Source organism: Hesperophylax consimilis, chromosome 29 (assembly GCF_061612785.1).
Source record: "Hesperophylax consimilis isolate HC1 chromosome 29, BYU_Hcon_1.0, whole genome shotgun sequence".
NCBI classification, from domain to species: Eukaryota; Metazoa; Arthropoda; class Insecta; order Trichoptera; family Limnephilidae; genus Hesperophylax; species Hesperophylax consimilis.
Window position 1 is genome coordinate 10,463,149 of NC_142864.1, and position 576,716 is coordinate 11,039,864.

Below are 576,716 nucleotides of genomic sequence, written 5' to 3' on the forward strand. Positions count from 1 at the left end.
TACTTTATTTTATAAAGGTACCTACCTACTGTGCTACTATAATGTCTTTCAGAATGACTTTTTAATGATTTTTTATACGATTATCATAGGGTTGTAAATACGATAATGACCTTATATAAAACTATGTATGTGTGGTTTATAAATATAGCTAAGATTTTATTTACGATTTTATTTATTAATGTGAAAAAGAGTGAAACAAATTAGGTACATTTCAAAAAACTTACAATTAATAAAATTACGTTTATTATTACATCAGTTGTATTTTGGATGGTTTGTGTACTATAATTATCATATTTGTGCTTTTAAGATGGTTTTATTTAATACAGGGTTTTCCAATAAGAGATATTATTTTGAATAGCCCGCTATTTCGGTAGATGTTACTTTTGAACCTGTCATTTTTTGACATTTGACAAGTAGAAACTACGCCATTAATAAAAATGGAACGATACACGCTTCAACAACGCATTGAAATTATTAAAATTCACTTGAGTGAATCAAATGCAAATCATCTTGAGTGATGAGGCCCATTTCCACCTCGGTGGCTTCGTCAACAAGCAAAATTGTCGCATCTGAGGCTCGGAAAACCCAAGATTTACTGTTGAAAAGCCTCTCTATCCTCAACGTGTGACTGTTTGGTGCGGTTTATGGTCCGGCGGAGTCATTGGACCTTACTTTTTCGAAAATGAGGCTGGAGCAACAGTTACGGTGGATGGATTGCGCCATCGAGAGATAATTAATAATTTTTTATAGCCGAAATTGGATGGTATTGATCTGGACAACGTTTATTTTCAACAAGACGGCGCTACGTGCCACACAAGCAACGAAACCATTGATCTTTTTACGATTGAATATCAAAATAACACCTCTTATTGGAAAACCCTGTATAATGACCTTATTTGTGATTTTTAGATGGTCTTATATACTTTCAAATAAAATAACTTTTTTTGAACTCCATTTTATTGAGTATGTACATAACTATGTAAACCAACCTTAACCTTCTTCAGGGATTCATATAAACATGGAAAAATACGAAATCTTTAGGAAGGATCAGGCTCAACCGAAACCGGTTGGTTTACATAATTATATTCTATAAAGTAGAGTCCAAAGATTTTTTTTTCAAATTATAATTTATCGTATATTTTCATAAAGTGAACTTGTGAAAGATTCTTTATACTATAATGACTGTGTTTATAATTTCTCCATACTTTACAGGGTGCAACGGCACCAACCTGAAGGTTTTCAACCATTTTATATTAATACTTTAATGACCCCATTTATGAATTTTAATGGTTTAGTATCAATAATGACCTTCTACCTGATTTCTAGTGTGTTTTATATTAATACTTTAATGACATTGTATGGTCTTTGTATCAATAACAACCTTATACCTAATTTCTATTGTGTTTTGTATGTTTGCTATGATGATGCTATTTATAACTTTTCAGTGGTTTTACACGAATAACCAACTTCTACTTGATATCTCGTGTGTTTTAAATTTATATTTTAATGACCCCATTTATGAATTTTAATGGTTTTGTATTAATAATGACCTTCTATCTGATTTCTAGTATATTTTTATTCATACCCTATTTATGACTTTTAATAGGTTTTATAATATATAGAAATATTACGATTTTTATTGGGTTGTATTTTTAAAATGACTTTCTACTTGATTTCTGGTGTATTTAATATTTATACTATAATGACCCTATTTATAGCTTTAATGGGTTTTATATTAAGAAATGACCTTCTATATTACGATTTTTAATGTTTTTTATATCAATAATTCCTCACACATGATTTGGTTGTGTGTTTTATAATTATACTATAATGAGCCTATTTATGACTTTCCACAAGTAATGATTTTAGTCGGTTATATATCAATAATGATCTCCTGCCTGATTTCTAGTGTGTTTTAATTTGTACTAGAATTACCCTATTTATAACTTGAGGGGGATTTGATTATTGTTCTTAGTAGGTTTTCATAGATTTTGGTAGATCTGTTTATATTATTAGAAATCAGTAGATTCACATAGAAATTTACAACATATTATTATAAAACCATTGTCATAAATACTAATTTAACTAATTTAATGAAAGTTTATGAAGTGTTTCAGATATTTTGACATTGCTAGCGGAGGCAGAATCTTATAGGGTAAGTTTGAAAATAGTAATTAAAAAATCAACCCATCTAGTCTTGAGCCAGTGTGACTATAGCATCTTCATCTTATCTCGCTTCATCTTCTCCCCCTTGTTGTATTCTACATAGCCTCGACATTCTACTACCATTTTTAATTTTCAATACCCAGATAATTAAATAATTGCATTCAAAAACTTTGTTTTTTACGATGGCTCGTTTACGATGACAGTGCATTTTGGTGTTTTCGCATACACATGCGGACATAAACGCGTTTCTCTGAAATTGGACATAACAGCAGTCCCCGGGAGAGAGATTCAATACTCAGTCAAACCAAAACAAAAAATATAAGCATATATTTTTTAATATATTTATCAATAAAAATAGATGTATTACAGAAAAAAAAACTGTTTTTTCTTACGGGTTGATTTATTATCCTATATATACATAAATATATATATATATATATATATATATATATATAAATGTACTTTTGTTCAAAATCTTAAATCTCTGAAAGTTCTTCAACGATTGCTTTAAAATTTGGACACAACTTTGCATTCGAATACTCGTGTGTTTTGATATACCTATATTATATAGATGTCCCCTGTGACAGGAAAAAACATACTTTTTTATGAAATACAGCGCAATCTGTTGGACGTAAAAGCAACACGCGCTATTGTTTATCTATCTGCATAGACAGACTGAGCCACATCAATGGGTTGCGGGGTACAGCTAGCTAATAATAATTAATTATAGTTTATTCTATAGTTCAATCTAAAAATATCATCGTCTGCTAACATTTCATCCCCTATCAGTTGCCTTATTATAAAGGCTGTATTCCATAATAAGGGGAGGTGGGAAGGGTGGAAGGAAGGTAAAGGGTGAGGAGTGGGGGGTTCAGTGACGCACTGCACACCCCTTCCCTGAATTGCTGGGCCCGGTTCCAAACGGGTGTTTTTTTCGGTTTAGAAGTTTCCGATTTCTCGTCAGCCGATAATAGGGGTAGGTAAACGATGTGCATTTGCGGAAAGACTTTAAGATTAATATTTTATTTTTATTTTTAAAGTTTTTTCCCGCTAAACTACAACCAAGCAGTTTGTTAACAGGATGTACATGTTCAATTACAATGTTAATATATATACATAACATTATTACTAATTATAAATACACATAATATTGTTACTATATTCAGATTATTATTATTGTCACACATAGTCTAAAATAACACAAAATCTACATGATAATAAATAACAACTATTGATTGATGGTGATGATTAGTATAACGTCATTTTAATATTTAAATCATCGGCTCCATTCACATAAAGCCCGCACAACGCTCTGAGCCGTTCCCAACCGGCAAAAGAAGTGTATATAAAATTCAATTTTTATTGAAATTAACTTTTATCCGACACACTATCTAGGTTACAAACAAATTTTTAGAACTTCATTCAATCATTCAAAAGATAGCAGCCACAAATATGGGAAATATTAGTCGAGGACAATATTGTTAATTCTGAATTTGAAATCGACTAAAATTTTGTAAAAAAATTAGGACTCAATGGCTGAGTAGTTAGAAGCGTTGTCCCGGTAAGACAGAGATTCTGGGTTTGATTCCCAGTTAAGACTGTAACCTTTTTTTCTGTTCTTGTTCTGTTTCATTTTTCGTTATGTCTTTCTTAGATGATATTTTACAGTGATGAATATACTTAAAAAGATATTTCAATATGAAAAACCTTATATTCTTCTTGTTCTTAGTCAAGTCGAATATAATTCATCTATCTGGTCCCCTCACTATAAAATCCACTCCGATTCCAATGAAAAACTATCTAAGATATATTAACTTTAAACTAAATTTACCTATGAATCTTCCTTTATAGTCCAGTCAGTGGGGAGTTTTACCTTGCAAAAGGTTAGGTAGTAGCGATTTTGATATATGTTGTTAAGATTGGGACTCTAAGGAAAAAAAAAAGTTTTCGACCTTGGGAGGGTCGAGCTCGACCCGCCATCTTGGATTGAAGGTGCCAAAATTTGTTTTTTTCAAAATAATTGTGAAGTGGTCGTTTTTACAACCAAATTGTTGAAGGCAAACTTAAAGACAACTAAATTACCTACATTTTTTGTAGAAAGTTTTTTTTTGTAAGTCTAATAGATAACGAGTTACAGTGGCGGAAATGTGAATATTTTTCTAAAAAATGATGAAATTCCCAACATTGTAAATTTTTCGGGTTATTCATTACATAATTATAATAATTTTGCTAACTCATTTCCACACCACCATGAGGTAGAGAACATGTCCAATTTTTTTTATTGTGGTATCCCCAGTAGGTCTACTTCACAGATTATTATTACTATAAATTATGTTACTATAAATTATGTTACTTAATAACAGTCTTCGTCATCAATGTCATCATCTAACTCATTGCCTGTGATACTGAGATTCTGGGCTTCCATTGACAAAATCTCTTCTTCTTCGTCCTCGACATCGATGTGAACCTCTGGCGAATTTCGGCATGTTCGACCATTACAGCACCCACATACAATAGAACACTTCAATCCAGCTTTCCTGCAGCTACATGCAACGCCGAATCCTTTTTTACAATTGCATGAAATAAATTTTAATAAAGTCTCGGGTGCTGGTTTCTTTGTCATTCTTACTGGAACAAGCCCGTTGGTGTCACGTTTCCAGCCCCAGTTTTCTGGATTTTTTTGGATTCCATACCATTTTTGGACTTGATGGTACGTTCTAAATGCATGGTACCGTGCAGCGTCGTTCGTTGGTGGTAAAGAGGCAAGATTGAATTTGCTTTTTGTTGTCGACTTTGCTAAACGTTTGTAGCGGACTTCTTCCAAGGTTTCCTTATCCATGTCACCCCCGTACAAAGCAACAAGAAAGCGTGTTCCTGCAACTGCTATGTCTTCTGGTGTTGCATCATGTTGTTTGAAGATTCCTATCATGGCATTGAGTCTTGTGTCGTTTTGCACAAGCGAACAAAATTTTGTTTTTCCTTGGTTGAAGAAGGACGATGTTGTATCGCAGCCGCTAAAGGCATGAAGAAACAGAATATTCTCAGCCGCCTCTTTGTATTTCACACTATTCGCGGAATACAGTCTTTCAAAAGTTTTGCCTCTCCCAGGTTTGCGAAGATATATACTAATTTTGGGTGGTACATATGCTGTCAGCAGAACTAGGAGATCAACGTCTTCGCCAATAATGAAAACAGCGTCATATGATGAACACAAGGAAATCGCAGTACTGACAATCAACTCATCATCATCTTCTTCAGCCTGCTTAACTGTAAAATCATCCTGTATAATATTGCTTTTTAAGCATCGAAATCAGACGGACTTTGTTATTTTCATTGGCTAAAAATCGTTCTTGTGAAACTTGAACTGGCATTGTTTCATCGAAAAGAACATCTGCAGACATGAGCATCCAGGCAACGTCCTGTAACCAGGACTCAATCAGTGTTGCCAAGTCAGCTGTAGACTAGGATCCCACTATAACAAATCAATGTCATCGAGCAACACGGATGATGCTATATAAGTATATTGTAACGTAGAAATACGTTAAAATGATATTATGTAATATGTTAGTACAAAATTTATCAAGAAAACTGGAGTTTTACAATTTTTTGTCAAAATTTTCTTCTTTCAACCGCTGTAACTCGTTACCTATTAGACTTACAAAAAAAAACTTTCTACAAAAAATGTAGGTAATTTAGTTGTTTTTAAGTTTGTCTTCAGCAATTTGTTTGTTAAATCAACCACTTCATAATTATTTTGAAAAAACCAAATTTTGGCACCTTCAATCCAAGATGGCGGATCGAGCTCGACCTCCCCAAGGTCGAAAACTTTTTTTTTTCTTTAGAGTCCCAATCTTAACAACATATGTGAAAATCGCTACTACCTAACCTTTTGCAAGGTGGAGCCCTTTTTTATCCCCCACTGACTGGACTATTAACAATGTCCTCGCATTTTTCTATCCCATTTTTACCTACAAGTACCTATCATTATCTAACTTTACCCACGTGTTTGTGTGACATTTTACAGCAGTAAAAGTGACTATCAAAGCAGTTTATTGATGAAGCCTGTTTGATGAACATCTATTTGTGATCAGTGCTGTTATTAATATCAACTCAGGGTAGAAGGCCTGTGCAGTGAACATATTCGGTTCCCTCAGTGTGTTTCGTATCCAACCTGGATGTTATGAAAACTTGTGCGTGAAATAAATCATATCTCCTGTGAGTGAAACCAACCATCATCATCTTTGAAGAACATCAAAGAGGTAAGTCGGATTCTTTGCTTACTCCATGTTCACCATCCCCAACCATAGTTGTGTCAACTTCCATTTTCACAATTAATATTTTACAGTCCACTCACTCTTGATTCGCCTGTTGCGATCACAGATTCTATAAATCCCATAGACTAAATTAGACTAGACACGGCATATTGATTTAAAAATAACCCCAACACAATTTTGGTTTGGTTCACGTGCACATTTATGAAAAGGCCCACGCATTGTGTCGCAATGCGAAATGGGCACTGTGCATTGCGTTTTACCTTTTGTTGGTCAAGAGTAAACTATTTTGCTTCTCAGCTATACTAGGCAAGTTCATTTTTTTAATCACAAAAATAACCCAGTTCCAAATATTTAAATTTGAATTATGTCCATATTACAACACCTCTGACAACAAATTCTCCGTGGTTTCGCTTACGAGTTTGAACGCTTGTACAAGGAGTTTAAACAGAGTTGGGTTGTTAAGTTCATCACCATATTTGTGACGTACGCTACGTGGCGTTATTTTTAAAATGAATTTAACTAGACAGGGCTAATCTAGTATAATACATCAATGATAAATCCACTTGATGAAATAATTAAAATTACAAAAACTCGCAGATAGAAGACTCGTTTATTATTTATTAATTTAAAAAAAAATAATGGTATTATAGACAGGCCTGTTTTACTAAGCCTTATCACCTTCAATATACGAACTAGAAATACTCGATCAAAATTTATTTTTAATTACAACAACTATATCGGGACTGAGTCGTTAAGATGCTCACTTCTAATTAGATTACATACAGTTAGTAATAATTTCGCAGAAATTTGTAAATGTGTTCAACTTCACGGAATATAGTTACGAGAAGGCAAAATAGCAAAAGGAAGGTAACATTCTTTCGGTTATCAATTTTTAAATTAATATTTCCATCGAATTTATAAGTTATAATAATTTACGTACCGAAACTAGACTTCTCAAACTATCAGATAGAAGAATTTTAACTGATATATTTATTCAAAATTATCAAATCTCTCATTGACAGCCATAAATTATTGGAATTCATTTATATAAATGTACCTGTCAGACTCGAGAACTCGAACTCGAAGCAGACACTTTTAAATGTAACAATAACCTCAATAGTAACTACTCTATTTATTCACAATTCCAAGAATTAACAAATACTCTGAACTTATTGATATGTTTGGTGTTAATAGTTTTTTGGTATAAAAAGGCAACTAATTTCAGAGCTATTTGCTCCTTATTAACTTTTATCATTTCTTGTCTTTTTTAAATCTTGTCTCTATACCTTCCTGCGAGTAGATCGCGTGCTTCTTTTTAGTTGTATTTTGTTTTTAACACACATATTATCGACTGTATACGTGTACGAACATACTTGATCAATACATTGTTATTTTTGTTGTTGTTAAAAAATAGTATATTAAAGTATAAATGGATAAACAGGTCTTTAAAACACGCGCGATTTTTCGAGCACGACGGCGTAGTCGAGTGCTCGAAATAAAGCAAGTGTTTTAAAGACCAGTTATCCACGAATACTTTACGCTATTTTTTTTTATTGGTACACTTTGAAAACATAATAATTGATATTATTATTAAAAATTTGGAAATAAGAACTATTAATGAATTCGTGATGTGACATCACAATATCTTGTTGTCATGGAAATGAAAAACACAAACATTAATTTGCAATCTGTCAAATAAGATTAATAGTTGACATCACAGTTTGTACTAGTTATTGTGTGTTGTAAAATGAGTTCTAACATTCATAATTTAAATACCAAAGCAGAATCGCGGTTAATACCTGAAAAATCCAAAGACGTTTATAAAAAGGAATACGAAAGGTTCATAACATGGATGGAGGAGCAAAACGTAGTAGATGTAGATGAACGAGTTGTGCTTCACCTTCAGAAAATATCGGAACAGTACAAAGCATCGACTAAGTTAAAAGTTGACATTTAGACTTCACATTTTGTTGATTTGTTGATGTTGCCATGGTAACTTTAAAAAACGCGCGTTCCATAAAGTGCGATTTAAACACGCTAAAGCGTACTTTAAATAAGTAAAAAAGGGCACCAAAAAAAAAACCTTCTTTTGACACAGAATTATGCAGTAAAATAAGTACCGTGTAGAAGACGTTTAAATAAATAAATAAATAAAATTATACATTCCTAAAAAAAAATAATATAACGTGTTTTTAGTAGAACTTTGCTGGAAAATTGTATACGATATATTATAGACAATTTTGGATAAAATTTAAGATAGAACCTTGTTATCCCAAGGACAGAATAACAAGATGAGTAAAAGAGTGCTTTGTATTGTAAATCCAACATAATAATCCTGATATAAATGATTGAGTGTTGAATGGGTTGCGAAGTGGGGGTGGGGTGGACAGAGGGTGGATTGATGCTAAGTTGGGGGGCGGAATGAATAATGGTTTAGTGTAATTATTAGCTAGAGGAAGAAAGAAGAAACTCATTAAATATACAAGAGGAAAATTTAACCCACGCATTCTCCGCACAGCTGTTTTCTTGGGGGTGGTTTTTCTTAAGAAAGTGTAATGATTTCATTATTTACTGGAAAGAATTTGTTGAACTATGTTAAAAATACATTAAAATGGGTTCAACAAAAAAATGTGATTTTACTGTTTGAGACAAAATTATTCGAATTAATACAGAGTGTCCAAAAAGGGTAGCGGGTATTTGGTAGTTGGATAAAACAAAAAATATTAATTTTATAAATTCGTTGTTTATTCTTGATTTATAGACAAAATACTAGAAAAAATATTTAGCAAAAATTATTTTGTCCAGATGCTGCCCTTTGCACTGCTCTAATCTTGAACGAAGATTGGCAACAACGCGTCGACACATCGCTCTTGAGAAGGTGTCATTTCTGATCTGATGTTTTATTTATTTATTAACGGACATCGTCCAAATTACAAAAAAATAACACGAATACAGTAAAATGAAAAATACAGGAGTAGACAAAGGTACATGAAAGCAAAGACATAAGGCAGATATAATATAAGAAAATAAAGTGACAAGTCGAATCAAGTCAAGACTACGCCGTGGGTCAGGACCACAGGACACTTATAATATTCCGTCACTTGTTTAGCGACCGGTAAAAATCATTCAGACTTATCCCAAAAAAGTTAAGGTTTTGACTTGAGTTGACCAGTCTACACATTCTGGACAATGGTGAATAATATCCATAATTTGTCGAATGATGGTTGAGGAAGAGCAGTTCATTATTTCTGAGTCTGTGCGAGGGGATATTGTAGGGAATGAGTTGCAGTAGAGAAGGTGAATCAATAATACCATTTATAATTTTGAAGAAGCAAATGAGGTCAATTCTTTCCCGACGGACTTCCAAAGGAGAGAGGTTTAGAGTTTAATTTTGCTTCAATAGTGTCTAATTTGTCGGTTTTTTCTCTATAATATGCATGTATTATATATATAAACCTTCCGGAAGAAATTTTCAAAATGATGGTGAAATCTCTATCAAATTCGCAAAAAAAGAAACGCGAAGAGAGACTTTATTTCATACTATTTTATACGCTATCCGCGACTTTGTGTTTGTGCGCATAGTTCTTTTAAACTAAGCAACGGATTTTGATAGGATTTTTTCATTGTCATTTTGATATATTCTTCCGAAAGGTTTGTATATATAATCTAAGAACTTTGTATTTATAGAAAGTAAAGAAAATTGAAGTTTTGTAATAAAGTAGTAATTTTTTTTTCGTGTGCCTACCTTGCTATCGCTGGCTAAACCTTACGAAATACAGCAACATAATGTAACACAGAATTGTATATCTTAAAAGGCCTACAGAGAAATCAAGATAGCATACGTCTATATCCTAAGGATAACTCCCATTAACGCCGGGTACATGCCAGATAACGTGGTAACGCATTGGACTGCCATTCCGAAGGTCGCGGGTTCGAACCCGGCGTGCGCAAATAAATTTTATTTGATTAATTTGTTTTATTTCACAATTAATTAATTAAAATAATATATAGTATATTTGCGGCACGTTCCAGAGTGGAAGATACTACCAGTATCGCCCTGGTGTAAGACCACCATTCAGAATTGAAACGTTGCTCCAAATGGCTTTAGCCGTGTTTAGTGACTAGATCTGAATAGCCAGGTACTTCCCCACCTTCCTCTTTCCTCACTTACCTTCAGCCTCACAACATCCCCCAATTGGGGATGCCATAGTCTCACTGGCTCCAGACGGGAGCAGTTGGGACTCTTGTGAGGTATTCACTATAAAAAAAAATATATATAGTACTAAAATAAAGTAGCTATCTGCGTCTGTCTGTTGGTGCGCTTAGTTCTTAATAGAACTTAATAATTTTAGACGATCTAAAATTATTTCTTCTAATAAGAAATATTGAGGACTGCCTGCACCTTCAAGCTGATGTTGATAACATTTCAGAATGGAGTCAACGAAACAAGCTTCATTTCAATGTCATGAAATGCGTAGTTCTGACTTTCACCAGAGCATTTAGTCTCACATACCACAGGTACACTATGCTCGGTCATAATCTCAAACGAGTTTCAAACATAAAGGATCTTGGGATTATGTATGAGAATAAGTTGACATTTCGTCCTCATATCGAAGGGGTGTGCCAGTCGGCCTTAAAAATGTTAGGGTTTGTTCTCCGAACCGTCAGAGTTTTTCGAGATACCCGTGCTCTGAAGATTTTATACTTCTCCCTGGTCCGCAGTAGGCTGGAGAGTGGTTCGCTTATCTGGAATCCTCATGAGGTGAGGTGCTCTCTCATGTTGGAGAGGGTTCAAAAAAAGTTTCTAAGATTTCTCTACATGAGGGAGTACGGCGACTATCCATGGCTCTACCCGACGAACTTTCTTCTGGGCATGCTGGGACTTCACTCCCTGCAGCTCAGAAGGGAGGGGTATGCCGCTACCCACTTATTCAGACTGCTGCGAGGCTATATTGAGAACTCCGCCATTTGGAGCGCGTGAGTCTCTATGTTCCAGATGACTATCTTAGACAACGTCATCATAGATTATTCTATCTTCCTGCCTGCAGAACTAACCTGCCAATGGTTCTCCCGGTAGGGAGGAGTATATTGCTCCAGAACTAAATATCCTCCGAGATTGATATATTTGGCGTCAGTGAGGAGAGATTCAGAAGAGAAATTCTTCTGATTCTTGAAAGAGTCTCTCCACATTGACGAGATCTTTCACCACTGCCTGAATTTTTTTTGGAAATTCTACATTTCTTAAAATTCCTTTTTTTATGTATAAATACTTGAAAACAATCTTTTGTAAAAAATTTATATAACCTGATTTTTTATTTGCATTAAACCCTAATTTGTAATTGTGTAAGAAATTAATAAATAACTATTATTATTATTAAATTATTATTAAACTACACAACCGATTTTGATAGGGTTTTCCCTATTATTTAGAGAATTTCTCCCGGAAGGTTTATATATATTACATGCATATTATATTTATAGAAAGTAGAGAATAGTCGAGAAACTCCGGTTACAAGTTTTAATAAATTACTAAAACTTTAATAATTTTAACATAGAATTTGTATAAATAACATTTCAATATTAAAAGTAAATCGCTTATGTAACTAGAAATTAGCATTTAGAACGTTGACAAAAAACAATTTTATATAAAGGCAAATAAAATTGAATTATTTGATAACTGCTAACCAAAAACTGAGCCTGAAAATACCACGTTAGCAACAAACACTAGATAAGCAGATGTTTTTCAAGAAAATAAATATTTCCCAGCTGATTCCGTGATATTATTCTGTACGTGGGCATTTTCCAGTCTAGTTATTATATTTTACTTCAATATTTTGCCGCGGGCCACGTAATTCTATATTTTTGCTTCACGAACTCAAAGACTACGTAGAAAAATGAATGCTCAGTGTATATTTTAGATACATACATTGGATAAAGATCACAAGAAATACGATGTGGGCGTGTTGAAATCTGATAAATTGGGAATTAAATTTCATTCTGTATTTCAACATCACCACTTAATTCAGATGGGATGATAAAATATTTTATTCAAATTTTTTATTTTATTTTTTAAGAACAGTTTACTTAGTGAGCTATTGAAAATTATGCTTAAAAATCTATCATGATATAACAGTAAATTGATAAACTGAATATGAAAGAATATTAGTAAAACATTTTTTTTATTAATAATTTTTCTGGTACATACATTGGTACAATTTTACAATAAAGGAAACACTTTTTTTTATATAAACAGTTAAAAAGTAAGGAATAATACATTTAGCAGATTGACCAAAAAAATCCCACATAGGCATCGCCAGTTCGTGGGTATACTTGCGTTTATTAACAGTTAAAATTTTACTCACATACATACATTATCTTTGTAGAAGATTATAAAAATAAAATTGAAAAGATAAAAAATCAATGTTTGCTGAATTACAATTCAAGACATGATTGAAAAATATAAAAAAAAATTAAACAAAATTTAACATGTAACAAAACATAAAATAATATAGAAAATATAACAGTAGTACCGTAGGGTACCAACTGCTATCAACTGTCTAGAGCAAGTTGGACTACGGCATCCCTAATTGGGGTATGTTATCAGGCTGAAGGCGTTGGGGAGGGGAAGGAGATAGGCAAGAGGAAGGTGGAAGTACCTGACTATTCAGATCTGATCACCATAAAGCCATTTCAAGCAACGTTTCAATTCTAACGGCCGTTGTTCCCAACATTTCGAACGATCAATCTCAGGGTCCGATCAGCCAAGTGATTTATTCAGTAACGTTCGATTCGCCTGTTTCCAAACATCTTTACTGTTGATTATCATAAGTGTCCATGCCCACTTTTATAGACAATAATATGACATCAAAGTTAAAACTTTCAACTCTAAATTAACATTGACGAATTAATTATTGTATTTATTATTAATGCATATTTTTTTAAGTACTGTAATACGTAAAAAGATATTTTATATTTAAGCGTATGAAATATGTTAAAAATAAAGTATTAGCTTGACTTTAATGCCACCGTGCCTTGGGCTCGCAAATATGTTTCACTCTGTTGACACTTTTTATAAGTAGTCATTTACTGAGGCAAGCTTAATCCAGTAGTTTGGCTTCCTTAAATTGGTTGATCACTCAGTTGTCACTCTTCCGTTGGAAAGAGCATAGTTGTGCGTTTAAGCAGTGTTGAGCCAAAATTTCGGCTCAGCAGTTGATCAGTAGGATTGGGAAGAACGGCCGTGAGAGTATCTTCCACTCTGAAACGTGCCTCAAAATTCTGTATATTATTTTATATGAGTGAATTGTGAAAATCACACAAATTAATCAAATTATTTTGATTGACTTGCGCACGCAAGGCTTTGGCTTTGGCTTGCAAATCGGGAGCCTTACCCTCGACCATGAAAGCCGTCAGGTGACACAAAACTCTAATTACGGGGTGTGTTCGAGGCTAAGGATTAAGTTAATTATATTTAAGATTAATAAACAGAATACTTTACCATTAAAATATTTTGTGAAAAACAATAGCGGTAAGCACCAGATTTTATTTTTCTGACAGTGAATTAGTAACTTCCCGAGAGATCTCTCTAGAAACATTTGAGATTTTAGTAATAAGAAATAATAAAAATAAACCTCACGGAAAGATACATTTTCTATGCCTGCTAGGGCACTTATTTCGTTACGATGCCCACTTTATTTTAGAGATTTGCTAGGGCAAATTCAAACTTAGGTCTGTCGAATATACTAGGTCCGCACGTCGCATATTTTTGTGCGCGGCTTCTTCACTTACGTCGTTAAGATTCCGACTTTAATTTAGGGTATTATCTTGTCGTAAGGTATTAGGGCGACATAAGACTCTAATAACGGGGGTTTGCTCGACGCTCGCATTTCAATCATTTCTGATGAACGTATTACTAAAATCCAAAATATTTCTAAAGGGATCCACACGGAAGTAAGATATTGATATTTAATATTAAAAAAACCGGACCTTACCATTAAAATATTTTATGAAAAATGGTTTGAAAATTTTATAAAACGTTTTCAACTAAAAAGTTAGCGGCAAGCACTAGACTTAATTTTTCTAGACGATGAATTAGTAACTTAGCGAGGGATCTATCTAGAAATATTTTAGTAAAATATTCTTCAAAATAATTAAAATAAACCCGACGGAAAGATCGGCCTGCCAGGGCAAATTCGACCGTAGGTCCGCCCATTACGCCTGGCAGCGCGACGAATATTTTTTTACACAACTGCATCACTTATTTCGTTAAGATTCCCACTTTATTTTAGATATTTGATAGGGCAAATTCAACCGCAGATCTGTCCAATACACCAGGGCCGCGCGTCGCATATTTTTGTGCACGGCTTTTTCACTTACGACGTTAAGATTCTGGCTTTAATTTAGGGTATTGTCTCGTCTTAATTGTAAAACTTTTTAGCCTTTTTCAAACACAATCAACTTTTGGATATGAGGCTAAAATACCTAACCAAACAGAATGTACATATTTTTAAAAATCAAAATGTACAGCATATTCCTAGAACGGGTGCGAGTTATTTTATGTATTTGTGTTTTAAATCATAAAATATAGGATTGAATTCGATTTTTTTTAAATTTAGAGGCAACTTTGGCAACTATTTGAGTGTTAAGGGTAATGATTTGAAAGAAATAATGTTGACCTACTAAGTAAATATGGTAAAATATAAAATATGATGGAAACATAGTATAAAATATGATGAAATGTAATATAAAATATGATGAAATTTAATATAAATTTGATGAAATATAATAAAAATATGATGAAATATAATATAAAATATGATGAAATGTAATATAAATTTGATGAAATATAATAAAAATATGATGAAATATAATATAAAATATGATGAAATGTAATATAAATTTGATGAAATATAATAAAAAATATGATGAAATATAATATAAAATACAGAAGTTGCATATTACTGTTTTTGAAGAATCTATTTGAATTTTTTTTTTTTTTTCGATTTTTTAATGACAATCTTGGAAGTGAAAATTAACCCACTTCCCGATATCCGATCGACCTGAAACTTGGCAAATGGACTCCTTGTCGATGACAATGCATTGTATTAATCATTTGGTGTCAATCACATACACATTGCACACGGAAATTTACGCGTTTCTCAAAATTTTATGAAATTACAGCAGCTCTGTAAGTTACAAACTACCTATTTTACATTATGTTTTAGTTTTAATGTTCTTATTTTGTCATGTCCTGCTGTCATTTTTATTTTGAGTTTGTCATCGCTTTGTATAAACTTTATACCTCAACACCGGCTTATCTTAGTGAGGTTAAAAATTATAACGTAAAAAAAGTTACAATGTAAAGAAACACTAAATAATAAATAAAGTGTTATATTATAAGATCTGTATTGGGTAAGGCACAGTGTAGGAATAATTAAGAACAAGACCACTAATACTAAATTACCATTTATAAATTTGTTATAGTAAAGCGCACTTGAAATAAAATGACACTAAACTGCGCTATATAAATGCTATGTTATTATTATTATATTTTCTAAGAAATATATTACCCGATCCGCATTTGGCGAAGTTGTTAGTGCGGTTAACGGAACGAAGGTATGATCCTCAGTCAAAGCATACAAAAAGAATCGATGTTTTAAGACATTTTGAAATAGACGTATTATAGTACAAACCAGTGGCGAAATTATAGGGTGGCAGTGCTGGCAAAATGCCACGGGCCCCGCGGGGCCGCGAGCTCAGAAGTCAGAAGTAACCTAACATTTTTAACAAAATTTAGTTAAAATAATTTAATTATTAAAAAAAGTACATAAAATCAACTAAAGTTAGACACAACTAAAGGCCATAAAGAACATATTTTATCAAGTATTGGACATCATTATTACTCAACTGAAATCGCGTTTCCTGCCAATGAATGAAATTGTTTCCAATGTCAGTGTTTTGCAACCTGCCATTCGCAAAATTTAAATGACACTGATCTCTTAAAAAAAGCTCTAGATTTTGTTGATATGTATAAAAAAGACATTGCCAGGGAAATTCTCAGTTTTCGGTCTACCTTCAGAGACGAAATAAAAAAAGGCTTTGTGTATTAGAGAACTTGCTGATTTATTAATAATAAAGAATCATTTTATGTACTGCATTAATGTTATTTGTTACAATTTCTGTGAATAAAGTGCCGAAAGGTCATATTTGAAACTAAAATTAATAAAAACATATTTAAGCAGGTCAATGAGACAAGACAGGCTACGTAATTTGGCTATTCTGTTTATTGAAAATTCAATGGCCCGATCTTTAAACTTTGATGACGTTATTGATACTTGATGAACAGAAAGCTCGGAGAAAGGAGTTTTATTCATAAATATCTTGTAATGACTAAATTGTTTTTCATTACACTTACATCTGTAATACCTATGCTTTTGAAAATAAAAATGCACACAACATCAGTAATAAAGTTATACACAAGAAATCAATTACAACGCGACTGTGATTTTCAATGGGGGGGCCCAATCCAATGAATTTGCCACGGGCCCCCGATGGTATAGTTTCGCCACTGGTACAAACCCAGTTTTTTACGTGTTGTTTTTTTTCTACTTTACTAGTGACCATTAAAATATCTTTGGCAAGAGAAAATATGTTAGTTTCATTCGCTGTTGTATCGTTTTTTATTCGTTCCTCAAAGATAGATCTTGCAATGTTTGCACAGAGTATTGACTTATTGCTACTTAATACAAGGGACAATACAAAAAACTATCAAAACCGTGGTTACAACAACAACAAAAAATACTTAATACTTAAAAAAATACTCCAACGGGACGCCAACGGTCATGTATCTTTTATCAGGAGATTTTTCAATGTGGATGAGTGTTTCAGGCTAATAATTATTGCTTATAAAATAATTGTTACCCTTTGTGCTATGCATAAAAAATCTTGTCTTAAACATTAGTTTACCAAAAAATAATAAGTAATATTTGACAAGTTCTAGTATTTTCATCAAAAAATGTAGACAATTTGTCTCGACGCCATCTAGTGAGAGAGTTAGCACTTACAATGCCTTTCTCATATAAAATTAAGTTGGTTGTTTCAGGTGAAAAAATGTAACAAGCAGTAATTGTTGAATGAAACACTAGTATATATTGAATTATTTCTCGGATAAGAGTCCCGTTGGCGTCATGTATCTTTTATCAGGAGATTTTTCAATGTGTTTCAGGCTAATAATTATTGCTTATAAAATAAAAATAAATACTTATTCGAATGATAATTACTGGACAATTCTCCGTTCCATCTGACATTTGTAAAATTCACGTGCTTGACTCCCCAGATTGTACATTCAGTAGTCTAGAAGTGCGAAGATTAGATGGCATATTTTTTGGTTGTCCTTCTCTAAACAAATATCCTCTCTTCTATCAAGCCTTATCTAAAACTGCCCCTCCCCCCAACAATTATCATACAATCTCTTCTAAGTTCGAACTCGACTCCAATCTTTCACATAATTATGAAATTATTTAAATAAAATTAATATATATATAAATTAACTGTCCCTCTCTTCGTTATTTGAAATGATGGACTACATGGAAAAAAATTAGCATTGCTGATTTATTAAAACCCTGTTATAAAGGCGACAACAGGCCATTTTCTAATAAACTATCAGTGCTTTCTTTATATATCGGAACACTTGTTAATTTATTTTGTATTACTGATAGTTTATTAGGAAATCTTTTAATTCGTTCGTTAAAATAAAATTAACAATATCTGTGTTTTTTCTCGAAAACTGTGAACTGTGAAAAAAACTTCAATAATTTCACCTTTTTTTAACCAAGTTAGGTATATATTTTTTAAGACCTGATTGTCTTTTGAAAATTCCAGCCAAATAAAAGGAGTAGACGTTGTTCTCAGATTTATCTGTAAAGTCGGACTATCGCTTGTTTTTGACAAAGAATAAATCAACTAACAGATGAAATCAATATGAAACATGGCCTTTTGCAATCCAGCGACATTCATGCGAGGGGTCAAAACAGGTCCGTATTTAGTCATAGGAAACCCGGGCAGCTGCCTTGGACTGCAAATTCTAGGGGCGCCATTTCGTCAAAGTTTCCTGCAAATAAAAATGTTCACAAATCAACACAAAGCTGTTTCTGCAAGCAGTCACCTCTGGTCTGAATCCCCAAGATCCGTGAATTAACGTGTTTTTATAGTGCAATAACTTCTTCTTCTTTCATATATAAGGGGGGTCAGAGAGAGACAACTAGAACAATGAGGCAGTTCAGGGCCTCAGACAGATTATATGTTAAAGTGTTAGTATTAATAGTACAGTCCATGGCTATCCTACAAGAAGCTGCAACGAATTTAGGCTTCCTAAGACAAATTACAAAACAACACAAAACAATATTTATTATAAAGATATCCAAATGTTCAATGGACTCCCTTTAAATGTTAAGGAAGCCAAAAGTCATGCAGTTTTTCGTGGGTTATGTCTTAATGTTGCGAAGTCCAAATATTATTACGTAGGTAATGGAATATTTTTATAGTAGTTTTAGAATAGATGTAGATTAGATATAAAATGTAAAAAAATTTAACAAAATAAAAATAAAAAGTCATCGCCCAGTGGACGTCATCAATCCCGCCGGGGAATGAATGTAGCGGGCATTCGTGGACCAAATATTTATTTATTTACGGTTAAAGTAGCTTTAAATACACAATAAAACATTTTTTTGTAATAATAGGATTATATACAATTATGTAGTGTGAATGAATTTTACAACTAAAATTTACAACTATAGGAAACAAAATTTTAACTAATAACAGGTTTAAAAAAAATGTCAAGTTCTTTCGGTGCTAAAATATTTGCTTTGTGAATACTTCTGAATATCGGTTACCTAAGCTGTGTATGCACGGTATAAGGAATTTTAAAAACTAATTAGAAACGTTAATTAGAATTAAAAACGCAAGATAGTTTTAGTTAGTATTATTATTGCTTTTGTTATTATTATTATATCGTAAAACCTTACAATCATATAAAGTTAGCAGCCAAAAATATGCACTAACAATATGAAAATAATGTTAGTAGTTCTCAGTAGAAGTTGATATGGTCGAATTAGCTCTGTGGTCAGAGCACTTCCCTGGCAAGGAAGAGGTTCTGTGTTCAATTCCTAGACGCGACTGAATCTTATTCTGTCTTTCGTGTTCCACGTCTTTTGTTTGAGAGTCGTTAATACTGTCCTATATAATTGTTTGGTATAACACTTTATATTCCTACTGTTTTTGGGTAATTGAGACTCTTGTGCGCTATTCACACTAAAAAATAATCAAGGCATGCGGGAACATCTTGGAACACTGTATATTATGAAAATAAATTTAGAGCAAAATTTAAATAGGCGCCTATTTTAAACCTAAGCCCGGCCCTGGAAATAGCAAAACCTCATCCTGTTATGAAAAAATACATATCGGCTTTATCTCACACAGAGATCACCGCCCAAATCTATGGCCACTTTTAGAGTCTGGAGTCATTTGCTTTTCTAGAGGTCACTTTTTCAGAGGTCTTTACGAGGGACATTTGATTCCTTCTGTATGTCTTTACGTTTTCACATGCACTACTAATGAGAGAGAATCTAAAAATTTCGTCTTATTTTTCCAAGATTTTGCTAAAAATTGTTCAGCAAGGGTATTTTGCAACAGTTTCGGCTTGAAGTTAAGAGAAAGCTACAAACCGAAAATATGTTCATATTCTTGGTATACCTTATATTGTAGGTAATAGGCATTAAAATCGCTTGAAAAACGGAGTCTAGAAATGTTCGATTTCAAGCACAAAACAGGTTTTTATTTATTTTGTAAATAATTTTATAAGAAATCAAAAAAGTTAATCAAGTGAAACTGTCACAGATAATCTTAGCTATAATATTGTATTTTTTTAAAGTTGTTTCCTTTACGCGTTCATACATTTCAATTGAAAAAATATTTTTTTTATTAGTTTACATTTATATTTTTTATTGAGTAATTTATTTGTATTCTAGTCAAACGAAACGATAGGAAACCCTTCAATTTATCTAGAACTTATTTTTATGGTATTCACAATGTAAACCAATTCGTTATAAAGATTAATCAAAATAGTGATTTAGCATTGACCTTCGCCTTAACTGCGATCCATTTTATGACTAATGAAGCTTGACAAAACCATAGATACAGGGTTTTCCAATAAGAGGTGTTATTTTGAATAGCCCGCTATTTCGGTATATGTTACTTTTGAAGCTGTTATTTTTTAACATTTGACAAGTAAAAACTACGCCATTGATAAAAATGGAACGATACACGCTTCAACAACGCATTGAAATTATTAAAATTCACTTGAGTGAATCAAATGCAAATCATCTTGAGTGATGAGGCCCATTTCCACCTCGGTGGCTTCGTCAACAAGTAAAATTGTCGCATCTGGGGCTCGGAAAACCCAAGAGTTATTGTTGAAAAGCCTCTCTATCCTCAACGTGTGACTGTTTGGTGCGGTTGAGTCGGAGCAACAGTTACGGTGAATGGATTGCGCTATCGAGAGATGATTAATGATTTTTTATGGCCGGAATTGGATGGTATTGATCTGGACAACGTTTACTTTCAACAAGACGGCGCTACATGCTACACAAGCAACGAAACCATTGATCTTTTACGATTGAATATCAAAACAACACCTCTTATTGGAAAACCCTGTATTATCAATTTTTAGAAATAGTAATATTATGTTCTTACTTTTAAACACCAGAAAATCGCGTAAGACATACGAAAATAGCGAATTCGATGTGTTTAAAAATACTTTTTTTTTTGTTTGACTGAGGTTTGAACCTTTCTCTCCAGTGACTGAATAAAATGATTATATATTTCGTGGATCAACTGCTGTGAATTTTTATAATGTCATTCAATTTCAGAAAAATGAGTGTGTGCGTGTGTGTATGCGTGTGTGCGTGAGTGCCACCAAAATTTATAGAATGCATTGTCATCGACAACGAGTCTATCTGACAAGTTTCAGCACGATCAGATGTCGCGAAGTGGGTTAATTTCCCTTCCAAGATTTTATTTCAACATTCAAATTATTAAAAAAAACTAATTTTGCATAAGAATGTCAATGTCTTATTTGTTGGCTTTATTAAAATCTGCTCTTCTCCATTTCCTAAAATCCTTTCCCCGCGCAGCATCCCCAAAGATGACATAGGCCCTGAGTGAAATTATTTATCTCAAAACCTTTTATGTAGAGCTAATGTAAAAAAGAAACATCATTTTACCCTTTCTAATTGACACTAAGATAATGATTAGTATCTACTTGATTATTTAACCAAACATCTCCCATTAGAACTGACATATAACTTGTGATATATAGAAGTTATTTAATATTTATTTTATTTATTTATTTATTTATACGCCCATTGGGCTTTAACATACATATTTCATAAAAAAATAATATTTTCAAGATTGCAAGTTCATAAAAGTAATAGTAAAAATACATATAACCATATCCATTTGACATATTATAACAGCAAGTAAATAGTACAAAAATAAGAATATTCCTACTCCTAAGTTATACAGACTTAAATTAGTTAATAAGAAATGTAAAGTTTATATGTAAATGCTAGGTAGTGGCAGCAGTAACATGATACAACACGACACATAGTGTATGAGGCCTTTGAGTTAGAAAGCTAACGAAATAATTATTGGTAGTAATGTTAACAAATATACTGCGTTTGACTGGTTGTAGAGGCCTGCTAAATCGAGGGCGATCGGTCAGCCATTTTACATAGTTTATATAAAAAAATATTGTGAAAATTATAAATATAGAATAGTAAAGCAATAATATAACATTCACCTTTAGACATATAAAACCAAGCAAAAAGCATATCTTAAAAATTACTAAAGGAATAGTATATTTTTTAATGCAGATCGATTACATAAAAAAATATCAATGAAGAAGAAGATAAAACTAATGAATATAAACGAAACAAAATAAAAATATAACTGTCACAATTAGGAATCGAATCCAGGATCTCTTGTATTACCAGAACAGCGTCTTAATCACTCGACCATTGAGGCCTGGTTATTAAACGACATATTTGGAGATGTCATATTTCAAATTAAAAATTAACAATATTATACTAAACTAATATTTCACATATCTTTGGCAACTACCTTTTCAAATTATCACAAAGTTTTAGTTAACTGGTTTGTAACCTAGATAGCGTGTCAGATAAACACATCCGATTTTTATTTATATGGGATATCGAGTGACTTTTTCTAAAAGTCTAAATGAATATTCAGGAAAAAATGTTTCTTTAATTTTTTTAAGCGCACCTTTCTGACTGCCAGTCAGGTGCACTAAGCCACTGTGCTACGTTGGCTTAGAAACATGAAACACAATAAGACACAGAAAATAGAAAGATTACGGTCACAACTAGGAATCGAACACAGGATCTTTTGTTTTAACTGGACAACGTCATAACCACTCGTCATATTTTTAGATCTCATATTTCAAATTCAGAATTAACAATATCATCTTGCAACTAATTTTTCCCATATTTCGACAAAAGATCTTGGGTTCAATTTCTAGTTGTGATCCTTACCATTTTATTTTCTGTGTCTTGTTCTCTTTTATATTTCATTTAGTTTTATTGGTTTTATCTTTTTCTTCGGCGATATGTTACATTGATGGGTATAACCTTAAAAAAATAAAGGGAAATAGTTGTTCCAAATTATGGAGTATTTAATGTAAAGAAACACAACTTTGTTATCGCTAACTCGTTGGGCAGTGTGTATATACATAAAATCTTAATGCCTTCATTTATTTAGCGACGCCTGCTTTTTAATCTCAATAAAGTTTGAGTCCGGATTCAACGAGCTTTCTGCTCTGCCACAAAGGTCATCATATGATGAAATATGTTGATTTTAACGTGGTTTTTCTTTTCTACGCAAATGATATTGCAACGTAGTTCCCTTACGCCCCCCCACCCTTTCCAATTTTCTAGCAACCTCTCCCCTTTACCACCCGCATAGCAACACCACTCCCCCGACCTTCAATAATACATCAAACATCCCTTGTTCAGATAACAAGGGTGGAAATATAGCCTTTTTTTTTCTCCCTCGGCTCTGTGTCCCAGAAATAAAATATTATACAGTGGAAATCGCATAAGACGAAAAGGTTTAACGCGAAAAAATCGGTTAACACGAAACATAATTTTAGTACCTATATAATAATCACGTGTCGCTTTGTTGGTACACAGCGACACTTTATCAGGTCACCAAACACGGCTAAAGCCATTTCAAGCAACGTTTCGGTTCTGAATGGTGAGCTTTGTTGGGGGCAGAGGTTTCTAAAAGATTAAATTTTTTAAGTAAGTACTTAATTTTTTTTTCTGAAGATAAATAACAAGTTCTAAACATGCTGTATGCAAGCAAGGCATCCGTTAGGTTAGTATTTTTTGTGAAATGTAACTATTAGTTCTATGAAAAATTAGTAGATTTTTTTTTTTTATAGTGAATACCTCACAAGAGTCCCAACTGCTCCCGTCTGGAGACAGTGAGACTATGGCATCCCCAATTGGGGGATGTTGTGAGGCTGAAGGTAAGTGGGGAAGGGAAAGAGGAAGGTGGGGAAGTACCTGGCTATTCAGATCTAGTCACTAAGCACGGCTAAAGCCATTTGGAGCAACGTTTCAATTCTGAATGGTGGTCTTACACCAGGGCGATACTGGTAGTATCTTCCACTCTGGAACGTGCCGCAAATATACTATATATTATTTTAATTAATTAATTGTGAAATAACACAAATTAATCAAATAAAATTTATTTGCGCACGCCGGGTTCGAACCCGCGACCTTCGGAATGGCAGTCCAATGCGTTACCACTGGACTATGCCGCGTGTATGTAGATGTCGCGTCCAAAAAATAATGTTTCTAATTTTCTCTTACTTAATAAATCAAAACCACAATTTATAAAAATGTTAAATTTGTAAGTAAGTATATTAAATACAAACCAATTGATATTAAACATTATATTTAATGTTAAATTATTTAAAAAAAAACGGAATTATACAATGTGGCCAAAGAAACGTCACCATCTCAATTACAATTCTTTTTTTTTACTTTTGCAAGTAGGTAGGTACCACAATATTGATTGAAAAATGTAATTAAGAAAATCCAAATAAAAAAGAAAACGATTTCAGATTTGAAAAAATAATCTTTACTGAAAAATCAAAACTGCCACCATCTTGAAACGGAAACGGAACGTACAAAAAAAATTACCCGAAATGCAAACGGTTCGAGTTAAAACAGAAATTCGATACGTTCAGTTATATATTTATAGGTTACGAATCATTTAACAATATTTGAATATCTTCCAACTACCATTATTGTTACTAGAATGATGCTTGTGCAATGATGGCGGACTAAGCTTACATGGGAATTGAACCGACCACGTTACAACGTTACCCACTACCTGACGTGTATGTCAACTTAGTTAATAACCGGTTGTCATTGTCTTCTACTGCAGCAATTGGTGTGAAATACAAAATACATTTATGATATTTAATTAATATAACATTCCTCAAAATATTAATATGAAAACTTATGAAACTGATTACTTCAGTTTAAAGCTAATGAATCCACCTAAATTTCACTGTTTATCTCAAATTTTTAGGTTTTAAAAATTAGGCAAATTACGGCAAGCTATCACTCAAAACGTTTTGCCAACTTGGCCTAATATGCCAAAAATCGCTCGAGTTAATATGAATGGTAAATGGTCACAGTTATCACTTGCGTTCTCTGGGCATCGATTTGATCTCAGTGTTGTTCTTATATTTCGTCCTTCCGATGGAAATGGCCAGACATTGTTTGGTCCATTTTTCTTTATTAACTCCGATACAATTATGATAAACGGCGGTGGAACGAAGCCTTCTACAATTACTCTGTTGGGAAAACGAAAACAGCAACATTATCCGAACAACTGCCTCCGCGAGGGTACACAGAATACAAACAGGACACATATTTTGTTATACATATTAGAAAACTACCAACCATAATATATTATCAGATCATAATAAAATAAAATTTCTTAAGATTAAATAATACAACATTCGAAATGAGCTAAATAGTGTTAACCATAGAATAAAGAAGAAAACTAGAAACGTCTTCCTCAAAAATTTGTTTGTTTAATTTTTTTATTGAAAAATTGTATATTATAACAAAATCATATAATGTATAATTAAAGTACAGTAGATGACGTGTACCCGGTGTTCCTCGCCTTTTCTCTACGTTCTGTTAATATAATATACATGTATTATATTATATTAGTATTATATTACATCGAAAACTGTGTAAAAAGAATTAGAAAACTTACTTACATTTTTATACAATTAAGAAATATCCTAAATCTTTCAAATATTAAAATGGTTTACTTTGCTCTTGTACAGTCAGTGTTGCAGTACGGAATAATCGCATGGGGAGGTATCTATAAGAATAATCTGTATTCGATAGTAACTACACAAAAAATGATAATCAAAGTTATCATTAAAAAACCAAGAATTTTTCCAACCAACGAACTTTTTGAAAAATTTAAGGTCCTACCGATTTCAAAACTATTTCAAAGAAATGCTATTTTAAAAGTTTTTAAAGATTCTAAAAGATGCTCAACGCGAAGTATAAGACCTAGAACATCTGGGAACATGTATGTACCTAGATGCAACACGACGGCTGCACAACACCATCATGTATATATAGGCCCAAAGTTATTTAACGATTTACAGGATACAATAAAAAGTGAGAAAAATTATTTTTAATATAAAAAAAAAATTTCGTTGTATTTTTACAGAGATGATTGACTTACTTTTATCGATGATTTTCAGATATATTCTCTTGCTTATTTCTGTTGCTTATATTGTTGCTTATATTTTTGTTGATTTTTCGTTGATTTTTGTTGATATTCTGTTTCTATAATTGTGAATATTTACTTTTTTTCTAAAAAAAAATATATACTTATATATGTATATATAAACCTTCAGCAAGAAATTTTCTAAACGATAGTAAATACTCAATCAAAATCTGTTGCGTAGTTTAGAAGGCCTTTAGGCCTTTTCAAGATATACAATTTTGATGTATCTCATAAGATATGGCAAGCGTTAGTAATGTAAGCGCCCGAAAATATATTTTTTACGACTTGATTACAAAGCATCGACTTCTCTCTACTTTCTATAAATAAAATATACATGTATTATATATATAAACCTTCCGGGAGAAATTTCCTAAATGATAGTGAAAAACTTATCAAAATCCGTTGCGTAGTTTAGAAGAACTAAGCGCACAAACAGAACGGACAGCGACTTTATTTTATACTATTTAGAGATAACAGAACAACAACAAAAATATATGTGAACTCATTTATTGAGAACACAAACCTACGAAATTATTACAAAAAAACTTAAATTACAGCTGGGCATTGCGTAGGCAACAATAACATTATACTGGCTAAATGAGTGTATTTTATTGAAGATAAACTTACGTTAAGGTTACGGCAAGGTTTTTGTGTAAAGCAAAGAATAACAAATTATTATAAGCACTAATTATTTGCCTGAATCACAAATATATAACCTCCAAGAAAAAATAAATGCCGCTGATGTGAATTGAACCGGCACCCTTCTGATTGCCAGTCAGGTGCACTAAGCCACTGTGCTACGTCTGCTTATTTTAATACATCATTGATAAATAAAAATGGGTCCCAATGGTCAATTAGTTTGAGACGCCTGTCCCGGTAAAACATGAGATCTGGGTTCGTTTCCTAGTTGTGACCGTTATCTTTTTATTTTTTCTGTGTCTTGTTCTGTGTCATATTTCGTTTAGATTAATTAGTATTATTTTCATCATATTGCATTGATGAGAATAAACCAACCCTCAAAATAAGTTTAAAGCAAAGAAGTTCTTAATTTTTTTTTTTTGTAAACATTCGCTTTTTCTAGATGAAATAAGTAATGTAAATTTGCCACGAAACATTTATTTACAAAGTAAAACGTATATTTTTTTTACTTAAAACTGCATGTAACACATTTGTGCGCCAGGCCATCGCTTTTATTCTATCATCCCTCATTTTAACCGTCATTCCCTTAGTTTTTAAATAAATTTGACCATCAATATTTTGTATTTATCTCAAAACTGTGCTAAAATTTTTTAAGTAAAATTCAAGTTTTATTTTACTGTATTATTCACTTTATCTTGTTATATGCACTTGTGTATTATGTATTAAGTTATCTGCAATTTAAAAACTGATTGCTATTTTTTCTTTCTCTTTACTTGTACACCGAGTCCGGAAATTCGTAGTATAAGCGGGAAACTGGTGAATCAACATCAAATAAAAAAACCCAGAAATAAAACATTTTTTTGATCTGATATTTCGATTTTTTTTAAACTTTTTTTCGAGAGCTAAAAATAGGCATTTTAAAAGACATTAAACAGCTTATGTTAACCCCCCAGTTACCTACTTTTAAAAAAATTTACCAAAAACTTAAAAAAAACCAACATCCTTTATTAGATTTACCTTTTCGCTTGTATTACAAGTTTCCGGACACCGTGTAATTATATACACATATCGTTTTTTTCAAATTTCGCATTGTCAAACCGAATACTCGATACCGTTATATCGGATATGTCATTTTTCCTGAAGATAAAAGGAAATATAATTAATTTAAATGAAACAATTTCTCCCGTTCCGAAAAAAAAAATTAAAATTTATTTTTCGGAATAACTTTATTGAGTAAAACCTCAAATTGTAATATTTAAATATTGAAGACAATATTAGGACGGGTTGTTTCGAATAATTTGAACAATTCATCAAATTTCAACGTTCATTTTCAAGTTCTGTGAAAGATTTTTTCATGTTCTGTTTTTATTCCAGTTTTGTCAAGCAACTAGCCTACAATGATGTAATAACAGAACTTGAATAAGTCTTTCACAGAACCCAAAAATGAACGTTGAAATTTGATGAATTGTTCAAATTCTCCGAAACAACCCGTCCTTAGTGATTTCTAAACGAAAATCTGAAACATTGATTGCATTTAGTTCGGGTTGAATCTTGCGATCATACATAAAGATAGTTGCCAATAAAAATGTGCGGTGAAAAAATGAAGACAATGTTAGTAGTTCTTATCCGAAGTATGATACAGTTAAAAGTGACCGAGGGGAATAGGGTCCCATTAGCTCAGTTGGTAGAGCACTGTCCCGGAAAGATAAGGGTCCTGGGTTCGAGTCCCAGATGTGACCGTTTCCTTTTTTGATTTTTCTGTTTCAGATTTTCGTTTGGAAATCACTAATATTGTCTTCAATATTTAAAAAAAAATAAAAATTCATAAACTTTCATTTTTATTGCGAATAACACACTGTAATCTTACAGTAACGTAAGCAAATTTTTGGTAATATCTTTGGAATACAAATCGTGCATAAACGACGTAAAAGACTCTTAGCAAAGTCAGGGTCATTTGAGAGCAAAAAAAGTCAAATGAAAATTGTTTTTTCCCACTCTTTTTTGAGAGCCATTTATCGTTTAAAGCCGCCCTCTGTCTGAGGGGATTATATGTTACACGCGCGCCTTTTTGCTACGTTTTCTTGTACTCGCTTTTAATTTTCTATTATTAAAAAATCCGGCCAACATTCTCCGTTTTTTGCTGGATGGGGTGAACTTGATTGTTACTTTGAAGGGTGCTTATCAGATTTTAGATCAGTTTATTCAGAAAAATGAAGAAATATGAAATGTTAAAATTAACTACTTTTAGACAGATTTTTTTTTGATTCATTTAATTTGGGTTTAACTAAATTGGGTTAATAGCCTGGTGATTATTTCTACTGGGTTTGAAAGGATTTCAACGTGTTTGCATAATTTTTGCATATATATAATTTGGGAAGGAATGGAGTATAATGGAAGGATTGAGAAGGAATGGCATATAATGGGAAGGCTTGGAAAGGAATGGAAAGAAATGGGAAGGAATGGAAAGGATTGAAAAGTAATGGGAAGGAAAGGGAAAGTATGGAAAGGAATGGGAAGGAATGGAAAGGATTGAGAAGTAATATAAAGGAAAGGGAAAGTATGGAAAGGAATGGGAGTGAATGGGAAGGAATGGAAAGGGTTGAGAAATAATGGGAAGAAAGGTGAAATAATGGGAAGGAATGGGAAATAATCGGAAGGAATTGGGAGGATTGGCAAGGACCGGGAAGAAAAAGGAAAGAATGGGAAGGAATGTGAAGATTACTTCACATTCCTTCCTATTCCCATTTCATTCATTCCATTATGAATGAATGGGAAATAATGCAAAGGAATGGAAAGGATTGGGAAGGAATAGAAAAAATGCGAAAAAATGGCAAGGAATGAATTGGAATTGACAGTTGAGGCTGGGTAATATGTTTTTCAAAATAATATCTAATAATTTAATTTCAGAATGACCCCATAATCAGGTGACCATCAGAAGTGACATACAGAGAAAGGCAGAATATGGAGAATCGGAAAGAAAACACGATCATCTAATTAGCGAGATGTATGACTGACTATTCAATCATCAATCATTTCGCCTTGTGAGATTTATACTGATGGTAAGTGCTTATCAAAATCTTATCTATTTATTTTTTATAAAATATGACACTTTTTTTACTGATTTTCAAACCTTTTTTATTTACAGTTTTTTTCCACGGTATAATTGAGGTCCTCAAACCCTAAATACAGTTTTTTCCACTTTATAATTGAGGCTCACAAAACCTGAATACAGTTTTTCCACCTTTTTTCCACGGTATAATTGAGGTGCTCAAACCCTAAATAAGTTTTTTCACGTTATAATTGATGCGCTCAAACCCTAATTACAGTTTTTTCTCCATATAATTGAGGCGCTCAGTACATAAGTGGCGTAACTCTACAAAAATATATAGAGCTGAGATAATTTATTGCATTTAATTTTTAAAATACGGAGGTGGTTCTAGGTTCTTAGTGTGTTCTATTCCTCGGCGGGCTAAGTCCTCCATCACAACACAAGCAACATTTTCCACTTAATGTGGTGGTAGTAGGAGATTTTTAAATATGGCCAGATTATTCGTAACCCGAGAATGTTTGTCTTTATTTAAAAATAAAAACAAATTTTGCTGAGTTTGGTGGTCAGGTATGCATAGTCAAGGTATTATCCCAACCGCCCTCTTTCCCGTCTCCTTCCATTCTCACTGGCTCCGCACAATTTATTTATGTACAGGGTTTTCCAATAAGAGATGTTATTTTGAATAGCCCGCTATTTCGGTAGATGTTACTTTTGAAGCTGTCATTTTTTGACATTTGACAAGTAGAAACTACGTCATTAATAAAAATGGAACGATACACGCTTCAACAACGCATTGAAATTATTAAAATTCACTATAGTGAATTTTTTTTTCACCCTTTTTATAAAAGGGTGAAAAATTGGCAGAGACGGTTCGCAAAACTCGAACATTTTTGGGTAGTCGGTTGGGTGGAAAAATTCGAGCTGTTGGGACAACTTAGTGATGTGAAGAATAAAACCCGTGCACGTCGCTCAAGAACAGTCGAGAATATTGGTGCTGTAGCCGAAAGTGTTGAAGAAAACCCAGGTTTATCCATTCCTCGTCGTTCTTTGGAATTAGGCATTCCACAAACGTCATAACACCGTATTTTGCATGAAGATTTGTGTCTTAAGGCTTATAAAGTTCAGTTAACACAAGAACTCAAGGAATATAATAAAACCCCTTATTGGAAAACCCTGTATTTTAGGAAAAGTTGACAGCAAATTTGTAATTATACCACAATACAATAATAATATAATTAATAATGCCAATTATGAACTTTCCACTGATGAATAGTTAATGGTAAGGTTTAAAATGTCATAGAGGTGTATTGTTAAATTAATTTCTTGTTTAGTTACAAACTATGAAAATAAAGCGGGGAGGGAGAAGGAGGAAACATAGTATTAGGATTAAGAGGTAAAAGACGGGAATATATAGGGATTGAACTTCTAGTTTGAGTTATGTTGATTAGTGAGTTTTTGTTTTATGTCGCGTAAAGTCGAGCTAAAAAGTCAATATGGTAATAATTTAAGTTAAATGACTGTGTGGATCTGTAGATAAATGAGTTTTGTTTGGAATTGGTCTTACAATGAGGGATATTAAAAGTAAGCGACTGTCTGCTGTTGCGATTAGGAACATGGAATAATGGCGTTGAAGAAGATCAGGACTATCGATTAAGTTATGTGTAATTTTAAATAACATTACCGAATCTGCTATATTTCTTCGGCAAGTTAACGTCTGTATATTGAAGAACTTTGCAGAGTCTTCATTATTAATATGAGATCGGAAAGAGCGGAAGTTAAGGTACCTTAAAAATGTATTTTGAATACTTTCAATTCTATTTTTATGTAAATAGTTATAGTTTTATGTAACAATCGGGAGCGGCTCGTATGCGTGTAAAAAATAAGTACATCATAATTAACCTGTAATCTCTATAATAAAGATTTTATCAAAGCGATTGCCCGTCTCTGCACAGAGTCAAGAGCTATTTCTTGGTACCCATGGAATCTAGACCAGAGGTGACCATCAAAACCAGGTAACCAGATATAATAGAACGTGATAAAAGAAAATGTTCGGTCAGGTTAGACTTTTACCAGGTCATGCCAGTTAGGTTAGGTTAGGTAAGATGTTCTATTTTGTTATGAAACCTCAAAAAAAGTCATTCGATTGAAACTGGTGCCCCCCTAGGCATCTCAACGGCCCCGGCGCACAGTGCCACATTTTGAAAATCTAGCGGAACTTTTTTATTGCCTCAAAAGTACACCACTTTTATTTGATTTATTTGGGTTAGGTTAAGTTAACAAATAATTTTATATAATTAAAAATTAGAGTGTGTATTTCCATATATTTGACCATACATTACACAATACAACAGCGGTTAAAACAAAAAATTATTTTTTTATGATAAATTAATGTTTTTAAGACAAGGTTTTATGCATAGCATGAAGGATAACAAATAATTATAAGCAACAATTAGTATACCGTTTGCGGCATTTATTTTTACTCGGGAGATATTTTCAATTTGTATAGATATTTCAGGCGACTAAACATTAGTTTATCATTAAAAAAAAATAATATTTGAGAAGTAAAAAAATTTCACCAACAAATGTAGATATAAAATGTCTCGACGCCATCTAGTGGGAAATTTAGCACTGACAAGGCCTTTTCTACAAAAATAAAGTTGGTTATTTACAGGTGAAAAAAAAAATATAATAAGCAGTAATAAACCAAATAATTTGAATTGGGTGTTCAAAAGATCTAATGCATTTTACAAACCATACTGCACACAAATTCTAACAAAATTACAAAATTTTACAATGAATTATAATACGAAATACTCATTTCATATTTTTATACATAATTTTTCAACACATATAGTACTACACTTATTTTTCTATTTTTATATTACTCATTTTTTTACTACTATTTTTCTTATTATTTTTATTTTACTATTTTTTACTAAACATTTGGTTTATATATAAATTGTTCATTACCAGCCTCAGAACAGACTTTGTCTAGTGAGGAGGGTAATGAAAAAAAATATCTGTACAGAACCAACCTTAAATAAACGCCCGGGTTGCCGGTACTGAAACTTAACTGAACTGAAACTGAATTGTTGATTGAGGTACTAGTACATATCGAATTTTATTTGGCGGGTTGGAAATAAGCCAACATAGCTCAGTGGTTCAGAGCACCTGACCGGACATCAGAAGGTACGCGTTCATTTCCCGTTGGCGGCATTTATTTTTACTCGGGAGATATTTTCAATTTTTATTGATATTTTAGGCGACTAATTGTTGCTTTTAATTATTTGTTATTTTTATTTAATTTCATGTTGGATGGTAATAAAAATAGCCGTGTACATGTTTATATGTTATTCGTGGTGTACGTGGTATAAGCTGTTTTTAATTAAAGTTCCTGTAGATTACAAATATTTCACTGTGCGGTGGGCGAGGGCGGTTCCATTTCAAGAGTTACCATCGCAATCCTAAGCTATTGCGTCTGGCCTAAGCCGTTTGAAAACACTAATAAATTACTGGGGTAATTTTTATTTCGACCCGAGCGGATCCGAAAAACATTAGATTGTGCCGTTAGTGGAAATTCGAACATCGGGATGTGAAATAAAATAATAATGGCTCGTTTTTGTAATGGTTACTCTATATTCTCACCCTGTATATCAGTGATGTACAACCCAACTAAATAAACTAACTAACCATTATCACGCCGTTTCCTCGCAGGGGTAGACATGAACCCCGTCCTTGGCACACACATTCCTTCAGTATTCGCATTTGTATGGTCACATACAAGCGTGTTCTATCTTCATCTTAGATTAAGAAAACACTCATTAAGTTTAAGAAAAGCAAATGTAAATCACCAAAACAAAATAATTAGTTAAGTGTATTTTTGCTTTACTTTTGTGAGATGTAACGCACGTCTTAAAATAACAAAATGGCCACCCTCACATTCCAAATAGTACAAGAAAATAGCTGACTGAGCGCTGATAAATAATAATAATAAATGTAAACTAAATGAACAAACATACTTTGTGTAATGCAACACTTTCATTAAATTCTTAATTGACAGCCAACCCGGTTTCGCACATCTCAAGCTCGTAAGGACTTTCATATTAAATTATTATTTTTAAAATAATAATGATAATTATAAAGATTTGTTTTTATGAACGCTTTATAAATTACACAAAAATAAATTATATATATATTTTTTTATTTGAGCACAATGAAAAAAAAAAGATTCTTAAGGCCCCGTAGTAGGCGTTCAGAGATGGTTTGAAACGAAGATGTGTAAATATGAATATTAGAGGGAGCGCGCTTATATTAAAAAAATGATTATAAGTATAGCAAAAATCTGTTGACAAATGTTTTAGTTGAATTTAAAGATACACTGAGATTTTTTTCATGCCGATAACATACTTATTGAGCTTACTTCGCGATTTTTTTCTATCGAGGGTATTTCATATTATTAACGCTTCTGCATAACAAATGTATAAATATTTTCTTAAAAAATAACGTCTATATTTTTTGGAACCAAAAAACTTTAAGAGTTAAAGAGAAATTTGTTATAAATCGATAGAAATTGGGTATGCGGGGAGCTTAAGGGGTTCCTATTTGATTCGCTTCATCGTGTCATGTCTTTCTCAGGCGTGCCAGCCTTCTTCAACCATCTCTTTAGCATATTCACCTTATACTAAATACTACGCTCATTGGCTCTGCATGTCCAAACCTTCTCAGAATACTTTTCTTATTCTTATTCAATACGCTTGCATCAGCCTTGCATTTGTTCCGGATATCCACATACGTTCATACATTGTTTTGCCCCACAGTGCCTAAGGGTTATCATTCTACAGCGTTCAGTCTACTTTCATTCTTTCTCTGCCAGCTCAGTGTTGAATCAGCATATTGAAATTACAATCTTTAACCAGTCTTCAATATTTTGAATCAGCCGCCCAAAATTACAAACACTAGCCCGTATTCAATTTTTTGAAACATCTGCTCAACATTATAAACTTTAGTCACGGCTGTTATTCCCAATCCTACTGATCAAGTGTTGAGCCGAAATTTTGGCTCAACAATGCTCAAATGCACAACTACGCTCTTTCTAACGGAAAAATGGCGACTCAGCGATCCACCAATTTTAGGAAGCTAAACTACTGGATTAAGCTTGCCTCAGTAAATGACTACTTATAAAAATTGTCGACACAGTGAAAAATATTCGACACGGTGTCATTAAAGTCAAGCTAGCACTTTATTTTTAACATATTACGCATGTTTGTTTAAAAACACATAAAAATATCGGTTTATGTATTAGAGTATTTAAAAAAATATATTTATCATTAATAATAAATGCAATAATTAATTCGTCAATATTAATTTAACATTGAAAGTTTTTACTTTGATGTCATTTTATTGACAATGAAAGTGGGCGGGGCCACTAAAGATAATCAACGGTAAAGATGTTTGGAAACATGGGAATCGAACGTCACTGAACAAATCACTTGGCTGATCGGAGCCATAGATTGATCGTTCAAAAAGTTGGGAACAACGGCCGTCAGTCTTCAATATTTTTAATCAGTCGCCCAAAATTACAAACTTTAGCCTCTCTTCAATATTTTGAATCAACTGACCAAAATTATAAATTTTAGTCAGTCTTCAATATTTTGAATGAGCCACCTAGAATTTTAATTGTTAATATTTTAGAATTATATAAACGATAGAATTTTGTGGTTTGTTTTTAAGTGCAGATATTTTTTTCTCCGGCTGCCCTTTCTGGTTATTTCTTCAAAATATGAAATGATTTTGCCGAGTTTGGGTTAGGTTAGGTTAGTTCGAATAAATAAGTACTATAATCTCTCTCCGCAAGACTTGTAAGTTAACTAATTTGAAATGTATAGGAAACTAGTTCTTTGGCTTAAAAGGTTGTTCATCCCTGCCCCAAATAACTGTCGAATAAATCTTATTTGTGATTTGGCGGTGCGGACTAAAACTTGTATGTAAATGGTCGCGGTTAGACTTGCCGCGGCGATTCATCCTCCAAGAATTGCCTCAACTCTGTGTTTTACGCTCAACTTAAAACAAAATGTGTTTTTTCTTCTGCCTGGCAACAAATATTTATAAGGAAATGCTTGTGGTTGCTACCCGAAATCCCCCGAGATCTCAATTCTATCAAGCAACAATTGATTTGTGAATATGTAACGGATCCATAGCTCATGATTGATCTCACGTTGCTATATGAAAGTTCAGACAAAAAACTGCAAATTCCAGTCTTTAATTTATCGAAGACTTTATTTTTTTAATATTTTTTTATATTATAGAAACAAACATTACATGATTTACAGAGATGAAAAAATATACAGGAATAAGATACTTCATGTTGGGTACCAATGATATGTTTCCTTGTAATATCTGCTAAGTGGTATGTTTATTCCTTAACTACCAGGTGACGTGTGTAGTTTATAGGTGTGTGTGTGACTTGTGTAATGTATGTGTGAGTGTTTGTTTGTGTGTGTCTGTATGTATGCGCATTGAGTAGTTTAAATTATTGACATGATGCCACGTTTGAATTTGAGCAGTGAATCCGAAAAAATACAAATATTATTTAGAGTATGATATATAATAATATTATTTATAGTTATGCTAGAACTACTGGGTACTTTGTACTATACAGTGAAAAGAAATCTTCTTCTTTCGTATGGTGGGGGGTCAGAGAGGAACATCTAGGTCAGTGATCAACGTGGCCCTGTGGACATCATCGATCCCGCCGGGGAATGAATGTAGCGGGCAATCTTTGACCTTTGGTTATATTTGCAAGTTTGGGGAGTAAGGCAAAATCCCGCTGATGGTTCGCATTGTGGCATTAACTTGAACATCGACCGTGGAAGTGTGGGCGCTGCTAGCCCTTGCTAGAGCACAGTATTAAGGTGTTGAGAAAACGAGGGCAATGGATACCGTTCTTAGGGTGTTAGCATCGCAACCCCAGATAGTTCCAGCTAGCTTACTGACTAAGTTGAACCTTGTCCTGGTAATTTTCCCACTGTTTGTCTGTTTTGCCGGTAGTTCAGGCTCCTATCCAAACTAACTCCCAGATAGCGGGGGTGGGTAAATATATTTTCAGAGTTTGATTTTTGACTTTGAATCACTAAGATGAAAAGCTGTCGCAACTGTTTTTGATCCATTTGGCTTTAGTCGCCAATTAAAGGAATACACTTCCATAGCATTTAGGCCAAAATTAGGGGTCTCTTCTGCTATTATAACGGTTTTAGCTTTAAGTGCTTTTTAAGGGCAAAGAATTATGATCTTATCAGTACGATTGGGATAACTTTCTAACGCATCGGCCGTTTTTTGCATAGAGTAGCGGTTATTGAAGTGAAACTTCTTTACGCGCGTCATGCAATTTCGAGGACCGGAGTAAAACCGACTCATGACCGTCACGAAAAACCGTGATCATTTCGCTATAGGAGCCTAGCTAATATTATATACCTAGTTTAGGTCACTCTCCAAACTCAGCTTCGCGGTCTAGAGGCAGAGCGCCCGAGTGTCGTCGTGAAGAACCGAGGTTCGATCCCCGCTTTAACTATTTTTTTTTCTTTTTCTGATTTTTTTAATACGAGGAAAAGTGATAAAATGCTCTCGTGCTGCGACTTTTAGATATTTTGACTATATGATATTTTGGTCGAAATATAGCTTACAAATCGAGCCGGTAGAGTCGCTCGGTATTTTGATTAATTATTTTTATTTTGAATCATTAAAATTACTAATCAAGGCCGATAACGCGACTAATTACCCTCGCAGACGTGCGTGACAAGTTTTTTTAGTAAAAAACACAGCCTTAAGTGAGTTTTTCAAAATTTAGAAATGTTTTTCAAATTCAGACTCCATACAGGTATGAAACTATTAAAACACGATAGATCTTTTCCAAAACGGACAAATATACGGAAATATTTTAAAAAACGAGAGATATGACTTCACACTTCCGATATATCTTCGATTCGACCCTATATAAAGCTTTAACGAGACGTTATGTGATATTATTCATTTGCCGTGTTTGAAAACAAAAATATGCGCTCGACAAGTCAATTGAGGAGTACACGTTGTATACGCGGTTCTCGTCGTGCGAGATACCTCTCCTCGCGGTCTAGAGGCAGAGCGTTCGACACTCGTTATGCAGGACCCGGGTTCGAATCCCATATTTTTTTAATTTTTTTTTTTTTTTTCACATGCTATTTATAAATATGTCAATAGACAGAAAAAAAGAGAGAATCAAATGAAAAGAGAGAGAGAAGAATACTAAAAGTTTCACTTCCGTCGTGCGTAGGCTTGCCACACACTGTTTTTTTTTTCTAGTATTTTGGGGCTCCAGGCCAGAGATGGCCGCGAAATTCGATTGTTACAGGTTTAGAAGCTACGGTTGTAACCCAGATCTTAATAGCCTGGCATTTTCCATCTTTGCTCTTTCGCATCTCACTCCCAAAACCCCAATTGTGGATAAAATAATCCTATGCAGTTGGGTCTCTCGTGCGATGATAACTTTTTATTTGGTAATTATTTGGTAACAAGGAATTTATTAACGTCGAACACTGTGCATTGTTATTTAATGAATAATAGGTTTTCGCTGATGCTTGGTATAAAAATCCTTGGTCAGTTTCACCAGAAGTGAGTAAAAAATTACCTTAATTATGGCAGACTGACGTCGGACACCCCCACGCCACATTTCTGGGAATATCTCATCAGTTGCTAGCATAGATAATAAAAACAAAGGAAGATACATGCAACTTTTGCAGAGCCATGACCAAATTGCACGGACTCTCGAAGCGCAATGACAGTATATTAAATGTGTGTGTAGCCATAAACAAAGGTGAGATTAGATGCGAGCAGATCGACATGGGTAACGATCTCATACAAGATGGTTTATGGCCTATCTCACTTGATATTTGTGGTTGCTAGCAGCTACACGCCTTTGGGCGTCAGTGTGTGCGGTTTAAAGATTTTAGCGCGGAGAGTATTAGAGGTAATGCACGCCGATCGGAGTGCCAAGAAGTCGCTGGACACCACCGCCCCCCACCGCCGCATACGGCCCCCTGAGGTCATTGCTGCGGGATACAATTTTATCAGTGGATGAACCAATAAGAGGAGCACACCACTCGGAAAGCACTTGGTTGACCGATGTATAAAATAACAGTAAAATAGAGCTAAACAATTCACTAGTCGTGGTTCGCTACGTTTGGTCACTTAGCAGGAGTGCCCGGATTCATGGGGTGAGGTTTGTCTAGGTCTAGAACTCTTTCGACCCATCACTCGCTTTGCACCGCAATGATAAGAATGGATTCTTACTTCCCATCCTCACACAATTTCCTTAAGAGATCTTATCACACAGCTTCCTCAAAAATGACATTGGCCGTAGGAAAATTATTTTCCTTATTAAGTCTTTCTGTTTGAAGCAAATGTAAAAAAATTATAATTATAATAATTCTTTAATAAGAACTTAATCGATGATCTGAAGGGCCATCAATGGTATGTACAATTTTTTTTATGTGAATACCGCACAAGAGTCCCAACTGCTCACCACCGTCCGTAGCCAGTAGAACTATCGCATCCCTTGTTGGGATATGTTGTGAGGGTGAAGGAAGTGGGGATGAGGAGATGGGGAGAGTAAGGTTGAAAAATAACTGGCAATTCAGGTCTAGTCACCAACCACAGTTAGAACCATTTCAAGTAACGTTTCGATTCCAGAATGCTGGTCTTTCAACAGGGCTATACTGAGAATACCTACCACAATGAAACATAGTGATTATGTATTATTTTATAATTTTACGTGTTAGTGACTGAAATGACAAATGCGTCTGGTTCTCAGCGAATTGTCATGGATTAAATTTTCTTGCCTATGTATTATTTTACCTATTGTCATTCGACTCCGTGTCTCATTCCAGTGCAAAGATAATGCGTTATAATCAAAGTTATTTTTTTTCAGTTCAGTGCCCATAAATATTATTGTTAAATGATAAACTCATGTTTATAAGACCAATTTGTGTTGTTATTTCAGACGAGTAATTATCGCTTATTATAATTAGTCTTATAAACATTAGTTCATCTTTAAAAAAAAATAATATTCGACAAGTTAAAATATTTTACCAACAAATGTAGATATAATATGTCTCGACGCCATCTAGTGGGAAATTTAGCACTAACAAAAACTTTCCTACAAAAAATAAAGTTGGTTGTTTACAGGTGAAAAAAATATAATAAGCTGTAATTGTTGATTGAAGTACTAGTAGGTACGTATTGAATTATTTGGCGTGTTTGGAATAAGCCGACGTAGTTTAGTGGTTCAGAGCACCTGACCGGCAATCAGAAAGTGCTGGTTCAATTCCCGTCGGCGGCATTTATTTTTACTCTGAGATATTTTCAATTTGTATGGATATTTCAGGCGAGTAATTATTGCCTATAATAATTTGTTAGATTTATAATAACCTGTTTTGAGGTAAGCAAAAATATTTTATTGCAATGTTATTGAGAGATTTTAAATGTAAACTTTAGATAAATATGAAATCGAAGAAGAATTACTAAATTTTTTTTTTTTTTTTTATAGTGAATACCTCACAAGAGTCCCAACTGCTCCCGTCTAGAGCCAGTGAGACTATGGCATCCCCAATTGGGGGATGTTGTGAGGCTGAAGGTAAGTGGGGAAGGGAAAGAGGAAGGTGGGGAAGTACCTGGCTATTCAGATCTAGTCACTAAACACGGCTAAAGCCATTTGGAGCAACGTTTCAATTCTGAATGGTGGTCTTACACCAGGGCGATACTGGTAGTATCTTCCACTCTGTAGTAGTAGTGTGTAAAAGAAAAAGAACATGGTACATCAGATATATCAGTTAAAAAAACGACGAACAATTAATATAATAATAAATAATATTTACCTAAAGTGAAATTGACAGTACTATAAACAAAGTATAAAGAATAACAAATTATATTTCATAAGGTCTTCAATTTCCTTGTGGTCTTTTCTCATTAGTCATTCAGTGTTTTTATTGAAGGAATACATATTAATTATTGCTATGGTCTTTAGAGGCAGTCTGTTGTATGTTGAGCTGGGTCAATCGATCGTTTTAATCGACCCGGGTCGCTCAGGACTAGGGTTGCCAGATGGTATCCAAAAGGAGGACATGTCCTCCTTTTACATGTTTTGTCCTCCCTTACCTACTTTAAGTCCTCCTTTTTGCTAAACATCGGGCGGGACCGGGGGGGGATTTTTTAAGTGTTTACAAGGCTTGTGAAGATTACTTGATGGAATGGGTAAAACCTTTGGAAGATTTCAAATGTTTTGAGTGGATAACAACAATACGAATATACACATTACTAACGTGTTTGAATCAGCTCCTGCTAAAATATTAAAAAAATAACGAATTTAAATAGATCCTGATCATAAGTAATACGTTACTCTAGTGCTAATTTAGTAACAGTGCAGTGAAAGTAGTGCATCACTCCACATACGTGTTGTGTCAACTCAAAACCTAAGTTTATTAAAAATAATCCGCCATTACCGCTATTAGGTACCTAATTCCACCGAGCGCGACTTACTACTCTAGTGTGACTGTGTGCGTGTCCGTACTAGCCGCTCAGCGCAAGTACTCACTCCTTCCCGCCGATACAAGTCAGGGCAGCTAAACCTATCTCGCCAGCTACTTTATCATGGACTCCTGCGATACATATGCATTCATCACATTAGCAAACAATATTATACGTGATTTAAATACGACCATCATGGATCCCACTAATAAATTTACTAAAGAACAAATGGGTAAATTAACGCCTCAACTCTCAGTGCTACTAGGCAATATTAGTTTGGTTTCCACAAAAGTTGGTTTTCTTGAAGGTGAATTGAATGCCTACAGGAACATTTCACCTAATCATTCCAAAAATTTATCAACTACCAACATCGAAACGGAACAACTAACAGGAATTTGCGAAACTTTGAATGAAATGGACGAGAGAAAATCGCGATCTAAAAATGTAATAATGTTCAATGTTCCTGAAAGCTCGGGTAATTCTCAAACAGCAACAATGAGTGAAGATCTGAATAATGTCAAGAATATTCTTAACAATGTTGATAATGTAGATACCTCGCTAATTAAAGTGTATCGATTGGGTAAGAAGGACACTAATAAAACACGCCCCATCAAGGTCGAACTGTCCGATAAATATCAAGCCAGAACTGTTCTACAGAAAAAAGGAATACCGTATGGAAATGTAATTATCAAGACCAAGAACGACTTAACAATGCTTCAACGGCAAGAAGTACAAAACTTGTGGAAGGAGCTGGAAGATCGAAAAAGCAAGGGAGAAAATAATTTAATTATCAAATATATCAACAATAGACCCAAAATTATAATAAATATACCAAAAAACTTATAACCGCGCCACGTTACATCTTCTACCAGAACGTCAGGGGACTTCGGACTAAACTCAGTGACTTTAGAACTAATGCACCCACCATCACACAGGACATCATCATACTCTCTGAGACCTGGCTGGAACCATCGATATACTCAGCGGAGCTCGGTCTACCTAACCACAGTATCTACCGAGTTGACCGAAATCGGAACACCAGCTCCAAATCAAGAGGAGGAGGCGTCCTGATAGCAGTAAATAAAAAAATTTCATCGAAATTATTAAAAAACAAAAACAATGATGTTGAGCAAATTTTTGTCATGTTAAACGATAAATCCAAAAAAACTATCATCGGATGTGTATATATTCCACCAAATTCTAATATAATAATGTATAAAAATCACTGTGAAGATGTCGAGCTATTCAAATCTAACCACCCTAATCACAATATTATAATTTGCGGTGATTATAATCTACCTAATTGTAAATTTAATGATTTGGATTACTTACCATTAACGGCGTGCGAGAGAGAAATCTTAGACATGTCGAACTATTTAGGTCTATTTCAATGTAACAATGTGCTGAATTGTAGTAATCGGACACTTGATTTAATTTTTTCTACTGATGAGGGTATAAAAGTCTATGAGTCAGCCGAATCCTTTGACCCAATTGATAGTCACCACCCTCCACTTACAATACTAGTACCTATTACAATAGAGTGTGACCCTCTAATTAAAAATTGTAGTCGTAATTTCATTAATGCTAATTACCAGGACATTAATCATGCACTTAACAAAGTAAATTGGTCTGTTCTCAAGGAAGGTGATCTCAACTATAGCGTAGAACTATTTTACTCTCAACTGAATAGTATCATTTCCGACACAATTCCTCTAATTCATCATAAAGTACGAAAGTATCCGATATGGTTCAGCAAAGAATTAATTCAGTTAATTGTTATTAAAAAAGAAACACATAAAAAATATAAAGAACACAGAACAATTCCCAACTATACGGCATTCAACAATATTAGAAGAGATTGCAAAAAAATGACAAAAAGATGTTATAAAAATTACATTAATTCGGTTGAGAACACGATACTTCATGATGTAAAATACTTTTGGAAATACACAAAATCAATGAAAAACAATGATGCTGGTATTTCTGGTAATATACGTTACAGACAAAATAGCTCCAGTAAAATTTATGAAATTGTTAACATGTTTGCTGATTACTTTAAGGACGTGTATGAACCTGATATTCCAGATGACTTAATTCCTTACTTCAATTCGGATATAAATTTACACTTATCGCAAATACACATTGATATTGAAGACATTATAGTCTGTATTAAATCACTTGAACCCAAAACGAGCTCGGGACCTGATAAGATTCCTTCCATCTTACTTAAGAATTGTGTCCAAAGTTTATCTGTTCCGCTTAATATACTGTTCAACAAGTCACTCTCCACAGGACACTTTCCACAAATATGGAAACTTAGCTACCTAACTCCTGTATTTAAAAGTGGTGATAAATCCTTTGTTGAAAATTATCGGCCTATCTGTATTCAATCGTCTATACCTAAACTTTTTGAGAAATTGATTCTTAAGAAAATCAGCTTCTTTGTAAACTCTTGTATCGCAACTTGTCAACACGGCTTTATCTCCGGCAGATCAACTTTGACTAACCTAACATTATATGAAAATTTTATTTCCAATGCACTTGCCAACAAACGACAAGTTGATTCTATATATACCGACTTCAGTAAGGCGTTTGATAAGGTCTGTCATAAAATCCTCATTAATAAACTTTTGAAACTCGGCATTAATGGAAACCTTTTATCTTGGTTTAAGAGTTACCTACTTAGGCGTCAGTTAACTGTCTGTATTAATGATCACTTATCCTACATGTTCGAAGCTACCAGTGGCGTACCCCAGGGTTCGCATCTTGGTCCTTTACTTTTTAATTTATTCATTAACGACGTAACAAACATATTCACCCGTGTTCTCATTCTAATGTTCGCTGATGATATGAAGATATATAGAATTATTGACAATATCGAGGACTGTCTAACACTTCAATCTAATATTAATAGCTTTTACGATTGGTGTCTTAAAAACAAATTAACTCTTAATGTAAAAAAATGTCAACTTATGAGATTCCACAGAAAAAAAAACCCATTTTTGTTCACCTACTTTCTCAATAATCACACCTTATTATCTGTGGATGAAATAAGAGACCTTGGTATAACATTTGACACTAAATTAACATTCATTAAACACATTAATAATATAACCAGTAAAGCAATGCAAATGTTAGGATTTGTCTTACGGATTTCAAAGGATTTTAAAAATTTAAAAACTGTCAAATTACTTTACACTTCACTTGTTAGAAGCCAACTAGAATTTAACACCACCATTTGGAGTCCTTACTACAGTGTACATGAGAATTCCCTTGAGCGAGTCCAACATAAATTTTTACGTTATATTAATTTTAAATTGGGAATATTCGTCGAAAACATTAATTACCCCTCTCTGTTACAATTATTGGGACTCGATACATTAAAAGAAAGAAGAATTTGTTTTGACCTATTTTATTTATTTAAAATCGTTACCAACCTGTTGAACTCCCCTGAACTTCTTTCGTTAATATGTTTCCATGTACCTAGTCGATCAGTTCGTTTCAAATTACCCTATCATTGCAACAATACAGGATCTAACGCTGAACTCAATTCCATAATAAATCGCCTACATGTACTTGGTAATAAATATGTTTTGGATGAATCTATAAACATTACTAGCTTAACCTCATACAAACACTATTTAATTAAAACTGTATGTCAGCGCTTCTCAGATTGATTATAATCAAATATAGTTTTAAAGTATTAATTTATCCGGGATTTATTGTATATGAATTGTTTATATATTTATATATATATATAAATATATAAACAATTGTTGTATTGTATTTATAATAACTATTTCTATTGTTCTCTTTTATGTATTTTATATTTATATTTTTTTTTATCTATGTATATTCTGTATTAATATGTATAACAAATGTTATTTTTTTGTAAAAGCCGCTATAATCGGCGTTAATAAATAATAAATAAATAAATAAATAAATAAATTGCTGAAAGAGAACGAAAACCTAGAATATGATGATTTAGTTTCATGCATTAAGTTCTTGAACATTAGAGGTGTAGAGATTGACGGTGTTAAGCTACATGATCAATTTTGTAACTTGATTTCATTTCTTAAATCAAAATCAGATGAAGATGAAGCATATTATGATTTGAAGTTGCACGAGCAGTGGACAATCTAATTCAAAAGTGTTTAAAACATTGAATGTTTCTCACAACTGCTCAAGATCTGCGAGTTTTATTTTTGTATAAGCGCACATAACGCATAACTCAGTGGAGCAAAGAGAGGAATATACTTAGTATGCAGTCAGTTAAATCTTTAATTCTTACTCAATACAACTTCAAAAACATGACATGTGAAGATTTTTATAATTATTTGTTAAAAAACCAAGAACTTCTTTCCAAAATCGGCAGCTCAGCTAAATATGATTAAAATAAAGTAAAATAATATTAAAAATTCGTTTAATTTCTGAATGTCCTCCTTTTTTACAAATCGGCAGCTCAGCTAAATATGATTAAAATAAAGTAAAATAGTATTAAAAATTCGTTTAATTTCTGAATGTCCTCCTTTTTTACAAAGACATTGTTAATGCTAAATCTCCTACTAGACGGCGTTGAGACTTTTGGTACAGAAATATACGATAAAATTTGCTCAAAGAAATCACTTGTATAGTCCTGGTTCAAAAAAAAAAGTGGGTGTGTCAAGCCTACGCAAGACAGAAGTGAAACTTCTTTTGTTAAACCGTATGAACCACAATCAATTACGTATTTCACTCGTATTACACTCACGACGCAGTATACTAACCAAGCAGCTGATGCTTGGCGTGGCGCAGTTCGCTGGTGTCTGAGAGAGAGGAAAGAAGAGAAGAGAGAGAACGTTCGTGAGCGGCTCCCCCACCTCAACAAGCGCATATGGTGAGAGAGGGACAGTGAACGGTGAGCGGTGGTGGGGGTACCCGCATTTTCGTGTCGATCCTGACTCGGTTTTACTCCGTCCATCGAAAATCCATTACGCGCCTAAAGAAGTTTCACTTCAAAAATAATACTATTAATATATTACTTACCTACGTTGAACGAAAGTAATAGTAGTCGGGTGACGGGTAATCGGGTATTGGTTTTTGTTTCAGGTTTCCGCACAAAGAGCGGGTTTTCGAGACCCGCTCACGAGTAGGGTCCACAGTGGGTCCTGAGTAGGGTTGCCAGATGATAATTTGATAAAGGAGGGCAGATGTGTCTAAAGAGGAGGATTTGAACTTTGAGGATTTAAAAAAAAATCGCACGTTGCGCCACTATACGAAGTATGTCAAAAAATTACAAAAAAAATAGAAATATATCTGTGTGTAAGGATAGAATGGCCAACCTTATGATTCCAGAGATAGCCTCATTTTTAATGTCAGTGCCATACATTTTTTTCTTAAAAAAATGATAACTCCTTCATTTGTACACGCAATTGCTTCATATGAAATTTTATAGCATAGTAATGATCAGCAGAATCCATTTCTAGCCAAAAACAATGCCCTTGAAAATTCAAGTCTCTATGTCTATGAAAGGCGATTTTCAGCCCACTGTGCGGCGGCGTGTATTTTTTCTCTGAAGATTTTTTCAATTTATATAATTATATTTATTTTTCGGAATAACTTTATTGAGTAAAACCTCAAATTGTAATATTTAAATATTGAAGACAATATTAGTGATTTCTAAACGAAAATCTGAAACAGAAAAATCAGAAAAGGAAACGGTCACATCTGGGACTCGAACCCAGGACCCTTGTCTTTCCGTGACAGTGCTACTGAGCTAATGGTACCCTATTCTTATTTATATAATTATTATTGCTTTAAAAAATATACGAGGAATCTACTCAAATTGAATAAAAATGGGATTGCAGGCCTTGAAGAATGAATTAACCAGAGTTCCTGATAAACTTTTAGTAAGTTACGAAAATTTTATCTCGTCATAATATATTATTAAGGCAATATTAGGTGCTTCATAAAAATATTAATTCTCAAAAACGTTTTCAACGTTGTACGATAAATTATTCGTAGCAAAGTTCTTACATACAAGCCCACAATTGGGCACGATATTAGCTTGGCCTCTTTGGCAAGGTCGCTGTTAACCCGCTGTTAAGGGCGATAATGTGAAATATTTTTTTCTGAATTTATTTTATTTATAATAAGCTAAAGTCAGTCTTGCATTGCCTTGGTTTTACACAGATTATTTCTAAATCATAACAATTCCCATATAAGGGGTGTAATAGCCCCACTGGCTCCGAGCAGCTGAGACTTTGGTGAGGTAATAATTAGTAATTTACACAAAATTATCTATCTGTATTTATAAAAATATTTGTTTGCTAGTTTGTCCAGCACGCGTTCGTATACCGTTCATCCGAATTCTCTGAAAATTGAAAATTCTATTCTTATTAGTACCAGCAGTGTTTGCATGTTGGAAAATAAAAGAAAAGATTTAACGCATTATCTGTGCACTGGAATAAGATAGGGAGTCGAATTAGTCGAATGTAGTTTTTTAACGGTAACATTGTAGATTTCATGGTATTAAGTGAATAATAGAAAAAGTCGAAGATGCCTGGGAAAGATATCTAATAATTATTTGTGGAAAAATGAGTCGTAAATGATAAGCGAAGAAAGAGGCGTTAAGGCGAATGTATGACTTGGAAGAGAATGATTGAAGATGACGACCGAGACATGGCATGATCAAGTGAAACAAATTAATACTTATTCCAAAACAATAAGATTTTTTCCAACTCATTGCACAAAGTTATATTTCAAAGGTTCTGTGAGAGTCCTATTCAAGTTCTGTTATTATATCATTATAGGCTAGTTGCTTGACAGAACTGAAATAATAACAGAACTTGAAAAAATCTTTCACAGAACTGGAAAATTAACTTTAAAATTTGAAGAATTGTTCAAATTCTCCGAAACAACGAAATATAAGTATTGAATCATCAGCCAAGAAGAACAATCATCAACGATTTTATTAAAACCTGTTTATAAGTATGTATTATCAATGGTACTATGTTGATTTTTTTTAATTTTGAATGCAATATTATGTTATATACCGCAGGGGGATTCACATATCATACATAATACTCTTTTATTATTCTGACTCTTGACGTGGCCCGATTCAAGCATTTGATTCACTTGATCGTGCCATGTCTTCCTCGGGCGTCTCCGACTTATTCTACCATTCACATTTGCTTAATATATTCGCTTTACACTCCCTTATTCTTCACTGGGCATCAAATACTGTCATGCCTCGTACGTATAATCGAAAAAAGTAAACATAGAATTTTTTTTTCTTCTCTTCATTCTAGTAGTGGGTTCTCTATCATGAAAAGACCATAATAAATGTATGTACATTACTCGTCTCGTCATAGCGTCCCCCTGGATCCCCCCGTCGCCTCCCACAATCCCCCTCATTCCCCATGGCTATCCCCCACACCCCCCTTCCACCCAGCAGTCCCCCCAGCGACATATAAAATGATAATAATATATCCAGCCCGCCTCAAACCACAGCCTTTTAAAATATATTTCGGTTGCCAACTGATTTTAAGCTCGGCGCGATGTTAGCAAGGATTTTATATTATTATTTTTCCTAGTGTCGCTGGTAGGAAGGCGGATAGGATGTTTTACGCGTAATACACGCGACCCACAATACATACACCACACAAGAGTCCTGCTAACCGTGATCGGTGCTTCTAATTCACCCCATTTTCATAATATGAATACTGCAAAAGAGCTGTTATTATTTTCAGCCGAAAAAATTAACTTTCTACGGATCATTAACAAACGATTAACTTCATTTTTTTCGATATTTGGGGGATGGTGGTGAGAAGGGGGGATATTGGGGAGGTGTAGGGAAGAGGGTGGGAATGTCTGAAAGGAACTGTAGGGGGTGATTAAATGATGGAGTGAAAGTTATAATAATTTGTTGAAAAATTTTGGCAGAGTTTTTTTTTATCGCGCGTCTGGGATTTTTTATATTTAACCTCTAACCTTATCTGTTATTAACCTATTTTGTGTGAACCTCGAGGCGATATATTAATTAGACAGTTAAGAAGCGTACAGTCCTTAAGATTGAAAATTTATGCCAACCTTGAGGTAATTGAGCGTAGAAAAATTCAATGTTATAATTATTAAAAACTTAGTTCTTGGAAAAAAATACTTACTCTCCCGTTTTAGTGAAAATGTGAAAAACTAAACAAATCACAAAAAATACAGATGCAATAAAAAAAAATAATGTAGTATTAAATTTATATCTCTCTTTCTATTGTATTATTATAAAAGTGTCAAGCAGCGTGACTTAGTTTTTTACACAAATCTACGGTTTTATTTAGAAATTGATGAAATTTTGAAAAATTGATTGTCAGAACAGTAGGAAGGTGGCTGTTTATTGGGATTTCTAAAAATCTATCCCCACCCTTTTTTCCATCCATTAACGCAGAATTTTGATACTTCTTGATGAAATTTTTCACATTTTGAAAAACTAATAACTTATACTTTTGAACAATAATTTAAAATAAATCAAAACCGCAGAATACTTTCTCGCTAAAGTATTTAGTAGACATTAGCAAGACAAAGGCTGATTCTCAGAGACGTTTCGCAAGGACATCTCTTGTGAATACATAATATTTTTTTATCAATACACATTTTTTTTAAATGTGTGTTATTTGGGTCAAATCTAACTGCTCCGATATTGTTTTTTTAAATTGTTTATTTTGAAATAAAGTCTCAGATAATTGACAGTGATCGAGTGAGGATGGTTATCTCAGTGGGTGGGTTTCATTAAAAAGTTAGCGAAAACCCCCCGGCTTAAAACAATAAATAGTATTACTTAAATACATAATAATTTACTACATCAGTTGTCAAATAGACTTTATTTTATGACTATTTGCGCTATGACTGTATATTATAAAACACTAGCTGAAGTCCCCGGCGCGGCGTTGCCCTAGTTCTATGCAATGTTTTTTGAAATTAGATAATTAAAATTTCATCAAGAATTATTAAAATTCTGCTTTAAGGGGTGGAAAGAGGGTGGGTGGTTTTCATAGTATCTAATGTAGACTGTGACCTTCCTTTTCATCAATCTCTTTGTTGAAAAAAACAAAACACACACAGAAACACTATTAAAGATACACGCGGTGTTCGGTAACACGTAGTACAAGCGGGAAACTGATGAATCGGCATCATATAGAATGACCAGACTTGTCTACTCAATTCCGGACCTTAAATTTTTGTCCGTGACTCTTAAGGTTAAACGCAACGCTCGTTGTATTCTACGTGTTCACAGATGGCGTTAATTAATTAATTTTGTTTAAATACGCTTTTGCAAGGTATTGCTTTACATTATTGAGACAAATTATTTTTTTGCGCCCTCATATACGCAATATGAATATGAATCAATAGTTTTGTTCGTTTAAAGACTTAATTCTTTCGAGAAAGGCACACAAATACAATATTTTACCGATGATTCAATCCAATATTGTATTTGTATGCCTTTCTCGATAGAATTGAGTTTTTATATGGACAAAACTATTTTTCATATTCATATTGCGTATATGAGGGCGCAAACAAATAATTTGTCTTAATACTGTAAAGCAATACCTTGCAAAAGCGTATTTAAACAAAATTAATTAATTAACGCCATCTGTGAACACGTAGAATACAACGAGCGTTGCGTTTAACCTTAAGGCGATGCACTACGTCGTGTAATACTTTAAATTGAGCCGCTATCAATAACAACCCTTACGTAGATGGCGATAAGGTTTAAATTCTCGCTTAACACCATCCGCCTGTTTTGATTTCTGCAAGAAAAAAATATGGCCAAAAAGTGCCTTTTATTTTATTTTGAGGATGTCCAGGCATAAATATTTTTTTTTTCGATAATTTTATAAATAACTTAATTTTCCACATTATACAATAAAATCATAACCGAAAATAGGTTCGTAAGTAGGAGATTTTAAACTTTAAAGCAGTTTTCATAGGCCTTTACATTATTTTTTTCTGGGCTTATGAAAAGACTTCTAAAAAATACTCGATTATTTCAAAGGCCAAGATGTATTCTACTCGCAGTATTTAATTAAAGCATCTGAAATATTTCTAGGCTACCAAATTTTCAAACCAAAAACACATGATATTGCATTACTACGTATGGCATCGCCTTAACGATTTTTGTCAGTCATTACGCAAGTAATGTTTTGTCTCGACTTTTCTCGACTTTTCTCGACTTGTCTCGACCTGTCTCGACCTGTGTCGACTCGTCTCGACTCGTCTCGACTCGTCTTTATCCGTCTTTACTTGTCTTGTCTTGATTTGAAAATAATACTCGATTTACGAGTACTCGAAAACGAAAGCTCAAATCTAAAAATTATACTAACTACAAAATCGACTCAAATTTGACTGGATTCACCAGTTCCCTTTGTACTACGATTTTCAGGACACTGTGTATACAGGTGTCCAGGGATAAAGTGCACCAACTTCGGGAGGTGATTCTATATGATGGTAGAGGTAAAGAAGATTAGTAACTTTTTTCGAAATTACAACGTTTTGGTAGTTCTTAGGTGAAAAGGTTTAATTATTTGTATGGAAATAATTTTAGTATAGGAAAAATCACTTCCGAAGTTAGTGCACTTTACCCCCGGACATCATATAAAGATAGATAGATTTGCGGTAAATAAAGGGTCATGTTAAAAACAATACAGGGTGTATCAGCACGTACCCGACAAACTTTAACCAGCTATTCCTTAGCACATTTGGAGTAAAAAATGTTATGGGCACTTTGCTGTCAGGTAGCATTTTTTTTCAATTAAAAACAAAAAAAAAAAAAAATTTCCACACTACATCACTGTCATTGGCATTGCTTTTCGTGTTCAACAGCTGTTATAAGCAAGTATGTCGAAAAGCGTCTTCGCTCTTTCGCACACACTAAATAATAATAGTTATCAATGAGACGAATGGTGCCGTGCCATTTCGTTGTGATTGTAAAAGCGCCACAATATAGGTACACACGTACATTATTCAACGGAATTCGAATAAAATATTGCCAGATGGGTTTTCAAACTTTGACAAAGGATAAAACAGTGGTGACATGTGGTGAAAATATGAATAATAATTTTTATTTTAAAAACGTTACCGGACAGTGCACATAAGATGTTCTACTCCAAATATGCTAAGGAATAGCTGGTTAAAGTTTGTCGGGTACGTGCCGATACACCCTGTATATGCCAGACTGTTACTGACGATGACTGCGGAATCTGTTAGACTGACCGTAATCTAATGTAACGAATGATTGTCTGTGTTCATACTTACCCAGTACCATGAACCTAAAAAGCCCTGGACAAAGCATTAGTGCGATTTTGTCTTGGTTTAAGGCAATTTTAGAATATCCTGATAAGCGTTAGAGTTAATTGTTTCTTAAATTTTGGGTTTTATTCTTCCCTCGTTAAAAGTTCTTCCATGTTTTCCAACAGCGACGAATACTTTAAAAGATTCTCTAATATTCAGCTTTTGGATATCTCAATTTTATAGGGGGACGCCACAGAATATTATAATCTCTGATCTATATCGATTTGAAAGAAAACTGATGTCGCCTTAAGAACTTTCCACTTCTGCATATCAGACAGGCCAGTGACATTGATGAAATACACAGAGAAAAAATACCAATATTCAATATTGCTAATTTATTAAGAATTAAATTATTTCTTAATCCGGTTAAACACGGGATTGCAGGCCCTTAACGACGTAAGGCTCTCAACTAGCAATCTGAAGGTAGCGGGTTCAAATCACAATTTCAAATTCAAATTTGCATTATTTCACAAATCATTAATTTAAAATAATATATAGTATAGATACTTGCGGCACGTTCTTGAGGGGACGATACTCCCAGTATCGCCCATTCTGAATTGAAACGTTGCTTTAAATGGCTTTAGCCGTGTTTGGTGACAAGATCTGAATCCTCTTCCTTATCTCCTCCCCCTCCGCACTTCCTGCAGCATCAAAATATACCTTAATTGGGGATGCCATAGTCTCACCACCTCCAGATGGTTGGAAGCAGTAATGGTTGGTAAAATCTTGTATTATCACGATGTCGGAACACGTGTTCATTAAAATCTTGATATATCAGAATTTTGTCATTGTATATTATCAAGGTAAACTAAAAGTTTATCAGGAAATGGTCTGCGATCCCGTTTTTAACGGGATTACCAATAATTTGAAGAAATTTTTCATAAATTAGCAATACTCATATTTCTCCGTGTAGGTACGTGCAAACTTGTTCTAGAAAATCTTTGTGATTAATTTAACAGAAGTAAGAAAAAAATAATCTTACTCTGGGTACACGAACGCGCACATAATACGGTTAGTAAGTCTTCAGTGGGAAACTCAAAAATATGAATAATAATAAGAAAAAAAAAAATTTACATTGTTTTCGGAAAAAGAAATTCTTTTTTTTCGAAAAAGAAAAGCACAAAACTGTTTTTTATTTATTTTTGTAAATAATTTTATAAGAAAGCAAAACAGTTAATCAAATGAAACTGTCACAGATAATCTTAGCTATAATACTGTATTTTTTTAAGTTGTTTCCTTTACGCGTTCATACATTTCTATTGAAAAAAAAAATTTAGTAGTTTACATTTATATTTTTATTGAGTAATTTAATATTTTATTTGTATTCTACTCAAGCGAAACGATAGGAAAACCTTCAATTTATATAAAGCATATTTTTGGTATTCATTATGTACACCCATTCGTCATAAAGATTAATCAAAATTGCGATTTAGCATTAAGCTTCACCTTAAGTAGGGTCATATCAAGTGACATAACAACAGACGAGTATGTATGAACGTGAATGAAGCAAGGAATGTGTGCCGAGACAGAAATGTGTGGCGGTCGCTCCACTCTGCCCACCCCTTACGGAAATAACCTGATGGTTAGTTACTTAGGTATCTAAGACTTTCTAAACTCTGTACCTTTTATTGGGACCTATTTTTAAGGACATGCAATGCGAAATCATGTGTTTTTGGTGTGAAAATTTGATTCTTTAAAAATATTGCAAGTAGAATGTATCTTGGCCTTTGCTATAATCGAGCCTCGAAAAATTAAATTTTCAGGCCTATAAGAAATGCTTATAAGTACAAAATCGTCTTCTTACAAACCCCTTTTCGGATATGGTATGATGTGGCAAATAAAGCTCTTAAGATTTGCTCCTGAACTTCACAAATAGTTCAACTCAACGAATATTTTTCAATATTACGTTTAATTATTACAAGTTGTTGCGCTGGCTGCACGCTGACCAAAGTTTGCTCGCCAGAAAAATCTTTTTTTTATAGCGAGCGCGCAAACCTTTTAGCCGTGTATATAAAAAGCTTCCAACAAAACTACACAGAGAGCGTTAGTGGTTTTAATGGAGGGAAAAGGAAAATTGCAAAAGCCTTTTGTAGCAGAAATCTCCCTAATCCAATGGCAGCGGGTTCGACTCCCGGCGAGTCCAAATAAAGTGTATTAATTAATATTAATTTATTATTCCTCATTAAATAAATTTGTCAAGTACCATTAGGTACATATAGGTATAAACGTAGTACCTAATATATTTTGCTGAACGCTCCAGAGTGATAGATTCTCTATACATTATGAATCGTAGCGTAACGTTGATTTAAATGGCACTAGCCATATTGGTGACAAGATCTGAATAGTCGGGTACTTCCCAACCTTTCTCTTCTTCTGCGTCTCCCAATACCCCAGTTGGGTATGTTGTGATGCTGGATTCCATAGTCTCACTGGCTCTCGTAGTCTGACAATCGGTAGCAGTTGGGACAAATCCTGGGTCTCGCGCCAAAACGAAAAACGAAAGAAAGCCTGCTCGAATTCGGAATTTTCCGGAGACTGCCGAAGTCTGACGAACTTCTTGCGAATAGCGGTCCGAGACGGGTCTAAAGAGATCAATAGATAGAGATGGCGGGGTGCCAAGTCGAGGAGTGCGAGTATTGCGAAATACGATGCTTGCGGCGCGTCCGTCAGCCGACCAATGCAGCGTGGTACCTACCGCACTACTTACGTATATTTATATTATAAATAGCTTTATACACTGAACAAATAATCCCCAGAAGTGTGACTTTATAAAAAGGTGTCCGGGGTTAAAAGTGCAGTAACTTCGGGGAGGTGATTCTACAGACATGATAGTTAATAGTACAATAAATCAAGAAACTCTTAAAATGTAGTCAAAATAAATAAATAAAAATTGTTAAAGGGTAACACGGATTTTAATTGTTATACAAAAATATTGGAGATTCAAAAGCGAGGTTATTTTGTACTTCCAAATCTGACAGATTGAAAAGGACAGGAAAAATAACACAAAACAATATTTTTCTCAGCTTTTTAATTATGATTCTTCCGCGTGGTGTTTTTTTAAATTATAATTTTGATTTAACATCTCCGATAAATTCAAGTTTAAAAGATAACGAAATAGCTATGCGTAGAGTGAATTTGGCTGAATTAATTAATGTAGCATATGGTTTTCATTGTTATTTACAGATCGCTTGATTTCTAAGGCCTTAAATTTTCTGATCATTTTCCTTTGATGTTAATATGAAGAATATTGATCCCATTGTATATCAACACTATGGTTCTTTGACATTATGTTTAGCGAATTCAGGAAACTCATTATTGTTTTTTAGACATCTCACGTGTTCTTTTCTACGTCGCCCTAGTTCCAAAATGTCCAAACGACCGATCAGTAAATTGTTAAATCTCCATTTTTAAACGATAAATGATGTACAAAAAATATAATTTGTCATATTATTATTAATAAGAATTACTTAAACTAATGTGATCTTTTAGTGATAACATGTGATCCCTTACGAAAATAGCTCAATCTTAAATACTTATTATTACGTTTCAATAAAATAACGAAAGAAAACTTGCTACTGAAAAATATTTGCTAATTGGTTGTTTGGACAAATAAGCACTAGAGCGATGAAATATGAAATTTGCGGGATGTTTTCCGAAGAACTCCTTTCTGTCCTCCGACAGGACAGAAATTTCATAAAATTGACATAAATCTAATTTTCAAAAATTAAGGTTCCCCATCGATTTTAATGTCACCTTCATTATTTTATTAATGCCGCAGTCTTTGGCGGAATAATAACACATTTTTTGTCAGTGATATTATATTTTTTCTGATTTCTAAAGATTCTTCTTGAATCGATTATTCATATAAAAAAATATCTGAATTTACCAATGGCGGCTATAGTAATTATGTACAGCGTTTAAACAATCAACTTTACACGGCTTTTCTTTTACTATGCAACTCTATGGCGTACTTACTTATTCGATGATTAGTTTTTAATTTTTTTATTATTCCGAAGAAAATTACTTGAAGGGGTGTAAAAAATAGCTGTTTAATAAACTTATTTAATAATCATTTTAAAGGGCATACAATATTATTACCGTCACCGTTCAAATACCTGCTCTATTCAATTTCGAGCGATTAATACGATAATATGTCGATTATGTTATTTACATCACTAGCTACGACGTACGAGCAGATGAAAACATTGTTGCCAGCACTTCAAAAGGTTTAACTTCTTTGATATTTTCGCTTTTTTTACACAGAACTAAAAACCACGTAAAAATTATAAAACCGTCGATATTATTTGGCTGAGGAACCGGAAATTTTTGTGTTAAAATCATTGTTTTTTTCTCAGAATTCTTTAGCCACCGCCCCCTCGTGGTTTTTTTTCTTCTTTTTAGTTCTTTTTCTAGTGACGTGAGCTTGATTAAAAATGTACTCGGCAACACTATGGCAACACTTTCCTTCAACCTTCAATATTTTAACATGTCAAAAATGTTATCCAAAACATTGAGTATTGTATTTCAGTTTGTTTATTTGTGAGAATGATGTACATAAAATTCTACATTTATTTCTACTGAAGATATCCCACAAACGATATCACCATGACCGAAGAAAGTTTGTGAGTATAAAATTAAATTACTTGAATAATGCTAAATCAGAAAACATTTTCGTATCGTTTATGATAAACTTGAAGAATTCCGCTGCACGTTTAGTACACAAAAAAATAGCTCTTAGCACGTGGTTTCAACTTAATTACTACAATAAATAACTATTTATGTGGTGGGAGATGGTAAAATATGCATTAAAGTTCCATTTTTTCTCAATTTAAATTAAGTTTGAAGGTTAGGAAATACGCATTAATTATTAAAATAACCCAAACTAAACCATACAAACCTATTTTATGAATGTTTACTTAAACCCCCGACTTAAATAATTGTCTCTATTAAATATTTACGTGTTGTTTTTTAAAGTGCCTTTGCATGCAGCGGAATTCGACAGGTTTACCAATTGCTTATACAATATCATAACTTTTATTATTCCTGGGGATTAGTGCTTTTCTAACAGTATGGAAGATCTACAGTCTCTCGTGTCAGTGGGTCATGTCAGGATAATCAATGGTCATAGGCAAAATGAGTCCAAAGTCATGGTGTTTAAAAAAGAGAGAGAGAGAGTACGAAAACACTAGTATAGTTGTGAATGATGAATGCTTCGAGCAAATTTTTAATGACACGGACGAAGGGTGAATACAGGGAACTTTTAACAAAGGACTGAACGAGTAGCGGCCAATCAATAAGTGCTCCCGACTGCCGAGCAACCTATAAAATTCCCGACATGGCTCATCACAATACGAAACTCGGTTCGGTTATAACATCTCATAGATTTCATACAATAGGTCCCTTCAAAACTTGCGTAACTTGCAGAGCGACTGTACCTATGTTTGTAGCAGTTTGTTTTAAATCGTGATCCAGAATCTGACTACTTTCTTTTCAAATTCTGCGTGAATAGTTGAAACCGTGGGTAGGTACATTGCCTTGCAAATATTATCTTTTCACGAACGGCGTTCCGACTTTTAAAACCACGTAAAAAAAACTGTTTTTTCAGTTGCATGTTAAACGGGACCGCGTTTGTATGATATTGTTGTCGATTTTGTATCTTCAATTTATCATCTACTCTGTTTCAACCAATGTTTCGCTTACAGCTTTCTTTGATGCAATATACAACATGTCAATACGAGATGAGTGATTTGTAGTTGTCAAGCATTGTCTCAGGAGAAATTCCCAGATCTGGGGGTTTTGAATTTTATAGGAATAAAGGGATTATTTTTTGCAAAAAGGGAATTTTCAGCAATGTTATAATTATACATTTTGTTTAGAGATTATATTTAAACAAGAGTGTCGTGGAGGTTTTCACGAAACAAGGAGAGCTGAGAAGAGAGTTATGCACCTAATATTAAATTTATTGTCAGGCTTAATATTGTACTCTATTGAAACCCCAACATATTTTGACTACCGGCTGCCACTGGACTGAACGCAGTAGTTGTTAATAAAAAGTTGTCCAAAGAAGCAACATTAGCAGTCCACAATAGAGTGCTATTACCAACCCTGATGTATGGCAGTGAGGCAAGGGAACTGGCAGAAGCAAGATGAAAGTGGACTGAATGCTGTAGAATCTTAATATATAAAAATTCAGACTGCGTATGTTGGTGCTTGCAAAACTCGAAAAGCAGTCGACCGATGTCGCTGAAAATTTCAAAGTTGGTTCTTAATATTGCCAGGAGAATGTTCCTCAGTACTCAGTACAAGTATTTGGTTCATTCTATCATGTCATGTCTTCTTAAGGCATTCCCGACTTCTGCCATTCACTTTTACGTCAAATATTCTGCTGCCAGTTCCATACATCATCAGGGTTTGTATCACCACTCAATTGTGGACTGTTTCAATAGAAGGAAGACTATTATGTTTATGAATATGCCTAATGTACGTTTTCTCAGATATAATTTGACGATGAACACGCGTCGCGCTTCTCGCGCGCAGTTTGAGGCGATGCTCCGCTACATCGAAGAGCGGCCGCACATGGTCAGCAAGCCGTGCTCGCGCAGCAAGTGCGTCGAAGAGTGGGAGCGCATGGCGGACCAGCTCAATGGGATGCTGTCCGGAGTCACCAAGACCGCCTTCAAGTGGAGTCGGGTAACAGATATACATTTTTACTGTATTCATATTTGTTATTATAATTCCAATTTTGAAAGAGAATGATATTTTAAATAATTTTTATTGTTTAATTATTGAAGACAATATTAGCGATTCCTAAACGAAAATTTTAAACAGAAAAAATCAGAAAAAGATACGGTCACATCTAGGACTCGAACCCAGGACGCTTGCCTTGCCGGGGCACCCCGGCGAGTGCTCCGGCAAGGCAAGGGTCTAAAGTTACAGGCGCAAAACCAAAATTAGTAGAGTTTATACGAAAATGAACAACTTTATATTCACCACTTAATCTACATGTTTCAAAGCCAAAGGCTTCTTCATCAGGATAATGAAAAATAACAAATTTTATTTTTAATTTAGTTATTATTTAGTATAGTTTATTATCATTATATTAAAATATCGGTGCTGATTTTCTTTTCTTACATTGATGTCTTTTATCCAAAGTTCCTGTTTTTTTTTTTGTTACACACGTTACAAGAACTCCCCTGTCTGCACAGTGTAGACAGGAGAACTTATCGCCACCCGGTTGGGCAGTATTGTGAGGCGGGTTAAGATAGAAGTATAGGAAGGGATTATATGGAGATGTAAAAACAGATGTCGGTAGCGGTAATCAAATAAAATTTACTTGCGTGTGCTGGGATTTGAACCCGCGGCCTGTGGCTTGCTAGTCGAAAGCCTTACCCCTCGCCTTACTTGTCAGAGGCTTTGTAGCCACATAGAATGGAAGAAGAATACATTTCTATGAAAATGCTATGCAGCATCTATTACCAAGTGCAGGCAACATTCCCCAATTCCTCGTATATGTGCACCCTCCACACAGCATCCCCAAAGATGACATAGGCTCTGAGGGAAATTATTTTCTTCAGGGCCTCCTGTGTGGAGTTAATATATATAAAAAAAACAATATAATACAAAATTTTACAGCATTTCATTTTTGGTAATAACCTAAAGAAATATCGATATGAAGTAATGCGTACGATCGATTATTATTAATATGAGAGTATGGAATGTATCGGGAGCATCTCCTATCCTCTTCCTATTTTCCTCTTCCTCTCCCCTTCCTTTAACACCAAATTAATTTTAAGATATTAAAACTTCATTTCCAATGAACTTTAGCATAAGAAACTTCTGTGGCTTGACTTCAGTTCACTTGTATATTTATATCCATCATTGTATATTATGTAAAAGCTGTTTGTTTCTTACAAATAAATAAATAAATAAACATCAAAATTTTAGTTAAATTTATTGTTCCAGTGCTGGATTGATTGGAAGTGTTCAACTCGAAAGAAATATGCCAGCATTCTGCAGAACAAGGGAGATGACCTGGACGTCCCCAGTGCCTCCCTCAACGAGCTGGAGATACGGCTCCTGCCCTTCATAGCCGACAGCGTCATGGCTGGAGACAGTCCGCTGCCGGACATGGACGGCACCAGCACCAGCACCTTCCTCATAAAGGTATGTCATCAGCCAGCACTATACAATCATTAAGACGACCTCGGTGACTTCCACGAGTTCCATTAGGATATTTTCGCTATATTTTTTATTCACAAAACAAAATTATGATGACAGTTTTTTTAATTTTATTTTTTCACATAATACCCCATTGAGCGGGCATTAAGTGTCTTATTTCTAATTATCCACTTAAACGATAGCTACCCAAATTTGGGTAGCACCGCTAGAGCCCTTCAGCAAAACCTACCTAAATTTAGGTAGCACAGCCAAACACCCTTGAGCGAAACCTAACCAAATTTGGTTAGCACAGCCAAACACCCTTGAGCGAAACCTACCCAAATTTGGGTAGCACAGCCAAACACCCTTGAGCGAAACCTACCCAAATTTGGTTAGCACAGCCAAACACCCTTGAGCGAAACCTACCCAAATTTGGGTAGCACAGCCAAACACCCTTGAGCGAAACCTACCCAAATTTGGGTAGCACAGCCAAACACCCTTGAGCGAAACCTACCCAAATTTGGTTAGCACAGCCAAACACCCTTGAGCGAAACCTACCCAAATTTGGGTAGCACAGCCAAACACCCTTGAGCGAAACCTACCCAAATTTGGGTAGCACAGCCAAACACCCTTGAGCGAAACCTACCCAAATTTGGGTAGCACAGCCAAACACCCTTGAGCGAAACCTACCCAAATTTGGGTAGCACAGCCAAACACCCTTGAGCGAAACCTACCCAAATTTGGGTAGCACTGTTAAAGCCCTTGACCAATAACTACCCAAATTTAGGTAGAACTGTTAATTCCCTTGAGCGATAACTACCCAAATTTGGGTAGCTACATGTAGGTGATTTTTGGAATGAGTGCGGATGAATCTAATACTGGAAATCTCTATCGCTCGAATGACTATATACGTTTTTGTTTGAAGACAGCTTTTGTTAACATTAAGAACAATGGAACATTATATTTACATAATAATATATTTTTCGTTTCCTTTTGTCAATAGACTCCATCCAAATCCACCTCCAACTTTAAATGCGTCAACTTATCAGAGGATGAATCAATTCAAGGTATGAATCAATTTAAGAAATACAAACATTCCTGGTTTACGAGTAACCTGACAATATTTGAAACTTTGTTCATTATAAGTGAAAAATATTGCTTTTGTGCAATGACGGAAGATTTAGCTAGCGGAAGAGTCGCACCCGAGATGTCTGGATGAGAACCTGATGCATTTGTCAGCTCAGCTACTAATCAGTCTAACATTCATCTAGTTATGTATCATGGTTGTAAAGCCACTGTTTTAAAACAACTATTTGGTGCTTAGGAATATGTCCATTCTGTATCCCGCAGCGAGTACTGACTTATTGTCCTTTTACCAACCCTTTATACTGTCCGAAGCCGGTGAGACTATGGCATCTCTACTTATTGGAGTATGTTGTGGGGCTGAAAACAGTGGAAAGGGAAGGAGATGCAAAATTGAAGGTTAGAAAGTACCCTGCTATTCATATCTAGTCACTAGACATGACTAAAGCCATTTTAGACAATTATTTTATAAGCAATAATTATTAGCCCGAAACACTCATCCACATTGAAAAATCTCCTGATAAAAGATACATGACGCCAACGGGACTTTAGATTTCCGGTCGACAGCTCTGACCACTGAGCTATGGCGGCTTATCTCTTATCCGCAAAATAATTCAATATATACTAGTGTTTCATTCAACAATTACTGCTTGTTACATTTTTTCACCTGAAACAACCAACTTTATTTTATAAAAAATGAAGTCTCGTTGGCGTCATGTATCTTTTATCAGGAGATTTTTCAATGTGGATGAGTGTTTCAGGCTAATAATAGGGAATTCTCTTCACACCAAAAAATCACTTATTATTAATTATTCACATGTAGAAACACTTCAGACACAAGAATACATAGTTTTTATAATTTTAAAAAATCATTTATTAAAGTTAAAATGACTTTAAAAACAGGCGCGAACGAAATATTTCAATGCAGCTAAAAACGCCCGGTGATTGATCAAGCGTTCAAGGGCGAACGATGACGTCACTGTTGACCGGCCCGAGTAGATCCTGCAAACCGATGGCGGCGGCGGCGGCGGCAAAGGTGTGACGTAGCACTTGTGACGTAGCGGTCAAAATGGCGCATGACCGTTTTCAGAGCCGAAATAGCACGCAATTTTTAAAACAACTACAAAAAATTGAAAATGCATTTTAAAAAAAAGAAGAAAAAAAAAGGCACATAATAAAATAATTATCTTTATTGAAATAAATTATTTACAAAATGCACGAGAATTCCCTATTATTGCTTAGAAAAATAATTGTTACCCTTTGTGCTATGCATAAAAAATCTTGTCTTAAACATTAGTTTACCAAAAAAAAATAATAATTTTAGACAATGTTTCGATTTTGAACGGTGGACTTTCACTAGGGAAATACTGAAAGTATTTACCAGTCTGAAGCGTATTGCAAATGCATGTATAAGATTATTTAAAGAATAAAATGTGTGGTATTTGAGGATCTTAACCAATCGACCACGGAGGTCCGCTTGCTCAGTTTCTACTATTTAAATCTTATTTTTTATGCACTGAAGAAATAAACTGATAGAATATGATAGTGTGCCAGTAGTAAGGTCATTTAAATAGACAAGGTTGACATCGACATTCTTCTAAATAAGCTAGTTTCATTTGGTTTTTCCAAAAGACTACTCTGTTTTTTTGCTTCATATTTTCGAAATCGTAGACAGTTTGTTTATTATAAGGGTTCCAGTTCTTTGGAATTCACAGTTTTTTCTGGAGTTCCTCAGGGGTCTATCCTTGGACCACTTCTGTTTCTGATTTTTATCAACGATATTGGTTCAGTCATCACACATTCGCTGTATTTACTATTTGCAGATGACTTGAAACTATATCGTTCAATAAAAAACCATCTTGACTGTATTCTCCTTCAACGTGATATCGACTGCGTCTCAAACTGGGCCAAAATAAATGGCTTAAACTTCAGTACACCCAAGTGCAATATCGTCTCGTATACAAGATCAAAGAAACCGCATGTATTTGAATATACAATCAATGAAATTATTCTCCAACACCTAAATCAAATCAAAGATCTAGAAGTTATTTACGACAGCAAACTAACCTTTCACCAACACATCGATGATTTAATAAGCAGAGGATACAGGCTTCTCGGCTTCGTAATTAGAAACTCATATCCGTTTCGTAACACAAAAACACTGACGTTATAATATAACACACTAGTCTTAAGTGTACTTGAATCAAACTCGATCATCTGGGCTCCACATGATTTAACATACACTTTACGCATTGAAAGAGTCCATAAAAAAATTTTAAGGTTTTTATTCTCGCGGCTCTATGGACGTTACCCTTGGCTTTACCCATCGATTTATATATTAGGCATGACCAATTACCACTCCCTAGAGACACGTAGAGGTATTGCTTTGCTTAAATATTTTTTCCAACTAATAAACGGTCACTTATCTAATAATGAGATACTGGCCCAATTAAATTTTTTTGTACCAGAGTCTCACTCTCGAGGACGTCATCACAATCTTCTATATAGTAGAGCAAGCCGCACTAATTTATTAATGAACTCACCTGTGGGGAGAGCTACGTGCTTTTTGAATGCGGTAGATAAGAAATTAGATTTATTTTTTGTGTCCTATAGCGCATTTGCGAGATTTTTGGTATTGCATATACACTGCATAAATGGTACAATTATAACGTCTTAGGCTTTATTACCTGTAATTGTTATAAATAAATGTACAAATTATATATAAATAAATAAAAAAATAAAAAAATTTTCCCTTACTGCGGACGAAAATTGATCAAACTTCAAATCAATTTGATTGGCCTGTCTGGGGCCGAGGAATAGAAAGGTCTTCCTCAAGACATCAAATTTCTTTAAAATCGTTAGAGCACACTTCTATTTATTAACTGTTCAGTGGGTTTATGCATTAAGAGAAACGGTTGCGCTGCCTTTTTCATACAAAACTTAAATTTGGATTTGAAGCCAAAATAACTAACCAAACTGAATAATTCTATTTTTTATCAAAAGGTCTAACAAATTTCTAGTACTGATCTGCTATTGTTTATGTGTGTTTTAAATTATAATTTAAATGAGATTAAAGAATTCAAATTTGCTTTATTTTAGAGACAATCTTTTTTTTTTTTTTTGGGTTGTTTTAATTTAAAAAAAAAATAAAACATCAAATATGCGTTTCTTAGTGGTAGAAATTTTAATTTACGTAAAAAAGATTTGCTTGCGTTGATAAGCTTTCGGATTCCAATACGTAATACTAGAAGTCGGTATTTATTGCAGTGTAAAAATTCCAGGACTAACTACCATATGTAATCCTCATTCCTCAGAATACTTATGGAGGGAAGTAATTACCCCTAGTCAGTGGACATTTTCAATTAATAGTAGTGTGGCGTCGAGAGAATAATCCATACTGTCTCATTAATAGTAAACAGCTCGACCTACCTAAGTACTTGCAAGTTACTACCGAGAACTAATCGTAAACAACGCGACCTACCTACGACAATACGTTGCGAGTCGGTCTGGCACATTACGCCAACTCGCTAGAAGGTTCTAGCCTATCGCCTATGCGTAGTAGTAGCACCGCCGAAAGTTCCAGTAGGACCCAGTCTGAGCGAGTGTCTCCGTTTTATTTGCGATTCCGCCTACCTACTGTCGCCATCGCCTGGGCTGTATAAATAAGCCCGACGCAGCGAGCAGTCAGTATTCAGTCTTCAGACCGTCAGCCAACTACTACCGCACTAGGAACTTTGACCTAGATATCGCCCGCATTCCATAGTATTTCGCATAGTAAACGCGTAGATATTGTGATTGTAAAAACGATTTTAATTCAACAATAAACGCTGTATCTGAGTTGTTTCTGCTATCGTGGTACGAGAACACGCCGTCAGATGGAATGCAGGAAAACACTTCTTCTTCTTGACATATAAATTTATTAATTCACAATATAATTGCAGAGGATCTTATTTTCCTCTGCTAAAACTTAAACTGAAAGAAATAAAGGTCTAGTTTCCTCTATTCTTCAGTTTTCCCTAGGTTTACATAAACCTAGTAATTATCTCACGACTGACTGCCTAGGTACGCATGTACCTACCAGTTATAGCAACACTGCAATACTGTCTCCTCCGTAGGTACGTCTGTACCTACCAGTTATATGAATACTGCCCTTTTTCTGGGAGGTATCTGTATTTAAACTAAATTCTGAAGGACATTTTACCAAAATAAAGATGTTCCACCCGCTCGTTGGCAAACAACATTCTTAACATAAAATGAAATGCAATCAACTATTTTTAATGATACAGACGTGATTTAAACAATAGAAATATTTTAAAGGAATTATTTTGAGGGAGATGAAACTTTATTTGGGGTTTTTATTACTATGGGACAGGGGTGGGAAAGGTATTGGCAAATATTTTTAGGCATAATGGTTTAACTAGGGTCATCATAAAATAGATAGCGCACAGCTCTATTTGAAAACTGCCGCCGCTTGCAGTAAAATGTCACCAATTCTTAAATCATAAATGATACAAACAAGGCAATATGTTTATAAAAATACCAGGCCAATGAATTGTTTTATTGTAGGGTCGAATCTGCAAATGTGGGAAACTACACTAAACTTGAAAATACGAACTGTGGGAACTGGCTTGAAGGTTAAACTTTACTGAGCAATATGTAATAGTCGCATTCTGGAAGATACATACCTCCTCCCGTGAAGGTACTTCACAAAATAGGCTAAGAATGCGACTGTTATCTTTATTAGGTACCTACTGCATGTCTACGAAAATTACCAGTTAAATTTATTAAAATGTCTAAAATACAAATATTTATGCTGCTTTTAAAACTAGAAATTCCGTGGAATATGTAAATCTTATGACTAAAAATTGTGTAGTAGGTAATGTCTTTAAACAAGAAATTCCGTAAAAAATGTAACTCTTATGACTAAAAATTGTGTAGTAGTTAATGTCTTAAAACTAGAAATTCCGTAAAAAATGTATATCTTACTGACTGACTAAATGGTTGTAGTAGGTAATTTCGCATTCACCTCCACCCTTAAACCCGCCTTGAGCATGTATGTATGTAATATCTAGTATTAATTTCTTCGCACTTTCTACTGAATTTACACTATCTAAATAGTCGTTCATGTAATGTTTTGTTTTTATTGCTTTGACGGCCTGGGGATACTGAGATAAAAATTGATCCGCGTTTTTATTTTTTACGAATTGCGCCGAACAAGGTGATGATTTTGCGCCAAAAATTATAAGAAGGGAAGAAACCGCGTCACGCGCCTCTCCTTTTAACGCTTTTTGTAATGTATATAAATTTTTGCTGTCAGATACTTTTAAGAAGTCTGTGGTATGATGGAATATTAATTTGAACGCAATCCATTCAATTGGATTGCCGTTAAATGTGGGAAGATCATTGACTTTGGGCCTGGTATTATATAAAGACATTGCCTTACCAATTGATTCCGCGAGACGGTCTTCAGTTATAGCAGGTGTTGGTCCCTGGAATCGGCCCTGCGACTCTGGCCACTGTTGCCCGTCGCGTTGCTCTGCTAAGTTGAATGGCTGCTCTGATGTAGGCAGCTCCCAGTAGCTACTGCTTGGCTGCTGAGGCTGCGTCGACTGCAGCTGAAGAGATTGCCCTACCGAGGGCTGCTGATCCGATGTTCTTCTGGGTGGGAGTAGCTCGTACCGCCCGCCCTGCTGCTGCTGCTCCAACCGCTGTCCCAAGTGCAGCGGAAGAGTCTGCTCTGCCCGAGGCTCCAATTGCGATGGGAGAGTCTGCCCTGCCAAGGGCTGCTGCTCTGAGGATCCTTTTGGTGGGAGTAATGCGTACCGCCCACCCTTGTGCTGCTCCAACCGCTGTTCCAATTGCAGCGGATGAGCCTGCTCTACCCGAGGTTCCATTTGCGACGGGAGAATCTGCCCTGCCAAGGGCTGTTGCTGTGCAGTTCTTGTGGGCGGTTGTAGTGATAACCGCCCATCATTGAGCAGTTCCTGTTGCTGCTCCATTTGAACTCGAAGAGGCTGTTCATCGTGATCTTCAAGTTCTGATGATGAACTGTGATGTGACTGGTCCACCCAGTCATTGACTCTATCCTCGAGAGTCCGTTGCGAAGTCCTTGATGCAGCTTCTAAAACGAGCGCCGCATGTTGCTCCTCTGCTTCCAATATTGACATTGCTGCAGCCATCTTTGCTTCGGAAGCAGCCATCTTTGCTTCGGCCATCTCCGTAAGTAGGCGGGCTTTTTGTCTCGTGATGTGCACCTTGGTTGCTGAAGCTTTTATTTGAGCCTCCCTCCAGCTCCTGCTGGTTCCCGCCTTGCTGCCGCAGACAGATGACGTCTTTGTGTGTTTTCCCGCTTCCATGATGCTGCTGTTCCCGATGCGGCTCGAAGGACCATATGTTTCTGCTATCGTGGTACGAGAACACGCCGTCAGATGGAATGCAGGAAAACACTTCTTCTTCTTGACATATAAATTTATTAATTCACAATATAATTGCAGAGGATCTTATTTTCCTCTGCTAAAACTTAAACTGAAAGAAATAAAGGTCTAGTTTCCTCTATTCTTCAGTTTTCCCTAGGTTTACATAAACCTAGTAATTATCTCACGACTGACTGCCTAGGTACGCATGTACCTACCAGTTATAGCAACACTGCAATACTGTCTCCTCCGTAGGTACGTCTGTACCTACCAGTTATATGAATACTGCCCTTTTTCTGGGAGGTATCTGTATTTAAACTAAATTCTGAAGGACATTTTACCAAAATAAAGATGTTCCACCCGCTCGTTGGCAAACAACATTCTTAACATAAAATGAAATGCAATCAACTATTTTTAATGATACAGACGTGATTTAAACAATAGAAATATTTTAAAGGAATTATTTTGAGGGAGATGAAACTTTATTTGGGGTTTTTATTACTATGGGACAGGGGTGGGAAAGGTATTGGCAAATATTTTTAGGCATAATGGTTTAACTAGGGTCATCATAAAATAGATAGCGCACAGCTCTATTTGAAAACTGCCGCCGCTTGCAGTAAAATGTCACCAATTCTTAAATCATAAATGATACAAACAAGGCAATATGTTTATAAAAATACCAGGCCAATGAATTGTTTTATTGTAGGGTCGAATCTGCAAATGTGGGAAACTACACTAAACTTGAAAATACGAACTGTGGGAACTGGCTTGAAGGTTAAACTTTACTGAGCAATATGTAATAGTCGCATTCTGGAAGATACAGAGTTAAACGAGACTTTTATTTGTACACTAAGATAACTACAGTATAAAACAAAGTCACTATCCGCGTCTGTCTGTTTGTGCGCTTAGTTCTTCTAAACTATACAACAGGTTTTGTTTACTTTTATAATAGCGGAATCAGACGTTTCAATTTTAGTTGATCAAATCGACACCTTTTTTAGTTAGAAATCTTGTCTTTCAATAAATGTTGATCAACTAATATTGAAAAGTCTGAACCCGCTATATCAGAGAATCAGATCAATAAGTATAATACCTAGTGTGGTCTATATAACAAAAATAAATAACTTGGGACTCTAAATAAATTTTTTAAATTAAAAAAAATACTGTAGAAATACGAAAATCTTAGGTTTTACTTATGAATCTCTAAATAGTATAAAATAAAGTCGCTATCCGCGTCTGTCTGTTTGTGCGCTTAGTTCTTCTAATTCCCATTCTAATTCTAATTCTAAGCCAATTCCCCTATTTCTCGCATCCTTCAAACATTCAACTCAATTCAAACAAGCACAAATACCGATATATTTTTTGATTCTCTCCCTCTATTTAAGAAAAACTTTTTTAGCACACTGAATTCGCCCACATAACACACACAACCACACACAGACACACATGCACACGTACACACACACACAAACACTCACACACACATCTCTCCTTCCCCAGCACACTAATTTAACTTAACTTAAAATGTAACTTAACCGTAAAATGTATAATATACCTCATATGCAAATATGTCAGCGACATGTCATTGGTACCAATTATTGTACTAACTTTTATAATTTTGTAACTATTGTCATCTATGTAATTATGTACTGTTTGTTTCTGCAATAAACAAAAATAAATAAAATAAATAAATAAACTAAGCAACAGATTTTGATAGGATTTTCACTAGCATTTAGAGAATTTCTTCCGGAAGGTTAATATATATATGTAAAATGTGCATATTATATTTAAAGAAAGTAGAGAAAAGTCGATGTTTTGTAATCAAGTAGAAAAAAGATAATTTTCGGGCGCTTCCATTGCTAACGCTGGCTAAACCTTATGAGATACATCAAACATACATTACGGAAATGTATATCTTCAAAAGGCCTACAAAAAAGTCGACCATGATATATGCCTATATCCTAAGGATAACTCCCAGCAACGCCGGGTATACGCCAGCTAGTCTTACGGCTGTTGTTCCCAATCCTACTGATCAAGTGTTGAGCCGAAACTTTGGCTCAACAATGCTCAAATGCACAACTTCGCTCTTTCTAACGGAAAAATGGCGATTGAGCGATCTACCAATTTTAGGAAGCCAAACTACTGGATTAAGCTTGCCTCAGTAAATGACTAGTTATAAAAAGTGTCGACAGAGTGAAAAATATTCGACACGGTGGCATTAAAGTCAAGCTAGCACTTTATTTTTAACATATTACGCACATTTGTTTAAAAACACATAAAAATATCGGTTTATGTATTAGAGTATTTAAAAAATATATATTTATCATTAATAATAAATACAATATTAATTTAACATTGAAAGTTTTTAATTTGATGTCATTTTATTGAAAATGAAAGTGGGCGGGGCCACTAAAGATAATCAACGGTAAAGATGTTTGGAAACATGGGAATCGAACGATACTGAACAAATCACTTGGTTGATCGGAGCCTGAGATTGATCGTTCAAAAAGTTGGGAACAACGGCCGTTAATATAATCCCCAGATATTTTGACCACTGGACTGAATGCAGTAGTTGCTAATAAAAATTTGTCAAAAGAATTGCGATTAGCAGTCCACGATGGAGTGCTGTTACCAACCCTGATGTATGGCAGTGAGGCATGGTAATTGGCAGAAGCAAGATAAAAGTAGACTGAATGATGTAGAATATATAAAAATTCAGCCGAAAAATAGTCGACCGATATTGCTGAAAAATTATATATTAATTGCCGGCAACCCGGGCGTTTATTGCAATAACAGATCAATATAACAAATATGAAAGTAACCCGCCTCACTAGAAGATTTCTGTTCTGAGGCGGTTACATATATTTGCTTACACATACACATACATTTATACAAATATATATATATATATCAATATACACATGGAGCATTCCATATATAGTTACATACATGTATAGTTACATAAAAACGGGAATTTCGTAGGAACTTTAAATGTACAAAATGGTAGCGTTTAAATCTCATAATAATAACATATAAATAAATAGTTTAAAAAACAGTATTAGGTATTGATGAACTAGGCATGCGTAAAACATAAGCAGTTTTAATAAGAAAGAGTAAATCACTATAAATGTAAATAACACATGTTTGTAAATAAGGAATGAGAATTAGACTAAGAAGGGATTGCTAGAAATTTGCTGATGCATGCCCTTTTTTTATGTAGTAACCATGTGTTCAAATGTTTAAGTAAACTGTTTGGGTGTTTATGAGTGTTGCAGTAAGTGGTTTCTTTTAGGAAGGTATTGAAGATGAAAGGTGCTAGGAAGGATTCGTGCTTTTTGGCAAAGGTTGAATTAATTTTTGGCACTTGAAGTTGATTCTGTGATTTTGCCCCTGTGTTATGTGGGTGAGTTACGTGGCATGGTGAGGATTTTATGCAGTTTATTTGAATGATCTTTTTAATGAATAGTTTCCTAATATCTAGTATATTATTTGTAATTAGGAGATTTTCCGTTGGATGCATGTATTGTTTTTTGAACATAAATTGTCGACCGATATTGCTGAAAATTTCAATGTTTGTTCTTATTAGTGCAAAGAGTCTTTAGAGAGTTGTTTGATTGGGAGAAGAAGTCGGCACCGTATTGAGATAAGGAGTGGAATTAAAGTCTATGTAATGTAGTTTTTTAACAGTAACATTGTGGTATACAGTAGTGAATGTTGGAAGAAGTCGGAGACGCCCGAGAAAGACATTAGCAATATTTAGTCCGCTAGTATTTAATAGTTAAAAACGTAAATAAATAAAGTTGCACATATCCTCACTGGACCTTTGCTATAGCTTTTGATCAAATAAATCATTTTACACTTTGTTTTGGCCTTTAATCGAAATTTATGTTAAAGATAAAAATAATAAAATTCTATTTTTTTTTTTCAGATCACACCTATGTTTCAATAATCAAACAAGAAAACTCAAGAGAAACTCTCATTCAGCAGAAAGGTAATTAATTATTTCTTTTTATTATTAACCCTTCGGATATTTTTGTGCCTCTCAGTTCACAACACATCGATACCAGTGGAGTATTCTTGTGTCCTTTATGGCACGAACTGATACTACAATGAATTCCCTCATAGCTTCCTGTCTAGAGTTAATATTATAAAAGTGTTTACCATTAGGCTTTTCCACAAAATACCCCACAGCCCTTGGATGCGTTTCAGCCTGGGTTCTGTCATTTGGATAAAATGAATGTTGTTTTAATTTTGTCTTCTTTGTTTGATTACAGATAGATCCGGTAGTCCTACAATAGTCAAAATTTCCAGACCTAAGAGCTCATCACAAGAAAAATGTATGTTGGTGTTTTTATGATTTTTGACGACCTTTGTTTCACCCATAAACATTCAAATTAATAGATGAGCCAATCAGGGAAAGGGAACAAAACAACTTGTGACTCTCCCCCTTTCCGTGGTTTATCAATAAATAAATCAGGACAGTGTACAGGCAACTCACATTGTAATATCACCATTAGGTCATCGAAATAAAATCTGCTTACGAATTACTAGTTCTTATTACAGTGGTGCACAAATTTCTGGCTGCGTAAAAAAAATTAACTACAAATCTCAAAACAGATATTTTGTTTCACTATTTAGCTAGACACTAAATAAAAGCATGTTATAATTTACCCACCTCATTCATTTTTAGCGTCGCTATGCTAGGCGGTTCGGTTAAAAATGAACATTCATTCCTGCGCAGAAAAGTCCCACAATGGACAGCGCTGAAAACCTTTGCCTTACTTTAGTGAATTTTACTTTACTGCGCATGGTCTAGCTATTTCAATGTGTGCTCTACGATGGTCAATGTACGACTGATATCATAGTTTATTCAAAGCATTCTCGAACCCTCCTGATGCCAAAAATATTGTGACTTGGTTTACAAAATGATACCCAGATTTGGTGTGAGGCCAAATCTATTAAATTGGATGTCTATGGTTTCACCTCTTTTTGACAATCGAATAAGTTTCTCAACTAGGAATCCAGAGTTTGCAGGTAAAAACCCCAGCAAGCAAAATATTTTTTCTTAAATTGTTTTTTCATGTGACACATCACAAAAACGCCCCTGTCTGTACTAGGGGAACTATGTCACCACCTAGTTGGACAGTGTTGCGAGGCGGTTAAAGATAGGGCCTGTAGAAATAGATTTATTAATGCAGGTCTTGAAGAATAAATACGACCGACTTACACAAAACAAGTTGAAGAAACGACCCATTCTCATGATGCCAACATCAACTGCGAACAGGTGTTCCTCTAGTGTTCATCGAGTTTTGCATTTGTGCACCTTTGTACAGGGGATCAATGCTGCTAGCTCCTTACAGTAGGTTCCATTGAAATACATGTAGAATAGATTCATCATGCCCACATTGCCTCTGTGCATTAGATATGGCAATCGGCCTGTTTTCAATTATTTAGCAGGTTTAGAATAAGTCGACGTAGCGTAATGGTAGAGCAGCTGACCGGCAATCAGAAGGCTGCGGGTTAAATTCTCGTCGGCGGCATGTATTTTTTCTCGGAAGATTTTTTCAATTTGTATGGGTGTTTCAGGCTAATAATTATTGCTTATAATAATGTGTTATCCTTTGTGCTAAAAATCTTGTATTGGAAACATTAGTATATCATTCAAAATAATAATTACATATTCATTTCCTTTTTTGTTGCAGTCGTTGTATGCACCAGCTTAGATGAGTACTGTTCTGCTGAATCCAATCATGAAGTTTCTGGTAAATATTATTCATTTAATGAGATCGACACTCGAGCCATAACTGCCCAAATTCGGGTAGTTGATTTTTATAAAATGTTTTTGTAATTTTTTATAAAACCTAAAAATAAGGAATAAACAGTGAAATGTATGTAATTCATTGGCTTTAAACTGCAGTAAGCAGTTCATAATGTTTCCGTTTTAATATTTGGAGGTATGATATTAAGCCCCACATTCCCAATAATGTTTCTGTTTTAATATTTGGAGGTATGATATTAAGCCCCGCATTCCCAATTTTTATGACATATTTCTATTACATATAACACTTGTAAGTTTTTAAGTTGCTAAAAAAATATATGTTATTTTTAAGATAATAAATATCTGTACGAAAAAAGCCGAAACGGTAATTATATGAAATTTCTTCGATAGAAAAAAAATTGCTAAGTAAGCTCTGAAAACTATTAAAAACACGTTTAGTTCTATTATTTAATATGTTATAGTTATGAAAAAAATCACAGTGTATCTTTAAATGCAACTTAAGCATTTGTCAAGAGATTTTTGCTCTATTTCAAACGAGTCGTGTTTTATTAAATATTTTCACCATTTTTAACTCCCTCTAAAATTCGTATTTACATATCTCCCTTTCTAACCATCTTTTAACGCTTACTATGGAGCCTTAACCCTTAGAAGACGGGTAATATTTTGTAAATATCTCTAAAGCCAAATATAATATTGATAATTATATTTGAAATAATTGACGACCAAGTGAATTATTTTGCACTGGTATTATCCCCTATAACTGAAAAGTTATCATAATCAAGCTGTACTTTTTACTTCATTTTTTTATTAATCTATGCTTATTAATTTGTACATTTTTTCCATAGGAGAAGATTACATACCCAAGGAAAAAAGAAAAAGGCGTTTGAAAATAAAAGACAAACATGTTAATAGAGGTACTTACCTACGTATTATTATATTTTGAATTAATTTAATTACTAGCGTAGAACTAGAATTGTAAGATTTGTGAAACTTAAACTATTTATAAAATAATTTTTGCCTCAGAATTCATGCCCGTTGATCAACAATTTAAAAAATATATATCCCCAAAGAAGGCGCGTTGTCTTGGTGAAACAGGATTTTCTTTTTCTGCAAATGTGGCCGTTTTTCCGCAATTTCTGCCTTCAGCTTGTCAAGTAATGATGCGTAGTATGCTCCTGTAATAGTTTTTCCTTTTTGAAGATAATCAATTAAGATAACTCCATGACTATCCCAAAAAAACAGTTGCCATCACTTTCCCAGCCGAGAAACCAGTTTTTGCTATTTTTGGAGCCGGTTCCCCCTTTGCAGTCCACTGTTTTGACTGTATTTTTATTTCGGGCGTATAATGGTGTGTCCAAGATTCATCTACAGTAAGCAATCGGCGCCAAAACTCGGATTTATTGCGCCTAAACTGCGCCAACAGAGCGTTGGAAATGTTCATTCCAACACGTTTTTGGTCTAACAACCAACGCGCGTACAGCTTTCTCATGTGTAAATCTTGATTTAATATGTGACAGACACGTTCTTTGAACATTTTCATATACTCTGCTATCTATCTCACTTTAATTCGGCGGTTGTCTAACACTATTTGGTGAAGTTTAGTAATGTTATCGTCAGTAGTTGCAGTTTTTGGACGTCCCGAATGTTGATCATCTCCCAAGCTCTTACGGCCACGTTTAAATTCAGCTGCCCAAAATTTCACTGTGGTGAAATTTTGGGCAGCTGAATGAAAAAATGATGGTGCAGAGTCCCCATACACGGAGTCCAACTCATCTTTGTTTTGCGTAGGCGTATTGCCTTTGAAATACAAAAATTTAATAACAGCTCGATACTCAATTTTTTCTATTTTCGAAAAATCACACACATCGACTCACTCAAACGACTGTCTACTAAAAACTGGGCATCCTAATGGCCGAAACTTTGGTGAGTAACTGTCAAAAGATGCATAGCTACATTCACAAACTTTTATTGACGAGTACCGCCATCTTTGTGTTGAGTTCGGAAACTTTTCAAACCGCCCTCGTACTGTTGTATAATATAGTCTTTAGTCCTTACCAGCCTGCTCCAATCTCCATCAAAGCAGTCAGCTCCCCTTCCTCAGACTGCTTCTAGATGGTTTCAGAGATTGATAATAAAATGTACTTAATGTGTTGCAGAATCCAGAGATGGTCTCAAAGACGAATATCAGGAATTATTGAGGATGAAGACCGATAACGAGAGGAACAGGTTGCAGTGTGAGCTGGAGAGATTGAAACTGATGCAGAAGGAGATAAAGCTGAGGGAGTGCTCCCTGCGGCTGAAGCGAGGGAATAGATTTAGGTGTTCCAACGTCACCTACCCTTTGCTGAAGTTTTAGTGCCATTATATAAATATGTGTACTATGATAATACTAATAAATCAAACAGAACAAAACACAGAAAAATAAAAAGGTGACAGTCTCAACTGGGAATTGAACCCATGATCTCGGTCTTACGGGGACAACCTACGTGGACAACCTACCTTACGCCTATATATATATATATATATATATATATATATATATATATATATATATATATATATATATATATAGTAAGTCCAATGGCTGAGTTGGTTGAGACGTTGTCCCAGTAAGACAGAACCTGGGTTCGATTCCTAGTTGACTCCGTTACCTTTTTTATTTGCTGTGTCTCGTTTTGTATCATGTTTTTTTTAGATTTATTAGTATTATCTTCTTCTTCAATGATATATTACATTGGGTAACCGGATAAATCATCACAATGATAATTCATCACATCTTTAAAAAGTTATATAAAGTCATGGAAAGTGATGAAACAAAAACTTTATTAACTGGGTTATGTAGGTTAGGTTAGGTAAAAAAAAAAAAAAAATTTCATTGTTTCTAATGACTTTATATCACTTTTTAAAAGTGTGTTGAATTATCATGGAACCATTATATTGATGCGTATAACCTTCTAAAGTTATTCCAATAAAATTAAATATACTATGGTCCAGTTGTTTCGCAGAAATTCATGTGACAAAGTCATCAGTCCATTTTGTTTTTTGACAGTTGAAAGGTTCCCGTTAAATTCCAATTATCAGTCGGTTTCAGCTTTTGAACAAATTATGATCAGCAGAAGAGGACAACTATCATGTTGTTAAGCTTGTCGGCTTATTACACTTCGATATAATGCTGAAATGCACCTAGAATAGACTTTTTAAATGTCAGAAAACAAAATGGCCATTTGATGACGATAGGTCCACCCACTCGTACACTTCAGAGCGACGGTACTACGCCAAAAGTCTCACAATAAACAGTATTGTAAACCGTTACCCAACTTTCTGACTTTACTTTTCTGCGCGGCGGCCTGGAGTGGTGCGAGTTCCGTCGCTCCGAAGTGGACGTGTAATAGCCGCTAATGTTATCCGGGCCTGTGTGTTTCGAAATTGATGTTTTGTTAAGTTCTTTCCTGATTAAATATTGCTGATAAAGACCACAAATTGTTGTAATGACTGTTCATCATTTTATATTGGGAAAACAACTCGTAAATTTGATATTACGACCAAAGATCATTATTTAGTCATCATTTTCCCGCCATTTTATAATTTAAGATTATCATGAAACAACATTTTTTCGCACTTGTACAAGTAGGATCCTGATTCTGTTAGAATTAAGTATTGTTTTGACCTGGTATTCTATGAAAATAATTCAATATTGTTATTTTGTTACGTTTGTCTTATAATAAGTGTGATATCTGTACCTATTGAATCACCCTTTTGCTCCATAAATATATCTACCTACTCCTCGTATACCTTATCTATTGTTTATCTCAAGTTCTGAAGACAATACATCTCCCAAAATTTATTGCAGCTTTAGAATAAGAATTGTGTTGTCTGCTCGTTTATAAGTCGGTACCCAACCGGGCAAAAGTACGAGTACAATAAAAATAATAACTATGTTATTAATTTACAATAATTATAATTTTATTATTGTACTCATAAAGAAGCTTTCTTCAATAAGAGCTATGCAACGCTAACAATGACCTTAATAAAGAATTCCAAATCTACAAAGCAGTTCCATTATCCAAATATAGATAAATAAAAATGAAAATGTTTGTTTGTTCAAAAACTTAAATCTCAGAAAGTTCTTCTCTAATTGCTTTGAAATTTTAACACAATGTTTGCATTCGAATATGTGTGCATTTTTATACACCTTTATTATATAGATGTCACCTGTGACATAAACATACTTTTTGAAAAGCAGCGCCTTCTGATGGACAAACGTTTTTTTTTTTTTTTTTAAACAGCGCCATCTGTTGGATGTAAAAGCAACAAGCGCTATTGTTTCTTTATCTGCCCAGACAGACCGAGCCACAGTATCGCATGGTGGGGTACAGCTTGTTGTAAATATATTTCCATTGTTTATGTCATTTCCTTTACTGTAAGATTATTGTTAGATATTTCACAATAATAATACTTGGATGATTTGTACAGCGCCGTTTTTGTCCAAAATCACCTCAAGGGAGCTGTACAAATAAATGATACATTTCTACAATGATCTATCTTATCACTAACTATAGACTAGTGAAACTATTATCAATTTATCAACAGATTGCATCCACCGGTTCGTCGATCAACAATACAAAGCTATATGTACAATGCATTTGATTGATGAATGTGATGCTAGATTGTGCATATGTTATTATTCTTATTTATTTACATTTTATACAGGCAGATAATATACCTACACTACTTTACTTACCTGGTAGGTGACTTGAGATTAACACTGTTTATTAGAGAAATTTAGATACGGCTCGAACGCACATGACGAAATTAAACTTTCAGGTATTTAGAGTAGAAACAATGTGAGATTTCTACATTTTTCTCAAATTGAAAATCATGTAATTTCAATTAACCACGTTGATAATAAAGTTTGACAGTAATGACAACTTTAAGGCGATGCACTACGTAGTAATTTAAAATCATGTGTTTTTGGCTTGAAAATTTGGTCGCCTAGAAATGTTTCAGATGCTTTAATTAAATACTGCGAGTAGAATACATCTTGGCCTTTGAAATAATCGAGTATTTTTTAGATAAGTCTTTTCATAAGCCCAGAAAAAAATAATGTATAGGCCTATGAAAACTGCTTTAAAGTTCAAAATCTTCTACTTACAAACCCATTTTCGGTTATGGTTTTATTGTATAATGTGGCAAATTAAGTTATTCATAAAATGATCAAAAACATTTAAATATTTGTGCCTGAACATTCACAAAATAAAATAAAAGGCACTTTTTGGCCATGTTTTTTTCTTGCATAAATCAAAACAGGCGGATGGTGTGAAGTGGGAATTTAAGCCTTATCGCCATCTACGTAAGGTGTGTTATTGATAGCGGCTCGATTCGAAATATTACACGATGTAGTGCATCGCCTTAATATAATTCATATTATGTACATCCTATTTTGAATATGTTCTGCTGTCTATTTGTAATAATTGTATTTGCCTTTCATTGTTGTAATATTTATTTAAAGTTAGTATTTATTTATTTAGGAAGTAATGGTGGTTCCTAAAAATAAAGTGGTTCTAAAACAAATAAATTTGTTTTATTTGTTATGACAATACCAGTGGCGCACTCTGTATTTTGTTTCAGGGGGCCCTAGTTAGAAGAATGAAAATATCTTATGGATAATAATTACTTTAAATTCAATAAAAATCATGAACACAAAACTTGCATTTTACAGATATTCTTACGTACATTTCAACAAGACAATTTAAAAAGTTGGAAAGCACAATTAGGGATCGATAATTTTCAATCATTTTTTTTACTGTAGGTGTCCCAGCTGATTAAGGTTAAACGCAACATACATTATAATCTACGCGTTCATAGATGGCGTTAATTTAATTATTTTATTAAAATACGCTTTTTGCAAGTTATGCTTTACAATATTAACTCATTGTAGTCGGGCGCTTCAAACAATAGACTCTAGTCTATAGCGGGTGTTTTTCGCGATTAGCGCAAAAATATATCGCTTTCTTAAAATTGACATAATTTTTAAACCAAATAATATTTTCGATTGAAATTTTCAAAGAAATCATATATGACATTTGATCATCAAAAATAAATTATAATTGCTTTGATTACATCATAATTTCACCACATTTCAAAGCTGAATATAAAAACCTGATATTAATTCAGTAAATAGCATTCAATATTTGAAAATTCCATGTAAAAGATATTATGTACTGCCGTTCCTCATCCAGAACATATATATTATGTGAGAGACGACATGTCGATTCTTGTCATAGTGGTCTGATCCTACTTCCTTTTTCCTGTTTTGGTAATCCTGGGATGACATCATCTACTCGCTCTGTGATTGGTTGTTTGTTTTGTCACCGGCAGTTGGCGTCTCGCGTCGTTTCATTTGTCAATTGACATCGAAATTCTTTCGAATGTGGTCGAATTATCTCGCGCTAAGTTTTTTCTAATACATAAGTGCTGAGATAACTCAAAAACGAGTGAAATAACTTCCTTGAGAGTGTTTCCTTTTCGTGAAAAGAAAAAAAAAATAGTGCTTTGTGTAGATTACGCGTTGTGCATTTGGCGGGAAGAACGCAGTATAACGGTCAGATTTGTTGCGTCATAATGTCTACCGTAGTTCCGACGAAATCTACGCACAAACGCCGTAGCGAGGATATCGATTCCTCCTCTACACACAGACGTCGCAGCGAGAATTCGGATTCGTCTTCGAGTTCGAGTTGTTCGCGGCCTAAAAACAAAAGGCGCAAAAAGAGATCGCAAAAGAAGATGCTCAAGAAATTGACGCGCCAGTTAAGCGATCTGCAGCGTTTCGTGTTCAGGCGAGATGCCGCGGCCGCCGGCAATTCTGACGCGAGTGAGTTTGAGGGTTCCGAAATTGACGGCGAGTCTTTGTCAAACCCTATAGACGCGCCAGGCACCAGTGCTTGTGGTACATCCGCTGCTCCGATTTTTCGTGTGCCGGATCCCACAGTTGCATTAAAGGAACCGTTAATGGGAGCACCGACAGATGCTATGTTAAAGATGGTGGAGCGCCTGCAAAATTTTGATACTCCCGGTTGGTGTAACGTACGCTACGCAAAGGCATTAAAAGAATATGCAGCAGACCCGGGATTCAAAGAGTTGGAAGTAAATTGCGAGCTCAATTCCCTCACGCCGGCATGTGCTCAACTCACAGGAATGGAAAGGGCCTTTGCAGCAATCACTCACGTGGCGCTCCAACAAAGGCAGGTCATCCAGGACTCTATACAGAGCGTCCTAACCTGGAGCTGTCAGCCTGACACCAAACTTTCGCCGAAGACCCTAGCGGAGAAATTTCAGGATGTCCTTGGGGGAAGTATTGCAAAAAACGATGCAATCCTTCAGATAGCTTGTGGGAAGCGGGCGGAAATCGTTGAGCGGCGACGCCATCGTATCCTGGAGTTGTGCAAAACTCCATCGGAGAAATCAGCCCTGGATAAAATTCCTCCAACGGTATCGCACCTTTTTAATGAAGACAAGCTTGTCTCCCAGTTGCAGAGACTTGGTGGGGCAAGCAAAGTCTTCAGGGCTCAGATCTCGCAGACCCCAAGGGTTGCGAGGCAACCCTTGGGGTCTGCGAGATCTGACTTGGAATCTGTGTCAAGGCCAAATAACAGAACACAGACTCAATGTGCTTCTGCAGGAAATCTGGGTTTCACCCAATTTCCATATCAGTACCGGCGGGCAGACCCCGGTCACCACTCTGGCCCTTCCTCCTCTTCCAGCAGAGGACGGAAATTTCGGAGGCCGACGGGGCGTGGGCAGACCTCGCACCGTCGTCCCCGAAACAATTGACAATCAGCCCAGGCGATTTCAGGGAGGGCAATTGCGAAGTTCTTTAGAACAATGGCGTATCGCAAATGCCCCCGACTTCGCCCTAAAAATCCTCAATGGCTATCGGATCCCATTTTGGTTGAGACCTCCATTGTCCAGACCCACTCAGGTGAGGTTGCACAATTTCACCACAAGACACACACCCGAAATGGACATACAAATAAAGGAGTTGCTGAAGATGGGAGTGCTGGAACCAGCACCCATGAATCGGGGTTTTCTCTCCCAGATGTTTCTGGTGCAGAAGAGCGACGGGACCAATCGTCCCATCATCAATCTGAAAGTGTTGAACGATTTTGTGCGAGGGAAAAAGTTTTCCCTGATCTCCCACTTCAAAGTACCCGACTTTTTGCAACCCGGAGACTATATGACAAAAGTAGATCTGGCGCATGCGTACTTTCATATACCAGTGGCAAAGACCCATCGACGTTTTCTGCGTGTCGTGTACAGAGGTCAATGTCTGCAGATGACATGTTTGCCCCAGGGCTTGAGCAGTTCCCCTCAAATTTTCGCAGCAATAACCAATTGGATCGCAGAGATCCTTCGAAAAAAGGGCATTCGAGTTATTGTGTACTTGGACGATTTTCTCCTGGCTCATCAGAGTCAAGAAACTCTCCGACTGCAGACACTAGTAGCGTTGGATTTCTTACAGTCGCTCGGCTGGACCATCAACATAAAGAAATGTGTTCACCTACCGACACAGGCGATAGAATATCTGGGAGTGTTATGGAACACTGGCCTCAATCAGAAGATGCTAACCAGGAACAAGTGCCGGGCAATATGGAAGTCGTTGCAAAAGGTTACGACAAGGAAGGAATGGTCCCTGAGGGAGGCGCAGAGCATCCTAGGACAGCTGAACTTTGCAGCGTTTGTGGTTCCCAGGGGTCGCTTGCACTGCAGGCAGATGCAGCTCCAGTCACTTGCCATGACAAAGCTCCCACTCCGGAAGAAGGTACCTGTAAACCTTGCAGTACTGGAGGATCTAGATTGGTGGAGGCACAACGTGAGTACGCATTCCCTTATCCATTTCCCCAAAGCATGCCACTTCATTGCGACAGACGCAGCAGACAGCGGGTGGGGGGCGCAGGTAGACGACATCCCACTCTCAGGCTGTTGGACACAACAACAAACCAAATGGCACAGCAACCTAAAATAAATGTTTGCTATTCTCCATGCATTGAAGTACCAGAGAGCCAGTTTGAGCAATTCTACTTGTCTCATTCAATCGGACAACAGAACGGTACTAGCATATCTACGCAACGAAGGAGGTACGAAATCAGTGAACCTCCTTCAGTTAACGTATCAGATTCTGGAATTAGCGGACGCGCACAACATAAGGATGGAAGTGTATTACCTCCCGGGACGATACAATGGACTCGCCGATCATCTTTCCCGAGGGACCTTGTTACCAGAATGGCACCTTCTACCTACAGCGACCGACCAGATATTCTGCCTTTGGGGCAGACCCATGGTGGACCTATTTGCATCCAAGAGAGCTCATGTTGTAAACAGTTATGTATGCATAGACCCCACCGACACAGCAGCCCTATATCACAATGCTTTCAGCAGGATTTGGTGCTTCCCACTGGCATGGGTATTTCCACCGCCTTGCTTGATACCGAGAGTCCTGGAACATCTAAACAAGTGTGTCGGTATTTACCTATTGGTAGTACCGAGGTGGCCCAAGGTGTTCTGGCTGCCAGATCTCCAGTCGAGAGCACTAGCTCCACCTTTACAAATAACCAACCTACTCGACAACCTGGTGGATATCTCGACAGGTCTTCATCCTCCTCAGATTCAAAAACTGGAGATGGAAGTATGGAAAATTGGGGCTGGAGAGGAGCGCTCAATGAATGGTCAGAACACGAGAGAGGCCTCCTCAATGCTGGATGGCGATCTTCAACGGTCACCGCATATAAATTAGCATGGAAGAGGTGGGGCCAATGGTGTGTCAAGAATAAGGTGGATATAGCTGATCCTTCAGGTTCCCAGTTGGCAAGATTTTTAGCCAATTTAAAACTTAAAGAAGGCTTGGCTCCTAGTACCATTGCTCTTCATAAGTCAGCCATTTCAACATTAACCAACCCAGAGTGTGAATCGCTAAGCAGCCATACCTTAGTTAAACAAGTGATGAAAGGTATAGTTAATACTTCCAGAAAGAAGAAAGCATTGCCTATCTGGGACCCTAGACAAGTTACTGTATGGTTGAAAGAAAACCTTACAGAAACAGTTACTCTGTTTGAGGCTTCTCGAAGATGCGCTGTCATTCTTTTACTCGCATCTGGACGAAGAGTGCACGATCTTACTCTGTTAAGATACACACCAGACAGTTTCGTGGACAATGGGGACCATATTATACTTTGGCCAGCTTTTGGATCTAAAACAGATTCTACTACTCGTCAGCAGTCGGGATGGAAGCTTAAAGCTTCCTCAGACCGAGCTACAGATCCAGTATATTGGCTCCGTAAAGTATGCACCTTATCTAGAGTAAGAAGACAAGAATCAAATTCCATACCAAATTTATTTATTTCAACAACGGGCCCGCCAAAACCTGCCTCAGGAACAATAATTGGAGGATGGGTGAAAACAGTACTAAAAAGTGCTGGCATTGATAAATCAGCAGGGAGTACAAGGTCTGCTGTAGCATCACTGAGCTGGTTAGAAAATTGCCCCATTGAAAAGATCCTGGAAAGAGGAAATTGGAAGAGCGAGAACACTTTTGCAAAACATTACAGAAGGGAGGTAATGGAAGGAGGTAACTCTTTGACATTGCCATCTCTCACAAATCTGTTTGAACCTATAACCTCTCACAATTGACATCAGTTCTGTCACCAAGGCGATAACAAACACTTCTCACATAATATATATGTTCTGGATGAGGAACGGCAGTACATAATGATGGAGTTTTACCTACCATTAAAACTCTTATTATGTTGCCTTCCTCATCCAGAACATATATTTAATCACTGCTTGGTGAGATTATAATTGACAAATGAAACGACGCGAGACGCCAACTGCCGGTGACAAAACAAACAACCAATCACAGAGCGAGTAGATGATGTCATCCCAGGATTACCAAAACAGGAAAAAGGAAGTAGGATCAGACCACTATGACAAGAATCGACATGTCGTCTCTCACATAATATATATGTTCTGGATGAGGAAGGCAACATAATAAGAGTTTTAATGGTAGGTAAAACTCCATCATTATGTTTATTCATATCATATGCCATGCCCGCAATTTTGGATGTGTGAAATCTGATCGCGTAAATATTGAACAGTGTCGCCTAAGGCCGAAGGCGAACACTCAATAACTCATAAGTTTAATTGCTTCTTGTCAAAAAAGAGACTTTTGCAGTAGCCTCGCCTAATTGAAGAGCCCATTCCACTTATAAATCATAGTATTTATTCTTTCAAGGAATCAGTACACTTCATATGTTGATAATCCATCACACACTATAAGTACACTTCATCGTCACTATCATTGGCTTGTAAAGACATTTTTGTAGGGATAAAGTCCTATACAATGCTAACATATTCAAATAATAAAATACCAAACCGTTAACAAAACAGTGCGAGCGGTATGAAAAATAGTCCAATACGTGAAATGACTACTAAACTGGAGATTGAGATCGCATAAAAGCTCTAGATTTCTGGCGACGCCTTTACAAGCGGCACACTAGCCAATCCGGACAAGCCATCTCAAATAGCAAAAAAGGTAGCAAATTACCCTTCAAGGCGTTTTATTTCACGCTGATAACAAACCCGTATAATGCCGTTTACCGCCAAACACCGACAGTCGACAAAAACGGCATTTGCCGTGTCCCGCAGTTGACCGACAGTCCGCGAAAAACAGCAAATGCCGTGTCCCGACGACAATGTGTTAAGACAAATTTTTTGTTTACGCCCGTACATATACAGGCTGGGGCAAAAGTAATCACCCTATTGGGAAACGCTAAAACTTTTGCAAATGGCGCCAAATGTCAATTCGGTTTTGACATTTGTGAAGTAAATAAATGCAGAATACAAATCGACAAGACGTGAATCGGTTTACTGGAAAAAAAACAAATTTCACAACCAGTACCAAAGTTTACCATAAAAAAAAACCACAGGAAAAGAACATTGGGTGATTACTTTTGCCCCACCCTGTACAATATAAATAAATAGTTTAGTCTGTAAAAAAAAAAAAATCAATTCCTTCTAGAAAGGCATACAAATACAATATTGTATCAGCGATTTAATCCAATACTGTATTTATATGCCTCTCTTGAAAGAATTGTGTTTATACGCAGAAAAACTAATTATTTATATTGTGTTTCTAAAGGATGACTCGTAAGAAGTGTATTATAATAAAATAATTAAATTATCGCCATCTATGAACGCGTAGATTATAATGTATGTTGCGTTTAATCAATAATGATAATAATATCTTTTTTTTTTTTTTTCCATTATTTCTGGCTTTCACCCTTCAAGGGTGTTCTTGGCCATCATTTAAAATTATTGAGAAATGAAAGGTGAATTTAAATATTAATTTTATTTAAATGGGCAAATTTCATAATTATAATGAAAATTGGAGTCGAGTTCAGACTTAGAAGAGATGAGATGTTGAATGGAGGGGAGGCAATTTTAGATAAGGCTTGATAGAAGAGAGGATATTTGTTTAGAGAGGGACAACCAAAAAATAGGTGATCTAAAGTTCCCACTTCTAGACCACAGAATGTACAATCTGGGGAGTCAACAACGTGAATTTTAAAAAGATGGGAAGGAACGGAACAATGACCGATCCTCATTCGAATGAGTGAAGAAATTTCTTTTTTGGAAAAATGAGGAAATTGCTGAAACCACGGTTTTGATGGAATAGTCTTTTGTATTGAGGCATAGCAGGCTCCCTTGGATTGACTAGCAATGTGCCAATACTCCGACCAAACATTGCGGGATCTATCTTTGATGATGGAAAAAATGTCAGAAGAGGGAATTTGGTTTACGAGGGTAACAACAGGGTTGGACGCTCCTTGTTTTGCCAAGGCATCCGCAATATCATTACCCATGACACCAACATGTCCAGGAATCCAAATCAGAGTTACAGTTTTACCAGAGCTTTGAATGGAGGCTATCATCTCTCGAATAAGGCATACAAAGTGATCATCAGGATGAAGAAGAGGACTGGATTTAAGTTTTTGGAGGGAACTGAGAGAGTCAGAGAGAACGAGGGAATGTTCAAAATTATTTTTGATTATATATTTGAGAGATTCTATTATTGCAATACACTCGGCTGAAAATATTGAAAATTGATTTGAAATTGAATGAAATATTCTGTCATTAGAATTATTGTGGTAAACGTTAATACCTATACCACAGTTAGGAGAGTCGGGAGATTTGGATCCATCAGTAAATAAAAGAGAAAAGTTGGGCCATTTAGATGAAATAATGTCATTGAACATATTATTGACAGTTCGGGCCGGGAGATCGGAATGACTTTTAAGGATTCCGATCCCTTCTATTATTGTTGGGGATAGGGTGACGTGACTATATTTTAATTTGTATAAGGGAAGTAGATCATTTTGGATGATGTGAAGCTCTGAGAGAGACTTAAAATTTTTACAGATGTCAGGAAGAGGTTTAGTTGAAGCTCTGATTGTAGATGAATGGTTTGAGTCAATGAACAACGAGACGCTGGGGATAACCTGATGACATTGAGAAATTAAACATTTAAGAGCAAATTTGTCAGCAAATAGTTGACGCCTTAAATAAAGAGGAGGATCAGAACATTCTACTTGAAGGGAATTGATGGGTGATGATTGCATCGCTCCAGTTATAATTCGCAAAGATTTAGATTGAATTTTGTCTAATTTATCAAGTACATTTTTTGAGGCAGTACTAAAAAGTGGGCAGGCATAGTCAAGATGGCTTCGAATAAGTGCGTTGTAAAGCAACTTAATGCAAGTAGGGTGAGCACCCCACCAAACGCCAGATAATGATCTGATGATATTTATATTTTTTTCGCATTTAGTAACTAAATTATTAATATGGGAAGACCATTTAAGTTTCCTATCAAATGTTACTCCCAAAAATTTTACTTCAGAAGCGTTGGGGATGGGAGAATTTTTAAATAAAATTTGAACGGGGGGGTTTTTATGGCGGTTTGAGAAGGTGACACACTGAGTCTTTTGGATTGAAAGTTCAAGACCATTTAACGTGAGCCATGTGCAAAGGGCATTCATGGCTTCGTTAAGATATTTGACGGCGAGAGGAATGATTTTGGATGATAAGAAGAAAGCTATGTCATCTGCGAACTCAATAACTTTTACTTGTGGGGGAATAGCGACATGCATATCATATGTGTATATATTATACAGTAAGGGGGACAATACATCGCCTTGTGGTAAACCCTTCCAAATAGACCTACTTTGAGGAGAAATATCTGGAAGTTCAATGAAATTTTTTCTATCTAGAAATAGATTAATAATAGATTGGACAAACATGGGGGGGAGGCCAAGGCCTAGAAGTTTTTTTTTCAAGATTGGGATGGAAACATTGTCAAAGGCGCCTTCTATATCTATAAAGACGGCAAGACAAACTTCCTGTTTAGAAATTGATAAATTAATATCAGTACTGATGATGGCAAGGTTATCTTGAGTGGATTTTTTTTTCCTAAATCCAAATTGAGATGGAGAGAGAAGCTGTTTACTCTCGACGAAAAATTCTAATCGGTTTTTAATTAATTTTTCATAAAGTTTACTGAGGGTGGATGAAAGAGCGATTGGCCTGTAGTTGGATCCAGAATTTGGTGATTTGTTTGTTTTTAAAATAGGGATGATTATTTGACAACTCCAGTCATCAGGCAATATACCAGTCTGGAAGATTTTATTTAAGATGCTTAAGAAGTGGTTTAGAACATTATCATTACTATTTTTGATTATGCTGTAAGGTATACCATCTCTGCCTGGAGATGAGTCCATGACTGTTGATAAACAATTTTTTAGCTCAATTAAGGTGAACGGAGAGTCTAGCCAATGATTAGACATAGGAGTATTATAGATGGGCGTTATTTCATCTAAGTTAGGTACAGAAGGGGGGGCAATTTTGTCCAAGAATTCATCGATCCATTTAGAATGAGACGCTCGAGGAGATGGTGAACTGAAGGAGGATCGAAATCTTCGGATCATAGACCAAACTTCCGAAATTGGAGTGTTCGGAGATACTGAACTGCAGAAGTTGTACCATCCGGATCTTTTTTTTGACCTCAATACCCTTTTGGCATTGGATTCAGCGTTTTTGTATATAAGATAGTTCTCCATAGTCATATTGTAACGATAGGAAAGAGATTTAGCTTTCCGAATTCTTACTACTTTGGAGCATTCCTCATCCCACCAGGGAGTTGGAGGGAGTTTTTTGAGAGATTTAGTTTTAGGGGGAGGATTTGATTTATTTATTGCAGTTATGAGCATTGATTTGAAGTTATTATAATCATCTTTGACGGAAAATATATCGGTGGCGGGTAAATTGAGTAGGAACTTGTCCATATGAGAGTTAAATTCATCCCATTTGGTGTGTTTTGTTTTAACCTTTGTCGAAATATGAGACTTGTCTGATTGGAAAGAAGTTTGATAAGTGATGGTGATCGGGAAATGATCACTGGAGCAAGGGTCGGGGGACACCACCCACGAGGTGAGAGAAGCCAGACTAGTAGAACATATCGAGAGATCCACTGCACTGGGGTTTGTGCTGGGGCGTGAGATCCTAGTAGGAGATCCGTCATTCAAAAGGAAAAGGTTGGATTGATCTAAGAAATCCATCACACTTCGACCATCTCGGTCGGAGAAAGCAGAACCCTAGACGGGGGAATGGGCATTAAAATCGCCTAATATAAAGAAAGGAGGGCTTAGTTGACTTACAATTTGCAACCAAATTTGTTTATTGAAGTGGGCTGTTGGGGGAAGATAGACTGAAATAAAGTATGTATCCTTTATTTTAGCTGCAACCATTTGGAAGTCAGCATTGGGGGGTTTGATATTATTTATTGGGGAAAATGATATTGATTTTTTAATAAAAAGGGCAGCACCGCCGCCCGTACCTCCTGGGCGGTCGTCGCGGAGACAGGAATACCCTCCCACATTAAAGTGGGTGGATGGAGTAAACCAAGTCTCCGAGATAGCAGCCAAAGAAATAAAGTTGGAATTTAATAGGTTAAGGAGATCAGATTTGTTAGAAATAGCACTTCGGCTATTCCACTGAAGTATTCTGACATCCTGAAGAGTCATTTTGAATAAATGATTTCAATGTGGAAATAATAGTAGCAGCGTTGGACGGTAGATTAGTTTGAGAAGAAATGAGGTCAATTAGAAGCATAATAAGAGTTTGGATAAATGAAGAATTGTCTTGGGAGAGTTTTTCAGAAAGTTTATGAGAGTTCATTGAGGAGGGATTATAATTATTTGCACACCCATTTGTGGCATTTGAAAGAGATGAACCATTGGGATTGAAGAGCAGTGAGTTGTGTTGTTGCTGATCGTATCCAGGAGCCGGTTTAGAGATAGCATTTTTGTATGTGAATTTAGTTGAACGAGAAGAAGTTGTTGTAGAGGAGGGAAGAGGGTTGGATGAGGAGTTGCTGGATAAAGCCTCAGCAAATGATTTTTTGACAGGCGGGAATAGTTTAGAAGCCTGCAGAAAAGACAAGTTCTGAGAGGCCATAGAAATTTTGATATTTTTTTGGCGAGATTGTTCTGGGCAAGAAGTGTTGATGGCTGTATGTGAGCCTGAGCAGTTAAAACATTTAGGTGAGGAGGAAGAAGGACATTGGTCAGCTGCATGGTTTTCTCCACATTTAAAACATCTGGGTTGAGATCTGCATGCAGCTTTGGTATGACCAAAACGGCAGCAATTGAAGCATTGAGTGGTGGGATAAGTATATATTTCAACTGGTAATGAGTTGAAGAATAAATATATATGGGAGGGAAGAGATTGACCTTCAAATGTGATAACGACAGATTGGGAGGGCTTCCAAGAAATTATACCCTCAGAGGAGTCCTTGTAATTTAGCCTCCTGACTTTTATGGGATTGCCAATGTGTTGGGGGGTTGAAAGTGAAGACAGAATTTCTGCGATGGACAGATCGGTCGAGATACCTCTGACCAGGCCCATGCGAGTGACATTGAAAGTAGGGATATATGCCTTGAACTTTGAATTAGATGAAATGAAGATATTTTTGATGAAACTGTTGGCAGCTGACCCTGAGAGGAATTCGACGGAGATTCGGAAGCGACCCTCGGCTTTTACACCTCCAGGCTTGATTGAAAGATTCTTGCTATTTGATAGGAATTTGCCAAATTCAAGAGGGTGGATGGTTTTTCCTTGCTCAGTTTTTTGGGCGTATACTATGAATGGGCCACGGGAATGAGGAGAATAAAAGTTTGTTGGAGGAAGTTGAGAAAGTGCTGGTGGGGACTGTGAAGTCGAAGGCGAGTCAAGTTTTATTGGGGAAGAAGGAGTAAATTTCCTTTTTTTGGTAGAAGTCAAAATGACAGAATCACTGTCAGAAATTTCTACATTTTCCCCGTCTGGGGGGTCCGGAGAGGGATCTGGGGGCTTTGTAGGGGGTCCAGGAGGGAAATCTTCCTCCATTATTCACAACAGTAAACAACTACAACAATAGTATGGAAAATGACAGAAGTAAAAAAGTTTATAAATATCTGGAAATCAGCAGCGAAAAGTGACTCCTGGAAGATCAGGAGGGAGAAGAAACCTCAAGGCACAACACACTACACTTTTTTTTTTTGCCAGAAAGCAAAAAAGAATGGTATAAAATTATTTTTAGATAGAGCAAAACAAAACAACTGATGACAGCCAAATGTTATTGTTGCAATCAGCATAATAATATCTTAATTTAAGAAATTTGCAACTATAACTAAGAATACATGTGAAGTGTCCATAGTTTATGATTGACAAGAGAAAAAAATAATATAAAAACAATAGGTAGTATGTAACAAACAGAAAAAGTTGAGGTTTCTCATAACCTGCCTCACCAGGCTAGCAGGTAGCCTGTGTTGAGGCACTCATAACCTGCTTCACTAGGCTAGCCTATGTTGAGGCCATAAATGAACCTACACCTAGATCGTCATCTTCGTGCTTTTAGTACTGAACATATTTCGTCCGACGGATTTTTTTGGAACTAAGAGAAAAAGAAAGAGAAGGGTGGAGAAGGGCATGAGAAGGGAATAGTTGTCACGACGTCACAAACCATCGACCAAAGATAGAGGAAAGTAAAAAAAAAAAAACGGTACTACCATAGACAATATAAATACGGTCCCAATTTATTAGCCTAAAATATTATTTAAAAATGAAAAACTCGTAATTGCATGAATTATTTTATTATTCAAACACAGATAACACAAAAAAGGGACATACAAGCTTGTGTAAACACAAAACACATTTTAAATGACAATAAAATGTTAACACACCAAAACAGAATATTAGAATATTATTTCCTTTAGAGAAAAATAAAACAGTTGTATATAGAAGCGTATGAAGGTATACGCTTCTACGTCCATTTTGGCAGCAATGGGCCCGCTGCTGGGTCCAGGGAAGACATTAGCATCTGAAATAAATAAACATCACATCATCACATTACTCAAACAAAACATAGAATATTATATCTGTAATTCAGTTGCTGGGTTTGAAGAAATAATAATTCTATTGAATGAATATCTTTATCATAATAACGACTCAAATCAACGTCTATTCTTTAATTCTATCTCTCTACCAACACTCACAATCATATGAATAATATTAAGGTCGATAGAGATTTATACCTTTAAAACTGTAATTGTGATCTTGGAGGGCACCACAATTTGTGCAGTAGTACACTGGGGGTACACGTGGAACACGAATACAGTCTAAAAAAGAAAATAGATTCAATTCTGAGGTGATTCAAGTTAATGATAAGTTACATTAGAAACATTGAACAAACAGAGGGAGATTCGCACCTGCATCTTGGTTAACATCTTGGGTCCCTTGTGTACCAGGTAAATCCCGATATATTCCGATATCTGGAAGATTAAGGGTCGGCAAAGCATCTTTTTTCAACGAGCCACAAGTCGTTTTTAATTTTTTTGCAAAATGCGAACTTTGCAAAAAAACTACTTTCACTTTTCACAAATATTTACGTCGGCGAAGAACCATAAACATGTGGTGTTTTGACTTTTGTTACCACAGATATCCTATTTTATACAACTCAGTTCTTCTATGGCGTTCAAAGTGTTCCTATTGGATATTGGCATTTTAAATATTGTTATGACGTCACCAAAGCGCCACCATTCTAGGACCAAAATTTAGGTCGGAGTCGACCCCCCCTGGTTGAGGCACTCATAACCTGCCCCACTAGGCTAGCGGCTAGCCTGTGTTGAGGCAGTAATTTTAAATACTTATGAGTATACCTACACTTATACAGGGTTTTCCAATAAGAGGTGTTATTTTGATATTCAATCGTAAAAGATCAATGGTTTTGTTGCTTGTGTGGGACGTAGCGCCGTCTTGTTGGAAGTAAACGTTGTCCAGATCAATACCATCCAATTCCGGCCATGAAAAATCATTAATCATCTCTCGATAGCGCAATCCATTCACCGTAACTGTTGCTCCAGCCTCATTTTCGAAAAAGTAAGGTCCAATGACTCCGCCGGACCATAAACCGCACCAAACAGTCACAAGTTGAGAATAGAGAGGCTTTTCAACAATAACTCTAGGGTTTTCCGAGCCTCAGATGCGACAATTTTGTTTGTTGACGAAGCCACCGATGTGGAAATGGGCCTCATCACTCAAGATGATTTGCATTTGATTCACTCAAGTGAATTTTAATAATTTCAAAGCGTTGTTGAAGCGTGTATCGTTCCATTTTTATTAATGGCGTAGTTTCTACTTGTCAAATGTAAAAAAATGACAGCTTCAAAAGTAACATCTACCGAAATAGCGGGCTATTCAAAATAACACCTCTTATTGGAAAACCCTGTATTATAATATAAACACTCAATATTTTTGTTGGATCAATAGTTTCGAATTTGGGTGAGGGCACTGGTAAAGGCCCTATTACTTTTTGTCCAAATATAATGTTCTTTTTGAAATTTGTTTGAGTATCACATTTTTTTATGTTCTCTCGAAGATATGAGTTTGGGAAGAGGAAATAAGGAAGATCCCTGGCTATTTAGATCTGGTCAATAAATAATAGGTGAGGTGCAGTTCAATGACTGGTCAAACACATAAGCATAGACTAAAGTCTTTGAACCTCGCAAGGCGCAGTCCATTTCTCTATAATTTTCCTGCTGCAAGGTGTGTTTCTTTTGTTGTGCGAGGCAGATTGCTCAGGAATGACACAACACACAGTGCTTGAGCCTGTGTATTATGCGAGCTGTAGTAATTAAAAACGGCTGCAAGCATTAAGCGCAATATCCACCGGGAACGAAGCTAAGCTAGTACAAACTTAGTTTAGCTTAGCTCGCATCGTAACGAGTCTTTTCCACACTTTCATAAACCCCTCATAGTGGAAACGAAAGTATGAAAAAGACTCAACTAAGTTATTACTAGCTTAGCTGTATGTGGTGTGTTGGAAAAAATTCTATGCAGGTGTCCTGTGCATTGACTTTGGGAGGTAATTCTACATGATGGTAGAAGTAAAAAAGAAAAATAACTTTTTAGAAACTCCATTTTTTTTTCCATAAAACAATATTTTTCCATAGACTCCAATTTTCATAATAATTTTGAAATTTGCCTATTTAACTCTATGCACGCGGCCGTATCAACTGTTGTTACGGCAAAAAGTCTATTATAGTATACTCACACGCGACTGTATCAACAGTTGATACGGAAACTTTGACGGCCGATATTCCAGCGCTCTTTCGTCATAAATGTATTTCTTGCTCACTTGGACATTCGTATAACTATCACGATGCTGACATCTACAAAAATTTCTGAAAAATAAAATTGTATTTCATAAAAAAAGATCGATAATCAAGTGCGCCTCTTCGCGCCGTTTAGTCCTTTAGTTCAAATTTTTGTCAACGGATGGCGTTAGTACTAGTATATCATTCACAACTTTTCATAACTAAAAATGATAAGTGATCATGGTGTCTCACTTGTGTCTATCACCTAAGTACACACACGCTGAGTGAATGGCGGGACCACATTCAAAAGATACGGTACGTCTTTGTATGAAATTTTATGTTTTTGTTTTATAAACATCTAAGAGTGTTGACACACGAGGATTTGTTTTCATACTGTGGAGAATAATCTGTTCTGTCTATATAGTCCAATAAATCATGCCAGAATGCTATAATTTGACATTTAATTGCGTGCATAGGTATTTGAAAATATGTACCGCGTACGGATATAGATAAAACGGAGCAAATTAACGCATTCAAAAGGTTAAATAAAATTAATATCTAAATTCACCTTTCATTTCTCCATAATTTTAAATGATGGCCAAGAACACCCTTGAAGGGTGAAAGCCAGAAATAATGGAAAAAAAAAAAAAAAAAAAATTCCGTATTGTTTAATTGTATTGTAATGTTTTCCGTACAAACAATTCTACCTTTTTACTTCCAAAAAAATTATTAACCTTTTTTACTCGTACTATATGATGTAGAATCGCCTCCCAAAGTTAGGTTAGTTTAGGTCGAGTTCCATTTATTATAGAACACAAAAATACAAGTATAATAATTATGCAGGGAAAAAGAAACCCCCCGAGTCATCCAAATTATTAATTTAGAAATACTTTACTTTAACGACCTTTAGTCTAATTTAAACAATACAATAAGTGGGGAACCATTAATAATTAATAATTTCCTTAATAGAATAGTACCTTGTATAGAAATATAATATAAATATACGGTCTATATGTGGCCTAACCACAGTTTGATAAAATGTTACCGGACAGCGAAGTGCCAATAACATTTTTTACTCCAAATGTGCTAAGGAATAGCTGGTTAAAGTTTGTCAGGTACGTGCCGATACACTGTAAAGCATTTTTCCCAAATCTAAACACTGTATGTGCAGGATATACAGTGTTTTGATTTAGAACATGTGTTTTACAGTGATTACAGCGGGCGTTTTTAAAATTCCTGCGGCAACGGCACAAAAAAAACTTACATTCTTTATTACAATAATTCTGCAGCTGTTTCTTACACACTAAATAATAGTGAGAAAAAAAAATGTATGTATGTCTGCTTCCCTCAAAAAAGCCGTGGGTAACGGTAGATAGAGACAAATGAAAGATTTAGTCATATCAGTGTCTTTATTTTTGGTAGACAGTAAAGTTGGGTCGGTGTGCATCGCAACGGGATACATGTAGGTCACATCACGGCGCGATGTCAATCTGTGCTCGATGCGCGACAAATGGCATCTGATGGTGGTGTTGGTCAGCTGGTGGGGAAGATCATAGATCTTCCTATTCCTCCAGTGAGATTCTCGACACCGTGGTTGGTGGAAATCGAGAATCAAATTCAAAAGGATGTATTTAAAAATGAGGTTCTTATTCTTCTTCTAATAATTTTATTTCTAATCGTAATTTTTTTATCTCTAATAGCTTTTTCGTTGCATTTAATCGCTCATTTTTTATTGCGAGCGCGTGCAGTTCTATTTGTTGTTTAATTCTTATGTCTATTTCATCCCTCTGTTTCATTAGAATTTCAGTTTGAAGGGAATCTTGCTTTTCTTTTTCGTCGATTGAGTTGTCCTTTTGTTCATCGTTGAATTCTATAGATATTTCTTCTGTACCCCCGTCATCAAATTGGTTTGTCGGGGCCATTGGTGAAACTGTAGTGTTCATTTTTGATGACCCTAGAGAAAAGATAAATATACTTATTATTGTCACATATAATTATACAGTTGGAGGTAAAAACATAAGCTGTTTGGGCCCCACACCAGCAAAAATTCGTAGAATTACTGGAAAAAATTCAAGGTATCTTTAAATAATTATAAGCAATAATTAGTTGCCTGAAATATCAATACAAATTGAAAATATCTCCCAATTGCCGCCAACGGGAATTGAACCCGTACCTTCTGATGTCCGGTCAGGTGCTCTGTATCCACTGAGCTATGTCAGCTTATTTCCAACCTGCCAAATAATTCAATATGTATTACTACCTTAATCAACAAATACTGCTTATTATATATTTTTTCGTATTATAATTTGTATGGATATTTCAGGCGAGTAATTAATGCTCATAATAATTTGTTATCCTTTGTGCTATGCATAAAAACCTTGTCTTATAAACATTAGTTTATTATAAAAAAAAATAATAATAAAAATACTTCTCAATATAATTAAGTATGAGTTTTAATTGTTCTCATTGAAACATTCTTCTTTAAACTCAGAAAGAGGATAGGAGATATATCCTATCTTACAACTATATACTTTACAGTGTAATTACACGTTTAAATATAATCGTGGCAATAGCTGTTTCAGATTCGCGACAGATGGTAAGTAAAAAAAATTGGGGGGTGCTTTAAAAAAATATATTCTTAAAGTGGGCGGTGGGTAAAATAAGGTTGAGAGCCTATGGTTTAGATCATATGACAGGAACAAAGGAGACGCAACGATTTCTATTAGAACACATGAGCTGTTCCCAAAAGCGACCAAATTGTTTATTGTTTATTGTTTATTGTGGTATTTTAAGTAGGTACATAGTTATCTATGTCCTAATACAATCCTTATATACATATAATTATGGTAACACATTTAAAATGAATCAATCACATATTTTCTTAATTTAATTTTAAATGTTTTCTTCTGATTTTATTTCTTCTGGTAGCTCTCCAAATATCTTCAACGCTACGTACATCAATGACTTTTGACTCTGTGTTTTTTTCCTGAAGGGGAGTCTCAATTCATTTCTTTTCCTTGTCTCATGTTAATTTGTTCATTTCAATTCATTTCTTTAAATTAGCACGAAGGGTTAAAAAAGGACCGGTGTAAAAGGTATCCTTCCCTCGTTAAGTACAGGGTGCGGCAGAGAGGACGGACGGTTTTAAAAAAAATCTTAAAATAGTTAATTTTTACTCAAAAACAAATTTATTGATGGAATCAGATTCGCAAGGAAATAGCATTTGAGACAGTCTAGTGTGGAAAATCACATCAGGCATGTGGTGGCCGAAATCGTTGATGCAGTGCTGGAGGCGTTCTTGGAAGTTCGCGTAGACTCTCTCCAACATCGCTCTATATCATAGGAGTGAAAGCGGAGATCCATATGCAAAATTCGTCTTACCGAACAATCACTGAGGCGAAGTGCAGCAGCATTTTTTGGGGCAGATCGAGTCGGACTGCGAAGAAAGGCTTGTCGAACGCGTTCAACATTTTCAGGAGTTCGAACTGTTAGCGGAGCTCCTCTTGGTCTTCTGTTGATCAGTTCACCACGCCTGCGAAGTGATTCAACCCAACGAAGGATGGTGTTTCGAGAGGGTACAGCTCTATTCCGATGAATGTTGAAGTGGCGACGAAACTCACGCTGTACGACGGTGACTGACTCATTATTTAAGACAGGCGAAAACGCGGTGCTCCACCGTCCACGGCTCTATGACGACAACTGGTAAAACAATGCTAGGAACTAACGAGTCAAGCGGCACCCCCCCCACCTCTCTCGTAGACGGAGGGGGAGAGTACTACCCATCTCAAAACCGTCCGTCCTCTCCGCCGCACCCTGTATAAAGGCATTAAATAAAAATCACTTACATTCTAAAGGACTGGAGAGTAGCTGTCTAGGCCTGGACCTGCGCTTCATGTTTTCAAAGCGAGCCCGAAGCTGTTTGTGAGTGCGGTGATGAAACCCTTGACTATTGAACTCATCGGTGATGATCTCCCACGTTGCCTCGCGCTGCCTGAAGCTGGGAGCATCAGTGCTTTTATTGTTTATGATATGGCCATATTTCTTTAGCAACAAATCTAATCGAATGCACTCTGCTGCAGTAAAATTGGATCGCTTCCTAAAAACACATTAAATATGACATTAACCCTTACCGTGTTAAGATAATGGACTATGACCGTGGACTTCCTAATTGCATTTGCCTCGATTTTATGGTATTTTGAACCCAAACAAAATATCTTACCATACAATTTTTTTTTGTTATTCGCTTGGCAAGGATGTATCGTATGTATATATCAGGGTGTATCGGCAAGTAACCGACAAACTTTAACCAGCTATTCCTCAGCACATTTGGAGTAAAAAATGTTATGGGCGCTTTGCTGTGCGGTAACATTTTTTTCCATTAAAAACAAAAAATAAATAAAAAAATCCACACTCCGTCACTGTCATTTGCATTGAATCTCATGTTTAACAGCTGTTATTAGCAAGTGTGTCAAAAAGTGTCCTTGCTCTTTCGTACACACTAAATAATAATAGTTAAAAATGAGACGAATGGTGCCGTGCCATTTCGTTGTGATTGTAAAAGCGCGCCAACGTAGGTACGTACGTACATTATTCAACGAAACTCGAACAAAATATTGCCAGACGGGTTTTCAAACTTTGACAAAGGATAAAACATTGGTGACATGTGGTGAAAATATGAATAATAAATTTTTTATTAAAAAAAAAATGTTACCGGACAGCAAAGTGCCCATAACATTTTTTACTCCAAATGTGCTAAGGAATAGCTGGTTAAATTTTGTCGGGTACGTGCCGATACACCCTGTATGTTAATATTATTCTAGCTTGTCAAATCGTCACTTGCAAACATGTTTATTTTATCTGTGAAATAGCGCGTCGCAAAATTACATGTAAAATATCATTATCAAAGTCATAGTACTGACTTATTTTTATTATGAAGAAGGGTTACGAAAATAGTAATACGGCGTGTACTGCGTTCGGCGGGCGATTTCTATTTAACCCCCCTCATTTTTAAGGCCCCCTAGTAAGAATTCAAAGATAGTTTGAAAGGAATATATGTAAATACGAATGTTAGAGGGAGCGTACTAATATTAAAAAATGATAATAATGAAGTGAAAATGGTGAAAATATTTAATAAAACACAACTCATTTGAAATAGAGCAAAAATCTCTCTACAAATGCTTTAGTTGCATTTAAAGATACACTGTAAATTTTTTCATACCTAAAACATATTAAATAACAGAACAAAATGTGTATTTAATAATTTTCAGAGCTTACTTTGCAATTTTTTTCTACCGAGGGAATATCATATAATTAATGTTTCGGCATAACAAATGAATAGATATTATCTTCAAAAGTAACACATATTTTTTTGGAACTTGAAAACTTAAATAGTTAACGAGAAACTTGGTAGATGTTGGGTATATGGAAAACATCACTAAATGGCCCCAACACTAGCGAGTCTACTATAGAGTCTACATTCCTTGCAAAATCAATGTAAAGTAGGAAGGGGGGTGTGGCGGTTGTCGATGTCGCCCAAATCCTTCCGATCGCGAACAAACTCAACAAACAGAGTCGCCGGTGACCGCCCGGAGCACTTGGTTATCGGCGCGCCAACTTCAAGTGCTCCTTGAGTTTTTTTAACATGAAAAAAATTAATTCACATGACTACTGATTATTTACCAATAAAAAGGTTATATCATCGCTTTTTCTATCTTTTCCAGAATGATTTGTGCAGTATCTTAGCATACATGTGTAGGTAATACGCAGTAATCGTTGGAGACCCATCCCCGGTGAGCGCTTTTAACCTACTGAAGCCCGTGTTAGCTAGATGATGCCAACTGGCCCAAATTTGTTACCTATATTTCGAACGCTAATGATTACTCAATATATAATACCTAAATGATTAGGTCAAAGTAGGCTTTAATTTAAAATAATACTTTTATGGCCAGGGTGTGGTGGGTACTACGTAAAAGATTTCATTCAAAAGGGGGTGTGGCGGTAGTCAATGTCGCCCAAATCCTTCCCGATCGGGGCCATGTTTTCGCCGCATAAAGTGTTTTAATAAATATTACTAATATAATTTATAAAATCTTCTAGGAATCTAGATATGAACTTGTGAAGTGTCGTTAACCCTTTAACCCCTTACCCTTATAAATAGACATTGTAATTATGTGAGCGAGCTGTCTATTCTCCTACATGATCTCAGATCTCTGTGAGAATGTAGGAAGCTGTGCAGGCGCAATTGGAGCAATCTACTCCGGGCGCCAACTTGTCTAGGGGCCTAAGAGAGTCAACAAGTCTTGGCTTACATAATTTGAGTGATCCTGATTAAAATTTTGGGAAAATATACAGAAAATAGGGACACATTTCGGGAGCTTAGGATCACAGAAGCCTAACAACAAAATCTGGTGTTTCGAGATAAGCTTGGTTTCGGTAACGCCATAATCATATTTATTAGTGACACGAAGCTCTATCTCGTACATACAGTCGTTTAAGAGATACAGAGAATTGTGCATATGAGCATTCCAATCTTTATTGGCGTTTATCTCAAAACTATGTTTTATAGATAGGTCCCTATGATTCTAAGCCAACGACTAAATACGCGCATCTCATTTAAAAAACATTTGGAATACTAAATACCAGCTACTATAATGCATTATTTTCCAATTCGGGAAACTGAAATACTTACTTCTCATTATTTTTTTTTTTTATGCTTCCGATTTTGTTGTCCGGGTTAAATCTTCCCCATAGGAAAAACTAAACCCTTCCACTCACTTTTCCACAAATGATCAGCTAGTCAATCAACACTATGCAAGTGCATTATATAAGTAAAATAAATACAAAACAATACAAGAACAACAACACGTCAAATCACCAGATATCAAATGGGAAAAAAATTCACCGTCTCCAGATATTTTCATATCAGAGGGTTCGGCTCGGTAGAACTTCTAACAGGGCCTATAAATCCTACTGATCCCTCAACATAAATATTTAAAAAATCTTTTGTTATCCTACATGTATTCAAAATGACCGACTTTTGCATCTTTATATATAAATTTTTTGATAGATCTAATACGCCTAAATTTTTAATTAGAGAGCTAGGTATAATGCCAGTAGCCGAAATAACGAATGGTAATATTTTTATAGTCTGAGAATGCCAAATTATTTTTATTTCATTTCCTAAATCTGTGTATTTTCTTATTTTTTTGCTAACAGATTTTTGAATATTACAGGAATTTGGTATAGCGACATCAATGATATAAGTTATTTTTTTAATTTTGTCATGTGAAACTATATCGGGTCTATTATGACTAATCGCTCGCTCGGTCTGTTAGTATAGTTTTATCATAATATATTTTATAAAATTCGTTTTCTAAAAATGAATTTGGTTCGTATTCATAATATGGTACTATATTACGGCAGTCAATCAAGTTATGTTTAATTACCAAATTTTGGTGAATTATTTTTAAAACTTGATTGTGCCTAAATGTATACTCGGACGGTGCTAATATAGAACATCCCGATATAATATGTTCTATAGTTTCCGGAAAAGCCAAACATTTTCTACACAAATCATCAATTTGATTTGTACCTTTGATTATATGCTTTCTATAATTTTTAGTATTAATGACTGTATCCTGAATGGCAAGCATAAATCCTTCTATTTCTGCGCTCAACTCTCCAATACTCAACCATTTGTTTGACGAAATTTTGTCAACATAATTAATGTATGATTATAATAATAATTATTATTATATTATGTAATGAGCAGGCAGCATTCTGCTGATGAGCTCATATCTGATTTCACAACAAGTTTGACAGTAATTTCTAAGTGTTTGACAGTAATTTCTAGGTGTTTTTTTAAAGTGTGTATTAAACATATTTTTATTTTCTGTATATTTACCGAGGTTTGTTTGCTAATTTTACAGTCCATAATTATTAATTATTTTTAGATTTTCATACCCAATAGGTTTTTGAATATTTAAATAATTCATGCCCATTTGATAACTTTCAAACTTAACTTAGATAAAAAAATGTAACTTTGCCCGTCGTCGCACGGGTAGGTAAGCATTCGATATAAATCAAATGCTGCAGAACGGTCGAATTTGGCGATTGGTTATCGATCCGTGGGACGACGGGCTTTAATGCATCTTTTACAGTCTCCTCATAAACATCAAAATTAAATGATATAAATAGTTGTTTTTGTTGTAATTAAGTTGAAACCAGGTGTTATTTATAATGCGTTTAAAGCATGAAACGGAAATTTTATCATACGTAAATTTGAGTTATTTACAATACTTACATTGTACATAATGGATCCATTTATAGAGTGGAGAAGAACACTGTCAATAAATGAAATAAGATTATGAATAATAATAATGTAATTATTATGTCCGAAGTGTAATGTTGTTCGTAGGTTCGTTCAAGTTCGCGAAATACGTGAAATACTGAAATTTAAGTGAATGTGTGACAGTTGACAGTATAAATAAACCCCACTCACGAAACAACAAACAACAATTGGGCAGCGTTGCCAGCTCAAAAAATAGAATACCCGGCAGTCAAAAAATGCAAAAACTTCCTAGATTATTACGAAAAAATGTTAGTTTTTTAAAAATTACAGTCCATTCTTTGACAGTAAAAAGTTATGCGATCGTGAGGTGATTTTTCAAAGAAACAGCACTATATAAATCAACCTAATTATTATTATACTAACAAAATTATTGTTATCCAAAAACCCAAATAAAAAGTCAAAATTAAATCATCTCCCCTATCTGTCAAATTTTATAACCACAAATGAAAAAAAAAAATCAGTGTGTGGCAAGCCTACGCACGACGGAAGTGAAACTTTTAGTATTCTTCTCTCTCTCTTTTCATTTCATTCTCTCTTTTTTTTCTGTCTATTGACATATTTATAAGTAGCAGGTGATAAAAAAAAATAAAAGTTATAAAAATATGGGATTCGAACCCGGGTCCTGCATAACGAGTGTCGAACGCTCTGCCTCTAGACCGCGGTTATTACGTATTCGACCAAAATATCATATAGTCAAAATATCTAAAAGTCTTTTATCACTTTTAAAAAAAGCATTTTATCACTTTAAAAAAAATTATTATTTAAAAAATCACAAAAAGAAAAAAAAAATAGTTTAAGCGGGGATCGAACCTCGGTTCTTCACGACGAGAGTCGCGCGCTCTGCCTCTAGACCGCGAAGCTGAGTTTATATACCTTTTTTAGGTCACTGTCTAAACTCAGCTTCGCGGTCTAGAGGCAAAGCGTGCGACTCTCGTCGTGAAGAACCGAGGTTCGATCCCCGCTTAAACTATTTTTTATTGGCTAGGCTCCTATAGCGAAATGATCACGGTTTTTCATGACGGTCTAGAGTTGGTTTTACTCCTGTCCTCGAAATTGCATAACGCGCGTAAAGAAGTTTCACTTCAAAAAGAAATTTAAAATTTGACACGCAACTCATCGGGTATATAATGACCGGACTTCAGTCCAAAATTAAGTTAAATTACCCCACTAACTGTAGCCATGTACCTTTGCAAATAAATTTTCACAAAAAACTAATTCTAATTTCCAACAACCATAATTTAAACTCTTGATGAAAGAGAAAGGGGCCTTTTTTGCCCGGAGCTCTGCATGCCACTATATCAAAAAGTAAAAAAAGTTTGAATAGGGCAGTCGCCGGGAGAACGATTTTCCAAATATTGCCGTGTCGTGTTTTTCTGTGTTTGAAATAATATTTTTACTGATTGTTTGATGTTTAAATCAGTGCGCAATTGAATATGAAAATAATATTTCGTATGATAAATTGAAGTTGTAGTGTCATAGTCGTATAAGATTCTTACACTTCAGTTTAAGAGGAAGCTACAAGCCAAAAATGTGTATATTCTTGGTATACCTTATATCGTAGGTAATAGGCATTGAAATCGCTTGACAAACGGAGTCTAGAAACATAGATTTCAAGCAAAAAACTGGTTTTTATTTATTTTGTAAATAATTTTATAAGAAAGAAAATAAGTTAATCAAGTGAAACTGACGCAAATAATCTTGGTTATAATACTGTATTTTTTTAAGTTGTTTCCTTTATGCGTTCATACATTTCTATTGAAAAAATATTTTTTTTAGTAGTTTGCATTTATATTTTTTATTGAGTAATTTATTTTTTTATTTGTATTCTACTCAAGCGAAGCGATAGGAAAACTTTCAATTTATCTAAAGCATATTTTTTGGTATTCATAATGTACACCAATTCGTTATAAAGATTAATCAAACTAGTGATTTTGCAATTAAGCTTCGCCTTAACGTTGGTGTGGTAAAGCCGGGCTTGAGCCTGGTATCGTTGTAATCAAACGAACACTCTGGTAATAAGTGAAGTTATCAAATTTGGCGGAATTCGACAAGATTAATGATTTTTGTATTAATCCTGTGACAGACCACGCAATAAGCGAGCTGAATTATCATGGCTTACATTTCCATTGGGATTGTATGGCGAGCAATATGCTGAAATAGGCCAAGCCATGATGCGTATAGTCACTGTAGTGGTGTATCTGTCGGCCACATTTATTGTCAGGTTGGCATTTTCAGAATAATTATTATCGCTCAAAAACCTTACCTATTTTTTAACTCTAGTATTAAAATCTTTCTTGCAATAGAAATAAAGTTATGATTTATTTATCGGTACATATATAATTTCTTATTTCTAAATTTCACCACTAACCTATAACCTAAGCTAAGCCAACCTGACCGGTAAAGTTGTCAATTTCCGCCTCACGCAATTAAAGCAACACTTGATTTCAACTAAATTACTAAAGTATTTAAGTCAGGGGAGATGTAATAAACATGTGAAAAATAGGTTTTAAGGTTGTTAGTTTGGGTTATTTGATTTTTTTTGCTTATTTCCTCCCCTTGCCTTCAACAAAGATCAACCGTCGATCAGTCAAAACATGTTAAATTTTAAACTTTGATTGAGAAAAAATAGTGGTTTTTTAATTGGTTTAGATACTGATATATAACCGAAAATAATGGTCTAATAGTATCACACATAAAACGCAAATACATAGTTCATAATGGTCGAATTTCAATACTTAACTATATGTTTAAAAACTTTGAAAATTAAATTTAAAATAAACAAGGTATAAAGTTTTTAAAAATATTATTAGTGGATGACCATAGACATATGAATATTAGTAGACCTGCCCTAAGTGATTAAAAGCGTATTATCCCCACTCCCCATACCGGTTCCATTGGAGCCGGCTGGGCTCGCGTATGGCTTCCCGTGAATCTTGAGAATGTGACGTCATCATTCTTGTTCGAACTAGCGTCGAGCTATGGTCGAGGCATTTTACGAAATAACACGGCAAAATGGTTGCTTGTGATATGAAAACTTGTAAAAATAGATGTGAAAAAGAGAATAAACCCAATTGTCGTATTACATTCCATAAGTAAGCATTATTTTACTTTATTTTAAGCTTATTCACACCGTATTATATGGATCAGTTTTAGAAACATATACTATCACATCACAATGTAGCGATTCTCAAGTGTGCTCGTCGTTGTTTATTGGGGTAAGTAAATTATGAAACATTTGTAAAAGTGTCTTAACTAAATACTCTGAAACTAACTACGACTCTGAAAATAGAAGAACTTTACTTTGCCGAATTTGGACTTCGCAAATTTGTTCATAACGTGGCGAGTAATTTGCGCTCCCATGTAAAAATGTCTATTCATTCAAAAGCAGATTTTACTTTTAAGAACTAAATGGTGATATTATAATGCGAGATGCCTATTTACTGTCAGATTGATTTATTGACGAATCACAGTCAGCTTTACCCCCTTCGTTCTTCAACAGTTGATTTTACCCCTCACCTTTAATTTCTAGTCTATATATTCTTATGTCTGTGTGGATGACAAATTTTTAAACCGCCCGATCCCCAGGTATAGGGACGTATTACCATCCTAATAAGACGGGATATGGAAGACTTTGATAACAATCTCGACATTTTGGAGGGAGGTTTTGCAAATCTTGTTCAGTTTCACGCCCTCGCGCACGGAAAACATATAAAAGCGGTATGACCCATTTGCAGCACTATAGGAGGATTTCAGATCTAAATATAGATTTATGAAAGAAAACATGAGACGCGCAATTGATTTGGTACGGCCGGATTTGAATGTCAACAATGGCAGACGGGGTGGGAAAATATCTACGGATCTCCAAGTTCTTTGTGCCATATGATATACCGCACCGTCAACATGCCACGGCCGGTCAGACCATTTCACGAATTTGTCTATGGAATTCTCTCACACAATTGTGAAAATTAGTAATTTTAGCGGTGGTAAAATAAACACCATTTGGGATACACTACCAATGGGGAGGTATTAAATTGTCTTTATTGATAAAAATTCATGGTATAAAATTTACATATTTGTGTATACAAAAATCCAGGAACCTCGTAGGGTAGTGAAACACACTTATTTCGGAGGGCTACCCTACAGGGGACCTCGGAAAAATCTTAACTTTACATTCTTTACAAATTTGATCGACTGAGGATAAAATTTATTTTCAACTTTTACAAGCATTTATTTTTTCTTGTATCCTGAAAAACTAAAAATCTAGTTATCAAGAAACACCTTTTACCATATGTCATAATATTAAACACTGTATATGTTATACAGGTGAGCCTGTATATGTAGTACCATAGTAGCCTTCAGCAAGTAATCTGACAAAATGAATATGCAACATTTTCTATCCTTTTTCAAGGGTGAAAAATGTCGGCCGAATAAGATATAAGCAGCGAATTATTAAGAAATAAATCAGTTCAACTTTACCACTCAACAAGTCTTTTTACTTACCTCAAGAAGTTACTTCTGACCACCAGCTGCCTCACCTCGCCTATTCTCTGCTCCAAATCTTCCGGTGCTTACCTCATCAAGAACAGACGGCCCTGTTAGGCGACCGCAGAGTGCCAGAAGCGAGCAGGGGCGAAGCAATATCCAGTGCTCACCATCTACCGAGTGCTGGGTACGGGAGGCAGAATTTTACCCGCTACTATCATCATCATCATCGTAAAGGAGCATTCTCGTCGGTTGAAGACGCGGTTTGGGACCGGTACCTAAATCTACAGTTTTGTGCGGACATACGTCTAGTACAATGTCTATAAGTTTGTAATGTCATTGGGTCTGCGGACTGTAATGAGGACATTTGCTCTTTTACAGAAAAAAGAGTTTGTTTGTCGCGAACAGAGTTAAGTACCACAGAATAAAAGTTTTTGCCAAAGAAATGTTGAAGACACGGTTTGGGAGCGGTACGTAAATCTACAGTCTTGTGTAGACATACGTCTAGTACAATGTCTATAAGTTTGTAATGTCATTGGGTCTGCGGACTGTAATGAGGACATTTGCTCTTTTACAGAGAAAAGAGTTTGTTTGTCGCGAACAGAGTTAAGTACCACAGAATAAGAAGCTTGTGCCCAAGAAATGTTGCAATATATACATAACAACGGGAAAGGTGAGTAATAATGAAAGTGCATTTGAAATAATTTATTTGAATACATTCAGTGAGCATTGTATTTGTTACAATTACATATATAAATTAAAAAATCCTCCTTGCTGCCATGATTCACTGAACTCGACAATACGCACGGAACGGCCCTAAATTAGGCAGCATTATTAATTCATAGACACCATTTTTTCCTAATTATATATTACTATGTCATCACCATTGTTAAAAAACAAATGGTTTGTCATTTTTTTTGTTCTTTTTCGTTTGTCATTATTTTTTATTCAACCATGCAGTACAAAAAATTGCATAACATCAAAATTCAATAATCTGAAATTCTAATTCATATTCAATGCTTACTTTTTAATATATTTAGCTGCAAATTATTGTTTGTATTTAACAAAACCAAGAGAAGAATTAATGGAAAAATGGAGACCGAAATACTTTTTAAATAGTATCAAAAATTTTAAAGAGCCAATATCAGAATTAACAAGTTTGTGCGAAAATGCGCAATTTTGAAAAATTACTCACCCCAAATTTCACAGCAGTTAAAAATTATGAAGTTATTTTTCTTTGTAGAAAATAATTTACAGAGCCAAACTGTTCAAAATAATGCTGCATTTTGTCCTTTTGTTATTTAAGGTTAAATTAACACAAAAGTGATATTCTTTTTAAATTTGAGAAAATAAATAAAAAAATGTCTCTCTTAAAAAAGAAATAAATATTTGAAACAAAATAAAAACATATCACTTTTATTAAATAAAAATAATAATTAACAGTATGACTAAATATTCTTAAATCTAGACATTTTCCGTATTACTACTATACATACTGAAAGCATTGACTCTACTTATTGATAATTTTAATCAATTTTCACGAGAAAGCATTACCAATACTAAATTAAATGTTTCTGAGACATTTATAACAAATTGGAAAGATTTCATTTCAAAACAATTTATAGTACACAAATATAAATACTCAAGCTTGTTCGAGATCAAAGAGCTTACATATTGATTCTTAACGAAAAACTAAATGATTCGGAAAATATGCCATATTTCACTGTGGTTATAAATACGAAAATATAGGAAAAGGTGATGGATCTAAAAATGAGCAGATAATTTGAGATTTCTAAGAACACTAACCGCCTTACTCGTAATAGATAATAAGGAGGGATAAGAATAGGTTTTTTTTTTTTTTTTTTTTTTTACAGTATTACCGCACAAGAGTCCCAACTGCTCCCGTCTGGAGCCAGTGAGACTATGGCATCCCCAATTGGGGTATGTTGTGAGGCTGAGGGTATTGGGGAGGGGAGGGGAGGGAGATGGGGAAGAGGAAGGTGGGGAAGTACCTGGCTATTCAGATCTGGTCACCAAACACGGCTAAAGCCATTTCAAGCAACGTTTCAATTCTGAATGGTGGTCTTACACCAGGGCGATACTGAGAGTATCTTCCACTCTGGAACGTGCCGCAAATATACTATATATTATTTTTTAATTAATTAATTGTGAAATAACACAAATTAATCAAATAAAATTTATTTGCGCACGCCGGGTTCGAACCCGCGACCTTCGGATCTGTAGTCAAAAGCGTATACCACTAGACCACGCCGGCCGTCAGGTTAATGGAAAACGTGACTCATAATCATGCGTACTGCGTATACCGGCCGTAACACCGCAGTATTTTTAAACCGCCCGACCCCCAGGATTAGGGGCGTATATTATATTTAAGATGGAGATCGCGGACTTTGTTACCAATCGGGTTGATTTGACGAATATTGTTCGGTCGCGCAATGATAATGTAAAAAGCAGTAATACCCATTTGCAGCACATATTTTGAATCGATTTACCAAAGCAAATACGAAACACATAAATCAAATTGGCCAAATTTTGAAGCAATAAAGGAGACCGGGTCAATGACATCGCAAATGTCATCTGAAGAAATGTGAAGTTAGCAACTAAATGCAAAATGACCTCGTTTTTGAGGATTGAAACAAAGTAGTTCCAGTTTAAAAAAATCTTGCATGAATATTATTATGAGGAAATATTTTAACCGAAGCAGTATACGGCCCTCTTCACCATATAGCTATACCAGCACTCCAGTGGCGTATTAGGGAATCTTTGAAGAATAAAACTACTTGTATAAAAGTACCTTCATAGTTCTTTTGTGATGAACACTTTAATGAAAATGCAAAAATTAAAAAAAATAATCTCAATTTAATAATATTATGCAACGTAATTCTTGCTCTAGGGTCTATTACTCGGAACACCTCACATTTTTTTCATTTTCATAGAAAATGTCATAGAAAATTCTCAAAGCAGAAGTGAGAAAAATGAAAAAAAAACTTTTTTCAATGAAAACATAATAACAATAAGATATTTCATGAAATGGGCAAAATTCCCAATAATTGCAGGTACAATAAAAATCCAAATAAATAAATATCAAAAAAGAAAACATTTCACTAAAATTAGAATAACCACTCGTTAAATTATTATGCTTACTCATCTAAATGCAAAATAAATATACAAGCTTACATAACGAGAAATTGACATTAATTCCAATACAAAAAGCGCATGAATTATAATAATAATATATATATTTTATTTGTTTCAATGTATAGTATATTGAACATGGCCACCTTACAAACTAGGCATAACATACATTCATGGCAACACTCTTTAATAGATGTAGGATTTTGGGAATTCCACATAATACTCTACGTCGCTCAATGCTGGCAAACTTTTGAAAGGAAAGGATGTATCGCATTTCTCCTCCGTTCTCTCAGCAAGATACTATACATACTTTCACACTTTCCCAGAAAAATGATATGATACAGATTTTATTGAAGTTTGCCAGAAATAGAAAATAAGATACATTACACTTACATCTGACTTACCACGATATAACACTTTAATGCTCAAAGTATCCTTGAAATTACTCGGAAGGGTTCGTAATATCCAAATTACTCGGCAAGTATTTGTAAAATTCATGAAATTACGCTATGGTATTCTTCAAAATATCCACGAAATTAAAGTAGTATTCAAAATATCCATGAAATTACATAAAGATTCTCGCAAATTTCCACGATATTAAAGTAGCATTTAAAGTATCCATGGTAATACGTATTCATAATATCTATGAAATAGGATGGAGTATTAAAAAAAATCATGAAATTAGACAGTAGAAATCAAAATATCCATGAAATTACATGGAAGCATTGAAAATATCCATGGAATCACACAAAACTATTGAAAATATCCATTAAATCACACGGAAGTATTGAAAATTCCATAGAATATTGACAATATTCAAGAAATATTAAAAACATTCATGAAATCACGCGGAAGTATTGAAAATTCCATAGAATATTATAATATTAAAAATATCCATGAAATTACATATATGGAAGTTAATGAAATAATCTGAAGACCAACAAGCAGTCAAAACAAAATATTATGTGGATATCCGTTCAAATTCTCCTGGCAAATATTCCGTCTAATTAATCAGTCTAACGATCCCTAGCACGAGCTAACCTAACCTAACTAAACCAAGTCTAGATGTGCTTTATACAACATGTAGAGAGACGGACTATAAAGAATCCCAAAAGAAAGTAAGAAAGAAACAAACAAACATTTAATTATTATGTATCTCACCTTTGCACAATCAATTATCGTCTTAGAATTAGTATTATTATGTTTTGTAAAATGCCAATAGTGTAAACGTTCATATAATGTCAAAAGTTCACCGCTCTTGCCTAGGTCTAATTATACAAATAGTTTTATCGCACATTTTGTACGCCTATTATTAACAGATCCAATTATTATTCTGTGAAAGACAATAATAACAATAATTATTATTGATTTTTCATTGTGAGATTATGATTTGTATTGTTAAACTGGTAGAAAGGAATATTACATATGGCACTGTATTACAGAATGAATTTTATTATGACACTAAATATTTTAGTGTCAATAAATAGTGCATCTAGCAAGAAAAATATTTTACAAAATTTTAGAGGACTTATTTCTATGGCGTAACAGTTTTTCTCCATAAAAGAAAAAACGTATTTATTTATTAGTGTGGTTTTAAAAATGATGTTCGCATGTAAGGTATGAATAATTGATTATTTCTAGTGTAGTTACTATTATATATAAATCTAACCTTTGCGGGGTTTGATAACTATTTATGGCAAACTGTCTTATGTTAGCAGCGCAGCAGAGTCAAGGAAGTGGAGGACTTATTGACTTGTACTGTAAAATCCTTGTATAATCACATCAATTTTATCAAAAAATACCTAATAACATAGACAAGAATAACACATACTGTTTCTACACAGTTTTAGCCAAACATTATAAACATACCATTCTTTTTTAAATAATTTAAACCTTTTGTTCAACGAAATCGGTGATTTTGCATAGATCATTTTGTAATTTTTAAAAATATGTGAAAAAAAATAATTGCAATGTAACTTTACGTTAATAATTCTATTGCGTTTATTTCATATTAACTTTTGTCAAACTTGCTTTTTCAGTGTTAATTAATGATGACAAATTAAACACAATAAATAATATTGCACTTCAATGTGACGATCTTTAATGATTAGTTTAATTTGCCAGCCAATTAAAAAGTAAATAATAATGATATTTAGTTTTTTAATTTCATTACAACAATTATTACAAAGACGGGAAGAATGATTCATTTTGCATTTCAAAAGTTACGATTATCGGCGGTAATTGCAAAATTCACAAAGCTTTTACACCAGATATAGATAAAGTTATCACGCACATCAATTACTATCGAAAAATCTACAAAGATCGGTGATTTGACCACAAAACTTAGACTAAGTATAGGACGATTCATCCAGGAGTCCATTTTAAACCCAAAAACGTCATTATTATTACCGTTTGTACGAGAGATAATATTTTGCCAGAATTCAGAAAGATTTAACATTTGGAATACACATATTTCCTTTAGAGGCAAGCACACATACTGATATTTTCGTTGTAAAGTTACCGAGACGAGAGAAACTCGATTAGCATTGTCAATGTGTTAGTTATTTGTGTAAATGTGGGTAATAACATTCAATTTTGTGTTATACATATTTAAGTTGTTGTCTATTTCCGACATATTTGTTCAAAAATGGCCGTCATTAGTTGTCAATACAAGGGATTGTTGTAAGTGCTTATTTTGAATGGAAAATAGCACCATCTGTAAGCAAAAACGTTTTTCACAATTCAAAGAACCTATAAATCACTTTGCAGACATGCAATTAAGATGGTTTCATGTTTTCAGATTCCTCCATACATCAAAATGTGCAATCGAGATTCTTAATTCAGATACTTCATATACTAAGGCAGGGAATTCGCAGACCGCTTCAATCAGTGGCTGCATAGTTTTAAACAAGATGGCGTATTGCCAGTCTTATATTTCAAAACACAAAATTAAACTTTTAAGGGCATTCACATGTTTTGGTATGACGACGCAAGAGCGCAGATAAATTACCAACAGTAAAAATAGCTCTTTAAGTAAACAAAAATATATCGCGGCACATTCATTAGATATTTAGACTATCTCTTAAAATTATTTTGGGCATCAAACACAAATAAAATAATTTGATAAATATTACAATAATAAACATGCATCATCAACCACGGTAAACATAAAACTCAATCAACGCATTATCCCGTGATTCAACTGGAATTTGAAAGTAGCGCCATCTTGCGAAAGACGAAAGAATTGTGTCGCAAAGATACTCGGGAACAAAATTTGAAAATACAATGATAAAGAAAAATAATAACATACCACTTTGTGTTTTAAGATGCATATAATAAAGATGTCTTGATTTTTCAATAAACACAAATTGACAATTTGAAATTTCAACACATACAATTAGATGCCACTAATGGACAGTCGAGATAATGTACCTTTTGTTAATTTCAAAGTCCGTTATCCCAGTTTAGCAGATTCTGACTTACATAGTGCAATATTAGATGCCGTGATGGATTTAGATAAGTTTACGCTTGCTACAACGAATGGACAAGCCTAATTCTTATGCGATATAGTTTGAAAAAGCCCCCATTGCGTTGATGCCATGATGTTGAACTCGTTTTGACGTAAACTATATTACAAAAGATGAGATTTAGGTATTGAGTTCAACGTATTGACAGGCCCAACACATATGCCGTGTTTCAAAAGGACCAATCAACTCACACAGTTAAGACAATGACACAAGTCACGCTAGGCGAAATGCTCCAACAAGCTTAATCCTTGTGCCATGTTATTTCAAAAGGGCAAGATTAGATGCTCCCAGTATAGGTGATGATGCTATACTGGGAGCAGATGCTGATGGAGCAGATCTCCCAGATGCTCCCACATAGACACAACTCAATTTAATGATGAAATTCACTTTTTTGGATGATTTCATTCACTCGTTTTGATGACTTGATGGTGAAATTCACTTGTTTTGATAGTGAAGTTCACGTGTTTTGATGATCTAATAGTGAATTTTACTCATTTGATGGTGAAATCCGTCCACTTCAGTAGTAATCGCCGAACAGGACGAGCGTCCAGCGATCTCAGACCATGACGGCCGCCTCCTGTCCGCAGAAAAGGAAGGGGAACTGGTCGATCATGGTCTGCAGGATGTCCTCGAGATACGGCCGGGTGGCCTCGAACCTCGCCATGTCGGTGAACTGCACCGGCAACAGGGTCGGCCACCAGCAGATGGCCAGGTTCTTCGAGTCCATCGAGTTGAGCTTCGAGTTGTCCGCTATCCTGCAAATTATAAAAAAACATTCAACCGATTGGTATAAATCTACTAAATAATTACTATGCCTCTTGTATAGTGGCCTTTTAATGTGATAATATGAAGACAGAATAAAGCCTGAGACACATTAGGCTATACGCATCAGCACTTATTTGAGTTTGACCTATACAGATTATTTGTTGAGGTATCACACTATGCTATAATCTTCCTCAGGAGAGGGGGTCAGATTAATTGGAGAGCTGCTGAATAATATATATATACAAGGTTTTCCAATAAGAGGTGTTATTTTGAATAGCCCGCTATTTCAGTAGATGTTACTATTTTGACACTTGACAAGTAGAAACTATGCCATTAATAAAAATGGAACGATACACGCTTCGACAACACATTGAAATTATTAAAATTCACTTGAGTGAATCAAATGCAAATCATCTTGAGTGATGAGGCCCATTTCCACCTCGGTGGCTCGGAAAACCCAAGAGTTATTGTTGAAAAGCCTCTCTATCCTCAACGTGTGACTGTTTGGTGCAGTTTATGGTCCGGCAGAGTCATTGGACCTTACTTTTTCTAAAATGAGGCTGGAGCAACAGTTACGGTGAATGGATTGCGCTATCGAGAGATGATTAATGATTTTTTATGGCCGGAATTGGATGGTATTGATCTGGAAGTTTACTTTCAACAAGACGGCGCTACATGCCACACAAGCAACGAAACCATTGATCTTTTACAATTGAATATCAAAATAACACCTCTTATTGGAAAACCATGTAGTTGCACTGGAATCCAACAAATCTTCTCCAACAACAACTATAAATCACCGTGAACACTAAAAAAAATGCAATCACACTTCCTTGCAAATAGAATAGTGGATGCATGGAACAAACTTCCACAACATCCCATCGATTCTACTAATATAAACCAATATAAAGCTCGATTGGTTTCTTATTTGGAGAGAAGAAAGGATTAACTTATTTTGAATTTAAAACAGCTCAATTACTGTAACGTATTATGAAATCAGATAAGAGCGCATCAGCAGAACCCTGCCTGCTCATTCAGTAAGAGTTATTTCTGATACAGTTTACTTAACACGCGTATGTGTTGCATATTTCGGGCAAATACTTAAAGAATGATACTTGGGTGGTAAACGAGGTAAGGTTAGATTACCTGGTGAAATGGTGGAAGATGTACTTAAGCACGGCGCGCTGGTGTTGTGGCAATCGCTCCGCTATCAGCGCCCTCAGAGCCAGTAGGCGACCGCTGCGGTCTGTGTTGCCCAAAGAACCTACAAAAAATACAAACAACACATTCAAACAATTACAGGCACATTCGACGGATACTATGACAGGAAACCATTTTCTAAATACTTTCACAGTGAATCAATCCAATTTGATCAACAAGAATATGTTTGTAGTTAACCTCTAGCTCTAGCTTGCCTATCAGGTCGGAAGATTTAGCAATATTTCACATATATACTATAACGCAAAGCGTGCCGATTGTGTTCCGAAGACCGTTATAATAGCACCCACGCTGGAATGTTTTGCGATGTGACTTTAACCTTTATGCTTTGAAAACTGTATAGAGGACAAAATCAGAATCGCTTGCGCTAATAACACTGTTTATCAGTGGCGGCTCGTCTACGGAGGTCTTTTGGTAAATGCTGCAATTGTAATAATATTAAAAAAAAAAAATTGACAAATTACCTGATTATTAACCTCTCAGAACATTAGAACGTCAAAAGACGTAAATATGATAATAGCGGTCAAGATATTAGAACATCTTTTCACGTAAACGCGCGAGAGTTTACAAAAATCGATTTATTTCCATCACTAGTATACGGATTGCCATGATTTAAAAAACAGAGTATCGATAATGAATAACGCTACGCGTCTGTATTTAGGAATATCTATGGAACTTAGAGGTGCATTATCTAAGCCGATTGAATCTGTCATCTTGTTCGTTCATAATTTATTGCGTTTCTAAATAATTTATTAAAAATATTTTAGTTTGGACGGTTAATATTTTGAGGTGACTAATAGTTTTTAATACATAATCTCGGAGTATACAGACCTTACCCCAGCATTCGGGGCTCTGCTGGGGTGGACCTTTTATTTCCCTAGATACTCGTGGGACCAAATATGGACTGTAAAAACAAAAACCAAAACAACACTGACGAGGGACCTTTAAGGAACCTAGGGGGAGTGGAAGGAGGAGTTGAGGCCGCCTCGGTGGACTCATCCCTCTTGGGGCCTTTGAGGAACCAAGAGGAAGTGGAGAGGAGAGATGGGACCACCCTGGTGGACTCTTCCCTTGAGGGGCCCTCTGGGAACCATAAAGAAGGACCTCCGACGGACGCAACACGGCGGGATCCCCCAGGGGATCCAGACGTGGAAATGCAGGGACCATCAGGGGACCTGGAAAATAACTTCTTTAAGAACCCCCGACTCCAACTGGGGCCCTCGGGGAACCAGCGGAGAGGGGGGGACTTAAAGAAGAGACTCACTCCAACAACCACCGCTGAGGAAGACAAGGTAAAGTCCCTGTCAGACGATGTGAAAAAAATTCACATCAGTAAGAAACTCAGTGGGGCTGCGAGGAGAAAACTCAAAAGAGAGAAGCAGGGGCGGCAGGAAGGAAACCGGGAACAACCAGGGACTGTAAAAGTCCGCTGGGGACAACCAGGGACCTCGAAGGCCGGAACCAGGCAAGGCAAACCAGGGACAGACCGGAAGCTAACGGGGACCGCAGAAGGTAACCGGGAGCAACCTGGAACGCCCGGGGAAAAGAAGGCTGGGAAGAGGAGAAGAACCTCACCAGAACCTAAACCCTTGGGGCTTTCACCGGGAAATTCCAGGAAAAAGCCCCGAGGAATTCTCACCTCTGCTACCTATGCGGAAGCCGCTGGAAATAAAATTCGAGTGGCTGTTGTACATAGGAACAGAGAGGAAGAATTTACAAAAGAGCAGGAGGCCCTCGTGAGTGAGGCGGCCGCGGATCTGATTTTGAGCATCCCAAAGGGGCAGTTCAAACCCAGATTCGACGAATGCTTCACTCAGAGGGGCGTCCTGAAAATGACCTGCTCCGACAAGGAGTCAGAGACATGGCTGAGGGAGATGGTGCCGACCATACGGAAATGGCAGGGCTGCGACCTGGAGGTGGTGGGGTTGCAGGAACTGCCAAAGTACGTAAAGGTTATGGCAGTAATCCCCGAAAATGGAGCAGTAAGCACCGAGAGGTTGCTACAACTGCTGGAGAACCAGACTCCCCGGCTACACACAAAAAAATGGATCGTCCACGACTCGATCAGGGATAAGAACATGTATCGCCTGATCATGAGTGTGGACGAGGAAAGTGTGAAGGTGCTGAGGGAGATGGGGATGACGGCGCATGTCGGGATAAGGAAGGCCACTTTCACGGTGCGCTCTCCTAACACCGAGGAGCGTAAATAGGAGGAATGACTTAAGGATTAGGCAGTAATGGCTAAAAACTTACAGTTCATTCAAATAAACTTGCACCGCAGTCCGGCAGCGACTGCAGTGCTTAGCAGTAGAGTCACTCGGGACAGTGTGGACGTCGCGCTGATCCAAGAACCCTGGACTTATAGGGGGAAGGTCAGAGGACTAAACATGAACCAAGGTCTAATCTATTATAACGAGTCGGGGGACAGACCCAGGGCCTGTATTCTCATCAGAGGGATACCTGGCACACTGCTACCCGAACACTGCAGTAGGGACTTAGTGGCTGTGAAGCTACAGGTCACGCTGGACCAAAGAAGCAGGGAAGTAGTTGTGGCATCAGCATACATGCCCTATGACTCTGTGGAACCACCACCCTCAAGGGAAATAACGAGACTCGTCCAAGACTGCAGGGAGAAGGGTAGGGAACTGATACTCGGAGCAGATGCTAACTCGCACCACACTGTGTGGGGGAGTACGGACATCAACAAACGAGGACAGGACCTCCTGGAATACCTGATGACAGTGAACCTTGAGATTCTTAATAGAGGTAGGGAACCCACCTTCGTTATAAGTAACAGACAGGAGGTGATAGACCTGACCCTAGGAACATTAAGAGTCTCAGGATGGAGAGTATCGGACGAACCATCCCTGTCGGACCACCGACACATAGAATTTAAACTAGAGGGAGAAACAAGCAAAACGGGGACCGATACATATAGGAACCCAAAAGCAACTGACTGGACTAGATACTCGGAGGAACTAAATATAGGAATGACAAGATTCCCAGCTAAATACGGCTGCCCCGAAGAAATTGAGGACGCAGTAGAAGTACTGAGGGACTCAATGATAAGGGCATACGAAAATAGCTGCCCTCTGAAGACAAGTACCAGGGACAAAACACCGTGGTGGAGCAGAAGACTGCAGGAGCTACGGAAAATAGTAAGGCAAGCTTTCAACAAGGCCAAAAAGTCAGGAAACTGGGATGCCCACAAGCAATACCAGAAAGAGTACAAGGTGGCAATCCAGAAAGCCAAAACATGCTCCTGGGAGAAATACTGTGGGGAGGTGGAAACCATCCCACAGACTGCAAGAATCCAAAAAATTCTTGCAAAAGACCCAGGGGCAGCAAAAGGCCCATTCAAAAAAGCTGATGGAGGATATACCAACAGTTGGGAGGAGGAGTTGGAGGTACTGCTGGGGAAACATTTTCCCGGCTACAAAAAGTTAGAAGCAGATGATACCGGTCCACCACCAGCCCGAGTTACACGGGAAGGTAAGGACTGGGACACTGCGGCTAAAATAGTTACTCCCTCCAGAGTTAAATGGGCAATCAGAGGGTTTGACCCTTTTAAAAGCGCAGGAGAGGATGGAATCTTTCCGGCACTTCTACAGAGGGGCCTAGATACAATCCTACTTCCGGTGACGAAGATCCTGAGGGCATGCTGTGCCCTCGGATACATCCCCATACCATGGCGGAAGACAAGGGTAGTGTTCATACCCAAACCGGGGAGAGCTGACTACGACCAACCAGGTGCATTCCGCCCAATTAGCCTCACCTCATTTCTTCTGAAGACAATGGAGAGGCTAATGGACAGGCACATAAGGGACGGGGCACTGAAAGAGAAGCCCCTCCACGAGTTACAGTTTGCTTACCAAGCAGGTAAGTCAGTCGACGCGGCACTGCACAGGTTGGTGTACAAACTGGAGCAGGCACAAGCGACTGGGGAACTGGCGGTAGGGCTATTCCTGGATATAGAGGGAGCATTTAACTGCACCACTATTAAATCCATTGATGAAGCGGCAGAAAGACATGGACTCGACAAAACCACCAGAAGGTGGCTGAGGAACATGCTCTCAGGCCGGATACTTACGGTGACAAGGGGTGAGGTAAGCATCAAAGTGCTGGTGACACGAGGGTGTCCACAGGGAGGGGTCTTATCACCCTTGCTGTGGAGCCTGGTGGTGGACAACCTCATCCGGAAACTCAACAACAGGGGCCTATATACGCAAGGGTATGCGGATGACATTGCAACCATAATAAGGTGTTGGGATGCAGACACAACCCGAGGCCTTATACAGTCAACACTGGCAACAGTGGAAGAATGGTGTGAAGAAACAGGACTGTCAGTCAACCCAGACAAGACAGAACTAGTAATCTTTACGCGTAAAAGGAAACTAGAAGGATGGAGCAATCCAACCTTCTATGGAAAGGAATTAGAACCCTCTGACACGGTTAAGTACCTCGGAGTCATCATAGATGCCAAACTGAGCTGGAAAAACCAGGTGGAAACTGTAGGCAGAAAGGCCTGTGCTCTGATGTGGGCAACTAGGCGAATCTGCGGCAGAACGTGGGGTCTCAAACCTAAAATGATGCAATGGCTTTACACAGCCGTTGTAAAACCAAGGATCATGCACGCAGCCCTGGTCTGGTGGAGGAGAACAACACTGAAAACAGTGATGGTCACACTCAATCACATACAGGGACTTGCATGCAGAAGCATCACAGGAGCCATGAGAACCACTCCAATACTAGCCATGGGAGTGCTGCTGAACCTACCCCCACTAAACATAGAAATAGAGGGGGCGGCGATGGCGGCAGCCTACAGGTTACATTGCAATGGCCAATGGAGAGGAGAGTTGCCCAGAAACAGTCACACGGAGATAGGAATAAGACTGAGGGCAATTAGTCCGACGGCTGGGATGAAGCAGGACGGCAAACAAGCCGAATACTTCTTCGGACAGCTGTTTAAAGTGACGTACCCCACAAGGGAGGAATGGGACACGGTCCCAGGTCCAAACTCCAAACAGGAACTAATCTGGTTCACAGACGGGTCCAAGATGGAGGAAGGAACAGGGGCCGGGGTCTGTCTACAGGGATCTAAGAGGGAACTCAGTATACCTCTAGGAATGCACTGCACTGTGTTTCAAGCTGAGATGAAAGCCATCTTAGTCTGCGCACAGGAGAATATGAGTATCGGGTACAGAAATAAGAACATAAACATATGTTCTGATAGCCAGGCGGCCTTAATGGCACTGGAAAGTAACCGATGCGACTCCAGACTGGTGATGGAATGCAGGACTATCCTAATAGAACTGGCGACCATCAATAAAGTAACCCTGCTCTGGGTACCAGGACATAAAGGTATTGAGGGCAACGAGCGGGCTGATGAACTAGCAAGGAAAGGGGCGAAAGCACCACTTGTGGGATCTGAGCCGGCCGTAGGAGTAGCAGCTTGCCACACCAAACTACATATCAAGAGGTGGGTCAAATCCCAACACTGGAAGGAATGGAAGAAGGCACCCGGAATGAGGCAATCTAAAGTACTCATAAACGGACCGGACCCTAACCGAACCAGGCAACTACTCGATATGGACAGAAACTCACTGAGGGAACTGGTAGGACTATTAACGGGACACTGCCATCTCAGGAGACACATGCAACTGTTGGGAGTGGAAAACACCAACATCTGTAGGAAATGTGAAGAGGAGGAAGAGACTCCAATTCACCTATGGTGCCAATGCCCCGCTCTGCTGGGAATAAGGCTCAGATACCTGGGAAGACACAGTGTGGAACCAGAAGACATCGCCACATATCCAATGACAGCCCTGGTGAACTTCATAAAAGGGACCGGGTTACTGGCAAGGGAATGAGGTAAAATGGGAGATAGTACAATGGGCCTATGGCCTAAGTGCTCGCGGGGACCGTAAGTAAACCGCCTCCGACTATAAAAAAAAAAAAAAAAAGTTTTTAATTATATTTCTTCAATATATAAAGTGTTATTTCTTTATGATACTCAGAAAAAAGTACATTTTTCACAGCTTTGAAATAATGGTAAGCGATTTTTACATATTTTTGACGTTTTCATAAAATGTATATTTAGAAATGCAAATATTTACGTATAACAACACAATGCGATAGTGGATTTCATAATCTTTCCAAAACATTTTTTAGAATGAGGCTACGTTTCCCAAAACGTGAGTTATGAAGCTTTTAGCAAAACTCGTAAATAACACAAAAATTATCACATTTTGACAGTTCTCAAAGGAACACAATAAAAAAAAAAGTAAATAAAAGTCTTTGTCTGAGAGGTTAAATTATTATTAATATTTGTGCATATTCGTACGGTAATATCAAGTTCCAGTGCCATCTAGCGTCCAAATGAGAAGCTACTGTATGTACCTAGCGTGGGTCACTTCAAGTTTTGTCCCCAAGCTATCTCCTTTCTTTCTCTTTGCTATACAGGACAATGGAGGTAAACACTATCATGTCTGACGTATGCTTAGTATCATGCAAAATTTATTTTATAGGGATTTTCGGACATGACCGCGGTGCGATAGAGATATCTACGACCTAAGATTATTAAGGTATTAGAGGGTTTAAATTAAACAATACTGTACTACCGGCTTCAGAATAGGGTGGGTACTGGCAAATTAATTACATACATTGGCGTTTTTATAATATTCATTACGCATTAGCAATATGTATTTACATTTCATATTCATTTTTTTATCAATTGACCTTCAACTGCTGGACTCCTGGAATAATTGGCTGCTATCTTTATAAAATCAATTGGATTCAGAATTAATATATACAGATTATGTTGGTAGTTCTTAATCCCAGTATGATACAGTTAAATATGACCCAAGGAAATAGGGTTGTATTAACTCGATGGAGGAGCTGATGGAGATGGAGGCAAGGCTATGGTCCAGAGTCGCTAATATTCTATTTAACGATTAAATATTACAATTTGAGGTTTTTACTCACTGCTCTTACAAATGACGTTATTTACTGTGCTGTCATACATTTTTACTATTACTATTCTTATATATTTATGAATGTGTGGCAGTGCATTACACAAATCTACGAAGGCAGGGACCGCCTCTGGTATGTACATAATTACAAGAAAACCTCATGATTTTATTTTTACTTAGAAAAACACTTACAGCCTTACGAAAACACAATAAAAATATCTTTCACATTTGTTCACCAAGTGTGATTCCTTAGCAAAACTTGTTATGTAGGAAACCTTATGAATAAGTAGGTTAACCAGTAGCAGCGGGCAAGAATATTCAATAAATAAAAATACGTTTTTGTTAAGGCCAAAAGAGAGACAATACCACACTTGATAAAGTGACATTTTAATTTTTGTGTTTAACAAATCCAGTAGAAGTAATATCCAAAGGCAAAATGAATGTATAAAGTTGAAATTGCAATTGCTGGGGTCCGGCTCCTAAGGGTTAAACCAAAGAAAAAGTAATATCCAAAGGCAAAATGAATGTATAAGGTTGACACTGCAATTGCTGGGGTCCGGCTCCTAAGGGTTAAACCAAAGAAAAAGTAATATCCAAAGGCAAAATGAATGTATAAGGTTGACACTGCAATTGATGGGGTCCGGCTCCTAAGGGTTAAACCAAAGAAAAAGTAATATCCAAAGGCAAAAAGAATGTATAAGGTTGACACTGCAATTGCTGGGGTCCGGCTCCTAAGGGTTAAACCAAAGAAAAAGTAATATCCAAAGGCAAAATGAATGTATAAGGTTGACACTGCAATTGATGGGGTCCGGCTCCTAAGGGTTAAACCAAAGAAAAAGTAATATCCAAAGGCAAAAAGAATGTATAAGGTTGACACTGCAATTGCTGGGGTCCGGCTCCTAAGGGTTAAACCAAAGAAAAAGTAATATCCAAAGGCAAAATGAATGTATAAGGTTGACACTGCAATTGCTGGGGTCCGGCTCCTAAGGGTTAAACCAAAGAAAAAGTAATATCCAAAGGCAAAATGAATGTATAAGGTTGACACTGCAATTGCTGGGGTCCGGCTCCTAAGGGTTAAACCAAAGAAAAAGTAATATCCAAAGGCAAAATGAATGTATAAGGTTGACACTGCAATTGATGGGGTCCGGCTCCTAAGGGTTAAACCAAAGAAAAAGTAATATCCAAAGGCAAAATGAATGTATAAGGTTGACACTGCAATTGATGGGGTCCGGCTCCTAAGGGTTAAACCAAAGAAAAAGTAATATCCAAAGGCAAAATGAATGTACAAGGTTGACACTGCAATTGATGGGGTCCGGCTCTTAAGGGTTAAACCAAAGAAAAAGTAATATCCAAAGGCAAAAAGAATGTATAAGGTTGACACTGCAATTGCTGGGGTCCGGCTCCTAAGGGTTAAACCAAAGAAAAAGTAATATCCAAAGGCAAAATGAATGTATAAGGTTGACACTGCAATTGCTGGGGTCCGGCTCCTAAGGGTTAAACCAAAGAAAAAGTAATATCCAAAGGCAAAATGAATGTATAAGGTTGACACTGCAATTGCTGGGGTCCGGCTCCTAAGGGTTAAACCAAAGAAAAAGTAATATCCAAAGGCAAAATGAATGTATAAGGTTGACACTGCAATTGCTGGGGTCCGGCTCCTAAGGTTTAAACCAAAGAAAAAGTAATATCCAAAGGCAAAATGAATGTATAAGGTTGACACTGCAATTGATGGGGTCCGGCTCCTAAGGGTTAAACCAAAGAAAAAGTAATATCCAAAGGCAAAATGAATGTATAAGGTTGACACTGCAATTGCTGGGGTCCGGCTCCTAAGGGTTAAACCAAAGAAAAAGTAATATCCAAAGGCAAAATGAATGTATAAGGTTGACACTGCAATTGCTGGGGTCCGGCTCCTAAGGGTTAAACCAAAGAAAAAGTAATATCCAAAGGCAAAATGAATGTATAAGGTTGACACTGCAATTGCTGGGGTCCGGCTCCTAAGGGTTAAACCAAAGAAAAAGTAATATCCAAAGGCAAAATGAATGTATAAGGTTGACACTGCAATTGCTGGGGTCCGGCTCCTAAGGGTTAAACCAAAGAAAAAGTAATATCCAAAGGCAAAATGAATGTATAAGGTTGACACTGCAATTGATGGGGTCCGGCTCCTAAGGGTTAAACCAAAGAAAAAGTAATATCCAAAGGCAAAATGAATGTATAAGGTTGACACTGCAATTGATGGGGTCCGGCTCCTAAGGGTTAAACCAAAGAAAAAGTAATATCCAAAGGCAAAAAGAATGTATAAGGTTGACACTGCAATTGCTGGGGTTCGGCTCCTAAGGGTTAAACCATAGACGATGTTAGTCAATTTACCCGCAATATCCTCGAGTTCCGACATGGTGGGCTCGTCGAAGAGCGGAGGCAATCTCTTGGAGAAGAAGTCCTTCAGAGCCGTGGCCACAGCGTTCACCGGGATGTCCAGCTGCGTGATAGATATGTTGGGATCTGAAACAGACATTATTTTGCTTACATACACAGGTTTTGTGGATTGCGTGTGAAAATTTCACCAAAATAATAACATCCATCCACGTACATTATATGTTTATATGGCGAAATACGCTTTCAAATTTTATTACTGGAAATAAACATATATTTTTTTAAATATTAAAATTTAACATAAAAAGTTTAGAAAATGACACTTAACTAAAATGACTTATAACGACAACAGTGTATCACAAACATTACGGTCACCTTACATTTTATCTTTTAATAAAAATAATGAATAAAAAATTCACAAACTTTCATAAATTTTTCTCGAATTGCGGTCGGAAACTTTGGTTCGATAGAGGTGTACATTTAAATTATTTTGTGGTTAACTTCTAGATATCAATACAAAGCATGGTGTTTTCTCTTTCTAACACCATCTAAATCATATTCCTTACCATAACAGTGAGGGAGACACAACAATTTCTATTCAACCATATGAACCCAAAAGCGAAAATTTTGAAACTTAGTGAATTTTTTCTTACATAATTATTTTTATAAAACAAAAAAGTTGACATTAATATACATTTGTCTAATAAAATGTGTGTTTTTTTCGTTATGAGTAATTTTAGTTACAAATAAAATAAGGTGAGCCATTTATAAATTTTTTTATGTTTGCAGTAAAAATTTGAAATTATTTAAAAAATTACATGTTTATTTCTAATAATAAAATTTCGAATTTACGAATTCCCATGTAATTAAAAAAATTTGTGGAAATTGTTTTCAACATATTCCAGTGCAAATCTAAATTTCGGGGCCGATTTAATAAATAATAATACAAATTCAAATATTACGAATAACCGTGTAAATCAAAATTTTATTTAGTTATTTTAAGGAACATAAAGTCTTAATATTAATTTAATATACAAACGAGGATGGAAAAGAAGCAGATCAATTATAAATGTTCACAGATGGTTGAATTGGTAATATACAACTAAGGACCGGTTGTTTCGGAGAATTTGAACAATTCATCAAATTTCAACGTTAATTGGCGAGTTCTGTGAAAGTCCTATTCAAGTTCTGATATTATATCATTATAGGCTAGTTGCTTGACAGAACTGAAATAATAACAGAACTAGAAAATATCTTTCACAGAACTCGTCAATTAACGTTGAAATTTGAAGAATTGTTCAAATTCTCCGAAACAACCCGTCCTAAGTATCTAGTGAATGTTGACTAAAATATAAAAAACAGGACTAAGTAACAAATTTAAAAGCCGAATTAAGTAACAAGTATAAAAATGAAAGTAGAACAAATGTACTAAAACTTTATTTTGCATTATACAAGAACATATGTTAGGTTTATAGCGCATAACCGCAACGGCCTGATTCGGTCAATTTATGAAATTAAATTTTTAAAACATTTTTTTTTATATTACGGACAAGTGTTTGTGGGTAGGCATTTTTTTTTCTAGGTAGACAGATACTTTTACTAGAAAAAATTTTAGGTTTGAATTAACGGGGTTCTTCTGTAGTGGGTGTGCAGAATATGTTTGTTTTACCTTCGTCAAAGTTCTTGAAGAGCAGATCCACGTGCGCCCTGTTGCCCGGTACCCTGTAGATGCCCTCAGCCCCCAGGCCCTCAGCCTCTATGAAGTTCACACACTTCTCCAAGAATAGGGGCACCCCGTTATTTCCCTGGAACACATCAAAAGAGTATTGGCTTAGGCCCGTTGTTATGTTAGTCAAATTAAATATTTGCATATACAAGTCCAAATGATGGTTGAATTTCTCTTGGAATTTCGAGATATTTCAAATGTGCTGTATATTTGTTATTGTTGAAGTCGTCGTAAAAAAAATAACATGTTAGAAACTAAATAAAATTATCTTTCAGATATTTGTATTTGAAATAATTGTCGATAGTTCTAAATAATAACATTTTAATATCAAACATAAAAATGTGACATGACGCCTGGGGTGAGATCTGACCCTAAGCGGCCATGCATGTTCTTCCGAGGCTTTAAGGGTAACAAGCCGATTGCAGACTCATGAACACAGACGTCAGGTTATGTGACATGACGCCCGGGGTCAGATCTGTCCTTAAGCGGCTCTAATGAAATATGTTTGCGGCTAGTCAAGTCCTTCCGAGTCTTTAAGGGTAACAAGCCGATTGCAGACTTAGGAACACAGATGTCAGGTTATGTGCATGACGCCCGGGGTCAGTTCTGTCCCTAAGTGGCTCTAATGGAATATGTTTGTGGCTAGTAATGTCCTTCCGAGGCTTGAAGGGTTAACAAGCCGATTGCCGACTTATGAACACAGACGTAAGGTTATTTCAATGGAAGATGCTCCAAAGAACTAGCATCATTGATCCCTTTAGCACTGGTGTACAGTCAGGAAACACACCAAACGCGGGCCCAACGTTTGTTAGATGAGAACGGGTCACTTCTACGACTCATTCTTGTGCAATGTAAATACAGTGTAATAGTAAAAAGAGAAGTATCAGATGTTTACCTGTGGGCCCCATCCCTGATTGTTGACAACGGCATTTTGACTGGCATTCTTCTTTGACTCTTTAGACTTGCCTCCCCAATCCTTGAAAAAAATTATTTCAGGTAAGTATAAATATATAGATACAAATATATTAATACACACATGTTCTAGCAGTTCTGTAAACAGAAGTGCTTCCAGAAAGTGTGTTTTTAATTTTGTCTTATTTAATTTCCTCTGAAATCATAAGATTTGTAAATAAGTCCTTAAATACCTACCAACTTAATTATAAATCATAAACATTTTTATTATTTTAAGTAAGGAATTGTAAGATTTGTCTAGAGAACTGTCACCATCTCAATGACAATTCTTTTTTCAAACTTTGTAAATTGTAAAGTGTCCTTAATGTAATAGAAATAAGTTATTAAAAGGTTTATACTAGATATAAAAATGTTATTTTTTATAACAAAATAAAAACATACATAATTTTTTTTTAAATGTCGAATTAAAACTAGTACGCTCAGTACGGCAGTATACACTCAGTCAATTATAATATATATTAATTTATCAACAAATGTATTTTTTGTTTAGCCATTTAAAAAAATATATAAATCCAGTCTATTGTAAGATTCACAAAAGTGCCAGGGAACATTTCTCCACCTTCCTGTGTCAACTGTGGATATATATTTTCTTGCCGGTAAGGTTCGGACAGTTCAGACATTGGGCAGATTACCAGTTTAGCGGCTTTAGAGAAGTTGAGTTGGGAAGTACCTTGGGATGTGTGGGATTCAATCTGCCCCAGCCTGATCTCCTGGCTCGCCCCGTCTCATTCTCCTGCGCTGAGGACTCCTTGCACGATGACAACTGGAAACAAATCATCATGATGAATCAATAAAACTTCACAATCAGTCAATTCAATCTTGTCAGTCGCCAAGTCGAGTATACTATGTATGTAGTACGTAAAGTACAGTGATGGTATGCCAAAAAATTATCATTTTTTGGTTTGACTCAGGATTGTACCGTTCTCTCCAGGTACTGGAGTCAACCACGCTAACAACTTCTGATTGGGTAGGACCGACATTAATTTTGTATATTAACTGCTGTAATGTCATCTATATTGCCACCGAAAGTTGATAGAATGCATTGTCATCGATAACGAGTCCATCTGCAGAGTTTCAGCTTGATCGGACGTCGGGAAGTGGGTTAATTTCCACTTTCAAGATTAGCATTCATTCATTACTGAAAACAAAAGTGAAATTTAAATACATGTAAATCAACGCGAAGTATAAGACCTAGAACATCTGGGAACATGTATGTACCTAGATGCAATACGACAGCTGCACAACACCATCATGAATATATAGGCCCAAAGTTATTTAACGATTTACCGGATACAATAAAAAGTGAGAAAAATTATTTTAAATTTAAAAAAAAACTTTCGTTGTATTTTTACAGAGAATATTGACTTACTTTTATCGATGATTTTCAGATAAATTCTGTTGCTTATATTTTTGTTGATTTTTGTTGATATTCTGTTTCTATATTTATATGTAATTTTCTTATTGTACAATATTTTGTAGTATTTTACAGTATTTTTGAAAATATTATTTTTCCATTTTTGTAACTATTGTTACGTAATACAGTCTCCCTATAAATTAAAAGGATGGTTACCCTACAATTAAAAGGGCTTTGGTTACCCTACCCCACGCTACTCACGCAGTTGGCCGTGGCGTACGTGACAGACCCCCCACGCAGCAACCGCGGGTAGCCCACACTCTCCGGCCGCGCTCGCGAGTTCCCGACCTTCGCTTGCCTCGGTCGGCCGCCAGTCCAACTTTGACCCCGGTGGCGATAACAGTGTCCCTAGCGAGCAAACTGCTATGCTCGCGGAAATGGCGCGCAATTACGCGATATTAGAAACGGTCTCCTTTCTTGGATATAACTAAATGTTTCGCAAAGCCAATTCACCAAACATGTTTCAACACGGCAACTCAAACCTTACTCAATGGAGTCTCGCTTCCGGTAAATTCCTCGTGCGTGACGACACCAAAACTGCCGTTGCTTCTCCGGAAGCGCGGGCTTCTCAGCTCAACACGTCAGGCCAACCCCTCATCAGAACCCTGGATACTCGTAAGCTTTCTCGGCATACCCTTCCTTGTGTTAAATTCTTTTAACTTCATGTAAAAAATCCACGCTTCATCCGGTCGTCACATAGAGAGAAGAGAGTAGAGATCCAATTCAACCCTGTGTTTTCTTAGAAGATGATTAATATACCTTGTGCCTTTTACTCTTGTGTTATTATTGTGATGACCTTTTCCAAACTCCTGACCGATGGACGAAATAATGAATAAAGGAGCTGCCTACCCCTGATCGTACACGAGTTTCATCTGCTTACCCTTTCACTGAGCTAGCCAATTCATAACCTGGTTCGATTCCAGTTGGTTTTAACCATAAATATAGCACTGGCGCAAACGTGGGTTTTCTTTAGTTATTAAACGTCCATCAATAGGTCAGATTGGAAATAACTTTGCACTCTTTCACTGTGTTTTCATGTCTTGTTTTGTAATAACCATTGAATAACTATGTTTTCTTCCAATAAATCATAGCTGTTCTACAAACCATCGCGTCAAATCTAAAACAACCGTGTCACATTAAAACTGTTCTGTGTTAAATTACAACTTTTACGAATCGTCACTCGACAAAATTCAAGTACCGGTATTCTATCACAAAGTGCGCAATCAACGTTTACTTCTTTTCGGACATCTCAAACATCACATATTGATCCAAAACCATGAAGGTTTACTTTCCAAGTACAACTATTAGAGAGAACGAGCTACAATAAACTACAATTCAACAATTTCAAATCTTGTACATGATACAAAATAAATTTCTTGTTTGTGGAATTTATTAGTCAGTTCGTCTGCACATCAACACAACCAAGGAAATTAAAGCCCTTCTGCCATTTGACAATTCCGTTTTATATGTAATGAAGGTGGGTAGTGTATCCTTTTTAAAAAAAAAGTAGAAAGCCGACCCACTCTTTACTTATAATTGAGATTCGCGATTGACGTAAATCCCCGACTCTCGGCACTTCTCCGCCTAAAAAACCTGTCGTCGTCCAGGGAAAGGGAAACTTACGAGTAAATAACCAAACACTGGTTCTGCCTAAACTCAGACAATTTGTCACGAATCACAACAACCCTCCAATAATTGTTGAAGAACAAACAATACTCCCTCGAAATCTGTAATTTGAAATTTTTTTTTCTTTTCGAAAATTTTCTTCACAAATCAGGAACTTTGAATCTTTTTTAGAAATTTTTTTCAAAAACGCACATCTCAGGGACTTTTCCATTAAAAACACAAGGAAACCGCTGGCCATTTTTTTTCCATATTGGGACTTTGAAGAATTTCACAAAATTCTTCATCCACCATCACAAGCAAATCCCTGGTGTTTTTAAAAAAAAAAAAAGAAAACCAGCCACACACTCTGACAATTCTTTTCTTCTCACAAAGTCTAAATCAACTTCCACAAAATGAATCCTCAAAACAACACCTTAGGCATAATAGCCAACATCTGCTCTCAAAGTACGCAAAGCTTAGAAAAGGAATTAAAAGACAGGAATATTTCTCCCTTCAACAAGACCAAAAACGTCCTTTTTTTTTTTTTTTTTTTTTTATAGTGAATACCTCACAAGAGTCCCAACTGCTCCCGTCTGGAGCCAGTGAGACTATGGCATCCCCAATTGGGGGATGTTGTGAGGCTGAAGGTAAGTGGGGAAGGGAAAGAGGAAGGTGGGGAAGTACCTGGCTATTCAGATCTAGTCACTAAACACGGCTAAAGCCATTTGGAGCAACGTTTCAATTCTGAATGGTGGTCTTACACCAGGGCGATACTGGTAGTATCTTCCACTCTGGAACGTGCCGCAAATATACTATATATTATTTTAATTAATTTTAATTAATTAATTGTGAAATAACACAAATTAATCAAATAAAATTTATTTGCGCACGCCGGGTTCGAACCCGCGACCTTCGGAATGGCAGTCCAATGCGTTACCACTGGACTATGCCGGCCGTCAAAGTAATGATTAAGTACGCAACATTTTTCAACAGGAAATACATAAAAGGGCTATTTCAACCCGGCAGTATAATTGCTGACACAAACAAATACAATTTACGCAGGAAACATGTTACCTTTAAGGAAAACGACACAGTTTGGAGACGCAACAACACACTCTCACAAGGTGCTTTGTACTTCTCTGCAAAACTAGCTCCTCGCTTTGTTAAAGCAAAAGTGCTGAGAAAAATCTCAGATGTAGTATATACCCTATCGGACGCCTCTGGTAAACACATCGGTAACTACCACGTGAAAGATATTATCAAACTAGGAAGTGTGGACACAATGGACACCACCTTCACTAGGTCACTACACTCATAACTAACAAACTTCTGGCTCTACCTTTGTCCCACGAGATTTGGCCCTCGTGCAGACAAACAGCACGTTTTAATGCGTAAGTTTCATATAAAAACTCGCATTTCGACCTCTGCAAGGTAACCTTCTCATTTTTTCTAAAAACACAGAAGTGTCAACTGTGTTTTTTTAAATCATTTCTCACCCATACATGTACAACTATGCTCTTTTGTATAAACCCTTTTGTTATTTTTTGTTTTTTTGTCACACCTCACCGTGTAATGTTTATAATTGTACTCATATTTTGTACGTATCTTCTCTGGAACTGATCATTCCAGTCAAGAGACTTTTTACGCCTCCCAAACAGTTTATGCTCCCGGAGTCATGACCCTGGACATCAATTGTTAGTCGTCACCATTCTGACACTTACGACACTAAATACAACTATTTTTTGTCATAACTACCACAAAAAGTCACGTACAACATTGTATGTAAATGTTTTTTTAATTCTCTCATGTTCTTTGTTCTTCACATTGTTTTTCACATTGTTCTTTCACATTTGTTCGTCACATTTGTTCCAATGGGTTCCATCGTACATAAAACAATGGCCCTTTTGCAACATACACCCAATTGAGGTGAATATTCTACCCCTGTAATTTGTAATCATAATGCGTGTGTAAATTCCAGCTCGGTATCGTCATTTGATTCAAATTACACAGGTGTAACAAATAAAAGTTACAATTACCTTGGTTTAAAGTTTTTTTCAGTTTTTTCTAAAAAATTGAATGGCGCTCAACATTCCCATTTGCTCTAATTTGCTGTTTTTCAGAATTTGATATTGACACGTCAATTCTGAAAAAGGTTGTTGTAAAGGAGAACAAACACCGATTTGTCCTCCTCATCAATAACAATGTATCATACATAACACCTTTCGGTCATATTGAGTATGTAAAATCTTAAGATCTCAACTTCCTGACCCCAATTTGTTATATTATGTACTATATTTTGACTTAAATAGCATTAATTTGCCTTGTCAAATAAACCGAGCCAGGTCACTCATATTAAGTCATCCTGTGTCTCTAGGTGCCTTTTGTATTAAATTTGTATCATAAAGTTCACAACATTCGTGTTCGTGGCAAATGTGGCAACACCAAGTGTGTTTCCCGTTTTTGTTTGGTCATTTTAAGTAAGTAAAACCCTAAAAGGACTTAAATAAACCACTACAATCCTTTTTGTAAGCAAAGAGTTAGTAAAACCAATAGGTCTCTTCTGCTATACTGTGTGTCTTGTAAGACATCCTTAGGCATATGTCTTGTATTATTGCCAACTTAACGCATAAACCCAACCAAAGGTTATGCCATCGTCATTTTTTGATAATATCAATAGCCACTACTTGATTGTTTTTGACATTGTGTATGTATCTTTTTTCCGGTATTGAAATGGTACTTTTTTTATTATTGAACGTTGATATGTTATTTTCATGATACATGAGAATGTTACAATATCCACCATGAGACGAGGGATCGTTATAAAATCTAACACTATACATGAGAATGTTATAATATCTACCATGATACGAGAAGTTCGTTATAATTACTTTTTTTACTGGCTAACATACACTGTGGCCAAAGAGATAATTTGTTCCATAAATGGTTATAAATATCTAATGTTGTACCGGCCTTTCAATACTGGGGTTCTTTCGTAATTCGTTCAATTTCTACATGAGACGTGAAGACGTTATAATACTTACCATGATTCGTGCGAACGATACAATATCTTGTTGTTGTTTTCTTTAAATAAGTTGACACTATGTACTTGTTCTACCGGACGTAGATCATTTTACCCTGACTTGTCTCCCTTAGTTGGGATCCTTTTGTATAACTCATGACACTGAGGGAAATGTCCTTCACTGTAGTGAGAATTTTTTTGTTCTCTTCAAACAAACATGAAGCTGTGCATTCAGCAATTTTTTTTCGCTAACTGATACCTGTGGACTTCTTGTCAGCGGACCCAAGAACCATCCACTATCCATTGACCATGGACTAGCCATCAGCTTCACTTTTGGTTATGAGGTATCGTGTCGTGGGAGTTAATCGAGACAGTGACACAAAACCACCTAAATCGTTGTCTGGGAGACGAATAAGAAAAACTCCCAGGTTTGTGAAGCTTGAGCAAGGGTCTGTCATGTTCTCACAAACTGTAGAAGATTAAAAACGACCCCTAATCTTTCACCAAATACACGTGAAAGATTAGATTGTTATTACTGTGTATTCTCCTTCACCTTTTCATCAAATTCATGTATATTTGTAAAGAGTTAGGAAATTTGCTGGTTGATATATTTCGTCCTCACATAGAGATCGAATTGAGAATTAGCTCAGCCACTATCAATTTTCGCTACTCAACTCTCCATCCTTCACCCTTCCATCAAACTCATGTACATTTGTAAGAAGCTAGGAAATCTGCTGGTTGACCACATTTCGTTCTCTGAAAGAGATCGAACGGAGAATCAGCTCCATCACCAACAGACCTTCTCGCTCAACGCTATTTTTTTCATCCCTCATTATCCTTGAGGTTAATTTCATGAATCTGGAAGGTGTACCCTACGCACATAGCGTATCGTCTGTCTATAAGGCAATCTTTATCCATGAAATTTGCTTCAAAATAATCTCTCCTTTTCACCCCATTCCTAGGTAATCAACACATTTTTTGTAATTTTGAAAGTCGTAAGTTGTTATCGCTCAAGCGCTAACACCGGCCATGGAAGGCCAACTTCTTTCAGAAACTTGGTGTTACTACGGTACAACCACCTACCTATACCTTGTATATCAAATAGGTAACCTCACGCCAGTCGTGATATTTTTTTGTCTTCCCAATCTCGGGATACTCATGGTATAGTCAGCATATTGGATCTCTCTCTACTCTCTCCTCTCTAACCAACAACGTTTTTTTTTGTCTTTTTGTCTTTTCTCTTGAACACAATTTGTTTCTCTCCAAACGTTTTTTCATCATTGGTCTACCAGGCAGGTAAACTTCAAGAATTTTGGCTCTAATAATAACCTGTCCCTGGATTAAAAAGAAGACCAGCAGCCCCCCTCATCACCTGCAAGCTGAGCTTCACTCCATTGCCACCTTCACTTCCATCACTCACTTCTCTCCAATCTCTGCGTACCAAAAACACCCGACCGCACCCAAATTAGGTGTGAGTCGTGCGTGCAGTAGCAAATCAAGTTGTCTCATCATTCAAACCACATTCAAAAGAACCAACCTCAGAGCATGCCAGCTCAAGGTTAGTTATTGTTCCTGCAAATCAACCACTTGCCGTTGTGCAATCAACCACTCGCCGTTTGTACAAATCAACTACTTGCCGTTGTGCAATCAACCACTCGCCGTTTGTACAAATCAACTACTTTCCGTTTGTACAAATCAACTACTTGCCATTGTGCAATCAACCACTTGCCATTGTGCAATCAACTACTTGCCGTTGTGCAATCAACTACTTGCCATTGTGCAATCAACTACTTGCCGTTTGTACAAATCAACTACCTGCCGTTTGTACAAATCAACCACTTGCCATTGTGCAATCAACCACTTGCCGTTGGGCAAATCAACTACTTGCCGATGCGCAAACTCAACATAATAGCCATTACACGCATCAACCATCAATCAATTTACTGGTATTACTCCATGTTATTACCAACTTCATTTCACCTTGACAACCACTGCTCCACCACATCAGCACAATGGAATTCACGCTGGTACAACAACAGAACCCGGATACTTCTGGCCCTCCGCATCACCATCTCTCAACCACAACCAAGAAGCACAGTTCAATTTCTATGGCCCTAGTGATACTTGAGTGCAATCTCAAATGGGTCAAGTTACAGTGAAAATGTAACTTTAATAACTTCAGTGAAATTACGTCTACTTGGTACTCTACGAAAACACTACGCTCTTCAAACTTAGCTTACAGACCAATGAAATGTTAGAGTCCTTTTTGTTCTTTTCATCACTGCATAACCTTGTATGTTGTTCTTGTCATCATTGCATAACCTTGTATGTTTGTCTTTTCATCACTGCATAACCTTGTATGTTGTTCTTGTCATCATTGCATAACCTTGTATGTTTGTCTTTTCATCATTGCATAACCTTGTATGTTTGTCTTTTCATCACTGCATAACCTTGTATGTTTGTCTTTTCATCATTGCATAACCTTGTATGTTTGTCTTTTCATCACTGCATAACCTTGTATGTTGTCTTTTCATCATTGCATAACCATGTATTTTATTTTTTTCTTTGTTTGTGTAAATCAACACTGCTTTTCTCTCTCTCTACTTCCCCCACGACAAGGTGAAGAGGATTTTTTGCGCCTAAAGCTTCATTACCACGTCGCCTTTTACTGGCGGAGGGGGAATGTGTTACGTAATACAGTCTCCCTATAAATTAAAAGGATGGTTACCCTACAATTAAAAGGGCTTTGGTTACCCTACCCCACGCTACTCACGCAGTTGGCCGTGGCGTACGTGACAGACCCCCCACGCAGCAACCGCGGGTAGCCCACACTCTCCGGCCGCGCTCGCGAGTCCCCGGCCTTCGCTTGCCTCGGTCGGCCGCCAGTCCAACTTTCACTCCGGTGGCGATAACAGTGTCCCTAGCGAGCAAACTGCTACGCTCGCGGACATGGCGCGCAATTACGCGATATTAGAAACGGTCTCCTTTCTTGGATATAACTAAATGTTTCGCAAAGCCAATTCACCAAACATGTTTCAACACGGCAACTCAAACCTTACTCAATGGAGTCTCGCTTCCGGTAAATTCCTCGTGCGTGACGACACCAAAACTGCCGTTGCTTCTCCGGAAGCGCGGGCTTCTCAGCTCAACACGTCAGGTCAACCCCTCATCAAAACCCTGGATACTCGTAAGCTTTCTCGGCATACCCTTCCTTGTGTTCAATTCTTTTAACTTCATGTAAAAAATCCACGCTTCATCCGGTCGTCACATAGAGAGAAGAAAGTAGAGATCCAATTCAACCCTGTGTTTTCTTAGAAGATGATTAATATACCTTGTGCCTTTTACTCTTGTGTTATTATTGTGATGACCTTTTCCAAACTCCTGACCGATGGACAAAATAATGAATAAAGGAGCTGCCTACCCCTGATCGTACACGAGTTTCATCTGCTTACCCTTTCACTGAGCTAGCCAATTCATAACCTGGTTCGATTCCAGTTGGTTTTAACCATAAATATAGCACTATACATATTATTATCTATATATATAAGCACATAGACTAGCTCCCCAGTTTGACCCGAGAATATTTCTCTACAAATTGGGTAAACAAAAAAAAGTGATGTCTGATATGAAATGTAATATATTTTTATCTCTTGTGAATATTTACTTTTTTTCTAAATAAATAAAAAATAAAAAATAAATGTATGTATTTAAATGCTTGATCGGACATCGGCAAGTGGATTAATTTCCACTTTCAAGATTTGCATTCATTCATTACCGAAAACAAAAGTGAAATTTAAATACATGTATGTATTTAAATGCTTGATCGGACGTCGGCAAGTGGATTAATTTCCACATTCAAGATTTGCATTCATATATTACTGAAAAAAAAAGTGAAATTCAAATACAAGGATGTATTTAAAACGGCGGTACTGAAGAGTTGGAGCAGTCAATACCAAAGGTTAATAACGTTGCGGATAATAAATAGAATTAAAGTGTGCGTGCTCTGCGTGATGTGTTAAATTAGTTAGTATACCTGATCATCCATCTCGCAGGAGGTGTACGGCAGGGAGGGGGGTGTGGTGTTGTGCAGCAGGTTGTAGCCCACCCGAGTGGGGGGAGGACCCCCTCCCCCCTCACCTCCGCTGCCCTCGCTCGACTCTTCCTTGCCTGCAACGAGATAAAAAGATCTTAATAAACCGTCTGTACCTCAAAGTTCTGAGGCCTTCTTTGTGTGTCGTCATTTTTAACGACTGACGCACATGTGACCAATTTTAGATTTGGCCGCACTCATTACCTCCAATTATGAACGCGATGCACCATGTCGAGAAACATTCGGAATAGGGCCGCTAACAATAACACTCCTTATGTAAATGGCGATAAGGTTTAAATTCCCGCTTAGCCGCCTGTTTTGATTTATCAAGAAAAAAAACATTGTCAAAAAGTGTTTTATTTTATTTTGCAAAATTCAGGCACAAATATTTAGATGTGTTACGATCGGTAACCGGATAAATCATCACAATTCACATGAAACAAAAACTTAATTAACTGGGTTATGTAGGTTAGGTTAAAAAAAAAATTTTTTTCATCCTTTCTAATGACTTTATATCACTTTTTAAAAGTGTGTTGAATTGTCACTGTGTTGAGTTATCATGGAACCGTTACGATCATTTTATGAAGAACTTAATTTGCAACATTGTGCAATAAATCCATAACCGAAAATGAGTTTGTAAGTTGGAGATTTTGAAATTTAAAGCAGTTTTTTAAGGCATGATACTTTATTTTTTTCTAGGCTTATAAAAAGACTTATCAAAAAAATGCTCAGTTGTTTCAAAGGCCAAGATGTGTTACACTTGCAGTATTTAATTAAAGCATGTAATATATTTCTAAACATCACATTTTGAAAGGAAAAAAAATACAAGATTTCGCATTATGTACTACATAGCAGGCTCGGTCCGTCCATACATGCTGTGAATGCTCCGCATCCCTTGCATTTTAGAGTAAAAAGATTTGGACTTCTTGGCGTAAACAGCAATTTAAATATTTTAATATTTCTACAGCGACCTTAATGTGATTTTTTTACAAAAACGGTGCTGTAAAAAATCATACAAATATTTTCATATTATCGTCCCGTTTCTGTGAACACACAACGAACGACACAATACAAATAGTGCGGGCGAGTCTAAATACTGTGAAATGCGTAAAACACACTGTGGTGTGGAAGCGATCTATAAACCGTATCCAAGAATGCTAGAACGTACGTTATTTCCGCGCATGAACACTGAGACCCGCAAGCCAATATATTTGTCAACTTTATACAATATTAATGACAGCATCCAACGAACAAAAACCGTCTTTAATGCTCGTATGTATAATGCACAGAATCGTATACTCTATTACTAATCCATTGGATTGTATGCGCGCGCTGCTTTGACAGTTTTCTTTGAGCTTGGATACTTCGATAACGTGTTCAAAATGATAATAGTGAATTGTGTGGTTGAATTATTAATGCGAAAAAGTTTTGTGTCTCGGCCATTTGCGAAAAAAAAAACTTATTCTGGATACTGGAAATATTGAGTTATGGAGCTTAATGGATTTATGGAGATAATTTTAGACGGTACCTAATTGTATCTTGTTCGTGGGCTAGCATCTAGACGTGCATATTAAGTACGTAGTAAGTACGAGTATAAACATTTGATGTCCAGCATCCCTTCTACAAAAAGTCACCGACCGCCACTGCTACATAGTGCTTCGTCTTAACACTGTAGCGGTAGGAACTGTCCGCTTACTTAGCAAGACTTCTAGACACGCGTTGGCATTGAATTACAGCTGCCACTCGGTGGATTCAAAGAAGCTGCGCATTGAATTCCAGAGAAGCCGGGAGTTGGTTTTCGAGGCGAGTGGGGATCACACCTGAGAGCGGGCTGCTTGATCGTCGGGAGATTAATACACGCACGTGAGACATTTTATTAATCCTCATGAAAATAGACACATAATCTTTTAGATATCACCATGTTTATAAATTCGTTTAGACTAGTTTCTAGACTGGCGCTCAGTGGTGATGTTTTATTTTAAGATGTTTAGTTAATATAATTTTACGAGTAAATGTCGTGGCCAAGTTCAAATTACGTTGCGCTTTCAAATAGCCAACCACCCCTGGTTTTCTAAATTTAAGTCTTTGCTCTTGTATTTAAAGTTTAAATTAAATATACTATCATATTATTATATCTCAATTGATATTCTGAGTGTTCATTTCAATTCCCCTTATTGCTGCAAGCTATGGTGGAGCATATTACCAGAATACGGTAAGTTTTAATACATGTGGTGACAATCTACGTTACAACACGGAAACAAATAAACTACTTACTGTGGTTTAAAGTCAATGAATCGAGCTTACTTCAACATTTTTCCCATATTTTTTGGTGTTATAAAAAAGAATAAATTCCCTACTCTAATTTGGGTAGCTGTAGCTTGAGTAGTTAGGTTAGTCACTTGAGTGGTTACCAAAAAGAAGAAGATATAATAATATTATCATGATTTTTACCTGTTTCTCTGGCCCTGTAGCCACTGGGCAGTTCGGGGGGCCCCACAAATACCCCCAGTCGGGGGGCCCTGGGTGCAGGTACTGCTACCAACCTACGCAAAATAAACTCTCATTAGTATCAAACATCGGTAAAATTAACAGAAATCAGTCTTCAAACAAAAACGTGAAAGGTTTAACCTGTGGAAAATCGTTTGTGGACCAGTGACAAGAATTTTTTTTCCGCCGTTCATGCGCTGCTGGCATTGGAATTTCACCCTAGCTGGAATTTTTTGGTATGCGATTTAAACCTGTATGTCATGAGAAAGTGCATAATTTTTTTGAACCGAATTGCTGGCACTTCTTAAGGGTCTGGTGTTCCAAAGGTTAATGACACTATTTATCAGTTGTCCTCCAAATCTCCGGGTGGACCGTTAAAGTATTATAACGTTTCTAGAGATGTCCACAGTTAAGGAACCCAACTAGTGTAGTTCCAACTGCTCCCAATAGGGTCAATCCGCACCAAATCATCCAGGCCATGTCACCCACCATCTCAGATTTTGATGAAACTTTAAATTTTTAATCCTTCCATATAGATAAGAAAATATACCAAATTTTACCTTCCTACCTCAACTCGTTTTTTTTTTATGGGCAGTTGAAGTTTGGGCAAAATAAGCGTTTTTACATATTCCGAGCACTCCGGAAGAGCTTGTACCTTCAATGAAAAAAAATTGTATCTTTGTCATTTATAGTGCAAATGCAATGAAAATTTTCAATATTATCAAGAAAACTATGCTGATGGCAGAAAAAAATAAATAAACCCTTTACATTTATCTACTTGACTTTAAAAAATTACCAAAAGTAATTTTTTAAGTAATTTTTGGGACGGAAAAGGTACTTTACAAAAAAGCAATATCTCGGGAAGGTACAGTGTTAATGAAGTAATTTTTTTTTTTATTCATATCTACAAATAGCATAGAATAAAAGAATAGAATAAAATTCATGGCATTTTACTTGCTTCAATAAATAAAATCCATTTTAAACTTTTTTCAAACTTTTTGTAATTTTTTTTTATTCTTATCTACAATAAACATAGTACAACCTAAAAAAATAAAACTCCTGGTATTTTGTGTGCTTCACAGTGTAGAAACGTTTTTAAAATAAGAAATCTTTATCATACAGAATTGTTCTAGGTTTTTTAAAATCTAGATACAAAAATAAATAAAATCCATTTTAAACTTTTTTCAAACTTTTTGTGATTTTTTTTATATCTATTTTTAGTTTGTAATTGGGCAAGTTATAGTTTAGGTATATAGCTAGTAATATAGGTTGAATGAATGGACTAATATCAAAGAAACAGTCCTAGAGACAAGTCACTACATGGAAATGATGTATCTGCAACAAGAACAAGACAGAACATGAAAATTACTATCTGCCTCATCACTAAGTTTGCAGGATACTACATGCTTTGTTTCCTCTGACATGCTTAGTTCTGAGTCAGCTTCAAAGCAGTGATCATCTATATAAATACAGTAGTTGTTTCATGTTATGGTGTACGTTGTTAAAATGTCTCTAATCGAAACAAGTTTAGTTAAATGTAGTGTGGGACAACATAATGGTACTGAATGTCACAAAAAAAGTTATACTAAGTCAGAGAAATTAACGAGTGTGGATTTGTTAAGTGAATTTGAAAAAAAGCTTATTCAACAAAGAAGTTTTGTATCTACAGACTTGGTTTTCAACATTTGTGAGCACCACAGAATATTTAACTTAAATAAATATGAAACATTTCAAAAAGCTTGTTTTGACCCGTTCCAAAGCCACAAAAGGAAAATTACAAAAACTTTAAGAACAGTATCCTTGGAATTTTCAGAGAACATTAATACCATTCTAAAAGTAACTAATAAAGCAATCCCTGGACAAAAAATTTGTAATGCATGCAGAGCAAAAATTAGTAAGAGCCAAAACCTTAACAATGAAATTGAAGAGCTTAACACTTTTCAAGAAGACATAAGTGAAGTTGAAAATGTTTTAAACAAAGAAATTTTTTTACAAGAAATCAACACTTCTTTAACTGACATTGGAGAATCTCCATTTAAACTACATGCAATACCATCCCACAGTAAGTCTAGTTACGCTAAACGGAAGTTAGATTCTGCTTGTTCAACCATAAAGAAAAAAGTAAGTAAAGTTTTAGAAAAAGAATTTTCCCCAGTAAAATGTGATGCAAAAATACCAAGATGTATTCAAGAAAAAGCTAATGACATGGACAGGCTTGTTGAGTTGGTTAAAAAAAAATTGGAAACACAAGTTACACGCCGTGAGAGAATTCAGCTTCTAACTCTCGCTCCAACTTCGTGGAGTAGAAAAAAGGTTGCTGAAGAATTCAGTGTTGGTGAATACTCAGTTCGTAAAGCACGAGAGCTACTAAATGAAAATGGTATCATTGCTTTACCTGATCCAAAAAAGGAAAACCATTAGACCAAGGAACAGTTACTTTGGTTAAAAATTTCTACCAAAACGATGAATTTTCTCGTGTTATGCCAGGGAAAAAAGATAAAGTTAGCATAACCAAAAATGTTTATGAACAAAAAAGACTATTGCTTTGTAACCTGAATGAACTTTATGCTACCTTCAAGTTTGAATACCCTGCTTCAAAAATTGGGATTTCGAAATTTTGTTGGTTGCGTCCCAAATGGTGTGTGCCAGTAGGTTCTCCAGGCTCTCATTCTGTCTGCGTTTGTGCAATTCATCAAAATGTAGTGTTGCTTCTTAATGCTTGTGACAGTGAAGAAACGTACAATGATTTAATGGACTACTTAGTGTGCTCAAAGAACAATAGAGACTGTATGCTTCGACATTGCGATAAGTGTTCAACATCTAGTGAAAATCTTAAGAAACATTTGTTAGAAAAATTTGAAGAATGGGACCAAGAAGATGAAATTACATACAGTGCATGGGTAACTACTGATAGAACACAGCAGGTTTCAGTTACAGTTCCCTTTCATGAATATGTAGAACATCTTGTGAAGAGTCTTGTAAAACTTCTTCCTCATTCTTTTATAACAAAGTCTCAATCAAAATATCTCAAAGAGTCCCTAAAAGCACAGCTTCAGATAAATGAAGCTGTTGTGTTATTAGACTTCAGTGAAAACTTCTCCTATGTTATCCAGAATGAAGTCCAGGGTTACCACTGGACGCAAGACAGTTGTTCACTCCACCCAGTGGTAATTTACACTTGTGAAGAGCCTGGCAAAGATCTCACAGTGTCAAGCTTGTGTGTAATTTCAGATGACTTGGAACATGATGTAAGTTTCGTTTACGAAACTAAAAAAATTGTTGCTCAATTTTTAAATCAAAAATTTCCCCAAATTCAAAGTGTTCATTATTTTACTGATGGTTGCGCAGCGCAATATAAAAACTGCAAAAACTTTTTAAATCTGTGTCACCATCAAAAAAACTTCAACTTGAAAGCATGTTGGTCGTTTTTTGCTACGAGTCATGGGAAATCTCCCTGTGATGGAATAGGTGGAACAGTAAAACGTCTTCTAACTAGAGAAAGTTTGCAACTTGGCCCTGGAAACACTATCACAACTGTAGACAAAACTTTTAAGTTTTGTCAGTCGAGAGTAGAAAATATATATTTTTACTTGCTGAGAAAAGAAAGCTTATTCACTTGCAGGCAACAATTACAGCAGCGTTTTTCACAAGCTAAAACAATACCAGGCACTCGAGGTTTCCACTGCTTTGTTCCTCTGTCTGAAAATGAAGTTGGCACAAAAAGGATAAGTTCAGATTCAGATTATGCTTTGATTTTTAACTTCAGTGGGGAACGAAATCGCTCTGAGCAACTAAGTATGGTACAAATTTGTACAAACTCTTATGTAGCTTGCGTATATGACAACCATTGGTTTTTTGGACTTGTGGTTTCCAAAGATGAAGACGAGTGTGATGTATCAATCAAGTTTATGCATCCTTTTGGCCCAGCTCCATCCTTTTACTGGCCACATCAAAAAGAAGATATTTGTTTTGTTCCACTACAAAATATTTTTAATATCGTTGACCCTCCCACAACAAAAGGTTCAGGAAGAGCTTACTACTTTCTTGAAAAAGACGTTCATCATGCTGATCAAAAGTTCAACCATCTTATGGGTCAGATCAAGAATAAAAGTAAAAAATGAACTTGAACATTTATTTGTAAACAATATTATTGTAATGTACTTTCATTTAACCTAATCCTACATTGCCTGTTTTATTTTTATTGTATTTGTTTTTTAAAGAGTTAACTTTGTATTGAAAAGAGTTAAAAAGTTGATCTTGTTATAAAATATTGCTATGGTGTATGCATTCAGGGTAAGGAACAAGGTACATTATTTTGTTGGTGCCTTAAGCTTACATTGCAAGCTTACCAGCATGTTGTAAAGGACCGAATAAGTTTGACTTTTTTTATTTGCAAATACAGTATCTAGATTTTAAAAAACTTGGAACAATTCTGTATGATTAAGATTTCTCATTTTAAAAACGTTTCTACACTGTGAAGCACACAAAATACCAGGAGTTTTATTTTTTTAGGTTGTACTATGTTTATTGTAGATAAGAATAAAAAAAAAATTACAAAAAGTTTGAAAAAAGTTTAAAATGGATTTTATTTATTGAAGCAAGTAAAATGCCATGAATTTTATTTTTGTATGTGATTCTATGCTATTTGTAGATATGAATAAAAAAAAATTACTTCATTAACACTGTACCTTCCCAAGATATTGCTTTTTTGTAAAGTACCTTTTCCGTCCCAAAAATTACTTAAAAAATTACTTTTGGTAATTTTTTAAAGTCAAGTAGATAAATGTAAAGGGTTTATGTATTTTTTTCTGCAATCAGCATAGTTTTCTTGATAATATTGAAAATTTTCATTGCATTTGCACTATAAATGACAAAGATACAATTTTTTTTCATTGAAGGTACAAGCTCTTCCGGAGTGCTCGGAATATGTAAAAACGCTTATTTTGCCCAAACTTCAACTGCCCATAAAAAAAAAACGAGTTGAGGTAGGAAGGTAAAATTTGGTATATTTTCTTATCTATATGGAAGGATTAAAAATTTAAAGTTTCATCAAAATCTGAGATGGTGGGTGACAAATCCAAAATTTTCTGGATGATTTGGTGCGGATTGACCCAATAGCCTAGAGCCAGTGAGACTATTACGTCCTCAGTTGGAGGTGAAGGAAATGATTAAGAGGAAGGTGAAGTGAAGTACCTGGCTATTCAGATCTGCGACTCTTCAGACCAAACACCGCTAATGCCATTTCAAGCAACATTCTAATTCTGAATGATGGTATTCATTAGGCTGATACTGAGAGCATCTTCCACTCTTGAACGTGCCACAAATATACTATGTATATAATCACTTGAGCGATGGGTTGTATATATACATTTGCCATATTATTTAATTAATAATATTCCTCAATATATTAATATGTAAACATATGAACTGCTTACTGCGGTTTAAAGCCAATGAATCCACCTAGACTTCGCTGATTATCACATATTTTTAGGTTCCATACAGTATAACAAACGTTTCGCAAACTTGCCACTTGAAAAGACGCAGAGATTTTAGGCTTCCCAAAACTAAACTTTCATGCACACAAAACAGTGCGTTTTATAAAGGGCAAAAACTTTATAATAACCAGAGATGTGCAAAATGGGTACCCAAAACCATTTGAAATGCAAAATGGAAATGGGTCAAAACTTTTCCATTTGAAAATGCAAAATGGTTTTTAGAAAAGCATTTCAAATGCAAAATGCAAAATACCTATTTTCAAAATGCATTGAACATGCAAAATGGTTTCTCAGGTGAAACAATTAAAATAATTATAGAATTTTTAAACAATTTTGTCATTTAATAATGGACATCAATGTAGAACAAACATATTACATGATGGTAAATCCAAAAACACCACGACTACAGATTATGAAACCACAAAAAATTTGCGCGGGACTAATGTTGCCAACGTAAAAACATAGAAACTGCTATCTAACATTTAATATTACAGCGTCATGGCCATGTTCAGTATTTGAATCAGTATTTATTGTAATAGTATCACTCAATTGCCAGGGCTCCTACCAGGGAGCAACTTGACAAATGTAAATTATCTCTCATAGCGAGGTTGAGGACCGACTGATATTTGGGGCTTATGAAAAAAAGATGAGTGGAGAAAGTAGGAAGAATGTTGCAAAAAAGCATTTAGAATGGAAAATGCATTGAGAAAAGCATTTAAAATGCAAAATGGTTTTTAGAAAAGCATTTAAAATGCAAAATGGAAAATACCCATTTTGCATTTTGCATTTCCATTTGAAATGGATTTATTTGAAATAAAGCACATCTCTGATAATAACCTACCAAATGTCATAAAGGAAGCCCCAAGCCTTAGCACTTTTCCTAGGACATGCGCTTTATATGTAAAAAATAATTTTTGATTGTTGAACATACTCGCCAATATTATTTTAGTCACCTAGATATCTTATATAATGTAATTTTGTGTATTTATCTTTTTCTCTTAAAATGTAATTGTTATTTTTTGTATTTTTTTATATTTTTCTACTAAATGTATGAAAAAATTTGCGTACATCTAAATAAAGATTTAAAAACAAACAAAATAATATGCAAAAAATCGCTTGAGTGGATATTATTTTAAATTAATAGGGAATTCTCTTCTCACCAAAAAACACTTATTATTAATTATTCACATGTAGAAACACTTCAGACACAAGAATACATAGTTTTTATAATTTTCAAAAATCATTTATTAAAGTTATAATGACTTTAAAAACAGGCGCGAACGAAATATTTCAATGCAGCTAAAAACGCCCGGTGATTGATCAAGCGTTCAAGGGCGAACGATGACGTCACTGTTGACCGGCCCGAGTAGATCCTGCAAACCGATGGCGGCGGCAGCGGCAAAGGTGTGACGTAGCGGTTAAAATGGCGCATGACCGTTTTCAGAGCCGAAATAGCACGCAATTTTTAAAACAACTACAAAAAATTGAAAATGCATTTTAAAAAAAAGAAAAAAAAGAGGCACATAATAAAATAATTATCTTTATTGAAATAAATTATTTACAAAATGCACGAGAATTCCCTATTGATTGTGAAGCAACACAATAAAATTTAATTGCACACACTGGGATTTGAACCAGCGACCTCCCGATTCATAATGGTATATTTTAACTTTATCGTTCAGTGATGTCTGCGCGCGCCTATGGGATCTATGCAGACCATCCCTTTATCAATAATAGTAATAATAATTGCTAATAAATGAATACCCTCACCTCTAAGTAAATTTTAGGCCAGACATGCAAGTATGAATTTTGTCACGCAACAGTTTCTTCACTGTTTAAAAATCCATTGCAGTAACTAAAAAACCAACCCCAATACATTGCTACATGCGTGAAGCTGTGGATTTTGAAACTGTTGCATTGACAGAAGTCAACCATGTCCGCCTGGCCTTATTCTACGGAATAAATTATACACATTACAAAAAAAAATCTTCAAACTCACTCTTCCGTCTTCTGGTTAGACACTAGAGTGCGAAAGATGGCTAGCCGATCCCGTATATAGGTACGGCAGTGCATATTGAAATACGTGTACCTCTTCCTATAGGGCTTGTGGTGGTGTTGTTTGGTCGTTCCAACGGTGCGGCGGCCGCCTGCCCCCGCGCGTCCCACCTCCTCCTCTACGCTCGAGCATTCACTGTCCGTCTCGGAGAAGGCTAGAAATGATGATGATGACGGGGATATTATAAAACACCTTTCGTAAATAGCTGTCAAGAATTCCAGACTTATTGTGTCAAGACTGGAAGTGTTGACGGTAGAAAAAGAAATTTTAAATAAACAGAGAAAAGCTGGATATAATAAAGATAATGGGGATATTATAAGATGCCTTTGGAAATAGCTGTCAAGAATTTCAGACTCGTATTATATCATGACTGCAAGAGTTGACAGAAATAAAAAATGTTAATTACAAAGTAAAAGTAATAGAAAAGATTGGAAGTAATGATGAGAGGAATATATTTTTCTATTGGAAATATCTATCAAGAATTCTAGCCTTATTATGTCAAGACTGGAAGTGTTGACGGTAGAAAAAAAAAGTTTAGTAGAATTAACAAAGAAAGCTGGATTTAATGAAGATGACGGGGATATTATAAGATGCCTTTAGAAACAGCTGTCAAGAATTCCAGCCTTATTGTGTCAAGACTGGAAGTGTTGACGGTAAAAAAAAGTGTAGGAAAAAGCTGGATATAATAATTATAAGATGCCATCAGAAATAGTTGTTAATATAATGCAGTTTGTATTATATTAAGGCTGCAAGAGTTGACGTTAGAAATAAAAAGGTGTACATTATTTAAGTTAAATTAATAGAAAAGACCGGTAATAATGATGACAGCAGGAATATGATATTTTTGTATTGGAAATATTTGTTTTGAATTCCACTCTTGTATTATAAGCGGGCTGGAAATATTAAGTGGAAATAAGAAGTGTAAATTATTTTTAAAAATATTTTAAATAACAGTGATAGAGAAGATGATGATGGTGGTGATTGATGTTATGTAACTGGCAACACTTTCAGACTTTTAGAATACATAACTGGAAGTGTTAACAGTAATTCCAGACTTGATATGCTCGTAGTTTAGTTCAAACTAAGAGATTTGAAATATTACGAAAGTTTATTAGTAAAATTGAAACATTGTCAAAAAATGGCAAATCAGCACCATTTTGCCTTTTCTAACATTTGATAGGTCCCCAATCAAATCCCGACTCTAGGTCCGTTCAGGCATTCTATCAAATAGTGATCAGCTGAAAGGCATAACAGGTGTGCTTTACCTGTGATCACAATTTGATCAAAACCAGAAATCGACCTAGAATCGGCGCTTGATGGGGACCTATTGAAATATTTTTAAAAAAAATGGACCTTCCTTGCCATTTCAATTTCCGTGAAACGCCCTAATGTAACTGATTAGTTTTATTAGTAAATAATAAAATATAAGACATTTAAACTTTTCATTTCAACAACTATTTCTATTTCCTTTTTTATTTAACTTAGCTTGTGCGGGAATAGGATTGAGTTGTGGCTGTTGATGTACATTATGACCGTGACTGTAATCAGAGTGCAAAAGGGGGGGCCCATCCGATCCAGCCACAGACCCAGTCCCAATAATATAATAAGTGTCATCATAATCATAATGTTCTTACAGCTAGTGCAAATAGAGTCAAATGGATTATTGGCCATGGGATAAAGTATACACAATCACAATAATATAAACAAATTTTAATTTTAAAGTTCCCACATCCAATATTTTTGAAGTCATTCTAGTTCTAAATACTCGGCCTGTTTGTTCAAAGTGTATAAAACCACCATTTAAAACTGTTTTGGGATGTTTCAACCTCTATCACATTTGATTAATTCTCAGTCCATAGCAGCATGACCGTTATGTTTGACAATGGGTCTACATCATCTTTGGGGTCTTTTTGAAGTAAAGGAGAAAACACAGAGGCTAGCAAGTAATTCCACAGCCCAGCTGTTGAACGAAGCAGAAGCAACTCGTTCTCATGTTGAATGTTAACCGAGTACAAATGTTGGGCGTGTGTTTCCCGACTGTGCACCGGTGCCAGAAGGAACAATGACGCTAGTTCCCCGGAGCATCTTCCAATACTGGTAGAACAAGGTCAACATTCTCACCTAGCGTCTGTGCTTCAAGGACTGGCATCTTTAAGTTGGTTAACCTTTCCCTCACTGTGCTAAAAAAATCGCGTTCCGGTGCTGTGTAGTCAATACACATCTCAAAATAAGCGATTTAATATCGGAAAAATATGAATATTCATAGCTAATCGCTTATGTTTATTATATTTTATGTCAAAAGTGATAATAATTGTAATTTAATTGCTGAAAACATGAAAAAACCATCAGCAGATGCTAAAAAAACGTGCGAGGAGTCCACATCTAACGACGGTCCGCGACCAACTGGCTTGCGGCTAGCATGATGATGATAGCATGAACATATCGATGATCTAAATAAAAATACAACTGAGGACGTGTGGATTTCTCATGTTCCCGCGTAGTGAACTAAAGCGGGACATCAATAGCGTGTCATTTCCTCGCACACTCTTCGCGTAGCATTGTCACACGGTTGATTGTATTGGTGTATTTGTTTCCGATTTTTAACAAAAATCTCTGATTTTTAATTGAATTTGATAACTATGTAAAATTTTATTTTTTAATTCAGTGCATAAATGTATAACGGAGGAATACCTAAAATCTGAACCCAGAATTTATTATATTTATAGAGTTATTAAAGTTATTAGAAGCAATGTGTAGTAAATACACACAACAGATAAGGAAAGGTTAAGATAGAGGAATCTATCAAACAATTGTCAATCAAATAAATAATGTGACAGAGATTTACACAACCCAACCTTAACAGTTGTTAATCTCACTTTGAGCAATTTGGCCTTATGCAGTGAAAACCCAATTCTCTGTGCAGCTAGATTCAATTTAATCCATAAATCTTTTCAAAGCGATGACTGTTAAAATTAAGTTTCCACTGCAAAAAATAATATCGCGCTGTCACAGAATCTCAGGAAATTGGACATTTCAAAACATGCATAGAGAAAATAGAGAGTAGTCAACCTATTTACATGAACTCTCGTGTTCGACAGTCCAAAGATACTCACAAACAGTGCGCAACATCTAGTAACTCTAATAATGTGTTAGCTTGTATTGGTGAATACAATATTGCATGCCGTTCTTGAGAGAATTGAATTTTTATACTGACGAACTATTCATATTGCGTATGTACGGGCGCAAACAAATAATTCGTCTTAGTATTTTACGCCATCCATAGGATTATATTGTACATTACGTTTACCCCTAAGAGCTTTTACCACATAATACATGTTTGTCCAGATTAAAAAATTTCCCCTTTTATCAGTCTTGCCTTTCATAACGAAAATAAAACTCTCTCTAAGATATGGGTCTAAAATCAATAATTTCTTGACAACACGACCAATTTCCTTTGGTATGTGACAGCGCGAACATAACACACACACACACGTTAGAACCAGAATGACCGCACGGCCGCGTGTGCTACGCGTGGCGCCCATTTAACTCACGCGTGTGCCCCGTCTTGGCGGGCAACTCACAGGGCTGGCCCTTCTCGCGGCGGTGGCGCATCTTGGCCCTGGCGTGTTGGGCGTCCAGCGCCAATCCTAGCATGCGCTCGCCGCCCGTGCCCCCGCCACCACCTCCTGACTCTTTGATCTGGAAAAAATATAATTACATTTATACATGTCAATCTCATCGAAATAACCAGCAGAAAATACACCTAAATCAAACAAATGGTTTCAGTCTGGATGAAAACAAAAATTACACTATTTTTACAGAACTTTACAACAACAATGTACAAATATAATGCAAGGCCATTACATTATAATTTTTTGTACTATTTGATTATTTAGGCTTACACCAAAAAATTCAAGGTCCTGACTTGAGTTGACGAGTCTTGCCATTCTGGACATTGGTGAATGGTATCCATAATTTGTTATTGATGAAAAGCAAATCATTATTTCTGAGTCTACGGGAAGGGATATTGAAAGGGACAAGTTGAAACAAAATAGGTGAATCAATCATACTGTTAATAATTTTGAAAATGCAGTTGAGATCAAAATCCTTCCTATATAAGTTAACCTCTTTCAACAGTGGAGAAGCATGGTTCCAGAAATTAACTTGAAAATTGTTTACCTAAAAATATTTTTCGGCATGCTTTTAAGGTATTGAAATCCAGCATTCCTGTTAAGAACACGGATGGACACAGGAATGGATAGTATGTATTTTCTATCAAATAGAGATAATGCATAAACCTCTTTTGTACTTTTTCTATTTCTATGTTCAGAAGGGGTTCAAATAATAATGCTATATTCCAGGATACTGCGAACAAGGTGTTCATATGTTCTCCGTATCGCGATTCCTTAAAGTAAATGATCTCACATTAAGAAGAACAAATCCAAGAATTTTGTTGGCGCAGGAGACAATTTCAAATATGTGGAATTCGATTGCTTCGAAAATCAGGCAAAGGTCTGGAATCTCATTTTTGCGTGTTAATATATTTTTATTATGATTAGGGCCTCGATTGTCGATGAAGTCATTCCACTCGAACAAGGAGTGGTTCGACCCACTTGTTACTCGTGGGCTATGTAATTATGTAGCTTCGACGAGATTCAAGAATAAGAATTTTGACCAATGTATGTACTTTCTACGGACGAGCGGCCTTGATTGGAGAATCGATACCCTGTAATGTATCTTTGGATCTTGTAAATGTGACGACAACGCATTTCTGGATGTTGAAAGGTAAGTTGTTCACTTCCGACCATTTGACAAGTAAATCAATGTCATTTTGAAGAAGAAAATCGATGTGACTTTTAACAGCTTCGAAAAGTTTTATATCATCAGCGAAAAGGAGATATTTTGAGTGGTAAATGGTCTTGCTAATGTCCTTAATGAATAGAAAAAAGAGGAGGGGTCCTAGGTCAGATCCCTGGGGAATACCGGAGTTGGTTTTGTATTCCGTAGAAAGACAGAGTCCGTAACTGACAACGATTGTATGTCCAATGTTACTTAATTTTTTTAATAAAATGTGATGGTCGACTTTGTCATTATGTAGCATATAAGTTACAAACTAAGTATGTTGGTATCGATATTATCTTTAAAAACGAATTAAAATTTTAATTTAGTAATGTTCTTAAAAATAATAAATTAATAGAATCGAGTCTTTCCGAAGATATTTACCTGAGCGTACTGGGCATCCAATTCTGTTTCGGAGCTAACTCCTGAAGGATGATGGTGGCCAAAGGTAGACTTGCCATGGTGACCCTGTGTGGAACCATGGTGGGCCTGAAAACACAAATAATTAATTAATTAATGGCGAATCCCTTTGCAACCGGCAAACGATTTCCACACTGTAATAGGCTACTCTAGTGAAGCTCTTGGTTTTGATCCCATAGGGCTGGGCAACTTACTGGTTGATACACATGCATGTGAAGATACCCTACATAAGAAACTCCCGCTTATTCTCAAAACGGTTACCTCTCCGATGCTCCGAAGAACTAGCATAGCTCAATTTTTTTTTTTCCTACGCTGCTCATCTCACATGGGAATTCCTGTGACGAGATGAGTAGCTTTACAATATATTCAATCAAATAAGTAAATCACATAACACATACACAGATGATTCATACAGAAGCCACGACATGGGCAATCCAACAAACATCACCACTCTCAGCCAGTATGGAATTTTTTACCATTTTCTTGAATAGTTTCAACGAACCTATAGTTTTATATTTTCACTGAGCATATTATTAAGTAACGTAGCTCTATAAGAAAAACTCCTTTGTCCAAAGGATGTTCATTAGTAGATATTAGTGTGACATTAGTAGAGATAGTTTTAAATCGACTTCCTTTGCAATTTCAATGTCTAATTCCGATACAGTGTAATACATCTTTTCTTCGACTGATTTCAACATGTCAGCAACCATTGAGATTATTGTAGTTTCGTTCAAACGCCCAGACACGCAAGACATACTGAATGTTATTCAGGCTTCGAAAATTTTTTCTTACTTCTAACAGACAGCGCAATAAATATAGCCAATCCCAAAATCTTTATGACCTGGAGGGCAGAATATTGTGCAATAAACAACATGCTGTCAATAAAAAAGATATTTCCACAGTTGAAACTAGGTTGTGAAACCAACAAAAATCCCGCAAACCCAGGATTACATCAAGCACAGCACTGAGATTACGGTGCCGACAAAGGTCTGGAATTTCCAGGATTCCTGGGATCCCGGTTCTTGAGATTCCAGGATTAAAAGCTATACTGTGTATTGAATGTACAGCTAAAGAAATAACAAATGCAAAGGGGTCTACGTCACCTTTCTGGTAGTGGGCGGGCGAGGTCTCAGGGACATCTGCTGCAGGGCTCCTGAGACCATGGCATAGCTGCTCAACTCCAGCTTTCCCGGTTGCTGGAAAACACACCATTACAATTAGATAACTCTCTCTCTCTCTGGTTTCAATCCTGGGATTGGTTTGCAGCAATTTCATCTAATCTCCTCTTCCATTCTTCCCTGTCTTGTGCGGCTCTTTTGACTTCTGCATATGATGAGCAGCGCACGTCCACCAGCAGGTCCTCCAGGTACTCTCGGCGTGGCCTTCTTGTCGTATAACATGGCCGATCCATCTTGCACGCCTTTCGGACAAGGTCCTGAGCAGGTGCCTTCCTCCTTCGATTCTTTGGAGGACCTCCTCATTTGTAATATGGTCTCTCCAGGAAATTCCTAACAGTCTTCTATAGGACCACATCTCAAAAGCCTCTAGTCTAGATAACTATCAACATTATATACAATAACGATTCTATTTGGTGCTGATGAATCAATGCCAATGAATTGAAAAGATCTTCAATGGTAATTCCATAATCCATAGCACGGTTTTTTTTTAAAATCACAACAAAGAAATAAGTTCTGTCTTCCACAGGGATAGGCAAGTATCCGATAATCATCTTGAGTACTCACGTCGCCGTCAATCATTGGTGTATTCTCAAAAAGTCAAAACGAGAATGCTTTCATAACCAAACAGCTGGTGTGGCTGTAATTTTTATATCCTGTGATTCTTGTGTTCTTCTGTGTTCTTGTCTTGTTGTCTTTGTTCCTAGTATTGATCTAAAGCAGAGGTTCCCAAAGTGGTCTATATAGACCCCCAGGGGTCGATATCGGATTGCTGGGGGTCTATGTCAGCGAGAAAAAAATTTGGGGGTCCATGAGATTCAAATGGGGGTACATACGAGCGGACCCCCATTTACCTTAAGTCAACATTTAGGAGTTCCGTAAATGACACAATACACCTAACACAAATAACACAGATAGCGTAAAACTAATAATAGACTGAGAAATTACTTATTTGATATTTGTATTTTTATATTTCGTAAAGTTGTTTATTGAGGTATATAAATAAAATTATACGTTCCTTTTCTTGTCGGTATTAATATATTCAAGCAAAACATTGCATATCGGAAGCCGCGAATTTACCTAGATTCCCAACTTGTTTTTGAAAAACGTCCAGGGTAATAATGACGTTCAACATTTAAATATACTTCACACAGACTTCAAAACTAAGTTTAAGGACATTTTAACTGTGGAAGTGGAATGTTGAAGAATCGGATATCATATGACAAGAAGAACTGACCGGAATAAGCGCTAACAAAGAACTTAAGGCGCAGTTCTGTAGGGCCAGCTACAGAAAGAAATTCCCGTTGCTTATCCCGCTAATACCTCACAAGGGCGCCCCTGTCTCCACAACGTAAAGACAGAGGAACTATACCCGCCACCCGGTTGTTGGACAGGCAAGGGAAGGGAATCTTCTTACAAAAAAGAGAAATGATTATCACATGGGACTTTAATAGTTTTAGGAAAATTCAATATTCGGCAGGCAGGGGGTCTACGGAAAAAAATATATTTGGCAAGCGGTCTACGGGGGAAAAAAGTTTGGGAACCTCTGATCTAAAGCATACAGATTGTTACAAAATGTCCAACTATTTAAAGTCTCCATGACGCATGTGGAAACAACCTCGCCCTGCTCGTCGCAGGAGACTAGCGTCGCTGACGAATGTCACAGCGTACAAAGTATAGGCAACGTGTGTGCCTGTGTAAAAAACTTCTGCTCAGTTGTACGGCGGTAGTTGAGAAATTACTTGAATCATTGAGTATCTTTTTTTTTTTTTGGTTTTAGGCATTTCACCCTGAAAAGAGTGCTTTGTGGTTGAGTATCTTGTTGAGTGAAGTTGCTTAACTAATAATATAATGGTTCTGACGAAGGAAGCATTTGAATGTTAAAGAAATGAGATCCCTGAGTAAATTAAAACCATGTACGATCGTGTTAAAAATGTAGAGATCTGGAGAGAATGCAAGGATGATATAATCGTAATGGATAACAATAAGAAAGGGATTTATTTTTATTTTTATAGTGAATACCTCATAAGAGTCCCAACTGCTCCCGTCTGGAGCCAGTGAGACTATGGCATCCCCAATTGGGGGATGTTGTGAGGCTGAAGGTAAGTGGGGAAGGGAAAGAAGAAGGTGGGGAAGTACCTGGCTATTCAGATCTAGTCACTAAACACGGCTAAAGCCATTTGGAGCAACGTTTCAATTTTTTTTTTTAATCGGATGAACTTCTCGTATGCCGGGCCCGCATATGTGAGTGCCATACATTATTTTCGAACTTTAAAAAACAAAAACAAAAAAAAAAAATTATGTGCGATTTTAACCCTTATGTACAAAGAATTTGTATGTAGAACAAGGTCTTAATCGCTTGCGCTATTCTCGTTCTTTATCCAGCAAATACCGGAAAGACTTCAAACTTCTTAGGTTAAATTTAATAAATTTTTCTGTGGAATGTCAAAACATCAATTTTGACGAGATTTTAACGGTCGTAGTTTCACAGCGCGGTACCATTTTAAAGTGCCAAAACGAAGTAATTCATCAATAAAACGTAAGTAATGTTTTTTTTATACATAGTTGATTGTTCACGGCATATGTTTCGGTAAATTTAAAATGCGATAACTCAATATAACTGACAAAATATTACGTCAAATGTATACGCGATGTTTTGTATTGAAAAATGTCGTTTTATTTCTAGCTATGTTGCATCATATATTGTGTTATTTGATTTGTTTTGTATCTCATTTTGCAGATAAATCAATTGAGAACATATATCACAGCCTTCGATTTGTCCATATTTAGTTAATATTTTACAAGAAATAATATTCCAATGTTCCCCGCGCTAAAAAACTGTCCGAGAAATATTTTGACGTTTCTTCATCGATATTCACGTAAATATTGCCTAATCTTATAAGCATTGTACATCATTATGTAAAGAAAACTATTGAGATTGTGTATAAAAGCCCTAGTTTCGTCAATATTTAGTTAATATTTTTTAATTAAATAAATGCAACACATCAGAAACCTGCACAAATACATGTGTACTGTTTATATGTATGTGTGAGAGGCCATCTTGAAATCATATCCGCGCCTGCGCGTGCCTGCGCGCGCAGATATCAACGTTTTTTACAAATTCAAATTTTGTATGGGACGTACAGGGTTCTTAGAAAATACATTATTTATTAGAAATATTTATTTCTAATAATTTTTACTAGAAATATTATTTTTTATTTATAAAAATAGTGATAAATATCACAAAATTAGATCAGTTATATAGGGTGTGCAAAAAAGTACTAACAAACTTTTTTTTGTTTAGGTATAAAATATTTATACGCGTATTGATGATTATATTATATAATGATATACATGATTGTTTCTATTGTTATAGAATGGAGATTCCAAGCGTGTCAACGGAGGAAGACACCACAGAAGAAAGATTTGCAGTAATTGCGACGGTATGTTGTGTATTAGTAGTAGTTCTATAGTGGTTGTACGCTTCATCCTTTCCAAAATTGAAAGACATTCGTGTAACAATTAATGTTTACAGTTTCAGATTCCGGGATGGCAGGCTGACCCAAGACCATCAACATCCTCCACGCATCGGGCTCCAAATACTCAGGTAATTATAATAACACTTGGCTAACTTTTACAGCGCCATTTTTGTCTTGTATTACCTCAAGGACGCTTTACATAGCTGTATATATATTTTTTTCTTTTCTTTCTGTCTATAGGAAACCGACCACGTGGTTGCGGAGTTGTACGGATTCACTGATAGCGAGGATGAATCCCTCGCCGGTGATGTAGAACTTCCGTCAATGGTGGAAATGGATGTTCCTGAGGATGAGTTGGAGCCTTTGGAGGAGGGGGAGGAGGAGAATCCAGAGGAGCAGACCTTCACCTGGTCCGAGGATTTCTCCACCTTCACGGGTCCTTCAGCCTGGCCCATCACCCGACGTGTTCCCTGGTTTTGGTTATTTGTTGAATGTGTGTTATCATTTGTTACTTGGATTTTGTTATCTGTGATTGTAATTTGGTACTGGTTGTTGTTATTTATGGTTTTAATTATTTATTGAATGGGTGTATTTGTGCATTATTTGAATAAAAATGTTTACTGAAACAAGTGCATTGTGCATCTTTGCATTGTTTGAATTTTCGTTTCCATTCATTGTATCTTCCACTTTTGAGGAGGACAGAAACAGTGTCTAAAAATTTGAATATTATAATAATAAATTTATGTATGTGAAAAATGATTTTTTTCGCAGTCTCTCGACCAAAGATTAAAAAAACGTGTTTCATGTACCTGTTCTAAAACTGAAATAAATATGATGATTTTTTTTTCTTATTTATTTTGAACCACACAGTATCTGAATTTAAAAAAACGTATTTAAATAAATATTAATAAAAAAATATTAGCAAATTTTATTTTTATTCCTCGAGTCATGATTTTTCTGTCACCCTGTTCTTTAAAAACACATCTGTACACGGATGCCGGCGGCCATTTATAGCGGGCGAATTGACAACAATGCAGAAACGTCGCGAATTTTTATAAGGTAACCTCTTACTTCTTTCATTATTTTTGATATAAATTGATTGTGGAAATAATAGATTTGAGGTATCATCAGAAAGATAGTTTTATCTACATTATTTTAATGTAATTTTTATAATATTTCACCCAAGAAAAGTGATGATAATTAGCTTTGTAAGTTTATCGTAGAAATGTCAAAATTTTTACGTCCCAATGAATATTTTTATTTTTAGCATTATTTATTTACAGGTTTCTTGTACAAAATAATATTATTAGTAACAACAGTTGTATAAACTGCCGAAATCTGGAAGAATTGTTATCATATACTTATAAAATACGACACAAAAAAAATTTAAGTGGACACTTGACGTTTGATTTTTTTTTTGAATAAATGAAAATATTTTACATTTTCAAAGAAGTGTCAATGGCATTACTTCTTCGAAAAACCTTTGGATTATTTTTTTTCACGAGGGGTGTCTATTCAGGTTTGTGTAAAAATAAAAAAATCAGTTAATTTTCGTATGAATATATTTTTTTACATTTGTTTGCCGAATGGGAAAATTTTTACACATTTTTTTTGTTAAAGTTAGCTATTCTGGGAAAACTTGTAACAATATTATCATGTAATATATATGAATAATAAGATACATTATCTGATAAACAGAAAACAATCGCAAAATAAACAATTTCTTTGTTTTTAAACGGATGTTTGACCAAAAGGCAGGAGAGTAATTTGCGCGCGGTTTTTTTCAAAAAAGCTTGGAATTTCCTGGCATACAACAGGTGAAATGGTTTGTGTGTGCTAACACAAGTAAATTTCATTTGATTGATTTGTGTCATTTCACAATTTCAATTTATCATTTAAAATAATATATAGTACATTTGCGGCACGTTTTAGAATGGAAGTTACTCTCAGTATCGCCTTGGTGTGAGAACATCATTCAGAATTGAAACATTGCTTAAAATGGCTTTAGTCGCGTTTGGTGATCAGATCTGAATGGCGAGGTAATTCCCCACCTTCCTTTCCCTTCCCTGCTATCTTCAGCCTAACATACCCCAATCGACAAGACGGTTGGAAGCAATTGGGACTCTTGTGCGGTATTCATGTAAAAAAAGAGCAGATGAACAAATACAACAATAAAAGGAGAATATATGACACAATTTTCAATGGTGGAAGAAGTCGGGGATGTTCAAAGAAGACATGACATGATCGAGTGAATCAAATGACCTACAGTATAACCTCGTTTTTACGTGCCCGGAATTCACGTTTTCCCGGCAATTGCGTGTAATTTTTTCAGTCCCGATGTATTTCAGTACATTTAATACCCGCATTTACGTTTTTTTTCCCGCGATTTACGTCGGAAATATTCAAAATATGCGAGTTACGCGCGCTTGACAATGATTGGGTCGTGACATTCGAACAGCGTAAGGTGATTGGAGGGAATACTCCGTGGTTTTAAAAGGCGTACGGTGATTGGTCGTAGAGCGACGCTGTGATTGGCCCGAGTTTGGCCCAAAACAAGGTGATTGGAGGGAAAACTCCGTGTTTTTAAAAGGCGTACGGTGATTGGTTAACAAGCGACGTTGTGATTGGCCCGAGTTTGGCGCACAATAAGGTGATTGGTCCATTGGTTGCCATCTTTTCTTTTGGTATTGTGTAATGTGTTTGTGTTTTGAATTATTCTGTCATCAGTCTTACAAGCTACTAGTTCGCGGTTTATTATTTAATATTGCTTTCGGTTCGATATTATTCATTTTTACATACCCAGTACCCAAGAAAATGTCCAGTGTGGTGTTATAGAAGGCTGGGAAAGAATTTCAGACCAACCCCTGGAGGATTATGTAAACATTGACTCCAATATTATGACATCAGACTTGGTGGAAGTTGATGACATTGTTGACAGTCATTTAACACCAGCAGACTTGTCTGATGAAGAAGAGGGTGATATTCCAACAAAAGAAGAAGCAATGAGGTTCATCGAGGGTTTAAAAACCTACTTTACAAGCTGTGCTGATATTCAAGATGACATTTTGAAATCTTTATATAGTCTTGAAAGAGAATTACATAACAAAAAACCCAAAATGCAACAAACTAATATACAAGTTTATTTAATAAAAAATAAATAAAATTGAATGTTGTTTTTAATAAAACGTTATTTTTTTAGAAAAAAAACTTTAAATGTTCTTTTTTTTCAAACCCCCCTTTTACATTTTCCCTCCAATTAGGTTTTTTTTTTCAGTCCCTTAAAAAACGTAAAATAGGGGTTATACTGTACTTTAGTTAGAGACCGAGTTGTTTGGAAGTCCATAAGTTAGTTCCTGTATTTCGTTATTTTATAATATGTATTTTTCATTGATTATGTATATGTATTTGAGTTTATGGTTTTCGTGGACACATTGAAAAGCTGTAATAGAGTAGAAGGAGCGAGGAGTAAGGAGCACTTACAGCGGACTGCACCTTGAGCGTGTGGGCGTGGCGATGGCGTGGAGGGGGCGGCGCGCGCGTCCTTCCCGTGGTGGCGGAGCGTGCATTCACCATGCCCCACCCGCCGCCCGTATCTGCAATTACATACACACAACATGGCAGTTTATTTATTTTGAAATCTTTTACAGAAAGGCAAACATCATCAGGTTACAAGCAATTAATAGTATTGTTTATTGTTTCTTTACATTGTATCTTTTTTACGTTAGAATTTTTAACCTCACTAGGACAAGCCTGTGTTGAGGTAATTATGTTAGTATTTTTTTCATCATATTATGCCAAGTTTGCAAAACGTCTTGAGTGATCGCAACTCCATAATATGCCATTTTTGAATGGCAGAATTTGTGCATTTACGATTTTAATAATTCTAAAAATATAAGATAAACGGTAAAATATAGGTAAATTCATTGGCTATATAGCAATATCATCAGTTTATATGTCTCCGTATTAAAATTTAGAGGTATGATTTAATTTGATTAAATGAGGGCGAGAAATTTCCCATTCGAACGCTAATCACTCAACGCAGACGATTAACGAGTGGATAAAACAGACAATTTGTGGTCCCACTAAATAACGGTGAGCCCTGACATCATGAAATTTGAACACTTTTGAACATATGCTACAACATTTCAAAATATACCAACTGATTTATTTATTTTATGATAAAATTATTATCATATATGATTTAAGATTTTCACGGCCAAAAGTATTTTTGTTATTTGTTTTTTGGGGTGTTATGCCGTGTTGAGCTAACTCATTCTTTAGCCAACGTTTCGGACAACGTTACAGTGTCCGAAACGTTGGCTATAGAAGGAGTTAGCGCAACACGGCATAACACCCCAAAAACAAATAACAAAAATTATTAGCATGTTTAGTTCCTAACATATGCATATTGCAATTGTCAAATAAAAAACTGTTAGTGGAAAAATCTTAAATTTTAAAATTGTGTATGTTTTCCTTTGTTAATATTTTGGATCCTTTTTAAATACATCTATGCAAATATTGCAAGTGGAAATTAACCCACTTCCTAACATCCAATCGAGCTGTAACTCTGCAGATAGACTCATCGTCGATGACAATGCATTCTATCAACTTTTGGTGTCAATCATGTACACACGCACATACATGCATTTCTCTCGAATGGGACGATATTACGGCAGTTAATATACAAAATAAATGTCAGTCCTACACAATCGGCACCTGGCAAGGTCGGTAACGCGGCTAAATCCGGTCCCTGGGAAGGAAGATTCAATCCTCAGCCAAACCAAATTTTTTTATAACAAGACATTACTTCATTAATTAATTATTATATTTTAAGCGAAGAGCGTTTTTACCTTTCTACGCTCACTACTATAATATGAGATGTTAATAATTGTTTAGTGAAATATTAACATGGTTCACTGTTTTGCCCTGGTACAGTTTATTGCAAATGAGTATGGCAAAGCATGTTGATTAAAATACAAATAATAACAATAATAAATGAAGTGTTATTGCTTCTTGTTAGCTTCACATCTACTATTGTAGATCCAATAATATATATAAAAATATAAATATTAGTTTGTTCAAAATCTTCAATCTTTGAAAGTACTTCACCGATTGCTTTCAAATTTTGTGTTTTTATATACCTATATTATACAGGGTGTATCGGCACGTAGCCGACAAACTTTAACCAGCTATTCCTTAGCACATTTGGAGTAAAAAATGTTATGGGCACTTTGCTGTCCGGTAACATTTTTTTAAATAAAAAATTTATCACATATTTTCACCACATGTCACCACTGTTTTATCCTTTGTCACAGTTTGGAAACCCATCTGGCAATATTTTATTCGAGTTTCGTTCAATAATATACGTACGTACCTACGTTGGCGCGCTTTTACAATCACAACGAAATGGCACGGCACCATTCGTCTTAATTTTAACTATTATTATTTAGTGTGTATGAAAGAGCGAAGACGCTTTTTGACACACTTGCTAATAACAGCTGTTGAACACGAGAAACAATGCCAATGACAGTGACGGAGTGCGGATTTTTTATAATTTTTTGTTTTTAATTGAAAATAATGTTAACGGACTGCAAAGTTCCCATAACATTTTTTACTCCAAATGTGCTAAGGAATAAGTGGTTAAAGTTTGTCGGGTACGTGCCGATACACCCTGTATACATTATTTACCTGTGACAAGTAAAAAACAGCGCAATCTGTTGGACAAACATCGCCAAAAGCAATTGTTTCTCTATCTGCGCAGAAAGACTGAGACACAGAAACGCGTGGCGGGGTACAGCTGATTATATAAAAATAAGGGCATAGGGCACACACCTTTCATTGGTAACTGTTGGCAAGAGTTGCAACTGCTTTAAATCGTCTGGAGCAAGTGGGACTATGTCATCCCCCATTGGGGTATGATGGGAGGCTGAAGACAGTGGTATCAGTATCTGGCTTTTCAGATTTGGTCACCAAATACGGCTAAAGGCATTTGAATAAAACATTTTAATTCTGAATGCTGATTTATAGCCAGGGCGATACCGATAGTGTCTTCCACAACCCCAAAAACCAGGCAAGTGTCTGATTATAGAAGTGAAAGCGGTAGATATAATCTATGCATACAAAACATGTAAAAATTGAAAAATTAGAACAGATTCAAAAAAAGTTTTTGAGATGCATGTATTTGAGAATGCACGGAGAGTACCCGCTATTCATGCATCACGAAGATTTGCTTGCCGAAACGCGCTACTTGCGTCTCCACTCGAGGAGGAGTGGGGCCCTTGCAGTAACGGCGTACAAAATTCTTGATAATTTAATAGATAGCCCATACCTTCTGGAATGCTATAAGTTGTTCGTACCGAACAACTACAGCCAAGGACGGCACCATGATCTGCTATGTATCCCACGTGGCAGAACGGACGTACTGGCTCGGCATAGCATGACACGAGGTATGGCGCTGTTAAACAACGCCTCCAAGACTATCGATATTTTTAATAGTAGCCTTGAAGAATTCAAGAGGCATGTCAATGCCAAAAATCACTATTTATAACTTGTGATTTCTATTCTTTTTTTCTTTCAAAAAAAAAAAAAAAAATGTATTTCTTAAAAACAAACACGGCTATCGATCTTTCGTAAGATTTCCATTTTATGGTTTAAAGGGTGTCATGTTTACGCTTGCGAGAAGGCTCCGTTTTGTAAACTTATTAAAAAAAAAAGCGTGGCAGAACAAAACAAACAGAAACACATACAGATGTCCTAAAAAAACAATAATTAACCTGGTAAAAGAGTCAACGCTAGCGAGCCAGATGGCCGTATGGTTACGGAGTGTGTAAGACTAAGATAACCCAACCCGTCGACGTACAAAGCTTAGCGCTCGAGTCGTGGCACTAGACACTAGGGTACTGAATTTGTCATACGAATACTGTCGAGGTTGATTTTGTGCTTTCAACTAGTAAAAATAGTGGCAGATTAAAGCAGCTGTGGGATAAACGAGTGGCGCTTTACCGAGAAAGTAATGTACATATATAGTTAGGTTAGGATAGTTTCAGTTATCATTAGAAAATTACGTTTTTGGTAGATGTGAAACTAACAAGTATACGGTGAGTTGTGAAACTTAAAATACTAAATAGATGGGAAATCACCTGATTCGTGTGTGCTCAAAGAATCCTCTGAACAATTCAAATCCGCTGCATGAGATAACATTGAAATATGATGAAAACATAGTTACTACATACCAATTATTATCAAAACTACAGAAAATATTAAATACATTTTGCAAGAATTTTTAATTTTAAATAAAATACAGTAATCCCTCGATAGAACAAGCTTGAAACATCAGTAATTCATAACAGATTGAACACAAAAATCACACTTCAAAATATAAAAATGGCTCCCGCCTAAACTAGTAGCTAAAATACAATACGAAAGCTAGTTATAACAGTGAAAAATGAAAAATTTTATTCGCTTCATGGAGGAAAAATATCTTAAAATCTAGGTAGATTATCAAATATAAATGCGGTCCGCAGTTTGTTACCACTTGAGGGATTACTGTAGTTTTCAAAATGGAAAAGCATGATCATTTTGTTAATGGTTTGGTTCCAGAAGAACCCAAGACGTGGAGACGGAGAGAGAAGATAGTGAGAATGAACAAGGAAGAAGTCGTGTTTGGAGTAACGTACGTGATAAGTCGGCGGGGGGTAGTCTGTGGTCTGGGGGGGCAGGTTCAGGGGGTGTGGAGGGCGGAGGGTACACGTTGAAACCTAGACATAAAAATTACAATGTTAAACTGCAAATACAACATTTATAGGAATTAACGACAGCAATATCAACATGCAAATATCATTGGTCCATTTTTTTTTTATTTAAAAAAAAAAATTATTGGTCCAGTTCATTAGCCAGACAAATCCAAAACATGAACTTTGAGTCAACCCCTCAGACTAAATTGTTGATTATATATAAAAAGTGTTTAATTTATATATATAATCAATATATAATATGATCTCCCTCACTTCACGCTCCTCACGCTTCATTTTCAAATCTAGAAGTTAACCACAGAAGAATTAACAGGTACACCTCCATGAAACCAAAGCTTCCGACCGCAATTTGTGACTGTAACTTTGCAATACATTCGTATAAAGTTAAGTAAATTTTTTTTTTTTTTTTTTCGTAATTAATTATTATAATTACAAAAATTGTAAAGCGAGCAACTTCAAAAAATATGGTTGCATTCAAAATTTTGATATTTCAAAAATTATATATTTATTTCTGATAATAAAATTCGAAAGCATATTTCATCGCTTTTCAAAAACAGTTATTAGTTTTCGGATACATTCAGAAACATTCCATTTACTTGGATTTTATTGCAAAGCGGAAATACTCAGACTTTCTGACAGAATATGCCAGAGGCCTGAGGGGTTAAATATGCCGTTGTATTTGTACTGTACTCAAGTCAGCAGAGATACAAGCAAAATCTGAATAGCATTTCGACTAGCTGGAGGCAAACTACGTAACAATCTTTCTGGCACCAGAAGGGTTCGAACATGTCTTAAATAAACTACGACATTATTCGTACACTGACCGCTGGCAAACACACATCAAAATAACCAGACCCTGCGCAGAAAGGCAAAATTTGCTAAAGTAAGGTAACGGTTTGCAGCGCAGTCCACTGTGGGACTTTTCTGCTGAAGGTATGAATGTTTGTTTCTAATCGGACCGTCGGACGTTCACTCATCCTTCACAAGCTCGTTTACTGCGGTGGGTACATTATAAAACATTTGTAAAAATGTCAAACTGTAACAAAATGTTCGATTTTAAGCAACAAGCACTACAATGCGAGTTGCCTGCAGACTGTCAGATTCTTTCTTTGACAAATCAATGGAAGGCCACTTTCCCGCTCTGCGCAGCTTGGTTTATTCCCCTCACCTCTATAGGGCAGGTCTATCTCTTATTAGCTCTATGAGTTGTGTGTAAAAGTGTACGCTCTATCTGGTACAGTACTCAATTCAATGCTGACATTGGCAAAGAAATGTACCCGAGGTTTGCTTGACTTTTCTCCACTTTCTATAAATATAATATGCATGTTTTATATATATAAACCTTCCGGAAGAAATTATTTAAATGAATGTGAAAACCCTATCAAAATCCGCTGCACAGTTTAGAAGAACTAAGCACACAAACAGACAGACGCGGAGAGCGACTTTATAATGGAGATAACTCAAAACTTAGTATTTGGAAATGTCTAATGAACTGGAAGATCCATCAATACAATATACAGTAGAAACCCGTTAATTCGAACCCTGATAATTCGAAAAAAACGCATTATTCAAAAAAATTTTTAATACAAAATGGTTTGTTAATTCGAAATTCGTTAATTCGTAATTCGAAATTAATTTTTGTTCGCGCACGAAAATTCGTTGGTATAATTTGAAAAAATCAATTTTTGCAAAAATAAATCATAAAATTTCATATATAAGGACAGCCGTGGCAGTAAATCATTGAAAAATGTATTTTTACGTGGTTATACATCGTCCTAATTAGTATTATTATTTTGTAAATCTGAATCGATCGACACTGAAATGTCATATTTTTTCGAATTTATAAATATCCGAGTTTGAAGAGCCGAGAAAATTCGTTTTAGGTAAAAATATGTCATATTTTTACAAATTCACACCAAATATCTGAATTTAAAGGGTCGACCGTGAAATTTCAATTCACGAGGAAATACATCGTATTTTTACGAATTCACTTCTAATATGAGTTTAAAAGACGGGCTGCGATGGAAATCGACAGCGAAATCTTGATATATGAGAAAGTATTTCGTATTTTAACAAATTTACGTTGAATATCCGAATTTAAAGGGCTGGCCGCGACGGTAATCGGCGCGAAAATTTGGTTTACACAGAAATATGTGGTATTTTTACGAATTTACTTTGAATAACTGAACTTGAATGGCCGACAGCGGCGGTAATCGGATACGAAAATTCGATTTACACGGGAATAATTTGTATTGTTACGAATTTACTGCAAAGATACTAGGAACTTTCTTTTTTTTTTTCATAAAACTTCAAATTATGTGGGAATATTAATTCTAAATTTTATTGTTGATGTCCCGTGGATTTGAAATTAACGAGATTCTACTGTATTACGGTGACGAAGCATGCATCTCTAAAGCAAACTCCCGATCGAGCAATATCTCCAAAACCAAAAGGATTTAGTGGGGGTAGCAAACATTCCAAGTAGAAACACTGTAGTTGTTCTATGCTCTATACACCAAAAATAAATCATTTTCAAAATAAGTACATTTGTAATTGTTGTACCTAGTCATTCAAGGTGACTGACTAGGTACGAATGGAGCTTCCTCACCAGTTCCTCAACTCTGAAACGAGGTGCGAATTTACTTAAAATAATTCAGATTCAAAATTTATTATGATCTGTGTGATTTTATTTTTTTGCATACCTGATATGAAATAATTTTAATTGGGCGAAAACATGTAAATAGGCCAGGCTTAGCGGCAAAAAGCTATAAAATTGCGATTTTATATTACGATTTTACTTAGAATATCTGAATTTCATGAAGCCGGCAGAACATCGTTACTTTTCAGAAATTTAATTCTTAAAATTTTGAATAAAGTTGCAGGGAATTGAATCAATTTGAAATTCGGCTTTTGTGTGCTTCGGTCCTGTGGATATCGAATTAACGGGGTTCTACTGTAATTTGAATAAATTTCAACTTGTACAAGTAGAGTTTTGAAGCTGCAATCTCTATATCCAGAACTTACTGCATTACATTAAATTTAACCAATCTCACCGAGAACTTTTTTGTTCTTAACAAAAGTCGTTAACACTCTGATAACACAAATAAAAAAGGGTTAATGTTAAATGTAACGATCACAATACAAAAGATATGTACCTCGCATGTACCCACCCCTGTGATTAGTATTGTTACTGTCTTGTTGAGATCCCAAAAGCAAGTCCAGCGAGCTCGGGAGTTGATAGCCGTCATTCCTGAAAAACACAACAAATTATTCAAAATGAGTTAATAAAGTGCCTAAATACAAGTAAAATTACAAGAAGGATTTGTATAGTGAAATAAACCACGAGCAAAAGATACGGAGCGACAGAGGCATAACGAATACCCCCATACATCCATTCATTATATACATATACATATATTATCTTAGGTCCTTCTTCCACAGCGATACACAAGTATCCGATACTGATTGAGTATTAATGTTGAAAAAGACTTGTCCATACACGTCGCTAATGAATCACGAGACCCGTGTCGCTACCACTCATTTCGAAACGTCAAAACTACCTTTCATAATCTCACTCACAACCGCTATGGATATCATTTTTCCTAGCAACGATCTAAAGCATACGCATTGTTACAAAATGTCTGACACAAGTGACGATGAGAATTGGTCACCGAAATACTTGAATCATCGGATATTTATGTATCCCTGTGAAAGAAGGGCCTTACAGCGGATTGCACGGACAACCGGACGCACTAATAAATCTATTCTGGAAGAGCTAGCCATCCACAATAGGCTATCAACTGTTTACCTACAAGCTATCCTAAGATACTTTGCTCGCCAAGAGAACGACAACCTGGAGAAACTCATGGTCACTGGAAAAGTGTTTGGTGGGAAGTTCACTGATGCGTTGCAGTTATCAAATATCACCTATGTCCAACACAGAAGCAAGAGGATTGGAGGGACTTGGTTCACCAAGGAAATTGGATCCTCGGCAATGAGGAAACGACGAAAGAACAAAGTGTTTAACCTGTGGTTGAGATGGTAGCTATCCGCCCGAGGTGGGGGCCGTGGACGGGGTTCCGCCACATCGGGCAGGGCCCCCTGCAGCCCCGGATGGGGGGCCTCCTCCAGGTGGAAGGCCTGCTCAATCTCACCTTTCTTCTCCCACACCTCCTTGAAGAATGGCGTGTAGAAGGCGGCTGGAATCAGAAAGAATTCATATCAGATGAGATCAAATGCTGAACTTTATAAAGAAAAAAGTGTGTTTAGTGAACTGTATATTACAGTAGAACCCCGTTAATTCGAACCCCGATAATTCGAAAAAACGCGTAATTCGAAATTTTCGCCAAAAAAATTTCCGCAGAAAAATTTTTTCATACAAAAATTTTTTTAATTCGAAATTCGTTAATTCGTAATTCGAAATTTATTTTTGTCCGCGCACGAAAATTTGTTCGTGTAATTCGAAAAAATTTGATTTTTGCGAAAATAAATCATAATATTTCGTAAATCTGAATCTAAAAGTCAGACGTGGCGGTAAAACGCCGAAAAATGTATTTTTACGTGGTTATACATCGTCCTAATTAGTATTATTATCTTGTAAATCTGAATCGATTTACACTGGAATGTCATACTTTTTCAAATTTATTTCGAATATCCGAGTTTGAAGGGCCGAGAAAATACGTTTTACGCGGAAACATGTCGTAGTTTTACGAGTGTACACCAAATATCTGAATTTAAAGGGTCGGCTGCGACGAAACTCGGCCGCGAAATTTCGATTTACGCGTAAATGTATCGTATATTTACGAATTTATTTCGAATATTTGAATTTAAATAGCCCGCTGCGATGGAAATCGGCCGCGAAATCTCGATTTACGCGTAAATATATCGTATTTTTACGAATTTATTTCGAATATCTGAATTTTAAAGGACCCGCCGCGACGGAAATCGGACGCGAAATTTCAATTTACGCGGAAATATATCGTATTTTTACTAACTTTACTTCGAATATCCGAGTTAAAAAATACGGCGCGACGGAAATCGGCCGAAAAAATTCGATTCACGCCGAAATATGACATATTTTTACGAATTTACTTCAAATATCTGAACTTGAAAGGCCGGCCGCGACGAAAAACTGCCAATAAAATTGGATTTACGCGGAAATATATCATATTTTTACGAATTGTCATCAAATATCTGAATTTAAAGGGTTGGCCGCGACAGAAATCGGCCGCGCATTTTCGATTTACACGGAAATATATCGTATTATTGCGAATTTATTTCGAATATCTGAATTTACAGAGCCGGCCGCGACGGAATATGGCCGCGAATTCTCGTTTTACGCGGAAATATGTCGTATTTTTACCAATTTAAATGCGGATATTTGAAATAAAGGGCCGGCCGCGACGGAAAATTACCGCGAAATCTAGATTTACGCGGAAATATATCGTATTTTTACGAATATCTCAATTTAAAGGGTAGGCCGCGACCGAAATCGGCAGCGAAATCTCGATTTTCGCGTAAATATATAGCATTTCTACGAATTTATTGCGAATATCTGAATTTAAAGGGCCCGCCGCTACGGTAATCGGCCGCGAAAATAAAGAAATAATTGGTATTAATACGAATTTACAACTAAAATTCCACCTGCATTTGAAGAGGCGGCCGAGAAAATCGATTTTCGGCGTTTTTTTTTTTTTTTTTTCTTCATAAAATTTCGAATTACGTGGGAATTCGTTAATTCGAAATTTGATTTTTGATGTCCGGTGGATTTCGAATTAACGAGGTTCTACTGTATATATTTATGTTGTGTATTTGTAATTCTTTGGTAAATAAATATTAACCTACACATACATAAATACAAATACTCAGCACACTCTCTACTTGACAATGGCCAGAACACTCCACTGGGGTGAAAAGCCATTTAAAAAAAAAAAAAAATAATAATAATAATAATTATTATTATCAGCTCGATTTTGCCATTATTTATTTATTAATAGCTGTACTCCGCCACACATTGCTGTGGCTCAGTCTATCTGTGCATATAGAGAAATAATAGCGTGTCTTTCTTTTACATCAGATGGTGCTGTTTTTAAAAAAAATCATATTTTTACCTGTTGTGTCTGTCGCGTGTGTTTTTATATAATATAGGATATAAAAACACACGCGTATTTGAATGCAACGTTGTGCCAAAATTTCAAAGCTATCGGTGAAGACAATTTGGAGATTTATGACTTTGAACAAAAGAATATTTACATTTTTATATATATATTTAAAACACTCTTATCTAATTCTGAAATCAATTTTTTTATTACAATAACACAAGTAAGCTATGGAACCATCCAATACTAAAATGATGATACAGATAAAATATAAAATTAAATGAACAAAAGCAAAGTGAGAGAGATATCAACTCGAGCGATAGCTAAGCAAATGTAGGTAGGTGATTTTTATGAATTGCAAATTAAATATGGGATAAACGGAATCACCGAGGATTCATACGCTTTAACTGCAGTAAGCAGTTCATATTATGTTACAGTATTAATACTAATTAAATCAAATGGCCGAATCGAAAACTGAACATCCTGATATCGTCATCGCTCGAATGGATATATTTATCGTCTAAATGGCAGAGATCTCCTACCGGCAGCCGAGAATTGGGGACTTTGTTTTTGCATGTGTCTGGTATTTCTTCTTGAATATTTCTGAACAATAATGCACATTTTAAACCCAGGTTGAGTACCATCTGACATATGAGTCGTGTAATTTCTATACCCGCTATATCAACTTTCATTGATTTGGAGAAAACCGCAAAAAACTGTCACATCTCTAGCGTACATAAATAAATGCATTACAATTTTTTATATAATGAATTGGAGTAATAAAATTTCGAAAAGCATTTATTTTTCTATATATGTCTAGCAATAATTAAGTAATTTCGATAAATAAAATGGATATAGCGGATTTTGATACTCACTTTGTGATTTTGAAAGTCAACTGAGCCGACATGGCGGGTTTAGAAACTCACGCGTAGATCATTTTGACACACGAGCGTGGCGTCAGAGCGGCGGCCATATTGTATTTTGGCAAAATAACTGCTTGTGATTCGTTGAATCCGATATAGCGGGTTTTGATAGTAACTTTCTGTATGATATAGCGGATTTGGTTTCTCACTCGCAGTTTTAACATGGTTTTTGGTCGCGATAAGGAGGGTTTTGAAACTCAATTTTAGGCTCCTCTTGTTGCTCGCAAAAATGTGAACAAGATGTCATACTCAGATCATTTTGTCAAAAAATCGGATATAGCGGGTATAGAAATTATAGGATTCATATACATCCTGCAAAACTTTTATTTGAATCTTGGGTGACGCTCGATCACACACGTGTATCAATCGCGCCGTGGGTCCAACTTTCCAAACCACATACATGTGCGTCAGGCGCAGGGAAAAAGTTAAAGACAAACTAACACGACTTTTTGACGTGTGTACTCACAGTTGCTGTGACAGGAGGGTGTGTAGGTGCAGAAGTGCGCCCCCAGCCGGTCGGCCGCCGCGTTGCCCTCAGTGAGCAGCATCTGCGACAGCTCCGAGCCGAAGAACGCCCCCGCTCCTTCCGCCACGGCCACCACCTGGATAGGCAAGTTGGGGATGTTCATCGAGAAGGCGCTGAAATGCAAACCACACAATTGATGATCCTGAATGTTTCATACGATGCTTCAGTACTAAAATGAAGTAGTCATTAAAGATTGATACATACTTGAGGTTGGCAAGACTGGCCTTCCGTTTGGCCGAGTAGACGAGCACAAAGCCGTGGATCAACTCCTCCCTGAACTGGTTGGCTCCGTGATAACTCGAAACAATGATCTGAAAAACAACCGTGACATAATTAGGAATGTAACTATACAGATACAAGTTCATTTTGTATAACACCAGCTGAAGTCCCCGGCGTTGCCCGGGCTTTATGCCAAAATCAAATTTAGACAGGAATTCCCTATTACTTTTAGTACTCAATGTGATTTTTTCAACTTTGTGATTTTTTTTACCGTAACGGTAGTGTTAAGAAAAGCCATGTTTTTGTTTTCTTATAGCTCGTAGTCTTTTCTGTGGCGTCTATTTTTTCCGCCTGGTTGAAATCCTTATTACCGCCACAAAAATGATAAATATTTTGACATCTGCTGATTGTGAGTTTCATCGAATTTCTGCCATCATTTATTACTTAAGCGCTTGTTATATGCCAGCGGATTTTCTCAAACTGTCAAAATCTCTTCATTTTTTTGTCGCTAGAGGGCGGTAGTTGTACATTAATGAACTTGTCAAAATACAACGTCAAATGTGCGTCATGATCATGTCCCGCATCATCACGTACGCAATTGGAAATATTAAGTAAAACAAACAGTTTAGTAAAAAGGTATGACTTATTTGCAGAACATACTATTTTGGTAAAGCATTTACTTTGACATTTTTTATAAATGTTTATCATTCACTTGCTGTTGTTAAATCTAATTAGATTTGAACGGCTTTTGGCTTTACGAATCGCATTTCAGAAACATTTCCTATACAAAGAAAGGTTGTTTTGCACGGTATTCGGAAACTCGTGGTATAAACGGTATAACTTGTGAATGAATCTACCTTTCATTTAAAGTCAATTTTGGGTTATGATATTTTTTATTTGAGCTTTCGTTTTCGAGAAAATCGAAGGCGGATTTATTTGGTAGATTTGTAAATTTTATATTTGATAGAATATCTATACATATTAATAATATTGACCTCGAAAAATAAAAGAAAGTTTTTTTTAAATTTATATATTTGTTAAATTATTCAGTGTTAACTAAACAATAATCTATTTTAACCATGGCAGTATCGTGCAAGGCATACTAGTACTGTATCAAAATATAACTAGCCGTTGGAAATAATAGTTATATTCATTTAACGAACAACGCTATTGAAAAAAATTACGTCAATGGGTTGAAATATAATACCTAAATACAAATATTATTCAACGAATCCACGATTCGACCTATTGTTTAAGATGTATTGACGCGTAATAAATATATGAAATGGTGAATCATTTAAATTTACTGAATTTAAAGTTACTGTTCTTGATACAAATAGAACGGCGACATATGCGCCTCACAATTTTTGCCGCATTTGGGTGTTTAAAATGTTACCTGGCTATTATAGACTTAGAGGCCTTGTGTTTTCTCGGTAGGGAAAATTTTTTTTCCTAAAAAACCCTTATTATTTGGAACTTTACAACACAATACGTAGATAGAATATCTTTGATTTGACAAATTGTGAATGGTTACGTGTGTATACGCAGAAAGGTGATATAATCGTAAATTTACTTATAAAGTTTTTTTTGTCTGTTTAATCTAAAGATAAAAAAACGGTAATAAACTTGTTTACTCCTTATGTGAATACGCCTTACCATGTAAGGTCGGAATAGTGAAAAACTTGACATGTTATCACTTAAAATTGCCGATTTTAACAAACTAAAAATGATTTGGCGTGAGATGGTAATTTTTGGTTTGATTACCAAACGCGCTCACAACTGAGTCAGAGCGACAATGAATTCTCACACACACTTGCATAAAGGGCACGCAAATCAACATCGTGACGTTCGTGCTAACCGTTAGGAAAAGGTACGCACAACGCACATTGAATATTGCATTTTATTCGTTTCAAAGAATATGACAGTTCAAAAAATACAATGCGACAAATTTACGTGAAAAAAGAGTATTTGTGAGTACTTAGCGTTTTTGTAGCTTCCTAAAATTATTGCAATGCTTCAAGTGAGTCGGTATTCTACTTTTAGACCCAGAAATGAAACATTTTGATGGCATTTTAGAAATATATACGCCGTAAAACAAGGAGCGTATAGTCCCACTACCGCTCTCGGGGGCTTCTCACCCGTAATAAGTAAAACAGTGTAAATGTGTTGAAAATTTGGTGCAAGATGAAGTATTTATTTAATTGTTAATATCCACAGATATCATAACGATAATAAGAGGCCGTACTTCTACAGATGTGTGTATTATATACATATTTTAAATTAAAAATATAGTGTAAAGCCGTTATTAACGCGATAATCATACATCCAAGTTTTAAAAGTGGGTTGTATGGTGTATCAATGTTTTTATTTTTTATAGTCGAATGCCTACAACAACTACAAAAAAAAATAGGCAGACTGAAAAATAATAGTCCATTAAGAGTGGGTTATAGGGCATAATGGTGATTTGCTGGAAAACAGCTCCCTAAAACGGCTTAATACTACCTTTCGTATGTCATTCTCAGACTTCATATTTTTTTATACCAATTAATGGACTATTATTTTTCAGTCTGCCTATTTTTTTTTTGTAGTTGTTGTAGGCATTCGACTATAAAAAATAAAAACATTGATACACCATACAACCCACTTTTAAAACTTCGATCCATGATTATCGCATTAAAAACGCTTTTACACAATATTTTTAATTTAAAATATGTATATAATACACACATCTGTAGAAGTACGGCCTCTTATTATCGTTATGATATCTGTGGATATTAACAATTAAATAAATACTTCATCTTGCACCAAATTTTCAAGACATTTCACAGTATTTTACTTATTACGGGTGAGAAGCCCCCGTGAACGGTACTGAAGCTATCGCTCCCTGTTTCACGGCGTATATATTTCGAAAATGCCATCAAAATGTTTCATTAATGGGTCTAAAAGTAGAATACCGACTCACTTGAAGCATTGCAATAATCTAATGAAGCTACAAAAACAGTAATTACTCACAAATTCTCTTTTTTCATGTAAATTTGACGTATTGTATTTTTTCAAGTGTCATATTTTAAAACTCAACATTTAATATGCGTTCCTTTTCCTAACGGTTAGCACTAACGTCATGTTGTTTACTGGCGGCATCTTTATGCAAGTGTGTGTGAGAGAATTCATTGTCTTTACGCGCTCTGACCAAGTGGGAGAGTGAACGTTTTATCATAGGGCACGTTTGGTAATTGAACCAAAAATTACCAATATTATTTTTCTCTTTGTAGATCAATATTATGATTTATCCATGGCAGCCGGAAAAAATACTCCAAACAAGGTATGCTTCAAGTAACGAATAAATGAAAAAAGATTATTGTTTAGTTGTACTAAATAACACAGAATAATTTAACAAATATATAAATAAAAAAATAAAATTTCTTTAATTTCTCGAGGTCAATTTATTAATGATGGTATTAATATGTATAGATATTCTATCAAATATAAAATTAAGAAATTTACCAAATAAATCCACCTTCGATTTTCTCGAAAACGAAAGCTCAAATAAAAAAAGTCATAACCCAAAATTGACAATAAATGAATAACTGCTTTGATAATTTTATAGAGAAACTGACCAGGACGCGATTTTCGTAAATTTACTCAACATGTGAGAACTTTGGGCGGTTGGTTCGATTCAAGACCTCTGTGCGTTACCTCAGAATGATTACAACCCAAGGGCTTATAACTTGTAAACATAAAGAAATATAAACCTTAATGTTGCAGGTTTCAAAACTATCCGTTTTTAGCTTATGACCTATAAAGGGTTTTACCGTTTATACCACGAGTTTCCGAACACCGTGTAAAACAAACTATATGTATCGGAAATGTTCCTCAACATTAATGACAACAGCAAGTGAATGATGAAACATTTATAAAAAATGTCAAATTAAATGCTTTACCAAAATAGTAGGTTCTGCAAATAAGTCATACTTTTTTACTAAGTTGTTTGTTTTACTTAATATTTCACATTCATATTATACGTTCATTGCTTTGCGACAAACGCACGTGTGACGTTATATTTTAACAAGTTCATTAATGTACAACTACCGCCCTCTAGTGACATAAAAATGAAGACATTTTGACAGTTTGCGAAATTTCGCTATCATATAACAAGCGCTTAATTGGTATTAAAAAATATGAAGTCTGAGAATGACATACGAAAGGTAGTATTAAGCCGTTTTAGGGAGCCGTTTTCCAGCAAATCACCACTATGCCCTATAACCCACTCTTAATTTAAGGTGAGATATCAATATTTTCTACTCAAATTAAAAATATTTTAACGCATAAAGATGTGTTCTATAATAATAACATCAGTAGAATTCAGAGTTCACAGTCATTTGCCAGAATATCGTAAATGAATTTCAATGTTCATTCAAATTAACACTGGTAGGGATGAACATATTTTTGACTAGTATGGCGAATTTTTAAAGATCCTAGATTATTTATTTATTAATGAATTTTAGTTAAAATGTTATTTGTTTCAAAACCTTAGAGATTATCACTACCTTGTAAACGTGCATTTTTGACATAATTTATTTGTATTATTTTTGTGTTATGTTTATTTTACCTTACTATTTAAAAAATACCCTCTGACGTCCAATGTTAAGCCAAATTAACGTAGAATAACTTCTAAAAAAAAAAATTGAATACCTAAAAAGCATACTTTATATATGTGGAAACAATAATGTGGGTATGAAAGGGTTAATTGAGTGGAAAAAGAGGATGGTGGTGGTTATTTTAAATGTCATGCAGGCAGTGGACCTTCCTATCGATTTGAAAGTCAAGTGCAAAAATTATAATTTATTCATGGTGCTCTAGAAACCCACCTCGACATTGCGTTTGGAGTCCCCCAGGAAAGTGTCGATGAGCACGGAGCTAACCCCGGTGAGGCAGCAAGTGGGGTGCAGCAGAAGTGGGGCCAGCACATTCTCCACGGGGAATGGGTCCCCGCAGAATAGGCACATTATTATCCTGAAACAGCACAGTAGGAAAAAGTCAAATCAAAATCATGGGACATGAAAAAACGCAATGTACAAACTTTGGCCAAAAATGTCCAATCTCTTTTTCAGATAGAAAAAGACATTCATGTGCATTTTAAATAATAATGCAAGATGTAGGTTAAAGTAGGAAATGAAGCGATAAATACCTTATGTCTGCATGGAAGCAGTCGGCGAGTGCCAGGGTCCTGGGAACAGCGGGGCGGGCCCGCGGCAGGCGGCGAAGGGCCGTGGTCACACCGCCACTGTTGCCCAGCTCCTCCACGCGGCACTCGTAGTACGCCCAGTGGACACTGGAACATTCAACAGATGGGATTTTGGTATATGAGACTGTGGAACAGGAGATCTGTGGAGGCTGTGTATAGGGTATTTTTAAGGATAGAAAAGACAAGTAGTTCTAAGAAGGAAAAAAGGTGAGGGATGGGTATGAATCTGATGGTCAGTGTATCCCAGAGTGACAGGCTTATGAATCCATCCCCCCCTCTGTGATATAAAGCGATATGTTGAGAGAGTTTGACTGGAGAGGTCAGAGGGTATCCCTCAACTGGCCTCTCCTGATCTGACCCGCCATGCAGCTCGTGGGCAGATGCATAAGTCGCAAAGACCTGGAAAAACCTCACCATATGAATCCAGGCACCCCTGCTAAGTTACCAGATGTATCGGTAGGGTTGATCTATGCCACCATGGTGTTGGATACTCAAATACTTGTTCCCAGGGTAGCGGTACCCAAAACGTTCTACTGTCGAATCGTTGAACAAAAGAATTAGCAATAGCAGAGACCCGTTCAAATGTCAACCTATACAAATTATCCAATTATTATTTATCGGAGCTAAAGGGCAATAATGCTAGTTCCTCGGGGCATCTTCGATTGAAATACCGGTAGAACAAGGACAGCATTCCCACCTGACGTCTGTGCGCCAAAGACTGCAAACTGTTTTTTATGATAAGGCGCACTTGCGATTTGTGCAGGGTCAGCAGTTGTGCACTATATGAAGTATCTGCGGACCCTGTACAGTTTTTAATTTGGTTATTAAAGATTGACAAACTAACTTTTCACTGAGGCTCTGTCCATCGTCCTGCAGTTGTCTCAGTTCCTGCTCACCTACCGTGGGCTGGAGCAGCAGTAGGATCACCATCGGTAGACTCTGAAACAAATGCAACCAGATCTCATTAGCCACATTAACTAACTTCTTCAAGGCGAGAAACTAGCGAGGAAAGAAAGGGACAAACCTGTCCACAGTTAAAGACATGAACAGTTGAAGGTGGTTGAAAATTGGTATCGGCGATGCATATCAAAACCTCTTTTTGTATTGAAATCTTGATCTACCAGAATATATCTTTATATTTTCTTATAAAGCAGATGGTTTACGGATATCTCCTAAACACTCAGGCCATGGGCCCATCGTGAAATCTCTCACGTTAACTCATTCCCTTTACAGTAACCCGGTCCCTTTGATAAATTTCACCAGGGTTTCAATGTGTCTTCCCAGCTGAGCCTTGTTCTCATCAGGGCGAGACAGTGGCACCATAGATTAACGTAAGATTGACAAACCTGATTGCTCTGTGAATGGTCATCCTGTTCCAAATTAGACAGAAGACTTCGTTCCACGGCGTCTCTGACATTTTCAAAGGATTCCTGGTCCCAATACACCCAGAAACAACCTGGAAAAAAAGCATTCACTGAAAAAATTTGATGTGAAAAACAATGATCTTGTCGTGGACTATTATTAACCAGTCAAACGGTTTTCGCTCAAATGTGAATTACATTTTTTACAAGCATGCTCGACGCTCGCTCTTATGAGAGTGCTCCAATAAACCCATGCTAAAATTTATTGTGATGCCATTTTAACCTTCATGCTTTGAAAACTGTATAGAGGACAAAATCACAATCACTAGCGCTAATAACACTGTAGATTCTACTTTTTATGTCATGAATAGCATAATTTTACTGTGCATGTCAAATTTTTTTTTAGTTGGACGGTGTCCTAACAGGTGTGAACAGAAAACAATTGGAAAAAAAATCATAGTTTTTATCCACGATATTTGAACAAAACTCATCAAGGTAATTTTCACCCAACTCTGCAAAATTTTGCCTGACAGTTGAGGGTGTTTTGATGATTATCCTAATCCGACGTCAATTGAAAAACAGATAATTAGTTTTTTTTGTTGTTGTTTGTTTTTGGGGTGTTATGCCGTGTTGCGCTAACTCCTTCTTTAGCTGACGTTTCGGACAGCGTTGCAGTGTCCATCATCAGGGCAGATCCGGTAGATCCGAAGATGTGTAAATTTTGGTTGCTTTTTGATTGGCTTTATTAAGCCTAAAATTCTAGACGTCTTTGTATATCAAATTAGTGAAAGAATCGAGCCTTTGGTTGAACACTCTTGTTGGTATCAGAGAAGCTGCTTTAGATTGTTCTACATTATGTATTGCAGCCAACATGATTTGGAACCTTAAAACATGATGTCAAAATATATGATGCTTGTCTTTCCAAGAGCACACGGAAAATGATAGATCTTGGATACAATAGACGGGATTTTGACAGCCGTCGAAGACAAGTTTATGTCGATTGATTCGACCCACTCGCTCTTTGAGTGGAATGACGTTTGACGTTTGGCGTCTAAGTGTGTACCTTCGACCAGTTCCATCACTTTATTTTGTGCGGACTCTGCAGATCTTCATTTCTACTGCCAAAATGAATGTATGTAAATATGAGCAAAAAAAAATATATAGCTTCGTTTAGTAAAAACATTAAGAGTCTTGACTTGTGCGGTGAAGGAAGAAAGCATATGTTTCTCTATAAAGCCGTTGGGAAAGTGGTGGGATTCCTTCCAATGGTGTTTCACCAGGGTGATACTGACAGTATCTACCACAGGTTTGAAAGCTCCCAAATGATGAAACTTACCATTAGGTTTAAAGTTGGGAATGTGATGGTCTAGGGTGGTAGAAGACCTGCAGGCCACCCTACCGGACGTGGCGGACTCTATTCTCCTTAGGACTTCATCGGTTACAACGGGTGACTGAAATCAATACATAATCATCCAATGAGACACAATCATAAAATGTACAACAGATTTCCACCAAAAATTATTGTAATCAAATATATAAGGGCGAGCTTTAAAAAAAAAACACCATTTTACGAAATTATCAATTACTTGTTTTTTTCTTTAATTTTCAGGATTCGATTTATCGAGGTTCGAATTATCAAAGTTTCAATTATCTGGGTTTGAATTATCGGAGTTGAATTAGCGGGGTTCGAATCGAAATGCTTTGAATTTAACAGGATTCGAATTATCAGGTTTCGAATTATCGGAATTTGAATTATCGGAATTTGAATTATCGGGATTTAAATTATCAGGGTTAAAATAATCAGGGTTTGAATTATCTAGGTTCGGGATTAATTATCAGGGTTTGAATTATCGGAGTTGAATTAGCGGGGTTCGAATCGAAATGCTTTGAATTTAACAGGATTCGAATTATCAGGTTTCGAATTATCTGAATTTGAATTATCGGGATTTAAATTATCAGGGTTAAAATAATCAGGGTTTGAATTATCTAGGTTCGTGATTAATTATCAGGGTTTGAATTATAGGGGATTTAATTTTTGGCGTTCGAATTAACGAAGTTTACGATTTTGAATAATCGGGTTTTGAATTATTCAGGTTTGAATTATCTGGGTCCAAATTAACAGGATTGGTATTTTAATTTTTTTAATTATCGGGATTCGAATTAACAGGCTTTGAATTATTGGGGATCGAATTTTTAGGGTTCGAATTATCGGGATTCGAATTAACAGGCTTTGAATTATAGGGGATCGAATTTTTAGGGTTCGAATTAACGAAGTTCTAGTGCCCTAATGACTAAAATGCGTAGGAATTATAATACAAAATACTTTAGTAATATTTACCCCTAAAATTAGAAGATTGAGATTGTCCGATTCCGGATCAAAATCCCACTCCGATCCTTCTTGATTATCACCAGTCACAGATCTGAAAAATCAATTATATTAATATACAACCAAAAAATATACTACAGTCCAAAGATAATAGAAATTAGGGAGGTGGCGAGACCATTATTACCGCAAATCACTTCTACATACATCCCTTTTGTTTCTACCTATACACCAAGTGCATAACTTTCATTGCATAGCCGCTTTGATAATCTACGCAGTTAGGTCGTAAGTTCAGCGACAGTATGCACGCTTCCATGATAAAGATTATAATATTTACTACATTCATTGAAATTGTTGAAATTAACTGAAAATTTGCCTCACCCCTCGACCAGATCTGAATAGCCAGGTACTTCCCAACCTTCTTCTTCTCAATTAGCTCTCTTAACCTCACATAAAACCCCAATTGGGGATGCCATAGATCCACTGGCTGCAGACTCAGTTGGGACTCTGGCGTGAAAAAAAAGAAGAGGGAAAGGGATCTAACTCACCCCAGCTGCTGGGCCAAAGCGGTGATGGCCATCTGATCGGCGCAGTTGGGCAGGGCTGGACAATGCTCGGGCAGCGGACAATGGATGAAGCCGAGGTGCTGGAACAGTACCAGCTTCCTGTCCTGCTCCGCCTTGTCCAGTATCTTGAACCTGCGAGAGGACAGAACACCAAATTAATATCAGTTTGTGTCATCATTTCCACTAATTCTGGGTGATCATCATTCACAAACATATTGCACATTTTGTCTTTTAAACAACATGACATTTTATCAATATATCAAATATTCCCGGTTGAAATTCAATTTCAAATAGATTCGCTGTTTTTTTAACGTATTTCAAAATAAAATACTGATTTTGAAAGCAGATGAAATACTCTCTGATTTTAAAATTACAAATCGACATATGCAATTAACCTTTTAACCGCGTTAATTTGCTCCGTTTTATCTATACCGGTACGCGGTACATATTTTCAAATACCTATGCACGCAATTAAATGTCAAATTAAAGCATTCTGGCATGATTTATTGGACTATATAGACAGAACAGATTATTCTCCACAATATGATAACAAATCCTCGTGTGTCAACACTCTTAGATGTTTATAAAAACAAAAACATAAAATTTCATACAAAGACGTACCGTATCTTTTGAATGTGGTCCCACCATTCCTCGGTGTGTGTGTGTACTTAGGCCACTGCGTTGATAGACACAAGTGGGACACCATGAGCTATTATCATTTTTAGTTTTGAAAACTTTTTCTAAAACTGAACACTTAAATTTTATGTCACATAATATAATAACAAAATTGGACTAACGCCATCCGTTGACAAAATTGTAAACTATAATAGCAAACTAATAATAGTAACTAATAGCACTCGAAGGCGCAAAGAGGCTCACTTGATTATCAATATTTTTTAATGAAATACAATTTTATTTTCGAGAAATTCTTGTAGATGTCAACATCGTGATAGTTCTACGAATGTTCAAGCGAGCGGGAAATAAATTTATGTCGAAAGACCGCTGGAATATCGGCATTCAAAGTTTCCGTATCAACTGTTGATACAGCCGCGTATGAGAATGGACTTTTTGCCGTAACAACAGTTGATACGGCCGCGTGCAAAGAGTTAAAAAATACTAAAATTACAAACGTAGATAAAGTTTTAAAAGTCGCCCACCCATGGCTTTATTGTGTAAACTGTAATAACCAATTTACACGAAACTAAAAAACATATTTAATTAGACAAAAGTATTATGAAAGTTATTGTCGCTTCCCTTCTTTTTTCTTCATTTTATACAAAAACTAGCAGATGTACCCGGCGTTGCTGGGAGTTATCCTTAGGAGATAGACGTATACCGTCGTGGACTTTTCTGTAGGCCTTTTTAAGATATTCAATTCGGTACTAAATTATTTTCATGTATCTCATAAGGTTTAGGCAGCGTTGGTAATGTCAGCGCCTGAAAATATTTTTTTTCGACTTGATTTTGAAAACATAGACTTTTCTCTACTTTTTATAAATGTAATATGCGTGTATTATATATAGGGTGTATCGGCACTAACCCGACAAACTTTAACCAGCTATTCCTTAGCACATTTGGAGTAAAAAATGTTATGGGCACTTTGCTGTCCGGTAGCATTTTTTTTTTCAATTAAAAACAAAAAAATTAAAAATTTCCACACTACATCACTGTCATTGGCATTGCTTTTCGTGTCCAACAGCTGTTATAAGCAATTATGTCGAAAAGCGTCTTCGCTCTTTCGCACACACTAAATAATAATAGTTAAAAATGAGACGAATGGTGCCGTGCCATTTCGTTGTGATTGTAAAAGTGTGCCAATATAGGTACACACGTGCATTATTCAACGGAATTCGAATAAAATATTGCTAGACGGGTTTTCAAACTTTGACAAAGGATAAAACAGTGGTGACATGTGGTGAAAATATGAATAATAAATTTTTTATTAAAAAAAAACGTTACCGGACAGCAAAGTGCACATAACATTTTTTACTCCAAATATGCTAAGGAATAGCTGGTTAAAGTTTGTCGGGTACGTGCCGATACACCCTGTATATATAAACCTTCAGAAAGAAATTCTCTAAATGACAGTGAAAACCATATCAAAATCCGTTGCGTAGTTTAGAAGAACTAAGCGCACAAACAGACAGACGCGAAAAGTGACTTTATTTTATACTATTTAGCGATATTGTGTGGTGTTCTCTCTATCTAACATATGAGCCTGTGACAGGCTGGGAGAAATATCTCCTAAAAAGATGGATAGAAGAGGGATTAAGTTAATCTATCGAAAATTCAGACAAACCTAAAATCGTCCTGTATGACCTCGTTGATCTCTTTAATGTCGTCCTGTGTGATGGTGCCTGATGGAGACAGACTCTTCAGGTGATAAAATAGGTCTGCATGCTCCAACAGAAGTTCCTGAAAATACAAATAAAACTATTACAAAACGACAGTTGACGCAGCTACATATATGCAAATCCCTGCATTCTCCACTCAATTACTTATTATTATTACTTATTAGTCTATTACGGAAGCTTGTGCAGTGATAACCAGCAGTGTCCGTCAAGACCATAAAATCGATCCCAATTCTAACTACCCCAATATTTGCGTCAAACATTTTATTGTGGACTGTAATCAGTCCACAATAAAACCACAAACTGATTCGCGTACAGTATTTGCGACTCCAGACTCCAACATTAAAAAAACAACAAAAACTTCGACAAAACATACAGTGTGTGTGATGATCAGAAGCGACGACAAAAACCAGCCAAAGAAGTTCACCACTAGATGCAAATTCGCTAATGATGATGTTATGAAAATAACATAGAATTATGACAGTAAGTAAGAACCTGTCAAATCTGTGATTTGTCTTGTCTATTGTTTATGCTCTGGCAACAAGGAAATCTAACAGGAAGTGACAAAAAATTCAAGATGGCATCACTTCCCGGCCGGACAGAGAGGAGCCAGGGTGTCCGGTCGGAGGTCAATTATTATTTCTGGGGGTCTGAGGATCTGTTCGAAAGATATTTCATGGATTTGTGATTAATACCGAAATTTTCAGTTTGTGCTTCAAGATTAGAAGTCTAATAATATTTCCCGCGAGTGGAATTCGCCCCGGGTGGCGTGGATAATGAAAACGTATCTCGCCATGTGTGGCCACAGAGGTAATCAGAGTTTATCCAAGTGATCGGTGGTTATTTCTGCCGATAGACTGTTTTCGCCGTGTGCATTTTGATTTGGAGCATTATTAAGTTCCACCTCGCCTCGTGGAAGGGCAACTTACGGATTAACCGTGAAACCGGCACATGGCTGGACCACACTGGGCCGTTGGCCAGCCACATCCTGATGCCGTCTACTCCTCTTGGCTGGACCTCACTGGGCCGTTGGCCAGTCACATCTGAAGCCGTCGTCCTCTAGCTACTTGGCTGATTCATCTACTCCGCCATTCGCGGCACTCAGTGTTCGTTCCTCATAACTAAATACGTTCATATTATTTTAGACAGGGTAGATAGATTCTACGTTCTGGTCGATGGGGGTAAGTTTTCACCTTTTTGTATTTCTCTGTGAAATTTATCAAAATATAACTTGTTACGGCCAGTCCAAAGTTTAACCAGATTACTTTCATTCTATAACCTTGCAACTTCCTTTCAAACATCATGTAGATGGGATATATTTTCCCCGCCCTGAATGGAGAATTATGTTCTAGCGGCGGTTGGTCGGTTTGGCGAGTTCTTTTCCAGTTCAACCACTGGAAGGGACTCTGGCGCGTTGGCTTTCAAAGACCAACAAAGTCAAACTTGGCCACCCACTATTCAATCATCATAACAGTCAATAATGTACTTAAAAAAACCTATCTTAACCCAGCCTATTCACACAACATTGGGCTAAGTAAGTATCATAACATTGTGGTAAATAATATACAATCATAACAATGATGATGATGAAAGACTTACACGCTTAACTTTGTAGTTGGTGGAATCGCCGCAGTAGATATTTTCAATACAACAAAAGATCCTCTTTTTGCAGGCTTTTCTGCTTGCATGTATGTATGTATGCCAAACTGTATAAGATCACAGAGAACAACCATGGACAGAGTTAGTCAAAAGAGGATCAAATTCGGGTATTCCACAGGGCATCATTCTGAGACCAATGTTAATGTCTTTGCATGTAAATGACCAACTACATGGTCAAATTATCTCATATATGCTGACGGTGGTCCTTATAGTTAAAATAAAAACGATTGTCTCATTTAGGAAACTGCCAGAATGATCTAGAACCCACCATAGAGGTATTATAAAGTAGAGCAGTCAACCAATACATACGGATACTTGAAAATGTGTTCCATTTGATTCAGAGGGGTGCAGAGAGGGACAATCACATCTGACAGTCAAATGAATTCAGCGCCAAACCATGTCAAAATTAGTCAAACGTCTATTAGTGGCAATGCAATGTGACAGTTGTGTTTTGCAAAGTTAACATTGACGGATACTTGCCGGAAACAGGGGTTTGTGATATTAAATCAATTAAGTATTAAAAAAAATATTGATTTTGGTGTGACACTATCAAGTGTTAGCCTTGTGACACAAATAGACAGGCTGCACACTATTTATACTACGACGTTGCGTCCGTGAATGTGTTAATGGCATAAAAACACTCTCCTCAGAAAAGTTACTCTGTCGGCTTTGCCAAACTTTATAGGAATGTTTTGGGAACCCACCTGGAAGTTGAGTTTGGCCGCGTGGTGCAGGTCCTTCTGATGCTGGTGGTAAATGGCATTCTGCTCGCGCTCGCTCAGCGCCTCAAAACACTCGCGCCCCAGGAAGAACACGCGCACTTCCGACAGTCTCTTGCCCGGAGTGACGTAGCGTGTTTCCTCCAAGAGCTTCTTGAACTGCCGACCCCATCTGTTGGTTAAAACCACAACTTAGCAGAGAAAGAGAATACTATTGTAACGAATGTGAGACCGACATCTTGTGATTGTCAAAAATACTAATTTTAATTGTGTGTCTGTGATTATTCTCTGGTTTTCATTTTCAAAATTGGAACTGATTGTTTGAAGAATTCAGGTAAGTGATAAAATACTTACCAATAATATATTTAGCAGGAAATGATTTTAATAGCTATTTTCAAAATTGGATTTGTTTTATTGAGAATTCAGATTATATGTGATTTTTCACCGATCTGCGCCAGTTATTAAAAATAAATTTGAAACCTTTAGGCTATTATCGTGCTACATTCAGTTGAAATATTGATTATGCATGTTCACTGAGCAAAAAATCAGAAACTTTTCTATTTATTTATTTATTAATTTTATTTTAGTAATTTGTACATTTAAGTTTACAAATGACTAATTAATTTGTTACATATAAATATTCTATATTTTTTCTTGCTTGATGTGGCTCCTACACAACATCTTGAATTTTTCAATTGGGGCAGACTTTAGGTTTTCCGGCAGCGCATTATAGTATTTCATCCCTTTATATAGTATTCTGAGTATTTGCCTTGTCCTTTTTTGGTAGCCTGATTTCATTGCACGTCATTGTTTTATGTTTGTGTATGTCCTTGTTGTATACAATTATTTGAAAAATATTTGGGTAGCAGGTTGTTTACTATTTTGTGTACAAATATCATAGTGTTCAAGGTCAACATCTGATTCACCGTAAGCCAATTTAGTTCCTTTAACATTTTATTTACTTTTGAATATCTATTTCGTCTGAGTATTGTTCTCATTGCCCTATTTTGGAGAATTTGAAATTTATTTTGCTCTCGGTCGTTACACAGGAAAAGGATAGTTGAGCAGTAGTTAAAATGTGGAACAATAATGGCGTTATAAATGGTGATTGCAGTTTTTTCGGACAGTTTTTGGCGAATTCTTCCCAAAAAAGATATATTTTTTCCAATTTTCATTTGGGTATATTCAGCATGTTTGTTAAAGTTGAATTTGGAATCTATTAATAACTCCTAAGTATTTTATATCGGTAACATTTTCAATAATTTCACCATCAATTTTGATTTTGCTTTCTCTGTGCTCTTGTCGATTTATATATATGACCGAGTTGAAAAAACTATGAAAGGTGTTATCTATGTATGGAGTGAACACAAATCTTATACAGGTTTACACTGTGATTTTAAGGGTGATTTTAAGGGTGATTTTACAAAGTGTTTACTGGAAAATTGGAAGGTATGAGAAACAGAGGAAGTTCACCCATGTGTTGGAGCAAATACCTATTAAAATGTATGAACGTAAACAAAGCCTCACAACTCGTGCCGCTAGTGTAGGATACTGCCATCAGAGTATATGAGAAATGTCAGAAGTTGGAGGTATTACAACTATTCTACAATATTCGGTTGGAGTGATCAAATATCACAGGCATCCGTAATGTCGGTGTTTCCGACTCCCCAAGCAGTGCAGGACCGGGAGGAACGGAGGATCACCAGGGCAATTGGAGTGGGGGTCACAATCCTCAGCAGTGAGGAAACGACTACAGAAGTACATACACTTGGCTAGTAATTTAAACGTATTGCCATGGACGTAAAAGTGAAACGTAAAACTTACTCTATAGTTCTCTGTTCTTGTTGTGAGTCCTGCAGATAAGTGCGGAAAATGGCTGCGGCTTCAGGGGTGTCCAAGACATCCATCGGAATCAGTGGCTGAATGAGAAAAATAGACGAGTAAATAATGAGAAAAATGAATAAGTCATCAAATATAAGGTTGGATTAGTTTCAAGCTCGGTTAGGGGATGTGAACTCGTCTTACATTAAATTTAGGTCCAGAGCAACCAATCGACTGATGAGTATCGAACTCTGTTAATTCAAACCCCATTAATTTGAACAACGATAATTACAAAACACAACATTTTGATTTACGTGGAAATTTGATTTTGAAGTTCTGTGGTTCTTGGATTTTGAATTAACAGGTTTCTATTGTATTTGTTTACTTTTGGGAGGATTCAAAGATACTAAGCAAAAGTCTCAACTGCTCCCAGCTGTTTAGAGCCAGTAGGATAATGGCACCCCCAACTCATCCCTAATGCGGAAAAACAGCATTATCGAAATAATAATCCATTCAAATTATGCGCCATATATTCAACTAAATTCACAGAGAAAATCGTTTTAAAATCTCAACCACAGATGACAGTACAAGGCCTATGGTGACGGCCGGTAGCACGCTCTCAATACAAGTCGGACATTACTTAAATGAAACTGACTGTTTATGCTATCAGTGTTTGGCATATTTGTCATTATTATGATGATTTTCAATGTTCCTATGGTCACTGCATTCACTAGTTCATATATAGCGGTTACGTTACCGCTCCTAGGGTCATCATATCATAACCAGACTGCACGAGTTAAACAGCTGAGACAGCAATCAATCTTACGAAACTTCAATAAAAATATCGGTACCGCAACGTAAACTGCTGATTTGCATACAGGGTGATGCAAATGCTCATACAATGAACCTAGTCAGCGATCCTGCGGGTTCGAAGTCCAGACGCTACTCCAACCTGTGGCAGACAAGAACAAAGGAATCAGCAGCTATATAAGCGGTGGAGGACCGAAGTACATAATCATTCCACATCACTCCAGTCAACAAGTTCGACGCAACATCATCCTACTCGAGATCTCCGACTCGGCGTAATGGAGGAATCGGCCATCATGGCCGGTTCCCCCCGCGTCACGCTTCGATCCTTCTTCACGTCAACGCCCTGGCCCTGGCTATCATTCCTGGCCAGCGCTAACCTCACGCGCCTAGACCCTGCGACCAGCTCATCGCCGTCTGCGCCTCGGCTCCGCGACCATCGTAGCTAGCCTGTACCACCGCTCATCGCACCTTCGGCTACCTCGTTCACGCTGAAGTACCCAGAAGACTCCTCGCCTTCATCAGTGCTGAACAAGTCTACGAGTCCGATCTCCATCAACGCGGTGTCGACCCACTGACCCTCATCTCAACCATTCTACCGCAGCCATCGCCGTCTACGCCTGGTGTCATCATTATCATCGATCCAGAGCCATCTCCCAACTGCGCAACTCAACTGATATGTTATTCTGACTCACAATAAACGCTGTGATAACGACAACATCATATTTTATTGTCTCACTACCAATTCCCATACATATACTGTTTTTCCATATCAGGGCTTAATTGGGTATGCTGTGAGGCTGAATAGAGTGGGAAAGGTAAGGATATGGGAAAGTGGAAGGTTCAGAGGCAAGTACCAGTGCAGTTTTATTAGATGAACAAGGCCTAATTTTCTTGCAGTTGTTTTTTCGCAGTTCTTTTGCTGGTTCTTGTCGTTGCACATAAATATAAACGCAGGCCGACGGTTAAATACACAAATAAAAAATATGGGCCTGACCTTGTCTCCGTCCTCCCCGTCTTCTTGCGTGTCATCCTCGTCGTCTTCCGACCCTCCCGACAGCGCGTCTTCCGTCCAGGGCGCGTCCGACTCAAGGAAAAACCGTCCCGCCTCAGGGTGGGAGCGGATCTGCCGCACGATACGGGACCACTCGTTGCTGAAAGCACAAAATATTATATGTACTTATTTGTCTACACTTATCTATTTTAAATTCATTCATTTTAATTATCCTGATGAAGAAGCCATTGGCTTTGAAACATGTAGATTATTATTATAACACGAACTTTGTGATTTTTACAAAACCTTCAGGTCTGAAAGGTATCAAGAGTCATTGGTTTCTTTAATTTGGTGTTTCTTTAATATGTGAGTTAGTGAGTGCGTACCTGTCGTGTGTGTCCAGGCGCAGCTGTCTGAGGACCGAGGGCAGGCGCGCCAGGTGGCGTCGCAGGCGCTCCTGCAGGCGGCAGTCTCTGAGGGCGCGCGCGTGGCGTCCCAGCAGCCGGCGCAGGGCGTCGTCTCCCAGCGCGCCAGACAGCGCTGCCCACTCGGGGCGACCTCCTAGACGCCGCGAGGCCATGGCCCAGGTCTCTCTGGAAACGACACAACAAAACAAATAAGCGCCATTTATTACATTTCAACATCCCTTCCAATAGACTCTCCGTGCATGTAATTAAAAATACTAATTTCGGTTGTTGGTGCACGTGTAAGTAAGTAATGTAAAATATTCCTATATAATACGTAAAATTATTCAATAGACAAGTTCAATGAACGATTTACATTGTGTAAGAGATGCAGTAATTAATAATTCTTTATTCAAAATGCGTATTCCTTTGTTCAAATGCTTGCTCACAGATGCTTAGAATTAAGAGGGAGAAGATACATTATTGAGACAAGGCGAACGGTTTCACTGAACTAGGTCCAGTGGACATACTTTAGCATCCCGTTCATATACATATTCTTAGAATGACTATCCTTTTCATAAGCTCTGCTACATTTTTTGTTCAATTATTATGAATATAACATGTTTTGTTTTTTTTAATAACGTCATTGAATAAATGTTATAATTTTACTAAATATATATAAATAAAAATTTAAATGTTCGTTTGTTCAGAATCTTAAATCTCCAAAAGTTATTCACTGATTGGTTTGAAATTTTGACACATAATTGTATTCGAATACATGTGTGTTTTTATTTAATAGTATTATATAGATGTCACCTGCGACAAGTAACAAGTCAGAAAAATGAATATTCCAAATGTTTGGTTATTACCTGTGATCCGTGACATGAGTTCTGATGAGTTGTTGGAACGCTTCCGTTACTCCGTCCAGCTGATCTTTTCTTCGGCCCAAAGCTTCTTGATAGCTGCACACCTAAATGGCCAAACATAAATACAACGATTACAATTCAATTCTCAATTTGGAAGGCCGTCCCGGGAATCAAATATTGGATTACCAACAGCCCTGCCATATTTTTGTTATTTGTTTTTGGGGTGTTATGCCGTGTTGCGCTAACTCTTTCTTTAACGAAAGTTTCGGACAGCATTGCAGTGTCCATCATCAGGGCAGATGTGTTGTCTGATGATGGACACTGCAATGCTGTCCGAAACGTTGGCTAATGAAGGAGTTAGCGCAACACGGCATAACACCCCAAAAACAAATAACAAAAATACTTTTTCTTCTTCATATGAAGCGGTTACTTTGTGATGTGACATTGTAATTTAAAATTAAACAATAACTTTGTAAACATCACTTATAGGTAAATACTTAATGCCGACCGGGTTTCGCTACAACCGTAGCTTCATCAGGGCAGCATAATACTAAACATCTTAAATATAAATTAACATGTGTTGATATCACGGTAAGTGGACAGTCTGAGCTACAGTGGAAGAGGTAGGGATAGGTGGGAGATTGATAGGCGAGTGCTCTTTGTCAATAGGGAACAATCTGAGTATAGGGCTTTTATTTAGGTTTATTTGGTTGTTGATGACTTTGCTATTGACGTTTTTGGCTTTCCTTAACTCTAGCGCCTCTAAGTTATCCAACCTAAGACCTACTCCGTTTTTATGTAATAGACTGACGCCAGTATAAATAAAAGCCCTATACTCAGATTGTTCCCTATTGACAAAGAGCACTCGCCTCTCAATCTCCCACCTATCCCTACCTCTTCCACTGTAGCTCAGACTGTCCACTTACCGTGATATCAACACATGTTAATTTATATTTTAGATGTTTAGTACTATACTGCCCTGATGAAGCTACGGTTGTAGCGAAACCCGGTCGGCATTAAGTATTTACCTATAAGTGATGTTTACAAAGTTATTGTTTAATTTTTAAAAAATACTTTTGGCCGTGAAAATCTTAAATCATATTAGCCCTGCCATGGGTCACGCCGAGTGGTTCGCTACGTTTGGTGACATAGCAGGGGTACCCACGTTCATGGGGTGAGATTGGTTTAGGTCTTGGCGGTTCAGGAGAGACTTTTTGACCTCTCCAACCGGACTCTCTCTCGACCCATCTCCTTGCACCACAGTGAGAGGGATGGATTTACACATCCGTCACTCCTGGACACATTGACCCTACATTCCTACCCGACACTCATACCCTTTTCCTTCCAGAAAAACATCTTCCACACAGCATCCCAAAGATGACATAGGCCCTGACAGAGGGAATTAGGAGCTAATGTAAACAAAATTCTGCCGATTTGGGTTACTTCTTATGAATATGTTTTCAAGATAGCTTCAGGAACATAAAATATGTCTAGAGATAGAATAAAAACATTCCTCAAAAAGATCCCCCCTACAGCATTCCCAAAGATAAGGCAGATAATTATTTCTCCCAGGGCTTCCTGTATGGATATTTAAAAAAATAAAAAATACAGTGTGTGGCAAGCCTACGCACGACGGAAGTGAAACTTTTAGCATTCTTCTCTCTCTCTTTTCATTTCATTATTCTTGTGCCACTAATGTTTTTCTCACTTCTATCTCGTCACTACTCATTTTTGACACTAAAACTCTGTTCCAAATCGAATAAGCCACAATCAATTACGTATTTCGCTCGTATTACACTCACCGCGCAGTACCCGAAGCAAGCAGCTGATGCCTGGCGTGGCGTCGTTGGCTAGAGAGAGAGGAAAAGAGAGAAGAGAGAGAGAGAACGTTCGTCAGTGGCTCCCTCACCTCAGTAAGCGACTACGGTGAGAGAGCGACAGTGAACGGTGAGCGGTGGTGGGGGTCCCGTACCCCCACCACCAAATGATCACTGTTTTTCGTGACGGTCATGAGTCGGTTTTACTCCGGTCCTCGAAAATGCATGACGCGCGTAAAGAAGTTTCACTTCAATAATGAAAATATAAATAGGTTTGGTTGTACCTTCAGCCTTGTCTTGGCCCTCTCCACCATCTGGGCCAGCAGCATGAAGGCGTGGTCCACGTTGACCCCGAGATGGCTAGAGGTCTCCACAAGCGGCACGGCAGCGCGCCACTCGCGCCGCGAGCCCAGCAAGCGCTCCGCCTCGCGCACGCCCCGCTCCGCCGCCTCGTCGTTCTTCGTGGTCACCAGAACCACCGGCTTTTTGGTCTTTAGCACGTTGGTCAGGATGCCCGCCACCAGCTCTGACTGGAATGGTGCAAACAGGTTAGAAACACTATGGATTGCTGGACAATTTTTAAAAAAAAATAAATATTTTAGTTTATTGACAGACAGGGGAAAACAAAAAAAAATACAAGGAATAAATACCAACCGTCCAATAATGGCGTACAAATACAATAACACCTTACTTATAAACGCGGTGTAAATATTATGCGGCAAGTAAGTTTAGTACAGTGAGTTACCATGGTGTTTGTTTGGCTAAAACGGTCTTAAACCAGGCTCAAGGCCGGCTTTACCAGACTAACGAGAATCTAATTTGAAAGACGGTAAGTGTGTAAAAAAATTAAGTTTGAGGTCAAGTTAAAACAAGAAATTTTGTAAGTTCTGGAGGCTATCGCTAATCTTGCCACTACAGTGGGTGTCATATAGTCAACGAATTCACACAAGAGGTTGGGAGAAGGTTAGTTGGTAATTTGAAAAGGAATATGGAAAGTTTCGAGTTTATAGAGTTTCTTAGTAGACGATGGTGATTGGTATTGATTTTGATTGTGGTCAAAGGGGAAGATCTTTATCACAATGTTCACTTAACTCTTTGCACTCGGCCGTATCAACTGTTGTTACGGCAAAAATCTATACTCACACGCGGCTGTATCAACAGTTGATACGGAAACTTTGACCGCCGATATTCCAGCACTCTTTCGTCATAAATGTATTTCTTGCTCACTTGGACATTCGTAGAACTATCACGATGCTGACATCTACAAGAATTTCTCAAAAATAAAATTGTATTTCATAAAAAAATATCGATAATCAAGTGCGCCTCTTCGCGCCTTTTAGTCCTTTAGTTTACATTTTTGTCAACGGATGGCGTTAGTACTAGTATGTCATTCACAACTTTTCATAACTAAAAATGATAAGTGATCATGGTGTCCCACTTGTGTCTATCAACGCAGTGGCCTAAGTACACACACGCCGAGTGAATGGCGGGACCACATTCAAAAGATACGGTACGTCTTTGTATGAAATTTTATGTTTTTGTTTTTATAAACATCTAAGAGTGTTGACACACGAGGATTTGTTTTCATATTGTGGAGAATAATCTGTTCTGTCTGTATAGTCCAATAAATCATGCCCGAATGCTATAATTTGACATTTAATTGCGTGCATAGGTATTTGAAAATATGTACCGCATATGGGTATAGATAAAACGGAGCAAATTAACGCGTTCAAAAGGTTAATGTTTCTAACTAACTAACTAATCATCACGCCGTTTCCCGGACATTTTCAAGATGAGGCAGAGAGGATGGACCGCCAAACAACTCAGTCTTGGCAAGCACTTCTTGCATCATTCAAATTCATACATACTCTTCTGTTATACCGACTCTTGACATGGCCCGACTCAAGTATCTGGTTCACGTGATCGTACCATGTCTTCGTCGGGCGACCCACACTTCTTCTACCATTCACATTCGCGATTTAGCGTGGACAATCTGTTTCAATGGGATAATGGCCGAGTTAGCCTCTTTTGAACTGATTCGATCCTTATTTTGTGAACATCATATATTGGACTCCAAACTACAGAACTGTTGTATTGATCAATGCTTTCTCTATGCCCAGCTGCACACGTACATTGACTTGTTTGCTAAGCACAATTACCTGCTTATCCCAGGAGCGGCCAGGTACATGGCTGACGTCATAGACGCACAGGAAACCGTCTATGGCCAGCCGGCCATCGGGCAGCAGCCTCTGTTCGTACTCCTTCTCGATGCCCAGCTGGTTCTTGCACACGTACATGAGCTTCTCGGCCGACTGCAGACGAAGGGCGGCGCATCGCTTGGAGTAGGGCTCTGTTTTACCGCCAGCTGGAAAGATAAATAAAAATACAGACATTGTTGCCCAAATTTTAATTTTAAACCTTTGGGTTTTTTGTACCTTAACACAGTACATCGATAGCAATAGAGTATTCTCGTGTACTTTACGCCACAAGCTGATACGGACTCATAAAAGACGTTCAAGCTTCTTTTGTATTACTGTGAGATATATGACTTAAACATTCTTCCACACGAAGAAGATAATAAAATGGAAGACTTGTATCACATTGTTTACACATGTATATATTTATAGTTGGGACCCTTACATCTACAGGTAGATGACACACGTCAAGGCCTTTTCCATCAAGGGGGCACACAAATAAGGCATTTGCGCGAACGACTCAGTTTCTGGACGCCTTCGCGTGATTATTAAATAAGTACTCCAGCGGCAGATAGCTTTCGATTAGCAAGGAAAACCAAAACTCCCAGTGTCACTCAGCATACTTTAAATTAAAAACCGAAAAGAGAGTACTCATTTTTAAAACTCAAATTATCACGATGGCACGCGGCACAATCATCCTTAACAACAAGACAAGCCCGAAAATTAAAAAGTAAGTCAATAACTTCGATTATGTGACATAATCGAATCGTCGTCGCTCCCCAAATGGCGAGAATTCAAGCACTGCTCTCACTGTAGGAAACGGTACCAAAATTCCCCAAAAAATGTTGCCAGTCAAATTCAAGCTTGTGAATTTATTATTTTCGACAATAGGAATTATTTTCGTGACAATTGTTATACAATATTCGTATAGAATTATCGGACAGCAATGCTTTTCCGGCAATTTAAGTAGGACCGGCGTAAAAGATAGAACTACCCTTCCCACCGGAAGTGTATTAGAAGTGAACCTAACTGCTCCCGCGATGTATCGGAGTATAATGGTATATTTACCCTTGAAGGGCTGGAAGCAGGCATCGTCCACAAACTCGGTTTGCTCCACCACATTGAAGCCCACCTCCTGGTCGTCCAGCTCCTTGCTAACGCTGCCCCAGTACAGGAAGTGGTCATTATTCACCACACGCCCACTGAAGTCAGTCTGGAAACGGGCAAATACAAATACGTAAGGAAAAAAAATAATGATTAAGAACCTAACTTGTCCGGAGTGAAGCGAATGCTGGCAAAATCCCAATAAATCACGCCCTTTCCGCGCACGGCAAGAGACGTGCGTCTGTACACCATCATTGTGGGAAAATTATGCTTGTGCATTGACGACTTAGCTAGTAGAGCAATTGAACCCACAATCTCTAGAAACATCACATTAGTAGTCGATTTTGTAGTAAGCATAACTCTTTTGATTTGAGCTTTCGTTTTCGAGTAAATCAAATCTAAAGTAAAAAAAATAGATCGCTAGGGAGTTTTTTAAACTGTTAAAAGGGTGGAAATTTTTTAATTATAATTTTATTTTTTAAATTCTCTTAAAAAAAAGTTTTTTGGGATCTCTATGTAATGCAGATTCACCTGTTTTTGGTTTGTACTACTTATACAGGATGGGGCAAAAGTAATCACCCTATTGGGAAACGCTATAACTTTTGCAAATGGCACCAAATGTCAATTCGGTTTAGACATTTGTGAACTAAACAAACGCAGAATACAAATCGACAAGACATGAATCGGTTTACTGGAAAAAAAACAAATTTCACAAGCAGTACCAAAGTTTATCATAAAAACAAAAAATTACAGCAAAAGAACATCGGGTGATTATTTTTGCCCCGCCCTGTATGAGTAGTGACTTTTGGGTGTGATAGAGTGCTAAGTTTGAAAAATTCGACACTACTGATGTCGTTTAATCGAAAACGATTTTTTATTTTTTTCGAAAATTCGGTTAGTTCAGTAAGAAGATTATCAGGAAATTTCCGTTTGGCAGAGCAATGCATCGATTTCTTGAAAATATTTTTTGGCTACTTTTGACTACAAAAACATCAATAATGTCATTTTTTTAAATATTAGCACTTCAGCACAGCCAAAAGTCATGAGCAGCCACTTACTACGAGTTTCCAGACACCATGTACATACTTATAAAGATTTAATTTACATTATATAATGTGGAAATCATTTACCACAAAAATCAGTTGGTCAGTATTCAAATAATATGTTTTATACATATTTATGACGTCTCATTATGACCAGGCGTTAAAGAAATTAACATACAAATGTAAAAATAACATCACATGATCTTTTCAAGTATTTTACAAGTCGGTGATAATTTCAACGCTCTATGAGTTATTAAGAAGTATGCGTCAGAAAATCTTGAAGGATAAATATTAAAAAAATAAAAGTTTAAAATCAATTGAAATAAGGATCAACAAAACGTGGCTTTTTTATATTAACTCCAACTAGGAGACCGTGAGTCGTTGCTCGGTGCCTATGTTATCTTACTGAAGAAAGGAAGTAGTTAACCTGGATCTTGAACATGTTATAAGAGGGGAGAAACACAGAGGCCTGCAAATCATTCTGTTGAACACAAGAATGAGTCATACCCGTTCTCATGTGCACAGAGGTTGGGTATGCATTTGATGCGTTTCCCGACTGTGCACCGGTGCCGAAGGCATCAATGAAATACCAGTAGAACAGGGACAACTTTCCACCTGACGTATGTGCTTCAAAGATTGTAATCTATGAAATGAATCAGAGTGGAGGGCATCTATCAGACATGTTAGTGCTTCAGACTAGTGTAGTAGTGAGGGGCACTTGCGATTTGTACAGTGTCAGCAGCCATGTACTATAAATGTATTGTACGCCCTGCTTCTAAGAAGCTAACTTATGATACGAGATTTCTTATGAGAATGTAGCCTTACTGGGTACCCCGTACTAAGGTCACATTGTATATGGTTATTTGTGTGAATTGTAAATTTGGTCAAGTTTTTAAAGAATGTAGCCTTGTACCCCTTTCTAAGGTCACATTGTATATGGTTATTTGTGTGAATTGTAAATTTGGTCAAGTTTTAACCTTTCCGGGAGTATGGACGTTAATGAACGACGGTACACACTTTCGCCAAAGGAGTATGGACGGCTATGGACAACAGGCGTCGCATATTCATATTCGATGCATATTCAAATATGCATCGTATTGCCATCTGTAACTTTACACCAATTTTAAACATTTTACATCATTATCGGCAGAGATATCGGCTGTTATTTATTTTGCATATTATCAAAAAATTTAATCAACAAATATATTTTATTATTTATGTAAAAAAACACACTCCCCAGAGCATGGCCAGCATTACCTAACTTACTCCCGGAAAGGTTAAAGAATGTAGCCTTACTGGAGTACCCCGTTCTAAGGTCACATTGTATATGGTTATTTGTGTGAATAGGCCACTTGCAAGGATTTTCTAATGACTTGGAAAAAAATGAGTGGATAGATTTCTCTACTAAGATTACGAAAATGTTACTCAAAAAATTTTGAAATGTATAGTTTTTTTTAAATAAAATAAATAAATCTGTTATTTTTGGCTTGTGACGTCACCACTTGAAAATGTTCCGTCTCCAATATTATTGAATTAATTTTTGTAAAATTCCACACTGATTATTTTTTTTATATGGCAACACCTTGATTTCCGGCGACTTGTGAATTTGAATATTGACACTTGTTTGGGGTTTGGCTGTTTGTATTGTAGTCCGCTAACTTTGTTGAGAAATTAAGCATATATTATTTGGAAATGATTGAAGTAGGTTTTGTTCAGGGTCAGTCTGACAATTTGCCGAACATAGATTCATTTATGATGGCTACTTTTCTAAGTAATAATATGAATTTCATTGGAAGCGAAATTAGAAATGTCAAAACAAAAAGGTTAGTATTTTTTCTGTATCTTCTAATATACGAATATTATGTTATATATTTTGACAACATTTAATATGTACTTATATATTATGTTTCCATCAATTATTATTATTAAGACAATTGTTAACATTCAGTTATATGCAACTGTCTTTTGTTTTCAACGTGTTATTATTATATATTTTAAAGGTCTGCACGTGAAAGTTATGGTGATAATGCTATCGGGTATGTGCAGGTAAAAAGAGAAGGTCCTATCTGCACAGTGAAAGCAAAAATAACCCCCGAGCACCGTGTCCGCCAAAAAGCATACTCTGTTGTACTTTTGTGTGATGAGATGGAAGATGAAATACAAGTCTTAGAATGTCAAGACTGTGCAGCTTCTAGAGGTTAGTTGAACTGTATGTCGCTATATTGTAAAATATGTTTCTCTCCTCTAACCTCTACACTCTTCTACCCTATGGAGATGTGGGGAAGAGCAAACTCTTGTGTGATGTAACAAACACAGAATCATTGCGAGGGTCTCTGCCAGCTACCTGTTAACAAATAATTTATATTTGGAACATTTTGCTTTCAGGTGGCTGTAAACATGCACTGGCATTTCTAACATGGCTCCATAGGAGAAGTGAAGAACCAGCGTCGACATCTGTCGACTGTTATTGGAGAAAATCAAAGTTATCGTGTGTCGGAACCTCCCAAAAGTTCATTCTGGCATCCCAAGTTGGCAAGAACGCAGTAAAAAGCGTGGAAAAAGGTAATGGAGATTTCCTGGCAGCAGTACTCCAAAGGAGTCTTAAGGAGGGGCTTCGATGCCAACTGACTCAACTTTACATGGATCCGAAGCCCACTGACTGTTTGTCCATGCACAGGATGATTTCTGCTTTTAAGAAAACACGAAACCTGCACAATACAAATGCTACAGATTTCATCAATTTTATTACATGTGATCTAAATATTCCTCCAAATATCTTCGAGGAAGTTTTTTCATTAACAAGAAAGCAGGCTAACTGCCCGTTATGGTACGAAATGCGATATGGCAGAATTACTGCATCCAAACTATACGAGGCAGCTAACTGCAAAACATTGGATGGAACATTGACTGAAGTCATCTTAGGGGCAGCCAAGATTCCAGACACAAAGGCTATGCAACGAGGTCGGCTTTTAGAACCTTTGGTGTTAAAGGTACTAGCAAACCAACTGGGACACAAATATAAAGAATGTGGTTTCAAAATCAGTTGCAAATTACCAATTATCGGTGGCTCCCCGGATGCAGTCACTGATGATTATATTGTTGAGGTCAAGTGTCCAGTCAAACATAGTACAATGAAAAATTACTTTTTTGAGGGTGTTGTTGCCAGAAAGTATTATGCACAAATGCAAATACAAATGTTTGTACTGAACAAATTCAAGGGAGTGTTTTGTGTTGCTGAACCCAACTTTGAATCATCTGGCAAAATAAATGTTTTCCACATCGATTACGATGAAGAATTCTGTGTCGAAGCTATTAATAAAGCCATGCTGTTTTGGTCCAGAGCTATATTTCCTGTACTTAAAAAAAATGTATAGGTATACATTATTTGAAATAAATCACGTATTTACTGCACTACACTCGCTTCTTTATTCATAATAATACATGATTATATTGATTATGTACAATAGCATCATATTATTTTCATCCCATCCACCATAGTATAATATGTATTTGTATAAAGTGACAGAAAAACAAAAACAAAAAGTTTACATAAGACATATTTTTACATTTATACCTAGTATTTATTTGATAATACGTACACATGTTATTGTATTATCGCATAGATTTTTTTTGTATTTATTATTGGAAGTAAGAAAATGATTACAAAGTGGAAATTCTAACACAAATAGAAATGTATTAAAAAGTGGAACATGATCACTTTGCTACAACACAACTGTATTTATATAAACTTGATGTAAAAGTAAGGCGTAATGAATGAATAGCAATCAATCCACTCTCAGTAAAATATTGGAAGCATTATTATAGTCAGTACTTGCACTGACTGGTAACGCTGGCCGCTAGATGGCGCTAGTGTAGCATGTTGCATTTCTTCGGGACAATACAAACCTAATGGCGGGCTTTAATATTCTTTTTACGTGTGAGCATAAGAACAGTAAGGTCGTATGTAGGTTACTAAATATTTTATTTTCGACTTATATAATTTATTAACGTAAAATAAAGAAAACATTTCAAATAACATGCATTAAAAAAAACCAACCCACAGAAGTCACGGGGCTAGGAGGCGCTAGTATAGCATAATCAGAATGTATGGTAAATGTAAGAAGTTGAAGGTGTTATACATAAATTATTCTACAGTATTTGATATTATCCCTTTTGGTGGCTTCATTGCCTATAAACTCTAAGTAAAAGCTCCAACATATGTTTTTATAAAAAACACATACTGGCGCTATAATTACATAATATTATACACTTTAGACTTATTCTATATACATTACATGAAGGATAAACAAAATTACACTGGTACATATTATGAATATTTATATTCAAGTTAAAGTTTATATGATAATGAAGCGCACATAACATTTTAAACTAAACATTAGCGTAGAGCACAAAACACTAAAAGACTAATAATATTAATAAGACTAATATGATCAAATTATTGGTTTTTGTAGATTTATGAGTCCACATGCAATCATAACAATATGGTCAACTTGTTGAGTCAAATGGAAGTCTATACAAGAATGTGGCTTTAGAATATTATACTCTCTGAGCCGGCTTATTACACGTTCAACGTGTATACGCAGGGCTGCTATTTGCTTGGATAACTTCACCTCTCTTTTAGTGCTATTTACACCTGTAACAACACTTGGTGGACGCACAAGTTGACAATGTTTGCCTTCTAAAATAGTAGCTAGTTGCTTAAAACCTCTATCTGCCATTACCGACATGCCTTCAGACAAGTTGTCCAAGAAGCCGCACTTTTCCACAATCATCATATCTGTAGTACGTCCACCAAAGCCCTTTGAAATGAAGTTAATAAAGCCATCAGGAGTGATTGATATTAGGTACTTGAGTGTATTGCATTTTTTTATATTCTGACCAAGTTAGTGCCTGCTGCAGTGGATTTGATGGCTTCTCTATCTGAATTTCAAAACAGTCTATGATTGATACGACATGTTTGTATCTTGCTCTGAATGGAATTGGTAGTAAGGCTTCTATTGCTTCTGACTTAGGCCAAAATACCAGTTCTGCAAGATGACGAGATAACTTCGGTAAACTTTGCTTAAAGATTCTTGAAGCTTGAGCCTCAGAAAGGCCAAATTCATCACCTAAAATGCTGAAACTAGAGTTTAATTTAATTTTTTTTAAAACGATTAAAACATTTAAAATGTTTATATTTTCAAGGAGTGCTAGGGTTTTAACAATCCAATAAAAATCTTTAAGGATTCCTAAATACAGCTTTGGTTTGTTTTCAATATGCTGCAGAGTTAATTTCAATGACAGACTTTTGAAATCACTATTTGAACTACTATCAACGTACGAATCTGACGTAGCTTGTTGGGAGTATTCTGAACCAGATGCCGATTCCGAGGCAGAACTGTCTGGCTGAAGAGTGACATGCTTTAGTTGTACATTCTTGGTATTTTTATTATGCTTCACAGGAGAAGTACTTACGTCACGAGTAGTTAAACACTCGATTGGACCCCTACTGTGTTCTTTTCCTGTATTTGTCAATTTACTTTTGAATTTCTTTTTCAAATTGCATTGAATGGCTTTCGAATCAGTTGCGTTCTCAACTATCAACATGTGAAAGTTTTCTTCGGAGCTTGATGTATCTTGTGGTCCATCCACATGTTGTTGAAGTATTTGGAGTCCAGAGCATTGAGGCTTCTCGAGAGGAAACGACACTTCCAGTTCAACGTAGTCTTGAGGTTGATTGATGATCTGTTGTGGCACAGACTCATCCACATCAGACAGGCAAGGAGACATTGGCTCGAGACTTGCAACAAACACTTCACCGCCTTTAGATGAGCTTGGATGCTGATCCACCACATTGAGTAGATCTCGCCCATCAGCTCCAATTTGACATTCAAATTTATGAGGAATGGTTCCTTTTTTTAAAAGCACCCTTTTACTTAGATGTTGGGGCCATTTCCGAGCATCCACGCTTAACTGAAAATAAAAATACAACTTATCAAGAGACATTGTATTTATTCAATACAAACTTAACAATGCAAATATAATAAGTATCTTCATTTGAGAATAGCCTGCAAAAGTGTAACAATATTGTAATGTGTGTAGGCTTGTTGTCACTAGGTAATAGACCCACCTACTCAACCTACTGTACTGTACAGCAAACTATTCGTGAAGCATGCAACAAAGAAAAATATGTATTTTTTAAATATTGTGTTCAAACAATAATATTGTAAAAAATATACTTACATTAAAATGATCTTCACAGACATATCGTACGGTTTTATTTGACAGTTCACCCAATTGACTGGACCTATGAATTGCAATACACCATTGTTTTCTAATTGCTGAAATTCGCGGTACAACGAAAAATCTTTTTTCCTTAGTAGTCGCCGAAGTATTTGGGCACAAAGGAACCATACAATATTTATAATTATTTTTACGATCTCGGATCCTACGGTTACTACACGAATCCATGTTTAATTAAATAACAAAACAGTAACAAAACGCAGCGTTAGAATTGGAAGTACTTCGTTTTGACATGACAGATATTATTCAGAAGTGACAGATGTTATGATGTGAAAATCGCACAGATTATCCTTCCGTGGCGGCTGTCTTAGAAGTATAATGGTGATGGTCCTGATTTTAACAAAATCAAATTTAATAATATATTATTATGAGTTTATGAGTACAAGAATAATTTAAATCGCAACATTTGGATAGTATCAAACAAGAGGTACAATATCAAGTTATATGTTATATAACTAGAATGTGCAGCTGTTAAAAATAGTCTCATTGCAAAAACAAAAACCAACCTTGGTACATATAGAATATATAGGTACTTCGACCAACTAAATATATTTTATGAGAACCTTCTTTATACTTGTTTATATATTTCATATTGTTGATAAACCTTCCCCTTTAATTCATTTAATTTTATGTACATTAGGTTTTATTGTAAAATATTTGGATTAAGTGACTGAACATTATAATCGTATATATTCATCAATCCTATAATATTGTGTATAAGTATATTTATATTATATGTCATCTCATTTAATATGGCAGACTGAGATTGCAATATCCTCCCAGTACTGCTGGAATAAAACTTTAAATAAATTAATAAGGATTAATGATCAATAAGAAGGTTCAAGGAAAAAAATATTTATGAGATGTAATATTTTTGGTATGCCTCGTTATTCTCCTCTGCCATTCGTGTGAAATGCGTCGTTTTTTTTTTAAATGTTTTTGGGCTATGTAATTATTTTGTTTTCGCACCCATAAATTATGTTCCGTCTTTCCGGTTTATGAAAAAATGGTCCGATTTTTCGGATTAAAATTTTCAAAAAATCGCCATGGTTTCAAAAATACGATTAAAAAAAAAAAAAAAATACAGAATGTCTTAGAATATTTGCCTAAACCGGAAAATAAAATAAAAAAATGGGATGCAAGAGGCCTATTGTAAATTTGGTCAAGTTTTTAAAGAATGTGGCCTTACTGGGGTACCCCGTTCTAAGGTCACATTGTACATGGTTATTTGTGTGAATTGTAAATTTGGTCAAGTTTTTTTGTAAGTTTGTTCTTTTTTTTAAGTTTTGTTTTGTAAACGTGCCAAAATATAACAAGAAGAAAATTTTAAAACAAAATAATAGAAGAAAAACATAACATTACAGAAGAAAAATATATAGTAGAAAAAAATACAGAAGAAAAACGTAACATAATGGTAATCTCTGTTAGTTTGCAACATTCTATCTATATTCTTCCTTCCCATGTCCATAATCCATATCTTAATATGTAATTCTTTTGAGGTTTGTTATTTTTACAATGGCTTTTATTGCAAGAGGGAGGATATTATTAGTGATCTGTCTTTTTATTACTACTATCTGGCTGTTATTTACTTTACCGGTTTTGTTTTATATTAAGTGCTAAATTATAATATGAACTAAACTTGTCAATTTGACTGGCCTAAAACAGGATCCATTCCTAGTTGGCTAGTCAAAGTTTCCGCATGTTTTATTGAATGATTTTTATGTGAAATAATTTTTTTTTTTTTTTTTAACTTCCGATTTAGTTGTCCGGGTTAAATCTTCCCCAAAGGAAAAACTTAACCCTTCCACTCACTTTTCCACAAATGATCATCTAGTCAATCAACATTATGTAAGTGCATTATATAAGCAAAATAAATACAAAACAATACAAGAACAACACGTCAACTCACCAGAGATCAAATGGGAAAATAATTCACCGACTCCAGATATTTTCATATCAGAGGGTTCGGCTCGGTAGAACTTCTAACAGGGCCTATAAATCCTACTGATCCCTCAACATAAATATTTAAAAAAATCTTTTGTTATCCTACATGTATTCAAAATGACCGACTTTTGCATCTTTATATATAATTTTTTGATAGATCTAATACGCCTAAATTTTTAATTAGAGAGCTAGGTATAATGCCAGTAGCCGAAATAACGAATGATAATATTTTTATAGTCTGAGAATGCCAAATTCTTTTTATTTCATTTCCTAAATCTGTGTATTTTCTTATTTTTTCACTAACAGATTTTTGAATATTATTATTATTATTATTTCAGCGTAGGGAGTGTGGCGAACCCATCGCTCAGGGAGTGGAAACACGACCTGCAATAGCCATCCCAAGCTAAGGTGTGAGATACCGTGCTCAGGGCTGAATGACACTGGGGAACAGTGTCACGAACGGTTCCTCCGAGACACAAGGTCGCATCTCGGAGTATACAGACCTTACCCCAGCATTCGGGGCTCTGCTGGGGTGGACCTTTTATTTCCCTAGATACTCGTGGGACCAAATATGGACTGTAAAAACAAAAACCAAAACAACACTGACGAGGGACCTTTAAGGAACCTAGGGGGAGTGGAAGGAGGAGTTGAGGCCGCCTCGGTGGACTCATCCCTCTTGGGGCCTTTGAGGAACCAAGAGGAAGTGGAGAGGAGAGATGGGACCACCCTAGTGGACTCTTCCCTTGAGGGGCCCTCTGGGAACCATAAAGAAGGACCTCCGACGGACGCAACACGGCGGGATCCCCCAGGAGATCCAGACGTGGAAATGCAGGGACCATCAGGGGACCTGGAAAATAACTTCTTTAAGAACCCCCGACTCCAACTGGGGCCCTCGGGGAACCAGCGGAGAGGGGGGGACTTAAAGAAGAGACTCACTCCAACAACCACCGCTGAGGAAGACAAGGTAAAGTCCCTGTCAGACGATGTGAAGAAAATTCACATCAGTGGGAAGAAACTCAGTGGGGCTGCGAGGAGAAAACTCAAAAGAGAGAAGCAGGGGCGGCAGGAAGGAAACCGGGAACAACCAGGGATTGTAAAAGTCCGCTGGGGACAACCAGGGACCTCGAAGGCCGGAACCAGGCAAGGCAAACCAGGGACAGACCGGAAGCTAACGGGGACCGCAGAAGGTAACCGGGAGCAACCTGGAACGCCCGGGGAAAAGAAGGCTGGGAAGAGGAGAAGAACCTCACCAGAACCTAAACCCTTGGGGCTTTCACCGGGAAATTCCAGGAAAAAGCCCCGAGGAATTCTCACCTCTGCTACCTATGCGGAAGCCGCTGGAAATAAAATTCGAGTGGCTGTAGTACATAGGAACAGAGAGGAAGAATTTACAAAAGAGCAGGAGGCCCTCGTGAGTGAGGCGGCCGCGGATCTGATTTTGAGCATCCCAAAGGGGCAGTTCAAACCCAGATTCGACGAATGCTTCACTCAGAGGGGCGTCCTGAAAATGACCTGCTCCGACAAGGAGTCAGAGACATGGCTGAGGGAGATGGTGCCGACCATACGGAAATGGCAGGGCTGCGACCTGGAGGTGGTGGGGTTGCAGGAACTGCCAAAGTACGTAAAGGTTATGGCAGTAATCCCCGAAAATGGAGCAGTAAGCACCGATAGGTTGCTACAACTGCTGGAGAACCAGACTCCCCGGCTACACACAAAAAAATGGATCGTCCACGACTCGATCAGGGATAAGAACATGTATCGCCTGATCATGAGTGTGGACGAGGAAAGTGTGAAGGTGCTGAGGGAGATGGGGATGACGGCGCATGTCGGGATAAGGAAGGCCACTTTCACGGTGCGCTCTCCTAACACCGAGGAGCGTAAATAGGAGGAATGACTTAAGGATTAGGCAGTAATGGCTAAAAACTTACAGTTCATTCAAATAAACTTGCACCGCAGTCCGGCAGCGACTGCAGTGCTTAGCAGTAGAGTCACTCGGGACAGTGTGGACGTCGCGCTGATCCAAGAACCCTGGACTTATAGGGGGAAGGTCAGAGGACTAAACATGAACCAAGGTCTAATCTATTATAACGAGTCGGGGGACAGACCCAGGGCCTGTATTCTCATCAGAGGGATACCTGGCACACTGCTACCCGAACACTGCAGTAGGGACTTAGTGGCTGTGAAGCTACAGGTCACGCTGGACCAAAGAAGCAGGGAAGTAGTTGTGGCATCAGCATACATGCCCTATGACTCTGTGGAACCACCACCCTCAAGGGAAATAACGAGACTCGTCCAAGACTGCAGGGAGAAGGGTAGGGAACTGATACTCGGAGCAGATGCTAACTCGCACCACACTGTGTGGGGGAGTACGGACATCAACAAACGAGGACAGGACCTCCTGGAATACCTGATGACAGTGAACCTTGAGATTCTTAATAGAGGTAGGGAACCCACCTTCGTTATAAGTAACAGACAGGAGGTGATAGACCTCACCCTAGGAACATTAAGAGTCTCAGGATGGAGAGTATCGGACGAACCATCCCTGTCGGACCACCGACACATACAATTTAAACTAGAGGGAGAAACAAGCAAAACGGGGACCGATACATATAGGAACCCAAAAGCAACTGACTGGACTAGATACTCGGAGGAACTAAATATAGGAATGACAAGATTCCCAGCTAAATACGGCTGCCCCGAAGAAATTGAGGACGCAGTAGAAGTACTGAGGGACTCAATGATAAGGGCATACGAAAATAGCTGCCCTCTGAAGACAAGTACCAGGGACAAAACACCGTGGTGGAGCAGAAGACTGCAGGAGCTACGGAAAATAGTAAGGCAAGCTTTCAACAAGGCCAAAAAGTCAGGAAACTGGGATGCCCACAAGCAATACCAGAAAGAGTACAAGGTGGCAATCCAGAAAGCCAAAACATGCTCCTGGGAGAAATACTGTGGGGAGGTGGAAACCATCCCACAGACTGCAAGAATCCAAAAAATTCTTGCAAAAGACCCAGGGGCAGCAAAAGGCCCATTCAAAAAAGCTGATGGAGGATATACCAACAGTTGGGAGGAGGAGTTGGAGGTACTGCTGGGGAAACATTTTCCCGGCTACAAAAAGTTAGAAGCAGATGATACCGGTCCACCACCAGCCCGAGTTACACGGGAAGGTAAGGACTGGGACACTGCGGCTAAAATAGTTACTCCCTCCAGAGTTAAATGGGCAATCAGAGGGTTTGACCCTTTTAAAAGCGCAGGAGAGGATGGAATCTTTCCGGCACTTCTACAGAGGGGCCTAGATACAATCCTACTTCCGGTGACGAAGATCCTGAGGGCATGCTGTGCCCTCGGATACATCCCCATACCATGGCGGAAGACAAGGGTAGTGTTCATACCCAAACCGGGGAGAGCTGACTACGACCAACCAGGTGCATTCCGCCCAATTAGCCTCACCTCATTTCTTCTGAAGACAATGGAGAGGCTAATGGACAGGCACATAAGGGACGGGGCACTGAAAGAGAAGCCCCTCCACGAGTTACAGTTTGCTTACCAAGCAGGTAAGTCAGTCGACGCGGCACTGCACAGGTTGGTGTACAAACTGGAGCAGGCACAAGCGACTGGGGAACTGGCGGTAGGGCTATTCCTGGATATAGAGGGAGCATTTAACTGCACCACTATTAAATCCATTGATGAAGCGGCAGAAAGACATGGACTCGACAAAACCACCAGAAGGTGGCTGAGGAACATGCTCTCAGGCCGGATACTTACGGTGACAAGGGGTGAGGTAAGCATCAAAGTGCTGGTGACACGAGGGTGTCCACAGGGAGGGGTCTTATCACCCTTGCTGTGGAGCCTGGTGGTGGACAACCTCATCCGGAAACTCAACAACAGGGGCCTATATACGCAAGGGTATGCGGATGACATTGCAACCATAATAAGGTGTTGGGATGCAGACACAACCCGAGGCCTTATACAGTCAACACTGGCAACAGTGGAAGAATGGTGTGAAGAAACAGGACTGTCAGTCAACCCAGACAAGACAGAACTAGTAATCTTTACGCGTAAAAGGAAACTAGAAGGATGGAGCAATCCAACCTTCTATGGAAAGGAATTAGAACCCTCTGACACGGTTAAGTACCTCGGAGTCATCATAGATGCCAAACTGAGCTGGAAAAACCAGGTGGAAACTGTAGGCAGAAAGGCCTGTGCTCTGATGTGGGCAACTAGGCGAATCTGCGGCAGAACGTGGGGTCTCAAACCTAAAATGATGCAATGGCTTTACACAGCCGTTGTAAAACCAAGGATCATGCACGCAGCCCTGGTCTGGTGGAGGAGAACAACACTGAAAACAGTGATGGTCACACTCAATCACATACAGGGACTTGCATGCAGAAGCATCACAGGAGCCATGAGAACCACTCCAATACTAGCCATGGGAGTGCTGCTGAACCTACCCCCACTAAACATAGAAATAGAGGGGGCGGCGATGGCGGCAGCCTACAGGTTACATTGCAATGGCCAATGGAGAGGAGAGTTGCCCAGAAACAGTCACACGGAGATAGGAATAAGACTGAGGGCAATTAGTCCGACGGCTGGGATGAAGCAGGACGGCAAACAAGCCGAATACTTCTTCGGACAGCTGTTTAAAGTGACGTACCCCACAAGGGAGGAATGGGACACGGTCCCAGGTCCAAACTCCAAACAGGAACTAATCTGGTTCACAGACGGGTCCAAGATGGAGGAAGGAACAGGGGCCGGGGTCTGTCTACAGGGATCTAAGAGGGAACTCAGTATACCTCTAGGAATGCACTGCACTGTGTTTCAAGCTGAGATGAAAGCCATCTTAGTCTGCGCACAGGAGAATATGAGTATCGGGTACAGAAATAAGAACATAAACATATGTTCTGATAGCCAGGCGGCCTTAATGGCACTGGAAAGTAACCGATGCGACTCCAGACTGGTGATGGAATGCAGGACTATCCTAATAGAACTGGCGACCATCAATAAAGTAACCCTGCTCTGGGTACCGGGACATAAAGGTATTGAGGGCAACGAGCGGGCTGACGAACTAGCAAGGAAAGGGGCGAAAGCACCACTTGTGGGATCTGAGCCGGCCGTAGGAGTAGCAGCTTGCCACACCAAACTACATATCAAGAGGTGGATCAAATCCCAACACTGGAAGGAATGGAAGAAGGCACCCGGAATGAGGCAATCTAAAGTACTCATAAACGGACCGGACCCTAACCGAACCAGGCAACTACTCGATATGGACAGAAACTCACTGAGGGAACTGGTAGGACTATTAACGGGACACTGCCATCTCAGGAGACACATGCAACTGTTGGGAGTGGAAAACACCAACATCTGTAGGAAATGTGAAGAGGAGGAAGAGACTCCAATTCACCTATGGTGCCAATGCCCCGCTCTGCTGGGAATAAGGCTCAGATACCTGGGAAGACACAGTGTGGAACCAGAAGACATCGCCACATATCCAATGACAGCCCTGGTGAACTTCATAAAAGGGACCGGGTTACTGGCAAGGGAATGAGGTAAAATGGGAGATAGTACAATGGGCCTATGGCCTAAGTGCTCGCGGGGAACGTAAGTAAACCGCCTCCGACTATAAAAAAAAAAAAAAAAAAAATTATTATTATTAAATAGTTTTATAGATGTTTTTTATATGTGAAAAATAAGTTCTCATGAGGATCTTGTGAATCGACTCGAGTTTGTATGTGCAAAGTTATCCTGGTTTTAGAATGCATAAATTAAAATATCTTTTGAATATAATTGTTTCAGAGACATTAAATTCAGAAAATTAAAAACGTTCTCTGTAGGGGTTCAGATGCAATGCAAAAAAATGTTGCAATACAAACTGTTAAAATACAATTACAAAAAATATTGCAATACAAACTGTTAAAATACAATTACAAAAAATATTGCAATAAACTGTTAAAATACAATTACAAAAAATATTGCAATACAAACTGTTGAAATACAATTACAAAAAATATTGCAATACAAACTGTTGAAATACAATTACAAAAAATATTGCAATACAAACTGTTGAAATACAATTACAAAAAATGTTGCAATACAAACTGTTAAAATACAATAGGGAATTCTCGTGCATTTTGTAAATAATTTATTTCAATAAAGATAATTATTTTATTACGTGCCTCTTTTTTTTCTTTTTTTTTTAAATGCATTTTCAATTTTTTGTAGTTGTTTTAAAAATTGCGTGCTATTTCGGCTCTGAAAACGGTCATGCGCCATCTTGACCGCTACGTCACAAGTGCTACGTCACACCTTTGCCGCCGCTGCCGCCATCGGTTTGCAGGATCTACTCGGGCCGGTCAACAGTGACGTCATCGTTCGCCCTTGAACGCTTGATCAATCACCGGGCGTTTTTAGCTGCATTGAAATATTTCATTCGCGCCTGTTTTTAAAGTCATTATAACTTTAATAAATGATTTTTGAAAATTATAAAAACCATGTATTCTTGTGTCTGAAGTGTTTCTACATGTGAATAATTAATAATAAGTGATTTTTTGGTGTGAAGAGAATTCCCTATTACAAAAAATTTTGCAATACAAACTGTTGAAATACAATTACAAAAAATATTGCAATACAAACTGTTGAAATGCCACAAAGATCTATTGTACTACTCAAGACGAATGCATATATATAACAGATTATTCATTTTCACACCCAAGCCCACACCTTTCACAATTAGTTTTCTTTATGGTTTACCTGACTCAGGACGGATATGTGTTCCGTGGTGTAGTCATCCGCCTTGGAACGTACGAACCGGTTGCATAGGCAGGACTTGCCCACTCCCAGCTGACCCTTCTCTTTCTCGGTCCCTGAAAAAACACAGTTAATCCAACATTAACAAAACTGTCCGACAAAAGAATGGTATCTCTGTTGTAATTTTTCTTCTTAAAATAATTAATTCCCTTACTGGCAGCTCTGCATAATTCAATGTTATTTCTAATATGGTCACAAAAATATCACTGCGAAAATAAAGTCAATACCAATTCTTTAATAAACTCCCCCAATACCAAACACAACTTAGGTAACCAATATGCAGAAGTAAAGCCGGGAATACACATGCCTGTAGCTGGCACACTTGCATGCAAGCTCCTTGCACATGCCAGCTACTATCATGTGTATACGCTAACTTGCATGCCTGTACCTGCCTTGCAATTAGATTGCACAACATTTGATTTACTGGCATGCAAGTTGAGGGAGGGGACGAGGGGGGCTATGAAACCGGCATGTGTGAACGTCGCGACAGGTACGGGCATGCCAGTAGCTCAGTCTCTCATTAAATTAGCCACACATTGTACTGCCAATTGCAATACGATGATATTTAATTCACTTCGAATGTTTTCCATTGCCAAAAAGCTTGAGACTACTCAGTCTCAGAGTGATTTGAGACACGTACTGTCTAGTGACTGGCATGTGTATACGTCTTGCAAATACAGGCATGCAAGGACGCAACTTGCATGCAAGTTTAACTTGCATGTGTATTCTCATTGCGCCAGTAACTTGTACATGCCATTAACATGCATGCAAGCTACTGTTCCATTTTACAGGCATGTGTATCGCCGCCTTAACAGATATTTTTAAGCACCGTAAGAACTTACACAAAGCATTTCACAATTTTTTTTAAAACAACAGTTTGCATTTTAATCATGTCATTTGTAGTCATAATTGTATGTATACATTATAATTATTATATAATAAGTTTTATAGTAAAAACGATTTATTCTGTGTATTCACAGGTGAATAAATTACTACATGAATACGGGCAAATAATCCGGCAACAAAATAATTTATTAATCCTGACCTAATTTATTAACTTTTTTACGTGATTTTTTTTTGCAACATTAACTCCACACAGGAGACCCTGAAGATAATAATTTCCTATATGGCCTATGTCATCTTTGTAGGGTTTTTTGAGGACAGGAAGGAGTGAATGAATGAAGTGTTGTAGGAGGGAGGAAACACAGAGGCCGGCAAATCGTTCTACAGCCGAGCTGTTGAACTCAAGAATGAGTCGTAGAAGCGACCCATTCTCATGTGACAAATGTTGGGCGCGTGTTTCCCAATTATGCACCGGTGCCGAAGGGATCAATGACGCTAGTTTCTCAGAGCATCTTCCATTGTAATACCGGTGAGTATTCCACAAGAGTTTCAGGAACTGCTGCTTCTCTAATCGGGTTATTTGTGAGCATAGTTTATATAAACCAAGGGAGATATGGCATGGAAGCAAGTCGATTGTCGTTGAGCTTCAACCAAACATAACAAAGAGTGGACTATCAATAGGTGTAGAAACAAAGGTTGTGTACCGCTGTGCGTGGACGCAAATTTGCAGTAGTATGGGTGAACAATACAGGCTACAAGCATAGTGCATGAAGTTTCAAACTAATAATATTTCATGACACATCTCCCTTGTTTCTATTATCTATGGTTGTGGGGAAGGGGAAGGTTGGAAAGTACCTATTTAAATCTGATCGCCAAACACGACTAAAGCCATTTCTGAATTTAGAATTTCTGTTTAGATTCTGAAAAGGGAATGGGGTGGTTTTTGTTTAAATCTCGTGTAGATAGTAACCCTCCTCTTGTTTTGAAGTGTGCAAAATTGTACCAATCTCGGAATAAATATGTCGATGCCACAGATACTCTACTTTATATAAATAGGTAAGTGTGAAATAACACAAATTAATTAAATACAATTTATTAGCGCAGGCCGCGATTTGAACCGGAGAACTCTGGATTCATAGTCAAGAATCTTAAACGCTCAACCAAAGTTTTTGCCGTTACACCACAGGGGTCATTTGCATTGACTAGAGCACAAATAATACTCTGGAATTATTTCTCATAAGTATTAAATGGTTGGACTTGAAATGAAATAATTACACCAATTTACGTACATCCAAGCAATTTGAAACATCAAAATAATTAGTTAATTGATTCATTTCATCCGCACCCTCTACCTCTCCCCACCTTAACTTTCCTGATATCATAATTCTAAGTACATAAATATAACCTATGGGCGATTTGAGATGGATGCGGGAATATTACAAATAAATTGTAAAACTCTTTTTTGCAGAAATCAATTGGAATTAACTATTTCAAAAACCAGCTGGAACAATTTTTTTTTAAATCAATTGGAACAATTTATTTGAATTTGAAGATCAATTATTGCATCAAAAGTGAACAAAATGATGTAAGGTTAATTACGTTTGTTTGCGGAGATTGTATTTGATAGAAATGATGATTAATGCTAGCAATTACAGTGTCCAGTCATCATACGGTAATGGCAATATCATTCAGGCCAGTTTGCTGGCATCAGTAAATAGAATGACAGTATGAGCGCATCTACTATTATTAGACTGCAAATTCACATTGCGTGGGACAAAATACGTCAAATCCATTGATAGTATTTCATAAAACAGTCAGAATATTACAATGAACATAACAGAAAACCACAGACATTCAAATTGGTAGATCAGCCAATCAGGGAAAGCGGAACAAACCTAGTTGCGCGGAGCCGGTATGAGTGTCTCCGTTTCTTTGATTTGTCAATAAATGAATCTGACAGTATACGAGCAACTTTACTAGCATTGTTCAGTTCTCGAAAATAAAATTCTCACCTCAATCGTTTTTTAGCATTTCATGTCTATATGGCAAGTCTACCAATTTGGATGTCTAAGTTTATAATCAAATTATTAATTTACTTTTATTTTTGAAAAATAACTTACCTGATAGTCCCACTACCGACACTGTGATGAGGCGGCTAGATGAGTCCGCCTTGCGCGCCATCCTCGCCTCCCCCCCGCGCCCAAAAATCTTGCCGGATATATTCACATCGGTCTAAAAATATACGGCGCTCAACACCCCCCCACAAACAAATATACAGAGTCCTAAACGATCCCGTATTTTATACAAAACTGTTTCAAAATATGATAATCTAATGTAGAATCTACTGGAATAGAGAAATCAGTCTTTTTTAAGCAAATTTTAAATACATGTATGTATATATATATATATGTACACTTAATTCACACTTAATTTATATAACGATGAGATTACAGGGCTCTAAGATTTCTTTAGAATCACATTTATTATTATTAATATTATTATCGAATATAAAAATTTTCAACTATTATTGATTTAAAAATTGCAGAATGAGTGCCTAGATGAGTGAGAAGATTTCTATGATTAATTATTGGAATATATAATTTTCACGATTCGAATAGCAGTATATCTTTTGAATATGTAGCTTTTTCTATGGTTAAATGGAATATGTAATTCTTATATTTCAAATAGCTGAGATAGATTTTCTATGGTTAAATGGAATAGTTCTTATAATTCAAATATCTGATTATCTTTTGGATAGATTTTTCTATGGTTAAATGGAATAGGGTTCTGAATTTGAGTGATTTGTAAAGAAGGAATGTACGTAATTCGACGGCTAAGTTGTATTGGCGACGGATATATTATCGGCGGCAGTGTTGAACGTGCGTTCAAATCTCCGTAGGCAGGATAACACCATGTCGATGTTTGGTTTCGATGGAACTCACTGGTGATAATTTGCTGTTTAGAAGTTGTTGGTTTCTGGAACAAAAAAACATTGTCAGTTCCTACTCATAATGAAATACAATTTGTGGGATTTCTTTCAATATAACATCTAAAATGGCTTAAGCCATGTTTGGTGACCAGATCTGAATAGCCGGGTACTTTCCAACCTTCTCCTTCTCATTTTCTTCCCTTTCAGCGTCACAACATATCCCAGTAATAAACCCTGGTGAATGGTAAGATGGTCAGCAAGAGTAATCCAGTAACAGAGTGTAAGATAACCCAATGTGCTAGTGTACAAAGTTTGGCGCTCGAGTCTATGCACACGGCAGACTATCTGATTTAGACATAATACGACGTATTAAAATATAGAGCTTGATTTTGTGCTTTCAATTAGAGTTGGGTCAATCGATGATTTTACTTGGGTTGCTCATGACCCACTATCGTGAGTGGGTTTTGCGGGACTGCCGTATCAGATCATACACAACTCAAAACCCAATTACCCGTCACCATACTTTCACTTTCGTTTAATCTAGGATATTACCGATCAACCTTCCAGTTCCAGAAAGTATCTGGAACAGGAAGCGGTTCTATGTAGGTCTCCGGTAACTGAAAACTGGAACCACGGTTAGCCTATTATCGATTTCAGGAATCTACCATCTCTATTTGTCTGTCGCGAGAAAAAGATTCAAGACACGATGCCCGCTCTTCAAAATTCATACTCATGCATCTTCTATGGTCGCTCGCCACGCCACACAGGCAGCCGGTTCGCGAGAGTGGATCGTGAAACCAGGGTGCTGACAATCTATGTGCGCTCGCCACTCCGCCACCTGGTCGCATGGACTACTTTCGATTAGTAAACATAACAACGGATTATAGTAGTTGTTGAATAATTGGAGAATACAGTATAAGAAATATTGGTTCGAGTTAAATCACAATAAGATTTATATTAAAATACATTGAATTTGTATTTATACTTGTACTTTTAGACTCTTTTGAATAAGAAAACAGTGCAAACATGCACACAAGAAAACTAGGAAAAAAATCACTGTATTTATATGATTAAGATAAGGAATTTGATAATACCTTTGTGCAATGATATTCAACATTTACCACAGACATAGGAATTAATAGACGAGAAGATAATGGCGAGGGGTAAAATCAACTGTTGAAGAACGAAGGGCGTAAGACTGACTGTGATTCGTCAATAAATCAATCTGACAGTAAATAGGCATCTCGCATTATAATATCACCATTTACTTCTTAAAAGTAAAATCGGCTTTTGAATGAATAGACATTTTTACATGGGAGCGCAAATTACTCGCCACGTTATGAACAAATTTGCAAAGTCCAAATTCGGCAAAAAAATTCGGTTCTATTTTCAGAGTCGAATATTTCGTTTAAGTATTTAGTTAAGACACTTTTATAAATGTTCATAATTTACATCCCAGCAACCAACCAGCTTTGTGTTTCGCGTCCAGACTTTTCTCGATGTGATAGTACCTATATGTTTCTAAAACTGATCTATATTATACGATGTGAATATGCTTAAAATAAAGTAAAATAATGCTTATATATGGAATGTAATAAGACAATTGGGTTTATTCTCTTTTTCACATCTATTTTTACAAGTTTTCATAGTACAAGTCAACATTTTGCCGTGTTATTTCGTAAAATGAACCGATGATGCCTCGACCATAGTTCGCACAAGAATGATGACGTCACGTTTTCAAATTTCACTTGAGGCCATACGCGAGCCCAGCCGGCTCCAATGGAACCGGTATGGGGAGTGGGGATAATACGCTTTTAATCACTTAGGGCAGGTCTACTAATATTCATATGTCTATGACATTTACCAACATATTGAGATGGCAATAATGTTAATAAACAATGAATTGCAATAAAAACATGTTTTTTACTATAAAATGCGATAAACTCAGTATCGCCACTGTTTAACGAACCAAACACAGAGCGTGCTCCAGAGATATTTATTTTTTAGACCGTTCTAATATGATCCGTTCTGGAATTTTTTGCGATACGATTTTAAACTTTATGCTTCGAAAACTGTGGACAAAATCAGAAACACTTGCGCTAATAACACTGTAGATTATATATATTTTTTTATTTATTTCATGAATGTAGCTTCTCTGATTGTCTAGAAAACTTTTTATCTGTGCATGTTAAAATTCATTTTCACTCAACGGCGACCCAAAAATTAAAATATTTGTATTTTCAAAGGAGTTCAAGGTTATTATTTATTTGAAAACACTTTTTGATTATTGTTTTTCGTGTAGAGTTCAGGTTTAGGTAGAAACTAGCTGACTTGTCTGGCAAAGCTCGGAGACGTTCTCTACTTTCTATAAATATAATAAAGAGTCTTTGAATTCAATGACCTTGGAGTTATCTTTGACTCCAAATTACGCTTCTTGAATCACATTAATAGCATTACCAGTAAAGGATTACAAATGCTTGGATTTATTCTAAGAATCGCTAAAGACTTTAATAACATAAAAACTATAAAATTACTAACACGTCTCTGGTTAGAAGTCAGGTTGAATACAATTCAACCATTTGGTGTCCTCATTTCAACCCTCACTGTTTACAAATTGAAAAAATTCAAAATGAATTTTTACGTTTTATTAATTTCAAAATTGGTATTCCTATTATTGAAATCAATTATGTCAATTTACGCAGTAAACTCAACTCATCGAAATTATTTGAAAGGCGAAAAATGTTTGATCTCCTTTTATTATATAAAATTGTTCATTCAAGGTTGGACTGCCCTGACACTATAAATTTGCTATCTTTACATATACCTCCAAAATATACTAGACGGAATATTTTATTCTACAACAATAACTTCGCTACGAATTCTGTGTTAGAAAGAATACATAGGTTGGGCAATGAACTAAGTGATGTCGCTGACATATTTAATTTAAACTTCAATACATTTAAAGCCAAATTAGTCCACCACTTTTTAAATGTAAATAATGTATGAGAAATCATTATATTTTATTTCGATTTTCTGTTGTTTGTTTTATACTGTTGTTAAAACTGAAATTTGTAATTGTTATGTACTTAAAAGCCCAATAGGGCGTCAATAAATAAACAAATAATATGTATGTATTATATACATAAACCTTCCGGAGTAAATTCTCTAAATGATAGTGAAAAGTCTATCAAAATCCGTTGCGTAGTTTAGAAGAACTAAGCGCACAAATAGACAGACGCGGATAGCGACATTATTTTATACTGTTTAGAGATGATAAACCAGTTTTTAAATTTAGGTATGATTTGAGATTTTCACGGCCAAAAGTAATATTTTGATTTGTTTTTGGGGTATTATGCCATGTTGCACTACCTCCTTCTTTAGCCAACGTTTCGGACAGCATTACAGTATCCATCATCAGGGCAGATTTGTAATTTTTAATGTTGGCTAAAGAAATAGGTAGCGCAGCACGACATAATAACCCAAAAACAAATCACTATAGTTTTTAAATTTGTATAAATATATTTTTTTGACTGTTTTTTTTTGTTGTTGATAAATTGAACTATTTTGGAGAAACATCTACCATATAAACATGAAATATATATGATTAACTGGCTGTAACTGAGAAACAATAGAGCGAGTTGTTTTACGTCCAACAGATGGCGCCGTTTTTCAATAAAAGTTTTTATCTGTCACAGGTGACATCTATATAGTATAGATATGTAAAAACATACGCGTATTCGAATACAACGTTGTGTCAAAATTTCAAAACAATTGTTGAATTACTTTCGCAGATTTAAGATTTTGAACAAACGAACATTTACTATTTTATTTATATAGAATAGATAAGACAATTTATCTGGTAAACAGAAAACAATTGCATAAAAACATAAAACAATTGCATAAAACATAGATCAACCCGACAATCTGATTTATTTTATCTACCCTCGTATAGAACAAACATTCGAAAAAATTCCCCAATTCCTCGCATATGTGCACAATATAATAAAAAATTTTACAGCATTGACATTTTTGGTAATAACATAAAGAAATATCGATATGAAGTAATGCGTACGATCGATTATTAATATGAGAGTATGGAATGTATCGGGAGCATCTCCTATCCTCTTCCTATTTTCCTCTTCCTATCCTCTTTCTCTCCCCTTCCTTTAACACCAAATTAATTTTAAGAAACTAAAACTTCATTTCTAATGCACTTTAACATAAGAAACTTCTGTGGCTTGACTTCAATTAACTTGTATATTTATATCTATCACTGCATATTATATAAAAGCTGTTTGTTTCTTACAAAATAAATAAATAAATCACAGTTTTATTTCTGGTATTTGAGCAAAACCGACTAACATAATTTTCGCACAGCTCTGCGTATTTTCGTCCGTCAATCGAGTGTATTCTGAGGATTTTCTGCTCCGGTTTTCAACCGGTGAAAGTCGAAAAGTTGCTTGAAATGGCATTAGCCATATTCAGCGACAAGATCTGAATATTTAACTACTTCCCAAAATTCTTCTCACTGTCTCTCTCACCTCCCTCTCACTTCAGCATCACAACACCCAAAATGGGAGGGAGCCATAGAACCACTGGTTCCAGGCAGAAGGAACTCTTGTGAAGAATGCAAAATTTATTAAAATTGGCCAATTCGTGATCAGAAATTAGCTAGAAGTTTAGAATCATTATCTTTCTCGGGGACTTATAGTACCTTGAAAAATCTATGTTGCAAAACAAATTAAATTTCTTTTTTCACGCCTCTTTATTGCAAAAGCTAAATGACACTTTGCCAATCTACCTTATCCAATATTATGCATCGCTAATTATCCATTCTCTTTTACAGCTTGACATAGATAACTATTCAGATGGCCAGAAGGAATTAAAAGTTCGTAGCTGAGCTAACAAATGCTGAGTTAACTGCATTGCCAGCTAATTCCTCCATCACTGCACAAGCAATATTTTCCCGCTACAATGATGGTAGTACGAAGTATTTAAATATTGTCAGGTTTTTTCGTAAACCGGGAAAGTTGGTCTTTCTTTCGTTTGTTTCTACAAATTTTTATCTCAATTTATTCCTCTTAGGGCCAGAACTTTTTGTAAATATTTAGTTAAATTATTATAGTTTTCGGCGTTTAGTTTTGGTGTAACCATTAAGTGATGGCTACTCCAATGAGAAATAAATAATGAGAAAACCCTTTGAAAGGAGATGCATTAAACGTTATTATAAATAATGTAACTTTGTAAGGAAAAATCTTTAATCATTAATAAGATTGGTTAAATGAGATCTGAGTCTTTTTTTATTTTTAAAATCATTAATTCCTTTTTTGATAACCCTACATTAATGCAATTTATATCATTTTGTGTTCCGAATATAGTCACGCAAACTAAAAATATATTTCATTACAACAATAATATCAATACGAATTAGTTTATAAATACTCCTATACCATGCATACACAGGTTAAGTCGGGATCACTCCTGATCTGTGATCTATTCCATAGAGTCTATGGCATAGATCAGTTAAAACAACCTCTTCTATGAAATATAAACACAAAGTAGAATCGACTTTATACAACTTTCGTGGTATAAATTTGACTATAGATTCTCAAAGAATATATAAGTTGAGGTTGCACCATTAGGTAATCAATATGTTGAAGTATCAGATATTTTAAATATCATCAAAAAAAACTTATAAAAATCGTTGATAAATATACAGAAAATTGGGACACGCTTAATATGCACATTTTATTTTAAAAACACCGAGTAGTATTAATAATAATGAAAAGTAATTCAGATTACAAAATAATGTATTTCAGTAATTATTTCGTTAAAATTATAATAGATTGTTCAATGGGCGGCCATAGTTATTGATGTCAAAGTTATAATTTTTTTATTCACAAAATATGAACCTATGATCCTAAAATAGGTTCTTAGTTTGAATTTAAAAAAAAAAATAATTATATCAAAACATGGTGTAAAGAAAAGATGTCAAATTATCCGTTTTTTTTATGAAATAGCTCCTAATACATTATTTTCTATTTACGGAAGCTAAAATACTTACTTCTAATTTTTATCTAAATAATACTAAGTGTTTTTAAAATGAAATGTGCGTATAAAGCGTGTCCTTTTTTCTGTATATTTACCAAATCAATTTTTTTAAATAGTTGTAAGTTTACATTGTTTTCTATAACCTCATTGTAAATTTTAGTATTTTAATCATATAAGTATGTTTAATTTTAGTTGTGGTATATATATATTTAAACAATTTATTCCGTGTATTGAGGTACATGTCTCATAAATAAATAAATTATTCTCAAGGTAAAGACACTATGAACTTTGAAAACCTGTAAAAAGTACCAAACTAACCATAACGCCGTTTACTGGCAGAATATGGACCGCCAGTCTTTGCACACATTCCCTGCTTCATTCACATTTATACATACTGTTCTTTGTTGCACGGACAAAAATCGAAAAATTATTAAAAAGAGATTTACATGCTTTATAAGAGTAGGTAATAACTTGTAGTATGCATAAATAATTCAATTCAGAATAATAACAATTCACTAGAATATTGACGTACACGACACAATACATGTTTATCGCAACTGTCAACCATTATTTTACGTGGATACAAAAACGTTCAAAGCGAATTGCATTTTAAAAATGATGGAAACAGTGTTTTAACATGAATACGATGATTTAAACAGTGTTTTCGTTGAATTTGATGGTTAAAAATTGAGAAAAACCAATAATTTGATGTGAAACTCAGCCAGACAGTTGGGCCGTCTACGGCTGTCGTGGTTAATACCACAAAACTAAAGATTATTTCTGTAGCAATTACCATTTACATACGTTGAATTGTTTATAATTAAACTTTTCTAGGTAAGTATTGACAGGACGGGAATATTTTCTGACAACAAGGGAGTGTTTTTCGGCAATAAAGGTTGGTCAAGTTACAAGTTATAGAACGTCTGGTAGACACACAAACATTGGCAGCCAAAGAAAGCGGATTCGCCTCGACCTTCCAGGGCTTTCACGCCATCATCGGATAAACAACATAATAAGGTATATAAATTGTTAGTTCGTGACTCACATGGTGCGCAAAATAATTAATTAATTCAGCTCCGCAATGAAATATTAACAGTATATAATTCTGACACAAGTGAGCATTATTGTAAATTTCAGAACTGCCAACCTGAAGGTATTTCCCCTTGTTGGTGTTGCCATGTCTGTGATCTCTGCGATATTTCATGCGTAGGTACTTTATATTCCAATAAGAGCTCTAGGGATGGGACTAACGTATTTATAGTATCGAAACATGGTTTAATTCGAATATAATACTCAAGCAGATGCATCTTTTGCATACGGCATGCATTAATTTTACCATTCGACTTCATAAAGCAAAGTCCAATAGAAAGAAAAAAATTCTATTTGAATAACAGAACACGATTTCGAATGCCTAAAAACTTTTTGAATATTCAAATTGTTTTCTTGGTGTCCTTTTCTCGCTAATTAGAATTCGTGCGCAACACAGAATGGTTTATCTCAGTCACACTTTGCAAGAACATTGCTGTCGAAAGTGTATTCATTTGTGCCAATACATACAATCCCTATCACCCCAGCTTTCGTTAAGCTACTTTTATTCCTACTTCCACTCCAAATAATTAAAGTTAAATTTTTTAACAGTAAGTTGTATCACTAGTACTTTTTTGGCTTTAAACCGCAGCAGGTAGTTCCTATATTAATATTTTCAGGAATGGTATTAATTAAATAATGTGGTAAATGTATATGTATGACACCAATCGCTCGAGTGGCTCTAGAAATGTTTATTTTGCAAAATAGTGTTATGATAGTGGCACACGATTCTGTACTGTCAAAGGGTTATTTAGGCGTGGCCCATATCACCATGATGCGTACCATACAATCCCATACAGACGTGTCACGAGAAACAAATAATCAGGGCCAGCACTGGGCCAAACGGCACCTGGCGCAAATAAAATTTTAGCCCCTTTTGTCAAAACCAGTAGACACCCATGTAGGTGATCACCGTAATCAACAATATTCGGATGATTTTTATTTTTATGTAGCGCCGTTTTTTATGCAAAATATCACACGGTGGTGAGTTAGGACTGTTAAGTATTAACGGACTGCTCCAATTGTGCCCGCATAGATACGATAATGTAAAGATATTTACTAAGGGGGTCAGATCAATAAGGGAACATTGACAAATCCCGTACCAAGAAGGGGGGGATTATAAATTCCAAGCAACTACAACATATTATTTGTACATGTCACGTCCAAAATCTCATTAGCACTGTGCAGGGCCGGCCCTGAGCCAAACGGCGCCTGGCGCAAGTAAAAACGTTGTTGAGTTTTTTTTTAAATTTTATAAATACTAAAAAATGTACAATTACGGTTACTTTCTTAACTGCCACACTAGGCTCATGCCCATATTATGGCAGTCACACATGATTCATATAAGAATAACCACAATAAAACGTAACGGAAAGGAAATTGTTATGGTAAAACAAAAACTAAAAAAATGCACATCATTATAAAAACCATTTTAGACATAGAAATAAAGATAAAACTAAATAACTGATAGGGTTAAAACTTTTTTTTATATACAGTGTCAGGAACTCATGCATTAAAAAAAAAGGCTCGTTCCCTTTCAAATAGCCAATGTTGAACGAGGTTTTGGTTGAACACGGATAGTAAAAAGGGATATGGAGTTAATTGACTTTATATCGGGGTTTAAAGCATTGTATACTTTAGGAGCGGTAAACCAGAATTGTCGTTGAGCGAATGTGGTTCTAGTTTTAGGGACTACGCATCCCAGGGTGTTGTGGAAACACCAGCAGGTTATTTTCCGTATGTAGCACAAGCTTGTCTTAGTAAATAACTGGCGAATATCTAAGTGTTGGTTATTATATCGCTTTGACTAAGTGACGCTTTGGCAAGTCGACGCTTGGAGCGGACTGCTCCAAATGCGCCTACACAGAGCCGGCCTTGGTGTCATGCGACCCGAGAATTATTATTATTTTATTTATTTTCGTCTTCCTTGTACATCCCTTTAGTGGTTCTGAGTTCATAACATCTACCTTTTTTTGTATCAATTTCATACATAATATAAAATTATGGGTTTACAGAAATGTTATATTTTTAGAATTGCGAAGGTAATTTTATTTCACGTGTAAATAAATTAATAAGAAATAATATTTATTTTTAGATCCTATATTACATTTTCAAAAGGATCAATTAATTGTCCCCGTTAAACGCCGATTTTAGAGCCGTTTCAGCTTTTTAATAAATTATGATCAGCTGACAAGAACGATATAAAATGGCCGTTTTAATCTGCAAGAGATTATAATATGGTGCGACAAAAATTTTTACAATATTGTTTTTTTTTTTATTTACTTAAACTGAAGATGTCGCGAGCAAGTAGTGGCGAAATCAAATGGCAATTTAGAAAAAAAAATGAAAAAAGCAAATAAACATTCTCTGTAATAAAAGGAATAAATGCATTTAATAACGAATAAAGATTTTTTTTGTAATTTCACAACGATGATATTGTATGATAAAACTTTTTTTGAATAAGCAAAATCTTAATTAACGAGCGAAAAATATAGTATGTATTTTATGTGTAATCTGAAAATACACTAAAATTTTTCGGTGATTTATTAATAATATCGATTGAAGAGATGGACCAAGATCTTATATCGCCATCTTGCTTGCGGGGTGAGCTATCTCCAAGGGGTGAAAGGGAAGGAAATGTTCTGGGAATGACGATAGAGGTAACCGCGCTATGGAGGTTAGCAGACCGGCTATTGGCCCGAATGTATTGATTTTTCTTACAGTATTACGGTCGGAGGGAAATATACCAACGAACGGGTTTGACACAAGTCGCGTTTGAGCCGCTACCCGGAAACGTTTGTTTTACCCCTAAACATTTTTTAAATATTTCAAAATATAATAATATCAAATAGGTACTTCACCTCCGTTAAATTAGATAACGCGGAATCTTTTAATTCTTTCGGGGAGAGCGGGGGAAAAATCCGCAACAGTTTTTTTGCGCTGCCGTTAATGCGGTTTTCATATGTCAAATTTATCAGATGGCCGACTTTCTTCCGCATTGACTAGTTCCAGTCACGATTTTTTTAACGCTGTATTTATATTAATCAAAAATGTGCGATTTATTATATTGTAATGTGTGTTATTATATATAAACATTTAAAATCTCTACATAGATTGGTTCAGGAAATTGTCTGCGGGAAAAATTAGGAAGAAAATTTTATGAACAGTTTCGCATGATTTTACTGTCAATAGTGTTTTACTTCGGTAAGGAAATTTAACACCTGACATAATTTAATTTGATTCTGTAAATAAGTAGTTTAAAAAGTCGCAATGGTGTCAAATTTTCCGCATAAATACGTGAAAATAAACGCCCTACGGCACACTAGACATAACATCGATGTTTATAAAATTCTTTCATAATTTGGATAGCAAATATTTGGCCTAACCTAGATTGAAATTTTTAGCGATTTTCCGCAATTTTCTCTTTTTAATTGTAAAAATGAAGTGAAGATATTATGTACAGCTGTTTAAACGTCAGATTGGGGGTTTTGTAGTAGGGCGTGTTATAACGCAGTGATTTTATTATCAATGTGTGTTTTATTGCGGCAAGTTAAAAAAATCTATTTTTAATATTTTACCGTGTGTCGTGAGTTTTTTAGTGATATTTTGTTCATTCTTTACAGCAGACCATTTTTATATGAAGTAAACTGGAAACATGATCATTTATTCAAAGCTTTTAATCTAAATAACTTCGATGTCATTAGAGCCAATGAAAACGAAAACTGTTTAATCATTTAAACTTTCATATTTTTTACTGTTGTCATTCGTTGTCGAATTCGTTGAGACATGATTTTCGTACAAATGTTTATACTAAATTGAATTGATGTAGTTTGTTTGTATTACGAAATAATCGTTATAAATCAAATACGCATATCTTCACGATGCGTGCCTGATTTATATTTGGCTAGTTCGTAGCGTTCTTCACATCTGTTTTTTTAATAATGCGGCAAAACTTAGCTAGACATGTAATACAGTGGTCGCCATTTTGGCAATTGCTTTAATAGCTCTGTGCTTCATTCCTGAATAATAATAACGTTACGAAACCGTCTAAAGATTGTTGCGAATTTACCCCACATTCCCTGAAAATATACAATGATATGAATAAATAACTATTTTTTAGGTATAACATTGAAAGTAATCGCTAATCAGACAAATTTTTGCTTTATTTCTGTTTATAAGAGTTTTCAAATTCGGAAAAATGAATCAGTGTTGCCGTAATAAAAAATATATTTAAACCGCGAGGCGCGTAGTGGTCGGAAACCTTTTTTGAAATTTAAAAAAGTGCAAAAGAAGAATTCCAGATGATTGGGTCTTTCTGGAACTTGTGCAGAGCTTGTCCGTCAATGCCTGTAGACAAGGTATGTTCATACTAATTATATATTACATTATTTATGTATCCTTGACTTTATTTTTCAGAACCTATCCTTACCTTCAGTAAGTTTCTTTAGTGCGTAGGTACTTACCTACGTAACCTTATTGACTATTTTTACAGAAAAAAAACTTTTAGGTTGGTACAACTTTAAAAGATTCGAATAATTAATTTAAAAGTAGGAATTTATTTTAGATTGTTGGAAATTTGGTTAGTGTTTCAGAGGAGAAAACAAAAACGTTTTAGTTATTCATAATTGTAAAATTAATATGTTTGATACCTGGGGCGCATGTGTGGTAAAACCATGCATGACCGTGTGATGATGCGGAGAAGAATAAAAGAATTATGAAAGCGTTATGAATGAAGAAAGGTGAGGAAGAGTGTACACGACGCGAAAGTGAATAGAAGAAAATTAATAATTAGTAGGGATTACACCCGAGGAAGACATGACACGATCAAGGGAATTATACGATCTTATATATAACAGAGGAGTAGGACCAAAGTATAATATATGAGACGATGCATGAAAGAGCCTGCGGCGAAATGGCTTTATGGTTAGTTAGTAAGGTTAGGTTATTTTAAATCTGAATAATAAGTTATTGAACGCAACTGCTTCATAGTACCTACCTACCCACTTATTTATGTATTTTTAAATCGATATTATCATCAATTTTCAAAATCGCAACTGATGTGTGTCTTAACTTATTTCTAAAATATCTTTTCAAATTTATACTAGCGATAAAGTACTTACCAACAATAGGTTATTTTACAAGACAATTATTTTTATTCTATATTTGAAATGTGAAGCATTTTTCGTGATTCCATAGACACAAGTCAAATTACAATTACATCCCATGATTTTTAAAGTAGTCTGTAATAGAGTGGAAGATACCTTTGTCTTCGCCTTGTTGAATTACCACCATTCTGACGCGAAAAGCTACTCGGAGTGGCTTTAGCCGTGTTTAGTGACCAAACCTACTTCTTCTCTTCTCTTTCTCCTCCCACTACCTTCAGCCTCACTACATTCTCCATTTGGGAAGGCCATATTCCCGCGGGTGCCAGACGTTTGGAAGCAGTAGGAACTCTTGGGTGATATTCTCATAAAAATTGGATATTATCGTATGTCGTTAAAAAAGAATGCAAGTTTTTTTTAAAACCCTCATTGGCTGTTCCTTCAAATTGAGTATTTGCCAAGTCAGGTACGAAAAGCAGTAACGTACCTATGACTAGGAAAATTCGATTCTTGGAGGCAAGCCAATTTAAATGTACATACCTCCACTGCGTATGTCGTAAAGCGGTGTTTTAATATTGGAAGGGAGGTCTACATCAGTAGTAGCGAGAAAAAGACGGTTAATCGCAAGAGATTTTCAAATATTTTAACTATAGGTTCACTTTTTTTTACGTTTCAAAAGATCCCAAATTGTAATCAGCAGACAAGCACAACAGCATAACAGTTATGCTTAAATATTGTGTATGCAATATACATGCATGGCGTTTAACAAAGACCTTTCAAATCTAAAAAAGTTTTTGCAATTACATTTGTTACGTGTTCTTCGTAATGCGAGATCTACTAACGGAATCACAATACGCAGAACGTAATATTTGAAGCCCTTGTTCGCAGTAACTAGGAATACAGCTTCAACGTTGAAAAAAACATATTCTAAAAATAGAAAAGTACAAAAAAGGTTAATGCATTACTTATATATGAGAGAATATACGTACTATCCATTCCTATATCCGTCCTTGTTCTTAAGGCGAAGCTTAATGCTAAATCACTATTTTGATTAATCTTTATTACGAATTGGTGAACATTATGAATACCAAAAAATATGCTTTAGATAAATTGAAGATTTTCCTATCGTTTCGCTTGAGTAGAATACAAATAAAAAATAAATTACTCAATAAAAAACATAAATGTAAACTACTAAAAAAATATATTTTTGCAATAGAAATGTATGAACGCGTAAAGAAAACAACTTGAAAAAATACAGAATTATAGCAAAGATTCTCTGTGACATTTTCGCTTCATTAACTTTTTTGCTTTCTTATAAAATTATTTACAAAATAAATAAAAACAAGTTTTGTGCTTGAAATCGAACGTTTCTAGACTCCGTTTGTCAGGCGATTTTAATGCCTATTACATACAATATAAGGTATATCAAGTATATACACATTTTTGGCTTGTAGCATTCTCTTAACAGTTCTGCATTGACCATTGACATTTTCAACGTCACTTACAGACATTTGATGTACGTCACAAAATAATAAAACTGCTCCCATGACCTTTTATACTTACCTCAAATTTGTGATCTTCTCCTTAACATATTGCTGAATAACCGTTTTATGGAGATTACTAAAAAATATATAAATAAATTATTTGAATTTCACAAACACCTCAACCTAATGAGAGTTTTACACGGTGCTTTTTTTCGTATAGTTTTCATGTGGTTTTTATTTTTCAGCTTAAGATGGCGGACATTCTTTGGGAATTACTGTCAATTATTACTATTAAAAACTCCACACAAAAATGTGTACGTTAACAACTAACACCATTGCAATATTTCTCCAAACGTCTAGACCAGTCTTTCTCAAAGTGGGCGATAACGTCTCCTTGTGGGCGCTGGAGGCTTTCAGGGAGGCAGTAGAAGGCTTATAGAAAATTAGGGGGCGTTGAGGAAATCTAGAGGGGCGATGGCAGACAAATTTTAATTTAAAAAATCCGACGAAATCTAGCTGAATTAAACAATAATAGTTAGTTTTACTTCCTCATAACACTCATTTTCTTATAAGAAAACTGGGTATTCGCCACTTTGTTAGTTAGTTTTTAAATGAACTAAAACACAAATAATAGATTTTTTTATTTATAAAGAAAGACAAACATTCACGGGTTACGAATAACCTCACAATATTTGAAAATCTCCTACTACCACCACAGTAAGCGGAAAATGTTGCTTGTGTTGTGATGGAGGACTCAGCCAGCCGAGGGATTGAACACACGACATCTGGGTGGAATCCAAACGCTATGTCAACTCGGCCACCGACCGTTGATGATGTAATGAAATTATATCTTTTCTATCACCGTCATTGATTCCTCAAAGTTTGTATGGTAAACTGTATCGTACTATCCACCTTCAGTTCTAGCCGTGTTTGTGGCAATCAAGTTCAAACAATTTTTTGTTAAACAACGTGATTTTTACAGCCCTGCATGAATTGACAGTATAATCTTACTCGTCTATTTGGTCTCATTAAAACATTCTTAGATATCAGAAATAGGATACGAGAAACACCTATCTATACTATCGAGATAATAATGCATGTTTAAAATTATATTTGCAATAACTGTTTAAGGCGATGCACTACATCGTGTAATATTTTAAATTGAGCCGCTATCAATAACAACCCTTACGTAAATGGCGATAAGGTTTAAATTCCCGCTTAACACCATCCGCCCGTTTTGATTTATTCAAGAAAAAAACATGGCCAAAAAGTGCCTTTTATTTTATTTTGTGGATGTTCAAGAATAAATATTTAATTTTTTCCGATCATTTTATAAATAATTTAATTTTCCACATTATACAATAAAATGATAACCGAAAATGGGTTTGTAAGTAGGAGATTTTGATCTTTAAAGCAGTTTTCATAGGCCTTATACATTATTTTTTTGTGGGCTTATAAAAAGACTTATCTAAAAAATACTCGATTATTTCAAAGGCCAAGATGTATTCTACTCGCAGTATTTAATTAAAGCATCTGAAACATTTCTAGGCGACCAAATTTTCAAACCAAAAACACATGATTTTGCATTACTACGTATGGCATCGCCTTAAGATACGCAACAGGTGGTAATGTAAAAAGGTAAGTTAAAAAATATGGGGCACTATTTTTTTTAATCTCTAAGTTTGAAAGGTTGAAATAAGTTTGAGGACCTGTGGTCTAGATGTTCTAGTCCTAGCATTCGAGCGAGAAAGTCAGAGGGAATAATCTTAATACGTACAAATTCAGCTTGCGTATTTTTGTGCTCACAAAACTTGAAAAGTAGTCGACCGATATCGTTGAAAATTTCAAAGTATGTTGTTATTAGTGCCAGTAGTGTTTAAAGATGTTTAATTGGTAGACGAAAGGTAAGTTAAAAATATGGGGCACTATTTTTTTTTAATCTCAAAGTGGACGGTGGTTGAAATAAGTTTGAGGACCTGTGGTCTAGATGATCTTGTCCTAGCATTCGAGCGGGAAAGTCAGAGGGGGTGCCATACGTAGTAATGCAAAATCATGTATTTTTGGTTTCAAAATTTGGTCGCCTAGAAATGTTTCAGATGCTTTAATTAAATACTGCGAGTAGAATACATCTTGGCCTTTGAAATAATCGAGTATTTTTTAGATAAGTCCAGTCCATTTATAAGCCCAGAAAAAATAATGTAAGGGCCTATGAAAACTCCTTTAAAGTTCAAAATCTCCTACTTACGAACCCATTTTCGGTTATGGTTTTATTGTATAATGTGGAAAATTAAATTATTCATAAAATGATCGAAAAACATTTAAATATTTGTGCCTGAACATCCACAAAATAAAATAAAAGGCAAATTTTGGCCATTGTATAATGTGGCAAATTAAATTATTTATAAAATGATCGAAAAAAAATTAAATATTTATGCCTGAAAATCCACAAAATAATATAAAAGGCACTTTTTGGCCATGTTTTTTTCATGCATAAATCAAAACAGGCGGATAGTGTTAAGCTGGAATTGAAACCTTATCGCCATCTATGTAAGGGTTGTTAATGATAGCAGCTCAATTTAAAATACTACACGATGTAGTGGATCGCCTTAATACGTACAAATTTAGCTTGCGTATTTTTGTGCTCACAAAACTTGAAAAATAGTCGACCGATATCGTTGAAAATTTCAAAGTTTGTTGTTATTAGTGTCAGTTGTGTTTAAAGATGTTTAATTGGTAGTTTTATGTAGTTTTTTTTAACAGTAACATTGTGGTATACAGTATTGTATGGTGGAAAAAGTCAAAGATGCCCGAGCCACAGAATAATAATAATACAGAATAGAAAAACAGTGAGACGATGTATGAATATGAATGAAGCAAGAAGTGTATTCTAAGTCAGAGCGTGATGGTGAGTTAGTTATTAAAATTTAAAACTAAAGTTACAACTACTATAATTTAAGTAAACTAAAGTTAAATTACATCCCAAATAAACCCTTGCGTGTGGACTTCCAAACAGTGTAATGTCACCCCAAGTTTTCGCCACCCCATCGAACAGTGAGTATGGCGTGTTTTATTTACGGACAATCATCGTTTTGCGGAACGTTCTACGCCGCTGTTATGGGATATAGGGCAGACTTGATTGTGAATTTGATAGTCATAGAATTTAAATTAAAAGGGCGGAAACTTCACATAATACAATAAAAAAAAATCATATACATTATAGTGGATCTCCCGGAATGCTTCGATATTGCTAATGTCTTTCTCAGGCACCTCCAACTTCTTCCACCATTCACAACTGTATACCACAATGTTACTGTTAAAAAACTACATTACATTGACTTTAATTCCACTCCATATCTCATTACGGTGCAGAGATATTTTGTTTTCCCTTAAATGCATGATTTATTTATTTTTCTGGAAAAAAATATATTTTGTAGATATTTACATGCATATACAAGGAAATATAAAGAATTTATTTTTTTGTAAATTTTTGATTTTTGATTACAAAAAATTGTTGCAGGTTTACAACACCATGTATTTAATAAAAATTAATATGAATAATTTACGTATGAAAAAAAAATAAAAAACCTAAAAAAAATTCTCAAAACTAATAAGTGTACCGGAAAAATACGAGTTATTACATATAAGTATTGTATTATTGTATCTACTTACCTTAGAAAATCAAAATAATAACATCAAAACAAAACTGTAATTCTAACCTCCAACCAATTTTCGAGAATCTTCACTTCGTTAATGAAAAAATGACATTTGACATTCGCGAAAGAAAAAAAGGTGATGCCACTCGATAAAATATATTACCGTGAACTTGATAATTCTAAAACGGCATGCATTAAGTATACACCAAAGAGTTAAAGGTGGTTTGAACGGTATGTTGCAGTTTTGCAGATGGTAGATGTTACTTTTGAAGCTGATACACGCTTCAACAATGCATTGATATTATTAAAATTCACTTGAGTGAATCAAATGCAAATCATCTTGAGTGATGAGGCCCATTTCCACCTCGGTGGCTTCGTCAACAAGCAAATTTTTCGCATCTGGGGCTCGGAAAACCCGAGAGTTATTGTTGAAAAGCCTCTCTATCCTCAACGTATGACTGTTTGGTGCGGTTTATGGTCTGGCGGAGTCATTGGACTTTACTTTTTCGAAAATGAGGCTGGAGCAACAGTTACGGTGAATGGATTGCGCTATCGAGAGATGATTAATGATTTTTTATGGCCGGAATTGGATGGTATTGATCTGGACAACGTTTGGTTTCAATAAGACGGCGCTACGTGCCACACAAGCAACGAAACCATTGATCTTTTACGATTGAATATCAAAATAACATCTCTCACTGGAAAACCCTGTATAAGACGTTGTCCTGCCACAGACCGCCTTCTATGTAGGAAAGTTAAAATTTGTGGTTTTATGTATTTTTTCTCGTAATTTTGAAAAATCTCGACAACAGCGCCACCTATCGGGTCCAAAACTATCCTATATTTTAAGCTGGAATCAACCATACTCATTTCACAAAACTATCCTATATTTTAAGCTGGAATCAACCATACTCATTTCACAAAACTATCCTATATTTTAAGCTGGAATCAACCATACTCATTTCACAAAACTATCCTATATTTTAAGCTGGAATCAACCATACTCATTTCACAAAATTTCGTTGAAATCGGTTGGGAGCTTTCGGAGATTAGCGTGTACGAACACAGTGACACATCTTTATTAACGAATATTTAAAAAATACGAAATTCGTTTATTCACAGTCCCCCTCATTAGGTATTACTGTTCCTAGGCGGACGTTAAGCTGTTGTATGGGTATTACATCACGTTTTCCTTATCTTCATGTGCGTTGAAAATGAGGAAAGTAGTTTATTCATAGTCCTCCTCACTAGGTATTCCTGTTCCGAGGCTGACTGTGGGTTGTTGTATGGGTGTTACATCATGTTTTCCTCATATTCATGTACGTTGAAAATGAGGAAAGTAGTTTCTTCACAGTCCTCCTCACTAGGTATTCCTGTTCTGAGGCGAATTGTAGGTTGTTGTATGGGTGTTACGTCATGTTTTCCTCATATTCATGTACGTTGAAAATGAGGAAAGTAGGTATTCCTGTTCCGAGGCGGATTGTAGGTTGTTGTATGGGTGTTACATCATGTTTTCCTCATATTCATGTACGTTGAAAATGAGGAAAGTAGTTTATTCACAGTCCTCCTCACTAGGTATTCCTGTTCCAAGGCGGACTATAGGTTGTTGTATGGGTGTTATATCACGTTTTCCTCATATTCATGTACGTTGATTTGATCAAAAAAGTTGTGTTGACGGTAATTCAAAATTTTAATGATTTCCTCATCTTAATGTTTAGTCATTTTTTGATGACGATTTTATTTTTTGTCCATGGTTTTTTTCATTTTATTTGGAAGGGTATTATATAGTTTGGAAGCATGGAAATTATGGTTTTTCTGATCAAAATATAATATTGTAATGTAGGTTTGTTGGTGAGTAGGGTACTCATTTTTTTCCTTTAAATTTGAGCAAAACATTTTTTGAGTAAAGTTTTTATAATACTAAAATCATTAAAGTTTTTACAAATTTATTTCGATAGTTCTTATGTATACTTTCAGGATTATTTTAATTTTTAATTATTGTTATTTAACGAGCTGCTTCATGTGAGTGTATGAGGCAGATCCTAAACCAATAACTGACTAACTAACTAACGATCAAGCCGTTTCCCCGCAGGGGTAAGCAGTGAGGACGAACCGCCGTCCAAATCGGTCTTGGCACACACTCCTTGCCTCATTCACATTTATACATACTCTTCTATTATTCTGACTCTTGACATGGCCCGACTCAAGTATCTGATCACTTGATCGTGCCATGTTTTCCTCGGGCGTACCCGACTTCTGCTACCATTTACATTTGCGTCATATATTATACTAACACTCCTTTCTTCGCTCATTTACTCTACATGCCCAAACCATTTAAGCGATCTCCACATTTCTCATGGTTTTACCACACATACGCATCAGGGATCCCATTTTTAAAGCATTCAGTCTACTTTCATCCTTTGACGGCCGGCATAGTCCAGTGGTAACGCATTGGACTGCCATTCCGAAGGTCGCGGGTTCGAACCCGGCGTGCGCAAATAAATTTTATTTGATTAATTTGTGTTATTTCACAATTAATTAATTAAAATAATATATAGTGTATTTGCGGCACGTTCCAGAGTGGAAGATACTACCAGTATCGCCCTGGTGTAAGACCACCATTCAGAATTGAAACGTTGCTCCAAATGGCTTTAGCCGTGTTTAGTGACTAGATATGAATAGCCAGGTACTTCCCCACCTTCCTCTTTCCCTTCCCCACTTACCTTCAGCCTCACAACATCCCCCAATTGGGGATGCCATAGTCTCACTGGCTCCAGACGGGAGCAGTTGGGACTCTTGTGAGGTATTCACTATAAAAAAAAATCCTTTCTCTGCTAGTTCCATGCCTCATTTCCATACATTAGGGTAGGTACCAGCACTCCATTGTGTACTGCTAGCTTCGTTTATTCGGACAATTTTTTATAAGCACCAACTGCGTTCAGTCCTCCACGGAGTTACCTGCATCTACTCTTCTTTCTTCCTATACGCGGTTGGAAAAGAGCATTACAGCGCGTTGCATATAATAATCCCTTAATCAATCGCTTTTTATTTTGAGGCTCTCGACTAGCAATCTAAAGGTCACTTGTTCGAAATCCGGGCGTGCGCAAATCAATTTTTAATTGATGATTTTGTATTATTTTACAATTAATTGATTGAAATATATACAGGGTATATCGGCACGTACCCGACAAACTTTAACCAGCTATTCCTTAGCACATTTGGAGTAAAACATGTTATGGGCACTTTGCTGTCCGGTAACATTTTTTTATAATAAAAAATTTACCATTCATATTTTCACCACATGTCACCAATGTTGTTCGAGTTTCGTTGAATAATGTACGTACCTACGTACCTACGTTGGCGCGCTTTTACAATCACAACGAAATGGCACGGCACCATTCGTCTCATTTTTAACTATTTTTATTTAGTGTGTACGAAAGAGCGAGGACACTTTTTGACACACTTGCTAATAACAGCTGTTGAACACGAGAAACAATTCCAATGACAGTGACGGAGTGTGGATATTTTTTTTTTGTTTTTAATTGAAAAACAATGTTACCGGACAGCAAAGTGCCCATAACATTTTTTACCCCAAATGTGCTAAGGAATAGCTGGTTAAAGTTTGTCGGGTACGTGCCGATATACCCTATATAGTTAACTTGCGACCCGTTCCAAAGTGGAAGACACTCTCAGATTCGCCCTGGTGTAAGACCATAATTCAGAATTGAAACGTTGCTTAAATGGCTTTAGCCGTGTTTTTTGATCAGATCTCAATATCTAGGTACTCCCCAGCCTTCGTCTTATCCATCTTTTTTCCCTTCAACCTCACTATGGTCTCACTGGCTCCAGGCGGTTGAGAGCAGTTGAGTTATATATGTAGTTATGTTCGGTATTCTTTTTATTAATAAATAACTACGTAATTTGGCTGAAGCGGTTTTTAATAATACACCCAAAAACAATAATAAATGTAGAAAATACAACAAAATGATTTACGAAAGGAAGGTTCGAGAATGTTCCGAAGCGCGTCACGTAGGAAAAATAATTCGATCTCGATGTCGCGGTTGCTGGTACTGCACTGACCATTTCGTTCACGTTGTCGCTTATCTAGGTGGAAATAAAACATTCTCGAACATTCCAGTTGCTACAGAAACAAATATTAAAAAAATAAAAGAAAATCCAAGAAGCTTGTTTGGAAACTTCTAGAATAACGTTCGAGTCAAGTAGTGGCGTACCTCTACATGTTTATCTTTTAGCGTTGTTAGTTTTTTGAATACCGTGAATACAGCGCAAGTGTCCCAACTGCTCCCAAGTGTTCGGAATCAAGCTGAAGCAAGCAATTCTGAAAAATACACACCACTGGTAACTCGTATGCTATGTTAGCTGATGTTTTATATGCCTTTATCGAAATACAAATCGGTACTGATTTTAGCAGTGCTTATACTAATGAGATCACTGAATAACAGTTTTTTGTTTCTTCTTTATGTTTTTTAATAACTTATTATTAATGTGTATTCTTTTTGTTGTAAACTTATTGAACCCGTTGATTATTAGAAAATTATTATTTTACTGCCAATAACTTTCATGAATGCAAATGGCACTTTTGCGGTTAATTTGAAATAAATAATGATTTAGTGTTCACCGTGCATCGATGATCTGTTGGATTATTTTGATAATTGGAAACCCGTTTTTGCGGTTATTTGGTGACATCACTGCCTACGCCCTACCCTACTAATTCCACCCCACTAACCCCAAAGCCGGGACCTCCTTTACTCTCTGCTGCCCTAATCCTAAAGGGATTGTTACAGCCCTTCCCTAAATGAGAAAAATACTCACTCCATCCATAGTATACAGGGTGTCAGGGCCAACCCCACGCTGGCGCAATTGGAACAGGCCGCTCCGAGCGCCGAATTGCCATGGCGCTGATAATACCTAACACCTAATAACCTAACCTGACCTAACCTAACAGTACTAACGTATCGCCCTTGAGATTATTTTTCATTAAAATGACGCTAACCAAAAGTATAAATTTTATTCGCGCCATGTGCCGTTTGGCTCAAGCCGCCCTGCAGAGTTTTAAGGGACGTACTTTAATAGGAAGCTACAAGCCAAAAATGTGTTTATTCTTGTTATACCTTATATTGCAGGTAATAGGCATTAAAATCGCCTGACAAACGGAGTCTAGAAACGTTCGATTTCAAGCACAAAACTGGTATTTATTTATTTTGTAAATGATTTTATAAGAAAGCAAAAAAGTTAATCAAGTGAAACTGTCACAGATAATCTCAGCTATAATACTGTATTTTTTTTAAGTAGTTTCGTTTACGCGTTCATACAGTTCTATTGAAATAATATTTTATTTAGTAGTTTACATTTATATTTTTTACTGAGTAACTTTCTTTTTTATTTGTATTCTACTCAAGCGAAACAATAGGAAAACCTTCAATTTATCTCTTAGATTATACGATATTACTTAGATATACAAAAAGTAATAATAAAAATAATCCTGAAAGTACAGAGGAAATTGACAATTTATGTATGTAAGTGTAACATAGTACATGGATAATAGCATAAGTATATACAAAAAATAAAAAATCAAATGCTTATCCAATCCAATTAATTAATTATTAACGCAAAATAATCCTGAAAGTACCCATAAGGACTCCATCAAAAGAAATTTTTAAAAAATTTAACATATTCAGCATTATAAAACTGTACTCGAAAAATGCACTACTCAATTTTAAAGAAAAATATGAACACCTTGCTGAACAACACACCTACACTACAAGAACGAAATCCTCAAATCTACTAAACATTCCAAAATTAAATACATCTTTCGGCCAGAAGAACCACTATTTCCATGCTATAAAATTATATAATGCCCTTCCTATTGAAATCAAAAACACCAAGGATAGAGAAAAGTTTAAAAAAGACATCAAATTATGGCTAACTAAACATGAAGATGAGGAAATCATTAAATTTATAAAGTAACCCCAACGCAACCTACAGACAACAAACATAAATACTTTTTGCTTAATTTATTTTATATTTTGTGGGAACCAACAAATTAGAAGATGAGGAAATCATGATCAACACAAATACAACAAACTACAGTCCGCCTCGGAACAGGAATACCTAGTGAGGAGGTATTGGACAGTTAGGGTCGGTGTGAGGAATAAGGTGTTTACTCAGTTGAGTGACAATATGCAGAAAAATAATCTAGTTAAAAAAGTGATAGCATGCCAATTTCCTGATAAAATATTGGTCATTCAGAATATATCGAGAACGTATGTTCTTTTCATAAGGCTATGCCATACGTAGTAATGCAAAACCATGTATTTTTGGTTTGAAAATTTGGTCGCCTAAAAATGTTTCAGATGCTTTAATTAAATACTGCGAGTAGAATACATCTTGGCCTTTGAAATAATCGAGTATTTTTTAGATAAGTCTTTTTATAAGCCCAGAAAAAAATAATGTATAAAGCCTATGAAAACTGCTTAAGTTCAAAATTTCCTACTTACGAACCCATTTTCGGTTATGATTTTATTGTATAATGTGGCAAATTTAGTTATTTATAAAATGATCGGAAAAAAATCAAATATTTATGCCTGAAAATCCACAAAATAAAATAGAAGGCACTTTTTGACCATGTTTTTTTCTTGCATAAATCAATACAGGCGGATGGTGTTAAGCGGTAATTTAAAACTTATGAGTTGTTATTGATAACGGTTCAATTTAAAATATTACACGACGTAGTGCATCGCCTTAATAAATATCTTGATAGCCATATGACATATCAGTATTTGTATGAACACGTGTTCTGTCGTCCTCATAAAACATTCGCTTTTAACTTATACTTTGTTAGGAACTCTGTCAAATTATTCGTTAAAGGCCTGCAGTCCTGTTTTTAATAGAACGAATAATTTGACCAGATTTTTAAATAACACTATTTTTTATGTGTACCTAAGTCATCTCCGTGCAGAGTGCGTGACTTTCAAGTCAGGAATCACTGGTTAAAGTAAATCAAATACAACCCATAACACCCTGTATATTGCGCTGCGAACATATTATTATTTTGTGTTTGGAGTTTATAAAATGTACCGGGGAATACAGTGGTTTTTTTGTGGTCCATGGTTGGGTATATTTAGAATAATGGATGTGAATTTAGATAAAGCACAAAAAAATACGTTTTCTCAAAAGGTCAGGCTTGCAAATCTGTTTTTGGTTACTGTCGTGCGACTGGGACTTGGTTTTGCAACTAAAACCGTTATCCATCTTAACAAAAAGCGTCTTTATTATTATATTATAACTAGCTGACGTTGTTGGGGGTTATCCATAGGAGACAGACATATACCATGGTGGAATTTTCTGTAGGCCTTTTTAAGATATACAATTCCGTAGTACATTATTTTGGTATATCTCATAAGGTTTAGCCAGCGTTAACAATGTAGTGCCCGAAAACATATTTTTACGACATGATTATAAAACATCGAATTTTATCTACTTTCTATAAACACGATATGCAAGTATTATATATGTAAACCTTCCAGAAGAAATTTTCTAAATTATAATGAAAATCTTATCAAAATCTGTTGGGTAGTTTAGAAGAACTAAGCGCACAAACAGACGGGTATTATTTAGAGATGAACTAGCGCAGGCCTGTGAAATATCACGGTTTATAATAATAAAATAATAATTAATGAAGTAAAATAATTATTAAGGAAGTTTGAAGGTGAAAGTATTTATTTCCATAACTTTGCCCATCAAAAACAAACATTATCAATTTTAGAGACGATCAGAAAATATTTACCTTTCTAATGAACACAGTTAGTAAACTTACGACATCGTAAAGTTTATGCTAAAAATATACATTTTAAATGTAGATTTATTAATTGATTAAATAAAATATAATAAGTGTAGTAACCAGTTTATAAATAAAAAATCGGTTAGAAGAAGGTGTAGTGAAATATGAAGGATTAAATTTATTGTACCTGCGCGCTCCACACGCTCTTCTGTCCTATCGAAGTGTAAACAAAATCTTTTGCCTGAACAGACTATGTGATAATTACAATAACATGGTATCAAGAGTGGAAATTTTCAATTGCGAGCTGTATAAATTATAAAAAGTCCATAAAATAGTGTTTTTCCGACGTGTTTTATTTACATCCTGTCTTTTTATTATATTATAAAATTATGGTTTTTTGTTATAGTTAATTAAAAGTGGTGTAAACATAGCGTTTCATTTCAGTTAATTTTAATTATCCCGAAGAACAAGCCATTGGCTTGGAAACATGTAGATTATTATTAATTTAAAGTAGTGTAAATAAAGTATTTCATATAATCAAAATGACGCTACAAAGTAATTTTACAACTATTGAAAAAGTATAAAGTTTTTTCTTCCACCAGTTTCTTAATTTTCATATCGGGATCACTTTTCCTCCACGCTTTTCCATTTTCCCTGTATCCTATCGACTCGCCATTGTCAGGGTTATAACCTAAAAAGAAAAAAAAAACATTTAGCACAAAGTTCAGAGAGGAAACATAATATATTTACATATTTGTAAAATTGGTATTTATTTATGGTTCATATTTTCATCACGTAATGCTTTTGTGGTGAATACGCGTGTTTTTATAATGGATTACGTACTAGCTACGTTTTTAAATTTATTGAAAGGGATTACATTGAAGATTATAAAATACGAAGTGGATGAACGAAAAAACGTAAAAACAGGTATCCTTTTAACCAATAAGTCTATGTTGATATTGGTTTTTACGTTAGCCCCTGGGCCAAATGGCACGAACACATCGATAAATATTTTTGTCGATTATGTCAGAAACTTGTTTTCGTTCCAGAGCACGACTGCAGATCGCCAACGAACAAACGCTCACATCGACTAAATTCAATTCAAATTTATAAAATCAGTTAAAATTTTTGAATTAAATTAAATTTTACTTTGTAAATTTAAATTGAATTTATAAATTTAATTTGAATTACTAAATTTAATTTGTATTTCTAAATTTAATAAAATTTCTAAAATGAGTTATAAATTCTAAATTAAATTAAACTTTACCATCTATATTTAATTTGAATTTGTAAATTTAATTTGAATTTCTTAATTTAATTTACATTTTTAAATTTAATTTTAATTTCTAAATTTAATAATTTTTTTTAAATGAGTTAAAATTTCTAAATTAAATTATACTTTCCCTTCTTAATTTAATTTGTGTTTATAAATTGAATGTGAATTTCTAAATTTAATTTATATTTCTAAATTTAATTTGATTTTCTAAATTTAATACAAATTTCTAAAATGAGTTTATATTTTTAAATTAAATTAATCTTTACTTTCTAAATTTAATTTCAATTTATAAATTTAATTTGAAAATCTTAATTAAATTCATATTTCTAAATTTAATTTGAATTTCTAAATTCCCATTTTTTAGTTTTACTGAAATTTAAATATAAAATGGATAATCAATTCTCGTTAAACTCATATTCTAGGCATGTTTCAGCTTACCATTAAATTGTGATCGTTTATCAAGATAACAACGTCACAATTTGTTCAATAGCTGAAACAGAACTATAATCGATGTTTACCGAGAATCTTTAAAATAAAAGAAAAATGGCTTCGATTAGCCATTTGACGACAATGTTATATTATTTAAATTTCTGTGAAACATCCAACCTTAAAATATTTATTACTTCCTACGAGAATTGTGTCGTTGGTGTGAAAGGCCTTTAAGTATAGATTTATTGGACACGTTGATTAATTTATGTGAGGCGCAAACGAATTTTCATTGTGAAAGCGTATTACGCAGGGGTTACGGAAAATAGATCACCAAAACTCAACAAAACCACAAGAAAACGTATGTTGGTGTAATTTAAAAGTCATTAGTGGTCCTTTAAAGGTAATATTGCCAATTTGCTTTTTATTTGAAAAAAAATCATGTTGAAATAGTTTGTTTTTTAATGTGGTTAAATTTTTCAATTTACTATCTTTTGTAATTGTAATATAAAGGTAGAACGGTTGTTGACGCAACTACATGCATCTCCCTTTAACATAATATGTTCCTGCATTCCTCCACCCAAGTACCTGTCCCTGTCTGACAGTATGGACTACCTCCATACCTACACCAGTGACATTACAACAGTTTATTATACAACACCAGTCTGTTAAGAAAACCTTTCGAGTGAACATGTTCCTTCAGTACATTTAAATCGAGTCTATTACGGATGCTTGTGCAGTGATCACCGCAGTGCCCCTAAAGCCTATAATATCGATTTGAAACAAGACGTATACTAAATATCAGGGGTAAATCAGAAACTCTTTCCAATTCTAACTGTTAACCACTTATCAATAGTTGTGTCAAATATTGATTACAGTCCACAATAAAACCACAAACTGATTCGCATTCAATATTTGGTTAATTCACTAGTTCATGCGCATTGTTTTTAGTATGGATCTAGCGCAGACCCGTTAAAAATCACGGGATATTATAATTGTGGGATTTGTGAAACTGAAAGTATTTAAAAAGATATTTATTTGCCACGGAAACATTGCCTTTCAAAATAAGAAATTAACATTTCGATTGCTTATTAACTTACGACATCTGTCAAACATTTTAAACAAAAGAAATACAAATTTCAAATACTTAGTGAGTTATTATAATCAATAAAATGATTTGGGTACCTGCTTTGTCGCTGTGATAAGATTTATATTTATCAGTTCCAATCAAGAAAATTTAAAGGTAATTGAGCTGGAATAATTTTACGCATTACACTGGAATATATTTTAAAATCACGCACTCATTCACCAGCAACCCAAATTAATTACATAGTATAGTAAATTTTCTTAAATTAATCAACAAGACTGGAGAATGTAGCAGCATTGTCTAATGACTTTAGATTTTGTAATGTGAATTCCACACACGAGTCTAGATTGTTCGGAGCCAGTGAGACTATAGCATCCCCACTTGGGGTATATTGTAAGTTTTGAGGCTTTTAGGAATTGTGTAGGGAAGGTTAAGGGAATGGAAAAGGTTTGGAAGTATCTGACTATTCAGATCTGGTCATCAAATACGGCTACAGCCATTTCAAGCAACGCGCAACGTTTCGATTTTGAATGATGCTCCTTCATCATGTCTTTACTGAGAGTTTCTACCGCTCGCGAACGGGCCGCAAATATCATATATATAAATATCATATCAATTTTAAATCATTCAACATATACAACTCTTACGACGAAATCGAGAAACATTTTCGAATCACGAAACTACTCAACAGGAGGATTGTCGCTGATCAGATGCTCTTGTATAAAATTATTAACTCAAAAGTTGACTGCCCGGAGTTGCTGAACAAAATAAATTTCCATGCGCAAATTCGATACAGCAGACAAAATACCCTTTTCTACATTGATAGATGCAATACCAATTCCAATCAAAATGAATTTATGCAAAGGACATGTAACTACTATAATAATAAATTTGCAAATATAGACACTCGTGCTGACATATTCACTGCTAGTTACTATCACTACAGAATTTCATTGTATCACATTCTAACTCATATTCACGACTGTTAAATTGATTGTACCTAATATTTTAATATTACTTGCGTGGCAACTTTTTCTTATCCCTCTCCTCCCCTTTCCCGTTCCAACCCAAGTCAATTTAAGTATAGTTATAATCACATTTATTTTATTGCTGTTTATTGTAGGCATATTATAGGTTTATCGTTTGTTTGTTGAATTTACATTCGTATTATTATTTTTCTTATTTGCTGCTTTATTCTGTTTTTTTTCTTCTATTTTTATTAAATATTCTAGTTTACAGGATAGTTTTATGTTTCTGAATATCTATCTGTGAAATTAATAATTGGTCTGTTTTTTTTATCCTCTTTTGAATATTGTATTACTAAGACTGTTTATGTTCCTCAAATAAATAAATATGTAGTTAGGTATATTACTTTATAAACCCTAGGGATCTAGCACAGTGAAATCTATAAATTAACAATATCGGATGTATAGGCGTAACTACCGATGATTTTATTCCGATTTCCCGAGCACGGTCGCGCTGTTGATACCCATACCGATATCGATAACGCAATTGATAAGAAGTTGACATACGCTGGCAACACTGGAGGCATTATCTATGAATTGATATTCCGAAACGTCAAACGTTGTACAGTTACGTAAAAATATGAATATGAAAAAATAAAATTGAAACAATAAATAATAACATTGAAATACTAACTTCAATATACATTGTCAGTCCGCATTTACTTTTCGAAAATAAAATAAGTTAAGGCGATGTCATACGTAGTAATGCTAAATCATGTGTTTTTGGTTTGAAAATTTGGTCGCCTAGAAATGTTTCAGATGCTTTAATTAAATACTGCGGGTAGAATACATCTTGGCCTTTGAAATAATCGAGTATTTTTTAGACAAGTCTTTTTATAAGCCCAGAAAAAAATAATGTAAAGGCATATGAAAACTGCTTTAAAGTTAAAAATCTCCAACTTACGAATCCATTTTCGATTACGATGTTATTGTATAATGTGGCAGATTAAGTTATTTATAAAATGAACATCCACAAAATAAAATAAAAGGCACTTTTTGGCCATGTTTTTTTCTTACATAAATCAAAACAGGCGGATGGTGTTAAATTTTTGATGAGTAATGAACGACATTATTTAAAAAGACATTGACAGTTAATTGCAGCTAAACCTTTCACAATTTTATTACTTTTCTTTCTTACTCTTTCCATAGTACAGGGTTTTCCAATTAGAGGTGTTATTTTGATATTTAATCGTAAAATATCAATGGTTTCGTTGCTTGTGTGGCACGTAGCGCCGTCTTGTTGAAAGTAAACGTTGTCCAGATCAATACCATCCAATTCCGGCCATAAAAAATCATTAATCATCTCTCAATAGCGCAATCCATTCACCGTAACTGTTGCTCCAGCCTTATTTTCGAAAAAGTAAATAAAGCAATGACTCCGAAAGACCGTAAACCGCACCAAACAGTCACACGTTGAGGATAGATAGGCTTTTCAACAATAACTCTTGGGTTTTCCGAGCCCCAGATGCGACAATTTTGCTTGTTGACGAAGCCACCGAGGTGGAAATGGGCCTCATCACTCAATATGATTTGCATTTGATTCACTCAAGTGAATTTTAATGATTTCAATGCGTTGTTGAAGCGTGTATCGTTCCATTTTTATGAATGGCGTAGTTTCTACTTGTCAAATGTCAAAAAATGACAGCTTCAAAAGTAATATCTACCGAAATAGCGGGCTATTCAAAATAACACCTCTCATTGGAAAACCCTGTATAAGGAGGATCGTAATTTTGGGTACTTCCTACTCCCCCACTTGGCTGCGGCACAGTTAATTGCAAAGTCGTACATATAATTTCTCAATTTAAATTGTTTTTTAAATAATCTAAAATATTATAGGGAAAGAATAAGATGTATTCAGAGAAATTGAAGTGTATTTGTGTGTGTATTAGAGCGATTCATTTATTTTTCTTCCAAATGTTTCCGTTCGCCTAAAAACTTACACGATTTTTTTTCAGATTTTTAAAGCTGCTTTAGGGGTAGCTAGCTACCCAGCTGTGAAAGTGTATGATTCAAACAAAAGATGTAAAAAATGTATCTATAATATAAATAAAATGTATTTATAATGAGTATTTATTTTAACAACTTAACTAACGAACAAAATCGAAAAAAATGACAGCTTCAAAAATAACATCTACCGAAATAGCGGGCTATTCAAAATAACACCTCTTATTGAAAAACCCTGTAGTTTGCCGTAATATACCCATAAATACTTTCAAAATGTCAAGCGGGAATGTTTCAAAATAAATCTCTAATTTCAAGGTTTTGTAACTAATTAATTAACCACCATGCCTGTATCTTCCAGAATGCGACTATTACATATTGCTCAGTAAAATTTAACCTTCAGGCCAATTCTCACAGTTCGTATTTATAAAGTTAGTGCAGCTTCCCACATTTGCAGATTCGACCCTACAATAAAACAATTCTTTGGCCTGGTATTTTTATAAAGATATTGTCTTGTTTGTGTATCATTTATGATTCAAGAATTAGTGACATTTTACTGCAAGCAGCGGCAGCTTTCAAATAGAGCTGTTCGTTATCTATTTTATGATGACCCTAGTTAAACCATTATGCCTAAAAATATTTTCCAATACCTTTCCCACCCCTGTCCCATAGTAATAAAAGCCCCAAATAAAGTTTCATCTCCCTTAAAATAATTCCTTTAAAATATTTGTATTGTTTAAATCACGTCTCTATCATTAAGAATAGTTAAGTGCATTTTATTTTATGTTAAGAATGTTGTTTGCCAACGAGCGGGTGGAACATCTTTATTTTGGTAAAATGTCCTTCAGAATTTAGTTTAAATACAGATACCTCCCAGAAAAAGGACAGTATTGCAGTGTTGCTATAACGGGTAGGTACAGACGTACCTACGCAGTCAGTCGTGAGATAATTACTAGGTTTATGTAAACCTAGGGAAAACTGAAAAATAAAGGAAACTAGACCTTTATTTCTTTCAGTTTAAGTTTTAGCAGAGGAAAATAAGATCCTCTGCAATTATATTGTGAATTAATAAATTTATATGTCAAGAAGAAGTGTTTTCCTGCATTCCATCTGACGGCGTGTTCTCGTACCACGATAGCAGAAACAATGCCGTTTCTCCGCAGGAGAAAGCAGAGAGAAACAACTCCTTACCTCATTAAATTCATATATCGTCTCATACATACTCTTCTGTTATTCATACTATTGACTTGGCCCGACTGGAATCGTGGCATGTCTTCCTCGGGCGTCACCTACTTCTTCTGCCATTCTCATTTTCAATTTAATATTCTCCTTACACACCTTTCTTCGTTAATTTGCTCTACACACCCAAACTATCTCAGCGTCCATTTCTTAATCTTAAGCTTACTCAACGTGATTTTACCACAGATTCGCCTAAGGTATAACATTTCTACAGCATTCAATCTACTTTATCATTCCTTTGTCAGTTCCATTCCTCACTGCCATACATCAGGGTAGGTACCAGCACTCCGCTGTGGACTGCTAGCTTCACTTCTTTGGACATTTTTTGCTAGCGCCAATGTTTTAGAATCGGTTTTAAAATTAGCACCAAGTTAAAAGGTCCCAGTATCAATATAATACAACGAGTTAATTTCAAATCAATAGTAAGTATATTTTTATGTTTTAAGTTCTATGATTGGAATACTTAATAAGGAAACAAATTACGATGTTATTCGTATACGGCGAATTGACATACACAAACATAGTTTTAGTATGCGTATGTACGTATAAGTTAGGTACATTACAGTTAGATTCATACTTACGTATCTACAGCATTAACTACTTACCAGTGGCGTCCTGTATTTTGTCACATTTCTTCTTGAATAATAATATGAATACTTTTATTTTTTAAATTTTAAAAATATATTCTTTAGGAAAATCTGTAATTATGCAATGTTCGAAGAACGAACAAGGGTTGGGATAGCCGTATTTTAAAGGGCTATTCCACACAGATAAAGAATGGATAACGCCTATGGCTTATGACAACCATATTGACATTTTTAACTCTACTTTACGCGACATAAAACAAAAACTCAATAATCAACAAAACTCAAACTAGAAGTTCAATTCCTATATATTCCCGTCCTTAATCCTTATCCTATATTTTCTCCTCCTCACCCCTCACCCTCCTTTATTTTAATATTTTCTAACTAAAGAAGAAATTAATTTAAGAGAACATCTCTATGACATTGTACACCTTACCATTAACTATTCATCAGTGGAAAGTTCATAATTGGCATAATTAACTATATTATTATTGTATCATTGTATAATTAAAGATTTGCTGTCAACTTTTCCTAAAATGTATAAATAAATGACAGGCGAATGCGTACACAATTTGTAAGGTTAATTCACAGTCAGCTTACCGGGTGGCGCACGAAATCTACATCTCGAGAATCATCTGTCAGAACTGGAACGGTGATCGTTGTACGGTAGCACTCGTTATGTTGAATTGGATTGCGATAATTGCGATAAAATACGTTTAAGGGATTATTCCGATAAATAACCGGCGATAGTACACACATTGGTTTTACAAGACGAACGTTTCGATGCGATAGTACGGCTCACGGCACTCCGTGATTATAGCTGACGTGTGTGATTCCAAACCGTACAGTTCAAAATCTGACCGTACTATTGGTCAGCACACGGCCTGTCAAAAGCAAATCGGCGTGACTGAACATACAATAATATTAAAATTAACTATGCTAATTATGAACTTTCCACTGATAAATAGTTAATGGTAAGGTGTACAATGTCATAGAGGTATTTCTTAAATTAATTTCTTGTTTAGTTACGAAGTATGAAAATAAAGGGGGGAGGGAGGAGGTGGAAACATAGGATTAGAATTAAGAGGCAAAGGACGGGAATATATAAGGATCGAACTTCTAGTTTGAGTTATGTTGGTTAGTGAGTTTTTGTTTTATGCGGCGTAAAGTCGAGTTAAAATAATAATAATAAGAATTTATTCCAGAATGTATGCAGAGGTAGTGCAATGCAATACATTTCATATTTGAAATAATATACGTAATAAGTAATAAAAATAATAATAAGGTAGGTAATAACATAGGTGATTCAGACAGGCACAAAAAAGCGAAATTTAAGTGAAAAAAGATAAAATATAAACACAAAAATGAGTGCGAACAGCGGTTTATGGGGGATATTTGCACATCTCCCGTCTCTAGAGGGCCATCAGAGGGGACTCCATCCAGGCAACCATGGCAGTGATGATTTTGTTACTTCATTGGCGTAGTCTGCGCCATAAGCTTCCCTATGAGTGTACTCGTCCCTCCAGGAACATTTCCTTGGCGCTGCAGTATCTCGGTAGGCGGAATAGTTGGCGATAAGCATTATTGTAAGCGACTTTTAGCTTATGCCAATAAAATAAAAATATCAATATGGTAATAATTTAAGTTAAATGAGTGTGTGGATCTGTAGATAAATGAGTTTTATTTGGAATTGGTCTTGCAAAGAGGGAGATTAAGACGGGTTGTTTCGGAGAATTTGAACAATACATCAAATTTCAACGTTCATTTTCAAGTTCTGTGAAAGATTTTATCAAGTTCTGTTTTATTTCAGTTTTATCAAGCAACTAGCCTACAATGATATAATAACAGAACTTGAATAGGACTTTCACAGAACCCGAAAATGAACGTTGAAATTTGATGAATTGTTCAAATTCTCCGAAACAACCCGTCTTAAAAGTAAGCGACTGTCTGCTGTTGCGATTAGGAACATGGAATAATGGCTTTGAAGAAGATCAGGACTATCGATTAAGTTATGTGTAATTTTAAATAACATTACCGAATTTATGATTCAACCATATGTTTTTACAAATCATTACGAGTGTATCGAGTTCCGAGTGTAGTCAGTTTTACGACTTAGTAGTTCTGTGATAGTAACTTCAGTACTTTCAACACTTTTGTTCACTTTGGAATGTTTTCTGTGTATTTCAAATGCTCTATATACACCTTATTTTTTAATTTTCCGTAAAAACAAATATTTTCTTAGAAACTAGATAAATTACTTTTTTTCGGATTGTGCATTTAAAATAATCATTACTATTTCTAAATAATAAAATTTTAAAATCAAACCTGAAAAACGATAACCGCATTTTTACTCCAATCGTAGAAAAATTGAGAGAAATCGTTGTTTTGAAAACACAAAACAGATTCGTTTTGTTTGGGGAATTTGTAAGAAAACTTAACTTTTATCTCGTTCATATAATCATATAATTTTTCATGTCACTTTTTTATAAATTTGCCTTCCTTTTTGCCAATATTATATTAAGATGACCAAGAACTCCTTGAAACCGAAAGCCAGAAAAAATGAAAAAAAATACGAGTCATGAACATTCGTATATTTTACAATGGACCGCACGCCTATGACAAAATACTTTACATATGTAGGTACATAGCATCAAGTATAGTAAGTTCCTACATCGTCGTACGTGGTGATATTGAATATGAAAAGCTCGTACGTCAGGGAATACCAACTCCCGATGCGTAAACATAACAATAATAATATATCTATAACTTATCTTGAATAAAGGTTATATTAATAAATGTAAACGAAACACGAAACAGAACAAGAGACAGAAATTACAAATAAAGGTAACGGTTGAATTAAGCACTATATTGTTGAAAAATGGTTAAGTTGCATTTAATGATACGCTGTATTTTTTATTCATGATAATAACTTATAACAAAACTTATAGAGCACGGCTGATTACGGAGGCCATTGAAATTCATAAAAATCCCGTAAACATTAATAGAGACGATGGAGCTAAGCTCAATAGTTCTTGGTATCCGGTAATTGACGGCTACACCAGAGCTAAACGAAGAAAACCACTTTAAATATTATACGTTTATGTTAGCTCAGAGGGTTGGAGCTGGCAACACGGTATCACATCCTCATACTTAAGCTCACATTTCACCACAACCTCAAATAACACATCTGCCCTGATGATGGACACTGCAATGTTGTCGAAACGTTGGCTAAAGGACTTAGCGCAACACGGCATAACACCCCAAAAACAAATAACAAAAAAATTGTCTGTAACAGAACACAACGGTTTTTTAATTATTTTCGGAGCTTACTTTGCAAGTTGATGACGATTGCTTACCGCCCTTTTACGCTAGGTGCATGCGGCTCCATGTACGAAATCAAGGGTGGAGTTTGAATTCCTGCCCTATGGTTGGTGGGAGCAGAACAAATCTGATAATATGGCGTAGCCAGAAAAATGACAAACGTCGTAACAGAACACCTTCAAAATAGATTTTTTAATAATTCATTATTATTTATTTTACATTTACTTCTATTTTCAAAGTAAAATAAGCAAGATTATTTTTTAGTAATTAGCATTAAGGCGATGCCATACGTAGTAATGCAAAATCATGTGTTTTTGGTTTGAAAATTTGGTCGCCTAGAAATGTTTCAGATGCTTTAATTAAATACCGCGAGTAGAATACATCTTGGCCTTTGAAATAATCGAGCATTTTTTATATAACTCTTTTTATAAGCCCAGAAAAAAATAGTGTATAAGGCCTATGAAAACTGCTTTAAAGTTCAAAATCTTCTACTTACGAACCCATTTTAAGTTATGGTTTTATTGTATAATGTGGAAAATTAAATTATTCATAAAATGATCGAAAAACATTTAAATATTTGTGCCTGAACATCCACAAAATAAAATAAAAGGCAAATTTTGGCCATGTTTTTTTCTTGCATAAATCAAAACAGGCGGATGGTGTTAAGCGGGTATTTAAACCTTATCGCCATCTACGTAAGAGTTGTTATTGATAGCGGCTCAATTTAAAATATTACACGACATAGTGCATCGCCTTAAGTCACAAATAATTGCCAAACTTGTCTCTAAAATCGTGAAAACTCGATTTCTTTAACTGCTCATATTTTAATAATTAAAAGCACAAATAAATAAAGTAGCACTTACCCGTACTAGATTTTTGCTACACCCTTTTGATTAAAACATAATTATTTAGTTTGGTTGGGTATTTTGGCCTCAAATTAAGTGTTTTGTATGGAAAGGCTGCGCAACCGTTCCCCTGATTTCATAAATACATTATACACAAGTTAGGGAGTTCCAAAGAAAGTTTTTGTAAAGCTGTTGAGGAAATATCTTCTAAGAGATACATTTTTGGATACTATGTATTGTGTATACGATGTATTGTAAGGAGTTCATTCCTAATTTAGTGGTGTAAGTAGATGACGATAAATTTATTTAATTTTGTGATCATATTTTATGCTTGTATAGTGTCATAATTAAAGTATGGTTTGGTGTTGGTTTGTGAGGAGTGCATAATTATTTGTAGAATGGCGGTTGTGACGTTATATCATATAAGTAATATATTCAATTATTTGTCATACTTTTTGACTTTGATCTTCGCGCGATTACTGATTAGGTACAAATTACTCCCCGAACAATATACAGGGTGTATCGGCACGTACCCGACAAACTTTAACCAGCTATTCCTTAGCACATTTGGAGTAAAAAATGTTATGGGCACTTTGCTGTCCGGTAACATTTTTTTTTCATAAAAAATTTACTATTCATATTTTCACCACATGTCACCAATGTTTTATCCTTTGTCAAAGTTTGAAAACCCATCTGGCAATATTGTGTTCGAGTTTCGTTGAATAATGTACGAACGTACCTACGTTGGCGCGCTTTTACAATCACAACGAAATGGCACGGCACTATTCGTCTCATTTTTAACTATTATTATTTAGTAAGTACGAAAGAGCGAGGACACTTTTTGACACACTTGCTAATAACAGCTGCTGAACACGAGATACAATGCAAATGACAGTGACGGAGTGTGGATTTTTTATTTATACTTTGTTTTTAATGGAAAAAAAATGTTAGCGGACAGCAAAGCGCCCATAACATTTTTTACTCCAAATGTGCTGAGGAATAGCTGGTTAAGGTTTGTCGGGTACTTGCCGATACACCCTGTATTTGTAACCTAGATAGTGCCTCGGATATTCGTATCCGATTTTTATTTATATTTGACACCTTTTGACTTTTTTACAAATCTAGAATGAATATTCCATTAATGGAGGACTGAACGCAGTTGGCGCTAACAAAAAATTGTCCAAAGAAGCGAAGCTAGCAGTCCACAATGGATTGCTGGTACCTACCCTGATGTACGGAAGTGAGGCATGAAACTGGCAGAGAAAGGATGAAAGTAGACTGAATGTTGTAGAAATGAGATCTCTGAGGCGTATGTGTGGTAGAACCATGTACGATCGTCTGAGAAATGTGGAGATTCGCAAAGAGTGCATGGTTGATGTAAGCGTAATGAGTAAGATCAAGAAAGGGCTGCTTAGATGGTTTGGGCATGTAGAGCGAAGAAACGAGTGTACAGATCAGTGTTGCCAACTCAACTACTTCAAAATATGCTAGAATGAGGGGAAAAATATGCCAGAAAAATGCTAAATTACTTTAAAAAATGAAAAAAAAAGCTAACATAAATTTAACTTAGAAATAAAATCAGTGAAATAAAATATCAATATCTTCATCTTCATCTTCTTCTTCTTCATTAACAGCAGCTGATGTGGAAGGCTGAGAGACGGAGTCGTAACTTTCTTTGGTCCCAATGCAGCGTAGTACTTCGTCAGGAACAGTGTAAGAATAACAGCACTTTCCTGCTCTCTTTAGGCCAAATCTCACGTACAAAATAACATTCAGGGTTCTCATCGCCAAACGATTTCGGAGTTTTGTTTTGACCAGACTCATTTGGCTAAATACACGTTCAATGTCCGCATTTGAATGCGGCAATGTTAAAATAGACATTGCAAACTGACATAAATCACCGAAGGGGTTATTATTAGCTGCATCTTTATATTTCATGACTTCATTCCAAAACTCTACAGTGGAAGTCAAGGATTCCCATTTAATGTGAACTATGTTTCTCCATTGAGACACAAGTTTTTCAATCGTAGGTTCATTTAGTCGGAACTCTTGGGCTATTTTTACAACGGATGGTTTTCCTACTTTTAAAGTATCTTGGACTGAAAACATGGATATCATCTGAAGGGTTTCCATATAAAGTGGTAATCTCGAACGTAGTTCTGTCACAAGTTTCAGTGTGAAGTTAGTACAACGTTGACGTAAATGGCTTACAACATCAGGCTCAAGATTATACTCTTGTATTTTATTCTCAAAAGCATATCCCAATATCCTTTTTATTGGTTAAAAAATTGGTTTTTATTATTTTAATGTTTCTGTAAAAATAAGCCAAAAAAATATGCTATATGCTAAAAGCATAATAGTTATGCTAAATATGGAGTAATTATGCCAAATTTAGCATATAATATGCTAACTTGGCAACACTGGTACAGATGCAAATGTGAATGGTAGCAGAAGTCGGTCCGAGGAAGACATGGCAACATCAAGTGAATCAGATACTTGAGTCGGGCCATGTCAAGATTCATAATAATAATAGAGTATGTATGAGATGATGTATGAATGTGAATGAGACAAGGAGTGTGTGCCAAGACCGAGTTATTTGGCGGTCCGTCCTCTCTGCCTACCCCTGCGGGGAAACAGTGTGATCGTTAGTTAGTTAGATTATAATGAAAATTCAATACATTTTGAATACCCTTTAAAGGTTTTATGAAAAAAATTTTGACATTTTGAAGAGTGTATAAATGAATAAATCTAAACGAAACATGAAACAGAACAAGACAAAGAAAATAAAAAAGGTAACGGAAATAAATAAAAGGTAATGAGGATCGAACCCAGGATCTCTGCCTTTCCAGGAAAACGCTTTAACACTATGCTATTGAGACCTAATTACTTTCCGTCATTTTTCTCAATCTCGTAATTCAATCTAAGAATTACCAATAATATATTTTTTTTTTTTATTTTTTTTATTTTTTTATTTAGTTACTATATTACATTTTTTTAAACATTTTTATAAGAATTATATATATTTATATGATTAATTGATATAGATTTTTATAGTCCTCCTCACTAGGAGATCCTGTGCTGAGGGGGACTAGGTTTTGAATAATTTTTCAGCGACTTCTATGGTTCGACTTCATGTTTTGGGTAAGGGTTTCCAGAAACTTCTACGACGATGTTTTAAATATGCTAGTAAGTTCTTTTTCCGGTAATTCCTTAAGCCAAGATTTAATGTTCTTAATGCAGTTGTTTTTTGTTTTGATTTGTTTGATACTAAGTGGGAGTTTGTTATATACCTTTACTGCTAAAAATTCAGAGCTTCTTTGTCCAAAGGTAGAGTTACACTTTGGTATAGTTAGTATCTCTGTTTGTTTGGCTCTGGTATTATGAGTATGTGAGGTGTTTTCCTGAGAATTATTTTTGAGGTGTTGTACCAAAATGTTTTTGGCATAGATTTTCTGTATGCTTGGAACGTCAAATTGTTTAAAAATTTCTGTTGTTGATGTCCTTATGGGAACCTTTAGTATGGTCTTTATGATGCAATTCTGAGTTACCTTCAGCTGTTTTATATGTTTTGATACTGCTGAGCCCCATCCTATTATTCCATATTCCAATTTGGAGTGGCATAAAGCATAGTAAACTCTCTTTAAATCCCTAGCTGACAAAATGTTCCGTAATTTTTTGAAGAAGTAGATGAGTTTAGTTAACTTTTTTGAAGTTCGATCAATGTGTGAATCCCAGTGTAGTTTATCGTCAATTTCAATACCAAGATATTTTATGCTTTTGGTTTGAGTTATAATCGAGCAGGAACATTGAGGAAATTTTTTTTGACATACATGTAGTTTGAGTATATGCTCATTCATTGGTTGTCCTCTTTTGTTTTTGGAGAAAATTAAATATTTGGTTTTATTCACATTTAATGTAAGGGAGTTTGCTTTAAGCCAGTTTTGAAGAACAGTTAGGCCATGTTCAGCCTCCTTATATGTGCTTGTCCAATCTTGTTCATGGAATAAAATTACAGTGTCATCTGCAAAGCTCATTATGTTTCCTTTGATGGGAAGATTCATAAGGTCATTTATGTAAATTAGAAATAGTATAGGTCCTAATACGCTTCCCTGGGGGACACCGTACTTAATTGGTAGAGTTTTGCTCCTTCTTTTACCAATTTGTACAAATTGTTCTCTTCCCGTTAAGTAACTTCTAAGTAGGTTTAGGGTTGTTTCGGTTATTCCATTTTTTTTTAGTTTTAAATACAGTATTTCGTGGTCAATGGTATCGAAAGCTTTTTGAAGATCAATGAAAACTGCTAGGCATTTTTTGCCTTCATCCAATTTTCTAATAATTGTATTTGTTACATTAGCTATAGCGTCACCAGTACCCAGGTTTTCCCTAAAACCATACTGCGTAGATGATAATATTTTATTAGAATCCAAAAATGTAAGCATTTGTTTTTTTATAACTTTTTCTAATATTTTTGATAGTGTAGTTAAAATACTAATTGGTCGATAGTTTGATACATCATTTTTGGGACCGTTTTTATATATTGGAATGATCGTAGCAATTTTAAGACAAGCAGGAAAAATACCATTTGATATTGACAGATTTATAAGATACGTCAGTGGGTGGATTAACTCATTTTGTAGATATTTAATTGATTTGCTTGATATCAGTTCATTTCCCGATGAAGTATTTATATTTAGGGAGGCTATAATATTTCTTATTTCATCACTTGTTATCTTGACAATATTGAGGCTGTTTTCTTGATTTACATCGTCAATCCTCACTGTATTTTCGATAGTACTAATTGAATTTTGTTTAATTTTATTTGCTAAGTTTGAGCCTATATTGCAAAAATAGTTGTTTATAAAGTCAAGAATGATATGCTTTATTAATTCTCTTTTTTTTCTCAATTTCGATTGAATATAAGGTAAAGTGGTTGTGGCCATGCCCCTCACTGTAGGGAATTTGCGTGTCGAGAGATAAAAAAATATATCTAAAAATTTTCTTTATGATGATCACTTTGTCTTTCTTCCGCAATAAAAAATATTTTTACCTGTTTTTCAACAAAGGTATTTTAAAGTGTGTTCGTGTTTGTGACAGCCCATGGAAATGGACAGGGAATAGTCATTGTTTTACCGAACTGATTTAATATTCTTTGAAGCAGTGTGATGATGGCACCCTCAATTGGGGTATATTATGAGGCTGAACGAATGGGGAGGGGATGTGGTAAGGATGGCGAGGAAATACCCAGCTGGTCAGATCTGGTCACCAAACAAAGCTTAAATCGTTTCGATTTTGAATAGTGGTCTTTGACACTGAGTATCTGTACCTACTCTCAGTATGATTTTTACAAAAAAAAAATCTGTTTCGTTTTATTTTAATAATAGCTGACGCGTACCCGGAGTTGCTCGGGTGATGAATGTTATGGAATCAAGTTTTTAAGTTGTGAATTGTAGTAAAATTGAAAACTGAGTGCATTTTTAATGTGGAAATAATGTTATCGTAACAATTGTAAAAACTTACCTTGTAAAAGGATTTGTTTAAATTCGTCGACGTTGAGGTATATGTTGTTAGCTTTCCAGCAATTGTGTAATTTGTCAATGTTTGACTGGTTGGTTGGATATTTATTTCTATATTTTGATGTCACCGGCAAAAATCAGAAATTCTACATCGTCGAATCAACAAATAATGTAATTTATGAATACAAGGAATAGAATGCGGCCGAGATGGCTTCCTTGCGGTAGACCACGAGTGGCATAAAAAAAATGATTTGGAATGCTTCATTTTGACGAATAGGATTCCGTTAGACAAGTAAATTGAGAACCAATCCAACAACCAATGCATACAGCTTTCTGAACAACTTAGCTTATGGGATACTGTGTCGAAAGCTTTTGAAAAGTCTGTATAGATACTGTCAACTTGTTTTTTGTTGGTAAAAGGGATAGAGTTATGGTAAAGTAGCAATTGACCTTCCAGTAACGAATCCGTATTGGTTTTTAAAGTTTTTATTATTATTACAAGTTATTGAAAAAATTATGAGTGTGCTGATTGTATATAGGATGGTAGTTTTTATGCTTGTGTCACTTTTTTCATAACAATCGTGTTGTTACTGCTTTCGGCCTCCTAAACTTCTACATTTCACTTTTACGTCGTACATTCTCCGTACCCTTTCTTTCTTTGTGACATACGCCGCATTTTACCACATTTAAGTATTTGATTATTTTGATCGTGCCATGTCTTCTTTGGGTGTCCCTGTCTTTGTCTACCATTCAATTATGTATACCACATTGTCACTTTTATAAAACTACATTATATTAGACTCCGTATCTCCAGTATTCCAGTGCAGAGATAATTCGTTCTCGTACGTTCCTACCATCTACATTTCTACCAAAATTTCTACTAAATCTAAACACTCCTGACACCAATCAGAAGAAATGATATTTTCATTTAAATCGATCCAGCCATTTGTATATAGGAGACAAGCAAAGAAACATACATAAATATTTTGCTTAGAAAATGTGATGTATGGTAATAAGTTGGGTATTCAAGCGATAGATGGCACTAGTCAGAAAGCTTACTCCAGAGTCCGACAGATGTCGCTAGAGTCTAGCAATTGCCTGTGGGGTATCCTTGTCAGACTTCAAGCTTCTAGAAATAGAGAATTACCAACCCTCGGGTAATGAACAGTGTAGCTAAATTTAGACTTATTTATTGTAACGTGAATACACGCAATTATTGTAAAGAGCCTTTTACTTTATGAAGAGTTCACTAAATCTAACACACTAAATCTGCAAGTAAAGGCAGAGATATAACAGAAAATTAAATATAAACTGATAGATATCCTACTATGAGGTTGTCTCCTGCAACGAAATTTCATGTTATTTACGAATGTATCATATTAATTAGAGAACAATATCGAAGATATAAGCTGTAAAACGTTGATATTAGCGGCCGATGTCCCGTGACGTCACGGGACATGCCCGGCGGTACTGCAGTACTGAATAAATTGTACTGAATCGCATCTCGTATGACGTCACGAGTCACCATTGCATACATTATACCAATATTTACTTTGAAAGCTCACACCTTCGACATTTTTAGAGATATCGAAAAACTAATTTTAATATCGTTATTATTTTTTTAAATACAACCCATTTTCATCATTTTTTTTAAAAAACAAAGTTTTTTACTGAAATACATTAATTTTAAAAAGTCTTTTAAAACATGAAAAAAAAATGGTTTTACTTAGGGTTGAACCTTCCTACCCAGGAATTGAATTTGAGAACTCTACTAATGTCGCCAAATGCCGATCGGGTTGGACCGACATTTATTTCGTATATTCACTGCTGTAATATCTTCCAATTTCAGAGAAATGTGGGAAATGTCCGCATTGTAAGTTAATTTGTTGATTTCCACTTCCAAGATTCATTTATTCCCGAAACCAAAAAAATCAAATACCTATATGTATTTAAAAATGAAATTAAATTAACATTATTATTTTGTAAAGCCAAGAGTACAAATTATTGATTTTCCGCTCTCCCTATTGATACCTAAAACAAATAAAAAAATAATCTCATACCAATATTTGAAAAAAGGTCTTAAAATAAAATAATTAATAGTCCTATGGACGTATCGATTGAGAACCCCTGTTTCATAGAAGAGGAAATGACCCAAGTTCAATCGAAAGCGACGCTAACCGGAATTAATAAAATATATAGGGTTTTCCAATAAGAGGTGTTATTTTGAATAGCCCGCTATTTCGGTAGATGTTACTTTTGAAGCTGTAATTTTTTGACATTTTGACAAGTTGAACGATACACGCTTCAACAACGCAATGAAATTATCAAGATTCACTTGAGTGAATCAAATGAAAATCATCTTGACTGATAAGGCCCATTTCCACCTCGGTGGCTTCGTCAACAAGCAAAATTGTCGCATCTGGGGCTCGGAAAACCCAAGAGTTATTGTTGAAAAGCCTCTCTATCCTCAACGTGTGACTGTTTGGTGCGGTTTATGGTCCAGCGGAGTCATTTTTTTATTTACTTTTTCTAAAATGATGCTGGAGCAACAGTTACGGTGAATGGATTGCACTATATAGAGATGATTAATGATTTTTTATGGCCGGAATTGGATGGTATTAATCTGGACAACGTTTACTTTCAACAAAACGGCGCTACGTGCCACACAAGCAACGAAACCATTGATCTTTTACGATTGAATATCAAAATAACACCTCTTATTGGAAAACCCCGTATTAGCTAAAATAATTGACATATCATTTTAGTATTTTACGTATTCCTGGGCAAGTACATGACTTACCATTAATAATTGGGATTTCTATAGTTTAAAAGCCCATAATAAGATAGAAAAATGCTTGGGGTCGTTGAAAGACCCACTTGGTTACAGACGTTTTGTTTGGGATCTTGGCCTGTCAAGAGTTAAAAGTGCGGAAGTAAAAAGTTATCGGATCGCTTTCAAAATTGTTAATTCAATCACATTCTCAGTTAAATTATTGTAAAAATCCACGTGTTTTTGTTTGATTTTATATACGAGTGGCACGATTCTCGCTAGTTTTCAGAACAATTTTTTTTTAAATGGTTTAACAATTTAAACAGCCGCCTTGCAATATTCCCTTTGAGGAAACTTCCTAACCTAATTGTCACCAGAGAAAGACATGGCATGATCAAGTGAGCCAGAATAACAGAAAAACATGTGTGAGACGATGTATGAATGTGAATGAAGTAAGGAGTGTGTTCCAAGACCGAGTTGTGTGGCGGTCTTTCATCTCTGCCTACCCCTGCGTGGCGTGCTGGTAGACAGTTATCTGATTGATAGATTGTCTATGTCGCATATCCGCGCATTTTCGGTTGAAAAACAGTTGTAAAGAAAATAATGTACATAGTTTGGGAACCTTTTTACATTCGTTCAATGTTTACACATAAATTTGCAAACTTAATTTAAAAATAGCAATAAATCTTGACGGTATCGCTATTCACAGCATGGATCCATAACCATAGTCCCGCGAGCGAATATTTAATTTTTTAGAAACAAACAACTTTTACAATACAAAGATAAAATATATGCTAAGTATTTAAGGCGATGCCATACGTAGTAATGCAAAATCATGTGTTTTTGGTTTGAAAATTTGGTCGCCTAGAAATGTTTTAGATGCTTTAATTAAATACTGCGAGTAGAATACATCTTGGCCTTTAAAATAATCGAGTATTTTTTAGATAAGTCTTTTTATAAGTCCACAAAAAAATTATGAAATAAGGCCTATGAAAACTGCTTTAAAGTTCAAAATTTCCTACTTTCGAACCCATTTTCGGTTATGATTTTATTGCATAATGTGGAAAATTAAGTTATTTATAAAATAATCGAAATTTTTTTAAATATTTATGCCTGAACATCCACAAAATAAAATAAAAGGCACTTTTTGGCCATGTTTTTTTCTTGCATAAATCAAAACAGGCGGATGGTGCTAAGCGGGAATTTAAACTCTATCGCCATCTACGTAAGGGTTGTTATTGATAGCGGCTCAATTTAAAATATTACACGACGTAGTGCATCGCCTTAACCGTACGTTTTAATTAGTGTGATATACCGCTGTGAGTATTCAACGGTTTCTCTCCAGAGATACCGTTTATATTTAACACTTAGACTGGGCCCTTGTCTCCAGTTTAGGATACTCTTGGAAGATGGGAATTCTCCAATTAAACACGTTTGTTTTTATGAACGGTGGAACTTTTATTAAGATTGACAATGCAATCTCTGACTAGGTACGTCTAGCTTGAGGAGCGGGGTGTTTTGATCTGCCAGGCCACGCGCCGGGATAGCTCCGCACGCCTTCGACAAACTCGTAATAGACACACCTCTAAGCGCAACACTTCAATTAGCAATAGGTACTCATTTTTCTCAGTTCACATAAAAAAGCTTAGATCTTCTAATAAATCCCAGATTTCGTGATACTTTGACAAGAATTTGGAACTAAAATTATTTCTAACCGGCCCACTACAAAATGTTGAATATCCCTGCTCCATAGCACAAAGCCATGTTTTTATTAAGGTTTTTATACATCTGTCTGCCGCGTTCGTCTATAAATAGTATTTAAATCTGAGTCAGTCGTTTGATGGTGGTAGTATAATATACCTGCAAAGCGTCTATGTGCTGCGTCTATGTGCCATATGGCTACTAGAAGTACTTATATGTACTAGCGACTAGCTACTGCTAGACAGGTACCTCCTAGCACCCCTTGAGCTTGTGGTAACCACAACACAGCACGCGAACTGACCACTCCAGACATAACCCCTTCAGTGCACGAGAGGCTTACTGGTTTTTATGCGTAAGTTATTATTATACTAAAATAAAGTCGCTATCAGCGTCTGTCTGTTTGTGCGCTTAGTTCTTATAAACTACGCATTCGATTTTGATAGCGTTTTCACTATCATTTAGAGAATTTCTTCCGAAAAGTTTATATATATAAAGAATTCATATCATATTTATAGAAAGTAGAGAAATGTCGAGCAAAGCCGGGTAGATATCAGCCAGTAATATCTGCCTTATTCTTGTATTTCTCTTATTTAATAAATCAATATAGAAATTTCTTCTGTAATCATTAGCTCTGCAAGTAGGTACTTAAATACCTACCTACTTCATTAATTAAACGATTTAACATGCAGGCATGTACACTGTACAGGCAGATGAAATGCCAAATGGTCGAGTTATGGCAGGACAGTCAATTATTCTGGTTGCATGACAAAATTACACAGGCGCTAAATTCATTTAAATTGTACTGCCAGAATTACAAATTTTAAAATAAGAAATTATACCATTTGTCAAAAGAAACATAACACTATCTCGATCTCTATAAATTATTTTATCAAGCGATTTTCAGGAAGGTAGGTACCATAATTTATTTGTACTTATAAACGAAAGAAAGAAAATCAATATAAACGCATCTGAAAAAGAATATTTACTTAACCGTAAGCAAAGTTATCCATCTAGTCAAAGTAAGGCACTTAGTCAAAGTTAACCACCTAGTTAAAGTTAGCCATCTAGTTAAAGTTAGCCATATATTTAATGTTAGCCACGTTAATAAAGTTAGCCACCTAATCAAAGTTATCTATCTAGTCAAATTTGACCACCAAGTCAAAGTTAGCGGATCTAGTTAAAGTTAGCCATATAGTTAATGTTATACATTCATTCGAAGCTAGTCATCTAGTCAATGTTAGCCAGTTTAATAAAGTTTGCCACCTAATCAAAGTTATCCATCTAGTCAAAGTTGACCACTAAGTCAAAGTTAGCCATTCAGTCAAAGATAGCCATCTAGTCAATGTTAGCCACGTTAATAACGTTAGCCGCCTAATTAAAGTTATCCATCTAGTCAAAGTTGGCCACCTAGTCAAATTTAGCCATCAAGTTAAAGTTAGCCATTCAGTCAATTTTAGCCATCTAGTCAATGTTAGCCACCTAGATAAAGTCAGCTACCTAGTCAAATTTATCCATCTAGTCAAAGTTGGCCAATTAGACAAAGTTAGCCATCTAGTTAAAGTAAGCCATCTATTCAAAGTTAGCCGTTTAGTCAAATTTAGCCATCTAGTTACAGTTAGCCATCTAGTCAAAGTTAGCCATTAAGTCAAAGTAAGCCATCTAGTCAATGTTAGTCACCTAGGCAAAGTAAGCCATCTAGTCAATTTTAGTTACCTAGGCAAAGTTAGTCATCTAGTCAAAGTAAGTTTTGCTTGAATAATAAAGTGGATGTAGCAGATTTTCGAAAACGGAAACGAAACAAAGTAACAAATTTACAGACAGGTTTGACAAAATGTCAAACGGTCGAGTGAGAGCAAGATTTCCCTACGCTCAGTCAATAAACATTAATTATTGATAAGTCCATATGAAGTTTTTTTTAATAACAATGTGGTATACAGTAGCGAATTAAGAAATCGGAGACGCCCGAGGATGACATGGCACGATCAAGTGAAACAAAAACTTATAAAAAGTAAACTTTCAATTATTTAGAATCATATTATTTCTAACTTAAAAATGCTCCAGTTTTCAGGTATACTAGAATTCACAACCCCAAAACTTTACCCCAAACCATTCATAATTCCGAGCAACACCGGGTCAGCCAGTTGAATATAAAAAATAATAATGATTAATTTTAGATCACCAAGTCAATAAGTCACCAAGACATCGCGAGTTCAATTCAGTCCTCCATCATTACACAAGCAATATATTTCCACCATGAAGATGATAATATGAGTTTTTCAAATATTGCCAGGTTATTCGCAACCCGGTAATTGTTGTTTGTGTTGTCGTTAAAATTAAAAACATATATTAATTAATAATTGAAGTGTCTAGCTCTGTTGCTGAGAGGGTTAAATCAGACGGTTTATCGCGTTCTACTAGAATTCCCCCATTTCGTTTCCCGATAGCCACCAGAGGGAGATGGCCGATGACACGCCTTTAGCCATTTTCCTTCAGCCTTAAATTTTCTGCGCAAAGTTTCAGTTTTCTACCAAATGTCGGCTCGCGCGCAACACGTACACTAGTTCACACTGTTTCTAGGTTATCTTTGACGTTTCGTTTGCCTGGCAGAAATTACCACGTCCTGTCTGTGTTTTATATATTTTCAATGTATTTCTAATAGTTAATTAATAATAGTTTTTATATTTTACAATGTGGCTGTTTAGTGAATGTTTTTACAGTGGTTTATGATCGTTTTTGGTGTCTGAGGATGTTTGTACAGATCGAAACGTCTGGCCAAAGGAAAACGTGAAGAGTTTGATTGTGAAAATGGAAAATGTGAGTAATTTTCACCCTCTTGTTGATTGTGTGTTTTATGGGTGGGTCCCCAATTTAAATTTCGTCATTTCTTTTCTAGAATGTTGCCTTTTTCATGAATACGACGAATAATTGTGGAATACTTAATTAAAATCACAAATATTATTCAATTGGTATTTTTAAATAAATGTGAGATATTTACTTTTATCTTATTCATTATATATTTTCTGGGTGGGTCCCTAATTAAATTTTCGTAATTTTTTCGTGTCTTTTTTGTGGATACGTGATTTTGATATACGTGTTGAAACTTTCTTTTAAATATAATTGTACCCACCTTATTACGTGTGTTTTATTCAAATTGATATAAACTTGTTCAAATCTTTTACAACTCAATATATAAAATTTTACTATAAATATACAGGAAATAGGGAAATGCTTCATGCACAGATTTTAGTTTTAAAACACTTTGTATCAGTTAGATGATAATGAGAGGTACGTATTTCAATTTCCGGATATGAAAAATGATGCATTTTAGCAGCTTTATCGTTAATACAAATGGATAATCTGACGTATTTTCTTCGAGTGTTTTTTCAAAGTTTTTTTCGTAATTAAATTCAAACTAAAAACTTAAGAACCTATTTTAGGATCGTAGGTTCATATTTTAGGTTAAATAAAAGGAAAAAAAAAACTAACCAATAATCAATAAGAATGGCCGCCATGTGAGGTCGTCAAAATACAGGGTTTTCTAATAAGAGGTGTTATTTTGATATTCAATCGTAAAAGATCAATAGTTTCGTTGCTTGTGTGGCATGTAGCGTCGTCTTGTTGAGAGTAAACGTTGTCCAGATTAATACCATCTAATTCCGGCCATAAAAAATCATAATCATCTCTCAATAGCGCAATCCACTCACAGTAACTGTTGCTCCAGCCTCCTTTTTGAAAAAATAACGCGCCGGACCATAAACCGCACCAAACAGTCACACGTTGAGGATAAAGATGATTGATTTCAATGCGTTGTTTAAGCAAGTATCGTTCCATTTTTAATAATGGCGTAGTTTTTACTTGTCAAATGTCAAAAGATGACAGCCTCAAAAATAACATCTACCAAAATAGCGGGCTATTCAAAATAACACCTCTTATTGGAAAACCCTGTAGTTGTCTTTTATGAAAATTAAATTGAGTCGAAGTGTTATTCACATTATTTCTAAACACTAGCAAAATCACTGTTCGTAAGCATTTTAATTAAATAAAATAATATACTTTGCTTACTCCACTATTTATTAAAATCATCATGTTTCAAAATCAATGGTTTCTTCATCAGGATACAAAGTATGGTTAAAAATAAACCATGCGTTCAGAAGGGTGTCCCGGGTGGCATGGTTTGTTTTTATACAAATCTATAGTATTTATTCCAGACGGATGAAGTTTTGCACAATTGTCTTTCAAAGCTTAAAAAAAAGATAATAATAATCCCTCCTCTAGAAAAAACAGAACAAATAAAGTATCTAGGAATCGTAATTGACCATAACCTTAGATGGATACCTCACATTAAACAAATCACAAATAAACTTCTCAAAACAATACACATTTTCCTAAACATAAGAAACATATATAAAATAAAACAATTGAAAACAATATATTTCGCACTTTGCCAATCAATAATAGAATATGGAATTATTGCTTGGGGAGGAGCAACAAACTCGGCTATCAATTACATAGAAACCGCACAGAAAACGATCTTAAAGGTAATACTAAAAAAACATAGACTGACTGATACAGACCAAATATTCAACAGCTGTGACGTACTAGATATACGCCAATTATACGTTATAACACTACTAAACTACATTTTTGACAAAAAAATAAATTTCAACATACACAAAATAACACTAACAGACCAGTTAGACAAGCGTACAAAGAAAACATAAAAACTCCAACAGTAAATTCAAGCTTTGGACAAAGACACTACCAATACCATGCAATAATAGCTTTCAACAGTTTAAAACTTGAAATTAAAATTGAGGAAAATAAAAATAAATTCACACACAAAATTACAAAATAAATAGAACAAAAAAGACAATATTACCAAAATTTCATAGCATAAAATAAAAATAAAACCTACACGTAACACACAAAACCAATATTTATTTATTTGGAAAAGTTGACAGCAAATCTTTAATTATATAATGATACAATAATAATATTATTAATTATGCCAATTATGAACTTTCCACTGATGAATAGTTAATGGTGTTACAATGGTGTACAATGGCATAGAGATGTTCTCTTAAATTAATTTCTTGTTAAGTTAGAAAATATTAAAAATATTAAAATAAAGGAGGTTGGGGGGGAGGAGGGGGAAATATAGGATAAGGATTAAGAGGCAAAGGACGGGAATATATAGGAATTGAACTTCTAGTTTGAGTTTTGTTGAGTTTTTGTTTTATGTCGCGTAAAGTCGAGTTAAATATGTCAATATGGTTATAATTTAAGTTAAAAGAGTGTGTGGATCTGTAGATAAATGAGTTTTGTTTGGAATTCGTCTTACAATGAGGGAGATTAAAAGTAAGCGACTGTCTGCTGTTGCGATTGGGAACATGGAATAATAGGCGTTGAAGAAGATCAGGACTATCGATTAAATTGTGTGTAATTTTGAATAACATTACCGAATCTGCTATATTTCTTCGGAAAGTTAACGTCTGTATATTGAAGAACTTTGCAGAGTCTTCATTACTGATATGAGATCAAAAAGAGCGGAAATTAAGGTACCTTAAAAATCTATTTTGAACACTTTCAATTCTATTTTTATGTATTGCATAGCCTGGGTTCCACACTTGTGATGCGTATTCAAGGATACTAGGAACGTATGAGAAATACAGTGTTTTGAAAGTAGCAATGTCTTTGAATTGTTTACAGGAACGGATTATGAAACCCAGCATAGAAGATGCGTTAGTGACTACGTGGTCAATATGTTTATTGAAATTCAGTTTACTATCAAGTATAACCCCAAGGTCCTTAATTTCTGATTTGGTAGATAAAGGTTGATGATTAATTGAGTATTCGTGTATAAATATGATTTTGTTTCTAGTAAAGCGTACGATGAAGCATTTGGATATATTTAATTCCAGACAATGGGCATTAACATACGCGTTTAAACGTTGTAAATCCTTTTGCAGCTTGTGACAGTCTTCGATTGATTTTATAGGTGAGAAGATTTTCATGTCATCTGCATATAGGATGGTCTGCGAGTGTAAAAAGCAGTGACCAATATCATTGATATAGATATTAAATAGTAGTATAAACACACATCACTCACAAGCACACAAGATTATTTTCAATGTACCTACTATTTTTTTAATTTTATATATATTATTATGTATTTTTAATTTTAAATGTTTAATTTTTCTCTTTAAATGTATTATGTAGTTTATATTTCATATTATAAAATGAAGGCCTCAGCACGGGCAAGCCACCCAGTAAGGCCTACATTACTGGAAAACTTGAATTGTAAAAAGTATTGTACCAAATAAAAAAAAAAAATAATAAAAAAAGCAGGAAGAAGGTCACTGTTCATATGATATTTTGAAAAATCACCCCCCACTTCCTTTTTCCACCTCAAGCAAAATTTTGATGTAGAATGATGATATTCTGATGAAGAAACCAAACCACTTGTTTTGTAACACGATGGTAAATTTTAAATAAATCTTTTTTTAATTTCGATTTTTCGTGAATGAATTAATGCAAATCTTGGAAATTAATCCATTTCCCGTCATCCGATTTAGCTGAAACTCGGCATATAAACTTGTTGCCGATAACAATGTATTCTATCAAATTTTGGTGGCAATCGAACATACACACGCTGACATTTCTACTAAATGGATAACATTACAAAAGCTGTTAATATTTGAAATAAATGTCGGTCCCACCCAATCGGGTTTTGGTTCAGTTGTTAGCGAGGTTGACTCCAGTCCCTGGGGAGGAACGTTCAAACCAATTTTAATTTTTATAAATCTATTAATAAAAATAAAATAGCCGTAAAAAATAGTTTTTAAGGGTTTATTTTATTATTAAATTATGTTGGTTTGTCATCTCATATAATAAAAAAAATCATTGTAACACTCATAAGTAAAAAAAACAAACTTCCATATGCTATAAATGAAAAGTTTTACTTGCAGTTCAAATATTTTTTTGATTTAAGAAATAAGGTTTGAACTTAGGTATATTTTTTAAATTTTATTCTAGATAAAAGAAAATTACATTTTCACTTTTTGTTTGGTAAATGCGATATGCTAGTTAAAACGTTATAGTGATTTATTTTTAGGGTATTATGCCGTGTTGCCCTTCCTCCTTCTTTAGCCAACGTTTCGTATAGCATTACATTAGGGCACACGTGTGAAAAGGTATAGAAAATAATGTAAATAATAACAAAATATGATATATACCGTTGAAGAAACTGCCAAAATTGAAAACGTGTGAAAATTGAATCTCACTTTTACGCTGTTCACTGTTTGGATTTTGTCATTAATGCTTCTATATTCTTCCAGTAGTTGATTAAAAAATTATAAAGCGATGAGGCAACATAATTATGACAATTTAATTGTTCAATAAGATACTTCCATGAATAATAAACGCCATATAAAGGTGTTTTTGCTCTAGCCGGAAGCAAACCCGTTATGGCTATGGTGGTAAGCAAGCGCGCTAACTACCTATACCTAAAATTAACGATTGGAGTCGCTGAGCGTTTCTAGTTATTATACCGACTACATAGAAGCATCGCGAGACTGGGCTTTCGCGGTCATTGAACAAAGATAAGGGGCCAACGGCAGACATCCGATTTGGCCATAGATTATTTGTAGAAAACATGATTGTGGAAAGAAAAAAAATCGAAAAATTCCATCTAAATCACGCACCGCTTTCGATTTAAGTTCTGGGCACACAATATGATAGTTTTTTTTACAGTAGCTCTGATGAAAGTGTGCAATTGTTTACGTAAATGTCACATTTGACATTCTACGGCTTATCTAAGATTGAGCGGCCGATTTAGCTGGCTTAATTTTGAGCGAAGAATGTTGTACACGGGGAGGATGCGGACCAGCTGATATATCGAGTTATATTTGCTGACGATACTGCACTTGTAGTATCCAATGAAAATCCTATCATAGCTATTCAACAATTGCAAAGTGACTTTAACGAGCTACTTAAATGGGCTCATGATGTTGGTTTAATTATTAATGTTAAAAAAACAAAATGTATGTATGTAAAATCACCAAGCCTGGGAATATGGAATATACCCAAAATAATTGCTCATAATTCTGAATGTATTCATAGAAAAATTGAAAATATTTGCCACTGTGAAACAATTGACTTTACTAACGAATATACTTATCTGGGACTAATAGTAGACAATAAATTTAAATGGGATAAACAAGTGGCTAAAATCTGTAACCAGCTCCGATCTTTTGCAAGTAATTTTTATAAACTGAAATTTGTTTTGCCTCATTGTATTCTTAAAATAATTTATTTTTCTATGGTCGAATCCATACTCAGATATGGCATACGAACTTGGGGACACTCAAGCAATATTTATATTAAATATATACAAAACTTACAAATTGCTATAATAAAAAAAATTGTACCACCGAATATCTACAGACAAAGAAGTAATCTAAAACTACTGTATGGTTCTGAGGGCCTACTTCCAATAAAGGGTCTTCTTTGGTACATTATTATAATGGATAATGAGGGAGATAGCAAATATAAAAAGCAACCGGTGCATAATCACACAACAAGATTCACTGAAAATAAGGGCCTCATTATTCCAAGAGTAACAAATAAGTATGGAAGCCGAACGCTTAAATATTTAATACCAGAGATTTTCAATAAATTTAATAATTATTTTAAACCTCAGAATAATGAGAGACCCTGCCCCAAAAACACTAAGCGTTGGCTAATAAGCGACGAATCAATGTATCTCTGAACTTTATTATTGATGTATTCCTGAACATCTCAACGTACCTGCCTAAATAATTTGTATATAGGTAGGTACTTTGATATATATTATTTTGTGATATTGTTTATTGTATAATTTTGTGTCATACATGTATTAAAAATGTTTATATATATTATTTGTAGAACCTACAGACAAGCCGTCATGTGTGACAGCTTTGTGGGACTGCATAAAACTTGTATCTTTAAAAAATTTATAATAAAAAAAAAAAATAAAAAATAAAAAATTAGAATAGGATTAAGGCGAAACTTAATGCTAAATAACTATGTTGATTAATATTTACAACGAATTAGTGTATATTATGAATACCAAAAAATATGCTTTAGATAAATTGAAGATTTTCCTATCGTTTGCTGAGTAGAATACAAATAAAAAAATAAATTACTCAATAAAATAAATAAATGTAAGCTACTAAAACAAACATTTTTCAATGGAAATGTATGAACGCGCAAAGAAAACAACTTAACTCAACTGAGATTATCTGTGACAGTTTCACTTGATTAACTTTTTTGCTTTCTTAAAAAATTATTTACAAAATAAATAAAAAACAGTTTTGTGCTTGAAACCGAACGTTTCTAGACTCCGTTTGTCAAGCGATTTTAATGCCTATTACCTACAATATAAGGTATACCAAGAATATACACATTTTTGGCTTGTAGCTTCCACTTAAGACTTTTCATTAGCTTCACACAGGAGGCCTTGAGAAAAATAATTATGATTCTTACTGAAATGTAAGAATCTATCAAATACATCCGTTAAATTTTATTTTCTATTTAGACACAATTTAATTACCAAAAACAATATTTTTTCTTACAGTACGTACCTACTTACTGAATAGTTGGAATGAAGTTTTTTTTTTGATAATTTTGCTTAGTAAAAGTGGGTCAAAATGCATAGGTTTATCTATTCATGTAAAGAACAGTGATTTGACAGTTATACAAATCTACAGTTTTTTTACGAGACATTTACGCACTTAACCTTCTTCAAAACAAGAGGAAGGTCACTGTCACTGTGTACATGAGATTCCAAAAAAAACAATCCCTTTCCTTTTTCCCACCCCAGAATTGGGCATTTTCACAGATTTTTAAATCTCGAGAAAAATGTGAAGGAAAATAATTTGATGATGACAGTATTTTTATTTAATTTTTATGTTGATGAATAATTTTTTTACAACGATTTAAAATGTACCATTTTCGATTTGCCGCCAAAACAACGTGTTCATGAATTCACGCCGGGCAGCGTTGGTGACAGCTATCTTGCTAGCCAGTGACAGCTTCTATGTCATAATGACGTTGTAGCCTATTGGAACCGGTTTCAGAGTGTGCGATTTTTAAAATCAATAATTATTAATTAAAATGTAAAAATTACACATTTTAGTACAACGATCAGAATGCGAAAAATATTATTTTAATCTTCCACACATTTTTAACAGCATTTAAAGTTTTTGATAATATCATAATGTTGATTCTGTAGGGTAAATTATAGGTTGTTTACATCTCCCGAAAATAATAACAACATTACTTTTACCTACATTCATGTGAGACTTGTAAGCCTGCGCGCGATACCTCGCGCGGCAAATAATTCATTCTCTCTCCAGCGGTCTAGCCGCCGGTTTAGCCCTAAATCTCCTCTAACGCACGCGATCAGTTTTGTTTCTAAAATTATTTTAACGTGAGTTTTGTTAAAATAAAAACTAAATTGAAAATATCAGAATTCTCATTATTACACACCGAGAGTAATCACGCAACCTTGGATTCTGCGGATTGGAGAACCACAGAATCATTCAGCCAACAGCCCAATTTAAATTGGCGATAATCACAATCCTCCAAATTTTCCGACCCCGACGTGATTATTGATGAAATTGCTAGAGGAAAATTACTGTATGCATCTGATACGAAATACTCGGGACTTCAGCTAATCACCAACATTGTTTATTAAAATTTTATCGTATCGATGGTTCTTGCCTTTTCGTAGATTTTGTATTAAATTTCATGGGGGCACCGTGTGCTGTTCATCCGGCCCTGGTCTTCAATAACTTAGGGCTAATTAATTCCCATTACGTAATCCCGAGACGAGGGGAATGGCTTATTCAATGTGTTATTACATAATTATGTAATAGCTTTGTATCTGTTTTTCGCCGTTGTTTTATACTCAGTGATGTATTTTGTAAAACAAGATTTTTAACACGTCATTGTATGAAATGCACAAAAATGAATTTAGATAGTGCATATTATTTAAGTACTGATTTCGTTATTTTTAGAAAAGATGATTTTGTTCAAAGTTTATGTAGGTTGTCAGAATTCTGATTTTTAGCAATAATGATTCGAGATTTTCACAGCAGTATCGTGATTTATTATTGGCAATGCTGTGGACACATCTGCCATGATGATGGCCACTGTAATGCTGTCCGAAACGTTGGTTAAAGAAGGAGGAAGCGCAATACGGCGTAATAACCTATAAATAAATTACGATAAATGTATAGGTACATTTTCTTGTCTTTTCAGTTGATTTTTGTTATTTTGTTTTTATCGTGTCGAAAACCTGTACCCTGGACTCCCTTTTTCCACGGTGGATTCGTTCCATGCAATACCGTGTAAAAAAACCGTGAATAAAAAATATGTCAAAATTTAAAAAAAATAATGGTGGATAGGTTTCCTTCCATAAAAATAAATTGAAGATATCACAGAAAAATAATTCATTATTGATTATTGTATTTTTATTTTATTAAAAAAACGTTAATATACAGGGTGTATCGGCACGTACCCGACAAACTTTAACCAGCTATTCCTTAGCACATTTGGAGTAAAAAATGTTATGAGCACTTTGCTGTCAGGTAACATTTTTTTAAATAAAAAAAATACTATTAATATTTTCACCACATGTCAACAATGTTTTATCATTTGTCAAAGTTTGAAAAGCCGTCTGGCAATATTTTGTTCGAGTTTCGTTGAATAATGTAAGTACGTACCTACGTTGGTGCGCTTTTACAATCACAACGAAATGGCACGGCACCATTCGTCTCATTTTTAACTATTATTATTTAGTGTGTACGAAAGAGCGAGGACACTTTTTGACACACTTGCTAATAACAGCTGTTGAACACGAGAAACAATGCAAATGACAGTGACGGAGTGTGGATTTTTTTATTTATTTTTTGTTTTTAATGGAAAAAAGTGTCGCCCGCGTGTGTTTATGCTCGCAAAACTCTAAAAAAGTTACTTAGTCAAATTAAAGTCGATGTAATGTAGTTTTTTTTAACAGTAACATTGAAAGAAAGACATTAGCAATAGCGGAGCTTGCGCGGTCCACTAGATTGTTATAAAATGATTTTCAAGTTTAACCCGCTTACTGCACACCTCTCGGCGCATAGTACAACTAAATTTCGGTACTAACAACTCGCCAAACTACCCGATCGGCGTTTGGCGAGTTTGGTAGAGTTTTCGACTTCAGTTCCTGGGTAGAACGGTTCAATACTCAATCAAACCAGTTTTTAAAATCACATTTTAAAATTGATGTATTTTAGTAAAAAATCTTCGTTTTATACAGGTTGATTTTTGTACTTATACCATACCATGTAGATGAAGAATCACTGCCTGAATTTGGTTCGCTTTACCCCCGAACACCTTGTATTATTGACTATTCGCTTGCCCTAACGCGACCTTTAGCACTTGGATGTGGATAATTTGTATGTCTGGTGTTGCCCTATTTACAAATCATTAGTTCAATTGGCTCATTGGCGTCCCCACCATAAACTAGTAACCAGTTGGCAGTTGGTAGCTATAAGCTATAATAGCAATATCGTATAAATATATGAGCGTCGTTGTTTTATCAATTCTTCCTAGTTATGTTAGGTTAGTAGAACGCTGAACTTTTGAAGCTAATAATTATGCAGTAGGCATAGGAGTCGAAAGATCTGATTGCTTATCTAAGTTCTCTTTCAAATCAGTATGAATCATTCGGTTGATATCTAATTGTAAAGATTACTATCAATTTCATATCGTGGGTTTTAACTCTTTCTGAAAACGGGACATATTCGCGTCCCGATGCATTCTTTCGGGACAACGGGTCATATCGGGACATTCCATTCAAAACGGAATGTATGGACAAGTTTTCTGTACTACATAAATGCCTAAACGATCACAAGCTAACTCAATCTGGGCATACGCTTCAAAATATCACTTCAAAAGACTGAAAATGTTCAGAATGATAAAGCCATCCGGTTAGCCCCAGAAATGGATGTGAGTTTCCCAATTAAATCGAGATTTAGAAGTTCCTCTAATGCTACGTATATATACGCTAGCCGAACTGCCGAACTAAACCTCAACTTATGGGAAAGGAACAAAGAAACCGCAAATGGCGCAAAACGCAGCTTGCAGTTGCTTCGGTCCCTTCCCGTAATTCGTAGCTCGGTTCGCGTTTAAGTTCGCAAATTATCTTGCGTGATTTCGAAATAAATAATCCCTAAATGGAAGGAGAAATCACGGCTGTTAGTAAAATCATCGTAAACAAAATGATCATAATCAAATGATCGCAACTCTCAAATGATCGTAATGAAATGAACGCAACTCTCAAGTGATTATAAGCAAATGAAAGCAACTCACAAATGATCGTAATCAAGTGATCGCAACTCTTAAATGATCGTTAGAAAATGATCGTAATCAAATGATCGTATTCAAACGATCTTAATCAAATGATCGTTATCAAATAATCGCAATCAAATGATCCTAATCAAATGATCGTAATAAAATTATCGTAACTCTCAAATGATTGTAATCAAATGATCGTAACTCTCAAATGATCATAATCAAATGGTCGCAACTTTCAAATGACAGATAATGGATTTTTAAAATACTTGCAAAGCCGTTTATGTTATAAATCTATTAAATAATTCAGTTAAAATAACCATTATCAGGGTCGATGTTTTAATTTTGGGATCTTTGTTCACTCTCTTTCCCTTTAACATTAAAAAATCCATTCCTTCGAGAAATTACCATTTTTATGACTTCTTTGTCGCCAATTTTAATAGTGTGAAAAAGATGTAACGTAAAGATATGTACCAACTCCACGTTTTATACAAACAAATTCAATTTAAAATTTTGTCGATTCACGTAAAAAATTGAAACATTTTTATTAGATTATCTTTATTAGTATGAACTATGGGTAAGGCGTGCCTTTTTTCGAAAATTTTCACATCATAACGAAATTACGTGGTGTATTAAAAATAAAAACGATTATTTTGGGCTGATCTCTTTCAGAAAGTGAAGTCCCTGTATTGCTAACAATCTTATTAACTAATCTCCACTCCAACCCTGCAGGGGTAGGCAGAGAATGAACCACCACGCAACGAAATCTTGACCAATCTTAACATCACCATATCAATTAAGCAACTCTATTCTAAAACAACACTCCATTTCATTGATAAATACAAAACACAAGAAATAATAACAAACACGCATGTTAGAAACATTAGATATCACGTATAATTTGAGATTTTTACGGCCAAAAGTATTATGGTGATTTGATTTTGGGGTATTATGCCTTGTTGCGTTACATTTCTTCTTTAGCCAACTTTTTGGAGAGCATTTGAAGTGTCCATCATCAGGGCAGATGTGTAATCTGCATCTCTAAGATTTTTTGTTTATCTGCATAAATTAGTTTTTTTTTTTCAAATAATAAACTTAAAAATTACATTTTAAATAATAAAGATAGAGATTCAAAAATGAAAAAATCTGGAATATATAAATTGAAGTGTAATGATTGTGGTTTCTTTTATATAGGAAAAACTTTGAAATAAGGATTAAAGAACATATTAAATCTTTAAATAATAACAGTTTCTCGGAGTTTGCCAACCATTTGTTGGAAACTAGTCATACCTTTAACTTCAATAGTGGAATAGAATTAATACATTGTAATGTCAATGGCATTCTGTTGGATAAACTAGAAATTTTAGAGATTAGAAAGAGTGTGAATGCAAAATTGAATATTATTAACAATCAAAAATTATTTTTAAATGACCCAATATTAAACCTATTCCCTTTGTAAATTGTTCCATATTGCCTCTCTTTCCCCTATCCGTTTTATCTTTTCATTGTTGTCATTGTCTTTGTCTATTATTTTTTAATGACACCATTGTCTATGTCTATTATTTTCTATTGACACCATTGTTTATGTCTATTATTTATAATTAGTTTTATTAAAAACCCTGAAGAAGTGAGCGTTGCTCATGAAACATGTTGGTAATAAACAATAAAAGTGGTAAAAACGAAGTATTTTATTAATTTCAATTTTTTTTTCATCGAAGTTTTTCCTAATACTTCCAATGCCAAATTTTTGTAACACAAAGAAACTTGGTTTTACTACTAATACGCCTCAATATTCTCATTTAAACAGCATTCAGTCTACTTTGATATTTCCTCTGACAGTTTCTTCTCACTGCTATACATCAGGGTTTGTATGTAAACGACTACTTAAACGTCAAACAGTGAATATGTCAAAATTTTAGCTCCTATAAAAACCCAGAAAACTATGTGTAAAGCGTGATATTAGCGAAATCCGACTTCTAATATCAAATTCGAACATACAATATCAGTTTCATGGATAATTTTGCCTAAAACAGTGCCTAAAAGTGATAAAAAAACTAAAATAAACACCACTTCTGGTAATCGCCGTGACACTTCGATATTGTGAAAAAACTAGGTGTTAAATGTGATATCTGTGAAATCCCACGTAAAAATCAAATTTAAATAACAACTATCGTCTAAATACAGTGCGCAAAAGTTTTAAATAACTAAACACAGTTAGATTAGTGCAAATCGCCGTTACGCTGTGTCTTTTTGCCAGATTAAATTGTCAAATCATTGATACCAACAACACCCACGGAAACGAAAGTTACCGTGAAAAAACAATTAAACTTAAACCAAACTTAAATAAAACTATAATAAAAAATAAAAAGAAATTATTATCATTTATAACTTTGAAATAATAAAAACTTTAAAAAAATAAAAATAAAAGCACTCCAGTGACATCTATTGACACAAACTCAAAGCTAACAACAATAATCATACTTACGCCATCTGTCAATTAATCCTAGTGCCATTCAATAATAATTATTGAGAAACATATTTCTATGGGAGGTGCAGACCGGCAAAGACTATTTTTATTTTAAATTTGAATATTTCACACCAAAAAAATGCCTAACGTCGATTCTCCAATGAATGAAGCCAACCCATTTGGGACATCTAGTCTAACGCCAAGATCGCCTAATCAAAGTAAAAGAAGGAATCGTGCCGTACGCACAACATCTGAGGTTGCGTCTGATCCTGAAGATTACACTACAAGCCCGAACAAATCAGGGGAAATTAGTGATGATTCATTACAATTGGATCCTATATTTACTAACAACAGAAATGCAATGACAACAGTAAGAAAATATCTTAATACAATAAAAACAACGATTATTGAATGTAAAGGAAAGATATCTGTAATACAAAAAGAAACTATTTATGTTGTTATGGAAAACTTATTTGATTTGGTCGGCCATATGAACACGGAAATGTCTGAAATGAGGGGAGAGTTAAAAAATTTACGACCACTGGCCAAGCATATTTGTGAGATCAAAGAATTAATTATTAAAGAAAATAAAGCTGTCACAACTAAAATTGACAAAAACATTGAAGATATTAAAATAAATGCGGAAATAAAATCGTATGCGGAAATAACAAGAAATGACAAAAATAATGTGGAACCACCAAACTGCAAAAAACATGAACCAATAGTCATTGTTAAGCCGAAAGATAAACAACAAAAAAATACAGTTACAAAGGATGAAATAAAACAAAATATAGATCCAGTTAATTTCGGTGTCACCGGAATAAGAAATTTTAAACAAGGAGCAGTAATCGTAGAATGCAAAAATACAGCTGCAACAAAGAAGATGGAGGAGCAAATAATCTCAAAGATGGGAGGAAAATATGTCGTGAATACACCTAAACCTAAGAATCCTAAACTAAAAATCATTGGTTTAACAGATAAATTCACTCCGGAAGAAATTGTATCGAAAATTAAAATGCAAAATGATTACCTCGAAACAATTGAATCAAAAATTGAAATAAAATTTATAAAAGAAGTCAAAACGAAACGAGGTGACGTTAACTACATCATTTTCGCGGAAGTTGACGGAAAAACATACCATAGAATGTTACAAGAAGGCAGAGTAAATATTGGATGGGATAGATGTCGAGTATTCGACAACATTTCACTTTTAAAGTGTTACAAGTGCAATGGCTACATGCACAAATCACAAGATTGCAGAAATGAAAAAGCATGCACTCGTTGTTCCGGAACACATGACGACGACAATGAAAACTGTCAAAACGACATCCAATGCATTAACTGCAAGAAAATGAATGATCGACTAAAATTACAACTGCCAACTGACCATTTTGCTTGGAGTGATGAATGTTCTGTGCACATGAGAAAAATTGAAGCGGAAAAAAAGAAAATTGATTTTTTATGTCACTAAAGACCTGCTCTATGGTAAACAGTAACATAAAATTATCTTCGGACAACCAATCAGATAACGAAGAGAGTTTTTACATCCACAACATACAAAGTTCGCCTGCTCACCATGAAGAGTTATCCGCCAGAGCCGGAAAAACCATCAATATAATGCATCAAAATGTACAATGCATTCGAAATAAAATCTTAGAATTAGAAAATATTTTGTGTGAAAAAAATATCGACGTTTTTTGTGCTAGCGAACACTGGTTACAAAAGGGTGAAGCGACATCTATCAATTTTAAGGGCTATAAATTAGGTTCAATTTTTTGTCGACAGAGCCATATTCATGGAGGTGTCTGCATTTACCTAAACGAAAACATTGATTTTACAGAACTAGAAAGTGTTAAACAAATAACGAAAGAATTTGTATTTGAATGTGTTGGTATTGAAATCCCAAAGCTTAAAATGATAATTTGTACAGTTTACTATAATGACTCTGATATAAATATTTTTTTTGAACAACTTGAACTATTATTAAACAAAATTTGCAAAAACAACAAAAAACAAATAATACTCTGCGGTGACTTAAATATTGATACAAGCTACAAGAACAAAAACGCAGATTCACTCAAAAACACACTAAAATCTCACAACATACGCTTGATTATTGATAAGCCTACTCGTATACAAGGAAATAAAAAAAGTATAATTGATCATATAGGTACAAATATATCAAAAAGCTCTTACACATGGGAAGTCACAGAATTAGCTGTATCAGATCATATGGCACAGTTAATGCACGTAAAAACAGAATATAATATAAACCAAACGTGGTATATAAAAAAACAATTATTTAACACAGAAAACACAAACATTTTTAACAATTACATATCGTGTATATGTTGGGAACCACTGAAATCCTTTGAATCCATTAATGACAGCTACGAATACTTCATTAATGAAATAAATAATGGTATGAAGCTTTGTTTCCCCTTTAAACAGTATAAATATCCCCAAAAACGCAAAATAAATTGGGTAACGACTGGTATTAAGATATCTATTAAACAAAAACGACATCTATACATGAAACAAAAAAACACAAATGACCTCACAATCATAAACAATTACAAACAATACAAAAAAATTCTCAGTAAAGTAAAACAGGTAGCTAAACGGAATTACAATAGTAAACGAATTCAAAACGCGCAAAATAAAACCAAAACATCGTGGAACATAATAAAAGAGAACTCAAATAATTCTAATTCTAAAATTAAACCAAAAATCTGTCTTAAAATAAATGATAACCTGGTATCAGAACCAAAAAACATTGCAAATGAATTTAACATTTTCTTTGCACCACCGCCACCACCACAAAATACATCTCTACATCCACAATCTGCCAAAACAGTCAAAAACAAACAGTCGCGATCATTCTTTATAACGCCTGTAAACAGGGAGGAAATTATTAAAATCATCGTAAAACTGAAAAATAAAAGCAGTGTTGGCACTGACAAAATCCCTATAAAAATTATAAAAGCATGTGCAGAAGCGTTAAGTTACCCGTTGGAAATATTAATTAACAAATCTTTTGAATCAGGAACCTTCCCAGAACAATTAAAACAATCTATTATTGTACCTTTGTATAAGAAGGGTCCTAAACAGGAAATCTCAAACTACAGACCGATATCCTTATTACCAAACTTTTCAAAAATATTTGAAAGAGCCATGTACAATCGCATTTATAACTTTCTCGAAAACTTTGAGATAATATGTCCACAACAATTTGGATTCCGTAAAGGCCGTTCAACAACACAGGCAGTTTTCAATTTTTTGAACAAAATTCTAGAAAATATTAATATTAGTAAAAAAACTGTAGGTATCTTTCTCGACCTCTCAAAAGCATTCGACAATGTTGATCATGAGCTTCTTCTAACTAAACTTGAACATGTGGGTATTAGAGGTCTAGCATTAAAATGGTTTGAATCGTACTTAAAAAATCGTCAGCAGAAAGTTCAAATTTCAAATATCAATGAAAAAATGGTCCATTACATGGTAGAATCCAAATGGAGAACAATAAACAAGGGTGTGCCACAAGGAAGCATTCTTGGGCCTCTACTCTTCCTTATCTATATAAACGAACTTCCAATAATTGCTGGCACAGAATGTTCAATGTTTGCTGATGACACCGCTTTGTTGTTTGAATGTAATGGAGACGTTGACGAATTTAACAAACAAGTTAACGAGACTTGCCAATTAATAGCAAACTGGCTGTTATCGCAACATCTATCACTCAACACAAACAAAACCCAAATTTTAAAATTTTGTCCAGTGCAAGCTACACCTATAAATATAAATGTAAACATTAATAATAATATTATCGAACCTTCCCAAACCTGTTCACTACTGGGAATGGAATTAGATATTAACATAAACTGGAAAGAACATGTCTCAAAAATTGTAGCAAAAATCAGTAGTTTTTCTTATGTTCTGGGTACCTTAAGAAAAATATTAAACACCGAATCAGTAATAGCCGCATACTATGGTTATGTATACTCAATAATAAAATACGGTATTATTTTTTGGGGAAACTCGGCAAACGCTAAAGATGTTTTCATCATACAAAAGAGATGCATAAGAAAAATTACAAACTCTGATCGTTTAGATTCATGTAGACCTATGTTTAAAAATCTGAAAATTCTGACAGTCACAGACATATATATATTGGAGTTATGCATGTTAGTGCGATCATCTACAGACAAGTTCCCACTAAAAAACTCAACACATAAATACGCTACAAGGCTCACAGAAAACTTACTAATACCAAAAGCAAACAAAACAATATTCCAAAAAGGACCATACTACATGGCCATTAAAGTATATAACAACCTTCCACATAACATTAAACAAATACAAGATACACACAAATTCAAATCGTTACTAAACACTTTCCTTGTTAATAAATGTCACTACACGTTGAGTGAATACCTCACGTAAATGAAACACCTATTTTTATTGGTATATATATTTGTATTTTTTTATTTTTACATTGGTATATTGTTATTTTATCTGTATAAACATTGTAATTAAATAAATGTGGTTAGCTGGAAGAAATGGGGTCTACCCATAAGCTATACCTTTTGTAATTTTAATTTTACAATAAATAATTTTTGATTTGATTTGATTTTATCAGCACTCCATTACTAGCATTGATTTTCCTTAATACACAAATTTATCAACTTGCTCCATTTGCCTACTTCTTTAAATGTCTATAATCGAATTGAAAGTGTTGGCGCCATTGATACATTATTAAATAATAGCATCGATATATAATAACGAATAGTTAAAACTGTATTTTATTTTAGTAGTTGTGCTAATCAATCATAGACCGGAAAGAATTCAGTTCAACGCCGACCGGAAAAAAAAACATTTCAGCCGTGAAATTGAAAGAAATATAAAACGGGATCTATTCAAACAGATTTCTCTTTATCATTTTACGAGAAAAATAATTTGTTTCCTGGTTGCTGTTTGAAGTTAACCGACCTCTTTGCCAGCGGACAAATTCAAGCAAAAATTTTGAACGTACAAATCAAGAGGTCGCGTTTTAAATCCTGGCGTGAAGTAAATTTGATTTAATTTAGATTGGTTCGCAATAATCTCTAAAAATTATACAGCAAAGTTGCTATCCGCGTCTTTATGTTTGTGCGCTTAGTTCTTCTAAACTACGAAACGGATTTTGAAAAGATTTTCACTATCATTTAGAGAATTTCTTCCGAAAGGTTTAAACATATAATACATGCGTATTATATTTATAGAACGTAGAGAAAAGTCGATGTTTTGTAATCAAGTCGTAAAAATATATTTTTGGTCGCTTACATTGCTAACGCTGGCTGAAACTTATGAGATACATCAAAATAATGTACTACGAAATTGTATATCTTAAAAAGGCCTACATCAAAGTCCGCGATGGTATATGTCTATCCCCTAGCAATTGTAACTGTTCAGAATCAAAGATTTGCTATAGCTTTAGTCTTGTTTAGTTAGCAGATCTGAATCGTCAGATACTTTCCCAACTTCCTCTACCCGTCTCTTTCCTCTCTCCACTACCTTCCACCTCACAAAATATCCCAATTATTGGGAATGCCATAATAATAATAATACTATTTGGATGATTTGTATAGCGCCGGTTTTGTGCAAAATAACGGCCTTAGTATAGATTGGAAGATACTTATATTATCGCCCTGATGAAAGACCAAAATTCAGAATTGTGCCAGTGTTTAATGATCAGATCTGAAGAGTCAGGTACTTCCTCACCTTCCTCTCCCGTCTCTTTCTCCTCCCCACTACCTTCAACCAGGGCCGGACCTAAGCCAAACGGCGCCTAGTTTTCGCACTGATGAAATACCACCGTTCAGAATTGCAACTTTGCTTTAAATGGCTTTAGCCATATTTTGGTATCAAGAACTGAATAATCTGGTACTTGCCCACCTTTCTCTTCCTGTATCCTTTCCCTTTTTTTATTTGGTATGCCCCGCACCTCAAAGATCTCATTTCTACAGAATTCATTTTTCATCCTTCCTCTGCCAGTTATATGCATCACTACTATATTATATCAAGTCCCCGGCGTTGCCCGAGATTTGCAGAATTTTTCGAAATATAATGTAGGCAGTGACCTTCCTCTTGTTTTGAAGGTCAAATGTGCAAAAAATGATTAGTCTCGGGGCAAAACTGTAGATTTGTATACAAATCAAATCCACGCCGCGCACCTCAGACAAAATGCTTTATATATATATGTATATATATATAGATAGATATATACAAAATACTAAGAAAGTTCCTACGTACGATCATACAGGGTTTTCCAATAAGAGGTGTTATTTTTAATAGCCCGCTATTTCGGTAGATGTTACTTTTGAAGCTGTCATTTTTTGACATTTGACAAGTGGAAACTACGCCATTCATAAAAATGGAACGATACACGCTTCAACAACGCATTGAAATTATTAAAATTCACTTGAGTGAATCAAATGCAAATCATCTTGAGTGATGAGACCCATTTCCACCTCGGTGGCTTCGTCAACAAGCAAAATTGTCGCATCTGGGGCTCGAAAAACCCAAGAGTTATTGTTGAAAAGCCTATCTATCCTCAACGTGTGACTGTTTGGTGCGGTTTATGGTCCGGCGGAGTCATTGGATCTTACTTTTTCGAAAATGAGGCTGGAGCAACAGTTACGGTGAATGGATTGCGCTATGAAGAGACGATTGATGATTTTTTTATAGCCGAAATTGGATGGTATTAATCTGGACAATGTTTACTTTCAATAAGACGGCGCTATGTGCCACAAAAGCAACGAAACCATTGATCTTTTACGATTGAATTTCAAAATAACACCTCTTATTGGAAAGCCCTGTATTATACACCAAACAAATTATTTCTCAAACTACACGACAAAAAATCGAATGAACATCAGAAATAGAAATGAAAAGTCGAATAAACAAAAATTAAATTAAACCTTGATTTACGATTTCTTTTACAAATAAAACCTAATCTCAAATCAAAGTCTCACAAACAAACAAAAAAGTTATTGTTATCAATTTGTCACTCTTAAATTACCAGTTCTTATCTTGTTTCCATGGCAGCTTGGGATAGCTTATAGATCTGTCAGTAGCCAATGAATACATGTTTTGACTTACCGCCCGGGTGTATCGCACGTTCAATCAAATGCTTGTTAAGTCCCCAACCTTTAAACATGCATTATTTTCCCACTATAATGATTGTAGGCAGAAATATTGTCCGGTTATTAGTAACGTTAGTACTCCTTCAACGGAAGCAATCTTCCGAACAGGCCTTCCATTGATATGCTTGGTATAACTGTAAGTGACCAGCTCAGGTACGGGGGCTCCATCGAAGCCAGAGTAAAGTTGGCCTCTCAGAAGCTGGGCGTACTGTACAGGTCCCGCAGATACTTTAATAGTACACAACTGCTGACCCTGTACAAATCGCAAGTGCGCCCTACTGTCGAATTTGGCAGCCATCTCTGGTCCGGAGCCCCTAAATACCTGAAAAAAACCCTAGACTCTGTGCAAAAACGGGCGGTCCGTTTGATAGATTCCCCAATCTTAACAAACGGACTGCAATCTTTAGAGCACAGGCGTCAGGTAGGTATGCTGTCCTTGTTCTATCGGTATTACAATGGAAGATGCTCTGAGGAACTAGCGTCATTGATCCCTTCGGCACCGGTGCGTAGTCGGGATACACGCCAAACGCGCGCCCAACATTTGTACACAGTTGACACTTGTCACATGAGAACGGGTCGCTTCTACGATTCGTTCTTAAGTTCAACAGCTCGGCTGTGGAACGAACTGCCGGCCTCTGTGTTTCCTCCCTCCTACAACATGGGACTCTTCAAGACCCATGTTCACTCCTTCCTCTCCACAAAAAGACCCTCCACACAGCATACCATCCCATATATTAAACTATAAGCTTATGTAAATGTCCTCAATAATCTATCTATCTATTTATATAAAGACTAGCTTAGTCCTTGCTATAGACCCGGCGTTGCTGGGGGTTATGCTTAGGAGATAGACAAATACCATTCGGGACTTTTCTGTATGCTTTTTTTATATATTATACAATTCCAAAGTACATTATTTTGATGTATCTCTTAAGGTTAGGCAGTGTGAGCAATGTGAGCACCCAAAAATATTTTTTTTCACTTGGTTACAAAACATTGACTTTTCTTTACTTTCTATAAATATTATATGTGTGTATAAACCTTTCTAAAGAAATTCTCTAAATGATAGTGAAAACAAGAAGAACTAAGCGCACAAACAGACAGGCGCGAATAGCGAATTTGTTTTATACTATTTAGAGAATTGTTTGTGGCGGGCACAGGACCGAGCAGATCGGATTTGATTTTTATACAAATCTACAGCTTTATTCCCGGAGTAATTAAATTTTTCACACTTGACCTTCAAAATAAGAAAAAGATCACTACCATCTCCTTTTGACACGCTTTAAAGCAGAATTTTGAGCACAATAAAATTACCATCCATATCTTATTTTGAAAAACTCTGCTTAAAGCCCGAGCGACAATAGCAAAAATTTCCTGTTTTTTAATAAAAACAATACCTCCATAGTTCTAGGAAAATTTCCTCACATCAAATTTAAATGCATTTCTTTTAAGGCCCGGTAGTACGCGTTCAAAGATGGTTTGAAAGGGATATTAAAAAAACGATAATATTTAAGCGAAAATGGTGAAAATATTTAGTAAAACACGATTCGTTTGAAATACAGCAAAAATTTCTCAACAAATGCTTTAGTTGTATGTAAAGATACACTGTGAATTTTTTCATGCCTATAACATATTAAATAACAGAACTAAACGTGTTTTTAATAATTTTCGAAGCTCACTTTGCGATTTTTTTCTACAGAGGGAATTTCATATAGTTAAAGTTTCGGCATATCTTTTTTTAAATTATTTATTAATAAAAAAAGATACACGAATTACATTACATAATATAAAACAGTTTTTAATTACATAATATAATATAAGTATTTGATGTACCCCCATAAATAAGCAAGGCTTGTGTGTATGGGGGGTGTTATTATTTTGGTTTAAATTTGATATGATTCAGTTCAAGTGTTCGGAATACTTTTTAAGGTGCCTTTTGAATTCGTTTATATTTAGATTCATGTATCTAATTTTTTCTGGTAATGAATTAAAAAATTTAACTCCGAGATATTCATGGTTGAACTGTCCTATTGTTTTTTTACATTTAGAGTAGGAAGTATTGACGTTTTAAATTAAATATTTTATTTTCTTAAATGTATATATTTTTTTTGAAACTTAAATAGTTAACGAGAAACTTGTTATAAATCGGTAGAAATTGGATATGTTGGCATTAAAAAATCTGGTAATATTGGTGCATTTCTCGTGCTAATATTTTCGCAAAGTGACGTAAACATGTTTTTTCAAACGCCATAACAAATTAAGCGATTATTAATAGAATAATCGTTGCATTCTCATACCTGTATAATATTATTTTTATGTACACTCTTAATTATCAACAAACATCGCGAGAACGTGTTTTCCGTCTGGCTTCGAAGTGCGCACCAAGTCAATAGATAACTACATTACTGTGTTCTAATAATAATATTTCTAGAATATTGGATAATACTTCCAAAAGCTAATATTATAACAACCTACACTACACTTGGCTTTCACAGTTATTTGTCTATGGTAAATTAATATACCCTTCTAATATTTTTTTTATCTGGCGCACCCTCAAAGGTTATCTGAAATATGTTTAAATTTGGAATTATACAGGTAAATTGGTAATTTTCCAACGTTATTCGTGTAAAGGGAGTGCAAGCAAATATGATTTGAGAGAGTTTTTTGTCAGATTACTATAAAAGATTTGTTGGATTCATGATTTATTTAGAAATATTCCTGTTTTACATTAACTTTCAAATAGATTGCTTATTTTTTGCGATTGTTTCTAAATGTTCGGTAATGAATGAAAGCAAATGTTAGAAGCGGAAATCAACCGACTTTCCGACATCAGATCGAGCTAAAACTCGGGAGAGAGACTCGTTGTCAATTACAATGCATTCTATTAACTTTTTGTGGCAATCACGTACAAATACCCGGACATATAAGCATTTCTTTGAAATCGAGTGACATAACAGCAGTTAATATACGAAATAAATGTCGGCCTTACTCGTTCGGCATTTGGGGAGTTTGGTACTGTAGTTGATTTTTTCTTGTTAATTTGAAAAATACCAACTTATACGAAACAAAATTTCCGACGGGTTTGTATGGCGAGTGATATGGTGATATACCTTTAATGCCTCTTCAATTCTAAGGATCCTGATCCTTCACTCCAATTTCCATGGTGGACAAAGATCCCCCGTCTTCGTGGTTCGTGGAGAGCCAAGGACACTGACATATTGATGCCAGTGATATTTGATCCCTCCAGCACATTCTGACATTCCTCTGCTTCTACTGCCAGACACTTTGCCAGTGACTATGAGTTATCTATCTTAAAAGGTGTTGTAGGCAGAAGTTTAAGACCTATCGTGGATGGCTAGCTTTTCAAGAATGTACACATTTGGGCATCTGGCTACCTATGGAATCCTTACTAGATCAAGTCATTGTGCCTTGCTTTTATTATATCCACTGTACCACCTGAATCACTCGCCGAGTACTGGTTGTACTGATAACATCAGCCGAGTTCTCAGCAGATTTAATTCAGGCATAAGTGTCCATGTTTCCACATCGTATACAAATATGGGGAAAATCGGCGTCCTAAGTATCTATTCTCCAATCCAGGCTGCTCACAATCGCCGTCGAATGTACATACATAATTACGCCAAACTTCAAAAGTCATTCCACTCGAACAACGAGTGGTTCGAAGTGGTCGAGAATCGAGGCCCTGACCTTTCTCATCTTAGTGGTCTTAATTGTGCATCTGACTCCATATCTTTTGCGTTGCTCAAGTCGTCTTTTGTCATGCAAATTGTTCTTTTCACTTCTTGTAAGCCCACATATGACATTGTATTTCTCGTGGGTGGCTAGCTTGACCGGTCAATATCGAAACAGTGCTTTAAATAATTGAATTAGCTAATTTCAGGACTCAGATCTGATAAACCAGCTACCTTCGAAACAACATCTTCCCTGTCTCCTTTTTCAGAAAAAAAATAACCATAGCGAAAATTCGGACTACTTTGTAAAATAATGTTGAACTGTTATTGAGTTACCAGCATCCCAAATAGAAGAACTCCGAAAGTAATGAATAAATACGCACGTCATATTATAATTAAATAACGTGATATCATCGTGACTTTAGTGATGCGTCATTTCTACTCAGTTGTATAGATGTTTTTAACCGCTTTCGTTTTGTAATTTCCTAACTCAAGAGTGGTAATAATTACTCTCAGTATCGGAAAGATTTTCTCATTTCAGAATCGAAACTTTGCTTGAAAGATTTGGTTGGGAGATCTGATTAGCCAAACCCCTTCTAATCGTCCTATTCCTTATCTCATTTTCCTCCGTATTGGGGATGCTATAGTCATACTGACTCCGGACAGTAGGAAGCAGATGGAGCACATAAAATTCACATGTACCCAAGTACCCAATCATTTTGTTTTGCACACATTTTCTTTTATGAATGACAGTGATATTACCTCATGTACTAAGATAATCTTTTTATCACTAACTTTATCGATATGCATAATGCATTATTCCTACATGATGCAGGTACTGAGAAGTATCTTTTTATCACCTTTAATCACGTCACTTCACTTCGTTCCTGCTAGGATACATTTTTAACATCAATATTACTGCACTTCGTTCCTACAAGACATATCTCTTCATCACCAGCATTACAAAAATGTAATATCTTTTTATCACCAATGTTACTAAAATGTACCGCGTTTCTACTAACATATAATTTTATCACCTACATTACTGGACCTTGTTTCGTTAACGTTACTAAAATGCGCTTACCTCTTTCTTACCTTCTATCACAATAATTACTGTAGGTACCACGTTCCTTAATGTAGATCTTTTTTTCAGCAAAATTACTGTCCGTCTTTCCTGCTAAAGCCATTATTATAACCAATATAACTAAAAACGTACCGCTTTCGCACTAAGACGTATCTCTTTGTCACCAATATTACTAAACTGTACCTCGTTTCTTCTAAGATATTATATATTTTCATCACTAATGCTAACATTACTAAAATGTACCTCGTTTCTGCTAAGGTGTATCTTTTTATCAACAACATTACTAAAAGGTACCTCGTTCCTGCGAACGTGTATCTTTTTATCACCAAAATTGGTAAAATGTACCTCGTTCCTGCTAAGGTGTATGTTTTTATCACCAACATTGCTAAAATTTACCTCGTTCCTGGTAAGGTGTATGTTTTTATCACTAACATTGCTAAAATGTACCTCGTTCCTGCTAAGGTGTATCTTTTATTACCAACATTGCTAAAATGTACCTCGTTCCTGCAAAGGTGTATGATTTTATCACCAACTTTGCTAAAATGTACTTCGTTCCTGGTAAGGTGTATGTTTTTATCACCAACATTGCTAAAATGTACCTACCTACCTCTTTCCTACATAGACTTCCTGTCACCAACATTACCGTATCTCGTTCCACTACTAAGATATTATCGTTATATCATTAAAATAACAGATGTTTCCCCCGTTTAACTACTTACTTTCCTACTTATCTTTTACAGACACCCAATGGTGGAAATATTACGTACACAATATTACGATTCGAGCAACCAACACCGTTGGAATTAATTACGATTCCAAGAGCGTCTCTTCACGGGGCATTATTGTTTCATTTGCACGTTAATTAACGCCGTTTTGGGTCCACCAAGTAAAAACACTATTTCAGACACCGAAAAAATGAGCTTATAGAAGTGTGGTATGGGCGTGTCCGTAAGCCCGAAGTAAGCTTGAAATACTAATTGATCAAACGTTTCCAAATATCTACATTAGCGTATCAAGAAAGTAAGTGTACTGAGGCTCTCACGACCAAATGAATTTTATTTTCGACATGTTGGCTACACTTACGTGTAGCCTGACTCTTCCCTTCCGCAACGAGACCGGTTCAAGGTCAGTACGTTGAGAAATGTTGACGCAACAACACGTTTTGTGAAAAATGTCAATCCAATCTCCCGCCAAGTGCGAAATATGCGGCGTCATCCGTTTTCTCGTTTGGAAGGGAAAACCTCCGTTTGAGGTTTATAATTTGGTGAAAACTGCATATGGTGATAAAGCTATGAATTGTACGAGTATGTACAAGTGGTATCGCGAGTTTAAAAATGGTTCTCACCTCTTCACCCTCCGCCAAAAAGTTCAAAACCACAATTTCAGACAAGAAAATTATGGCATCCGTGTTTTGGGACTGTCAAGGCATAATTTTGATTGAATATCTGCCTCAAGGGGAGACCATCAACTTTGCAAGATACTGTGAGACCCTAAAAAAATTGCGGAAGGCGATTCAAAACAAGAGGAGAGGCATGCTGACAAAGGGAGTCAACCTGCTGCATGACAATGCCAGACTACACACGGCCAACGCAACGAAGGAACTGCTTGCTTCGTTTAAATGGGATGTCCTAAACCACCCCGCGCATTCCTCTGACCTAGCACCTTCAGATTTGTATCTCTTTACCTCCCTGAAGCTGTACATGAGTGGAAAAAGGTTTTCAACCGACGAGGAGGTAAAGGGGGAGGTGGAGAAGTGTACGAAGGGGTTGGCGGGAAACTACTTCGAGGAAGGCATCAAAAAGTTGTTACCCCGCTTCACCACCTGCATTGAGAGGAATGGCGACTATGTCGAAAAATAGCTTACATATGTACTACGGTAACTATGTAATTTTTATGTTTCAATAAAAAAAATTGTAAGCTACAAAAATTCAGTACACTTACTTTCTGGATACGCCTCGTATTTCCACGTATATTTTGACAGAATGTCTAAGTGTTTCCGCTTTGTAATAAAATCCAAATAAATGCAATATTTCTGAACATATCCTAAAACTAAAAAAACCTCACCTTACGTTTTTTGTAACTAAAATTACTGACGACGAAAAAATTTATAAAAACACACGTATTTTGTTAGGCGAATTAGCCTACGTGTACCCGGCTTGCTCGACTTTAATCTGTAAATGATAAGTGAAAACCCTCGTTGCGTAGTTTAGAAGAACTAAGCGCACGAATAGACAGACGCGGATTGCGACTTTGTTTTATACTATTTAGAGATACCAATGTACTGTCACGAGTACGAATTTACTAAAAGTTTATCAGGAAACGGCCTGTTATCCCATTTTTAGTTCATTATGATCTGAGATGTTGTGGAATGCTCTCGAATGTTCTGGACTGTTCTAGAAATTTCTACAGGGCGAAACATCCAGCCCTTACATCTTCAAAAGCACTGCATTCAAGTAAAAACGGGAACCTTCTTCATGGATGGGGGATAGAGGGCTACCACACCATATAACGGTTTTATACTATTGAAAGATATATTACAAACAAAGATATTAGAAGAACGAGATGTGCTATGAGCAGTTCATACTGAGTGGAATTGTTTTGCCCAGTGTCGCCGGCTTTGTTCACCAATACTACTGCACACCTTCGCTTGCGCTAAGGTATCCGCACTAATACATAGAACAGATTTCTGTGCGTACACGTCCCGATACCGTTCAAAGTACCCTAATTAGGTAGTACTCCGCCTACGGTCCGGCGGCCAACATAGCATATCTCGTTCTTCTAATATCTTTGATTACAAACGTAATGGTCTCTTCACTTTTTTGTCATGTCATATACAAATAATTGATAACGAAGTTTCATAATATTCTTTAAAAATCGCATTGAAACCTTTGGTTTCATAATTGTTCAAATTTTAAATCTTCTATGAATAAGTTTTTTTGTTATTTGAATATAAAGCGTGGTGTTTTTTCTTTCTAAAATCATTTAGATCATATTTTTCACCGTGAGAGTAAGGGAGATACAACGATTTCTATGAAACCGTATGAGCTGTTCTGAAAAGTAAGTATAAATTCGGTTAAAATGTCTTTGTTCTAATACCGCACATAATTTACCTCGATGCCTACACCTTTGAGGTTGTTGTGTTTAGGGTATTTTTGAATAATTGCAGGAGTTTTGTAGGAGGTATGAAGCACAGAACTCAGCAAATCATTCCATAACCGGGCTGTTGAACACAAGATCATGTCATAAAAGCAACCCGTTCCCACGTGTCGAATGTCAAGCAAACGTTGTGTTTTCCGCCTGTGAAGTTACAGTACTACAAGCATAATACATTTTGTATGGGGTGTTTGAGATCTTCGTTCAAGTTGCACTACAAATGTCCCACATTTTATAAAGTCCCATGCTGTACGACTCACCTCAGCATCTTACGTCTCTTATACAAAATTGAAAATCGTTCCACAGCCAAGAACGACTCGTTCTCATGTGACAAATGTCGACCGTGTACATATGTTGGGCACGCGTTTGGCGTGTTTCTCGATTATGAACCGGTGCCGAAGGGATCAATGACGCTATTTCCTTGGAGTATCTTCCACTTTAATACTGGATCTTCCAGAATGCGACTTTTACATATTGCTCAATAAAATTTAGCCTTCAGGCCAGTTCTCACAGTTCGTATTTTCAAAGTTAGTGTAGTTTCCCACATTTGCAGATTCGACCCTACAATAAAAAAATTCATTGGACTGGTATTTTTATAAAAATATTGTCTTGTTTGTGTATCATTTATGATTAAAGAATTCGTGACATTTTACTTCAAGCGGCGGCAGCTTTCAAATAGAGCTGTTCGCTCTCTATTTTATGATCACCCTAGTTAAACCATTATGCCTAAAAATATTTTCCAATATCTTTCCCACCCCTGTCTCATAGTAATAAAAACCCCAAATAAAGTTTCATCTCCCTTAAAATAATTCCTTTAAAATATATGTATTGTTTAAGTCACGTTTGTATCATTTAGGATAGTTAAGTGCATTATTGAATGTTTTTTGTGGAACAACTTTATTTTTGTAATATGTCCTTCAGAATATAGTTTAAATACAGATACCTCCCAGAAAAAGGACAGTATTGCTATAACTGGTAGGTACAGGTGTACCTACGCAGGAGCTAGTATTGATATAACTGGTAGGTACATGCGTACCTACGCAGTCAGTCGTGAGATAATTACTAGGTTTATGTAAACCTAGGGAAAACTGAAGAATAAAGGAAACTAGACCTTTATTTCTTTCAGTTTAAGTTTGAGCAAAGGAAAATAAGATCCTCTGCAATTATATTGTGAATTAATAAATTTATATGTCAAGAAGAAGAAGTGTTTTCCTGCATTCCATCTGACGGCGTGTTCTTGTACCACGATAGCAGAAACAAATACCGATTGACCTGACTTCTGTGCCCTATACATTAAATTAATCTCCGATTGTTAAGATAGGAGTCAAGAGTGTTTTCAAGTATTTTCGGGCTCCAGACCAGAGGTGGCTGTCAAATTCAACAGTGGGGCGTACTTGCTATTTGTACAGGGTCAGCAGTTGTATATTATTAAAGTATCAGTTGTGTATTATTAAAGTATCTGCCCTGTTTATAACACCCAGCGCCACAGTACAGTGCACCTAGGTATTTAAATTGGCGAAATTATTATTTTTTTCGATTCGGTTTATTTTTCACTTCTAGGATTGTCAGTACAGTGGTTTCAGAGAATCCAATGACCATTTTAGAGGGACTAATAGACTTGATGCGGCTCGCGGCCTCAGTTACGACTTGCGAGTTGATACGGTAGCGTATGCACAAGCCAAACGCCGGTTTTCCGTGTCATTTAATAATATAAATATGTAATAAATAAACTGTAATGTAATATGGTTTAAAACTTGTGAGTAATGTTACCAGTTGGTATTGTTTTGTAACCTTTAGTTTGATATGGCAGCGTACGCATTCGCCAAACGCCAGTTTCTGCCTTAGGTATATTAATTAACGTTCAAGATAAACATGTCATTTAATATTTTATACAAACAGTTAGTAATAGTTTTATGAAGATTTATACTCCCAGTAAAAACTTGGTCGCTAGCGTTGAGAGCCGTTAGTAATAATAATTTTACTGATTTGTGTAGCACAGTTTTTGTGAAAAATCGACGAAAAAGGGCTCTGGATAATAATAATAACATTAAATAACAAGTAATATAAAATGTTTAAAAAGGTGTAATTTAATATGTTATATAACGTTTTAAATCCTATACCACTTTCGTTTCGAGTAGTGATAATTTTATGTGAATCAAGTACACCAGTTTTCCGAGTAATTATTGAATAACGATGTCATGCTTAAAAAGTGTAATTTAAAATGTAATATAAATAGTTTGTGATGTTATTCGACCTTTATTTTGTTAAAGGTCATGTTTCGTTCCGGTGAAGGATAGTAATTTTAGTGTCAATTTCGTTTCGGGCAGTGTGAAATGTGGCATTTGTTTTGCACGTCAGTTTTAAATAAGGTTTTCAGTTTAAATAGTCGTACAAATCGACTTTCTGGAAAATAAATTGGTTGAAACTACTTGGAAATTTGTGATTTCTTTTTCGTAGTGAGAAAATATAGAAATATTTCGTAGGATTTTGGTTTGTGGTACAATCTATGTCGGTTAATAGTTAGTTATATCGGTTATACACGGTGTCGGGAAACTACACGGAGAAAACTTACTGATATGAAAAATCTTGTCAAATATTCGTTTTTCAATTAAAAATGGATCTGCGGGCCTACGAATGAATTGAAATAGTTCCTAACAATGTGTCAGTCAAAAGCGAATGTTTTATGAGGACGGCGGAACACGTGTTCATACAAATACTGATATTGATATTGACGTATTCCGTCATCATATTTACTAGGAAAAGAACACGTGTTTTCGACATATTCTGAATGACTAATAGATCAGGAAGTTGGCATGCTGTCACTTTTTAACAGGATCGTTTTATCACATATAGTACCCAAAATAATATTTTTTATGTTTAATTTTTTTTTCTATGCTTGACGCATTTTTCAAAATTAACCTTAAAATTCGAACTTTGTGGCTCGATCTTCTCAAAAACGAAAGCTCAATTAAAAAAAACTTGCCACAATCTACTCCAAATGAGATGTAGATTCACCAGTTTCCAGTTTGTACTACGAGTTTCAGGACTCCGTGTATATGAAGGGTGTATAAAATCATCTGTGCTTTCGGAAAAAAAGCTTTTTTATTAATTTAATGTTGTAATTTGTTTCATTAAAATCAATTTTAAATGTCCACTTGAGGTACAGTTTTGCGCAATTTTTAAAAAGTTTTAAATAGTTAAGTTGTGTTTAAAAAAACAGTTTTGTGGAAAAAGTGAGTGTACGTCTTGTACATGAAGTAAATAAAGTGATAAAGATTAATTGAAAATGCTATCAGGTTTTGAAATAAGGGTAAGTTTAATAAAAATACATAATATATTAATTTTTGTTTTTAATAAGCTGAATAAAAAAAAATGTTGCATCTGTAGTTCTTGTTCTACGCACATGCAAAGCGGTCTTATTGTCAAGTTGTGCTATATACCTCAGTGGAACAAGCTGGCATTTTGATCAAAACAAGGACCAACCACACGCACTGACGACTTAAACGCAACACAACTATGGCCCGGTATATCAGTCAGTTAGTATCCTCGCTATTTAGGACATTCCTATCTCAAATTTTAGCGGGCCAAATCAGCCATTTAAGACCATTGGCTGCAAAATATATACTTTTAAGACGCTAATTTGATAGCGACGAAAATAATTGTATCTAATTACAAACTCATACGGTCTTACAGAAATCATTGTATCTCCCTTACTGTTATTGTTATAAATATGATCTAAACAGTGTTAAAAAGAAGAAAAAACACCACGCTTTATATTCAAATCCAGAAGTTAATAAACGGTACTGTTAAAATGTGCACCTTTACGAAACCAAAGGTACCGACAGTAAAATTATTGAACTTTTGGTGAATTTTTAATTAATTAGTTTTGTATGAAACGACATAAAAGTGAGGTTATGATAACGTTTGAAATATATTTGTTAAATAAAATATCTAAGTTTGTTTTTATATATTTTTTCGTTATCGGCAATTTAACATATATTTTTTTAATATTCATTTATCTGTAAAATATAAGAGAGTATTTTGTCACCTTTCAAAAACAGTTCTTAGTTTTGTGGCAGCAATGTGTGTGTGTGTGTGTATTTGTAATTTACGGTGGCTACCCGAACCGTAAATTGTGTTCAGGAGACGGGAGATTGAAATGAGTATCTGCGGTATTAATTAAATTTATTCGAGAGGACGAATATTACAATTTTACAGAACGCGGAGACAGTGGCAGACAAAGTAGAGAGAGTGGCGGTAGGATCGAAGGTTGAAACCGGAATGAAGATTTCTCTTCTCGTGCTCGCTTGCGTCTAGCGGCGGATTAATTCACGTTAGTATTGCCACATGTGGGAGGAAATAAAGTAGTCCCACAGTTTTCGAATACGTTGAAAAATTTCCATTTATTTGGATTTTATTGCAAAGAGGAAATCTTCTGATAGTATGTGGCTGAGGCCAGAGGAGTTCAATTCATCGATCGATGAGGAATGTTGATGTTATTAATTGATAATCAATCAATAGTTTAGTAAGGTATAACAAGGTATTCAATAAGAAAAACTTTTAAATTTTTTAACGTCAGGACCGTTTGTTTTCAGCGGTTAGTTCGATATCATTTCACGAAGAGTGCGCTGACTCCAATCAAAACAAATGCTATTTAAAATTAGCATAATCGCTTATAGCACCATGCCGATTGATGTGAGGAATTTTATCAAAAATCAACTCGTTAATTAAACCCGCCTAAAAATAAACTGCTGTCGTTAACATTTAGAAAACCGAAGCGAAGACAATAGACAGCGTAGATATACGAGTACATCTCACGTAGACAGTAGTTTGGTTTTACAAAGAAAAGAGAAAAGCGTTCCTTTATTAAAATCGTAGATAATAGTGAAATATTGGTGATATACGGATTATGTGTCAATCTGTGCTAAGCTCGACATTCCAACCAAGCCGAGCTTGAAATCAACTGATATACCGGGCCTATGAAACGTTTGAAAACAAGTAATTCGGTGGCATTCCGCGCTCTTTAGAGCATAATTAGCTGTATCTCGGCATGCGTTGCTGTGGCACAGTCTGTCTGTGCAGATAGAGATACAATAGCGCGTATTGCTTTTACGTCCAACATATTGCGATGTTTTTTGAAACAGCATGTTTTTACCTGTCACATGTGACATCTATATAATACAGGAAAATAAATACACACGCGTATTCGAATGCAGTGTCAAAATTTGAAACTAATCATTGAAGTACTTTCGGAGATTTAAGATTTTGAACAAACGAACATTTACATATGTGCTTTCCGAATTACTACCAATTTGCAACATATTTCTCTTGAACACTTTAAATTTTTAAGTTCCTAAAAAATACATGTTATTTTTTAAGATATTATGTATTCATTTAGAGAGCTGAAACCGTAATTATTTGAAATTCCCTCGACAGAAAAAAATCGCAAACTAAGCTCCGAAAATTATTAATAACACATTTTGTTCTGTTATTTAACATGTTATGGGTATGAAAAAAATTACAGTGTATCTTTAGATGAAACTTAAGCATTTGTCGAGAGATTTTTGCTCCATTTTAAACGAGTCGTCTTTTATTAAATATTTTCACAATTTTCGCTTATTGGCACGCTCACTCTAAAATTCGTATTTGCAAATCTCCCTTTCAGCTTAGTGCGTAGCATTCTCGAGAATGGATATCAGGTATGGGGGCCAGAGGACACTGTCTATGTACTAATGGTCGAGAAGATACAAAAGAAGTTTTTACGATACCTCTACATGAGAGAGTTTGGTTATTACCCATGGCTGTTTCCAACAGAATTTATCTTGGGAATGCTGGGTGTATGCAGCCTTAGTTCCAGAAGGGATGTTGCATTACTTCTGATTCCTGATGGCGTATAAGCTTCTAAATGGTTTAGTATCAATACCAGACATTCTGGCTAAAATAGGATTTTATGTCCCGGATAATTTTGCGCGAGGCCGCCAACACAGGCTTTTGATTCTTCCTAGGTGCAGAACTAACTTACCAATGGTGATGCCCTTGGGAAGAATCACTAACTGCCTCGCAGGAAATGTGGATATTTTCCACATGTCCTACAACGTATTTAAACGTGAAATATTATTATTCAATACTTAAAATTGTAAATCTAAATTTGAAACTTTTTTCTTTGTCCCACTTGTAAATGTACCTATTTGTTATTCACTTTTTTGTAAATGTTAATTATCGATATTGCAATGTTCTGGTTCATACTGTTTTTGCAAATAAACAATAAATAAATAAAATATAAATAAAACATTTTCTTATTCTTTTTGAAAGCTTACTACAGAGCCCTAACCAAACTCCACCTATCGTCTATTTACCATAGCATTATTAGCAAAGACGCCAACCATTATGTCGGCAAATGTCCCAGAATAGGCGTCCGGTATTTCGATTTGACTAGCCTTTTTAAAGCTCGTCGGTCGAAACCTTTGGCATTTATTTTTGGCACGGTATAATAATACAATGTGTAAGTACAGTCGCCATTAGCCGAGAGATCGATCAATATGGCGCCTTGACTCAACCAGGCCATGTCTGCCGTCTGGACTGTCTGTATCTGCTTACTGGACCCCAATATTTACAGGTTTAATATCCGGAAAGTTATTTCATCACCCGGAAATACAATTTTCGTGGCAAAGGGTATATTTATTTATTTATACGTCTAAAAAGGCTTTCACATAAAAGTGATACGTGACTGTACATAGAAGAATATCTGTATTAAATATAGGAAATAATAATAGTATCTTGATGTAATCCACTATAAAGATGGTACAAAATTGATTTATGAATACATAAATATAAAATTGTAATTATTTAAATAGTGAGAATATAATGAAAAATAATTCAAATGAAACAACATTAGTAAAACGTAACAGAAATACAAAATAAAATATATACTAGAACAATACAATATATACGACCAATACTACTTTAATATTTTGCAGGATTAAACAAAGTTCTGGTATAGATTACGCTTAATTCTATAAATGGTATCATTTAATATTTCAATAGTAGCCCCAAACTTTTTGCCTAGATTAGATGCATCCTATTGGTTAGTGCGTGTGTCTGATAGTTGGTTGTGTATGTATTACAGAAGAATGTTACATTCTGTTTCATGTTCCTATTTATTATGCTAGCTTTCGAACAAAACATAATTAGGGTTCTGTGTAAGTGCATGCATATTTTCCGTACGCTTCCGACAGTGATGTGTCGCTGAGAAACAGCATTTTGTTTTGCTTGACTTTTGGAATGCTAGGGTTAAAAACTACGAGCAAATTCAAGGCTGATGTCTTGGCACGCTATGGGTTAAGACTAACTTTGTAGCTATTTAGCAAAAAAGCGACTGGTGTATTTTTATACGTGTACGAATTAAAATATTCTAAAGTTTTTATTTTAAAGAGTTATTCGAATAGAGTTATTTTTAGTTATTAGTTTTCAATTTCTAAAGGAAAACTCGACCCTCGACGACGGGGGTGCTGTTCCGCCGTCGGTTCCTCACTGCGGCTTCTATATGAAAAAGCTGAGGATCCGGCATCGGGATGTACTCCACGTCATACGGGGGCTCGATGTTAACAAAGGTAGTGAACCTGATGGAATACCTGCCCTGGTATTGCAGAGGTGTGCTGCGGAAATAGTTCCAGTTTTGACAAAGCTCTTCAAAATGTCCCTGAAGTGTGGCACTGTGCCCTCTGGTTGGAAAAAAGTGGTAATTCACCCTATTCCCAAGAAAGGTGACCGCTCCAACCCGGCCAACTACCGCCCCATAGCGATCACATCAGTTCTGTCCAAAGTGATGGAACGTGTGATCAACGACAAACTGCTCACATACCTCGAGAAGAACAAAATTATCAACGACCGTCAATACGGATTCCGGCGGAACCGCTCGTGCGGTGATCTTCTCGCGTATGTGACGCATGTTTGGGGGCGGTGCCTGGAACGTCACGGTGAGACCCAAACGGTCGCACTAGACATATCCAAGGCCTTTGACCGGGTCTGGCACCGAGGACTTGTCAACAAATTGCATTCTTACGGACTTCCCGCATCCCTGTGTACGTGGATTGCTGACTTTTTAAGGGATAGGTCGATTCAGGCGGTTGCTGACGGTTTCACCTCTTCCTCGCACTCCATAAATGCTGGCGTCCCACAGGGATCGGTTCTGTCTCCGACTTTGTTTTTGTTGCACATCAATGACCTTTTGACATGTGCACCGATTCATTGTTACGCGGATGACAGTACAGTTCATGATAGCTTTTTGTTTGACAAGCCCCCAAAGGGCACACAAACTCCAACGGCTCGGAGGGCTTTGAAGCAGAGAATGGACGGTTATATCGAGAGTATTTCCTCCTGGGGTAAAAATAATCTCGTCGAATTTAATGTTTCAAAGACCCAATCCTGTCTGATTACGTCTAAAAGGGATCCAAATGATAATCTAGTCTCCTTCAACGGAAGCAATCTTCCGAACAGGCCTTCCATTGATATGCTTGGTGTAACTATAAGTGACCAGCTCAGGTACGGGGGCTCCATCGAAGCCAGAGTAAAGTTGGCCTCTCAGAAGCTGGGCGTACTGTACAGGGCCCGCAGATACTTTAATAGTACACAACTGCTCACCCTGTACAAATCGCAAGTGCGCCCTACTGTCGAATTTGGCAGCCATCTCTGGTCTGGAGCCCCAAAATACCTGAAAAAAACCCTTGACTCTGTGCAGAAACGGGCGGTCCGTTTGTCCGACTGCAATCTTTAGAGCACAGGCGTCAGGTAGGTATGCTGTCCTTGTTCTATCGGTATTACAATGGAAGATGCTCTGAGGAACTAGCGTCATTGATCCCTTCGGCACCGGTGCGTAGTCGGGATACACGCCAAACGCGCGCCCAACATTTGTACACAGTTGACACTTGTCACATGAGAACGGGTCGCTTCTATTATTCGTTCTTAAGTTCAACAGCTCGGCTGTGGAACGAACTGCCGGCCTCTGTGTTTCCTCCCTCCTACAACATGGGACTCTTCAATACCCATGTTCACTCCTTCCTCTCCAAAAAAAGACCCTCCACACAGCATCCCCAAAGATGACATAGGCCCCGAGGGAAATTATTTTCTTCAGGGCCTCCTGTGTGGAGTAAAAAAAAAAAAAAATTCAATTGAAGTTTATTTTCGTTCTGTATTGAAGAAATGTTTCACTTGGCAGACTCTCTTCGATCGACAAATGCAAATTTTGAAATTTTATTTTGGGAATTGTCAAATAGCTGTAATAATGAGGTCACTGTGGACTTCACGCCTGCAAAACTACTGTCAATTGGCAATTATGCTCAATATAAATCAGGGATGGCGAATCAATGACACACGGAGAAAACTGATGTAAAATATTGCTAATTTATTAATAATCTCTTCAAATTATTCGTTATCCGGTAAAAACAGGATTGCAGCTCTTTAACGAATGAATCGATAGGTTTCCTAATAGATTATCTATAAAACACTTATGAGTAATGGCCATGTCGGAACACGTGTTCATAAAAATACAAATATTTTCGCATGTCGTCATTGAATGTTATCAGAAAACGTGTTCATGTACCTGCATTTGTCATCAAATGATTCGAATCAGTCTGGTAAGAAGAATTGACGAGAGCTCATCATAATAAATAATTTCGTAATACGAGATGGAAATTGGTGAATCTCTAAGATCATTAATTCCAACGGAACCCAAAAAAATCTTATTTTCAATCGAAGCCTTTCGATTTCTTAAAAGTTTTTCCTTTTCTTCGGCGAATAAAAGGTTAAAAAAAACTTTTGCAGCGGAGCCTACGCTTCAAAGCATTTAACAATTCATTAAAACCTCCAAGCAACCGATATTTTTCAAATGCAACCTAAAAAATTCCAAATTTTGACTGCCTCCGTGGTCGTGGGTTTAAATGGCATACGCAAGAAAATTTTAATTGATTAATTTTTGTTATTTCACAGTTTACTCATTTAATATTATATTAAGTATATTAGCGGGATGTTCTAGAGTGGAAGATACTTCCAGTATCGCCCTGGTGTAACACCACCATTCAGAATTGAAAAGTTTCTTGAAATGGCTTTGGCCGTATTTGGTGACCAGGTCTCAATAGAACGGTACTTCTCTTCTGTGGTGTTTGTGTTAAGGTGTATAAATGCAAGCAAGATATGTTGTTTTCCTACAAACAGTAGGTACTCCAACTCGTCGTGGAAGGAGATTTTAGAGAATAAATTGTTTATATTAAATCAGGGATGTATACAATACTTCGCGTATTACAACAGTGACTTCGATGTTTGACCTAACTAGGAGCTGGCTAAATGAGATCTGCAACAACATGTTTTTCTGGAAGCGGCCTAACTGGCACTAACGACTACTGACTACTAGCTGCCATCTTGCGGATTTCCAAGCAAGCTCTTTGCACTGCCCTCTATGGCTGCACCTGTGAAGCTCTTAGCTAACTCACTTCCCTTGCGAGATTCTATAAAACGCGATGCATGCAAGTAAATAGAATGGATCTTTTTGTTACAAGGAGCTCCTTAATAAATACCAGTACTTGATTACGTATATACTTTACAGTGTACTACCCGACACGCGTCAATAAAGGCACGACATCACACACGGAAGTCATGGGCAAGATCTTAGATCACACCCTCCTTCCTCTTTCTCATATCATCCCCTCCCTACTACCTTCACCCTTACAACATTTCCCTATTAGGCATGCCATAGACTCGCTGGCCCCAGACGATTGGGAGCAGCTGGGACTCTTATGCGCTTTCAAAAACGATAGCTCAAATAAAAAAAGTTATACTACAAAATCGATTCCAAATTTCCCTCTTGTACTACGAATTTCCGGACACCGTGTACAATACGGAAACGTAGATAGATAGATTAATATAAAACGCGAGACAAATAATTTTATCTCGAATTTCACCCCTTTGAGTCATATCCAATATTAATAAGTTTCTGTCAGATTAAATTACTCTATTTTTATGTAATCCAATTACATTGAAAGGAAATTGAGATAAAACTTTTACTTCAGCTCAAACTAATCAATTTATTCAAACGTTTCCCTCGGAAAGGAAGTCAAATAAATTTCGCGTAACATTCACTTTTTTATGTGAATACCGCATAAGACTTCCGACTGTCTGGAGCCAGTAACCATGGTATCCCATGGTTGGGGTTTGGCCTATGGTGTCACGCTGAAGGAGTGTGTTGAGAAAGGGTATGCGAAAGCGAAATGTGCCGAATAATTACCTGATTTTAAAAAAGTAAAGCATTAAGTACATATATCTCTGCTATTACGGTTGAGGTCAAATTAATGTCGAGCTTAGCACATAATCCGTATACAGGTCGTAAGCATAGATATCACCAATATATTTTTTTTTTTTTTCAGTTTCAGTGCCGGCAACCCGGGCGTTCATTTAATTTCATGGTTGTTTACATTGTTTTCTTTTCTTTTATGTATTACATGTATTGTCTACGATTTTGATAGAGGAATATGCTTTTATTATATATATTTTGTACTATAGGATACGGTTGACATAAGATTCCCGTGAGCACTTAGGCCATAGGCTCATTGTGCTTATTCATTATTTTAACACATTCTTTGCGGGAAACGAGAAAACTCGTCATACGCCTTTTTACAGTAAGACGCGGGAGACGAGTTTACTCGTTTTGTTGCGCAAAGCGGTGAGGAGCGGGAAACTTGTAAACAAGGGGTTCTAAACGGGTGCGGGGTCATGTGTTTTCTATTGTCGGCGGTACCCGATCTATCTACTTGTCAATACAATGAGTTTGAAACACAACAAAAAAATAAAAAATAGTAAAGTCGCTGTCGCGTATGTTCCGTTCACAAACTACGCAGTGAAACGAGGTACATATGCAAGTTTTGCAATGTGCCCCTGCATAAAGGAAATTGTTTCGAACGCTATCACACATTGAAGCACTAGTAGGTTATAGTTTTTTTTCATATATATGTATTGAAAATTTCTAAATAATCTTGTAATTTTGTATGAATAAATTTCGATGTGTTATTTCAATTGTGAAATACTGTTTTTTCTATGATTCCCAAGAAAGTAGAAAGGTTTTGTTTATAAAAAAAAGGAGTTACACATACATTGTTAAGTAAATAAATAGAAATATCTTTTTAAAGTAAAACACTGAAAGTTTCATCGAAAAATATCAAATAGATCATAAGATATGAATATTTTGCGGAAAGTCTAATTTTAGCGCTAAAATTTTAAAAAACACCCGCGCTACGCCCCCAATTTGGCGGTAAAATGCCTGACCATATAGTGTTAACAGTAATCCGGTCCCTTTTATAAAGTTCACCAGGGTTGTCATTGGATATGTGGCTATGTCTTCTGGTTCTACAATGTGTCTTCCCAGGTATCTGAACATTGTTACCAACAGAGCGGGACATTGGCACCAATGGTGAATTGGAGTTTCTTCATCCTCTTCACATTTCCTGCATCTGTTTGTGTTTTCCACTCCCAATATCTGCATGTGTCTCCTGAGATGGCAGTGTCCCGTTAGTAGTCCTACCAGTTCCCTCAGTGAGTTTCTGTCCATATTGAGTAGTTGTCAGAGGAATGTGTTTCTATTTTCTATGTAAAACCAAATTACGGTCTATGTGACTGGTATATCTATGCTTTCTACTGTCGTCAGGAGATCGAATGCTTTCAAATGTGAAATGTTTTAGGTGGGCTTAAATAAGGTTCCCCCATTGATGTATTATACTAGATTAGCCCTGTCTAGTTAAATTCATTTTTAAAAATAACGCCACGTAGCGTACGTCACAAATATGGAGATGAACTTAATAACCCAACTCTGTTTAAACTCCTTGTACAAGCGTTCAAACTCGTAATCGAAACCACGGAGAATTTGTTGTCAGAGGTGTTGTAATATGGACATAATTCAAATTTAAATATTTGGAACTCGGTTATTTTTGTGATTGAAAAAATGAACTTGCCCAGCATAGCTGAGAACATTTGTTACTGCTAGCGCATCGGCGTCTAAAATAGGGAACTATTCTGCGACTACAAAATAGACCAACAAAAGGTAAAACGCAATGCACAGTGCCCATTTCGCATTGCGACATAATGCGTGGGCCTTTTAAATGTGCATGTGAACCAAACCAAAATTGTGTTGGGGTTATTTTTAAATGAATATGCCGTGTCTAGTCTAATTTAGTCTATGGGTTCCCCACTTGAATCAGCATGGTGCTATACGCGAGGATACTAATTTTAAATGGTATTTGTTTTGCTGTAGCCAATAAACTATTCATTAAATTATGACGAACAAATCTTTTTTATGATAATTTTCCAGATAATTTGTCTATTTTAGGTTGACAATCAATCAATAACTTCAACATCCCTCATCGCTCGATGAATATAATACTCCACACTGATAAAATTAGGCAATTTAGGAAACTTTCGGTGAGATGGAAGTACGTTATTACTCACGTAAACGTCATATTTGACATTTGTTACTGCTAGCGCATCAGCGTCTAAAATAGGGAACTATTTTGCGACTTATCTTGGTTTGAGCGGCCGATTTAGCCCGCTTAAATTTGAGCGAGGAATGCCGCACGTAGCAAGGATACGGACCGACCGGAATATATCCAGGTGACCCAGATGTTACATGTAAATATCCAATCATAAGTTGAAAGTATACCATTCTATACAGCATAACTCTGAACAGGCAGATATTTGAGATAAGACGTAAAATTAACTTATGTTTTGTTGTAACATACCCATCTATTCGTATACTTGCACATTGTTTACGTTGTGGGGTGGTCCCTAAACTTTCCAATCTAATCAAATCAAGATTTTCCATAAGTTGAAAGTATACCATTCTATACAGTATAACTCTGAACAGGCAGACATTTGAGATAAGTCATGAAAGTAGCTTATCTTCTGTTTGAAAATCCCTATCTATTCGTATACTTATATATTATTTACATTGAGGGGTGGGCCCTAAACTTCTCGTTCTAATAAAATGATTTTTCACCTTGACCCAAATATTAAATGTAAATATTTTAGCATAAGTTGAAAGCAATACCATTCTAACGATGACTTAAATACACTAATTGCATATTCTCAGTTTTCTTTCAGTCATTAGCTATTCAAAATGGTGCTCCAATCCAAAGCAATTTCCTTCTGTTCTACAACGCAGTTTAACGTTTCTGAATAGAAGTTGAATACCTAATATTGCAAACAGGGAGTTTCGTTGGGGTTATTTCTGTAAACCGTTGTTTACGTAATGTTTAGCGTAGGTCATAGTTCACCAGAGTGTTAAATAGTAAAGAATTAAGGTGACCTTACCTACTTATTAACCCCTTCACGCGCAAATGATTCTTGATTCAATCGAAGTTCTTAGGTTCTATACGTTGTGACGATAGATACATCATTTCTCTATTTATTTATATATTTTAAACTCTCAGGCCTCTGGCATATTCTGTCAGAACTTGTGTGAGTTTCTGCTTTGCAATAAAATCCAAAAAATGGAATATTTCTAAACGTATCTGAAAACAAACTCCATTTGAATGGATATGAAATACGCTTTCAAATTGTATTATTTGAAAAAACATATGATTCTTGAGTTATAAAATTTTTAAATGCAATCCTAAAAAAGTTTGAAAAATGGGTCACCTTGTGTTTATTGGTCCAAAAAATGAACTAAAATTACTGAAAACAAAAAACAAAACGAAAAACGTATTTTATTAGACAAATATATTAAAAACATAATTTTTATCGTCACTTTTTGTCATTTTATATAAAAAAAAGCTTCATAATTTTTTTTTAAAATTGCGGTTGGAACCTTTTGTTTAATGGAGGTGACTTCTAGATTTGAATATAAAGTGTGGTATTTTCTCTTTCTAGCACCTTTTAGATCATATTTCTAACCATGACAGTAAGGGAGACGCAACAATTTCTATGATACCATATGGCTGTTCGTAAAAGCGGAAAAATCAGCCCGAAGGTTTAACCCTTTCAGGCCCAGTGTTAATTCAAATCAACATGAACTTTGTGAATTTTTTTACCGTAACGGTAGCGATTTAGAAAAGCCATATTTTTGTTTTCTTATACCTTGTAGTCTTTTCTGTGGCGTCTATTTTTTCCGTTCGGTTGAAATTGTTATTCCCGCCACAACAACGATAAATATTTTGACATCTGCTGATTGTGAGTTTCATCGAATTTCTGCCGTCATTGATTATTTCATTTAAGGCGAGATATCAATATTTTCTATTCGAATTACAAATATTTTAACGCATTAAGATGTGTTCTATAATAATAACATTAGTTCAATTCTCTGTCCACAGTCATTTGCCAGAATATTGTAAATTAATTTTAATATTCATTCAAATTAACACTGGTAGTGACGGACATGTTCTCGACTAGTATGGCGAATTTTTACAGATTTATTATCCTAGATTATTACTTTATTTCAGAATGAATTTAAGTAAAAACGTTATTAAGAGATTATCACCGCATTGTAAATGTGAATTTTCGACATGAAACAGTTATTTGTATTACTTTTGCATTATGTTTATTTTACCTAACTATTTAAAAAATACCCTCTGACGTCCAATGTTAATCCAAATTAACAGAGAATAATTCAAAAAAAAAAAAAATTTAATACCCAAAATTTTCAAATAATTTTCTGAGGTATTATCAAGCATTACATATTAAACTCTACAACAAAATACCACTCACACTCAAAAACCTCAACACTTTAACATTTAAATCTGAAATAAAAAGCTGGATACTTAACATAGGGAGATCTGAAATAGAAAATTTACTGAAATCAAACACAGACTAAAACAGAATCAACTGAACTATACCAAAAAACACTTCATATATATAACTATACCAAAAATCACTACAATATATAAATATATATATATATATATATATATATATATTTTTTTTTTTTTTTTTTTTTTTTTTTTTTATTTATATATACAGGGTGTCCGGAAACTCGTAGTACAAGCGGGAAACTGGTGAATTTACATCACATTTGGAGTCGATTTTGTAGTATATATTTTTTTTATTTGATCTTTCGTTATCGAGTAAATCGAGTTTGAAGTTGATTTTTTTTTTTTAATCAAATTCTTATAAATTATTACTGAAGATCAAAGTACCCAACTAATTAAAACTATTTGAAAGTAAAACAAATGAAGAAACTCGGATTTGAAGCATTATTTTGAAATCACCCTTCATTTAACCCGGTGTAATCATAAAATATTTCTGCTCTGCAGGGTTAAAACATCTGTTATTCAACCCTAAACACCAGAAAAAACTTTAACCCTAAAATAGCCGAAAAATATTTTTTTTTGGTTTTTTTTTTTTTTTGAAAATGCTCAAATCAAAAAACTTTATGTTTTTTTGGGTTCCCCATGTGGTGTAGATTCTCCAGTTTCCCGCTTGTACTACGAGTTTCCGGACACCGTGTATATATATATATCAAAAAATCTTACTTATTTTTAAATTATTAAAAAATTATATTGCATGATATTTGTTCATAGTTAAATTTATTTGTAACTTTGATGTAATATTAATTTTCTTATACTTAAATTATACATAAAATGTAAATGAAATCCTCAGCACGGGAGATCCCAGTGAGGATATCATTATATCTATTTGTTACACAAAAAAAGATAATAAAACACTTATTATTATTATTATTATTATTATTATTATTTTATATATGTGGAAACAATAATGCGGGTGTGAAAGGGTTAACTTCCGATTTATATTTGTTAAATACACTTTTTATGTAACGCCATATCTGTGCAGATTGAGATACGGAGTCGAATCAAACTCGATGTAATGTAGTTTTTTAACAGTAATATTGTGGAATACATTAGGGAATGGTGTAAAAAGTCGGTGACGTCCGAGAAAGTCATTAGCAATAGCGAAGATTTTGAAGTCCACTTTTATTTCATAATAATTTTACTTTATCAGAATTTTATTTTACTATATTTTTTTTATTTCTTGCTACAGCGATCCCGATGAGTTACAAAACTCATTGTAGGACGAGAGGAACTTACAATATATAGTTGGTAGTTAATAGGTACAATTTTACATTAGTATTTTGATGTACATCAAAATTATAAGTTTTACATACGAAACAGTACAACAATAGAAAAATATCATAATTATGAGTTTCACATACAAAACAGTACACAAATAGAAAAAGGGAGGTTAAGTAGAACAAACAAAAAAACAGACATGGATATGCACATAAGCATAGAGCCAAGGTAGGAATTTAGAAGAAGGTACTTTACCCACTAATACATTAGTAAAAATAGATTATGCTCAATTATAAATACAGGGGATGGAAAAGGAGAGAGAAACAAACAAACCAAAGTATAACATGACAAGAATTACGTATTTTCGTCTTTATATGTTTAAAAAAATATTCTTTTAAAGCTTTGCTTTGAATTTTCGGATTATGCTGGCTGTTTTTATACATATCTGTAAGAGAGTTATAGAGTGTGTAGGCAATATAGTTAAGAGATTTTATTCCATATTTCGTAGTGTGTGTTAGAGGAATGCGGATTTTATTTTTATTCCGAGTATTGTAGTTGTGGATGTCTTGATTATAATGTAGCTTGATGTTAGTGTGGGTTGATTGTTGGATAATTTGTAGGATCTGGTCGCTAGTGTGGAGAGCTAGTCAGAGCAATGGTGCGGCAAGTCAAAGGTCCTGGGTTCAATTCCCAGATGCGACCGAATCTTTTTCTGTTTCACATTTCTCTGTTATTACTATGTTCAATGATTGAATATTCCAATTTAAAATTTTATTGAATAATTTATTACATTATAAGATTTGAATACTTAATTCTTATCATATTATTCAATACTAATAAAATCAAGCTTTTCACTATAGCACACACACTAATTCTGCTATATGTCATATGTAAGGTCACAACTCGAGTTTGCCTCAGTCATTTTTTATTTAATTTTATTTATTCCTTTAGATTTACACACAGTACAGTATGATACAAGATATAGTTAAAATATTTCTAGTGATTATAGATTATTGTACCTTATCAGGTCGAAATTATTGGTTCCTAACTAGGCAAATTGCCCGTTCCAAGTAACCAAAATATGTGAAGTAAGTGTGTGATTTGTGTATGTCTATAATATATCTCATTAATGTTTTAATTTGTGATGTTTAATCGTTACAATCTTATGATAGAATCGAACTTGAGCTGTTGTGTATGTTTCAATTGTGTATAAGCAATAATTAGAATAGTGGAAGATACATATAGTGTGTGATTAGTCTATGTCTATACGATGTCTATTTATTATGTGACGTTTTTTATCATTTTTTTTCAGATTCTCCTCTACCCAGTCCAATCAACCATTTAGTTATTATTGGGCCTATGTAGGAAATATTACAAGATTTTATGTTTAATTCAGGGGGGATTTTGTTGTACAGTTTAGGTCCCAAATATGTGTGTGTCTTTTGATACTTTGCCGTATTGCTCGTTGGGATCATAAGGTCATTTCTGGTGTGGCTTCTTGTGATATTTTTTATGAATTTTATTAATATTATCTAGACTTTTATGTACATGGATAATAACCTTTTTATATAGTTTTGACGAACATCAAGTACATTAAATTGTTTAAAGAGCTCATCGCTAGAGAACCTATATGGTTTGGAATCCTCAATATCAAATATACATTGATCTATTGAAAATATCCAATCCAAATTTATTAAACACCTATCGTATCGCTTTAGTGATCATCGGTTTGACCCTACCGCTTTATATAAACGCAGAAAAATTTCTGATGCCTTATTCTTATACAAAATCGTGAACAATCTTGTTGATCCATCATATCTGCTAGAAAAGATTGTATTTCATTGCTCTGAACAAAACACCAGATCGAACGACTTATTTAGAACAGCACACTGTAAAGCCAAAAATGCGCAAAACTCTTTAATATGACGTATCTGTAAAACTCACAATGCCTCTAGAGATGTACACATTTTCAAGTGTAACTTGAAATGATATAAAATGCAACTTACTAAACTGATAACTTCATTTTTTATTTTGTGAAATAATCCTATCAATTTAGTTTATTTTATTGTTTTTTTTTATTATAATCATGCGAAAACTGCATTACTACTAACTATCTTTAATTGTTTTTTAACATTTTTTAATTTCTAATAATGTTTATTTTTTTATATTTCTTCGTCATTTATAAATATATTTGATGGGTGCAAATATTGAATCAACGACTAGAATTAATGGAACATTATTGGTGTAATATTGTAAATAATTGCTGTTTATGCTAAATATATAAATGACTGTTTGTTTCCTAAATAAAAATACTCTTATTGAGTTGGGAATAATCAAAGATTATGATTACGCTTTTTTTTATCGTGTTATGTCAAAATGAACAGAATATAATAAACAGAATTGACTGTATTAATAATGGTTCTTCTAAAAAACTAGTTTCGTTTACACGTTTTTTAACAGTTAATAAAGCCCCATTCACGAGAGGGGGAATGTTCAGCGCGGAGTGTTTACGGACTGTGAATTGACGCACGCTCATTAATTTTTCACGCCAGACGCTTTTTGCTACAAACGCGTTGTAGACCGGGAGCCCACAGCCATAGCCCTACGTCATCGGATACACAGACGAAACCACTTGGGAGCGAAAATTGACATAATAAATGCAATAATTCACATAATAAACATTTCTAAATTTAAAAAAAGTATCTGCATCTTAGAAGCTTGACGCACTGTACAGGGCCCGCAGATACTTGTATACACATATAGCAAGCGGGCGCCACTATTGTATTTGGCAGCCACCTCTGGTCTGGAGCCCCAAAATACCAGAAAAAACTGCCTTTGTTCTACTGGTATCATAATGGAAGATGCTCTAAGGAACTAGCGTTATTTTGATACACAGTGAACATTTTTTGTGGACGATGTCCACTTCTTCATGAATAACTGAAGTTAAATTAAATATAGATCAGTTTCGAAGAGGGGCTTGGTGAGAGGGGCGATGGAGGGAGGGGGGGTAAGAGTGAAGGAAGCTCAATAGAATTAGGATTTAAATTGTCTTCAGAAAGAAAATGCCGGTTAAGTGGAAAAATATTTAAAAATGGGATTCCAAAAAAATATGCTTATTAATATTATATTTTCATTTACATACTTTCCTTATTTCAAAATTAATAATCTTTAATCTATCAATTCTGTTTGATATACCAGGATTTTTTCAAAAGACTTTAACCATTATCTATAAAGGAATTGTATGAAAGATAGTCAGAAACGCTTGCGCTAAATATCAATCCAGAAACAACGTTTTATCTGATGTATGCAGCATCTCTTTTTTTATTAAATACGTGTACTTGAATTACACTTTTGTTTTCGGTAATGAATTAAAGCAAATCTTGAAAGCGGAAATTAACCCACTTCCCGACATCGAGATAGACTCGTTGTCGATTCTACCAACTTGTGGCAATCGCTTACACCCACGCGGAAAAATACGCATTTCTCTGAAATCGATTATAGCAGTTACAAAATAGATATCGGTCCTGCCCGATCGGTATTTGACTCGGTTGGTAGAGTTGTTAACTCTAGTTCATATTTTAAAAGAATTTTTAAAAGTAGATGTGCTATATTAATAAAAACATTTTGTTTTTTTATGAGTTCATTTTTAGCAAATCAAGTTTTTTCATCAAGCGATTTCATCTGTGTATCCGATGACGTGCATTTATGCGTTGTGGACTTCCGGTCTATTGTCGTTTGAAATTTGCTCATAGAATAATATAAATAAACAGTTTGGCAATAAAACTTTAAAATTTATTCAATTGAAATTAAGAACTTTCATTCCTAATTTCGACAACACCAAGCTACTCAATTAAATATGGCAACACAAAGCTACTTAAATAACTATGGCAACACCAAGCTACTCAATTAACTATGGCAACTCCAAGGTACTCAAATAACTATGGCAACATTAAGCTACTCAAATAACTATGACAACTCCAAGGTACTCAATCAACTATGGTAACATCAAGCTGAATTAATTGTGGCAACTCCTAGCTACTCAATTAACAATGGCAACTCCAAGCTACTCAATTAACTATGGCAACTCCAAGCTACTTACTTATCTATGGCAACTCCAAGCTACTCAATTATCTATGGCAACTCCAAGCTACTCAATTATCTATGGCAACTCCAAGCTACTCAATTAACTATGGTAACTCCAAGCTACTCAATTATCTATGGCAACTCCAAGCTACTCAATTATCTATGGCAACTCCAAGCTACTCAATTAACTATGACAACTCCAAGCTACTTAATTAACTATGGCAAATCCAAGCTACTAAATTATCTATGGCAACTCCAAGCTACTCAATTGACTATGGCAACTCCAAGCTACTCAATTCGTGTTTGATTTCAAATTTCATCACTTTTGTTTTAAACTAAAATAACTCGGTTTTAAAGTTCTTTTTATTTTCATATGGCAAATCCAATGAAGCGGGGGGGATGAAGAAGATGAGGAAGGGCAAGGTTTGGAAGTATTCTGTTATTCAGATCTGGTAGCCAAACACGGCTAAAATGCCATTTTTAGCAATTTTAATCAAGCAAGGTAATCGTGCGTCCCGCGAGTTAACTTTTGTTGTCTTCTTAGTGTTAAAAAAAAGAATATAACTTGTGGATGATTTATCCTTTATTAATTAATTTAAACAATACAACTTAAAATATGTAAGTACAATTTCAAAGGGAAACTATTAAGTGAACAATACGACAAGCAAGTGCTTGGATTCGATACACGGAATAGAGTGTCGTCTGGAAGCTGGAGTTGGGGTTTATATAGTCCATGCTGGTGCGATGGAGTGGGGCGTCGTCTTCCTATTTTCGGGCTGCGTGTCAAAGCGTCAATGTGTCATTCCGATAATGGGGTTATTGTACCAGTGCATGTGGAACACGTGGTCTTTCTTAAATCGATCCTTTGTTTTGGGATTGCTGCGCGTGTGGCCGCGTGTTGTTTTAAGTTCATCTAAATGTTCGTTTGTTTATTAATGGTCTTCTCCAAGTAGCCGTAGAAGGGTACGTGTTGATATGTCGTTTCAGGGATTGTGATTAGAGTATATCGTCCCGGTGATTGTCCTTGTCCGGATGCAACTGCTATCCATAAACTATTAAGGTTTAATAGTTTATTTTAGGCGAGATGAAGTGCTGGTTGTAATGGGCGTGCTGCGATGTCTTCCTGTAGGTGAGGGTCGTCTTGGGTGGTTAACTCTCCCCCCCTAAAATTGAAACTCCTTCGCACTGTGAAGAGTTTATATCTTCTCCAAAGGATATATCCGATGGCCGTAATTATCAAGCAGCTGGTAAGTGTGATGTGTATAGTTCCTTCAAATCCCGTCGTGGTGGTAGGGATATCGAATTCTCTGCGTGGTTCTTGTATTTCATCTACATGTAGGATGGGTAGTTTTAGTACATGTAATTCTTCCTTTGAATATGTGATGAGTAATGTTTCTTGGTTAACGATTCTTCCCATAGTGAAGGTTTTGCCTTGTATACTGCACTCGTCATTTGTTACAAGTACAGATTTGGAAATTACTATATTTTGTTGGTGTTGAGGGCATTGTGCTTGTAATGTTGTTGGTTCGTTGCGAAACAGGTACATCATATTATCTCCAATGACATGTGTATATTCTTCTGGACATATAATCTGGCGTAGACTACAGTTTTGTTCGCTGTGGTTTTCTAGTACGGTAGTTGTGCAGTCATCAATAGAGTTGAGTTCCTTGTTGCATATGCTGAGGCTGTCTGTAATAACTTGGCACTTGTGTGCATTATACATCTGCTTTCCATCTCTCAATAATCGTCTCGGTAGGAGGTGGGGTTGGAAACATTTATTGTTAGTTTTGGAAATGATGGGAATTATTTCGTTATACATATAAACGGTGCGTTCTACTAAAGTTAGGGAGAGAATAAAGTGTAAAGTTTGTTTAACTTTAACGAATTTAACTTGCAAAAAGCGTTGAATAATATCAAAATCTTTAGAAGGTAGTTGTTCAGGATTTACATGTGAAATAGATTCCATAAATACCTTCGGTTTTATAATGCTAGGGTGGTACATTCCATGAGAGGCAAACGTGATAGCTTCCGTAATTCTAGTTATTAACTCGGTAATAGTTTCCGTCTGATAAATCAAATGTGTAATCAACAAGTCTGTTTTATCTTCATAATGGTCATGGCTCATTTGAGACCAAAGTACCAATTGGTTATGTGAAATATTTTTTAGTTTGCCGTAATAATCCTCCAATGTTCTTGAACTCAACGAGATTCTCTTTTCATTTATATTTTGGTTAGTTTCAATTCGTTGCACTAATTTATCCAAATCATTATCATCTAAGTTTCCCGTAATTCCTTTAATTATTGAACCGAGTCCGTTTATTAGGCCTCTTTTATTCCTATTTATAACTAAATTATCAATTATCTGATTATTATGATCTATTAAATATTTCAAACGTTCTAATCCTACGTGTGGTAAGGTTACATTGTTACATTTTATAAGTTTATCGTAATTAATTCCTAGTTGTTGCGATTGTTCAATTAGTTTAGATAAATCTAGGGTATGAATGACGTGCCACTGTCCTTCGACGGCTCGTGCATTTCCCAGGGACGCGACGATGAAGTGCTCATTGTCTGCTAATTGGCGGATCCGTAGCGCTTGCGTCATGGCCGTCAGCCTGAAACAATTTAACACTGTCTTTGTGAATTGTTGTTAGGCCTCTCAGACTTTTATATTCAAGTACATTATGTGGTAGTATTTTAGTAATAGTGAACGGTCCTTTAAATTTATTTTTATGTTTACCCCGTGCGGTAACCTTTATAAGTATCTGTTGTCCCACGGACATTTCTTGCTGCGTACGTGTTTTGTTTACTCGTTCGCGTGTTTTATTTTTTGTTTTATGCTGTAAATCATGTATCAATTTTTTGAGTTCTTTACATTGATTTGCGTGGTCGGCTACGTAGCTTTGGGTAATCACACCATTAGGTTGTGGTACTCTGTTCCCATGACAAAAGTGTACCTCGTTTGGTGTATGTTTAGTCACACCATGTATGTTATTATTATAAGCATTCAAGGCTAAATTAATTTGGGTTTCGGATGTTACGTTCGGTATTGCCGTGCGTATTAATCTCAATATTTCTGTCAGAGTGGAGTGAAAGCGTTCTATATCAGCTTTTGATTGTGAATGACCAGTAGTAGTCACATGTGTTTTAATATTGTACGTTTCTAATAACTCTCGTGTCGTAGTGGACGTGAACGTGGTTTCACGATCTAAATGTATTTCTTTCGGTATACCGATTAACGAAAATATTTTAACAAGTATTTCACATATGGCGACATTGTTGTCGACAGTGATTAAAGTACAAGATGCCCATTTAGAGAATCTATCTACAATGGTTAAGAATTTTTGACGTCCGAAATGGTAAGTATCAATCTGCCATATTTCCATTGGACAATTGGGGGTAACGGTAGCCTCTAATGGGGCAGACTTTGGGTGTCTTTCGTATTTAGAGTTTTGACATATTATACATGTTTTTAAAAAATCTTTTATTTTGGTCCGCATATTATTGAAATAGTGCGTCCGTTTTATTTTACTAAGTAAGGCATCTAGGCCCATATGACGTTGATTCTCGATATGCGTCGAACGAATTACTTCTTTTTGTTCTTCTAAATTTATGGGTTCAATCTTAACATTTGTGAAACGTATTAATTTTAACGAGTTCTTATCAATATTTTTTCTATAGCATTCGCTTAAACACTCATATAGTCTATCATTATTTATAATTACTGCGTATTTATCCTTATCTAAACATGTTTTAATCAATTTTAAAAATACCGCTTCCGCATTTGCTAAAGGAATGCACCATACAAGGTCCGTACCTTTTTCTTTAGCTCTTAAACTACTCTTCTCAATATCGCTTAATTCGATAAAAATCCTATTCATACGCGGGGGTGGATGTTCGTTACGAATTGGGATTCCACCCTCATGGTCATCCACATTGCTATGCACGGTGTCAGTGACACTCTGGGCACCCGAGGTGGCTTCTACTCGTAATGAATCGTGCTCCTCACCGTCCTCACTATAATGAATTTCGACCCTTGAAAGTGCGTCGGCTACATGATTATTACAACCTCGCTTATGTCTAATTGTATAATCATATTCTTGGAGTTTAAGTCTCCACCTAGTAAGTTTAGCATTGGGTTCCTTCAATTTGGTTAACCATACTAACGGTTGATGATCCGTTTCTATAATAAAATGTTTACCATAAATATACGGACGGAATTGCTGGAGGGACCATAGTATACCAAGCAATTCTTTTTCCGTCGTATTATACTTGGTTTCCGTTTTCGACAGTGTCCTAGAAATATAGGCAATAGGTTGAGATTTTTGGCTCAACACAGCCCCCAGAGCAATGTTACTTGCATCTGTGGTTACAGTGAATTCTTCGTTAAAGTCGGGATATTTTAATATTGGGGCATTCATCAGTAATTCTTTACATAGCCTAAATGCATTTAAAAACTTTTCGTCTTGGTTATTTATTTTTACGTTTTTTCGGGTACATTCTGTGAGTGGTTTCGTCACTCTGCTTAAATTTGGGGCGAATTTACGGTAGTAACCGATTAGTCCTAGAAAAGATTTTATATCCCTGACTGTCTTTGGTAAGGGAAATTTTCTTATAGCATCAAGTTTTGCGGGATCAGGTTGCAGTCCATCACCATTAAGAATATGGCCTAAGAATTTAATTTCTTCCTTGACAAATTCACATTTATTGATATTTATTTTTAAATTTGCTTCCCGCAGGGCGTTGAAAACTATTTCTAAGCGCCTGAGGTGTTCTTCTTCGTCGTTGGCATATACTATAACGTCATCTAAATATACCAAACATATTTTCCCTATGTATTTACGTAATACATTATTCATCATACGTTGAAATGAAGCAGGAGCATTTTTTAATCCGAATGGCATTCTAACAAATTCGTAGTGTTGATTAGGAATAGTGAATGCTGTCTTTTCTATGTCTTGATCGGACATTTTGATCTGGTGGTACCCACTTGTCAGATCTAAAGTTGAAAAGTATTTATTACCATGTAACTGTGAAAAAATGTCTTCGATGTTTGGGAGCGGAAACTTGTCACTACGTGTCTGTTCGTTGAGTTTCCGATAGTCTATGACCATCCTCCACTTTTTTATACCCGATTGGTCGAGTTTTTTCTCGACGATGTGGACAGGGCTTGCCCAAGGCGAATCGCTTGGTCGGATGATTCCATCCTTCAGAAGTTGAGCGACTTGTCTTTCAACTTCACGCCTCTGTTCGTACGGTAATCGATAAGCGCGTTGATACACGGGCTCTTCTTTAAGTAATTTTATTTCATGTTTTACATGAGGTGAGCAATTAACTACCAGTTCTTCAGAGAATAAATCCCTATTTTTCTCCAATAACTCATCAAGTTTACTCATATCCATTACATGGAACAACTGAACTTGTTTGGTTGGAGTTTTTAAAATATTATTTGAGTTGTTTAAAATTAATGTTGCATTCATTAATTTTAACATATCTATTCCCATTAACACATCGTATTTATGGGAAAAGTCAAAAATATAAAAACGCATTTCAGCATTATTATTGCCGAATACTTTTCTCCAAAATGGCGTCACGACTGTACCTCTATGGGCGGTCGTAGAGTGCGCTGTTTGTACAGTAAACTCTTCATTTATATATCTACAGTCACGAAACAATCTATTATATACATTTTTAGTCATGAATGATTTGGAGCTTCCCGTATCAATCAGAATTTTCATATTTAATGGCGCTACTATATATGGTAGGCCATTATTGATATGATTCAGGTGGATTAGGTTTCTCGGGGAGATTCTTGGTCTTCCCAAAAATCCGGCCGTTCCTGATCATTGCTGTCGGTATAGAATAGCTCCTGCGCCGTACGTCCGTTGCCGAGGTCGATGACCGGGCCTTTAGGAGGTCGGGACATTGGGGCCGTTCTCATACTGACATCACCGGCACGTGTCTGGTGCGTATTAAAATTGTTGTTGTTATTTCCGTGCCACGGGCGGTTTTGTCCGAACTTATTATTATGCGTTTGGTTATTATTATGCCACGGTTTATTATTATAATTATTGTGATTAAAATTATTATGTGGTTTGAACGAGCTTTGCGTTTGCGGAGTAAAAGGTTTATTTGATTGTTGTCCTGGCCGCATAAAATTAGATGGTCCTGCTTGTGGAAACACAAGATTTTGTTTAGACCGCTGGTGGAGCTCGCCATGGGCCTCCAACATTCTTATTTCTGTGCACAGGGCATCATAATTTTTTGTTAAGTTTGCGCATTTAATGTGCGTTGGCATGAGGTTTAATAAAGTATTTCGAGCCGTATCTTTGTATGGTTCCATCAATATGTGAGCACTAGGCCCTCCATATTGATCGGAAATTTTAATTTTAATCGAAAAGAGAATTTGGTTGATCTCATGGATCGTTGAGGAGAAATCCTTCTGACCGCGGTTGAAGTTTATCAATTCTGTTTGTAATAACGTCACAGACTTATTGTCCCCACATTCATTTTTCAATGTTTCTAATATTGTTTCAATATTGTTATCATGATCGCTCATGAGAATTACGTGAAGTGCTTTCCCACGTAATCTTGAGATTATTTTCTCAACATTATTTGGCGTATTGCCGTTTCGAGTAATATACCCCCTGGCTGATTTTATAAATAAATTAATATCTTGGGGAGAGCCACTGTACTCCAATATCGATTCCGAGTATTGGGGAGCGGGCCTCTCATTTGGCTGTGCCATTTTAATAAATTAGAAATATACGAAGTGACTTTTAATTAAAAAAAAATAGTTTTCTCTCTAACCTTTTGGATAAGGAAGGGAAGGGATCTATCGTACGTATGGGATAGACGATCAATTGAAAAATGTACTCACAGAAGTATTGATGCGATGATCTTCATTGCCTAGTTAACGAATTTGTTTGGTGTGTGGTCCTCTTCGCGTCGAGATATTAAAGAATATCTAAGAAGTCCTGGCTACGGCCAAGTTTAACAGCTTCTTCGAAATGACCCACGTACTGGGCGCCAGTTAACTTTTGTTGTCTTCTTAGTGTTAAAAAAAAGAATATAACTTGTGGATGATTTATCCTTTATTAATTAATTTAAACAATACAACTTAAAATATGTAAGTACAATTTCAAAGGGAAACTATTAAGTGAACAATACGACAAGCAAGTGCTTGGATTCGATACACGGAATAGAGTGTCGTCTGGAAGCTGGAGTTGGGGTTTATATAGTCCATGCTGGTGCGATGGAGTGGGGCGTCGTCTTCCTATTTTCGGGCTGCGTGTCAAAGCGTCAATGTGTCATTCCGATAATGGGGTTATTGTACCAGTGCATGTGGAACACGTGGTCTTTCTTAAATCGATCCTTTGTTTTGGGATTGCTGCGCGTGTGGCCGCGTGTTGTTTTAAGTTCATCTAAATGTTCGTTTGTTTATTAATGGTCTTCTCCAAGTAGCCGTAGAAGGGTACGTGTTGATATGTCGTTTCAGGGATTGTGATTAGAGTATATCGTCCCGGTGATTGTCCTTGTCCGGATGCAACTGCTATCCATAAACTATTAAGGTTTAATAGTTTATTTTAGGCGAGATGAAGTGCTGGTTGTAATGGGCGTGCTGCGATGTCTTCCTGTAGGTGAGGGTCGTCTTGGGTGGTTAACTCGCGTAACTCTTGATTCAACGAACCCAAATTTGCCCTGAATTTAAAAGTCATTTTAAAAAATTGAAACAAGTTATATAATATTCAAAAAAATATTTTTGTCATTTTGAAAATTTGATCTGAATTGACAAGAATTCACTCTCTTGTGATTTTTCTGCCCTGCTATATATTGTATATTTATAATTTTATATTGGAAATGTGAATAACGCAATTTAATTCAAAACAATATAATTGCTCTTGCCAGGATTTTAACTTGCGTCCTTTGGATAACAAGGATAATAAGGATATTTGGATCTTAACTACTCGACTACAACGGACGTTTAATTTGACTTATTTTATTCGTATTGAGCTGTTTAATTTTGCTTCATTTCAGCAAATTTCATTATCAAACAAACTGCAAACATATTTATAACTTCTTAATAAACCTAACTACATACCAGTTTATACGTCCCAAGTAAAGTGCTTACTCTTTGTAATAAGTTCTACTCTTTAATTTAACTTAGGTTTTTTTCTACAAATCACAGCGCTACTACTAAACGAAACCAGTATAAGACCATAAATATTCCTGAGAACAATTTTTCTTAAAGTATAAACTGGAAAAATGAAGTTTACGGCAGTGCTACCAGACATAGTTAAATCTAGACATAAATTACGTCTGACACCTGGGGTCCTACCACCTAGCATGAAAATTACTAACACCGACACGATTAAAGTTTTATCAACAATATCGGTTATAATACAGATCGATAACGAAATATCGTCTACTAAATTAGCTCAATTTGGCGCGGTAGTCGCTAGATAAGAGTATATTTAATATTTATACTATTTTTTAATTTCCGGGAAATCGACAGTTTACCTTTATTTCAGTTTATACATAAGTATTATATAGCCAAAATAAAACCAATTATGGATTTCCCCCTTGTGACTTTACCTCTACTGAGACGGCATAGTAAGGAATAAGTAAATTAAATTTGTAAGAAAGGAATATGAATTCAAAAATTTATACAAAACAAAAGATTATATAAAACGAAAAATTTACAAAACAATACATTTATCAATATATTTATGGCCATGGAGAGAGGTTGTAGATATAAATCCACCTTGGATAATACGCTATTGTAAGTATTGCATAGTCTGTTCAGGCAAGAATTCTGCTTTGAGTTCGTTTTGCAATGATCCACCCTGAACAGGACAGAAGAGCGTGTTGAACGCGCAGGTACATTGAATTGAATTTTATTTAGCAACTGGGCATTATTTTATATTATATTTTCTTTTTGTTTATTCACGCCATGAGGGCTTTTACATGAATACATTGTTAAAGGTAAGTTGTTTAGGAGTTCAATAATAAGGGAATATTACATAATATACTAAGCTGAGTATTCACAATATAAGCAGGTATAATACAAATTAAACATATAAAGTTCGGTTGTACAAAGGAGTTAATAATAATTATGTATATTCTTCCATGAAATTTTAACATCGACACGCTAAAGGTACGACACGATATTTCGTGGACTAAATTAGCTTAATTTAGAGTGGCTTGTCAGTGGCCAGTTAAGTTTATCTATATATTGTCGATAAACACTTTGGCTAAAATTTCGAGCGTAAATCAACGTTCGCATCCTGATTTTGGAGGCAGATTTTAAGTTTGGGAAATCGAAGTTTGTACAGTTAATTATTAATCCTTCAATATTTTAATATAAACTTTGGTGTTTTTTCTCTTTCTAACTCCGTTCGGATTATATTTCTAACTATGACGGTAAGGTACACAACCATTGATGTATTATTTAGTCTATGGATACAACGATTTCTATGAGAACATATGAGCTGTTCTGAAAAGCGAACACGTTGATTCTACGGGTAATAATAATAATAATGTTTTTAAAAAATAACTGATATCACTGGTGTCGCTATTCCAAATTACTGTAATATTCAAAAATCTCATTTGTTATTTCGGCTACTGGCATTATACCTAGCTCTCTCATTCAAAATTTAGGCGTATTAGATCTGTCGAAGAATTTATATTTAAAAATGCAAAAATCAGTCATTTTAAACACATGTAGGATTACGAAATTTTTTTAAAATATTTATATTGAGGGATCAGTAGGATTTATAGGTCCACTTAGGAGTTCTACCGAGCCGAACCCTCTGATATGAAAATATCTGAAGTCGGTGAATTATTTTCCCCTTTGATCTCTGGTGAGTTGGTGTTGTTCTTGCATTGTTTTGAATTTATTTTGCTTATATAATGCACTTGCTTAATGCGGATTGACTGGATGATCATTTGTGGAAGGGTTTATTTTTTCCTGTGGGGAAGATTTAACACGGACATAAAGTCGTAAAAATATTTGGATGATTTGTATTGCGCCGTTTTTGTGCAAAATCACTACAAGGGCGCTGTACAAACATATAATACATTTCTACAATGATCTATCTTAATACTAACTATAGAGTAGTCGTACTATTATCAATTTATATCTAACAGATTGCAGCCACCAGTTCGTCGATTACTAATTTAAATACAAAGCTATATGTAGAATGCATTTGATTAATGAACGTGATGCCAGAATGTACAACATTTGTATACAGGGTGTATCGGCACGTACCCGACAAACTTTAACCAGCTATTCCTTAGCACATTTTGAGTAAAAAATCTTATGTGCACTTTGCTGTCCGGTAACGTTTTTTTTAAATAAAAAATTTACTATTCATATTTTCACCACATGTCACCACTGTTTTATCATTTGTCAAAGTTTGAAAACCCATCTGGCAATATTTTATTCGAATTCCGTTGAATAATGTACGTGTGTACCTATATTGGCTTACTTTTACAATCACAACAAAATGGCACGGCACCATTCGTCTCATTTTCAACTATTATAATTTAGTGTGTGCGAAAGAGTGAAGACGCTTTTCGACATACTTGCTTATAACAGCTGTTGAACACGAAAATCAATGTCAATGACAGTGATGTAGTGTGGAAATTTTTATTTTTTTTGTTTTTAATTGAAAAAAAATGCTACCGGACAGTAAAGTGCCCATAACATTTTTTACTCCAAATGTGCTAAGGAATAGCTGGTTAAAGTTTGTCGGGTTAGTGCCGATACACCCTGTATATATATATATGTAGCTGATTATTCCCAAAACCGAACAAATTAGCATTATGAGTTAAGATTACGGGTATCGACTGCTAGCCAAAAAATCACCTGCAAATTAATGTGAAAGTATTAAAGTCTTGCGAAACAAGCACGTTTGATTAATCTTTATAATTAGTATAAAATGAAGTCGCTCTACGCGTCTGTCTAAACTACGAAACGGATTTTTTTATGGTTTTCACTATCATTTAGTAAATTTTTTTCGGAAGGTTTATATATATTAAAAAATGCTTATTACCATTATAGAAAGTTGTGAAAAGTCGATGTATAATACATTGCCTCGGGAATTCTGAGGACCTAGATAAATAACATTAACAGTGATAATTTTGTTAGGTTTACTACTTCTTTAGCCAACGTTTAGGACAGCTTTACATTGTCCATCATCATAGCGAATGTAGGTGCAGATGATGGACAAAGAGGGAGGAAGCGCAAAACAGCATAATAATGCAAAATGATTTAGTTTTGGCAGTGAAAATCTCAGAATATGTCTGTTGATCCGTTGATAGCTTGTCGTATCGATTCTGCTTAGTTATCGATGTGCTTGTGCTAGACCTCCTATGGTTAAATATATAATCTTTTATTTTTTTATGTGAAATCGCACAAGAGTCCTAACTGCTCCCAACCGTCAGGAGCAAGTGAGGCCGTATGAGGCTGAAGATAATGGAGAGGGGAAGGAGATGGGGAACAGGAAGGTGGGGAAGTACCTGACTATTCAGATCTGGTCACCAAACACGGCCAAAGCGACGTTTCAATTGTGAATGGTGGTCTTACACCAGAGCAATACTGAAAGTATATTTCACCCTGTAACGTGCCGCAAATATTATTTTAAATGAGTGAATTGTGAAACAAAACATATTAATCAACTAAAATTTACTTGCGCACGCCATGATTTGAACCCGTGACCACTAGCTTTTTTTGAAAATTTTACACAATTGTGCCTCGAGTCGTCTATAATAAGCCGCATTGCTTCAAAATATGCATTTTCTCGAAGTTATGTAACTGACTCATAATATTCCTTACCTTGCATATATTACACGTACGTAAATAATCCCCCTTGCTTTGTGAAATATTGCGCCTTACAGAAGTAGCATGCAATATGTATTACAGCATGTTAGGCAGATTGCAGACAACAGGCGCTCCTTTGTACTAAAGTAAACTAATTGCCTAGCAACAGGCGTTACCGGATTCTCTTGCTCGTACAACGATATAATAAATTATTTGTTCACTTTAGATAGCGTTTCAAATATTGTTTGTGTTAGGTTAGAATAGGTCAAGTGCGGCTGTGGAACGATACAACTTGAAATTATTTATGTTCAAACTACTGGATATGATAACTAGATGGCGCTGTTGTTTAAAAAAACATTTCAAAGGTGAGAAAGATTTTGAACAAAAGAACAATAACATTTTTATTTATACAGGGTGTATCGGCACTAACCCGACAAACTTTAACCAGCTATTCCTTAGCACATTTGGAGTAAAAAATGTTATGTGCACTTTGCTGTCCGGTAACGTTTTTTTTAATAAAAAAATAATTAAACATATTTTCACCACATGTCACCACTGTTTTATCCTTTGTCAAAATTTGAAAGCAACATCGCAACTTAACTCGCGTGTCGCTGCGAACGAAGCCCGTATTACATAATCCAGTACCAGAAAATAAATATTTTATTTAACAATAATGATTATTCACATTTTTCGTATGCGAATCACTTATTGTCTTCTTGTATTGTACACATCAGTTTTATTTTTGTATCTAAATTGTTTCACCTCTGGAATGCTCTGGTTTCACCTCTTACGCGTTTCACGTATTAAATAGTCTTAGCTGTGCCCCGCGGCTCGTGGCTCAGTTTGTCTGTGCATATAGAGAAACAATAGCGCGTGTTGCTTTTGCGTCTAACAGATTGCACTATTTAAAAAAAGCATGTTTATCTAACAGATTGTGCTGTTTTTAAAAAAAATCGTGTTTTACCTGTATACGTTTATATGGGTAAATGCGCATTGAACAGTTTATATTATTGACATGATGCCACTTTTGAATTTGGGCAGTCAAGCATCAATACAATATATCATTTGAAGAAGAAGATAATACTAATATATCAAAACTAAACATGAAACAGAACAAGACACAGAAAAATAAAAAGGTAACAGTCACAACGGATCTCCTTCTTACCGGGACAACGCCTCTAACCACTCGGGGACCCAATTATTATACGTCAATTATATCGATCTCATATTTCAAATTCAGAAATAACAATAATATCTTGGAACTAATTTTATCAACTATCTTTTTTAATGATTACATAGTTCTAAAGAATTGATTTGTAAACTAGATAGTGTCTCAGATAAAAATATCCAATTTTATATTTATAGTTTATTTTCTTCTTAAATTAAAAAAAAATTCAGTTTAATGGTTATTTTTTATCTGATTTTCTAACGCGGATAGTCCTACTAATAATTTGAATTCAATTTCAAAATAAAATATACATATATATGTATGAAGATATATCCGTGGTCGAGGAGTAGTAAGTCTCTAGAATAGCAGGCCGGAGGTAATATATAAATATATAAATTTTATCAGATTGATTTGTGTTATCAATCGATGTAATCATTTAAAATGATATATTCATGGCAAGTTCCAGAGTGGAATATACTCTCAGTATCGCCCTGGTGTAAGACCACCATTCAGAATTGAAACTTTGCTTGAAATGGTTTTAGCCGTGTTTGATGACAAGATCTTATTAGCGAGGCAATTTCTCACCTTCATCCTCCCCATCTCCTTCTCCTTTCCCAATTACCCCAATTTATAATTCCATAGTCTCACTAGCTCTGGTAATTAAGACTCTTGTGCGGATTAACATTAAAAAATATATATTATTGTTCCTATGGCCTCCATTAAATTGGATTTGAAACTTTTACGCAATGACAAATGTCCCAACAATAAAATTCTTGCATTCCTGCTTAGTGAAACCACCCCTTTAGGGTCTAGGGCAAGGCTGCCCAACCCCAGGCCCGCGGGCCACATTGTGGCCCGTGAACGAATTATAAGCGGCCCGCGTGAACCATTTTCAAAATACCCGCCAATTATAATAACACTTGGATCGAAAAAATTGTTGTATCATTGCATCATCCACCAAGAGGCGTTGTGTGCAAAGGACATGAAGTTGAATGATATAATGGAGCCGGTAGTACGCTGCATAAATTACATACGTTCAAAAGCTCTTCACGAAAGAAAGAAAGAAAGAAGAACTGAAAAACACTGCACTGAAAAACCTTTTTGCAGAAAAAATATTTTCGAAGTCACAAACTTCTTCAGAGAATTTGGAGATTTCTGGAAATTAGTGCCAAAGGAAGACTGGCGTTTCAATTTTTAAGTAGTTTTGGACCAACGTATGTTTGTGAAAAGTTTTTTTCTAATTTTAATTTTGTAAAAAATAAATACTGAGCAACATATGTCTGATTGGTTGCTACTGTCAACATTTGAACTAACTCCTAACATAGGAGAATTATTAAAACAAAAACAATGTCAGAAATCACATTGATTGTACCAATTACTTGGATTTGGATTTTTGTTACATAAAATGTTGTTTCGTTATTTGGTAGTAGATGCTATTTATTTTATTATTTTAATAAATGACAATAATATTTCAATATGTTTGTTTATTGCATAAAACAAGACATTAAAAAGCTAAGGCAACAAACATAGGAACCGTCAGTAGTCAGTGGCCCGCCAGTGACTTTTAAATTGTCAATTTTGCCCAACTGTTAAAAAGGTTGGGCAGCCTTGGTCTAGGGCCTAGGGAGCTATGGGCTAGAGGCTGGGAGGAAGGATGCCGAGGGCTAGACGGGAGAACTGTGAATGCGGAGTTGTAGGGGGGTTAGTTGGCATGACACGTTATGTACAAGTTGTCCTATGTATAGAGAGGGGCGACACCACCGCAGTGCGGCAGGAGCCACAACTAATAATATCGAAAAATCTACTCCTTCAAGATGTAATAATGTTAGTCTCAAATAGAAAGTTTTATCAAATAGTGTAGTACTATCAAAATTGCCCTGGTTAATGATCACCATACAGGATTATATTCATATTAATTCCGCACGGAGGACCCTGAGGAAAATAATTTCCTTCATCCCCTATGTTATCCTTGGGGATGCTATGTCGTGAGTATTTTTGAGGAGTGAAAATTGAACATGCCGGCAAACTATTCCACAGCCGAGCTGTTGAACAAATTGCTATCGAAATCAATACTGAGTGTACAAATGTAGGGTGCGCGTTTGGTGTACGTCCCGACTATGCACTGTTGTCGAAGGGATTAGAGGCGTTAGTTCATCGGAGCATCTTCCATTGAAATACCGCTCGAACAATGACAGCATGCCTGTACTCTAAAGATCGGGGAATTTATCAAACGGACCGCTCGTTTCTGTACAGAGCCGAAGGTTTTTTTGCTTTAGATGGCTTTTGGTGACCAGATCTGAATATCCAGGTAGATACTTCCCAACTATCCTCTCTCCCTCTCTTTCCCTTTAGCCTCACAACATACCTCATTTGGTGACTCCATAGTTCGATAATTAATTAAAAAAATAATAGTTTATGTGTAGTGGGTTATCCTATCCTATCCTATATGGGGAGATCTAACATATACCACCACGGCCTTTTTAAGATATACAATTCCGTAGTACATTATTTTGATGTATCTCATAAGATTTAGCTAGCATTAGCAATGTAAGCGCACGATTATGTTTTTTAACGACTTGATTACAAAACATCGCCTTTTTTCTACTTTCTATAAATATAATACGTATGTATTATATGTATAAACCTTTCGGAAGAAATTCTCTAAATGAATTCTCTAAAATCCCATTAAAATCCCATACGCAGTTTTTAAGAATCAAGAGGAAGCTACAAGCCAAATTGTGTATATTCTTGCTATACCTTATATCGTAGGTAATAGGCATTAAAATCGCTTGACAAACGGAGTAACGGAGAAACGTTTGATTTCACGCAAAAAACTGTTTTTTATTATTTATTGTAAATAATTTTATAAGAAAGCAAAAATGTTAATCAAGTGAAACCGTCACAGATAATCTAAGCTATAATACTTCATCTTTTTAAAGTTGTTTCCTTTATGCGTTCATACATTTCTATTGAAATATTTTTTTTAGTAGTTTGCATTTATATTTTTTAATGAGTAATTTATTATTTTATTTGTATTCTACTCAAGAGAAACGATAGGAAAACCTTCAATTTATCTAAAGCATATTTTTTAGTATTCATAATGTACCCCAATTCGTTTTTGGCTAGCGTGTTGTGCGTGTGTTATACTTACCTGTATAACGGCCAATAAATGTGTATAGTGTAGGTTGTGATAAAGTGAAACAGATGTAATTGATAATTTAAGTTTATTGCAAACACGTTACACTATTACACGATTTGAATATCAGAAGGATTTAGTAGGAATCAAGAAATGTCGACCGCCAAGGAAGATCAGAGAAACAGGAATGCTCGTCGGTAATGAATTGGCAGCGAGCTCTGTTTCACGTCGGGTTGCCATCCGTGAAACAGTGTTTCCGTATTAAAATATTATTTTAGGCTGGCAGACAGTTCTTGCCCCCACACGTTATAAAGATTAATCAAAATGGTGATTTGGCATTAAGCTTCGCCTTAAACGTACAGACAGACGTGGATAGTGACTGTGTTTTATACTATTTTTATAAAAATATCATGTAAAAGTCGCCCCTCCCCTCCTCTGTGACAGTAGCCAAAGAGGTAGTAAATCTTATGAAATAAACAAATAGCGTTGTGCCTTTATAATACTGCTATAAATTAACGGTAAGGTCTGGTGTAATAAGCAATAAGCCGTCTCAGACCTTTCGTGTAAATTACATTAAATGAATAAAGCCACTAAGCTCGGAAGGTGAAGTTATGGCGGTATGAAATATTAATAAAGTTATGTTCGATTAGATTTTATGGCTTTGAACAAATATTTTTGTATGGTCGATTTCCTAATTATTAAAACCTAGCCGAAGTTCCCGGTGTTGCTCGGGCTTTGCACAGAGATTTTCGAAATCGGATGAAGAGTAATTTATTTATTATTTATTAACACCCTATCAGGCTTTTACATAGTAAATTGACAGTATGTGTATGCAAGTGTAACATGTACATGGATAAAATAGCTAAATATAATTTACATATAATTAGAAAATAAATTTATGTAATATACTGATATGTATTATAAAACAAATGTTTAAAAAAAGGAGAAAAATAATGTCTATTGTATCTATAGAGAAAATAAACTAGTAAGTGATGGCAAAATACAGACAAGACTTTTTTTAAAGCTAATAAATAATACAAGTTAATAACTAGCAAATAGGTCTGAAATTTAATGTTTCTCTTATACAGGAGACTTTGAGGAAGATAATTTCCCTGAGGCCTATGTCATCTTTAGGGACGCTGTGTGGAGTGTCTTCTTAATTAAAGGAAGGAGAGAAAGTTTTGGAAAATAAAAAAATTTCATTGGGTGGATACGAATCTAGGGATCAGTGGGTCCAGGAGAGACGGACGTACGAATCCACCCCCCCCACATCGGTGCAAAGCGATTTGTTTGAGAGAGTTCTGATGGATAGGTCAAATGGTCTCCCTCACCAGTCTCTTCCGATCCGGCCCGCCACACGGTAGGACCTATATGACCTAGAAGAAAATCACCCACACATTGTGATATTACGGATTCCTTGGCCAAACAAGGAGCATCCAACCCTATTGTTACCCTCGTAAACCACATTCCCCTATCTGACATTTTTTCCATTCTCAAAGATAGATCCAGAGTATTTGGTCAGAGTTTTTACACATCTCTAGTCAATCCAAGGGAACCTTCTATGCCTCAATACAAAGGACGTGGTTTCGACAATTCCCCCATTTCTCCAATAAAGAAATTTCCTCACTTATACGAATGAGGATTGGACATTGTTCCGTTCCTTCTCACCTTTTTAAAATTCACGTGCTTGACTCCTCAGATTATACATTATGTGGTCTAGATGTGGGAACTTTAGATAATATATTTTTTTGTCTGTCCCTCTTTACAAATGTCCTCTCTTGTATCGAGCCTCATCTGATTTCGACTCCAATCTTTCAAATACTTTTGAAATTTGCCAATTTAAAAATAATTATTATACAAATTCGCCTTCCCTCTGTCCATAATTTTAAATGATGACCTAGAACACCCTTGAAGGGTGAAAGCCAGAACCATTCGAAAAAATTAAAAACATTTATTTGATTTTTAAACTTAGCATTTTAAAAACTTACCCATACCATTCCTGAGAGAAAGTCCAATTATATCAAATTTCCCAATTATGTCCTAAATCCTGTATTTAAATTTTGCTAATAAACAATTAGTTAATGTTAATTAAGTGTTAATCTCAAGTGACCTACCAGGTAAGTGTGGTACTGTACACTGTCTCCACATATAGTTAGTACACCATTTTAGAAGTGTATTATATATTTTTATGTGGTGTTTTTATTTAGGTGATTTTTGCACAAACACGGTGCTATATAAAACATCCAAATATTATTATTTATTCGTTTAACTGTTTTGTTTCAATATAATTCTCATAAATCTGTTTTCTAGTATTGTCATTTGTTTCATTAATCCATCGTTGGGAATATTTGTCGGGAATTCACACTTTCATGGGTCTACATCAGTACTAAAATAGTTCGATAGACGAACTTTTGTTAGAACGGTTTAATCTCTCTAATATAAAGTCAAATTAATTCACATGTTTTACGTGCCAACTTTTCATTCCCGACTCCTGGTCATAAGTCATGCGCTCTGACCTTGCCTGCATACAAGGTTCAGTGCAGGAATCCGGTGGTGCATTGCCCCTGCAGTTCATTGCCTTTGCGCTATAACCGGAACGAATACACAATAAATTGCGCAATTCTCTACAAGTGCACTCGTGCACTATGCACAAGTGCCCCAGTACAGATATGTAGTATGAATGAATGTGGAATATAAAGCTAATGGTAGGGGGATTCTAGGGAGATTGCGCCGGTTATTATTAATTTAGTTTTACAGAAAGACAAACATTCCTGGATTACGAATAACCTACATTTACTATCGAGGAATTATTCCTTAGGAAAGGAATAAATGATCTAGTGCATTAAAAACAAGTTTCGTGGTTTTTATATTTACTTTGCATATATTAAGGCTCCGTTGTTAAAATAAGAAGATGATGGTTCGGACGGGAGATGTGAAAATATAAATGTTAGAACAATTAACTGGTTTGATGTCTTCGCAGCTTGAGCATGTTGTTGGATTACAATTGATATTTTGAAAGTTTTGATTAAGATTAATTTTAGAAGCTAACTTTAATTTGAAGTTAGACGGTTTCGTTTTAGCCACTCTAATCAATAGCGATACATTTGTTAGCATTATTTATTATTTATTATTATTATTATTATTATTATTATTATTATTGGTTATATCTTTCCATGTCAGTATCGTCGGAAAAAGAGAAAATTTACTTTACTTATTTTACTAGAAATACCATAATATATAATATAATATTTTATATACCATATATTTTATACATGGTAATATTTTACTAGAAAGAGTAGAGCCCCTTATACAGTTCCTTGTGGGACACCATGTTAAACAAGATCGAAATTGCTCAAGCATTCTACAATTTTTGTGCATTGTTCGCGACTTATGTAGCTTTAAATAAATAAAGCTGTAGAAGTGGGAGCAGTATATGGGAGTGTTTGCCTTTCATACAAATCTAAAATTTTATTCCGATATTGATGAAATTTTGTCCACCGTCAACATAATTTCGAAAAACTCTATATTAATCCCGGGCAATGCCATGATTTTAGTTAGTTTGAAGATAAAATAATATAAAAAAACATTTTATTTACAATATAAAGAATATTTGCGTTTTTTTAATAATGCATGTTGTCTTCATAATTTTCATGGAAAATACAACGAAGGTACAATTTTATAGACTATGACGCAGGACAAAGATTCATACCTAAATGACTGTGTCACCATGAGTTTTAATTTGAGTACTCGTTTGTCCGCAGCTGCACTCCGAATACCGTAGCACCTACCGATGGCACGAGTACCGCGGGGCGCGCGCGCAGGCTGGCGTGCCGCCCTCGGGCCCCGTCAACATCATCACCAACGGGGTCGAAGATCCCGCGCCCGCACCCGTGGTGCGCCGGGCCCCACTGCCCTCACAGGCCACCGCCAACGGACCCAGAGGTGAGAGGACCAACGTCACTTCCTTGTGGCATACCTACTCAGGTACTAGCTGAGGCTATTTCATTACTTATGGTTGTTGTCTTCGTCCGTTGTTCTTCGTGTTGTATTCGTGTTCGTGCATCCATCCAAGGTAACTTCCGCGTTCGCCAGTAGAACGATTCACACGGATCATACCATAAGTTAGCCGAACCTTACTGTGTTCTCACAAAGCTAAATAAAATACTTGTGGAATCAGAGGGCATCCTTGTAGCATATCTGAATCGGTACAGCTGAGACTATTTCATTACTTATTTATGGCTGTTGTTTTCGTCAGTTGTTCTTGGTAATATATTCGTGTGGTTATTAATTGTTTTTATAACAGATACACCTTAGCATTTTTACAGGTATATAGGCCGTCATCGTGGGATACCTGTTTGGTATTAGTTGAAGTACTTTCATATGGTTATTAATTGTTTTTATAAAAAATAATACTTAACATTCGTGGTGATATCAGAGGGCATCCTTGTGGCAAACTGAATCGGTAGCTGAAGCTCTGTTATTTTTGTTGGCTGTTGTCTTAGTCTGTAGTTCTTGGTATTGCATTCGTGTGTCAATTGATTGTTTTTTTTTTTATAGCAGATAAACCTTAAAATTCTTGATGGTATCAGTGGGTATACTTGTGGCGTACCTGAATTGGAATTAGCTGAAGTTCCTTCAAACATTCTTGATGGCATCAGAGGGCAACCTTATGGCATATCTGAACGACTTGGCTGGATCTATTCAATTACTTGTCGCTGTTGTCTTCCTCCACTAGGGTTTTTGTTGTTTTCTTTATTGTAATATCCATAGTTTGTATTTGTTCGTGTATCCATAGCGTAAATCACTTTCAGTTAATGATCAACTTGTCTTTTGTGAACTTTAACCACGATATAATTGGTCAATGTTAGAATAACTCCGACCAAGTAAAGATTAATATCACGGCAGTGCAGTTTTAAGGGATTGGCTTACGCTGCCCTTTCTACCCAGTATTCTTGCTATATCTAAACGAGCATCATGGAATCGGCAACATCCCTGTATCTGTTTCCCATCTTCATTACATCGCTAAATCTCCAGCAGGACTTTTTCATGAAGTCAATTCACCTCTACGTCAGTCTGTCTCTGGGGTACTCGCTTGGTCATTATTGTTAGTGTCCCGTCATCTGGTATTTTATCTATGTCCAGCCCTATTACGTATTTCTGTAACTTATTTTTCTACGCTTCTTCTATTGTCCTTGTCTTTTTTAACGTTTTGCATTTTTCAACCAAAAACAGAGGATTCGATCGTACTTCACTGAAGCTTTCCTGTTCCAGAATAACCCAAGCGTGGGTTCTTATGGTATTTCAAACCTTGGTCCGTTTAAATTCGTATGGTTTGTGTGTATTTTATGATAATACACTTGCGTGATTGAAGGAATCTCATTCATACTAAGGAATTTATATATTCGTCCAGTGGTCTAAGTATGCATCCCTGTGGTACACCGACCATTTCGATTGTAAAAATCTTGTATTAGTTGTATTTTATTTCAGTTATCTTGATATTTTGTCAACGGATTTGGCATAGGCGTCTCCATTGGGTAAAGTCTTGTTATTTTGTAGTTGTGATTCATATTTGAGTGCAAGTATTTACAGCGAGGAGACCAATGTTACAAACCTGTGGCATTCTAATTCAGGTTTAAACTAATAATATTCATATGCTGTTTACTACAATTCAACAGCAAACATTGGACGTACTCTCGACCTTTATTATTTATAAATCTTTCATCTCACAAAACAGTAGGTACTGATTTTCGTTACGTTATTAGACTTTTTTGGTACTGTACTTCGATACTATTCTTTGATGCTTCTAACTTACTAATCTCATCTAAATTGATAAAAAATGACATTATATTTTACGTCAAACCACCTCTAGACATTAAAAATGGTATCTTTATCATTAACCACAATGCCTGTAATATATAACTATATCACAACCTAATTTTTTAAAGTGTCAACTCATATAATTAGTTAAACCTGTAGAATCTCCACTATCTTGCTTTGTATTTTCATTACCATATTATTATTTCATGCTTTTATTGATGTAAATACCATATTCACTACAGAAAATCAAATTGGTCGTGGATATTCAGACGTAAGTATTGGATTGGTGCATAAGTTTGTAGTGTTAACTTTTTTTTAGAAGAAAAGGGATCCAGTAATATTTACGATTGAGTTCTAACCAGGTAGTCCTGGTAAATTTTTCTTCTCATTTTTTGAATTTGAAGAAATCATCAAGCCAATCAAGAGCAATACATTCTATAAAAGGAGACTATTCGTAAATATTTGAATATTTAAAAATGCAATAATACTGAAGGTGCAAAAAAGAATCGCGTAATTATTTTGGATTCAAGTAAGTTTACTTTATTCAAAAGTTTTACGGTATTGAAAACTCTGAAATACAACAATTTTTAACAACTTATGTCGCTGAAATATGTCCGACAGAATCTTTCTTGATTACGTTGTAGTGTGCCACAGTGGTCAACACTGGGTCCTCTTCTATTTATATTGTACATCAGTGATATGGAACCATTAATTTCTTAACTTGCACTAAATCGTCACAGCTGAGAATCAAAACATCTCAAACTTATGCATCGATCCAAATTGCTACAGTTTTTGTGTGCCACGGGGGTCAGAATCGGGTCCTCTTCTATTTATATTGTACACCAGCGATCTGGAACAACTTATTTCTTCACTTAGACTAAATCGTCACAGCTAAATGTTTTGAACTTGTGCATCTACCCAATTTGTTGCATTCTCTTTGGCTATTCTGGCTTTGTTCATCTACGCTTAGTTCCTCCACCTAGGCTAGATCTATAGCGTGCATTTCATTTGTTGCAGCGCCAAGCATCGAGCCCGCGATGCCCCGCAGGAAGAAGTACCCCGGACTGGCCTACAAGACCAACGAGATCTTCGATGGACCGGCGGCTGGACTGCCCTCTGGCGGGAGGGAAGGATCTTCCACCCTGGACAGAGCTAGGGTAAACTGTTCCTCAATGAACTTCTGTTACTTGTGCATACAACTTTTATTTATTTTTCAAGTCCTTTTGTCAGATTTGTTTTAATAAATCTATAAACATCAAAATGTAATAAGGGCGGGTCTAAGAGAGACGGGGTTTTAGCGTTTGTATAATATTATAATATTATACGTCTGATTCCAATGCTTGCAAATAATTTTTCACTGTCCCACCACAAAGTTATCACTAATTATTTCCTAAATGAACACAATCATGTTGATGTAAACTCATTAAAGTATCTTTTCAACTTTTAAGAACACGGATCATATTCACTTGTTTTCTATTATTTGCTAATAACCATAGGAAATCGTAAGCAATACAGAGGACTGTTTCTCAGTGACTTTTCGCAAGGACATCGATGTCAGAAGTGTATACATATGCCATATGCACCAATACAAATAATCCTAAGCAGGTACATTATGTATGTGTTGTTTGGGTCAACTCTAATTGTGCAACCTATACGCACCAGAAATTGTTAATTTATCCACTTTCTTAATTGTCCTGAAAGACTTTAACTTTCCACAATATCAACAATACCTTATTCTACCAGTATTTTAATGGAAGATGCCCTGGGAAACCAGCACCATAGATCCCTTCGGCACAAGTCCATAGGCAGAAAACACGCCAAACATCTGCATTCTTTAGTATAATAGTAGATATTGTAAATAATATATTACCCTTATCCCGCAGTGAAATATTATGAGAGCATTGTTGTGTTTATAAGTAAGGAACAGATAAAAACCCGCTGTCGCGGTTTAAAATCTTCGACGGTTCTTTTTGAAAATAACAGAGGGCACCACTTCCGTTTACAAAAATCCTAAACCGTACAGTCATTAACATAGTAATAGTGTCAGATATATGGTATACGAGTATAAAGGCATATCGTACCAAGTATAGTAATAATATTCTAAATTAATAATAATCGTCGTTAAAGAGATTACTTGGGGCAGATCCAATGGTCTGCGATATAATCTATCGTATTTTATACATTTAAGTCGTTTTATTTTCAATTGATAAAATAAATATTCATTAGGATTCTATTTACTAAATATTTTCACGAAAACCGCATTGTACGCGTATAATTACAACTTTTTAAATTTTAAAATAGTCAATTTCAGAGTTACGTACCACTGAAAGCCTCATAATTTGACGGAAGATCGCGGGTTCAAATCCCGGCGTGCACATGTAAATTTTATTTGATGAATTTGTGTTATTTAACACATTACTCATTTAAAATTTGCGGCACGTTCCAGAGCGGAAGATAATAAGTGTAAGACCACAATTCAGAATTTATGCGTTGCTTGAGATGGCTTTAGCCGTGCTCGATGACCAGATCTGAATAGCCTTTTACTCCAATCCTTATATCCTTCCCCATTATAACATACCCCAATTGGTGATGCCATAGTCTCTTTGGCTGCAAACGGTTGGGACTACTGTGCGGTATTTACAAAAAAATAATAATTTTAAAAAAACTTCTCGAACATCCTATGCTTTTTTTCGGATTCGGTAGCTCCGCCAAATATAGATTTGCAGTGAAAAATTCTGAAAATATTTGATTCCGAAATGTGTAAACATACAGCGTATATTCGAGACAAATTGTCACAACGTGGCTGAAATGTCTTCATCGCGACAACAAACTCTTTTTATGCAAAATGCCCAAGTTTTAATAATGTTTTCCAATGAGATTTTGAAGCACGATATTTGCAACATTATTCAAGTAAAAAATTATGTTAACCAACTGTTTTTTTTTTGTTAGGACACTCCTCATAACCGACGAGGCTGTTTTTATTGACGTGATTTTGTGGATGGGATGTCCGCATAAAAGAATTCAACGAGACAGGAATAACTTCAATATTTAAAACGTCTCAAACTTATGTGTCGATCCAAACTGCTACAGTTTAGGTGTACCACAGGGTTCAGTATCGGGTCCCCTTCTATTATCATTGAAGAAGTAGATAATACCAATAAATCTAAACGAATCATTAAGCAGAAAAAGACACAGAAAATAAAAAGGTTGCAACTGGAATCGAACCCCGGATCTATGTCTTAGCGGGACAATCGCTCGGCCATTAGACCTGATTTTTTAAAGTCATTTATGTTTTTTTTTTTTTTTTTATATTTACTCCACACAGGAGGCCCTGAAGAAAATAATTTCCCTCAGGGCCTATGTCATCTTTGGGGATGCTGTGTGGAGGGTCTTTTTGTGGAGAGGAAGGAGTGAACATGGGTCTTGAAGAGTCCCATGTTGTAGGAGGGAGGAAACACAGAGGCCGGCAGTTCGTTCCACAGCCGAGCTGTTGAACTTAAGAACGAATCGTAGAAGCGACCCGTTCTCATGTGACAAGTGTCAACTGTGTACAAATGTTGGGCGCGCGTTTGGCGTGTATCCCGACTACGCACCGGTGCCGAAGGGATCAATGACGCTAGTTCCTCAGAGCATCTTCCATTGTAATACCGATAGAACAAGGACAGCATACCTACCTGACGCCTGTGCTCTAAAGATTGCAGTCCGTTTGTTAAGATTGGGGAATCTATCAAACGGACCGCCCGTTTCTGCACAGAGTCAAGGGTTTTTTTCAGGTATTTTGGGGCTCCAGACCAGAGATGGCTGCCAAATTCGACAGTAGGGCGCACTTGCGATTTGTACAGGGTGAGCAGTTGTGTACTATTAAAGTATCTGCGGGCCCTGTACAGTACGCCCAGCTTCTGAGAGGCCAACTTTACTCTGGCTTCGATGGAGCCCCCGTACCTGAGCTGGTCACTATGTAGATAGAATTACCAATATTATCCTCAACTAAATTAAATATTAATAATTATTTTTTGGTAAACTAATGTTTTACGACAAGATTGTTTACGCATAGCACAAAGGGAAACAATTATTTTTATAAGCAATAATTATTAGCCTGAAACACTCATCTACATTGAAAAATCTCCTGATAAAAGATGAATGACGCCAACGGGACTTGAACCTCGAAAGGACACGGGTTCAAGTCCCGTTGGCGTCATGTATCTTTTCTCAGGAGATTTTTCAATGTAGATGAGTGTTTCAGGCTAATAATTATTGCTTATAAAAATTAAATATTCATTCCAGACATGTCGAAAAAGCCAATAGGTGTCGCATGTAATAAAAATTGGATTAGTTTATTCGACAGAAACTCTTTAGTTTACAAATAAATTCCGGTAGATCTTTGTAATCATACACAGATAGCATCCAAAACATTTGTTAATTAGTCGAGGGTAGTATTCATTTTGTACACAAAGAAAAATGAGCTAAGAAAAAATTAATTAAAAATTTTAATTTAAAAAAAATCGAAAGGTAAAAATCATAAGGTTGTTAAGAATCTCTTCAAATTATTCGGTTAAAAGGTCCTTAACGAATGAATAAATCGATGGATTTCCTGATAAACTTTTAGTATAATACAAATGTATCATCATAATTTCGGAACACGTGTTCATAAAAATCCTAATATTTTCGCATTTCGTCACTATACATAATATATTACCAATTCACGCTTTCAACCACTCGGTCAGTTTGACCTGATTTTTTACGTCATTTATGTCGATCTCTTTATTAAACACGGGTTTGCAGGCCATTTCCTGATAAGCTTTTAGTAAATTCCTAATGTATCGGAACACGTATTCATGCACTTGCATTTTTGCAGGTGCATGAAATGGCCTGCAAACCCGTGTTTAATAAAGACATCGACATAAATGACGTAAAAAATCAGGTCAAAATGGCCGAGTGGTTAAAAGCGTTGTCCCGGTAAAACGGAGATTCTGGATTCGATTCCATGTTGCGACCATTACCTTTTTTTATTTTCTGTGTCATGTTCTGTTTCATTTTTCTTTTAGATTTATTAGTATTATATTCTCCTTCAATGATACGATATATTTATTTTTACGAAACGGACTTTCATAGCTCTGTACGAGACGTGTCCATTTTTTTCCGTCCTTCGAAGATGGATCGACAAATGGGCACCGATTAAAGATAGGACAGTCGGATGACCAAGCCTTCTGACATGTTTCTTTCGGCTTGGACGGGCGAAATCGGATTATGCGCAAACCCCGTGAAGACGTTCGCTTATTCGCTTATACGATACCGAAACATATTATTTACTTTGAGAAGTTGTTCTTTGTGATTATATTTTTTTGTTGAGATTCTTTCAGGTGCTATTTTTTTATTTGTTGTCGTGTTTTGTTTGAGTGGCTTTTGGCATTTTCAGTCTATGGAGCGCACAAAGTTCTTGGCTAATAGCCGGGACCGCCGCAGCAAGTCCGAGGGGCCCCGAAACGCGCAGGCGAACGGACCCCGAAATTGGACCGATACCGTCGAGGAAAAGGTAAACGTCTTAATACTTAGTTACCTTAGCAGTCACCCACCAAACTTCATCTATCAGTTCATACGAAGACGCTCTAGGTGCCTTCTTGAGTGCCAGTAAAACTTAATAAACATTTCATGGGAAGACACTCTAGGTGCCTTCTTGGGTACTTAAAGCTTATCAAATAGTTCTTCGGAAGTCACTCTAGGTGTCTTCTTGGGTACTAGAAAAGCTTATCAAACATTTCATGGGAAGTCACTCTAGGTGCCTTCTTGAGTGCCAGTAAAACTTAATAAACATTTCATAGGGAGTCATTCTAGTTGCCTTCTTGGGTGCCAGTAAATTTGAAATATTTCATAGCAAGACGCTCTAGGTGCCTTCTTGAGTAAAGGTAAAGCACATCAAACGGTTAATTGAAAGACGCTTTAGGTGCCTTCTTGGGTAGGTACCTGAAAAGCCTATCAAACAGTTCTCTGGAAGACACTCCAGGTGCCTTCTTGGATGCCAGTAAAGCTCATCAAATAATAGTTCATCGGAGGACACGCTATCTGCCTTCTTGGATTCTAGTTAGTAAAACTTATGAAATAGTTCATTCGAAGGTGCTTCTAAGTGCCTTCTTATTCAACGATAAAGCTCATCTAAAAGTTCATTGGGAGACGATATATGTGCCTTTTTGGGTGCCAGAAAGCTCATTAAATAATTTATTAGAACACGCTTTGGGTGCCTTATTGGGTTGGTACACGAACTTTACTGATGTACAACCCATCAAATAGTTCATTCGAAGACGTTTTAGGTTCCTTCTTGAGGTTAGTCATCGAATTCGGTTTCGTTCCTCTGAAAGTCTTCCATCATTACACAAACATCATTTCCCCACCGTAATGATGGTAGCAGGAGAAATTAAGATATTGTCAGGTTATTAAAATAACCTGCGAATGTTTTTCATTCTTTTAAATAAAGATAAAAACATGAATATGAATAATTTTGGATGCCAAGAGACACAGCAATAGATTTAACTTTACTATAAGGCCCTTCGTACACAGAGACACTTACAAGCTACGTCACTGTGACGAAACCACAAGTAACCAACCGCTAAGCTACTCTTCAAAGCTGATTTCCGTAGATTGCGCTACCCGAATTATACCGAACTTGCAGTCGTGGAATTAATACGATGTCGAGTGACGAAGTAAACAATATTGTTCTTCTTTACAAGCATAAAAAACGATATAAAAGAAGAATTTGTGTTCACCCATTCTCCGCTAAATTCTTTGTTACATATTCCGGTAAATTATAGCTATATGAACATGGATATTATCAGACCTCCAGAACAAATTTAACATTCAAATCATTTCCCGAAGTTATTTCTGTCAAACGAGTAGAAGACGTGGATGCAACTCGCGTAGCGTGCACTGATGTCAAACCCGTGGACGACGCGTCGCGGCGCATACTTAGGAGTGGCGTATAAGCAAAACTCGAGTCGCTTGTAGGTATCTCCGTGTACGAATGGCCTAAGACTCTGGTAAATATACACAGTTCATGTTGCGTGATATATTATATAGTTCTATCTAACTTTCTAATATAATGTTTGTAAGAAATAACGAAATAAAGCATTGATTTATTCATGGTGTTGTCCAATTTCATAGGAAATTTAACATTTCCAGCAGGCCCAGTGACAATTCAATTCCAGAAAGGCACTTCATATGCATTATGGTTGTACCTACCCACTGAAGAAATAATTCGATAAAAGTTGGTACTGGGCGTGTCCGTGTGTCAGAAGAAAGGTCATTTTTCCTTTCTTCCGTTGAAATTGATCAAACGTTTAAAAAAAATTTAATTCTTTTAAAAACAAATAATAAATATAATTAACTAGTCGAAAGGTTTTCGTTCTACGTCTACCTGAAGACCATCATTAATTGTTCTACTGGTATTTCAATGGAAGACACTCCAAGGAACTAGCGTCATTAATCCCTTCGGAGGTGCATAGTTAGGAAACACGCCAAACGCGCACCCAAAATTTGTACACGGTTGACATTTGTCACATGAGAAAGGGTCGTTTTTACGACATATTCTTGAGTTTAACAGCTGGCTGTGAAATTATTTGCGAGCTCCTATGTTTCTTTCCTACAACAGTTTTAATACTTCATTTCCTCAAATAGACCCTCCACACAGCATCCCCAAAGATGTGACAGACATATTTTGTAAGTTTAAAAAACATATAAATTGAAACGTTGCTAGAAATGGCTTTAGCCGTGTTTGGTGATCGGATTTGAATAGCCAGGTACTTCTCAACCTTCTTCTTGCTCATCTCCTTCCCCTCCCAACTCAGACAATATACCCTATAAGCTTTTGGGATTTTTGTACCCGAGACCTCTACATTATTAAAAACGTCCTTGAGGTGATTTTCTCACGAAAACGGTGCTCTAGAATTATTACTTGCCACTAAAATTATGAAAGCATTCCCAGCAGTTTGTTTCCTATCCTGCCAAATGATCCGCCATTATTAGAAGCTGTGAGAGGCACTCTAACATAACGACATATAAGTTGTTTGGGAAATCGCTACAATAATCGCTGTCATTTGTTAGAGATGGAAGGCTAAGAGATTATTCTTACTATCGACCTTTTCAGATTTCAGACGTAAACCAATACTGGTGATAACAAAACTATTAATTTCGTTGTGTGAAAAATTGTACAAGTAATTATTTTTAGCTTTTTATCCCTTTAGGACATTTGTTCGTCTAAATACTTAACTAAAATTAATGATAACAAAAAATGAGATATTTTATTAGACAAATCTCTAAATAGTAATATAAAATAAAGTCGAAATAAGATCGCTATTTAGATCTTAATTAACAAGTAGCTATGATGATGGACACTGCAATGCTGTCCGAAACGTTAGCTAAAGAAGGAGTTAGCGCAACACGGCATAACACCCCAAAAACAAATAACAAAAATACTTTTGGCCGTGAAAATCTTATTCTCATTTTCAGAGGTTTTTTTCACAATTTTAAAATAAAATAGAGAAAAAAAACCTCTCGGAAGATGTCTTAAGTAGCATTTAAAGAATCACTGTGATTTTTTTTCATAACTATAAAATATTAAATAACAGAACTAGATGTGTTTTTAAATAGTTTTTGGAGCTTTGCGATTTTTTTGTCTATCGAAGGAATTTCAAATAAAAATTTACAGATTAATATTTATTATCAAAAACAACATACTTTTTAAGAGCTTAAAACTTTACAGATTGGCTGTTTTAGTAGATAATTTGGACATTTCATCAAATTTATCGATTTTCATGTTCTGTCAAGGTTCAATTTCTGTTAATATTTCAGTTTTTTGAAACAACTGGCCAATAATGATATAATAACTAAACTTGTATAGAACCTTCACAGAGCTTGAAATTCAACTTCGAAATTGATGAATTGTAAAAATTCTCTGAAACATCCCATCCTTACGACGGGTTGTTTAAAAGAATTTGAACAATTTTTCAAATTTCGAAGTTGAATTTCAAGTTCTGTGAAAGCTCTTTTCGGGTTCTGTTATTATTTAAGTTCTGTCAAGTAACTAGCCTATAACGATATAATAACAAATCTTGAATAGGACTTTCACGGAACCCGAAATTGAGCGTTGAAATTTTAAGAATTATTCAAATTCTATGAAAAACCCATCGTTAGTGTTCAAGGGAAATATGTTAAGTCCGTAGAAATTTTGAATTCATAGGCTTAAAATCTACGCAGCATAGTAGGAAGTAGTGTTGTCCTTTCAAAAACTGTAATATATTATTCACTGGCAATGGTTGCCGGTAGCTAAATCCAATCCACTCCAGGATGCTGTAAATAAGATCGTTATTTTCTAATCACCTCACTTGTAGTTACGATAAATATCTTTCTACTGTCGAATAAGAAATAATTGATGATATCTACCTGAATGCAGGGCCGGACCTACTACATGTTGAGCTAAGTCCATAGAGATATTACTAGTAATTCAGTAAACAATAGATAGCCCGGTAAGTTTTTAGATTCTCACGGCCAAAAGCATTTTTATTGTTTGTTTTTGGGGTGTTATGCCGAAGATCTTCGGATCTACCGGATCTGCCCTGATGATGGACACTGCAACGCTGTCCGAAACGTCGGCTAAAGAAGGAGTTAGCGCAACACGGCATAACACCCCAAAAACAAACAATAAAAATAGATAGCCCGTTCAAAAATATTTCTATATTTCTTTTGTTTGATAAATCAAAAACCAAAATTTGGGCTTATCATCAAGATTTGTAAGTAGGTACTTAAATACACTTAGTACCTTCAATTATAAATATATTTTATGTAATTTTTTTCAAATTAGGAATTATACCATTTATCCAAAGAAATGGCACGACTGTAAAGCTATTTTTTTTCAAACTTTCTTTAGAATTTTGCATAAATAATCTTTACTGGAATCACCATCTTGAAATGTAAACGGAACGTACAAACAAATTTACAGACAGACGAAATGCAAAACGGTCGAATAAATATCGCCTTTGGCTCGAATTGACACTATCTGTATTTATAGGTTGCGTAATTAGATTTGTGCGAAGCAACGCATATACACAATTGTTTGTATTTGTGCATATATTGTGTGTACACTTCCGAGAGTGATTTCCTTGCTAAACGTCACTGAGAAACTGCCTTTTATCTTGCTTATGTCTACTTAAGGTTTTTATCAAAAATGGGGCAACAAGAATGCGTACACTGTTCGAAAAGTTTTCCAAATGCGTTTTTTGTTTGACAAATAAATAACTTTATTGTATTTCAAGGAATTTTCTTTTATTTTTTAAGTCGACTAACAGCGCCACGATAATCAACAAACTTACAAGTTATATGTAAAAAACTGATCAATTAACCTAGTTTTTGTTTGTTATTTGTTTTTGAGGTGTTATGCCGTGTTGCGCTAACTCCTTCTTTAGCCAACGTTTCGGACAGCATTACAGTGTCCAACATTACAAAGAAGGAGTTAGCGCAACACGGCATAACACCCCAAAAACAAATAACAAAAATACTTTTGGCCGTGAAAATCTTAAATCATATTAGTTTTTGTTTCATGGGTAATTTTGATGAGTTATCCGGTAACTACGATTAACGCATTTGTCACATGCTGAATGCAAGCAATTCATCTGTGAGTAGGTACTACTTTCGTTTCTACTTTGGCTATTATACGATTACATACACTTTAAATTACCGCTTAGTTCAGAAAAAATCTAAAATTAATTTTTAAAAATACACAACAATATTTTTTTACAATTTTGCGCCTTTACGATTAGCGCCCTTGTTTTGCGTTCCACGCCCGCACCTTTGCCAGTCCGGCACTGGTTTAGGCTGTAGAATCTGAGAAGCCTTATTTAAGCTGTAATAAGCCAGGGGTGGATCCCAATCCGAGTCAAGAATATCATATTCTGACGTTTGGGGGAGCCCAATCGCCTTTGCCCAGCTTATCTGTAAATTATCGATGAGCTTACGAACAAACCAGAATGTAATACCAATGAAAGATGGCCGAAAACCTCAAATACAATCGCAATCAATATTTATAGGTTATAGTTTACGTCTGGAAAACAATTATCTTCCATTATCTGTATTGTTATGTTCAAATCAATCTATATTGATATAAATCGTCTTTAAAACAATTATCTTCCATTATCTGTATTGTTATGTTCAAATCAATCTATATACAATTATCTTCCATTATTCTGTATTGTTATGTCCAAATCAATCTATATTGATATAAAAACGTCTGGAAAACAATTATCTTCCATTATCTGTATTGTTATGTTCAAATCAATCTATATTGATATAAAAACGTCTGGAAAACAATTATCTTCCATTATCTGTATTGTTATGTTCAAATCAATCTATATTGATATAAAAACGTCTGGAAAACAATTATCTTCCATTATCTGTATTGTTATGTTCAAATCAATCAATATTGATATAAAAACGTCTGGAAAATAATTATCTTCTTTTATCTGTATTGTTATGTTCAAATCAATCTATATTGATATAAATCGTCTGTAAAACAATTATCTTCCATTATCTGTATTGTTATGTTAAAATCAATCTATATACAATTATCTTCCATTATTCTGTATTTTTATGTTCAAATCAATCTATATTGATATAAAAACGTCTGGAAAACAATTATATTCCATTATCTGTATTGTTATGTTCAAATCAATCTATATTGATATAAAAAACGTCTGGAAAATAATTATCTTCTTTTATCTGTATTGTTATGTTCAAATCAATCTATATTGATATAAAAACGTCTGGAAAACAATTATTTTCCATTATCTGTATTGTTATGTTCAAATCAATCTATATTGATATAAATCGTCTGTAAAACAATTATCTTCCATTATCTGTATTGTTATGTTAAAATCAATCTATATACAATTATCTTCCATTATTCTGTATTGTTATGTTCAAATCAATCTATATTGATATAAAAACGTCTGGAAAACAATTATATTCCATTATCTGTATTGTTATGTTCAAATCAATCTATATTGATATAAAAAACGTCTGGAAAATAATTATCTTCTTTTATCTGTATTGTTATGTTCAAATCAATCTATATTGATATAAAAACGTCTGGAAAACAATTATCTTCCATTATCTGTATTGTTGTGTTCAAATCAATCTATATTGATATAAAAACGTCTGGAAAACAATTATCTTCCATTATCTGTATTGTTGTGTTCAAATCAATCTATATTGATATAAAAACGTCTGGAAAACAATTATCTTCCATTATCTGTATTGTTGTGTTCAAATCAATCTATATTGATATAAAAACGTCTGGAAAACAATTATCTTCCATTATCTGTATTGTTGTGTTCAAATCAATCTATATTGATATAAAAACGTCTGGAAAACAATTATCTTCCATTATCTGTATTGTTGTGTTCAAATCAATCTATATTGATATAAAAACGTCTGGAAAACAATTATCTTCCATTATCTGTATTGTTGTGTTCAAATCAATCTATATTGATATAAAAACGTCTGGAAAACAATTATCTTCCATTATCTGTATTGTTGTGTTCAAATCAATCTATATTGATATAAAAACGTCTGGAAAACAATTATCTTCCATTATCTGTATTGTTATGTTCAAATCAATCTATATTGATATAAAAACGTCTGGAAAACAATTATCTTCCATTATCTGTATTGTTGTGTTCAAATCAATCTATATTGATATAAAAACGTCTGGAAAACAATTATCTTCCATTATCTGTATTGTTGTGTTCAAATCAATCTATATTGATATAAAAACGTCTGGAAAACAATTATCTTCCATTATCTGTATTGTTGTGTTCAAATCAATCTATATTGATATAAAAACGTCTGGAAAACAATTATCTTCCATTATCTGTATTGTTGTGTTCAAATCAATCTATATTGATATAAAAACGTCTGGAAAACAATTATCTTCCATTATCTGTATTGTTGTGTTCAAATCAATCTATATTGATATAAAAACGTCTGGAAAACAATTATCTTCCATTATCTGTATTGTTGTGTTCAAATCAATCTATATTGATATAAAAACGTCTGGAAAACAATTATCTTCCATTATCTGTATTGTTGTGTTCAAATCAATCTATATTGATATAAAAACGTCTGGAAAACAATTATCTTCCATTATCTGTATTGTTGTGTTCAAATCAATCTATATTGATATAAAAACGTCTGGAAAACAATTATCTTCCATTATCTGTATTGTTGTGTTCAAATCAATCTATATTGATATAAAAACGTCTGGAAAACAATTATCTTCCATTATCTGTATTGTTGTGTTCAAATCAATCTATATTGATATAAAAACGTCTCAAAATATGGAAACTAGTAGCACAAGCGGGGAACTGGTGAATCTATTAATATTTTTAGTAGTGTATATTTTTTTATTTCATTTGTTTTTTAGTAAATATAGTCCAAAGTCATATTTTTTAAGGTTAAATTTGAAAAAAAAGTGACTAGAGGTTTTATATGAGCTGTTTGACTTAAAACATCTAAATGCTCAGATTGAAAATACAAAGTTTTTTTGGGCTGTGATGTGATGTAAATTTACCTGTTTCCTGCTTGTGCTACAATTTTCTGGACACCGTGTATAGGTAGGTACCTGCACACATTCAGCTTGAAATCTTTCTTGCATAGTGAATTCATTATTTTATCTAACAATTTTATTTATCAAGTGTTTGTATCCTGCTGTTGCAGAGAATAAAGAAGAAAACTAGAAGTGTCCATATAAATTTGATTTTTTTTATATTAGCTCTACACAGGAGACCTAAGGAAAATTATTTTCCTGAGATGTCATCTTTAGGGGATGCTGTGTTGAGGGTCTTTTTTATGGAAAGTAAGGAGGGGAAGTTCTGGGAAGGAATAAAATATGAGGGGTGGGCAGGAATCTGGGAGTCAGTGCGTCCAGAAGTGACAGACGTGTGAATCCTTCCCTGGAGAGGTCAACAAGTCTCTCGATCCGGCCCGCCGTGCAGCAGGTGGGCAAAAGCATCCGCTGCCAAGACCCGGACAAACCTCACCCCACGAACCCACTTGGGGTGATCTATACCAGAGGTTTTTGCTATCCAATAAATGGTTCCCGGGGAGGCGGTACCCATTTCCGCCTCACAAATTGAAAATTTGAATGAATACAAATGTGCCACTGACTTGGTACCTTTTGGTTCTAGACCACTTTGCATGCGGTCTGTCTCTCCTACACTTGAAACTGCATATAGCTATTCCATTTGAATTTTGTATGCATAGTGAAACACAGTTTTGTATTGAAATAATAACTAATGCAATGACAATTTAACACACTTTTAAAAAGTGATGAAAAAACTGGTCTATAAACCTAACAGACGTAACCTATTTAATCTAGCTTTTATTTCATCACTTTTCATGACTTTATATCACTTTTTAAAAGTATTTTGAATTGTCATTTTGTCGATTTATCCGGTCACTGAAAATATTAGCCTAAATTGGGCTTATATTTGGATCACGAAACACGACAAAAAGGCACTTCTTGTGTTATTCTTCACTCTACGAATTCTTGTTTTCGATGGAAATTTGAAATGACCATTACTATAGTTAGTATACAATATACAAAATGATAATATTGTGTATATTATGTGTTGTTCCCAGGCCATTTCGCCGTCCATCGAACGCATGAGCGGCGGAAGCGAGTATCGCAACCAGTACGCCTGGCCCCGCGCGGGCGACACGAGTGCCGGTGCCGGCTACGTGGATGGAGCACCACGCAAGAGTGCCTCAATGGGAGCTCTAAAGGCAGCGCAGCAGGCAAGGAGGCGACCAAACGAAGGTAGTTAACTCTAAATTCAGGGCCTTCCAATAAGAGGTGTTATTTTGAACAGCCCGCTATTTCGGTAGATGTTACTTTTAAAGCTGTCATTTTTTGACATTTGACAAGTAGAAACTACACCATTAATAAAAATGGAACGATACACGCTTCAACAATGCATTGAAATTATTAAAATTCACTTGAGTGAATCAAATGCAAATCATCTTGAGTGATGAGGCCCATTTCTACCTCGGTGGCTTCGTCAGCAAGCAAAATTGTCACATCTGGGGCTCGGAAAACCCAAGAATTATTGTTAAAAAGCCTCTTTATCCTCAACGTGTGACTGTTTGGTGCGATTTATGGTCCGGCAGAGTCATTGGGCCTTACTTTTTCGAAAATGAGGCTGGAGCAACAGTTACGGTGAACGGATTGCGCTATCGAGAGATGATTAGTGATTTTTATGGTCGGAATTGGATGGTATTAATTTGGACAATGTTTACATTCAACAAGACGGCACTACGTGCCACACAAGCAACGAAACCATTGATCTTTTACGATTGAATATCAAAATAACACCTCTTATTGGAAAACCCTGCAGTATAAAACAGAGTCGCTATCCGCATCTGTCTGTGTGCTTAGTTCTTATACGAAACGGATTTGGATAGGGTTTTCACTATCATTTAGAAAATTTCTTTTGAAAGATTTGCATATATAATAAATGCCTATTATATTTATAGAAAGTAGAGAAAAGTCGATGTTTTGTAAACAAGTCGAAAAAAACACCCTTTCGGGCGATTACAACTCTAACGCTGTCAAGATCTTGTAAGATACATTAAAATAATGTGCTACGGAATTGTTTATCTTAAAAAGGCCTAATAAAAAGTCAGGAATAGTATATGACTATCTTCTAAGAATAAGCCCAAACAACGCCGGGTACAAGTCTTGGATAAATAAATCATTTTTAATTTTAATGTGCAACATCTATTGATTTTTCTACAAGTTTAGGATGAATATTTTTTTTAGTTGAATATAAAACTTCAAATTTTAATATTTAATCATTGAAGACAATATTAACAACTCTCAAACAAAAGAAGTGTAGTGGCAGCGGCAGCTACTGGAAGGTTCGGGAACGTGGATACATGCTACGCGCATCGCATTAGAACCTACTGGTAAAACATAAAATGTTCGGAGCATCTACCTACTCGCGGTTTGATGGTTTGTTCTCTAAGGCATTTGCGCCTATATAAGCTGCTACGTTAAGGTATCTAGTTCAGTCTGTCAATAATTAGCAGCTACAAGTGAGTACCAAGTACCTACGAGCACTCACCACTAAGGCTACTCGACACCCGACCTTAAATGAGAGGTTATGATTAATCATCGACTCCGCGGGATTACACCAGCGCCTTGGCCTTGTGAAATCTTCCCTGGCCTGCGCCCCCCACGCACCTAAGCCCTGCGACATCTTCGCTAGTCTGCGCTTTGGTCCTTCGACATCTTTGCCAACCTGCATAGCTCATCCGCGCTCGCATCATCTGCTGACCAGGTCAGCCCTACCTTCGGCTCTCTTACTTCACACTAGAATACCACCAAGATTAAAAGTCATCCCTAGTGCTGAACATAGAGCTGAACAAATCCGGTCTCCACCAAAGCGGTGTCGATCCACCAACTTCGTCGCCTCGACCACTACATCACCATCATCTCCGCTTACATCTGGTGTCGACCTGGGGGATTCGCCGCTGACTACATCCACCGACGAGGTGCCGATCTTCGGGCCGGGGAATTCGCCGTCGACTATATCCACCAACTGTGCGAGCATCGGTCCGGAGTCTTTTCTCGCTTCAACTCTGACTCAATAAACGCTATGACCTCACAACCTCTTTCATTTGTCTCCTTACCACACCCCCAAAGATGTGATACAGAGAAGACAGAATAAGATTCAGTCGCATCTAGGAAATGAACTGTATCATTATTCGACTGAGAGCTACTATCTGGGATGACGCAAGTGAATATGGTCGAATTAGCTTATTGGTCAGGCAAGGAAGAGGTCCTCAGTTCAACTCCTTGGCAGAATCTTTTTCTGCCTTTTCTTTTTGACGTCTTTAGTTTAAGAGTCATTAATATTGCCTTCAATGATTAAGTTATTCCACTATAAAAAAATCATTTGATAAGAATGTTTTATACAATTTTCCAGTTGAAGCAGGATTGTGAGGTTGTGTTTGTATAACTCTGCCTTGAAATGTCTCCATTTAACAAAATCAATCACTGTTGATTAATGGTTAGGAAAGCAATTAATTAATTTTGGGATTATCCTTGCGTGAGGCACGGCCATCTCGAACCATCTCTAAATGCCGACGACCGACTGAACTTAAATCTCATGGGTATTTGTAGGTATTTGTATAGGTGCCCCTCCAGAGATGGAGCCACTGATGAACCATACGGATGACGATGACGACCGCAAGAAATACATCGAAGACTTCCTCCGGGAAGGAGAGGCGCCCCCTACCAACAGGTTCGTCAACTAACCCTCTTTTTTACTAGACAATTTATTATTACATTAAATAATTATATCACTAATATTGTAACATACCCACCAACACTGTAGATTTGATCGCTTACTGGCTTTTGGTGTCTGTCTTATCAGTTCTGTCACTTCCTATTATAGTCGCTTATGTCATAATCTAATAAATTTGATATATTGTGTGTTCACGTATTAACCTCCAGGAGTCGGAACGCTGCATTTGCAGTGTCAAAAATTATGTCCACGGTACGAAGAACTGCAATTGCAGTTTCTGCTTTGTACTGAATGAAGCTTTTTAGATGAATGTGCTTTTTTAACGAAATGAAATCCTGGTACTACTGTATGTACTGCAAATAGGGTGGTGGTAGAACATATATCTATCTTCTTCTATCTATCTATATAAATATATACAAAATAATAATAAGTGTTTTATTATCTTTTTTTTTGTGTAACAAATAGATATAATGATATCCTCACATGGTGTCCCATTGTGGTAACACTATCTTATGGGGGACTTACGAGAGACCAGAATAACTTAACATGACTTTAGTAAAAAATCTTTAGTTTTAGAGGTAATTGCACTTTCATGAATTTCGTGAAAGTCGACATCTTGGATCAGTTTGTCGAATGCCATAGCAATAAAATTACGTATTTTAAAATTCTGATTTAACCATGCAACCCTAATAGAATTGATCACATTCCTAAATATTAACTTACAGTTAACGCTTTTGTAAAATAAAAGTATTTTTGCCCGATTTATGAGCAATTTTTTTTTACCAGCCATCTTCGACTCTTCGTAAGTTGGCAAGTTCTTTTTTAAAAAATGTTCGTTTAGTTCAGTTTTTTAAATAACATTTTCTGTTATACTTTAGAAAAAAAATTGCGATATTCCACACAGCCTTCTCAAAGATAACCTGATGGAAATTATTTGCCTCCTGTGTGGAGTTAATGTATAAAAAACGATTTAATTTCTAAGATTTCTTGTGAACAAAATTTTTGATTTGTAATCTTTTAAATTCTTTTTGAAATAAAATACACTAAAAGTTTAGGCAAAAATTTCGAAAATGCCATCTCCAGCTTTCATGTGACATTTTAGTAATTTAACATCTATGGACTTGCATAGAACTTGATTGCAATGTCTGCGAGAATGCAATGAAAGCCGGGAAAATTTATTACTTATTACGGTGAAAAGAAGATTGACAAAGGCTTGGTAATTCCCCATTCTCTAAGAAGTCGTAAGTTATTGCCTAGGTTCTACACTTATTAACATAGTATAAAACATATAATGATTTTCTTGAAGTACCTCTAGTCTATTTCTAGTATAATTTTTAGATTTCAGTGAATTATCATCAATTATCATAGTTTGGAAGATTTTATGAAAAATTGGTAGAATCTCCCAGTTGGCATTGGTGGCAAAGCCACGAGTTCGAACTGATCGATTTTGGTTTTGAATATGAATTAAATTTTATGATAAAAAATCGTTTATGATACCTCCTTGATATCTCTAATCTCTAAATAGTATAAAATAAAGTCGTTATCCGCATCCGTCTGTTTGTACACTTAGTTGTTCTAAACTACGCAACGGATTTTGATACGGTTTTCACCATCTTTTAGAGAATTTATTTCGAAAGGTAGAAAGAAAACAGAGAAAAGTCGAGTAACGCCGGGTAGACGTCAGCTATTTATTTTGCTAATTTAATTGATGTATTGAGTGGACCGAATAGAAATTCAAATTGAGTGCTGTAGTTTTCCTACAATTCGGTTAACATACTATAAGGTTTTCCGATAAGAGGTGTTATTTCGATATTCAATCATAAAAGATCAATGGTTTCGTTGCTCGTGTGGCACGTAGCGCCTTCTTGTTGAAAGTAAACGTTGTCCAGATCAATACCATCCAATTCCAGACATAAAAAAATATTAATCATCTCTCGATAGTGCAATCCATTCACCGTAACTGTTGCTCCAGCCTCATTTTCAAAAAAGTAAAGTCCAATGACTCCGCCGGACCATAAACCGCACCAAACAGTCACACGTTGAGAAAAGAGAGGCTTTTCAACAATAACTCTTGGGTTTTCCGAGCCCTAGAAGCGACAATTTTGCTTGTTGACGAAGCCACCGAGGTGGAAATGGGCCTCATCACTCAAGATGATTTGCATTTGATTCACTCAAGTGAATTTTAGCATGTATCATTCCATTTTTATTAATGGCGTAGTTTCTACTTGTCAAATGTTAAAAAATGACAGATTCAAAAGTAACATCTACCGAAATAGCGGGCTATTCAAAATAACACCTCTTATTGGAAAACCCGGTATATAAGGTTAATAGATTCTTACATACCGTACCCGACAGATATCGACCACCGGCTAGAACTTTAGGTCAGCCTACTAAATGCCAGCCCCCTCGCAAAATCCCTTTCTTTTTAACGCTGCGAGAAATGGATGGTGCAAAGTGAGGAAAACGCTAAATAATATTTTTGTATAAAATTTTAAAATTATAAAGTTGTTTCTGATTGAATTTTGAAGGTAAGTGGTTTTGAATAATCATCTCATTTAATCAGCACCTCAATACTGTATCATTATCTATTCAGATCGAACACTAATTATATCAAAAGTAATCACTTTGAAGCCGCATGACTGGCTAACTTTCAGAAAACAAAATCGTAGATTATATTAATAAATTATCTTTCTGCTTCTTATTGCTGGGATTTGGCATTCAATGCATGGTATCCTTGAAGAGCGCTCATTTCCTTTCTAGAACCATTAAACGAAACTCGTTTATTCAAAGTAACACTATCCAACAAATCACATTTAAATCCTTAAACTTTCAGCTGCGTTTTTCACGAAAGGAAATGAAGGCGTGTTTCAAATCATTTGTACATAAATATCATAATTTCTGTTTTATCCACTGCTCTCTGGTCTTGAAATGAAAAAAAAGCATAACTCGAGAGAAAAGTCTAAGTTTCTTTTTGGTGGCTGTCGACAGAACAGCAAAAGAAAATCGAATCGCAATATAAAAAAAAATTGCCATGATCCAAAGAACGAAAAAATATAATAGTCCAGTTTAGTGCTCTAGTCCCATGAATGATAGTTTTGATTCATTTTATCGGTGTTTTTGTATCCGCACTTGTGTACAGTCGTTTATTTCAAATTTTCATTATTTTATTTATTTAAGTCTAGAAACTAATATATTTCATTATTTCAATATTTCATCAATCTTTTATTTATTCCATAGTTGTAAGTTTTGTCTTGTGGTAACCAAAGTCACTCTTCAATCCAACACAATTCTCTCAATGTTGCTACCGAACAATAACACAAAAACGTTCATCTTCTGAATCTACAAGCAATTGGCTGAGTGCTTGGCTTTCCCAAAAAAAGCATGGGTTTTCTATAATATTTACTTGGGAATGACCGACCAATTTCAAATTTGAATGAAATTTAATAATCCCACTTAATTATAACCATTTCCAATGTATTATGTAAATTAATCTGTCTATTGAATAATTATTGTAATTTTCCCAAAGCAGAATGTTTAAGCATTTTTTAATATTTAAATTTGCAATACTGCTTCTCTTTCAATAATTGAAATCAATAATTTCTAAATTCTTTTGAATCTTTCGTCTTACAACCATTTATATCATATTCTAATTTTAATATTATATGTATTATGTATGTACCTATATTATTATTTTTATTTTTGTTAAGCTAACCTTCAAATACGAACAGATAACCTACAAACTATTATTTTTCTTTGTGACAAGCTAGATACAAACAAATTTATTTTCTTTCCGTTAAATTCTTCGCCGTAACCCCCCAACATTTTGAAAATATATCCGAGAGGCATACAATACAATAAAATGAAGTCATTATCGAAGTTTGCAAAAAGGAAACTAATTGTATTCAAAACAAAGAGAAGCAAATTAAAAAAAAAAGTATTCAAAAGATAAGCCAAGATATGATAAACATCGTCAATGACAATCGAACAGAAATAGAGCAAGAATAAGATGAAAAGTAAACAATTTAAATATAGTCTTATAATTTGACGATTGATTGACATAAGTCGAATAAATTGACGATAGACCTAAGTCACAGTAAAACGCCTAATTAGGTATTAAGGATAGATTGATTGATTGAACAGAAAGCTAACGCGGCAATGGTGTGCAATGTTCCAGAAAGACCACATTCCGTAGTGCCATCGCGTCAATCAGGCGCGGAGTCAGCGGCGACCCGCAGCCCTGGGAACCCGCTAAGTCCTCCAAAGGCTACAACAAAAGCGAATACAAAAAGAAATTTAGACCTTTCTCGCATTACGTGTACGAGGCCAGTAAAGGCACGTTTACCAAACGCAGGGCCGCCAAGGGGGCGGACCAGGGGACTGACCAGGGGGCTGACAAGGGGGCCCACGAGCCCGAGGGCGCGCTGGTGGCCGCCGGAGCCACCACTACGAGAGACAGGGGCGACAACGCTCTGCAGGCGGCCGGGCTACAGTCGCTGGGCATGAAGAACGCCGACTCATGGTACCGCGAGGTGCTGGACCTGCGCAAGCGTGCCGGCGAATACAAGGTAATTACCACACTACCATCTCCAACAAGTCTTCAACAAGTGTTCACTGTTCCACCAACCTTCATATCATCCCTGCTCGACGCTCTCGATGAGACACCTTGCTTCTTTCTTTACCCTATTTATTTCTTTCCTCTGTCTTTCAAAAAAGAAAAACGCGAGGAACTGTGAGCGATTTTAGCGCGTTTTCTTTAACTCTTGGGTTAAGGCTCCCGCGTGTGGTCTCAACGAGAGTGTAGAGCAGGTATACAATCCAAAAACACTCGGTATTTTCTTGGCGAGTGTAGAATTCTTAGATAACTTGGAGACCTCCTGAACATTGCTCTAGAAATCCAGAGTAAAGTTGTTGTTGAGTTAAAAGTTGGAAAGATAGAATATATATAATACTTATGTTGGGTGGGATTCTATCCCCTATGCCTACCCATTTGATAAAATAACATGATGGACGATGGTTCGTTCGTTATTTCTACTATGTCAATGAGTTATTCAATGGAGCCTTACTTGAGGTATTTTTAATGGTTTACTCATTAGCATTTGTCAGGAGATTTCAGGTAATTCACGCAGCATCACGAAAAACTGGTTTCTTAATAATCTTTACCTTGAAAATAAAATCAATGTTCCCATTTTAATTGTGCCTTACAATGCTTTTTGTGCCCTACGATTACTTTTGTTCCAATAATCTAAAATTGAATGTACAAAACTTTTACTTCTCCCACCCAAAAAACCGGAGTTCTCATAAACCTAAAAAATCAGCTTTGTGCCCTGAGAACACTTTTGTTTCCGTAGACCGAAATTTGATACCTACATAATATTATAAATTTTTGAAAAGGCAATGTCTTTACCGAGAGGTCAAAACACCCAGAGGAGTGATTCCGGTTGTACATAAAGATAAGGATTTGTCCTTAACCTTGAAATGAACAATTTTTTTTTCAATCATCCGAGAGAATTGGATTCGCAGTTAATGTAAAAGTCATAAATAATTTTAATTTTGTGGACAATTTCTTATGCTTAAGTTAACCGCAATCTTACCCTTCCGTTAAAGTCGTTAATTTTAAGGTTACGGACAATTCCTTATACTGTTGTAAAACCGGAATCTTCCCTTTGAATCGCAGTTGGCGAAAAAGTCGTTAATTTTAAGGTCAAGGACAATTCCTTATCCTTAAGTAAAACTAGAATCGTCTCCCATGTCCTCTTTTCTCTATGATTACAATTTCAACGATTAGATTGGGGTGAATTCAAATTTTGTAGGATTATTTGTTTCTTTATTTAAAATCATTCTCAGCAAAGCAGTCTCACAAAAAACAATATTTGTAGTCAATGACTTTTAGAATTTTTGAAATAATGGCATACAGACCTCCGGGCCAAAAAGGCCTATTTCTCTTTCATCATGATTTTAAATAATGGTTGTTATATAATATTATTGTTGGCTGCAATATGGGGAAAATTAATCTTTACGTGGGATTTGTTTCGGTTTTTTTTTATTGTTTTTTTTATTTTTTTATTTTCGTCGTACCGGGTGTAATCATTAAGTGCGACATCCAGAAGTCATTTACACAATCCATGATCATTTCCAACACAGTACCGCGGTTGGGGAACCGAACTGGCTCCAGATCACCTGACAGAGCTGTACAACAAGCAGATGGAGCTGTGGTACCAGGTCTCCAGGAGGTCGTCTCTCTCTGCCCTGTCGCTGGCCTCGACTAATCACAGGTGAGTGACACACAATTTATAGTATTATCATGATGCTTTCACGCATAGAACTTTACCTGTACCGTAAATAAATTTACTAAGTAATTTTGATAGTATCTGCACATGGTTGAGAAGAAAATCAAACGTATAGTGAATTGAAAGCTTTGATACTTTGCGAAAACAGACGATATTATTAAAACAATCAATGATTTTTTAATTGAAATCTTCTTTAGATTTTCATTATGGCTTTTAAACAACTGTAGCCTAACGCACAATATGAAATACGAGAGTAAGCAATTTAGGGTAAACGTAACATAAGGTATAACAAAAAAAAAAAAAAAAAACTTCACGAACTTCATCAATGACAAATATGATGACATTTTACAAAAACTTCAACAAATCATGGACATTCCAAACACCGTCAACAAAATCAAGGAGGAACTAGCGGATAAAGAAATCAGATTATCTACGGTAGAAATCCACCTGGCGGATATAGAACAAGCAGCCCTGCTGAACTCCATAGAGATAAACGGCCTAAAATTACAGGACAACATATCCCCAGTCCACGCTGTTACACGGATCGCTGAACTCGCAGGCGTTACGATGTCCCCAGAGGATACATACAAAGTCACAACAAACAAAACAAATGATCAAACAAAAATAACAATTAATTTTAAGGATACCACAAAAGCACAAACCATGTTAGCATCCAAACACAGTGACCCGATAAAAAAATTCAACGGAGAAGGAGCCAAATATGTTTATCTTAATGCGGCATTAACCCAATATTACAAAAATCTGCACTGGAACACCAGAAAAAGAGCCCAAGAAAAAGACTACAAATATGTTTGGGTAAAATCAGGAAAAATTCTCGTCAGAAAATCCAAAGACTCAAAGGTTATGGAAATAAAACACCTAAACGATATATCTAATAAACTGACATAAACACGACTGTACATCTAACACAACCTCACATCACATACTTACACAAATACACACCAACATGGCAGATTACATGGAATATATAGATTCGGACAATCAACACTACTGTGAAAGTACAAATGATATTAACCTCTGGACCAAATTCACAAAAGAAAAACATAGAATCAATATATTACACCAAAACATTAGATCGATCAATAAAAATTTTGATGAATTTTTTATATACCTCCAACAGCTTGAAAATAATTTTGATGTCATTGTACTGACAGAATGCTGGTTGAATGACAACTACATACCAAAAACAATCAAAAACTATAATACACACCATACAAAAATACACAAAAACCAAAATGATGGTATAGTTATATACGTCAGTGATAAAAATAACACAACCATTCAAGAAATAAACATAATCGACTCCAACTGCATACAAATTACATATAGAAAAGAAACATGTATCCTAGCTATGTACAGATCTCCATCCAAAAACAACATCACAAATTTCTTAACTGATCTTAACAATACATTAAATGATCTCAACAAATACAAAAATATCATCATCATAGGAGATCTTAATATAAACATTCTACAAAACGGACACCCACAAAACATAGAATACCTAGCAATACTAGCACAACACGGACTGGAGCCAATAATAAAGGTCCCAACACGGGTCACACAAAACACTAAAAGCTGCATAGACCATATAATGATCAAGACAAAACTAAAAACCAAAACAGTAGTACTTGAAAGCACAATCACTGATCACTACATGAATATGATAGCAATAGACACCGAAAACACTACTTCGAAACAACATAAAATATTTACAAAAAAAATAATTGACTACTCAAACTTAAAAGAAAAACTCCAAAAAATAAACTGGAATACATTATACCAAATAGATAATGTCGAGGAAGCCTGGAATACATTTACAAATACGCTAACGCAAGAAATAAATAATTACACTACAGTAAAACATATAAAACTTACACACAAAGCAAAAAAAAATTAAACTATGGATAACACAAGGAATATTAAACTGTATTCGTAAACGAGACAAAATTCACAAACAAACTAAACAAACACCGTATGACATGGAACCACTTAATTACTATAAAAGATATAGAAACATATGCACGAAAATTATTAGAGTAGCTAAGGAGATGTACTACAAAGAAAAACTTAAAAAAGCAAACAATTACCCAAAGGAAATATGGAAAATATTAAAGGAAGTTACATACACACAAAAATACAAACAAAAAAATACTATCGAACATCTAAATATTAACTCGAAAAAAATAGATGCCAAAACAAATATAGAAATGATGGCAAACCACGCAAATAACTTTTTTGCAACTATAGGGAAAGTTTTAGCGAATCGTAAAAAACACAGCACAAACACACTAACACAAACAAACAGATCAAACATCGATACCCAACCAACACAACACAGATTTATATTAAAAACAAGTTCGGAAATGGAAATTAACAAAATAATAAATACATTAAAAAACCAGATTGCTCCTGGATTAGATGAGATAACAACGGATTGCATTAAAATAATAAAAAATGAAATATTAAAACCTATAACACACCTAATCAACCTTAGCATAACACATGCCTGCTTTCCTAATACTCTTAAAAAAGGACTGGTAATCCCTATGTATAAATCCGGAGATAAAATGGAAATAACTAACTATAGACCAATTACTTTGTTAAACTCTCTATCAAAGATTTTCGAAAGACTATTAAAAAACCAAATAATAAAATACCTGGAAGAAAACAAATTAATCTCGGACAAACAATATGGATTTAGAGAAAAAAGAAGCACAAAAGAAGCTTTAGCAAGTACAATAGATTATATACATAGCAACTTAGATCAAGAGTTTAAATGCATAGCGATATATTTAGATTTGGCTAAAGCCTTTGATTCAATATCCCACAAAACACTTTTTAAAAAATTAGAAAATATGGGTATCAAAGACAAAGAACTACAACTATTAAAAAGCTACATGAGCGACAGAACACAACAAGTCAAAATTAATAACTATACTAGCAAACCACTGCCGATTACACACGGAGTTCCACAAGGAAGCATACTAGGGCCCGTTCTTTTCATAATTTACATAAATGAACTTTGCAGCATGGAAATAGATGGAGAAATAATTAGTTACGCAGACGACACAGTTTTATTATTTAAATCTAAGGATTGGAATAAGGTTTATAACATAGCGAATCTAGGAATCACGCAAGTGAAAAAATGGTTGGACTCAAATACACTCACACTAAACATATCGAAAACAAAATTCACAACGTACAGCATAACTAACACAGGACAGCCAAAAAACAATACAAACACCATAAAAATACACGAATGCATAAACACCAACATCTGCGATTGCCCCCCTCTAGAAAAAACAGAACAAATAAAGTATCTAGGAATCCTAATTGACCATAATCTTAGATGGACACATCACATCAAACAAATCACAAATAGACTCCTCAGAACAATACACATTTTCCTAAACATAAGAAACATATATAAAATAAAACAATTGAAAACAATATATTATGCACTATGCCAATCAATAATAGAATATGGAATAATTGCTTGGGGAGGAGCGACAAACGCAGCTATCGCTCAAATAGAAATTGCACAGAAAACGATATTAAAGGTAATACTCAAAAAACATAAACTAACCGACACAGACCAAATATTTAAAAGCTGTGACGTACTTGATATACGCCAATTATATGTTAAAACACTACTAAACTACATTTTCGACCAAAAAAACAAACCCCAACAAACACAAAATATCACTAATAGACCGGTCAGACAAGCGTACAAAGAAAACATAAAAACTCCGACGGTAAACACTACCTTTGGACAAAGACACCATAAATACCACGCTATTAAAGCATTCAACAGTCTTCCACTTGAAACAAAAATTGAGGAAAATAAAAATAAATTCAAACACAAAATAAAAAAATGGATTAAAGAACAAAAAGACATTATTACCAAAATACTATAACATAAAAGAATAAAACATATACACGCAACACAAAAAAAAAATATAAAACACACAACACACACAAACACATATATCATTATAAATGCCGATTTACATTCTCTTTTGATATTTTTCTTTTAGTGTTATAATTATATTTTAATTTTTAATCTTTATTTTTTATTTTAAATTTATCTTTATTTTAATGTTGTTTTTCTTTTCTTTTATTTTTTTTAAATGTATAAATTCTTAAATTATAACATGGGGGCCTCAGCACGGGTAAACAACCCAGTGAGGCCAACATTACTAAATTGAAATATAAAATATTGTAAAAAAAATGTATCAATAAAAAAAAAAAAAAAAAAAAAAAAAAAAAAAAACATAATCTAACATAATCTACGCGTTCGTAACATAATCTACGCGTTCATAAATGCCGTAAATATTTTATGAAAATGCACTTTTTGCAAGTTATGCTTCAAAATATTAAGAGGAATTATTTGTTTGCGCCTGTACATGCGCAATATCAATATAAATAAATTGCTGTATCCGTATAAAAATTACATTCTTTCACGGACTCTGCATATCGTGTCGTACAAGTATGCTAGAATCTTTAAGAAATCTTATTTCCAAGTTTTCACGAATTCTCTGAATTGATAATTTACAGTGATCATTGGAACTAATGATGGGTTGTTTCATAGAATTTGAATAATTCATCAAATTTGAAAATTCATTTTCGGGTTCTGTGAAAGTCCTATTCAAGTTCTGTTATTATATCATTATAGGCCAGTTACTTGACAGAACAGAAATAATAACAGAACTTGAAAATGATGTTTTAATTTTGAAGAATTGTTTAAATTCTCTGAATCAACCCGTCCTTAGAAATTGATGTTGTGAGAAAGCAGGGTGTCTTTCCGGAGGTAACTTCTACGTGATGGTAGAAGTAAAAAGATGTAATTTTTTTCATGAAAACTTTCGCAAAAAATATTTATCTTTTCTACTAATACTAAGCATGTAGGATAACCTCCCGAAGTTAGTGTACGTTGACAACCCGGACACCTTGTATAACGTACCTAAAGGCAATAACAAACAGAACGAAAATGATTGTTTTTTGCATCATATCATAGTTTGCCCCACGTTGGGTGCCAAAAATTAACACACCAAAAATGATGTTTTTTCTAGGGTCATCGGCGGTGACGACACCGACAGTAAGAGGACAAGTCCCAGCAAAAAGCTGAAGTCCTTCAAGTCGGCTCCGTACCAGTCCATCCACGCCAAGCTGCAGGAGACCAAGATGCCTCAGGAGACGCCGGCCCAGCGAGCCCAGCGCAGAAAGTTGCAGGGGCACAGCTTTGACAATACTTCCGTGTCTGAAGGTCAGTCTTGATATTATAGGACAGAATGCCGAGTGTTTCTTTGTCATGTTTGTTATTAACGACGCAGAGTAATAAATTAATGATGTATTGAAATAAATATGGCAGTGTTAACGCAATATTAGCAAAATTAAATATATTTTTTTTTTTTCATATATACGGCATAACGTTGCCATCAACAAAAGTAAGAATAGTGAAAGTACGAAAACTCAAACAAAAGTATAAAGTAACAAGCATAAAATGTAAAAGTACAACAACTGAAAGAAAAGTATAAAATGTAATAGTACAACAACTAGAAGAAAAGTAACAAGTATAAAATGTAAAAGTACAATAACTGAAAGAAAAGTATAAAATGTAATAGTACAACAACTAGAAGAAAAGTATAAAATAACAAGTATAAAATGTTAAAATTATACAATGTCTAAAAGTATAAAATGTACAAAAATATTATTTATTTAAAAAGGTTAAAGTGAGTACTGCTTAGTATGAGCGATGAAGAAGAACATAATTAATTGTATAATTTATTGAAATATTGAATTTATAATTTGTATTAAAAAAATATGAAACGGGAAAATATACAGAATTTAATAGATTAGATTAATTATTTGTAATAATATTTAGGGGTTAATTCACCATCCTCTCTGAGCAGTTAATAACTAACACCGTTGCAATATTTTTCCTGACGTCTAAATGATCTAGTCCTAGCACTCGATCGTGAAAGTCAGAGGGAATAATATTATGAACTTAATCTCTGAAAAGCCGTTCGTACACCAGTGACAATATTTTCTTTCCCGCTGACAAACTGGTCATGCACTGCTGGCATTGGAATTTCGCCCTAGCTGGAATTTTTTGATAATCAGTTCATTTTTAATCCATTTTTGTTTTACCTCAAAAAGGGTCTGGTGTTCCAAAGGTTAATGCACAAAAATTCGTCCTGCGTATGTTTGTGCTCGTAAAACTCTAAAAGTAGTCGAGCGATATCGCTGAAAATTTCAATGTTTGTTTTTATTAGTAACAGGAGTATTTAAAGAGTGGTTTGAATGGTAGGAAAAGTCGGGGACGCTCGAGGAATACTTCACGCAATATCTCTTCACCGTTTTGACATACAGAGTCGAATTAAAGCCGATATAATGTATTTTTTTAACGGTAACATTGAGGTATACAGTAGTGAATGGTGTAAGAAGTTAGAGACGTCCGAGAAAGACATTGGCAATAGCGAAGCATTGTAGGGTCCGTTAGTTATTTTATATTAATTAATTTTGAAATGTTTGTTGTATTGCTTGACACTGATATATTTGTTTCTATAGACCTCATTTTTTTATGAACAATAGTTTTCCTCGATAGGAGACCATAGATATATTTCTGAAAAATAATATCTAGTTGTTAATATATTTTTTAAAAACAATTCAGAGGATTAGAAATTTTATATTCACTGTACAAAAATGATTAACAATATTTTCTAAATAATATCTGACTGTAAAAATGTACAATTATTATTATTTAAATGATGTTTTATAAAGGTATCGCAGCGAGAGTTGACGCAAACACAGTATGTACACAGATGCATTGCCAGCATACAGCATTTTTCAAACTTACAATTGAAAAAAATAATAATGTGTTACCTACTTAACCTACTTCCCAACATCCGATCGAGCTGAATATCGTCAGATGGATTCGTTGTAGATGACAATGCACTTTATCAACTTTTGTTTTCAAATACGCACACACAGGCGGACATGCACGCATTTTCTTGAAATTGCGCGACATTACAGCAGTTTTTTTTTTTTTTTTTTTTTTTTTTTTTTCGTATGGTGGGGGGTCAGAGGGGGACATCTAGATCTGCGAGCCATTTTAGGGCCTCAGGCGTCGCCATGTGGACCTCATCAATCCCGCCGGGGAATGAATGGAGCGGGCATTCGTTGACCACATGTTCGGTAGTCTGCACCGCACCACATTCACACATCGCCGACTCTTTAAGGCCCCATCTGTGCATCATGTGGGCACAGCGGCTATGGGAGCACCTTAACCTATTGATGGCGGACCAGGTTTTGCGAGGCAGTGAGAACCCAGGCTGTCTCTCGGTGGGGTCCTGTATGAGATGGGCATTTCCCACGTTGGCCGTTTGCCACTCAAGTTTCCACCTATCTTCTGGGGTGAGAGGTAGTCGGGGGAGCCTCTCTCCTTCCGCCCAGAAGGGCTTTCGGGACTTCAAGCGGCATGCCGGGTGGGAGACGACATCTTCGTGTAGAGGTATTGCGCTTTTTTGCAGCACCTTCTTGTATTCCCTCAGTGTTGCAATTTCTCGCCTGATGTTTGGCGGGGTTATGTTTGCAAGTACGGGGAGCCAAGGGAGAGGAGTAGATTTTAAAGTCCCGCTGATGGTTCGCATTGTGGCATTAAGCTGAACGTCTACCATGGAAGTGTGGGCGCTTCTAGCCCATACTGGAGCACAGTATTCAGCCGTTGAGAAAACCAGGGCAATGGATGCTGTTCTGAGCGTGTTGGCGTCGCATCCCCAGCTAGTTCCAGCTAGCTTATTAACTAAGTTAAGCCTTGTCCTGGTTTTTTTACCCACTGTTTCCATGTGTTGCCGGTAGTTCAAGCTCCTGTCCAAAGTAACTCCGAGATAGCGGGGGTGGGGGTCATGGTAAATATTTTTTCCATCAAACTGAACACAGAGTTTGGCATCCGCTTGTGAATTGCTAAGATGAAAAGCTGTCGCAACTGTTTTCGACCCATTTGGCTTTAGTCGCCAATTGAGGAAATAGATATCTTCTGCAGCTTTAAGGGTTTTGGCTTGAGCTGTGACGGCGATGTCATCTGCGTAAGCAAATTTTCTGCCTTCAGTGTGAGGGAGGTCTCGAGTGTAGATGTTAAATAGCGATGGGGCCAGCACTGAGCCCTGGGCAAGGCCATTATTGAGGGGTATTTTTTTGCTTTTTCGCCCTCCTAGAAAAACCCTGAAGGTACGGCCAGTTAGCAGTTGCTCAATGAGTCGTACTGTGTTGCCATCCTCTATGGTGTCGTACAGTTTAACAAGGAGGCCTTTGTGCCACACCGTGTCGTAGGCCGCAGAGAGATCAATGAACGCTGCCGCAGTCTTCAGCCGTTTCTGGAAACCAGATTCAATGTGTGTTGTCAGTGCTAACACCTGATCGCAGCAGTTACGGCCTGGTCTGAAGCCAGCTTGCTCTTGTGGGACCACTTTCTCCAAAATTGGAGTAAGTCTGCGGAGCACAACTCGCTCAAGAAGTTTGTACATGGTACTTAAAAGTGAAATTGGCCGGTAGCTGTTCGGATCCTCTGCTGGCTTGTTGGGTTTGAGGATCGCAATAACTTTAGACTTTCTCCAGGTATTTGGTATTTCTCCAGTTTTGAAAATTTCAGTAAATAGTTTTGCGATCCATATTTTTGTCCGTGGTCCAGCATGTTTCAGAAAGTCTGGGAGAACTCCATCACATCCAGCTGCTTTCCCAGCTTTTGTTGAAGTGAGGGCGATATCTACATCGTCAGCTGTAACGGCGACCACAGTGTTGGGGTTCACCGGCCATTTTAGCCGCGCCGCCTTCAGAGATTTTTGGACTTGGTGGTTTATGTTAGACCTTGTTGTCGTTTTTGAACTACGGAGTAGTTGCTGAGCAACAGCATTTGGTGACACTTTGGGCATTGTTTTAGTTGGCTGATCTGCAGCTCCAAGTCGCCTTAGTGTTTACCATGCTTTTCTGCTCGAGTGCTCGAAATTCATTTCCTCCATTAATTCATTCCACCGTTTCATACGCCCGTCGTCCAGAGACTGGAGAAGGTCAGAGGCAGTGTCTGGGTCATTCGTCCTTATTACAGCAGTTAATATGCGAAATAAATGTCGGTCGTACCCAATTGGGATTTTCTCAGTTGTTAGCGCGGTTGACTCTAGTCCCTGGGGAGGAAGATCCAATCCTCAGTCAAAACAAAAAAAAATTAATACGTGTTTTTATTTAAAATAGTGTATTACAGTAAACAATTTTTTTTTTCTATGTGGACTTAAGCAAGACAACCAACAGGCTGTTTTGCTAGGAAATCACCCTAGGAAGTACATAATATGCACCAATACATACAATACTATGTTTGGGTTGACTCTAATTGCGTGACCTGTAATATTATAACGTTATGTATTTATATTAATTTAAAGAATGTCCTTTAACTCAATGTGTTTTGTGAAGTTTTTATCAATGTGCTTAAGAAATATGTTTTGCAATTTTAAACTAACGTAGGTAAGTTTTACAAATTTAATACTTCTAATAACACATTTATATGTTATGGTCGATATTACGTTTAATTTATTTATCCACACTTACAAACACTAACTAACTAACTAACTAATTGACCAAACAGTCCACCGCACCAACGATGAAATTTTTGCAAAAGATGTAAATCGCTAAAAAGTCGAAAATGTAGATCAGCTACAAAACCTAAAATAAATACATTTTCCTTTCGTTATCTATTTAATTTTTTTATAAATATGTGAGTACCTCACAAGTGTTCCCACTACTCCAAATCGTCTGGAGATACTGAGAGTATTGCATCCCCATAGTGGGGAGGGAAAGGAAATGGGGGAGAGGAAGGTGGGGTCTAGCTATTCACATCTGTTCGCCAAACACGGCAAAAGCCATTTAAAGCAACGTTTCAATTCTTAATGGTGGTCTTAACCGGGACAATACTGGGAGCATCTTCCGCTCTGGAACGTGCCACAAATATACTAAATATTATTTTAATTACGAAATAATTATATAAAATTTATTTGCACACTCCGGGATTTGAACCCGCAAATTCCAGATTCGTGGCAAAGGATGGTGTTACTGGTGTTATGGACACCGTTAATGTCGTAATTTTAAAATTATTTCCACTAAATGCCTTAATAATGAACTGCCTCGAAAGCCAACTAAAATTAAAACAATAATGTTCGTTGTAAGGTAATTAGCAAATATAAATGAGAAATTAAGCCGCGGAAATCAAATGGAAAATGTATTGTAATGTTACAGTGGCTGAAATGCATTTTCGATTGCTCGAGATTTACAGATCAGATCTCTGATTTAAGCATAGACATATGAATATTAGTAGACCTGCCCTAAGTGATTAAAAGCGTATTATCCCCATTCCCCATACCGGTTCCATTGGAGCCGGCTGTGCTCGCGTATGGCCTGTAATGGACCTGTTTGGGGTAAAGGAACGTAAAGAATTTTTTTTTTCATAAATTAAAATACGTTCAGAGAATAGGGAGAAACGAACAGACTATGGACATCTCTGGGACATACTAGAAGCTTTATTATAGAAACCTACGTCGGTAATAGGTGTTAACCACGTAATAATTAAAAGAGGCGTGATGGAGCTCAACGAATCAGATCATTCCCAAAATCAATTAAATAATTTTTCGCCAATCACGGAGACTAAGGGCGGTCTAAAGACACGAAACACTCTAGGTTGATTTACTGTTGAGCTAACCTTGGGATCCGGTCTCACGATGCGTGTAAGGGCACTTGGAGAACGACGATAAATTTGCATTCTAAGGTAGAAACGAAGCGATACCCAACCAGCGATAACGAAACAGGGGGGTGACGGTTTGGCGAAAGAAGATGGTTTTTTAGAATGTTTTGGTCCAGAAGACATATTACGAGGTGATCCTCATAGAGAGAATTGTTTACGATCGCTGAGGTTCTGAGTGCTATTTCAAGTGTTGACAATGGACACGAATTTTAACTTAAGATGGGATGTTTGGCCGAAATTGCCTAATTATATTAACACGGGGGAGATGCAAGTTGGGTAATTAAGAAAAGACATAAAAGTTAATGGGTCACGAAGTCTTTGATTAACGATCAAAATTTTACGACCTTTTTTGCGCGTAAACAAAGTTACGAGGATAATATATTGAAATTCCTAGATAAAGCGAGAAAGGAGTATATGGGTTGGGCTAAAACTAGACGCAAAAAACTGTAAAAACAGGGATGTACTGGGCGTAGATCGCCGAAAAGAAAGGACCGGAAATCGAAAAGAAACCCGAAAAGTAGTTTAGCTCATGATGGAAGGGGTTTCGACGACTCGGGTAGTGGACAGCGTTGGGTTACGAAAGATTACCAGAAGATATGCGGCGGATATCACGAAAAGAGTCAAAACAGGTAGGCGAAATTATAAAAACGTGTCGAATCAAATTTTGGAACGAATGCCTACGTATGTCATCACCGAGAGGAAGGTATATGTGTCCTGGGATCACCCACGGATCGTGTAGACACCAATCAAATGCTAGAAGGCAGCACACAAGGAAGGATACTGTATGCGCAAGCGCTGGACATAATGGGTGAAAACTTCCGGTAGTTGGGATAATTTATCGATTGTACTATCGATATCAATAGCGAATTTCTCGGAAAGATTTCAAAAACAACGATATAGAAATGAGCTACACCTAGTCTATAGGCCGGAAATCAACCAATATTACAGACACAACACGTGTACGAGGAAAAATAATCAAATAATTTTGCGCAATAATCTACATCGCCGAAAATCATGTACGAGAGGGCGCCCGAAAGTCAGGTCACCGAGTACGCGCCTGTACCCGTCTCGGCAGAGGGTAGGTGTCTACCTCAACTCGGCAGGCGTTAACCAAAAACCCTGAAACGGGGTGATGCAATTCTAAACTTAACGGGAAGTGAAACCTCGGATTCATAAAGGCGAAAGTCGCACAAATTTTAAGGCGATTTATTCGAAAAAACATTATTAAATAGCGTTGTTTGGAGGAAATCGGGGCTTTTTCGTTTTAACTTGGTTGGAGTCGGGCTTCGATAACTTAACGTCGCGACAGTTTGGTGTGCTATCTTTAAACTAAACTGATAGAGTTTTAAATATAGTGAAGTTGTGGTTTTAATATTAATTGAAATAATTGAAGTGTTTTAAAATTTAATTAGATTCAACCAAAAAAAAGGGTAAACTCATAATTAGACGATACTAAATTCACGGGTTGGAGTCTCTTGGTTCAGACTAATATAAAACGATGAAACTCGACTGCGGTAATGTTTAATAATAACGCGTGTGCCATTAGAGGAGAAAAAAATAGAGAACCATAATAATTATCAAATGACCAGACGAAAACGGCTAAGTCAAAGTTCTAAATTTATTGTGAAATTGAAGAGACAGCGTACATTGATCAAAAAGAAATAATAATAAAAATCGTGTAGAAACGCGGCGAATGAATTTACTCGGAGAATAGAATTTAATAAGAGCTAAATACATCATTCGTAAATCACATGTGGACCTTCTGGTCAAAATTAATAATAATTAATTTCCAATATATAAAACGTAGGGTAAATTGCTCATTTGAATTGGGGGTATAGACAGTGTTTTCCTTGCGAACACGGGAAGGTTTTAACGGTCTACACGATATAAGAATTGAGTGAAAAAATCGAAGTGAACGTGGCAGATAATATATGAAAGGTTCTAGGGAGGGGAAGGGGGTTCTGGGTAGATCTCGGCAAATACTTACTTAGATACTCTAAAATAGTCGATAGGGAGAGATATCTAGATTAGGTACAGTGGAGGCCAACAGATACCGATGCATGTCAACTATCAATTTACGGTTAGGGAGGAAGAGACCATTCTATTGAAAGAAATGATCCGCTTAAACATTCCGAATTCCAGTATCAGGTAATTTATGTGCTATCTACGGAGCGGCGTATGAAAGTAGAAATTTTAGCTAGAAAAATTAGATACAATATGGTTATAGTTTCTACCGGCGAGTAGACGGGTGACATAGAGAACCGATTTCGAATTTAATACGAACCCTTAACGGCTTAGGGGCTTCTACATCCTACCTACAGCCCCTGGACGTGGATTAATGTACATGTCGTCGATATCCCGACTGGACTGGTAATATAACGATTTTGGGTGAGTGATCTTGCATGAATATATATTTCCAGAACGTTAAAATTGCGACGAAGATGGGGCTGCAACTGATAAAATAGTATCACATTTAGAACTGTTTGCTTGCTTCTAACAGCTGTGTTTAGCACGAGGCCAATGACCTACTTATTTGTAAGCAGTTAGTGGCGACACACGACCAAAAGGAAGAAAGGGGACCCCATAAATCACTCGACGTCCGTGCCTGACGACAAAAGTCGTACACTCTACCGAGTTGGCGGCCGCGCAGAGGCACCTCAAATCAACATGGAAGCGACTAGCTGCAACCAACTCATGCTCAAAACAAATAAAAAAATAAAATTAATAATATTTGTATAACCTTATATGTTCACTAACAAATTCCTAAATACCTTTGGCCTCGGCTTAGAACTCACCGTTGGAGTATGTTGTCCGTAAGCTGTCTTGGGAAAGCACACAACTTCCTCGGCTCAGAAGATTTTCTACTTTCCTCATCACGCGATTTCGGGGCGTCAACGTTGTATGGAGAATCACGAAGAGTTCGGGGGGGTCATCCCTTTTCGCGGAACCGGGTCGGATGAGAGGACACGAGAGGCAGTATGAAAATTAATGTCAAGTTGGAATGTTTGGGCCTTGGTTCGCTGCGAAGGCGTTTAATTGAACGGGCTCCAAGTCTTTCAAAATCGCGTGGAGGGGACGTCGGCGTGATGAACGAGGGTTCAAAATCGGAGGACGAACACATACTAAAGCGGGGTTTACCCGGAGGTTGATGCAACTCGACTGGAAAACCCTCGAGATCCTTTGCAGCATCCTTCGTGAGGTGGATAGTAGGCCTGGCGGCTAGTGGACGTTGAAAGCCTCACCAGAACAAACCTATTTGAAACATGCACGCGTTTAGCATCATGACAAGGGACGCAATGAAAAATTCCCCTTTTACAGTCAGTAAAGTAGTCCGTTGGAGGAAGCGGGGCGGGGTGATTTGGGATATTCCAACAGGTGCATTACCTCTCCCTCTGACGTGAGCGGTCCGGAGGTGTCAAGGCGACTATAAGAAGAAGTTAGACCAGACCTCGGGGAAAGCCAGACACGTATTGGTTCTTGGGGTTTTGCATTTGGAAGAATAGCGACCATTTCATTTGGGGCAGTGAGGTGCCGACCCAGTTTGCAAAAAAAAACCTTTTTTTTCTCGTCATTTAATCCGTTCCCATCTCCTCTTCTCTCGTTTCCACTTCCATCCGCAACACCCAAAGTTTACTAACCACAGCTAAATCCATTTATCTAGTTTTAGTACATCGTTACAGAGGTCGACGAGAGAGTCCCAGTACTTATGCGGAAACAACACACTATTCAACGAAGGGTTTAATAGCCCGTACACAAGAGGGGGGGGGGGGGGGGGGGGGTTCGGTTCTATGTCACAATCTAGAATTTATAAACACGGGGACATTAGGTAAGGGCGGGGATACAAGGAAATTGTAAAGATATGATATAAGCTGTTAGGTCGATTAGTAATAGGGTCCAGTATTCGAAAGTTAGGTGAGACACGTACTCGTTCCTTGTAGAACTCGCTGAGGGTCGATGGACGTTTTCCCCACGCTTTGGCTAAAAAGAACCGGGAGTTACCACAGAAAGGAGACATTAAATACCTACCACCCCATAGCGGGGGGGCTTCGAATTAACAAATCACACAACGTGAAGTTAAGGGATTTATTGTAGATCAACCCCAAAGCGAAGGCCTTATTTTACTGTGTGTAATATCGCAGGGGCGGGGAATGTTCAGAGTTAGCTAGGCTCAGCACGATATCATTTTGCAAAAGCGAACTGAACGCTGGGGATAAAGAGGTATAAAAACCTCATTCAAGCGAGTTAGGACAATTAAGAGGTCGAGTCAACACATTTGGTGCCTTGAGAACCAGGAGCCGAGAGTTTTACAAGTTGGGGTGGCTTCATTGACCTTATAAGCGATAGAGGTACGAGTATGGTGTCTCAAAAAAAAAAAAAACATGTCAGGAGCGAATAGAAAAAAAATAGGTCGAAACGAATGTGGGCCAGTTGTAAAATAGTCTAGACAGGTGAACAAAAATTAAGCTGGACGCACTGTTAGACTCTAGTGTCATTTATGATTTAATTACTTACGATGGAGACGGCGAGGCGCCGGACAATAGTGCAAAAAAAAAAGGTTACCTACTCTTACGTATCTACAGCCGGTGGTAGATTTATCGCTCTGAACACGGCAGGGATGTCGGTCGGCTGTTTGTTGGGACTCGTGTGGCGCCGTTTTGGGTAAAGTCGCCTCAGGCGCGCCGTACAAATGAATAAAGAGAATTAATACACAATACGGTAGTTAGTAATGAATAATATAAATTGAGTACTTTCACGAGACTAATAATAAAAGGGAAAGGTTACACAGTTAAATGGAAAAAAAAAAAAAACGTAAGCTGATGTTAATCAACATTTCATGAGAAAAAAAAAGAGAAAATAAATAAATAGACAAGTTAATTACGGAATCTTTATTTGAGTGGAGATTTGTATTAGTTGATATTGCGAAATGTACGCCAACCTTCGATAAGGAAAAAATATACAAATCAGTTAAATGATCATAATTTGAGAAGGGCTCGCATTTAGATGGTGAAACGTAAAGCATCTGACTAGTATTTTGTAGACCGCTTGAAAAAAAAAATAATATGAAATGAATATTATTCAAACATTTTAAATGCCTTACGAAAGTGGGTAAAAACCGTACTAATATCGGTTTGTCGTTTCGAAGAGACCTATCGATGGTCACTTGAAAATTATTGCAAGCTAAAAGGAACTAATAGACCTTTTCATGATTTACAACGGTCGGGTCATAAATCTTAGAAAGAAAAAAATATCCACCGAGCATTTGCGAGACGATTTGTAGTACATAAAAACGGTTTGTTATCTTTGGATAGCGTGATATTAAGGGGAAACCTAACCGGTGAACATTTTGAAGGAAACAGCTTCGAAAATACAAGCTTTCATACAAAAGGGATCCGTCTATCCTCTTAATATAGAGTTAAACTTCGCAATGGGTGGTGATAACAGATAACAGATATTGTATGAGCTTTTGTACGACGTAGTTTGGAAACGTTATGCGTGCAGACATCGGTAGTCTCGGAATGTGTATATTACAAAATGGTCGGTAGATAACGGTTTTTCGATACCTAGCAAGCAATATAAAGAGGGAGAAAGTGTGAGATGGTAATAATAATAATAAGGTAAACCGAAGACTAGTGAGATTTGACTTGGTTACGAATCGGGACAGCCGGGATAGTGAGAGAGGGGAGATAATAATTATTTTGTTATGTTTTCGTAAAGGTTTAAATTAAACGTAGTGAGTACAAGCAGGGATACAATACGTTTGCGTACCACGACGAGTTCATTGAACCTACAGTGAACATTACCGGTGATTACTATCAAATACTTAAGTTCGTTACGTAACGGATGTTTTTCGGTGAAATAAATGCAGTGTTCTTGTGAAGTGAATAGTTACAACCATTGGATATAATCTAACTTAATATTTGAATAAAGTGAAAACAGTGATATTGTGAGAAAAACTACAGCGTGAAATAGTGACTAAATTCTGTGAATAAGAATAAATAAATCCGTTTCAATTAGTTCAACAAGTAAACAAAACACGTTCGGTACAATACGAATATTAAAACAAAAGATAGGTAGTCTCGCAAAGCTACTACTTGGATGACTTAGTCATATATTTGTGCGGAAATGTCGATGAACATCTAGGACACGTAAGTGCAGTTTTAGGGAGGTTGCGTGTCCAATTCAATAAACCAGATTTAATCCAATTCAAGTTTTATCAAGGCTTATTGATAACCGGCCACACATACGGATTATTATTTATTAAAGAAAACGAAAAAAAATTATAGTCACGCGAGAATTCAAAAAAAAACAGAAAAAAAAACCACATGCAAAATAGCTACGCGTTTTAAATAGATTCATGTTGCGTGCATACCATCATGGAAAAAAAAACATACAACCGAGACTTCAGTCAGGTACCCATAGAACTTTGCTTCGACCCTTTGGGGGTGCAACAAAAACTTAGCCATAAATGTGTAGTTAAGAGGAAACACGTCTACTGACGAAGCGCCTAGAATATAAAGCAAAGTTACGAGTTTTGTGACAAATGAAACCGTGTTTCGTCTTAATGAAATCACGAGTGGTAGGAGGCGGCAGATTTATGAATGGCATTGTGCCTTACGTTTTGTTTAAAGGCATTTGAGTTAAGACACGTACAGGGGCGAACTTCGTGGGAAGCAGATAAGCCAAAAATTAACGGAAGATTGGAAAGAAAAAAAAAGGAAAAGACCCATTCTAGAATTTATTTTGCATTTAGGGAAAATAGGAACATCTCCTCTTAGGGAGGTAAGGGGTACGCAACCTTTGGAGTGCGAAAAAAAAAATTTGAAAAAGGAAGAAAAATGAGTCAATCTAAACCTATTGTTAGTAATGATTTCACCAAATAAACACCAAAACGTGTTTATCCGCTGTAATCCTTACTAAAGGGAGGCTGTAATGGACCTGTTTGGGGTAAAGGAACGTAAAGAATTTTTTTTTTCATAAATTAAAATACGTTCAGAGAATAGGGAGAAACGAACAGACTATGGACATCTCTGGGACATACTAGAAGCTTTATTATAGAAACCTACGTCGGTAATAGGTGTTAACCACGTAATAATTAAAAGAGGCGTGATGGAGCTCAACGAATCAGATCATTCCCAAAATCAATTAAATAATTTTTCGCCAATCACGGAGACTAAGGGCGGTCTAAAGACACGAAACACTCTAGGTTGATTTACTGTTGAGCTAACCTTGGGATCCGGTCTCACGATGCGTGTAAGGGCACTTGGAGAACGACGATAAATTTGCATTCTAAGGTAGAAACGAAGCGATACCCAACCAGCGATAACGAAACAGGGGGGTGACGGTTTGGCGAAAGAAGATGGTTTTTTAGAATGTTTTGGTCCAGAAGACATATTACGAGGTGATCCTCATAGAGAGAATTGTTTACGATCGCTGAGGTTCTGAGTGCTATTTCAAGTGTTGACAATGGACACGAATTTTAACTTAAGATGGGATGTTTGGCCGAAATTGCCTAATTATATTAACACGGGGGAGATGCAAGTTGGGTAATTAAGAAAAGACATAAAAGTTAATGGGTCACGAAGTCTTTGATTAACGATCAAAATTTTACGACCTTTTTTGCGCGTAAACAAAGTTACGAGGATAATATATTGAAATTCCTAGATAAAGCGAGAAAGGAGTATATGGGTTGGGCTAAAACTAGACGCAAAAAACTGTAAAAACAGGGATGTACTGGGCGTAGATCGCCGAAAAGAAAGGACCGGAAATCGAAAAGAAACCCGAAAAGTAGTTTAGCTCATGATGGAAGGGGTTTCGACGACTCGGGTAGTGGACAGCGTTGGGTTACGAAAGATTACCAGAAGATATGCGGCGGATATCACGAAAAGAGTCAAAACAGGTAGGCGAAATTATAAAAACGTGTCGAATCAAATTTTGGAACGAATGCCTACGTATGTCATCACCGAGAGGAAGGTATATGTGTCCTGGGATCACCCACGGATCGTGTAGACACCAATCAAATGCTAGAAGGCAGCACACAAGGAAGGATACTGTATGCGCAAGCGCTGGACATAATGGGTGAAAACTTCCGGTAGTTGGGATAATTTATCGATTGTACTATCGATATCAATAGCGAATTTCTCGGAAAGATTTCAAAAACAACGATATAGAAATGAGCTACACCTAGTCTATAGGCCGGAAATCAACCAATATTACAGACACAACACGTGTACGAGGAAAAATAATCAAATAATTTTGCGCAATAATCTACATCGCCGAAAATCATGTACGAGAGGGCGCCCGAAAGTCAGGTCACCGAGTACGCGCCTGTACCCGTCTCGGCAGAGGGTAGGTGTCTACCTCAACTCGGCAGGCGTTAACCAAAAACCCTGAAACGGGGTGATGCAATTCTAAACTTAACGGGAAGTGAAACCTCGGATTCATAAAGGCGAAAGTCGCACAAATTTTAAGGCGATTTATTCGAAAAAACATTATTAAATAGCGTTGTTTGGAGGAAATCGGGGCTTTTTCGTTTTAACTTGGTTGGAGTCGGGCTTCGATAACTTAACGTCGCGACAGTTTGGTGTGCTATCTTTAAACTAAACTGATAGAGTTTTAAATATAGTGAAGTTGTGGTTTTAATATTAATTGAAATAATTGAAGTGTTTTAAAATTTAATTAGATTCAACCAAAAAAAAGGGTAAACTCATAATTAGACGATACTAAATTCACGGGTTGGAGTCTCTTGGTTCAGACTAATATAAAACGATGAAACTCGACTGCGGTAATGTTTAATAATAACGCGTGTGCCATTAGAGGAGAAAAAAATAGAGAACCATAATAATTATCAAATGACCAGACGAAAACGGCTAAGTCAAAGTTCTAAATTTATTGTGAAATTGAAGAGACAGCGTACATTGATCAAAAAGAAATAATAATAAAAATCGTGTAGAAACGCGGCGAATGAATTTACTCGGAGAATAGAATTTAATAAGAGCTAAATACATCATTCGTAAATCACATGTGGACCTTCTGGTCAAAATTAATAATAATTAATTTCCAATATATAAAACGTAGGGTAAATTGCTCATTTGAATTGGGGGTATAGACAGTGTTTTCCTTGCGAACACGGGAAGGTTTTAACGGTCTACACGATATAAGAATTGAGTGAAAAAATCGAAGTGAACGTGGCAGATAATATATGAAAGGTTCTAGGGAGGGGAAGGGGGTTCTGGGTAGATCTCGGCAAATACTTACTTAGATACTCTAAAATAGTCGATAGGGAGAGATATCTAGATTAGGTACAGTGGAGGCCAACAGATACCGATGCATGTCAACTATCAATTTACGGTTAGGGAGGAAGAGACCATTCTATTGAAAGAAATGATCCGCTTAAACATTCCGAATTCCAGTATCAGGTAATTTATGTGCTATCTACGGAGCGGCGTATGAAAGTAGAAATTTTAGCTAGAAAAATTAGATACAATATGGTTATAGTTTCTACCGGCGAGTAGACGGGTGACATAGAGAACCGATTTCGAATTTAATACGAACCCTTAACGGCTTAGGGGCTTCTACATCCTACCTACAGCCCCTGGACGTGGATTAATGTACATGTCGTCGATATCCCGACTGGACTGGTAATATAACGATTTTGGGTGAGTGATCTTGCATGAATATATATTTCCAGAACGTTAAAATTGCGACGAAGATGGGGCTGCAACTGATAAAATAGTATCACATTTAGAACTGTTTGCTTGCTTCTAACAGCTGTGTTTAGCACGAGGCCAATGACCTACTTATTTGTAAGCAGTTAGTGGCGACACACGACCAAAAGGAAGAAAGGGGACCCCATAAATCACTCGACGTCCGTGCCTGACGACAAAAGTCGTACACTCTACCGAGTTGGCGGCCGCGCAGAGGCACCTCAAATCAACATGGAAGCGACTAGCTGCAACCAACTCATGCTCAAAACAAATAAAAAAATAAAATTAATAATATTTGTATAACCTTATATGTTCACTAACAAATTCCTAAATACCTTTGGCCTCGGCTTAGAACTCACCGTTGGAGTATGTTGTCCGTAAGCTGTCTTGGGAAAGCACACAACTTCCTCGGCTCAGAAGATTTTCTACTTTCCTCATCACGCGATTTCGGGGCGTCAACGTTGTATGGAGAATCACGAAGAGTTCGGGGGGGTCATCCCTTTTCGCGGAACCGGGTCGGATGAGAGGACACGAGAGGCAGTATGAAAATTAATGTCAAGTTGGAATGTTTGGGCCTTGGTTCGCTGCGAAGGCGTTTAATTGAACGGGCTCCAAGTCTTTCAAAATCGCGTGGAGGGGACGTCGGCGTGATGAACGAGGGTTCAAAATCGGAGGACGAACACATACTAAAGCGGGGTTTACCCGGAGGTTGATGCAACTCGACTGGAAAACCCTCGAGATCCTTTGCAGCATCCTTCGTGAGGTGGATAGTAGGCCTGGCGGCTAGTGGACGTTGAAAGCCTCACCAGAACAAACCTATTTGAAACATGCACGCGTTTAGCATCATGACAAGGGACGCAATGAAAAATTCCCCTTTTACAGTCAGTAAAGTAGTCCGTTGGAGGAAGCGGGGCGGGGTGATTTGGGATATTCCAACAGGTGCATTACCTCTCCCTCTGACGTGAGCGGTCCGGAGGTGTCAAGGCGACTATAAGAAGAAGTTAGACCAGACCTCGGGGAAAGCCAGACACGTATTGGTTCTTGGGGTTTTGCATTTGGAAGAATAGCGACCATTTCATTTGGGGCAGTGAGGTGCCGACCCAGTTTGCAAAAAAAAACCTTTTTTTTCTCGTCATTTAATCCGTTCCCATCTCCTCTTCTCTCGTTTCCACTTCCATCCGCAACACCCAAAGTTTACTAACCACAGCTAAATCCATTTATCTAGTTTTAGTACATCGTTACAGAGGTCGACGAGAGAGTCCCAGTACTTATGCGGAAACAACACACTATTCAACGAAGGGTTTAATAGCCCGTACACAAGAGGGGGGGGGGGGGGGGGGGGTTCGGTTCTATGTCACAATCTAGAATTTATAAACACGGGGACATTAGGTAAGGGCGGGGATACAAGGAAATTGTAAAGATATGATATAAGCTGTTAGGTCGATTAGTAATAGGGTCCAGTATTCGAAAGTTAGGTGAGACACGTACTCGTTCCTTGTAGAACTCGCTGAGGGTCGATGGACGTTTTCCCCACGCTTTGGCTAAAAAGAACCGGGAGTTACCACAGAAAGGAGACATTAAATACCTACCACCCCATAGCGGGGGGGCTTCGAATTAACAAATCACACAACGTGAAGTTAAGGGATTTATTGTAGATCAACCCCAAAGCGAAGGCCTTATTTTACTGTGTGTAATATCGCAGGGGCGGGGAATGTTCAGAGTTAGCTAGGCTCAGCACGATATCATTTTGCAAAAGCGAACTGAACGCTGGGGATAAAGAGGTATAAAAACCTCATTCAAGCGAGTTAGGACAATTAAGAGGTCGAGTCAACACAGGCCTCAAGTGAAATTTGAAAACGTGACGTCATCATTCTTGTGCGAACTATGGTCGAGGCATCATCGGTTCATTTTACGAAATAACACGGCAAAATGTTGACTTGTACTATGAAAACTTGTAAAAATATATGTGAAAAAGAGAATAAACCCAATTGTCGTATTACATTCCATATATAAGCATTATTTTACTTTATTTTAAGCATATTCACATTGTATAATATGAATCAGTTGTTACTATCACATCGAGAAACGTCTGGACGCGAAACACAAAGCTGGTTGGTTGCAGGGAAGTAAATTATGAAAATTTATAAAAGTGTCTTAACTTAATACTTAAACGAAATATTCGACTCTGAAAATGGAACCGAATTTTTTTGCCGAATTTGGACTTCGCAAATTTGTTCATAACGTGGCGAGTAATTTGCGCTCCCATGTAAAAATGTCTATTCATTCAAAAGCAGATTTTACTTTTAAGAAGTAAATGGTGATATTATAATGCGAGATGCCTTTTTACTGTCAGATTGATTTATTGACGAATCACAGTCAGCTTCACTCCCTTCGTTCTTCAACAGTTGATTTTACCCCTCGCCATTATCTTCTCGTCTATTAATTCCTATGTCTGTGGATTTAAGCTAAGATTTCATACACATTTGTTCGCTAGTACGAAGGGTCTGAAAGGCTAGGCAGAGATGATGAAACGTCAGGCTTTGCAAATACTCTCGTAACATACCTACACCAGGGGTCTCCAAACTTTTTAGCATAAGGGCCACACTGACTTACACTAAGTCCCAACTGCCAAGAACTAGCTATTTGTAGGGAAATCGTACCTCTTTAAATTCCCTAGCAACCCATCCATTTTTAAACTTGATCCATAACAACACAGTTAAGATGTTCAATTTGGTTATGCATGTCAGTTATTGTGTATTTTAATTGGCCGCTACATTGTTTAAAACATTGTTTGATTTACTTACATTGTAAATTTTACAATGCAATTGGCTAGATTGCTCGCAGGCCATAGTTTGGAGACACCTGCTCTACATCATCGTTTCTCAACACGTAGGTCGCAATCTGTCAAAAAATGTATGAACAATCCTTTTAACAACAATAATTATATATTGAATTTAAATTTATAATCAAGTGCTACATAATATATTATATCTACTTCCCAATTAATAAATAAAGATAAATTAAGGAATTAATGCGAGGGTTGAGTTTTTTTTCACTTGACAATTTTGACAAATAATTCAATTATTTTCAAATGATAATAAACGATTTCTGTATTTAATTTTTAAACCTTTTCGCACAAGTAAGAAGTTCCAAAGGGTTTTAGGGACGGGTTGTTGTAGAGAATTTGAACAATGCATCAAATTTCAACCTTAATTTGCGAGTTCTCTGAATGTCATATTCAAGTTCTGATATTAAATCATTATAGGTTAGTTACTTGACAGAATTGAAATAATAACAGAACTTGAAAAGAGCTTTCACAGAACCCACTCATGCACGCACACGCGCTCACATGCATTTTTTTCTGAAATTGGATGACATTATAATAAATAAATAAAAATTTACAGCTGTCAATATACAACATTAATATTGGTACTATCCAATATACTTATAATGTTGTTGTTGTGTTTACCCGTTGTTGTCTGTAGTCCCTGGGGAGGAAGGTTTAATCCTCAGTCAAGCCAAAATATATATTTGTTTTCTTTTTTTAAATACATCTGTTTTTTTAAATGAAAATACTCGTAGCTATATTACGGTACAAAAAATTACCAGTTAATTTTAAACATTTTTTGGCTTGTAAGTGGGTCGTGACACTAAAAAGGTTGAGAAACGATGCTCTTGACTGTTAATTCAACACTTGGATATGGCCCGAATTTTTTGATTCACTTGATCGTGTCATTTTTTCCAGGACATTCCCAACTACAGATACATCTTTCACAAATATAAATACACAATCGACACAAACTTTAATTCAATCAATTGAATGGTAAAAAAGACGAAGCGGAAAAAACAACATTTTTTAGAAAAAAAATTAAAGAAAATTTTCAAAAATACACACTTAGACCCAGTTATTTCGCAAAAAATCACGCAGACGTCATCAAATGGCTATTCATTCACTTGATCGTGTCACTTTTTCCAGGACATTCCCAACTACAGATACATCCTTCACAAACATAATACAATCGACACAAACTTTAATCCAATCAATTGAAAGACGAAGCAGAACAAACAACATTTTTAAGAAAAAAAATTAAAGAACATTTTCAAAAATGCACACTTAGACCCAGTTATTTGGAAAAAAATCACGCAGACAAAGTCATCAAATATGACTGTTGAGCGCCATTTGTTTTTTTGCACAGTTTGAAAAGTTCCAGTTAAATACAGATTTTAAGCCCGTTTCAGCTTTTGAACAAATTATGATTAGCATAAGAAGACAACTATCATGATGTTAAGCTTATCAGCTTATTACAATTTGATATAAGGCTTAAACGCACCTAGAATCGGCGCTAAACGAGGGCCTTTCAAATGTCAAAAAAACAAGTAGCGCTGATCGGCCATTTGAAGACTTTCAATACACGTGAATTTCTGAGATACAACTGTGCCTTGGGATGGGTTGTTTCAACAAATTTGAACAATTCATCAAACTTCAAAGTTCATTTTCAAGTTCTGTGATGGTCCTATTCATGCTCTGTTATTATATCATAATTGGCCAGTTGTTAAACAAAACTGAAATAATAATAGAACTTGAATACAACCTTCACAAAACATGAAAATCAACTTTCAAATTTGTTGAATTGTTCAAATTCTGTGAAAAAAACCCGTCCTTAGTAAATTTCTAATAACAGCAATTACAGTAAAGTACTAATAAAATACTGCAAACCTTACATTTTCCTAATAATTTGAATAAATATTCAGATAAATCACATTTTCTAGTATTGCTTGAATTAGAAATTTACAAATTTACGTTTTACACCCAGAAGTGCTGAACCAGATTTCAACTTACATTTGAAGCTGCATGGATTTTGTTAATAGTATATATGTCTGTCTCTGTCTACTGTACTCTTCCAGCTTTAATGCCTGTCTCTTTGTAAGTACATTATTATATAAATTCACATTTCTATTAATTTTACATCATATTTAAAAATGTACTTATTTCATTTATGTATATGTCTTATTTTATTTCTATAGACTTTGCACACCTAGCTCGAAATCATACCCAAAACATTATAATATTAACATTTCAAATCTGTTTTATATTTGGCTGATCGGTTGATGTAAGTTTGTGTCATTTAAATAAATTAGATGCTTTTTTATTTATTTATCGGAATAACTTTACTGAGTAAAACCTCAAATTGTAATATATAATTATTGAAGACAATATTAGTTATTTCTAAACAAAAATCTGAAACAGAAAAATCAGAAAAGGATACGGTCAAATCTAGGACACGAACCCAGGACCCTTGTCTTTCCGGGACACAAAAAAATTTAAAAATAAAAAAATAAGATAGGTTTATCTAAAACGACGCTGTCTAGATTGCATTTAGTTCGGGTTGAATCTTGCGATCATACATAAAGATAGTTGCCAATAAAAATGTGCGGTGAAAAAATGAAGACAATGTTGGTAGTTCTTATTTGAAGTATGATACAGTTAAAAGTGACCGAGGGGGATAGGGTCCCATTAGCTCAGTGGTAGAGCGTGTCCCGGAAAAACAAGGGTCCTGTGTCCTAGATGTGACCGTATCCTTTTCTGATTTTTCTGTTTCAGATTTTCGTTTAGAAATCGCTAATATTGTCTTCAATAATTAAATTAGATGCTTTTTTTTTCAACAAATATTAATAATTTCCAGTTCTATATAATAACGACCAATGTCTTGTATTTGCGCAGGAATACGCAAAATACTAAAATGATATGTCAAGTATTTGAGCTAATATAAGGAGGATAGTAATTTTGGGTGCTACCTACTCCCCCACATGGCTGCGGGACAGTTAAGAAAATCATGGTTAAGTTCAACTCCTTTCTCGATTCTCTCTAAATGTTAACCAGCTATCCCAAGTAGTTATGTTAATTTGAAAGGTTAAAAAACATGGATTACAGTTCACCACAAACTGATTCGCATACAATTTCTTCAAAACCGAGGGTTAAATAAATCTTCGTTTCAATATTAGTTTTCATAATATTTATTTCATAAATTTGGTCTCGTGTGTAGGGCCGTTATTTGAATTACATGAATGAATAAAAATTCAAAAATCCAAACCTCGAACTTAGTGATCAACCTAGTAAGATCATAAACATAAAAAAAAGTATTTACCTTATCAAACTACTTCATTCATCCTTCCCATGACTTTGTTATAAATCCTTAAAACAATCAATTTATTTTTATTTTCTTAATTCTTTATATGTAATTTTATTCATTCAAAAGTGCATGTCATAAATTCAATTTTTCCATACATCCATTATGCATCTTTTCTGAATATTGCTATTCGAGATACCAGACCATACAAACCCATTGGAAATTTTCAATTCGTTAACATGAAAAACATGTTTTTTTAAAGTTGCAGTTTTTAACCGACTTCCTCAGGGTTTCTGCTAAGGCCCTGTGAGCAGCTTCTCTCGGATTATTAGTAAAATTACCATATACAATACTTGTACCAAATAGGTATGTCGACTTCAGATTAGTTTTTTTTTAAATCACGTTTAAAAAAACTTAAATCAATGTCACAATGGAAAATTTAAGATTTTTTTGCCTGCCAATATCAACATGGTTGAGCGATTAATATATTCGACTACGAATCCAAAGGTCGCTGGTTTAACTATTGTATTACTTTAAATTTAAAACATTCAACAACCAGAAATTCATGTCCTTCCTTTCAAAGATGGTATTGGCATTGAAGGATATTGTTTTTTCTCTGAGTCTCCTGTGTGTAACTTATGTAATTAAAAAAATAATAATTTGGTTTGGTTTGGTTTCCCTCGATAGCAATAACACACCGCATTCCTTCATTCATCTCATACATCTTTAAATCAAATCGTCCGCTTAATCCGTCTATGATTTTAATTTTTCAGCGAAACCGGGCCGCGCCAGCGCTCGAACAAGTCCTCGAAAGCAATTGAATCTCGTTATAGGTGCGCGAGGTGCCAGCGCTGAGCCAGCACCACTCTTCCGTTCTCCAAAGCGTCGGCCCCGATCCGCCGACCCCAAGCCGCTAAGTCAGAGTCAACCCGAGGAACGCCGTCGGCCCAGCAAGCCCGTTGGTCAGTGGAGATTATAATAGATATATACCTACTATATCAGTCAATCGCAAAACAGAACAGTGAAAATCAATATAGAACATTGAATAAAGTGAAAAATAACTAACCTTACACAAATCACCTCACCTAAACTAATCTAACACAAATCACCTCACCTAAACTAACCTAACACAAATCAACTCACCTAAACTAACCTAACACAAATCACCACACCTAAACTAACCTAACACAGATCACCTCACCTAAACTAACCTAACACAAATCACCTCACCTAAACTAATCTAACAGAAATCACCTCGCCTAAACTAACCTAACAGAAATCACCTCACCTAAACTAACCTAACACAAATCACCTCACCTAAACTAATCTAACACAAATCACCTCACCTAAACTAACCTAACACAAATCAACTCACCTAAACTAACCTAACACAAATCACCACACCTAAACTAACCTAACACAGATCACCTCACCTAAACTAACCTAACACAAATCACCTCACCTAAACTAATCTAACAGAAATCACCTCGCCTAAACTAACCTAACACAAATCACCTCACCTAAACTAACCTAACACAAATCACCACACCTAAACTAACCTAACACAAATCACCCCACCTAAACTAACCTAATAGTTTAGCAGGTTAGTAACCTAACAGAAATCACCTCACCTAAACTAACCTAACAAAAATCACCTCACCTAAACTAACCTAACAGAAATCACCTCACCTAAACTAAACTAACAGAAATCACCTCACCTAAACTAACCTAACACAAATCACCTCACCTAAACTAACCTAACAGAAATCACCTCGCCTAAACTAACCTAACACAAATAACCTAACCTAAACTAACCTAACAGAAATCACCTCGCCTAAACTAACCTAACACAAATTACCTCACCTAAACTAACCTAACCTAACATATTATTAGAAAATATTGGTGTCCGGATAACTGATCAAAATGACAATTCAATACATCATCATTTTTCATCGTTTTAATGACTTTATATCACTTTTTAAAGGTGTGTTGAATTGTCATTATACCTATATTATACGAACCGAAAATTTTTACTATTTAGCCCTTCGTCCCACAGGTCGGTAAGCAATCAACATTAACGGAATACTGTAAGACCCCGCGCAGAAGAGTTCCACACTAAACTGCGCTGCACACAGTTACATTACTATAGCATACTTGATTTTGTGCGACGGGTCTTAGCACTCGGTTTATGTCGATTGCTTACCGACCCGTGAGATAGCGGGCTTAGACACACTCTTGACCTTTGAAATGCCGAGCTCCCGCGACCATACCTATGTAGTGAGCCGACGGTAAAAAACCCACAAACATAGAGTATTGTTATCTGATTCCCATAATATTGATACGCCGGCGCTCAACGGATACGGATAAAATTTTCGTATACAATGGGTACTTTTCGGACTTTACTTTTAATACGCACCATTAACAAAAACAACACTTCGTTTCAAGTAAATTATTTAGGTACTGTAAGAAAAAAATAAGATAATTACCAGAAATGAAAAATTACACATCGGCCACCAAAACACAGGAATGTGCCTAGTGTAGTACATAGTTGAAAAGCATTTAAATAAATTTAAAAAAACCCAAATTTCATTTATTCCGTCTAGTTTGCGGCCATTTCGAATATTGATAGATCTATACCTACTTTCAATTTGGACTTGAACGGTAGGTACTATCAAATAGAACGAAATTGGAACGAAAACCTATAAAAAGTTTATAGTAAAATCTATCTTTCTATATAAATAAAAATGTTAGTGTTCTTTGTTCAAAATCTTAAGTCTGCAAAAGTTCTTCAATGATTGCTTTGAAATGTTGACATAACATTGCATTCGAATACGTGTGTGTTTTTAGATATATACCCATATTATGTAGATGTTACATGTGACAGGAAAAATATTATTTTTTAAGAACAGCGCAATCTGTTGGACAAAAATGATTTTTTGAAACTGCACCTGTTGTACGTAAAAGCAAAACGCGCTTGTGTTTCTCTACCTGCACAAACAGACTGTAGGTACACCTAGTAATCAATACATGTTATAAAAGTAATTGTACGATGTGCGTACCGCTAAAACTCAGAAACGAGTCCCAGTACGATCAAGGGAGTTATATGGTGTTGTAGCCCTCTATCCCCCATTCATGAAGAAGGTTTCGTTTTTACCTGAAAGCGTGCCTTTGAAGGGCTTGAAGTTTCGCCCTCTATACATTTCTAGAACAGTCCAGAACATTTCAGAGAATTCGAGAGCTTTCCACAACATTCCAGAACATCCCGGAAAAGTCTGGAATATTCTGGAACATCTCAGATCATAATGAACTAAAAACGGGATTACAGCCGTTTCCTGATATACTTTTATGAAATTAGTAATCGTGACAATACATAGATATCTCTAAATAGTATAAAACAAAGCCACTATCCGCGTCTGTCTGTTGGTGCGCTTAGTTCTTCTAAGCTTTGTGACGGAGTTTGATAGGATTTTCACTATCAATTGGAGAATTTCTTCCGGAAGGTCTACATATATAATACATGGACATTATATTTATTGAAACTATAGAAAATTCGAGCAACGCCACGTCAGCTGGTTAATAATAAAGAATTGCTCTCTGTAATGCATTATTTGCCATTTTCGGTTATTTAAGTATTTTTTCTTACTAGAATTAAGTATTGTTTTTAGTAGTTATGCAATTTAAGAGTGTCTAAATATTAATCCTATTATTTTATCGTGTTCTGATTTGTCACTGTTCTGTTTTATCTGGTTACCATTTCTATTAAATGTCTCTATGGCTCGCTTGCAATGTTGCACTGCTGATATATATTGTTGTGGATGTGCTCTTATTGGTCATTTCATTTGATGGTATGGTAAAATGCGTGCTCGTATCGACCCGAAGGTGTGAAATACGTGCTCATATTGACTCAAAGGCGTGAAATGTGTGCTCATATCGACTCAAAGGCGTGAAATGTGTGCTCATATCGACTCAAAGGCGTGAAATGTGTGTTCATATCGACTCAAAGGCGTGAAATGTGTGCTCATATCGACTCAAAGGCGTGAAATATGTGCTCATATCGACTCAAAGTCGTGAAATATGTGCTCATATCGATAATTTGGTCACATTTATGGCATTGTCTAAAACATGTGCTCACTTCTATTATTTGGTCACATTCATAGTATTGTCTGAAATATGTGTGCATATCGATTATTTTGTCACATTCATGGCTTTCTCTGAAATATGTGCTCATTTCAATTCTTTAATCTGAAATAAATATAAGGCTGCTTTAAAACTATGTCTCAAATTAAATGGAGACTTATGTTTATATATGGGCTTATATTTTCAATCTATCTTTTGTAAATTGTCAACACGAGCACGCACTAACAAAAATATCCAAACGCAATAAGAAAACACTTCATTAATTTATTGTAAATTAATATGTAATTTATCTATGGAAAATAAATCAATCCTGTATAATCAAGAATAATTATTATAGTTTAAAGTACCTACTAGAAATGCCTTCCATGTAGATTTGATTGGAAACCGATGTCTCCACTGATTAGTATCTTTTGTGGTGTTAGTGCATGGGAGGAATTTAAATACTTTTAAAACATTAGTAATCTGGAAATGTCTATCACTCTTTAAAAAAATAATACGTACGTAATAATATATAATTTAATTTCAAAATATGTTGAAACATTGTCATTGTTTTGCGTTTTTGGGTTAAAATTTTGATCCGGTTGTTAATATTATACATGACACTTTAATTAAATACTGCAATTAGAACACATCTTGGGCTTTGGTATGAATTTGGTATGTAAGTGTGCGTATAAACACTCGAGCCGAACTTTGGTTACTTCGTTCCATTCCCATAAGTCGTGGTTCAGCTCGGCAGTTCGGCTCGAATGTTTGTATGCACCCTTTACACGCCAATGTGCATCGCCTTAAGAGGAACGGCTGCACAGCTTGTTTCATACAAAACTTAAATTTGTATTTGACGCCAAAATATCTAACCAAACTGAACAATTATTTAAATCAAAATATTTTAAGTCTATAGATTATTTTGTCACTCTCTTATTTCATAGAGAAGAAAGGGGAAATAATATAACCTAGTCATAATATAAGCACTAAAGCACTGCTATTAATATTGCCTTGTAATTTTATGTTTGATGTTTTAGCTATGGAATTATATCCATTTAAATAAGGGTGTATTTTAACATCTCTGAGTAAACTGTGCATTTAATTCTACTCGTCGAGTACTATCTGTTTCGGCACAGCTGATTGAATAAAACCCATCAAGTACATGTCTTTTTTCCGCCATGTTAATCCTGTGATTAAACTTACTTTACTCAACAGTTTACTCAGAGATGATAAAATACCCCTACATATTATGTTTCGTTGTAAATAACCATTTGCTTATGTTTTTCGCACCTTTTTCTTATTTATCTAGTTACATAACACTATTTTAAATATTTTATGCTAGATATATTATAAAAGACTTTAAAAAAAGTTGATAATAAATTGTCACAATTATCATTTCTCTTTAAGGCGAAGCTTAATGCTAAATCACCATTTTGATTAATTTTTATAACGAATTGGTGTACATTAGGAATACCAAAAAATATGTTTTAGATAAATTGAAAGTTTTCCTATCGTTTTGCTTGAGTAGAATACAAATAAAAAAAATTACCCAATAAAAAATATAAATTTAAACTACAAAAAAATATTTTTTCAATAGAAATGTATGAACGCATAAAGGAAACAACTTTTAAAAAATACAGTATTATAAGATTATCTGTGACAGTTTCACTTGATTAACTTTTTTCTTTCTTATAAAATTATTCACAAAAAGCTACATGCCAAAAATGGGTATATTCTTGGATACCTTATATTGAAGGTAATATGCATTAAAATCGCTTGACAAACGAACTCTAGAAACGTTCGATTTCAAGCAAAAAACTCTTATTTTGTAAATAATTTTATGAGAAAGCAAAAAAGTTGATCAAGTGAAACTGTCACAGATAATCTTAGCTATAAAACTGTATTTTTTAAAAATTGTTTTCATTATGCGTTCATACATTTCTATTGAAAAAAAATATTTTTTAGTAGTTTGCATTTATATTTTTTATTGAGTAGTTTTATTTTTTATTTGTTTTATACTCAAGCGAAACGATAGGAAAACCTTCAATTTATTTAAAGCATATTTTTTGGTATTCATAATGTACACCAATTCGTTATAAAGTTTAATCAAAATAGTGATTGAGCACTAAGCTTCGCCTTAACGATGACTTAATATTAACAACTTGAACTCTTTTAGGATGATTTGTTTCACAGAATTTGAACAATTCATCAAATTTCAAAGTTGATTTTCAAATTCTCTCATGCTAGATTTACTAGCATGAGAGATTATTTCTTATGTGAATTCATTACTTGTTGTAAATAAATAAATTTAAAAAAAGCTTAATTTAAATTAACACATGGCATTTTTAAATTTTACAAAAATTAGTCCCGGTTTTCTGCACCCCCGTCACATGGCCGTTATGCATGCCGGCTGATGAAATATGAACCAAAATCAATATTTGAGCTAACGCTGACGAACCGAGAATCTGTAAAAAATAAAATCAAAATGGCATATTTTGCCGACTTTTTGAAAATTTTCAAATGTAATGAGGTTTCAAACAACTGGGCCTAACAATTTATATGGCATTTTACAAATTAATTAACTTTTATAACTATAGACAGTATTTCTTTGTGTCAATATAAATTTGACAATCGTTTGTAAAATATAAAATGTGCCGAAACTGCTCAAATTTATTGATATTAAAAAGTTTCTATTTAAGATAATTTTATGAGGGTTGAAATTTAAAAAAAATGTGTTTATCTGCAATGACCGTTTTTTTTAAATGATTCAATATAATATTGTGTGCGCACTAGTTGCCTTGAAATAAAAAATACATAAAAATCAACAACACATCTCATTCTTTCTTTCCTCATCTTTTTTTTATTTTTACAACAAACATTGTGAAAAGAATCTTTACTTTCTAAGTGTTTTTTTCAATAATGTTTGGATAAAAAAACCTTCAAATTGAATAATTATTAAAAAAAAACAGTTTGGAGTTCTTTTTATAAATGTTCATCCATCAGGGTTCATCATTAATTTTTGCAAAATATTGTTTAAAATTTTTTTTTCCAAAATTAAGAAAATGCAAAATGATTTGATGATCCCACAATTTTTACAAATTATTTTTTCACTCCATCACCATATAACGGGTTTTCCAATAAGAGGTGTTATTTTGATATTCAATCGTAAAAGATCAATGGTTTCGTTGCTTGTGTGGCACGTAGCGCCGTCTTGTTTATTTATTTCATTTTATTAACGCCTAGAAGGCTTTTACATATACATATTATGGGTTTTGTTGTTCAGTAGCATTATAAAATATTTTAATTACATAGCATAATAAATTGAGTATGAGCTTACATAACAATGTGTAGGGTTATTGTTATGGTGTTGTTATTTTGTAAACATAAGCAAGCAAAGTTTATTGTATAAAGTACGTCGGTTGAATATTTTACAGAACATAGGTTAAACTAATACATAAACTTGAGAAAAATATAACAGATATAGGTAGGTAGTTAAGTAGATACAATTCAAGTATATAGTTACGGTGTTATTGGAATTTGGACAATGAGTTCGATAAGTTTATATAAATATAGTGTAGTTACAAGAGTACAATAATGTAAGTAGGTAATACACACAAGACAAGTAAGTTTGTTATTATTATTATAAAGATAAACACTACAGTTTGTTGTAAACCATCTTTGTAATCATCAATCTTTATTTTGCCCGATTGGGAATTTTACAAAACAAACCTTAGTTAATGAGACAATAAAATATGCGTTTGAAAAAAATTATGAATCTGTTACAAACATTCTAGTATACTGTATTTTAGTTTGTATACTGATTGGTGATGATAAACATCAATTGAGCTATACTTATTACCGAGTATGTGAAGTCTTTGAATAGGTGAGTTTTGAAAATAATTGTTAGCAGATATGGGAACATTATATAGAGCGGTCTGTCGAGTGTCGCGCGTAGGTACACGGAGCGATATAAGACTCGTCAAATCAATGGCGTCCAGTCTGCCATTCGAAATTTTGAAAAGAGATACTAAGTCGCACACTGTGCGTCTCAATGATAAATCGGTTAAATTTAGTAAGTTCATGAGGAAAGTGTAATTAAGATATTCGTTTGGAATTCCTAATTTATAATTAATAAATCGCAGAAATTTATGTTGCACTCTTTCAATTTTTAATTGGTGAATCTTATAAAATGGAGACCAGATTGTTGAGTTATACTCTAGATTACTTCTAACTAAACCAGTGAATAGCAGTTTGAAGGAATTTATTAATTTAAAATCTTTCGCTGTCCTTAATATAAAACCCAAACATTTCATGGCCTTGTTGGTTATTTCGTTTATATGAGGAACAAAAAGTAAACGTTGTCCAAATTCAATACCATCCAATTCCGGCCATAAAAAATCATTAATCATCTCTCGATAGCGCAATCCATTCACCGTTACTGTTGCTCCAGCCTCATTTTCGAAAAAGTGAGGTCCAATGACTACGCCGGGCCATAAACCGCACCAAACAGTCACACGTTGAGGATAGAGAGGCTTTTCAACAATAACTCTTGGGTTTTCCGAGCCCCAGATGCGACAACTTTTCTTGTTGACGAACCCACCGAGGTGGAAATGGGCCTCATCACTCAAGATGATTTACATTTGATTCACTCAAGTGAATTTTAATAATTTCAATGCGTTGTTGAAGCGTGTATCGTTCAATTTTTATTAATTGCATAGTTTCTAATTGTCAAATGTCAAAAAATGACAGCTTCAAAAGTAACATCTACCGAAATAGCAGGCTATTCAAAATAACACCTCTTATTGGAAAATCCTGTACATCTATTTGAATTTCACCTTTGTGTTTGTTGAATGCAAATCTTGGTAAGTGATGAGTGGAAATTAACCAACTTCTCGACATCCAATATAGCTGAAACAGACTCACTGTCAATGACAATGCATTCTGTCAACTTTTGGCGGTAATCAAGCATACACACGCCGATATATAAGCGTTCTCATAAACGGATAACATTACAAATCAGTTTATATACAAAATCAATGTCTTTCCTACCAAATCGCGATTACCACAGTTGTTAGCGCGGTTCACTCCAATATCTGGGGAGGAATGTTCAATCCTCAGTCAATCCAAAAAAACAACAAAAATCTTTCAAATTGACTACCAGCCGACCGAAGCGATGACGCAAGTAGGTCGTAAATTGAAAATAGATGTATTGTTGTAAAAAACTTTTTTACGGCCTGATTTTTTTCTCTCTTTAATGGTATTTTCAAAATAAATCAACTACATATGTAATTAGACTAGAACTAGACTCTTTGATGAAGTGCAAAATTAAATTATTTCACTTCTTCATGGATTTATGTTTTGTATATTATTATAAGTGCACAAATGTTTTAAAAAATATTTAATTTTATATACGTACATATATTTCATGTTACTGTATTTATCCCTGTATTAAACATGTTTTCGATTCTTAACCCATATAATGTTGCTAGTTTAATGGTAATAATATATAAAAAAATATATCAATACACCCGTTCAAGACCGCAACAAGTCACGAACATGTGTTCAAAGAATGCCCGCTGCATTCATTCCCCGGCGGGATTTAGGTGGTCCACAGGGCGAGGCTTGAGGCCCTAGATTGGCTCACTGACCTAGATGTTATCTTTGTTACCTTCTGACCATACGAAAGAAGAAGGAGTAGGTATTTTGGAGTACTTTCTAATACCTCAATTAAATCATCAAAAACTGTCATAGGCACTTCTACTACGAACCCCTAGAGTTTCTATAAAAACTCTTATTCAATAATATCGCCAAGATTGCAGACATTTCTTTATAGAGTTATAATGTTTCACTTTGGATGATATTTGAAGAAGGGAACAAGTGAGTTGTTCTTCCTTGAATTATTTGTAACATTTTTCTGTTTAACAATGGAACACAGTTTGATTTGAAATTGTTTCTGTCTTGAATTAAAAATGTATTGATATAATTGTGTTTCTTTCATAAAAGTTAGCTTTTTCATTTATGTAACAGGAAATCTCTCATTGTAGCTCCATCATTTCTGTAATAATTCATCTCTAGTTAGTTAATTTCTTCTCTCTTTAACTCTGCTTTTCATGCATTGGTAACCATTCATAACCCATTGGCATATAATACATAGTAATAATGAAAATAATAATACAAAAATATAACGAAGATTTCGACTACGAAGATAATCTTTTTGATTATTTATTAAGGTGGGGAGGTTACATCTTTATCATATTTAATGACGATCAACGTTATTTTTAATATATTAGCGGTCTTCGTGAAACACAGAGTCTTGGTCCGTTTTAGCTTTGCTACGGACGTGCTTGACTAGCTTTGATAAACTTGCTGAATTCTGCTGCAAGCCTAATATGCAAAAAAATAGCACATGGTTTCGACTTAATTACTACAAGAAATAATTGTTTATGTCGTGAGAGATGTAAAAGATGCATTAAAGTTAAAATAACCCAAACTAACAACCTAAAATCCTATGCTGTGCATGCTTACTTAAACCTCCCACGTAAATATTTGTCTTCATTAGATTTTTAAGTTGAAATCAAGTGTTGTTATTATAAGGAGCATTTGCATGCAGTGGAATTCAAGAAGGTATTGGATAGTGAGGGGTAGGGCGGTTACTCGGCTTACCAGTGATGACATGGAAGAATTTTTCACCTATATGAATTCTTCAAATAAATTACCGAAGACCAAAATTTAATTTACATTTTTATGTTAAAGTTAAAGTTATAGTTAAAGTTAATGTTAAAGTTAAAGTTAAAGTTAAAGTTAAAGTTAAAGTTAAAGTTAAAGTTAAAGTTAAAGTTAAAGTTAAAGTTAAAGTTAAAGTTAAAGTTAAAGTTAAAGTTAAAGTTAAAGTTAAAGTTAAAGTTAAAGTTAAAGTTAAAGTTAAAGTTAAAGTTAAAGATAAAGATAAAGATAAAGTTAAAGTTAAAGTTAAAGTTAAAGTTAAAGTTAAAGTTAAAGTTAAAGTTAAAGTTAAAGTTAAAGTCAAGTACGTCCCTTAACACCCTGTAAATGACAAGCATAAAAACATAACCGTTATGCTGATATGATGGTCATAGAATGTGATATAGTTTGAAACACCCCAGCCTTTAACAACTCCAAATAACTAGAACAAAATAATGACGGCAACTGATTGTTGACATAAAAACGCAAGAAACGTAACTAAGTTTAAAGAGGAACGCTTTAAGGCCTGTCTACAAGATATTGTCATATCTATAGTAAAAATTAACTTTTTTAATGTGAATACTGTACCAAAATACTCCCAACCATCTGGAGCCAGTGAGACTATATTATCCCCAATTCGTTATGTTATGAGGCTGAAGGTAGTAAGAAGGGGAAGTACCTGGATATTCAGATCTGGTCACCAAACGTCGCTAAAGCCATTTCAAGCAACATTTCAATTCTGAATGGTGGTCCTACACCGGGGCGATACTGAGAGTATCTGCCAATCTGTTCCACAAATAATTTTAAATTCATAAATTGTGAAATAACACAAATTAATCAAATAAAATTTACTTGTGTTTACCGATACTTGCACACGCGACTTACGGATTGCTAGTTGAGAACTCCTGTTAAATTTGACATCTTTATCGATTCTGCAATTAAACAAGAATAATAACTGAACTAGTTTTATAGCACCAAAACAGTCTCCCAAGGATGCCTTAAAACTTAATTTATCTAATCTAAAACTTTTCACTAGTGACTTATAATTATTATTGACTTAGATACATCCAAATAATTAGTGACTTACATCATATACAAATAAGTCTATTGACTCACAACTACGAGCATCTCCTTTCCCTACTGAGGATACTGTAGTCTTACTGACTCCGGAATTGGTTTTATCATTTCGTTTCCTATTATAAATGTGTATTGCATGCCAGTGGGTAGGTAAATATGATATGTTGCTGCTTGTAAACGCCATTTTGGCCATTCCACACTGTTTCTACCTAGGGCTGGCGCTAAACACAACCAATAAATACAATCCGTCAGCAGATGGCGCGGCGCTGCCCGCTCCCCGAAAGCCTTACGCGCCCTTCTCATCGCCTAAAAGGAAAATAAACCGCGCCAAAGTTGGCATTACCATAGGTTCGTACTGCGTCTAGCAACAAACAAACAACCTGTAAACGTTGCCATCCAACCAATGGCCAACAATCACCAAGTAGCGTGTTCAATTACTAGATAATATGTATACACTTTCAACTGTGGACGTCAAGTATTTTTGTTCTGTTTTTTGTTTTGTTTTCGAAATTCACTAAAAATCTTAATAAACTAATAATAATGCAAAATGTTTTCAGTACAAAACTTGGTGTACTGCAGTGAACTGGTAGAGTAAGGATGAAAATAGGCAGGGCGATGAGTTTGTGTATTTTGGAATTATGTTTATGAGAAATTGGAACTACGTTGATGGAGGACTGAACGCAGCCTAACAAAAATTTGTCCAAAGAAGCGAAGCTGGCAGTCCACAATGAAGTGCTGGTACCTACCCTGATGTATGGCAGAGAGGCATGGAATAAATGAAGGACGAAAGTAGACTTAATTCTGTATAAATGAGATCCCTGAAGCGTATGTGTGATAAAACCATCTATGATCGTGTAAGCAATGTGGAGATTCGTAAAGAATGTTTGGAGGATTGTGACTATCGCCAATTTAAATGGGATGTTGACTGAATGATTCTGTGGCTCTCCAATCCGCAGAATCCAAGGTTGCGTGATTACTCTCGGTGTGTAATAATGAGAATTCGAACATTTCCAATTTAATTTTTAATTTTAACAAAACTCACGTTACAATAATTTTATGAAAAAACAGATTGCGTACGCTAGAGGAGATTTAGGGTCAAAACCAAACAAGAATGTGGGTAAAAATAATTTTGTCATTATTTTCGGGAGATGTAAAGTCCCTATAATTTACCCTACAAATGCAATGCAGATGTAAGCGTAATGAGTAAGATTAAGAAAGGCACTATTCGATGGTTTGGACATGTAGGGTGGATGAGCGAAGAAAGGAGTATAGAGAATATTTATGATGCTAAATAGTAGAAGAAGCCTGAGGAATACATAACACTATCAAACACTTGAATCGGGTCATTTCAGGATTCAGAGTATGCATGGGGCAATGTATAAATGTGACTAAAGCAAGGACTATATGTGCCAAGACAGGTTTTGTGAAACAGCATGATGAATTTAATATTGAAATTAAATTAACAATCTTCAAAGAACATGAAAATAGAAAGACACAGAAAATAATAAGATTGACCGAGACTTGAGTAATGAATCTCTGCCAACTCGTTTATCAGCTCACCTATATTTTTGAAAAATAAAAATATGAATAAATGGCAGAGTTTTTAGATGCGTTACACTCGGTCAACTATTTACCTGTTAAAAACTCAGTTAATATAATACTGAACTGTAGGTCATTAAAATAACAATATTTTTACATTAATTCAACAAAAAATAACACATCTAATACAATCGAATAACAAATATATGTAAATATAAAACAATCTAAATGTATAAAGTATAATGTTCAATGTATAAAGAATTATCTTTGAAGAGTTTAAAATGATTATTTATAAAAATCTCTGATAACACAACACTAAGCTAATAATCACTATTAATTCAATAAACAGAAAAAAAATCATAAAATTATATTCAATTTTAAAATAGCTACATTTTTTTGTAGTTTAAATCAAATTTTTAAATTCAGTCACTTTCCTTTTCACTGCCCTTTTCCTGAGAATCCATCGCTTCTATAAGGCATTTAGATATACTCTAAATAACTAGGTACTCATTTTGTAGTAATAAAAATGTGTTGGAAAAGCATTATATCCACGCTGTAGTTCGCGCTGTCCAACTGTAAGTGTGATAATTATATCTGTGACAACTATATGTGTTACAATTATATGTGACAATCATATGCGTGACAATTATAATACTGTTACACGGAATTTATATAGCACCCGTCTTATAAAGATTGCATATTGCCGTAAACACTAATAATAAATGATTACTGTTCAATAATTCAATATCATAAAAAATGAATAATGATTTTTAAATCACCCTTTTTTCTATTATTTAGTTATCTAAGTAGTTTGCATGAACCCTTTCTCACCAACTGTATCATAAGTTCATCAAACATCCAGTAAATAACATGTATATTTTTAAGGTAAGTATTCATTCCATGTTAATTGTATTTGAAAACTTTTGTATTCAGCCCTTGAAGCTACAAAAAAATTAACATTTTTGAGAAGTATTTGTTCACAGATTAAAATTATTTTGCTTAAGCAGAAATAAAAAGTCTATAATAAAGGACTAAAGTCTGCGTTTAAGATGTTGAACTCAATTAAAATGCTTCCGATGTTGTTGAATTCCGTTAACATGTTGAATCCAATGATGTTGAGTTTATTGATGTTGAATCCAATTAAGTCAAAGACCAAAATGTTGAATCTAATTATGTCATATTTCAAAATGTTGAATCTAAACATAATAAGGCCAATGATGTTAAATTCAATTGTCATGTTGAATTCAACTATGTTAAATACCAATATATTGAAACCAATTATATTGAATCTTAATTCAATGATATTAAATCTAATTTCATTGAGTCTGATTGAAATTATACTTAGCCTGAAGACTTTGAGTTCAACACTTTTGATCTCTGCATTGAACTAAATGTTTTTCTTATTGTAAATTCGAGGGCTGAATCCGAAATATATTCATTGGTTTGGTGGTTGAGTGTATAACGCACTGGTCTTCTGACACTTTCCTGTTGAGGGTTTAACCCCCAAAGCACACAAAACAACATTTTATGTAGTGTAAACATACTTCCACAACTGGTCAAGTTACTCAGTGTTACAATATTCTTAAAATGTTGAATAAATGTGTATAGATTAATGCAAGAATTCTTTATCAACATAACATCAATGCTTTGGTAAAATCCTTCGAGTTGTTCATTAAGTGTAAGTTTCAACCTAAGTGTATATTTCTACTTAAGTGTAAGTTTAAAATTTGTCTTCAATCACTCTTTCTACTAGGAATAACACTTTAAAAATTGTGTCACTTAACAGTAGAAAACAGAGATATGAATGTTTTATTACATTGTATATGTGTGTATTTTTGTTCCCAAGTAGCTTAGTCCAGATACTCCACACGACGCATGTGAGCCGTTCCCAACTAGCAAATAAATAATTAAGCAGTCTAAAGGGCATAATATAACGTATTACGGCCTTACCATCAATAGTCAATTATTTATTAACTTACTTGCTAGTTGAGAACGGTTCACGGGTTTTGCGTGAATACATTCTCTGCAAATTCTAAAATCTGTGCGTACGAACGGCGAGCTCTGGGATCATGAAATATCCTCAACTCTTTATCTCTGGCATTTCTAGGTCAATGTAACTATGAATCTAAGAAAAATCCGTACAACTGCCAAAAATAAAACAAATAATGGTATTTATTCGAGTGTACTTTTAAGAATATTGCTTGAGATGGTTTTAGAGATTAGACCTCAATAGCAAGGTACTTCCCTATCTTTCCTCCTCCCCTTCGTAATTCCTTCTCATGTCTTACGGGTGAAACCGGGTAAATACAATAGGTAGCGCATTATACAGGATTTTCCAATAAGAGGTGTTATTTTGAATAGCCCGCTATTTCGGTAGATGTTACTTTTGAAGCTGTCATTTTTTGACATTTGACAAGTAGAAACTATGCCATTAATAAAAATGGAACGATACATGCTTCAACAAAGCATTGAAATTATTAAAATTCACTTGAGTGAATCAAATGCAAATCATCTTGAGTGATGAAGCCCATTTCCACCTCGGTGGCTTCGTCAACAAGCAAAATTGTCGCATCTGGGGCTCGGAAAACCCAAGAGTTATTATTGAAAAGCCTCTCTATCTTCAACGTGTGACTGTTTGGTGCGGTTTATGGTCCGGCGGAGTCATTGGACCTTACTTTTTTCGAAAATGAGGCTGGAGCAACAATTACGGTGAATGGATTGCGCTATCGAGAGATGATTAATAATTTTTTATAGCCGAAAATGGATGGTATTGATCTGGACAACGTTCACTTTCAACAAGACGGCGCTACGCGCCACACAAGCAACGAAACCATTGATCTTTTACGATTGAATATCAAAATAACACCTCTTATTGGAAAACCCTGTAGTTCACCCTAACAAATAGTATTGTATGATTGGTTCATATCGATGGATCCACGTATAACCGGTTAACTACACTTTTAGGTGTTTTCACATTTTTTTTAAAAAACATTTTGACAATACTTCAGTTTACCAGTTGAGCAAAATGAAAAAAAACTCTATTTTTGATACATAAAAGCAATAATCTGCCTACTTTTTGCATAAATTACGACGTTCAAACGTGCATGTCAAGTTACAGGTTTGTTCGGCGTTCCACTAAGGGTGCCATTACGCCATATAAGTGAGCAACGTTCCATTGACCGTCTGTTGGCCGGAACACAGGTTGTTTTTTTTTTGCACCGGGGATAAATATTCAATTAAATGGTAGTTTATGATAGTAATAAGAAACATAGTCTCATTTCATTGTTATTTAAATATGTTATTGTTATACCTCTGCTTTACTTACAGATTTAGTGTTGGGAACTCTTGTGAAAAGTAAAAGTTTCTTTTACTATAATTGCGTTTATTTACGTTACAATAAATTAGTCTGGATTTAGCTACAGTGTTCATTACCCGAGGGTTGGTAATTCTCCGTTTCTAGAAGCTTGTTGTCTGGCAATAATATCCCACAGGCAATTGCTACACTCTAGCGACATCTGTCGGACTCGGGAGTAAGCTTTATGACTAGTGCCATCTATCGCTTGAATACCCAACTTATTATCAAACATCACAGTTATGATTGTAGTTTCAATTATATATACGGCCATATGCCACTTGAACTGATAAGTACAAAATAAGAATCGGAGTATACACATGGAACTACACTTTTCTTAAAATACATTTAATTTGAAATTTAACATTATAAAATACATAAGCCGACACTAAAGTAAGTGTTTACTGAAAATATCAAATCGCTTGGCGAATTGCATAAAAGTGCTAACATTTCTTACTTTAAAATGATCTCCTGTAAAGTTTCATTTTTGTAGATGCACTGGTAGGATCTGTCTTTTTGTCTATTTTGACTATTGTCTTTTTAAATCTGCTACAACAAGTGTAGGTATACATTTGAAAATATAGTATGTGAAAATTTTTTGCATTTATGTATGCATTCTAAAAGTTTTTCAATGCATTTTTTGTTCTTTGTATTTGGGTTAGAAAAACCTAGTCAAAATTAATGTTTCAAAGACCCAATAATGTCTGATTACATCTAAAAAGGATCGAAATTACAATTTAGGCTCCTTCAACGAAAGCAATCTTCCCAACATGTCCTTCACTGATATGCTTGGTGTAACTCTAAGTGACCAGCTCAGGCACGGGGACTCCGTCGAAGTCAAGTTGGCCTCTCAGAAGCTGGGCGTATTGTACAGTGTCCGCAGATACTTTAACATGTAGTACCCAACTGCTGACCCTGTACAAATCGCATGTTCAAACCACTGTTGAATTTGACAGCCACCTCTAGTCTGAATCTCCAAATACTTTAAAAAACCCTTGACTCTGTGCAGAAACGGGCATTCCGTTTGATAGAATCCCCTGTCTTATTAAAAAGTTTGAAAATCATGCGTCAAGTTGCTGTGTTTGTTTTACCAGTATTAAAATGGAAGATGCTCCGAGAAACTAGCGTCATTGATCCCTTAGGCACCGGTGCATAGTCGGGAAACACCTCAACCACGCTCCCAACATATGTACACGGTTGACATTTGTAAGACTTTCTAAGACTCGTTCTTGAGTTCAACAGCTCGGCTATGTAAGGATTTGCAGGCCTCTATGTTTCCTCCCTCCTACAATATAGCTCTCTTCAGTTCATGTTCACACCTTCCCTCCTCAAACAGACCCTCCACACAATATCCCCAAAGAAAAACCTCCTGTGTGGAGTTAAAGTTAAAAAAAACGAACTTTTTTTTCGATTTCACTGGAATTTTCTTTTATGAAGTTTGATGATCAATTTTTACACAAGCTGCATGCAATCAACGCATCTTTAAGCAGGTACTGTAAACTCTAGTTTTGATACCCAAATGATAGTTTCATGTACCAAGTTAAAGCACGTCGCCAACATTTTATGGCTGTATTTCAAAATTGTGAAATATTACAAAATACCCCCATTCTAGTGCGTGTCATTCCGCCCAGAACTTAATAATCTAATAAATCTACCCCCAGTTGACAGCTTCGGCCATAAAGCCTGGATACGATGGAATTTTCATGAATACTGAGATGCCTAACTCTAAACTTCCAACACTTCTTCAAGAAAGACTTTTAGGACGGGTTGTTTCGGAGAATCTGAACAATTCATCAAATTTCAACGTTCATTTTCGGGTTCTGTGAAAGACTTATTCAATTTCTGCTTTTATATCATTGTAGGTTAGTTGCTTGACAAAACTGAAATAAAAACAGAACATGAAAAAATCTTTCACAGAACTTGAAAATGAACATTGAAATTTGATGAATTGTTCAGATTCTCCGAAACAACCCGTCCTTAGTAAGCTTGACAATTGTAACTTTGCGGTTAGTAGCTAACTATTTATTTATTTATAGAGCGGAGACGGTTTACATGTAGTTCCCGTGAGCTTTTAGGCTCTCCCATTTTACCTCATTCCTTTAACAGTAAACCGGTCCCTTTAATGAAGTGATTGGATATGTGGCTATGTCTTCTGGTTCTACAATGTGTCTTCCCAGCTATCTGAGCCTTGTTCCCAACAGAGCGGGACATTGGCACCAATGCTGAATTGGAGTCTCTTCATCCTCTTCACATTTCCCGATTCGGTTGGTGTTTTCCACTTCCAACAACTACACGTGTCTCTGAGATAGCAGTGTCCCTTTAGTAGTCCTACCAGTTCCCTCAGTGAGTTTATGTTCATATTGAGTAGTTGTCTTATTCGCCTTGGGTCTGGTCCTTTTATGAGTACTTTGCATTCCGGGTGCCCTTTCCCATTCCTCCCAGTGCCGGGATTTGACCCACCTTTCAATATGTATTTTAGTGTGGCAAGCTGCTACTCCTATGGCAGGCTAGGATCCCGCAAGTGGTGCTTTCGCCCCTTTCCTTGCTAGTGCAACAGCCCGCTCATTGTCCTCGATCCCTTTATGTCCTGGTACCCAGATCAGGGTTATGCTAACTAGCTAATTAATTAACCAACACGCCTTCCCGCAGGGGTAGGCAGAATGAATGGACCTCCACACAACGCTGTATTGCTTCATTCACATTCACACACACTCTTCTGTTATTCTGAAAAATTCGAACTCTCAACATGACCGACTCATTTTCATTTGATTCACTTGATCGTGCGCTGTCTTTTTCACTTTTGAGTCAAACATTCTCCTTACACTCCTTTCTTCGTTCATCTGCTCTACATATCCAAACCATCTAAGCGTCCCTCTTAAATCAATCTTGTTTTCTAATTAGCAACACGGTTATACATGATTTTATCGCATGTACGCCTCACTACTACACATCAGGGTTGTTATCAGCACTCCATTATGGACTGCTAGCCTAGCTTATTTCGACAACTTGTTATTCATCAACCGCATATTTCAAATTTTAATGTGCCTCCGTAATATAAACCCACAATATGGCGCCTTCTCTGATTTTTTGGACAGTTTAATAGATTATTCAAAGTTAAATAGCTTTTTTTATGTGAATACTGCACAAGAGTCCCAACTGCTCCCAGCCGTCTGGAGCCAGTGAGACTATGGAATTCCCGATTGGGGTATGTTTTGAGGCTGAAGGTAGTGGGTAGGGGAAGGAGATGGGAAGAGAAAGGTGGGGGAGTACCTGGCCATTCAGATCTGGTCACCAAACATGGCTTAACCCATTTCAAGCAACGTAAAATTCTGAATGGTGGTCTTACACCGGGACGATACTGAGAGTACCTTTCACTCTGGAACATGCCGCAAGTATAGTATATATTATTTTAAAAATTTACTTGCGTACGCCGGAATTTGAACCCGCGACCTTCGTATTGCTAGTCGAGAGCCTTATACCTCGACCACGTAGGCCGTCAAAATGAAGCTCATGATTGAAGCGGCTTTGCGAGCTGATGATCATTGTGTTAACATAGAAACTCCTGACAGAAAGTTGAACAAATTTCATGACGACAAAGCTCACGATTTAAGGGTTTCCGTTGCTTAAGATGTTACGTAAACAGATTATCCGCTTTATATGTAAGTTTATGTCAGTGATCAGATAAACTTTAAATGATTTGAGAATTTTTACTTTTGCCGTAGAGCTGGTTAAAGTTTCGTTTCTGCATTTTTAATGCTTACAATGATATATTTCTACAATTAAATAAACATGGGTTAGTCCAAAATATCAAATAACACTACATTTCTCAAGAAATTTTGAGATCAATCTCAAAAACAGTAAAAATACAGAAACGAAATTTTATACAACTCTACTGCAAAACTAGAAATTTGCATTTGTTCTTCGGCACCGTCCATATTATGTCAAATGGTAATAATGAACTTCAAATTATTTCATCTTTACTACGTACAAGATTTTTGAAATTGCGTATTACAATTTGAAAGTATGAGTAGTAATTTATGTAGTGTTTAGAACTCTAAATAACTTTGTACTATTATAGTTGCATCTAAAAATTATGAATCATTTAAAGTCTGGCATATTTGTCGTGGATATTTAAAATTCACCTGTCAAAGACCGGCGTATTCCTAGCGAATACGTTGGCAGTTCAAGTTAGAAGAAAATGAAGATATATTATTCTGGTGAATTCCGACCAAATACGATGAGGATTTATTAGCATTCTAAGGATTAAAGTCTTCCAGTTTGACAGTAATAATATTTCAGTTAATGGTAGTGTAGTTATAGCAATCCAAAATAACAATTTATTGTCAGGACAAGCAAAATAGTGTTTTAAGGCGATGCACTACGTCGTGTAATATTTTAAATTGAATCGCTATCAATAATAACCCTTACGTAGATGGCAATAAGGTGTAAATTCCCGCTTAACACCATCCGCCTGTTTTGATTGATGAAAGAAAAAAACATGGCCAAAAAGTGCCTTTTATTTTATTTTGTGGATGTTCAGGAATAAATTTTTTTTGATCATTTTATAAATAACTTAATTTGCCACATTATACAATAAAATCATAACCGAAAATGGCTTCGTAAGTAGGAGATTTTTAACTTTAAAGCAGTTTTCATAGGCCTTATACATTATTTTTTTCTAAGCTTATAAAAAGATTTATCTAAAAAATACTCGATTATTTCAAAGGCCAAGATCTATTCTACTCGCAGTAATTAATTAAAGCATGTGTAACATTTCTAGGCGACCAAATTTTCAAACCAAAAACACATGATTTTGCATTACTACGTATGGCATCGCCTTAAAGCATCCGTCTAAAATTACAAGTTTTAACATTGGACAGTGTACTTCTATCGATAACTGGGACAGCTGAACTTTTTTTTAAATTTCCCCGTATACTAATTTGGCTCGCTTACAGAGGATGATGATGCAATTCCGCTGCGTTCGGGATCCGCCTTCCGGGACCACCGCGGAACTCTGCTGGACGACTCTCCCGTGGTGAAGTCGCCGCCGGAGCCAACCAGAGTCAAGTCTCCCGAGCAGATGAACATGCGCTCACCCGACCCGGTCAACTGGACCGTGCCGCTGGACACGGGCAAGACGTTCACCGTGACACAGAACGTCAAGAGTGGTGGGTTTATTGTGTTTAGGCGTAGTAAGCGTTCAAATATGGTTTGAAAGGGAGATATGTAAATACAAACATGGTGAAAATATTTGATTAAAACACAACTCGTTTGAAATAGAGCAAAAAATCTCTCGACAAATGCTTAAGTTATATTTAAAGACACTGTAAATTTTTTCATGCCTAAAACATATTAAATAACAGAACAAAACGTGTTTTTAATAATTTTCCAAGCTTACTTTGCTATTTTTTTCTATCAAGGGAATTTCATATAATTAACGTTTCGGCAAAACAAATGTATGGATATTTTCTTCAAAAATAACATATATAAAAAGATTTAGCGAAAAACTTGTTATAAATCGGTAAAAATTGGGTATGGGTATTGGGCAATTTTTGAAGATATTCACCATAGAGTCCTTTTGAGAGATATATCTCCCAGTCTGACACGGTCTCATAAAAGTTATGCTATCTCATTTTGTATTACAGTGAGAAATATGATTTAAGCATTGTTAGAAAGAAAGAATACTGCGCTTTAATTTTGTATTAAAAAAATAAATAATTCTACGAAACAACATTTAACATTTAAAAAATATTTGTCAAGGTTTGCAAATTTATTGTATTTTAATGAAAATAACTAATAATTCTTTTTTCAAATTAAATATTTGTTTTTGAAGTAGTAAGTATAGTTTACATAATAAAACCATCTTTTAAAAACTCTATCTTTGTTTGGCATTCAAAATTTTAATTATTTTTGATTGCATATGTCGATCTGTAATACTAAAATTTGAAAGAAACATTCATTTTTTCTCAGCATTTTTATGGGTATGCAAACTTAACATTTATGTTATTGAGTTCTATAAAAAATGTGTAGGTATCCTTTGTTTTAATCCAGACTGAAACCTTTTGTTCCATTTTATGTGCTGGTGTTTTTTGCAGTGTGTTTTAATGAGGTATGCATGCGGTTACAAAATTTAATAGCTACCCTTTTAATTTTTTTATTACGTAAATTCCAGATGATCTGATCAAGCGTCCAGGGTCAGACTTCCGTGGCGGGTGGGGCGGGGACGACACGCACTCTGCCTCGTTCTCGGCCCCGCTGGACACTAATACGCACAACACTGACCGCGCCAACCTTGGCCTGGGCCCGCCAGGTACGGAACTAAAGGCCGTTGCAATCGCCACCCAGCAAAGCACCGCATAGAATAAACACCAACCAACCGACGAACGAACGAACTCGGAAACAATTGCAGCTCGCGAACAATCAGATTCCGAAAAAGGACGGAACTATGATTGAAACGAAAATGAACGAAATATGGATGCTATTGATTCCAATTGTTTCTTAGTGTAAAAGAGAAGATTTGTTTTCGCATTGTAACTGGTTGTTTGCAGCATTTTATTTGTATTTATTATTGTTTGATGCAGATATTGTGCATTAGCTCATTGACAACGGACCGAAAACGAAATATCATAATTCCTCGGTCGGAGCAAACATTTATTAACGCAATTTTTTGTACTTTCACAGATATAGGCTTTATATTTGAAACCATCATTTGACTACACAACACAAAAAAAACATATTTTATTTATTTGCCAAAAAAAATTTTTTTCTTGCCAATGCTTTTTAGTTAAAGTCTGCTTTAAAATCTTTTTACGCATTTTTTTTTTATTTATCTATTTTTTGCCTCTGCTGAAAGTAATTTGTATTTGCTGTAAATAAAATAATAGAAAAAGATAAATAATATGAACGTATTGATTTGATGTTAGAGTAGGGTATGAAAAAATAAATGTAGTTAATTGTATTACTTAAACGTAAAATATTATAATAGAATTTTTATAAGAAAATAATACAATTTTTAGATATTTTTTAACAAATTTGAAACAATTTTTTTGTTCGATAACCGACTTTTTTAAATTTGATAAAACTTGTTAAAAAAACTTTTCAATTAATTTTCTAGTCAAAACGATCTTAGTAGAAAAATATTAAATCATTCATTAAAACTAGTAAGAATTGAAGACGTTGGCATGTGTAAAAGAAAATAAACATTTAGTATGTTGAATGAGTGCAGAAATTCCATTATTTTGAAATCAAATAAAAATTTTATGGTGCTTGCAAATGAATCATTCTATAAAGTGCTTGAGAAAGTTTCAATTTTTTATTTATTTTTTTATAGGAGCAAATGAGAGTTCATTATTATAACCATGGTAGAATTAAAGCGATTATTTTTGGAATATTATGCCGTGTTGCGCTACATCCTTCTTTGGACAATGCAATGCTGTCCGAAACGTTGGCTAAAGAAAGAGATAACGCAACACGGCATAATACCCCAAAAATAAACAACTGTAATATTTTTGCCGTGAAAATCTCAAACCATATGGTAGAATTAAATCATTTAAAATAATTTCATAATATTCAGTAAATTTTTTTTAGCAACAAATATTGTAGGTTATAAATTTGCACCTTTTTACGCTTAACAACTTATATAATTTTTCCATAAATAAATATTAAATTATTTCAAATGAATACAAAGTAAAATTTGATTACACCTTCATCGAATGTATGAATTTACATATGTAATGAAATTGTCCAATAACCTATTAATTTATTAACTAGCGTAAAAGAATGTAATTATTTAGAAAGTGAATTCATTTTATTTTATTTTATTAATTATTAAGACAATGTTAAGAATAAACTTCATGAATTAGAAAAACACACAGAAAGGAAAAGGTTAGGGTTCGGCCACGAATTCTCTCCTTAGCCAGATGGGTGCATTAACAAATTCCACCACCAGGAGGTCAAGCACAGTGAAATCCATAACTTTACAATATCAGATCGGAAAGCGATTACCAACTACCGATGTTTTTATACCGATTTCCCGAGCACGGTCACGCTGTTGATAGCCAGACCGATACTGATAATACAATAAATAAGAGATAGATATACGCTGCCAATACTGGTGAATCTGACATACCTAAATTGACAATGGTTACGTAAAAGTTAAAAATACTAATAAATTAAAAATATCGAATTAAAATATTAACTTTAATATAAATTGTCAGTCCGCATTTACCTTGTGGCACTAAAAATGGAGTTAGTTAATTCACGAGGTCTTTAGTCATAGCTAACAACGTTTGTTTCTCCATACTGGAAAGGAATCAATTGATCGCGTTTTAAATGGATTTATTAAGTATATTATGGTTTCGTGTATACAATTTCTTTCAATTCTAAGAGCTTACTTAGTTTACCTCCTTTCATTAATAACGAATGACATTATCCAAAAAGTTATGGATATGTGACACCTTGGAAGCGGCAGGCTTTTGAATACCGACTGTCGGAACCATATTCTGACCGTGCTTGAAAATATCGCTAAAGTTGATGGATTTCGTCAATATCGTATTGGTATAGGGTTTGATCAATCTACCGTGCTAGATACCCTGGTAGATTAGCGTTATCCATTAATTATATTAATTTATGTCATTCATTAACATTAATCACATTAAAGTTAATCATTCGTGAATACTGGTTAATATATATCACCCCAAAATGTTAATCACACGTTCTTCTGTGTCTTTTCCAAAATCATATTGTTCAAATACAGGGTTTTCCAATAAGAGGTGTTATTTTGATATGCAATCGTAAAAGATCAATGGTTTCGTTGCTTGTGTGGCACGTAGCGCCGTCTTGTTGAAAGTAAACGTTGTCCAGATCAATACCATTCTATTCCGGCCATGAAAAATCATTAAACATCTCTCGATAGCGCAATCCATTCACCGTAACTGTTGCTTCAGCCTCATTTTCAAAAAAGGAAGATCTAATGACTCCGCCGGACCATAAGCCGCACCAAACAGTCACACGTTGAGGATAGAAAGGTTTTTTAACAATAAATCTTGGGTTTTCCGAGCCCCAGATGTGACAATTTTGCTTGTTGATGAAGCCACCGAGGTGGAAATGGGCCTCATCACTCAAGATGATTTGCATTTGATTCACTCAAGTGAATTTTAATAATTTCAATGCGTTGTTTAAGCATGTATTGTTCCATTTTTTATTAATGGCGTAGTTTCTACTTGTTAAATGTCAAAAAATGACAGCTTCAAAAGTAACATCTACTGAAATAGCGGGGTACTCAAAATAACACCTCTTATTGGAAAACCCTGTATTACTAATATTGTTTAAATAATTAATAAAGAGCGTTGAACTCTAAAAAGATAACTCTAATTTTATTTATATTTTGTTTCTTGCATGAAAATCTATCGCACCTTCCTCTATTCTATACTGTCACAATCTGTTTTGAGTTTGTTTGTTTGTTTGGCTTGGTTTTTCCAGTTTAGTTAATATTTCCTTGAACACGATACATTTTCAGAAGTGGCCCCGGTCCACCAGTCACCCGGCAACTCCACTAAGGAGGTGACGCCCCCCAAATCCGTAGAGATATCTCAGAGACCAATTGTAGCCAATTATAAACACGCTAAAACCCCGACAAGTCCACCGAGTCTGACCCCCATAGACGAAATGAAAGTGTTAGATGTGGCAAAGCCGATAGTTAACGGCGGGGGTTCATCTAGTTCCGATACTCATCCTTCTCCCGTGATGGAGGTGCGGTTGTCCGGCCCGAAGATAGTCCTAGACGAGCCGTCCAATGACGCGGTCAAAGGTCTCTTCAAGCCCACGGAAGCCACGCAAAAGAGCCACGGAGTGGACACGGCAGTGGTTTCGCCCAACAGCCAGGCGTCCATCGCCGCCGAAGTCCTAGAAAAGGCGCGGACGAGATTCGACAACTTCTGGGGCAAGAAAGAGGATGGCAACGACAGTGTTTAAGCACGGCCCTAGACAACGCTTTCCACGTAGGAATTCTTATCTTTTATTACGATCGACATAATTGAAATATGTAAACAATTATCGATACTATTACTTACCGTAATTGTGAAAATAAAATAATCAATAATTGATGCCTGTTAGATATTATGTAAGATAGAGCAGATTTATTGTAATGAATTTTAATGGTCATCATTAATGATTGTATCATAAGTTTCATGATGATGATTATGATAATTGGTGCTGGTGATGTGCAAATCTTTTATGTGATTTTGACGGTTTCATCTGGAAGAGAAATCCAAGGAAACTCCAGCTAAGCAGGAAGGAGAAATAAATAACATATAATCATTTACGATTAACTAAGCTTGTATTTAAATGAAACAATCTTACTTTGTTTAAGCGCTGACTGGTTTCGGAAAAACCATTCCTTCCTCAAGGCATAATATATACTAGTGTAATATTACAAAATTATTATGGGTGAACATATATTAGGTGTTGAAGTGGGGGTAGAGGCGTGACATAGAGGTTAGTGGTTTAAAACAAAGAACATTGTTTCATTTAATTATAATGGATAAATACAAAGTTATAGCGACATTTAATAGACTAATCTTTTAACTATATACATGACACTTATTATACTGTGTGCCTTCTTTTCAGACTAAATCTCAGCAGTTCAATTATAATCATTAATATTATTTATTGGGAAAGGCTCAAAGAAAGAAATTCTCATTGTTTGTCGAAGAAAAAAGTCTAGAACAGTGAGCGCTAATGTAATGAAATTTTGCACAATTTTTTCTGCCTAGAATTTCAGCCCCAAGTGTAATTTACACCATGAATTACTTACTCAGCGTTAAATTGTTCATTAAACTGTCAAAAATAAAATATTGTTTTGTCCCATATTTTTCAATTGTTTAGCAATTAAAAGAAACTTGAATGGCCAGATTGTAATCATAGTACATAATAGTAACTTCCCAGGATGGAAGATAGCTACTCTCAGTATCGAAAAGTAGCTTAATTTGCTTTAACCGTGTTTGGTGACGAGATCTGAATAGCCAGATAATTCCCAACCTTCCTCTCCCATCTCCTTTCGTTCCCCACTACCTTCAGCCTCTCGGCATACCTTATGATACCTCTTGCGCAGTATTCATATAAAAAAAATAGTAGAGCAATCAAAAATACTAATTCTGCTTAAACGAGCACCGGAACTCGGATTGGCTTTTAAAATTAAGTGTCGTTTTCAAAATTGGAACTGATTGTATGAATAATTCAGACTACCCTGTGAATTTTCATGGGTCTACGATAGTTATCTTATAATTTTTAATTTTCAATGAATAATTACTTTATTTCTCCTCGCATTTCGTGATTTCTGAGAAGCGTTAATTTAAAAAAATTGGCATCAAAGATTTGCAAATCATAAAATATAGGGTGTTGGTGCGTTTGGGAATAAAACATGTAAAGATATTCACTTTTATGTAAGGCCAGACATAGTTTTCGCCTAGTTCTATTTCTTCTTGCTTTGACTCACTAACTAATATTATATATATGTATATATATCTTACACGACATGCCAGAAGAGAGAAAAGCTGACAATGTGATTGAGATCTTGAGTTGAATTCTTTCTCATCGATTTATTATTAAATTTAAACTCACTCCATTTTAATTTTTTTAACAATTCTACTTCAGTTAGGTACTTCCATAGTGACTGTTTTTACAGTTTGGCAACAAAATGTTGAATTTTTATAGAGCATTTTTTTACATTATTATGGCAACACTCTGAGTACTCTAACGTCTTGTAGGAACTGCTCATGTATTTAATATGTAGTTTCTGGCAAGGTCTACAATCTTACATCACATCGGGGTCGCCAATTTTAGCAGTGTGGATAACTCTTACGCCTTACCTTAACGCAGTGCCGCAGGTCGCGGATTGTAGAGATGAATTAGGAAGTACAATCGTTTAAAAACTTTTATTTAACACACTAGATAGACGCGACAATATTATCAAAAGGCGAACACGGGAAGGAAGTATATATCTCGGACGCGTAATCACATGGTGCTCAGATCGGAATGTTCCGAAATCTTCCGTAATAGTTTGTGGGGGCAACGAGTTGTTTCGGTGTTACAAGATGGTAGACCTTGCCAGAAACTAAAAATTAAATACGCGAGCAGTTCCTACAGTCTAATAAATGACTTCTTTCATATATTCATTTTCAAAAATACTTTTCCATATGGTTAACTCACGCACAATGCGTTAAAAAAACTATTTGTTTGGATATTAAATAACTTTAGATCATAATATGGATCCAGATTCACATCTTTTCGGAAAGTAGCAAAAATTACTGTCAGCATAATGTGAAAATAATGCACCTGGACATTAGTGCTTTCTTAGTAATATCTTGCCTTTTTTCTGTATTATTTTTTTGGCAGACCATATACTGTTTTATAAACCTCACATTGCCGATTTGTCACAGCAACTAATGAATCACAGTATAAAAAAAAATGTCATGAAATACTGTGAAATAAGGTAAGTCCATAAGAGGAACCTTGTGGCATCCAAATAAATTTATTTGCGATACATTCAAGATGAAAAATGGATGCGAACAAAAGATCTGTGTTTCTTGTTTTTGTATTCTTTCTTTAAATTTTTTTATGATATTCATACAAATATCACAAAATACTGTATTATTATGAGTGTTATTTGCAAATAAACTTGACATTTTTCAATCAGCTTTGTGTCAAGATATTTTTTCTAGGACAATGAATGATTATTGTTGTAATTCACTTTTTAAAAATAATAATAATGAATGACATGTATGTGTATATATTATATGAAAAAATATTATTCCCACTTCTCCATACTAATATAAATAAATATGTTAGCATAATATTACATTATATATTTGAATGTTATGTTTGTTGATTTTAAATGTACTGTGCTTTTTAGGCTTTTTATCATTGAATACCTTAAAAACAAAAAATAAAGGGTTAATGCATAAGTTCATAGCAATTCTGGCTTTCAAAGCCATATAGTGATCATAAAATAGAGTAGGCAGCCCACAAACAGACATGATTTCTAACTGTGTTCCATTTGGTTCGGGGAAGGTAGATCTTAGCAAACTAAATAATGCGCTTTGTCCTTCGAGTACTGCGCAGCTTTGCCTAAGTTGTTTGAGAATACAGAATAATGATTCTTTATGGTTGACCCCACATCGCAAATATCTCTTGTTTGCCAAACTTGTGGTACGGAGAGGGGACTAAACTGCGTTAAACAGTCGAATAAAATCTCACCAATCATACCGAACCTTTCCGAAATTAGCCTAACGAATACTGATCTACTTTAGTGGCAAAGCAATCGAATTCAAATGCTGATTACAAAAATAAGTAGTCTTGCGCTCAATTCTCAGTATTTTGATGAAATGAGAACACATTTTCATCGGGAAAGTTACTTTATCGGCTGTTTTAAACATTAAGGAACTGTTTTTTTACCAGTACGAGACGCGTAAGCAAACGTTTTTTGTTTGGTTTGGCAGAGCTTTGACTTCCACAGACTCCAGTTGAGTGGAACCACTTTGAGCGTCTCGTTTTGTATCTAATTATAAAACTGTGAATAGGTATTTTGTTATTTCACTCAAAACATAATACCTAAATTATATATGCTATTAAACTATGTACATGGTTGACATTTATCTCATGAGAATGTGTCACTTTTACCACTCATTCTCGAGCTCAACAGCTTGGTTATGGAAAGAGTTGCCGGCCTGTGTGTTACCCCCCTCCTACAACATGGGTATCTTCAAGAACAAATATGACATAGATCCTAAGGGAAATTATTTTCCTCAGAGCCTTCTGTGTATAGTCGATGTAAAAAAAACTAAGCAAAACGCTACGAACTTATGCATTGACCCAAAATTGAAGAGCGATGTTAGTGAGGATAAACTACTGATATAATGGCGTAGGGTCATCGTAGGCTAGAGAAACATATTTCAACGACTGATTGGTGTTAAGAGTTACTACTAATGGAATTGAGAGGGGCAAGATGATGTAAGGATTAGCTCCGTTTAAGATTCTACTTCAATAATTACTATTTATTTATTTTTAACTTCAATGATGAATATTTATTTATTTTTAACTTCAATGATGAATATTTATTTATTATGAAACTTTAATGACTATTATTTTTTCAAACTTCAATAATGATTATTCATTTATTACAAAACTTTAATGACTATTTATTTATTATGAAACTTTAATGGCTATTCTTTTTTCAAATTTCAATAATGACTATTAATTTATTACAAAACTTTAATGACTATTCATTTATTGTGAAACTTTAATAACTATCCTTTTTTCAAACTTCAATAATGCCTTTTCTTCAGAATATTAAAAATTGAATATTATAAATTATTCAGTTTTAATACTCTCCTGACGAAAAAAGGGTACTTCTGAAACCAGTAGAGTTATATGTTTAAAAAAGGTAATCTAAAACAAATTAGTATATTTGTACTGTCAATAATTGGTATTAGTTTATTCTGAATGCAATAATGACTATTAATTTATTTTTAAAGTTCAATAAGGATTATGAATTCACTTTTTAACAAACTTCAATAATGAATAATAATTTATTATTTAACTTCAACTGTTCGAAAATTTTCAAATTATTTCAATGATGACTTTTAATTTATTATGATAACATTTTTAACTTGAATATTTTTACATTTACTTCTGAGAAATCTTTAACACTTGTAGGTACTTATTTTGCTTTGCAATTTTCAAATAATATATGGCTTATGATTTTAAACTGATTTTTCTCAACTATTCTTACTATCCAATCGACAGACTTGAGTGGAATATATCCAAGTTATTAAAAATAATAACTCATTTATTTATTTTCTTTTCAAGAAATATTTTATTATTTAAACCTATTTTTACTTTATCTTTCACCTGGGGCCCTCCTGCGTGTGGGTATTTTGTTATGTGCATAATAGTTGAAAAAAGATATATCTCTCAATAATTTGGAATATGACGCTTTTAAAACGGTTTCGTCTCAGTTGGTATACGAAACATTCTTTATTTTAAACACTAGAACAAAACTATAACAATCACAGTCCATTACGGTTAAACGCGACCTACGTTATAATCTACGCGTACGGAGATGGCGTTAGTTTAATTATTTTATTAAAATACACTTTTGTATGTTATGTTTCAAAATTATAAGAAAAATTATTTGTTTATAATATAATATGAATGTGAATAAGTAGTTTTATCTCTATAAAAACTCAAATCTTACAAATAAGGCATACAAATACAACTTTCAATTGAATTACCGATTCGATATTGAATTTATATGCCTTTCTTGAAAGAATAGAATTTTTATACGGACTAAACAATTTGTTCATATTGCAAACAAACAATGTTTCTTAATATTTTAAAACACAGCTTGCAAAACGTACATTTATTTATTTATTTACGCCCTAATGGGCTTTCACAAAAGTAGTTAACAAGTAATACAGTTGTGTTACATTGTTTACAATAAATTATGATTTTTGATTAAATGGTAAATTCAAATTAATAGTGTGGATTACGGAAAGCTAAATATGTATTAAGGAACATATACATATAAAAAACAAAAGTGTATTCACTACGGAGTTGTGAATTCATACATCTCAGTAAAATGATTGAAAAGATTTCGTTTTATAACTAATACGGAATCTTTAAGCATGTCTACAATATTCCCAAATTTATTGCCAAAATGATGTAGTCTATTTATAGGTGTATGAGCTTCATAGTTGGTTTTAAAATTGTAACAGAAAAATGTAGCACTTTGCCTCGTATTTCTAGTCGGTACGTAAAATTTTATTTTGGCGAGAATTTCAGGGTTGTCAATGGAATTATTAATAATTTTATTTAAAAGTACATGAGAAATTATTAAATTAGCGCCATCTATGAAAGAGCAGATTATGAATTCTTTTAAGAGTACCCTTTAACTATTGTTCCGCCATTTCAACATCACAGTAAGGCCTTAATCAAAATAGCCATTGTTCAAAAGGCAAAAGATTACATTAATCAGAAATTTAAAAACAACGAACATAAGTGCGAAGAGCTAATGTTTTGTTTAAACACAATAATTATATATCTACAATCTACATATATACTTACATTATTTTGCACCTAAATGCGTTGTAAAAGAATTGCCCTTGTGAAAGACTACCATTCTGAATCGAAGCGTCGCTTAAATTGGCAATAGACGTGTTTTGTGACCAGATAATAGTCAGATGCTGCACAATATTTCTCTTCCCCTCCCCGCTCCCTTTTGATGGACGACTTGGACCGTCCGTTCGTCCCACTGGCCCAGGGCAATTGGGACTCTTGTGCAGTATTCATATTTAAATAAAATAATGAAAATGAAGTTCCTAGACATCAAATCGAGTGACAAAATCGTAGCCCAATTTTATATACTAAGCAAAAAATTAAAATAATGCTAATTTGCTAAGAAATAGTTCAAAAGAAAAACAGAAACATTACCACTCGATAATTCTAAATAGTTCGCCTTTTTATTGATTTTTCACAGATATTTACAAATAAAAACATTTTCCACCATAGATAAACCATTCACGTACCGTTATCTGTCAATATCGAATATTCCGTCTAGAGATGGTCGATATTCCTGTCCCGGTGATTGTGTGGTTGATTGGACCGATCTCTAATATTTTTCTAAGGGACCTGTTACTTTTGGAGCCAGTTACTTTAAAACGAAATTTTGAACAAGGTTTTTTTATGAACAAAAATATTCAAAATGGTAGAGAGTCCCTGAAAATTTTGGAGGAATAAAAAAATAAAACTGTAGAATAACAAAAAATCGTCATAATTTGTAAATCTCATGTAAAATCAGTCAAACAATGGAAATGTTTCGAACAGTTCATAAATAGATATTATCGTTATTTCCAGTTTGACATGTGTGCAACATGAATGATATTATAAAACTTCCTCAAACAACATGCACCACACAATAACTGAAAACAATAATTTGATGTTGCAATTTGTATACGATTCGAACCTTTCGCAAAGAAAAAAAGGATAAAGTTTTGTATTCTGCGCTATTTTCTTGGTAAAATATGTAAGCATATTACTGCTATTAATTTAGACCGAAAACGCGACGTTCGTTATAATCTACGTGTTCAGAGATGGCGTTAATTTAATTATTTTATTAAAATACGCGTTTTGCAAGTTATGCTGTTAAGACGATTTTTTTTTGTTTGCGCATGTACAGGGTTTTCCAATAAGAGGTGTTATTTTGATATTCAAATTAAAATGCCATTTTTTAATATAAATGATCGAATGTTTATTTCATTATAAAGAGGAAGGTATACCGTTAATAGTGAAAAATAACATCAGTCAAATGACCACCACGACCACGCCTACTGGACCATATCCTTTTCATGAAATTTTTCATAACCAAATCGCAAAGTGGCTGCCTTATGTCCTCGATAGCCTCACGAACTCCATCTTTGAGGTCTTGAATCGACGCTGAGCTGTTGGCGTAGACCTTCTCTTTCACGTGGCCTCAAAGGAAGAAGTCGCAAGGTGTTAAATCGCAAGATCTCGGAGGCCAATTGTGATCACCTCTTCGAGAGATAACACGGTGGAGAAACTTTTCCCGTAAAAGATCAATGGTTTCGTTGCTTGTGTGGCACGTAGCGCCGTCTTGTTGAAAGTAAACGTTGTCCCGATCAATACCATCCAATCCGGCCATAAAAAATCATTAATTCCTTAATTAATATTCAAAATAACACCTCTTTTAGGAAAACCCTATACATACGCAATATGAATATGAGTAAATAGTTTTGTCCATATAAAAACTCAAGTCATTCAAGATAGACAAACAAATACAATATTGGATTGAATCACCGATACAGTATTTATTGTATTTGTGTACCTGTAGTGAATGAATTGAGTTTTTACATGGGCCAAATTATTCATTCATAATCATATTGAGTGCGTAAGGGCGCAAACAAAAAAATCGTCTTAATATTGTAAAACATAACTAGCAAAAGTGTATTTTAATAAAATTATTAAATTCACGCGATTTATGAACACGTGGATTATAACAAAAGTCGCGTTTGACTTAAAAAAACTGTAACTCTAAGCCAGCTCTCATTTGGAACGAGAATATGCGTCAATAACGTTTTGACTTATATTCACTTAGTTTCTATAGTGTTATAACATATATCTATTATTATAATATTCATCATTACATTCCCACATCTGTGAACGCACAAATCCTAGTCTTAGAATAGTGTTTCATGGTTTTATTTGTCTAAATTCTGTGTTAAAATTATGATATTTTACGCTGTTTTAAAACTCTGTTGAAATGCAAAGCAAAATTAATTTTCTGTAAAGATTAATTTTCAACAATTTTTTAATAATTATTTTCTGTTAGATAAAGGGATGAGACAATGTGTGTAAAAATGCACGTTAATGGACAAAACAGGTCGGTAGTTAGAAGCAAAGAACAGAATATAATATATCTTATTATTTTGTCAATTTAACCGGTGCGCTGCCACCGTATCCGATCGGGTACGTGTAGTTTGTTTATGTCCTCAAAATTTAGCCGGCAGCGAATCTGTTAAAATTAGTAAAAAAAAATATAAATATCTTTAATGAACTTGGAGAAATTGTGTGTACCTATTTTTTCCCGGTTAATTCGTGTGAATTTTTTATGTTTTAGTTTTGTGATGCATTAAAAAAATTTATAGTTTATTATGTTCAAGTTTTTAGTACAACGTCTTATACGTAATACCTTGTAAGTTGCGTGATCATATTAAAAGTTACAGGCAAAGATGGAATATTCAGTCCCGGAAAGATGGTATTTCCTTTTTTTAACTGTTTTTTACAATGCAAAATACAGTTTTAACTAGTGATATAATGTAGAACTTTTACATACCTGCTTCAAGATTGTTGGCAAGAGTGCACTGAATTATGTACATTCAAACAACCAACTGTTTTAAAGTTAAATCTTACAAATCAAGTACTTAGCAAGTAAAACTAAACGCAGAAAAAAATGCTAAAAAATTATGCTCTAACGAAGATAAAAAGACACTTAACTTTTTGTCCTTGGCATTTTTTTCAATATTAAAAATCTAAATGTGTCCTTTGCAGAAAATTATTAATATTTTTATGTTAACTTTCATAATTCTCTTTAATTTTATTCTTTCCATAAATTAGTATTTTTTCTGAAATAATTGAGAGCGATTTTAATCGCTAACTCTGTAATTTTTTTTTAATATTGCCCCATTTCGACAAATTTTTACTGAATATTCAGATATCTGTATTGAATTCAAATTATAAAATTTCATTGTTCAGCTTCGTTTCTTTAACAGTAAGAAGTGCTTATCACTGCCTAACTAATATTACCTCAAATTAAGGAAAGTCTGTAGTAAATTTATGGCCACGCAAGAAAAAAAAATCGAAAATTAACTGTGAAAGTTAATCCATCCACACTGTTAAATTTTTTGTTATTAACACAACGTCTTGTAATAGCGCCAGAAACATCAGAATGTTTTTAATTACTGTATCTTGAACTTGTTTAAAACCATTTAATATTGTTAATAAGCTAATAATTTTGATAAACATAAACCATTAAGAATTTAGCTTTCATATAATATCATTAGCATAATTTGTACTCGATGGTATTGTTTCGTAGCCTTGATATTTTTAGATTTGGCAAATAATGAAATCATTAATTGGTATTACGGTTAACAAGAGACATAGAATATTTTTCGAAACCAATTATAGCGTTAAAATAACTCTGTCCATTTTGAAAATAATCAGATTCTGTCTCGAATTAAGATACCTATAAAAATATTCATGAAAATTTTCGTCCATATTTCTTGCTAAAAAACAGACATCACTTTGCCAATATTATAACCGTATCTGTAACTTTATATATTTTGTTATCGCTGATTAAATCAATGTGGCAAGCATTACATACTGTAATCAAATCAAATCATGAAGATACCTCCTCTAATTATAACGTATTTTGCACGATACCTGAGGTCAAAACTGAGAACTTAAAGCTAATTCTAAGATTTTATTAAATTAATTTAAAATAGAAAAAAGAATTGTTGAATTTGGAACACAAATATTTTTTTTGCAAAAATTTCACAAATTTTTCCCAACACGTTTTTTTTCCGAATGAACACTTCGCATAAGATATACTTTAATTTACTCTCTAATTGTATGAATTATTGCGCCACCTGACACTAGTAGCTTACAGCACATTGAAAAAATAGGAAATATAACTATTTTTATTGAAAAACAAAATATAATTTCAGTATTATGACGGATAATGATTTGAATAAACATTTATAGTAGGTACTTATCGATTTTATATTCTGATAGTCAAACTTAACCTTTGCATTATCATAATATAAAGTAGGGGAAACTTTGTTATATTTATTTAACAATATCGCAGATGCTTACTTTTATTATAAGCAAAGATGATTTGAATCAAATTTGATCAGAAAAGCTTGAAAATGTTGAAAACACGAATAGAGTATCACATGTTGTTTGTGCTCTGTAATATTAAAATCCTAACCATGACGTCGAAAGATGTTTATTTGATAAAAAATATTTTATTTCTAAATAAACTGAGTACTGTATATAACTTTAAAGATCTATCACAAAGCATGTTATTTACGAATGTGTTAAACATGTCGCAAACCTAGTACAAGACTATCTTAAGTTGAAAAATCTAAAATAATCATTAATTTGCAGTAATACATTCAACTTGAATACCTTGATCGTGTTGGATAACCTTAAATTATGCCTGTATCAGTATTTCGTTCATTATAATCGTCAAAATCGACATTTATTTCTAAGCGTTCTCAGTCCAAGAAAATAACTTTTATATGATTTTTTTAATAACAAAACTATTTACCGGACTTACGATTGTCTTTTACTAGGTGTGTTACATATTTGAAACAGTAAGTTTATGTAACAGAGTTGCATTGTTATACTGAAGGTTTATTTATTTGACAAAAATAATTCCACTTCTTTACTGTTAAGTGTTCATTAGAGCTATTTATTAAGTCTTTCAGATTAGATTTACGTAATGAAATTGAATGAGTTGTCTTCACTGAGCATGTCATGAGCTTTCTATGAAATTGTATTTATTATTGAGGAAATAAACTTAAAAGTACTCAAAAACCTCTTTTATTTTAAATTAACCTTTTCATTAACTAGCTGACGTATGTGATGAATCAAGGTCTCTCCCGAGGTAAATGATATAAACCGTCATAGTAGAGCCACCTATCGGCACAGTCGCATATGAATTACAGGGAACTGCATACAAAGGTGGGGGAGTTTCCTTTAGGGTTGCGACGGAATGATTGGATTGGCCAATCATGGTCAGATAGAGAAGGAGGGGGCGCGACTTTCTGACAGAACAAAGGGAATTACGTGAAAAGGGGTGTGTTTAGGCTTTGATTTATATAGCATCGACCTTGGAAATATTCCCATAAAATGAATAGGTGAACGAACGGGGCTAGAGTCAAGGTTGAATCACTTGACATCTTAGGGGTTCAAAACCTTTTTTTTTGGCATAACATCACTCGGACGAAGCGAGATTTGGTGGCAACAGGTCTGTTACTCGAGGTTAAAAGAACTAAAGGGGTTGTCGATTTCAGACACTTGTAAGTGTTGATTTTGGGAAAAATTCGAACATGGTTTTGCGTCATCTAGTTGGTAATAACCGTTATCGAAAGTACTTAATTTTATACGTGGCTTATGGAAGACGAAAATACATTAAAATTAATGTATAAACGTTTGGCAGAGGAATTACGACCGAGTACATACGAGTTTGTTATGACGGGTACTTGAAACCTCTGATTGATGTGAGGTGAGGGGAGAGACAAAGACAAAAGATAGGCGTGTGACAGGATCATTAGGGCCAACACCCATAATTGCAGAGAGGAATCGTGAAAATCCAGTAATAATTCTTGGAATAAAAATGGCCGGAGAGATAAACAGGCTATCAAACCGATGCGGTCTCGGACAGAAGGCAAGGGGTAAGCGACATGATGTGTACTGGGACATTTCAACTATAACAAGTACCGAAAAGGCCTTAGGAGGTTGGAATAATCAGTGAAAAGTGTGATTGTTATACTAAACTACGAAAAGGGAAGGTGAATAAATGTGCAATGTAAGAGACGACCTTACGCAAGGGATTTATCATACGGAGGAATGGGAATGTTCGTCAGAAGTGATCGATTCGGGAGGTAAAGGGAGGGACGAACGTGTACACCATTTAATTCGACAAGAGGCGAGTTGCAAGTTCTATTTTCACACGGAAGAAAGAAGACTGAAGGTAGGCTGTGGGAAATACTCACAAAAACGGAGAATCAAAAGGAAAATTTTGACTAGTTACGCGTAAGAGGGTGCCTTAGCGCACTAAAGGGAAGGTCATCAGAACACACATCACGGACCAAATAGGAGCGCGAAAAAAAATTAAATTAGAAGAAAGGGTCAATTCTGACAGATTAGAAGACACCTACCAGGTGAGGCGAACTGGAGAATTTCACCAGTGCGGGCCTGTGCTGTGAGACGGCAAATGCCCGTTTTTTTGAGAAACGCAGAAGTATAGACCCGGTAAGTTTTAAGTGACACAGGGGATATTGCGCAAGGAAGATAGGGCCGTGGCGTTTCAATAAAGCTGGGATTGCAATGACAAGCGTAGTTAATTACTGTTATAAAACATCGAGCGCGGGCACAAATCGGGGAGTTCGTCACAAGTCGCCGAGGAATTATCACTTTGGTAAATAATTCTGGACTTCAGAGATTTTCTGGTCAAAAACATACAGTTCAATTCAGTGTTTGAAGAAATTAGACTCAGTGTCCTTGACGTAATAATAAATTCAGGTTGAAAAGTTTAATTGGTCTAAATGAATCGTAACTAAAACTAATAAACACTAAAATTTCCTTCTCGAGTAAAGAAGAACGCGAGTTTTATGTTTTAAATAAAGTCACGGATTATAAACGAGTTGTAATTAAAATTAATAAACGCTAAAAATTCCTTCTCGAATAAAGTTGAACGCGATTTTATGTTTTAAATAAAGTCACGGATTATAAACAAGTTGTAATTAAAATTAATAAACGCTAAAAATTCCTTCTCGAATAAAGTTGAACGCGATTTTTATGTTTTAAATAAAGTCACGGATTATAAACAAGTTGTAATTAAAATTAATAAACGCTAAAAATTCTTTCTCCAATAAAGTTGAACGCGATTTTTATGTTTTAAATAAAGTCACGGATTATAAATGAGTTGTAATTAAAATTAATAAACGCTAAATTTCTTCTCGAATAAAATAGAACGCCAGAGTTAAAATCTCTCACTTCACTTTGATGAAGCCTCGGACTAAAAGTTAAATTTATAATTGGAAATCTATATACCTAAGTATCTTGCTATTCGCGCGATGGTCTCGATCGAAGCCGTGTTACAACGAAATTTTTCAATAACTACTAGGTTAGGGAGGGGATATCGAAGCACATTCATTACGGCCGGTAGAGAGGGTAACACAAGCAAAATTAGGAAGATAAGGTTGAGGATGTATCAGGTAGAGGTAAAAATTATTATGTATAAGCTCAGGGAAAATCTAGTGATATTCGCGAAAACCCCCCCCCAAAAAATGGCAACGGTTGTGTAAAACCCAACCTGGATGTTGTTATTTAGCGGACAGGGGCTGGGTAAGTGTTTTATTTCCAATTCAATTCAACCAAATTCCCAGATGGACTTGGAACGCGTGATGCTGATATTTGCCGACTGACAGTTACTACTAATCCACTTTAATATGTACATAAAACCAACATGTCAATTTTCAGGATTCCCCGACAATATCAATATAATTACCCTCAAGCCTTACCCCATTCCCAAATTTACCCCTCGACTAAACTTCATAGTTGGGTAATGTCTGATAGTGTCGCTGCAAATCCGTTTCTCACAAACACGGACTAGACAGAAGGATTTTTTTTCTCACGCTATCACGTGAGAGGGGTTGCCAGCGTGGGCGGATCGGGCCAACGGAGCGCTGGGGGACTACACCCTCTGACGGAGCCGTGTGGAGTTATTGGGCACGAAAGTGGAATGGAAATAGTGATGCCAATTGGTAATGAACGGGAACATGGCCTGCAGTTGGGGTGTGTAGGACGAAGGCACTTTGGACGTCTGTGAAAATCCACGTGGAGGGCGACGGCGTGGGATACGTGGGAATAAGTCCGCAGCGCTATCACATTATCCAATGGTGTCGACCGAGAGGCTGATGTAAGCTGATGTAAGCTGTGATTGAGCTTCATCAGGCAAAACCTACACGACACACTTTTCGCGTTAGTATCATGATATGGGATGCAATTACCTTCCCCATCTAGACTCAGTAAAGTAGTTCGTCCGGAGGAATGGGCGTTGGAGCGATTTCGGAAATGGCGTGATGACTTAATCCGCTTTCTCTTGGACGTGAATGGATCCGATAGGTCAGGGTACCTTTATGAAGTGGGTCGCCAGCTATGGGGTATAGTCTAGCCACGTCGGAGTCAGCGTTTGATTTCTGATCACCATCCACCGTTCTCGTATTTGGTCAGCGGAGGAGCCAACGTAATTTGCAAAAAAAAAACATTTCGATCATATAGTTTACCCTTCCTCCCCCCCCCCCCCTCTCGACCCATCCCTATAAAAGATTAAGTGTCGAATAACAAAATTAATATTTGTAAAACAGAAGGGAGGCGACCCCGGAGCTGAGATGACGAAAACCGTCGCACTATGCATGTCAATACCATACTATACTAATTTATGCAATAACGAAACTATTTCATGTCCTCGGATTTATTAAAGGTAGGAAAGAGCTTAAAAGGAAAGGTTTACAAGCGATTACCACTGTATAAGAGTTAGGCGTACTGCAGGTGACAGGAGTAGGCTAAACACGCGGTCTTGTAAGAAAGTTTTAAAATTTCAATGGTAAGGGGATCATTCACTCTAATTTAAACGAACCAGGATTACCACAAATATATGCATTAATAGCCCGTTCATATCTCATATGAATTTCAAAACCAAAAAAGAAACACAACGCTGAAAAAGGGGCATTATTGCGAATTAAATCTTAAGATCTTTTGCCGTATGTTCCATGCGGGGATCGAAGGGCTTAGCTAGGGTTTCCTCTTAAGGTAGTCCTTTAAGGGCGCCACCAACAGCTTAGGAAAATCGAAGGACAATGACCAGGATGTTACAACATTTTGCAGATCAGGCAGGAGAAATAATCATTATTTCAACATAGGTATAAATGTAGAAGGATGGAACCATTACACGTAGACCCGGCGTTGCTCGACTTTTCTCTACTAAAAATATAATATCCATGTATTATATCTTGTACATAAACCTTCCGGAAGAAATTATTTAAATGATAGTGAAAACCTTATCAAACTCCGTTGCCCAATTTAGAAGAACTAAGTGCACAAACAGACGCGGATAGCGACTTTATTTTATACTATTTAGAGATAAATAATTTCTTGGCTGGGGGTGGTCCGGTTATCCAATTTTTTCTGAGGAAGACGACTACCCCGCAGTATTTAGCAATGCGCAGCAGAACATCAGCTCCTCTCCTTCCGCCTTCACTCCCGAGGAAGTTTATTGCATCAAGGGGACCGACAACTTCTTCTGACTAAACCACTACTCCAGCTCATTATCTATCTTGTTCCTGCCAGGATTTTGCGTATTGTGATAACGTATTGAATCGTAATTATATCAAGTAGTGTTAAAGCAGTAACTAGTTTTTCAGCACAATTTACAATGAAAATTGTGTGTAATTTATCACAACCTGCAGTCTTCTTCGTATTAATGTTTTTGAGGTGTTTTAATACTAAAGGAAAAACACCTTATACTCCAGAACAAGACAAACCTTCCGCCAGGTATTAATGTGAAAGAAGACTACTCGAAGAAAAAATCCTGGGAAAACGAAAACAGCTACAACCTCAACTAGAAGAAGAGAAAAAGAAAGGAAGAATTGCTTACTTAAAATATGACAAACTGATAGTGTTAAAACCGAAGGACAACATTAGCGAAAAGCGAAAAAGAGGAACTTCGGATTCTCCTAAGTCATCAGCACAGAAGAAAGTAAATACAAAAAAAAATATCAAGCAATCCTTCACAACCTCTATCCAAAACTAGCATGAAAGAGACCAACAGACCTAACATACTGAACTATGTCAACCGGGCAAGTTCTGACCCACAACCAAATGCTCCAAAAAACTAATTACTGTCTCGGAAGATCGGAAACAAGGAATATTAATTCCTTTTAACACCAACCAAAACTAACAACCAAAACCAGCCAACAAAAAGTCTCCCAATTCGGCTGGTCCCCGCGGGAGTTATAGACCACAACCCTCTAACAACAAGAAGAAACAAAATACTCAATATTGCAACTTTAAATACGAGAACCCTTAGAACCGAAGAAAGCCTACACGAGCTAGACAAAGCTCTCGAAGAAATAAAATGGGATATCCTGGGCATTAGTGAGATGCGTAGAAAAAAAGTTAGAGGAGGCCTATGCCCAGAGGCAAACTGAGCTTCGGGATATATTATAACAAACAAAACATTTCTAATATTGATATACCTAACAGAATAAAAAGCTTATTATTATTAATACTTAAGGTGCGGTTATATCAATTGCATTGAAATTAATTGTATTCATGGTATCATCATTAATTATTTGAAAATTATTAAAGGAAGGTTTGAAAATAATCATTAAAAACATTACAAATTCGCTGACCATCACTTGAGGAAATGTTTTTGTGATACATGTTATTGAAGATGATTGTTTTGATTTCACGAAAGTACAAACAAATTTAACATCATTCCTTATATTTGACTCAGAACGCTTTATATAGTAAATATAACATTCTACTTGAATTCTCTTTTGTTGAGTTCTAAGCAAAGAGAAGGTATGGTAATCTGACAGGTGTGAATACTTTTTGAATTTTCGGTGAAATTTTAGCTTATCTTTGATGATTTTAATTAGGCTGGGAGTATATCACGAGGGATATTTGGGAGACAAATATATGGTTCTTGATGGAACATAGAGATCAATTGCTTCATAAATAATTTTGTAGAATTTATTAGTAGCTTCTTCCATACCCACTTTATTAAAAATATTTGACTAGTCAAATTGCTCTAAAACCTCGTTAATCTTGATATAGTTAGGCGAATTAAATAACAAAACTTGTTGTGGTTTATGTTTAAGTTAGGTTCTTTTTTAAATCTTATTTCAATTTTGAAGGATTTGTGGTGCAAGTCTTCAGTTAAGAGGAGAAAAGCAAAGTTGTAACGAGCAGTTCATGTTGCTTATAGCTAGATCAAGAACACGTTCATTTACGTTTAAAATGTTATTATATTGATAAAAGTTACAAAGAGATAAAAATTCAATCACAGTAGAGCTAGCTTCGTTAGTAGCAGCTTGTGGAATCATCTGTTTTTTTTTCTGAATTTAGATCCCAGTTAACTCTAGAAATATTATCGGACTAGCGGATTCAAAGTGATATTTAAGGTTTTTAATATGATTTGTGCCATGGGGATGGTAAGAACAGCAAATGTTATATTTTTTACTATGGGTAGTTGAAGTAATTGTTACCCATATATCTTCAGACTCTAATGTGGACGAGCTAGGTTGATGAGTAACATTATGTTTGGATTGGACGGCAATAAGAACACCCCATCCCAATGTTTGACCTATGAGATTATAGTTTCTATCACGTCTAAAAACATTATATCTGTCATCAAATATCTCCCGATCACGAATATTATCGAGAATGTATTATAAGTTTGTACAGCGCCCTTGAGGTGTTTTTGCACAAATAAATGTATTATAAGTTTGTACAGCGCCCTTGAGGTGTTTTTGCACAAAAACGGCGCTATAAAAGTCATCCAGTTATTATTATTATTATTAAGCCAAGTTTCTGAAATACAGATAAAATCGAAGTCATTATTTAGAACAGCCCTGAGAGAGTCATGCGTTTTTGTACGCAGTCCACGTATGTTTTGATAATATACGGTTAAAGAAGCCATATTGCAAAACATAAATAAGATATCACAAAAATTCCATTTTCATAATAATAATAAAAATAATAGTATAGTAAAGTAGTAAGACGAGTTCGATTTATATGTAGACAAAAAGTGTGCGATGTAAATTTAACCTCTTACGAGACGTATGATATGCCATAACTTAATTAAAAGTAATTTGTTTACTGGAAGTTATAAGATCAATGAGTACAGTTAAATTGTATATGCTACTTAAAAATACTAAATGCGAAAATAAATGAGAAGAAAAAAGATTATGATTAAATAATACGAAGGCAAACAAATAAAGTACTGACCATAATCATATAAATTTAAATGAAATCCAAAATCCAGCTCCCAAAAACCCCCGATGACAAAGAGATGGAAAAAACGTTGATTGTAAGCTAGACTCAAGATTCAAGGACTTTACAGATCAATTAGAACCTATTATAAAATCAGTGGAATTTTTATCTTCACAAATTGAAACTTTAAACACCAAAATGTTAGCTTTGAGCAGTAAAACCGCTAAAATTGATTCTCTCGAATGCATTTGAAGGAAGTTATAAAGGACGTAAATATGAAAATGATTCTACGAGAAAAATACGACAGACTAGGTAATGTTGAAATTTACGTAGTTCCGAAGTAAAGAAGTGAAAACCTTCAGGATATTGTAATGAATATATCCCATAAAGTTGGGTACCAACTACAAAAAGGGGACATTGACTTCATTCATAAAGTGCGACCATAGCCAAAGACAGCTTCTAAAATCACATCCACAGCCACATCTACATCAAATATAATCATACGTATTCTTCGGCGAGATTGCAAGGACGCAGAGTGGTATATTCAGGTATATTTATGAAGGACGCTTTCTTGGCAGCTGCTCGTCGCCACCGGACCTTGACTTCAGCAGATATCGGCCTTCCAGGAGTAGCAAGCCTCAATGATCACCTCACGCTTCTAACACGTTACTTATGAAGAAAGCCAAGGAACTTAAAACTGAAAAAATTATAAATACCTGTGGACAAAAAACTGTTATATGGTTATGAAAAAAAACGGTTCTCCTGTTATTCAAATTTCCTCTGAGGCAGATATAAACAAAATAGCATGACTCCTTTCAAATACTCCAATCATTTCACTTACACTATAATCATAATCGTTTTTCTTTTCATTTCTTTTCGCATTTAGTAATTTTAAGTAGCACAAACAATTTAAAACTATTCTTTGATCTTATAAGATATCTTAAGGTAAACAAATTACTTTTAATCGAGTTATGGCACATCATATGTCTTTTCCCCTGCCTAAATCGAACTCCCATTACTACTTTACATTACCATTATTTTTATTATTAATACGAAAGTGTAATACTTTTTGTGATATCTTATTTATGTTTTACAATATGGCTTCTTAGAATTTATTTCCACTGTACCATTAAAACTTTTAAAAACAAATTAACCTTACAATGTACCTAAATCAAAACGATTATTTTTTATTGTTCGTCTATTCTTTTGATTCATTCTTTGCCAATGTCTTTAAATATCTACTTTCTTCCTAACCTATAACCATGAAAAAGATTGTAAATGGAACTAAACTGGTTTATCTTATATTCAACTTAAATGTAAAATTAATTTACATGTACAACTGTCTGTTTACTCTGTTTCCTAAATAAAAAATATATTATATTATGAATCCGACCATAAACTACGAAAGCACAAAAAATAAAAAAATGCAAACATTACTTATTTTGATCACACTGGGTCGACGAAAAAGTGTTTGCTTTCTTCGATAATTTAATGTCTATGCATTTCTCTATTTTGAGCAAAATCTATGATTTTTAGTTATTGCGTTTTGGAGCGAACCGGCACCTAGTCTTTTATTTATGCCGGCACATTGGTTTATTTATGACCGGCACGGAACCAGCGATTTGTGGTTAAAAGTTATTTTCGTGGTTTTTGTAATTATAAAGACAATACGTGAGTGTTTTATTTATGATAATACATTCGACCGCTTTACACAAAATTTTTACTAGCCCGGGTAAACAGATTATCGCTTCTTATCTGTGCTGCATTATTCACACGTTTCCTGTTCCCGGTCTTCGGTAAAAACGATTAAGATGGTGTTCGTTGGTGCATTTGGAACACCTGGTTTTCCTTTCCCGTGAGTACACTTTGAACTTTAACTTGGGAAATCTCTAATCTAAGGAAAACAACGTAAATAATTACCATAAATGGACGTTGTTCTGCGAACTGGATCCAACCCACAAAAAGTCCGAAAATCAGTACTATATCACTGCAGAGAGTTTTTTTCCTCCTTATTCTACAAATTAGATCCGGGTTATCTGGTTCCATGATATTTCATCAAAATGAAAATTCAACACACCGTAAAAACTGATATAGTCATTAAGTGATGAAACAAAAACAACTAGTTACATATGTAACCTATTGTAACATATCACTTTTTGGAGGTGTGTTGAATTGTCATTTTGATATCATACCCGGTCACCATATTATCTCAGTACAAACTTATGCTTGCGTTAAATATTACCAAGGTCTGTTAGCTGGTTTTTATAATTGGCAAAAAATATTCGGTAAATTTTGGATAGGGCCTGACACGCTTATTACGAATATTTTTTAGAAAAAAACTTTATATTCGCCTTAATTACTATAAAAGAAAACTTTTTGCATTTCGGGCGGCGGAAAATGATGCATTTTGATTTTCAATTGCGTAAACCAAAATTCACTTCGCGAATCGATGCGGCGGCAATCAGCTGTCATTAGGTACGTCACTGTTATGTTGGTATCACTGATGCTAAGGTAAGAGCTAAATACGACCGTTGCTATCTTCGTGCGATACACATGAAAGGCGCGAAAAACAGAATTAATAATATAATGTAAACGAACCTCTAATCAGAATCACTTCAGAGTTAAGCTGAGGCACTGGAATCATGTTGGATTTCATCGTCGTTATAGTTGGAGGTGTTGGTATTCGTTGTCATTATAATTGAAGAATAGAAATAATAATAATAAACAAAAAATTTAACAAAAAAAAAAAAACAAAATATATTAGGGTTTGTAAACTTCAGCAGCCATTTTGAAAAATTCGTGGAGTCGGTCTTTGTTTTTGGGCACCGATCTCTTCCACATGAATTCACAGAGATATCCCTCATAATGGGCCTTACTCCTCCCGAATCTGGGTACATTTCCCCTCACATCTCTCCAGCACCGCTCGATATTTTGAGTGTGTGCTCCGGTTTCTGTGTCTACAAATGATAAACTGTGATTCACACTCAGATGTACGAAACCTTCATTTCCAAGGCAATCATACGCCTTCCAGCAATCACTTATGATTGTGGTGCCCGGTAATATATATGCTTTAATTATTTCCAACAAGGTTTCTTTGGAGCGATCCTCTACTCCGCAGACAAACATTTTCTTGGATTCTCTTTCGAATCCACCGAAAATCCATTTACCGTCCACTTTTCTACCACGGTTGTACTTGCGCTTACCAATTTTTGCCTCATCCACTTCCACGGTGATACCAACACCTCCAATCTTCTGCTTCATTTTGTCGCACCAGAGCACGCAAACCTCCCGGCAATACGACGACCAGTTCACGACCGTGTCACTGCTGATGTCCATCTCTTCCATCAAGAAGGTAGTCCTAGGTGGACGCATCATCGTCCAAAATGACACGAAGGTGCATATTTTGGCGATTGAAAGATTTGACTGGCCGAAAAATGTGCCTTTTCTTATAGAAACAGTAAACTTGCACCTTTTCTTGACCCGATTGTGGCCCGAATCCACCACAAACGTTTTTCGGCAACTGTACGTCATTTTCGAGAAGCTACAAAGATTTTGACAAAGTTCGCACTTTTTCTCCCGGAGAAGCACTCCGTGGCTTCTTAACCACTCAATCATGGCATCTTCATTTCCTACGATGACTCCAAACCCCATAAGTCCAACTGAACACGAATTGCACGACATTTTTTCTACTAGAAGGTCTTGTTCGGCGAAAGAAATAGACGGAACTAATTATGTAAATGCATTGTTCGGAAACGGAAACAAAAAAACCGGGAACAAAAAAACCGGAAGGAAGACATAAATATGAATATTTATGTCGCGGGAGGCACTAAACATGCAAATTTTGTTATGTTAGTATTCTATTATGTGGCTATACGAAAAGATGCTAGAGCAAAGCGTAGAAAGCAAAATAAAGTGTCCCCTTTATACCGCCTGCTCGCGTCAAGGCAAGAAAAACATCCCAGTTTTCAAGTAGTTTAACGGCTACGCTAGGTTTGTGTAACATGGTTTGTGATACAAAAGAAAGTGCCCGTTTATAACGCCTGCTCGCGTCAAGGCAAGAAAAACATCCCAGTTTTCAAGTAGTTTAACGGCTACGCTAGGTTTGTGTAACATGGTTTGTGATACAAAAGAAAGTGCCCGTTTAGAACGCCTGCTCGCGTCAAGGCAAGAAAAACATCCCAGTTTTCAAGTGGTTTAACGAGAAAGTGCCCGTTTATAACGCCTGCTCGCGTCAAGGCAAGAAAAACATCCCAGTTTTCAAGTAGTTTACCGGCTACGCGAGGTTTGTGTAACATGGTTTGTGATACAAAAGAAAGTGCCCGTTTATAACGCCTGCTCGCGTCAAGGCAAGAAAAACATCCTAGTTTTCAAGTAGTTTACCGGCTACGCTAGGTTTGTGTAACATGGTTTGTGATACAAAAGAAAGGGCTGTATCTCCCTCAATTTTAGAAAAATTAAAGTTTGTTAACATTATAATTCTGTTGTGTTTTCATAAATTCGCGCCAATCCATTTATATTCCACGAAGTGAGCCATAGTCGTATCTACGCAATGTATCAGGGATACCAACATAACAGTGACGTACCTAATGACAGCTGATTGCCGCCGCATCGATTCGCGAAGTGAATTTTGGTTAACGCAATTGAAAATTTAAATGCATAATTTTCCGCCGCCCGAAATGCAAAAAGTTTTCTTTTATAGTAATTGGCGAATATAAAGTTTTTTTCTAAAAAATATTCGTAATAAGCGTGTCAGGCCCTATCCAAAAATTACAAAAAATATTCAAGCAGTATGAATCTAGTTTACAAAAAAATGAAAAATACAAGTGGGGTCCAAAGCACATGGATTCTTGTTGCGTTCTTTCCAGTGAAGGTACAAGTAACTTATTTGATTTTTCAAAATAGATCCAGGTCACGTCAGAAAAGAAAGAAACATACAAAAATATGCACAAAACTTATTCCAAAAATACTACAGATGTGAAAATTGTAATGCAAAATTTCTAATACCCTAGATGAAAATCAAAAAAAAGTTATTACTTATCCGATGCATAGGTATGTAAGACTGCATTTAAAAAACATCCTCTCAAAATATAAAAAAACATTTTACTGAGAACTGCGAACTAAGCCTCTGACAAAATGTATGTGCAACACGTGTGATGCTTATTCTGTTCAAAAAAAAAAACACAACGGAGACTGAATGCACCATCCTGGTTGTTGAGCGAATCAAACATTACATCAATTTATGGTATTTTGCAAAATAAAATGACTTTCATCAAGTCACTTCTCATAACGTTTAACTTACAAATATTGTTTCTTAAGGCGATGCACTAGGTCGTGTAATATTTTAAATTGAGCCGCTATCAATAACAACCCTTACGTACATGGCGATAAGGTTTAAATTCACGTTTAACACCATCCGCCTGTTTTGATTTTTGCAAGAAAAAAACATGGCCAAATAGTGCCTTTTATTTTATTTTGTGGATGTTGAGGCATAAATATTTAATTTTTTTTCGATCATTTTATAGACAACTTAATTTTCCACATTATACAATAAAATCATAACCGAAAATGGGTTTGTAAGTAGAAGATTTTGAACTTTAAAGCAGGTTTCATAGGCCTTATGCATTATTTTTTTCTGGGCTTATAAAAAGACTTATTTAAAAAATACTCGATTATTTTAAATGCCAAGATGTATTCTACTCGCAGTATTTAATTGCAGCATCTGAAACATTTCTAGGCGACCAAATTTTCAAACTAAAAATACATGATTTTGCATTACTACGTATGGCATCGCCTTAAGAGACGGCTGTGGGTGAACAATCTGAGCACTTGTTGTTTGTTCAGACGATAAAAGTTTTAACAATGTTTGGGTAGAAGGTCAAGCTAGGAGAGGTGCTCAGTAGGTGGCGTTGTGGCCTCATTAGATACATGAACAAAAAATAAGTGATGACTTATTTTCTAGAGCGAGAGTTGCGGCAGTCAAAACCGAAAGAGCTGATGCTCAATGATTTTCTAAATGACCATCCACAAGAAGAAACGAATCAGCCATCGGTTTCTAGAATCGGGTATAATTTCCTGCCGATAGTTTACTATAGACATTACTTAAAATATTTTGATAATTTGTAAAATATACACAAGCCCATTTTAATTTTAAAATACTTTGGATCAGTTGGATAGCAATGAGAAACAAAGATCAGCAACTGGAAATAATACATTTTAATAGATAATAAAATATTGAGAATTTGACCTCTTTGTTGAATTTGTTTTATCGGCAACCAAAACTAGAAACCTAGTTTAGGTTCTTAGCAGTGGCGGCTATCTCTAACGGGCGTTGGAGCAACGCACTCCCAAAATTTCTGTCAATCTAAAAATAATAATTATCAACCGATAATAATATCATCCAAAATCAAAGCTAATTAGAGTTATCCAAGTAATACTATAACGGGGTATTTCACTATGTCGGGCTAAATATCTGACTAGCTAGCCGTTGGCTGGCTTTAAAGATCAGAATAACTTCGTTATTCAACGGCGACCGTTTCACCATTGTTGCCGAGCTTCCGGATAGATAACACTCGAAATAGTCTGGCAACATTGCAAAATGTTTGCAGTTACCCCATCTACTGCCACGCCTGTCATGTTTTGCCGCAATGTCTATGGAATGCTAGCGTCAACGCCAATTGATCTGTGGTCAACGCCGTCATCCAGTTTACCGCCATAGTCCGCACACCGCAAAGTGTGCATTTTTTTGGTTATGTTATGTTGATTATCAGGTCATTTTAGATAGATTCGTGTCGAATTAATACATTGTTTCTTATTTTGAACACAATCAAATAATTCAGGATGGATCATACAAGCATTCAAATTCATTCGAGCTCTTAAAACTCGCGGCCTTTGCATCGCCGCCCTTTCACCTGCTTCTGTAAATCAAAAACCTCGGTATCCATAATAATTCGCAACAAAATTCAGCTCACTTCTCCGCTGTCAAACTCGGAATGTTTTGACGCCATCTTTGATTCGAGGAATAGCGCCTAACGTGAGGTTTGAGCACTGATTAGTCAAATCGAACTTTAACCCGAGCATTAGCGTTATTCAGATATAGTGAAAACGAAAAAATGACTAATCTGCGGATTAGTGCTTAGTCAGAACATAATCAGAGATAGTGAAATGCCCCCTAAGAGTAATAGTATTACTATTAGGACGGGTCGATTCACAGAATTTGAACAATTCGTCAAATTTCATAGTTGGTTTTCAAGTTCTGTGAAGGTTCTATCCAAATTCTGTTAGTATTTCAGTTTTGTGAAGTATCTGGTCAGTAATGAAATCAAGTTTGAAATTCTGCAAAACAACCTGTCCTAAGAGTAAGTTAAATGCAACTGGCTCGAATTTTCGTTCTTTGTATCACATGTCATAAGTGACGTGGTGCGAGCGAATTCCATATCGCTCATCGAGAAAAGTCACCCGGAAACATCAATTATCTATACACGCAGAGCGTGGATGTCGACCATAGCATTGAAACTTCTCCGAAACGTGAACGGAGCTCGCCAACGCCTCTTAAACTCTTCGGTAAGATGGAGCCACTTCAGGTTACAGTTCGCATACCGATTTTCCCGGAGATCGGTATAAGCTTCAAAATTGTTAATTTATAGTTTCTTTCCCCGCTGAATATTTACCTGACCTGACGTAGGGATAGATTGGCAATATTTTTAGCGCACTACACATTTTTGTGAGTACAAGCCGCTACTGGTTCTTAGGTTCATAGTTTGGATTAAATAAGAGAAGAACAACACTATTCTTAAATCTTTTAAATCAATAACAATGGCCGACAAGGGAACAAACAATTATTTGAACAAAATGCATTATTTTCCATTTCCGGTGACTGAAATAATTGTTTCTCATTGTTATTAAACTAATTCAAAGTTTTATAATAAAAATGTTCTTTGTATCTGTAAATTTAACCAGCTCTCAAAGGCAGGATCATAATCGCTTATGGACAGACCTTATTTAAAATGCTATGTTAACTTTATTTCTGCAGAAATATCAGGATACCTCCATGTCGCCGTACATCCACAGCAAGAAGGTTGCAGCGCCCTGCACTTCTTCTTCTTCCGTTGTCTCCGTGAGCTCAAGGTGCCTCCTGCGACAGCCCTGGCACGCTGATATGACGCTATTGTCTGGAAGATGAGCGATACCACTGGTGAGCTACCATCGTATTTATGTAAATGATTTTGCCTACTCTGGGATATAAACTCTAAGGACGGGTTGTTTCGGAGAATTTGAACAGTTCATCAAATTTCAACGTTCGTTTCCGGTTTCTGTGAAAGTCCCATTCAAGTTCTGTTATTATATCATTATAGGCTAGTTGCTTGACAAAACTGAAATAAAACAGAACTTGAAAAAATCATTCACAGAACTTGAGAATGCACGTTGAAATTTGATGAATTGTTCAAATTCTCCGAAACAACCCGTCCTAAGTCTTACTTATAAAAATTTCTTAAGGCCCCGTAGTACAAAGATGGTTTGAAAGGGAGATATGTATATAATAGTTTTTTTTATAATCTAAAACTATAATTTTAAAACAAAGGCGTAATTGCGTTTCTCTGTAAAAACAAAAGATTTATTAACAATACGTATTTACAACTCTTAACCATCACATTATCTGTTAACAAAAAGATTCACTCACCTGTAAAAACAAAAGAAACAACATTTAAAGCCCTTATTTAAGGTTTCTTAATAACGTGAGATATTATATTCAGGTGTATTCGGTGTATTTAATGAAATAATGATGACCCTTTTACTCTTCATATCTCGCTTTAATTCGCTAATGTCAAAGCTGTCAGCAGTGACATCTAGTGGGCCACCAACTAACTTGTCGGTAATGCGGCAAATTCAAACTGAAGGAAAGCACTCCTAAAACACAACTCGTTTGAAATAGAGCGAAAATCTCTCGACATAGCCTTTGGTTGCATTTAAAGATACACTGTGAATTTTTTCATGCCTATAACATATTAAATAACAGAATAAAATGTGTTTTTAATAATTTCCAGAGCTTACTTTGCGATTTTTTTCTATCGAGGGAATTTCATATAATTAATTTTTCGGCATGACAAATGTATAGATATTGAAACTTGTAATTTATTTTTTTTTGAAATTCAATTTATTCAATAAATAAATTTACAATGTGTGATATACATATATATATTTCACTAGTATATTTATATTTATATATTTATGATATGATTAATATTTATTATTTTTCAATGTTCTCCCATAAAAAGCAATTGCTTGTGTGTATGGGATGAGGTATTATTTGTTTAGTTTCTTAGATTTTTATTTAATTTTTTAATTTTTTGTTTTTGTTTTTCTTTTATTTATTTATTTATTTTTTTAAATTTAGTTTAGGTTTTCAGTATATTTTTTTAATTGTGTTTTGAATTCTTTGAAATTATCATTTAGTGATCTTATATTTTCTGGCAATTTATTGAAGAAATTTGTTCCTAAGTATTTGTAGTTTTGCTGACCCAAAGTTTTTTTACAAATCGGAATTGGTAACATGTATTTTTGCCTGAGATTTGCTATGTTTTTGAATGGTACGGTTTTGTTTAGGATATCATCTTTGTAAACTTGTAAGGTTGCGTGATACAGGAAAAGAGTATTTAATTTTCTGACTTTAAATTCTTTGAAAATGAGTTCAGATGAATATAAAAATGATTTCTTTAATATTATTTTAATTATTAGTTTTTGCGCAATGTAAAGAGGTTGTGTGTGAGTTTTATAGGCGCCCCCCCATCCTATTATACCATATTGGATTATGGATTGACAGAATGCGAAGTACGTCATTCTCAGTAGTTCTTTATTTAGAATATGTCTCAAGCAGCTAAAAATTAAGGTTAATTTTCGTACTCTGTTTTTGAGAATGGTTATATGTATGTGGTATCCATTTTAGGCATTGGTCAATAGTGATCCCTAGATATTTGGTTGAAGTTTTAATTTCAATATTAGTACATAGTAAGTTACAGTGGTGTTGTTGAGTGCTTGGTGCAGAGTGAATTCGAATGTTTATTTCATGCGGCGTATTTGGTTTGTTTATGAAAAATGGTACGTAGTGTGTTTTTTTAGAGTTTAACGTTAGTAGGTTATTGTCAAACCATGTTTTCAATTCATTGATGTCTGAATTAGCCTTTTTGTTCAGTTCTAACCATGTGTTTGCTTTTAGAAGAAGCACTGTGTCATCTGCATATGAGACAATTTCCCCGTATTTAGCAACTTCAAATATATCATTTACATATAATATGAACAAAAGTGGTCCTAAAACTGTGCCTTGTGGTATCGAGAAGTTATTACTTTCGGAATCACTCAATTCATTTAACAATTTTACTTGCTGTGGTCTATTTTCCAAAAAGCTTATAATCCAGGATAGTACCGTTCCATTTATTTCAATTAATTTTATTTTTTTTATTAAGTTAGTGTGTGAAATACTATCAAATGCTTTTTTAAGGTCAATAAATATTCCAATGCATTTTTCATTTGAGTCTAGGGCGGTATATATAAAATTAGTTATTTTTGCAATAGCATCGTGGGTGCTGGTATTTTTTTTGAACCCATACTGTTTAGAATTAATAATTTTATGTTGTTCTAGGAAGGACCAGATTTGATTTTTTACAATTTTTTCGAATATTTTTGATATATTTGATAAAAGGGATATAGGGCGGTAATTTTGTGGGTCGTTTGGGCAGTCAGCTTTATAAATCGGTGTTATTATTGTTCTTTTGTAGTTATCAGGAAATACACCTTTTATAAGGCTTGTATTTATTATATGCGTTAGGGGGTAAATTAGATATTGTTTCATTGTTTTTAATACGTTTACATCTATGTTGTCATAACCGGGTGTGGAACCCCCCCTTAAATCATCGATAATTTTTCCGACATCAGTTTCTGTTATTTTGTTGAAATTATTATATTGGTGTTGGGAAGCGTGGGGATTCTTTTTATTACTGTTGGGACATGTTTTGATGGCGTTAGCCAGATTTTTTCCGACATTTGCAAAATAGTTGTTTAGAATATTACAGCATTTTTTGGTGTCAAGTTGGACATTATACGTTTTTTTCCCATCTGAAATTTCGGATACACAACTGTTCTTTCTATTCTTATTTATTATTTCATTTATTGTAGTCCATATTTTTTTATTATTGTTTTTAGCATCTAGAATTAATTGGGAGTAGTATCTGTTTTTCGTTTTTCGAATTAAAGTTGTTAATATGTTTTTATATTTTTTATAATAAGAAATAATTGATTTTTTGGCAGTCGGTTGATTAGCTAATTTGTAAAGTTTGTTTTTTTTTCTAACTGCTTTCACTAATCCGATAGTGATCCAGGGTTTTATTTTCTTTGTTTTAGAGTTTTGATGCAGATTTTTAATTTCAGAGGCATTTAAAATGTGTTCTGATAATTTTTTTTCAAATATATGATGCACATTGATTGGCGCACTTACTGTTTATTATTTCAGTCCATTTTTCGGTTATGAGTGATTTTTCTAATAGTTGGTAGTTTAATGTGGTTTTTGTGGTACTTGATTTAGGTAGGTTTTTTGTTTTATTTTTTGTTTCATAGTTAAAAAGGGTTGCGTGATGATCAGTTATATTTATCTTCCAGGTTGAGGATTTGATATTTTTTATATAATTCAGGTTTACATTACACCAAATATGGTCTAGACAAGATGGCGTTTGATTTGGTACTTCACGGGTATAGTTGTTGATGCAAGATTTGAAGTTAAGATGAGTCATCATGTTCAAGAAGTTATTTTTTTCTATAGAATTATGGTTATTAGAAATATTTATGTTAAAGTCACCACATATAATCGTAAAAATCTTTGTTAAATTATTCAGGTATAGATAAAGTTCGTTTGTAAAATTCGTTATGTTTGATTTGTGTGTGCGGTATATTGTAATGATTCTATAAATAGAATTTTTAAATTTAATATCTATTTTTAAACAGTTGACAAATTCAATATTTACTTCTTCTGTGTTTATCACTTCACAATCGTCACGTACAAACATAATTATTCCACTATTTTTGTTTATAGATTTTTTAGTTGCTATTCCTCGGTAGTTGGGTAGCGCACTTATGTATTGATCGCTGTTGGAGTGTGTTTCAGTTAACCCTATGCACACCGGTGATGTATTTAAATTATTAATATTTATTAATAATTCATCTAGATTTCTTGAGATACTTCTTATATTCATATTCAGCACTAAAAAAGTAGAATCCCTATTTTGACACCATTTGTTAATTTCGGTAACGTTTTCGCATATTTCTTCTGTAATGTTGTAGTTTTGGTCAATTTTTTTTGCAATGTAATCATCCATGTTAGTTGTAGTTGATTCGTTCCTTTGCAAATTGTAACATTTTTATGCGTTGTTTGCATTCTTCATTGTTTGCTTTATGATTTGTTGGAAAAGAACTTTTTTTCAAAAGATTGTTATTTGTGCAGTTTATGCACTTTGGGACTTCATTTTTGTTTTTACAGTCTCTAATGCCGTGATCTCCAGCGCAATGAGGGCAAATAGGTTTTTCATTTATTCTTAGACAGCGCGTGGCTGTGTGGCCGTATTTTTGGCAGTGGAAACACTGCATTAGTGGGTTGCAGTCTTCCACCTTTATTTGGGAGAAACCCAGGTTTACTTTTTGTTTTTTTATTAGTAAATTTCTAATGTCTCCAGTGCATTCGATAATAATGTTTTTTTGTTTATATTTTTTTATGTTGATTGTTCCTTTTATTTTAATTTTTTCTTCCATATATATTGTTTTTATGTCTTCGTTTTGTAGGATTAAGTCATTCATAAATTCTCCATTATTATAATTCTCGTCGATTCCTTTGAAAATCATACAAGGACTTTTCTTTTTTAAATCGCCCACGTTTATTCCTTCTAGGTTCATTTTTTCTATTTCGTTTTTTGTCTTGATCCTATCTTCTTCTTTATTAAGGTTAATTATAAGTTGGTTTTTCGATGTTTTTCTGATGCTAGCAATACCAACGCCAGTGTTTGATATCTTTACGTTCTTAGTTATTATTTCCTTGATGTCTTCTTTTTCGTTTATTGAGCTTATAATAATGGGATATAAAACCGGAGATTTGTGTTGCGCGCTAACTTCAGCGTATGTTTTTACATTTTGATTTGTTGTGATTATTTTTTCTAATTTTTGACTGTAATTTTCATTATTAATAATTATTTGGTCTTGCAATTGAATTATTTTATTTTGTAGTTTTAATTGTTCACATTTTATTGCTTCTTCCAGCTTTTTAATATTGTTTTCCAAACTTTGTTTTATTTTCGAGTCTTTTACAGTTGTTATTTTATTAATATCGATTCTTATGTTTTCTATTAATTCCTCCATATTTATATTTTTATTAAATTAACACTGTAGTGACATCTATTGGCTTACTTCTAGTTTTTGAAAGATATTGCTCGGTAGATGACTGATTACGCTTGGTCCATTTGTCGATAGATGGTGTAGTACGACAATATTTAAATAATTATTTAAATTTATTACGAATGATTTATGAATTTTTTAAGTTTCGCTTTTTTATATTGTTGTTGAATGTATCAGAATATAATTTAAAATCACATGAATTTGCCTTGAGAATCACTTTTTGCGTCTATTTAATATATGAAACACTAGATAATGTTCTTGATCAGTTTTACGTAGTTAGATAAAGTTTTTAATTGATATTTTATTTTATTTATGTTGAATTTATCAGGGAAACACTGTTTTGTTCACTTCTACTGTTGTTTTTTTTGTTTTTGCACTATTTTAAACTGAAATAATGGTGTTGACAAATTAGATATCGGAAGACCGTTAGGTTTGTTGAGTAAAGTTTTTGAATTTATATTATTGTTTATTCGAAATTTACTCTTTTGTGTATTAAACTTTGATTATTCACTATTAAAGTTTTTTTTTTACACTTTAAATAACTTCAATTTCAACTAAAGGTCGGGAGATATTTTGACAGGTGTTAACTGCACTAAGTAGGTAGATCGTAATAAACCGGTAGAAACTGGGTATGTGGGGGCACAAGCTGCTGCAGCGTTAGTGCACCTACACGAGGAAGAAGCCAGTATACTGCTTGTGCTTGTGATCTTTACTAAAAATAATTTTTAGTGCCAGATTTTTTTAGACTGGCATCACTTTGTTCCAAAACCTCAAAAACACGGTCATTTTCGCGTTTTGTTGCTAACTTCTCGATTCTTCAGATGTTATAAATAATGACGTTTGTAATGTAATTAATAATGACGTTTGTGATGTCAGTTTTTATTTGCATCAAAATCTGGCCAATTCGATTACGCGACCCATAGTTGCTTCGGTAAATCGATTTAAAATATCCCTCCGTCAGTGCTGCAAATGATGGATATTTGTCAAACTTGGAGCCTGATCAGGGGCGGCTTGTGATTTCTGGGTGTACTAGAGAGCTAATATTACAAAAAATAGCATTATTGATGTTGTTGTAATCCGTGCGGTGCACGGCCAAATTGAAAATCGTCGTACAAAAAATCGAATTTAAAAAAACATTTTTTGCTAAGACAACATCAATAATGCCATTTTTGTAATATTAGCACTCTAGTACACCAATCCTGACCTTATACTAAGGGGCCAGCTGGAATAAATCTGACAGCTACTAACACGGCCGGTATACTTATCTGCAGTGATATGAGTAACGTTTTCCACTATCCCGACCTTATACGCCTGTATAATATAAGGTATTAGAAACCCCTTGCTATCATTCTTTAATTCTTATTTAAGCAATAGAAAACAAAGAGTTAAATTAAACAACTTTGTGTCTACTATTATTGAAGTAACGTCCGGCGTACCTCAAGGAGCACATCTAGCACCGCTTCTTTTTAACTTGTTTATAAACGACATTATCATTATTTTTTCTCATACACGCTTTTGGCTTTTTGCGGACGACAATAAGATTCTAAAGATAATAAAAAATCATGATGACTGCCTTCTTTTCCAATCGAATATCGACTCTTTCAATGATTGGTGTGAAATTAATTGTTTGAAACTAAATATCGATAAATGCAAAATTATGTCCTTCTATAGATCAAAAAAACCGATTGTCTTTGAATACAAACTTAATAATATTTGCTTAACAACTGTTACATCTATTAAAGACCTTGGTGTCTCTCTTGATAGCAAGCTTTCTTTTCGGGATCACATAACTGCAATCGTTAATAAATCCCTCAGACTACTTGGTTTCATCACTAGAATCACTTCGGACTTCAAAAACGTAAATACCCTTAGAACTCTTTAATGCTCCTTGGTTCGCCCCCATCTTGAATATGCTTGTGTTATCTGGTCTCCTTTTTATGCTGTCCACATTCGACGCATTGAATCTGTTCAACATCGGTTCTTAAGAGGGATTGCTAGGAGGTTAGGTTTAGAAAAAGGCAAATACTCATATGATGAAATTGAACTAACTCTAAACCTATCTCCTTTGGAAGTCCGTCGGGAAAGAAATGACCTCATTTGCTTCTTCAAAATTATAAATGGTATTATTGATTCACCTACTCTACTGCAACTCATTCCCTTCAATATCCCCTCGCACAGACTCAGAAATAATGAACTGCTTTTCCTCAACCATCATTCGACAAATTATGGATATTATTCACCATTGTCCAGAATGTGTAGACTGGTCAACTCAAGTCAAAATATTAACTTTTTTGGGATAAGTCTAAATGATTTTTGCCAGTCGCTAAACAAGTGACGGAATATTATAAGTGTCCTGTGGTCCTGACCCATGGCGTAGTCTTGACTTGATTCGACTTGTCACTTTATTTTCTTATATTATATCTACCATATGTCTTTGCTTTCATGTACCTTTGTCTACTCCTGTATTTTTCATTTTACTGTATTCGTGTTACTATTTTGTAATTTGGACGATGTCCGTTAATAAATAAATAAATAAATAATAGTTATACTGCGATTACGAGTTAGATGGTTACAGAATAATACCACAGCTATAATGAGGTTTTTGCATCTTTCTAGTGGGGTCAGATAGGTACATTTTATGTATGTGTGATACCCTCCATATATCGGGGTGAAGTAAGTAATAAGTCCAGTTTATCCGACACACATCTGACTTATCACTAGTAACCGCAGATAGCAATGAAGCACTTCTCGCACATACAAACATTCAAATACGTACATGCACACACACCCTTCAGTATGACTTTAATTACTGCGACTAAATTTCTCATCACAGTCTTATCTGTTTTGATATAGCTGACCTGTGGGTAAACAAAAGCAAACAACTCTGTACTCAAGTGGTGTACATTACCGGACATGACATTATATTAATGGTGTTCTTCCCTTTGCAGAGTATGTTGATGAGTTACTCGACGAGCCGATATAAGCTGGGTTGGCAGATTCGACCAAGGAGAATGAACCAAGCAATGAGAACGCTGCATCCGATACTTCAGAGGTATGTTTTTTTACTCCCGTACAAATATGACATAATTTAAACCTATAGGTAACTCTCTATGCGCAGAGCGTATGGTTTGTGGCGAACTCATCCCTGAGGGAGTGAAACCACGACATGCAATAGCCATCTTGAGTGTGAGTTACCATGCTCAGGCTGAATGACTCAATGGGTAACAGTGTCAAGAATGGTACCTCCGAGATTCAGGGTCGCATCTTGGATTATTCTAGGAGATCTGCTGGGGCGGAACTTTTAATTCTCTCGTGATACCAAAAAATGGATCATTGAAACAAAAAACAACTAATACTGATAAATTCAATTAAATTTTTTTTCACAATTCAATTCAGTTTATTTATTTTAAAAAACATTACAAAATCGTTCATTTAAATGCGTTTTTAAAATACGTTTGAAAACCTAGAGAAGTAGAGAGGTGAGCTGAGGTCACTTCAGTCGAGTCTTCCCTCTTGGGGCTTTCAGGAAACCCAAAGAGAAAAACCTTATCTCTGCATGATCCTCCATGGCATCTGGAAACAGACTCAAAGGAAGGAGGTTGAATGAGAGATAGCACAATGGGTCCGTGGCCTGATTGTTCTCAGTATCCGTCTCTGCTTTGATAATAAAAAAGTATGCGTGGATGACTTAAAGTTACTTAATTTGCAGGTTGTGAAGATGGATGACACCCTGAACTTCAAGCGCGACAGATCTCTATTCCTTCACCAAGGGAGTCCTCATCAAGCTGTGAACATCCCACCAACCAAGTAACATTCTCCCACAGTATTACAGTATAGCATACACATATGTATCTGCAGTATCTGTACAACACTGAATTGCACCACACTGGACCCAACATCTGCATCCGTTGGTCTGCTGTATGCGACTACTCATAAATAAACCACAGATAGACAACTCCAAGCTTTTTGTATGGAGAAATTTTGTCCACCGTAGATCTGCCTATATTTAGACAGTTTTTAATTATGACGTAGACACTGCCCAGTATACAAGGATAGAAGAAACAATAAAAAAGGCACTACCATAGACAATATGATCTTCCCTAGGTGCCCCACGTCATTCATCAGCCTAAAATATTATTTTAAAAATAAATGTTAAAAATGTTAACAGATTCTCTCAGGATGGCTCCATCTCACAAAATGCGGTCCTGCGAAAATAAGCTCTGAAGTATCTTTCCTTACAGCACATTTTCTCAGGACGGCTCTTTGTAGGTCGTAAAAATAGCGTAAATTTACTTGAAATTTGAATTCCTTTCCTTTATTTTCAAAAACATTGTCAAATAAACATTCTGCTTTTCTACAACAGTATTTCATGATAACATTTCTTTGCTTATCAGAAAAATGATAAACTTAGTTACATGGTGTGAAGTATTTTTTTTAATTTTACTAAGATAAAATGGGGAGCACAAATAAATTTATCAGCTCAAAACACATTTTAAATGTATACCAAGACTGCGATCGAATCATTATCTGATTTTTCATTTTCAAATATTCATTTGAGTCGCTAATATTGTTTTCAATGCTTAAATATTACAATTTGTGGTTATACTTGATAATTTAATCCAAACATAATATGTATAACACAGAAATAGGAAATGCTAGGATATAAAGGCACAAAACACATTTCAAATGTGTACCAAGACAATATAGATACATAGAATAAGAACCACAAGAATTACAAGAATATATAAGAACAAAATACATTTTAAAGAAGGTGTTGAATGGCATTCATTATGACGTTGAGAAAGAAATTTAAAAAAAAAACAGTATAGTAAACTAATGACAAATAAAATAACTAATTAAGAAAACCATTTCTTCCTATATTTTGAATATTTTAAATTACATAGTATGGCCATTTTTTAAGTAACGTAGAACAGATGTTTACCTTCGTAATCTTCTTTGATCGTTTTAGTAGAAGTAACCACACGGCTGGTACAAGGAAAGATATTACGCTCTGGAATAAACATATTTATCGCATTAAGTTCGTGATCTAAACATAGAATATTATTCCTTTTCAAATAACATAGAACAGATTTATACCTTTGTAATCCTCTAGGATCCTTATGGAAGAAGGATTTACTATAGCATGACTTAATCATGCTCTTCGATGGCATCACACCTACCTGTATTGTAAGGTCCTGGTGGAACACGGATGGGGACTAAAAATAAATACAATTTTAAGGTGAAATTAAGTTGGACATTACATGGAGCACTGAAGACAAACAAAGGGAGATTCGCACATGCATTTTCGTCACAACTACGGGTCCGATGTTGTAAATCCGGAAATGCATAAGCATACCAATGCCCGGTAGATTTAAAGTTGGCAATGCGGAATTTCTTAATGATCCATTCGGCTTTTTGTTTCCGTTGGAGAAACGCGAGCCACAAACTAATGCATATCTCGCTAATATTGGGTACAATATGTATTCAAATCTGTCGATTCTCTACGCGGAACCTTCTCTTCTAAAACATCCGTGGGTCAGATATTTGTGTCGAGCGGACTTTCTGTCATTACAGCCTTTCACACATCACTAACTTTATTGTGAGACATTTTCACAATATTGGGTACGATATGTATTCAAATCTATCAATTCTCTATGCCCATATGCGGAACCTTCTCTCCTCAAAGCTTCCATGGGTCGGATATTTGTGTCAAGCGGACTTTCTGTCATTACAGCCTTTCACACATCACTAACTTTATTGTGAGACATTTTCACAATATTGGGTACGATATGTATTCAAATCTATCAATTCTCTATGCCCATTTGCGGAACCTTCTCTCCTCAAAGCATCCATGGGTCGGATATTTGTGTCAAGCGGACTTTCTGTCATTACAGCCTTTCACACATCACTAACTTTATTGTGAGACATTTTCACAATATTGGGTACGATATGTATTCAAATCTATCAATTCTCTATGCCCATTTGCGGAACCTTCTCAAAAACTGCAACGGAAACTCCTCACCTCTGTATTTTTCCTACTGACAAATCTACGAAGTCTAAGAATGTCAGACATCTATCTGAGTTTGATTGAGTTTGCACAATTATTGTGCAAACTCAATTGTAATATTTACTCTAATTTAGGATACAAATTGAAATGGTCTCTTTTATCATTTTTAATAGAATCATCAAACGCTCTCCTCCCTTTTCTTGTGTTTGCCTGTTCATTTAAAAAAATAAGCAATATTTAAATAAATAGCACTACTAAGAATGCCATTGCCTATGTCTAAAGTCATCTGAAATTATTTTTTACGTATGCGAGTTTGCTCTCCATTAACAGACATTATTTTGAAGAATGTTTTACTGTCCTCTATGCATTGTATACTTTGATTTTACTAAGGCCAATGCGTGTTGATAAAATCACACTACCTCGTTAAATAACAAATTCGATCAAAAACATCTGCTAGAATTTGACTCGCAACGCTTTGACAACTGATATTTTTTATTTAGTTATATAAAATAACACGCAGAGGCTTAATGGTCTGGTACATTAGGAGAACATTTTGAACTGTGACCCAGACAACATCAACACTTTGTTTAATTCTCTACAAGTTTATCTGCATTATTATTGATTTGGTTGCATTTATGAGTTATCTGAATTCTCTGTCTCTGTAGTCACCTTCGGAGTCGACATTCTTAGTCATGGACAGAGTTAACATGTATAATAGGAAGGTAATGTCATTTAAAGATAATCTCTTCTGAAGATTTCTTTTGATCAATTTGATCATATCTTCTATGTTTGGTTCCTCTTTTAAAATTTAATTACTCTCAATCTTATCTGCAGGGGCTACAGTTACTACTAGACTTGACCATATTTGTCTTTCCCTTTTTTCTGTAATATAATTAAACAAATTGCCCAATGACTCTAGAAATGAATTCACCCAATGTGAAGCTCCAGGTACACAAATAATTAAACTCAAAGCAAATTGAATTGGAAACTCTTCAAACGTCAAAATCCCTTCTGAGATGATCACTTGAGAAAAAACAGATGTGACTTATCATGGATGCAAATACTTGAACTTCATTTGGTGTAGTTTTATCATCTCTTACTCTTGCTACTTCAGTCTCTAGCATTTGATCATTGTCACACGCCCAGGCGTGTGGTGTCATGTGCTTGAAACACACTTTTAAATAAAACAATGGACTCCTGAACGAGAGCTAGAGATTGGTTCAAATCATCTAGCCTGCCTCAGATGACTAAGCTTAATTCAGAAGAGCTTAATTAAAAATTGGTGATAAAGTTAAAAACAAAATGTTAGCTAGTCAAAATAGACAAAAGAAATAGACTATTATAATAAGACTATTTGGTCCATTTCGAGCAGGATTGAATTAGAAATTGTAAATTCATTAAGTAGATTCAAAATTATTATTGTCGTTGCGTATTGCCTTCCATTGATATGCTTGGTGTAACTATAAGTGACCAGCTCAGGTACGGGGGCTCCATCGAAGCTAGAGTAAAGTTGGCCTCTCAGAAGCTGGGCGTACTGTACAGGGCCCGCAGATACTTTAATAGTACACAACTGCTGACCCTGTACAAATCGCAAGTGCGCCCTACTGTCGAATTTGGCAGCCATCTCTGGTCCGGAGCCCCTAAATACCTGAAAAAAACCCTTGACTCTGTGCAGAAACGGGCGGTCCGTTTGATAGATTCCCCAATCTTAACAGACGGACTGCAATCTTTAGAGCACAGGCGTCAGGTAGGTATGCTGTCCTTGTTCTATCGGTATTACAATGGAAGATGCTCTGAGGAACTAGCGTCATTGATCCCTTCGGCACCGGTGCGTAGTCGGGATACACGCCAAACGCGCTCCCAAAATTTGTACACGGTTGACATTTGTCACATAAGAACGGGTCGCTTCTACGATTCGTTCTTAAGTTCAACAGCTCGGCTGTGGAACGAACTGCCGGCCTCTGTGTTTCCTCCCTCCTACAACATGGGACTCTTCAAGACCCATGTTCACTCCTTTCTCTCTCCGCAAAAAGACCCTCCACACAGCATCCCCAAAGATGACATAGGCCCCGAGGGAAATTATTTTCCCTCAGGGCCTCCTGTGTGGAGTTAATATAAAAAAAATTGGCTGCTTTCTGTGTAAAATCATTATTCTTCAAAATTAATGAGCAAAATTACAGATTAGAAGGTCACTATATTGAAGGCTCGTAGAGATCGTATGTTAGCAAGAATTCAAATTACACATCAATTGATTCCTTTTTTAGACCAAGATGAAAAGAAAAGGGAAATCTAAGTGTCTGAATGGCTAGAAGGGATAGAATCATTACATAATGAAATCGAAGCTATATTAATCGAATCAGACAAAGCCGACGATTGTTCGGAGATTACCACAGTTTCCGGGGAATTGGATGTCTTGTATTTTGAAATTTTATCTGAAAAGGAAAACCGTAAGAAATTAAACATTAAATTAGAATCAAGTTCTGCAAATAATATTAACAACTTAAAAGTACCCGCAATTCAAATCACACCTTTTGATTCCAATATTAAAAATTGGCATAGTTTTCATGCATTATTTGCGAGCCTGGTACACAATAATGCGATGTACACAAATATTGAAAAATTCCACCATTTAATATCGTTACTGCGGGGAACCGCATTAAATTTAGTAAAAACATTACCTTTAATTGCCGAAAATTATCCAATAGCTTGGAATATTCTACTGCAGAAGTATGAAGATAGTAGATTATTATTTACATTTTATGTAGACGAGATGATGAATTTTAAACCGTTACCTAATGAATCGATAAATGGATTAACATATCTCGTAAATACTTCTCAAGAGAATTTATCTGCCTTGAATGCAATGAAACATGAAAACTTATTTAGTAAATTTGTTGCCCACATAATGGGGTATTTCCACAAACGAGGGATTCTGTTGAAAATGTATGGAATATTTAAAGATCATTTTTCTGATTTTAATCATCGTACTAAAAATGTTTGTTTTTTTATGTTTTCATTCAAAATTATTGATTTTAAAAACTATCAAATACTGACAAAATGAAAACGGCCCATGATTGGCTGATTGTATTTTGACTTCACATGCGTATGCCACGCGCGGACCACAACCAACCAAACTACCAAACATTCCTTTGAGAACTGACGTTTATGTAAAGCTTGTGATTTTTACCGTTATTTTTTAAGATAATTGTGATATTTCGTGAACTTATTCATATATTTTACATTATTATTATGACTGACAGTGGTTTTGTAAAAGGACAGGCTGATAACTTGCCTAGAATCGATGTTTTGATGATGGGTTATTTTTTTGCCAACAATGCTAATTTTGTTAGTGCTGAATTTAAAGGTTGGAAAGCATCAAGGTATGAAAAAATATTATATACTCTCTCATAATATATAATTTTCAGTATTTTAGTTACATGCACCCAAAATATTAGTTTTTTTTTAACATTTTTTCGCGTAAATACTGTTGTGGATCGTCGGGTTCCATGAATTGTGCCCTGCGTAGGTTTTCGGCGATAGCTCAGATCTAGAGGATAGAGAATCCAAATCCTTCAGGTTTGGGTCAGCCAACAGGCTTTTACACGGAAAGGAAGAAATTATTATTAGAACAAAATTCTTGAAGTTTACCTGCCTAGTAGACCAATGATGCAAAAATGGTTTGAGAGAAACAAATGTGCCTTGGGGAGAAGAAAGAGATTTGCTTGCCAGAAACCAGAGAAAGAGAAAAATAGAGATGTTCCTAAATAGTTGAGATTTTACAAATGTAAAAATGATTTCGTATCAAGAGGCATACGTCGTTAAGTTGGTTTATGCTGAGGATTTTTTGTGATGTAATGATGTTCTCATATTTTTGGAGGAGACCATCAATTATGACTGGCAAAAACTCGTCGTCCGAAACAGGAGAAGAGAGCCTGGCGTTTGTGAATTCAGCTCCTTGTATATATTGGCTACTGATTCGTTCGAAAGTTGCTTGATTGCAAACAGCGATAGTTTTATTTTATGCTGTGCTTCCTTTTTTCCAAAACTGGTGATAGAGCCGATCTCAGTTTGAGCCAAGAATCTGCCCTTTTTTTCTGTAACTTATGCAACGAGAGTAATTCGGGTGCAATGAGATCGATGAAGTTGCGATGTAGTATCTCCATGGGGATTCCTCTGATCTGGGCAGTTTCTTCTATTCTGTCAATGAAGTTTTCCACATCGGTGCGACCGTTGAATTTAATTTTTCAGGATGTTAGGTCGTAACTTTTATTTTGTGGAATTACTTATTAATAGTGAGTCCATTTTGAAGATTTGCTTGTTGTTTGAAAAGAAAGAAGACGATTGTGGTCCGGAATTTTTTTAAAAGTGTTTGTATTTTTAAAAAAAAATTTTGGCTAGGACTTTGCTTTGTAAAACTGTGTTTTTTAGTTTCATTAGTCACTTTTCACTTGTTTGAAAAAAAATTTGGCCTGACTTTGTAAAACTGTGTTTTTTAGTTTCACTAATCACTTTTCACTTGTTTGAAAAAAATTTGGCCAGAGATTTACTGATTTGAAATTGAGAATTTTGAAGAAAAGGAATGAGTTTAATTACACTTTTCCACTTCACTTGTTATAAGGTTAACACTTGGATTGCACACTAGAGGAAAAAACAGTTGTACTTATAATTTATTAGGAATAAATGTATAATTAGTGTTGAAACAAACCAGCGTTTTATTTAAACTCGTAGAAAAAAGGTGTTTTGTTTGTTGGTAATGTTCACTATACGAGAAGAGACATTACGATTTTGAAATGAGATTTGAAAAAAAAAATAAACACGATTTCGTGATGTTTATTGTTTGTTGAGAAACAAAAACAACTCTGTTGTGCTCGTTTGAGGGTGCCGTGTTTATTTGCACGGCGCGGCAGAATGAACACGCGGGGCCACCATTTTGTGAAACGAGTTTCACGTGCGTGCCAAAAAAAACGGTTTGTTGAACGGTTTGTGGACATTTACTGAGATGAAAATCACATGTTGTTATATGGATAATGTACATAAATAGAATTTCATTCGACGAACATAAGGTAGTCTATTGTTGGCTTATGAAGGAACATCGAAAAACAAAAAAATTTGGCCCTAAGTTGAGTGACAGTGTTGTGGATCGTCGGGTTCCATGAAATGTGCCCTGCGTAGGTTTTCGGCGATAGCTCAGATGTAGAGGATAGAGAATCCAAATCCTTCAGGTTTGGGTCAGCCAACAGGCTTTTACACGGGGGACGATGCCAAGTCAGACTACTCCATATTCGTCAAAATGAAACTCAATTGGGAGTATAGGATAATATATTCACATGCACAAATACATTGCAGTTACACAAATGGGAGGTACAATTAACATCCTAAATAAATTCCTGACTGTTAGTTAGAACAAACTCTCTCGTAAATTGTTTCTGGCTGGCAAGCTTGGGTATCGACACATTACAAGAAATAAAGGCACATGAAGAGGAATGATAATTTAACGGCTTACATGGTTGACTGGATGATGCAACTCGTGAGTGATGAAATACAGTTATGACGGCGTATCTTCCGTGCTGTACGCGCACTGCGCTTACAAATCTCAATTGTAAATCGGCACATAATTTAAGACCGGTTTTTAAAGTATTATGCACAAAATTGTCGTTTAAATTGAGCACGCTCTGAGAGCGTCTTTGTAATTAGCAAACCACACATGGTGTCAAGGCTGAGGTCAGATTTGAAGTGCTAATGGCCGTTGATGATTTACCGAGCGTGTCCGTTGGAGCGTGCGTTGTACAGTGTTGACAACTGTCAACCGCGCGAAATGCGCAACTATGGTGCGCAGCTATCAATGGTACCAACTGACAGCTTCTTAATTTAGTTTCGCGGGTCTTTTTGAAAGTATTGATTTATTACGTGACAATACAATCGAAGTGTCTGTCACATAACCTGTTTCTCACAACACGCTATGCAATTGTCACCATAATAATTAGTATTTTTAAATTACAGTATTGACCTTACAAATGTAGTAATTTCTTACTAGTGTATAGTTGTCCATTTTAAAAATAAAACAATATGTGTATATTTATTTAATTTTATTTACATTAAAACATACTAACATTACAAATATTATTTTTACATATGTAGTGATGACAAAAAGCGTTTCCGAAGGTTTTTTTATATACAGATACAGATTTATTTATACAATAACATTATTACATTACGTGTAATATTTTGACCCACAGGACAAGTCTTATGATGGTCGATACTAAGCAAAAAGAATAATATTACATAACATGCACAACAAAATGACAGTTTGAGCACAATAAGATTTAGATATTACTAATATAATATAGATTTAGATAGGCTATACTTTAATAGCCCTGTCTTATAGATTAATGAGACTACAAATTAGTCTAACAATTTGATTCATGATAGGAACATTAACTAACTAACTAACCATCACGCCGTTTCCCCGCAGGGGTAGGCAGAGAGGACGGACTGCCAAACAACTCGGTCTTGGCACACACTCCTTGCCTCATTCACATTCATACATCGTCTCATACATACTCTTCTATTATTCTGACTCTTGACATGGCCCGACTCGAGTATCTGATTCACTTGATCGTGCCATGTCTTCCTCGGGCGTCCCCGACTTCTGCTACCATTCGAATTTGCATCATATATCCTCCTTACACTCCTATCTTCGCTCATTCGCTCTACATGCCCAAACCATCTAAGCGTCCCTTTCTTAATCTTACTCATTACGCTTACATCAGCCTTGCACTCTTTGCGGATCTCCACACGTTCATCCTAGACACGAGAGACTGTAGATCATCTATACTATTAGCAATCAGCACCGCATCATCAGCATACAACAGGCAACATACTTTCAAATTATTCAAATTCGCGCCCAATCCCACCTCTTTCAATTCTTGCATACAATTATCCATGTATAGATTGAATAACCACGGTGACATTACGCAGCCTTGTTTAACACCTTTTGTGATATCAAACCACCCCGTAAAACCACCGTTTACCCTAACACATGCAACGCTTCCCTCATACAGAGACGCAATTGCCTGAGTCAGATTCGTATTCACTCCATACTTGGACAACACCTTCCATAGCTTTTTCCTGTCGACTCGGTCGTATGCTTTTTGTAAATCTACAAAGGCACAGAAAAGTTTCTGGTTTTTTGCCAGAAACTTCTCAGTGAGCATACGCAATGAGAAGATCTGGTCCATGCACCCCCTTCCACTCATAAAAGCACCTTGCACATCCCATATTTTATCCTGGTAGTCCTATGATAGGAACATGGTTATGGTGTATGGATGCATGCATCTTGCAATTCACGTATCCTACTGATAACCCGTTCTACGTGAATTCGCAGGGCAGCAATCCTTTTTGCTTGGATTACTTCCTCTGAAGTGCAAACGACATTAGCATATACACTGGGAGGACGAACTAACTCACATTGCCGAATGTGAAGCAAATTAGTAATGTTTTTAAATCCCCTGTCTGCCATGATGCACGTACCCGGCTTCAGATATCCGCAATCTTCAACTATAATAGTGTCCGAAGCTCGTCCACCATAACCTGAAGAAATAAAACTAATCACTCCGTTTGGAGTGCATGACACCAGATATTTAAGAGTGTTGCAACTTTTATATTCCGACCAGGTTAAAGATTGGGTTAATAGGCTTATTGATTTGAATTTCTAAGCAGACAATAATGGTCTGCACATTGGAGTATCTCGCTCTGAAGCTTATGGGTAAGTGAAGTCTTATTTTACTAGGAGACGGCCATACAATAAGACTTTTCAAAATATTGTCCATTAATAAAATAGTTTTAGTATAAATTCTACTCATTGATGTAACTGAAATACCAAACTGTATTGCGAGTATGGCAAATTTATCGTTGAGGCGAACTTTTTTTAACGTAATTAAAATATCAGTTACCTCACAAGGAATTTTCTTTGCTAATATGGAAATTCAATTCAATTCAATTCAATTTGTTTATTCCTTTAAAAACATTACAAAATTACATTTTATTTCGTTTTTAAGCACATTTGTAAAATGGTATTACATAATAGTAAGCGGTGTATAAACTATACCAGCATCAATAGAGCTTGCTTTTTAAAGGCAGCTTCACCGATGCTAAATATGTCGATATCCGAATTAATTCTGTTCAACAGCAAGACTGCTCTCCCCACCGGCATGACCATTGGCAAGTTGGTCCTGCAGGCCGGGAGATAAAACAGTCTATGCTGTCGGTGACGGAGATAACCATCAGGAACATAGAGACTAATACTCTCCATGATAGTCGGATTTTCAAACCATCCACGAATCAGTTTGAAGAAGTGTGATACAATATGCACATCTCTTCTGACCCGTAGATGGTTCATACCGAGCATGCCCAAGAGAAAGTCAGTAGGATAGAGCCACGGGTAGTAGCCATACTCCCTCAGGTAGAGGAATCTCAGAAATTAATAATAACATGGTACATTTGTTTGGGGATTTCTAGGCATAGCCTAGGACTCCTTTCAAGCGCCATCAGGTTGCATTGGCGCATCTGGAATTTAAAATTGACTTCCTCCACGTTGTCACCTAAAGAATCAGGTGTGTTTGGGCGATATGATAAATTCTCTAATACATCTGAAGAATAATCTGATGATTCTGGTTCCACACTTATCGCAACAACTTTTGTACATTGTCTGCTTACAACATCAAACTTTAAAGGTGAGCAAGACATATCATTTTTTTTAATGTTGATGTGGCCTTACTGCGCACATGGCACTTGATATTTGCTTGAACAGCCTTGTCGTCATTGGCAGGTGAATATGTTTGAGTTGCAACATGATGTGGTCCCGGTTGGATCACTGCCTAAGTAGAAGGCTGTGGCTCTGGTTCATTGTCTGCTACTAAACTTGCAATGACTTCAAGGCGTTTTCTCTTTAATCCTGTCAGTCTTGGAGTAGGAAGGGTTTTTTTTTGACAGTCAAATTTGTTTGGAATGACAGTCTTTTTTAAATACACTCTACCACCCATTAATTTAAACCTCATGTAATTTTCGACGTCTTCCTCAAGCTAAAATAATATAAAGAAATCAACATTAAACGTCATATTTTAAAATCAATTGTTATATATGAATAGCGTTTTATATTGAATTAAATAATTTTCTTAGTATTAATAAAACAGAAACTTACATTAAAATGATCTTCGCAACAATGAAGCTTGCTTTTGAGAGAAATGGTTTTGTTTTTAACCGGGTCTTTCTTTTTTCTCTGTCTGATTTCCTTATTTTGTTTTTTTAACTCTTCTGTGTCACATTTTTTTTAATCAATTCTTCTAACTCCAGTTTATAGGGTGAAGAGGTTATGATAGCAGTTTTACCGCGTCTTTTTGTCACTCTTAAAGTCTTCCTGGTCACTGGAACAGGCATTAGTTGCTTTGGGCTGACCAAGGTGAAGTTGCTTTTGTCTTGCACTGGATTAGGCCAATGAGAACATCCTGGAGAAGGGCTCAAATTTGAATCCGTGGTAACTTCAGTTGTCACAACTGTAGAGGTAGCAGGAGATGGAACAACAACTGCAGTGTTCGTTGCTGTTGTTGTCGTAGGCACTGCCACAGTATCTACAGTTATTAATGTCACTTGTTGATCTTGATTTATATTAGAAGAAAGATCTCCAACAAAAGGAATTTCTGTGGTCAAAGAGGTAACAAAATCGCTTTCTGAAAAAACACTGGGATCGTGTGGCCAAATACCAGTGGTTTTAAATCCGTTTACAGCGGTTGACATTGTAGCTGCTTGAACAAAAGCTTTACCAAATAGTTCAGCTACTTGTCGCACGGTGACGACCATCCCGGGATTGGTCCGTTGCCATGTTGAAACAGCTTGGTCGTAAAAGATGCTCAATGGTGTCATAAAAACTACATCAGCGGGTTGAAGCCGATGAGCGGTGTGCGGAGGAAAACATAAAATTATAACCCCGTTTGCTCGAGCTTCATTAGTTAAATCTATGTTTTGAGTATGTGTACTGTGTCCGTCCAATAGCAATAATACTGGCCGATCTACTGATGTACCACTAAATACAACAAACTGCTTAAACCACTCTAGAAACCGCTCGGCTGTCATCCAACCGGAGTCTTTACATACACCCCAAGCTCCTGGTGCAGCATTTAACATCAACTCAGGATTCATCCTTTTTCGTGGGAACACCATCATCGGTGGCATATAATGCCCGTTGGCACTGAAGCATATTTCAACTGTGATAATAGAATTAAAATTAAAAAACTTTTTCACTTTGTTCCACTTATTTATTATTACCAGGACCGGTTTCATCCTACTACGGACATTTTCAGACTGGTAGTTGAAACTCTTATGCTACTGATTTTATACAAACTTAGGCAGGGGTATACAACATTGTTTATATATAATGAATGATTCTATTTTGTTAATTTGAGGTAGGTATTATGAGTTATTTTGTTAATTTAGGGTACATTAAGTAATTATAAAGTTTATTTTTACAAATTATGAATGATGTTACAAAGCAAGTAGATATTTATAGTTCATATGAATATAAAAGAATTTATATAATTAAAAAGGTTTGTGATTTCTGATATTTTATTTTTGTAATGTTGGGATATTCCCTCCTTGTTGCTTAGGGCTTATTGTCAAATATTGATAGCACTTAAATAATTATTATTAGGGTTCCCCACATATTTGGGTTATTACATCTTTAAATTGCATACTTAAATTATACCACTGCTCTCTGAAGTAAAATTATTCTAAGTGAATTATAATGGGTAAATTAATGGTGATTGAGCATTATGTTCCAACTGTTTATTCATAACATATTTACGATCTATTTTCTTCGTTAAGCGATTGATTTCTAGTGACTCTAATCTGTCTAATTTTTGTCCTTTGTTGCAAACATGAAGGATTTTTACATCTCTATCTTTGTCAAAGGTATGTTGGTTTTCTAGTAGATGCAAGGCAACGTTCGATAAATCTCCTTTTTGATTAACCCAACTAGCGAAATGTTCTTTTATACGGGTTGATACTGCTCTTCCTGTTTGTCCTACGTAATACGCGGGGCAATTCGAGCAGTTCACCTGGTAGACTCCAGAGTTTTCCAGATTACCTCTTTTATCTTTATTGTTTATAAATATTTTACCCAAAGAATTTACATTATAAAAGGCTGTCTTACATTTTTTATCACTGTCTATTAATTTTGAAATTTTATTTGATATTTTGCCAAGGTACGGTATTTTAGTCCATTGTTTTGTTTCTATTTCCTTGTCCGGCGTAAGGCCATATGTAATTGAAGCTACGGTGAGTTTTTTATTCTTCTTCTTTATTAGATTATCAATCATTATGCTATCGTAACCATTATTTTCTGCAATAGTTTTGATAACTTTTAATTCATTTTTGTAATTTATGTCGTTTAGTGGTACATGTAATAGTCTATGGATTAAAGAAAGGAATACCGACAATTTATGTGAAATATGGTGTCTTGAGGAGCTGTGAATAATATTATCGCTATATGTCGGTTTCCTGTGTATCGAAAATTCTAATTTGTTATTAACTATATTCATTCCTATATCTAAAAAGTTGATTTTATCTCCTCCTATCTCCATCGTGAATTGAATTGACTTATTGATTTGATTTATTTCTTTGATGAAGATATCTAGTTGTCTCTGCGTACCGGTCCATATGATCAAAATGTCGTCTACATATCTCCGATAGAAAATAACATTTTTAAATGATTTTAACTTTTCGATGGTTTCTTCTAAGTGGTCCATCATGAACTCTGCTAATATTGGTGAGATAGGACTGCCCATGGCCAACCCTTTTGATTGTAAATAGAATTTATTATCAAATCTAAAATAGTTTTGTTCAATGCACGTATTTATTACTTGATTAATTTCTCTCTTTTTTATTATATTTAAATTGATTTTCTCCATGTAATTATTGATTATTATTTTTAATTCATCTGTGGGTACGCTTGTAAATAGACTAACAACATCAAATGACACCAGAGAGGCGTTGTTTGGTATATGTATATCCTTGATGAGGTCTATTAATTGCAAAGAATTTTTTATTCCATATTTTGGTTTGAAATTTAAAGTGTTTTTAATGATTCTATTTGCGTATTTTGCTAACTTATAGGCTGGTGCTGAGTTATATCCTACGACTGGTCTCACTGGTATATCTAATTTGTGAACTTTAGGTTGTCCATATAGCCGCGGGCATTGGGGGTTCATGACAGTGAGGTTGGATTTTTGGAATTTATCTTTAATGAGTGTTTGGCATGTACTAAGAATTGAATTTATTTCTGCGGTAAATTTTGGGGTGGGATCTTTTTTTAATAAAATTACATCACTAGAGTCCAGCACATTTTGGACTTTTTCAATATAAATATTTTTTGGTAGAATTACAGTGCTATTCCCCTTATCAGCTTTTGAAATAATTAAGTTATTTTCTTTAATTTTATTTTTAATTGATTTTATTATACGAGCTTCGCTTGAAAACTTACTATTAGTTATAGCGTTTTTTATTATTTTTGAACATAAATATTTTTTACCGTAATCTGATGGAATTGCAATGTCTACGTCTAATGCAAAATTCTCGTAATCTTTTATGTGAATTGGTAAGTCAGGGCAATGTTTTAATCCTTTATCTAGCATTTTTATTTCATCTACATTAAACTGTACCTTGGACGTGTTTACTACTTTTTCGTAAAAAGTTGTTTGAGGTAATTCTATATTAACATTAGTCGGTGATTTTAATTGTTTTTGTGTCCAATACTTTAATTTTTCGATTTGTTTCTGATATGTTGCATGTATTTTATTATTTACCATAAGGGTAGTTTCGTTAAAAAGGCAATCAAATTCTATTGAAAAAGTTTTTTAATTTTAATTCTATTACAATGGAATTCCACCACGAATTAACAGTGCAAAAACTAGACTCATCAACTGTGATAGTTGTTCCTCGTTCAGCAGACACTATTGCATCTACTTGTTTTCGGCCTTTTCTAGCTAATATTTTTGATCTTGATTTAGGTACTACAGATACGCCAGTTTCGTCACAATTATATATTCGGTCTGGAGTCAGGCTATGCTTGTCGAAAACATTCGCTAAAAAATTTAAAAAAGTAGTTATAACTACTGTTAAAACCAGCAACTCTGGCGGCAGAAGTATTTTCCGGTTTCTTGATAAGGGGGATCAGGGTGTCTTTTCAAAAAAAATTTCAGCCAGTCCTTACCAGCTTCAGCCTTCTCAGAATTAAATGGACTAGTTTTATTGTTTCGTACAGAAAGTTGATAAATCAATTGCTTCAAATCTTTTGTTGTGAGTAGTGATGTATAAATTCCCGGGAATTTTGATTTTAACAACATAATACCTCAAAAATAATAATATTTATTAAATAAAAAATAAAATATACACACATATGGTACATATAGAGCAGGATAGATCCATAAAAAACTATTCCCATATATATAGGAATAGGATCCAAGAGAAAAATAACAAAAAAACACCGATCAAAATTATTTTAAAGTGAGTAGTATCTCTATATTTTATTTTTTTTAATTTTATTTATTTAAACGCCCATTGGGCTTTTACATACATTGTTATTAGTGTTATTACATTAACTATGTGACATTTAAAAGTTTACGTACATATATAAATAAAATAGTTATTATATCTGTAGTACATAAATGTTTTACAAATAATACAGAATACCATTATGGAGAACAGTTTTTTTTTTTTTTTTACTTAGAAAAATAAATGGATTGAAATTAATCAGCATTTATAGGGACTTAAAATCATATTCGAATTGTTATTTAAATTACAATATTAATTTGTAAAGTTAAAACATATATATTAAAGTTAAAAAGTCATAAAAGAAAAGAGTGAAAAAACAGAAGCTAAAAAATAGGTTTTTCACTATGGAGTGGATAAGTCATACATTTCAGCAAAGTGTTTATGTAGATTTCGTTTAAGCACTGCTACGGAATCTCTAAATATATCAACAACATTACCAAATTTATTACCAAAATTTTGTATTCGATTTAACGATATGTGCGCTTGATAATTAGATTTGAAATTGTCACAGAAAAAGGTGGAATTTTGTCTCGTATTTTTGGAAGGTACAAATAATTTTATTGTGGCAAGAATTTCAGGGCTGTCGATTCTATAATTAATAATTTTATTTAGTAGAACAAGGTCGGAGATAATTCGCCTATCTGACAGCGTAATCAAATTTAGTTGATGCATGAGTTGGATATAATTTATATTTTGGATTGGAATATTCAGTTTAAAGTTAATAAATCTTAAAAATTTGTGTTGTACCCTTTCAATATTGTTGGAATGTACTTTATAAAACGGGGACCAAATAGGCGAATTATACTCTACTTGACTTCTTACTAAAGATGTGTACAGTGTGTTCAAACATTCTAGTGACTTGAAGTCACATGCGGTTCTACATATAAAACCAAGCATTTTTAGGGCTTTATTTGTGATTTCATTTATATGCGGATTGAATGTTAACTGTTCATCAAATATAACACCCAAGTCCCTGATTTGAGTGACAGCTGTCAATTTTACATTATTAAGCGAATATTCATAAATTGTATGATTTCGTATTTTACAAAAACGAATGACCTGACATTTTTTAATATTAAGAAACAGAGAGTTGATGATGCACCAACGATATAGTTTATTTAAATTAAGTTGCAAAGTATAACAATCGTCTAGACTGCGTATTGTTTTATATATTTTCAAATCATCTGCGAAAAGAAGAACTTCTACATCTTTAAATATGCTAACAATATCATTAATAAATAACAAAAAAAGAATTGGTCCCAGGTGAGACCCTTGAGGGACCCCACTTGTGGCTTCGAAAATGTAAGATTCCACAGATTTTATTTTGACACATAGCTCTCTTTTACTAAGATAACTATCAATCCAACTTAACAGATTACCCTTGATACCCAACATACTTAATTTTTGTACAAGGATATGTCGCCTAACTTTGTCAAAAGCTTTGGAAAAATCAGTATATATTGAATCCACTTGATGCTTCAAGGCAAGAGAATCAGTTATGTAATTTTCGTATATGATCAAGTTACTTAGGGTGGATTTACCTGTGATAAAGCCATGCTGGTTGGGTACAATAATATTATTAATTTGTTTACATATTACATCTAGGACTAACGATTCAAATAGTTTGGGAATAGCGGACAATATACATATTGGTCTGTAGTTTGATATATCGCTTTTATCTCCCTTTTTATGAATAGGTGTAAGATAGCTTTTCTTCCACTGTTTTGGAAAACACCCTGACGACAAAGACTTATTAAATAGTAAAAATAATGGATAAGTCAAACTGCGAACACAAGATTTTAAATATATTGGAGGGAAACCATCCGGTCCAGCGGATTTATTAGTATCTAATGCTTTTATAGCCTTTTCTATAGCGTTTATTTCAATAAAACAATGGTTTAGGTTAAGTGATTCTTCAAGTGATATATCATTTGGGATTTCATTATCAGTAATATTATCATCATAAACACTTTTGAATAAATCTGCAAAAAGATTGACAATGCCTTCGGTATTATCCGCACAATTGTTATTCAGATACATAATATTTGGTAAACTACAATCATTTTTTCGCTGAGCATTAGAAAAGTTCCACAATTTTTTAACATTATCATGAACCTTCATTTCTATTAAACTAATATAATCATTATAACATTTTTTAGACAATTCTTTGCACTGCTTTCTTATGTTAGTAAACATTATATAATCATCGACGTTTCTAGATTGCTTATATATTCGGTGAGTTTGTTTTTTAGTATAAATCAATTCTTTTAAATTCTTTTGAAAACCATGTAGGGTAAAGGGATGCAATAAAATTAACTTTTGGAACATGACGTTCTTTTGAAGTGTTTAGGATTGAATAAAATTGTTGGACTTGATTCACAATATTGTTTTCATCTTCTAGAAATGACCAGTCTATATGGTCAAGATAATCAATTATATTTGGGTAGTCAGCTTTTTTAAAATTGTACGATGAAGTTTTTAATTTCTGCAATTTTCTAGACTCATTTGTGATAATAATATCTAACGCCGGATGGTGTTGGTCTAAAGGTAACAACAATTCATCCGATTGTTCTACCACTGTCCTTAAGTCACTAGAAAATACTAGGTCAAGCATTCGGTTATAAGAATTATGCACTTTATTTAACTGTTTTAGTCCTAGGAAAAAAGACATATCAAGCATTTCCTTAGATTTGACACACTGCACTTCTGTTTCGTTAATAATCACTTCATTGTTCTTATCGAAAGACCAGTCAATTTTCGGAAGATTGTAGTCGCCTACAATTATAAATTTGGCTTTAGGATATTTATATTTTAGTGTTTCTACATCCTCGATGTGGTTCTTGTATATTTGCAGATCTGACATTGGTGGAATATAAGTACAAGCGATAATGATTTTTGTGGATGAAATATTTAGCATTACAAACATCTGTTCAACGCTTTTGTGTTTAACTGGCAATTTTTTAGATGAAATGTTTTTAGATATGCACACCATTACACCTCCTCCTTTTGATTTGTTGCTTGTAATGGGGTTACGGTCAAGACGATAGATGTTGTATTTATTGAGACCTAATTCCGATGAATTGATGTCCTCATTTAACCATGTTTCTGTTAATAACAAAATATCATGTGGGAATGTGGGAGAAGTTATTTTGAGATGTTGTAATTTGGTTCTCATTCCGCGAACATTTTGGTAGTACCCAAACAATTTTAGGTGCTGTTTAAGTTTTTTGGCACGTTTTTTATTATTTTTGGAACAGAGTTTATGTACTTAATTGTTATGTTTGTTTCCCCATCCGCTTTTCTCGTTTCAAACTCTTTCCAAACATCCGTCATTTGTTTCCTTTGCAGCTCCGTGAGATCTTGTTTAACTTTGATGCCATTTTTCAGTTTATATTTATTTATGATTATTTGCTTAGCTTGATATGAATCTTGGAGTTCTACTTTTATGGGTCTGATCTTGTCAGTTTTTCTTACGCCAAGCCTATATATTTTAGAAATATTTATCTGTAATGTATCATCGATAATTTTTAACGTTGAACATACTTTGTTGTTGTCATCAGATATCCTGTTGGTTTGATTCTCGTCTCTACTTTCAGGTACGTTCAGCAGAATTAGATTTTTCGAACGTAAATTCCTTTCTGTTATCTCGGTAATTGCGTCACATATTTCCATTGAAGTAGATTGAGTAGTTCCAGTTATTGCAGGTTGGTTATTAATAATATTTTTGTATGCGGATAGTTCACCCTCCATAGTCCCCATCTTCACTGCCATCTGTCCCGCGACGCCCAGTAACTCGGTAGTTTTTGGCATTATTTTTGCAAGTTGTTCTTTATTGAACTTATTAGATAAGTCGGTAATTATTAAATGTATTTGGTTAATAATTTCCTGAGCCTTCGCCATACATTGATTAGCATCCATTTTTATTTTAGAGGTTCGTAATATTAAGTTAGGAAGTGAGTGATGACCCTGCACCCTGCACTCTCAACTGCGTATCGCGTAGCGAGTTGCAAGTGTCCGGAGTGTTTCTGCGCTGCTTGCACTTACGGGTGATAGTGACCTACTATGATGTCGCACCGCTCACACGCACTGGAATCATGTCTGATAATATTTTATAGAATTTAGTGAATAACCGATTGATACGTTTGGATCACTACGATTATGGTATAATTATATTTCACAGTGTTTAGAGGGATTTTTATAATGTGATTCACACAACCAATTGTTTAAATGATGCTTATAATAACTATTTTAACTGAAATTCGCAAGACAAATTCAAACGTTACTTGTCACTTTTAATATGTCTTCACGGTGACATGTATATAATTGTATACTGTACAGTATTAGTAGCCTATATACACTTTATGCTAGTAAACAGTACATATAAAAAATCAATCGTAAAACTGTAAAAATGACAACTTCACAGATCGTTACTGTTCATCTGATGATACCGATTGGACACTGACACTATCAACTTCACTTTCACCTTCATATTCTTCTTCTTCTTCATCCGACCTGGACGAAGTTATGGCCGACTCAGGATTATCTACGTTTTCTTCTTCCTCAGCACAGTCAATTGGATGTTTGCGTTTGTGAATACCAGATAGGTTTGAAACGTTATGATGCGAAGCAATCTGCTCATCCGTGGAAGAAAGGGTTTTCTTGGGAGCAACTTGAGAGCCTCTTTCAGAGGAAAGAAGTTTCCAATTGTGTGCCACAAATGTTATTTTCCCTGCTCTTTGAGTTGTTAGACGATTCCTCCGTGTTGTATGAATGCGACTAAATGTGCTAAAAGATCTCTCAGTGGCTGCTGAAGTAAAGGGAGCAGTCAATATTCTTATGGCAACCTGTGACAAATCAGAACATCCGCACATCTCCTTCCACCAGGTCACTGGCGTGATTTTACCGACACACTTCCATAGGAATGCCTTGCTCCATGATTCTTTAGCCCTATAATTGGCTAAATCGACAAGAACATTTGCACTATCAACAGTATCCATATGACTTGCTACTTGGTCAATGAATTCAAGCGCTTCAAGTTGCTGTGCGTGGCTTAGCAGTTGTCCTTGGGAACATGGATCTAGTAGGGCAGCAGCCAGATGTATTGGAGCAATAGCAAGTGGTAGGGAAGTCCCTAGATCAGGGGATGTCGTCTTAGATAACTGCTAACACTCAATAAAGCATCCAAGAGAAGTTTAGAAACCATTTTATTAAAAATAAAATAAATTCCCCGTTTTCGGGAATTTTTTTCAGGTCGGGGAATATTCCCGGGTCTACATCACTAGTTGTGAGGCCAAAAAACCTGCTTTCCATGTCTAGTAAATAATCCACCAGCTCATCCTCTTCTTTTTGCGAAAATACTGGTAATATGGGTCCCAAAGGTACCTTTATTTACATTTTCTATTCTATTCTCGTTTTCACAAGCTTTTTTTACTTTTCGTTCCAATGTGGTTTGTGGGACTGAGAAGGATTTTGCAGCCAACATATATCCCATTTCTCCCTTCAAAACAACTTATATCGCCTTTTTCATTACTTCCTCTGACCATTTTCCTCTATCTGACTTTCTTTTATAATTATAAACCATCCTAAAACAATATATAAAAAAATATGTAAATAATCAAAATCATGTCAGGCAAGATGGGGTATATGATACCCCGTCTTGCCCGTTGATCCGTTTTAAAATAAATAACCTAACAAAATCATGTCGGGCAAGATGGGGTATATGATACCCCGTCTTGCCCGTTGATCCTTTTTAAAATAAATAACCTAACAAAATCATATCGGGCAAGATGGGGTATATGATACCACGTCTTGCCCGTTGATCCGTTTTAAAATAAATAACCTAACAAAATCATGTCGGGCAAGATGGGGTATATGATACCCCGTCTTGCCCGTTGATCCTTTTTAAAATAAATAACCTAACAAAATCATATCGGGCAAGATGGGGTATATGATACCACGTCTTGCCCGTTGATCCGTTTTAAAATAAATAACCTAACAAAATCATGTCGGGCAAGATGGGGTATATGATACCCCGTCTTGCCCGTTGATCCTTTTTAAAATAAATAACCTAACAAAATCATATCGGGCAAGATGGGGTATATGATACCACGTCTTGCCCGTTGATCCGTTTTAAAATAAATAACCTAACAAAATCATTTCAGGCAAGATGGGGTATATGATACCCCGTCTAAAATAAATGAAAACAATAATATGCACCATGTGTAGAAACAATAAATAAACAATAAACCAAAAAAAAAAAATAAATAAACATTACAGAAATTAGACTAAAGTTATAGTTGGGTAGTACGTTTAAAATTGGCAACCATTACTTTATTCTGACTAAATGGATCGTCTTAAACCATATAGAACTAAGTCAAAAAACTTACATTTGAGAAAACGATGGTTTTGCGTTTGGTAATGCTGTGTAAATACCACCATCACTATGGAACTAAATTGTGACCTAAATTTAAGATAAAGGCTTAGATTGAGTTTTGAACATATATTTATTATTCCAGCATATTTAACATATCAATTAAAAATCATTTAAAAAAGTTAGTTCACTCTGGTTGAATACTTCGGTAAGTTAGTTCAAAGTTAGTGCACTCTGGCTGGTTATATTATGTGACTAATCTCTTCCATTGCATACATTAAGTGAACTAAGTTCATTCTTCGAAAAACTCGTCGTCTGAAGCAAGTTCTAGGCCATCAACATCTTCATCACTTGCATTTCCTGATTCTTCTTTTGTACGCAATGCTTCAAAAAATGGGTGATGAATCGGTGGAACATACTTTAATAGTGACATTATGTCATTCTTCTTTGCTTGTGCGATTCGATTTCCTGCAGGGTACAGTTGGGTTAAAACTACCTTGCTAACATTGAATGGTTTTCCCCGGAGTCGCTTATTGAGGTTCACTTCATAGAATTCAACTGCATCGTTGAGAGTGTACTTGAACTTCAAAATGCCTGGTCTTGATTTCACAACACATATTAAACGCATTTTTAACCATTCTACTTTCATTTTTTTGTTAGCGACAGTGGTTTTTTTCCTGTTTGTGAGAAATGATAAAATCGGTTTGGTAGAGACAAAATTTTCAGGGATCATCGTCGAGACTTCAAAGGATTGCTTTCGTGGTCGACATTCACGAATAATAGCGTTGTAATCTTCCACGGAATACACATTTTTGTGATACTTTAGATGTTTTTCAATGTCCCCAAAATCGCTGTCGTTAGGAAGGAAGCTATGTCCTGGCACTGGAAATTTGTGTTCTATAATGTCGATTGGGTTGTCATCTCTCTGAACAATGTACATTATTGCTGCTGCCATCTTGATGTTCCGGTTTTGTCCACCGCAAGAGTCGGACCAGAGCACAAGGTGGTTGGAATTAATTTCGTTAGATGCTAAGTATTTTAGAAGACATGATGCAATTTCGTTTGGCCCACGAGAAGCAAGTCCTTCGTGCCAAACATGCATAGTAGCCTTATCATTCTTGCATTCATGCATTCCTAGGTTATAAACTGAGAGCTGACGCTTATAATATGCTTCACCTGTAGATATCTTGGGTATTGGCAAAGTTTTCTGTAGGTCGAAAGTCAGCATTTCAATTTCTCCTTTTTTTGCAAGCACTATATCATTTTTTTTGGAAGTCTGCGTAGCTTCAACACGGGCGTGGTGAAGAGCAAGGTCTGCTTTCAACTTGTTCATTTTGTCTTTGTCTTGTTCTGACAAAGGTTTTCCTTCTTCTGCCCTTATTTGCACATTAAGGCTATCACAAGTCTTGCATGTATCCTTCTGTGGTGTCTTGAACTTGAGATTAAAAGATCTACGAAAAACTCTCTCGTATGATGATTGACTTACTGGCTTATTGTTTTTGAATTTGCAATCATCGCAATACAACCTGTACATCATGCATAGGTTTAACCCTGGCTGCAGATACTTGCAATTGGGGTTTTTGATACGCGTGTAGTGACTGATGTAGCGAGGAAAGCTTTTAATGTGGTCGTGAACGAGTTTTTCAGTGGCAGCATCAAGTTTATTTCCTGGCACATGGCGCCCCCTGTTATCGGTTAACTTTCCGGATCTACCTTTTACAAGAGCTCGATGCACACGAGCACTGTCAATCCGTAAGGTGTTCAAAAACATCAGTTTGCACACCTGAATGTCCTTTTGGTCCCCCTTTAAATAATACGCCCTTGACTCTTGTCTTCTAGATGCCAATCCTTTCACACCAACTCGTTGTTTCACACTGGTAGTCTTCACAGAACCAGCAAGAAATGCAGTTTGGGAATCCCAAGACCCGTGCACATAAAATCTGTCATAACATGCCTTTTTGTTGGCAGTACTTAGAAAATTGTAGCACTTACGTCTACAAGTGCATTTATAATCGATAAAAGGTTTGCCCGTCATAACCTTTCCTTTGGATGAAGTGTATTCTTCTGCCGAATTTCGGTGCTTTTTCCTTAAATTTTTTCGCCACTGCGCAGCATCAGCATACTTGCTTTTCACTTTTTTTGCCCCTTCGTGTAAAACGGCATTAGTTGGCAGTGGCAATGCGTTTCCCTCCGGGGAAGAAGTCTCACTATTTTCAGCATTTTCGGTGAGTTCACGTTCCGCATGAGGAGAATTTTCAGCGCAAATGCGATCTGAAAAACAAAATAATTATTATGAATGGCGAATTTCACTTATTTTAGTCTTTAATTCAACCCTACACTATCTCTAACCATCAAATACAGCAGCCTTCTGTATCATGTTGCTTCAAGTTTCCCCTACATTGATTCAACCATACTGAACTAACTTTTAAAGTGTGAATTTTATTGCACTTAACCTGAGCTTTCCAAAATTATTATTCAACTTATAAATGCTTAATAATAAACACAATCTGCAGTACTCAACAAAAACATGATTTTTTATTTATTTATCAAAATATTGAAAGTTATCATGATTTTGCTACTTAGTTTACTTTGGTTGAAGACTGGAGTGGCTAAGAACGATCCCAGTTCAAAATAACATTTATTTCCAAATACTAGTAATTATTCAAATAGACTTACCTTCTGAATCACTAGGAACATAAGTTTTATCATTGTCATCTGACAATTCACTGAAATCTGACATGGAACACTCTGAAAAGTCATCATTTCTGCTGACCGACGCGCGACCTGTCATGTAGGAAGCCATGTTGGATACTGAGTTAGTTTAGTGTGGCTTGAGAACTAATGGAAGAATGCTCGTTTCTGATTGGTTCACCGTGCTAAAAAACTATCTATGATTGGTCAATCAACATGGTTCTCTCTGGCAAAGGTAGATTATGATTTGGAGCCCTCATTTCAAGCACTAACTCAAAAACTGCAAAAAGTGAGTTAGTTCACTATGGTTTCAGACGATCCAAATAAGTGTTTACATATTTATTTTTATTTATTTATTTTATTTTAATATTACATTTAGTTACAATAGTGACGTATTGCCCACCTCACTAGGTGTGGAACGCCTGTGTTGAGATGGCAATTTACATAGTGGTTGTTAACTAGGTTTTAGCTAATACAATATTTTGAAAATGCCAGATAAAATAAAATCAGTATTTTTTTTTTTTTTTTTAATTATACAATTCAAGAGTGAATGTAGAAGGTGGAGGCGAAGCAATAATAATTTTAAGTAATTAATTAATAAAGTTTCAGTTTGACCAAAAGGCGTATTATACATATATACACAGTAGGACAATTTTTAGTATGTTATGAAATAGTTCAATGTATATTTTTATTGGAGGTAATCAATGATTTTATTTTTAAATAAAGTTTTGATTTGTGTGTTTCTAATGCCAATAGGTAGAGAATTGAATAGCTTAATAGCATTGTATTTAAAGCTTTTTTTGTCCAACTGACAAAAAAAGCTTTAAATACAATGACAATTGACAAACTGGGATGTTAAAAGATTTTACATGTGAATGTCTCAAGGCTCTAGTGCTTGTTCGTTCTTCATACATATGGGTATTTTTAAATTGATGAAGCAGGATATTTTTTGAATATAATTTCAGATTTATATACAATTACAAAGAACCCGTAGATAAAGTCGGAATATAGAATGATAAGTAATAATAAGTAAATGATAGTAAGTAAATAAATATGAGCCAATGATGGGTCTGGCCCGGCGCGCCAGCACGTTGGTTGGTCTGGCCCGGCGTCTACATCTGTTCGTCTTTATCTGCATCGTGCCCTTCGATCACATCCATGATATATCTCGTGATTATCTCGATGATTTCGGGCATGATTGTCTGCGCGATTAGAGCCAGCAGCTCCGCGAAAGGTTTGTTCAATTGATCGGGTTCCCTGTTTTCTTCTATTTGGCCAGAAGTGAGATTCCCTTTGATGTTCTGGTGTTCCCAACAATGTTGCTGGTTGGTTTCACTCACAGGAGATGATTTATTTCACACGCAACTTCCACAACATCTGGGTTGGGCAAGAAACACACTGATGGGAACCGAATATATTCATTGCACAGTATTCTACCCCGAGTTGATATCAATAAAGGCACTGATCCCAAAGTTATAGTTGGGTAGTACGTTTAAAATTGGCAACCATAACTTTATTCTGACTAAGTAAGTGTTTACATATACAATTACAAAGAACCCGTAGATAAAGTCGGAATATAGAATGATAAGTAATAATAAGTAAATGAATATGAGCCAATGATGGGTTTGGCCCGGCGCGCCAGCACGTTGGTTGGTCTGGCCCGGCGTCTACATCTGTTCGTCTTTATCTGCATCGTGCCCTTGGATCACATCCATGATCACAACTTCTTCACGCCAAAACTCTGAAGATGCTTTCAGGTTTACTCGAAGGCGAGGTGTGGAAGTACCGAGGCGATTATTGACTGGGGCATAGGCGTTAAATGAACTTCATTCAGGGGATGCGGCAGGCGATGGAACTATTTGAGAGGGTTTTAAATAATGCATCTGATGTCCTGAGAAACGAGCCATAAAGCTACTATTGTATTATTGTACTATTGTATTATCAAATTAATTTACACATTCAATCACTTGAGTTGAAATGTCGTTACCTGTGCTAGCCAGCCCCCAGGAGAGTGGTGAGGTTATTAAATCTCCCATGTTCGTTTAACTACTGCTTTTGATTTCTTGAGAAACGAGCTATAGAGCGACTGTTGTGCGAAATGAATATATGCAATCGATCATTTGAGTCTAAATGTTGTTACCTGTGCTAGCCAACCCCCCGGTGAGTGGTGTGGTTATTAAACCTCTCATTTTCAACTAATGCTTTTGATTTCTTGAGAAAGCTATGGAGCGACTATTGTGCAAAATTAATATATGCATTCAATCACTTGAGTGTAAATGTCGTTACCTGCTCCAACTAGCCCCCCTGGAGAGTGGTGAGGTTAGTAAACCTCTCATGTTCCTTTAAATAATGCTTTCGATTTCTGAAACGATCTATAGAGTGACTATTGTGACAAATTAATTGACGCATTAGCCCCCCGGAGAGTGGTGAGGTTATTAAACCTCCCATGTTCCTTTAAATAATACTTTTGATTTCTGAAACGATCTAAAGAGTGACAAATTAATTGAGGCATTCAATCACTTGAGTATAAATGTCTTTACCTGAGCTAGCCAGCCCCCCGGAGAGTGGTGAGATTGTTAATCCTCCCATGTTCGCTTTAAATATTGTTTTTGATTTCTTGAGTAACGAGCTATAGATTGTCTATTGTGACAATTTAATCGACGCATTCGATCACTTGAGTCTAAATGTTGTTACCTGTGCGAGCCAGCCTCCCGGTGAGTGGTGAGGTTATTAAACCTCCTATGTTTTAACTAATGCTTTTGATTTCTTGAGAAACAAGCTATGGAGCGACTATTGTGCAAAATTAATATATGCATTCAATCACTTGAGTGTAAATGTCATTATCTGCTCCAACTAGCCCCCCTGGAGAGTGGCGAGGTTAGTAAACCTCCCATGTTCCTTTAAATAATGCTTTCGATTTCTGAAACGATCTATAGAGTGACTATTGTGATAAATTAATTTATGCATTCAATCACTTTAAGAGTTTAAATGTCGTTACCTGTGCGAGCCAACCCCCGGGAGAGTTTTAGGTTATTAAACCTCCCATGTTCGTTTAAATAATGCTTTTGATTTCTGAAATGATCTATAGATTGACTATTGTGACAAATTAATTGACGCCTTCGATCACTTGAGGAGTGTAAATGTCTTTACCTGTGCGAGCTAACCCCCAGAGACTCGTGAGGTTCTTAACCTCTTGAAACCCGAGGCTTAACTAAGCACTAAAAAAATATTTTTTTGTTATATTCTTTATTATAAGGGTAAAAGAAGCATAATTTTTTTTTTTTAATACATAGTTTATTAATTACAGATGGTACACTATAGTGCACCTCAGGTCACAATGTATCGAAAAAAAAAATTTCCTACTATGTAATTCAGTACTACAAGAGTCTGAAATTACAAATAAAAACAATAATTTAACTAATGTTAGGACATTTAAGATATAAGACATTTTGAAAGTATATTAAATATTAATAAAAAAACGTAACTTAAAAAAAAACTTTAATTTTCTACATAAAATTAGGATTTATATTATAAATTTACAAAATTAGTGCATATCTTATAATATAACAGTATTATACATTTCAAAACAATTCTTTATACATAAAAACATATTACATTTAATACAAATAAATTTAGACCTAGACTTGCATCCAGGAAATCGACATTTTGAGGCATTCGCTTCATCTTGAAAACTTGAAAGATGTCCTACGTATCAAGACGTACCTCGGGAATAGGTTGAGGAATAACCTTTCTGTGCTTCTTCGGATGTTCTGGCTCACATTGAGGTGATGGGGAGGCATTTCTAGGTCTGCCTCTACCCGATCGTGGGGTGAAATCTATATCACCACCTTGGTAGTGGTTCACGGCAGTGGCTACCCGCATCCTAAAGGCCAAAAGTCTCATCTTATCTCGTGCAAAAACTCCCTCAGAAGCACAATTCCTCCGGTACATTAGCCAACAATTGACTATTATCAAATCTATAAAGTGATTAAACACTCTTACGGGCCATTTGCAGGTACGCATTGGTAATAGGCAATGAGCCTATCGCAGAGACCTATTCCCCCCATTGAGGTATTGTAATTTTAATTCCTCCTTTGACCATCGTTTACAAGTCCTCAAAGGGGAGCTCCCTGCAGAAGTTGAGAGGAGAAGTACAGACTTGTTGTCTTTCCATTTGACGACACACACTTTGTCATCTTGGCGTACCTTCTCATCCCAACTTCCCCGTGCCAGATCTTTGTCAGGTTTCAGCTTCTTCACAACATCTCCAATCCTATTTGTTCGTACTGTACCTGTTATGAATATTTTTTCGACTAACAACATTTCTGCAAGCTTTAAGCTTGTAAAAAATCTATCTGTGTAAATGATGCAGGAATTATTCTTAGGTACAGTACGACAACAGTTTTACCACACTTGCACCTAGGCCTAAAACTTTTTTGTCTTCTTCGCTGACCGTCCCAGCTCCTACATAGATGTGAAAATCCAATACAAGACCATCCCTTGCAGCAAGAACAAAAGCCGAGAGGGTTGGGCTTGGATGGAACATATTGTCGGTGCTGGCAGCGTCCAGAACAGGGAATCATTTGCTCGTCTATTGACAAATGAGAAGCTCTAGGCAAAGTGTGAATTTTTTTGATGATGTTGTGAATGAAGGGTTTGACCAAAGCTTATCTGGATCGTTTGTTCTGTCCTGCAAATTGTCCGCAAAATGTAAAAAATTGCTTAGCTCAAAATATCGATCTCTGGACATACAATTAGTTATAATTGGTAAACTTAAATCTAACGACCAGTACATCCGAGTTTGTGGAAACTTCAAACTGCCCATCAGCACCTGGACCCCAGTGAAGTTAATCAACTCCCTGGAATTCGTATTAACGGACCTGTGCTGCCGTTCCTGAATTGAATACAGGTTCGTCTGCTCCGCCACTAGTTCCCAAAACTGAAGGTCAAAGGTATTTCGAACAGTTTCATTACATTTTTGGAAGAGTCTCCTTCGGTTTTGAGAACTTCTTCCGAGGCTGGTCCTACAGTTGGCATTCTGTAACAGTAAAACAAAAATTATAAGGACATTAATTGAATAAAATATCAGGGAACAACACAAATAGCAACTCGTACGACGTAAACTCCCGTGGTTTACATACAATTGATAGAAGGTGTCACATAGGTCAATGATGTGGGAATAATATATGTATATTCAGAAGCTAATTAACTCTACATAAATTCATTGGGTAATTAACTCCACTCTTCAATATTACTAAAATACTCACACTTTTTTTATTTATTTGAAAAAACAGTACAAAAACCAATACATTGCAAAAGCGGTAAACAAATTATGGAAGAAAATTTTATACATAAGTATACAGTTAAAACAAATACAATATTTCGCGCTTAAAGTCGTTGTAGGACATATGGAAAATATCCAAGTTAGCTGGAAGGGAGTTAATTAACCTAGTGAGTCTTCCCAGGGGCATCACCCTTGGTAAGTTAGTTCTGGACCTGGGAAGAATTAAAAGCCTGTGTTGGCGGCCTCTCGTGAAATTATCCGGGGCATAAAGTCCTATTTTTGACAGAATGTCTGGAATTGATAGTAAACCATTCAGAAGCTTGTAAGCCATCAACAATAATGCGACGTCCCGTCTGGAACTGAGGCTGCAGATATTCAGCATTCCCGAGATAAATGCTGTTGGAAACAGCCATGGGTAAAAACCAAACTCTCTCATATAGAGGTATCGTAAAAATTTTCATGGAAAGCCATGAATTTTTCGGCATTGCAGTTTAAATCCGCATTCGTTTTGATGTTGGCAATCACTTCCTCCTTAGTTGTGCCAGGATCTAGTCGCGAAACTATTAAGAATCTCTGTTTCGGTATTACCTTAATAGCGTTCGTGTCGTTGGTTCCCGTGACGAGAACTTTGTTTTTATTCTTCAGTGCTGAACTGTAGGACAGGGGCGGGTGGGTGTGCGGGGCTTGCTCTTCGCCCGTAGCGTTGTCGCTGGTTGCTCCGGCGCCGGCGGGAGCCCTAGCCGGCTCGGGGGCAGGCACGGGGCCGGGGGGAACGGGGGCTGAAACTGCACTACTGTTGGATGGAACAGGCTGACCGCTACTTACTTCGGGTTGAAGCAAGACAGCATCACGATTCTCACTTGCGTTCTTTTTTGTTTTAGATCGCGTCGTGATTACCTTATCACTAGCGTCGGTACTGTCGGTACTCCGAAATACTTCAATACTCGCAAGGAGCCGCGAAATCGTATTATTTTGAGAAGTAACTTCTTCGGATAACTGACGAATTATTCGTGTTTGATCGATATTTTTAGTTTTCATAGATGTTATTTGCACGTAGCAATCGTTGAGAATCGCGATCAATTGTTTGTTAGACATATTTAATATAATAGTTAGTTATTTAAGTGAGTGCGACGAAACTGCGTGCGCGTTGCCGGACGTAACGTAAAAACCTCACGTTACGTCTGGCCATGCCCAGACTTTTGCCATGAAAGCCATGGCAAAAGTCTGGGCTGCCTATCTATTATTTCTTCCTCTTCGAAAAGATCCTCTGGTGGTTCATTCAGAGGTAGTGGAGAGGTTGCTTCCGGAATTTCGAAGACATACAAACTGTCATCATCTCACTCTTCACCGTCGGACACTTCAACATCGCTCCCATTGAGGATGTTCGAAATATCATCGTCATTCAGAAACCGAACTGACAGAACAAAACAAACATGAAACGTCACAATACTGACCCGAGGTACACTACAAAGTACCTGCTACCATTTTGACAAATTGGATTACTTTACAATCAATATATACATAATAAATAATCTTACAAGTAAATATGTTACTTTCATAATTATATTAACCTCTAAGGGAGTGAGTTTCTGAGAGCAAAAAGTGTTCAGTAGAGTGAGTTTTTTTTACCTTCAAAATTTGATTTTTTTATAAATTATATTCATAGCATGTGTTATAAAAATCAAACTTTGCTAAAGAAATACATATAGAAATATCAAAATAACCGAATTAATCCGATAACAAAAAATATGTGATTCATGTTTTGTCAACCATCGGTTCACGTAAAATGTACAACCTAGAACATAAATTTACTTACCAATTTTTATTTCAGTTTTATTTTGTACTTCCATATTTCCTCATCCGAATGTTGTTTTCACTATAGAACTTGTTTTATTTACACTAAAAAAAAAGTTTTATTTACACAATTTTTTTTTTCAATTTTTTTTAAATTTTTATGGGATAAACTTTTTACACCTTACTTTTTTACACAAAAGAAACTAAAAAATGTCATCTAAAACTATTTTTCACATTTTCATTTTACACTGAAGAACTACAATCTAATACTGTTTTTTTGTGTGATATATCTCAAAACAGGGAAATAAGCACAAAGCCACATTACATTGAATACTTGTTTCTGTTCTTTTCCTTGGCTGAACGGCTGTGTGACTACAAACATGGCACTTCCTTCGTGTTTTCCTTCCCTGAGTCTCTGTTTGTGGAAGCGGGTTGATAAAATGTCGTTCAGTTAGACGAGTAGGACAATCTGTTACTCGTCTTCCTCCAGATGCTGGTGGCCTTTCGGTGTGATATTTTTCTACCAACTGACCTACAAGATTCTCACGAAATTCACTAAAACTTAGTTTTTTGTTTGTTCTCTGACGATGTAGAAAGAAGGCGTTTAGGGCATTTATGTCTAAAAGGCGAAAGAAAATTTTCTTATACCACTTGAAAGACTTGCGAGAACTGTCAACAAAACCAAGAATTCGATCAACCTTATCTACAGCCCCCATGTTTTTCGAATAATCTACCACAGCTTCTGGTTTTATTTTGTTTTCCCTGGTAGAATAGTCAATTTTATCGGTGATCGTCATTTTATTTTCATGTATGTTTGTCAACATAATAATTTCTCGTTTATCACGCCACTTTACTGCCAAGAGATCATTTGAATGAAATGCTTTTACATCTCCTCTTTGCATTTTAGCATTTCCGAACTTAGGCATTTCCTTTCGGTTTGCTCTTGCAGTTCCACAAGCGTTTGTTTTGTTTTCAAATAAAACATCAAACAATTTTGGGCTTGTATACCAATTGTCTACAAAGAGTCTGTGGCCTTTTCCAAGATAGTCCTTCATCATAGTTGTTACAACTGACCCAGACACTCCAATATTTGGATCCATGATGATGTCTGAATCTGATCCAGTGTAAACTATGATATCTAAGACGTAACCTGTTTCTACATCACAACAGACAAATAATTTTATTCCAAAACGGTGTCGTTTGGACGGTATATATATTTTGAAGGAAAGTCTTCCCTTCCACAATAAGAGGCTTTCATCTATACATATGTTCTGAAATGGGTAAAAGGTCTGTTTGTAGATTTTCTTCAAAGGATCCAAAAGATTCCTTATTTTATATAATCTATCATTTGTCCGAACATTGTTATCGGCAAAATGCAGAGCCCGCAGTAAAAGTAGAAATCTATCCTGTGAAAATAACACTCTGAAGAATGGCGTTTCTATTATTGGGTTATTTGACCAATATTTCTTCAATGAGTTTTTACCAACAAGACCCATAAGCAAAAGTGTCGCCAAGAATATCTTTATTTCGGACACAGTAGTGTCAACCCATTTATTCATTTTTGATTTTAGACTTACGTTGAGAGCCAGTGTTGAAGCGTATTTATTTGTTTCCGTTACAATTGACTGAACTATGGTATTAGTAAAGAACAATTCAAAGAAGTCGAGTTCGCTTGCGTTCTCATCCAAATTTATATCGCCTCTTATACCTGAATGCCTGCTGTCAAAATCATGCAAGGTTGGTACAAAATCAGATTGAACCCATTTTCGACTATCCAATTTTTGCTTTTTCGAAGATGGTGGTTCATCTTCTTCATCATCAGAAATATTTGAGTCATCGGAAGAGCTATCAGAATGAACTGGTAAATCTTGGATATCATTGAAAAAGTCTTCATCATCACTTTCGGCTAATACGGCCGTAATTTCGTCTTCATCCAAAGGTGTTGACATATTCAATGTGAAAAGTTTGAAAAGTATATAAACACACAAAATTATCCAACACTAAAAAAGTCTGTTATAGAATATCACACGAAAAAAAATGTGTCGTCAATGCACGAAAATAGGACCCACAAAACACACAACCTTTCAATGTGAAAAGTATAATATATAAAAACACTCAAAATTATCCAAAACTAAAACAGAATGTTAGAGAATATCTCACGGAAAAGAAACTTGTCGTCAATACACGAAAATAGGACCCACAATACACAAAACCAACTAAAAAATCCACAATTCACAGTAATGTCACAAACGCACAAAATTATTTGTTAATTTCGCGATATAATACGCATATTTAACACGTAATAACAACACAGAAACATTCAAGTGTTTGTGTCACGAAAACAATGCAAATACCTCTAACAAAATCGGTAAAAATGTCGTTTACGCTCGCGAACTCTCAATAAAATGTTTACAATCAACGCAACTGACGCGCCATTACCACGTGTATTTTCAAAACGCTGTAGATCCGTTAAAAATAGACGGAATCTACATATTTCTTCGGCATATTTATGGAATTCGTCAAGAGATGTCACTAGCATGTCCTTTTTATGAATAAATTCGATAGAATGATTTCTACAAGCACCGACACACCATGGGCGTCCATACTCCTTTGAGCAGATTTTATTTCGGACGCCAACGGTGAGGCCATACTCTCTTAGAGGTTAAATCTAAATATCATTAAAATATTCCATATTTCAAAAGAAATTAAATAACTTACCCGGGCGAGACGAGGAACCGGACGCCATTTTGAAATAATGCACTTTACAAGTTTTAAATAATAATTTTGTGATAAATGCCACAGCTGACAAATCCTGGCGGAAGAAATATATACTGTTTGTCTATGAAAAGTGTTGTCAGCGTAAAAATATTAATAACATTGTCAGGAAAAAAAGAACAACACAGGTACAATACAGTGTACTTTAGGACGCAAGAGGTTGAACCTCCCACGTTCATTCAAATAACATTTTTGATTTCTTAAGAAACGAGCTGTAGAAAGACTATTGTGCAAAATTAATAAATGCATTTAATCACTTGAGTGTAAATGTCGTTACCTGTGCCAACCAGCCCCCCCGGAGTGAGGTTGTTAACCTGTTAACCGGGGAATTCTGTTTTTAATTACGCAGCATATAACGGGTGCGAACTCTTTCACTAGGACCTGTCAGTACGTCACGCTAGGAGGATGTATTTTTATAATAAAAGAGATTCATCTACACATATTTCTCCTACACATACATAAAAACTTTTCTCACAAATTGTTGATGATTGGATCAATTTTATATGTTTTTCTATTAGATTTGTTTGGATCAAAACTTACATTGTCTGCAAAATGCAAAAACTTGATAATAATCCAAACCTGCTTTCGCTCATAGTTTTATAAAAAAAATGGTGTTTCAATTATTATTCTTCTTCTTGAAAAATAATGTTCCGAAGACGGTTTTCCAATTATTCCTTGTAAAATTAGGAGCCCCTAAAAAATCTTCATACCAACTTCATTTGTATCCTTCCATTTTCGAATTCTCGAATGTGGTTTCAACTTAGGATCATTAGCAAAAAATTGGGCGGCGTACAAATTTGTTTGTTCTGTAATTAATTTGAATCCTCGTCTAAAAACTTCTCAAGATAAAACAAAGAAACTTTTTTTGGAGGAGTATCGTAAGTTTTTCCAGGATGTGCAGTGAAGGAAAATGGTGGTCTTTCTGCATTTTGAGGTAGCCATTCTTCAGAAACAATGCTTTTGCTAGGACCAACTTCATCAACTTCTTCACCATCTTCATTCTCAGTATCGCTCAATTGCGTGTTGTAGTTATTATTGCTGTCAGATGACTCCGATGACTTACTCATAATACGTCTCCTTTTTCTACCTGCCGGTACATTGATTTCGTCATCGCTGATATCGCTTTCATTCATTGTGATGGATACTTATAAAAATGTGTTCTAAAATAAAAGGGTTGGAAATATAAAAAAATACAAGTAAATAATATATAATATAAAAATACATGTAAACATATTGTGACTTTGTATGTCGAAGAGTATTTTATTTTCTCTAATGATAAAAAGGAAACAGAATTGTTGCAAGAAACTTTCAGTAGTCAATTAAAAATCAAAGATTTTGGGCAAATTAAATAATGTCTTGGTATAAATGTGAATCCTGATAAAGAAACTTTCACTGACCCGATCTCTCTGGTAGGCGTCATCTCTCCGGCGTATCCTGGCGGGGGAGGGCCGTACGCCCTTACATCCAGCTCATCCTCGATGCTGGTAGGGGCTATCTGCTCAGCCGCCCGTGGCTGTTCCTTTTGATTCGCCCCTTCATGTGTGGGCACAATGAACCTATGGGCTCTTCCCGGCATGTCTGAAAAGTACCATTCTTTGGAAGGCAGGTTCAGCACCATCGCTGCATCCTCGAGGAAGTCTATTCCCAGGAGGGTGTGGTTTTTCGATGCGTTCTGTAGCACCAAGAACTCGGTAGAGACTGACCGGTTCTGTATTTTTACTTCTACTCTGCTACGGAGGACTAGCTGGTCCTGGGTATGTCCGTCAGCAAGTATGATGGTGAGCCTCTCCGATGTGAAATGGTAGCCCTGTCGGCTTAGCAGCACATATAGTTCCTGGCTTGCGACGCTGGCCTTAGCGCCGGTATCCAAGAAAGCCGTTCCGACGTTTCCTCCCACTTCGATGTACACCGCAGGCCGGTGTCGCTGGACTGCTTGGGCCGTACGGGTGTTGAGGGAGTAGAACTGAGCGTTCCTCATTTCTCCTTGGTTGGGGTTGCAGGTCGGGCATCTGCTGCGTATGACCCCAGGTCGATTACAACCGTAGCATGCCAGTGTATTTGGTCCTCTGCTTGGCCCCTCTGCTTGGCCCCTCTGCTTGGCCATGTTGGAGTGAGGTTCCGGGTGGCGCTCCGCTCTCGAGGCTGCTTCCGGCAGGCATCTGTGGTATACCCGAATAATTTGCAGTTCGCACACCTCGGTCGTGTCCTGCGGACATTATTGCTCTGATTATTATTGTCAAATCTGACATTATTGTCCTCATTCCAGCGAGTTTTAGCCGCATCGTGAGATCTAGGCATCGCCTCACGCTCGGCGATCATCTCCTCGATGCATCGTGCTTTACTGAGCACATCTGAGAAGGTTTGGATGTCCTCTCTTGGCATCCGCTCTCTTATTTCTCGGTGCAGGAGACGGTATATAAAGTCGATCTCCTGTGTTTCTGGGTGTTTGGTCACCAGCTCCGCCAGGAGGGACCTTTTCTTGGTAATTAACAAGTCTGTGGCTCGTGTTCTTTCTTGCTTGGTTTCAAATAAGTCCATGTACACCTTGTACGCTTGTTGTCTCGGCGCGAATGTCTGCCTGAGCAGATCCATGGCGGCCTGCCATGTTTTGATGCCGGTTTTGACTCCTTGCCACCACGGCGAAGCCACTTCTTGGAGGAGTAGGGGTAGTCCTTCCAAGGCGTTGTCATCAGGTATTCCCTCAGATGTCTTGTACAGTGTTGCCGTCAAGATGAATTCTTCCACCTTCTGTGGGTTGGTACATCCATTGAACCGGGATGAACAGTGAGCGAGGTTTTTTATCCTCGCGCTCTGGAATAACTCGCGGAGTTGGTCCTGGGAAATCGCCATTTTTGATTTGGCCACTATCCGCGCACTTTTCCGTGTAGGTTCCGTTTTTTTTTTTTTCACTTTGTCTTTTACTTAAAAAAAGCTGTCACGTTGGTTGCAACTCTCGGCGCACTTTTCCGTGTAGGTTCCGTTTTTTCTTCACTTTGTCTTTCACTTAAAAAAAGCTGTCATGTTGGTCGCCACTTTCGGCGCACTTTTCCGTGTAGGTTCCGTTTTTTCTTCACTTTGTCTTTCACTTAAAAAAAGCTGTCACGTTGGGCGCCACTTGTGTCAGGGTGTTTGTAAGAAAATAGCTTTTTAGCGTCGGTCAGTTTATTTATCTTACATACAGGGTTCACAGCTTATAGTAAAAAACAATGATCACTTAACATTCTCAATAGCACTTAAACACAGCGTAATAGCCACAACAGAGGACCCGGGGGTCTCTTAGTTGGGTGGAGATTCTCCCGACAAGTAATGTCCCCGAGGGAGCTGTTACTTGAATTCCCAAGGAGGACCCGGAGGGTTCTCCCCTCTTGGTACTGGGGAGTGTTTAACTGGGCAATGACCACTAGGATTCTGTTGCTTAGTTAACCAGGAGACTGGATACTCTGCCTTCAAAATAGGCATGCACGGCGTTATATACCCTTTGGGCAGTGCAGTACCGGCCGCTGACGGAGGGGTGGGGGTAGCTCGGCCAATGGGGTGTCTTCCTGTACGGGGAATGGGCTGTGAGTGGCCGCGCGAGACGGCACTATGCGTGTGAGGGAGAAAGTATTCGGATCCGTGCGTCGGTCGAAATATCCCATACCAGACATGGGGACATAAAACCAGGAGTTAAATTGATTGAAAAACGCATTTTGGTGAAATTTAACTTTAGTATTTACTTTTATTCTTACTTTTACTATAGCTAGCGTTGAAACAGACAGCCCTAAGTCAATTTATAACTGTCACAATAATGAACACTGAAAGACAAGATGTTTAGGTTTAAAGTATCGTAAAGATGTAAATGTTAATATTGAAGGTTATATTGATGCTGATTGGGCAAGTAATTTTATTGATAATCATATTCAGGTTTTTGTTTTATGTTATCAGGTTCAGTCATCTCATGGGGTTGTAAAAAACAATGAACTGTATACATAGCACTTTTAAGTACTGAAACTTAATACATGGCAATTACAGAGGCAGAGGGTAGCAGGGAAGCTCTGTATCTTATTAATTTACAGAATGAGATAACTAAGAAGATTTTGAACAGAAAATTTATGGATTTATTTTTTGGCTTTATGATTACAATTGGCCCGTGTTTCTTAACCTTCTCCGCATCGCTTTCAGGAACAATAATAATTTTTTTTGTATATTTTTTAATTTATTTATTTTTATTATTCCCGTTTATGAAAAGCGATTTATTTTCATAAATTAAGTTTTTAACTTCATTCATATTTTGAGTAATTTTTTTTTTTAGCGGTCGTAGTATTTTTAATTCATCCCTTTTTGTAACTGGGCTATAATGTTAAATAATTGATCCATCCCTTTGTTTTTTTATTTTTTTTTTCTTGTGTTTTTTCTTCATTATTCTCCGAAATCAGAAGATAAAATATGCTCTCCTGTTCGTTTGGGGATCTTGGGGTCATAAAGGATTTTGTATTTTTGCAAGGTGTTTTATTTCCACTTTCTATTTTACCAGTTTTGTACACCTATTGCCAAATTTAAATTTTTGTTGCAGTTCAGAACATTTTAAAATATTCTCAATGATTTAATTCATTTAGACTAATAAATATTACAGGCGGATAAGGTGAATCTAGTGACAACACACGACAGCGTTCAGTGTCATAAAGGCGAGGCATTCACACGGAGAAGCTAGGTATCTAGTATAGTTGGAATAGTCAGAATAGGAAAGAAGGCACGGCACATTCATATTTGCTAGTGACATGTGCGTTCAGTATCATACAAGCGAGGCATTCACGCGGAGAAGCTAGGTATCTAGTATAGTTGGAATAGTCGGAATAGGATAGAAGGCACGGTACATATGATTCTACGAGCTTGCTCCCCCACGTGAAGGCCCGCACAACACAGGTCTGATGACAGCGTTCACTGTCACACAAGCGAGGCATTCACGCGGAGAAGCTAGGTATCTAGTATAGTTAGAATAGTCGGAATAGGATAGAAGGCACCGCACATGATTATATGAGCTTGCTCCCCCACGTGGATACATTTCATTAACAATAAGTATAATATATTATTCACATGATATTGCCGAAATTAAGTACTCAACAATTGTATATGTTATAATTTTTTTTAATAAATTAGATATGGAACAGTCTTTGAAAATGATCCGATGCCAACAGTTGTCGTATTTCGTAAACAGTACATGGATAGAATGCAGCATGAGGAAGTTTCAAGTTACTAGTCATTGGTAGAGAGTACACCAGGTCAGCCCTTACTTGGGCTGAGGCTACTGCGTCTTCAGCCGCATTATAAAAATACGTACAACCAAGTAGACATGGGCAAAATTGAACGAACAAACTAAATTAATAAAATCTTGTGACACAATCGATCTGATTCTGCTACCGTCATGAAGCAAGCAAAAGTCGATTACTAGACGCATCTACCTGCATGAATTAAACAAAGTGTCAGTCAACGAATTACTAAAAGTAACAGTTAATTAATACCATTTGGTGTGGTCTGGCTTGTAAGTAGCACAGACCATCAAGGAATATTTTAATTCCCTATGAAAAAAAATGGATTGATTATTGAATTCACTCTGCAGGAGAAGCAACAACTTATAAACCAGCCACCAAATACATTTTTTTAATTTTTTTATTTTTTTATTATTTTAATATACATCATATGGGTTACATTTACATACATATTTTGCAAAATATAATATTAAGGTTCATATATGGTCATGTATACCTTATCAGAAAAGAGGAGCTCTTGTGCCTGATAAGGGAGCCACGATTCTTACTTAGATTCATAATTCATAATGAGATATAATAATAATAATATAATAATATATATTATAATAATAATATATACAGGGTGTATCGGCACGTACCCGACAAACTTTAACCAGCTATTCCTTAGCACATTTGGAGTAAAAAATGTTATGGGCACTTTGCTGTCCGGTAACATTTTTTTTAATAAAAAAATTATTATTCATATTTTCACCACATTTCACCAATGTTTTATCCTTTGTCAAAGTTTAAAAACCCGTCTGGCAATATTTTGTTCGAGTTTCGTTAAATAATGTACGTACGTACCTACGTTGGCGCGCTTTTACAATCACAACGAAATGGCACAGCACCATTCGTCTCATTTTTAACTATTATTATTTAGTGTGTACGAAAGAGCGAGGACACTTTTTGACGCACTTGCTAATAACAGCTGTTGAACGCGAGAAACAAGGCAAATGACAGTGACGGAGTGTGGATTTTTTTATTTATTTTTTGTTTTTAATGGAAACAAAATGTTACCGGACAGCAAAGCGCCCATAACATTTTTTACTCCAAATGTGCTGAGGAATAGCTGGTTAAAGTTTGTCGGGTACTTGCCGATACACCCTGTATATATATATTTATTTTTGTTTAATATAAGTTTTTTTGGAAAAAAAGTTTGATTTTATTTATTTGTTCTTTTTGGTTCGTAATACAGCGCAATTCGGAAGGGAGATTATTGTAGTTTTTTATGGCTTGGTAAATATAATGGTTTTGCATTTGAGTTGTTTTAAAGATTGGCGTAATAAATTGATTTCCATTTCTCATGAGTTTATAAAATTCTTGATATTCTGTGTTATTTTTTTCTTTACACATTTTTATAATGGAAGTTTGCTTAAATATATCATCAATATTTGGTACTGGAAACAATTTAAAAAGCAATTTTGTTGGGAAAGTAGAGTTTTTTTTAAGTATTACTTTTATAATAATTTTTTGCGAGACTTTTACTGAGTTTAGGTTGTTTTTATAAGATCCTCCCCAACCTATGATTCCGTAAATAAGCAGGGAGTGGACAAGAGCATAATATACATTTTTTAGTATTTTCACATTTAAAATATTTCTTAACCTAACAAATATATATATACATTTCCTTATTCTCTTTACTAACTCCCTAATATGGCTTTTCCATTTCAGATTTTCATCGATGATCACACCAAGATATTTGATTTCAGAAGAAGAGTTGATTACAGTACACATAGGATTAAGTAGTTCACAGTTGATATTGTCACAATTTTCATCATGGATTATGATATTTACTTCGTGTTTAGGTATTTTTTGTAGTGAAAATAATACATATGTTGTTTTTTTAGCATTAAGTGTGAGTAGGTTATTATCAAACCATGATTTTAAGATATTAATACATTCATTTGCAAGTTTGTTAACTAGTTCCCATGTTTGACCTTTTATTAATAAAACAGTATCATCAGCATAAGAGATTAATTCACCTTTGATTTTCTGTTGGAAAATGTCATTTACATACATTAAAAATAGTAATGGTCCGAGGACCGTGCCTTGAGGAATGCCAAATGTACTTGTTAGTGGTGTACTAAAAGTTTGGTTTAATTTTACAATTTGAGGTCTCTCTGTTAAGTAGCTTTCTATCCATTTAAGGGCTAAGTGGTCAATGCCATTTTCTTTTAATTTTAATATAAGTTTTTCATGGGAAATGCTGTCAAATGCTTTCTTTAAGTCAATAAAAATTCCTATACATTTATTTGATTTGTCCAGGGTACTCTGAATACTAGATGAAATTTTTGCAATGGCATCTTGGGTACTTTTTCCCTCTGTGAAACCGAATTGATTTTCATTTATAATTTTGTTTTTATTTAAGAATGCAGTTAGTCTTTTTTTAGCAATTTTTTCAAAAATTTTCGACATATTAGATAAGAGTGAAATGGGTCTATAATTAGAAATGTCCTCCGGGCTACCGGACTTAAATATTGGAGAGATTATGGTTTTCTTATACGTGCTCGGGAAAACTCCTGTCTTAAAGCTATTGTTTATAATATGAGAGATTGGTGTAGAAACATAATTTTTAATGATTTTTAGTGTTTTTACGGTGAGACCGTCAAATCCCGGAGCAGAACCACCTCGCATTTTTGATATAATTTGTACAATTTCAGACGGATTGGTTGGTTCGAAGAGTTCAAGTTTAGTTTCTATATTCGGAATATTTTCAATATACATATTATTTATTTTTTTCACGGTAATTTTTTCTGCTAGACTCTTTCCTATATTTGCAAAGAAATCATTAAAAGCGTTTGCTCCTTTTTTAGGTTCTTCAATACAGTTAATTATGTTATTGTTTTGTATTACACTCTTAATAGTATTACTTTTGGTTTTTTGTTCACATATAAAGAGAAAGACTCACCAGAGAATACCACTCGCAATTGAGTTCCGCTCCTTGATCTTCAAATTCGGCAGCAGACGGCAAATCAGCACAATAATATATTTGCATTCGCACTATGAGATTATAATATGTCAACCAGCTCTCAAGAGAGTAGAATTTTTAATAACGATGAATTAGCACATTGTAATTCAAACGTACTGCCACATTATATTGACAAAAAATATTTTAATCATTTTAGTCTTAAATAGACCTCTTTTGACAAACGATACAATCCGGATGAATCCATCTGATCAATGCAAAGGTGACTGTAATTCGCTATCACTCACCTGCAGAGCAAAATCTATCCAAAACTGACCAGAGATGTCTCTTTCATCCATTATTTTCAATTTCTAATTTTAAAGTTTAATTAAAACCAATTTTAAGTCGATTGCTTATCCACCATTTAAGAAAAAGATTCCAACGTGTCCAGCCCGATGCTTCACATTTTAAAACCGAGCTCGGAGCGGTCGAAGATCCATCTCCATTAAATTTGGATGCAATTATTAACTACCAACGGTTGCCTCTCGCTGTTTGAAGCTGACTGCGTCAGTCTTTTTTCTGTTGAGAATTTGGCTATATTTCTTATTTTATATAACGGTATTTTTTAAATTTTCTAAAAACACGTTTCATATTTATAAATAATAAGATCGTAACGAGGAATCTCTGATATGAACTTAAATATGCACGTGAAATATTATATTAGAACCAAAAAAATTGCCACTGTAGTTCATTCCATAACTTCTAGAAAGTTCCACCTGGATATGTAATAATAAAAATAAATTTGTAATATAGGCGCGTCGTACTTAAAATCCATAACATATGATTAAATTTGTATGCCTACCACGGGCCTTGCCTATGTGGGATTTTTTGTTCTACATGTTGTCCGGAAACTCCTAGTGCAAACGAGAAACTGGTGAATATATAACAACCTTGTCTCTAATCACATTCGTTTTTTTTAAATTATTTTTCTACTAATATCATTATAAGTGTAACGAGAAAAATGATTAATTATAAAAAATAATATTTAAAAATTGTCTAAAACAAGGTCATAAACAACAATACCGCTTTCAGACCACATGATACCGGCTTTCCAGGGGATGAATGTAAATATTCTCATATTGGTGGTTGTATTGGTATAGACAGATACCAACCCCACCAACAAGTGGGTGCAGGCCACATTGGGGCTATTAGGTAGAGTTAGCGGGGATCCGTGGTGCCAGTCCTGGAAACAAATAAAGTAATGAGATGAACACACTCCAAATGGGAGATTATTAATTATTTTAAATTATTAATCGGTTCTTTAATACTGATAAGTATTTCAGTGTTTATATTCACAGTCAATGGTGAGGCGCATAAGTGGATGGTAGAAGATATCTGGGACGCCCGACGTAAACATGGCACAACTAAGTACATACCTCGCTGGTATGAGCCCACTGCGTAAAATCTTAATGTACCATACCTTCTTTTTCATGGATTGTATAGTAAATTAAATTTAACACCCACCTGTGATTGAAGAAATAGTTGTAGTATAAGTATTAAACTATCTAACGTTTGGGCCCAGTGTAAGGGATACCAAATTTTGAATATAAGTCACATTTCGCAAGTGCGCCCTACTCTCGAATTTGGCAGCCATCTCTGGTCCGGAGCCCCTAAATACCTGAAAAAAACCCTTGACTCTGTGCAAAAACGGGCGGTCCGTTTGATAGATTCCCCAATCTTAACATCTGAGGAACTAGCGTCATTGATCCCTTCGGCACCGGTGCGTAGTCGGGATACACGCCAAACGCGCGCCCAACATTTGTACACGGTTGACATTTGTCACATGAGAACGGGTCGCTTCTACGATTCGTTCTTAAGTTCAACAGCTCGGCTGTGGAACGAACTGCCGGCCTCTGTGTTTCCTCCCTCCTACAACATGGGACTCTTCAAGACCCATGTTCACTCCTTCCTCTCCACAAAAAGACCCTCCACACAGCATCCCCAAAGATGACATAGGCCCTGAGGGAAATTATTTTCTTCAGGGCCTCCTGTGTGGAATTAATATAAAAAATAAAAAAAATTGTTAATTACATCTCTCAGGGTTTCTGCGTCAGTTTTTTCGGACAAGTCATCAAAATTCGGTTTTGCAAGGAGGCCTGCAGGGAAAGCATTTGTCAGAGATCCGCAGAGAGAGTCCGTTGACATACGTTGACTCCCTGGGTCGGCCGATGGTATCTTCGGCTGCTTCAGTTCAGTTGTCCACTCCCCGAGATCCAAGTCACGAGATGACTTATTAGGATTGATGTGTCCCATTCCCAAATTTCATTTTTCCAAAGAGATTATTTTTTATTAACGTGTCTTGGGATTCAATATTTTTTTTGTCAACTCATTCAATTGAAGCTGTTGTTGCATTCTGGCATCTATTTAATTTTTTGTTTCATTGAAATAAATATATAATACAGGGGCGTACCTAAATTACATTGTTAGTAAATTTGTATGCCTACCACGGGCCTTGCCCATGTGGGATTTTTTTGTTCTACATGTTTGAAAATTCCTAGTGCAAACGAGAAACTAGTGAATCTATCACAGCCTTGTCTATGTGGGATTTTATGTTGTCCAGAAACTCCTAGTACAAACGAGAAACTGGTTAATCTATCATATATCGTTGGATTTTGTAAAATAGATTTTTATTATTGGAGGTTGGAATTATTTATTTATTTTTATTTATTTATTTACACATATACGGCACAACATGTGCCATTAACATAATTGACATACTTATAATAGTACAACAACATGAAGAATAACAGTATAAATGTTAGTAAAATTTAAGAAAATAGGTAAAAAGTAAGGTAATAAGTAGTGTAAAAAACTATAATGTATAAAAGTAAATTGTAAAGTGAATAGTTTAAAATATAAAGTATTAAAGTACAAACCATAATTTATTAGGAAAAAGTAAAAATAAAAATAAAAATTTAAAGATTGAAATAAAACAATAAAATGTACCAATAAGATACCTATCTCAAAGTACCGACAATGATTTAAATATAAAAAGTAATAAATCCTGGATTATGTTAACCGATATGATAAATTTTACAAGTACTTATGATTTCAAGTGCATTAATAGTTTTAGAAGTACTGGTAGGTATATTATGTTTACATGATGTATTTACGTGGTACTAGCAAACAAATTTAGTTTAACGCATCTTTTGTATGAAGACAGATTACCGGCAGCGTGATCAATATTAGCATATTCATTGCCTAAAATATGCAAGCGATTTATGGTTGAGTTTTGTTCTGCGTTCATCATAGTATTGTCACAGTGGAAAGGTGTTTTGAGTCGAGTCGGTCTACTAGGTACATGGTAATTTATTAATGAGACCAATTCAGGGGAGTCAAACCAGTTATTGTTTATTTTAAATAAAAAAATAAGATCATTGAGTATTCTTCTATCTTTTAACGATAAGAGTCTCATTTTTTGTAATAAAGATTCATAGTTTATGTCAACCGCGGGAATACCTAATTTGAAATTAATTGATCTGAGAAATTTGCGTTGGATTCTTTCAATGGAGTTTGCATGGCTTTTGTAGAAAGGGTTCCATATGGGGGAATTGTATTCTAAATGACTCCTAACCAGAGTTGTATATAGTATTTTAAATGTTTGAATATTTTTAAAATCTTTACAAATTCTTACAATGAAGCCCAGAATTTTCATTGCTTTACCCGTTATTATATCAATGTGATGGGTAAATAGTAGTTTAGAGTCGAAGGTTATTCCAAGGTCCCTTATTACAGGTACTGACAATAAACTGTGATTGTTAAAAGAGTAACTATATTTGATAGGGTTTTTAATTCTAAAGAAACTCATGATTTGACATTTTTTTATGTTAAGTGTAAGTTTGTTAATGGTACACCATTCTACGAATTTTATAAAATTGGATTGGAGGGACAAGCAGTCGTATATATTTTTTATGATTTTATATATTTTCATGTCATCAGCAAATAATAATATGTTAACATCAGTGAATATGGAAGTGACATCGTTTATGAATAGTATAAACAATATTGGACCAAGGTGCGAACCCTGAGTCACACCACTAGTGGCTTCAAATTCGTAAGATAAGTGTTCTTTAATACAGACAGTTAGTACACGTTTTGATAAATAATTCTTAATCCAACATAATAAATTACCACTTATTCCTAATTTAGACAATTTATTTATAAGAATTTTAATGCAAACCTTATCAAAGGCTTTACTAAAATCCGTGTAAATTGAATCAACTTGTTCTCTATTAGCAAGAGCACCAGAGATAAAATGTTTATACAGTGTAAGGTTAGTTAAGGTAGATCGTCCAGAGATAAAACCATGTTGAAATGATGAGATATTAAATTTTATGCAAGAACATATTTTTTGGAGAATTAACTTTTCAAAAAATTTTGGTATTGACGATTGTATACATATTGGTCTGTAATTTTCAACTAAAGACTTGTCTCCGCTTTTAAATATAGGAGTGAGAAAGCTATTTTTCCATATTTGTGGGAACTTGCCTGTTAAAAGTGATTGATTAAATAGTAGGTACAGAGGGTAAGAGACACTACTCCCACAGTTTTTTAGAAATACGGGGGGAATTTTATCTGGCCCTGAGCACGATTTAGGTTCCAGTAGTTTGATACATGCTGCAATTTCTTTAATCTCAATATGTATCTGAGATAGTTGTAAATTTATATCGGACTCAAAGTTTGGAATGTCTTCATCAGGGATATCTGTTTCATATACATCCTTAAAAAAATCTGCAATATAAGCGGATACACGTTTTATGTAAATATAATACCCCTTTGATAATCACATTAATTTTTTCTACTAATATCATTGTAAGTGTAACGAAAAAAATATTAATTATAATAAAACAAGGTCCTAAACAACAATACCGCTTTCAGACCACATGATACCGGCTTTCCAGGGGATGAATGTAGATATTTTCGTATCGGTGGTTGTATTGGTATAGACAGATGCCAACCCCACCAACAAGTGGGTGCAGGCCACATTGGGGCTGTTTGGTATAGTTAGCGGGGAGCCGTGGTGCCAGTCGTGGGAACAAATAAAGTAATAAGGTGAACACACTCCAAATGACAGATTATTAATTCTTAATCGGTTCTTTAATACTGTTATGTAGTCAGTGTTTTGATGGCATTTTGTTTATCCTTTTCTCTCTCCTTTGCACTGCATTTTAAGTAATCTTTCACTGCATAGTTTATCAATTTTGTCCCTCAGGGTCTTTGGTGGAACTCTGTTTTAAACCTTGAGAATAATTGCATAAACTTACTATCGTTCTTACACAGGCAGAGGAAAAAACAATTATTAAAAAGAATGTCATTTAACTTTAGTTAATCCAAATTTTTTGTTACACTATTGGTATGCAGTTTGTTAATATATTGAATAAAGTCATTCAATATACTCACTTACATTTTAGAGGGCGGGAAATAGGTTTGCGGATATAGGTTTCTGGGGCGTTGCTATCAAAAGTACATTAATAAATCAATAATATTGTATAAAATTGTTGGACAAATTTGATTAGATTTTGAAGGAGAGGATATCGCTTTTAGGATCAATAATATTGTATAAAGTCGTTGGACAAATTTGATTAGATTTTGAAGGAGAGGAAATCGCTTTTAGGATTATTGGTTCTGTGGCGCTACTGGAAGATGCTTAATTAATATTAATTAATTAATATTAATTAATTAAGTATCAATTAATCAGATTACCTTAAAGAAGAACCGATATATAACAAAGGAAACCTCGTAAGTTCTTAGATGTAGTTGGAACTCTGCCGTCGAAACCGTAATACATTATGCTCAGCATGAAATTAGTCTCGTCTAGTGGTACTGCAGGTTCACAGCAAGTCCTTCTACTTTTCTGGATTTCTCTGCTACCGTCCTTGAAGCATTATTAAAAGGCAATTAAACAAAGAGTAAGGGCAACCAATTACTGAATGTAACAGTTAATTAATGACATGGCTTTAAGATTATTACCAATTAAGAAAAAGATTCCAACATGACTCACCCAATGATCATATATTCAATCCGAACTCGTAGCTCTTTGACAGAACAGTAGAAAGATCCATTGCCATTAAATTAGAATGCTATCGTTAACCACTAATGGTTGCCTCTCGCTGTTTGAAGCTGACTGCTTCGGTTTTTCTGTTGGTGAGAATATGGTTACATTTCCTAACCACCAAACCGATCTCACTCAGCTGCAGAAAAATTGCATTGTTTCCTAAAAACACATATCATATTTATTTATTTATTTGTTAAGACATACACAGTACAATAAGATACGGTTAGATATTTTTAGTTATCACATAGTTGTAGTACCTATTACGTATGTCCATAAAATATCATTATGTAATTTCGCCTGAGATTGTTATAAAAGGAAGGAAGTGTGTGGATAGATAATAATAAATGAATTGAAAACAAGAATTATAATAAGCTCACGAATAGTAATTGACTGTTAATACATAGAAGTTTTGAAAAATTATGTGAAAATATTTTTGAAATATGTCATGCTAAGAAATTTAATATGTTAGTTTTGTATGTTGGAAAGGAATCATGAAAGATGTCTAAGGGCCGTTCTGTTATCAGTAGTTGTTCCCGGCGCTTACTTATTTGGAACCGTGCACTATTTTTGAAATAATATTACTATATAATTTGTGTTTGTGCAATGGATTCCTCATCGAGCAGTGAAAGTGAATATGGGCGATTGATAATTCTCGAAGATAGTTCATCGAGCAGCAGTGAAGACGAAGTTGCAAGACGCAGACAACCGCGTGTTTTTATGCATAGACTGGACTATTTTAATTATTTCGCAGATATAGATTTCAAAATGAGATTTCGTTTGTCAAAGAGGACCGTTGCTCAAATTTTAAATATAATTGGAGCTCAATTAATGCCGGCGACATATCGAAATCAGCCAGTTATGCCATCCCAGCAGTTATTATTAACACTACGATTCTACGCTCTGGGATCAATGCTTCAAGCAGCCGGCGATTTTACAGGAGTCTCCAAGTCGACGGCGTGCGTTGTTGTATGGAGAGTGACGCAATTAATAGCCTCCATGAAAAACGTATACATAAACATGAATAGTGACGGAGTTCAAGACTTGTACAGGATAGCAAGATTCCCAAAGGTCATCGGTGCCATTGACTGCACCCATGTCAGGATCCAGTCACCTGGAGGAGACCAAGCGGAAACTCATCGTAACCGCAAAGGTTATTTTTCTTTGAATGTGCAAGCTGTGTGTGATGCAAAACTTGTGCTTAGGAATGTAGTAGCAAGATGGCCAGGTTCTGCTCATGATTCAAGTATATTTAATAACTCCTCTCTTAAAGCCAGATTTGAACAACGTGAATTTGGCGACAAGACCTTGGTAGGTGACAACGGTTATCCACGAACCAAGTATTTAAGGAAACCACTGAGCAATCCTTTAACAGAAGTGGAACGATTGTATAATGAGTCCCAAATAAGAACCCGAAATTGTATCGAGCGTTGCTTTGGTGTGTGGAAACGTAGGTTCCCTGTGTTATTCTTACCCTGTGTTATTCTTCGAATCACACTGGCCATACGTTGCGATGCGTGTGGTCAGTGTGATTCTAAAACAAATATTTTCATATTAAATGTATGGTTGCTAAGCTGTCCAGATATTGTTAGGCCTAGTGATGCGTACGTACGTCGACTCAATATGATTCTACCTTTTTACTGTATTGTTTAGTACTCTCTTTTTAATAATTTTTCACTCACACTGTGTATGAATGTTTGAATTAACTTCTAGCTGCTTTAAATATTATATGGAACATAACTGGTTTAAATCATGTTCTCTATTTAATGTTCAATTATTTAAAAAAAAACTGTATGTGTCCTAAATAAACTTAAATAAAATAAATTAAAACATATAAACAACATAACATTGTACCGAGATTTATTGGTGTGTAATTTCTGAAAAGTGTGTAAACATATATCTCAAATGTTACACAATATTCAATAAGGGAGTCAGAAATTAAAGAATTGTGTGAATGCTAAAAACAAAATTTATTGAGGTTATTTATCAAAATACTTAATCATCTATTAAATTACATTATTATCAAGTTAAATAGCAAGAGACTCTACGTTAATTATTAAAATCAGGGCATGTTCAGATCGTTAAACTAAATCTGACTAGTGATGGGAATTTACAATTTCTAATATGTTAATCTGTGGATACTAAAATTAAAAGGATAAGTTTCACATCTCAAATATTAACCTTGCTTTGATTATATAGGGCGCCAGCTCTTCCCAATCATCTTGTGAAGAACAAATTTATAAATTAAAGTAAACCATGTTGTGAAATCAAATTAGCATGATGACGATCGCTCACGTTTTTAATGGCGCAAACCTCTCTGGAATCCGTTCCGTGACGCACGTCCTGACTGTTGTCCGATTCCCCTAGAACTGGCTTGCAATCTCTGATGTCTATGAATATGTACCCGGCCGTCGCTGTGTTCACAATTGCACGCTTCTTGAGTTAATCAGTTCTTGCAAGCGCTTGACACCGGGGCGAGTAGTTTCAACTCGTTACAACATGCTCTTTTGAACGATCTAATAAACTCTCTGTATAAAAATGACCATGCAAATGGTGGGAAAAGCTATTTAAGCTGTTTTTTTTATTATATAGCTATTTAAGTTGTTGTTTATTTAGCATTCGTGAAAGAAGAGAAGGTATCATTTTACATTATCCAAAGAAAATCATACAAAAAATGATACACACCTGTTATTGGAGTTTATTGTGGTTGCCCGCTTCTTTGCTGCCTTCTTTAGATTATCCCACTTCAATTTCAATTGAGATACATCCCTGTGAATGCCCCCGTTGTCTGCGTTAAAATTTTCGGCCACTTCGCTCCACGCTGTTTCCTTTGACGCATTTGTGACGGCGTCTGTTTTTTTGCAGGTTAATGCCGGCGTTTTTTCTATTAAATTCAGAAGTCTGTAGAGATCTTCTGTGGTGAAGTTTCGGCTCTTCGTTCTTTTGTTCATGTTTATTTCTGAAAAATTACAATAATTTCATTAAAACCACATCACGATAGTGTAAAAATATGTCAACCTTTTTAATATACGTAGGTTAGTTTACGCGCACATAAAACTACAAAATAATGTTGATCAACACTATATGCATTCCTATCCACTGTATTATAAATATAAACTTACTTATTTTTGATGTATATTGAAGATTTATAAAGTTATTTAAACTTATAGCTTAACAACGGTTGGCAACGATCTTGACAGCCATTTGACAGCTGACTAAATCCAAAGATATGCCATAGATGAAAATAGTATCACAGACAATTATTTACCAAAAACATTGCCAGTAAAAAAACTTTCAGACTAAATGTAACCGATGACCGCTAGTAATGCAAATATGTTTATAGAACGCAAAATAAGATAACGAACGGATAGCGGCAAATATGTTTATAGAACGCAAAATAAGATAACGAACGGATAGCGGCAAATATGTTTATAGAACGCAAAATAAGATAACGAACGGATAGCGGCAAATATGTTTATAGAACGCAAAATAAGATAACGAACGGATAGCGGCAAATATGTTTATAGAACGCAAAATAAGATAACGAACGGATAGCGGCAAATATGTTTATAGAACGCAAAATAAGATAACGAACGGATAGCGGCAAATATGTTTATAGAACGCAAAATAAGATAACGAACGGATAGCGGCAAATATGTTTATAGAACGCAAAATAAGATAACGAACGGATAGCGGCAAATATGTTTATAGAACGCAAAATAAGATAACGAACGGATAGCGGCAAATATGTTTATAGAACGCAAAATAAGATAGCGAACGGATAGCGGCAAATATGTTTATAGAACGCAAAATAAGATAACGAACGGATAGCGGCAAATATGTTTATAGAACGCAAAATAAGATAACGAACGGATAGCGGCAAATATGTTTATAGAACGCAAAATAAGATAACGAACGGATAGCGGCAAATATGTTTATAGAACGCAAAATAAGATAACGAACGGATAGCGGCAAATATGTTTATAGAACGCAAAATAAGATAACGAACGGATAGCGGCAAATATGTTTATAGAACGCAAAATAAGATAACGAACGGATAGCGGCAAATATGTTTATAGAACGCAAAATAAGATAACGAACGGATAGCGGCAAATATGTTTATAGAACGCAAAATAAGATAACGAACGGATAGCGGCAAATATGTTTATAGAACGCAAAATAAGATAACGAACGGATAGCGGCAAATATGTTTATAGAACGCAAAATAAGATAACGAACGGATAGCGGCAAATATGTTTATAGAACGCAAAATAAGATAACGAACGGATAGCGGCAAATATGTTTATAGAACGCAAAATAAGATAACGAACGGATAGCGGCAAATATGTTTATAGAACGCAAAATAAGATAACGAACGGATAGCGGCAAATATGTTTATAGAACGCAAAATAAGATAACGAACGGATAGCGGCAAATATGTTTATAGAACGCAAAATAAGATAACGAACGGATAGCGGCAAATATGTTTATAGAACGCAAAATAAGATAACGAACGGATAGCGGCCCGTTAAAGAAAAACGGTTCGTTATGTAACCGAAATTTGGTACTTCGTTTATAAAACCGGCCCTAAATGTAGTAATTTTTCGTAATGGGTGTATGTTGTGATTGTGCGAGTAATTACTGAGTTGTTTGCTGCATTGGTATTGTTGGCTTCAATATGAAAAAGTGTAGTGTGCCTGGTACGCCTTGTTGGAACATTTAAACCAATGACGGATAGCAATTCGGGACTATCTATTTTATTATTTAGCAGATTATGTAGAAACAACAGGTCTGACAATGTGCGTCTTTTTTGTAAAGTTAACATATTATTTGTAGTTTTGTTGTATTTCTTGAGTAAATGTTTCGAAAATTTATTCTGTATACTTTCTACTAAATCTATGTATACCTTATATTGAGGATTCCATATTGTGGAAGCATATTCCAGTGGACTTCTGACCAATGAACAAAACAAAATTTTCAAAGTCTTAGCACTTTTCAAAACTTTGCATATTCTTAATAAGAAACCTAGCATTCTGTAGAATTTTGAAATAATGTGTTCAATGTGCTTGTCAAAAATTAATTTGCTATCTAAGTAAACACCTAGATCTTTACACGTAGACATAGGTTGTAAAGGTTTGTTATTCAAGTTGTATGGATAGATGATTTTGTTTTTATTTCTAGTAAATGTAATCGAGTGACACTTAGATATGTTTAAGGACAATAAATTTGATTCACAATATACGCACAAATTATCAAGATCGCTTTGCAATTCCATGCAATCCGTTAAACACTGTATTTAAAAGTAATAAATTTGTAACAATGAATCTCTGTATTATATATATTATTTTTATTAGTATCAACATACACACTTCCATCATCATGTTTTTTGTAGTTTTTTATGCACATGAAAACACTACAATATTCCTCGATAAAATGTTATTGAAGTGGTAGAATATACATGTAATAAATACATAATAATCCTCCTAGTGCCAACGAGAAACTGGTGAATATATAACAGCCTTGTCTCTAATCACATTCGTTTTTTTTTAAATTATTTTTCTACTAATATCATTATAAGTGTAACGAAAAAAATGATTAATTATAAAAAATAATATTTAAAAATTGTCTAAAACAAGGTCATAAACAACAATACCGCTTTCAGACCACATGATACCGGCTTTCCAGGGGATGAATGTAAATATTCTCATATTGGTAGTTGTATTGGTATAGACAGATGCCAACCCCACCAACAAGTGGGTGCAGGCCACATTGGGGCTATTGGGTAGAGTTAGCGGGGATCCGTGGTGCCAGTCCTGGAAACAATTAAAGTAATAAGGTGAACACACTCCAAATGGTAGATTATTAATTATTTTTAATTATAAATCGGTTCGTTAATACTTGTAGGCTGTCAGTATTTATATTCACGATCAATAGTGAGATAAGTTATACAATACATTAGGAACAAACAAATAGAGATTCGTACCTGTATTATTGTTATAATAACGTTTCTTGTTTTCTACACACCGAGGTCGAGACAAATCCACGCATTGTCCGATGACAGGAAGATTAAGTGTCGGCAATGCGTGCTTTCTCAATGCACCATTCGACCTTTTGCAATCAATTGCAAAATGCGATGCACAAACTCTTGCATATGTCGTCAATATCGGGTTCTGAATAAAGTCTAATCTATTAATCTTCCACGACCATTCACGAAACAGACTCTCGCACTCCTTAGAACACGGAAAACTCTGTCGAATTGATGTAGTACCTGTGCATCCTTTCATATCGCACTGAACTTTAAGATTTTTCGACATTTTCTGCGGAACAATATTGACGACAATATTCATAAAAATATTTGACATTGGCTAAAGGAACACAAACTGCACACAAAAAATAATAACAAAAGAATTCAAACCATAGATATTTCACTTATCTTTCAACTGTTTTCCATAGTCATACAGAGTTTCTCATTGGTTCACGCAAAAAAAATGTCACAAACCATAGAGATTTCCGTATCTTGAGGTGTTTCCTGGTTGTGAGCTCACGCCATCCTACATGTGCCGTCTGATCTATCATATGATGTTCCTATCAGCGGTGACGCGGCTGCTACAGTGGCATAGCTTCTAATTTCTCGCAAACAATAATCAATCCTTTTGTCAAAACAATTGGCATGCTGCCTGTTAAATATTTTTCACCACTGATGGCTCGTGTTACTTCTTCAAATGGTCGTAATATTTTACATATTTTCCCACAGGTTTTCCACTCCTCTACGGTTATCATAGGCTGGTCAAAATCCAATAGCATGGACAATTTCTTTAAGTTCAACGAATCTCTCTATCTCGTAGAAAACCGAGTTCCACCTTGTGGCGACAGATTGAATTAGCCGCTTTGGCCTGGTTACATTTGTTTGCAGCTGATACTGCAAAAATTTCTCTTAGGAAATTGTAATTTTTTAAAGTGCATTACTATTCTCTTGATTTTTTCAATAACAGGCTCAAATAACTTTAGAGCATCGGTAACAACCAGGTTAAGCGAATGCGCATAGCAACCAAAATGTGGAATTTTGAGGTGATTGTGAAATGCATTTTTAATGTTGGAAGCATTATTTGAAATTCCAAGTCTGACATGATCAGACAGTTGCTAATCTGACATGGACAAAATTTGAACTGTCGCATTGTATTATAAAAGGTAACTTAAAGTCAGGGCAACTTATTACCGGTGCTGAAATCAAAGCATTCTTCAAAGCGGTAAATGATTTTTCTATTTCGTCATTCCAAGTAAAATTAGGTAGGTTCTTCTTACCACCAGTTATATGAGTTAAGGGGGCGGCAATGTTTGAAAAATTGTCAATAAAACGTCTGTAATAGCTGCATAACCATAGGAATGATTTTACCTGTTTCGTATTCAGAGGGCGGGGAAAATTCTTAATAGTTTTTATCTCTCGCCGGGTCTGTTCGGAGACCTTCTTTGTCCACTACGAAACCTAAGTATTTTAGTTTTGATTTACAAAATTCTGACTTCTCAATATTCAATGTTAATCCGGCATTCTTTAGTATACTACATACTTTCTTAAGAAGTTCAATGTGTTCTTCAAATGTTTGTGAAATAATTATTACGTCATCCAAAAATGCAAAAAGTTTCGGTTCAAATTCCGGACCGAATAGAGTGTCTACCAGACGTTGCAATTCGCTTGGAGCGTTGCGTAGTCCGAATGGTAGCCTTACAAACATGAAGGTGCCTCTACCTGGAACTACGAAACTAGTTTTTTCGCACGACGATGGGTGCAAGGGAATTTGCCAGAAAGCTTTAAGTAAGTCTAGGGATGTAATGAAATTTGCGTGACTTAGGTTATCTAGAATATGATGCACATTTGGCAACGTGTAGATCTGAGCCCTGGTGGCCATGTTGAGGCATCTACTATCAAGGCAGAACCTTGCGGTTCCATCCTTCTTGGGCACCAGTATTACTGGGTTCGACCGAGGAGATTTACTTCTAACAATTACGCCTAACTCCAACATCTTATCAACTTCGCATTCTAACTGTTTTAACCTCACAGGAGACAAAGGATAATAGCTTTGCTTAATTGGTGGTCCTTCAGTTTCAATAACATGTTCGATCAAATTTGTTTTACCCAAACCGCACTTAGCAAAAGATATGGACTGAAATTCCTCTATCACATCACTAAGTGATTTTAGTTGCGCGGGTGTAAGATCATTTTTTTGACTTTACAACGTTAACCTCCGAGATAGAAGTATACGTAATATTTTGTTTCGGCGTGAATAAATTCGGAGCCATGTTGAATTTTTTCCAAAAATCGATGCCTAAAATAATTTTTGGGCCGAGCGAGGGTATTACTACGAAGTCTATAGTTTGTAATATACCGTTATAAATTACCAGGAGTGACAGCTTGCCTAAAACTCTCTGTCTCTTGTTATCTGCCGTTGTAATTATTAAATCCCAAGGGGACAAGGTATAAGACGCGAAATGTTTGTGCATGTTTCCACCTGTACAAGATAGGGAAGCCCCGGAATCTAGTAAACCCGATAAAACACGATTTTTAACCTTGAACGTTACATGCGGGCGGCCATCAACGCTGCAGTTTACATTCATAGCTTCGAGGGGATCGGTATTCAAAAAAACCTTTACATATCCTAACCAGTCATTCCATTCTTTTTCAATTGTTTCTGATGATGGCTTCGAATTAGAATGGCCGTCTAAAAGTTTTTTGATTCCTATTAAAATGAGACGGGGATGGTTTGGACAGATCCGGTAAAACGTTTGCTCTGCTGTGATCAGGCTTTTTCCATAGTGGGCTACGGCGCGGAACGCTATTACTGCTACCTATTGTAATGGTGTAAAGGTGGAACATTCCAATGTTTACATGTTATAGTGAGATCTTCAGGATCAATTAGAGGGTACAAAAACGGTAGAGCAAAGATCTCAATCTCATGATTGTGGGGTTAAGTTTCTGTCAAGTAAGGTGGGAAATCAGAAATAATAAGAGTAAATACTTAATCGAAATTATATTGAAACCATCAAAAGGAGTACAAATAATAACCAAGTAACAATAGGAATAAAAGTAGGCACATACCAGATGGACTCCTGAACCAAACTAAGCTAACTTTACGTGGCCGAGAAACGAAGGAATAACAACGGTTGGCGAACGAAATCTTGACTCCGGTAGAGGGGAACAGACCCGTGACGGAAGCCAGGACATCCTTCACTTAGTGGAAACAGGAGGACGCAACTCCTTCAACGTGCGCCTGTAGGATCTTCAAGTCTGCAGCACGTGGTAACCAACCAGAATCGTCTTACAGACTTCGGGAACAGCAATCTGTCGCTTTGCGATGCGGGGATAATCAGCCATCAACTTCTAGCCACAGCTAGGACCAATCTATTTGCGGTTTCAAGTCCGAAACACCAGTACTACAAACATGACCACCGGCCAACACTCGATAAAAAGCGGGGTTTCATAACCTCCACTCAAAAATAATAACCAACACGAACTATTCGTGTAAGGAAAAACACCCCGCGCCCTTTTTAAAAGATAAGAATAACTTAATCACATGATTAACTCAGATTAAAACACCTTAAATGGCGAGTGACTGGATCACCGAACCGCTGGCCAAGCAGCCCGTGGAGGAAGTGCCCATAAACAAAACTCTCTCTTCTTCCTTAAAAAATATTGTCAAACTTCAAAAAAACACCATTGACAAAATAACCCCAATTAGGCAAGAACTACACTTGTCACAAAATATTTATGTGACACTATGTTGCAATTCTTTGCGAAGTGACCGTTTTGATTGCACCTAAAACAAGCACGGTTTGCGATGTCTGCGGTCCTTTGTGTGATCGCCGCGAGCTGTGAGTTCTTATTATGACCGAACGTTCTACTTTTGTGACGTAGTTGGGAACTATCAAAATGAGTTTCATTCATGTTTTCACAACTCTGTATTAACTCAGCACAAGTGCGGGGCACATCATACGAGAAAAGCTTACTATATTTGTGCAACAACCCATTTTTAACTGTAAGAACCAAGTCTGCTTCAGACAATGGTGATGATAATTTGTCATTCAGAGACGACATTAGATTTACGTACTGTCTAATCCGTACATTATACAGTTGTTTGTAACGGTGGATTTTAGACTTAATTTTAAATTCGCTATCGATCTCTTTAGGGCTAAAGACAATATCTGTCTCGACACATCTCGAGGCGGAACTAAATTTAATCTTGTCCATCTCTTCGCACAATGTTTGTAATTCTGTAACATTGGTGATTTCTCGCCCGATTTTCAGCTGTGCATAATCTGGCAGGAGACCTTTTGTGACTAAAGATAAAAGTTCTGATTCGGGTAATGGAATATTTAGTTTAGAGTTTATTGCTAAAGCTTCCAAAATATAATCCGCCCCTCTTTCGTTGTTCTTTTGACCTAAGTTAAATAATTTCGACTTTTCAGTCATCTGAAATGTCGGGTCCTCAAACCGCTTTCAGAAGGCTACTTTAATTTCTTCCCATTTTAGGTTAGTTTTAAAAATTTTCCTATACATAGAATAATAAAGCGGAACCCGAGAGTAAGTCTATGAACCCTCTTGCTAAATCATCCCATTCGATGCCCCTTGCGTATTGCAATTCCGCGACCCTGTCCAAAAAGGCGCGGACGTCAGTATTGCCGTCAAAAGAAATTTTCCAATTCGTTAAATTCACTATTTTTCTTTCGACGTACCTTAAGGTGGTCCTTTCATGGTTATTTTGCAAGAGAGTCGGGGCTACAACACCGCGAGGCTCGGAATTACTTGTCTTAGGTGTCGTACTAACTAGCGGAGAACCTATAGAGATAGTGGGGGACATAGGAGAAATAGTTTTCCTAGATGGTAATACATATGATGGGTTCAACATTTTTACCAATTCTCGAAATCCAACATCAACTAAGCTAAATGGTTGCAGATCAACAAAAAAAAGTTTTAAAATACAGTTGTCAATCTTTTGTTTGTCTTCTCTAGCCAATTTTCGAGGAATAAATGAAGTGATATTTTGTTGTTTTCTTTTTATTCCAACAACTGAAATACTTGTGGTTTCAGTTGCAGATGGTGCAGGATTATTATTGATACTGTTGAAATATTAGGTACATTATAATACAAATAATAACCAACGACCGGTGTTGGAAATTTGCTTGCCATTGATAGATTTGATTGTCCGTTGGCGCTAGTCATCGGCCGTTTCGGATGGGAAAATCCAAAAAAACGTCTAGTAGGAGTTGCATAACCAAAAGATCATTTAAAATGTCGTTTGCGAAGTGTAAACACTTCACCCTTTTTATTTATTAGGTGTCAATACATCTTAAACAATAGGTCGAATCCTGGACTCGTTGAATAATATTCGTATTTAGGTATTATATTTTAACCTATTGATGTAAATTTTTTCAATAGCGTTGGTCGTTGAATGAATATGACTATTAATTCCAACGGCTAGTTATATATTGATACAGTACTAGTGTACAAGGTTCCTTAGAATCGCTTGTAAGTTGTGTCTAATCGCAAAGCATTTATTTCGTTACATGTGACATTATAAAACTAGAAGTACTAACTTGTCAGGCGCATGTGGGTCAAATGATTGACATCACAAATTATAATAAAACTAGAACTACGATAACCAATATCATGTAAGCTAGATAACTCCTCCCGTGTCGCCTGGAGATTCACCCATCAGTCGTTTCCAGGATAACCGACTCCGTGGTCTCTTCACTGAGAACTGAACGCTCTAGTTGCAAGTATAACTGTTACAATGTGGGATTTTTTGTTTTTACCTATTGTCCGGAAACTCCTAGCGCAAGTGAGAAACTGGTGAATCTATCACAGCCTTGTCTCTAATCACATTCATTTTTAAATTATTTTTCTACTAATATCATTATAAGTGTAACGAAAAAAATTATAATTATAATAAAACAAGGTCCTAAACAACAAAACCGCTTTCAGACCACATGATACCGGCTTTCCAGGGGATGAATGTAGATATTTTTGTATCGGTGGTTGACAGATACAGACAGATGCCAACCCCACCAACAGGTGCGTGCAGGCCACATTGGGGCTCTTGGGTAGTGTTAGCGGGGAGCTGTGGTGCCAGTCTTGGGAACAAATAAAGTAATAAGGTTAACACACTCCAAATGGCAGATTGATATTTATTTTGAATTATTAATCGATTTTTTAATACTGGTATGTAGTCAGTGTTTTATTCAGTCAATGGTGAGGCGCATATGTGGATGGTAGACGAAGTCTGGGACGCACGAGATCACGGCACAACCAAACACCCATAGTTAATTAAATTTAGCACCCACCTGTGATTGAACTGACAGTTGTAGGGTGGGGGATAGTGAGTTAATAAGGACATGGCCAATTTCCCTCGATATCCTGAATAAATTGACAAACTCCGTTAGCCCCATTTCCTAGTATGACACAAAACTAAATATTGCAGTATATTTTTGACAGTTGTTTGTACAGGCCACATTGGGGCTGTTGGATATAGTTAGCGGGAGCCGTGGTGCCAGTCCTGGGAACAAATAATCTAGTAAGGTGAACACACTCCAAATAGTAGATAATTAATTATTTTGAATTATTAATCAGTTTTAAACCACTTTATTTTGAGGTATATTCGTCGACCGGTTTCGATTGGACTCAATCTTCTTCAGGACAATAAAATATACTAAATTATAATACAGAGCAAGGTATAAGGTAAACATAAAAGAAAGAGAAAGTATGTAATAGAGGGAGAGAACATCAGAGACTGGTTGGTGGAGGGGGAGGGGTTGGGGGAGGACCAAAGGAAGGGTGGGGGTTACGGGTTAGGTTGGAGCAAGGAAACAACTTTAAAATCGGGCTGTTGGTTAGTTCTATCTGTTTATTTAAAATTTGGGAATTATTTTTCGTTGATTTAGAAATTTCCAAAGCTTCTAAGTTATTCAGGCGTATTCCTATTTTATTTTTATGAATTTTTTGGACTCCCGTATTTTTATTAAATGTGTGGTTAGTATTGATTAAATGTTCGGAAAATTTAACTCTAATATTTATATTTCGCGCGAGGTTTTACCTATATATGTTGCTGGGCAATCGTTGCAATTTAGTCTATAGATGCCAGAGTGGTTTAATTGATCCTGGGTGGGTTTTTTCATTTACCGAGAATGCTAAATGCAATGCTAATTGTAAAAGTAAACAGTAAAAGTCATAGAAATGAGTTTTTTCATTTGACATTTACCGTTTACTTTTACCTACAATCTTACAGGCCAGCAATGGTATTGTAAACTGCTAAAGGAAAGGTAACCAAAATGGCCGCCGTTGTCTAATGTCACTGTGACAGTTCAGAGCAGTTCAGAGATAAGAGGTTATTAGATACGGTATTTGCTATTATATTATCATTATCATTATGTTCGCGACAAGTGACAGTTCGTCAAGTTCTGACGATGAACCCATAATTGATTATATATCACGACGTGTTAAGCGACATAATATACGCAGGAATTTCTATCTAATGGAAGACTTAGATTTCGTATGCCGATTTCGCATTAATAAAGAAACTGCTCGACTTTTGACTGCATTAATTGCAGATATGAAATGTGCTCCCAGTGACATGTAAGTAATGGTTGATAAAGTGTAATTACAAACATTTTTAGAATGATTTATTCAAATGATATTACGTAAATAAAATGAAGCTTCTGCAATAAGTTTGTCTCCTCTCTCCTTAGGAATAATGCTGTCAAACCTTCTGAACAGTTGTTATTGGCTTTGCGGTTTTATGCAGCTGGGTCAATGCAAAGAGTACTTGGTGATATTGCTAATGTTCACAAAAGTACAGTATGTAAAATCATTTTTAATGTGTCAAAGGTCATAGCATCACTCAACAAAAATTTCATATCGATGTCTGGAAGTGACGCTGAAATGTTGGAAAATAATATAAAATTTCACAAATTGGCCAAATTTCCAAAAGTCATAGGAGCCATTGATTGTACCCATATACCAATAACATCTCCTGGTAACTAACATTTATCTATTTTATTTATCTGAATTTTAATACAATCTGTATTCAACAAAAAAGTATCAAATAATTATTAGCTCTAAAATAAATTTTCAATTTCTAGTTTCCTTTTCTTTTCCAAATCTTCAATTTCTACTATCCTTTTCTTTTTTTCAATTTCTAAATTTTCCTTTTCGAATTTCTTTTTCTTTTTTTCTAATTCTAACATTTCTGTCTCCATTTTTATTTTTTCCTCTTTCAACTGGATTAAAGATGTGCAAACAGACAGCCTTGTCTGTTTAGGGGGTGTTTTTTTTTTGTAACCTTTTGGGAATATCTGCAACAAGAATAAACATTCCTATTTTATTTATTGGATTCATAAATCAATTCAAATTTTTATTGATTAAAATGTTTCCACTTACTTCTCCGAGGAGTTTCAGCTATATCTTCTTGGTTTATGTTATCTGTCTGGTCCACATCCATCGCAGAGAGCTGCTGACCATCCATCCCAGGATTCACTTCTGAAATCAAATAATAACTCTGTAGGTACTAATGTGTTATGCAATCATGAGCTTCTGTACTATTAATAACTTTTCTGGATTTAATGTATAGCTCTTTGATGTGGCTGAAAAGATAATTAATATTTATATAAAAACCATACCGGCTTATTTTTTTCCGACATAACTTTTGTTAAAAGTTAAACTTTATATAAAAATAACCGTATAACAATATGACATAATGAGACAACAGTATTCATCACCACCACCGCACCGTGGCAAGAGATAATTGACACATTAGTGTACCCACACCACTTCATCAACCTATACATTTATTTCCTTCGGAATATAGGGGAAAGTGGTTACCCTTCGTACACTTTTTAGATTTTATTTTTTTACTTTGTGATTAATTGTCGAATTTATCTAATTTATGTACCCAAGTGTAACAAATATATTGTAGTATGTTACAAAAAAGTCCGAAACTATTATGTCAAAAGGTTAAAGGGGTATAGCCATTTTTCTACGATAAGATATTTGTATGAACGTACCCCACGTACGGGGTACTATCGTACGTCATGGGGTAGATTCATACAGGGTAATTAAAAAGCCAATTAAAGTCGTTAAATTTTTATTAATTATTATAGAAATATTTATTTATCAAAGAAATAATTTAATAATATGTGACTTGACTCATAGACGATAAATCTTTCTTTAGAAAAATAACAAAAAATAAAATCGTTTACCCTTAGTTTACTTATTGATAATTCTAAGCTTTACAATCAGTCTAAATGAGAAGTTTACAATCATTTTGTATGACATCGTTGTAGAGTCTTTGACAATTTAAACTTAAAGTAGGTAATTATACATTTGTTTGTTACTTTGTAACTTATTGCACATTATAATTATTTAAATTAACTGCAAACGTAAAAAATCTAGCCATTCTAACTTTTCAGCCCGTTCGTGGTTGAGGATCAGGGATGATCATGGCGACATCGCTGATATACAGAGTGTGTATGTCTTCTATATCAGGGAAAAAAATGACCATTTCATCTTTTTTTCTAGTTCTAAGTTTTCCATCTCAATAGCATGTTTTTCTTCTTGTCTTTCATTCTCCCGTTTCATCTTTTTTTGTAGTTCAAAGTTTTCCATCTCAACAGCATGTTTTTCTTCTTTTCTTTCATTATCCCGCTTCATCATATTTATTTCCATTTGTAATTTCTCTCCCTTCAATTCTATTAAATTAGTAGTGCTGACAGAAAGATTTGTCTGTTTTGGGGAAGTTTTTGTATGAAACCTTTTGCGAATGTATGGAACAAGATAATAAACACACTTTTTTTATTTATTGGATTCATAAATTAATTTATACACAAATTTTTATTGATAAAAATGTTTCCACTTACTTCTCAAGGGAGTTTCTGCTGGGAAATTATTCTGGTTTTCAATATTTATAAGGTCAACATCTACCACTGATGACTGCTGACATGGAAGTATATCCATTCCGGGATTTTCTTCTGAAATCAAAAAATAACTATGTACTTAAAGTTCTGCTTAAAGAAATGATGACAGTTGTTGGGAGCAAGTCTTTAACGGGCGGTTGCTTTGCAGGTTGAGATTGCAGTTTGTAAATTACATGTTTATCTGCCTGGCCGCAAGGATCTCAAGCATCTATACAACATTATAAAATTAGAGAATTTCTTACCTGAACCCATGAGCTGCTGTACAATTTGTAGTTTGTCAGCGCTTCATTTAGAACTGTTTGTGTTTGATGTAGCTGAAAAGATGAATTATATTTATATAGACATCACCTTTGTTAAAAGTTTAACTTGTTATTATATAAAAATAACTGCATGCAAAATATGATGAAATAATGAGACAACAGTATTCATCACCATCACCACACCCCGCGGCAAGAGATAATCGACATTACTGCATCTACACACCACATCACATGATATACATTTATTTCCTTAGGAATATGACGTGTCTATGAGAACTTACAATCTCCATCGTATGTTGAGGAAATCCCCACAATGGATTCCTTCATAATGCCCGAAATCCACTGGATTGTAATACCTTTCTAGCAACACGCTTTATATATTCCCACTTATATTTTAGCTGCTTCGTTGTCCGGAGCACATTTGTCGATGCATTGAACTCACTTGTCAAAGAGCTCCAGGCTTTTTCCTTGTCACGTGAGCCCAATGCATCAGATCTCTTGCACATAATTATAGCTCCATATTTTTGTAGCAAATCTTTTAACATGTCGATTTCCCTCGCCGAAAAATTGTTTCCACGTTCTCTGCAAACATGTATACATTGGTTATATATTGAAAAATAACTATTAATATTAATTTAATTGAATTTTTACTTACTTTTCGACGATAAAACTCATTATTATTATTTAAATAACAATATTTACACCAGAAGATGCAATCATAAACAACGCAATACGCATAGAATTCATAGAATGTTTGACATTTAATGTGTGAGTTGCCACATGAAAAAAATATATGAACAGCTCCCAAAACAAAAGTTTGGGAATTAGATTAGTTATGATGCTGTCATCCCTATTTACCTTTACTTTAGCAGTTGGCGTCGTGAAAAAACTCATTTTTCCTTAAATGTCAAATGTATTGCGAAAGTAACTGTAAACTGCACTGCTAAAAGTAAAGGTAAATGAAAAAACCCACCCGTAAACATTAAACGAAGCAGGATGGATATACGCAATAGCCCCGTAGACGGATTTACCCCGGCTGCCCTTACTCATGTATTAAGCAATCATGAGCTTCTGCACTATTAATAACTTTTCTGGATTTAATGTATGGCTATTGACGTTCTATGATGTGGCTGAAAAGATAATTAATATTTATATAAAAACCATACCGGCTTATTTTTTTCCGACATAACTTTTGTTAAAAGTTAAACTTTATATAAAAATAACCGTATAACAATATATGACATAATGAGACAACAGTATTCATCACCACCACCGCACCGTGGCAAGAGATAATTGACACATTAGTGTACCCACACCACTTCATCAACCTATACATTTATTTCCTTCGGAATATAACAACTTCCCCACAATGGATTCCTTCATAATGCTAGACACAAGTGTCCGACATTGGCGGAAGGGGAGGTCCACTGCCTGTTTGTTGCTGAGACTGCCTTTGCTTTCCAGCTTCCTAAAATATACAAAACATACATTTTTTCAATAATAAACAAGTGAAATCATCATGAATAAATGAGTGATAATATCAAATGATTAGTGATTGTAATACCTTTCTAGCAACACGCTTTATATACTCCCACTTATATTTCAACTGTTTTGTTGTCCGTAATATGTTTGTTGACGCATTAAACTCACTTGTTAACGTGATCCAGGCTTTTTCCTTGTCACGTGAGCCCAATGCGTCAGTCCTTTTACACAAAATTACGGATCCATATTTTTGAATCAAGTTTTTTAGCAAGTCTATCCCCCTCGCCGAAAAATTGTTTCCACGTTCGCTGCAAAGATGTATACATTAGTTATGTATTGAAAAATAACTATTAATACTGATATAATTGAATTTTTACTTACTTTTCGCTAACCACACTCATTATTATCGCAAAATTTACAAACAAAACACAAGCGACGTGGCTAGAGACGATGCAATTCACAGAATGTTGACATTTGTTGTGTGTGTGTTGCCACATGAAAAAATATATGAACAGTTCCCAATACGAAAATGTGGGAATTAGATTAGTTATCATGCTGTCATCCCTGTTTACCTTTACTTGCAGTTGGCGTCGTGAAAAAAACTCATTTTGCCGTAAATGTCAACTGCACTGCTAAAGTAACTGCAAACTGTACAGCTAAAAGTAACGGTAAATGAAAAAACCCCCCCTTAATCTTTAGAATTAATTAAAATTTTTGCCAAGTTATTGTTAGTATAGAAGGCCGGCCTTATTTCTAAAGGAAGTTTTGATATGCAAAGGGAAGACAATTTACTTATATACAAAATTCTACGCCATTGGGTGACAGCATTATTATTAATAATAGTTGGGAGGGCATTATAAAGGAATTTATTTGTTGTGATTCGGCAAAGTTTTTTTGAGAGGATTTTATCAATTAGATCAGAGTCATATCCGTTGTTGATGGCTATTTGTTTAATTGTAAGTAGTTCATTAGAAAAATTATTATTAGATAAGGGGATAGTAACAAGCCGGTGAATCATGCTGTGGAAAGAGGAGTGTTTGTGTGACATAGGGTGGTTGGAGGTATTATGTATTATAGTGTCGGTAAATGTAGGTTTTCTATAAATGTTAAAGCTAATTTTGTTGTTAATAATGGTTAAAGAGAGATCAAGAAAATTTAAGTTGGAGTTTATGCCTATCTCTAGTGTGAACTGGATTTTTGTGTGGAAGGAATTAAGGAGTGATAGGAAGGCGTTGAGTTGACGGTTTGAGCCCGTCCAAATACAAATTATATCGTCGACATACCGTTTCCACAAAAGAACATTTTTTAATAAAGGGGATTTAGATTCAAATATCTTGTTTTCGATACTATCCATGAATATGTCAGCTAATACCGGGCTGGTGGGCGATCCCATCGCGAGGCCATCTTTTTGTTGGTACACCACATCATTGAATTAAAAATAATTTTGATTTAAACACAAATTAAAAAGGCGAGAGAGATCATTAGAGAGGTCATTAGATAAATGGGAATTATTAAGTAAGTTAGATACTAAAGTTTTACATTCGTCACAGGGATATTCGGAAGTAAGTTTATAATATCAAATGAAATGAGTTTAGAGTTAGATGGGAGAACTAAGGGGGCATTTCACTATCTCTGATTATGTTCTGACTAAGCACTAATCCGCGGATTAGTCATTTTTTCGTTTTCACTATATCTGAATAACGCTAACGCTCGGGTTAAAGTTCGATTTGACTAATCAGTGCTCGAACCTCACGTTAGGCGCTATTCCTCGAATTCCTCAACTTTTAAATGCTCAGAATTAAAATTGTTTGTACTATTTGTCGCTAATATACGCATCTGTTGATTTTTAAATATGCAATGTAAATGGTTTACCGTTATAGTATGGCAATCTTACCTATGAATGATGAATCGCTGTCTATATTGTTGTTGGTCCCTTCGACACTCAGGTAGATCATTTCCAGAACGGTGGTCTCCATTGTGTGTATGGCAATCTTACCTATGAATGATGAATCGCTGTCTATATTGTTGTTGGTCCCTTCGACACTCAGGTAGATCATTTCCAGAACGGTGGTCTCCATTGTGTGTATGGCAATCTTACCTATGAATGATGAATCGCTGTCTATATTGTTGTTGGTCCCTTCGACACTCAGGTAGATCATTTCCAGAACGGTGGTCTCCATTGTGTCGAAGGGAGCTACGGTGCTTGGCCCTCCACCAGTCTGGTAAGAATCCCTCCTGTTGAGAGCGCCCTTCTTTCTCACCAACCTCTTCAGACTGTCGTACTTGTTTCTCAAAGTTTTTGACGATCTGAAGGCAACTGTTACAACTCACTACAACAATTGAACAGCTCAAATCATAAATTACTTTGTCATAATTCATAAGAACCAAACTGAGAAAATATTTGTGTCTAATCATTCGAGATAATAGAAAACAGAAAAGTGAACAGTGAAACATTATTAGATTCGGTTGTATCTAGGAATTGAATTCAATTCATTGGGTTTTACTCGATTATTTTGTTACTGAACATTCAAACTTAATTTTATGGGTTTTGGACGACATGAAAGCTAACAATGAACTACGATTTACGATGACAGTTAGGAACCGAGTTTATGCGGTGACGTTTGTCCACATCTTGGCGTAATTATAAATAATTTGTAATATATGATGTACCTGATGAGGAGGAGTTATATTTTTTCTCTATTTGCTCCCAGGCCGCATTCTTCTGTTTCCACATAACGGCGTCACTGTTTTTATTCTCCAGGACGTGCTTCCATTGGTAAACAATGTTAACCAGATTTTGGCACTCGTCTCTGGAGAAATTCACAGCACGCTCTCTTACTTCTTTATTGTTCATCCTGAAAAGTAAGAAACAATGTATTAATTCAACACGAATCTATCTAAAATGACCTGATAATCAACATAATATAACCAAAAAAATGCACTTAACTTTGCGGTGTGCGGACTGTGGCGGGAAACTGGATGACGGCGTTGACCACAGATCAATTGGCGTTGACGCTAGCATTCCATAGACATTGCGGCAAAACATGACAGGCGTGGCAGTAGATGGGGTAACTGCAAACATTTTGCGATGTTGCCAGACTATTTCGAGTGTTATCTATCCGGAAGCTCGGCAACAATGGTGAAACGGTCGCCGTTGAATAACGAAGTTATTCTGATCTTTAAAGCCAGCCAACGGCTAGCTAGTCAGATATTTAGCCCGACATAGTGAAATACCCCCTTAGGGTGGGTTTCTTCATTTACCGAGAATGCTAAATGCAATGCTAATTGTAAAAGTTAACAGTGAAAATCATAAAAATGGGTTTTCATCAATTCCGGAAGTAGATCCGGAAATAAATGTGGATCTCGATCGATTCCGTATAAATAACAATGAAGGCGGTGGCAGTGGTGCTCCCACCACCTCTGGAAGAATAGCTAGGGAAGCACTCATTCACCCTAAATTAAGTGGTGTATGCGATCAGGGCTGCCTTTGAAACCTTCTCCGCATCGAGAATTTCCAGTTGTAGTTTCAATTGGGCGGCCTGCAAACTGAGGATGTCACATTGCAAAATCGTCTGGACCTTTTGCATTTGAATGTTTTCAGCCTCGGTGTTTGCTTTCACTTTTTCCGCCTCAAGTTTGGCATCAGCAACTTTTTGTATGTCACAAAAGAGAGAGTCCTTTGCTGTTTTGGTCAAACATGGTCGCCTCTTGAATGATTTTCTAGGAATTGAAGGTCTCCCTAGTAGTAGTGTTCAGTCTCACAACACATTCCAATTTGAGATGTCGCATCTCACCGCACTCCACTCACTCCGGGCGGTCAGGAGCAGTTGGGACTCCAATGCGAATAATGACATTATTGGGAATTACCAATGTCCATTCCTCAATCTCTGCTGATTCCTGTGATGGCTGAATTATTTCCTCCCGGCTGGTGGATGTGTGATGACCATCATCTTGGACGGCGGGACCGTTTGAATCAAACCTTTCAAAAAACAATAGAAATACATTTAAATAAGTCATAAGTAACTTGCGCATTCCAGCTATTGTTGTTGAACTACAACGCCAATGCAATGTCATCACCAAATACTCTGAGGCAGTTTACTTATGTATAATAATATCATTTTTAATATTCTTATATAAAGGCCCCTAACATCATTTAATTAAATACTAAATATTTGAACTTAGGTATTTGCCAGCCCGGAACAACTTATCCCAAGTGCTGCTTCAACCTTTAGCAGCACTGGATCTTCTATTTCTTGGCTCGGCCCTCCGCCAGTTCCAAATAACTGGCAACGAATTCTTGCCCTCTGTGTTCTGGCATCTCGTTTCAAATTGTCCCAAGCCTTTTTTAGAGATACGCGGGACCTGCAATCATATAGGTATAAAATATCACGAGAATTCAATTTGGATGTATAGAAATTCCCTTTCCAGAAAGGTTATGCAGAGAGGACGGTCTGTCAAACAACTCGGTCTTGGCACACACTCCTTGCCTCATTCACAACCATTGTCTCATACAGACTCTTCTGTTATTCAAACTGTTGACCTGACTATTATCCTGACTTCTACCACCATCACACACTCCTTTTTTGGTTCGTTCGTTCTATATGCTCAAACCATCTGCGTCACTTCCTTAATCGAGGTACGAATCACAATCTATGTACAAAATGACGTACGATAATATTATCACCTTGTTAATGGCATTGGCAATTTGAATACATTAATATATAAAATCAGTAAAAACATGAAATAAACTCACCGGCTAGCCGAACTGCCGCTGTTGAAATTGAGGACAACATCATTCCATGCATCTTCCTTGGATTTCAAAAGTGCCGAATAATTAGGGCCACCTGTCGCTTTGGACAAAATAACTTGTGACGACGTTATCAGCTCATCAAGCCGCATTTTGTCGTTCGGGGTAAAATTCTTGGAACGTTTTGACTTATCCATTTTGAATGTAAACAAACTGTTACCGTGTACCGTTACAGTCGTCAGACGTCAAAGGAAAAAGATAGTCAAGCTAAAGCTTTATTTTTTACATATTAAATACGTGGGTTTAAAAAATATAAAATGCTGGGTTATGTATTACACTATTTAAAATAAATTATTTGTATAAATAATAAATACAATTATGTACGTTTCACTATTAATTTAACATGGAAAGTTTTTACTTTGACGTCATTTTTATTGTATATAAATATAAATGTCCACACACACGGGGAAATATACATTATCAACGATCAAGACGTTGGTCACAGGCAAATCGAGGTATTTTCTTAGCATCCCTCAACTGAGCACCGCCTCACGGTTTGCCAAGATCAATCAACCGAATCGTTGGACACAATGGCCGTAAATAACAATTATATGTTCATAATTTATTAATGCCCTTTTCAGGGGTTTTTGATGAAAATGAAAATATATAGTTATAACTAATACATATTAAATAATAAACAAGTATAGAAGTGGTTCAAACAAAATATTGTTTAATTTATTACACATAATTATTTATTATGGCTAAAATCGAGATGAGTGGAGGAAGACACTTGAGGAGGCTAACCACTGGAGCGATTACAGAAATAAAAAAATATGCTCCGATTGCTTGACATTCCAGGACGAAACAAGAGCATAACTAAAATATATTATTAAACATAAGGCAATTCAAGCGATTGTTCAGCGATCCTCTTCTGCAGAAAAAATACAAACTGAAATAAATGTGTTGAAGTGGAAGAATGAAAGAGAAGAACTAAAACATGCTGCTGAAATGCATACATAATTTCCTCTAGATTAAATATTTAATTGTTTTTCTAGTAACAGTAATTCTATTTTTTTTTTTCTTTTTTTCCAATTCAATATTTTCCATTTCAGCAGCAAATTTTAGTTTTTCTCTTTCCTCTTCGAATTTTCTTTTCGTTTTTTCCAATTCAAATGTTTCTTTCATCACATTTATTTCTGTTTGTATTTTTTCCGACTTCAATTTCATCACATCTATGCAAACAGACAGCCTCGACTGTTTCAAAGGTGTTTCTTTGGGAAACCTTTTGCGAATATCTGGAACAAGAATAAACATTAGTATTTTATTTATTGGATTCATGAATTAATTCAAATTTGTATTGATTACAATGATTCCACTTACTTCTGGCAGGAGTTTCAATGTGGCTTTCAATTTTGGATGTAACGTCAACATCTAGCACTCCTTCAGATAGTAGTTCCTGACTTGGTGCCAAGATATAGGATATATCCTGGGATGGCCCAGGATTTAATTCTGAAATCAAATAATAACTATGTACTAATTGGGATCAAGTAATTGATTGACGGGACAGTTGCTAATTATTGCAGTTGTAGTTGCAGTTTGTAAATCACTTGTTTATCTGCTTGCTGTCTGCTTGGCCACACGGACCTTGCACACAGCATTTTTTTATTTTTTATTTTATTTTTTATTTTATTTTATTTTATTTTTTTTATGTGACACCTCACAAGAGTGTCCCTGCCTGTGCAGTGCACAGACAGGGGAACTATGTCACCACCCGGTTGGGCGGCGTTGTGAGGCGGAGTAAGGTAGGGGCTGTAGGAAGGGATTTGTTAATGCGGGCCTTGAAGAGGCTCGGATTATAGGAGGGAGGAAAAACAGATGCCGGTAGCTCGTTCCACATACGAGCCGACTTACACAAAAACGAGTCGTAAAAACGGCCCGTTCTCATGAAGCCAACGTCAACCGTGAACGGGTGTTCAGTTCGTGTCCGTCGAGTTTCGCGCACGTGCACCGGTGCATCAGGAATCAATGCTGCTAGCTCCTTGGAGCAGGCTCCATTGAAATACCTGTAGAACAGACACAGCATGCCTACATTGCGTCTATGCATCAGAGAAGGCAATCGGTCTGTTAACAACGGATTGTCAATCAGACGGATCACTCTCCTTTGCACAGACTCAAGCAGGTTTATCAAGTATTTTGGGGCACCAGCCCAAAGGTGGCTCCCAAATTCAATAGTTGGGCGGACTTGAGACTTGTACAGGGTCAGCAGCTGGTCACTGTTGAAGAATCTCCTAGCCCTGTACAAGACGCCCAACTTTTTGGAGGCCTGATTTACTCGGGCTTCTATGGATCCCCGATACTTGAGCTGGTCTGAAAATACAACATATTCATAATACCCTAATATTTATATGTTAATATGTATCAAATTAGAAAACATCTTACCGGAACCCATGAGCTGTTGGATAATGGACACTTTATCCCCATCCAATGGAACATAATTGTTTGGTGTGGCTGAAAAGATGAACAATATTTATATGAGAACAAAGCCGACATGTTTTTTTTAGACCTTAGCAGAATATTGGAGTTTTACCTACCATTAAAACTCTTATTATCTTGCCTTCCTTATCCAGAATATTCCTTGGTGAGAGATAGCATCTCTGTTTCTATGCGATTAGGGCTTCTCTCCTCTTTCAGTGTTCAAATTTCGCGCCATTTCCCGCGAGATTTTGTCCCTCTGAAATGTCACCCTAGCAGAATATGACATGTTTATGAGAACTTACAATCTCCATCATACGTTGAAGTAATCCCCACAATGGATTCCTTCATTACACTAGACACCCATTCTGAAGTGTCGGACATTGACGGAAGAGGAGGTCCACCACCAGTTTTTATGATGGATTGCTTCTGCTTTCCAGCTTCCTAAAATAAACAAAACATACATTTTTTAATTATAAACAAGAAAGAGTGAAATCGTCAAGAATAATTCCAAGACAATATCAAATGAGTAGTGATTTTTTACCTTTCTTGCGACGCGCTTCATGTATTCCCACTTGTATTTGATCTGTTTCACCGTTCTTAAGATGGTCGTTGACGCATTGAACTCACTTGTAATACGAGGGTGGGTCAATAAGTCCTTAGAAAAAAGCATTAAAACAGTTTGTATTTTTTTTTTATTTCTCAACATAATCTCCTTGGAGCTCAATACACTTGGTTAGACGTTTCTCAATTTTTTTTAAACCGTCAGAAAAATAAGTTTTCGGAAGGTCCTCAAAATACGCATTTGTCCGATCGATGACTTCTTCATTTGAAAAAAAACATTGTCCACTTAGCCATTTTTTTAAGTTTGGGAAAAGGAAAAAGTCAGTGGGGGCTAAATCTGGCGAATACGGTGGGTGGTCGACCAATTCGAACTTCAATTCTTCAATTTTAGCCATTGATCGTAAACATGTGTGAACACGGGCATTGTCCTGATGAAAGAGGATTTTTTTCCTGTTTAAATGAGGCCGTTTTTCTTCAATTTTGTTTTTTAGCTGGTCCAATAAAGATGCATAATAATCCCCTGTTATTGTTTTTCCTTTTTCCAAATAGTCAACGAAAATAATTCCACGTGCATCCCAAAATACAGTAGCCATAACCTTACCAGCTGATTTTACGGTTTTCGCCTTCTTTGGACATGGTTCGCCTTTTGCAATCCACTGCTTTGACTGTTCTTTCGTCTCGGGAGTATAGTGGTGTATCCATGTTTCATCTACAGTCACAAAGCGACGAAAAAATTCATCCGGATTGCGTTGCATGAGCGACAACAGGGCTTTAGAGGCCACCACCCTATTGCGTTTATTGTCGACTATGAGCAAACGCGGCACCCATCTTGCAGAAATTTTTTTCATGCCCAATTTGTCATGTAAAATAGAAATGACGCTACCTTTTGAGATCCCTGTAACCTCAATTATCTCACTCAACTTTAATCTTCGGTCACTTAACACCATATCGTGGATTTTATTGATCATTTCTGGTGTAGTCACCTCTACAGGACGTCCTGAGCGTGGTTCATCCTTTGTTGATGTACGACCACGTTTAAATTCATTTAACCAGTTATAAACAGTTGCAAGTGAAGGAGCAGATGTGCCGTGAACTAAATCCAAATCATTTTTTATTTCCTTTGCTGTTAACCCTTTTATATTAAAATGTTTAATAACAGCTCTAAACTCAATTTTCTCCATTTTTGTAAACAAGCAAATTTTTTTTTTTTAAATGTACGAGAAACACACAACAACCCGACCAATCTGCTTGAAACTTCGCAGCATACTGAATCGGTAGTGCCGCTGCATGAAAACAAACCGCTTACAGTACTAGTCGCGCCACCTGTCGGCTTTTCTAAGGACTTATTGACCCACCCTCGTATCTATCCATGCTTTCTCATTTGCTTGTGAGCCCATTGCGTCAGTTTTTTTACACAAAATTATTTTGCCATATTTATCAATGAGGCTCTTGAGCATCTCAACCTCCCTCGCCGAAAAAATAGTTCCACGTTCGCCGCAAACATGTAAACATTGGTTATGTACTGAAAAATAACATTAAATATTTACATAATCGGTTTAACATACATTTTTTGGTAAATAATCCATAAGCCGTCACGTTTTTGATGGGCACAGATTTTGCAAATTACACTTCGTTTCAACTTCGTTACCTACAACAAAGAACATCGATTTCAGGCTGATGAAAAAATTTACATAGGTATATGAAAGTTTTTTATGGAATACAAATTAACAGTTTGTCATCAGCCCCGACTGAAATCGATGTTTTTGAAGTAACTAAAAAATCTGTGCCTACAGATGTGGCGGCAGATTAAATACCCACTTTTTATTTCAAAAAAACTTCAAAGTACTTAGATAATTATATAAAATTACTATTAATATCGACATAATTGAGTTTTCACTTACTTTTCTACAAAAATACTCATTATTATCAATTTTATAATAACACACGGCGCGAACCAAAAAACGATGAAACCATAGATGAAGATGATGTTTGACATTTATTGTATGGGTTGCCACATGAAAAAAATATATGTACAGTTTCCAATACGAAAATGTGGGAATTAGATTAGTTTTTATGCTGTCATCCCTATTTACTTTTACCGAAGCAGTTGGCATCGTGAAAAAACCCATTTTGTCGTAAATGTCAAATGCACTGCTAAAGTAAACTGTAAAATGCACAGTGAAAGTAAAGGGATGGTAAAGGTAAATGAAGAAACCCACTGATTCACTAATTCCATGGAATTCTTAATTGTATAATTAGGGGAAAATACATTGGAATTATTAAACACATTAGTAACAAGAGAGGCTGATTTGGGGAATTACAGCAGGCAACTACTGGGCGAATTGATGAGCCACTTTTGTGAATTTTTAAGAACCCATATAACCTGGGGATTTTAGGGTTTTTAGTGAGTAATTTAACTTTGTCATATGACAAATCTATGAATACTGGGTTTTTACAGTCTTTCAAAGCATTCTTTCCATGTTGTTGGTATTTATTAGTGGGGGGTCTGAACGTAATATTTCAAAAGCCCTATTGTTAAGAAAATTGCCAATTTTAGAGTTATATTCACTTCTGGGCATAATTGTTACAGTGTTGCCTTTATCGGCCTTTATTAATATTAAGTTTTCGGTATTTAGCTTGTTTCGAATGGTCCTAGCATGGAGGGTTTCTGGATTGAATGAAGGGACATTTCTGGGATACAAACAGAGAGAGATTCGTACCTGTATTATTGTTATAATCACGTTTCTTGTTTTCTACACACCGAGGTCGAGACAAATCACGTATTGTCTGATGACGGGAAGATTAAGTGTCGGCAATGCGTGCTTTCTCGATGCACCATTCGACCTTTTGCAATCAATATTTTCTTTCATTTTGTATAATGTCAAGCCACAATGTGTTTGCTTTCTTCGATAATTTATTAATCAGTTCTTTAATACTGGTATGTAGTCAGTGTTTATATTCATGGTCCATGGTGAGGTGAGGCGCGTAAGTGGATGGTACAAGAAGTCTGGGACGGCCAATTTCCCTCGAAATCCTGAATATATTGACAAATTTGGTTTGCCCCATTTCCTAGTACGACACAAAACTAAAATCTGCAGTATATTTTTGACAGTTGTTTGTAATTGGTGTGGCCGCACTAAAACTGTCTTTCACATAGTTGTAGAAATATTCTGCTTTTTAGACTGGCCACACCAATACCTGAAACAGCGTAAGGTTCTATTTAACTCTCAGTTAAAATTTAAATTTAGCTCACGATTTAGCTTTCAGTTGAAACTGGCCTTAAGTGTTTTGGCACTTGAAAGTCATTCGTCTACGACTATTTCTCTTCCTGGTGTAATATAAGTAGTAAACTATCTAACGTTGGGCCCCAGTGTAAGGGGTACCAAGGTTTGAATATAAGTCGATCGACGTAGATTGCATCAGGGGTTCTACCCCTGAACAGTACCTCAAGCTAGCTCGTATAAAGGCGTGTGGCGATTTTCTCTCGGGGCGTGGAGTCAGCTATCACTTCCTGCTGCCATCACTCAGAACGGGACAAGGTGTTCAGTTCAGTAAAGTCCAGGGAGTCAGATTTCAACATTATATTATAACAAAGGGCAACATTAGACATACAAAAGATTATCACATGGAACACATTTTATACTTGTGGGAATTGAAAACATTACGGGTACAAAATACAATCCTAACTAAGTTCAATCTCTCTCTCTCTCTGTTTCCCTCAATTTAAGTTACAAAATCGGCACTGGGTTTATGAAAGCAAAAGTTTTACCATTCTATCAAAAAATTAAAAATTTTAAATTTTAAAAATTTGCGATTGATATTTGGTCCATCCATTGAAATTTGCAAAATTTTTTAAAGTTTAATTAGTGGTGAAATAGACTCCGTAAAAGACTTAATAAGATCAGAGGCCCTTGTGCGATGGAGAAAAGCAGATGTTAAATATCTTGTATGGACTTCATTACTGTCACCATTCCAAAATCGAACATTAATGTCCATCTGAGTTTCTTGACAAACTTTATTGAGTGACTCGTCAAATCCTATAACAAAATGATCACAAGAAGTGAGGGATTTGATCAATTTATTTTTATAATAAGGTGTAATGCCATAAAGAATGGAATAAGCTATTTTTGATCTTTGCAGTTCCATCTTTGCGGCTATTTCACTGTCATTAAACATAATTTTGAACAAGTTCACATCAAGCCTGCCGATCGCATTGAGTTATGTGTCATCATTGTCTGGATACACCAAAGAATTTCTGCACGACTCACATCTTCTTTCAGGACGAATGAATTTAGTGTATTACGTGAAGCTCTTCCGGGAACTTCTTTTCCATTCTCTTGATTAGGAAGAGGTTGAGGTTGAGGGAGGTTATTACTGTTAGAAGGAATCACAGCAGAAGTAGAAGGATCAAGCACAGTTGTCGTACCACTCTTCTGGTGTTGTTTTGGTAGCAAGAAATGATTGATAATAGAGTTTGAAGTTTTACTGGCTTTTATACGTTTAATATGCTTGACTCCTTTGGCATGACTGTTGACAGCTGTTCTGCCTATGTTGCTAAGGGAGAAAGTGACGCTGCAAACTTTGCACTTTGCTTAAAGCAGTTTGACAAACTTACATGGTTCTCCAATCGGTGAGCGAAAGTGTAGGCAGCCATCGTCCACGTTCGCGCAGGTTAAAATATGTGAGCACAAATTCGTTGCGCTGAGATGTTCGGCCAGTTTGTACTATATCGCCTTGTTAAGAGGCAAGGATTTTGATGTGATTATCTAGACGTTAGTCTGGATATTCCTTCATCTGAAGGCATTCCCGTGTATTACGTGGATCCGTGTATCCAGATTGAACTTCTGGGGCGCAGGACATGACCCAGGAATCATCTAGTGACGCACTAAGGTGGAGATTCTGGCTGTGTGCAAGCCGGAACCCGCATGCGTAGGAAAACGGCATGGGCAGCCAGTTCCGTTTCAGGCTGTGTGGAGCGCTGATAACGAGGACTTATTGTCCGAGAGGTATCGTAAGGATCGTAAGTACTAGCATGTGGTGAATTCGACTGGACTTATTATTATTATCCTCTATCGCTACGTAACAACACGTTTTACGTAAATATAATTCCCTTTTCTTTGATAATCACATTTATTTTTTCTACTAATATCATTATATATGTAACGAATAAAATGATTAATTATAAAAAATAATATTTAAAAATTGTCTAAAACAAGGTCCTAAACAACAATACCGCTTTCAGACCACATGATACCGGCTTTCCAGGGGATGAATGTAAATATTCTCATTTTGGTGGTTGTATTGGTATAGACAGATACCAACCCCACCAACAAGTGGGTGCAGGCCACATTGGGTCTATTAGGTATAGTTAGCGGGGAGCCGTGGTGCCAGTCCTGGGAACAAATAAAGTAATAAGGTGAACACACTCCAAATGTTAGTATTTATTATTTTAAATTATTTCTTTTTCTTTAGTGAGATTTTCGTTGATGTAAATTCGGACATTATTTCCATTTTCGTATATATCATTGTTTGTCAGTATGCTTTTCTTTTTTTGTAAGCACTCATCTCGGTATTTTAGCCGGTTTGGAGTCTGTTCTATTCGGAAGTCTCCAAATTTTTTCAATGTTGTCGCAATTGGTGTTTAGTTTTTCCGCAATTTTTTTAATGGATACTTCAATATTTTCATTTTTTTTTCATTTCCAGACCAAACAATTCAATGTTACAGTTTTTTTCTGCTTGTTCAATATCTTGAATCCCATGTTCCAGTGCTTTGTTACATTTTTCTAGGTATGTATTTTTGTTTATAACTTCATTAAGTTTGTTCTCGTTTTCTTTTAATTTTTTACCCAATTCCAAGTGTAGCGATTTTAGCTCGTCGTATTTGTTGGATAGAAATTCAGTAGACTGTGTGAGGGTCTCCATATCTCATAATGAACATAATGCAAATTTTTTGATTTATTTCATTCAGAATTTGTTCTTTAATACTTGTAGGTTGTCAGTATTTATATTCACGGTCAATAGTGAGATAAGTTATACAGTACATTAGGAACAAACGGAGAGAGATTCGTATCTGTATTATTGTTATAATCACGTTTCTTGTTTTCTACACTCCGAGGTCGAGACAAATCCACGTATTGTACGATGACAGGAAGATTAAGTGTTGGCAATGCGTGCTTTCTCAATGCAACATTCGACCTTTTGCAAAATGCGATGCACAAACTCTTGCATATGTCGTCAATATCGGGTTCTGAATAAAGTCTAATCTATTAATCCTCCACGACCATTCACGAAACAGACTCTCGCACTCCTTAGAACACGGAAACCTGTGTCGAATTGATGTAGTACCTGTGCATCCTTTCATATCGCACTGAACTTTAAGAGTTTTCGAAATTTCCTGCTGAATAATATTGACAATAATGTTCATAAAAATATTTGTTTTGACATTGGCTAAAGGAACACAAACTGCACACAAAAAATCATAACAAAAGAATTCAAACCATAGATATTTCACTTATCTTTCAACAGTTTTCCATAGTCATACAGACTTGGTTCACGCAAAAAATACGTCACAAACCATAGAGATTTCCGTGTCTTTTATTGACCCACTTTTTGATAGGAGTTATACCCCCCTGGTTGTGAGCTCACGCCATTCTACATGTGATATCCTAGCAGCGGTGACGCGGCTGCTACAGTGGCATAGCGTCTATTTTCTCGCAAACAATAATCAATCCTTTTGTCAAAACAATTGGCATGCTGCCTGTTAAATATTTTTCGCCACTGATGGCTCGTGTTACTTCTTCAAATGGTCGTAATATTTTTACATATTTTCCCACAGGCTTTCCACTCCTCTACGGTTAACTAAAGAATTCAAACCATAGAGCTTGAAAAAATAACCATTCTGGCTGTCACCGGTCACCAAGAGAACCAGAATCGCAGTTGATGAAAAATTCTTTAATATGAAGTCATTAGAGTGACATTAAAAGTTTGAATATAAGCCTTGAATTTTTAATTCCATGAAATGTAAATGTTTTCAATAATTGGCGGCTGACCCTGTAAGGAATTCAACAGAGATTTTTAAACGACCCTCAGCTTTTACAACTCCAGGCTAGTTTTACCTCGATTTATAGTGTGCCTGTATATACGAACCACATTTAAGTATCAAAAGTGACAAAACACAAACACTCTTCTATCGGCAACCTTTATAGTGCTAGAAAATAGGGAAAAAATGAAAGTTCTTAATTTCACTCTTCTCACCCTGTCTGTGTATTGGTACGTGCAGTGGTTGGCTGTGGATGTTATTGGATGCTAGAAGAATGGCCAACAGGATTGCAAAAAGGATTGAACGAGCCAGAGAGTGCATTTAAAAATAGATGACTACCTTTAAATCATGTTCAATATGACATGGATTTTAAATTAAAAAAAAAAAAATTAATATAGATAAGTGGGTACAGTGGTTTTAAATAAATTTCATATGGGTACAAAATATATTTACAATAATAATGGAAGTTTTATGTAATTTTGTTTAAATGTTCTGCTTTGAGGATTGCTTTGATTTGTGAACCCTCTAATTTCCTAACAAGGATTCTGCAGTTCCCGACCCAGACGAATCAATACTGGTTCAGCTTGGCCGCTTCCTTCGTTAGGTGCAGCAGCCGTTTAGAAGCGCTCGTCAGGTAAATGCGGGAATCCCCGCCGCAACCGATGTCGCTGCTGATTAAATCCCGTTTTCCTCGAATTGATACCAAGAAATCATCCTTTCTAAATCTTGCTTGCATCTTAATGATTATTGGTTTACATTGCCCTTTCTTGGTTTCCTTTGGTGCCACCCGAGTGACGAAATCTATATCTATTTTTGGATCGATATCGAAACCTGTTTTTTTGGCTAGATTGGATACAATGGAAATTAAATTCTCGCCCTTCTTTTCCGGAATGCCGACCAGCTCAATATTAGAGCGGCGCGCCCACTGGTCGCGCTATTCCATGTCATCCTGAATATTGGCGATACAGACCTTCAGCGAATCAACTTCACTTTTCAGTAGGTCGACCAGCTTCATCTTGTTCTCCATTGTTGATATTCTTTTTGCTGATGCCCTCAACTACTTTTCCACCGAAGTCGTCAATAATTTACCTTCCAGTGTAGGTTGAAGCGTTACAAATTTCACGAGATCTTTTGACGTATGAGATCGCTCCAGAAAATTCGATTTCCGATTCCTTCTAAACACAGGATGCAACAGCACGAATCTGAAGGATTTTAATCTGTGATTACTGAGCTTATTTGGAGTAAAATATGGATTTATATTTTTGCCTCGCTCTGGCCCCATTTGGGTCAGGCATCGCTAGTTAAAATCCGTACGTGCTGTTACATATATTTGTTTGTTAATTACATTTATTTTTTTAATCTTTTTTCTTACTTCATAAAAGCTTAATTTTGTAACATATTTATCTTCATTAATTTATGTTACAAATTTTTTATTGACTAGAAAAAGAAAAACGATAGAATAATATTTACAGTATTGGCCAACCGTTCAATTTAGAAAATTTGAATTTAAGCTGGCTTGCTGTTCGAATGGGTCCAGGCGTGTTGCAGCTGAATTCAGCTGCAATGCGGTCCCAGACCCCAATCTTTTACTTATTGGTGCCTGAATCCTTCTTGTTGAATAGCACTGCCGAGTACTTCGCAGTCAGCTCGTTCAACCTGACAAAGAGAAATGACTTAGATATTCTATTAAAGATTCCTGGAAACTTTCACACAATCCATAACTTCAGAAAACAATACGTAAAAATCTACAAACATTTCTGGCACACTTACAATTTTTTTTAACTTGTTTCTTAGTTGTTTTGTCGATCTGTAACGATACAAAATAACGTCTTCGGCGCTGATCGAAGATCTCTTAAAATCTCTCTTGTTGTATTGAAAATAAAATAATATATCAAGTCGAATCAAATTTACGTACAACAATAATAAAACCAACTTACTTTGTGATAGTATCCATTTTAATTATCGTTTTTACACTGCAACTGTGAAGTAACCCTCAAAAACTTTATAAACGTCAAACAAACACAATGAAGAAATGTCTAGCCATGGGATTAGTTTTCTTTTCCAAGTGAATATTTATATCTTGTAAAATAATAACATCGCAATTGTAGTTGGTGGTGCATTCTAGGAGAGACCTGAGTTTATAAAAAAAAATAGCTATTTTATTTTTATTTTTCGGAATAACTTTATTGAGTAAAACCTCAAATTGTAATATTTAATTATTGAAGACAATATTAGCGATTTCTAAACGAAAATCTGAAACAGAAAAATCAGAAAAGGATACGGTCACTTGATGGAGGTACTTGATGTATTTTTTAACTGCACGGGATGTACAAATAATTAAAATATATGTAAAATTGACTAGTCGTTGACTCATTTATACTGTTTGTATGAGCAAATCATTTACTTCTATATCGAAATAATAAATGTATTTATCGTCCGGGGGTAAAGTGCACTAACTTCGAGAGCTGATTCTACAAAAAAGTTATTTATCCTTTCTACTTCTAAAATCATGTAGTATCTATCACCCCGCGAAGTTAGTGCACTTTACCCCCGTCACCCTGTATATGCAAGTCCATTTGTTGCATAATGTCCATAAAAATAATTGCATTACTGGAAAATAATCAAAACTTTACATGTGTAAACATTTGTTAGTTGTATTTAAGATATTATAACATATTTTCTGCACTATATTGCAGAAAATTTATTTAAAAAATGTTTCAAATTTTATGTACAACAGCCGAAACATATTGTTTTTCTCTTATTGATAATTGTTTTTAACACAAATAGTTTTATGGAGAAGATATTCTCAGTACCGCTCTGATTCGCCGCTTAAAGTGGATTTAGCCATGTTTGGTAACCATATCTGAATAGCCAGGTACTTTCCAACCTTCCTCTTCCTCATCGCCTTTCCTTCAGCCTCACAACATACCCCAATTGGGGATACCATAGTCCCTGTTTACTTGTTTTATAGAGAGATGGTTCGTGCCTGGGGTAAGGCCAACTTGGTCAGTTTCAACGTCTCAAAAACCCAAGCGTGTCTGATTTCGGCAAAGAGGGAGATCAATGACTGTCTGGTGCAATTTGATGGGAGCACTCTCCCCAATAAAGACTCCATTGAAATGCTTGGAGTTACTATATCAGACCAGCTCAAGTATCGGGGATCCATAGAAGCCCGAGTAAATCAGGCCTCCAAAAAGTTGGGCGTCTTGTACAGGGCTAGGAGATTCTTCAACAGTGACCAGCTGCTGACCCTGTACAAGTCTCAAGTCCGCCCAACTATTGAATTTGGGAGCCACCTTTGGGCTGGTGCCCCAAAATACTTGATAAACTTGCTTGAGTCTGTGCAAAGGAGAGCGATCCGTCTGATTGACAATCCATTGTTAACAGACCGATTGCCTTCTCTGATGCATAGACGCAATGTAGGCATGCTGTGTCTGTTCTACAGGTATTTCAATGGAGCCTGCTCCAAGGAGCTAGCAGCATTGATTCCTGATGCACCGGTGCACGTGCGCGAAACTCGACGGACATGAACTGAACACCCGTTCACGGTTGACGTTGGCTTCATGAGAACGGGCCGTTTTTACGACTCGTTTTTGTGTAAGTCGGCTCGTATGTGGAACGAGCTACCGGCATCTGTTTTTCCTCCCTCCTATAATCCGAGCCTCTTCAAGGCTCGCATTAACAAATCCCTTCCTACAGCCCCTACCTTACTCCGCCTCACAACGCCACCCAACCGGGTGGTGACATAGTTCCTCTGTCTGTGCACTGCACAGGCAGGGACACTCTTGAGGTGTCACATAAAAAAAAAAAAAAAAAAAAAAAAGAATGGATAACTTTGAATGAGACACCTTACTTTTTCGGAACACATAAAATTTTATTGACACCGTACAACAATATATTCCCAGTAAGTAATTTCATCCCCAACTGATTGAGATGTTCCCTTCAAAGAAGTTAAATGCAGAAGAGAGATAATTATGGTGTTAAAATTTATTTATTAATCTCAGTCTGTTGGAGGGAGAAAAAATGATCACCTGCCATCTGTCTTAAAAAAGTCTAAACTATTTGAAACTACAACTGAACTCAGGTTTAACCTAAGACACAAAACTTTGGTTTGGATCTTTACTTAATTTCACAACAGTCCCACTGCCTCCGTACATTTGGGGAGCAGCGTGCGGTGTTCAAACTCTGTTGAAAATCCCTGGTCCTCAGTAGTAGATTACAAATAACGAAGCATAGATTGTACCAGATTACTGTGTGCCTTCAATTAAGGCGATGCCATACGTATTAATGCAAAATCATGTGTTTTTGGTTTGAAAATTTGGTCGCCTATAAATGTTTCAGATGCTTTAATTAAATACTGCGAGTAGAAAACATCTTGGCCTTTGAAATAATCGAGTATTTTTTAGATTTTTATAAGACCAGAAAAAAATAATGTATAAGGCCTATGAAAACTGCTTTAAAGTTCAAAATCTCCTACTTACGAACCCATTTTCGGTTATGATTTTATTGTATAATATGGCAAATTAAGTTATTTATAAAATGATCGAAAAAAAATTTAATATTTATGCCTGAACATCCACAAAATAAAATAAAAGGCACTTTTTGGCCATGTTTTTTTCTTGCATAAATCAAAACAGGCGGATGGTGTTAAGCGGGAATTTAAACCTTATTGCCATCTACGTAAGGGGTGTTATTGATAGCGGCTCGATTTAAAATATTACACGACGTAGTGCATCGCCTTAACTGTTCTTAATCCACTTACATTGAAAGACAGGTTAACTTATATGTCCCTAACAAGTATACTCGTGGAAGATTCCATTAACTTTTTTACACTCCGAAAGCGAGGACTTCTGCCTATCAGAACTCGCCAATCAACAGAGCAAATCATCTGCTTAATGATTCTGCGTCGACCATCGACATTTTTAATGTCACTTACAGACAGTTTAGCAACCACCTTAGTGAAATAATAAAATTGCCTCCATGTCCTTTTTATACTTACATGTACCTCAAATTTGTGAGAAACATGAATAAATAAATAAATAAATTTGTTATTATTGTGTATAGTATAAAAACTTGTGTTATATGTACTCATAAGACTGAAAAACTATTATATAATGTCACTTAAAACTATACATGTTTACCTATTAATGTTACATCTAGTAAAAACTTAATATAAGACTGAAAAAAAATATTATATGAATCCTATAATTTCTATACCCGCTATATCCGATTTTTTGACAAAATGATCTGAGTATGACATCTTGTTCACATTTTTGCGAGCAACAATAGGAGCCTAAAATTGAGTTTCAAAACCCTCCTTATCGCGACCAAAAACCATGTTTAAACTGCGAGTGAGAAACCAAATCCGCTATATCATACAGAAAGTTACTATCAAAACCTGCTATATCGGATTCAACGAATCACAAGCAGTTATTTTGCCAAAATACAATATGGCCGCCGCTCTGACGCCACGCTCGTGTGTCAAAATGATCTACGCGTGAGTTTCTAAACCCGCCATGTCGGCTCAGTTGAATTTCAAAATCACAGAGTGATTATCAAAATCCGCTATATCCATTTTATTTATCGAAATAACTTAATTATTGCTAGACATATATAGAAAAATAAATGCTTTTCGAAATTTTATTACTCCAATTCATTATATAAAAAATTGTAATGCATTTACTTATGTACGCTAGAGATGTGACAGTTTTTTGCGGTTTTCTCCAAATCAATGAAAGTTGATATAGCGGGTATAGAAATTACACGACTCATATAATGTCACTTAAAACTATACATGTTTACCTATTAATGTTACATCTAGTAAAAACTTAATATAAGACTGAAAAACTATTATATAATGTCACTTAAAACTATACATGTTTAACTATTAATGTCACTTTTAGTAAAAACTTAATATAAGACTGAAAAACTATTATATAATGTGACTTAAAACTATACATGTTTACCTATTAATGTTACATCGAGTAAAAACTTAATATAAGACTGAAAAACTATTATATAATGTCACTTAAAACTATACATGTTTACCTATTAATGTCACTTTTAGTAAAAACTTAATATAAGTATACTTAATTTAAAAAAAAGAGTATAAATTAAATTACATTTGGCATTTCACAAACATTTGGTTCCTTAGAACAGGCAATCTGCCTAACTACGAACTAAATTCGACCTAACAAAACGTAATAACACTTGTACCTACTCATTTTAAATATATGCTCTCATTATGCTATGTTATTACTGTTATGTCTGCTTTAAATGTATCTAATGTAAAAAGTAAAATAAAAATAAATAAATAAATAAATATAACCTATATATTTCTAACCGATTGTTAAAAACATAATATATTTTTATAACATAAGGTCTACAATAATAATTATAACAGATTATTTATAAAATTATTGTAATGTTTAAATAACATTATTCTTGTGAAATAAAAATATGTTGAATCTCAAATTTTGTTTTTCTTTAACAATTACATAAATTTCAAATTTTCTGTGTTCAAGAGGTCTGCAAAGTTTTACAGTTTTTTTTTCCCGCGTCGACCAACTCTCCCAGGATTGATGATGATGACTATGGCCTGATTTTTGGAACCCCTGTCACATTTAATTTACATTATCATCACAGAAAGCCATGTCTTTTATATTTTATGATTTTTGCCACACAAATTGTCAAATAACGGTCCTCGTCAACCGTCGACTCTCAGCATGTCAGCGTTTGATCAAATTTTATAGGCTTTGCTTGACGACTGATTAAACAACTACTCATCTCAAAATTTTATCAAACACCCTTGTATTGAACATCTTGGTTAACATGGGGGTGTACATTTGAACTGTAAAATGGTAATTTAAATTGGCACCGAGTGCCGCCTTGATGACATTGTAGATTTTAGATTTTTAAAAGGAAGGTGTGAACCTGGGTCTTGAAGAGACCTTTGTTGTAAGATGGAGGAAACACAGAGACCGGCAAATCATTCAATAGCCAAGTGTTGAACACAAGCATGAGTGGTAAAAGCGATCCATTCTAATGTGTATAATGTCAAGCGTGTACAAAATGTTTGGTGTTTGTCCCCAATGTGTACTGATGCGCAAAGGATTAATAACGGTAGTTCTCTTCTGAGCATCTTCCATTGAAATACCGGCAGAACAAGGACAGCAATCCCCCCGACGTCTGTGCTCCAAAGAATGCAATCTGCTTAGTAAGATATGGTAAGCCATCAAACAGGAAGCAGGAGTGAAATATTTTTTCAGGTATTTTGGGGCTCCATACCAGAGGTGGCTGCATGATTCAACGGTGTCAGAATCACATTCTATTCCTTGGTCACAGGATGCCTTCCATTCAAGAAATATAGATAGTTGAGTTGTGTTTCCAGTTTCCTAGATGCTGCTGCTATCAACCAATTTGGATAGAATTCCCTTTTATAGACATATCTCAATCCTGGACTGCAGGCACATTAACTGCTATTTCTGAAGGTTGCATATAGAAAAATATTTTTAGGCAAACACTTTTTTAAGTTAATCTCTGGTACAATACACAATCCGCCTATGTTGAAAGAGGTTAACTTTTATGTCCCTAACAATTATACTCGAGGGAGATCCCATGCACTCCTATATGCTCCGAAAGCGAGGACTTCTGCCTATCAGAACGCGCCAATAAACAGAGCGACTCAACTGCTTAACGATTCTGCATTAGCCATCGACATTTTCAATGTCACCTACAGACAATTCAGTAACTATCTTTTAACATATGTCACAAAATAGTAAAACTGCCTCTGTAAACTATTTAATTTGTAATCTTCTCCATGATATATTGTTGTATAACCGTTTTATGGAGAACATGAAAAAATAAATAAATAAATATTTGGCTTAAAAAGTATGTCCCGCTATTCTGAACTAATGAAGCTACGTTACCTGCAATGCTGGAAGAACACTGAAGGAAAGCAGAAAGGCGAAAAGGGAAATCAGGGAGTATGTAAGGCTGATGATATCAAATGATGAATTGACAAAAAATATTATAAATGGTTCCTGCACAGTACCTATAAAGTTCTTACACCTACAAAGTTTCAGCACAGTGCTCAAAAAGTACCTGCAAAGTTTCCATGCGGAATCTACGCAGTAGGTACCTATATAGTTTTATCCACCAGGTAACTGCGTGGCCTACACAGTTCCTGCAAAGTAATCTTGAAGTTCCTGCAAGGTGCCCATAGAGATCCTGCGCAGAACCCACTAAGAACCTGCAAACTACCCACAAGGTTTCTATGAAGTTCCTGCAGAGGACCTACAAAGTTCCTGCTAAGAATCCACAAGGTTCCTGCAAAGTACCCACAAGGTTCCTGCAAAGTACCCACAAGATTCCTGCTTGGTGCCCATGAAGTTCCTGCACAAAACCTACAAAGTATCCACAAGGATCATGCAAAGTACCCACAAGGTTTCTGCGTGGCTCTCATAAAGTTCCTGCACAGAACCTACAAAGTTCCTGCAAAGTACCCACAAGATTCCTGCGTGGTGCCCATAAATCTCCTGCACGGAACCTACAAAGTTCCTGCAAAGTACCCACAAGGTTCCAGCGTGGTGCCCATAAATTTCTTGCACGGAACCTACAAAGTTCCTGCAAAGTACCCACAAGGTTCCAGCGGGGTGCCCATAAATCTCCTGCACAGAACCTACAAAGTTCCTGCAAAGTACCCACAAGGTTCCAGCGTGGTGCCCATAAAGCTCCTGTAAAGAACCTACAAAGTACCCATAAATTATCTATAAACTACCCATACCATGCGTAATTGCGTATAACCTACAAAAGATAGTACTCTGCACGAACTTTGCAGGGACCAATGCTGATACCAAGGAAGGATGAAAGTAGACGGAGTACTGTAGAACTGAGATCCCCGAGGCCATGTATGACCATGTTACAAATTTGAAGATCTGGAAAGAATACAAGGCTGATGTAAGCGTAATGAATTTGATTAATAAAAAATGATTATCGAGTTGATGAACGGAATGGCAGAAATTCAGGGACGCCCGAGCAAGACATTACGCGGTCGAGTGAATAAAATACTTGAGTCCGATCATGGCAAAAGTTGGAATAACAGAAGAGTATCTATGGAACGATGTATGAATGTGAATAAAGCAAAGAGTGTATGCCAATATTATGTGGCGATTCATTCATTTTAAGTTATTTAGGAATAAAATTTTCCAACAAGAACTCTTATCTCCAACACTATATTGCACGAGGGTGTAAACCGTAAAGGAAGTAGGACATATTGTCAGGCAATAAGCGTAATATAATATTCCAGACAGGCTGTTAATAAACAGTTTTTTTTGGAATAATTTTTTTGAAGCTTATTTTTTTTTTTTTCGATTAACTTCACACAGGAGACCCTGAGGAAAATAATTCTCCTCAAGGCCTATGTCATCTCTGGGGATGCTGTGTGGAGGGTCTTTTGCTGAGAGGAGGGAGTGATGAGGGTGGTGATGATGGTCTTGATGAGACTCATGTTGTAGGGGGAGGAAACACAGAGGCCAAAACTCGAGAACGAGTAGTATAATCGACATGTTCTCATGTAAAAAATGTCAACCGTGTACGTATGTTGGACGCACGTTTGGCGTGTTTCTCGATTGTGCACCAGTGCCGAAGTGATCAATGACGCTAGTTCCTCGGAGCGTCTTCCATTGAAATACTGACCAGACCAGAGTTGGCTGCCAAATTCAACAGTGAGGCGCACTTACGATTTTTACAGAGTCAGCAGTTGTGTTCTATCTGCAGTATTTGCGCGCCCTGTACAGTACGCCCAGCTTCTCTGAGACTAACTTGACTCTGGCTTTGATAGAGTCCCCGTGCCTGAGCTGGTCACTTAGAGTTACACCAAGCATATCAATGGAAGGCATGTTGGGAAGATTGCTTCCGTTTAAGGAGACTAGATTGTCATTTCGATACCTTTTTTTAACATTAGCTCCACACAGGAGGTAATTCATTTCCCTCAGGGCCTATGTCAGTTTTGGGGATGCTGTTTAGAAGGTTTTTTTAAGGAAAGGAAGGAGAGGAAGATTTGAGAAGGCAAAAGGTACTTATTTATTTATTTTTTATTTGCAAAAACAGTATGAACCAGAACATTGCAATATCGATAATTAACATTTACAAAAAAGTAAATAACAAATAGGTACATTTACAAGAGGGACAAAGAAAAAAGTTTCAAATTTAGATTTACAATTTTAAGTATTGAATAATAATATTTCACGTTTAAATACGTTGTAGGACATGTGGAAAATATCCACATTTCCTGCGAGGCAGTTAATTAACCTAGTGATTCTTCCCAAGGGCATCACCATTGGTAAGTCAGTTCTGCACCTAGGAAGAATCAAAAGCCTGTGTTGGCGGCCTCGCGCAAAATTATCCGGGACATAAAATCCTATTTTAGCCAGAATGTCTGGTATTGATACTAAACCGTTTAGTAGCTTATACGCCATCAGGAGTAATGCAATATCCCTTCTGGAACTAAGGCTGCATGTACCCAGCATTCCCGAGATAAATGCTGTTGGAAACAGCCATGGGTAATATCCAAACTCTCTCATGTAGAGGTATCGTAAAAACTTCTTTTGTATCTTCTCGACCATTAGTACATAGACAGTGTCCTCTGGCCCCCATACCTGAGATCTGTTCTCGAGAATACTACGCACTAAGGTAAAGTAAAGCAGCCTTATTACTGCAAGGTTGGTCAAGTCTTTCGAATTGTGTATGACAAAACCCAACATAGTGTCCAGGAGTGATGAATGAATTCATCCCTCCCACTGTGTTGCAAGACGATGGGTCGAGAGTCTGGCTGGAGAGGTCAAAAGATATCCCTTAACCCAGGGCTTCCCTAACTGTGAGTCGCGACGCCCCGGGGCGCCGCGGGATCATTCCAGGGGCGTCGTGAGGCAATCTTTATAGCGAGAATATCGTTCCATCAGCACTGCAGCGTTAAGGGTTTTATTACCGTTTGCGACATCATACTTGTGTGAGACAGGTTTCTCTGCAGTTGCAGTAATTAAGAATAAGTACAGATCAAAAATAAATTTAGAGGCAGAGACGAGAGTGGCAATTTCGAAACTTCAACCTCGTTTTGAGAAACTATGCTCAGAAAAGCAAGCACATCCTTCTCATTAATACCAAAGAAAAAAATTGTTTTTAACCTTTTTTGTTTGCTTCCATTTTTGTGTTTATGTTGTTTTCTTTATTTTCTAATAAAAAATTTAGATACTATTTGGAGTTTTTCTGACAAATTGTTATTAGGTAACGTACCCATACTACGTGACCCGTTCACGGGGGGGGGGGGGGCTTCAAAATACTACGCTTGGTACAAATGAGCGGCGGGGGGCTTAGATTTTTAGTCACCAGGGGGGGGGGGGGGCGCCGCTAAAATATGGCAACTTCTCAAGGGCGTCACAGTTGAAAAAAGTTTGGGAAGCCCTGCCTTAACCAATCTCTCTCAATCTGACCCTACCCGCTACGCAGTACGAAGGCAAATGCATCCTCCGCCAAGAACTAGCCAAACCTCACCCCATGAACCTGGGAATATCTACGGTCTTTGTATAACTTAGTGTATTAGGTGTATCAACATGTATGCCTAGCTAATTTATATATCGCTGTTTTCGTGAAAAATCATGTTTTAATAAATAATGTTTCCATTGTTGCAAAACAAATACACTTCCTCCATCTCCCTTTATCTCTCTTGCCATCTCATTGGAGAATGTACCGGGTTGTTTTCTGATGTTCCTATTGTTCAACCTATAAAACAAATAAACATCACACCACTCCTTCCATCTCCCTTTGCTGCATGTATTGCATGTGATGTCTCTTTTTCCCTCATATCAGAATGTTCAGGAGTGTTCTGTAATGTTCCCATTGTTCATTGTTCCGCTCCACTGAATAACTGGTTCATTTTGTTGTCACTGTGAGTAATTCATCTCATGTTAGTCACAATGCATTCCATTTTTTTAGAATAACTACTCTATTTAAAATTCAGTTATTTTGCTTATCCTTGAAAAATCACTGGATATTCTTTAAATTAAAAATAAAACATTAAAAGTTATTTTTACAAAGTAATTGGGTTTTAATAAGAAAAAAATCAACTAGAAAAACAAGTTTTTTTTCTATAGTACATAATTTTTAAAACTTAATTTTTTTTTTTTTTGGTTTGGATGAGGATTGAATCTTCCTTCCCAGGGACCAGAGTCAACGGCTTTACCGACCAAGAAGGTAGGACTGATATTTATTTCATATATTAACCGCTGTAATGTTGTCTGATTTCTGAAAAATACATCTATGTCCGCGTATGTGTACGTGGTTAAACCAAACATTGATAGAATGCATTGTCATCGACAACGAATCTATCTGTCGAGTTTCAGCTCGATCGGATGTCGGGAAGTGGGTTAATTTCCACTTCCAAGATTTGCATTCATCAGCACCATTTTGAATATTTTGACAGCTGAACGGTCCCTATTAAATGCCGATTCCTGGTTCGTTTCTGCTTATGATCAAATTGTAATCAGCTGTCAAGCATAACGGTTATGTCAGAAAATTCAAATTCTTTATCGGAAAAATCATAATTTTTTTGTTTCTTTCTTATTCCAGTTTTTTCGAGTTGAATAAGTAAACCACCATAAATTTGACCTGAAATTCCGGCAACATTATCAACCATGTCCTCTCCAAAAGGTTTTCCACCATGCATAGGAGGCCCTACCTGTGTCACTGGCAGCCACAGGAGTATAAGTAAGAGTTGTGCTAATGTCCTCATCTCGAGACTTCTCACCAGAAGTCTCATCAGAAGGTACACCAATATTCAAAACCCATAAAAAATCTTTATGGTCTACGCAAACAACAGTTCTTATACCAGCTTTTGAACTCATTCCCAAGTCCTCATACGCCAAGAAGGTTTCATCGGAAACCATTCCAATAAAGTCATCAGCCGTGCTGGCTGAAGTTGTGCCTGCATTGGAAATCATTCCAAAATCCTCATTATCCAAGCAGGTCTCTTCAGAAATTGTGCCTGCTTTGAAAACCATTCCAAAATGTGCATCAGCTGTGCATCATCCCAAAAACGTCTCCAGCCTCGACAGGCTTGTTTAAAGCTCTGCCAACATTGGAAATTATTCTAAAATTGACATCAGCCAGTATGGTCTCACTGATTGTAATGCCGGTACTGGAAATATCCATATCAACGGCATCCATAGTCATGGCAAATGGTTCCTTGCCGGAATGGTTATCAACATTGCCAAACTCAGAGTCTTCGGGGACTGTACCACCACCACCAGCCACACTAGTCCCATCAGAACTTCTGCCGAGGATGGAAGTGAGACTGTTGTCACCAGAAGCACCTATGAAATTGAAAGCTCCGCACACCGAGCATAATAATTATTAGTCGCATGCAAAAACATGCCGATATTGACAAACTTGCCACCATCATGTGTCACTTCCTCTTGTCTCATCACACTTTGCCAATATTGAGAACCTTGCTGCCCTGAAATGGCTTTAGCTATGTTTGGTGACCAGACCTGGATAAATAGGCCCTTCCCTATCGCCCTATTTATCATCTCCTTCCCTTCGCCACTGCCTTCAACGACGCACAACATACCCCAATAAGCAGGGTCGGCCCTGAGCCAAACGGCGCCTGGCGCGATTAAAATTTTTGCACCCCTTGTTTAAACCAGTCAACGCCTAGGTACGTGATCACTGTAATCAACAATACTCGGATGATTTGTATTTGTGTGTAGCGCCGTCTTTATGAAAGAATCTAAAGGGCGATGTTTTAGGACTGTTCGGTGTTAGGTATTATTAGCGCCTTGGCAAATCGGCGCCCGGAGCGGACTGCTCCAATTGCGCCCGCATAGGGCCGGCCCTGCCAATAAGAGATGCTATACTCGCACTGGCTCCAGACAAGAAAAGTAGTATGCGTTATCGGTATTTGTAAAAACATACTACAAATACTGATAACGCATACTATTTTTGGTCAACGAAACTTTAAATACTTTGCGACAAGACTCTACAACATTCTTCCAGACAATATAAAACGATGTGATTCACAAAAAAATTTCAAAGACATTGTAAAAACTTGGATAAATAATAAGAATTGAAATAACCACATTATAGAGCGAATACATAGCATAGGAATACAAGCATAGGTAAAAGGTATTTAAAGTAACTTGAAAATTTTTGCCTCAACACAGGCTAAGCCTAGTGAGGCGGTATTTGAGAAACCTCAACTAACTGTACGTTTATCTTCTTTTTTACCTTCATCATATTATTTTTGTATTTTTCTGTTAATTTTATAACCTAAAAAAAAATAATTTCAAATCAATGTACAATATACATCATAATATGCATTTTTTAGTTGTAATGTGCAAACTTTCTAAAAGAAATATATTATATTATTATTATTACTTGGAAGTAAAAGTTGATCCATTGTTAGTGATTTTGCCGAAGAAGTAATAATAATTCCTTTGTTCTTAAAATATCACTCTTGCACATGTAGGCTATGAAAATGATGACTCAAGCACTGAATTCAACACCTCTGCAATTCCAAGAAAATATTTAATGTGCAATAATATTGGGTTCATACGTGAGAACAATCCAGTTATAAAACAAATATTTTTTATATAAGTATGTACATAATATATTAATGTTATTAATATCTATTATACTAAATATAAATACTAAAGCACAAATATAACCAGAAACCACAATATAGAAAATAGAGATAAAAGAATAACATTACAAGTGACTACAAAACAAAGTTATAAAATACACAGAACGGTAGATATAATCAGGTAACATACTCGTAGACATAATGTATAGGTATGATTTGAGATTTTCACAGCCAAAAGTAGTATAGTGATTTGTTTTTGGGGTATTATGCCCTACCTCCTTCTTTAGCCAATGTTTTGGCAGATGTGTAAAGACTGTGGTGAACACATCCGCCCTGATGATGGACTCAGTAATACTGTCCGCAACGTTGGCTAAATAAGGAGGTAGCATAACATGGCACAGTACCCCAAAAATAAAATACTATAGTAGGTATAAGATAAGTGCATGTTCGTTTTATGCATTTGATATTTATCTTCTTAAAATTCTATCAAATGACAAATAATATAAAGATACACAAATGATACATAGTTAGCCCATAAATTTTTACATGTCTTTGAGCGTTGGCAGAACTTTGTTTTTGAAACTATAAGTTATCGAAAAAAATGTCTACTTCAGCACACTCTATCTTATTATGTAATCGACACATTCAGGGCAGAGGGCTAAAATAGGCGATATTATTTTGTATTGTATTCAGGTGAAACATGCTGTGGCGTTTTGGGGATATGATAAGGAGACAATGAAAGATGTGGTTGTGATGTCACAGCGTTTATTTTGGGTGAGTTAGTAGCGCAGTTGTGAGATGACTCCGGACCGATGACGATGATACCAGGTGTAAGCGGCGATGACGGATGAAGTCGGTGGCTCGACACCGCGTTGGTGGAGACCAGACTCGAGGATGTTTTCAGCACTGGGGATGACGTGGTATCTTCCGAGTACTCCAGTGTGAAACAGGATAGCCGAAGGTATGATGATTGACAGATTCGCGGGAGATGCAGGCCAGTGACGATGTCGCGGGGCTGAGGCGCAGGGCGCTGATGTAATCCCAAGGAGTCCATGATAATCCGTAGCCTCTCTTATAATGTCCGTGTAAAGCTGGGCATTGTAAGTAGGTCCGTAGCGTGTAGCGGCGCGGTGGAGTAACAGCAGTGCGCGACGCGGGGATGACCGGCCAGTCGGGTGCCTCAGCAGGCAGCAAGCGGTCGCAGGGCTCGCAGGTTGGTCACTTGCAACTGCTAATTAATGACTGACTGACGTCTCGACACAACCGTTTTACAGCGGAACGTGCTTTGAGAATCTTCAGGCGTGTAGGTAGATGTCGCCGAATGCTAGCATCGTATCTAGAGAGTTCTAGCTACGATGCGTTTGCATGGGTGAACGTTCCCGAATATTAGCATCGCTATAGCATATTCAACAATATTGGGAACATTATTATTTCAATATTGCAAAGTTATAATGAAGTATCGAGATGAACGTGGATTATTTTATGTAAACATATTAGATCTAATTTTAAGTGTTGAAGTATTCAAGACGTGCGTTGTGTGATCTGAGATGGTCATATAGACTACATTTGAAAGATATATCTTAACATTTATTCTAGACTAACTGACGTCTACCCGGTGATCGACTTTTCTCTACTTTCTATAAATATAATATGAAGGTCCTTGAAAGGATAACAAATTCTGTGAATAAATCCCATAATTTTAAGTGATTTGTACCTACTAACTTAGGAAAAAGTTATTATTCAAGTCCTGTAATTATCCAACTACTGTGAAACAACCGGCACATGATGAGATCATAACTTATAACTGGAATTTTAACTTTGAAATTTTTTTAAACAACCCGCCCTTAATATCGTCAATGCGTACATAAAATATGAATTTGGAATCAAGAATATCATAATTATTATTAAATAAAAAACATGGTTAGTAGCCGATCGGTCCAAGGCTATGGGTTCCTGCTAGATGAATCCTTTTGTACCATCAACATTTTCCCAAATAAAATTATTCTAAACTAACTAACTAACCAACCATCACGCCGTTTACCGCAGGGGTAGGCAGAGAAGACGGACCGCCAAACAACTCGGTCTTGGCACACACTTCTTGCCTCATTCACATTCATACATCGTCTCATACATACTCTCCTACTATTATGACTCTTGACATGGCCCGACTCGAGTATCTGATTCACTTGATCGTGCCATGTCTTCCTCGGGTGTCCCTGACTTCTGCTACCATTCGCATTTGCATCATATATCCTCCTTACACTCCTATCTTCACTCATTCGCTCTACTTGCCCAAACCATCTAAGCGTCCCTTTCTTAATCTTTCTCACTACGCTTACATCAGATTTGCACTTGGAAATTATGCTAGTAGGAAGAATTCAAATGTTGTCTATCTTTATATTTAAAAAAAAATAATTGTAACTAGATCTGAACATCCAGGTAGGTACTTTCCAAACTTCCTCTTTCCCGTCTCTTTTCCCTCCCCCATGCCTTCAGCCTGGCAAAAATAATTTTGTATTTTTCTGCGTAAGGAATAAGGATTATGATTTATTACTTATTGCGTCATAAATTAAAGGCTACGTAGTTACTCGGGGCATATTGTTTGTTTTATTTTTCAATAACAAAACATTTCACAGAGGACAATGGCAAAATGCAACACCGCATTGAAACAGGGCTGGCACAAATTTCAACTTAAAACTTATATTTTATGTATGTACGGAAGATTAAAAAAATATATTTATATGAAAATGAAATACTTTGAAAACACCACTTTTAATTAATAATAATCTACATGTTTCAAAGAAAATGGCTTCTTCATGAAAATAGTGGAATTTTTTGTATTTCTTTGGCATTCACCATGTAACAATTTCTAGACATTTTTTGTTTTTAATGAGTTTTATTATTCGCAATGTACATTTGTTACGTATAAATTTTATTAATTAGCGACCGGTTTCGACACGTCCGTGTCATTAACTAGCTATTTTAAAACTAAATTTTTAAGTGCAGAAATATGGGGTTTTATTTAGTTTGGTTCTTTGGTGGGAGGGGATTTGAAGGAGGGGGAGGAATTTATACGTAACAAATGTACATTGTGAATAATAAAACTCATTAAAAACAAAAAAGGATAATGGAAATTAACATTATTTTTTATTTAGCTTACTTTCAGACAGCATTACAGCGTCTATCATCAGGGCAGATGTGTTTGGCATCTGAGATGTCCGAAACGTTGGCTAAAGAAGGAGGTAGCGCAACATGGCATAATACCCCAAAAATAAACCACTATAGTACTTTTGGCCATGAAAATCTCAAATTATATTGGATAGTCGGTTATTAATTAAAGCACTATTTAAATAAACTACTCATACGAAGTGGTCGATCAATTCACCTACCTGGGCTTCAGCCTGACAGAAAACGATGAGGATCCAGCAGAAATCAGAAGGAGAATCACAGCAGCCAACAAAACATACTTCTCTTCACTGCCAGTGTTTAAGTCACGTAGTGTCCACAGAAAAACCAAAATAACCATATATAAGACCATTGTAAGAACTGTATTGGCATATGGATGTGAGGCGCTGACACTGACGGTAAAGATGGCTGAACTGCTGGATACTTTTGAAAGAAAGGTGCTGAGAAGAATATGTGGACCCGTGAAAGAGGGCGAACAGTGACGTATCCGGCACAATATAGAATTGTACGATATATATAAGGCCCCTAGCATCTCTGCACACATGAGACTCCTCAGGCTGAGATGGGCTGGGCATGTACGGAGAATGCCGGATACACGCGTCCCAAAAAGAATTCTGATTGGTCACCCAGGTGGAAAGAGAAAAGTGGGAAGACCCAGACTGAGGTGGGAAGATGAGGTAAGAGGGGATGCAGCACAGCTTCTCCAGGTGACAAACTGAAAGTCAGCCGCTGAGGACAGGAGGAGATGGAGGCGACTGTTGCAGGAGGCCAAAGCTCGATATGGGCTGTAGCTCCATCGAAGAAGTCGGTTATTAATAATGGTTTATTATTATATACTTACCTAAATCTTTTTTTACTGCATAATATACCTTGACAAGATCCGTAGGCCACTTAGGCCCATCTTCCACAGGGATACACAAGTCTCTGATCTCGATGATTAATTGAAGTATTTTAGCGACTACCGCCATACATTTGCGTGAAGGTTCGTACACAGGCAGACGTTGCCGACGTTTTGTAAACTCGTCGGCGATACCAGTATCCCACGACCAGCCTGGTGAGGTTGTCGCCACTCACTTCATCGAGACTTTAAACATAGTGTCACTTGTTTTAGTCATTCTTTTGTAACAATACGTGTGCTTTAGATCTATGCTAAGAAAATAACAGTAAACAAAAAATGATAGCCACAGCAAGTGTTTTTTTGTGATTGAGGTTATGAAAGCATTCTAGTTTTGACGTTTCGAGAATTCAACAATGATTGGTGGCAATGCGAGTAACGATTTGTACGGACTGTGGGCGGCAATTGTTTGCGATGTGAGTACACAAGAGTATCTGATACATGCGTGCAAGAATGGCTTCGAAATTATTAAAATTGATGCATAATGCTATACCCAAAAAAATTGGGTCTCTTGTGTGATAATTATAGCAACAAAAATAGAATTTAATAAAATGTAAGCTTATTTTCAAATTCCGGAACATATCAGTATTAGAAAACCATCGCCATCACCAATCGCCATGGCGAAAGACTACCATTCAGAATCGAAACATTGCTTGAAATGGCTTTATATAGGTAGTTTCTGACGTTACTCATTCCCATCTCCTTCTTCTTTTCCTTCAACCTAACAACATACCCCAATTAAGGATGCCATAGTCCTACTGGCTCCGAACAGTTGTGAGCAATTGGAACTCTTGTGCGGTAGGTAATTACCAGAGATGTGCAAAATGGGTACCCAAAACCATTTGAAATGCAAAATGGAAATGGGTCAAAACTTTTCCATTTGAAAATGCAAAATGCAAAATGGGTTTTAGAAAAGCATTTCAAATAAAAAATACCTATTTTCAAAATGCATTGAAAATGCAAAATGGCTTCTCAGGTCAAACAATTAAAATAATTATAGAATTTTTAAACAATTTTGTCATTTAATAATGGACATCAATGTAGAACATATTACTTGATGGTAAATCCAAAAACACCACGACTACAGATTATGAAACCACAAAAAATTTGCGCGGGACCAATATTGCCAAAGAAAAAACATAGAAACTGCTATCTAACATTTAGTATTACAGCGTCATGGCCCCATGTTCAGTATTTTTTGTAATGGTATCACTCAATTGCCAGGACTCCTACCAGGGAGCAACTTGACAAATGGAAATTATCTCTCATAGCGAGGTTGAGGACCGACTGATATTTGGGGCTAATGAAAAAAAGTTGATTAGAGATAGTAGGAAGAATGTTGCAAAAAAGCATTTACAATGGAAAATGCACTGAGAAAAGCATTTAAATGCAAAATAGTTTTTAGAAATGCATTTAAAATGCAAAATGGAAAATACCCATTTTGCATTTTGCATTTCCATTTAAAATGGATTTATTTGAAATAAAGCACATCTCTGGTAATTACATACAAATACATACCTATGTCAGTCAATTTTTCAAGCTTCTTAATTTTCAAATTAAATCCAATAAATTAGATCAAATATGATTTGATATTTTCACGGCCAAAAGTATTTTTGTTATTTGTTTTTGGGGTGTTATGCCGTGTTGCGCTAACTCCTTCTTTAGCCAACGTTTCCTGCCCTGCCAACTGCCCTGATGATGGAAACTGTAACATTCTCCGAAACGTTGGCTAAAGAAGGAGTTAGCGCAACACGGCATAAAACCCCAAAACAAATAACAAAAAAAAATTTGAGTAAGTAAATTTCTAACAGCCCTGTTAAAATTGTAGAATGAGCAAGCCGCTCACTCCATCTCTTTCTGTTGCATGAAGAGATCAATTTAATTTATCATTCTCTCTTTCTTTCTGATTACATAATGTTCTATGATGTTCCAAATGTTCCATAGCGTTCCAAAGCATTTCCATTGTTCCTCGCCATCTTGGCTTCTTGGTTCATAGTGCCGCCAGCTCTTGGGAAGGAACGTCGTCATGTTGGGTGAGACTTTACATCCTCCATTGCTCAAGAATAATATCCTTTGAATATTTAAACTCTCTACTTTTTTTTATAATCTAATCAAATTTAAATTCAATTGGTTCAATTTACTGTCAAATTTTTTCAATTCCTGAATGCATTCAAGATTTTTAGCACGTTTTTTCTTTGCATCATTCCAACATCGTTTGATTATATTCTTGCTTAATTTATTATAAGATTTATGGTTTTCTATTGACTGGATAACCATGAATTTAGTAAAATCATCAGAATTTTTTTGATTTATTCAATTTTCACTGATTTATTTTTCGTATTTGATGACATCATCATACTTTCCCAATGTATTAGTCCAATATGTTATAATTAATTTTTAAAAAATCTGTTTTTTTGTTGTTGTATAAACTAACTAATAATCTAGTTAAATTGTTAAATTATTCAACATTTTTGTTGACTCATTCGCAGTGACGTTGCCGCCATTTCGTTGATGCCATTTTGAAAACTTTTTATAGTAATTTATATTTTAATGTCAACTTAATAAGATTTTAGCATATTTTTTACTACTATCCCCTTATAAAACCAGCATTTAGACTTTGAAGTTCTTACACAGGTACTTATTACATTTGTTTTTTTGCAGATTTGTTGTCGGCACTATCAGCGGCCATTTTGTTTTCGCCGCCATTTTGAAAACTCTTCTGCCACATCACCAAAGTGACTTGCTTTTCTGGAATGCTGAACTCTCGGAGGATATTAGTTCATTGTATCGTCAGCTCTTGGAAAGAAACGTTTAGTGAGTCTTTAAATACTGCATTGTTATAGAAAATGTTTACATATTCTCTACTTTTTCATAATCTAATCAATTTGTTCACTTTATCGTCAAATCTTTTCAATTTCTGATGCATTTCAACTTTTTTTGGACCTGTTTATACACTACATCATTCGATATTGTTTAATTTTTATGTTTGGTTAGTTTATTACAAGCTTTATGATTTTTTTTTATTGATTGGGTAAACATGAAATTCGTAAAATAATAAGAATTTTTTTGATTTTTCAGTTTTTACTGATTGTTGATGACATCATCATGCTTTCTGCATGATGATGTTGTTTTTGTGTTTTTGAACCTATCAGGTTTTTTCCCCAAATTGATCAATAATCGAGTTAAATTGTTATATTTTTCAAAATTTTTGCTGACTCATTCTAAGTGACGCCACCGTTATTTAGATGGCTCCATTTTGAAGACCTTTCATAGTATTTTTCACGTTTATTAGATTTTGAATGTCTTATTGTTGTTATTCCCATATTAAACCATCGTTCAGAGTTTAAAGTTTTTACATGCCTATTTATTTGTTTTTGCAGTTTTGCTGACGCACTACCGGTGGCCATCTTGTTTTATGCCACAATTTGAAAATGTTTATGCCACATAACCAAAGTGACTTGCTTTTTTGAAGTTTTGCCAGTTCTTGGGAGAAATGTTGTCACATCAGGTGAGTCTATGATATGCATCCTCCATATTTCCAGAATATAGATCCTTATATTTTAAATATTTTAATTGTTAATTTTTTTCATAATCTAATCAATTTATATTTATTTATTTCAACTTAGGATCAAATCTTTTCAATTTCTGATGGAATTCAACTTTTGTTTAATTTAGGACGGGTTGTTTCGGAGAATTTGAACAATTCTTCAAATTTCAAAGTTAATTTTCAAGTTCTGTGAAAGATTTTTTCAAGTTCTGTTTTTATTTCAGTTATGTCAAGCAACTAGCTTATACTGATATAATAACAGAACTTGTATAGGACATTCACAGAACCCGTCAATGAACGTTGAAATTTGATGAATTGTTCAAATTCTCCGAAACAACCCGTCCTAAGTAATTTATTGTTTTAATTCAATTCTAATGATTTTATTGAACTTTTTCTCATTAAAACATTAAACCATCATTTAGACTTTGAAGTTCTTACACAAGTAAAATTTGTTTTTTTTTGCAGATTTTTTGTCGCACTAGCATCGGCCATTTTGTTTATCGCCGCCATTTTGAAAATTCTTCTGCCACATAACCAAAGTGACTTGCTTTTATGAAAAGTGAATTCTCAAAGGATAGATTTCTAAATTTATAGTACGTCGTCAGCTCTTAGGAAGAAACCTTGCCACATGAGGTATGTCTTTGTACTGTTCTAGAATGTTTTTAAATATTCATTATTTTTTCATAATCTAATAAATTTAATATTCAATTTGTTTATTTTAAATTAAATCTCTTCAATTTCTGAAGCAATTTAACTTTTTTTTAGCATATTTTTTAAATTTGATTACTCCAATATCGTTTGATTTTTACGTTTGTTTAATTTATTACAATATTTTTTATTTATTGGATAGCCATGAAATTGTCAAATAATATAGTTTTTTATTACTTTTTTTATTTTTTTTATATCATCCAGTATTTTATAATACATTAATATTTTAATTAAACATTATTGTAGTTTTTATTTTCATTGAACCATAATCTAACAGCATTGCTTAATTTTTCTCTATTTTTTGACTCATTGAAAGCAATGTTTCCGTCATTTGGATGGCTCCATTTTGTAAAAATTCATAGTAATGTGAGGTTTATTAGATTTTGAACTTCTTTATAGCTGTTATCCCTCTATTAAACCAGTTTTAAGTTTTTAAATACCTACTTATTTGTTTTTCTGCAGATTTTTTGACACAAAACTATCGGCCATTTTGTTTTTCGCCGCCATTTTGAAAACTCTTCTTCCACATTACCCAAGCGACTTGCCTTTTTGAAGTACTGAACTCTGAGAGGAAACCGAAAGTGAATCCAGAATGGATGGAACTATTTATTGTGTAAATTATTCATAATTTATAGAAGTCTTTGAAAAAGTTACTGGTGACGGAGTTTTCAAATCATCATATTATTTCTGATTATACCATATGCCATGTCCCTGCTGATGAAATATACCATATCGCCAATGATGAAATATACCATATCGCCACTGATGAAATATACCATATCGCCACTGATGAAATATACCATATCGCCACTGATGAAATATACCATATCGCCGCTGATGAAATATAATATACCGCCACTGACAAAATACTCTGTCGACCTGTTTGTCGATGAAGTATATCATACCAACGCTGATGGAATATACCATTGACCCGCTGTTAGAGTATGCCGGATTCCTGCTGCTGAAATGTTCCTTGAACCTTAAAAGCAAGAGACCGATGGAAAACCCCTACAAAGAAGCCAGTGAAAATTATAATCCAAAAACAAACATCTCTTATCAAAACACATAATGTTACTTACAGAGGCATTAGGTGAGAAATTTAAATGAATTTTTTACTATTTTTCTATAGAGTTAAGAATCTTTATGAACCCATCAACAAACCTTTGAACTACAATACGTTAAACAGTTTTACTACAATATGTTAAACTTTGAGGATGTGAGTCTTTTAAAGAAGAGGAAGAAGTCATGTTGTAAGAGGGAGCAAACACGGAGGCAGGAAAATTATTCCATAGCCCAGCTAATGAATACAAGAATAAGTCGTAATAGCAACCTGTTCTCGTATTAATATAATGTCAACCATGTATAAACGTTATGCACATATTTGGCATGTATCGTGGCTGTGCACCGGTATCGAAGAGATCAATGATGATCTTTCATCAATATACCGGCAGAACGAAGATAGCATCCCACCCGATGTCAATACTCTAAAGATAGCAATCCGTTTGTTAAGATGGTGGTATCTTTCGAACAGACTATCCGTTTCTGCACAGAGTTAAGTGTTTTTGTCCGGTATTTTGGGGCATTATTAATAATCCAATTCATCAGTCTAGTTTATATATATAATGGCTTTTACTTCCATTGTTAAGTGTCTACGTAACTTCTTGATTGCCGACGCTAATTTTTCACTGTGCGCCAGCTTATTCTATTTTCGTAATAATTAGTTTTTTTTGTAAATAGTACCGTCTTACTAGATTAATCAATAATAATCTACCATAAGTAATTTCCCCAGATTAGCGAGTTATATTGATAGAAATGATTTTTTTAAACGTATCCTATAAAGTCTTATAACTGGCAAATCATCTGAAATGTATTTCTTTACAGAAGATAAAATAAGCTGATAACGAGATGCGACACTGACTTTTGGCATGCAGAGATTTACGAGAGACATTATCTTCAAAGGCGAACAGTTCAGAACTTCCTCTGGCACCTGTCAACGCAAAAGTTCACGAACAGAAGACACAAGTAACATTATATCGTACATTTATAACGTAATGTCACCATGTCGTCAATGCAAATCCATCCAGATAAACTGGCCCCGGTAGATCCAATAACTACAACATCATAAGTTGACGGCCTCAGAATCCCTAATTGATCTGTTATGTTATTTCACATTTAATTAATATAAAATAATAAGTAGATCACCTGCATCAGTAAAGACTTCACCGTGGTGAAGATCACCATTCATAATCGAAAAGTTGCTTGAAATGCTGCAGCTGTGTTTGATGACCCAGAATGACTCAGCGTAAATTCACACGAGTTTAGAAGCTGTTATATCTGTTCTTACTTAGCAGATTTAAGGGTTGGGAACTCTTTGTTAAAAAGTAAAATGTTCTACTTATAATTGTGTTTATTTAGTTACAGTAAATAGGGTTGGTAATTCTCTGGTTCGTGAAGCTTGTTCCCTGTCACTATAACCTCACAAGTATCTGTTACACTCTAGCGACATCTGACGGACTCTGGAGTAAGCTTTATGACTAGCGCCATCTATGGCTTAAATACTCAACTTATTACCATACATCACAGAAGTCATCATAAATTATGGCATTTTCCTGTTCGACGTTCTTCTATTTTTTTTCAACCCTTGTGTAAGCAGTGAAATTTGATTTAATTTTTACCAGTACGCTAGAGCAATACCGTTTAGATATGTAACTGCACTAGCTAAGACCTCAATCATTGTACAAGCACATTTGCATAATCTCTAAATAGTATAAAAGAAGGTCGCTATCCGAGTCTGTCTGTTTGTGCGCTTAGTTCTTCTAAGCTACGCAACATATTTTAATAGGGTTTTCACTATAATTTAGAGAATTTTTTCCGGAAGGTTTATATATATAAAACATGGATATTATATTTATAGAAAGTAGAGAAAAGTCGATGTTTTATAATCAAGACATAAAAAAATATATTTTCAGGCGCTTACATTGCTAACGCTGGCTAAACCTTATGAGATACATAAAAATAATGTACAACGGAATTGTATATCTTAAAAAGGACTACAGCAAAGTCCATGATGGTATATGTCTATCCCCTAAGGATAATATCCCCAGTTAATCATATCCCGGGAATACTTGTCCTTCAAAATAAAAGTCACTTAAAATATAAGATATATTGTTAATAAATTTGGAGCGACAATCACAAGATTATACAAAATCTGACTGGCAAGTGGCAAGAGTGTAGTTTCGGACTGTGGTCTGCAGGATGAAGATTGCCCTAATGAGAGTCAACGGGTAATAAGAGAGGGCACCATTAGAAGAAGCTGCTGATGAATGGCATTATAGGAAAAGTCTAGCAAAAATCACGGATAGTCTGAATTCTCAACAAATCAGTTCCAATTTTGGAAATGGCAATTAAATTAATTAATCAAAAATGTTATATTAAGGTAGGTCTTTCAATTCTGAAAATGACACATCAATTCAAAACAAATACGAGTTCTAGAGGAACCGGAGTTACAGACAGAGTTACAGGCACAACCGAAATTAGAATTTTAGGATAAGATTGTAATCACAGTGATGGATTTGCATTTGCGATATATTTTTAGCATCATGGCAATATTTGTGAACGTTCTGAACAGGAATCTACTTTTCCACTTTTTTACTGTACTGTTTTTATCATTTTCTTGCTATTGTTCTCTTTGTTTTTTTGGTTACTTTTTATACATATTAAGTGGTAAATGGTTCATGTGAGCGAAATGCTCAGGTGATTGTAATTCTCACTGAGTTCAGGATATTTAGGATATTGTTGGATAGCTCTGCTATATTAATGTTGATTCGCTTTCATATTCCTACCATTAGATAAAGGTTCTAGTATTATTGTGACAATTTTACTATTCTGCTATAAATATATTACACAATTTTGGTAACTATTATGCTAAAATTGTTGATGTTTTTAATGTCTCTATTGAAGTTTAAAGCGGAACTAATTAAATATTTAGCAATGCATATTTTAACGAGGTCATTGCATAAACTGGTTTGAACCCCAAAACCCCCCCTGGCTACTCCCATGGTTCGTGACCTATCTCCCTGGTGTCTACTATTTATGTTGCGTTCAAACGTGATAGCAAAGAAAAAGATGTGTTCCACTAAGCCACTGAAAAAATAGTCTTCCTTACCACCGTTTTTATCAATTTCGTATTTCTCGTAAACATTATACATTTAAATCTGAAAGAAATCTAAAACAAAGACAATAATGGTGTTTTAAATAAGTTATTCATTTTTATTTATGAACATTAACTTTGTTAACGAAAACAATAATTATTCAATTAAATTAGGTAAGTCACAGAACATTTAAGGACAGGTTGTTCCACGGAATTTTAACAAATCAAAAAGTTGATTTGCAAGTTCTGTGAAGGTTCTATTCAAGTTCTGTTATTATTTCAGTTTTTGAAGCCCCTAGCCAATAACGATATAATAAAAGTATATCATTATTGCCGTATGGTTTTGTATTCTCATCATCTCGGCATGGCGACATCTCTTCTCTTGTATTTAGTCACTTGACACAAATCATCAAATTGGAATAGCAAAGTGTTTCAGTGGTCATTGGATCTGGCAGATACAACTTTTGTTATGAATAATAAATTCTCATGAAAAATGTAAACGAGATAATGAAATCTGACCGAAATAATAATAATGTGGCTTAGTAAGGCATCCTCTGATTTTCAGCAACAAACTTCCTTAGTAACCATGCGCATTGTCTCAGTAAACTATCTTCCCTTTTAATTCATCCCAGGTTGTCACTCAGTTATCTGCGTTGGCCTTAGTACGGCTAAGGGCCTCTGCAGTTCAGCAGCTTAGGCCCTCCTAGCCGAGTCTTCAGCAAAGTCCCCTACCGCTTTCTTTGTCTTTGGACGCATAATGTGAGAAATGCTCATTTCACAATGTCTTATTTATTCAAATTTACTTGTGACGTGATTTGATTTATCACATGATAACAACATGCGCTGGAATGTTTTGTGCACATTACCATGCAATACGTGACTAAACGATTATACGGACAGCATTCAACTGACAGCCATTTCAATGTCAACTTGGTATGATGTTTAAACTTCACGGAAAATGTAAACAAGAATAAACTTAAAAGACTTAATAAATTTATGCAAACTCATTACTTTCTCCGGATGATTTGATTTTCATTTGATGGTAGTGCCAAAATGCAAATACGCTGTTTTCTATAAACTTACCTCTAGTTCTTCAGTGACACTGGTGATACTCTAGTGATTATATTGAGAACTAGCGAGAAGCATTCATAAAATGATAGAGATGGCCGATATTTTGTGTTTATCGGCGGATGATTGAGCAGGCATATAGTGTGTACGTCTCAATGAACAAATTAATGTAATTATTTTTATCACCATCTATTCAAATTTGGTGGTTCTTGTAAATTCCTGAGTCGCGATGGCTTGGAGTACAGTCGCGGCAGTCCTGTTAACTCTCGAGGTAACTTTCTGCTGAATGGCGAAAGAGATCAGTTTGTGGTCAGTAAAGATAGTCAACGCCTGCCTTTAAAGGCCAGGAGTTCTCAATCGTAAGCCCGGTATTTTTGTTGAGCTCGGCTAAATGTTGTTGTTATGAATAATAAATTCTCATGAAAAATGTAAACAAGAATAAGTAGTAATCTCCCCGACATAACATGGCCTGCAATGGGTGCCATGTTGTGCTACTGATGCCTTTGGTTTCCTACAGATTTAAATATTTCTATCTTAATTTCTTCCACAGCTCCTTATAAAGTTTTCACTGAGTACAACCTTCTTCTTCGGGACTAGCGGACATTGCTTGGAGTCATTTTGATTTCTGGGTTACTGATAAAAAACAGTAAGAGTAGATGCAAAGCGCGTGGGCAAAGGGCTGTGGCTCCGTGTGTGACCAGAGCCGTATCGCCACATATCTATAGCTTAACTGGTTGTTATATGGTTCGGGGAAGCTTCTCTATTATTCACAAAGATATTAGAAGAACGAGATGTGCTATGAGCAGTTCATACTGTGTGAAATTGTTTTGCCCAGTGTCGCCGGTTTTGTTCACCAATACTACTGCACACCTTCGCTTACGCTAAGGTATCCGCACTAATACATAGAACAGATTTCTGTGCGTACACGTCCCGATACCGTTCAAAGTACCCTAATTAGGTAGTACTCCGCCTACGGTCCGGCGGCCAACATAGCATATCTCGTTCTTCCAATATCTTTGATTATTCACATCGTCATTGATCTCTGCGTTGGCCTTAGTAAGGTTGAGGTCCTCGATGGTAGTCTCTGCAGTTCAGCAGCTTAGGCCCTCCTAGCCGAGTTTCCAGCAAAGTCCCTTGCCGCTTTCTTTGTCTTTGGACGCACAGTGCGAGAAATGCTCATTTCATAACGTCTTATTAATTCAAATTTACTTCTGACGAAATTTGATTTGTCACATGATAACAGCATGCGTTGGAACGTTTTGTGCACATTACCATGCAATGCCTAACTAAATGATTTCACGGACAACATTCAACTGACAGCCATTTCAATGTCAACTTGGTATGATGTTTAAACTTCATGGAAAATGTAAACAAGAATAAATAATCTTATGCAAACTTAGGACTTCCTCAGGATGGGACTTAGGATGATACTCTCTATTAACACGAGTTAGCGGATCTCAATTTTCTGGATAGGGCCGAGAACATTTCACCAAGTTCAAATTGATGAGAGTGTTTGGAGAAATGCGTTTGTTTTTCTACAAAAACTTCTGTATAACCTTCCAGAACACATATTAGAATTAGTCATATATCTAGGATGACTTAGAGCTGTATTGTTCAAACACTGGTTCAGTCACTGGTGGTCACCGTCGATATTATTTCCCTGAGGAACCGGTTAATTTTGGAACTGGCTCCTTTTGGAAAATTTCTAAATATTGGCTGGGGAAATAATTTTTCTCAAATTATCTAGCCCTCACCAAATATATTTTTGAGAGGAACCGGTTCCATTTCGGTCCCCAGTAACTGGAACCCCAGTGAAAACCCATTTCAAGAAGCAACTATCTCTAGAAAATATTACTAATTTTATCTATTAGCATGAGATTTTTTGTTGGTTATTTATTCCCTCGAGAAATGCTCATTTGGTTGTTGAGGACACTCTGTTAGTTCTTACACTTATCTTATCTTAAAATTAGAACCAATATGCTGATGTGAGCTCATTGCTCGCCCGAAGAAAACGCTCTCAAGAGAGAAACGCTCACAAGTGCGATACTGTCACGATAAAGTTACGGGTCTCTGGCAGATGAAACTTCTGTTGGTAAAAATGATGTTTTCTTATGTAAATGTAAACAAGAATAATTAATCTCTCCGACATAGTAATATGGTTTCTACGTTTGCCTAAATTCCATTAAACCCTGCGTGTTTCATATATATATAAGGTGTCCACTATTTTTATTGACATATTTTCTTAGCAATGTGAAGGTCAGAGGCACATATTTCATAACTGCTTTAAATAGAACGGTAACACCAGATATACATATATAGTTGTTTCAGTAGCCCTAGATTGCTCCATAAGCCATCTTGGTGCACTACTCACTGCGGGTGTCCTAGCCACAGTTTGAGCCACAACAAACTATGCTATAAACTAGCGGAACACATTTGTTTACCGTTACAAGTGCCGTATTGGCTGGTGATAGTCAGGGCGTATACTGTGTACATCTCAAAGAACAAATCAATTAAATAATTTTTATCACTATTTATTCAAAGTTAATGGTTATTGTAATTTCCGGAGTCTTGGCGGTTCAGGTGATTTGGCCTCAGGTTAACACTTATCACATATGCCACATAGACGTTTGGGGACTCTTGGTGTTGAGGATTGCGATAACAATAAAAAAACTTTACGCTCAATAGTTTATTTCTCTACAGTGAGAAACAAATAATTAAAATTACCACACAGTTACAGTATGAACACATAAGGGTGAAGCTTGTAAAACTTCCAGTACTTCCAGAACTTCTCGGGGAGGCGGGTTGGATGCCGCGGTGGCAAAATCCCGGCTTCCTTGTCTCTCTTGATGCGGCGGTAATACTGGCGGCACATCACAAGCGCTCCAGCTATTGCTATTTCAACTGCCAACAAAGATAGTGTGGCTATTGGAGGGGACCCACCCTTTCCCAACGACTATGTGAGGAAACTGATTGTTTAACCTCCTTAGCCGCACACGTTAGGACTTTAATTTTTTTGTAAAAGAAGCTACATTTATTTTTAAACCGATTCTAGGCCCTCCAATGTCCCTGCATGCATGATTGTTGGTATGCGTGGCTAGCTGAACGTGATTGCCCGAATTAATTACAACTTCTTCTTGGTCATATAAATATATGATTCTCTTCTCAAAGGTTTTCTTTTAATAAAAAAAAAAACATTCCGTAGGCGACTAATTACGCTATACGCATCATGGGTGAAAATGAAATTGAAAATGGGTGCCCCTTTAGTTGCAATTCCTCCTTCACTGTAAATATCATGAACATTTTTTGCATCTGCAGAACGATGTTATACTCGTACAGCAAAAACTTAAACATTTGTATGGGCCGTTTGGTTTTGTATTCTCATCATCCCGGCATGGTGACTTCTCTTCTCTTGTATTTAGTCACTTGACACAAATTATTAAACTGGAGTAGCAAAGTGTTCTAGGGGTCATTGGCTACGGGAGATACAATTTCGGTTATTATAAATAATAAATTCTCATGTAAACAAAAATAAGTAATCTCACCGAAATAATAGTAACGTGGCTTTTACGTTTGACTTAATTTTGTAACACCTTCCAAATTTGATAATCAATCAATAAGGCATCCTCTGATTTATTTTTTTAAAATACCTTAGCAATGCATAGGTCAGAGTCTCATATTTAATAGCTGCTTCAAATAGAGCAGTAACACCAGATATATACATGTTTTGGTGCACTAATCACTACGGGTGTCCTAGCCACAGTTTGAGCAATAGCGAGCTATGCAACGCAGTTCTTTACTGTGACAAGTAACTGCCGCATTGGTAGATGTTTGACAGGGTCCAGTAGCTTTTGGCACTACTGTTGCGTGCGCAACTGCGGTTGCGTTCACTACCTTGCAGTGGTACCTGTATATCACCACACGCCTTCCTGATGTCATCATCACTGCAGGAATTTACTTAACCCACTTGGAAGCCTTTGTGTCCTAGTGGGTTGTCTTTCTGTGCTACCTTCTCCTTCATCTCTCTCCAAGTGCATCTCTTCCTGACGCACTGGATGGCGAAGTCTGGTTTTTATATCTTCTCTTGTTTATACACGACGCACATGCATTTGGCTCCATGGCCTATTAATACTGGGAAACACTGTCTTATATAGTAAAAATACATTGCCCCACCACTATGCCTGATGAGTTGGCGATATATCTAGGTGACAGCCGTTGGTCGCCCACCATGTTAATTTGATCAGCTGCTCTATTGGCTCTGGCAGATGCAACTTTTCTTGTTATGAATAATAAATGCACATGAAAAATGTAAACAAGAATAAGTAATTTTGATTGCTGGGTTACTGATAAAAAACAGTAATGGTAAGAGTAAATGATTGCGTCAGCGCCTGGTCAAAGGGCTGTGGCTGTCAACTTGGTATGATGTTTAAACTTTACGGAAAATGTAAACAAGAATAAACTTAAAAAACTTAATAAATTTATGCAAACTCATTCCTTTCTCCGGATGATTCGATTTTTATTTGATGGTAGTGCCAAAATGCAAATACGCTGTTTTCTATAAACTTACCTCTAGTTCTTCAGTGACACTGGTGATACTCTAGTGATTATATTGAGAACCAGCGAGAAGCAGTCATAAAATGTTAGAGATATTTTGTCTTCATTGGCTTACGATTGACCGAGCGTATACTGTGCACGTCGCAATGAACAAATTAATTTAATTATTTTTATCGCCATCTATTTAAAGTTGGTGGTTCTTGTAAATTCCCGAGCCGCGTTGGCTTGGAGTACATTCGCAGCAGTCCTGTTAACTGTCGAGGTAACTGTCTGCTGAATGGCGAAAGAGATCAGTTTGTGGTCAGTAAAGATAGTCAACGCCTGCCTTTAAAGGCCAGGAGTTCTCTATCGTAAGCCCGTATCGTAAGTAATGGTTCTCTTTTAATAAAAAAAAACATTCCGTAGGCGACTAATTACGCTGTACGCATCATGGGTGAAAATGAAATTGAAAATGGGTGCCCCTTTAGTTGCAATTCCTCCTTCACTGTAAATATCATGAACATTATTTGCATCTGCAGAACGATGTTATACTCGTACAGCAAAAACTCAAACGTTTGTATGGGCCGTTTGGTTTTGTATTCTCATCATCCCGGCATGGTGACTTCTCTTCTCTTGTATTTAGTCACTTGACACAAATTATTAAACTGGAGTAGCAAAGTGTTCCAGGGGTCATTGGCTACGGGAGATACAATTTCGGTTATTATAAATAATAAATTCTCATGTAAACAAAAATAAGAAATTTCACCGAAAAAATAGTAACGTGGCTTTTACGTTTGACTTAATTTTGTAACACCTTCCAAATTTGATAATCAATCAATAAGGCATCCGCTGATTTATTTTTTTAAACTACCTTAGCAATGCATAGGTGAGAGTTTCATATTTAATAGCTGCTTCAAATAAAGCAGTAACACCAGATGTATACATGTTTTGGTGCACTAATCACTATGGGTGTCCTTGCCACAGTTTGAGCAATAACGATCTATGCAACGCAGTTCTTTACTGTGAGAAGTAACTGCCGCATTGGTAGATGTTTGACAGGGTCCAGTAGCTTTTGGCACTACTGTTGCGTGCGCAACTGCGGTTGCGTTCACTACCTTGCAGTGGTACCTGTATATCACCACACGCCTTCCTGATGTCATCATCACTGCACGAATTTACTTAGCCCACTTGGAGGCCTTTGTGTCCTAGTGGGTTGTCTTTCTGTGCTACCTTCTCCTTCATCTCTCTCCAAGTGCATCTCTTCCTGACGCACCGGATAGCGAAGTCTGGTTTTTATACCTTCTCTTGTTTATACACGACGCACATGCATTTGGCTCCATGGCGTATTAATACTGGGAAACACTGTCTTATATAGTAAAAATACATTGCCCCACCACTATGCCTGATGAGTTGGCGATATATCTAGGTGACAGCCGTTGGTCGCCCACCATGTTAATTTGATCAGCTGCTCTATTGGCTCTGGCAGATGCAACTTTTCTTGTTATGAATAATAAATGCACATGAAAAATGTAAACAAGAATAAGTAATTTTGATTGCTGGGTTACTGATAAAAAACAGTAATGGTAAGAAGTAAATGATTGCGTCAGCGCCTGGGCAAAGGGCTGTGGCTCCGCGTGTGACTAGTGCCGTATCGCCACATATCTATAGCCTAACTGGTTGTTATATGGTTCGGGGTAGCTTCTCTATTATGTATTCACATCGTCATTGATCTCTGCGTTGGCCTTAGTAAGTTTGGGGTTCTTCGATGGTAGTCTCTGCAGTTCAGCAGCTTAGGTCCTCCTAGCCGAGTCTCCAGCAAAGTCTCCTACCGTTTTCTTTGTCTTTGGACGCACAGTGCGAGAAATGCTCATTTCATAACATCTTATTAATTCAAATTTACTTGTGACGTGATATGATTTATCACATGATAACAGCATGCGCTGGAACTTTTTGTGCACATTACCATGCAATGCGTGACTAAACGATTATACGGACAGCATTCAACTGACAGCCATTTCAATGTCAACTTGTTATGATGTTTAAACTTCACGGAAAATGTAAACAAGAATAAACTTAAAAAACTTAATAAATTTATGCAAACTCATTACTTTCTCCGGATGATTCGATTTTTATTTGATGGTAGTGCCAAAATGCAAATACGCTGTTTTCTATAAACTTACCTCTAGTTCTTCAGTGACACTGATGATACTCTAGTGATTATATTGAGAACCAGCGAGAAGCAGTCATAAAATGTTAGAGATATTTTGTCTTCATTGGCTTACGATTGACCGGGCGTATACTGTGTACGTCGCAATGAACAAATTAATTTAATTATTTTTATCGCCATCTATTTAAAGTTGGTGGTTCTTGTAAATTCCCTAGCCGCGTTGGCTTGGAGTACATTCACAGCAGTCCTGTTAACTGTCGAGGTAACTGTCTGCTGAATGGCGAAAGAGATCAGTTTGTGGTCAGTAAAGATAGTCAACGCCTGCCTTTAAAGGCCAGGAGTTCTCTATCGTAAGCCCGTATCGTAAGTAATGGTTCTCTTTTAATAAAAAAAAACATTCCATAGGCGACTCATTACGCTGTACGCATCATGGTTTAGCCTATTTCAGCATATACACTGCCAATGGGAATGTATGGCGAGTGTATGCTGAAATATAGAAAGGCATGAGATTGAAAATGGGTCCTCTTTAGTTGCAATTCCTCCTTTCACTGTAGGTAAATGTCATTAGTCATTGTGTCATTCTGCAGAATGATGTTATACTCGTACAGAAATAACTTGAACGTTTTTATTCTCATGTAAACAAAATAAGTAATCTTACCGAAATAATAAAAACGTGGCTTTTACGTTTGACTTAATTTTCCAACACCTTCTAAATTTGATAATCAATCAATAAGGCATCCTCTGATTTATTTTTTTAACTACCTTAGCAATGCTAAGGTCAGAGTCTCATATTTAATAGCTTTTTCAAATAAAGCAGTATCACCAGATATATACTTTTTTTTTTGGTGTACTACTCACTACGGGTGTCCTAGCCATAGTTGCAGCAATAACGAGCTATGCAACGCAGTTCTTTGTAATGCTTCTGCCCCCAGTGAGGTGGAGCCTCACGATTCGGTAGGATGTGCACTGGGATACCCTTGCGTCGCACAATGGGGCCGATGACCCCGAAAGTTGGCATCAAATCAGTGGTTGCAATGACATCAAATCTTTTTCGATTTTTAGTTCCGTATAGACATGTTGATAAAAATAAGTGAAAAAAAATGTTCGAAAAGTCACGCATACTTAGTACAAAAATATAAAATTGAATAATATAAGATAAATTAAATCAGTCAAAATGCTCACTTTATTTCTCGTTCTATTCATTGACAGTTACACACATAATAAATTGTCTTCATCATCTTGTGACAATATACTATCTTCATCACTACTTGATTTAACTATCGAATCATTCCTGGTAGTCGTATTAGGGTCTGGTGTCTTTAGCATTTTCAGTACTTCTTTTGGAATTGTCTTCATTGTCCTTTTGATTATTTTTCCCAAGCTGGAGATAACTGGATCCGACGAAATCAACAGTCTATTCAAAATGTCCTCATTTGTTTTCAGGCCTTCTGGAGAAGTCGCGACGATAATTTTTTAAATCCTTATTTCTCTCTTCCTGGGCCTCCTCTGACAGATTTCCAATTGGCAGAATTGATTTGTAATGACATCAGCACTGTGAATCAATACGTTATGAATTGTTGTAGGCATAGGATACCACGCGTAAAGGTTTACATAGTCTTTTGAACTTGTATTAAACGCTCAGCAGTGTGGTCCAGCAATTGTTGCAATTTCACTTCCGCTGAAGATTCCGTGACCGTTATGAATTCACTTAATGGGTAACATTTTTTCTTAGCTCCTTGTACATTTTTGTATGAAGGAAATACCTCTTTATCCTTTTCTTTTATTAAATTGTATTGGTAGCTACTAAGTTTGGCATCTACAATCAAAGCGAGTGCTTCATCACCACTCAATACCTTTTTGTTTTGGGTTTTATCGGTAAAAGCTTTTCTGTACTTATTTGCTCTGGTCGGCGTACTTAACGTGACGTCTTTGACTACAGTCGATGCTGCTGCTTTACCTGCCAACCGAAAACTCATGTGGGTAGCAAAGTCTAACTCAGTACTAGATGTTTTAGATCGCAATAGTATAGTTTTATGACGTTTCCTACGCTCAGACGACATATCAAAGTGTGGGTCGACCTCTTTTCGTTTTTACTATTTCTGGTAAAGGTTTATAATTCTTAAATATAACGAGGCTTTCGAGCCATTCTTTATTATTTAATAAAAATAAGTCATGGATTCTGTGACACTTCAACCATTTGGTTTTCAATTTAGAACAGAATGCAGCTATTTCATTGAAAAGTTCTTTTTGATTAAAGAATTGACAATGAGTAAATTCTAAGAGGTGTTTTTTCAGGAATTTTACTTTTTCGTCAAATTTCGTAACGCCAGAATTCTTCATAATCATGTATAATTCGAATCTTGTAAGAACCACGTCAGAAATAGTATCTAAAAAAAAAACACATTGATTATTAGACTTCAACTGTTTTTTATGAAAACTGATAGTCCTCACTTTCAAGTACGATAATTAAAAAAATTGTGCATATTTGCAACTACTTATAATTTAATCTTGTAGCTAAGATACTAAACTATATAAAAAGAATTAAAATATGACGGGATCTCGTGGAACTCTAAACTATATACCTCTATGTTTAATATATTTACAAGATAATATTTCATTCAAATAGGTGTTTGTTTTAATTTAAATTTATGACATATAGTAAGAGGATATCAATAACTACTACAATATAATTAAAGTACATACCATAAGATATCGTATCCATATTGAATTGGATCTGTACACTTGATAAGTTTTGCTTTTTATAGACTTGAAAAGTATTGAAATTTACTCGCTTTCGAAAAACTGACACAGTCACCCGCACAAAGGTCAAGTTCAAACTGATCTCTTCCCGCCAGTATCGCCATTAGGGCGACACGCTTTGGGGAATTATGCAAAACTTAATGAACTTTAAAACTAGCATACTTGTTTCATTGTAAAGAACATTTGATTTTCTGAATTTCAGCCAACGCGTTACATTAAGTCACCCCATAGTGCGTCGGTCCGCCGCTGACCCTCAGTTCCTCCAATGCTTTACTTCTGTAATGCTTCCTGCCATCTCCTCCAAGTGTAGTATATCCCAGCAAGTAGCACTGCTGCTGATAGTACGCTGAGAGCCGCCCATTGCAATCGGTTTGTTTTCACCTGGACGTCTCCTGCCTGGGCGATGATGACTTCTTCTTTGCTTGATGCTTGTCCCATGCTGAAGGTGTGCTGGTTGTCAACTGAAGTATTTGTCGATTTGTAGCTCCATTTATAATTCGATTGTTTCGAAATAATTTTATTTTTCAATTTAAAATTTTGCTGACGGCATCACCTGTATGTGCCCTACTATTGCGCTTTGTTTAAAACAGCTGTGTGCGTTATTTAGTTATCGCGCTGTTTTCCGTTGAATGTGTCGTATTGCTCGGTGAATGAACTTGTCATTGTGTAGATCAGCGGTTTGTTTTATTTTTTATTACCCTCCTTTGTTTCGGGTTTCACTTATGCAATCGTACTGTTATTCATAACAATATTTCTACATTGTGTTTTAATATTTGATCTTTAAATTTTGTTATTCTTTCCACGATATAATATTATGCTTGATATTTTTCGGGAAATCTGACGTTCCTTCCGCTCCTTGTTATCCTTGAACTTGTTTCATTATTTTTATCACTGTGTTCTTATCTGGGTCTGACACAGCTGATGGCGTTGTTGAAGGGATTATAGTTGGTTTCTCGATAATGTATGCTGGTTTAATACGGTCTATGGTAACCGTTTTTTCTTTCCCTTTTATGAGAATGACCTATGTTCTCCCATTGCGTTTTATAACCTCGTATGAAGCGCTATACGGTTGTTTTAGTGGTCCGCGGATAGTGTCATCTCGTAACAGAACGTGGGTGGTCGAATTGAGATCTTTGAATATGAAAGTTCGTCTACTGTTATGACGTGTTCTTTCTACCGGTCGGAGATTTTGCATTTAATGACTTAGGATTTTTACGAAACTAGTTGTGTCATCCTTGTCTGAAGATCTTGCGTTCAGGAATTCTCCGGGAAGGCGAAGCGGCTCTCCATATACAAGGTCTGCTGATGTGCATTTCAGATCTTCTCGCCAAGCACCTCGTATTCCCACTATAGCACCGTCGGTAATGTCTCTGTCCATCGGTGAGTCTGGTGGCATTTGATAGCTGCTTTCATCTGGCGATGTAGTCTCTCTACCATCCCGTTTGCAGCTGGATGATAGGCCGTCGTGTGGATTTGTTTCGTCCCTGCCAAGTGCTTGAGTTGTCTGAATAATTTAGATTCAAATTGTTTTCCTTAGTCGGTAGTTATACGGATTGATGCGCCAAAACGGGTAATCCACCCCTCGTAGAATGTGCGGGCGACCGTTTCCGCCTCTTGATCTTTGATAGGGAAAGTCTCTGGCCATCTTGTGAATCGGTCCACGCACATCAAGCAATACCTATGTCTCTCTAACATTGGAATAATAACGATGTCGACGTGGACGTGTTCGAATCTTGCCGAATTCAGTGGGAAGTTGCCATGCGGAGGATTAACGTGTCGCGTTACTTTGTTAAGCTGACAGGGTAGACAGCTTCTTGCCCATCTGTTTCAATCTGCTTTAATGGAAGGCCAGACATAACGCTGTGTTATGAGTTTGGTAGTGGCTTTTATCACCAGGTGAGAAAGGTGATGTATCGTGTCTAAAGCGGCTCTTCGGAATCTTGTCGTAACAAATGGTCTTGATTTTCCAGTTGACACGTCACAGTATAGGGATGTGTTCGTGTCAGGGACTATGACCTTTTTAAGTTGTAGGGTAGATCCTTCCTGAAGATAATCTTTCACCTCTTGGTCGGTTTCTTGATCTTTTGCAAACTCGGCGTAGTTTATAGGTCTCCACTGGTCGTCGGTTTTAGGTACCATGTAGAGTGGTGATGACCAGCAGCTTTCGGAAGGTCTGGCAATTCCCACCATGGTCTCGAACTCCTTCTTTGCGGCGCAGGATCTCTATGGCGCAAGCCGGTCTGGGTCTTCCGATGATCGATCTTCTCTTGTTTATACAAGACGTTAATGCATTTGGCTCCATGGTGTATTAATACTGGGAAACACTGTCTTATATAGTAAAAATACATTGCCCCACCATTACGCCTGATGAGGTGGCGATTTATCTAGGTGACGGCTGTTGGTCGCCCACCCTGTTAATTTGATATATCAGTTGCTCTATTGGCTACGGCAGATGCAACTTCTTTTGTTATGAATAGTAAATTCTCATGAAAAATGTAAACAAGAATAAGTAGTAATCTCCCCGACATAACATGGCCTGCAATGGGTGCCATGTAATGCTACTGATGCCTTTGGTTTCATACAGAGTTAAATAACTGCAACTTGATTTCTTCCACAGCTCCTAATAATGTTTTCATCGAGTACAACCTTCTTCTTCGGGACTAAAAAACAGTAAGAGTAAGAGTCGATGATTGCGTCAGCGCCTGGGCAAAGGGCTGTGGCTCCGCGTGTGACCAGTGCCGTATCGCCACATATCTATAGCCTAACTGGTTGTTATATGGTTTGGGGTAGCTTCTCTATTATGTATTCACATCGTCATTGATCTCTGCGTTGGCCTTAGTAAGGTCCTCGATGGTAGCCTCTGCAGTTCAGCAGCTTAGGCCTTCCTAGCCGAGTCTCCAGCAAAGTCTCCTACAGCTTTCTTTGTGTTTGTACCCATAGTGCGAGAAATGCTAATTTCATAACGTCTTATTAATTCAAATTTACTTGTGACGAAATTTGATTTGTCACATGATAACAGCATGCGTTGGAACGTTTTGTGCACATTACCATGCAATGCCTAACTAAATGATTTCACGGACAGCATTCAACTGACAGCCATTTCAATGTCAACTTGGTATGATATTTAAACTTCATGGAAAATGTAAACAAGAATAAATAATCTTATGCAAACTTAGGACTTCCTCAGGATGGGACTTAGGATGATACTCTCTATTAACACGAGTTAGCGGATCTCAATTTTCTGGATAGGGCCGAGAACATTTCACCAAGTTCAAATTGATGAGAGTGTTTGGAGAAATGCGTTTGTTTTTCTACAAAAACTTCTGTATAACCTTCCAGAACACATATTAGAATTATTCATATATCTAGGATGACTTAGAGCTGTATTGTTCAAACACTGGTTCAGTCACTGGTGGTCACCGTCGATATTATTTCCCTGAGGAACCGGTTAATTTTGGAACTGGCTCCTTTTGGAAAATTTCTAAATATTGGCTGGGGAAATAATTTTTCTCAAATTATCTAGCCCTCACCAAATATATTTTTGAGAGGAACCGGTACCATTTCGGTCCCCAGTAACTGGAACCCCAGTGAAAACCCATTTCAAGAAGCAACTATCTCTAGAAAATATTACTAATTTTATCTATTAGCATGAGATTTTTTGTTGGTTATTTATTCCCTCGAGAAATGCTCATTTGGTTGTTGAGGACACTCTGTTAGTTCTTACACTTATCTTAAAATGAGAACCAATATGCTGATGTGAGCTCATTGCTCGCCTGAAGAAAACGCTCTCAAGAGAGAAACGCTCACAAGTTTGATTCTGTCACAATAAAGTTACGTGTCTCTGGCAGATGCAACTTCTATTAGTAAAAATGATGTTTTCTTATGTAAATGTAAACAAGAATAATTAATCTCTCCGACATAGTAATATGGCTTCTACGTTTGCCTAAATTCCATTAAACCCTGCGTGTTTCATATAAATATAAGGTGTCCACTATTTTTAGTAACATATTTCCTTAGCAATGTGAAGGTCAAAGGCTCATATTTCATAACTGCTTTAAATAGAACGGTAAAACCAGATATACATATATAGTTGTTTCAGTAGCCCTAGATTGCTCCATAAGCCATCTTGGTGCACTACTCACTGCGGGTGTCCTAGCCACAGTTTGAGCCACAACAAGCTATGCTATAAACTAGCGGAACTCATTTGTTTACCGTTACAAGTGCCGTATTGGCTGGTGATAGTCAGGGCGTATACTGTGTACATCTCAAAGAACAAATCAATTTAATAATTTTTATCACTATTTATTCAATGTTAATGGTTATTGTAATTTCCGGAGTCTTGGCGGTTCAGGTGATTTGGCCTCAGGTTAACACTTATCACATATGCCACATAGACGTTTGGGGACTCTTGGTGTTGAGGATTGCGATAACAATAAAAAAAACTTTACGCTCAATAGTTTATTTCTCTACAGTGAGAAACAAATCGCGACCGAATAATTAAAATTACCACACAGTTACAGTATGAACACATAAGGGTGAAGCTTGTAAAACTTCCAGTGCTTCCAGAACTTCTCGGGGAGGCGGGTTGGATGCCGTGGTGACAAAATCTCGGCCTCGTTGTCTCTCGCCCTTGCTTTGGCAATAGCCCTTGATGTGGCGGTAATACTGGCAGTGCATCACAAGCGCTCCAGCTATTGCTATTTCACCCTTTCCCAACGGCTGTGTGAGGAAACTGATTGCTTAACCTCCTTAGCCGCACACGTTAGGACTTTAATTTTTTTGTAAAAAGAAGCTACATTTATTTTTAAACCGATTCTAGGCCCTCCAATGTCCCTGCATGCATGATTGTTAGTACGAAATAATGTAGATAGCGTGGCCAGCTGAACGTGATCGCCCGAATTAATTACAACTTCTTCTCGCTTACTTTGGTTTCCCATTGAACTGAAGTTACTAGAATACCGGCTGGCCTTCGGCTGTGTTTGTCGACTGGGCGCCGTCTGCATTTTCAAGAGTGGAAAAAAATTATAAATTAAGGTCAGGAGTTCTCTATCTTAAGCCCCGTATTTCCGTTGAGCTCGGCAAAATTTCTTGGAAACTAGTCCAAGAGGCTCCCAATTGCCATTAATGAGCTGCTGGAGTGCGACGCCGCTTGTGGTCTCGGAAGCGTTGCTGTCAATGGAGAGCGGAGCCCCACATTAAGGTTGCAGCAAGCGAGGTTGTCACGGCAAGAACTTCTTTGCTTGAAGTGCGGTGTCTTGTAGAATGTTTCTGAAGAGTCTCTTTTTGTAATATCAACTAATAAAGTGGCCATATAAATATATGATTCTCTTCTCAAAGGTTTTCTTTTAATAAAAAAAAAAACATTCCGTAGGCGACTAATTACGCTGTACGCATCATGGGTGAAAATGAAATTGAAAATGGGTGCCCCTTTAGTTGCAATTCCTCCTTCACTGTAAATATCATGAACATTATTTGCATCTGCAGAACGATGTTATACTCATACAGCAAAAACTCAAAAGTTTGTATGGGCCGTTTGGTTTTGTATTCTCATCATCCCGGCATGGTGACTTCTCTTCTCTTGTATTTAGTCACTTGACACAAATTATTAAACTGGAGTAGCAAAG

The 576,716-nt window shown here is 35.6% G+C and overlaps 5 protein-coding genes, 3 long non-coding RNA genes and 2 pseudogenes across 26 annotated transcripts; 5 read left to right on the top strand and 5 right to left on the bottom strand.

Annotated features, from left to right (window-relative positions):
• Positions 1-1,818: 1,818 nt before the first annotated feature.
• On the top strand, positions 1,819-76,816 carry LOC149409867 (uncharacterized). 5 transcript variants are annotated; one of them, XM_089649252.1, is made up of 11 exons: positions 1,819-2,155; positions 6,191-6,425; positions 29,895-30,046; positions 59,403-59,598; positions 60,871-61,071; positions 62,069-62,132; positions 72,490-72,552; positions 72,836-72,898; positions 74,264-74,323; positions 75,186-75,254; positions 76,497-76,816. In XM_089649252.1, the coding sequence occupies exons 4-11, from the start codon at positions 59,416-59,418 to the stop codon at positions 76,694-76,696; spliced, it is 903 nt and encodes a 300-aa protein (XP_089505378.1). In that variant the 5' UTR covers positions 1,819-2,155; positions 6,191-6,425; positions 29,895-30,046; positions 59,403-59,415; the 3' UTR covers positions 76,697-76,816. The 5 variants fall into 5 exon arrangements, with proteins under 5 accessions (XP_089505378.1, XP_089505380.1, XP_089505379.1 ...); XM_089649254.1 differs by lacking the exon at positions 6,191-6,425; XM_089649253.1 differs by lacking the exon at positions 1,819-2,155 and having other exon boundaries at positions 6,165-6,425.
• Positions 76,817-96,426: 19,610 nt separating this feature from the next.
• Positions 96,427-103,568, bottom strand: LOC149409868 (uncharacterized). The gene is made up of 3 exons (XM_089649204.1): positions 103,381-103,568; positions 98,924-99,174; positions 96,427-97,032 (listed from the first exon to the last, which is right to left on the bottom strand). Exons 1-3 carry the CDS (start codon positions 103,398-103,400, stop codon positions 96,725-96,727), a joined length of 579 nt encoding a protein of 192 aa, XP_089505330.1. The 5' UTR covers positions 103,401-103,568; the 3' UTR covers positions 96,427-96,724.
• An 11,526-nt stretch (positions 103,569-115,094) lies between these two features.
• On the bottom strand, positions 115,095-225,491 carry RhoGAPp190 (Rho GTPase-activating protein 190). Of its 7 annotated transcripts, none has more exons than XM_089649194.1 (39): positions 225,400-225,489; positions 218,317-218,350; positions 217,495-217,656; positions 214,475-214,587; positions 198,402-198,546; positions 197,298-197,503; positions 195,423-195,668; positions 193,325-193,425; positions 192,438-192,644; positions 192,055-192,211; positions 190,254-190,348; positions 188,415-188,601; positions 186,000-186,115; positions 183,683-183,832; positions 183,150-183,231; positions 182,148-182,262; positions 180,797-180,906; positions 180,295-180,389; positions 179,394-179,537; positions 179,074-179,218; positions 174,191-174,297; positions 173,927-174,099; positions 170,467-170,638; positions 169,595-169,689; positions 166,365-166,445; positions 165,828-165,872; positions 162,169-162,281; positions 155,138-155,230; positions 153,999-154,103; positions 152,327-152,474; positions 148,809-148,929; positions 141,189-141,280; positions 138,681-138,814; positions 129,280-129,372; positions 128,533-128,613; positions 127,581-127,716; positions 125,909-126,040; positions 116,502-116,619; positions 115,095-115,345 (listed from the first exon to the last, which is right to left on the bottom strand). In XM_089649194.1, the coding sequence occupies exons 3-39, from the start codon at positions 217,553-217,555 to the stop codon at positions 115,147-115,149; spliced, it is 4,713 nt and encodes a 1,570-aa protein (XP_089505320.1). In that variant the 5' UTR covers positions 217,556-217,656; positions 218,317-218,350; positions 225,400-225,489; the 3' UTR covers positions 115,095-115,146. The 7 variants fall into 7 exon arrangements, with proteins under 7 accessions (XP_089505320.1, XP_089505319.1, XP_089505321.1 ...); XM_089649193.1 differs by having other exon boundaries at positions 217,495-217,718; positions 225,400-225,417; XM_089649195.1 differs by having other exon boundaries at positions 152,357-152,474; positions 217,495-218,350; positions 225,400-225,491.
• LOC149409870 (uncharacterized) lies at positions 200,966-202,055 on the top strand. The gene is made up of 3 exons (XR_016305089.1): positions 200,966-201,303; positions 201,481-201,677; positions 201,866-202,055. It is a non-coding gene; the product is annotated as an uncharacterized LOC149409870 (long non-coding RNA).
• Positions 203,932-205,270, bottom strand: LOC149409871 (uncharacterized; annotated as a pseudogene).
• A 2,686-nt stretch (positions 225,492-228,177) lies between the features above and the next one.
• On the top strand, positions 228,178-416,819 carry LOC149409872 (uncharacterized). 9 transcript variants are annotated; one of them, XM_089649242.1, is made up of 14 exons: positions 228,178-228,235; positions 229,620-229,798; positions 337,198-337,420; positions 340,271-340,410; positions 344,670-344,786; positions 353,933-354,110; positions 356,478-356,598; positions 360,776-361,166; positions 362,743-362,873; positions 367,985-368,178; positions 390,301-390,489; positions 411,272-411,484; positions 412,489-412,626; positions 415,834-416,819. In XM_089649242.1, the coding sequence occupies exons 2-14, from the start codon at positions 229,742-229,744 to the stop codon at positions 416,286-416,288; spliced, it is 2,547 nt and encodes an 848-aa protein (XP_089505368.1). In that variant the 5' UTR covers positions 228,178-228,235; positions 229,620-229,741; the 3' UTR covers positions 416,289-416,819. The 9 variants fall into 9 exon arrangements, with proteins under 9 accessions (XP_089505368.1, XP_089505369.1, XP_089505367.1 ...); XM_089649243.1 differs by having other exon boundaries at positions 228,198-228,292; positions 229,561-229,798; XM_089649241.1 differs by having other exon boundaries at positions 228,219-228,292.
• A 32,521-nt stretch (positions 416,820-449,340) lies between these two features.
• Positions 449,341-452,221, top strand: LOC149409873 (uncharacterized). The gene is made up of 3 exons (XR_016305106.1): positions 449,341-449,425; positions 451,049-451,152; positions 451,810-452,221. It is a non-coding gene; the product is annotated as an uncharacterized LOC149409873 (long non-coding RNA).
• A 9,198-nt stretch (positions 452,222-461,419) lies between these two features.
• LOC149409874 (uncharacterized) lies at positions 461,420-476,882 on the bottom strand (annotated as a pseudogene).
• Positions 476,883-525,759: 48,877 nt separating this feature from the next.
• On the bottom strand, positions 525,760-527,588 carry LOC149409875 (histone-lysine N-methyltransferase SETMAR-like). Its single transcript, XM_089649096.1, has one exon. The coding sequence runs from the start codon at positions 527,586-527,588 to the stop codon at positions 526,539-526,541; it is 1,050 nt and encodes a 349-aa protein (XP_089505222.1). The 3' UTR covers positions 525,760-526,538.
• A 26,579-nt stretch (positions 527,589-554,167) lies between these two features.
• LOC149409876 (uncharacterized) lies at positions 554,168-556,336 on the top strand. The gene is made up of 4 exons (XR_016305095.1): positions 554,168-554,195; positions 554,824-554,976; positions 555,543-555,670; positions 556,175-556,336. It is a non-coding gene; the product is annotated as an uncharacterized LOC149409876 (long non-coding RNA).
• Positions 556,337-576,716: the final 20,380 nt, after the last annotated feature.

What these genes read in the sequence shown, in the direction of transcription:
- LOC149409867 (XM_089649250.1), top strand. An exon ending in AGAGGATGAATCAATTCAAG is followed by an intron (nt 62,133 to 72,489) that starts GTATGAATCAAT and finishes TTTTTTTTTCAG; the next exon opens with ATCACACCTATGTTTCAATA. An exon ending in AGACAAACATGTTAATAGAG is followed by an intron (nt 75,255 to 76,496) that starts GTACTTACCTAC and finishes AATGTGTTGCAG; the next exon opens with AATCCAGAGATGGTCTCAAA.
- LOC149409868 (XM_089649204.1), bottom strand. Translation starts at nt 103,400, where the DNA reads ATGGATCCATTATGTACAAT. An exon ending in ATGGATCCATTATGTACAAT is followed by an intron (nt 99,175 to 103,380) that starts GTAAGTATTGTA and finishes ATGTGTTTTTAG; the next exon opens with GAAGCGATCCAATTTTACTG. An exon ending in ACTCTCCAGTCCTTTAGAAT is followed by an intron (nt 97,033 to 98,923) that starts GTAAGTGATTTT and finishes TCTTTTCTCTAG; the next exon opens with GGTCATCAAAAATGAACACT.
- RhoGAPp190 (XM_089649191.1), bottom strand. Translation starts at nt 217,555, where the DNA reads ATGGCGCGCAAGGCGGACTCATCTAGCCGCCTCATCACAGTGTCGGTA. An exon ending in CTGCTTCCAGCCCTTCAAGG is followed by an intron (nt 197,504 to 198,401) that starts GTAAATATACCA and finishes TTATCTTTCCAG; the next exon opens with CTGGCGGTAAAACAGAGCCC. An exon ending in GCCGCTCCTGGGATAAGCAG is followed by an intron (nt 195,669 to 197,297) that starts GTAATTGTGCTT and finishes GCACCATTCCAG; the next exon opens with TCAGAGCTGGTGGCGGGCAT.
- LOC149409872 (XM_089649242.1), top strand. Translation starts at nt 229,742, where the DNA reads ATGATTGGGTCTTTCTGGAACTTGTGCAGAGCTTGTCCGTCAATGCCT. An exon ending in CCGATACCGTCGAGGAAAAG is followed by an intron (nt 344,787 to 353,932) that starts GTAAACGTCTTA and finishes TGTTGTTCCCAG; the next exon opens with GCCATTTCGCCGTCCATCGA. An exon ending in CTGGCCTCGACTAATCACAG is followed by an intron (nt 362,874 to 367,984) that starts GTGAGTGACACA and finishes TGTTTTTTCTAG; the next exon opens with GGTCATCGGCGGTGACGACA.
- LOC149409875 (XM_089649096.1), bottom strand. Translation starts at nt 527,588, where the DNA reads ATGGAGAAAATTGAGTTTAGAGCTGTTATTAAACATTTTAATATAAAA.